This window comes from Arvicola amphibius, chromosome 12 (assembly GCF_903992535.2).
Source record: "Arvicola amphibius chromosome 12, mArvAmp1.2, whole genome shotgun sequence".
Taxonomy (NCBI): Eukaryota; Metazoa; Chordata; class Mammalia; order Rodentia; family Cricetidae; genus Arvicola; species Arvicola amphibius.
The window spans coordinates 63,966,414-64,543,129 of record NC_052058.2 but is presented as its reverse complement, the minus strand read 5'-3'; the positions used below and the strand labels follow the sequence as shown (position 1 = coordinate 64,543,129).

Below are 576,716 nucleotides of genomic sequence, written 5' to 3'. Positions count from 1 at the left end.
CAACCCTGTAAGGGAAGTGCCACTGTCCTCACGGGAGTAATGACACTGAAGTTTGTGGTGTGCCAGGTGTTAGGAGGCTGATTAGCGCATGTTTGGACGTAATGGATTCCAGGTGATGGGACTGGTGAAAGGGGCTCTCCGAGCATATATTGGAGTCAGGAACAGTGGTTGGTGTCTGTAGTCTTAGCTCCTAGAGCCTGGGATGGCAGGAAGGTGACTTGGGCCTAGAAGTTCAAGGCCAGCCTGGACAACTTATTGAGGCTTAATTTAAAGTCAATCATCAATCAATTAGACATTGAAGCTGGAGGACTGGGGGTAGGGACAGGGAGAGGGACAGGGTGTATAGATTTTTTTCACTACTGATATCTTCATGTGTACCAAGCTATTTCTTTTACACCACCAACCAGCCCCATGGCACGGAGACTTGAGTTTTGAATGCTCAGCCTAGCGTAGGCTAGCTCTTTTAACTGAAATTAACCTCTTTCTTTTTATCTACTTTTCGTCTCATGCCTTTTACCTTCTTTCTGTATATCTTACTTTTACCACCTCTCTATATCTGACTGCCTGGCAACGGCTGCCTGGCTTCTGGCCCTGGTCATGTTCCTTGTTCTCTCCTTCTTCTCTCGTTCTTGCTTCTCTCACAAGCCAAGATTTCTCCTCCTATTCAATCTGCCTGGCAGTCCCACTCATCCCTTTCCTGCCTAGTTATTGGCTGTTCAACTCTTTTAGACCAATCAGGTGCCTTAGGCAGGTGAGGTAAAGCAGATACAACACATCTTTACTTAATTAAACAAATGCAGCACAAATAAATGTGACACATGTTAAACAAATGTACCATAACCAAATGTAACACACCTGTACACAGTTAAGTATTATGCAACATAAGCAAATGTAAAACATCTTTACATAGCTAAAGTGATTTCTACAACATTCATGTCATCTGAATTATGACCACATAGATATATAATATTTAAATAAAATGTAAAATTAAAAAGATTAGAAGGTGAAGTAAAGACAATATGAGACTAAAAAGAAGTAATCTGGGGAGTCAGGTTGGTCTGAAGACAAGGGTATAAATATGAGTGTGAAATCAGCAAGCGTAGGATCTAAAATGGAAAAGTATTTGTTTATATTTAGCTTTTTATTAGCCAATCAGATGCAAGCTTCAAGTCTCTTATAGGACACAGCTTAGCCTCTGCACTTGTAAAACATCTTTAGAAGGCACTAGGAAAGATTCGCACCACCCAAGGAATACAGGAAACACTTGCCCCATGGAGAGGACTGAGCGACCACTTCAATAGAAATGTACAGGAACGATTCCCCGCCCCTTCTTCCGGGAACCCCTGGCTCAGGCATTTTAGTAAGTGCCCGGAGCAGATAAAGCCACTGCATGGAACTTAATTATGCATCACTTGGTTCTTTTATGGTTCCCAAGCCAAGTGAGGTTATTAAATGTTTTACGTTTAATATGTATCTACGACAAGCAGAGACGGAGTCTGACTACCTGGAAGAGAAACATGTTTCTGCAGCTCCAGCTTTCCCAGGTCCCTGGCCAGCCCTTCGTTGGCACCAAATAAATGGTGGAGATTTATTTGGAAATAAATTGAAAGAAAATAATTGGGAGAATGGGTACTTTTTGAACCACAGAATGTTAAGGCTGAAGAGATCTTAAAGTCGGGGCTCGAAAGATGACTCAGCAGTTAAGAACACTGGCTGCTCTTCCGGAGGACCTGGTTTCAATTCCTAGCACCCACGTGGCAGCTCACAACTGCTTTTAACTACAGTTCCAAGGAATCTGGTAACCTCACACTCACTGACATACATATAGGCAAAACATCAATGCACATAAAAATAAATAAAATACCTGGGTGGTGATGGCACACGCCTTTAATCCCAGCACTCGGGTGTTGAGGACTATGGACCTCCAGACCCTGAATTTCCTGTAAACAACTTGTTTTCCTATGCTTGCAGATGTTCTGAGCACGAGGCAGGGGAGTGGTTTCTGGTGGGCTTGCAGCTGAGAGTTAGGGCGTGGCCATTAGTCAAGGAAACCCAATATAAGCTGCCCTGGAACACAATAAAGTTGGCATTCTTGTTTCAAGGATGACGTGTGTGTGTGTGTGTGTGTGTGTGTGTGTGTGTGTGTGTCTGTCTGTCTGTCTGTCTGTCTGTCTGTCTGTCTGTGTTTCAATCTCCAGCCCGTTGCCCGGCTCACGAACCGTACCATAGTGCATGGCGCATAGAGCAGGCATTGTGTTAAACTCGGGAAGCAGAGGCAGGCAGATCTATGTGAGTTCAAGGCCTGGTCTACAGAATGAGTTCTAGGACAGGCTCCAAAGCTACACGGAGAAACCCTGCCTTGAAAAAAAACCAATAAACAAACAAACAAATAAATAAACTATTTAAAGAGAAAGAGAGCGAACTAAGGTCAATGAAGATGGCAGTATTGAGTCCTGAGCACGCATCAAGGACTTCAATATTCCTGGATTTCTGGTCTGGGGTGGAGCCTAAGAATTTACATTTCTTACCACCTCTCAGTTAGCGCTGTTTTAGGACAACAACCTGAAAACCACTAATTTAGCACAACTTCCTCATCTCTGGAAAGAAGAAACAAGCCCTGCATTTAAATGAATATCTTGTCCTAGATCCTTTGTTCATTAAAGTCGAGACAAGAATCTCATTCTCTCCCTGTGCTCTAAATACTTCACTAACCATTTCCTAAAAGCAAGAGCATCCTCTCTCATACTGACAGTAAAATTACACTATGAAGAAACTCACATTAAACAATATGGACTTGGCTCAAATTTTATCAGCTCTCCCATCAACATGATCTATATCCAGACATATTTAGTTGTATCTTAGTCGTTTCCTTCAAAATGGGATAGCCCTGACTCCATCTTTCAGGAGCGAGGAGTATGGGTCAGCTGTCCTAAGGAACCGCCTTCAGTTTAGGTTTATCTGACATTTCCTGTGATAAAATTCAAGTTCTGAGTTTGGTGCACACACAAATATCACAACAGGGGTATAACATCATTTTAAGGGCATGCTCTCAAGAGGCACCTGAAGTCACTCTGTCCCATTTCCAGCGATGTGAATAATGACCTCATGGTGACGATGGTGTCTGCTGGGGTTTTCCACAATAAAGTTTTTACCTTTGCAATTAATGTCATGCAAAGAGAGAGCTTGAGACTGTGTAATTCTAGTCTCCCACACGGTCCTGCTCTAATTTCATTAGCCACTGGTGCTTTTTGTCTGAATGTGGGGATTACCTGGAGGTGACTTTAATTCTGTGCTTTCTTCTCCTCTGTTCCCTAGAATTCTACATTAAAAAGCTTTCTCTTCTCATTTTTTCATATCAGTGAAAATCATAGATTCTTTCATTCTAGAATTCACGCCTCTTGGTTTCAAAGTTAAATCTCCTTCTGCTCCATGAAACGACCACTTACAACACTATTGATCCCGAATGTTTATTATCTTATCACATTCTTTCAAAAGCAAAGCTAACATGTAGTCACATCCAGTGTAACAGCAGAGACACATTGTAAAAAATGTGCTGTTAGTTTCACAGTTGTGTGGACAGCACAGAGCATACTTACACAAACGTGGAAAGTCGAGGCCACTCACCCGCCATTATCTCGCGATGCAATCAAGAAGTTCTGTCATCAGAGTTGTGTGGGGCTGCTGTTGGCACAGCTTTGTGCTCCACCTCAACTGTTTTCTCCACAATAAACAGTATACTCTAAAATAATGATTAAAAGCATAGGGTCTGGGGAAATGATTTAGTTGTTAATCATTCTTGCTGAGCAATCATGATGACCAGAGTTCAGATCCCAGCAACCACATAAGAAGCCCAGCATTCTGAACAGTCTAGTAACTCCAGCCTGAGAGATCTGATACCCTCTTCTGGCCTACACATGTGCAGAGAAGCATGCACACCCCACACCCATGGTTGCATTCTCTCTCTCTCTCTCCTTCTCTCTCTCTCTCTCTCTCGCTCTCTCTCTCTCTCTCTCTCTCTCTCTCTCTCTGTCACACACATACACACAAACACACCCACACACATATCCATGCAGACACATGTAAATAAATAGGGGCTGGACAAATGGCTCAGCAGTAAAGAGCACTTGCTGCTCTGCTTTTATAGACGATTCAAATTGTGTTACAAGCATCCATGTTGGGAGACTCACAACCGCCTGTAACTTCAGCTCCAGGGGATCCAACCCCCTCTTCTGGATTCCACAGACACCTGCATTCACATGAATGGACCCACCCACTCACATACATATAATTAAAAATTAATAAAAATAAATATTTTTAAAAGTATAGTATAGTCACTACACAAACCAGTAAGACATTTGCTGATTATCATTATCAAGTATCATGTCTCATACATAATTGTATGTACTATACTTTTATATGACTGATGGGCAACACAAGTAGGTTTGTTTACATCAATACCAACATAAAACATGCAAGCAGGAATTCTGCTGCAACATGAGTGGGACTGCAATGCTACTTGATATTAGAAATTTTTAGTCTCACGATAATCTTATGAGACCATCATCCTACGTCAACATTGATCAAAAACATTGTTATGCAGTCCCATGGCTATGTTTCCAAACATCACATTTAATACAGAAAGTGTAAGCTTTAATTATTTAACTAAAAATTAATTTTATGAAGGTGAACATACTGCAGCCAAGTCTATGTAACAGAAATATTGTAGAAATTGTAAAGGAGACGCACACGTGGACTTTGCATTTTTGGATAGTAATGTTAGAAAAGAGAGCGTAAATACTCCCAAACCAAATTCAAATATTTTAAAAGCCAGCCCATAAACTTAACAGTTATCATCTTTCTTAGCCAGTGCAGGGTCCAAGCTAGAGACAAAGTACACCAGCAGTATTGACAGGAGCTGGGGTTACAGGGCTGAATATTTCCACAGTAGCAGTTTAAAAAGTTCTTCTTAAGTACATGGTGACTCATATCTATAATCCCAGCACCAGGAGACTGAGATAGGAGGATTTTCATGAGTTTGAGGCCACTCTTAGGGTATAAGACTATCTAAAAATCAACTATTTTTTTGCATTAAAATCAACACATTCACCCTCTCTGACTTCTTTAAGTGCCTTCAGCACTCACGTGTGAGAACCTAACCGCATTTCTCCTAGTCCCCTTGAGGTAGGGGAACCCCAACTCAAGCCCACAGGAGGAAAAGGAGCAGGCAGAGTTTGGCAGAGATGAACCAGATTGTTATGAAAGGAAAAGCTGCCTTGGTTAGTCGGTAGGCTCTCTCTCTGCTCAGCCCGCCACAGTCTGTTTTGGGGGTGCCCGAGAGAGGGACATTTGGGCTGCATGGGTGTTTGGATGTTTGAGTCCAAAAGAGAATGACAGTTCAGGAGTAAATATTTGCCGTGTTGACTACTAATTATGTTATCTGATTGAAATGAAGTAAACATTTCCCACATCCTCGATTTCATCACAATGCCATTGTGTAAGCAGAACAAGGCAGCTGCGTGACAGAAGCAAGATGCGGCTCAGACTCTAAACACTGTTTACTTTTAAGGAACAAACATAGGTAATGCTGAATCAAAGAAATGGAAAATATTTTCCAAGGTTCCGCACACCCCTGCCTGGGTTTGGGACTTTGCTGGGAATCAGAAACGACATGAAACAAGCCGAGATGGACCATTTGGCAGAGACTGAAGATAATTTTGGAGCTGTCACAAGCAGTTGGGCAGAGGGCAAACTGGCAGTTAGTGGACAGTGTGTTAAATGTTCTGCCTTGCATGAGTTGATCTCTTGTGGGATATTGGATGGCACTGTGAGAAAGGCGCTTTCTGATTGGTTTAATAAAGAGCTGAGTGGCCAATAGCTAGGCAGGAGAGGTTAGATAGGACTTCCTGGCAGAGAGAGGAACTTGGGATGAATCTAAGCACATGGCATTAACCAGCGAGACATGGAGGGAGTTGTAGATACAGAATGGAGGCAAAGTAAAGAGCCACATGGCAGAACATAGATAAATAAAAGTGAGCTAGTGGGATAAGCCGAAGCTAAGGCCAAGCTTTCCTAACTAACAAGTCTCTGTGTCATTATTTGAGGGCTGGCAGCTCAAAAAGAAAGCTCAAGTACATTGATCCATGTAGCATGACCTGCCCTGTCCAGAAAGCCATGGACATCCAGTGGAGAATCAGGAAGCCTCTCTTGAAGTTGAGTACTGGATTGATTCTTAGAATATGCCCCTTGGCCGGGCGGTGGTGGCGCATGCCTTTAATCCCAACACTCGGGAGGCAGAGGCAGGCGGATCTCTGTGAGTTCGAGACCAGCCTGGTCTACAGGAGCTAGTTCCAGGACAGGCTCCAAAGCCACAGAGAAACCCTGTCTCGAAAAACCAAAAAAAAGAATATGCCCCTTGGAGTGAAGAAGTATACGGATGGGAAACATGGCCTGTGGTCATTCTTGGGTTTGGGGACAAGAGAGAGCTCATCTGCAGTAGCTGCGAAAAAGAAACAGAACAGCAAAAGAACAAGACTCTGCCATACTCTCGGCCAGGCTTTCCAGCCCTACTGAACCCAAGGCCCATCTACAATACTGCTGTTGGTTTCTGGATACCCTGTTGCTTATTAAAAAAAAAAAAAGTCCTAATTTGAAGAGAGAAATTTCTGTACTGCCATCTTCTCCAAACATGCTGAGTGTCAGAGAGCACCCATGGGAGAAGAGAAGGGGCGGAAATACCAGTCCCAAACTACAAAGATTCCCGTGAGCTTTGGGTAGAGGTTGATGCATCCTTTGCAAGGGAAAGACTGATATTAGCTTACAGGCCTATTGCCCAGATTCCTCACTGAAGTCGGGGGCACAGCTGATGTCATGAGCGCCATTGCTCAGGGTACAACTATGAATCAAAAATTGTGAAGGAAATACAATTGCCACCTGAAAAAAAAAAAAAACGTCGCTTTCCTAAAAAGAAAACAAAAACTAAACCCAACTATCCTCACACTCAAAGGAAAATGTCCCTTGAAACGGTAGCTTGCTCTTATTTTGAGCTCTTGGTCTGCTTGAGTAGGGTGCAGAGGTTTTCGTAGAAGGTATGGCTTCTCCACAGTAGTGAGCTTAATTCCTGCCTCTCTTGGGATCTAATGCACAGTGGGAAGCAGTGGGTTGGTGGTATGTGCCTTCCTCTGGGCTGCTGTTTAATTGTATGGCTCTAGCTTCTTTACCTGAACAGGGAGATTAAGGACTCTGGTTTTCAAGTCAGCAGATCACCTGATAGGAGAGAGGAATGATAGCTAGGATGACTAGTCTGTATTCCTACCTGTGTGAGGAGCAGCATCTGGACAGGGGAAGACGGCGTGAAGGGTGTTTGGGGCAGCTATGAGGGTCCTGGCATGGAGGGCCGGGCAGCTATTTCCTGCCTGGCACAACTTCCATCCAAGTCTTGCTTTTGTTGGATTTCAGAGAGAATTCTGGGCCTCCTGGTATTGTTGCTATCACCTTTAAGCAGCAACACAGCCCTCGGCACGTCTACCCCTATAATTCCCTTGAATCTTCCTATCTCTGCAGCGTTTACTTGAGTCCTCCCATTCCGACACCTCTGCAGAGAGAACTGGCTTCCGCATGAACTGGTTTTGTTTGTTGCTTTGGGCAAGGTCTCCTATAGCACACTGGCTTTGAACTTTCAGCGTAGCTGAGTCTGGCCTTGAACTCCTGCTCCTTCAGCTCTTCCAGGCAGCTCTTGTTTCCGGCCAGATGTCTCAGCCACAGCATCTTATCTGTCCAGTCGTTCTGGGTTTTGACTCTTATGATGCCTAAATGGCTCTGGAGCAACAGGGAGATAGAAGAATCTGACACATGCAGCCACCAGCAAACACCGGTTTAGTTTGAATTTGCACTAAGCTGGGTTCTAACCTGTGCCTTAACTCCCAGGGCCTCTGGGTCTTCTTTATTCCTTCTGATGCAGGAAGCTAAAGGCCTTTCTTATCTCCCGGTCTCTTGCAACCCTAAAATCCTTGAGGTCCTAAATGTCCTGTAGTGTCCCTAAGTGCTGGTTCAGAGCCACATCTCAAGATTTATATCTAGCCCTTCAGAAATAAGTGCATATGTGACCCCTCTGCAGACCACTGCTTTGCCCCTTCCATGCTGCATCCTCCCCCTCCCTGATCTCTGAGATGTCACACTGGATGTTCCTGTCACTGGGATACCCTCCTCCCACACTTGAAAACGTGGCTACCTCTCATCTCCGGGTCCTCAGCTGAATGCTATTCTCTATAAGTTGTCCTTGACTTCTTATCTAGACTACATACCCTCACCCTGAGCCAGGTATTTTCTATGACATCATTTTTTAACTTACATACCAATCCCAATTTCCCCTCCCTCCTCTCCTGTCACTCCTCCCCTTCTCCCCCACTCCATACCCCATTTGCTCCTCAGAGAGGTTAAGACCTCCCTGGGAAGTCAACTAAGTCTGTCCCTTCACATCACTGAGGCAGAACCAACCCCTCCCCCCATGCCTACGTTGAGCAAGGGATCTCTCCATAGAGAATGGGCTCCACAAAGTCAGTTCATGCATTAGGGTTAGACCCTGGTCCCACTGCCAGTGGCTCCACACACTGCCCAAGCCACACCATTGTCACCTGCATTCAGGGGGCCTAGTTCAGTCCTAGGCAGGTTACCTGTTGTCAGTCTGGAGTCAGTGATCTTCCACTAGTTTGGGTCAGCTGAATCTGTGGGTTTCCCCATCATGATCTTGACCCCTTTGTTCATATAATCCGTTGTCCCTCTTTTTGCCTGGAGCTCGGCCCAGTTAGTTGTGGATCTCTACATCTGCTTCCATCTATTTCTGGAAGAGGGTTCTAGCTTCTCTGTGGGTGTGGACTGTAGGCTGGTTATCCTTTGCTTTGTGTTTGGTATCCACTTATGAGTGAGTGCATACTGTATTTGTCTTTCTGGGTCTGGGTTACCTCACTCAGGATGTTTTTTTCTGGTTCTGTTCATTTGTCTGCAAATTTAAAGATGTCATTGCTTTTTTTTTTTAAACCATTGAGTAGTATTCCATTGTGTAAATGTACCACACTTTCTTTATCCATTCTTCGGTTGAGGGGCATCTAGGTTGTTTCCAGGTTCTGGCTATTATGAATAATGCTGCTTTGAACATAGTTGATCAAATTTCTTGTGGTGTGATTATACCTCTTTTGGGTATATGCCAAAAGTGGTATTTCTGGATCTTGAGGTAAATTGTTTCCTATTTTTCTGAGAAATCACCATACTAATTTCCACAGCAGCTGGACAAATTTGTACTCCCACCAGCAATGGAGGTTCCCTTTACTCCACATCATCTCTAGCATAAGCTGTCATCAGTGCTTTTGATCATAGGCATTCTGATTGGTGTAAAATGGTATCTCAGAGTTCTTTCAATTTGCATTTCCCTGATGATAAAGGATGTTAAGCATTTCCTTAACTGTCTGTTGGCCATTTGAGAATTCTCTGTTTAGATATGTACCTCATTTTTAATTGGATTATTTGGTAGTTTGATGTCTAGTTTCTTGAATCCTTTGTATATTTTGGAGATCGGCTAGTTAGTTCCCAGCCACTTAGCCCTGAATTAAATCACACAAAAACTGTATTAAATCACTGCTTGGCCTATTAGCTCTAGCTTCTTATTGGCTAATTCTTACATATTAATTTAACCCATTTCTATTAATCTGTGTATCACCACATGGTTGTGGCTTACCAGCTAAAGGTCAGGCATCTGTCTCTGGGGGAGCTACATGGCTTCCCTCTGTCTCTGCCTCCTTTCTCTCAGCATTCAGTTTAATTTTCCCTACCTACTTCTATTCCCTGCGCAGGCCCAAGACAGTTTCTTTATTAACCAATGGTATTCACAGTATACAGAGGGGAATCCCACATCACCTCCCATTTTCTGTTTAAATAAAAGGAAGGTTTTAACTTTACATAGTAAAATTACATTTAACAAAACAGGTATCAAGAAATAATTATAGTTACAATATTTATATCTACTTTATTTTTTATCATAACTAAAGAAAACTATAACTATCTTATTCTTCAACTCCATCAAAGACTCTTGGAGAATATAATATTACCTAAGTAAACAGTAAGTTCATTGTAAGCAACTTCCAAAACTCTAGAATTGACAGAGATATCTTGCTGCCTGGATAGTCACCCAAAGTTTTTCTGTACTATTGGGGCATCCAATCTTCAGCCCACAGACCCATAGTATCCAGCAGACTTTCCTACGAAGTGGGAAATTTCATAGACAGTACCACCTATATTGACAGTTTTCCAGTCACTTTTTTCTGTGTCCTGCAGAAAGTCTGGCAGACTCTTTTATGAAACAGTTACCATGAAAGATTGTTTTACCTTTAGGCAAGTTCAGCAGTCATTTCTCTGTGGATACTGTATGTTCAGTTTATCAAGCAATCCAGGCAAGAGCAGTTTCTTGCCCAAATGGCTAAGAAGCCTCTTTGATGCTCATCATCCTCTTGAAGTAATTGGTGCTGCCAGGAGCAGGTGTGTCTCATTGTCATGAGTCTTAAGCTATTAAAATAGTTTAAATGCCATATTCTAAAGGTCTCCGAAAGATTTGAAGAATATCTATTTAACTGAACTACATCTCTAAATATATCTAGAAAACCTAACATGACTACAACTTGACTATTATAGTTGATTATCTATTAACATATATTTCTTAATTATACATTACATTTTTAAATGAGCTACATAATCACAATACTTTAATCAAGAGCAGAAATGTACATATAACAAAACTGACCTTAAATTTGTATCAATAAACAAGACCCATACCAATGCAAATCTTTATAGCATATCTCCCTTTAAATGTAAACAAACATTTATAGACAATATTTGGGAATATGTGCATAGTTCTGTCCAAACTTCTTCCTGCTGCTTATTGGGCAAAGTAATTTTTTGAGAGGTATTCAAGACAACTTTTCAGGGAGTCTTGGTCCATCAAATCACATTAGTCTGGAAGGACTCCACACATTCTCATCCTCTGTAGAAACAAAAGAAGAACCTCTTTTCCAAAGCAACATATTTTTAGACTCAAATTCTGAAGTCAAGATACCTTTATCTTGTCCTTTTTATAACCAAGTTATACCTTGGTTTAACTTAGCAGTACAAAAAAATGAAATATCTCTCTGTACTTAGCTCCTTCACAGTCAAAAAATTCTAAGAAAACACAATAACATACATAATCTAGACTCTCTTTGTATACTCCATCTTTATGTGGCTTTTCTTACTCTATTACTTTTTAGTATTTATTTTATTATCTTACTCCTTTAATCTATGACTGTCTGTACTCTGTCTCTTTAAAGACTTTGTTTCGTTTTTTATAAACCATTCACTTCTTTTTATAACTCTCTATACTCTTTTTCTTCTCTCTCCCATACCTACATATATTTATCCAACACTGTGACTCATTTAGAGGTCTTTTATGTCTGAATCTGTCCTATTGTGTATCTGTAATTTTGTACTGTCCAGGAATGCTTCTTAAAAACTTAAGCGGCAACATTACTAGAGTATATACAGCCCTGCTTGCTTGCTCCTCACAGTCCAGCATGGTGGAAGTTCATTCACTGCCTCTGCAAGCCGTGCACATTGCCCCAGTTCCAAGTTTGCAGCAGGTCTATGTTGAGCCAACAAGCAGTTGTAGCGTTCTGCTCACACAACCTGTTTAAATGCTCAGCCTCCTGAAATAGCCAGAGGTTAGACTGGCAGCCCAGCCCAGTGGTGTTGTCCTGCTACCACTGAATCAGTAAGACCTCTCTTAAAGGAGCAATGCTGCTGTTTGCTTCTAGCAAACAGAGCCCACCCAAGAAAATGCTGCTACCAAACCATGCTTAACTCTGTTCTTTTGTGTCTAGGATTCCTTTTTACGCTCTCTCAGGTTTTAAGTGGATTTTAGTCAACCACATTGGCGCCAATTTGTTGCAGAAGGCCACTAGTTAGTTCCTGGCTGATTAGCCCTAAAATAATCACACAGAAACTGTATTAATTAAATCACTGCTTGAACTATTAGTTCTAGCTTCTTATTGGCTAGCTTTTTATGTATATATTTTATTGAATACAAATGAAAGCCATTTTGATTCTACAGTGATTTATAAAACTGTAAAGAGATCCCAAGATGGAAAGTTTTGAGAAATACTGAGATAGAAATGTGGGGGTTGTGATGCTGGACAGATTATTGGCTTCACTTTCCAAAATGTGTGTCTGAGAGGATTCAGGATCATAATGAAGCACTGTGTCTTTCCAGGATGCCTTGTTAGTGACTGGCAGCTATTCTCTTCACAGCAATGCCTTTAGTTCTCATTGCTGGAATAGTTCTCTCAGCTCCATAGCTCTTCCCATGACTGTCATTGCTTTGAGGAATCTGCTTTTCTTTGTAACTTTCTCAAATTCCTTCATCTTTTGTTTGAAACATATGCCAGATGATCCAGAATGTAACCCATTGGCTCTACCTCTTTTCCTCCTATTTATTAATTGTTGCTCTCAGTGTCTGTGCTACTGGTCTATTTAGGAAGTGGTCTCCTGTGCCAATGCATTTAAGGCTACTTCCTACTTTCTCTTCTATGAGGTTTAGTGTGAATGGGTTTATGTGAGGTCTTTGATCCATTGGAACTTGAGTATTGTGCATGGCAATAGATATGGATCCATTTACATTCTTCTACATCTCAACATCAAGTTATACCAGCATCATTTGTTGAAGATGCTTTATTTTTTCATTGTATAATTTTAGCCTCTTTGTCAAAAATCAGGTGTTCATAAGTGTGTGGGTTAATATCAGGATGCTCAATTCAATTTCATTTGTCTACCTCTCTGTTTTTATGCCAATACCAAGCTGTTTTTATTATTGCAATAAATAATATATATATTTAATATATTAGACCTTGAAGTCAGGGGTGGTAATGCCTCCAGATGTTCTTTTATTGTGCAAGGTTGTTTTGGCTATTTTGGTTTTTTTTTTCTCCATATGAAATTTAGTATTGTTCTTTTGAGGTCTGTGAAGAATTGTGCTGGGATTTTGATGGGTATTGCATTGATTCTGTAGATTACTTTTGGTAAGCTTGCCATTTTTACTATGTTAATCCTATCTATCCATGAGCATGGGAGATCTTTCCATTTTCTGATGTCTTCTTCAATTTTATTCTTCAAAAACTTCAAATTCTTGTTCTACTGGTCTTTCATTTGTTTAGCTAGTGCTGCCCCAAGATATTTTGTGTTGTTTGTGGCTATTGTGAAGGGTGATGATTCTCTGATTTCTTTCTCATCCTGTTTATCATCTGTATAAAGGAGGGCTACTGAGTTTTTTATTTAATCTTGTATCCCACCACATTACTGAAGGTGTTTAAGAGCTGTAGGAGGTCCAGGTAGGATTTTTGGAGACACTTATGTATACTATCATGAGGAAGGAGCTGTGAGCAGGCCAGCTTTTCGTCCCGCTCGGCTCCTGCACAGCTAGCTAGCCCCAGAATAATTACATGGAAACAGTATTCCTTTTAAACACTGCTTGGCCCATTAGTTTCAGCCTCTTATTGGCTAACTCTTACATCTTGCTTTTAACCCATATTAGTAATCTGTGTAGCACCAACGAGGTGGTGGCTTACCGGGAAAGATCTTAACCTGCGTCCATCTCGGAGAGGAGAGCTATGGGCGACGCCTCATTGCCTTCCTCCCAGAATTCTGTTCTGTTTACTCCACCCTACCTAATTTCTGTCCTATCAAAGGGCCAAGGCAGTTTCTTTATTAACCAATGAAAGTAACACATAGACAGATGACCCTCCTCCATCATTATCATATCATCAGCAAATAGTGAAAGTTTGACTTTTTCCTTTCCAATTCATATCCCTTCGATCTTCTTTTCTTGGGTGATACAAGAAAGGTTGAATAAACAATGAGGAGCAAGTCAGTAAACAGTAATCTCCTGTCTCTAAGTTCCTGCCTGGTCCCTAGCCTGACTTCCTTTGATGATGGACTAAGATTTGAAAGCATAAGATGAAATAAACCCTTTCTCATCCAGGTTGCTTTGGTCATAGTATTTTATCATATCAATGGAAACCTAACTAAGATAGTGCAACTTCAGTAATTGGACTTGTAGGATCTGGCTGGGGGTGCCAAGACTAAGAGAGAGTTGAATTTGTTCATCCTACAGGAAGAAATAAGTCACTTCCCCACAGCAGACAGAACTTTCTGGTCCAAGATCCAAGGTTCCTTTCATGGATGCTGTCAGACAGAAGGTTCTAGAAGACGACCAGAGAGTTATCCTCTGAGAGTTTCATACATATGTATCAGGAACACTAATGTTGAGCAAACTTTTAGCTGAGCAACTTTCCATAAGCATCCCAGGAGCAAACATTAATATATCTATTTTCCCTAATAGAACATCTCAACTGGACCTTGCAGAGACACAGGGAGGAAAAACGGTTCATTAGGCTTATTTCTTTGGTGCGGGTCTGAACTCTCAAACTAGATGGCTGCAGGCAGAAGCATTAGCTTTGAAACCCAGGTGAGCATGTGGGAGGTGAAATGTTCAGTTATGAAACTTAAAAGGGCCTCGAGGAGGATCCCTGTTTAGATCAAAGGCCTCCCCACCCAGCCTGGAGTGGGCCTGCTGGTGTGGGGGAGGAAGCTGAGGAAAAGCCAGGATTTCCCCCGCTTTGGAACTACTGTTGGAGCTGGGCCAGCCCAAGCTGGGACTTCATCGACACATGAGATTTCTACAGAGTGGGGACATTAGCACTTTTAATATGAGAAGTATTGCGGGCGAATGTTGACAGATTCCCCGCAAATCTGTAGAAACATTTTGGTAAAGTCCTTGGAAGACTGAGTTCTGAGCCACACCACCCTTAGCTTCAGAACACAATTCCTCTTTCCCTGAATCCTGAATCAACTGAGAAATAAGACGAAGGACTGAAGCAGAAGGGAGTAAAAATACATCTGAGCTTGTGACTGTAGGCAAATGAGTTTCCTGGGCTTTAGCCCCAGAGTGAGATAGTCTTTTCCTGTACCATCAAGGATAACATCGGGGCAGCACAGGCTTCTGCTTCCAAAGGAGGAGGGGGCAGAACAGGGCGCTCCTGCTCAGCTTCACCCTCCAAATTTACCAGTCAAGGCAGGTACTCAGCTGCCCTGAACTATCAGAATCTAGCCTCTGTGGACTGCTGGAATAAATTAGCCACAGAGGTACCTACCACTCAAGCAATCGAAAGCATGTTGTTAAATATCTGCTATCGATCATTTAAATATTGGTGACTGAGCTTAACACTTGTTTGGAAAGTGACTTAATACATATCCCCTGTTCCTTGCCTCCTTTTTCCTTGTTTTAGGAGATAAAACCTGAGGCTTGTTTGCAAAACAAGATCTCACCAAGTTACCCAGTTTGGCCTTGCACTTATGATCATCATCCCTCAGCCTCTGAAGTAGCTGGGGTTATAAGCCCATACACACCACCAGACCTGACACAAACACTCTATTTTTTCTTCTCTATTTTTTAAATTTAATTAATTAATTAATTTGTTTTGTTTGTTTGTTGAGAAAGGGTTTCTCTGTTTAACAGCTCTGGCTGTCCCAGAAACTTGCTCTGTGACCAGGCTAACAAGGGATCTGCCTGCTTCTGCCTCCCTAGTGCTGGATTAAAGACATGTGGCACCACTGCCTGGTCCCTCTCCTCAGTTTTTTAATAAGAGGGCCTAGAGAGAGGGCACAGCAGTTTAAGAGCATTTGTTCCTCTTCTAGAGGACTCTGGCTGGGTTCCCAGCACCCACACAGTGGCTTACAATCATCTCTAGCTCTAGTTTCCAGGGGAATCCAATGCCCTCTTCTAGCTTTTGTGGGCACTAGGCATGCCACATAGTGTATAAACATACATGAAGGCAAAATACCGATACACATAAAATAATTTTAAAAATAAAGTAGTAAGATAACACCTATTAATGACTACTAATGCCATAATGCTATTGTGGCAGAAGTTTTTGTCTACATTGTTTAAGTGTTACCAACCAGTAAGTTCATCACAGTGAAATAGTTAAGACAGTTCAAATGAGCAAAGATTTATTTTGGCTCATGGTTTTAGAGGTATTCATCCATGGTTGGCTGGATCCATTGCTTGGGCCCAAGGTGAGGCTGCATACCATGGTGGCAAGACTGTCTTGGAAGGGCTGCTTTTGCCTTATGACAACCCAAAGTGGAAAGAAGCAACAGGAAGGAACCAGGGCAGGATATGCCCTTCCAAGCATTCCTGCCCTGAGGTGATGTAATTATTCCAAGCTTCTACAGTTCAACCACCTCCCTATAGTCTATTCAGATTTTAATTCATCAACATATTAAACCATTCATTAGGCCAAGGACTTTTGATCTAGTCTTGTCTGAAAATGCTTCCCAGGTTCATCCAGGGAAATGCCATTCTTCCAGGTGGTTTTCAGTCCAATCAATCCAGTCAAGATTAACCATCATGGGCCCAAGGAAGATGGCTTGGTCAGTAAAGTACTTGCCACTAAGCATGAAGACTTGGGTTTGGATTCCTAGCATCCACACAAAAAGCCGGATACAGTAGCATCTATCTGTGATCCCAGCAATGGGGAGGCCAAGATAGGAGGATCCCTGGAGCTTGCTGGCCAGAGAGCCCCAGGTTCAATGAGGGATCTTGTCTAAAAATTAGGTGAAAGAGATTGAGGACGATGTCCCTTAACCTCTACATGCATGCATACACACACACACTTGACTCCCCATACACATGTAATGTAGATAGGAACATAGGAATCATGAATACAGCATATACATACAAATAAATAAAACAGCTGGAGTTGCCACCAGCCAGATGGCATCTGTTACTATCTTGTAGCTGCTACCAGCATTTACTATCATTCATGTGGAATATGGAGTGAGCATGTTCGCTAGGGCATTTTTCAACTTATTGCTATCATATTTGTGCTATGCCCATGCCAGTCCAGAACCTTGATCTAATTATATAGAAAAGAGGGAGCTGTTGGGGGCTGTGGACCCCCAGACCCTGAATTTCCTGTAAGCAATTTGTTATGCTTGCAGTTGCTCTGAGCATGAGACCCTCAGGAGTTCCTGATGGCAGGTGGGTGGTTTCTGGTAAATTTGGCTGAGGCGTGGCTATCAGTTGAGGATCTCTATATAAGCTGCCCTGGAACACAATAAAGGGGGCATTCTTGGCATTCTTGGTTCAAGGATGACGACACCCCCCCCCCGTGTCTCTGTCTCTCTGTCTGTGTGTGTATGTGTTTAAAACTCCAGCCCCTTTTTCTGCTTGCAAACTGCAAACCTTCCTGTAGTACCATAGTACATGTAGTAGAAACACTATAGGACCGTAGTACACGTAGTAGCATGGATGGTACAGATTTTTGCCTGTCGTGTGTCTGTGTGGGGTTGAGAATGGAGTTAACACTCCTCTGAGCTCTTTGCCACCTTGAACAAAAGTCTCTTCACCTCTCCCAGTTGCTTTCATCCTTTGGATGTAAGATCTGTCCTGTCAGAGTGAGTATCAAGAGAAATATCATACAGGAAGCCAGTCACAAATTCAAATATTACACTAACGGATCTCCTTATTATTTTACCTTTCCTTTTCCCCAAAGAGTGTATTGGGCTATGGAACCAGAGACTTGCCTTGCAGTTACTACTCTGGTGGCCTTCCTTATGACCTGTCAGCTCTCTGAGAGTTAGCTTCCTCAGCTGCAAACCAGAAAGCTGGACCAGTTGGCCCTCATTCGTATTCCGACATCTCTCCACCACTATCTCACCCTTTCGCCTACAGGTTTTCTTAAAAATGTTCTCGCTGCCCTGGGCTGAGAGCTGAGTGGCTTCCCTGCCTCTGCGATCTCTCCTTTCTTATTGGAGAGTATCTTCACGGAGGGACTTCCCATCTGTCTTCACACCTTGACAGGTGCAGGACGGAAGAAGGAGATGGTTCTATTTTCAGTTCTGTTTTCTCCCTAAGGCTTCTGAGCCCAAACCCATGAAAACAAGCAAACGAAAAGAGATGAGCGACCATAAGGTTTTCGTGGGATTATACGGTAAAGACCTTGAAAAGCGGCCTAGCGTTCTTTGTCATTTGGTCAGTTTTCTGAATTCAAGGTCGGTGAGTCCAGCAGAACACTGTGCTGTAGTTTTAGCCTTTGGACAGCAAAAGAATTTCAGAGGCCTTTTCTAGTTTGGTTTTATCACTCCAGGACTCCAGGGTAAAGTCAACACATATACATTCTGATTCATTCACATTCCACTTACTAAACAATAATTTGGGATCTTAGAAGGCTTCAGAGTTTTAATGAAAAAAATCTCTCCAAAGTTTTCATTGCTTTGAGCACAGCAGTTACATAAACGACTGCAGACTTTGCTGCATTTCAGACATTTGCCAAAAATCTCTTTCATCACTTTAGGGGTTATGTCAATATGTCTACTGTAGTTGTACCTTAAAATTGCTGCAACTTGAAAAAAACCACTTATGTGTGATGTGTATACGTGTGTGTGTGTGTGTGTGTGTGTGTGTGTGTGTGTGTGTGACTGTAGGGTAAGTTCTAGAGTCACCTAGGCACTTTGTGCCACCACGGACATTTACACTGTTTAGATGTGGCTGCTGTTCTGTCACTTCTCTAGGGAGGCTGGGGTTCGGGTTTATCAAGCCCAAGACCAGAACTGAAAAGCCACAAAGCTGAACTGTAGATGGAGCGGCCGGGGCTGCGTCCCACCACCGGGCTAGCTTTACACCCAAAATAATTACATGGAAACTGTATTCTTTTAAACACTGCCTGGCCCATTTGTTTTAGCCTCTTATTATCTAATTCTCACATCTTGCTTTAACCCATATTTAGTAATCTGTGTAGCACCACAAGGTGGTGGCTTACCAGGAGAAATCTTAACCTGCGTCCATCTCAGAGGAGAAGCATGGCGACTGCCTAACTTCCCTTCTTCCCAGCATTCTGTTCTGTCTACTCCACCTATCTAAATACTGCCCTATCAAAAAGCCAAGGCAGTTTCTTTATTAACCAATGAGAGTCCTCCAACACTGAACTGTGATTCAACTTCCTCCACCTGAATCCTCCATTCAGCCAATGTTTATCAAGCAACTCCAGGTGCCAGGCACTGCCGCAAGCCTGGGGAGAAATACAGGGGGAGACCTTGAGATGCTGGCCATGAAGGGCCTCTTCTTTCTTTTCACCCTTCAGCTGGTGACTAGAGATGGCAGGTAGGTGAGTGTGTGGGTTGCATCAATTAGGATGCGTTTGATGCAAAGAACAAGAAAACCCACATCCAAATGCCTTGAGCAACAGGAAGGAAATGGCATGGCCCTGACCTAGTTTCTTCACCTCAGTCCATTCCCCTCTTCTCCCAGCTGCAGAATCCCCTTGTCTAGCCAGGCCTGTGGCCTTCCAGGAAAGACATATTTCTCAGTCAGAATTAGGGCAGCTGTGCATAGGTTCTTGTATATAAGGAGAAGAGCTGCCCATCTTCTAGGCTATGACATTGCCCGTCTCCTTTTAGTTGACTCGATTCAGGTGGGAATACGGGAGCTGGAGAAGACATTCTATCTAGAGGAACAAAAGTGAAGGTAGCAGAGTTGCCAGGAAGAAGAGCTAGCCCTGGAATGAAGTCAGGGTCCCATGTAGTCCAGGCTGACCTGGGATTCCATGAGTTGCTGAGAAAGACCTTGAACTCTGATCCTCCAGCCTCTACCTCCAACTTCCCCAATGCTGATCCACAGGTATGTACCAACATGCCTAGATTTAAAGGGTATTGGGAATTGAAGATAGGGACTCCTGCATGCTGGCAAGTCCTCTACCACCTAAACTGCATCTTCAGCCTTACCTCTGCTTCCTACCAAAAAAAAAATTAACCCAGAAAAGAAATCAACTTGGTAAAGTCAGTCTTATGTGCTTTGGTTACATGTAGTTGAATCCAACCCTATGCATGTCCTTACACTCTCTAGAGCTAAAGTTTTCAACCTGTGAATGGTGACCCCTAATAAATCATCTGAGCACATGGATACTTTCATTACAATTCATAACAGTAAAAAAATCTAGTTATGAAATAGCAATGAAAATAATTTTATGGTCGAGGTCACCACAACATGAAGAACTGTATTAAAGGGTCACAGCATGAGGAAGGTTGAGAACCACAGCTCTAGAGGTTGGCTGGGCTTCAGTGATAGTATGAGTCTTCAGCTACTCATGGAATCAATTTCGTTCTAGAGCCTTGTTCTGCCTTTGGTGTTGGTTTTGTCTTAAGACTGACTCATTTCGTGGGGTAAGAAGGCCACCAACAAAACAAAAGATGGGTACATTAATGGGACGAGTGATGTCTAGAGGACCTCTGATAAGACAGTGCGGCACCTTTCCCAGGGCCTTCTGACATCACCTTGCTTTTCAGCCCTTGCTGAAAACCAAGCGCAGCGAGGAAATGGCAGATGCACTGGTTTAGTCCTGACAGAAGCAGACGCTCGGCACACAGGGCTCATCCTGAAGAATCTGGGCTAAGCAGGATTTACACAAACATGGAAGCTGGGTGGACAGTCTCTAGCGTGGGTGAATTTAGGCTTGTGCTGCTCTTGACAAAGCTCCAGGGGTCCTCATTGTGTAAGGGGCAGCATAACTTCCATGTGTGCTAGCTAAGAAGAGTGGGTGAAATAAGCGGCCCCCACTTCCAGGAACCAGAAAGAAGCTGGTGGCCTTTTTAAAAAAGAAAAGTCATTTTGCTGGTAGCTCCAAACACTGGTTCCATGGAGTCCCCAACAAACCTTGCGAAATGAGCAGATTCCCACCTCCACTCCCCAGTTCCCATAGGTGCTTCAGGGAGAGCTGCTGAGGAATGTCTCCTTTAGCCCAGTCTTATCTCTATCTCCGCCAAGGCTGTACTACCTTGGAATTGAATTGTTTCAGGTAAAACAACCTTCTAGGGATTCCCCAGTAACTTTAGAGGAGTCGTTCATTAAACCCAGTACTTATCTCTTTCTTTCTCCTTTCTCTCGTTCTCTCTTTCTTCTTTCTCTCTTTCTCTCTTCTTCTCTCTCTCTTTCTTTCTTACTCTGTAGACCAGGCTGGCCTTGAACGCATATAAATCTGGGATTTAAGGCATGTATCACCACTACCCAGCCGTATCTGTTTTCTTATGGTGCTGGGAATCAAACCTAGGACATTATACATATTAGGCAAATTTCTTGCCCCAAGCTATGTCCCCAGCCATAATTGTTGATTAGATTAATAGGAAGCACCCCTAACTCTCAGTCTCCTTTACAATGGGAAATAATAGGCCAGTAGACAGGCATCATTGTGAAAAATAAAACTGCAGGGTTGACTATCACAGTGGAAATGTTCTGAGTTCCTGTCACGGTAAGAGGTGATGAGGAAGTGGAGGTAGTGGGAACATTAAAGTCAGTGGATTTCAATGACCTTAGCTCAGGGCTAGTCCTGAGCAATCTGTCCTGAGAGACAAAAGTGCTCTCACTGGGTCCTTTGGCTGTTGATGGACATCATCCATACTACTTCCCATCTCGAATGCACCAACGCTTGCCAGCATCTTCTAAGCTTTATTTTTTGCTCACCCATCTGTCCTGTGACATGCCCACATGGCTCAGTACACAACCTTGTTTAAACAACAGGGTTCCATTAGTCTCCCCAAAATGTAAAGAAACAACCAGAAGGGGACTCATCATGTCAGAGACAGGATGAAGGCAGAGACTGCTCAAAATAGGATCAGAGGAGCTAGAGTGTGGAAGGCAAAAGGCCTTCTGCATTTCCAGCCATCTCTAAAAGCATCTTCTTCAGTTTGGGTCCCACCTTCTAAGGGGCCATCCATTCATTAAGCAGCAACACATGCTTGAATATGCAACTCAAAATGAGCAAGACCTAGTTTATTCTTTGACAGGACCATTCATTCCCAGAGCTGTCAAGTAGTTTATCTTCGCACCAGTGATTATCCAGTGCTCCTCCTAAGACTATTTATACCAGGATCACACCACAGGCGAGAAGGTGGTGATGGGAGAGGGGAGAGAGCACCAGTGCAGATACGTGGGTTCCTTCTGCGGGCGTAGAGCCCACTAATGAGTGTTTAAACCAGCAAGTCAGCCGGGTGTGATGGATCCCACTGCAGCTCAGCACCCAGGAGGCTAAGGCAGGAGGACTGATGCAGTGGGAGGTCAGTTTGGATGGCACAGAGAGTTTCGGGCCCCCAGGGACATAATGTAAGTCCCTATCTGGAAATAAATAAACAAATAAAACAAAAGCGAACAACCCTGACAGTTCAAGCAGTTTTAGTGCACAACAGGGTTTAAATGTAGTGAATCATAGTGAATCTTAGTGAGTGCCAATAATACCTTAGGGATTACAGCTCTGTGCCAATAAAGACAGTTGTGGCATATCTCCCCTGAGACTCACATTAGCCCCAGGAAGAAGGTCAGCCTAAGCTTTAGCATCCAATCCATCCCGTTTGGGGGACCACAGTGCTCTGCGGTCAGGCAACTTTATGGGGTCACACACTGCCACTTGGCTGCAGCTCAGGCCTTGCCACAAGGAGCTTGGCCTTCCCGGCGTTTTCCTGAAGAGTCATGACATTCCAAATTACTAAATAAAGAATCCAAATTTGGGCTACCGCCTAAAGAAAGAAAACAGCCGCAGCAAGAGAAGTCTCGGGAAGGAGCAGCCTTTGTGGAAAGAGAAAACAAAACAATGAAAGCCTGAGAGAAGCCTGGCCAGGTGACTCATTGAGTAAAATGCCCACCGTGCATGTGAGGACCTGAGTTCTCCACAAAGCTGGACATGGTGGCAAGTGTCTGTGCTTCTCTGGGGAGATGGGAGGCAGAGAAACAGAATCCCTGAAAGTTCAAAGGCCAGATAGCCTGGTGTATGTACACAGCAGTGACGTACAACCCTGTCTCACACAAGGGGGAGACGAGGATGACACCTGAGGTTGTCCTCTTACTTCTACATGTATTCTATATGCACACATCACACACACACACACACACACACACACACACACGATTGATAGAAGTAAAATCTTGAAAACTATCAACTGTCATCAGTGGTCTAACAGTAGTGTTGACCCTGTCCGTACTACAGTAAAGGCTCTTATGTTACACATTTAGGCTTAAATCTGTTGCCTCAGTCCCTTGGCCTGAGCAGAGATGTTAAGTTCTCTTAGTAGTAAATCATGTTACAAGCTCAACTAAGTTAATGCCACATTCATTTACCTTTGTATGGTTGATTTCGAACAAGGTTACTGTGTAGCCCAGGCTGACCTTAAACTCACGATCCTCCTACCCTGTCTTCAGAGTCCTGGGATCACCAGCATGAGTGAGTCATGGCATCTGGCTCATTACTTTCCGTTATAATGATGCTGAATGCAAATCTATGTGACAAAAATCCGGGTTAAGGACACACAAGGAAGCAATGCCTGCATTCCTTCGGCCAGTCATTCATCATGTCTCAGTTGTATTCTGAATTTTAGAATCTGAAGGAACTGAAAATTATTACACGAAACACATGTCACTCTTTTCTAGACAAACATGAAATCGCCCTCAAGGTTTATCTACACTTTATTTGAATAGTCACTTTCTGTTATACTGGACTGATATGTTCCGACCCTTGCTTCTCAGAATGTTTCCACAAAAGCAGCTGACTGTTTCTGGAATTATCCACTTTATTCAGCTGGTGATGTTTTTTCTCTCCCTGTGTATCTGTCAGGAACACACACTTCAAAGACTTATTTGTTGCATGTTCAAAATCTAAAGGGTTCATGGGGCTGGAGAGATGGCTCAGAGGTTAAGAGCATTGCCTACTCTTCCAAAGGTCCTGAGTTCAATTCCCAGTAACCACATGGTGGCTCACAACCATCTGTAACGGGGTCTGGTGCCCTCTTCTGGCCTGCAGGCATACACACAGACAGAATATTATATACACAATAAATAAATAAATATTAAAAAAAATCTAAAGGGTTCGACAAGGAAAATTTTAAGAGATTTTATTCCTGGCTGTTCTTTGTTTTGGATAAATAGTTTCACATTATTAACCATCTTAGGGGATCTTTGCATAAAATTCACATACCAATTCAATAGATTATCTTGACTGTATGTTTTTCTTTACTAGGAACCCAGTGTTGCCATTTTTTATGTGTACGCTTTTTTATTGTTTTTTTAATTGAGCTATATATTTTTCTCCACTCCCCTCCCTTCTTCCCTCTCCCTTTCTACCTTCCCCCATGATCCCCATGCTCCCAATTTACTCAGGAGATCTTGTCTTTTTCTACTTCCCATGTAGATTAGATCCATGTATGTCTCTCTTAGGGTCCTCATTGTTGTCTAGGTTCTCTGAGATTGTGAACTGTAGGCTGATTTTTCTTTGCTTTATGTCTAAAAGCCACTTATGAGTGAGTACATATCATATTTATCTTTCTGGGTCTGGGTTACCTCACAAAATTTGCCTGCAAATTTCAAGATGTCATTATTTTTTCTCACTGCGTAGTACTCCATTGTGTAAATGTACCACACCTTCTGCATTGTGCTGTTTTAGAGTCACTAGTTTTTGTTGGTGTCATGTTGCTCTTTGTGGTGTTGAGTGCGTTCTTACCTTGCCTACCCATCTTTTCCTCTGATTGGTGTAGTTGGGGCTGTGTCTCTGGTGATCACTCTTCTAGGTGCTAGTGAACCCAAGGCTCAGATGGTTGCTCCTGGTAGTAGAGTCAGGGCCACATTTCCAGTCACCCCAGAGGTCAATCAGTGTTCCCAGAGGTCCTTTGAGCCCGCTCCCATGGAGGATACTTGCTTGGGCCTGCTCCTGGAGGGGTGAAGGTTGGTGGCTCAGGCCTGGTCCCACAGAGGTGGTTGGCTTGGGCCTGCTCGGGAGGAGGTCGCTGGCTTGATCCTGCTCCTGAGGAGGTCACTGACTTAGGCCTGCTCTGGCAGAGATCAAGATCGCTGGCTTGGGCCTGCTCTGGCTGGTGGTCCTGCAGAGGGCGCTTGCTGGGACCTGGTCCCGTGGATGTGGCTCGCTCAGGCCTCCAGTGTTGCCATTTTTAATGTCTTTATTATTTCTATTGTGGCGTCTTATATTTCTTTGAATAAGAAAATATATTTTTTATTCCAAGTTCAGTCAACTCTCAAGAATGTATGTGTTTTATTTCTTCTTTAAAATGGAATCTCTTTTCTGCAGGCTACCATGTTTTGTGGGTTTGCCCTGTGCTCCACAATGCCTAATGAGAACACCATCTCCCTAAGATGTTATTGCTCTCCTGTGTGAATGCTATCTTGTCAGGCTCCAGTGGTATTAATAGTCAGCTCTTGCAGACCAGCTACTGCCTGTCAAGATAGCAGGGCAGCCAACTTACACAGAGACCTCCTGAACGTCCACTTAGAGGGCCAGGCAAGTTTCTCTCTGAATTCAATTGCATTGTCTTCATCAGTTTCCAGGATGAAATAAAAGGCAGTCCTGTCTACATGGTGCATTACTGTCCAATGCTTTCTCAGTTGTAAGGAGGGGAGCCTGTCCAGTCTACTTCAGACCGTCACCGCCTCCCCTGGTCTGCTGCCTCCACCTTCTGCCCAGGGACTGACTTCCTCCAAGTGTGCGATGTTACTTTGTAAAATAAATCACTTACTGAGAGTAGCTCTCCGAAAGTCACCTGTGTAAGGTGTTGCTGATGACCTGGTAGCCAGGGATAGCTCCTGTAGTTGAGCTAGCTCCCGAATCCTTAAACGGGACCCTAAAAACTCAACATTTTACCCAGACATAATGGCACACACCTGTAAGTCTAACACTATGGGGATGTGGAGATAGGACCATCAGGATTTTAAAACCAGCCTCAGCTACATAGCAAGAGACCAGCCAAGGCAAACTGAGACCCTGTCCAAAAATAAATGAATGAATAAATAAATAAATTTCAAAACAGACAAAAAAGGAATTTTTAAAAATCCAATATTTACATAGACAAAAAGTGACATATTAGTGGCTAACGAGATGGCTGAGTGAGCCCAAGGCTTATTGTGCCACAGGAGGACCTGAATTTGGAGCCTGGGCAAACATCAAAACCCCCGTGCGATGGCGTAAGCTCGTAACCCCAGCACACCTGACAGGCTGAAGCAGCAGACCCCTGGGGCTTGCTAGCCAGCTAGTCTAGCTGAAAAGGTGAGCTCCAGGCAGGTGAAAAAACCCGTCTCAAAACTAAAGTGGAAAGTATTAGAAGAGAAAAATACACCCAACACCGACCTCTGGCCTCCGCACAGACATGTGTGAGTGAGCACACACATGCCCAGTCAAGCATACCCACACCCCCTCACATGCAAATAAAATAACAAAATAAAAGTTATATTTAATCTTTTTAACCTAGAACAACCACTGAAGCAGTTAAGAAGCTGGAGATGGCAATGGGGGAAAGGACAATAAACAAAATTCTTTGTCATGATTCTCTTACACCAGAGTTGTCTTTGCACTTTCATTTATGGGCTATTATATATACAAAGGAACAAAGACAGAAACCTCTTTAATAGCAAGGCAGAAGACTCACCAGGTATGTGAGAAGTCAATCCTGGCAGCTGTAGATCATAAATCTAGGAACATTCATTTCTAGCACTTATGAGGGTGAGTGCCACCACCATGCCAGACAATCCCAGAAGAAATTCACTAGCAAGATTACAAGTTAATTTTGTTTTTTGTTTTTTTTTGTTTTTTTTTTTTTTTGGTTTTTCGAGACAGGGTTTCCCTGTAGTTTCTAGAGCCTGTCCTGGAGCTAGCTCTTGTAGACCAGGCTGGCCTCGAACTCAGAGATCCGCCTGCCTCTGCCTCCCGAGTGCTGGGATTAAAGGCGTGGGCCACCACCGCCCGGCCACAAGTTAATTTTGATGTGGCCTTTGGAAGATGTCTTTCTTTTGAATAAGGAACGCCATGCTCTCTGTAGAGGCTCTTGCAACTGGCTTCATCACCACGGGTTGAAAGAGAGGCTGTGTGGGATGGCAGTGGCAGAGAGGGGAAAGCAATCAGCTTTGGTCCAGGGCTCTTAGGAACTGAACTATTTCCCTGGGTCTCCTGGATTAGGGCTGAAAAATACAAGCAGAGTTGGGTCCTACGGTAAGATCTTGGGAAGGAAAAATCTAAAGGCCGGAGGGATTGGCAATGATATCCAACCCTAACTTTCCAAACAGAACACTCTGTCCAGCTAGAAAAGACCTCTGTAACCATCTAGTGGCCAAGAGGCAGCTTGACTCCATCCGCCGCTGTGTTATCTGTCCACATCTGGCCGCTGGAACCAGAACCGCTGCTGCTCTTCAGTGTGGCTGTGGACCGTCTCTGTCTCTTTGCTTTTCTCCTCCTGCCAGACTGTGCTGCAGGGTCACTTGTGCTTCAGATTGCTCCTAGACAGCCTGAGCCTCTCGTGGGCCACTCACAGGAGCAGAAGAGGGCATTCTTTATGCACACGTACCTGAGAATTACCTACGGGGACCAGAAACCTCCTCAACAGTCCTTGGGCTTGCTTTTCGTCCATGTGGTTGCAAAGGTGAGAACACATAATCCAGTAATAGCGTGCATTTAGGAAGGGCCGAGCACTGTTCCCACAGGCATTGCCCACAGTGCCCCACTTGAGGCCACAGAAGGGGAATCTGCTCACCTCTGAGGGCACAGAGTAGCAGTCTCCGGTGTGTCCTTCAGGCTCAGGGCACAAAGCGGCCTGAAGTGAGGAGCCCAGATGTTTGGATAGTAAAGTTGCTAAATGAATGAAGAGGCCACAGTGAGAGTCGACGGTCGAGACTCAAAGATTCCGTTTCCTCTTTTCAGTTGAACATTTGGAGGCCCTTGGGACCTTTCTTTGCTTCTGCATAAGATTTAAAGAAAACCAACGCTTTAGAGTAATTCCTTGCACCCTGATGAATGTACTTGTTGAGATATGTGCCCAGAACTGAACCAGGGAAATCATTCTGTGAACAAGGTGTGTTTGACCTGTTTCACAGGTGAAGAGTCTGTTACTAGAGTCTCCGGGAGGTTAAGTAATATAGTGAAAGTCTGCATGCTGAGTGCTAATAAGCTATGGACCTGGGACTTCAATCTAGACTGCTGATAGAAAGTCCACTGGACTTCTTTATGGAAAAGAACATTCTCTCTCTCTTTCTCTCCCATACCCTTGTGTGTGTGTGTGTGTGTGTGTGTGTGTGTCATCCTGAAGATGACCCAGGGCCTCATGCAAGCAAAACATGTTCTACCATTCAACTGCAACTTTTAACCTTGAGGAAGAACCAAATGGCATTTTTAAAATTAAGGTTTGAGATAAAGAATGAAAAAAAAAGCTTTGATTGTTTTAAGTCACAGTATCTGTAAGCCTTAGATTCCTACATGTGATAAAAAGAAAACTGAAAGACATCAGTTGAAAAAAAATCACAAATGCATAGTGTATCGCTCAGGCACTCACAAAATGAGAAAGAAGTGGAAATATGGTGCCAGCCGTCATCTGTGTGTAAGCGGCGGGGGCTGCTCAGTTGGAGGGATGCCCAGGAGAGTTTGTGTGTGTGTGTGTGTGTGTGTGTGTGTGTGTGTGTGTGTGTGCATGCATGCGTGCATGCATTAGTAAGCTGGCTTTCCAAGATGGAAGTTCTTGGAGACATGAAGATGTAAAGGACTTATGGCCGAACTAAAGAGGGCTATTCGTGAAGGAAATATAAATTTCCAATGGACTAAAACAGACTTTCCAAAAAGGACCCCGGCTGCTCTCAAGATTCTTTTGTGGTACACAAATGTAGGAAAATTACTTCCCATTTTCTGGAAGAAAGAAGGCAAGAAGGAAGGAAGGAAGACAGGAAGGAAAGAAGGAAGGAAGGAAGGAAGGAAGGAAGGAAGGAAGGAAAGAAGGGTCTCATTTAACTCCAGTTAATGCCAGATTTAAGAGGGGTTAAGGCATAGCATAATTATGTTTTAGAAGTCTCAAGAAAGTCCCAGCATGCCAGAGAAACTGGTTCTCTCGACAAGACTGTAACCACCAACCTCAATTATTGTGCAGTGAGAACTCAGGAGGCTGCTTTGAATCGAGATATCTCTCTCGACATTGCTGGAACTGCTTGGTTTGATCAAGACAGTCATGGTTTCTAAGGCTATTCTGGAAAGACACTTATCCTACCAGTGAGGTCACCTGGAGAACAGGTGCTCCAGGAAAGAGAAGACTCATGGTCTTCCTCGCAGCACCTCTGATTTTCCTAGTTGCTTTTCAACAGGGGGCTCTCAGGTGCTTGAGATGTCAGAGCCGTGGATGTGTTTGGGTGAGAATCTTGGAGACTGCAGTGAAAAACAGAACGGGGTTGCCTCTTCCGGCAGAGAAGCGTTTGTGTTCTTAGACTCTGTATGCCAGGGGACCTCAGAGACATTCTATACTCGGCAGCTTCTGCAGTAGCCTCCAAGAACTCACCCTGGATATTCTTGCCAGTGCTCGCCTCTCCCTGGTGTGTGGGCTAAAGTCACCTTGGAGACTAGTGAAAGTTCCAGCCTCCCTCTCTCCTGCTTACTCTCTTTTGTTCCGATTTGGTTTTGAATGTGCTGTACATGGGTGCAGTGAATTTATGCTTGGTGTTTTCTGACTCCCTGAACCTGTGGTGTGGTGTAACCCACTAATTCATGAGTGGCTATTCCCGTTTCTTCTTATTTTGGTACCTTCCATTATGCACGTGATGTGCCTGTTATGGTCGTCCACGTATCTTGGATGTTTTCTTCTTTCGCCTTGCCTTCTATTTGGTTCTCCGAGGGATTGTTCTGTTTGTTTTCAAACATTTTTTTATATGCCTTGTGATTTTCTCTTGATAGCGGGGCATAATGTACAGAGCAAGGAAATACCGTCAACAGGCCTTTAGTCGCACGGAGGTAGGCAGAGGGCAGGAGGAGCATTCTGTAGTGCTAGGGTTGAGTCTTTCAGTTCTGGTGTCTCTGCTCTGTGAACCTCACAAGCCCCTCAGTGCTGCCCTCCCACTGAGTTCTGAAGGCAAGTTGGAATTGTCTGTATCTGCCTGTTCATCTCTTCAACTCTAGGGACAGTGGTTTCTCTGATGCCCAGAGTTGCTGGAGCATCTCCTGTAAGATCAGTTAAACACTGATAATATTCTAGCAGCTTAGCTCTGTTAAACAGTTTCTCCTGAGGGAAGGCTCTTATAAACAGAATAATCTGGCCTATTTCAAGATGGTTTCTCTCTCCTCCTCTGGAAGCCTGAAGGGTTTTCCTGTGACGTGTAACGTGGGAATCCATTGAGATCCTTTCTAGAGGATAATCTTGCACAACAAGGACCTCTGATGTCTGTGTCCCCCTTGAGGTTTTGACTCTCAGTTTTTTTTTGTTCACAGGAGCCGCCTACACTCATCAGACACAGTTCAGATCTGCGCATTGGCACTGTGCGTCCTAAAGACCGCTCTGCTGATGAGTCTCAGCATGGTGGAGGTGTTGAGCGTCTCTGTCACTACCTGCCATTCTCCAATTTCAGGGACAGTAATTTTCCCAGTGACCTCAAATCTTTTACAATATTAAGAGCTGCATTTTCAATTTATTAAGGGTTGAATATCAACTTATATGCAAGACCACCCTGATAAGCAAGCCTAAAGTCTCCTTTGCTACTTCTATTGAAGTCACATTATAAGTTGCCTCCTATAAAAACCCATATAGCAAGAAACTGAGAGAGGCCTTCAACCAATGACTTCTGGAAATCAGGCTCTTATTCCACCTGACGACCTTACTGTAAAATTTGGAGAGGGAGTGTCTTACTTAGGGTTTCTATTGCTACGATGAAATACCATGACCAAAAAGCAAGCTATGGAGAAAAGGGCTTATTTGGCTCACACTTTCACAGCACTGTTCATCATCAAAGCAAAGTCAGGACAGGAACCCAAACAGGGCAGGAACCTGGAGGCAGGAGCTGATGCAGAAGCCATGGAGGGGTGCTGCTTACTGACTTGCTCCTCACAGCTTGCTCAGCCTGCTTTCTTATAGAATCCAGGACCACCAGTCCAGGGAAGGAACCATCCACAACAGGCTGGGCCCTCTCCCATCAGTCACTAATTAAGAAAATCCCCCAAATCCTCCATAAAGCAACATAGCCAGGTCTGTCACAGCAGTACCTCAGTATCCTGGTACCAGCTTGACTTAGAGTTTCTGTTGCTTGGACAAAACACCAAGACCAAAGAGCAAGTTGGGGAGGAAAGGGTTTATTTGGCTTACACTTAAGCACGTTGTAGTCCATCACTGAAGGAAGTCAGGACAGGAGCCAAACAGGGCAGGAACCTGGAGGCAGGAGCTGATGCAGAGGCCGCGGAGGAGTGCTGCTTACTGGCTTGCTCCCCATGGCTTGCTCAGCATGCATTCTTATAGAACCCAGAACCACCAGCCCAAGGATGGCACCACCTACAATGGGCTGGGCCTTTCCACAACAATCACAGCTTAAGACAATGTGAGACAACACTGTACGGCCTTGCCTACAGCCTGATCATATGGAGGCATTTTCTCAACTGAGGTTCCCTCCTCTCTGTGTCAAGTTGACATAAAACTAGTCAGGGCAGAGAGCCAGGTATGAAAACTTGGGTACTGGTTGGTGGGAAGTACAAATCCCAACTCGGGACTTGAGAATGGCAACTGAAGAGGTAACAGTGGCTGGGGACTAAGCCTCAGTCTAAGGAGTCTGGGGCTACCTTCAGGCAGTGCCAGAATGACATCCGACATCCGCTGGAGACTTGCTTGATTCCAGGAACTTCTCCCTGCTTCCATCTAGCGTCAAGAGGATTATGTTGCGTGGTGAATGGATCAGGGAACACACACCAAAGTGTTTTAGGAGCTCTTAAGGGAACGTTATTTGACCCAGTTTAGTGCTTTATAAATAAAAAACTAAAGCCACTTAGAAACCTAGCCCAGATTTCTGTCTTGTTTGGCCACATTGTGGTTATTGCCTTATGACATCAAGTGACTGGTACAGAGGCAGAGTGGCTCCTCCAGAGGAGCAAGACCTCGGTTTGACCTAGGTCTCCAGTCTTCACTCCCATGACTGCATGGGAGCCCCATCTGTTTTACTGACATATCCTCCTGGCCGTGGTAGTCATCTGAGATTTTACCCCCAGGGAACTGAAGAACTACCCTGACCAGATGAAAGCATATCATAGTACTAAGACCCAAATTCTCGAACTTAGAATGCGCTTTCTTAATACCTGGAAGAGGATGCTTCTAATCTCCCTGATTACCTGCCTGTTCTGTTTGGTTCTCTCTCTCATTGCATTTTCAAGAGTTCTTATAATCAAAATTGCCTTAAAGAGCAACTGCACTTACATAATTAGCATAATAATATTGGCCAGGATAAATTAGCATCCGACAAACAGAGAAAGAACAGAGGGGACCGGTTCTCATTAATGGACCGGGGTCAGGTGATGTAGATTACATCCAGAAATGCTAGTTTGGTCGAAAGTAATCTGCTCTGATTAAAATAGAAATGAAGTCACTGAATTGTAACAGCTGCTGAGCTGGCTGCTGCTCTAGGAGGAGACAGGGGAGTGGGGGCAGCTGGCGATGGTGCCTGGGAGCCACATCCAAGAAGATGCTCAGTGTTCTCTTGCCCCTCCTTCTCCGGTCAAGCTACTCACCAGTCAAACGAATATTCCTAGTTTGGCTCAGCTGATGTCCTGGAGTTCTGCATCTCCCATGCATGCCTTTTTTAATGTGTCCCTACACAAATGAGCACATGACACAGACCCATCCTGTGTACAGCTGTTCTGTATAGTCTGATGGAACACGCACTTCCTCAAAAGATCACTGAAGCCAGTAAACACTAATTTCTAGTTTGGCTTAATTGCTGTTTTCCTCTACCAGGCGAGCAGGTGATTTCTACTCTCATGCTCCAAGTCTCCCACTCTGTGGGGATGGTGGGAATGAGAGCGCGAGCTGAGAGTCTTTGTAGAGGACCTTTTATCAAGCTGGAGGCAGATGGGAGAGAGGTTCTGAGAGTAAGAGGCTTGGAAGCCATCTGCCTTCCGGGTATTCTTCTGAATGTCACAAGGGACCATGGGTTAGAGTCATATGAAAGGGTTGACTCTTAAAAACCACGGCGAGAGGCAAGAAGAAAGAGCACAGGTCCATAGAGAGCTGCTAATTAGACAGAGGCTCGGCTTTCGAAGGCTGTAAGGCTCCAACTCACTGTGCAGACAGACTGCGGTCTCTGCAGGCTGGCAATTGTTTATATGGTGAGATTAAGGCAAAATGTTGATCCTTAGGAAAGGGACCGATTCACTTGCTATGTTAGTGCCCTGCACTGATTTAATCAATAGATACGCACGTCTCCTGCCCTCAGGGACCTTGTCTGGTAAACACACATTACTAAGCAATGTCCCACTCTCAGCTGGGGTTATTTGTTTTCATTTTTGTTTGCTTCTTTCTGGGACAGGGTTTAGCTATGTAACCCCGGGCTGGCCTCAAACTCACGATTCCCTCTGCTAAGGGTAGGGATTTCAGGACTAAACTGCACACCCGTCTCTTGCTCTCAGTGTGAAGTTTTGATGATCTCTCTCCTCCCCTGCTTTCTTTCCACTTGGACTGAAGTCTTCCAAGCTGCATCTCAAGCTGCATCTCAAGCTGCATCTGGGTCTGAGAGGGACAGAGTGAAGCATGCGAAGGCCCCAGGCCCCAGGACAGTGGTCCAGCTTGCAGGTGCTTGCTTGCGCCCACGCCACACTCTGGTTTTGCTGGCTTGCAACAATTTCTCTTCCGCCCTTACCTCAAACACCTGCTTTTTAATTTTGTTTCTAATGTGACCTAAAGTGTGTCTCCCACTTCCCTGCGCAGTCTCTTTCAGATATTAAGAGGAGACAGATGCATCATGGAATGTGAGACACTATCAAAACCCTACTGTTTATCTCACAATTCCTCTTCCTTTCTCTCATCCGAAACACGGACATTTACCTCCATTGAGCCCAAGTTTGGATGCTCAGTTCCTGATGGTTTTCTTTTAAATAATTCATCCTTGGTGAGATGTGCAGTTTGGGGAGAAAAACAAGGAAGGAAAGGACATAGGGGAGACATAGGTTTTCTAGTGTGGGACAATTGTGCTGATGAGGGCAGGATAGAGCTGCCCAGACAAGATTGACAAAAGGGGGCGGGAGGTGCCTGGACACAACCCAGCGGCCCTGGGGAGGGAAGATGGTCCATGAGCTTGCATTGTCCTGGGAGATGAATGCAGAAGCCAGTGTCAGCCAGCAAAGGTACCCTTTCTTTTCCTTCTGCAAACAGCGGTTTCCTGACCAAGAACTCAGAGGGTGGAACATGTTTTCTCTTTGGTTAAAAAAACAAACAAACACAAACTTCCCCTCCATGGGGCATCATAGACTCTTTTATCTACCTCACTCCAGGGAGCCGTAAACTGCCAACTCACAGGCATCCTTGGCCGTCTGTCGCACATCCCTTCCTGGCTCAGTCTCTAGGATACCAGCTGCCACCCCCTGGCCTTGGCAGAGATCCCACCCCATCCTCTCTTACACAGTATGGAATTTTAAATGTATCTGAGCCCCTAGGATTTACTAATCTCTATCACTCTGGGGGAATTTGCTTTGAATGCAATCCAGTCTCTCACATTCCCACATCCCAAGAAGCTGCTCTTTGCCTGACAGACCGTCAGCCTTATTTGTTCTTTTCTTCAGAGAAGGTTGTCATCAAGCCTAGGAGTGGAGAGGGCTCCGTGCTCAGAAAGAAGGAGTTTCTCCCCCTCCTCTCATGGCCTCTGCCAGGAGTTCTATGTGCCTTAGGCAGGACATAATGGGGAGAGGTACTGAGAGCTGTGGACAGGGATGGAATATTGGGCTTTGAAGGAACTACCAGCCGGGCTGCCTGGATATCTGAAAATGTTACCTCTACATTTTGAAAATTTGAATGAACCTAGCTTGTTTAGTTAATGCTAGGAAAAGAGAGCATGATCTCAAGGGAGAGAGCGTAGGGGAGACACAGGCAATAGACAGCAGACAGTGGACCAGGCTCTTGGTCACGGAGAACTAAGCCCACTGTTACGGGATCCAGAGACACACAGCCAGCTGACATTCCCTGGGTGGCCAAAGCCCGCGAGCACAGAGGTGGTTCTGGGTTCTGTTCACACAGATTCCTAGGAGAAGTAGAGGAGAGTCACTTCGTCTGTTACTAATTACGTATCAGGCATTCGGTGTGTGCTTTTAGGTCACTTGCCTTAATCCTTGAAGCAGTTTAGAGAGCTTAGTGCTCTGACCACAGTGTGCATACGGATTTGTTTCTGTTTCTGTCACAGCACTGACTTGGTCAGGTTACTGCTCGTGTGTCTCCTTTGACCAGCGTCTCTAGAGCCACCCTCCCTACCCCTCACCCCGTCCATAACCAAAGACTTGCCCTTCTCTGTTTTTATAGCTTCTTTACCATTGTTACAGTCCAGAGGAATTCCTTACTCCAATTTAACCATGTCTTCAACTGTGGTTCGTTTAGAATCTACCAAATTCAGAGGATGTATTTCCTTTCCTATGATTTCCAACTTTATGTTCACCCGTGCTTACGTTACACCACTAAGCGGCATCATATATTAATGGCACACATTCATTTCCTTTCTCACGTGCACCTAAACACACATTTACTAATCAAAACCCTTAGAAACAGCAGTTTAAAACTACACAGGCAACTGATGACTGCTGAGAGGAGAATTAAGCTCTCCACAGGATGGTCCCCGCATTGGTCATCCAACGCAAGGTGCTCAACCCTGAAGCCATAGACACACAGACGACAAACATGGACTCAGAGGGTTATGTTTATATATACGTGTGTGTGCATGTGTGTGTAACAACAGTAACTGGGGAAGAAGAGGCTAACATTCTGAGAGTGAGGACTTGGGGAAGGCTGGTGGGAGGAAAGGGAAAGGGGAAAGTGATATAATTATACCTTAATTAAAAATTACCCAAAATAGGCCGGGCGATGGTGGAGCATGCCTTTAATCCCAGCACTCAGGAGGCAGAGGCAGGCGGATCTCTGTGAGTTCGAGACCAGCCTGGTCTACAAGAGCTAGTTCCAGGACAGGCTCCAAAGACACAGAGAAACCCTGTCTCGAAAAACAAAAAAAAAAAAATTACCCAAAATAAACAGCAGTTTACAATTACAATCTCTTATGAGAAGATTTTTCCAGCCTTTATTTTTATTTATTTTACCGACATTAAGCTTTAGTATGTGTATGTATTGTGTACGGAACACATTCCCCCTTGTGCCCCCTGCCCTCCCCTTCCCATCCCACCCCCTTCTTGTTAGTTCTCTTTCAGTCCCTTTGTGCCTCTGAACAATGTTACTTCTACTTTCGTATAAGATTTGATGTGTCTATATAAAACCTAGGGACCACAAATGAGAAGACGCATGACACTTGTCTTCTGAGACTGGTTTTCCGTGCTGCCCCACTGATACCCGTGTCTGTTTTTGTGCCCGTGCCATGCTGTTTTTGTCACCATGGCTCTGTGATATACTCTGAAATTCAGCATTGTGATACTTAGTCTTTTGCTATGATTATTTGGGCTATTCAGGGTCCTTTGTTTTTTATATGCATTTTAGGATTTCCATCCTATTAATATGAAGAATGGCACTGGAATTTAATTGGTATCCTAGTTTTTCAATCTGTAGGTTCCTTTTGGTAGGATAGCCATTTTTGCCATATTATTTCTATCAATCCATGAGTACTGGGACATCTTTTCATTGTTAGTGTCTTCCTCAGTTTCCCCACTGCGAGGTCTTTCACTTCCTTGGTTATATTTCTTCCAGGGCAGCACACATCTTTGTAAAGACTGTCGTTTCTTCGTTTATCTCTCTGAGGTTCTAAACATCAGCTTTTCCAAGTTTTTGAGTACTACCTTTTATTTTGTTCCTTTCTTGAAAAACTCATACTCAGTCACTGGCAGGGTCTCACTATGCACTGGCCCTCAACAGCACAAGTGCTCCAGTCTCCCAGGGGCTGGGATTTCAGGCTTGTGCCACATCCAGCTTACCCCTGGGTGTCTTTATTGCTATGCCATCTCTTCACGCCTTTCAGTCTTGGCTTGCAAGGTCATTGTACACAGATGCTGTTTTCCCTACCTTTTTTTCTCCTTGAGTGTTCATCTCCCTTTGGGGCTTACAGCTGAACACCTCTTTAGGCAACAGTTCCTCTGTAGACAGGGGTTGGTCACAGACTCTGCAGCCTCTTTCCATTAGCTCAGGATGCCCTGCCCTGGCCTCTTTTCTCTAGATGCAGCCTCTGAGCTGGACTCTGGATCCCCTGCCTTACATGCAACACTTTTTTCTTAAAGAGTTTAATTTTACTTAATTTGTAAGCATGTGAATATGTGTGTCTGTGTATGAGTTTGCAGAGGTCAGAGAGGAAATCCTATCCCCTGTGCTGTGAGCTGCCTGATAGAGGTGCTGGGAGAACTGAACTCAGTCCTCTGCAGGAGCAGGAATCGCTCTTAACTGCTGAGCCGTCTCTCCAGCTCCTGTGTAGGGCTCCTTTTACTCTAGTTCACATTTACCTGTAGAAACCAAACCCCCTAGAGCCAGAAGCCCAGGTCAATCACCACTCACTGTTTCCTGTTGTGATTCTGTTCCTGGAAATCAAAAGAGGAGCAACTGTGGATAGGCTTAAGGAGAATTAACCAGGAGAAGGGGCAAGTTCAGACGCCATTGGTGGTTTCTGGAAAGGAACTCCAGTTCCTAAAACACAAGGAAAAGCCTTCTATGAGAATCAGTCTGAAAGCCCATGACATCCTAGGTCTTTTCTTTCTCCTCCTTTCCCAAGCCCCCTCTCCGAGACCCCATTCCCTGTAGGTGATTGTTGTTAGGGACCCACCATTCTGGCCTACCGCTTCCCGGCAGTCTTCCCCAAAGCAAGGCAGACTTGTAACACTACCTTCTTATCCTCACTTTCAAGGCCATGTGGGTTCATAGACATGGAAATGGTCAGCTATTTCTCAATCCATCCACCCAGCCTTTACTACATGACCCTGCCTCTTGGGCCACAGTGACAAACATAAAAGTGTGTCTGGCCACCAGCTGGGCCACTGTAGATCACAGTTGTCTCTAGCAGAAATTAAAGGAGGAGCCTGCCATCCCTCCTTGGAATCTATGACCTAGGGACACAGGACACAGTGCCCAGAAGACTAGCAGCTTGGAGACATCATGAGAGCGTGTTTCCGGTAGTGTTGAGGCACCGGGCCTGTAGGAGAAGGTCTGGGTCAGGCCCCTCAACACAGAGCTGTGCAGAGGAGAGCTGCAGGGGCATTTCCAGTTCCTACAGCCAGCTTACCTCCGCCCTGCTGCAGTCCTAGGAACCTTCAGATGCATTCTTCTCTGAGTCTAAAAGAATTTAAAGTTAGCACTGACATTTACAAGCAAAATCTGTAAGGAAGAATCAATGTTATACCTCTGTTGTGTTTTCGTTTTCTGAAAGAAAGTTCTTTTCTCCTAATTTTAAGAATGCTGTTCAGGTGGGCAGCGGTGGCGCACGCCTTTAATGCCTGCACTTGGGAGGCAGAGGCAGGCGGATCTCTGTGAGTTTGAGGCCAGCCTGGTCTACAAGAGCTAGGTTCAGGACAGGCTTGATAGCTACAGCAAAATCCTGTCTCAAAAAATCAAAATAAAGGAAGGAAGGAAGGAAAGAAGGAAAGAAGGAAGGAAGGAAGAAAAAAACAATGTATAAAGCAAGAATAATTGTCATCGCATCAGCCAGATAGAGCCACTATCAGCTAAGATTTTTCCAGGTTTCTTGTTTTGTTTCGGCAGGGTCTAACTCTAGCACAGCCATCCTGGAAGTCACTCAGTACACGGTCCTGGCTGGCCCTGAACTCCATTCTATGTTAGCCTGAGTGAACCAACGCACCCAGCCCAGGCGTTTCTTTTGAAAAGAAAAGGGGAGGGGATAATTTTATAACAGAGAAATACGTGGAATTCTATAACATGTCATTCTTTCTAAAATTTGTTTGGGGTGTCTTTACAGATATTTCCAAATCTACACTCTAAGAAAGGGAGTCTTTGTGGTATGAAGGCATTTTCATTTTTCCAGCTCTCCTTCTTGGGCATTTAGATTGTTCCAGATTTTGTTATTACAAAGATGTTATTATTACATCTGTGCATTTGTTATTTTCTAAAGTATATTTCTCATTTTCTTGTCTCTAAATGTCCTCTTCCTCCCTATGTTCCTCCCTCCCTTCCTTCTTTCTTTTCCTCCTCTCCTCCCTTCCTCCCTCCCTTCCTCAATCCCTTCCTTCCTTCCTTTCTTTCCTTCCTTCCTTCCTTCCTTCCTTCCTTCCTTTTTTTTCTGTTTTCACTGGATCTAGTATTTCCACAAAGCTACAACCCCAGCCCGAATCCTCAAATTCTAACACTATCATTTGATCATTTGAGTTATGGGATTCAACCAGCTTTAGTGACTCTTTCTGGAACCAGTCTTGGAAATAAGTTTTTTATGTTCTTTGGATTTGGTGCCTCATCATAAGTAAGAGCCAATGTGTTGAATTTGGAGACCCAGCTGTGGACAGGGTTTGGGGTGTATCCTTTTGGTTGGGGGAGCTTGCATCTGCTGAACTCTGACTTTGAAGGCACCAAACAGGATTCTGGTGGTGGTGGGGTTTATGCCATGGTGTGTGTGGAGATCAGAGGACCACCTTGTGAAGCCGCTTCTTTCCTTCCACCTTTATGCGTGATCCAGGGATCAAACTCAGGTCACCAGGCTTGCATAGAAAGCGCCTTTACCCGTTGAGCCCTCTTGTTGGTCCTGAACAAGACTCTTGTTTATTCTTCATTTAACAACAGCAGCCCTGTTTAATGCTTTATACTGTGTCGTCGGGGAAAATGAGGAAAAGGAAGGCCAGAAAGATGAGTATCCAGTACAATTAATGCAAACAAGAACAGAAACCTACCCTGTCCGATGTCTGTGCCATACATAGCTTAAGGAGTGAGCCACAAAGGTGAACAATGAGACCAAGTCAGAACCACTTCAGCAAATCAGAACAAAGGGGCCTGTCTAGGCCTCTGGGATGCCAGGTGGGGACAGTCAGACAAGCTGTACTCTGCAGAAGGCAGCTGCTCAACTGTCTAAGTTAAGAGGGTAAAACCAACCGTAAACGATTTCCCTGCGTCCTAACTACAGAAGATCCTTGGGAAACCTGAATATTTGCCAGCCGGGGGTTAAGATCGGGAGGCTATTCCTAAAGAGCTACCAGGAAGCTAAAACTAGCAGGTGAACACAGGTTCAGGAAGCTAAAGCCAGCAGGTGAACACAGGTTTCTGGATTGAAATAGCAGCTGGAGTGGAGTTGGAGACTTGTAAAAGCAGCTAGAAGGGGACGAAGGGCATGCAGCTGTCTTAGCTCGTCAGTGCCGAAACACCTAAATCTGGCTCCTGCAGAAAGGAGGTCCAAATTAGCACCATTTCGGAGGCTGAAATCCAAGATCTGGCTGCCAGTTCTGTTTGGCCTCTGGTAAGGGCTTCTTTGGTTACATCACACCATGGTGGATGTGGCAGTGTACCTAAAAATGAGAGACTGCAGAGCCAAAGAGGAAGCCAGAAACTATAGAGATGGCCAGTTTTGCTCAAAATACCAAGCTACTCCCACGAGAACCCACTCTGTGAGATATGTGTTAATTCCTTCTGAATGCAGCACCTCCGATAACCCAAATATTCTCCGTCAGACCTCACCTCTTAATGGTTCCAGGTCTCTCAGCATTGTCACAGCTCGGAGACCAAGTTTCTAACACATGGACCCAGCGTAGGGAACCTTCAAATCACAACCGCAGCAGATACTTTAAGGCTTATGGCGTCTGTGATGACAACCTGCACATCCTTGCCCCGGGGAAAAGTGAAGTGTCAGAGTAAGCAAATTGTTAGAATAAACGGGAATCTCACCAAAGCCAGGCTTAAGGACCTGGGAAGCCCTGTTGCCAGGCTTGTGGGCTGCAGAAGCTGGGAAGTTTGTGGACAAAGCTTTAGCTGTATCTGAGAAAGATGTACAGAGTTGGCCGGACAACACCCTACACTGTCAATCTGTGAATCCTTCATTCAAACAGGCACGTCAGTGTTTTTCTTCCCACCAGTATGAGTCCATTTGTGTTGCTTTAATGAGATGCCTGGGGCTGATGAACTTAAGAGGAGGCTTACTGGGTTCATGATTCTGGTGACTGGAAGAGCCAACAGCAGAGTGTGGTGTCCTGGCAAAGGCTGCTGGCTGCCCGCAATGACACAGGGAAAAGGACAGGCAATCCACGGTGTGCAAATGGTGTTAACGACATGGCAGAACCTCAGTGATCAAGACCCTGCTGTCATGAGAACTGACCCACACTTCGAGACGGGTGAATCCTGCCCTGGGAGGTCGCTCCATGACCTAGCTACCTTCCACCAAGCTTGCCTCTCAAAGGCTTCAGGACCTCTGTGATGGAACTCCCTTCCCTGTCAGCTCAGCAGGCCTTGGAAACACCAGCTGGAATCAACGGAGAGATTCTCCAGAGATGGTTAACTGAGGAGAGAAGCTGCCCTGAAGGCAGGGAACAGGCCTTAGCTTGGCTTGTTTCTAGTGAGTTTTTCTTAAATTATCCCATCTACCTTTTGCCTCTGGGCTTTTATCTTTATTTCTGTATACCTTTCTTTACTTCTTACTTCTTACTTGGGCTGGATCCCATAAAGGAGGAAGCTAGCTGAAGGTTGTATTCCTCTCTCTGCTTTCTGACTGCAGACACAACGTGACTCCCTGGCCACCATGCCTTTCTTGCCAGGATGTTTTTGTACCCTTGAGCCACGAGCCAGAGTAAACCTTTCCTTCCTTCAGCTGCCTTTGAAACGGGTTTTGTCACAGCAATAAAACAAAGAAAAAATAAAGTTAAACAGCCTCTAAATACTGCTCCGTGGTGGGGCAAGCTTCCCAGCACAAACCTTTGCAGGACATGCAAGCAGTTCTAGAACACACTGGAACATGCTGGGAGCTCTCTCTGTGGGGGCTGGGGTCTCTAGCCATCTGTGCCTGTGCTCAGCTCAGAGCTCCTTGTGTGGTGGCCGAAGGCTAGAGAGAGCACAGCAAAGAACAGTGGGTTCTCATTCATTTTAAACTCTCCCTAATGTTTAAACAAAATCATACATTTCAAAGCTTCTTGTACATAAAACAGGTGACATTGTAGCTTCTCTGATTCCAGTTGGGGTCGGAGAGGATGGCCTCCCCTTTTCTGCTGAGTTAAGTACATAGAAATCCCTGGCATAGGTGGAAGATATATTATCTAAGCCAGAGCATCAAGGCCTTAACTCCAGCTCTGCCCCCCCTTGGAAAGAGAGAGGCTTTTGAGAAGTGGCTTAGCGTCTCATCTGCTGCTTTTTCATCTGTGATATGAAGACCATAATTCTTGTCAAGGAAACAGATTATTGTGAGCCTGAGGGGCAGCCATGGGACATAAGGTAGCACTACAATGCCTTATAAGAGGGGAAGTGTTCTATTGTTCTTTTTTTTTTTTCTCTTAGTTCTTTGGAGGCCTGCCACCCAGCTCTCAAATAACTCACACAGAGAAGACTTATTCTTTCTTACAAATGCATGGCCTTAGCTTGGCTTGTTTCTAGTGAGTTTTTCTTAAATTATCCCATCTACCTTTTGCCTCTGGGCTTTTATCTTTATTTCTGTATACCTTTCTTTACTTCTTACTCTGGGGCTTGCTGTATAGCTGGGTGGCTGGCCCCTGGAGTCCTCTTCCCCTTCTTTTCTTGCCCTTTCTCCTCCTTTGTAATGGTCTTCTCCTTCTATTTATTCTCTCTGCATGACAGCCCCTCCTATTTCTCTCTCCTGCCTCGCTATTGGCTATTCAGTTCTTTACTAGACCAGTCAGGTGTTTTAGACAGGCAAAGCAACCCAGCTTCACAGAGCTGAACAAATGCAACATAAAAGAATGCAACACATCTTTGCATCATTAAACTAGTGTTCCAAACTCACTCTGCAGGCAAAAATCACCCTTGAATTTCTAATCCTCTTGCTTCTACCTCCCTAGGGCAAGGATTAAAGGCATACACCACTATTTTCAACTTTAAGCAGTGCTGGACTTGGAACCACCGCTCTCTGCAAGCTAAGCAAGCACTCTACCACCTTGGCTACACCCCCAGCCTGGAAAAGTCCTCTCCATGGTTTATTTGCTTTCCCCTTTCAAGAGGGAAGAACAAGCGCTTCCTCCACTTCTCCAAACATACTCTACACAGTGGAAATGCCACTCTCGTCTGTAGGTGGTGTTTGGGGAACTCACTTCCTGTAGTTGTTCGGCCGGTTTACTCTTGGCGCTGTGTTTTACATGTACAGACAACAGCCTGGAATTGGGGCAGCACATTTGTTCTGGTCCGTTCCTCTAGAGGCCCCATCAGCAATGTCAGAAACCTTCCTAGCGCAGGCCATCAGTGTGGGAAGGGCCTCATGGACAGGGTTTGACATGGAGCTCCATGTCCATCTCTCAGGGCCATGACCGCTGAAGTCGTGCTGCTGATCTGGTGGGTGGCTTGTCAAGATCTTGTGCTCTCTGATCTAAATCCAGGCTTGGTTATGGAACTGTCAAAAATGGGCTTGAGTAGTATCTCTGTGTTCCCAGATGGGGACCTGCTGTATGCAAAAGATACAGAAACGTGTGGTATTAAAACCATGGAAGCATGGTTTTCTAGGTATGAACTCAACTGTGTTCTCTGATTTTTATCAGAGGATGGATTCCAGGCAAGAGAACTCAGCAGCTCTTCCTTAGGAGCAAATTGGCCTTTCCAGGGCCAAGGACTTGATTCCTGCAGATAGGGCAGGGGAACTGGGCTTTGAGTGGGGTAATAATTCTGTACAGCTCACAGGCTAATAGAACTTAGCTCAGGCCTCCTTGACTCCTCCACCCATTGGGGCATTCCCTTGCTCTCAGTTCACTTTTCGTGGGCCACTGAGACTCTGGAGCTATGCAAGCTCATCCCGATGGCCAGCGTCAGCATCTGATTCTGACTGGCAGTGAGCGAGCAGAAAGAACAGGAGAGGTAGAAAGGAGAGAGCAAAGACTCCGGACCTGGTGTTCCTGGCAGCGAGGCTCACTTTTGTTGCCAGAGGGGCACTTGGGGCTTTACCGTTTGGCCTCTTCCCACGGCTCAGATCTGTTCCTTGATGTTCCTCTAAAGCTCAGTAATTCCTCTGGCTCAGACATCAAGACTCTGGCCATCTTCCAGCGAGTGATGTGGGAGATGCTTCTTTCCTCTCCTGTGGTCTCCATGCCTGCAGCCCAACCCTTTCTATCTTCATGGTGCCAGAAAGATCCACACGCAGCCCAGAGCTCCCAGTCACACCCATGGCAGGTCTTGCTCTCCTCCAGCTAACAAGTCCCAGTGCAGCATCCTGACCCCAGATTCACACACTTTCAAATGGAAGACCAATAACTCTGTAACAGGCATAAGATGTGTTTCACGTCTCCATGCGGCTTTACTTCTGGTCCCTGGCTATGCACCAGCAAGAGATCCGTGGGTGGGATAATTGAAATCTCATGATGATTGGTTTTTCACTTCACCGGATCTTCTACTGGAGGAAGTCGCTTCCCCTTTTCTCTCCTTTCATTTTCCTGTTCATCCTCTGTTGAGAGAACTAACGGACCACAACAAGAACAAAAGGCCAGCAGTCGTGAGGGTGGGGAATAAGGGCAAACAACAGCTCCAGTTCCATCCCACAGGGTCACGGAAAGCCTCCCAAACCTCTACCCTGCCCCAAACTCTAACCCTTGTGAGGTCCCTCCAGCAACTGGGGCCCACCCACAGGGACACAATGAAGAAAAGCCTTGCCTGTGGGGTGGGAGGAAATGAGGGAGCTGGTTGCCAAGGGAACAGAGAGTAAGAGCCTGAAAGGTTTTCAGCCCCAGAAGTGGCCAGCTGGCCAGCGAGCAGTACAGGCGCTCAAACGCGCACAGGTGTAAGATGGAAGGAGGCAGCCATCGTGGATTTGCATATGCTCCTGGGAAGCTAAAGTCAGGTTCTGGCTGGACTGCAAGTGTAGAGAAGTTTAGTTGTTTCCTCTGTACAGGCAGGCAGGAACTTGCCTTGCGCTGGGGGGTGGGGTTTGGCTTGCCTCTTGCTTGGGTCATCAATTGAGCTCCAGAGCAAGACTGTTCGGTAAGTTTGGAGAACAGCCACCGCTGTTGATTCGCACCTTCCAATCCAGTCTGAACATTGTGGATTTTAAGCCTAAAGTGGATCTGAGGGATTGACGAGCTCACCCACCCACTCTTCCTTTCCCCGGCCAGGTCTCACTATGTAACCCAGGCTGGCCTTAAACTCATGGCAATTCTCCCGCAGGGATTACATGCACAAACCACCACACTTGGCTTGGTTCACCCAATTATCTTACTGTTAGGAAGTGATTACCTTCATTGCTCTATTCTAGGCCTAAAACATCCCCAGGTCCTTATCAATGCCAACCTGGTACTCTCATTAGGAAGTATTAGGCTTAGCAGACCCTTAGGAGCCTGGCCTCCATACCACCTTCCGGTGGCTCCATCCTACCTCCTCTCTTCCTCAGCCTCACTTTGAGCTCTTATTCCAGGGAGCTGCTGTAAGCCATACACTTGCTCCTAGGATGTCGGCCTTCACTGTTCGAGACCCCAGAACCTGGAGGAGGAAGGTACCTCACCGACTGTGGATGTGGGGTGGGTGTTAGCAGCCAGAAGTCTGAAGGGAGAAGAGGCTGCTCTGTGTGTGCTTAGTATTGTCTGGAACTCTCAGGACTTTCTGCTCCAGCATGCATATGGACTCTCAGGAACCCCTAAAGTCCAGGCTAATGAAAAGGGTCCCTACCTGCCACCCCCTGTGATAACTGTGTAGCTTTAAAGGCATAGGATGCTCTCTCTCTCTCTCTCTCTCTCTCTCTCTCTCTCTCTCTCACACACACACACACACACACACAATCTCTCTCTGTTTCTGTCTGTCCGTCTCTCTCTCTCTCTCTCTCTCTCTCTCTCTCTCTCTCTCTCACACACACACACACACACACACACACACACACAGCTGCTGACCTGTTATCAGTGACTGTCAGGGTGAGTGAAGTCTCATCCAGAGCAATCTCCAGGACTCTTCTGGGGTGATGAGAGATAGGGGGAGATGCCCAGATCTCTGCCTCTAGGGATCTTCACCCCAGGCAGCCCTCCCTGACCCACTGAGTGAGAGTAAACTCTTTTTGTTTGTTTTCAGTTTAGGAGATGGAAGGCAGATCTGCTGTTGGAAGAAGCCATGTATTTTAAAGCTTCAAAGACAGAGGGAAGCTGCTGGTGACTGGATTCTGGTGATCGAGAAGAGCTAGAGAACAGAGTATGTCTAGGAAGTCACTGTCCACAATGCTACCTGAGTCCTTTTCACCATGTTAGGTTGTGACACTCATCAACAGTGTAGGCATTCTACCTGAAGAACAAACTGCTGTACTGCGCGGGCCGTCAGGCCCACCCGTGACAAGATGAGCACCAAGGCTGTTTCTCAAGGATTTGCATGTCTGATGGAGATGTAGTTAGACCCAAGGGAAGACCTTACGGTCCTGAGGAACAAATGTAGAAAGGCAGAGTAACCTACTGCATGGAAACTACAGATAAAGGTTGCAAAGGGACAACCAGAAGCCCCCAGCAGCTTCATCTCTTTGGTCTTCTTGTTAATACTTCTGTTTAAATGGTTTTTATGGTTTATTTTGCTGCCATGGACCTCATCCATTGAAGGGAGCAGCTACAAACATCAGGTGCGCACTTATAAGCTAGCAAAATCATTCTGTATGCATAGAAAACCCAGAAAGAGCCTCACTCACTTCAAAAGATAAAACACTAAGCTGGGAGGGGGTGCAGCTCAACCGGTACTATTTGCCCAGCATGCATGAAGCTCTGGATCCAATTGGATCATGGAATAAACCAGGTGGGTGGCACATGCCCATAATCCCAAAACCCAGGAAGTGACAATAAGATCAAAGTTCAAAATCATCCGTAAGTACTTAGAGAGCTCAAAGCCAGCCTTGGATACAGGAGACCCTGCCTCAAGAAGAAAAAGACTGATTTGATCTCAGCCCTAATGCCAACCTGGGTGAGGGTGTGGGGGACATGTTTGATCTCATCTGTTGAGCTGAAGTAAAGAGGTGCTAAGAAGAGCAAGCTATAGAAGAAAAATCTGTCTCCATTGATTAACTGGGAGCTGATGTAGATTCTTTCGTGGAGGTTGGAGCACAGAATCAGGGGTTCTCAGCCTGGGTACATGGGCTAGATACTTTTCTGCTGGGGAGGATGCCCTTAGCACTCTGGCCTATCTAGCAGTATGCCCATTCTCTGCTGACTGGCCAGCCGCTTGTTCCGCTGGTATCAATTGAAAGGCTCTGCCAGAAAAGAGTCCCTGATTCCAATGAAGGGTGTTGGAGTCCTGCAGCCCAGCAATGCCTCTGCCACTGGCTTTGGAGAGGATTCAACTTCCAAAATGGAAATATAATTACAGCAGGGTCAGCAGGGGTCTTGGAATTCAGTGTGGCTCAGATTTGAATGACATGTGGCATCTTTCCAAGTATTTTAAGGATTCCCAGTGCTGATGTGATTATTTTCCTAAGATCTTCATTTAAATATGACACTCATAAAACTGGCAAACTTCCCATAGGCTTGCGACTTTTCTATAGCTATGAACTCAAACTAAACCCAACCACGGCAAACCAAATATAATAGCAATCCAACTCACGTAACAATGCAGCGAGGTTTTGTGATGTTGCCCTTTACTCTGTGTTTGGGTATCAACCTGAATATTTGGACTGGGCTTGCCCCTGTCTGTATTGTCCCAGGACTCAAATATCATGTGATACTACTTCTCCAAAGTCCTGTGGAGACTCTGCTTGTGAGGTCTCCTTGAAGTCATTTGGCCAATGCATGTTCTGCTTACTAAGGTCACCTGTGTTTTCTTACTGGCTTGAGGCAGCTGAAATAGCACATCCAGTTCCCAAGTGGGTCATAAATATTAAGTGCTTCGCTCTGGGGTGAACCTATGACCCCAGGATCGGCTCAGAAGAATCTAGATTCTTGACAAAATGAAAATAACCTTTTGTTTTTGTGACAGGGTCTCGTGTATCCCAGGCTAGCTTTGAGCTCACCATATGTCTGAGAATAGCACTGAACTTCGGATCCTCCTGCCTGTACCCCTCGAAGTTCTGGGATTACAGGCGTGTGTACCATGTTGATGCTGGAGATGGAACTCAGGATTTTTTGCATGCTAGGAAAACATCCTATCCCCTGAGCCACATCCCCACCTCTGGAAACAGTTTGTATTTTCTTTCTAAAGTTAAAATTGTTACAAAGGTTTCCTAGGAATGTTTTAGCAGGTTCTTGACAGAGCACACATGGGCCTGGGCTCTTCATGGGAGAAAGCTGAGACCCAGAGAGAGAATGTGTGTTTGGGGGGCACATGCTGTGGTAGGAGCGTAGAGGTGTGTGGGGTAGGGGGCATGGGGTTTTGGGGGTGGGAGCCTAGCCTTTAGGGTGAGAGCAGGCATGCAGTCTGGAGCCAGCGCTCTCTCTGCCCTTCCTCTCTCCCCTCAGCGTGCCTGGATCCTGAGGTGCACTGGGATTTGCTGCACTGCCTTAAACGTTCACTAAGCTGTACCGCACCCCTCAAGTGTGTCTATGAAAGGCTCTAAAATTGAAGTAAAGAACTTCTTTTTCAGAACCTTTAGTGTTGGTAGTATGAGATGGCAGGGTCTGTGTAATGAAATGCAGACAAGGGCTCAGCATGAGCACCCAGTTTAGTGAAGAACTGTAAAGATTCGCAAGGCCACAGCCAGGCCAAGAAACAAAACAGTCCCAGTGTGCAGAAGTCCCCTTGTATATTCTTCTCAGCCACTCCCTCTTTTAAAAATTGTTTTTATTGAGCTATATATTTTTCTCCACTCCCCTCCCTTCCTCTCCCCTCCTCTTCTACCCTCTCCCATGATCACAATGCTCCCAATTTACTCAGGAGATCTTGTCCTTTTCTACTTCCCATGTAGATTAGATCCATGTAAGTCTCTCTTAGGATCCTCATTGTTGTCTATGTTTTCTGGGACTGTGTATTATAAGCTGTTTTTTCTTTGCTTTTTGCCTAAAAGCCACTTATGAGTGAGTACATATTGCATACAGTTACCTCACTCAATATGATGTTTTCTAGCTCCATCCATTTGCCTGCAAAATTCAAGATGTCATTATTTTTTTCTGCTGTGTAGTACTCCATTGTGTAAATGTACCACATTTTCCTCATCCATTCTTCAGTTGAGGGGCATTTAGGTTGTTTCCAGGTTCTGGCTATGACAAACAAAGCTGCTATGAACATAGTTGAGCACATGTCCTTTTGGTACAATTAAGTATCCTTTGAATATATACCCAAAAGTAGTATTACTGGGTCTTGAGGAAGATTGTTTCCTAATCTTCTGAGAAATTGCCATATTGATATTCAAAGCGACTATACCAGCTTGCACTCCCACCAGCAATGCAGAAGTGTTCCCTTCACTCTACATCCTCTCCAGCATAAGCTGTCATCAGTGTTTTTGATCTTGGCAATTCTTACAGGTATAAGATGGAATCTCAGAGTTGTTTTGATTTACATTTTTCTGATGGCTAAGGATGTTGATCATTTCCTTAAGTATCTCTCAGCCATTTTAGATTCATCTGTTGAGAGTTCTGTTTAGGTCTGTACCCCATTTTTTTATTGGATTATGTGTTCTTTTGGTGACCAATTTCTTGAGGTTTTTTTTGTTTTTTTGTTTTTTTTTTTTTTTGTATATTTTGGAGATCAACCCTCTGTTCAATGTGGGGTTGGTGAAGATCGCTTCCCATTCTGTAGGCTGTCATTTTGTCTTGTTGACCGTGTCCTTTGCTTTACAGAAGCTTCTCAGTTTCAAGAGGTCCCACTTATTGTTTCTCTCAGTGTCTGTACTACTGGGGTTATATTTAGGAAGTGGTCTCCTGTGCCAATGCATTCAAGTGTACTTCCCATTTTCTCTTCTATGAGGTTTATTGTGGTTGGTTTTATTTTGAGGTCTTTGATCCATTTGGAGTTGAGTTTTGTGCATGGTGATAGATATGGGTCTATTTTCATTCTCCTACATGTTGATATACAGTTAGGCCAGTACCATTTGTTGAATATACTTTATTTTTTCCATTTTATATTTTTTTGCTTCTTTGTCAAAAGTCAGGTGTTCGTAGGTGTGTGAATTGATGTCCGGGTCTATGATTTGGTTCCATTGGTTGTCTTGTCTGTTCTTATGCCAATACCAGGCTGTTTTCAGCACTGTAGCTCTGTAGTAGAGTTTGAAGTCAGGAATTGTGATGCCTCCAGAAGTCTCTTTATTATTCAGGATTGTTTTGGTTATCCTGAGTTTTTTGCTTTTCCATATGAAGTTGAGTATTGTTCTTTTGAGTGAGATCTGTGAAGAATTATGCTGAGATTTTGATGGGCATTGCATTGAATCTGTAGATTGCTTTTGGTAAGACTGCCATTTTTACTATGTTAATTCTACCTACCCTAGAGCATGGGAGATCTTTTCATTTTCTGGCGTCTTCTTTAATTTTTTTCTTCAAAGATTTAAAGTTCTTGTCATACAGGTCTTCTACTTGTTTGGTTAGAGTTACTCCAAGATATTTTGTTTTATTTGTGTAAGTCATTCCCTCTTAAAGTAACCAGCATCCTAGTTTTTAGTGTAATTACCTCCTCGCTTTCTTTCCTTCCCAGCTCTGTGCGCATGTCCAAACAGAAGAGTTTGACTCTACTTATGGGCTTGCTGTATTTGAGTCTTTCAGTTTTGTTCACACTGTGAGTGGTTCCCATTCTGACCCTTTTCTGAGTTGGTGGGCACGTGACTGTCTCCAGCTTTTGGTGTTGAAGGATTGCTCCTGTGAGCATTCCTCTGCTCGTCTTCCCCAGGACATGCACAGTCTCCTGCCTCTAGGGACATTTCCCTACAGCCCACACAGGAGTCAAACCTCGGACAGCGGTTCCCAACCTTCCCAAAGCTGCAACCCTTTAATACAATTCTCATGGTGTGGTGACCCCAAACATAACATTATTTTCAATGCTACTTTGTAACTGTAATTTTGCTACCATTATGAATTGTAATGTAAGCATCTGTATTTCCCAATGGTTTTAAAGTGACCCCAAAAGGGTTATGGCCCCCAGGTTGAGAACTACTGCTTTAGGAGCTATATGTGAAAGTGTTTCCCAAATTCTTGCTTCCACTTAAACCCCCACCCACAGCAGTCCCCATCATCCGCTCTACACCTCATCATCCGCTCCCCATTTCCCTCCATCATCTGCTCCACACCCCCCCCAACTCTTCTCGTTGCCAAACTTGAACGTTTCCAGGGCTCAGGTGCCGTCCGTCTCATGGTGGCTATAATTTGCGTTCCTCTGCTTCCTGAGTAAAATCAGGCAGCTCCTGCAGTAATTGGCCCCCTGAAATTGCTCTCGGGTTATGGGTCTGTTGAGTCTTCTCGATTGCTTTCCTGTTGCAAAATTAAAACTTTTTCTTTTGGTGAAATTTCATCTTCCTTAAAAATTACATTGGACAAGGAAGTGCGCCCGACTTTCAAGTGGCACCTGCTTACCTGATTTCTGTGCGCGGCTGAAGGCAACCCTGCAAAGCACAAAATGGATTGTTTTTATACTTCACGTCTCTGAAAAGGTAACAACAGAAGCTCTCAGGAACTTACCCTCCCGGGTCACTTTCTTTCTTATCTCCATTTTCCAACTCCCTTATTTCCCTATATTTTCTTAGAGAACAAACATACGCCTACACCCCCGCAGTCTTTTGTTAAAATCACCAAGCGTAGAGAAGGTGATTTATTATTCTACTGGGTGTTTTTCATGCTGTGTTTTATGCATTGTTATGAGCTGGTTCAACGTGACTAAGGTACCGCCTGCCGTGCATATGAATGCTATAACATTAAATAAAGGATATACATATGGCTTCAGTGGGGACCTGCCCCGAACAAAAATAAATTGACAGCTTCCAGAACCCCAGGCTGTAGCTTTTGCTCCCCTTATCTGCTTTAGACATTTGGGAATGAGCTCACTGGCAGGGAGTGAAGCCCATACAATCTACCATTACATAAATTATTCAGTCATCTCTGATGTCCTTGTAACATGAGACCCCCTCTGAAAAAACTAAATAGCTGCCCTGCTTACAGAGGCTCATGCCTGCTATTTATAGTCTTCATGGAAGCTGCTTTGAATAAACCCGACTAGAACTCCCCGGTAACCTGGGAGGATGGATGCAGGGTTTCACACGAAGGTGTTCATTGTGTGCATGCGTGCGTGCGTGCAGACGGGCATGGATACCACCCAGAGGACCAGCAGAGAAAGCCCAAGCAGGTGGAGCTTGTCTGTCAGCTCTTTCTCCCTTTCCTCTTACATTTTGGAAACCGAAACAAGGACAGACAGATTACAGGTCCCAGCAGGTCCTGTGGTACGTGTTCCTGACTGTATCCAGGCAACAGGGCCCCTGCTTTTTCAAAAGATGTCTTCATTTCTGGTTAAAAATGTCAGATGTCTGTGGCAGACAAATGGGAGCCTGGGACCCTGAGCCTCCTAATTATCTTTCCTCAACACATGGGTCCCAGGTTACCCAGAGTCAGGGCTTCCTGTAGATCAGAGCTGGGCAGATGCTGGCTTTCACGATTTCCCACTCTGCTAAAGCCGGAAAATAAATACCCACATGTATTTTTTTATTGCTTAATTGATTTAGATGTCTTTATTATGGTGCTGGGGACCGAATACTGGGCCTTATACATGTTGGGCAAGTAAGAACCTGGTCCACTAAAGTATGCTACTAGTCTGCTTATAGCTTAACTTTTTAAAAAGTTTCTTTTATTTTTAATTCTGTGTCTGTGTGTGGCTATGTCCATGTGAGTAAAGATGACCCTGAAGGCCAGAAGCCATCTCCTAGAGCAGTGCTTCTCAACCTCCCTAACGCTGCAACCCTTCAGTATGGTTCCTCATGTTGGGGTGACTCACAACCATAGAGTTATTGCCATTGCTACTTTATAACTGTAATTTTGCTACTGTTATGAATCATAATGCAAATATCTATGTTTTCTGATGGTCTTAGATGACCCATGTGCCACAAAGGCTGAGAACCATGGCCCTGGAGATAGGGCTCCAGGCAGCTGTGGGCCACCTGATATGGGTGCTGGGCTGAACTCTGGGCCCTTTGCTAGAACAGTACATGCTCTTAAATGTTAAACCATCCCTATAGCCTCATAACTTAATTTTTAGATTAAAAATATCTTATAGAATGAGCCTAGAGATGACTCAGTGGTTAAACTGCTTGTCATATAAGAATGAGGACCAGAGTTGAGTTCCCCAGAAGCCATGTAAATACCAGGTGGGTGTGGTGGCCCACCTGTAAGGCAGAACAAGGCATCCTCAGAGCTACTTAGCTGGAATAACCAGCCAATATCAGTGGGCTCTGGGTTTGATTAAGAGACCCTGCCTCAGTGAATAAGATGGAAGAGCAATGGAGGATGACTATCAGTTTCAGGCCTCTATGTGGACATGCACACGTGTGGTACATGCATACCACACAGCTGCATCACCACACATACAACATGCATACACACATGCACCATACACACACACACACACACACACACACACACACACAGGAAAAGGGAAAAGGAAAAAAATCTTCTGCCTCTTCAAAATTCCAATGACATTCTTCACAGTAGGAGAAAAAAAATCCTAAAATTTGTCCAGAAAAACAAAAGACACAAACAGCCAAAGCAGTCCTGAGCAGAATACTAGAGGTGTCACATTACCTGACTTCAAACAAAACTACAGTCATAGAAACAAAAACAGAGTGACCGTGGCAAAAAGCAGACTCATAGACAAATGGAACACACAATCTAGAAATAAGGCCTGAGAAGGTACAGCCTTGGAATGCTGCTCAGCAGTAAAGGGGGAACTCTGAAAATTGCAAGAAATTGGGTGGACTTCAGTGAAGACCAAATGACAACATATAGTGCCAAAATGTTACATATTTTACTTTCAGTCATGTGTATGAATGCATTGTTAGTGTTTGAGATAGGGTTTCACAGTGTTGCTCAGGCTAGCCTCCAACTTTTGGGCTTAAGTCTTCCAAAAAGCTGAGGTTCTACACCTGTGCCACCATGGCTAGTTTATGTGACATCCCTGAAATGATAAACCAAAGCAAGGACAGATTAGTGATTGGTGGGAGTTGGGGGACAAAGGCATCAAGAAGAAAGTCAGTGGGGAAATAACAAAAAATTTTGGTACGCAAAATCTGATGTGGATAAAATAGTTAGGACTAAGTACAGGCACATGTGAGCACTATGACACCTGACTGAGAGCTATGTATTGTGTCAGGGTCTTGACTTGTGACATATGCTCTGTATGTTTTCAAGATGTCATCATTGGGAAGAAACTGGGTGAAGAACAATGGCATCTTCTCTATTACCTTTTACAGCTGAGTTTACCGCTATTTTAAAATACAACATCTGGGCTGGGCGGTGGTGGTGCACGCCTTTAATCCCAGCACTCGGGAGGCCGAGGCAGGAGGATCTCTGTGAATTTGAGATAAGCCTGGCCTACAAAGTTCCAGGATGGCCAAGGCTGTTGTTACACAGAGAAGCCCTCTCTGCAGGGGATGGGGGAGACAGTCGGGTACCTGCCACAGATGGGGCTGCATCAGGAGAGCCCCTTTTGGCCTTTGTAATTTATGAGATTAAAATTACCACAGTTCTTGGTGGCTCTGAATAAGCACGGCCCTTATCCAGGTGTCATTTTGAAGACAAGCAACGTAGTTTTATCTCTGAGGATGAAGAGACCCTTCGTGAATGCCACGATGGAGCAAAGGCCGGCACGATTTAGATGCTGGTGGAAAGATTCACATAGTCATTTGAAGAGTCAAGAGGACCCTTCCACTGAGAAATCAGAATGGCAGCTCACCATGGGGAGCTGAGGAGAACGGATTAATAGAGGGTGCTGTGACAAACACAACCATCAAAAGGTTCTTCAATACAAATCCCTCAAAATGAGAGATTCCTGCCCAGCACAAGCAGACAGCAGCTTTGACTCTCAAGACTTGTATCATGTACATGTTTACAACTGGAGAAAAAAGGCTTCACATTAAATGACTGTTTGTGTTCCTGGAATTTCTTGCAATTTGATGTGAATCATCTTACAGAATATTAGTATCAATAAAATCTTAAAATATCATTTTTAAAAAAAAATGAGCCTGATTATTCTCAAAGATCTGTTAATTTTACCAGGCAGAAAAAATTCCAAATATAATGTTAAAGAAAGACCTACGGGGAAGCTGGGAAAAGTTTCAAGGTAAGGGCAGAGGCATCTGGGCTCTCTCCCTCTCTGTGTATGTACACGAGTTCACACATGTGCATGAGCATGCTAGTATATGGGTATGGGGCATCAGAAGTCGTGTAGGGTGCCAGAGATGAAGAGTGTGCTCTAACCACTGCACTGAGAGGCCTCCTGAAGTAAGGAGCAGATGGCGTGACCCTATGGGAGCCCTGAGATCCAACCATGAGTTTGCTGCCTTACACATCTACCATTAGATAGAGCTAAATTACCCCAGCTGCTGACACCAAGTCTTGTTTTTTTTCTAATGAACTCAAACTGTACACTGAACAGTGGGTTCTCTCTGGGTGGCTGTGGGCTGCTCCCAGTCTTGGCTGGCCTGGGACTCACTCTGTAGACCAGGCTGGCCTTCAGCTCACAGGGATCCACCTGCCTCTGCCTCCGGAGTGCTGGGAATAAAGGCGTGCACCACCATGCCCAGCAGGAATGCAACTTTTAATGTTATTTTTGTAATAGCAGTATACAGCGTGTGCCTAACAGGATCCCAAGCCTGCTCCAAACACAGGCAAGCCCCTGTATCTCTCTGAATCTCTATCATTTTGCTCATTTGGTGACCTTCAGACAACCTCTCCAGAAGCTTTAATTGGTCAGTGGACCTTCTGCAGGCATTTTCAACCTGACCCTTGCTGTCCACCCTTGGTCCTCCTTCCTGGTGGCTCATCAGTGGCTTGGGCAAACAGTGGAGTACTGGACGTGTTTGGGGTCCAGGCAGATCTGCCCCTGCCAGCTGAGTGACCTCCAGCCTTTTAACCTTTCTAAACCTATTTCCTCAACAACAAGGCAAAGCGTTTCACTGTGCGGTCTTTGGGATCAGACTACCTGGTTTGCACCCTGGGGTCACTGTATGCTATCTGGGTGCCCTTGGGTCAGTTATTAATCTTTTATAGATTTCAGTTTCTACACCTGTAAAATGAATGTGATGTGCAATAAAGCTTTGTTTGTTTTTTGTTTGTTTGTTTGTTTAGATTGCCTCAGGGCTTCTTAAACAAAGACTGCAATTTTGTACAGATTCCCTAAAGGGAGGAAGTAAAAGCTAAGGCGGAGCCGCCAGTGCCCAGCTACTGCCAATGGCATGCCCCAATGCTTATACAACGCCAACAGCCAAGACCAGGTGACCTATGGGTTCCAGTCATCAGCATGCCACCAAGCTGGCTAGCTGTGCAGAGACGGCAATGGATGTGCAAGACAAAGAAATTGGGTATAGGGGCTGGGGATATGGAGCATTTGTCTGGCACGTTTGAGGTTCTGGGCTCTCAGGGGTCTCAGAAAGGGACAGAGGCAGAGAAAGAGAAAAAGACAGTGAGAGAGAATTTCCTGGCTCAGAATCGTGACGAAATAATAGCAAACATCAAAGCAAACCCAAGGTGGGTGGAGAATTAGATTACAGGACTTTCAGAATTGTCACATTCTATAAAATGTCTACTTTCAACCAAAGATGACCAGGCAAGCAAATAAAGAAAATATGTGCTATTTCTCACCATTATCAGTTTCCCCTGTACAGTTGATTCTTGTTATTTATGGACTCTGCATTTGTGGACTTATATCCTTGTAAAAATTAATGTGTAATCTCAAAATCAATACCTAGGGCTCATGTTGCTTTTGCAATCGTTTGGGCCGATGCAGAGTGGTAAACAGTTTGAGCCTCAGGCACACAGCTGTGCGTACAGCAGAGCGATATTTTGCCAATCTTGTCTCGGCTCTTACACTGTTAACAAGTGTAGTGCATGCAGTTAGCGACATAACGCTTATTGTTGGTGCTCCTCGTCTCATAAATGCTCCTTTTGAGGAAACGCATGTGGGTAAGCTCTGACAGGTGAGACTTCAGTGGGCTGAATGGCCGTGGGCTGAGTTGGCTGTGAGTTCGATATTTACAAAATCAGTGATATGTATTAGATAAGATAGCTTTAAACAGAAGTAACGCCAGGTTGGAGAGCTGATTAGTTACGGTGGTTTTATGCCAGAGGCTTGTAGGAACACACTCCGTTTCTCCAGAAGCAATGACTTGGTATTCTTAACTCAGAGTTCATGAACACAAAAAGCAGGAATTCGTTGTGTACATGTCTGATATAATAGGCGAAAACATGGCTATGATATAACTACACTAGGAAATAATTTCTCCAAACCTTGAACTTGGGCTGGATTTGCTACTAGACTTTGCCAATAAAACATGGCAGTGTTGTATAAATTCTGGATCCTGGGCGTAAGACATTCTACAGCTTTGTCCTTTCAGAACAACTGTCCTGGGACCTTTGCGTACAGAGGTGAACTGAGCCTGCTAGAGGAGGAAAAGTGACCAAGGTACCCAGGCAGTGGCTACACATGTGAACAAGGGCTTCATGGCTTCTCCAGGCCAACCCCAATTGCCCAGCCAAATACAGCTGTCAAAATAAGCCCAAGAAAAACCAGCAAAAGAGCTGTCCAGCTGACCCGCAGAATTATGTAAAGTCAGAAACCGTTGTCAAAAGTGTAAGTTCGGTGGTAGTTTATTTTAGAGGAACCAATACCTAGCGTACCTGCTGACTTAGAGTTCAGTGTGGTCAGGAGACTTACTGTGGCAAATTAAACATGTCACATGTCACTTTAGAGGGAAGAACTTGCTCTTCGTCTGCTGTGACACTCATGGAGGTGTGTCCTGATAGGGAGTTATGAATGGTTATGATTCTGAATCAATAACAAGGAAAGTTGCCCTGAAGAGCTGTCTGAACCCACAGAAGATCTGCTGTGAACTAAACTGAATTAAACATGTTCTATCCAGCCTAGGAGTGGGGGATGCTTGTTCTTGTAGCATACCTCACTCACTCTAATTGACACAAGACTGGAGATCTTAACATTTTCTCTACAAAACCTTCCAGCCACACAGAAAAAAAAAATTCTAGGCCCATCTAAGAAGAGATAAAAGCACTGAATTTAGGCTAATGGTTCAGTGTGAAGTTGCCTGGGGCTCATCACAAATATCAGCTTGCCTCTTCAAATCCATTTATCTCATATGCATTTGTTGGGTTCCTTGTTGATGAACTGCCAGAAAGCATGGGCTTGGTCCCTGTGACAGTCTGATGGTCCTTGGGAAAACGAGGAGTTGATCCTGAGCCAGCCTGGTGGATACAGTGTTTAGAACAGGGAGCACCACGCAGCTGACCTTGCTGTCTTTGCTAAGCTGTGCCCCATTATCACAGGCAAGTTCACCTTACAGCTCAGCTGGCATGCCACCGCCTTCTCAGATGTCAAGTGAAATGAGATGTAAAATGCACTCTGAAATCTAAAGGGCAGCTGATAAAAGTGAAAGTTTCTCCCTGGTGTTTATGGGTAATGCTGGTGTTTCTAGCTGAGCCCTGAGGTGTGAGTAGTGTAAATAAAAAGACCTTCTCTGAGAAGACAGGCTGGCCCCCGTCACAGGTGGGAGCGTCCCTGGCATGGAGACAGGAGATGGGTTTCCGTGAGCTCGGAGGGGCTGAGGATATGGAATTGTGTTCGACAACTCTGGACCACCTGATGGCGAACACCACTACCGTTGTGTTGCTCAGGGTTGGTGGCTTCAGATCGGGGCTGTCAGCATCAACACTCGCGGCGCCGGGGAGGCTGGGTATTTCTGACTTTGCCGAGGGGAATCGTTCATTGCCTCTTCTGTAGAGCAATAGCTCCTTCCTCTGGCTGCAGTCCCAGCATCTGCAACCATGTAATTTATCTCCCCAGACTGCTTGGTCCACAGTTTCCCAGGACTCTGGTCATGTTCTTCTTTTTCACCCCTGGTGGCTTGTTTTCTGGAGTTCTAGATTTTCTAAGTTAAATTTCTGATGTTGACAAATGTACCCAACTGAACAGTAGTGGAGGAAACAGACGTGATTTTGACTGAAAAGGAGAATGGACACCAAGCAAGGCGTGCTGGCTAGTTTTATGTCAACTAGACACAAGCTAAAGTCACCTGAGAGGAGGGAACCTCAATTGAGAAAATGCCTCCATGAGATATGGCTGTAGGCAGGCCTGTAAGCCATTTTCTTAATTAGTGGTTGATGGGGGAGAGCCCCTTGTGGGTCCTGGGTTCTATAAGAAAGCAGGCTGAACAAGTGGGAACAGGCCAGTGAGCAGCTCTCCTCCATGGCCTCTGCATCAGCTCCTGTCTCCAGGTTCCTGCCCGGCTTGAGTCCCTGTCCTGACTCCTCCAGTGATGCACAGTGCTGTGGGAGCACAAGCCACATAAGCCCTGTCCTCCTTCAACTGGCTTTGGCCATGGTTGTTCCATCCCAGCAATAAGAACCCCAACTAGACACAGGGCCTCTTGACAGATATGTCTCACTGCTCAAGAGAGCCATGTCTTGCTGACGTAGACCCCCATCAGTCCCTTGTCTAGTGTGAACTGCACAGAGCAACCTCTATGTGGAATGTCCCTGCCCTGTCTTAGTCATTGAGTCATATATGACTGCTCCCTCTCCACTAACTCCAGATCCACCAGCAAGTAGCAAATGCATTGGGGACAGGAACCAGAGGGTTGAGATCATGTGACACAGTTATGTTCTCTCTCTGTTTGTCTCTGATTCTCTGCTGGAATTCTGCTCAGCGGTCCCTTTGTTGCCTCTCTGGCCTCTGCTTGCTCCATTCCCATCCCCTCGTTCAAAACTGGTCATACAACATCCTCCAGGGAACAACCTATAGTCACTAAGGCCATTGCGCCTCCGGGAATGGAGGTGTCCCTACTACAAAGAGAGCTGGCGACGTGAGGTCAGTTGAAGGAAAACTGTGTACCTCCCTGGGGCAGGTCGTGGCTCACAAAGGCCCTCTGGCCAGCGAGGAAGGTCAGTTTGGGTTCCACTTCCCTCAGTGTAGGAAGTAGCTGCATGGACTTGATGGGTTCCTCAAGGCCTCAGGAGTATGTTGTTTCCTTGGTGAGGTAAGTAAACATGCCAAGAGCACAGGCATAGCATGTAAATGCCTGTGAAGGGCAAGAACAAAGGGAATGGGAACACATCAAAACAAAGGGCAGGAGAATGACAGAAAATAACTTGGAACAAGAAGACACAGTTCCCAGTTTTGGCAGGCCTCACGCTGGCCATAAAATTAGCCTGGAACGACTTGCTGGGCTTTGAGAATCTCTGCTTGTAAAAACGGGAGATGCCCTTGCTCCCTCGCTGTGAGGTGAAAGCGAGCCCGTGTGGAACTGGGCGTCACAGAAACCATGGAAAAGTCCACTTGTTTTCACTTCATGTCAGCGTAGCAGAATCTCCGAGACAGCTGAACCAGCTCTTCCCAGGCAAGCCCTTCTTCTCCTACTAGGCACGTTGGTACTTGTGGAGACATTGCTCAGCGTGGCAAGGGAAAGCTCCTATTGTTGTGGAATCACTGTCCTGGAGAGCCATTGTAGTTAAGATTGTTCCCTCTAATACGGTGCCAAGAGCAGACAGCTCTGGGTGATTCCAAGGAACAGAGGGTAGAATTAGGCTTGAATTCAGGGGCAAGACCTGGTGGGAGAGCTACTAGGAACAGAGCTGGAGCCAAGCTTAAAGGGTCAAAGAAAGGAGGCAGAACCACTAGAGAGGACCAGCAAAAAGGGGTGCGGCGACAGGCACGGAGAGGAGGCAGGACAGCCCCTACCCTGTTCAGTACGCTGGAGTGCAAAAGTGCTGTTGCCATGGTGATTTCACTGACTCCTATGTTATATATAATACCCTGGGTCTCATGAAATTTCCACAATTGCTCAGAGGGGTTAAGTGACTTCCACAGAATCACAAAATAAGTATTTAAACATCGTAGAGAAATGGAGTTAGGATCTTTTGCTAAGTGAGACATTTAAGCCCCTCTCCCCTTCAATTTCCCTGGGAAATTTATAGTTACAGGCTGCCAAAAGTAATGTCAATGTAGAGAAATGGGTGTGTTTAAATGGAGGTCTGGTGGGGTTGTGGCTGTGATGGAAGAGCAAGGAACTCTTAGTTTATCGTGGGACTAAGTCTCCAGCACGGGCCACCGCATCATCAGCTCTGCAGGAGCACTGTTCCTATGGCTTGAGTGTGTCCCCGGAGCTCAGGTGTGGACAGTTCTGGCTGCAGTCCAATGGCATGGAGAACTGACTAGCAAATGGTGATTAAGTCGCAAGGCCTCTGCCTTCCTTCAAGACAGCTGGGACCTGTGTCTTTTCATACGCCCCCCCAGGTAAAGCTGAATGAATGAAATGTAGGCCTGGGTCTTACCGCACTATCGACTGTAGCACAAATAATAAAAACCCAGAGACAGATATTGGGGATCATAGAAGATCAGAAAAGCAAATCAGCCAGCTACTGGCTCTTACCTCTACCTCAGACTGAAATGGCGATCCTGCCCCCACGAACCCTCAGAATGAGACTGAGCTGAGAGCTGTCTCCTCCTGTTTTAAATTCCTCTCTAGTGCCGGGATTAAAGGTGTGTGCCACCACCTCCTGGCCTCTATGGCTAACTAGTATGGCTACTGAGATTAAAGGTGTGTGCCACCATTGCCTGGTCTGCATGGCAATGGATGCCCCGCAGAGAGAGCTAAGGCCAGGAAGGGCTAGCAGGTAAATTCCATTGCCTTCTTCCCCTACTCTGAGATGTGCCTGAGCCCTACGCTGTCTCCCTGTGCAGTGAGGGCTGGCTTCCTTTCCATTCTTCCATTTTTCTCTCTTCCCTGCACTGTGCTGTGACCACCCCAAGCCTGGGCCACCAACTACTCAGATACCTCCTCTTCAAGACAATTATTGGGACCACATCCCCATCTCTTGCTCCTTCTATGCAAAGATCCATTATCTCTGTGAGGTCTTTGGACTGGAATCCCAAGTCTCCTCCCTTGGTGAAGTTAATCTAGTGTTCGATGCAAGCCAGTAACACTTACCAGGTCACCATTCAAACTGGGGCTCGGGACTAGGTACTCTAGCTGAACACGGCACAAAACACATAGACAGGTGAAGTTCTCGAAGTTAAATGGTTTTCTAAGGCTCACGATGACATGGATTTCTTAATATGAAAGGACAACAAAAGAAAATTAATGTTCTTCATCCTTTTTTAAACAAAAAGGTGATGAGTCAGGCAGAGTGGCACACACCTATAATCTCAGGGTTTGGGGAATTGAGGTAAAAATAAATCTCAGGTTTAAGACCTGCCTCTGCCTGATCTATGAGGAAGCAAGGTTTTCACAAAACAAAAGCCAAAGGGATGAAAAAGTGAGCAGTTTTATGCAGTAGCTTCATCTGCTTTGCAAATTGCCACAGACAGTAACAAAGTCTCCAGCCAGTGGAGAAGCCCTGTGGAGTCAAGGTGCCTTCCCATTGCTCAGCAGCAGAGCTGTTACCAGAAAGGAGGTCGGTCCCATCCTCAGGATCAGTATTTCCGCTCTCCTCCAGGAATCTGCCCTTGTTCACGTTTGGTAACCATGGAGAAGCTACCTCTGAGGTCAGGGTAAAACTGAGACCTGAGCATTCCTAGGGCATAGCCCTGGCTTGTCCCACAATGGAGAGCTGTTGTGGCCAGCTAGAGCCAGCAGGAGAGGGGAAAATGAGACCTGTCCCTTGCATGTTGGAGGAGCTGCAAATCCCAAGGCATCCGTATCCTTCTTTCTTCAGCCAGAGCGGCCTCGGGATCTCTGCTGCCTTCCGTCCGTAGCCTACTCCTCCTCTCCGTGTGTGCTTGGTTCAATCTGTCCTGTGTCTCTCCATAGCTCTTTTGATCATTGACCCTGTAATCATGGGGGAACCATGATTCCTGGTGAAGGTCACCCACAGTGGTGTCTGCCCAGTCCCCTTTTCCTAGTTGCTGTCCTTCCAGCTTGTATCTGCCTCCCTTCTCGGTTTCCTGCTTCCTTTGTTTTTAGGAGGCTTTTGCACAGATTAGAAGGTGAGAATGCTTTACTTGTGGCTTAAAAAGCTGTTGGGTCCTGGGGGCTGGAGAGCCTGCCCAGCAGTTAAGGGTTCTACTGTTCTTGTGGAGAATCCGGTTTGGTTCCTAGAACCTTACATATCATGGCTCATGACCATCTGTAATTCCAGATCCAGGGGATCTGATACCAAACACAGACACACAGACACATAACTGAAAATAATGGTTGAAAAAAAAAACTTTTAAAAGCTGCTAGATCCTGACTTGCCTTCTCACACGTGAGCCGGGTCTCCTTAGTTAGGTCATTAGCTGGGGGCTGAGGATTCAGCTCATGGGGGCAGCATAAGCTCTGTAAGAGCAAGGCCCTGTGTTTTAGCCTTGACGTTGAAAAAAAGAAAAAGAAAAAACCGGAAGTACTTTTCTTTTCAGCTGCTTCTGGACCTTATTATAGTTACTAGGTAGGGCAAGTTACCATTTTAAAAATCTTGTAAAAGGGACACAACATATTTACATAAGCCCTTGAACACTGTACCAATGGTTATTCAAGAGGTAAACTTGCTGGCATTTAGACGCTTAACCAATGTTCTTTGGCTGGCCTTTGCCTGTCTGTAATATTGTAAATGTCGTGGATTTGCCCTCCCGTAGCATCACATCCATAATTGAGCACCTCCCCTACAACCTTCTGATAAATGAAAGCAGCCTTTCCACATGAATTAGGAAGGCCAGCTTGTTAATGGCCTCCCTAGAGTTTAACAAACCCGCCACTGGCTTTGTCATTGTTCAGGCATAACGAGCACCATATTACAATCTGGAAATAAGCGCTCTCCGGACAATTGGTTCCCAAGGGTAGACTGAGTATTCTTTTTTCTCCTCAATTCCTTATATAATGTAGGGCAATAGTTGGATAGAAAACTGTTTTAGTTTTATTTAACAGCAATTCTCTAAATCCAAGATCATCTATAAAAGGAAGCAGATTTGAGTTTGTTAAAGTTAGAGAATCTAACACATGTGCGCGCACACACACACATACATGCACACACACATACATGCGCACACACACACACACACATGGTAGGACTGGGGAGGTTGCTCAGTGGGTAGAGCACTTGCTCTACAGACATGAGAACTAAGTTCATATGTCCTGTCTCATGTAAATAGCATTTACCTGCAATCCCAGGGCTCTTAGGGGGAAACAGTAGGCAGAGACAGGAAGCTTTCATAAAGCTCACGGAACAGCCAGCCTGATCTACACAAACAGCAAACAACAAAGTCCCTGCCCTAAACAGAGTGAAAGGTAAAGACTGGCACCCAGGTTGTCCTCTGACTCACACACACACAGCATGGCACGGGCACTCCTCCATTCACACGCACACACACATACAGACACATGAAGGTTGATTTTCAAACATACACTCTGTTGACCTGGCTTCCAGCTGGGTGATGAGCAAAATGCCTGGGGCCTCACTTTGCTCAGCTGGAAAAAGCCGTCATGCTTGTACCTCATGCTTCACCCGCCGTTGGAATAAGGGGTGCACGGAGCAGATACCTGAGGAACACTGTTTCAGAGGACCAGCAATCACGGCTCGGTTGTGACGGAGTGTGAGCTGCTACCCACAGAATTCCAGGAAGACATTCTGCTCAGCCTCCTTCAAAGAACCTGTGAGTCACGTATGATTCGATGTAGTATTTACATCCCAGCAATTATTCTCGTAGGGTCCTTTAAAGACCAGTTCCTCCTTTCCCAGCTTCATTCTCTGTGCTTTCTTGGTAAATCTTCTCTTTGGCAGCATAGAACACTTCTGTTCAGACTAATCAGGCATGTTTACCCACATCTTAAAGGCTGGGGTCTCAGAGGATGAAGATAGAGCACCTTAAAAACAAGAGAACAATAAACATCAAGACTACCATGCAGAATGCGTGTGAGCGGTGGTTCACCCAGCTCAGTGCTAGGTGTTTCTCCCACCACCCCCTTTGCTTTACATCCTCTTGTTCAATTTAATCTTGGAGCCGGGTCTGAATTCATTGCCAGGACCCCCAATCTCCACTCTTTTCCATTCCTTATTTATGGTGTCTCCCTGGTTCTGTGTTTTCATTATTTGGATTTCTTGGCTCCAGATAAGTGACAGCAATAGCAAGATCAAAATTAAACAGAGTTTTGATAGATGATGAGCTGGCCAAGACATAACCAGGCTGCCTCAAACATTCCTGGGGCCTGCAACCAGAAAGCCAAGGGAAGGCCACATTCCTTGCTCATTTGGGAGGTCTCTCTTGACCTCTCCCGCTCCTAGCCAGCAAGCTCAAACTATGAGGTGTTCTGTGCACCTTCGTTCTCTGCTGGCATGGCCTTTTCAGAGTTACAGAGGAACAAGAGCCTGGAGACTCCAGTTCCAACAGTGTGTCCACGGCTTCTGGAGGACACCATACTAGAACGCGACGGCATAGGACAACCGTCCTTGGTCCTCAGCCTGCACACATCTCTGCACAGTGGTTGTAGGAGGTTGGGCTGTAAGTGCCCCTCCCCTCACAAACAGGATGAGAGACCTTATAAGGGATGAAGGGAGTGAGGGAAGACTTTTTTCTGTTCCATCCTCTCTGCTTTGTGAGGGCACATTTGCCCCCTCTAGAGAACACAACAACAAGCCACCATCTTGGAAATGGACAGCCTCACCCGATACCAACCTGCTCATCCCTCAAATCTGGATTTTCAGGTTCCGGAAATTTAAGGATAATTTCTGATGTTTAAAGAGTACCTGCCTTTGGTATTCTGTTACAGCAGCTCACACCCACTCAAACCATTGATCCGGAGAGCTATGGATGAGCACACTGGCAATGCAGTCCACCCAGGGAGAACAGACCACAGCAGGAGCCTATGAAGAACAAACTCCTATAGAACTGTCTCCAAGGGAAGACCGTGTCCCCCAAGATGAGGATTCCGCCTGCTGAAGTCTGAGCAGGTATTGCCGGGTCTCTTTATTCTTCTTGAGGAAGATGCAGGCCCTGACTCCAAACTGTGCACTGGAGAGATGTGCTAAGTTGACCAGCGGAAAGTGAACGGATCTAGACTTCGGCATCTTCTTACATTATGATGATTTTAGAGGAGCCAGAAGCAGGTTATCAGATGCTGGCACTGCCATAAAAGCCTTCCTGGAGAAGGTGGGACCTGACTCTTCGTCTTCGTGGACCAGGACCCACCCAGCGGTTACGTTTTAACCTCCCAGCTCTGTCAGTCATGTTGTGCATTTCCTTGGTTATTTCTTTGAGTTTTCACATGGAAAAACCACTCTAGGCAAATCTAAGTTCTCTCTGCATTTCATTTTTGTGACCTTCAAACCGAAGACTAGCTCCTAGAGACAGCCACTCCTGCCCTTACTTCCATCCCATGTTGTGGGAGAAACTTTCCCAGATGAGACACTGAAACACAACTCGCTCACTTCTGCTCCCCCAGCCAGGGTGCTTGCACCAAAGTCCAGCTTAGCGATCCAGTGAGGTTTGGCTCACTTACAGGAAGGGGCAGGGTGTCTGCAAAATTCTCAGGCTTTCCCTGGGCTTTTGAGATAGGTTCTCGTGTATCCAAGGCTAGTCCCAAACTCACTGTGAAGTCTAGGATCTCATGTAGCCTACACTGTGAAGTCCAGGATGACCCTGAACTTCTCCTCCTCCTCTTATCTCCTGAGTCCTGAGATTACAACCACTATGTCTAGCCATACAGCCCTGGGGAATAAACTCAGTGTTTCCTTCATGCTAGGCAGGCACCCTACCAACTCATCTATATCCCCAGTTTCTCAAGTTTATTTTTAATGGCTTCTAAAATTTTCTTTTTTCAAAAAGGTAAATGTTTAGTTTTTATTTCATGTATATGAGTGTTTCCATGCATGTCAGTGCACACATAAATGCTGGTGCCTGTGGAGGCCAAAAGAAGGAGTCAGCTCCCCTGGGACCGGAACTGCAGTTTCAAATCACCATGTGGGTGCTAGGGACCAAATCCAGATCTGCAAGAGCAGCAAGTGCCCTTAACCACTGCACTATCCCATCAGCCCCGGTTTACAAGTGTGTTTAGAGACGCTGTACCACAGCCAAGGACCATGAATGCTTCAGAGTTTCCAAAGTTGCCCAGGAAACAGGTTGCTTTGGATTTTTCTACACGATACAAGCTCTCATTCTCCACTTCCTCTTCCAGACTTGGCCCGGAACTGTCCCCTTGCTCATTTGCTGCTGCATGACAAGCCAGGGTGGGCATGTTTGAGTTTTCTGTCTCTGTCTCTAAATACCAACCTGAGGCTAGCAGTAACTTAGGAAATAATTCCCCAGGTCCCATATAGCTGTCTCCAGCTGCTTCTCTGTCCGGCATGCTGGGCCACAGACAGTCCTGCACTGTTTACACTCACACCTGCGGGGTTTATACTTTGGTGAGAGGTATGAACGATAAGCAGCTTACACAGCTTCAGAATGGAAACAGGGGCGGTGGAGACAGAAGTTCTTGGGTGTCCTGGCCTTTTCTTTTCCCTCTGTGCTGGGATTAAACCAAGGGCTTGGCGCATGTCAAACATACACTCTGTCACTGACCTACACCCCAGCCCTGCCCTGGCTTTTCAGCTTTGAAGGCTGTGACGGACGGGGAGGGCGTGGACCGTGAGTCACCGCAGTTCAACAGGCTCCTTTGGCCTCCTCTTCCAGTGTTTACACACATGTACCCACCGTCATGTTTGCTGTTCCAGAGATCCAGGACACCCAGGTGAATGACACCCCAGTCAGCAGGAAACTGTGACTTGGAGCCGGTGTGCTAGCTTTGGGCTTAGTTTGGCTCTCTGTTGCTATGACAGAACACTGACCTAAACTAACTGTGGAGCAGAGTGTTTACTTGGCTCACGTGTCCCTTTCACAGACTGTCAGGGCAGACCCTGGAGGCAGCAGCTGAAGCAAAAGTCATGGAAGAATGCTGTCCTCCCCATGGCTTCCTCAGCCTACCTTATTCTATAGCCCGGGACCACCTTCTCAGGTGTAGCACCGCCATTAATGGGCCTGGGCTACCTCATATCAATCGATAATCAAAAACATGTCCCCACAGGCTTGCCTCTAGACCAGTCTGAGGGAGTCACGTTCTCAACTGCGCCTCCCTTTCCCCATATGACTCCATCTTGTGTGGAAGTGACAGATAAAAGCCCCCTTTGGCCTGGCCTTCACCTGCAAGCAGGGATTCTGGGGGCAGTAGGAGCCACTGAGTACATGGCTGGCACTTGGCAGTACAGAAAGTCTGTGAAGGGAGGTATGGTTCTGTGGTGGGGTCTGAGGAGCTCAGAGCGGGAAGGAGTCAGAGCACACAGCCATTGCAGCTTAGCAGAGACAATCGGAGCAAGCACAGCACCCTTAAACCATAGGCAGCCATGCTTTACCTGAAACCCCACTAAAAACTGGAGAAACGATACCAAATTTAATTTCCAAACACTACTTTGGAGCACGGTTGAATTGCTCCCCACCAGACGGCTCTAGATGCCGCTAAAGCTCTGTCAGGACCCTGCCATGAACACCTCGACGATCGCCAGTTCTCATGGAGCTGCATGGATATTCATTCGCCTCTTGGGCGCTATGAATAAGAGTTTTTGTTTGGATTTGACTCTGAGCAACTGAGCCTGTGTCCAGGGAGGTGAAATCAGAGGAGATTTAGGGCAAGGCCCGGTGTTTGCCGGGAAGGTAAAGAGACAGCTTGTATTTCTCACTTTGCTCTCAAAGCGTGAAGACAGGCCTGCTGGCCTGTCTCTGAAGTGTTTGCCCTCCACATTGTTAGTGCCTTGCAATGATTCCCTCCCATACTGTGCAGTCCCCAGGGTGTGGAAGGACAGTCATCAGCAGGGGAGGTACTGGTGACTCATTTCCCCAAAGATCACTCCTTGTGCTCTTGGGGCCACGGTACAACATAGCTTTCAACACCCAAAAGAAAATGCCTGAGACCAGCAGTCTAATTCATCAGCCAAACTTTCCGTAAGGTTGAGCTGCAAGGGAAAGGGAGCTCCAGACAAGTGCACGTTAACTTTTGCCAGTAGATAAAGATATTCAGGCATTTTGTAATAAAAAAGAAAAAATTAAGGCCTGGGGCTGTAGCTTAGTGTAGCTTTCCTAGCACGGAGAAGGCCCTAGCTTCCATCACCGTAGCACCCAGGGGGGTTGGGGTAATCCATTTTCCTAATTCCACACAGGGTTTGAGGATTAAAGAAATAGTGATTGACAGCCCTGAGATCTAGGATTTCTGAGGCTCAGAGAACTGGGGAGACTCAGGCTCAGAACAAAACTGCATTTAAGGAAAGGAATTAAAGTCCGGGAGTGCAGGTTCTCTGAGAATGGCTAAGAACGGGGAAATTCCTCACAGCAGGATTTATTCAGTGTGCAGCTGTTGGAGCTTTCAGTGCTAATCAAGACACTGCTTCTGACAGGATCTCTCCCAGCTCTCCGAGAGGCCAAGGGGAGGGCAATAAGGGGCTTGGAGAAACTGCCAGGACTCAGACTGGAGACAGAAATGCTGTAAGCGGATCCTGAAGTCTCGGAGCCCAGACTGAGAGTAAGCCGTGTAAGATTCTGTGCTCCAAGACACGCTCCTAAGGCAGGCAGCCGCAGGCCATGGAGTATTATCTTCCCATGTCTAGGTCCTGTCTCCTCTACAGGCCCCCTCAACTGTCCCTCTTCTCACAAGCACAGACAAACAAACAAACAAGCCAGAAAATGGCTCCTTATAGGGTGGGAAAGGTTAAGCCATGACTACCAGAAAGTGCTAGAAAATTTGACCCCCAGGGAGTGGGAAGACACCCGTCTTCTCCAGTAGGCCTGCTCGGAGAGCCTCCTGCCTCCATGCTTCCCCACCCCAGATTTGCAAGATGGTCAGTGATCAGTGAGTGCTTCAGGTATCAGAGCAAAGGCTGGACTGAGGTCTGGCTCTGACGCAGATCCACTGTGGCATCTCACCCCCCACCCTCCTGAGACCACTTCTACCACTTCTGCTCCATCTGTGCCTGTTCTGTGAGACTCGAATCCAAGGAGAAACATTGCTCCAAAGAAAAGCCAGGGGTCTTTGCCTGCGTGATTCCAAACGCCCACCCTAGTGCTCAACTCCCTTGGCCCAGCTAAGTCTGCGCTGCCATCCCGGGACAGAGTGTGGGGCCTGCACCACCCAGTGGGAGAAACCGGAACTGCATGCGTACCGTGATCCCAGTACCCTCCCAATGCATACTGCCCAACACAACATCTTGAGGAACAGTGGACTAGAACCCAGACATTGCCCCTGTAGGGTTGCTATCATTCCTCTGGTTCTTATGCCAGGAATAAACCAATTTTCTCCCTAAGAAACCTTCCCCTTCCCTCCAGGGAAAATAGACGGCAGTGGTGGTAATGTCAACAGTGCTGATTAGATAGCAACACCTACCATGCCAATTGAGTGCAATTTCCCCCTACTTCCCATGTCCTGGGCCAATGCATGGGCAGCCCAGGGCAGAGCTGGACGTCTCCATGACTGTTACTACATGGAGCTTGCAGCCCTGGGTTAAACATTACACAGAGGCAGCGGTTATAGTCACCAAGCAGCCATTGCCCTTTATTCTAGTCCTGGATGCCCATCGAGCGGAAGTGACCCACCTACAGCTGCCCGTTGACAGGGTAGCCACGCCAGAGCTCCTGGCCTTTCTTTTTCCGACTTCAAGAAAAGAAGAGGTATTCTACTTTGCTAACTTTGCCTGCTTCTGGGAGCAGAGAAAGGAAGGGAATCCTGGCCCCAGGGCACCTGCAGCTACTTGTGCATCCCTGCAACACCCCCCCCCCAAAGTGCTGCAGCGCCACCTGGCTGCCAGAGTGGTACATAGCTCCGCCCCACCTGAGACTGTCCAGGCTGTGAGTGGGTAGGAGCCTGGGCTGGGGTAGGGGGTGGAGGTGGAGAATGGGAAGTTAGTCACCTTTCCACTACCGGAGCACCTAAACTTCTGAGACAGTCGGTGTTCACACAGGAAAAACTCGTCTGCTAACTGATTGAGAGGTCTGACTCCTCAGGGGTGGTCTGGCATCATGATGTCTCATGGCAAAAAACTTCCTTTCATGACACCGTAAGGCAAAGAGAGAAAGAGGAGGTAGGCTGTGGCCCTCGGGTCTCCTCAAGGGCACATCCCCAGTGACCCAAGTTCCTCCTCTGAGCTCCACATGTTCATGTACACGTGCAAATGAACACACTCGCCCCGCTCCCCCCCCCACCCCACACGCACGCACGTGCGCCACAGTTCTGAAAGCTGCTGAGAGAGCCAGGTGGGGTGAGCATCTGAAGAATGGAGATCGCTGACGGGTTTGGGTGCAGCGTATGAGGAAAGGAAGACTGACTCGTCGATAAACTGTCCTGAGTACTTGAGTACGAGACACAAATCTGACACCCATGGTCAGTCAGATAAAATTTTAAGTCCCCTGCATATTTTAAAGTCATTAAATTTCACAGCATTACTATGAGCTGAGTATTATTGGCCCCTTCTACAGGTGAGGAAGTTGAGGCCTGGAGGTTTTGCATGAAGTCACACAGCAAACGGAAAGAGCAGGACCGGAGATAAGCTGCTACATGGGGCTACATCGGGCTCTCTCTCTCTCTCTCTCTCTCTCTCAAAAAAAAAAAAACTACAATTATTTGTTTTCTTTGTTTATTTCTGTGTGAGGGCATTTGTGCCATGATATGGATGTGTATGTTAGAGGACAAGTTTTCAGAGTTGATGCTCTCCTTCCTCCATGTGGGTCTTGGCATTCAAACCCAAGTTTTTAGCTTCGGCAGCAAGCGCTTTTACCCACAGACCTCTCTCACCGACCCCATTCTCCCCACTCTCCGTCTTGATAAAAGAGAAAAGTTTTTACCTGCGGCAGAGCTGGCGGAGAGGATGGGAATGAGTGGGTTTCACTGCCAGGGGAGAGGAATGAGGACTTCCAGTTAGAGCATGTTCCGAGAAGCCTTTTAAACACCTCGGATGTCCCTTCAGTGGTGACGTGTGACTGGAGGTGAGGACTGAGGGCTGCAGGGTGGGATACCAGGCCTAGAGCGAATGATGGCGCAGGCGCAGATAGAGCATCAGGCATGCTATCAGATCTATGGGAACTGGAATGGGAACGCTCAGGAAACGTTTTCCTCGGAGGACCCCAGGAAGGCGCTGCCCTTGTCCAGGAACGTCCCATGGGTCCTTGTGACACTTTACGTACAACTTCAGAGTATTCACACCCCCAACCCCCACCCGGATCCGGAGACTGCGCGGGTCACCAATGTTGCCGGGAAGCCTCCTTCACCTGCCCCTCTGGAGGGCTAAGAATAGAGACTTTTGCCACATGTCGACGGAGCACAGACTCTCAGCCACCCACCCCCGAGTGTCACCTTTGTAGCTTTGTGGTTGGTTTTGCCCCAGGAGGAAGAGGAAGATGAACTCAGAGCCTGGCGCCTGCTTTCTCACCTGTGAGACGATGCTGTCAGTGAATAGTCTCCAGGTGTGAAGACGAGACAAGCACATCCCTGTGTTCATCAACCACACTGGGTCTCTAGCACATTGGGGCACTTTTCGCTGTGGCTGTGTGGCTTCCAGGCGCCTTTCTGCTCTGGAGATCTGGGAACTGAACTTGGATCCTCTGTAACAGCCGTGTTCACGCTTAACGGCTGAACCATCTCTCCAGGCCTCTGTGGGGAGAAACATCGCAAGGGGTTCCTGAAGGTGCGCCTACCCGCTGTCCCCTTCCTCGCAAAGCTGCGGACTCCCTATACTGTAGAAACCAGGAGGGGGGGGAACGTGACCACGAAGGTATGGGGACAAGGCCTTGTTTCCAGGTTGTAGCACAGCCCCTGGCAACACTGTGCAGCCCATCTTAATTTTTGCATCTCCGTGGATTCACCTTGCCTGGCTCTCCGGTTGCTAGCCTGTCCCAGGGCCTGTATGATCCCTGCAAAGGTCCCCAGCCTCCCCCGATGATGTTCTGGGTGAAGTCTCTGCATTCGAAGGTACCTTCCCTGCTAAGTCAGTCCGCTAACCTCGGATCTCACTGCGGCAGCCGAACTGGGCTCTCTGCACCGCCTAACTCATTCTACTATGTTAGAACAGCGTGTGGGGTTCTCTGCTCCTGCAGGAAGGACTCCTGGCCTGTCAGAGAGGCTCCCCATGAATCACGGTGCCCTCTGCTTGCTTCTCTCACAAAGCCTGGAGCCTCTTGGCAAAAGACAAGTCTAATTACAAAGGTCAGGGCACCCTGTCCCAGAGACAACCCTGTGATTCCTCTGGCTCGAAATGTGGCCTTGCAAGTCTAGATTCATCATCTAGTCATCCCTGGAATTCCTTCCAACTTCACAAGACCTGCAGAGACAGATTCACAAAGGAGACAGTCTCAGACCCAGAGGCCACTGTGGAGGCTCTGGGCTGCTCCTGAGTGGAGCCTGGAACGCTGGTGGAGGGGACTGGCTGGGTCAAAACAGAGACATCCCAGCATTTCTTAAGCTGGGACTCCAGGGGTCTCTGTACTGCCCCGGGACACACCCCTTTCCGGCGGGAGACAAACAGCGGCTCACAAGCATGCTGCAGACAAGGGTGCAGCTTGTTCCTGCGATTGCAGTGCTCACATGTCAAGGCTGGGATGTGAGCCTGGGTCAGTGCCAAGTTCAGACATCCATCCCACCAGTGAACACTGCATACCATCCTACTGTTAAGCAGTAACCACGGTCATACTGCTTGATAAATGGCCGCTGCCCTGAGCCCCAGCCCCCAATCAATTATGTCTGTCCTTTCCCAGAACCTCCACGTTTCCACAATCCAGCCATTAATGATCACACTTGCCACAGCCAAGTTCTGGTGTGGCAGGGTTTACGGTTAAGCATTTAGGGCATCCCTACCTTCAGAGTTCTCAGCAACCCTTCTCTAAAGAGCTGGCTGGCCAAAGCCTTACTCCGTGTCTGCCTCACCGGTCCCGCCTCCTCCAGGAAACAGCCCCAGTTTTGAGCTCACAGATCTCAGCTTCATTACTCTGCCTTTTCCATTATAACACGACGTTGTCATCTACCAAGACAATGCTCAAGAATTGGGCCGAAAAGTTATTTTTAAAAATCACCAAAAATAACCTCAAGGTTGTAAATAAATTTACAATTTTGGGTTGGGCCTTCTCCACACCCATTCTTGGCTGAGGGAGGCTGGAGGTCCAGCGTGCTGCAGCCTTTAATTGATTAGTGGTTGCTTGGTTCTAGAGCCCTACCTTGAAATTATCCCACAGCAATGACATCAGGACCCCTAAGGGCTAGAGCTAGCCAGAGGAAAGACTCGACCACACCCCTAAGGGAGGTTCTTAAAAAAGACAAACCCAGGGCTGGAGAGATGGCTCAGCGGTTAAGAGCATTGCCTGCTCTTCCAAAGGTCCTGAGTTCAATTCCCAGCAACCACATGGTGGCTTACAACCATCTGTAATGGGATCTGGTGCCCTCTTCTGGCCTGCAGGCATACACACAGATAGAATACTGTATACATAATAAATAAAAAAATATTAAAAAAAAAAGACAAACCCAGCAGGGCGGTGGTGGCCCCACACCTTTAATCCCAGCACTCAGGAGCCAAAGACAGGCAGATCTCGGTGAGTTCAAGGCCAGCCTGGTCTACAAGAGCTTGGACAATTAAGCCAGAGAAATCCTGTCTCGAAAAAAGACAGACACAAGGGGACCTCAGTGTAAGGGAGTCATCTGCGTTACTGAATAGGGGGGCAGCAGGTAACCTACTCCGGGGTTGAGGCGTCACACCGAAGCAGGAGGGCACGGTGCTTAGGCACAAAGGCCACGTGTCGGGTGGGTACCTGACAGGCTTCTGCTGGCCAGGGAGAGATCCTTGCAGGGGAGACCTTGCCCAGTAACAGGGCAAACAACCGAGTGAACCAATTTCCCATAACACACCACCGCTGATACACCTCCGCCTTCGCTCCCGACAGTCAGACTGTGGCACCTCTGGAAGTCACCCTTTGGTGCCAAACACTCATCCTACAGAGGGAATTTGTTGCCTGGGACTGGAATCTGGGCTTGGCGCTGCATGGTGAATGCCGGCTGTCACTTGGGATTGACTCACAGCCCAGCACACAGCAGGAGGTCAATCCTCACAGTCCACAGCCTTCTCTCCCCTAGCTTGATTCACAGCAGCTGTTTGCCCCACAATTGATCTGTACTCGCTAAAACCTGAACCAAAGGAGCCCACAGCTCAGCCATAAAGAAGCCAAAGTTTGGAGCTGCTGGGTGGGATCTAAGTCACGCCCGAGAGAGAAATGACTCAGACTGGACACAGGTGTCTCCAAATACCCTCAAGTGACTCACAGCAAACAGAAAAAAGGCGGCGCTCGGTGTCTCACTGGCAGCTCCATTTTCTCCACTTATTCAGGAGAGATTACAGCAGAACCGGCCACCACAGTTTCCCGCTCCTTTACGGCGCTGTATTTAAACCCCTCCTCCCTGTACACCAGGAGTCTTCACTCTGGCCGAGCACTTGAGTCAGCTGGAGAGTAATGAGAACCACTGGTGCCTCGGGCCTCCAGCAGAGAGCTTGTTTAATTGCTGTAGCACGGTCCTTCATGTTCACAGCTTCCAGAATGCTCCCGGAGGATTCCAGTGTGCAGCCAAGGCAGTTGACCACAGTCTCTGACCCCTGAGTGTTGGGGTGGGGGCAGGGACGGGGGCGGGGACGTTAAACAGGCAGTTGGCTCCACATTGACATCCGACCCAGTTCCCAATGCACCTGCAGCTGGCTCATGCCTTCCATTTGCGACCTCAGCTAGGCTCGGTTTAGATTTGCAACCCTCCACAGTTTTCTCTCTAACTCTTCTTAGATTTTAGTAGCTTTTAAGCTTTAATTCAGGGGACCTGTTGAGAGTTTGTCTGTGGAGCACCTATGAAAGCAAATTATTACATTTTAAAACCATGCATGTGAAAAAGTAGATTGACAGCAAAGAAAAATTTTGATTGTTCTTTTAAAAGATTAGTTTTTCTTTAATTGTGTATATGTGTGTGAGCGGTGTGTGTGTGTGTGTGTGTGTGTGTGTGTGTGTGTGTGTGTGTGTGACATACATGTGAATGCAGTGCCCTCAGAGGCCAGAAGAGGGTGTCAGATCCCCCCTGGACTTGGAGTTACAGCGGTTATAAACCACTTGATGTGGATGCTGGGAATTGAACTCAGATCCTCTGTAAGAGCAATACAAATTCTTAACCCTGAGTCGTACCTCCAAGCTCCGTTCTGTCACAATTGTGGGATCCTTAAATTCTTTTTCGTTTTGAGTTTGTTTCTCTTAAGCCCATAGCTGACTATGTATCATATATTCTCACCTGTTTTGTACACATGACCTATGTTTGAGCTTCATTTGCTTTGGACTTGAGCATGTACAAAGGTGAACAGAGCAAATCCTAAGGTGGTGCACACTTACCTACCCCCCCCCCAGCCCCATGGCCACACCAGCCCCATCAGTTTAACCTGGCTTCTGTTGTTTGGAAGCACACCTTAGGTCTCATCTTATCCTGTCTGTAATTGTGTTAGTAAATCATTCAAAGAACGTGCTTTGTATTGTCGTCACAATTCCCCACGCATCAAAACAAATGAATAATTCCTAGTGTTCACGAAATTCCCCCAATTGCTTCAAAATTATCATACATGAATATTTTTAGAATTTGAGTCCGAGAGTCTGAGTGCAGTTTAGATGCTGACACCGGTAGTATACGTTTTCTTTCCAATCTATTTGTAGAAGCACTCGGTTGTGTCCCCTGCACGTTTTGCTGACGACCTCCCCGTAGTGTAGTTTGCATGGCCGCTGTCCCCACTTTTCTGTAAACTGGCACTTGGTCTGAGAGTCCTCAGAAGTGATACTCGTGGGATATTTGCCAAGCAGGAGGTCATGGTGGCTGTCTCTTTCTGCGAAGTTAGTGGCAGTCTGAATACCTAGTCCGTTAAGTGTTTCAAGATGGTCTCTGTATTGGGGTTTCTACGGCTGCGTGAAAACCGCGACTGAAAAGCGAGTTGGGGACGAAAGGGTTTATTCAGTGTATGCCTCTGTGTCACAGTTCGTCCCACGGTGCCCTCCTCTGTAGAACACTGAGAAAACGTCCCCACAGCCAGATCTTACGGAGGATTTCTCAACTGGAGTTCTCTCCCTTCAGGGAACGCTAGCTTCTGTGAAGCTGACCTAACACTACGCAGCAAACTGAGCACAGGAACTATCTTCTGGTGCACTGTTGCATTTGGCATCATCCTCCATCTATGAAAGATTAGAGTTTTTTCTTGTTTTTTTTTTCCTCTCTCTCTCTTTTTTTTTTTAAGATTGTTAGGAATGAATGGATTTTTTAAAAAAGCACGCACTTGGTAGTTGTTTTTTTATTTTTTTAAGCTAAATAGGACTTTATTAAGAGAAGGGTTGGAGAGATGGCTCAGCTGTTAAAATCTTGTGTTGCTCTTCCCAAGGAACCAAGCTTGATTCCCAGTATCCATGTCAGGCAGCTCACAACTGCCTGTAGCTCCAGCTCCAAGGGATCTGATGCCCTCTGTCCTTTGCAGACACTGCACACACACACACACACACACACACACACACACACACACACACTTTAAAACTGATAGTAAGATAAATACTGTTAAAATAAAAGGTCTACTATAGATTTAAGCATGAAGGAGAGGAGGGAGAGACAAAGGGGAAAAGATTAAGATTTCTTTTTGGGAAAAGGAAAGTCGTACAGGATTAGAAGGGAGGAGGTGGGTTTCTCAAGAGAGACAGGGCCCCAGAGGAGTTTCAGTTCATAGCTGTACTGATGCTCTGTTGACCCCATTTTGACTAGGGGGAATCTCTTGGAAATTAGATATGAAAAAAATCAAACATTTTAGCTGAATGTAGTCTTATTACCCTGGTACTCAGGAGTCTGAGGCATGAGAATGGAGAATCTGAGGCCAGCCTGGTTTACCTAGAGAGACTCTGTCTCAAAGGAAACAAAACTAATCGTATACTTTGTACAAGCTTCATCTTGTACATTTCCCACACGGCTCAAGATTTGTCTGTGGAGACATTGCTAGGCTGTTGGGAATTCCCTTAATCTTTAATGTGACCAAAATGTCCTCCGACTTTATTCTCTTTCCTGGTGTTAAAGTCAGAGTAGGTGATAGTTTTAGTTCTGAGACCACCAAGTGTTCCCTCAGCCCTAGCACATGTGAACAAGGAATCAGCAAAGATTTAAACACATACTATTTAGACACAGACAGTCCTGTGTGGAGGCCCAAAAATGTGAGCCTATTTCCATCTTGTCTGAAGGTCAGAGAGTTTGAGGTTTCTCAAACTAGGGCTACACACCCTGACCTAGGATGTGGTTACTTGGCTCTTTTAACATTAAGATGGCCCACAGAGGTAGATCCACTCCATCCTGACAGATGGTCAGGATATGAAGCATACTTCTGCTCCTTCTTTTGTATTAGGAGGTTTAACCTGGGGAATGGCTGCCTTCAGGATACTTGGTCTAGGGTGGCTTCACTGTCTAAACAGCAGAATTCTAATGACTTGATTGTTAGATTTATTTCTTATGACAAGCCTCTCCGCCGATGCAAGTAGTTCCAAGCAGACCAAATCAGACCGAATAAGAGATGCCCATGTTTAATGCAATGCTCCCAAATGGTACCAGGAAAGCACAGATAGGGGAAGAGAGAGGGGGGGAGATCACGCCGAAACCCGGAGACCACGTGTACATTCTCTGGGGGGGCAGTTTAAGAAGCCTGTGGGAGTGGTCTTGACCTTCCCTGGGGAGGGGTTACCATTTGGTGGGCCTTCTTGACCCTCCCTGGGATGGGGTCACCATTTGGCGGGCTTTCTCGGAGGTAGAGTTTGGACTAAAGAAACTCCCAGGGGAGAGGGCTTAAAATGGAGCTCCTGCCCAGTCTTCCAAAGATGGGTGCCAGGGGGGCTGGGATGAGGCCCTCAACGATAATATTCCAGATTCTTTGTATAAAGGGGTGTTAGGGAGCTGGGTGACACTTTCAACCAAACATTGATGTCTCAAAGTATCGAAGCAATTAACTGTTCGAGTTGTCCTTTGTATCATGTTAAAGAAGTCTTTTGTTGCCTTCACCCTTTTATATTGGGGTATAAAGGAGTATGGAAATTAAACATGGACTAGAAAATGAAATGCGGGCAATTTCAGTGTTCATTGGAACTCCCTCCTGGTACTGTTCTGTTTCTGTTTTATTATTATTTTACTCATGTCTTCGTACTCTTTACTAATTTTTCTGATTTCCATGCCCCTACCCTGGTAAGTGGTATTTTTGTTGAAGCTGGTCTCCAATAGTCCTGGTAGCTTCCAGTGTGTTCTACAGCAGCAGCGAGGCTCAAGGTGTATCTGGGTGACCTAGAGATCTCTTAGGACCCGTGTCCTAAGGCTGGGGCTGAGATACCGCAGCACAGGCTCCAGGGAATGCTGCAGCTAGGCTTCTCCTGCAGTGGTCAGACTGCAACAGGATGGATTTCCTGTTGACATCAGCTTGCTCAAATTCAGCATGGCAGTGATGGAGGCTTTGTGGAGGAGGTGGTGCTTGTTGGAACATACGCTTTTTGTTGTTTTGTTTCTCTGTGGCTTTGGAGTCTGTCCTGGAACTAGCTCTTGTAGTCCAGGTTGACCTCGAACTCACAGAGATCCGCCTGCCTCTGCCTCCTGAGTGCTGGGATTAAAGGCGTGTGCCATTACTGCCCAGCTGCTTTTGTTTTTTGATGTTGTTATTTTGTAAAAAGAATTTATAGCCACAGAGCTGTGAGGCTTCACTTAAAACAATTAAGAGTTAGAGTTAATACACGGAACAAAGCACAAAGTGTTAGGATACTATTTGCTGAATGTTTTGAAACATAATCCACACACTAAATTATATGATACAATATGGTATTCAGCATATTCACAATTAGGGGACCATCATCACCAGCAAATTCCAGTTATCCCAGCATTCTTCTCCCAGCCTTCAGTGGCCACTCCCCCCACCCCGTGTGTATGTCTCTCCTCTCTCTCTCTCTCTCTCTCTCTCTCTCTCTCTCTCTCTCACACACACACACACACACACACACAGACATTCCAATTGTTTCCACTTTTGATGAGAGGCCCCTTGGTTCTGTTGTCATAATAAGACGAGGTGAGGGGATGGGTTTCCTACTCCCTGTGTGGCCAGCAGAGCTTTGTGAAGAAGTGGCAGGCAGGTGGGCTCTGCTGGGAGGTGGAGGTCAGGGAGGGATAGGCTGGCAGCAAGCTCGTTCTAATAAGAGCTCAGCACAAAGCATCACAGCGAGCCCTGCTGTGGGCAGACTGTGACAGAAAGGAAGGATCCTGGTTTTGTTGTGGTCTTGTCTAAACTGTCTCCCAGGCTTGGGAGTCTCCATGCACCTTGCATTAGCAGACTTTCTAGGAAGTCCCAGTCCCCACCTCCGTCCACCCTTCAGCACTGAGGCATGACATTCCAAGCTGGCCTCCTGACACCCGAGAGTGCTGTGGGAGGTCAGATGACATGTCTGTTTGCAGCTGAGATTGCTGGGCTGGGGTCGGGTGTGGAGGATGCTCTCGGGTTCCCAGAGAGCCAGGGCTTCAGCTGTCACAGCAAGGCCAATCCTTGCAGCTCAGCGGTTCTCCTGCAGCGGCAGGCCTGATGACTCATCCTTTTCCTTGCGATGACCTCTTTCTGAGCTCATGCAAGTACACACACAGAGTTACACAGAGCCGGCCGTCACACCCTTCCAAACCTGCTTACAGAGTTAACCCTGACCCACAAGCGCTGGGCTGAAAGTGATTTGCGCTGCAAGGCCTTTGTATCTGAGAGAACGAGAGCCCACTGGCAGGTGTTCTTGTCTTGCCCCACACTGCCCCAACTCATCCTCGACATAAAATGGTGTTATTTCTCTTCAGCCCACTGTCTGGGATTTATCAGCTTGAGGTTTACTGGGCTTTTAAAATTGCACACGTTCCTAGGAGGGCTGGCGTGTGCTGCTTTAGAATGACATAGTGACTGGGCTTGCCTCCTGCAAATCAGGAACTGAGAGGAGCCCCTGAGTGTGCAGGGGTGCAATCAGAGATGCCGGAAGGAAAATTGAGAGTGTGACTTCTATGCCTAGCAGGCAGGCTACACAAGCTGAGTTTTGGGGTAGCTCAGCAGAGCTGAGTCCCAAATTAGGGTCTATAGGGGAAATGGGAGTTTGCCAAAGCCAGAATTTCTGTGGTCCATATATATATATGGACCACAGAATATATCTATGTTATTACACACACACACACACACACACACACACACACACACGGAATTAATTGAAATGCAACATCTCTTTCTGTTTCCAACTCCTGTGTATCCCCTGTCTTCCTTTTCTCTCCACACTTCCTCTTCTCCATGTTTTCCTACAACTTTTATGATTCTAGAACTAAAAAATAAGTTTTCTTTTCTCCCCATTAAGTATTTAAAAGACTCTGAGAGGCCAGCCATAGCCCCTAACCGCTGTAGTGCCATTTCTGAGGACGTGCTGCTTAGTCCTGTGCCTGACCCATGCAGGCACTCAGCAGCACTGGTTAAATATACAAAAGGTTGGGTGAAATCACTTTATAGTTAGTTCTACGTACTGGGTTTGTGTGGGATTAATCTCTCTGTGAGTGGACACTAGTTTCCTGTAGGCATGAGTCTGTGTCATAAGGCGTCCTGAGACCCACAAAATTCTAAAGGTGAGGCCAAGATGGAACCCAGGCCTAAACTCTGGATTTGTTCAGTCCCTCTTTCATCCTGGCGTCTTAGGCTTCTGGAGAGGTCAGTGGGTAGAGACTGATGGGGCCCTGGCGCCCTCTGCTGGTGGGTTTTCATGGTTTATTTTTTTTTTTTCCCCCTTTCCCTCCTGCCTGGGAATATATACCTGTAGGGTAAAGGGGCCAGCCAAAGAAACCCACCCTGGCCCCAAAACCACAACCAGTGAAAGAAATATTCTCCGGCACTGAAATTAGAAGCAAAAGGCTAAAAAAGGGCCAGTGGAAAAAACACACTTTGGCCCTGAAACCAGAACCAAATCTGCCCCACCAACTAAACAGAAAACCAACCAATCCCTAAACACGCAGTCTAGCCAATCTGAACTCAAGGAACTGCAATCTGACCAATGCCCATTGTGAAAATATTCTCAGTAGAAAAACTCCGCCCCTAAGAAGCCCCTTATAAGCCCTGTGCCTGTTCTGTTTGCTGTTGCCTTCTCCACCCCGGCAGAAGCAGCCACCCTCCTGGATTTTTCCCTCTGAATAAATCTCTTGAATGAGGTTTGGGTGAGACCTTCTTTCATCCGGATGGAGCAGAACAGAGAAATAACTTTTCCTCCGAGTGAGAGCAGGGCAGAGCAGAGCAGGGCTGTAATGCTTTCACTGGGGAAACCAACCCTTAACGGAGTGGAGTTCTTACACTCTGGGGCAGGGTTCTTTATACTCTGGGGACCTGAGCAGAACTGTAACAACTTCACTCGGGAAACCTTCCCCTGCTAAAGCAGAGCTGTTACACTGGGGAGAAACCTTTCCCTGGAGCAGGGCTGTAAGCTGCAAAGCTTACTGTGACCTGTGGTAATATTCCCTGGCTCCCGACCGCCAGGATCCCTTTCCATCTGAGCTGCGATGCTTACCCATATGCCTGTTTGTATTGTCTTAGCAAAGTTAGGACTCGGGATTTCTGGTCTCACTCTAAACCCTTTTCTTTGGGAATGTCAAGTCTGAAAGTGATCTGTTTCTTCTAAGAAAACTGAGCGTCAGAGGGAGCTTCTAGGAACCAATAACCCGGAAAAAAAAAAAAAAGTAGAAACGTCTTCTTTGCCTGGCTCAGAGCTGTTTTTGTTTTTGGTTTTTGGTTTTTTTTTTTTTTTTTTTTTTTTTTTTTTTTTTTTTTTTTTTTTTTTTTTTTTTTTGCTTTCATCTGGTCTTCCAAAAAGCTTTTGAGAGGCCAGCTCTGCTGTCCTCTAAGGGAACCAAAGGATTTTTCCCCCAAAAGAAACAACCCCACGCAGATAGAGACAGCTCCTGCCCTGAGGCAGGGATGACCTTTGGTGACTAACAATGCTCTGGTTCTTCCCAGAGGCCCATGGACGAGCTGGACAAAAAGCCAAAGGACTCTTGTCTGTGTTAGACCCTCGCCAGCAGCGGGTATCAGATTGCTCCTGGTTGGGGGTTACCAAGCAGTTGCTAGGCAGGCACTTGTTCAGCCCGAAGTCCCACCCACACAGCAGACATGCGCTTTGGAACCACATACAGGACTTGTGCAGGCGACCACTCAGGGACTGTGACAGAGCCAGCGACGTGCCGCCTTCTGACACATGACATCAACAGACAGCGCTGTTGCCGTCAGCCCTGGTCTTCGCCATCAGAAGCAAGTGTGAAGAGAAGAAATCGGAGATCAGAGTGTGCAGGGTTCGAATCCCAACTGCCACCTGAAGCATGACGTGAGAAGGGATTTCTTTCACCTCCCTCTTGGTTTGTTTAGTTCTGTGTAAAATGATACAACAGTCTGAATGATTCACACAATGACAGCGATTCCATAGGGATTTTTAAAATAATAAAATGAAGTAATGCCAGGTGCACCTAGTTGTTGCAGGTGCACCCAGCCTGACTGTTTGCCACACTGTTGATGCATTGTCTTTACTCCCCAACTCCCGAACCTGTCACTGTCACCCAAGTATAGTGGTGACAGGAGCAAATTTGCTGCTAAGGAGTGTGCCCTCTAGAGAAGACAGACACACACACAGAGGCTATGCTGTCTGTATGGCTGGTATGCTGGGCGAGGGGATGAGGGAAGGCAAGGAAGGCAAGGAATTCTGGGAGTGAGAACTACTATTTACCCACAAGAGCAAGGCAGTTTCCCAGGAGGGAGCTCTGTGGACGGTGGAGGAGAGGGAAGGGCCCTGAAGCAAGGGTGAACACGGTACAGATGAAGACGTACTTGTGTGGCTAGAACCGGAAAGGGAAGAACATGGGCTGGGCGTGGTGACGGTGGACGCAGGTGATGGAGGCTTCAGGCTTTGCTCTAAGAGAAGCAAGCATGGGGAAGTTCTAAGCTTCCCGGTGGCCCGATTTAACAAGATGGGAAAGGACAGCTCCGGCTGGTTGGGATTAGACGTTGGATGTCCCTCTAACTCCAGGGAGAAAGGAAGGTGGCTGAGCCCTGGGAAGACGCCACCATGAACAGCATCATACAAACATAGGGTTTAACCCCATAAGGCCATCTTTTTAAGAAGACTTTTTATTTTATGTATATGAGTGTTTTGCCTCTATGTATGTATGTGCACCGCATGTGTGCCTGGTGCCTGAGGTCGCCAGAAGAGGCATCAGATCCCCTACAACTGGAGTTTCAGTTGAATGCCATGTGGGCGCTGGGAACTGAACCTGGGTCCTCTACAAGAACAAGTGCTCTTAACTGCTGAACTGTCTCTCCAGCTCCGGGGCCATATGCTAATAGTGATACTATTACACTAATACCTCTTGATGTCATTAAGCATTCATATATATATATATATATATATATATATATATATATATGTACACACTATGTGTATATGTATACGTATCCGTATATGTAATGTATACGTATATGTAATGTATATGTATATGTATATGGTAGTCCTGGCTGATTAGAATTTGCTGTGTATATCAGGTTGGCCCTAAAGTCACACAACACAAACATCTGTCTGCTTCTCCCTCCCACCTCCTGCTTCATTAAACATGTTTTAACAATATGTAATTTTTTGTTTGTTTTTTCAAGGCAGGGTTTCTCTGTGAAACCCTAGCTGTCCTGGAGTTAACTCTGTAGACCAGACTAACCTTGAACTCAGAGATCTGCCTGCCTCTGCCTCTGCCTCTGCCTCTGCCTCTGGAGTGCTGGGATTAAAGATATGCACCACCACTCCTGGCTAACAATATATAATTTTTAATATCAGTGGAGCATTCCAGTCAATGAATATGCCACAGTTTAACAAACTGGTGTCCACTTACATTGTTTTTGACTTTTAAATATATATTTAAATAACTCTGACAAACCTTCTAGTAAAATCTTGACACATTTTTATGTATTTTATTGTATGTGATATTCTAAAATTGCCCCCAGAAAAACGGTATTAGAAACTCTCCCAGAGTTGCTCATCTCTATCCAGCTGCCACCCATAATGAGCAACACTTGGTGCTCAGCATGTCTAAAAGCTGACAACAGAGGCAATTCTCTATGTGGATATTTCCCCCCCGCTGCTTTGTCTGAATCCTCTGACACTATGGTGAAGAGAAGTATCCTTGCTTTGCTCCTCCTCCCTCCTCTCAAGGGAGAAACGTTAACATTTCCACATTGGTATGACATTGGCTGTGTCTGTGAAATTAAACATTACCTAATTGTTACATTGAGTTATATTGCTCAGGGCTTTTTCATTTATATAAATGATGTTGAATTTTGCCAACTGCTTTTTCTTCTACTACATCGATTCAGACGACCATCTAAGTTTTGTCTTGCATTATTTGTGGTTAAACAACATTTATTGGCGTAAGTGTATTAAATTATCTTTGCATACCATACATCACAACTGATTATGGTGATTACTTTATTGAACTTGCTGTGCTAGCATTTGGTGAGAATTTGCGCCTCTATGCCATTAGGAATAGCAGTCTGTGATTTCTTTTTCTCGTAATGTCTTTTTCTGACTTCACTGGCTCGCCTTGTGAAATGAGTTTGGAATTGCTCTCCAGTATTGTTGGAAGAGTTTGAGAAGTGTTAGTAAAAGGTCTTAGGTTGGGCAGTGGTGGTGCACGCCTTTAATCCCAGCACTCAGGAGGCAGAGGCAGGCGGATCTCTGCGAGTTCGAGGCCAGCCTGGTCTACAGAGTGAGTTCCAGGACAGCCAGAGCTGTTACACAGAGAAACCCTGTCTCAAAAAACAAACCAAACCAACCAACCAAACAAACAACAAAAAAGTTCTTTCAATATTTGATAGAACTCTGTTGTAAGGCTACCAATACTATCAATAGAACTCTGTTGTAAGGCTACCAATACTATCAATAGAACTCTGCTGTAGGCTATCAATGCCGAGTGGGCTGGGTGTAGTACTGCATGCTTTTAATCCCAGTACCAGGCAGGCAGCATCAGGTAGACCAAGGCTACCCTGGTCTACATAGTGAGTTCCAGGACAGCCAGAGCTACAACATAGTGAGACTGCCTCAAAGCAAACAAGCAAACAAACAAACAAAATAAAATGTCAGATGGGCAAACCTCCCTCCGTTGAAAACTACTCCATCTTCCTGAGGCATACTGCACCCTCTGGTTCCTCGACAGGTGAGGAGGCAGGTTCTTACACATTTTGGTTATGTTGTATTTTATTTTAACACAGAAAGAAACATCCCAAAGTTACCCTGATCACAGATATAAAAAGGCATATGGTCTTTGAAATATCAGGGTGAGCTGCTGGAGGCTCCAGGGAAGGAATCCCTGAGGCCAGCTTGGGAAATGACTCTTAGATGGACAGTTGGGGTCCCCGTCTTCATAGCCACGGAGTGCAGACAGATGTTGGGACCTAGAGGGGTCGGTCTGGCTGAGAATGTGGTGCTGAGAGCCTGAGCCCATCCTTCTCCACCTTGGGATGGAAGAGGGGCTACGTATCACTGTGCCAGCTCTGTAGCAGTGATGGGGGATGGGTGACACATTCGGCCTCTCCCCCTTGAGTGCCCAGCCCTCCTCTCCCTAGCTGCTTCCAAATGACTCATCCTTAAGCGTTACCTGAGTCAGAGCCTCCGGCCCCGCAGCACCTGTTGCCTGTGTGTGTGCTGGGTGAGCCAGTTGCTCCTTACTCTATTATCACTGTCAGTGATGCAGTTACCAGGGACCCTTCCCTGTCTTCCCCATAGCCAGGGACCCTTCCCTGTCTTCCCCATAGCCAGGGACCCTTCCCTGTCTCCCCCATAGCCAGAGGCCGTTCCCCCATAGCATGCTGTGTTTTCAAGGTGACACACACAGCTTTCCTGTTTCCCCCAAACAGCCATAGATCATCTGTTTGTTCTTCTAAATGAAAGGAGATGGAGTTCATTCCGTTGCAGCCCTAACGTAGCTGTGGCTAGCCGAGGTGTTTGGAGGGTGAGACTGTGAACTGAAGGCCTCTGAGTCAAGGAAAGGAGGTGCTGGCCCTACTCTCATTGCCACCACAGCAGCTTTCGATGGTTTTGTTTTGTTTTAATTGAGTTCCCAGTTCTCATTTCTATAGGCTGGCTGAGTCAACTGGGTCCTACTCCAAATTCCGAGGGAAAAAAAACCCAACTGGGCAATCAGCTTCACTATCCACCTGTCCATCATTCTGGGTCCCAGACGTGTCCAGAAGAGCAAGGGTTTAGAGCCCAAAGAAGCAGGAAGTGGGTTGGAGAGGTGTCCCCCCAAGACCCTGGCTGCTCTGAACACTAGCAGTATTAGAGAAGAGAGAAGTTAAATGTCTCTTCATTCCACATCAGGTGACAGCGAGACCTGCAGAATAGCACATACGCATCAGCAAAGACAACCCAGGCACAATGTCACCAGGAATAGCCACTGTGGCCCTGCAGGTCTGTCGCTGTGGCCCTCCTCTAATTCTCCAAGCTGGCATCTGGTGGACGTCATGCTCTCACTGGCTAATCTCAGCACAGCACACGGTAGAATGTGCTGGAATGGAAGCCTGGGTAGCTGAGAGTTTCGGGGGGGCTGTCCCAAGCCTGTCAAGGGCCCCTACAGGGGTCTCTGTGGTGGGAAGCCCCTGCTGCCATACTGACCTCCTTTGGGGACGCCCATGGCGTGCAGGTCCCAGACTCCAGGTGCAGGGGGTAGAGAGTTGACCCGTGAACTTCCCAGGCTAGGCAGCAAAGTTCAGACAACCTTCCCTCAGCACCACGTGTGACCTCCACGCTGAGGACAGTGGATGACAACATGAGCCCTTCAAGACATGACCACCGACTGCAGGGAGAAAAGGGACGCACGGGAGCTGGCAGGGTCAGAAGGTGCAAACGCCTCTGGCCGAGTGACCGGCTTAGTTGTGTGGAGGCAGACGGCAGCCAAGAAGGATTTCACAGGGCTGAGGGGATGATGAGCAAAGCAAGAATGTGGGGAGGACCCAGCGAGGACCCTAGAGCACCGGGTTTACAGATAGCAATGTCGTGAGAGAGTGCAGAAACGGAAGGTATTGACGGGGAGGTGATGAGGAATGCCACTGTCCTGTCTGCGGTGGGTGCTGGTGGTGTTTGAGCAAGGACTGACTTGAAGGAACACAGCAGTTAGGGATGGTATATTGGGGGTGTATGCTACACACAGAGATTGCAGGCTTTGGGGTAAAATCTACTGAGTTGAGAGGAATGGACCAGAAACTGTTGTAATTCAGAATCTAGATGCCTAGACCTTGGACTAAGGTATACATGGGGATATGGGAAGGGAGTTTTGGCAATAGATATATGAAATATTAAAAGATTCCATGGAGTTGGGTATGGTGGTACATGCTTGTAATCCCAACATCCAGGAAGTGGATGAGGGGGGTCAGGGGTTCAAAGCCAGCCTCAGTTGCATAGCAACCTTCTGGCTAGCTTGGGCTACATGAGGCCCTATCTCAAAACCAAAACAGGGGGAGAGGGAGTCCTGTGGAACTTGGTTGCTTGTTTGCTATGAGAGAGAAATTGCCAAGCCTAAACGACAAAGTGGTACCAATATGCTTTGTAGATGAGTACATTCATCCACAATGACCATCAAGCAGGAGAAGTGGAGGGAAATCACTGGATTCTGTGTAGCTCCTGTCTTCTCTCACTTTCGGCTCTTCTAGGAAAGGGTTTCAGAGCGCCAGAGAGAGAGCATGGGGCTTGGAGTGTAGCTCGGCGGAAGAACGCTTTCTACCGTTTGGGAAAGCAAGGGTGTGTGCGCAGGAATCAGCTATGGAGGCGGCAAACAGACAGACGGAATGATACACAGCAAAGACCACTCCCTTACTAGCTTGCTTTGGGCTTTGTTCTTTATTCACCTTCTCAGGAATTCTCAAACTAGCCCAAGGAGCTCTGACAAGCGTGCCAGGCCTAGAGGTTCAGGGGGACTTGGCTCTCTCTAACACTCCAGGGCTTCTGGATGGCTCATCCAGGGCACCAAGTAGACAGAGAGATGGGCCGAAGGAAATCCTGCTGGGGACCAAGGTCTAGGGTTGGGCTAGGGATTCCCCGTGCTCTGTCTGTCAGAAAACCGAGCGAGAACAAGGACCTCTGTTGTGACTTTGGGCCAAGAAGAGATTTGGGGGCACAGGTGGGGGAACTTATTGCTGACTTTGCAGAGTGTGACAGGACTGGGAGGCCCCAGAGACGGGTGGATAGAGCCGTGGGACAGGTCAGGGCTTGAATCCTGAAGCTTCGAGTCACCTGCCAGGGACAGTGATTTGAGATCATGGTTCAAGTATATTCTTCTTTCTAGTAAAGTTAACATTGGTTCCTCTCAAACAAATTTATATTCTCATCTCAGCCACGCTGGGAATAATGAGCTAGCAGATGAATGTAGAGGGCTGGGGGCAACATTTTCTAATTAATCAAATTATGGCTATAGACATTTGATTCAGAAGGGGAAATGTTTTATTTTATTTTCTTTAAAGAACAACAGAACTGGGGATTATATTTTTGGGTCACAAGGGCTTTCTTTCTCTGTGTTCCAGGCCAGTTTTTTTTTCTGTCATTAATTAATAACTAATTAATTATTAATTACTTTAGACCAGAACAATTCTGATTTCTTTCAGTGTTAATCTGAATTTTATCTTCTGAGCCTTGAAGGCTGAGTGCTGATCAAGTATATTCATTCACAGGGCAGTGTGATAATTCTGGAACTGTGGGGCTGAGAGAAACACTTCAGCCCTCAATATCCCAAGGAGGAAGAGAAGTAGGTCCCCAGAAAATGGTAAAGAGCCATGGGGGGAGAGCCTGGAGGTTGTCCCCAGTGTAGAATAAGGGAGACAGGATAGTTCAGATGGTCATCTGCCTCTAAAACGTGGAGATGATGCCTTCAGAGGAGGTTAGCTCTCCAATAACCATCTAATAAGCAATAACAATCTGTCTAAAAGTCAAAGCCCTTGTGAATGGAGTTAGCGCCCTTCTAAAAGAGATTGGAGAGATTCTCAAGTGGTGGATGGTGCCTGTTTTACACAGTACTGAGGATCTGTGCCCTTTCTGAATGTCATGTAACCCCCTCAATCATCTGAGCTACATTCCCAGGCTGAGACCTACTTCTTATATTTTGATGGTGAGCCTAGCCTTTAACGACTGAGCCACCCTCCAGGCTGAGACTGACTTCTCATACGGTTAGGTGGCTCTTGGCAGGAAACTTCAGTCCCTTGATGTAGGACAGCTGCAGTGGCTCCAGGGGCAGCAAGGTGGAAGGAAGGTACTGTATCTCTGAGGTATCCTGCCATATTTTAACTTTTCCTATTCATTGGTTGCTGCATCTACCCCACAAGGGGAGGACAATTAGACTCCTACAGTGAAAGACCAGTGGTGGAGTTTGTGGGCCCCTTTGAATGCCAGCACCCCAAAGAATAGAGCATCATTCCAAAGCATTTGTGGGTTAGGGTCTGAGATGTCACAATGGGAGGTAGAGCATGACCTTCCAAAGACACCCAAGTTCTAGGCCTCTGTTACATTTTGTGGCTAATCACTGGCTACAGTGAGAATGTTCTGGGTTATCTAGATGGGCTCGATGTAATCATGAAAGTCTTTAAGAGAAAGTCGAAGGAAGGGAGGTGAGGTACGTCAGCGCGATACAGCTTAAGGCCCTACTGGCTGTAGCTGGCTTTGAGGAAGGGAGGCAGGCGCCATTGAGGCTGGGAAGGCAAGGACAGATACTCTCCCAAAGCCCCCAGGAGTAATGTAAGTCCTCTGACACCTTGTCATTAGCAAGAGCCGTTTCTTGTTGCTCCAAGTCGTCCTGTTAACCGTGGAGACAGAAACAAGGGCAGGGCTAGCCCATCCGTCTCCTGTTTGCGTCCACACACTGTGTTTGGCTATTGTTTTAAAATGTGTATCTGAAACACCCAATGCATTTGTAGTGTTACCATTACGGACTTGACTGATTATACTGTCTAAAAGTAGAGGCAGCCAACAAAAAGATATGGAAGAATTGGCGTGCAACGAATACAGAGCCCTGTCAAACCAAAGCCGAAGAGTCATATCCGTGGTGGGAGAGTCTCTAAAACACTGTTTTCTCTACATTTCTTCCCTCTCATTTCAAGCTAGCAGCCAGTTTTATCGTCCCGCACTTAGGGAACTGAGGTAGGCACGGGAGAGGCTGGTGGTTACTGACTCATCTCTAATTTTTCTTGTTATTTGTGGGTTTTTTTATTTGTTTATTTTAGACAGTGTCTCACTGCATCCCTCTGGCTAGCCTAGATCTCGCTTTGTAGACCAGACTGGCCTTGAACTCATAGAGATCTGCCTCGCCTGCCTCTGCCTCACAGTGCTAGAATTAAAGACAAGCACCATGCACAGCTCATCTCCAACTTGTGAAAAGTCTTTTGAAGGGACAAGTGACAGTGCTCCCTCTGCAAAGGCAGAAAGGAGGTGAACCTCACCAGAGTCCAAAAAAGGTTGTGGTAACAGATGAAGCTTGCCTGAAGATCAGAGGCCAGAGCTAGCCACTAGTTAACCATAGAGATCAGGCAGTGGTGGCCCACACCTCTAATTCCAGCACTTGGGAGGAGGAAGCAGGAAGATCAAATGTTCGAGGCCACACTGGGCTACAGGAGATTTAACCAGTCAAAAAGAGAAACAAAGCTCACACCTTTGATCCCAGCACTGGGAGGTTCAGGCCTTTGATTCCAGCACTGGGAGGTGGAGACAGGAAGCAATATGGCTGGGTAGAAAGAGGAGTATAAGGTGGGAGAAGACAGGAGCTCACCCCTTCTGTTTGAGGATTTCATAGAGGTAAAAACTCTTAGTGGCTGGCTGATCTGCTTCTCTGATCTTTCAGTTTTCACCCCCTAATATCTGACTCCAGTTTTTATTATTAAGACCAATTAGAATTCACGACAAGGGCTATCACAGTCTACTTGGCCATAAGACCTTAGAGGGGAACAGTGCAGTCCTGTCAGACTTAAGGCTTGGAGGTTTCCAGAGTTACCCCTGACATCCAGGTCATACTGCAGGGGTGCAGAATGTGGACATCCAGGTCATATTGCAGGGGTGCAGACTGTGGAGGATAGGTGGGCAGGGCAGTGGGCATGTGTCTTGAGTCTACACAAACTGGGGCTTGATACTTTCCAGCCATCTTGGAGCTCTGACCTGAGACTTTTAGGGCCCAATGGAGTGGAGAGAGACAAGACTGAGATCACTCAGATAGAATGTCCCACTGACCAACAGGGAAAGGAAGAGGAACTGGGGTCCAAAATATGTTGAACCAAAAAGTGATGCTCTGGGCACCCAAATGTTGGGCTAGTACTCAAAAGGGTAACAACCTCTGGACTTTAAGTGAAAGTCTTTAATCTCCAGGTGGAAGCCTGGGTGGGGTGAGGATGGGGTGTTTGAGAGGGCAGAAAACCCTGCCTTGCGGCGCAAAGAGGATGAGCCGGAGCTGCTGGCGGGCTCCACGGCTGGACTAGGTTGGAAGCACATACTCCATCTCATCGGGGCTGAAGTACAGATAAATCAGAAAGCAGCTCCAGATGACAAAGGTGAAAAGGGCGCCCAGGCATGGTGTGAAGGTCTCCTGCTAGGTGGGAGAAAGGTGGGGGACCTGGGGCCAGGCTGAGGCTGCCGTGGAAGAGGTACCCTCCCCACCAAGGGAGCCTGTGGACACCTTAGGGTCGGCCACCCAAATCCTCTCTCCTGGTGCCACATCCTCTATGTCTGGGTGATTATGCTGGGTGGCGGAACCCCGCTCGCAGTCCCTAGTCCCTGGACACCCACAGGTAGGGCTGCCTCAAAAGGAAGCTGAAGCTCACTCCTTTGGGATAACCAGAGTCCAATCGAGAAGGCCCTTCTCGCATGGCTCTACCTACCCCCGATGGCAGTTGTTCTTTAGGGCACACAACAAACATTTCTCCTGTAGAGGGGACAGAAACGGCACAAGAAAGATCATTTTTTTCCCTGGCCAGCCTGCTGGGCACCTCACCAGGCTTCGCTATAGAGAAGGATGGAGTTGACTGAGCAGAACTCGGGAGCAGGCACATCTAGGGGCTGGCTGCACAGCAGTGGCTTGAGTCTCACCGCAGCCTCGAAGGCAGGTAGCTAAGGAAGGTTTCCAGACTAGGGGATTCATTCAAGGACTGGGAGTAGGGTGAGGCAAGAGCTCTGGGGTTGCGGGAGGAGAGGGGAGAGGGTCAGGGCAGGAGCAGCCCGGGGCTGTAGACTGTGCTGAGGGTGCACAGGAATTCACTTACGCAGCAACTCTGACAGGAATGAAGGGGACCCGGTGGATTAGTCTTTGTTTTTTGTGACATCATCGTCTTATTGCTAGCCGATGATGCTCCATCAGGTTCTTCCATTTTCTTGGGTCTGAGCTGGGGATCTTTGTCCGTCTTTCCTATCTGCCCGAGTTCCTGCTGCTCCTTTGGTTGTTTTTGAGGGGGACTGGTGGGTCAGGAGGGGGCAGAGATTTGGGGAGACTGTTTCTACCCGCACACGGGTGCATGGAAGGCCTTGACTTCCAGCCATCATAAAGGTGGGGCCAGCCAAGGCAGTTCCTTGAGGAGTGCATTCTTTGAGCCCCCAGGGTGCTGAGCAAAGTGGAGGGAGGAGGTGACACTTACAGCTTGCTGTTCTTCTGTATAGTCATTAAAACATCCATCTTTTCATCCATTTCCTTCTGCATTTCCTTCGAGAGAGAACCCAAGACTAGAATTCTCCTTCTGAAGAGCTTGGAGCTCCCCTCCTCCCTCTCTCTCCGCTAACTCCTCCTATCTTTTACTCCAAGAATCCTCACCAGCCTTGGCTAAGGGGAATGGGGCATGTCCCTGACAGTCACCTTCCACCCCAGCTCCACAGTGACACTAGAGCACAGGCAGAGGCAGAAGACTTACCATGGCCACTAGGTGAGCTAGAGGCTAGGAGCTCTTCTGCCTGACCTTAGGGATGAGGCTTTGAGTTGATGCCCGTGAAATGGCACAGCTAAGAAAACATGCTCTAACCTCAGAGATTCTGACTCCAGTGTTTGAACCCTTGTCTCTCTGTGTGTGTGTGTGTGCATGAGGAAGTAAGGTGAGGGCCAGATACACGGCTCAGTGGTTCAGAGGACACACTGCTCCTGCAGGGGACATGAGTGTTTGGCTCCCAGCACCCACATCAGGCAGCTTGCACCCGGCTTTTAACTCCAGCTCCAGAGGATCCAATACATCTGGTCACCTCGTGCATCCACCCCCACACCCCACAAACACACACATGGATTCACACGCATGCACGTGCACACAAACACACACACACACACACACACACACTAATTTAAAATAATGAAAAAAATCCTAAAAACGAAATAGAAGACAGTAGCTAAAACAACACGGCTCATTTATTATTCACTGAGAACTAAAGGAGAAAAATATCTATAGAATTTGGCCAGGGAAAAGCTGGAAAGAAATGGTGGGCAAGAAGAATCCCTAAGGGTGCAGAAGCTGTAATTGACAGTATTCATTGTGAGCGACAGTGAGTGTGGTGGTCATAAAAACAATTTTCTTCAGTGAAAGTGTTTCTAATACAGAAAGATTCTGAGCCAGCTTAATCGATGCAAAAAGCTGACAAAGCAGTCACACCAGTGGTGGGGAGGGGATGGTTTCTGAAGACAGCTGTGTCGATGGTTGTAAATGTCAGAATACACGGGAACAGTATTAAAATCTCCTTAGGGCCAAACACGCCCCTTGGGCTGAGCACTCCGTGCCAGTGTCCTTTACTCTTTCAAGTCTAGCCCAGCCTCTCCTTCCCGGTCTAAGTCAGCTCCACTCGCCCACTATGCTTGACAACTTCTCCACTGCCTTGTCCATCCAGATAGACACTCTGGGGTCACTATGGACACTCACTTAAAGACTCCATTATCCCGAATCTGTCACCAAGAACCACCAAGTCACCTTCCTCTCTCCCCTCTTCCCTGCCCCCTCCTCTAGTCCTCTCTCTCTCTCTCTCTCTCTGTCTCTGTCTCTCTCTGTCTCTGTCTCTCTCTGTCTCTGTCTCTCTCTGTCTCTCTCTGTCTCTCTGTCTCTCTGTCTCTTTCTGTCTCTCTCTCTCTCTCTCTCTCTCTCTCTCTATCACAGCGGGAGGCAATTGCAGATCTTCCCCACCTGCTCTGCGCCTCCCAGGCCACCTTGCCAGCAGCTGCTCCTTGTGTGTTCTTTAAGAAGCTCCAGAGACTGCTTGCTGCTTAGAGAGGCAAGTCCCAACTTGTCAGCTGTTTCTAAAATCCCATCAGTATCCACCGTGTGCCCATGCAGTTTCCCCCAGATGACCTCACTCCATGGCTTGTCTCCCCTATGACTGGGAAACACAGCCATCCTCCTGCTGTGCCCAAGCTGTTCCCTGCCTGAAATAGCTTTCTTTGTGCCTCCCCATACCCAGAGTGGCCACCAATAAAATGCTTATGGTGTTTGCATGTTAATATAGAAATAGTACATGCCCTTTGCAAAGAAGCTGGATAAAGCAGGAGAGTACTTAAAAACTGAATCACAGGACTGCTATCTGCCTTTTTGGTGCATCTATTTTCCAATCCTTTTCCTATATATTTACATTAAGCATTTTTTATAAGCCCTAATATTAATATATGGAAAACCATACTTTAGTTACTTCTCTATTGTTGGAAATTTGTGGCTCTTCCCAAATGTTTGCTGTTATAAATAATCCTGAAATGAAAATAGTTTATACTCAGTCATGTTGACAGTTTTTAATATTCTCATGGGATAAACCTTGAGAATGCCTATTTTCTAATATTCCGATTTTGTATGAATTAGTACTCTGATCAGTAGCTCATTGTCATAAACCCAAAATTTGGGTGTGATAGTTACATTACTTAAAGATAGATGCTGTGGTGTGTGTGTGTGTGTGTGTGTGTGTGTGTGTGGTGTGTGTGCCTGGGTGTGTGCACTTGAGTCCAGCTGCCTTCCAGGGACAGAGGCTTCAGATCCCCTGGAGCTGGAATTATGGGAAGTTGTGACCCCCACCCCCCCAGTGTGGGTCCACGGCAGGAGCAGCACACACTCTGAGCTGCTCAGTTGTCTCTCGGGCCCCAACTTCGTGTTACTTAACTGCACAGTCACACTGTTGTAAAGCCGTGTGCTCTCTGTCTTCGTCTGTTCTCTCTGGCTTGTCCGTCATGTCCTTGCCCATTTTCTCATTTATTTCCGATTGTTTTGTGTGAGATCTATATTTTATGGATTATAAACCCTTTGTCCCTTATCACAGTTATGGAAAACTATTTCCTCAAATTGCTTTTAAATTCTGCAATGGCATTTTTCCATCTTAATTCTTTTTTAAAACATTCATATAGGCAAATACATCAATACTTTGAAATTTGGCCATTATATTCATATTTATAACTTTTCCTTACTGGTTTTTATTTCTCAAGTTCATGTTATAGAGCACTTCAGCTTACAGAGCTAGTGAAAAGGTTTTTCCTCACAGAGTCGAGCAATGGTCTTCTATAATTACAGAACCCTTTGCTTCTGACATTTAAAACCACCTTTTACCACAGGGCTGGATCCAGTTCAGTGGTTGAGAGGCTGCCTAGCAATGTGAGACCCGGGGATCCAATCCCTAGTACCCCCCAAAATCACCCATATCAAATTTAAAACTTGATGGGCATATGGTTCTCAGCCTTAAGTGACTACTAGAACCCCATGGCGAAATTTAGAAGTCCCTGGGGCTGGGTACTCACTCGCAAAGATTCTGACTTAGTTTCTCTGAGGGAAGCCTAGGTTTAAGGGGCCAGTGTGACAGACCTCTCTGATCTCATCCATCTGAGGCTGATGAATGTTGTTCAAGTGTTTAAGACCCAATTTGCATCTAAAGGCACATGTCCAGATGCCTTGGGAAGAAGCCAAGCGTGGGAGGTGGCCTACAATTCTAGCACTAGGGGAGAGGCAGGAACAATCGAAAGCCAGAGGCCAATGTGTGTCACAGAAACTGTCTCAGTACATACATAACGTATATAAATACATACATACATTTTAAAATCATTTGCAGCACTTAAGCAACTCCAGTTTGAAATAGTTATTATTCAGTCTTTGGTCTGTATGGAGTCTGGGTGTTTGGATGTTTAATAGGCTCCCAGGGGATTCTCAGGACATCCATCCCTGGCAAAGGACCCCTTACATTCCTTCATTTCCCTGCTTATTATTAACTACCCCAGTTTGATAACTGTGGGTTTATCATGCATTTAACCCAGCAATCCTAGTGACCCTCAGAACTCTTGGAAATACTCTAGGCATTGCCTTTTGCCTGCTTATGCATCTGCATCAGTGATTCCTCAGGCTTCTAGTCAGCCAGGCCCAGGCCCTATCTGAGTATGAACCTGGGGTCTTGTCCCAAGTCGTTCTGAAACAGACGAATGTTTGCACACCGCTGCTCTGTGGTCCCAGTTATCGGTCTTGTTTTCTGAGCCAAAAGGGAACCATGCTGGGCCTTCAGTTACCTTCACATCAAGCTTGCGACATAATTTTATCAAGTCTAAGGCCCAGATTCTCTCAAAGGATTTAGCTCCTAATTCGCTCTCCCTACCTCTAAACCTCTAATTAACAGCCTGCAAGTCTGTCTAGTGGGTGATAGGGACCTCAAGAGCAGGGGCCTGCCATCTCTTCCGTCACTTCCCTTGTGACCCATGAAAGGCAAACAGTGAAAGCTTACCTTCATAATTTCCACAAACTCATGAAGCTTATCAAAATCTTTGTCCATTATATCCTTTATCTAGTGAGAAAGAAACATGCGATTTAACAAGGCCTGAAGTGTAATCCTGAAGCCAGTCACGGGGCCTTCTGGGCATTTTGAGTAAAGTGGTAGCTGGAAGGTGGGAATGGATGGCTAATAGTTATTCTGCATAAGCCCCTTTCTTCCTGAGAAGTCTACAAAGGGTCTAGTGTGCGTTTACCACTACCAGGTCATCTCTAGCAACAGCTTTGACATGTGGGGCTCAGAGCATGCTTGAATTACTCCTCCTTGCTTAGTCCCCCCATTCCCTAAGTGAGCTATTAGTGATTATATCCTAGAAACAAGAGCTGTGTCTGTGCAGCCTTCTTCGGGAAGATGCATGACAGTCACAGTTGATCTGTGACTGTCGTCAAATTCCTAGACAGCTCCTCTTCACATCACCCCCAACTTTAATACATTAGGGAATTCTTAATCGCTTGAAAAATGGGCTTAGAGGCATGGAATAAGTAAGAAATTAATGTTCTATGGTGCCCAGGGTTGGAACGCTGTAGGAGACCAGGTGTGGGCCAGTCTGCTGCTTCGCCCATGTGATTCCTGATTCCTTGACTCCTCAGGGTTTCCCTCAAAGTTCCACTTTTCCTCTCTTGCTGAAACCTTATCATGTTACCTGCTTTATCTCTTCCATCTTTTCCTTGAGTTCTTCTCTCACCTCCCTGAGTTCATTCTGAGGAAATAAATGTGAGAGAAACACATTGGAGACATCTCTCAACAGTCAACAAGGGCACATCCACAGGGCTCTACCAAACAGAGGAAAGGAAAGGGTGGTATTGGGACAGTGGGGCCGGGAGACCTGCAGGGGACACATTGAAAAGAGCACAGCTTCGGAAGGTTTGCCCCCAAACCCCAGCCTAACTCTGCAAAAGGCGGATGAGTAGAGAGTTGGGATCCGTCAGTAAAATAAATCCTTAAAACTGTCAGGATCCGGTAAGATAAACGTTGAAAAAGTAATCCACACTAAGGAGACATGATGGGCTGGAGATGTTCTAACTGTTGGGAAGGCTTGCTGCTCTTCCAGACGACTGGAACCCAATTCCCAACATCCACAGCTGGAAGTTAATAACTGCTTCTGACTCCAACCACACGGGGGTCTGATGCCCTCTCCTGCCTCTGCAGGCACACACAAAGAGACAGAGACAGACAGACAGACACATACACACACACAGAGACACACAGGCAGACACACACACACACACACACACACACACACACACACACAAACACACAGAACAGCCAGGGGTTGCTGGGGAGAGGGGTGCTAGAGGAAACACATGTCAGGGATCAGATCCCCAGGCCAAATGATTTTGCTGTTAGTAATGAGACAACTGGCGACATCAAAATAAGGATTTTATTAATAACTTGATTTTGATAATTACACACACACACACACACACACACAAGCAAACAAACAAAAATAAAAACCATAAGAGAACATGGTCCTTTTTAGGAAGTACATATTAAAGATCTGGGTAAGCTTAACTCTCAAATGATTCAGAGAGTGTCCATGGTCAGTCATTCTGGGTATCCATGGAGAACTGGTACAGGACCCTGTGATGAAGGTCAAGGGAAGAACCCAGGAAAGGGAGATACAACCAAGATGCCCACCCATTATCCAGGAAAGGGGGGACCAGGAAGTACCCACAACAGTTCCTCAGTGAGAGAAATTACAGGAACCCTGCAGATATCCAAATTTGCTAATGCTGACATCCCCTACATCCTGTGGACACCCTCCCATAGACTTTGAGCCGTTCCTGGCTCCCCTTCAATACACATGCAGTGTAAACGCTATGCAAATGATTACTACCGTCTTGTTTTAGAAACAATGGAAAAATATCTGTAGTGCTTTATCAAATCTTTTAAATCCCAGATTGGCTGAATCAAAGGCATGGAGCCTATAGATATGAAGGGTGTTGTGTGTGTGTGGCGTGTGTGTACACTGATGTGTACATGTGTGTAGAAAAGAAGACAGACAGAATCAGAGACTAAAGCAACAGCGGTAAGTCGGCAGCATTTAGGGAATCTGGGTGAAATATGTGCTAGAATTCACTATGCCATTCTTTGTAACACTTAGGTAAGTCAAATTGTTTTAGAGTAACAGATTAAAAATAAAAAACCAGGGCTTAGTTAAGCTTCCCGGCTGCAGGTACCCCTAGGTACCAACACACTCAGAAGTTAGCTGCTTGGCCACCCCTTTCACAAGTGATCTGTACCCTGGCCACGTAGGCCCAGACACTGACCTTCAGCTCCTGAGTCATCCCTTTTTTGATGAATAGCCCTTCTTGTTTATGTTCTTTGTGATCATATATCTGTGGAACGAAACAGAAAATTAGAGGCACTGGAAATAATAGGTGTGGGCAGGGCTAGAGAGTCCACCCTGAGTTCTGTCCCTCCCTGGAGACAGGGCACAAAGGGAAGCTGGTGGTCCTGCCTATGCAGAAATCCCTTTTGCACTTTTCTTTCTCTAGGTTCAGTGTGTTCACACCTCTCCTGGCTCAGAGAGCCTCAATTCTTCTTGTTCCCTGACCCTTGCACAGCCAGGCTTATTCCCACCTCAGGATGCTTCTTCCCTCCAGCTAGAAGGTTCTTTCTCAGACTCTGCTCTGCCAGCATCTAGTCCTTGTGTTCTTGCTCCAGGGGAGACCTTTCCCAACCGTAAAACAGTCGCCCCTTCCTGTCTCCTAATCTTCATTCTCCATGTAACAGGCGGCACAGTCAACTTTCTCTGTTGTTTATGTCTGATTGGTCACTTGTGAAGGCCTATGAAAACAAGGACCTTATCTTTCTTGTGTCCCCCAGCACCTAGGATAGGTTCTTGGCACCAAGAATAAGAAATGGCCCTTGTCTCCAATGACCTCCCCATGGATCTCAGGCCTGGCTCCAGGCATAGCTTCAAAACAGCTTACTTGTGTCAGCTCCAAGCAAACTTCCTTGTAGTTCTTTTTCTGCAGAGAGGGAAGGTCACAGTTAGCCACTTGTCAGGATTGGGGGAAGATACCAGTCAATCCTCACAAGAGACCCCAGCAACCACACGTTAGCTGCCGTTGAGTGTAGGCTCGTGTGGTCCCAGCACGATGTCTGCTTCTGGCCACAGCGCCTGGTCATGCTATCTGTTTCCAATGAGTGTATGCGTGTCACATACACATACACATACACTCCGTGGACAGAGAAAGCCCTTTTGAATAACTTTTAGGAAGCCCCCAAAGGTTCTGTCAAAGAATGGCTCAGGCTCTAACCTGCCCTCTCTTTTAGCCATACCAACGAGGGCATGTTACTCAGTGCCAGGGCCTCCATTTCCTCATCTATAAAGTGGGCTTAATCATTTATCAAGGTTATTTTGAGCCTTAGATGGGTCAGTTGGATTCAGGCCTTGGCTGGGTCCTGGACTGGGAAGGGTCTTGAAGACCTTATGTGGAGACATCACAGACCCCGTTCCTTCCCACCCCACGGCCAGGCACCAATTTACACCCACACCAGGCTGAGGCTGCTTTGAGCTCTGAACAAAGAAAGAAAATTGGAAGGTTCAAGGGTCATTTCCATTATCTTCTCTGTCCTGCCTCCATCTGGCAGGAGCTCACAGAGGCCTCGCAGTGTCTGGTGATATTCTTCCTTTACCGGGTTGGCTTTCTTCAGTTCTTCCCTCTTGGCCGACATGATGGAAGAGCCAGGGTGTTCTTCAACTTCCCAACCTCCCCACAACAGCCCCCTGGGATCGAGCCACCGTCCTATGCAACTTACAGGCTTAGGCAATGATAGGGAGACCACCTCTTTGTGTGCGGAACAGCTGAGGTCACAATGCCAGGACTCATATGCTGGCCTGGAGTGTCACCAGCTTCGGATCTGCCTACTGTTGCTCCTGAGACCAAAGGTTCTTACCAGGTTCCAAAGCCATAAGGCCTTAAGCCTGGGGCTGCTGAGGACCTCAGCCAGTTATTTGAAAGCACAGACACCTTGGGAGAAGCCAAGCCTTCGCTCCTGATGTAGAAGGCCTCACCCACTGACCAGGAGAGTCTGTCCCAGATGGCTGGCTTCTTGCTGGCACTTATTTCTTCACTAATATAACCCCCACATTCACCTCCACACCATCTCTTTTCTTGGCTCTTTTATCTCACCAGAGGAGGGTTGGGGCAAGAAGGAATATTGAATAGTTCTTAAGAAGATTCATCTGTGTGTGTGTGTGTGTGTGTGTGTGTGTGTGTGTGTGTGTAATGCAAGAGGTAATTCTGAGGTTAGCTGTTGTTTGTGTTTGTTTAACATGGCGAACTGGAGGCACATGGCATCTCCTGGGGCCTAACGTGACTCAGAATCTGAGTTGGGGAGCCTCATTTCTCTCCTCCTCCGTGGGGATTCCATGTCCTCCTCTCGTCTCAAGGGCTACTAGCTGGCACAGAAAAGGCCAGCTTGAGCATTCTGAGGACAGGTAGCCCAGTAGTACGGGAAGTAACCAGGATATGTGTGGATTATGCCCACACCAGGTACCTCCCACACACCCACCTGTTTTTCTTTGTGCAGCTGCTGGGTCCTTCCGGGGTCAGCTTCCTCAAGAGCCACCTGCAGCCACTGTAGCTATGCCTCCTAGGTGGCTATTTCCAATCATGCCCCTTCCCCAGAGAAAGCCTTGGATCTCGCTCCCCTCTACCAAAGAAGAACATTATGCTTCACACTGGTCCAGGCAAGGGGAGGATCCAGACCTCATTTCTCCACATGTAAATGAGAGAACCCTGGCTCCAGCTGACCAGTTTCAAAGTCTGTAACAGTGGACACATCTTCTCTTCCAGGCTTGAGAGCCTCAGAACGCTGCAAGTAATGATCCCTTTGCTCAGCAGAGCAGACATTACATGGCTACCTCCTAGCCAAGCCCACATGTGGGCATACTGAACTATATGTCAAACATATAGATAGGAAATAATCACCCTCAGTGAGAACGGGATTTATAGTGAAAAACAAGCTCCCCCCGTCACAAACAATGCTGTGCATTTTACTTTCTCATGGTGCACCCAAACACATCATTGTTACTAGTATATCCTCGAAGAGCTGGGAACCAGTTTATGAGCCTAAATAAATTAGTTTCCTCTTCCTTCTCCACTTTCTCCTCTTCTTCCTCCTCATTATTTTTATTATTTATTTATTTGGCAGAGTCTCATTTTGTAGCCCAAACTGACCTGGACTTCGCTATTTTGCCTTTCTGTTGCTGTGATGAGAAACTACTACCAAGAGCAACTTCTGGAAGAGCTTATTTGGGCTCAGAGCTCCAGAGCAAGTCCGCCACAGTGGGAAGGCATGGCAGCTAGAGCAGAAAGCCGAGAGCTCACATCTTCAAATGCAAACATAAGGAAGAGAAGCAGGTGAAACGGTGGAGGCTTTTAATCTCAAAGCCCGCCTACTTCCTCCAGCAAGGCTGCACACCCACATCTCCCCAAACAGCACCAACAACTAGGGACCAAGTACTCAAATTCCCAAGACTAGTGGAGCCATTTCTCATTCAAACCTTCACAGCTATGTAGACCAGCTCGGCCTTGAACTCATTCATGGCAGCTCTCAAGTCTCAGCCTCTCAGACTCTGGGATTGCAGCCAAGAGTCACCACACCTGGACATATTATTATTTTGTAGCAAAAGAATATTTTGTAGCTACGAGAGATGAAGGTGAGGCAGGGTTTCACTGCTGGACGTCACTGCTGTCACTTGGCCTCCTATAGGCTGTCCTGACCCGAGGGATACCAGGTCTTTCCCAGAACCCCTTCAGAACAAGGCCCCCTGCGCCAGGTCAGGATCATAAGCCCCACCCCCCACCCATGCTTCCCCAGGACTGGGGGACAGCAGAGTGTTCAGAACAGCGAGGAAAACACACCAGAGCATCTTTTCTCCAAGTCGGTGTAATTTTGATGCTCTTTACAAAGGTCCCAGGCTGCTTTTGTTTCATGGAGATAATGTTGTGGGCAGAGGCTCAATGGAGACACTTAAAATGGCTGTAAGACTCTGAATTTGGTCTCTTATGACTCCAGGACTGTATATGCTAGTATCTGGCCCACAATGAAGCTCAGTCTTCAGCCATTATCTACACAGAGCCTAGAGAATGGGAGAGAATGTCCTGTGTGCCCAGGGGGTCTGTTTGATTACAGATATTCTAAAGCCTGTCAAAGAGGATGGAGCATTTCATAAACATTCTCAGAATTCTGGCTATAGTCTCCATTCAGCCCCGAAGTGACCCAGTTCAGCATCCACATCTTGATGCCCTGCTGTACTTGGTGGCTCCGCTGGGCCAGAGAGACTTCAGTTCCCATCTTAGGGACCTCCCGATGCACGTTTGTTAGAGATTACATGGGGGTGATTCCTGTGTTGTCCTACTTTGACTTATAGACACCCTCAAGAGCTCTACCCTGTGCAGCGTGAAGTCGTCTTTCATCTCTGACCCTTGGATTACTATGCAACTTTTGATCTTTCCTTTAAATAGTATACCAGAGAAGCTATAGCTATAGTCTGCTCACATTGTTTCTGTGGGAAAAAATTGCTAAGTCTGTCGATGTTATCTGAAGGGGTTCCTCTGTTTTGGGAATAAGCGTGGTGTGCCCAGATCGTTGTGAAGCCCCAGTCATTTCCGTACAGCTGAGGAGGAGTGGAAAATCCCTGCGAAGGTGTCCTCGAGGATTGTTGCCTTTTCTCATTTGTGCATCCACCAGGCCAAGGATGTTTGCCAGGTCTACCAGACCCCAAGGGAACCAACACTCCTGCACAACCAACCACAACAGAAGATGAAGGACAACCAAGGAGTCACCAGCCACCGGAGCGCTCCCTGTCAGTGTGACTCCGGGGACCTCCTGACTTAATGTTCTGTCTTGGGATAGGACCCAAGTAGAATGTGACATGCATTTCTGTCCTTCCAATTCCAGCCCCTTCCTGGAAGGCTCACAGTTGCTGTCCCTGTCACTACTTCCTCTCAATCCGTGACACTTTCAAATTCCCATTTGTCACTGAAATAACAGAAGTGAGTGGAACCACAGAATCTTTGGACTGGGCTTTAAGGGACTGTGTCTCATGTGGTAGCTCATTGAAGATCCTAGGTGGGAGGGTTCCAGGGTTTGTCCTGGTAGCAACCCTTGATACCCCTGCTCACAGATCCTAGGTGTGAGGGTTCCAGGTTTTGTTCTGGTAGCAGCCCTTGATAGCCCTGCTCACAGATCCTAGGTGGGAGGGTTCCAGCCCTCGTTACCCCTGCTCACACTGACATGTCTCATTAAGGTCCTTAGCACCTCAAGGCTGAGTGGGTTTGAAGAATAGTCTAGAAGACTGAGTCTTATTCCCTTAGTGGGGGTTCTGGGACCTGGGCTGGGATGGAGAACATCTTTCTTAAAGCCCGGGGCGGTGATGAAGGGTAAGGAGGTTACAGAGACCAGGTCACGAGAGCTGAGTTAACGTTTGCATGTGACTCCAGACAGAGGACCTAATGGCAAATTCTAAGTGCCACTGTAGAGAGGGCCAAGGGAAGAGAGAGAAGAGGGAGAGAGATCAGGTGCCAGTACGAATACTGTCAGCCAGGAGGCTCTCCGGGTCACCAAGCTGTGAATGGGAGACTCTGAGTGAAATAATTAGGTGTTTCCCACCAAGCTTGCTCCCTGTTATACGGCTGAGCTCTGTGCTGGCAGTGAGGTTTTTCTTTTGGCAGGGAGCGTGGGCTCACAAAGAGGCTGTCTGGTTTTCTGGAGCTTGACTTCAATAGATTCCAAATCTCATTTGTACTTAATGCCAAAATATGTTGCCGCTCTGATGTAGATCAGACTTAATGGAGCCAAAAAAATCATACATCCCAATCCACTTTGATGAGCTGGAAATGAATCTGGCATCTGCTAGGCCCCCAGTCCCACCAGGAATGGACTTTCCTGACGCTGGAGCACACGGAGAGCAGGTGCCGCTCTCAGCCTCAGCGGCAGCCGAGTCAGCAGCTCTCCCCAGTAGCTCTGACCATCGCTGGAACTCCAGCCTCTGCTGCTGCCCTCCCAAAAGTCAAACCAGCCAAGGGTGTGCGCTTGCACGCACCTGCCAACTGTAGGGCTTTGGTAAGTCCTGCAAGTGCAGGACCCACAAGGGCACTTCCTATGGAAGCTGCCGACTTCTGTCCAGTGACTGTTTTAGTTTCATTTCGGTTTCTGTGATAAAAAAATATACTCCAACCTAAAGTGTGGTGGTTTGAATGAGAATGGCCCCCATAGGCTCCTGTGCTTGAACGTTTGGTCTCTAATTGGTGGAACTGTTTGGGAAAGATTAGAAGGCATGGCCTTGTTGGAGGAGTGTATCACTGGGGATGGGCTTGATGGTGCCAAAAGTCTACACCAGGTCCAGTTAGTGTGCTCTCTCTCTCTCTCTCTCTCTCCTAAGCTTTCAACCACTGCTCTAGTGCTATGCTGTCCTGTCTGCTGCCATGCTCCCTGCCATGAACGTCAGGAGCTCTAACCCTCCGGAGCCATGAGCCTCCAAATTAAATGCTTTTTATAAGTTTCCTTGGCTATGGTGCTTTATCATAGCAATAGAATAGTAATCAAGACACAAAAAGCAACATGGGGAGGAGGAAAAGGTTTGTTTGGCTTATAGTTCCAGGTCACAGGTCGTCATCAAGGGAACTCAAGGCAGAAACCCATAAGTAGCCCTGATTGTGATCCCACACAACATTACCTCCACCAGGAAACTCACTTCACAGCCAAAAACGCCAGGCAGGAACTGTGGAAGATGCTCTTTGCTGCCAGGCAGGTTTATGTTAGCTTTCTTACCACAGCGCAGGACCACCTGCCTAAGTATACTACCTACAGTGGGTTGTACTTTCGGTATCAATTAGCGATCAAGACAAGCCCCTATGCTGGGGGCAGATTTTTGGTGATGCAGTCGCCTTTGAGTCACCAAGGATGAAGTAAGTAGCCCCAATAGACTCACTGTTTCCCAAGCCAGGCTTGGGTGGGATAATTCCTTAGTCTGTTGTCGGTGTCCCATCTGCTGGAAAGAGTTATTTGTTCACGCCTCTCTAGGAAAAGTCATGCGACATTTATCCTCTAAGAGGACAATTCTGTTTTCCAGATTCCCTTAGCGAGGCCTCAGGCACAGTCGGGTCCTCTCACCTTTCTCCTCCTGAGCTCTTCCTCATACATCCTCTCGAGTGTGAACCCCGGGCACTGAGCCTCAGCCCCCTCCAGCTGTGGCCCTAGGCCTGTCTCCTCGTGTCTGTTCCTCAACCTGATCGCACAGCTTGGCTGCTGCAGATTCGGCTAGGCCAGGCAGGGGCATGGCTTACTTTTGGAAGAGAGGGGTGACTCAGAGAGAGATAGACACACTGGGCTGTAGCTGTTAAGGAGTGACTTTCACCGACCCCCATGGAGGGAGTGACAGCCTGGATTCTTGGTGCCCAGTGCCTTCCTGGTTGGCCTTGCAAGTCTTTGCAGATGGAGTCTCAAATCCAGGGCTGAGCAGTAGGGTGAGTGTTCTGTAAACTGTGCTCAGTCCCTGTTCTCAAGGAGCGAGGGGCTAAAGGAAAAAGAAGACATGCTAAATTGTCACCTGAAGTGCCACTTGCTGTCCCTGGAACATGCTGTGGCGGTCCTTACACCCTCACTTCACTTCTTTCTGGGCATGAGCAACCTGTCTCCATTGAAGACAGGTAGACCAGAAGCCTTTGCGAATGGCACAATTAAAAGGTGAGCGGTAAGGCAAGTGTTTTCCAGTCCATGATGGTTAAGGTGTCCTCTCATTAGAGAGTGGTCCAAAGATTCCCTGACACTAGCTGGGATGCAGTCACCGGAGGCCGTCACCGAGGAAGCACCCTGAGGCAGCCACCATTGCGGAAGCTTTGGCCATCTGCATGCACGTTTGTCCACTCAGCCCATCTGCTTATGCTTTTTTTATAAAAGAGGGGGCAGAAGCCGGGTGGTGGTGGCGCATGCCTTTAATCCCAGCACTCGGGAGGCAGAGGCAGGCGGATCTCTGTGAGTTCGAGGCCAGCTTGGTCTACAAGAGCTAGTTCCAGGACAGGCACCAAAGCCACAGAGAAACCCTGTCTCGAAAAACCAAAAAAAAAAAAAAAAAAAAAAAAAAAAAAAAAAAAAAAAGGGGGCAGAAAGGGGTCTCTTCCAGGCTTTATTTTTTTTTAAAAAAACAAACCTGGTCTTTGGTGGGACAGAGAAATCTGGGGATAATGGGGGTGGTATGGGGCAGACAGAACACAAGCCAAGTGGCTGTGATTCTCCAGAGCAAGTGCCTCTCTCTCCAGGCTGTGCTGGACTGAGATGCAGATCCTAGACTTGGGTGGGGTGGGACTTGTGGGCACCATCATGGCATTTCACACTTTTCTGTGATCTAAGCTTGAATCACTGTCCTGTTACTCCCTATAATCTTGATCTGATCAAGCTGTTCAGGCACAACAGTCTTTCTTATACGAAGGAGACAAGGAGAAGGTGACAGAATCTCTGGTGGGTGCTGTGAGGTGGGTGGTGTGATGGGGAGTCTAGCTCTTCTCTCTTCGGTCCCCTTTCCCTCCTCCACTATGTCACTAGCTCCCTTGGATCCCAGGGCCCTAAGAGCCCACTAACCTGGCTCTGCATTGTTCTACTACGTCCGTCTCCTGGCAGCTAGCCCCCAGGATGGGTCCCCTCTTGCCGCTCTGCTTATTAGTTGCAGGCTCCATGGTGCTTTTGCCTGAGTTTAGGACAAGGATGTTTCCATCTTTATTCAGGCCATATCCTGGCAAACAGCAGGCACTCAGTATTTGCTTAGGAAAATCTGTCAGTTTGGTAGGAAAGAGAAGAGAGCCAGAAAAAAGTGAGCAAACGAGGCTCAGCTGTCCAGGAGGCCATCAGCTCCAGGGGCTTTTGCCAGGCCACCATCATGCTGCCTGCATGGCTGCTGCTCTCCTTCTGCATGACAGGTAAGACCCCACATGGGCCCGGAAGAGGGTGCACTGCTCCCCATGCACCCCCAGAGGTCCTAGATGTCTAGGTTGGTTGGGAGACAAAGTGGGGAGATATAAATGTTTTTTTTTAGCCATCATTTTAAGGTTGGGGAGGGAGATGCCTTTCCCCACCTCCACAAGCTTCCATTGCAGAGAACTATAGCCAGGGCATCATATCTAGAGGGCAGCTCCTGGGGAAAGACACCCCGAGGGCTTTTGGGTGGCGGTGGGGTGGCTCTGAGGAGGGGAGGCGTGGATTGAGTGGGAAGCTGACCAGGTCCCTGGCAGCCAGATCAGCTCTAGGCCAGCTGCTGGTGTGTTACGCAGGCAGGGTTTGCTTCTTGGGCTGAGGCCAGGGTCAAGCACGGGATGGTACATGACCCTTTTAGAAGGTCCCCTCAATGAGCATGGGACTGAAACCATGAGAGTGTCATAGTGGCCCCCATGTAAAGCCCACATCACTGAGCACAAAATGTGGAGCACCCCAGCCGGAAGCAGAGGGTGACGATCTAGGCCCAAGTGGCAGAGGGCACAGAGGGCACAGTTACAGGTGGAGAGTTCCAGAAGGCTTGCTGTAGTTGACAAGATTTGCTGTGAGATTGAATTCCAGGGACTAGAATGGGATGGCCCAATTGTGAGTCCAGGGTCTGGGCTCAAGGATGGAGTACCGCAGATTCCTGAGTCCTGGGCTTGTGGGTTCCACAGGGCTGACAGATTTTCCCCCAAAACTGTTGGGTGTGATCCATTAGCTCCTGAAACCAACCTAGTGGGCCACAAGAGAGCTTCAAAAATTACATAAGGTAGCATCTAAAAGAATCAAAATAAATCATATATTCTGTCAAAGTGAATAGGAAAAAAAGTGTTTTCCTCTGTTCTTTCTTGGGCACAGGAATTCTCCAGCTGTTCTCAGCGACAGACAGCTTCATCAGCTCTGGTGGGTGCAACGACATCATTCTTTCTGGCAAGTGCCTGTCCTCCCTCAGTATCCAGGATTGAGGATGGTTTTCTATGGACCCCCAAAACCTCAACAGCAAGCCTTTCCCTCCCCACTGCTCTGCCCCGGCACCACGGTGGAGAGTCTCCTCCTTTGCTAGATCCTGGAAAGTGGTTGGAACGGGGAGGAAAAGAAGGGGTAAACACTGAGAGATTAGAGTTTGGGTGGGTTCCTGCCTCTCACCCGGCTCTGTCTCCTCGCTTTCCTTCAACACACGGAGCGCTTTGGGTACACCGAGGTGAGGGCTGAGGATACAACGGCGAATAAAACAAGCCCTGCCTCCCAAGTTGCCTAGACCTGGTGGAGACACAAGCAGAGCAAACTCTTTCCCTAGATGCATCTGGAGAATTCTGATGTTGGTCCCAGCAAGCATGTCCCTGCTCTGTGTTGGAGCACACCTGAACTGCTCTCTGGGTGATCCTAATGTTTAATCCCAGTTAGACTTCCTTTTATAGACACAGTGCTATGCTGTGATTAAAGGCTTGGGCCTGGGAACCACACACCATGTTCTGGAGTCTTGTTTCTCTCTATTTCCCGCTTAGTGGCCTTAGTCATCTATTCTACTCCCAGTGACTTGGAGTCCTTATCTGTAAAACAGATATGATGAAATCTAAAGTAGTCCTCAGAAAAATTCAATGAGCTAAATGGCATATCACACATGCGCAGTAAAGACTGACGGTTACTGTGAACCACCAGGCAAAGGTTAGAAGGTAAAAGGATGAAAGAATAGGGAGCCAGCATGGCCAGTCCTTCTGAACCAAGGTGGGTGGGAAGGTCCAGAGTCAGCGCTGGGTGTGAGTAGAGGTCAGAGGTGAGAGGTATGCCGGAAAAGAAGTGGTCTACCATGGTATGGCTGAAATCTCTTGGGGACAAGGGTGAAGTGGGGGTAGTCATGTAGTGATAGCTTCTCCTGCCCCAGCCTTCCAGCTGGTGGGCAACAGCAAGACCTTCTATTGGGTGGAGGAGCCGCGGACCTGGAAAGAGGCCATGTGGTACTGCCAGGAGCATTACACAGACCTCGCTGACCTGCAGAGCGTGAACAGCCCAGTGAACATCATGGTGGTCTACTCCTACACAAGCAGTACCCAGGCATGGATCGGCCTCTTCTACGATGTGCGCATCTCTGGCCTGAGCTGGTCCAGTGGTTCCGTCTTTACCACCCCAAAGTGGAGTGAGCTGCCTGTCTTCCAGGATGGCCTCTGTGCTACTCTGTATTCATGGGCCATGGTCCCTGCCCTGGGGGCTGCCTCCTGCACAACTCAGAAGCCCTTCATTTGCTATTATGGTGTGTTCAGATTAATATTCTGGGCCTGTTCTTTTCCAAGACTGTTTTGGGGATGTGGAAAGGAAGAGAGGAGAGTGTGTGTCGAGGGGGGCATCCATGAGAGTAACCGGATGCTCCCTCACCCTCTTCGGAGCATTATTGCCTCTCTGTGACCTTAGCTTGTGGTCTTTCTGTACTCTATTCCCCAGACCACACCAAGAAACTGTGTGTTAACAGAGGAAATAACATCGGGAATGTTCCATGACATCTCTCCTATCTTCAGTTAAAGCTTTGAGGAAGGAAGGAAATGGGAGACAGGTTGAAGGGCTCATCACCTATGCAGAAATGGGAGTAGAATTCAAGGTTTTGCCCCATGAAGCACAGGGTACAGTCTGTTGTCTTACTGGGGTTGGGCAGAGGGCAGAACATTCACCCCCATGAGAACTTTTGCTCAAAGTGGTGAATAGGACCAACTCCAGACATTGTTGCTGGGGACATGGCGCTGGCTGCTGGGGAACACCCAAACTATGTGTTCCCCCTGTGCCGTCTGACCCCCTGGAGGCCACACCACTACTTCCATTGTCCTCATCTTTGTCTTGTTAGTGCTAAGAGGTCACATGGAAGTGTGGTTGTGGATAGGACTGTGATTTCCTGGTAAAAAGTGTCATCTTCTGCCTTTCTTGGCCAGTCAAGGCTCAGCACAATTCTATGCCATCCCGACTGCCCAGATACTGGCATGGAGGTCATTCTGTCATTTCTCTAAGTCATAGACACACCATGCTCCCGTGAACCCAGAAACAGAAGCCCACAATGGCCTTGGTTTTAACTCTAGGTTCCAAGGGGATAAAAAAGATGTCCAGGGATGGCCAGTGGGTTTAGTAGGAACGCCTGCAAACATCAGAGCTGTGTATATGATGGATTTCTTCCTGCTTCCTTTAGTCTTAGAACTCAACTACAGCCTTCCCTGATACTCAGTTCTCTCCAGTTCTGCCGGTTCATTGGGAGTGCATGGGCCAAATTACCACTCAGTTCCATGGGTCTACCCTGTGGTCACTACCATCTGTTGTCCGAACAGTGAGTTTTAGCAGACATCGGATAACTTCCTTACAGCATACTCAGCAGACCTTCAAAGCCCTTGGAATACCATCCTTTTCACAGACAATCATGCCCTGTCGGTTCTTTTTGGCCTCAGTGCTCAGCCCTCTCTCTGGCTGTGCTGTACTGACTTATTTCTGTTCCCCAGTCCGCACAACTCTTTTCTTCACTGGGTTAGTGACCATTGTCCTCACACTGTTGGGACTAGGTGGTTCCTTCTCATTCTCCCCTAAAAAGCAAAGACTCTGCTTGTGTTGTTTCTAGTACTTTCCTAGGGAACAGCACCAGCCATACAATAGGTGCTTTATCTATATGCACTAAATAAGTATGGAATGGGCCAACTCACCTTAGAACTCGGCTTCTTTTGGCTCTAACCTGGTGGTTCCTGGACAGTTCTCACTCTCTAACCCATAATTTGAAATTTGCTTCTGTTTTACAGACCCTGCTATAGGACACCGCATGTCCTTAGTGCCCCCTCCTCTTGAAGCACTGACCACTCTTCCAACAGAAGGTAACATACGTGGCTTTGTCTGCCCTTTTCTGGGGCCTTGATTTATTTTGCCTTGGAGTCACCTCCCTGGACCAGCGCACAGGATGCAGATCACTATGGTTCCCTCTGTTCCCCCATCTCCTGCCTGACCTAATGTCTGGCTTTGGGGTACCCAGATTGAACCCTGGGGACTGATGGGTGCAATGTCTGAAGGGCACACAGGGGAAGGGGACTAGCTCCAGGACTCACAGTAGTGTAACCAGTTGCATCCGTGCCACCTGAGTCTTCCTCAGGGAGTCGGGTTGGGGGTGAGTGGGGAGGACCTCTTCACAACTCAGGTCCCTGCTCTCCGACTAGAGAGGGGCATTTCTCTCAAGATTCCTGCCCCTTGGACAACACTGCGCTGGTGTTTAAAAGGAAAGTTTCTTCTTATCTGATATAGAAAAGTTCTATGGGAAAAGGAACAGTCCATCTATGTTTAGGGTTCGTTCTCTGGGTGTTATAGGATGTAGTGTGAAATGGCAAAGGCTTCCAAGGCAAGCAGACCTGTGCTTTAGTCTGACACTGAGTTTGGGCTGGACTAGCAAACTCTTTTCCCAAACTAAGAAATAAGATTAATAATAGTTTTTTCAGGATACAAAGTGATGTAGGCCAAAGGTACATGTCAAAGCTGGCATGCATTAGGGGCATAATATAGAATAATTTTAAAAGATTAGTTTGGGGGCTGGTAAGACGACACAGTCCGTGCGTAAAGGTGCTTGCTGCCAAGCCCGATGACCTGAGCTCAAGCCCTGGGACACACACAATGAAGAGAGGACTGATTTCTGCAAGCTATATTCTTATCTTCACATGTGCGTTGTGTCATATACAAGTGCACACGTGTGCATATACACAATAATTAAATATGCAAAAATCCATTTAGCTAGGGAAAAGACACATCTTAATGGACTGAAGTGAGCAGGTGCAGGCCAGAGAGTAGGGAGGGGCTCTGGTTTGAATGGGAGGATATGACTCCAGACTCTGCAAACAGTCTTTTCTTTATCCAAACCTCCAGGACCAATGCAGGTGAGCTGCAGTGCCTCACATCCTTTCCAAAACGTCATTGTTAGGAATCAGAGAGGCATGGCCTTGAAGGGGCCTCTGGTGTGTGTGTTGGGGGGGGGGGGGCCTCTGAGAGCTCAAGCAGCCCAGTCTGAAGAAGGTAGATATCTGAGTGCATGAGGAGCAATCTGCTGGGCACTGCCTGCTCTGCTTCCTGCCCACCAGATAGATCTGAGCTGATGTGGTTGGCTCCTAGATATCCCCCCTCTTTCTCTCGTGTGTGTGTTGGATCACAAACGAATAAATGAGGCTAACTCTAAACCAAGACTGTCTTACTTCCATAATTGGAATATCTACTACTATTTCCCAAATAGTGCCTACCATTGATTAAGTGCTAATAAGTGGTTTGTGTAATTCTGACCTTAGTATAATTATTCCTAATGGACAGATGAAGCAATTGAAACTTAAACTTACCTTGTAAGATTATACATCTGTAAGAAGAGCCCTTTCCTTAATTAACCCTCCACACCAGCTGTTGCCACTATGATATCTCACTCATTCTCCAACTTGGTAGTTTCTCTATAAAACGGTGTTTTTGACCAAATCTAAAACCTAAGGACCCAGGTCAAACCAGTTCTTTCCTTAGGCAACAAAAGCTGGGATGTCAGACACCCTGGATCTCAGGCCTGTGGTCTCTATATTCTTTGCTTCCAGCTGAGGTCGAGATTGGTGGATGGACCTTCATTCGGATTAAACAAGCCATGTCGTGGCCCTCAGCTCTGACCTACTGTCGCAACCACTACACAGACCTGGCCGATCTGCAGAGAGTGACTGACGAGAAGGACAAAGAAATCCTCCACTCCATCACAAGCAATGTCGATGCCTGGATTGGCCTCTACTTCAGTGCAAAGATCAACAGTCTCACCTGGTCCAGCGACTTGGGTTCTAGCATTCCCGAGTGGCTTCAGAAAATACCTTTGTTTGGTCAAGGACTGTGTGCAGGACTCCGTATCTTTTCGAATGGCCCACCTGAGATTTATGCACTACTTTGCCATGAGCAGAAACCTTTTATCTGTTTCAGTGGTATGTCAGAGCCCACTTGGCTCATTAAGGTTAAAATGTGTTCATTAAACAGTGGGGAATACTCAGGAAAGTCCTATGCAAGCACCTGGAGGCTTTGAGGGTAACAGAATTCTACAACAGGCTTTGATTTGATTTAAAACAAAAAAACCAACAACAACAACAACAAAGAAACAAAAACAAAACAAAACAAAAAAAAACACCTTATAAAGGAGTTGTAGTATTTAAATCCTGGGGATCTTCAGAGGATGGAATGAATGAACCCCATCCAGCCTTATTACATTAGCAATGAACAACAACAATTAATCATCAGGACAAATAACCATGAGCCCATGATTTAGCATCAGATAGACTTCACTGCTTCCTAGAAGATGGGCAGAATCTAGTCCCCTTTTCTTATCTGGAAAACATACTTTACAAATCAGGATTGGGGAAATCACCCCATAGCTGAAGGCTGAATGACAGTGAAGATCTTGACGTAGAGCAAGTGCCTGCTAATAGCAGCTCTGGTCACTATGAATTTGAGGGCAGCAGGGGCATTCTGGATCTTGTATATAACGTGTCTCCTACCTTATTCTTTGCTTTCAGTCTCCCTCCTTCTGCTGTATTTCTATTGCTGAGAACCCACATATCTTAACCTTTGAAGTATACAATTCAGTGGTTTTTGACATTTGCATGCATGTTCAGCCATTGCCACTGGCCAATTTAATGACACTGTCATTACCGTCCAGAGCCCGTACTTACAGTCACGCCCAACTTTCCCCTTGGCAACCCAAATAGACTTTATGTCTCTGTGGATTTGCCTATTTGTGGCTATCTCTTTTGTTTTGGATTTGAAGACAATCTAGGCCCCTATCTGTGAAATAGGTATTCCCTGATGAGCTGCTGTGAAGATTAAGGGTGAGAGGACCTATCCCAGTGATTTGTACACAGTGTGCAGTAGGAACTGGACCACCACATTTGTTTGCTGGGATGAGGCTGACTGGCAGGATCTCTTGTGACTTCTCACAGGGTTGGTGTGACAGAGATTGCCCTTACACTCATTGTTCTCCCACAGACCCCTCCATTGGTCATCGGAAGTTGGCAGAGATGCCTCTACTCACTGCTACGTCCTCCCCCAAAGTGACTCACCCCTCAAAAGTGACTGCAAGGACAACCCCTAGGCTAAACACAGGTACTCCGCATCTGTTCTTGGCTGTATATGAGCTCTTCTGGGCCTAGGAAACTAGAGAAAATGGTTGGTTTAAACAGCAACCCAGGGTGGAGCCCATGTGAGTGGCCTTCCCTGAGGTGCTAGTGAGCAAACAGAGAAGAGGTATGCCAATGGTGTGGCACTCAGTCATTTATTATACCAATGAGGATCTCTGCTCCTTCTCCTCATACTGCTTGGCTAACAGTGTGAGAGTAGGAAAATGAAGAATTGGTTTCCCACAAACATCCTTCTTTGTTGGCTTCTGAGTTTGAAGTTCTAGAGGCCAGGAGGGCCAGGAGAGGCTGAAATAAAGGCCTGGGACACAAAGGGACAGATGGCTGAGTGGTACTCCTTGGGAAGTCACCAGAGAGGCCTAAGATCTTAGAGGTTCAGCACCCAGAGAAAGGAAACAAAACAAAGGAGACCCACCAGTCCCTTCTGAGCATGCTCCTCTGCTGGGAGAGTCATGAGCTGTTAGGGTTTTGTGATGTGGTTTTAAGTTATGGCAGTTGACCAGGACCTAACAATGGGGACAGATACAATCAAGAAAATCTCAGAGCTCATTCTGATGGCGCTCACAGCCAGCCAGGTAAAGCTTGATGTTTAGTATAGTCTGAAGCATGACGGGGACAGAGCAGGAGCTATCCAGTCACTGTAACTGCAGAAGAACTTTTGGTGGAATGACTTCAGAAGGACGAGGTTGACAGGTGGCTGGGTAGGGGATGGTAGGAAAGAGGAATGGCAGGGTGTTTGTGTGGAGGTGTCATCACTGGGGAGCTGGGGATGGCGTGGATTCTTTCAGCTAAGAATCTGGGCTGAGAAACTGCCTTGTTTCCCTGTTAAGGCATCCACTTAGCTGTTTCAGCCCACTGCTTACTTGGGTTGGTCCAAATAGGTTCAGAAGGCCCTTTCTGACCAACTCTGTCTTCAGTGGATGAATACCACTATGTGTGGCAGAAAACTGGGGCCTGAAGCTGTAATATTCTCTCTGATCTGCTCCACTGAAATTACTAGGAGTTTCTGACCTTTGGCTACGGCCTTGAAAAAGGTTCTGTGCCCAGTGCACCTCACATAAGTCTTGTCTCTTGCCATAGGGACCAGCACTGGCCCCACAGGTGCCTCCCAAGAGATGGTTCCAGCAACCTGGATCCCTCGGCAAGTGAGTCATCAACCAACTGACATCAGCTCTGGCACCTGTGATACGATCACTCCTGCCCCCACCACCATGGGCCTCACAGCTTTCCATTCTCAAGGGACGGTCTCAATAAGTCCTCTGGCAACCCTGACACCTTCAGGAGGTACCTTGGTTTGAGACGGGCTCACAGCCCACTGGTTACTGTTCAGAGCTTGTCTTTGGATCCTGAGCACCCAGGAAGCAGCTTGGATCTAGGAGAAGGGCCCAGCATACCACTGCTAACTTCTCAGGGCTTATTCTTGGACCTTGGGAAGTAACTTATTTCTGGAAGAAAAGTCCACGACATCACTGGTCACTGTTAGAACCACATCCTTGGATCTCATATCCCCAGAAAGTATTTCAGTTCTTGGGGAAGGGCCCAGGGCTGTTGCTCAATGTTTATCTTTGGATTTTGCACCCTGACACTAGCCCATACAGGGAGTGAATCAGTTCAACAGGAAGTGGCCTAGGCCCCCCAGTGGCACTGCAGAATCTTGGCACCAGGGGTCCCTAGAACCAGAGTAGGCTCATGACTACAGGTGAGGTAACCACAAGGCCTTGGCTATTCCCACATTGGCAATATTCTCTGACTCCTCCTCATTCAGTTAGCCCTGCAGTTCAGGGGCTCTGTGGAACTTTGCAGAGATTAAAGAAAGAGCTATGGAGGCATCTGTCTCAGGGAGCTCAGTAGAGATTCAAAGAGACGTGCCCCTTGCATCTGCAGCCTGAGCCAGTTTGCCAGCACTTGAGACAGCTGGGTGTCTGTCAGGAACTACAGCAGGTGCTTGTGTGCCTCACTGAGGCCAGACAACCCTGCCTACAAGTTCCTCTGGGGCATCAGCAGTTAGACACCAAGCTGCAGAGTCTACACTGAGAGCTGGGTGCAAGAGTCACATGGCTAGGTAGGGAAGCACTGCAAGCCTCTCCACAGGAAATTGTCTGACCAGCACCAGCTCATAAAACCATCCTCCCTTAGCCAGGTAGAACAGAGTCGGGGTAAGGGAGGAAGATTTAGGAGAATCCACCTTTAAGAACTGAAGTCTGTCAGTCAAGATTGGAATATTGGCTCTGTAATTTACTGTGCACAGCCTTAGACAACTTTTTTCTGCCATCCCTCCCTCTTGGCTCCCCTTCTCTTTTGAAAACAAGTCTCACTCTGTAGTTCAGGCTGCCCTCCAATACACTGCAATCCTTCTGTCTCAACCTCTAAACTACTGGAATTGCAGAAATGAATTACCACATCTGTCTCCCTAACTTTAACCTCAATGAATCTAATTTTTCTTATGTCTAAAATCAAACCAAGAATACAGTGTGATTTCCTAACTCTCAGTTCCTGATTCTGGCAGCGATGATGCAGTTATTACCATCTTAATCTCAGCTCACTAGTGACATTGAGTGTCTTTACCTTGGCAGATAGCAAGGCTCATGCTCATGTAACACATAACAGATGATAAACAATCAATTGTGAATATTGCAGACTCTTCCAGATAGAGGTTGTTGTATTTCCTTTTCTCCTTGCTTTGAGTCCTGTCTTTCGAGTACCAGATGTGAACTCTGGATACTGTGTGGCTAAAGCAGGTGAGCAGAACTTGCTTTTAGACAAAGGCAATCCTATAGGAACAGAACTAGACAACTGGGATGGCTTGTGAGTATGTGAAGGGTGAAGCAAGAGCAGAAAGTGGCTCATTCTTTGGACAAAGGTGTAATGAGAATCATGGCGGTGGTATCTGGAAGTTCTTCCTTGATGAAAGACAAGGGCTAAGACAGACATGTCAAAGTGTTAAGTTTGTCTGGGATTGCCAAGAGATCTGATGTGGTTAGTGTACAGGTTACATTTTGGAGGAAGGAGTAACAGGGACGAGGAAAAAGAGGGGCGGCCGCCAAATTCTGAAGGACTCGAACCCGCAGTCAACAGGACCACCAGAAGGTTTGAGAAAATGAGCAAATGCTCGGGTCTGTAGTTACTACAGGTGGCCACAGTGACATGGGGCCATTGCATTCGAATGCTAAAAGAAAAGAGCAGAATTCAGTATATGTGTAACAAGTCTCAACAGCGAGAGAAGCAGTGAGGGTTAAAAATAATCAGGATGAAATTTACAAAGCTGCTTACCCCCGCTTCTCTGTTTCTGAGTTTTACCAATTTCTTCACTTACTAAAGAAAGGCATGAGCTTTTGGATGAAGAAAAGTGGGCTGGTGGAGAAGAAGGCGCACCAGGAGAGAACAGGCTGGGTGAGTAGCTGAGGCAGGGTGAAGTGAGGAGGAACATGAAGACGACAGTCGTCATAAATGACGCTAGTCAAGAAACACCAACACATTTAAACAACTTTCGGCTTTGTTCATGAAATCACAGAAATAAATCCAGCTTTAAAAACTAACAAGTTTTATTTTAAAATTTATTTCTTTACCTCACAACAGTTTGGCAAAGATTTAAAGGCAGTAATAAAGAGAATGCAGACGAACAGACATGACCATAGACATTACTATAGGCTGTAAACTGGTACAGGCAAGGTGCGTCTGTTTCAAAATGGGCATGTCCTTTCCTACTGATGTTCTACACTTAGAAACTGCTAAAGCTTACAAGGCAAACACGCACGCATGGACCCCCCCAACACGGTTTACTGTCCTGAAAATGAGAAGAGATCTAATGTCTACCAACAGACTGCTTAAGTCAGTCATGTCACATTTGATGAAATACTACACATTCTTTTTAAGAATAAGGTAGATTTTTGCATTTAAAATAAAAAAATTCAATCTGTGAAATATATTCTCTAGCAAACTGTTAATGTTGGCTTTCCCTAGGGCTGGGGCATTTTTCTTAAATTATACTAGTAGACCTCTAAATAATATGATTATATCCATATTTGGAGGTGGGCAATTGTGAGAAAAGGAGAAACACATTTGGGGACTGAAGGTGACAGCAACTGAAGACTTCTGGTCTTTGGCTGGGATGCCTAGTGTATGCCCAGAAGTTAAGCTTGGTTTGGGGGCACTGCCTTGGTGGGGATGTCAAAGCTGCTCTGGGCACCGTGGGGAGGGGTTAGCAACTCCAGACATGGGGTAAGAGCCTGGGAGGCAAGTAAAGGACTGGCAGGAGCAAGCAACTGTGCACAGCAGGGCTGCCTTTCCTGTCTTCTGGCTCACAGCCAGGCACCAGAAGCCAGGCATCCTTGATTTCCGACTACATTTGCAGTGATTCCTTTATTCTTCCTTTCCTGTAGCTGTGACCAGCACAGAGCATCATGCACATATAGGAGACACACCTACTACCACCCAGGCCCAACATGTAAGCTCACCTGAGCACCCAGAGCCTCAGGAAGCAGCAGCAGAAGGCTCAGGTAACGGCTTCTGTTTGCTAACTTCACTATCCAACAGCCTAGAGCTCTGAGCCCAGGAGACCTGGGGGCCTTCTTAGGAACAGTAACATGAAATGCTGGCACTGGGGAAGGGAAGGAAGCTGTGGGTTGCAGTGTAAGCTGTGTAACTACTGTGAGTGCAGTGAGGGAAGCAAGTGTCCACGGTTCTGTAGTTCTCATCTTCAAAAGGGGCGCAGAAAAGATGACCATATCTCATTGGGTTGCTGTGAGTGTGTGTACAAAGTACTTAGGCAAAGGAGCACTGTAAGCAGTCAAAAGCTCTGCCAATGCATGTCCTACCACGAGGCTGTAGTTTTCGTGATCATTATGGTTGACATGTAGAAAGACTGAACTTATCTATTAGTTCAGAGAACTTCTTTGGGGTTTTCTGGGTTGGGAGTTCAAGGGATGATGAAATTCCAGCATGGCCAAAAGCATCTAGTAGATTTATGAAAAGGGAACAAAAGATCACAGGAGAGATGGTGTCCAGGCTGTGGGGAGAGAGCGGATACTGACCTACAATACAGGGGTTTCTTTTGGGGTACTGGTTGGTGGTGTTAACTGTGCTCAGCTATTCCCCTCTTTTTCTCTTTGAAATCCTCTGTCACTATGTAGGACCTATGGTATCCAAAGGGTACCTCTATCTTCCAAGGACTGGAAAGTCTAAGTAGCAAGGAGTGACATTCTTCTAAGCCAGGAAACCTTTTCTTTCCCAGAGCACTCCTTTGGAATCTTGAAAGCCGATTTTACCATCTCAACACTGAAGGATCCAGAAGAAATGAAAGATCAACTTTTGAGTGAGGTTAGATGTCTAACTTTTTGAATTTTGAAGATTTAGGTGACAATAATGCAAAGCAGTATTGTCAAAACCAATATATTAAAGCTGGGGCTGAGGAGATATCTCAGTTGGTGAAGTGCTTGCATGTTCTGTATGAAATTTTAGCAGACTGGCTCTCAGTTGGTACTGGATGTTAGCTACTATTATCACTACAATAATTAAACTGATTACTGAACATAGTCCGATAAAACATTTCTCAAGGGATAAAACCATCCCTAGATAGGTATCTATCAGAAATCATAACTTTACAGGTAAGAAGACACACTGGCATTTATTTAGCAGCTCTTGGCCACTTATTCAAAGGCCCAAAGGTAATCCATTTTAGAATTTCACAAAATCAAGTTTCTAGAAAGACCACTTGCATTGTGTGGCCCTGCAAAGGACATGGGAAGAAAATAATTTTGAGTTTTCTATTTTTTGTTTACTGCTTAAGGTTAGAGGTATTTTCTTTGGTCCAGGCCTGGGCCTTTATGTGCTTTCTGGAGGTGTAGTAATAGAAACTTTTCATACTAAACTAGAAGCATCTATCTTATGCATTAAACTGGAGCCAGTGAGAAAATCGGGCTTATACTGGTAAGTCCCACCTCTTAGCTTTGTCAGAATGTATCTGTTCCATTAAGTCAGATGGACCTGAGGCCTTGGGTTTGGTCTCTCACGCCATGAAAAAGAAAACCAAAACAAAACGAAGGTAAAGGAACTTTAAAGAATGAGCATGCCACAGTTTCTATCTCACTAATAGAAAAGGAATGCAGTTGATAATGACAAGGTATGTGTGGGGTTTATTTAAAATTATAAGTATAAAGGAAGAAAATACCTGCAGCTAACTCATCCAAACCCCAGGACCACTGATAAAAGACAGTGTTATAGATACCACATACACTGTTCAGAGGGCAATATGGAGTAATGGAACTCACGAGGCAGCCATCCATCTCTGTGTGTGTGTGTATGTGTGCAAATGAATGCATGCATGTATGTATGTGTATGTATGTATATATGTATGTACATACATATATACATACACACACATATATATACACATACATGTTTATGTGTGTATTTAAATTTACCCAATGAGCCTGATGCGCAGTAAAGACTGGGCGCACTTAGTAATCTGGTGTTATTGATAAGATGCACACGGTGAAGGCAGGCTAAGAAAGAAACAGGATGGATGCACAAAACATGCACGTTAGTTATCTAGAGCTAAGAGAGTCATAGGGCCATAAGGTAGCATCAGTCATTCCTCGTTTTCTTTTCAAGGTGCTAGTCAGGAACTGATCCCACTGAACGATATCTCTAGCCCTACTTCTCTCTTTTTAATATTTCAGATCCAAGAAGCCTTAAAGCTTGTATTAGGTCACGAGGAATTCACACTGAAATGGGTCGGCTTCGAAGTAAACAAAAATTAGCAAATATCCACTAATTTTCACTTTCCTTTTAAAGTAGTAGTTTAGGTTGTCTTTAGTTTTGTTTTGTTTTGAATTCCTAGAAGCACAGGATTAGAAATAACCTGAAGGACGCACAGAAGAAATGACATGTGAAACCTGCATTCTTGGGTTCTGCAGACTGAGATAGATAAACTGAAGATAGCACACCTTGAGAATGATAAACAAAGGCAGCTCCTTAACCCCAACAAGAAAAACCCTAAGAACAAGCTGTGTAGGGAATGAGAGGACCACGGAGGTGCAGGACAGCTGGAGGAAGCTTTCTTTCCAAGGGCATTAACATAACACAACCGACACCAGTGCCGGTTGTCCATCCTACTCATAAGCATTTTACCTGAAACTTGTAAAAGTTTAAGGCATGCTATTCCTAATGCTAAAATGTATCTTCAGAATAATATCCCAGTGTTCCAAATGTCTTAAAGGCCCAGCAGATAAGTTAGAAGGTAGCACACAACAGAGATGCATGTATGATAGAAGCAGTAGCAATTTTAGTCTGAAATGTTTAAAGTTAAAGTTTATTTGTATTTTTTGTAGGAATATCAATAAAAGACCTCAAACGTATCTATATCTGTACATGTACAAGAACCGTCAAAAATTATTCACAGAACAAAAATAAATCTTTTTTAGAACCCAGGTAATGAAATGCAGATATGGATCACATATGGAACAATCTAAGTGCTACAAAGCACAAAAATATGGCTTTAAAAATAAAATAAAATCTTGGGTTTTGTTTTTCTAAGGTGAATTCCTTTCTTGAAATAAAAAATAAATTATTTTGAACTATCTTTGTAAAATAGTCATGTGTATTAACACACTCTTATTAAGGCCCTGGAGATGAAAAACAAAATCAAATTTGGAAGATAAATTCCTCACAGGTATGACCCAGGTAATTATGCTGCTGTTTGCTTGAGTTGATCCTAATATAGCTAGAAATATCTAAGCACCAGTCAAAATCCAACCTTTACTACTTATTTTAGCATTTTTGCAGGATAGTGGTCATAGAGTTAATTAGCATTTAACCTTTTAGTGAACTGGAAGTTGAAATTTCCTTGAGGGTTTGAAAATGACATATCCATGCTATTTATATTCAAATACTTAATCACACACAGAGGATGGGGACCCCTAAAACACAGCTGTGGAAATGCCACCACACCAACAGTTCAGTCCGGTTTTCAGTTCTAAGACTTCCTAGGGAACAATGAAGGCATTTGATAAAAAAACAGAGTAGGAAATTAAAATGTGTGTTGAAACACGGGGTCAAAGCACTCCTGACCTCTCTGTGGGTTGCTTGCTGCATTGACCAAAGCTAGCTGGGCTGCTGCTCAAACACCTGAGCATGAACTGGTGAAAAACCAAAGCTACTTTCTGTATTCTGCTCTGGGATGGTGACAGTCATCTGCCGCTCCACATTCTCTATGCTACCAATAATGATACCTTGCTCAAGTCACTTTAACTTATATATACATATAACACATATAGTACATTTTAAAGAGAATATAATTTTATAAAATCTAAAAAACAACAAAACAACATCAAAACAACAACAAAACAAAAACAAAACTTGAAGAAAGTTTGGATGAACATTTTTTAAGGGCTGCCTTAGAGCTGTGTGCTCCTGTAGGCACGCACAGGCTGTCTCAGGAGCTGCCTTTCCAAATACACGTCTTAGGAGGAGCCAGGGGATACAACTCTACTTGCTTCTTTGAATTTCTGAGGAACCAAGTTCCTCATGTGTCTGGATCATGTGTCTTCCTCGGGATTTTTCTGAAAGAAATTCTCTCTCTCTCTCTCTCTCTCTCTCTCTCTCTCTCTCTCTCTCTCTCTCTCTCTTTCTCTCTCTCATGCAAATTCCATCACCCTCATCCTTTCAACGCTCCAGAGCTTTCCTAGATGGGTTGGTGACAAGAGGGTGCTCTATAAGAATTGATAACAATTTTTCAAACATAAAAAACCGTGTACTTAAAAAATTTGAAACTTCAACATTACCTGCTTTTAAGAAACAAGTGTAAGTTCTTTAAGTTAATAATTTAAAAAGGTATCCTAGGTATGGGGTGGGAAGGTGACTTTTTACTGCTAAGGCAAGTAGGAGAGTTCACTTGAAAAAGCCAAGGGGTATAGAGCAGAATGTCCCCTGAAGTTGTTTAATCTGTAGCAGAAGGTGACTCCCTGCCCCCAAGTGGCTGAAAATGAAGAAAACTGTGGCATGACTCTAGAGCTGCTGCGTTTGCCAGTGACATGGCTAGTCTATGGTCCAGCCTGGGGACCAGTCAGTCTTGTGACTGAGGATCCTGAGAAGACTGCTTCTCCTCGGCTCAGTTTCTTAACAGTTCTCAGGAACTGTATCTGGGAGGAACCAGACCTAATGTGGATGGAAGCAGAACAAACACTAATGCAAACCCCATTTGATGGTAAGTGTCCTCTGGAACTTCAAACAAAACCCCTACTCCTAAACTGCTGTATCTGAGGACACAGAGGAAGCCAGGGCTCTGGTGAGCTGACGTTCCATACAAGAGCTATGGGTACAGTAAGAACAGGGAAACTACTTCTGAGATCGCGCTCGACCCCAGTGCATACACTTGATGCTTACAACTGTCTTAGAAACCCTCACGGTTTCTTCACTCTGCAACCCCATAACAGAGGGCAGGAGCAGACCAATTCTGACCAACTTGATGGTAAGTGAAAAGGCAAAAACAGCCATGGTAGCATAATCACCTCAGTTTCCACATCAAGTAAAAGACTACCCCAGACCCAAGCAGCAACAGGGATGGACACTGACGTAACGCTAGTCTTATGGAAATAGAACTTTTTGCAATTCTGGAAAAATTTGGAAATCTTATTGCTCTAGTGATTTAGGAGGGAAACAGGAAGCCCCTTTCCTGATCCTACTAAGGCTGCTCTTGTTAATGGTAAAGTCTTGTTCTCTCCTGAATAAAAGCTACATAAGCACTTAGCCCGAATACCAAACCCTATCCAACCCTGGACTATTCTCACGATGTATGTGCTGACGTGTTGACAAAAACAGGGATCACAAGATGCAGCTACTTAACCCATCAGCTTTTTAAAAATCTCACATTTCCTCCCAGTAAAACAAAATGATATACCTATTTAATTAAAGAAACACCATGTAAATTAGCACCTGTTGTTGTCTTCTAGTCTCAAAAAATTCAAAATAAACTTGATAAGATTGTAACATTCTCTAAAGAAATATTAAATATATATAAATTAGCGTTTTGAGACAGGGTCTGAAGTAACTCAGGTTGGCCAGGAAACTTCTGCTCCTCCTGCTCCCACTCCTGGAGTGCTCGGATTGCAGGCCTGTGTGCCACCATCCTAGTTCATGTGGTGCTGGAGTTTGAACACAGGGCCTCTGGCATGCTAGGCTGGCACTCTGCCAATGGAGCTATGCTCCAGCTCAGACTAATATTTCTGATAGGTTAAAAAGATGAGTAGGCTCAAAGGATAATCTGAGATTTAATATCTGGCAACAGTGCTGCACTTCCAACCTCTAATCCTCTTACTATTGCTGTTATCTTCCTTCTTTCTCTTCAGTGATGATAACACGGTGGCTGGAGGGCCTCATCATATGTCTAACGGTCTGTGATTCAGTCTCACAATGCATTCAGACCCACAGAGCTAACAGTTAGTGTTTCCATCACTACACTTATCTGAGCAGCTCTGTAACCCATAGCCAGCACCTGAGACCTTCTCAGCCTCAAACGAGACGCTACCACATCGTATACTTCAGGCCAATGAGTCTAAGAATTGACTAGGTTCTCTGTGGTACTTGTGAAGGGTTTTGAAGAATAAAGAAAACATTGTTAAGCTACAAACAAGAAAAGATCTATGCTTACATTCCTAGTTCGCTCAATACAGGTCATTACTGCAAAATCAAAACCCTTTTCTCTTATGAAGTAATTTTTAACACACTGTGCCTCAGCTTAGGGAGGAGATAAGACATCATAAAATAGCTGGTAAGGGTCAAGAAAACACTCAAGTGGACATGGAGGCCTGCAGTGAGATGCTCCTGTTTAGACATCTGTCTGACAAAACAGGTTATTAGGAAGAAGCCCTTTTCAACTGTAGTCCGGTGAGGGCTCTGGTGAAGGTGCTGAAATGCAAGGTCAGACATAAAGGCCAACCTAAGGGTCAAGTGAGACTTGGAATGCATGCCTGGGACTTGGCGGAATCTATGCCTGGGCTTTGAACAGAGAGAACATGTTCTCTTGCTTTCTTATAAATATTCTACTATGGAGAAACACATACTCCATGCATATGGCTCTGTTATGTCTCCCTCTGCATCCTTTACTTAAAAAAAATTCTTAAAGTTTATAACTTAAAAAAAACAAAACAAAACATTAACTTATTTGAGAAATGCTGTTTTTTCAATGTAAAACAGTGTAGAACTTGTTTAAAGAGATTCAAGACCCTTTTTAAACATTATCTCTGTATATCTGACAGCATAAAAGGTATGAACATTTTTGATGTGCACATTATATGTACATATGTGTGAATACATGTATATATATATATACTTATATATAATATTTGTTTAACCTGCAGCTAACTTTCTCTACCTCTGGTAATTAAGCCTGCATTCCAGATGACGTGTCACACTCTGGAGAGAAACATGGATTTTCTGTCCTGTATTAAAGCCATTAAAGATAAGCTGGGTCATTCTTGCTGAGTCTTCCACGAGTGTGGAATAACAACTGGAATGTGCCATCCTCACATTCTGTTTTTTTGTAGCAAGATTAATTATCATTTTGAAAAGAAAGACAAGTTTCAGTTTTAGATTTCCTTCCCAAATTTTATGGAAGGGATAAATAGAAAGAAGCAGCAATTTAAAGGTGGTGATAAAATCCCACAGAACTATTAGTATGGTGGATACAACCTTTATCCTAAGCAAAAATACGACAAATAGGAAGAAAAATTGTAGTGGGAAATATTCAGAGATTCCTACTCTGCTGTATTAGCCCTTTTCTGTGTGAAAGAAAGGGTATTTATTCAGATGGCTTACGAATGCATACTTGAATAACCTCTCCAGTGGAGAGTAAACCCTGTCGGTGCTGGCTGCTCCCGGCATGGGGAGGCAAGGGCAGCGCACATGTGAAGATGAAGATGTAGAGAGACACAAATATTTATAGTTCTGTCAACTCTAAAGAGAAGTAAAAACAAAATGTAGGAGTAAAAAAATCAAAAAGTCCCATATCTAAAACAGAAAATTCCCATCTGTTATAGATGGAGGAGACAAACATACTGACAGGATCAACAGAAATCATTTCTAATTCAGTTCTGGTACAATCAACCACTTCTATCCATGTCCTCTGAAACGGCGACTCTATAAATCTGATTACTGTCTGATCAGAACCATCTTGGTTGATCAGTAGCATAAATTACTGTTTTGTATGGATCTTGGTATTTGCATGTCTTCCTAATGGCAAGGGACTAGGGTGGGGCTTTTAAACTGGCAGATGAATCCCTGAAAAAAATCATTTTGACAAGGTCCTATTGCACTCCATGTACCCCTAATCCAATACACAGAGCCTCTACCTACTAAACCGACAGGCTCATTTCTCACTCACACTTGGTTCCTACTTTTCCTCCACTAAAAACTGCAGTGCTTTCAAGAGAAAAACAATAATAAAATAGTAATAATTAAAAAGGTAATCTACATTATTAACTTCCTTTTGGTATATTACAGTGGTATTTCTGTACATGGCCCAGAACTAAGTTCCCTATGTACATAGAGACACTGGGAAAGCATTGACATTGGGAGTCTTTGCTTTATGCCCTGAAAGACAAGGTTTCTTTCTTCATTTGAGAGTTTCTCACCACACTGCTATTTGAAGCAACATTCTGTAAACCTGGAGGGTTAAAGAGCTGGGGACAGGAGAGCTGGGCAACTTCCTTCTGTCTCCTCCCACAGTTTGTATTCACAAAGGCCATCAGCAGCTGCTGTTTTTGAATTCACCATTCTCCGTGATGGAAAGCTTGGTGGGGTTGGTGGGAGAGATGCCATTGCGGACCTGCATGCTGTACCTCTCCTTCACTTGAGTCAGTGCACTCATCAGTCTTGTGTTGGCGGAGTCCAGGGACACGATCCGCTTTTCCTACAACACACCAATCATGGCTTTATTCAGGCTGCATGGAGAAAGGCACTTTCTTTACTGAATCATCAGTTCAATACTTTAACTCACAGCACGGTACACATGTGCTCCCCAAACAAATGGAACGTCTCTGCCTCTTTCTGCACATTGGTTAGGTTCAGCTCCCCCGCCCCTTAATCTCTCTTTTTTAAATTTCTGCACAACAGGGCTTATTACCAACAATATATTGAGGTATCACTAGGCTGTCTTATGAAAACGACACCATGAATCAAGCTGCCTTTATGTAGTAAGTGTTTTTGTAAAAACTGAAACATGGATATTAGGTGGCAAAGAAAGAAGCACCAGAGGTTTCATTTCACAGAAGAGAAGTGCACGTGATCCATGGGCTCACCTCCCAAAGAAGGCATAACAGTCCCACCTGGGAAGAATTCACACTGCTCAAATTAAAGCAATATGTGGTGGCAGTTTAGAGTCTCCAACAAGGTGAGGATGCAAGAGCAAGAGGAGATAAGAGCAGCCAGAAGCTCAGACCAAGGAGTTGTTTGAATATGGGGAGGGAGATGTGGCTGAAAGGGATGCTATAAACATAACACATGGAACAGACAGAGAACACAGGCTCCTAGACCCATTCCAGCTCAGTTACTCCGGGAAAGCTACCCAGTAAAGGGAATGCTTTCATTTTCTCTTGAGTTTTAAAACAAACAAACAAACAAAAAATCAATGCTTTAGAGACAATATTTTGGAGCTATGGGTTGTTGAATATCTACACATCCACCAGAGAGAGGTGACAGAGGACAAAAAGGTACAACAGAATAAAACATTATCAGTCTCACAAAAGTTAGTTGAGACTTTCATCTTTAAATCATCCCAGGACTTTCCGCAACAAACACGAAATATGTATTTTTCAGAAATAATGGCAGAGAAGGACAATCCTTATCCATACTCATAAATTGAAAAGAAAATAGCCCATGAGGATTGACCCTAACACCAAACAAAGCTCTCTTATATGGGAGTCTCAGAGTTTACTCAGAAAGACGGACAAGTTTAAGGCACTGTGTGGTTTAAAGGGCAGCACGAGGGCTAAAGCTGCTGCTGCTCCTGCCCTGAAAGCAGAAGCTACACAGGGTGCCAAACTAGCGCTGCTCGGCTGGAGCCACACTGTAGGAGCTGCCTAGTCACTGCCCTGGGGGAAGTCTGGGTAGAGCCACAGCTGACTACAGCATCAACAATGCTCGCCTTTATCTATCTCTCACTTCTCTGGGAATAGGAAGGTGTTGCTACTGCAGTAAAGGTGGTGGCTACAGTTTCAAATGTATAAAAAAAAAACAAAAGCAACTCAACTCACTTTACTATTCATTAAAATAATTCTCATTTTTTTTTGCTGTAAAACTCAGGTGGTTTTTACATACAGAATCAGTATTATTAATGATCCACTTACTGTATAAGACTTTTTTTTTAAAAGAAAGGTGACTTGTTTTATGAACAGGAGAAACTCAAAGATTTGCAAAGCTTTTAAAAACAGTAATTACTTAAAAATTATAGCTAGTGGAATTTAGTGGGAAAACAAATACAACTTTTTTTTTTCAAAGACAATAAGTAAGGACAGGCCAATAAAACTATAGGTAGATTCCAAATATAATGCCCTTCCTCACAGTGAGGAATGACCCCTAAACAGAATAAATGTTATTTAAATTTTTAATACATATTTGTTTCACTTTGATAAATTTCTTGTGTATTGTATAAGTGAAAATTTGTGCCATAACTTGTAATTTCTTAAAATAGATAAGGAAAGGTATTTCAGCATTGGGACAAGTGACAAGGCCCCAATACTAAGGAAAACAGAATTCTTGGGGTTCATAAAAAATTAAGCATTCACAAAAACAAAGCAAGACAATCCTCCACTCCCTCAAAAAATCAAATTGAGTATTAAAGAGTCAAAAGAGTCTGAAAAGGACTATAATTACATATTGCTTGTAAATAATAACTGATATCAAACAACCTCTCCTTCCAGACACCTGCAAGTTTCTAAGCAGCGAAACTCCCTTTGCAGTTCTTCCACTGCCCACTTCTCAAATAAACAGAAATTAAAGGAAAAACAAACAACCCCCTCCAAAATAAAAACAACCTCAAACAGGAAACTGGATCTTCTGAAAGTTAAGTTCAGTTGGCAAAAGTTGCTATGACATTTGATTCTGCCTGGCTTAGAACACAAAGCAATCTAACATGCCTAAAAGGAAGGACTCAACACGGGAGTGCCAGGAGCTGGAATGTATAGGAGGCCAGTGCACTGGCCAGGGCTGGGAACTGCTCAGCTAGAGAACGCACAGGGATTACTTGCCTGTTTGAATTATCTCATTTCCATTTATGACCTGTAATTTAACACAGTGGAGATATCACTTGCAATAGTAACTAGGCAGCTGCTTTGTTTTTCATAGGAAGTGGCCCCTCTCTGTTCTCCATCTATTCACATGGAGAGATCAGGAGTTGTAAGACCTCATGCCTGGGGTGAAAGGTACATATATATATGTTTGAGATATATATTTATAAATAAAGATTCCTTGGTGTCATCATTGTGACCCCGGGTCTGATTTTGGTAGTTGGGACTGGTGATTTTGCCCTTCATCCTTCTGCAGTTCTGTGAGCCTGTGCTTTGTAGCACGAACTGATTCAAGGAAGGGAAGAAGCTGAATTCCCCAACAAGAGGGGCTGCTGAGAGAGAAGAATACCATTCGTGGGGTACCTGAGAGCTAGTGTTCTGATAATTAATCCTATCACAAAGAAGTAATTGTTTCCATTTTAGAAATATTTCTTCTATTATTGGCACTAAGTCATATGCTGCAGATATAAAATTATGGGTTACCTCCTAGGGAGACTATTATTTCCAAACATGTCTTCATTTAAGAAATAAAGCCAAGAGGGCTACTTTGTTCCAACAATCACCTAAGAGGTAAGACTCACAGAAAAGAACCTGATAAAAAGTCATTTGTTACAAAGAATACGTTCATATGTACATCTTTTGCTTTTATGATTCTATGCACCAGTAAGCCAACAGCTTGGATTGAGAAAGCTCCCTTTTAAGATACTATTATATTTTTAACTGTCTTTGGTATTTATGATTTGTGCTGTGCCTAGTGCAGTGGTTTTCAAATGTGGTCCAGTGGATTGTCTGAGTATTCTTTAGGGATCTATATTAGATTTTGCAGAGGAATGTATGGCATAATAAAGCTCATGCTTTAGTGGGAAACATCACATTTAACAGACCCCAGTAAGTTCTGACCCATTAGTTGAGAGGGGTGTTCACGGTTGAGTGGTTAGCGGGAGCACTGGTTTATGGAAGGTGCCCTATACGATTGGTGTATAACTGGTTCCATTAAAATAGTCCAGAGAACCAAGCCTTTTGAAAACCAAACTGCCACTGGTCAGACTGTACATTTGACTGACTGAGAGCCAAGGATACCATTTCCTCCTCCTCTATTCAGTGAGACAATCTGGAGGATTAACTGAGAGCTTCTGACCCCTGGTCAATCAAACTCCCTTCCTGGACTTCACCTTAGTAGCCATGACTTTCGCTTTATACTCAGATCAAAACTGGGGACAAGTAGAGTAGAAACTTCCTAGAAGTTACTGACAGGGTTGTCCTGTCAGCCAGCACACACAGAGCCATACTGTGTTGCTGGCAAGTTCCATTTGCTTAAGACTGACTGCATTATATTGGCTGAAATCTGTTCTATTTCAGCACTAAGATCTCTCTATGATTACTTACAAGGCTTACCACTCTGCTTTATACTTATATTGAGATGAGACTCCAAAGGGAACTTTTCAGCATCAGTTTTTGTGATGAATTGCCTTCTCTATCTACACTATTTCTTTTAAGTTTATGGAGTGATTTTTTTTTAATAGGATAATATATCAAGAAGGTCTTGCCTTCGTTATTACTATTCTTCCCTCACTTACCTTGGGCATACCTAGAAAGAATTAAAAAATTAAAAGAGCAAGTAAAGTAATTATAACATTTCTCTGGCTCAAAAGAGGCCAAAATAGCCAGACTTTGAGTCTAAAACATTTTGGGAGCTACACAGGTGAGAAAGCATCACAACTCATAACTAGATTCTAAGTCTAGTGAATTCCAAGGATGAAGCCCGTGAAACATTCTTCTCATGGCTATATTCCCAGTCTGGAAAACAAACCTCATCTTACACTGATCTCATAAGGAAACTCAAATGTTGAAGTACACGTTTAAGAATACTGGAGGCTCAGAGGCTGGAGAGATGGCTCAGAGGTTAAGAGCATTGCCTGCTCTTCCAAAGGTCCTGAGTTCAATTCCCAGCAACCACATGGTGGCTCACAACCATCTGTAATGGGGTCTGGTGCCCTCTTCTGGCCTGCAGGCATATACACAGACAGAATATTGTATACATAATAAATAAATAAATAAATAAATAAATAAATAAATAAAATGCTCTGTGTGTACAGAACTTTAAAAAAGAAAAAAAAAAGAATACTGGAGGCTCTAGTATATATTGACTAGAGGCTGCTACATGGAGAATGAAGTTGAATGCTCTCATTATTATTTCATAGCTTAAAGATGAGGAATACAAACTTGGCTAGTTGTCCCTAGAAAGGTGATACACTCAGTGTGGTTAGATGGACCACTATCAAAACTATAATCGCCTTTTGCAATTTATTTCCATTTAGGAAATAAATCATTCTACAGTGATAAAGCAACAAGGAATTGGAAACATTCCCTACATCCTGGATTTCGCTCTGATCACTGGTGTCCTTGTGAAGGGTTTATAGAGGCTACCATCCCATGAGGTGTGAGCTATCATAAGTTCTAATTTTATCAAGCTTTTTTTTAATATCTAAAGAGGTTATCTAAGCATAGCATCAACAAAGAAGAGCAGCCAAGCACATTCCAAGCAGCAATGCCAAACTCTGAACCAAAAGAATAACAAGGAAAACTATCTTCTACAACCTTATCTTTCCCTACAATTTCTTTCCTAGGACTAGGTGTTGATGGCAGTGGATGCGACTGATAAGACCGTGAAGAACACAGCCAAGCAATGGTCAGTGGAGGTCACAAGCCAGATACATGCAGTGCTCTTTTTACAGTTACCCTCTTAGAGATGTCCTCTTTTCTACAAGGAAGGAAGCCAACTTCATCACATACTAGGCTAAGATTTGTCAAACAACTACACTAAATACATAATATTTTGCATGCTAATATTAATGATATGTCATTAAAAATTATTAAGGTCACATGAAAACTCATATAATATTCAACGGATAATGTCAAGAAACTTTCAGTGTCTCATTTTCTACTGCTTTACTATTTGCAGTAATAAAAACAAGTGCTTTCTAAGTCCAGGGCCTGCTTACCTGTGCATCAATTATTTTCTGCTTTGCATCAATAACTGCTTGCATCTCAGCATGATCCTTTTTTAATTCCTCTTCCACAGCCATTAGCCTAGAATGTGGTAGGAAGCAAGGATCAATGTTTTCAAAGGCAGAGCTAGGTAATACAGAAATTGAAAACCTTAAAACTGGTGGTTTCCAACAGAAGACCTATTTTATTGCACTAACCTTATTTTTTTTCTTCTTCTCCTCTCTCATCTTCCCTGAAAGAAGACATCCTAAATTGATTCTCTGACCTGTGGCTGGGCTCCCTAACATTACATTTCTTGAGAATAGTATTCTCATAATCATCTTCCTACTAAATCACCCTGTTGTCAAACATCTTAAAATAGCAAATGAACAATAACAAAACAAAAAGGCTATCTACTTTCTAAAAGTATCTCATGTAGCTCAGGCTAGCCTTAAACTTGCTGTGTAGTTGATGCTGGCCTTGAACTCTTGGTACTCCTACTTCTACCTCCTGAATGTTGGGATTATTATGGGCAAGCACCACCATGCCTGGCTGCAAACCATCTCCTCTTATTCTCAAGTTACCCTGTAGCTACCGTCCTATCCTCTTCCCTTGCATAGCTATGTTTTCTACAGAATGTTCTAGTAGATTGTGTTTCTCATTTACTCCTCACATCTCAACCCACTTATGTATAACTCCTCAGTTCTACTCCTGTGGCTCTCAATATGAGGTCAGTTATTTTCAGGCCACTCTAACAGCGACCCTTTTCCTGTTCTCCCTCTCTTTCTAAAATATTATTTATTTACTTTTAATTTAATTTACATTCCAAATACAGTTCTTCTCACCTCTCCTCCTGCCCCCAGCTGTTCTCTTATTTTATCTACAGCATGTACTGAAGCTAGTGGTTATGAGTCTGAAGTCTAAGGTTTGATACCTGACTCAGATCCTAGGTCTCCACTATGTTACTTTGGACAAGCAACTGTTGCCTGTTTCTCTATCAATCAATAAGCAATAATAGTATCTGTTTCAGAGGCCAAGATGGAAATAAAACAAAGTATTATTTATAAAGTGCTTGGCCCACAGTGAGTGCTCTGCAAACCCAGCCAAATGGATCTCCTCTCACTCTCCTTTGTTGGCATCCACAGCACTTTTTTGGTCCTCTGACCCTAAAGACATTCAGTGAGACTTTGATTTTAGACTTGTCTGGGAAAACTGAGTTAAATTTTAAAGATTTAAAAAACCCAATTTTCATCTAAAATTTCATAATAAATTATCTCCTTTTACCCCTAATATTGTTATGGCTAAAGAAAAAGCCTACCTTATCTTCATGGTAAGTACACTAGGTCTCATTTGGTTTATTATCTGAGACTCAGAGTCATTACATTTATATCAAGTACCACAGAAGAGATACACATGGATGAAAATGGCTTTGGGAGCTGGGGTATTCTTTTGAAAGTATTTGGACATTTCTCCCCACCTTGCTGTACTTAACTAGAGCCAATCAGCTACCAAGTGGTCTTCTAACCTGCTGATGATGCTCTTCATCTGGCTGTCCTTCTCCTCCTGCTGTCTGCGCAGCCGCTCCTCGCTGTCCTCCAGCCGGGCCTTGTACTCCAGCAGCAGCTTCTGCATCTGCTGCTCTTGCACCAGCAGCCGACGCTCATACTCCTCCAGCCGCCGGCTGGACACTCGCAGGCGCTCCTTCAATTTGCTAATTTCTTGTTCATACTGGCAAAGGGGAAGAGGCATGGATGACAGGAATAATATTGGCTTTGATGTTACTGCTGCACTTTCTATCCAGAGAACCCCAGGTGACATGGCAGATGCTGTCTGATCTGCATGTCCTTGCTGCTGCCCAGGTTATTTAAAAGTATTGGCTGGTATAAATGTTACAGAAGTACTGCTGTGGGTCTAAAACCACATTATGAATCTTAACTTGACATTACGAATTGTACAGATTTATGCACTTTTCTTCACATTAAACTATCAACTGTGGCAAGCCAAATCCAATCTGTAACGCTACTGGAAAGAAAATGATTAAATAATTAAATAGTTAAATAAACAATTAAATAGAAGCCTGACAAACGACTTAAGGCAAAAGCTAGCTGTCTACAAGACTTCCATGTTGTCACCTGCACTGCAGGATTCCTGACACTGGGCTCATCAGACCACCTTTACTCCCCAGGACTCACCCTTTATCCTGACACTGGGCTCATCAGACCACCTTTACTCCACTAGGACTCACCCTTTAGACAATTCAGAGTACAGGCAACATTTCTGTTAAGCAACTAAGTCAGTTAATACAATTTAATAACAGAACAGGCTATTACCGCTTTCCCTTAATTTTAAAAGTGTCAAGTATTCAGGTCATAAGCAATGACAAGCGCCTTCATCCTCTAGAGGACTATTTTCATGATGTGGCTTTCTATGTCTGACCTGGGAGCATCTGCTGGAATCTATCTAGTGCTCACTAGCCTTCTATAAATTCTGTAATTCAGCTGGCTACTTGGCCCTTTAATGTACTCAAGTTCCTGTGGACAGGGTTGCCATTGCAATAGAGTGAAACTGTTCCAGGCAAGGTGAGAAACACGACCTGTTCTCATTAGTAATAATATATGTGTGCAGTGTTTGGTAAAATACAACTTACATAATAACATCTCATTTAACTGGCTTATCCACGTCAGTGCTCTAAATTATGTTGGTTAATCTAGAAGGCTGAAGCAGAAAGCCTTAGGACAGCTCTGAAAGCTTAGGTTGCATCATTGGGAATAGCTTTATGTTTTTCTAACCCCCCAAAATAACCCCTTGTCTAACTGTCAAGTTAGTGTGACATTAAGATTATTGCTTCATTTTTTACAGGTCTGTTTTTCTTAAAACAAGTAAATAAACAAATGTATAACTAAGCAAGCAAACAAACATCCTTAACTTGAGAGTTGGAGACCAGAAGACTGAATTTTAAGCCAGTATAGGGGTGTGTGTGAGATCTTGTCTCAGAAAACAAACCCATATGCCTCAAAAGTATTATATAAAACTCCTCAAATAACATATATATCTTAAATAATTATCTGTATAGCTAGGTAATCTTTGAAAAAAAAAACCCAAAAAACAAACGAACAACTAAAATATAAATTTACTGTTCCCAAGATTTAGATCGTCTGGTGCTAAAGTAAACTGTGAACTTGAAGATGAAAGTTTATAGAAATAATAAACATTCAAATAAAATGGTTAGAAACATGTATCAGAGTTCTTTCTAAATTAAAGCAGCCTATATTAAAAATTATGTTACTCCTCCTTGGCATCACAGACACTACTGACAGATGTGACGGTTAATACAAGAAATAGAGACAAAGGCCTGGGTTATATAGTGAGCTCCAGGCCAAGTTTTGTTTTCTCATTTTCGTTTTTAATCATCTATCAGTTGTGGGGCCATTAAGCCAACAAAGACAAGTTAGGTTCTACCTTCTCAGCATGCTTGGCTTCATCTTGATTTTGTTCCGTTTCTTCCACATCTTCTTCATACTGTCCATTGTTCAGAACCCAGGCTGCTGTCCTTTCTACTGGAGACATTGTGGCAGAATCCACAGGTGATTGAACCTATATCAGAGATTTTTTTATTATCATTTCCAAACACTCATTATGCTTCAGAAAGACAATTTAAGTGTTGTCAGTTCTAGGTAAGGGTCTATTAATGCTAGGGCCAGGGAGTAGGGAAAGAGAATTTGCATCTGTATTAGGACAAGCCATTCTGAATTCATACACATAACTTCCAACAACCATTCTTTCTTTTCTTATAAAGAAAGCCTAAACATTGCTAATTTTCTCAGCAAAACAAATGCTGTCAGCTATTAAGTTAACCCATTGAAGCTAAGACGACAGAACAAAAGAAAGGACAAGCTGAACGCTCAGATGATGGGATGTCTGTTGAACCAGGGAAAACCATGGGCTGAAGAACTGGCTGTCGCTAAGCAAGCTCACAGATGTACATATCAGGATGCCAATACTGGGCTTTTATAGTCAGCATTTAGAAAAAGGGAAGTGATGATATTTATTACTTTTCTAGAAACTGACTTCCTGGTGTGTTAGGACCATTTAAGAGTCTGTAGGCAAGAAACTTCCTGGGTCTTTTCTGTTTGTTTGTTTACTTAGCTGTGTTAGATATGGAACTCAGGCTTTGTATGTGCTCTAGGCAAGTGCTCTACACTAAACTATGTCTTCAGCACTACAAAGTTTGTTAAGAACATAAGATCAAACTATGAATTCCAGATGGTCTAAGCCTCTAATGCATGTTTCTATCTAGACAGGATAGCAACATAAATGGCCTTTCTTATCTTTCTCAATATAAATGTGCAGAGTGTTAAAATCAAGTCTTGAGCAGCAACTCTGCCACTTAGTAATTAAAACATTTAATCTTTTAAATTTTATTTTCCTCATCTATTGAATGAAGATGCCATCATCGTCACCATTCCAATTACCGATTGGTAAAATTGCATGTGAAAGTTCTTTGGTAATTTGAGTGTTAGTTTTCTAGGCTGCCAGAGACAGGAAGAAGATGTATATATGCTATATGTGTGTGTATAAGAGTGAAGGAAGATGAAGAGGAAGGGGGTGAGTGTATGTGCAATAGTAAGAAAAATCTGTGTGTTTATGCTAGCTTTTCACAATTAAAATGGTTTTTTTTGAGGAACAACTCTAATTTTCATAATTGAAGAGAACTTTCTCTCCCATGCCAAGCTATACATTTTATTTTATTTTTGTTTTTCAAGACAGGGTTTCTCTGTGTAGCTTTGGAGTCTGTTCTGGAACTCGCTCTGTAGACCAGGCTGGCCTCAAACTCACAAAGATCCGCTTGCCTCTGCCTCCTGAGTGCTGGATTAAAGGTGTGCGCCACCACTGCCCAGCAGCCAAGCTATACTTTAAGAAACTTTACTACATTCTAGACTAGAACTCAGTTAAACTCTAAATAAAAGGGGATTTTGATACCTGTGAAGGTTAGAAGGAAAGATGAAAAGCCTGTCTTCAGACACTATAAAAACACAAGGGCTAATATAGGCTGTTTTAAAGGTTTGAAGGAGAACTCTGCTCAGTAAGAATGGCTTTACGCTTGAGGAAGTCTACATAAGTAGACACACACACACACACACACACACACACACACAATTGCGATGACTGTGTAGAAATTCCCTCTCTAAAGTCATTTAGTATTTGTACATGTTAGTCTTAAATTTCAGTAACTTTGTACTTAAAATTCTACTTCAACTTCTACTACAGTTATAGAAATGCTTATTATACTTCATTTATTTATGAGCCACTTTTTGCTATATCTAACTTATTATGAACATTTATCGCTTTTAAAAATAACCTTTTATAGTTACCTAAGCTGCTATGTTAGGCAATATCAGTAGAGCCATGAGTTTGATACTATATCAGTATGCACTTATATATTCAAATATTAAAGGTTATATTGTTCAAACATGTATCATTTACAAAACTAAGTAAATACCTATTTATACTTAAATCATTTTTGAACATAATACTTTGGGAACTCTGGCCTATTGGATGCAGTGTCATCTACAAAAGGAAAGAACTATTCATATCAAAAGTTACAATATTTGAGCATGGTGGCACATGCCTCTAATTCCAGCACTGGAGAAGAATAGGAAGGTGTCTCTGTGTATTCGAGGTCTGCGTGGTCTACATAGCGAGTTCCAGGACAGCCAAGACTACATAGAGAAAGGCCCTGACTCAACAAACTGTAAGTTGTAAGAAAAACAAGACAGAGAGTGAAAACATTTGGTAAACTGCAAATACGTTATACACAAATACATGTGTAGTTCTCCGCATGCTGAATGGGAAGAGAACAGGGCAATGAACTGTTTCTGTACTGATTAAGAGAAATGGAAACACTGGGTTTAATTTTCTGATACAAAACAAAAAGGGTAGCACTGAATCATAAAGAACTGATAGATATCAATGTTTAAAGGAGACAAACAGCTTTTTAGTTTTACAGTTGTATTACGTTAGCACAGATTTTCTATTTCACAGCAGTTTGAGATAAAGTAGCTACATTGCAAGCTACTAATAACTTTATTATTAAGAATTTATTAATTAAGGCAGTTATCCAATAGCTTCCTGCTTTCAATGGTTAATAAGATACTGAATAAACTTTCTTTTCCTGTCCTTTATTATGTGAAACTTTATTATCTATAACTCTCCTTAGTTCTAAATGAATAGTGTGCCTAAGAACATACAGATCTCACCTTGAAAAGCATATTAAAAACAAGACCAAAAAACTTGGTATAGATTTTGCTTTATTGATAGAAATTTAAGGTCAATCTTGTTATATGTATATGTATTTCTGCTTTTGATTAAGGTATTGTGATTGTGTAGTTCATTTAAAAAATGTAATGTATAATTAGGAAATATAGGTTGTTAATAGATAATCATCTATAATAGTTAAGTTTGTAGTCATGTTAGATTTTCTAGATGTGCATAGATATATTTCAGATAGGCATTCTTCATATCTTTCAAAGACTACAGAATATGGCATTTAAGGTTTTAATAACTTAGGGCTTTTCATGACAATGAGACACGTTTGCTCCTGGCAGAACCAATCTACTTCAAGAGGAAGATGGGCATCAAAGAGGCTCCTTATGGAGTTGGAGTTTGGGCAAGAAACTGCTCTTGCCTGGACTGATACATAAACTGGACACAAAAAACCCACAAAGAGAAGACTGCTGAACTTGCCTAAAGGTGAGATGATCCTTTAGGGTTCCTGATTCATAAGAGTCTGCGAGACATTCTGCAAGACACAGCAGATACTGACTGAACTGTCTTTAAAATTTCCTGCTTCATGAAAGTCTGCTGGATACTATGGGCCTGAAGGCCAAAGATAGATGCCCCAACGGTACAGAGGAACTTTGGGTGATTATCCAGGCAGCGAGATGTCTCTGTCATTTCTAGAGTTTTGGAAGTTGCTTATTTCTTGTTTACTTAGGTAGTTATTATATCCTTCTGGAGTCTTTGATGGAGTTAAAGAATAAATAGATAGTTATAGTTTTCCTTAGTTATTATAAAAGATAAAATAGATATAAATATTATAACTGTAATTCTTGCTTGATAACTGTTTTGTTATATGTAATTTTACTATGTTAAAGTTAAAGCCTTTCTTTTTTGTTTAAACAGAAAAAGGGGAAATGATGGAGGAGGGTCATCTGTCTATGTGTTACTTTCATTGGTTAATAAAGAAACTGCCTTGGCTCTTTGATAGGACAGAAAATTAGGTAGGCAGAGTAAACAGAACAGAATGCTGGGAAGAAGGCAGTGAGGCAGACGCCTCAGGCAGTTGCCATGACTCTCCTCTCCGAGACAGACGCAGGCTAGAATCTTTCCCAGTAAGCCACCACCTCATGGTGCTACACAGATTATTAAAAATGGGTTAATCAAGATGTGAGAATTAGCCAATAAGAGGCTAAAACTAATGGGCCAAGCAGTGTTTAAAAGAATACAATTTGTTTGTTGTTATTTCGGGGCATAAGCTAGCCAGGCAGCCAGGAGTCGGGCAGTGATGGAGGAGTGTCTATGTGTTACTTTCATTATTAATAAAGAAACTGCCTTGGCCCTTTAAGAGACAGAAAATTAGGTAGGCAGAGTAAACAGAACAGAATGCTGGGTAGAAGGCAGGAGGCAGACGCTTCAGGCAGTCACCATAAGCAGTCGCCATGCCTCTCCTCTCTGAGATGGACGCAGGTTAAGATCTCTCCTGGTAAGCGATCCACCTCGTGGTGCTACACGGATTACTAAATATGGGTTAATCAAGATGTGAGTAAGAGGCTGAAATTAATGGGCCAGGCAGTATTTAAAAGAATACAGTTTCCGTGTTTGATAACTGTTTTGTTACATGTAATTTTACTATGTTAAAGTTAAAGCCTTTCTTTTTTGTTTAAACAGAAAAAGGGGAAATGATGGAGGAGTGTCTATTTGTTACTTTCATTATTAATAAAGAAACTGCCTTGGCCCTTTAAGAGACAGAAAATTAGGTAGGTGGAGTAAACAGAACAGAATGCTGGGTAGAAGGCAGGGGGCAGATGCTTCAGGCAGTCGCCATAAGCAGTTGCCATGCCTCTCCTCTCTGAGATGGACGCAGGTTAAGATCTCTCCTGGTAAGCCACCCCTCATGGTGCTATATAAATTACTAAATATGGGTTAAAGCAAGATATGAGAATCAACCAATAAGAAGCTACAGATAACGGGCCAGGGGCCAGGCAGTATTTAAATGAATACAGTTTCTGTGTAATTATTTCAGGTGAAAAGCTAGCCGGGTGGCAGGACGCAGCCCCACTGCTCCATCTACAGGGCAGGACGAAAAGCAGGCCTGCCCGGAGCTCCTTCTACAGAAAAACGTAGGTGGTCTAGGCTTGAAATGCTCTGTGAGATTTTAAAGCAAGGGTTGGTTCACACCATTAACGATGGTGGTAGCTATTGTATTTTTAGGAGAACTAGCACAGTACCCAGTGAATTGTGAGAGATTAGGGAATGGGAACTGGACATCTCAACTCTCTTCCTATTTTATTGGTTGAATTTTACTCTGGGTAAAGCATCAAAATAGTAAGATAAGTAAAATTGACAAGATGGGTCAGATCAGCTTTCTTTCTGTTTACATCACATCCTTTAGAAAATCATGAGTAGAAAATAATATGGAAGTGAAAAGTAGCTGCTGTACTAGAGTGGAAGAAAAGACAGGTAATTTGGTTCAAAAGTATTAGAACATGTGCACTGCAGAAAATCTATAAACTGTCTTTTATAGTTTTTCTTTAAAAAAATACTAATTAGAGCTGGAGTAACAGGCTTGTGAGCTGCCACACAGGTGCTGGGAACTCAACCCAGGTCCTCTCCAAGAGCAGTAAGTGCTCTTAACAACTGAGTTATTTTTCCAGTCTTGTTATTTTTTTCTTTTGGTCTCACATGTGCTGATATCCCCAATTACATCGCCACCAAACAAACAGCACTACATCATACAATTCTTTTGAATTACAGTGACTAATTCAATGTAAAATTTTATATATTAACACTGAGTTTTCTTCAGAATCCACTGCATTGTTAAAAGAAGGACACTGTTCTTCCTATATACCTTTGAAAGGACATCAAAAGTTTTTTCATTAACAATCATCCCATCTCCTTTTTATAAGTTGGGTATATAACAAAGTTTATTATCTCATAGTCCAAGGAATGGAAGAGAATGGCTGGTAAGTGGTTCAGTTTCATCTTGCTTGGCTGTAGCCTTAGGAAGAACATTTATAGTTGTTTGACTTTCAAGGTCATGAATAAAAACGAAGGGTGGAAAAGACAGAAAAAGGAGGATATTCTATAATCTCCTTTGAGTTGATGCTATGTAGGCTTCCCCTGGGACAACAGTGCTTGAGGACAGAGAGGCCCTGATACAATAGTTTTGCTGATAGTACAGTTCGTCACAGCTGGCTCTGCTGGGACAGCTGGCAACAGGCCAGTTCCTCTGCTCCTTGTGGGTCTTTACTAGATATAAACAACACTTGGTTTCAGTTTCTTCATAGTCTGAAATAAGATCTCCTAAATGAAAAACCAGTTTGGTATCAACACCAAAGTAACTGAACTCTCATGGTTATTAAAGAGTTTGGTTAGAAGAGATTTCAGCAAATCCAAATGTGAAAACTGCAGCATGACACTGAAGGGTGTGTTACATGCCTATTTAAAAGGGCTTTCAAATTCAAATTTCTGACACACTAAGTCTGAACAACTCAAATATTTAAAATTAATAAAGTCTAATATTTCTATGAGATACATGATATGTAAAAAATAAATAAGAGAAGAAATGAGAGGGAAAAAAAGAAATCTAGAAAGAGGTTCTATGGGTCAAAATATTCCAAATTTCTTAAGAAAGAATTATTTCTTAGTAAAGTGTTTTGTTAGGATTTTCTTTCCTTCCTACTCACTATTTGAGAAGATTGAAGCCAGCCACACTGCTGACAAAGGCTCTCTTTTGTGCTAAGATACAAATGGAATTTGCATGGGACACAGCCACTGATAATTATACAGAATAATCCCCACAAAGAAATTCTCTAAGTTGGGAGAAAGAAAAAAAATTCTCAACACAATTTGCAATTAAAATATGTACAGGAATTTGCCTTAAAAATGTGCTGATTACAGAGAGGACTTGTGAGATGAAAATCACAAGAAATGGAATGATAATAAAAAGAGTCACAACACATTCCAAAGAATAAACTGTTTACTTACTGGACAGAAAAGTCACTGCAGAAAATTCACAAACTTGGACAATCAAAACACTAGGTTTCGACTTCTGTGAAAGTGGCTGCTATCAGCAGGGTCTAAATGAAGATGAGTATTTTAAATCTGTGCCAAGACCTCTCCCTGTTGCTGTGCCCCAGTTCATGGTAGTATAGCTATTCCCTAATTCATCACTGGTTGTAACAGAAAATTTTAAATTAAATTTGGTTTTGGAGATGATACACATCTACTGCCTCCTACTTATCTAGACAGTCTTCTATTCACTTGTGGAAGCATGTTTTGTGCTTGCATAATAGGTGTATTTTCTATAGAAAAAATACTGTCAGTAGTAATTGGTCTTAGGCAAATGCATAAAAATTATAAGCACAAGTACTTTGTGACAGGACTACATGATGGAGGAAAGCAAAATGGGAAGGCAGAAGTAACAGGAGGAAAATTAAAGCATGTTTTTGAAGGAAAAGTTTATTTAGTACAATGTGTGGAGAAGTTGGGTAGGTAACAGCAAGAGTACTGCCTGCCCAAAGAAGAGAATTTTGATTTTCCTTTCCTTTTCAGGACAAAACTGAATCAATGTCCTTATCAATGAGAACTTTTCTACTTCTATCTCATCCTCACTGCCCTCTAGCTGCCCTAAGCTAGAGGAAATGTTGCATTTCATCTCTAAAATTACTAGCTTTTCATTCTTCTTCCAAAAAATACTTTAATTCTCTGAAAATAGTTACCATCAACCGGAATGTAGCACAGAAACGTGATGAAAGTAAATCACAAGAAGGCTTATACAAATGAAGGTCTTTCAGCAAGAATCATGTATATTTCTGTATAAATATATGTGTGTATATAAAAGACATGCAGGCCAGCTGTGGTGGTACTAGCCTGGGGAACCTTAGGAATAAGTAGGATGACTATAGCTTCTGGCCAGCTTGAGCTATATATACATGGAGTATACATGATTTGTCCTTAGATGATCCTATTAGATCAAATGGATCAGTACAACCTTGTAAAACATAATACACTAAAAGGAAGAACTCAACCTTGAGGAGCTTTGTTCCTCCAGAAAGAATAATCACCTGAGACACTCTTCCTTGAAAGTTGGCTTTCAGAATAAGCTTAAGCTCATTCTCAACTTCTGTATCTAAGGATTCTGCAAATGTCCAACTTTTAAAATAAATATCAATGCAATGGCAGGGGGAAAACATTCTGCTGTAGTAGTAACAGGGCAGAACTAAATCAGAAAGTACCTCTCTGTAAAAATGTAGCTATATTACACAGATGAACTGGCATTTTATTATAGTCTCCCTGAGCAGTTGTTTATTCCCTAAAAGTATGTCATAGAATTCTCTTAATCATGAACTCTTTAGAATTTATACAGATAAATATGTTAAAAAAATCACGAGAGAGGACAGGGGCTCATCAGTCCTCACCTAAAGCTGGAGAGCTACTAACAGTTGATAGCTTCTGGAAAGAAGGTTAAAGGTTTTTCCTTGGTCTGCACCCTTGTAGGCATGCTCCACTCTAGAGGATGCCACACCCATGAGTATATAGGTAATGTTGGAAGGGGATGGAAGGTAGAGGGTGAGGAGATGGGAGTGGAGAAGAATTAATCAAAATATATACACAGTATACACAGAAGTTCCAAAACTAGTTAAGGGGCCATGTGGGGGAATTTCAAGTGAAAGGGACAGACTTTAGGTTGTATGATGAAGGAAAGGGAAATAATGGGACAGGAAAGGTTAAATGGTGGTTGGGGGTGGGAAGGGAGCATAGACGAAGTGGTATGGATAACTAACACTAAAGACCTCTGAAAATGCCACATGGAAACCTACTACTGAAGATGCTCACACACACACACACATTCTTTTATATAAGGAATTTAAATGGAATTACTCAATAAGGGCAGTACACGGGGAGAGAAGGGTATGCCTCACTCAGGCACCAGGCACCATAAGCAATCAAATAAAAGGGTAAGTGCTAAGTCAGGTTACCTTGTTTTGAAATGTTGGTCAGCAGGACCCCATAGACTCCAGGCAAACATTAGAGACTATAGCCATTGCTCTTGGTTTCCCTTGAGACCTTGAAAGATGACCTTATTGCTGAAGGCAGTTGAGTCTTGGGACAGTCAAGCTGCTACTGACCTGGAAGCTTCATCCCCACTGACTAGTTCTCATAGTGCTGGAAGGCTCTATGCATGCTACTGGGGGTGGGGGAAGTAATCAACAGTCTTCCCAGCTGTGAACTCTATGATCTACAATAACAAATGGTTTGGTAAGACATGCCTAAAAAGCAGGGCTAGAGAGATGGCTCAGTGGTTAAGAGCAATGACTATTCTTCTAGAGGACCCTGGTTCAATTCCCAGCACTCACACCACAACTCACAACTGTCTGTAGCTCCAGTTCTAAGGGACCTGACACCGTCACACTGGTATATATGCAGGCAGAACACTAATGAACATTATAAAACACCAATGAACATTATTAAAGAAAAGGTGTGTCTAAAGAGCAACTAAAGTCTTAGGATTTAAAGCCTGTTACACAGACAGAACTCATGCCTGGTAGTATTAACTGAGCCCAGATCCCATCACTGGTTAGCAATCGGTCTTAGGGGACAACTTAATATTATCCTGCAAAATAAACACAATATGAAACTGACACCCTTAATTTCTTATATATAAGACATTAGTGCATCTCTCAACCCTAACGGGAGAAGCTTCTTTCTGTAGTAGATGGTGATTAATACAGAACCACAACTGGCCAGTGTGTAGAGAATAAAGACTCTGAAGTCTTTATTTCAGCTCTTAATGGGACATCAATACACACATCTCCCTGCTTCAAGGCTCAGGGATCATCAGTGAAGAGGGGGCAGAAAGAATATAACAAAAAGATGTAGCTGATTTTGTGAAATATTATTTGCTGGACATGACATAACCACCACATACATTAACTCATAGCAGTTGTCACTACATGCACACGATTAAGCCAGCCCAAATCCCAGCATAGCCGGGGAAGGGATTATTAAGTTCTACAACTAGCTGAGATGCCACTGGCACCTGATTGCTTCTGGGGAAGGGAAAGTAAGTTGTCTTTAGGGATGGGATTCTTGAAAAACTATCCACGCTCCAATATGTAGTCCTATACCTAAGAGGACTCAAGTGTTTTGTTTTGTTTTTGAGAGAGTGAATACATGGAACTGGGATAGAAAAGTGGTGTTGGAGGGTAGGGAATAGCTGGAGGGGAAGGAATGGGGATGGATTTGATCAAAATACATTATATCCAAGTTCTCAAAGAATAAAAATATTCAAGCCAGGTATAGTGGTGCAAAGCTATAATCTCAGTGCTCAGGAGGCAAAGGTAGGCTGATTTCTGTGAGTTCAAGGTTATTCAGAGTTACTTAGTGAGACCTGTCTCCAAAACTAAGTAAATAAATAATAAAATAAATATATATTAAAAAATTCCACAAATACAAATTACAAATTTTTTAGAAAATAAACTCTTTTAGATGAAACAAACATGGGGGGGCAGTGGAAGAGAGACCTCTAAAGTTATTAGCTTATATCTAAGGGCAAAATATGATGATTCAAAATGTCATGCATAATTCAAAATATCATACATCTGCACTCTGGGCAAATAAAGTTTCAAAATGTATCAGGACTGGTGTGATATCAGCTGGACTTGCCCATGTATATAGTAATATATGTGGAAATATTTCAAGTACTTATCAACCATCTGTATTTCTGTATTTTTTCCTCTTTCCCATGTCTCTCTAGGTGTTCAGTTGTTTATTTTTTGAGCTAATTCCAGGAAAAGGCACACGGGACTTGGCATTTCCACAGGGAGATGGGGGATGAAGTGAAGTGCATTTATATTGTAAGCTCAGAATGCAAACCTTTATTCTGGAAGTTTAAGGAAAAATTAAGAAGGTTCAATTTCCATATTCTCTAAATACAGTTGATTTGACTGGAGATCTCCTATATAACTGTGTAATTATTTGCCCAATGCCACAGTACTGCTCTAAACATACCCAGAAGAAGCAGCTCTCTGTTCCTAATGGAAAAGAACTGTCTCTTGGGTGTTTGTTAGTCTCCTAAGGGAAACAAGTCAAGCCCTGTTCTGCTCTTACCTAGTCAGAACCTTCCAAATCTTTCCATTTCTTTCTTCTGTTTAAAAGTTACAGAAACATTCTTAAGTGGAAACCTTGTTTTCAATTTGATTTCTGGACACTTTATATATAAAGAAACAACCCAGCTGTCCATCCAGGCAGAAGCCAAAGCCATGTAGCATACTCTACCTGCTGTGTCTGTTGTCTCTGGATTGCTCTCACTTTGGGAACAGGGCTCTCTCTGGAGGAAGAGGACTGCTGCCTGGATCGGCTTCCATTCTGCACAGGTTCAGCCACTAGGGCTGCAGATGCCACTGACATGCTCCCTGTGCTACGTAAGGAAGCACTGTGTGGAAGGGATGGAGGAGCTTTGGCTCGGGCACCTAACCCAGCCTGGTCCATTTTTCGGATTTGGGACTGCCCAGTACTATTTTGTCGAGGCAGAGCAAGAGGTATGTGTCTGTCTGGTACAGTGTGCCGCCTGGAGAAGTCTTCACTGTGCGAGCTTCTTTTGGTGAAATCTTCCATGCTGCTATTGCTGGGTCCACTGAGTTTGAAGTCTTCACTATTGCTTTGGCTTCTAGAACTGGCAGTGCTTAGGTTCTCCAAACTAGAATCTACAGAGGCCTTTGGCATTGCTGGAACTGGGTTGTTGAGGTGATAGACAGGGTTCTGGAATGACAAGGGCTGGAGACTTCCTGGCTGGTTCAAGGCTGGGTGCAGGGGTCTTCTCACTTGAGGTGCACTCTGGGGAGTGCTCTGGGCTTCCCGAAGTTGTTTGATGCTGGCTACCTGGGTTATCGAAAGCTGGCTTCCTGCGAGGCGCATAGGCACATCAAGCATGACAGATGCATGCTCCACCTGAGCAGCGTGAGTGTCCTGGAGGTCCATGAGGGAGATGCTCCGGCCATTAGGAAGGCTGTTTTCCTTTTCATCCTTTTCAGAGTAAGTCATGCTCTGGGAGGAGGCTTGCTGAACCAACAATAATGTTTTCCCTCTGAAATAGCTGTCTGTATTCTCCTGGCTTGGAGATTTTAGTTTATGCAAATCACTGTGGAAAAGGAATGGCCCCTTAATTACTCTTGAGGCAAATTCAACATAATTAATAGTTCTTCAGTTTGGGCATAAGACTCTTCTGAAGTTTCACAGGCCCAATAGGGAAGTTACATTTCTTTAGAAACTCAGATTTCATCATTCATCACTAGAATCCTTAGAATAAAATCTAGCATTACTAGTTTTCTCCCAAAGATTGAAATAATATTCCTCTCACCACTGTCTTCAGTTTTTAATGAGTTAGACCACTCTCTCAAATATCTTAATTCATACTTAGTTCTGTCTTAACCTTCAGAGAATATCTGTTCATTGCTAAAGGCATAAATCATTCCAATTCAGAGCACAAAGTTGAGGGCTCAACATTTTATCTACCTATTCAGCAGGCATAGACAACTCTAAAGTGGTTTTAACTGAGGGTCTAGGGCAGTGGTTCTTAACTTGTAGGTCTTAAACACGTTGGAGGTTGCTTATCAGATATCCTGCATATCAGGTAATTACATTCCAATTCTAACAGTATTAAATTACAGTTATAAAGTAGCAAGAAAATTATTTTACAATTGGGGGGGTCACCACAACATGAGGAACTGAATTAAAGGGTTGCAACATTAGGAAAGTTGAGAACCACTGGTCTAGGGAATAGTAGATTACAGGAAAACATCAATTTTATAATAGCCCTTCACCTTCCATGGAACATGACAGACAGATCTTTGTATATATTTATACTATAAAATGTTACAGTATCATCCCAGAAATTAAGTAATACTGGCTGTTGTGAATTGTGACAAACAACTGGATTTATCTCAGATGATTTTTTTTTTTAGTTGCTCATAGCTTATAAGTTACAAACTTAAAAAAACAAGGTAAGTAGGTTGCTGTCAAATTTAAACATTATCTGTTTGAGGAGCAGCATTCAAATCCTCTTTCATACCTGTCAGTGGGGTCTTCAAATATTTTCTGCAACCCAGAGGAGAGGCTTCCACTGACATTTGGACTGGAGCTATGCTCAGCAAAGCGTCTCAGCTGCTGTTGTATTGGTGTAGGATTAGTCAGAGACTTGGTAATATCAGCAAGAACACGTGGGAGCGGCCCCAGTTTTGCCACAGTTGCCTGTAGGAAGGAATTTTCACCCTAATTGGACAATAAGCATTGTGACATCCAAAACATATTGTTTTGGGGACAATGATGCCCATTGATGGAAGGATGTAGGTTGGAGGGAGGGTAGGTATTGTACATGGGAGTGGCAAGTTCATAATGCATTGTTATGGAGCAGCAGAACCATGGCGTCGAGATGAATGGAGGAGGCGGAACAAGGTGCAGTAGACATTGAGGAAAGAAAGGAAATAGAAATTAGGATTATGCAAATAAAAATTAAAAGTCATGCTCAAAACAAACAAACAAACAAACAAACTATTGCCATTCCGACTAAAATATGCATGCAAAGCACACTAAGTCTTTGAGTGACTACCAGACCAAGACGGAGAGGAAAAGGGAAGAACCAAACACCTTTTAACCAAAGGAACTTCGGGATCAGATGACTGCCAGCGTGATGAAACTTCCGAAGGAAAAGGATTATGTGAGGAAAGCAATGCATGCCAACATAGAGGAAGGTGCTGTACTCAGGACCAGAGAACTGCAGCATGTGCAGTTACAGGACAATCCGCTATCCCAGTCAGTCTTGGGAACCTTGACTCACTGTCAACTGAGTCTTTTGTTAAAAACCAAACCAAACCAAAATATTTGTAAAATCAGGGGGTTTTCTCTTCTCTCAGATGTGTCTAGATATATTCCTGGTTCCCATGACTAAAAACTAAAATCAAGTGTGTTCACATAGAAAAACCTGTTAAAAAAGACTTTGATCATGAATAAACTAGACATATTTCATGAAATACTTGTATGTGTATCTTACTGATGTAGCTATCTAAAAAAACACCTTTTAAAATAATTGTTTTATCTTATCTTAATCATCTTTGCCCCTAATGGCATTCTCATCCTCATGGGTTCTCATGGAATCCCTCAATCACTATGCAGTTTAGGATAAGCAGCCATGGATACCTTTAGATCGTTATCTTCTCAATGATCAGTGTGTCTGGCAATCAAACCCAGGTCCTTGTTCATGCCAGGCAGGTACTCTATCATTGTATTATACTGTGTGTTTTCCTTGCTGACATTCAAACCTAAGGTCTTCTCATGCCAGGTAGGTGCTCTAACACTTAGCTCCATGTTCCAGCTAACTGGCACTCTTCCACTCTGCTAGGGTAGGTATGAATGTCATCTGAAGAATGCCTTTACTCGCTCAACAATGCTAAGCTAAGAGTCACATAATGTCAACTGAGTATCCACATAGCATTTCTTAAAGTAAAGAAGTAGTTCTTGAGGATAAAGAATGGTTTATGGTTTTATAAACATTTTAAGTACCAGTGGGCATACTGACAACTATATTTTTTCTAGAAAGTAAAATTTACTAAGAAGTTTATTCCTATACATTATTAGATAATAACATTTTACAGATAAGAAAATTTAAGAAAAATAAATCCTTATAGAAAAATAACATTGACTACTGAACTATTTTATACTATAGAATCTATTCCTCTTTGTAAAATCCAGAATGTAGAAAATGATTGGTATGCTTTACACTTAGTTGCTAAAATGAAATTAAGTTCATTTGCCATAAGAAAATGATTATTTTTGTGTTCTTAATTCACATTGGTAGATAAAGAAAACATCTGTATTTTCAGATCCTATGTGATTCTTACTGCTGAAAATTATATCCAACCCTGACTTACACAATGGGAAGAACAATTTCCCCATGGTGAAATTAACTTGAATATGATGAACAATATTTTTTAAACTTGTACTTTAAAAAAGATCTTGTCTTTAGAAATTACCAGAAGTTTCTTTTGCATAGATAAGATGCATATATTAATATCTGATAATAGTTTCTAGGCAAGTTGTCATATATATAAATCTACATAAATATTGTTTTTAGAAATTACCAGATGAAGTTTCTTATACATGGATGCATACACTAATATCTGAAAATAGTTTCTAAGCAAGTTGTCATATATATAAATTTATAGACTATTTGATTAGTTCAGGTAATTGTTTAAACATATATTAATGATTCCGTAGCTCTCCAAGAATTTTGGTGTACATCACCTACTTAATGATGGTGTCTAGAACAAAAGGCTGCTGTCACCAGCAGAAAGGCTGTTTGTTGTCATCATGATGATCTCTAGAATCTGGACACTAAGGTTCTGTATCTCCCATTTCCCACCACTCCCCCACTTTACCTTATCAAGCTGGGAAACCACTTCCCACAGTAAGGAATGCAAAACTGACAGCTCTCTGCCCAGATCAATGTAACCATCAAAGCCTGGGGTGTTTGAGATGGTGTCTGGATTAGAGATCTCCAAAAGGAACCGCTTCATTCCACCCCATTCATGTTCTAAAAAATCATTCATGAATGCCATGTATTCCTCTTTGTTACCAAACCTGAGTTAGGTGAGAAAATAAGAAAGAACATAAGTCAAGAAAAGATATGTTAACATTTGAGTTGACTTACAAAGAGGTATCATGTCTTTTTATTTTGTGACGATAAGGATTTTGTTTAAGTTGTAACTGCTAAAATATTCTTTCTTAATATTTCTTTAACTAATGTTAAAAAACTCAAAAGTAAAGACAAAAATTCCTGTTTTGGTCTTCAAAATTTTCACATAATATAATCCTTAGTTATCTACCAAATGCCCATCTTCAATTTTGCTATTTTTTTATTTCTAGTTTCCAAATATATTTCATAGTAGTCTCTTTCTTACCCATGGTTCATATTGAAAGACTTCTAATGGATGCCTGAAACTGCAGGTATCATTGAACTCCCTATATTTTGCCCTATAATGCACTCTTAAAACAAAACCAAAAAAAAAAAAAAATTTTTAAAGGACTTTATAGTTTCTCTTCAGCACATCCAAACTGCCAGCATAACAATTTCTACTTGGGTGGGGACTATTAATGAGTAATATAAGGTTATTTGAATACAAGCATTATGATATGTTATTAGTTAATCTGAAAACCAAGAGCCTATTAACATAGGTGGCATACACTGCATGGATACAGAGAACAAATGGATGACTGATATCCTGGGTAGGACTGAGCTAGTTAGACATCAGGAGATATCTCCTACCCACAATGGTTTGAATGCTGCATTTAGTATTTTTGGACCACAGTTGATCATGGGTAATTAAACCATGAACTGCAGTCCTTACACAAGAGGAGACTGTATAGGAGGGGACTTTTTCTAAGTCTCTGTTCATGTTCTTTATTTCATCAAAGAAGAAATTTCTGCCCATCTATTTTCCTACTTTAAGTCTATAAAACCTGCCCCAACATAACCTACAAATAATTTTATTAGAAGTAACTCAAATATGGACAATTTTTTCTGTGTTAGCTATAAGGTCCGCATCAAAAAAATTCTATTAGAGGGCTGGAGAGGTGGTTCAACAATTAAGAGCACTAGTTGCTCTTCCAGAGGACCTGGGTTCTATTCCCAGCAGCTACATGGTGGCTTGCAACTGTCTCTAACTCCAGTCCTAGAGAATCCAATACCCTTTTCTGGCCTCTATAGGCACCACACATGCATGTGGTACATAGGCTTACACATAAGCAAAACACCCATACACATAAAATTAAATTTAAAAAAATTACAAAATAATGAGAAGACAGTCTGCTTCAATGGCAGTTTTTCTTCCATACATTGTTGGTAGAAGCTTGTCTGTCTCAATATTAACTATACCTGTGATCACTTTAGCAGTCTGAGTTCTTTCCTGGTCCTTCCTTCTTTCCCCCTCTTTTTTGGAGAAGTCTCACTGGCTGGCTGGCCTAAACTTGCTATGTAGACTAGATTGGCCTTGGACTTAAAAAGATCCACCTGCTTCTACCTCCTGAGTGTAGGGATTGAAGGTGTGAGCCACTGTTCTTGGCTTCCTAACTTCCTTTGGAAAATAAATTTAAGCCTACAGAAAGTTAAAAGAATATATAACAAACATCCATATGCTTTTCATCTGTATCAACCAACTGTTCACCTTTTATTTGTTTGCCAGGTTTGCTTTCATTCTCTACAGATATATATCCTTTTGTTAAAATCCAGAAAAACTAAATTACAGATACTGCCTCTATATACTTTAGAGTCCATTGTTTCCAGAATAAGGAGTATCTTATATAAATCAATGCCATTTTCACATTAAAGATTTTAAAACATTATTCATGATTCATCTCATATAATTAGATTCTACTGTTTTTTGCCAAATAATAAAAATTATTTCGATAATTATATGTGTATGTATGTGATTGTGAGTGTGGGTGTCCCTTGACGGCAGAGGTGATGGATTCCCTGGGAACTAGATTTGCAGGCAGCTGTGGGCTACCTGATGTGGGTGGTCTGCTGAAGTAGTTATGTGATCGTAACCGCTGAGCTGTCTTTCCAGTACCCAAATAGCTAAAACAACCTTTACATTAGTTTATTTTGTGTGTGTGGGGTGGTGGTGTTTGCACATCATGGTGCACATGTGGAGGTCAGAGGTCAACATATTGGTACTGTTTTTTTCTGTCTACCATGTGGATTTGGGGTATTAAACTCAAGTTGTCAGGTTTGACAGACGGTGTCTTTACCTGATGAATCATCTTGATGGACCCCCCAAATAATTTTTACAGATTGTTTTTCTAACTTATAATACCAATAAATTTCAAGTATTGCATTTGGTTTCTTTTGATTGTCTACAATACCCTTCCATCTTCTGCATTTTTCTTAATACCACCTGTTAGAAGTGGCCAGCTTATTTGCAACAAATGATGTAACTGCAGTATTTGCCTGTTTTCACGACACTTCTTTTGATGGATGCTTGGGACTGAACCTGGACCTAGTGCATGTGATGTAAGAATACCATAGCCCTTCCCCAGCACTCTCATTCCCATCCTGGTGTCACAGTGCTCAAAGAGTGCATATGTTATCATTTGTCATTCTATCTTTAATTAGTACTTTAATTTAGTTATCACCACTTACATATTATTAAATATACTTTATAAACATTTTCAGTTGTTATAAATATTTCACTAAATGTTTGTACCAGTGTTATTTAATATTTGTTTCCATTTTAAAATTTTTTATTGACAATGCAATAAAAATCTAGTAGGAGTGGGAATGCGGCTCTCAGCCTCATCCCCAAACTCATGTGTTTCTTTAAAGCCAGGTGTTTTTTTAAAAGGTTAGAGTAGTTTCACCTACTTGGCAAAATTGGCCAGGTTCTGAATGACCTTGGCAATAAGAGTTAGAGTCCGAGATGTGCGGTCATCAGGATACTCCTGCATCAGGCTGAAAAGACTGGGAGACATAATGGCTGGGCAGAGGAAACGGAGAAATAGTGAGGCGCTAATGAGCCGCTCACTGATGTCTTGCTTGCCTCGGTTCAGGCACTGCTGCTTCCATGATGCAAACACTTCTTTCAACTCACGAGGGAAGACACTACAGAAGGGGGAAAATATACACAAAAAAACCCCAAAACCTCTAAATATAAAGTGTCATAACCTATGAAAGTGACCCCTCTGACCCAGGATGCCTCTGTTCTACAACTGAGCTAGGAGGAGGACCTACTAGACACCCAGAGATGGGAGTCAGTCTGATTCATAGCTGAGAGGAGGTGGAATAGTCAAAGAAGGCCAGGTGGAGATTAGAAACTGAAAGTAACAAGTTTTGGATTAGTACAAATTTAGTTTAGCTGAGTGGAAAAACAGCTTGAGGCTCCTTACTAAACTACCTGGTTAGCTTACCATAATATCCCTAAAGGCTGTTCATGAAAAATCTTCCCAAACTCCCACGTGTTTGTGGCAGAGCAAAAGATCAAAATTTATGAACACATCTGCTCCATACTTGCAAATATTAAAAAAATAATAAAAAATAAAACAAAATAACCCCACTGCTACCTCCAGCCTCTACTTGTAGGTATTAGAAAGTACAGCTCTAACAGTGGGGAAGGGTTATTTAGAGAGAAGTTCAGAAGTCCTGCTCATAACGAAGAGTTAGAGTTTAGACAGGCCTAAGGGAGGGAAATCTTGCAATTTCCTTCAAGTCTTTTCTTTGTGGTGACGATCATATGGAAAAGGTGGCAAGGACACAAGCTCACCAGTATGAATTGATGATCTTGCAGAAAGCCAACTCACAGCACATCTTCAGGTTGCTCTGATGGTCTACCAGCTCACTAGATGAACACTTGCTGGGGTCCACTTCACAGTTCTCATCTGATTCATACAAGGCTTTGATGAACTCCCCTAACCAGAGAGGAAAGGTGACAATTACTATAACTAAACTATGCTTTCCTAAATAGAACAAGAAACTCTGAGCAAGGAGGAACCATGAAGTGTACTGCTTTAGAACCCAATAGCTACCTCCTCCTATGCATTACATTTATTCTCTTTATCCTGGAAGCAGAACAGAACCAATCACCAGCATCATCATTTATTTTTTTTAAAAAAAGCAATGATTTGATTTAGAAATATAGTATCTTTTACTGGAAACCCAAAATATATTTAATTATCAAGAACTTGTACAGAGTTCCCCCAACTAGTGTAAGTAATCTCATTATTCCAGAGGGGGAAAATAATAACTCCCAAGTTTAACTGAACAGGTAACCAATTAAAGTTTTAGGAGTAATGTTGGTGTCAAACACAGGCACAAACAAAGGCTCTTCAGCGCTACCGCTAGCACTGGGGACAGTAATTTAACCTTCCACACAAAACTGCAGCATTTCTCTTTATATATACTTTATATGCTTCCCCAAAGACACTGGCTTATAATCACTGGCCAGATAGCATATTCTTAGGAATCTTTGGATATCTACAAAGATATGCTTACTATTCTTTGGAATCACTTATCGGTTAATCTCTGTAAGGTATACCACTTCAATGTCTTCTGACAGTCCATGTTTATACTTTTGTGCATATTTGTTCACATATAAATCTCAATTACGTTCAAATTCATTACCCCCCTCCCTTGAATAACTCTCAATAAAGCAGGATAGGAGCTTACTAAGGTTTTATAGGAGATGGAAGCATAGTTTGCTTACAGGTCCCTCTTCATTAAAGAGTGGGCCTTTTAAAGATGCTTCTCAATCTGTGGGTGTGACTTGAGGTTCAAGTTAGTCATAAGAGGGTTTTGAAGAACAGTAATTTCTAAAAAAAAAAAAAAAAAGATACCAGGGACAAAATGAAACACTTTTTGTCAAAATAATTATAACTGAGGTAAAGGAAAGCTTTTAAAAATAGCTATTACAGGGGATGGGAAACCTGTTTAGAAGAAACATTCTTGGGGAACAGGAAGCAAAGTGGTACATACACATGCACCACATACACATACACACACACAGATTATGAACATGTTCCATTATATTTAAAAAGTGCTATGGTAACATCCTGGATTCCTCACTTAACTAAGGGGCCTTGAAACATTACTTAATTAGACTGAGCTTTGTCTGTTTTGTTTAGGTATCGGACCCGTCTTTTAGAGTTGTAGTAAGGAGAGAGAGAGAGAGAGAGAGAGAGAGAGAGAGAGAGAGAGAGAGAGAGAGAGAGAGAGAGATCCTTTAGAATGCATTATTATGTACAAAACATGCTACTTTAAAATAGTTTTTAATTAAGTAAAATCATCAAACTGGTAACAATTGCCACAAGATAATGTTCATTCCATGTTTCCATTCAATCTGTTTCATTTGAAAGATACATAGCTGTAAAACTTAAAACTATCAGCATTGAATAATTCAGTAATAACTGGCTACAATGTAAATCTGTAACATTCTGCTATGAGTGTTCACTTAGATCATACCTATTCTAAGGAAATACTAATAATATAAGCATTAACTATTTTTCTTTCATCCTTTAAGTAAACAACCCAATAAATTAGTCAGGGTCCAGACAAAAATTGTATCAGCACTATAGGACCTAAAGATTTTCCTGATATGATATCATAAAAAAATCTATTAAAAACCAAAAATTTGGGCTAGGCGGTGGTGGTGAATGCCTTTAATCCCAGCACTTGGGAGGGAGAGGCAGAGGATCTCTGTGAGTTCAAGGCCAGCCTGGTCTACAAGAGCTAGTTCCAGGACGGCTCCAAAGCCACAGAGAAACCCTGTCTCAAAAACAAAAAACCAAACCAAACCAAACAACAACAACAAAAAACCCCAAAAAACCCCAAAATTGTTTTCATTTTTGGAATTATAACGCATGTCTGAAAATATGTAGTATGCTAAAATTAAGATGAATCTTTTATAGGTTTGTATCTAAAAAGGTACTTACTTGAAAATTATTTGTGTTTGCTCCTTTACCTTTGGGGGGTGGGGAAAAGAGCTAAAAGGAGCAATCACTGAGTTTAAATATTTAGTGTGTATTTGAAGTGCTCTATCATGTTTTCTTTGAATTGTAAAAAAGAATTGCACTTGTCTGTGTCTGCATGAATATAAGCACAGGTGAACAGATGATCACGACTTTACACATGGAGGCTAGGAGTGTGAGATCCTGGGAGCTGGAGGCACAGCTGTTTGCAGATACCCAGTTTGTTATGTGGGTACTGTTATCCAAATGCTGGACTTCATGATTATGCAGCAAACAAGCTCTCTTAACTGCTTAGCCATATTTCCACTCCCTTCTTTGAAAACATTTTTTAATTAAAAAAATTTAGATTTATTTTATGTGTATGTGTCTGTATGTGTACCACCCAAGTGTCTGGTGTCAGCAGAGATCAGAAGGTGGCATCAAATTCACTGCAACTGGATTTATGAATGGTTGTCAGTCACTATGTGGGTGCTGGGAACTCAACCAGGGTTCTCTGCAAGAGCAGTTAAGTGCTCTTAACCACCTAGCCATCTCTCCAACGCCCTACCTCCCATCTTTTTAGTAAAGGTCTCACGAACACCAGACTAACTGCAAACTCATTAAGTAGTCCTGCCTTTACCTTGGGACTGATGAAAATGCAAGCATGTGCCACCATGCTCAGTTCTATTAGATGTTTTCTATGTTAATTGCTAAATGGTTATTATCATCAACATTTCATGTGAGGTTTGTTTAACAGGTGTTGACATATTACTGCTGACAGGCATTTGCCTCTAACACCAGCCTGGAAATTATGTCTTCTAAGAGACTTATGTTTCACAGATGGTATTTCTTCTTTGTCACAAGATAGCAACAAGAAACCGACTTTAATCAGACAGGTAAAGGGAGCAAACAGATGGAAGACTTAGGTCTAAATACAACAGAGTTCCCCCCCCCCCCGAGTAGAGAGTAATGCTTTTATTAAGATCAAGACAGGCTAAGAACCTGGCTGATACTGTACATTATGATTGGCAACTTTCTTTGAGGATGGGTGGGCATTACACTCATGGCCTTATGTGTGTCAGGAAAGTGCTCTACCAATGAACAACATAAACAGCACTTCTTTTTTTCTTTTTGCTTAAAGTGTATTAATACAACAAAACTTCAATAGGAAGAAGAGAGTCTAGTCTCAGTACAGAGAATCTTATGAGTTAAATGTTTTCATGTTCTGGGAAGCTGCAGCCATTTTCTTTATCCTAACCCATGTTCTTAGGTAACAGAAATGTTAACAAGAGATCTTTGTGATGTCTTACTGAGCTAATCAGATATTTAATTATTCACTATTTTACCAAAGGACTTGGTATTCATTCGTCATTTTGGAACTTTAATTCAGAAATCCATTTAAACAAACAGATCTTTAGAATATGAATATTCTCACCTTCATGTTCACAGAATGGAGAACACTGTCAGAGATGCTTCATTGTTGCCTTTTATAAGACAACACAGATCACTAAAGCAAATACTAACACAAAATTTATAACTATAGTTAAGTGCCTATGTAAATGAGATTAACAGCATCTTTCCTAGTGTCAATGAAAATCAACTGTTTTCTCATAATCCTTTTAGATCTTACATTAAAGCAATTGAGTAGATTTAAAGATAAACAGAAGTGAAAAAAAAAAAACAACTCTTGTTCAGAGTAGAAATTGTCACTACAGCAGGTCTGCTTCCTGTAAACAAAGCCTTATTTCTCAACCAGTTACTACTTTTTACCCCTTATAATTCCTTTCCTCTTTTTTCCCCTCCTTAATTTTTTTTAAGACAGGGTTTCTTTGTGTAGCCCTAGCTATCCTGAAACTCACTTTGTAGACCAGAATGTCATCAAGCTCAAAGATCTGCCTGTCCTCTGCCTCATGAGTGCTGGGATTGAAGGCGTGTGCCACCATTGCCCAGCTCCTTTTCTCTTGATACAACAATTTGAAGGATCACAAGTAATATTTAAGCTGTGAAATAATTTGACAACTATTTTTCTTACTCTCTCTCTCTCTCTCTCTCTCTCTCTATATATATATATATATAGTAATAAAAATAGTTGTCAAATATATATATTTTGTTAAAGGCAGTATTGGACTAGCAAGATGGGTCAGTGAGCAAAGATGCTTTCTACAATGCCTGATGACTTAACTTGGATCCCTGACACCCACGTGGTGGAAGGAGATAACCAACTACAAGTTGTGTTTGTTCTTTGTGTGTGTGTGTGTGTGTGTGTGTGTGTGTGTGTCTGTCTGTCTCTCTCACACACCCATACACATAAATAAATAAAACATGTAAGAATAAAAACAGTAGTCTTGGGTATTGAATCTAGGGTATCACAAATGCTTAAAAATGTGTGCTACCACTAAGCTGCATCTTCAGCTTCTGACCCTCCTTGTCCTCAACATCTAACCAGTTTGTTACTTTTAAAGATTCTTTATTTCTGACTGGACTTAGAAGTGGACACTCTCAGCAAAGACAGCCTACATCTCTTGGCAATCTGTTTCTGCAGCTTTTTTCTTTGGCTTCTTTCATTATCTGGGCCAGAAGTTTAGCATATTTGAAGCCTCCTCCTTTTTCTTAGTGTGTTGTTTCTTTAGAGCACTTGCAGGACTTGTGACGTTACAAGATGCTGAATCTTGGGAGCTTCTCACCTTCCTTGCTTAAGAGCTTTCTTGACAACATATTGGTGGCCATCATCTTTAGAGAGTTGAAAAGTTTGCAGATTGTGCTAGTTGTTTTGGGCTCTAAACAGTAACAAAGTTGAGAACACTCAGCTTGGCATCCACAATGCATCCAAATCCAGACTTGCTCTTCCTCTCTCCAGTTATCCTTGGTTTATCACAAGAAAGCCCCTACTCACCAGATGTGGGTCAAAATACTCTACTTCAAGGGAAAACCTTGTTCATTGTTTTTACAACTGATTCAGACCACATAACCCTTCCACTCTTCACCCAGAGCATCAGTAAAAACGCCTGTGTTCATGAGCTTCTCATCCACCCAATCAGTTTTAGACATATTCAACTTCATCTTGATGGAGCTGACCACCTAGGGGGTACTATGAAAAACAGTGCTTCTCTGACTCCTTTACACTCTTTTTTATTGGTATTTGAGGCTGCATTTCCATGGTTTTCTTTTTTGCATTTTTTCCCTCTGATTATTTTTCTTTTTCTTTTTTATCTCCCCTTTTCATGAGATGTGTTTTTGGCTCTATCCTTTTTGTTTTGATAATTTCTTAGCTTTATTTAACTCCTCTACATAAGTCAGTCCCTGAGTCCTCACATCTGTCTAGACATATGCTCTGATTTGCTTTTTCACCCAAACTCTCCCCAAATTTCTATCAGAAATTCAAGTGAACACATATAAGGTAACATAAAATTTCCACCTTTAAGGCCTACTACTTCCATGATTTCTGTTATGTTTCTTCTAAGAATGTTATCAAGGGACTGGAGAGATGACTCTACATTTAAGAGCCAGTACTGCTCTTGTAGAGGACCTGAGTTTGATTCCCACATTCACATCTGGCAAGCAATAACTGTTAACTCAAGCTCCTGAGTACCTGCACTCATGTGCACACACCCATGAAAAGACATACAGGATTAAAAATAAATGGCCGGGCGGTGGTGGCGCATGCCTTTAACCCCAGCACTCAGGAGGCAGAGGCACGCGGATCTCTGAGTTTGAGGCCAGCCTGGTCTACAAGAGCTAGTTCCAGGACAGGCTCTAGAAACTACAGGGAAACCCTGTCTCGAAAAACAAAACAAAACAAAAAAACAAAAAAAAAAAAACAAAAACAAAACAAAAAAAACCCAAAAAACCCAAAGAAACTCACTATCCTTAGTCACTTAGAAAGTCTACAAATTCTCTATAATATTTAATCAATCTTTCCTACAAACTGAACAAATTGCCAAGTCAGTTCAACTTCTAACTAGTAACTAATTTTTAACCAATCAGTGAGTGGCTTAGTAATCAACAACTAGTGATTGGGGAAAAATTAGTTACTAGTTAGAGACCTTAAAACAGAAGTGTAGAACTGTAGGAACTATCAAACATTTCTTTATTTATGATGAGAATTTTGAGAGCATAATAAATGGCAGGTTAGTCCTTTTAAGACTGAAGTAATGCAGCCATATCACAGTATTAACACTCAGTACTTTTGGAAAAATAGGACACCTATGCTCTAGTAGTGAAATCCATCAGTACTATTATATATCCCGGAGTCAGAAATGCAGAGGTTTGGGGTGGCTATATACGCTGAAGGGTTTTCTATTTTCATATATGTTATAATGAACATGTGTGGTTACTCTACTGGTAAGTACTGCAGAGACAGTTTATGGTTGAAGTTTAAATCACTCAAGTCAGATGAATATACACAGTTTGAGATTAACTTCTTTGACCTAGGAGGTCGAAGAAGTTAAAACTGAAAGGGAAAGAGGATAAATATCTTCCTCTTCCATACCCAGTGCATCATGAAGGTACTGTTGTCCCACCAACTTGAGGTATTCTTCAATGGATTTAGTGGCAATGGTGTTTTCTCTGAAGATCAAGACATCATGTTCTCCACAACGATCCACCTCAGACATCACCAAGTCAGTCAGAAAATCCTGGCAGAATAATGTTCAGTCAGAAAGAAAGCAACTGAATAAGAACCATACATTAAAAGAGACTACTGAAATAGCAGATATGCTGGGAACTCTGCTATAAACGAAGCCAACAAATTCCTTGGAAAGGGAAAGGCAGTCAGGATAAAAATCTTATGTATCGTCAGCTCTAAATTTGGTTTCTGAATTCCTTCAGAGATTTTCTAATGCACTTTTGAAAAAGACCATAATTCTAAATGCACCTCCAAGTCATTCTGTGTGCTCCAGTTTCTTTTTTATGTCCATTAGTCCACACAGCCCATCTACATACAAGGTTCTCTACTCACCACAATAATCTTTCAAATGCTGCTCTCAGTTCTGCCCTCAACGCCACTCCCATTGTTATATAAGTAATTTCTGGAAACTGTTAGATCTCAGCTCCCATACTGCTTCCTCCATGAAGCCCTCCTGGATCAGTATTACCCTAGAGCCTGCTTCTCAGTTCCCCTTGCTCCACACCTCCACAATATTATTTCTTTTTACCCTCTGCACTTCTTATTATAATCAAAGATCCACTTTTGTATTACTTAATACATTTTCTCCAGAAAACTGAAAGACGAAAGATAGTGTTTATTTTTATCCAACACATCCAGTGAAGACACACTTTCATCACCTAACAGTTACTGGCACATGTTAGATGTTATTTTATCCTCCCAGTTTTCATTTCCATGTAGATGAAAGATTGTGACGAAACAGCTGCCAACTAACTGTATAGGATCCCTGTCTTTCCATTTCAGATACAGATGTTAACTCCATGAAGACTTATACTCAGCACATTTTTTTTTTTTTATCTCCTTTGGTACCACTGAGATACAGTTAGCAGTTAATCTTAAAATACAACATTTAGTACTTCAGAAAAACTTCAGCTAGGCATGATGTTGCACACTTGTAACACATCTTTAATTCTGGGATTTGGGAGGCTGAGGCAGGAGGATATCAAGTTTGAAGCTAATATGGGCAATATGGTGAGACCATGTTTCAAAAAAGAAAACAACAACAACAAAAACAGAATTCATGTCATGGGGTACAAGAGCAACTGTGGCTTTGGTATCTACCCTCATAAAAATAAACTAGAAATAAATATTTGCTAGCCCTCCCTTTTACTTTAGTTTACAAATCTCCGTATCTTACAGAACTGCTAATAGACTTCCTTCACTCAACCTTAATTTCCTTTTTCTTTTCTGAAAACATTCTAAGCTGGATTTTCACAATATCTCCCAGTATCCACAGCTTCATTTCCTTGTACATGGTAAGGAAGGACTTTCAGGTAATACACCCATTTCAGCTTACCTTGGCTCTGCCAGTACTCTGAAGAATGTGTACTAAGGCACAAGCCAGCTCCTCTTTATTCCTCACACTAATTACTGGCTCAAGAACAGAACACAGCATGGTGTAGTTGCTGGTGATGAATTCTGCAAATTCTTTGTATTGCTCCATAGGCAGAATGGTGATAGTTTGGAAACGTGACTTAATCCGAATGGAAGGTCCTCCTGTCTTTCCTTTGTTGGGTGTGGGTGTACTTACTGGGTACCACTTTTCTACAAACTGGCGACCAGTCACACTGGCAGTGGGGATGTTGACAAGCCCTACATAATTATTCTTGTCCTTTTTTTTCTTTTTTTCCATATCCTTATAAATGTGAACTGTGATGCTATGAAGAGGTGGAAGGCTATAGAATTCAAAATGTTCACCCCAGAAAATATTGTCTGCTTTGGTCTTGCTGGTTGTACGAGCAAATAGGGTATCATCAAGGCACAGTTCGCAGAAATATTTTTTTTTAGGGGCAAGGTCCTTGGCTTCAATGATCCATAAACGGAGAACATTTTCAGCTCGTCGACAATTGTCCTATAAAGAGACAGCAAATTTGAGATCTGACAAACCAGAAAGAGAATGTTTTCTTCCTAAAGTAATGCTGTTTATTAATGTTCCTCTACTAAGAGCAGTCAACATAGTAAAAAGAATTGCTATCTCATTGTTTTGAACCAAAGAACTCTAAAGAAGAATCCTGTGCAAGTTCAGTGGGAAGATGCACCAGCTGCTAAGCTCAGTGACCTGAATTTGATCCCAGGACACACACTGTTGAAGGAAAAGAATCAACCCTGCAAATTGTCCTCTGACTTCCACACATGTTGACACACACACATATAAATAAATGTAATTAAAAAATAATATTTTTAAAAAAAAAAATCTTACAAAGCCAGGCAGTGGTGATGCAAGCCACTCAGGAGGCAGAAGGATGCAAATCTCTGAGTTTGAGGTCAGCCTGGTCTACAGAGTGAGTTCCAGGACAACCAGGGCTACACTAGAAACTGTCTTGAAAACAAACAAATCTTATGGAACCACATATTCTGTTTTACTTGGATTAAAAAGTATGATCATGTAACAGCAATTTAGACTAATTCCTAAAAATAAAACGGTAAGTTGCTAATACAACTTTTATTATGTATTAACTTCTGGCTGGCTAGGCATGTTACTTAGCTTTTAGAGCCTCTATTCCCACTAGTAAAATGACAACAATATTGTCTTCAGTAACATAATTTTCAGTGTAAAACGTCCTAACATGTATACAGGTTTTTCAAACTGTCAAACTCTAAGCCAGATGTGGTAGCAATTGCCTATAATTCCAGCCTCCCAAGGGCTGGGGCAAAGGGGTTGCAAGTTTAAGGCCAGCCTTGGTTACATAGTGAGATATGTCTCAACAACAACATTTTATTAAGATATATAAAATTAAGATATTACATTTGTCTTCTATCAACTTGATGCTTACAAAATGGTACATTTAAAAAAAAACTTTAATGAATTTGTTCTCACAATTCCATAACCCCACCTTCTTTAATCTCCTTCCCACCCTCATGACTCCCGTTCCTACAAATTCCTTTCTTACACATCATAGCTCCTTCCCACCTTTCTGAGACTCACTGAGTTTAATCAAGAACATCTGTGTGACAATGGGTTCAAAACCATCCAAAACTGTAACTGCTGCTCCCCTGAAATCGGCAAGTACCTAATAGTTCAGCAGGGAGGGTAGGGCCCCTGACCCTCCCAGTCCACGATTGACCCAGTGTGGTGTGGTCTGCCGCCACAGCAGCCGTGAGATGAGGAGTATGTTTGCAGTGTACTTCTCAGCCCTTCTCCTTATCTTCCTATATTTACATTCTTTCTGCTCCCTCTTCTCAGATGATCTATGAGTCTTAGAGGGGGTGGTATACATATCCTATTTGTGACACATTTTGACACTGAGAGCCACCATTACCTTATTTGGCTGAACTGTCCTTCGAAGGTTTTCCATCCACTTATCTCTCTCTGAGGCAGAGTTACAGCTAAAGCATTTACTTCCACTTAAGTAGGTGACCTTCAACACAAAGATTAGAGATGTGGATGTGAGACTATGTGTGTTGTGGGAGATCCATCTTCTAATGTCTGAAGTTTAGGAATTAGGACATGTTATGAAACCCAACTCCTATCATGTGGAGTTGAAACAATTATTTTCATTTTGTCGCATCTTTACTTCAATTCTCTAAGTCACATCGATACTTATTTCCGGCTATGAGAAAAAGGGCTCGTTTACAATTTGGCCTATGGTGCAGAGAAAACAAATTAAAAAAGCTTAAGACCATATCTAAAATAACCTATAAATGAATATGCTCATTTGAGCTAATAAAAATAACTAAAAAGGGAATGTTTGTAAGATCATTTAATTTCATAAGACGGCTTCATTACAATGCTACTGAGGGCTACTAAATGAAGTTGAAAAGCATCAGTACAGAGGAATCACTCTTTGGAATCCATTTCTCCTCCAGGAAGTAATTAACCCATTGATTTCCAGTAATTTATAACATCTGACATAATGTACTATGTCCATAGTAGAAGCTACTGAACTGAGCTTTGCAAATAAGGAAAAGCTCAAGGGATTTTAAACAAATAATAATAATAATAATAATAATAATAATAATAATAATAATAATAAATAATAAGCACGTATAAACGACCTACTCCAAGCTACAGTCTGCTCACTTACACTCTCGGGTCATAATACAGTGAACCAGATCAGGTGGAGTGTTAAGACAGTTCCTAGCTCCAGAAGGTTAGTGAGGCCCTGACATGTTGCTGAGAAGGGCAGTTACTGGTCTCGAAATATGCAGGAGATTACAAAAACAAACAAGGTATGGTCCTAGGTCAAGAACTGATCATGTTATAGCTATAAAACTGTAATTTTGGTGGATTTTCTCCAAATTCTTCTAAAATTGGGATTAAATAACAATATATAACATCAATATTAAAAAATAACACATTAGTTTGAGAAACTATTGTAATCTTGTAACCTACTCTGAGAATGTACTAAGTGCTTAGGCTTTTAAAGCAGACAAAGGCAAAGGTATGAGATAATTCATAACTTCAATTACAAATATAATTCTATTAACAGATTCTCAACATTTCTCTTATAAGTAGGAAAATTTCAGGAACTGAAAACTAGTTAAGACAATTAAATCAGAAACACGACAGTGAAACAGTCAAATTATTGTCAACTATTTTCCCTTCTTTCTGAAATTCTTTTTCCTTTTTACCTCAAAGCAGAAGTCTTGTCCAAGGATGCTACTATGGAGTGGTTTCACTGACACTGGCTCCCCTCTACCAAGATCCAGACATTCCACTGCACTGCATGGGCTCAGCAGGGACTCATGGGAACGAGACTCTTTCAATTTAGGCAGACCACGAGCCCTAAAAGTAGAGAATACTTGAGGCAGTGTTACATTAAAGAAAAGAGACCAAAAAAAAAAAATGTACAGAAGTGTAATGGGAAAAATAAAAGTAGGAACAAATAGTTATCGTACAATAACAACAGTATTAACAGCCACATTCATGGGTAAACATAACTATGCATATATAAACATACTCATGAACATGCTTTTCAAAAACAGAATAATATTACAAGTCTCAAAGGACCTCTAAGTTCCTGTACAGATGTTATTTTCAGTCTCATTTCTGCATTGGAAATGGAGAAATACACACTCTTCAAATTCTTTATTACTTTTTATGCAAAATTACTGTCAAAAGACATTCTTTCCTATTTTATTTGACGATACACATCATTTATCTTCTTGTATCACTGACAATGGCTGAAGCCTCATTTGTTTCTTTGTGCTCTGGGAGATCTACTCCCAGCCCCAGCACACAGTGAGAAAGAGGAAGCAAGCAAGGGGAGTGAGAGGGACAGCAGGAAAGACAAACTTTCAGCGTAGGAACGTCTTTCAAACAACCTCATTTCCATTTCAATATGGAGTTCTCTTCTGGCAAACTTTGACTTCGGTACAGGCTTTACAGAATAAGAATAGAATGCCTTGAGGAAACTTCCCACCACACTTTAAAAAAAAAAGGAGGGAAAAAAAAGCCAGATGCCCCAGAGAACAGTTGACACTGTTAAGCAGGTGTCTTGGCTGATTCTATTTTCCTGGGTGTTTAAAAAAGAAGGGTGGGTATCCTAGATCTTGTTACTACAGGAGCTAATACTTCATTGCCTTCCTATCATAAAAATTAATGAAGTCAAACATGATGGAAAACAATTTTCCTAAATTCAAAAATGCACGGTCACACAGTTGTAGTCAATAATTATCACACTTATTGATTGAGACACCCCTATGGTTCAAGTAGGACTTAATAATAAGTCTATAAAGAAATGTCTGTGTAAAGACATTTGTTTTGGTAAAATATTAAATAAGCAGCTTTATTCATTTGCTAGGAACAAGGATAACACTGAAATGAGCTGTAGCACTTACTGCCAGAAAAGCAGTTAGCTAAATTATTAAGAAATAGGAAACTGAAAACTAGCACTAAATTCACTATCTTCTGTCTCCACTCCACTTGGTCACACCCCATAAATAAGAAACATCTTAAACAATAAGAATAATTAGTCTGTTGTTTTAACAAAAAGAAAACAATAATGACTAAAGTTTAGGCTGGAAAAAAAACCCTGTCTTCTGATAGCATTTTTTTTTTTTTTTAAGTAAAAAGGGCAACATAGTAGTTCCCACTAATAATACAAAGTGTACTAAAGGGACAAAAGCCACCAAATATAGTGTCATAAAAACACAACAAAGCAGCACTTGTATTAATTTCCCTTTGTTCTGGATAAGGAAACATTTTTGAAGTTATATGGTACAAATACAGCACAATTATAAGTAACTAAATGCTATCTTCTAAAACCTTATGACAATTTATCATAACAGCCTTTCTGAATATGCTGAATCAGAAACCAGATGGATAAACAGGATACCATCATCTTTGCCAAACAAATAGAAAGTAATGATTTTACTCTCTTTTCCAGGAGGAACTGTGGGAGGAAAAAGCCTCTTTGGCTCTAGGACGATCAAGAGATATGTAAAACAGGTGCTATGACAAAGTGTCTTTTGTTTTTTATAATCTCCAAAAAATTAAAATAAGCTAATTTTATTTAAAACAAAATAAATGTCTACCTACATGAAGCAATTGTACAGCCCCCTGGCAGTGCAACCCCAAACCATAGTGGTGCCAACATGTCCCGGTTGCAGCAAGTCACTTCCTGGGACTACACCTCAGAAAACAACTCTGTGTAGAAGAACAGGAGCCAGCTGAGGATGATGTCCCTTCTGCCTTCAGTTACTGATGCCACTGATGCCATCTGTGCACAAATGCCTCTCAGGTGTTATTCAAGTCTTCAACAGAAGCCGGACAGAAACAAAAACAAACAAGTCCTCACTATCCAAAGCCCTGCAGTGCGGGTGACATCGGGCTACTTCTCTAGGCTGCTTCTAGCCCCTCAGGTAATACAAACAAGGTTCCAGGGCTCAAGGCTGGGCCTGTTGCCATGGAGCTACACCTTTAAGGAGATTAGAGCTGGAAGGCAGCAGAGAGAAACTGCAGCTGGCAAGGCTCAGGGAGCACGCTCTGCAAACAAGGCAAAGGTGACTCTTTTCAAACAGAAGGGAGGGGGCCGTGAGGGCTCATTCCCATCAGTAAGTTCTCTGTCAAAAGCTGGTAATAAAGGCAGCTCTGGGGGTGGGGAATGATTGCTTACTAAAAACTACTCAGGAACAGATATAGGAAGCTTTGGCTTGTTACATGTGATTGCCAGCTACCCTCTCACTAGATGGTGGTAGTCCCTCTATCGCTTTTTGCAAGTACAATCCCTCACTTGTTTCCTTTGCAGTGCCCGCCCTAGTTAAAAGTTTCTTTTTGCACGATTTATCTGGTTTAACTTTAGAGAAAGTTAAATGAAATAATTTTTTCCAATATTCTGCAGTGTAGTCCACTGCTATAAAAGCTGCTATAAAAGCTCATTCTAATAATCTAATCATTTGGATAACTTAAAATGCTTACTGAAATTTCAATAATTAATACCTAGTTCAGAATCTCCTATAGTTCAAAATGAGGATACAACACCATGAATCGATAGCCAAAGTCTACCATATCCAACATTACTACTGATAAATAAGCAGGTTCTTCCTGTATCAAGAACAGTGTCTCTGAGAAGTCACACCCACAGAAGCATGACTACAGTAAACAGAAGATCAAACAGCCTGGAGATGGCTAGGGCAAGAGTGGGGGAAGGAGGCATTATCTGTCCAAACATTTCAATATGACATCAGAAACCTTAGGTCACCTCTGATCATGTTACCTCCTCCTGTACCTTCACACGAACTATTTTCACAGATCTTCTAACTAGAGTTTTAGAGTATGGTGCCATCAGTTTACTCCTCTAATGGAACAGAATGGGTATTTATTGGTAGCATTATGAGTTTAAAGCTTTTCCAAGGGGAGCCTGACAAGGGTTTTCATCAAGATAATGTGTATTCCTTGACTCCTGGCCTGGCTCTTCTGACTACCACTACTGCAAACACCACACAGGAATAATGCCGGCTTCCAATGCGACTGTTCCTTAATTTAACTGGGAAATGGCTTCTTAGAGGTCGATTTTACATTAATTAAGGAACACCATACTCTACATTTCTATTTTAAGGTTAGCAGAGTCTTTATTTCTTTGTCAACTTATGGACTGTGAAGGAAAGGGTTAGCATGTGTTAAAAATCTAATTGCCAATGAAGATGATTTGCTGCTTCTGACTGATTTAGGACATAAACTACAGGAGAGACTTTCTGTTACCACAGTAAATGTCTGTTTATTGCTTCAACTTTCATCACTACTTAAAGTCAGTCTTAAAAGAGAAAAGTGAACGGCTGGGGATGGGGAGCATCACACACAAACCAGTGGATGCACTGATGCAAAAGGAAAAGAGTAAATGAACTCTGATTAGTGCAATTTGAAATAAACACAGCTGGATTTTCTCATCCTACCCATGTGATTTTTTTAAAGTCACATTTCCCCTACAGCTCCAATAATGCTTGGGTTTGCTAGCTCAATCTGCCACATGTTTACAGATTCTGTTCCAAATTTAGGAACTGGGAAACTTTTAATTAAAAATGCTTATTGCCACACAAAATCCTGGACTCAGTGCAGGTGAGTTTCTGCTTGGTTGGCAGTTATGAGTCTGAACTGCGTCACTGAGTTCTTGAAGAGTTCTGTGCCAGTAGCTGAGCACTGCAGGACACTCGTGTTTAACCAGCATGCATTTAAAGATATTTATTCTGAAATGTGCCAAGTGGTAATCAATAACTTGGGTGTCTCAATACTCTCATCACATTTTAAACTGAGATCTCACAACAAGAAAAGAATCCCCCCATGCTCTGGATTTTACTGTTTATATAAGATCTTTTATGAACATTTCCAAGTGATTCTATCTACTGAAACCATGCATGTAATTTAACTGTCCCTCATCAGGCTGTGTGGTGTGTGTTGTGTGTGTGTGTGTGGTGTGTATGTACGTAAGTAATTCACTCACTAGTGTTCTATTGTGTACTCAAAGCCCACTTTCTGAGATCTTGATAGCTAGCTACACTGGCCTACTTGCTGTAGGTGAAACCACGTTCTACTTGCTTATACTACTGATTTTTATGTTAGCCCACGCAGATGTGGCTTAATAGAAGCAAAATACATAATGCAGATTTTCCTTCTCCCTGCTTAGTCTCCGACCGGATAGTCTAATGAGTCCAGATGATACAGATAAGGAGGGTATCTGAAGCATGAATCATCACTTAAAATAAAAACCTCATGTCTCACTATCCCCCACAAAAAGTCAAACATATAGCTACTTTAACATGTATATATGTATACATTCAAGGAAGGGGGGCATAGAAAGAGACTATAAAAAAACCAAAGTGTAATCTGAGAAGTAAAAAATTCCACTGTCTCTAATACATATAGAGATGTTTTATAATACAATTTTTCTTATTCCTTACAATTGCAAATGAATTAAAACCTACTAGTACCAATAAAACAACAGAACACAGGTATATTGAATTTAGCAAAAATATCAAAATGAACCAAATTATACCCAGAACCCAACTCAACTAGTAGACCAGTTGGAAGGGTAGAAATACTAAAATTCCTTTAAAAATATTTTTAGGGGTTCATAACATCTCCAGCTCAAGCCCAAGCAGGGCGGCTGGGGGACTGCTTAGGGAGTGCAACTGGCAGGCAGGAGCTTTCGTTTGTTTCATTAGCCTGCCTGCGGAACGGTAGGCCCTCTCCGGAACTCCTGGCCAGCAAAGACACTGGATATTAGGACCAGAAACACATTTGGGAGGCCCCTCTCCCAGAACTCCCTGGCCAGCAAAGACACTGGACATTAAGACCAGAAGACACATCTGGGAGGACCAGAAGACACATCTAGGAGGACCAGAAGACACATCTGGGAGCAAAGACACCAGATTTTAAAACCGGAAGACACATCTGGGAGGCATCCCTCAGCTACAAGGAATCCCTGATTCAGTGCTGTGGAGTCCCATCTAGACGGCCTTTCCCTAGTGTATTCAACTGTCCTGACCCTGTCCCAAGGCCACCTAACCAGAGGGGGGAGAGGCTGCCTTCCAGGCAGGTTGGAGGAGCCCTGCAAGGGAGTGCAGGCTCCTTCAGATTGTGCTGCAAGGAATAGCTCCTGCCCTGGCACTGAGGAGATCCACCCACATCCAGTCAGAGCAAGGATTGGAACAAGTCACCAAGTCTCTCCTAGCTCCATTTGAAGGAAGAGATGGGCAGGCGCCAATGCAAGAACTCCTCCAACAACCCGAAAGGCAACATGTCATCACCAGAATCCAGTCATCCCAAAACAAAAAAGAATTGAACACCCTACTCCAGAAGAAATAGACCTTAAACAGTACTTCATGAAAATAATCAGAGGACCTTAAACGGAGGTAAAAAACTGCCATAAAAGAAATGGAGATGAGCCGGGCGGTGGTGGCGCACGCCTTTAATCCCAGCACTCGGGTGGCAGAGGAAGGTGGATCTCTGTGAGTTCGAGGCCAGCCTGGTCTACAAGAGCTAGTTCCAGGACAGGCTCTAAAAAGCTGCAGAGGAAACCCTGTCTCTGAAAACCCAAAAAAGAAAAAAAGAAAGAAGAAATGGAGATGACAAACAAAAAAGTATATGAAATAAATAAATCTCTCAAAGATACCCAAGAAAACAAGAAAAGCAATCAACAGGTAAGGGAAACAGTACAAAGACTGAAAATTCGAAATGGAGGTAATGAGGAAAACACAATTCCAAGGGAAGACTGGAAATGGAAATTCTGAGTAAACGAACAGAAACTTCAGAGACAAGTATTTCCAACCGAATACAAGAGATGGAAGAAAGAATCTTGGACTCTGAAGATACTATAGAGGAAATAAAATCACAGATTAAAGAACAAAACAAATCCAACAAATTCTTAACACAAAACACCCAACACAATAAAAAGACCAAACTTAAGAATAATTGGCATAGAAGAAGGAGAACTACAACTCAAAGGCCCAGAAAATATATTAAACAAAATTATAGAAGAAAATTTCCCTAACCTAAAGAAGGATATTCCTATGAAGCTACAAGAAGCCTACAGAACACCAAACAGACTGGATTAAAAGAAAGCATCCCCACGCCATATAATAATCAAAACACAAAACATACAGAATAAAGAACAGATATTAAGAGCTGCAAAGGAAAAAGGTCAAGTAACATACAAAGGGAAACCTAATCAGAATTACACCTGACTTCTCACTGGAAAACCATGAAAGCCAGAAGGTCTTGGATAGATGTGCTACAGACATTAAGGGAACATGGATTGCAAGCCCAAGACTTTAATATACCGGCAAAAGCTAGCATTCACCATCAATGGAGAAACAAGATATTCCAGGACAAAACAGATTTAAACAATACGTAGGCCACAAATTCCAGCCTTGCAAAAAGTAATAGAAGGAAAATCACAAACCAAGGAGTCCACATAATGCCCACAATAACTCAGGCATCTAGCGACCCTTCACCAGCACAACTAAAGAAGGGAAAACACACAAACTCTACTACAAAAAAACGACTGGAGTTAACAACCACTGGTCATTAATATCACTTTAATATCAATGGACTCAATTCACCTATAAAAAGGCACAGGCTAAGAGATTGGATACGAAAACAGGATCCAACATTCTGCTGTTTACAAGAAACACACCTCAACCACAAAGACAGACACCTACTCAGAGTAAAGGGTTGGGAAAAGGTTTATCAAGCAAATGGACCTAAGAAACAAGCCGGTGCGGCCATACTAATTTCTAACAAAGTTGACTTCAAACTAAAATCAATCAGAAGAGATGGAAAAGGACACTTTATACTCAAACTAGGAAAAATCCTTCAGAATGAAGTCTCAATCCTGAATATCTATGCCCCTAATATAAAAGCTCCCACTTATGTAAAAGAAACACTTCTAGAACTCAAGGCAGCCATCAAACCACACACACTAATAGTAGGAGACTTCAACACTCCTCTCTCACCAATGGACAGGTCAATCAGACAGAAAACCTAACAGAAAATTGAAAGACTTAATGGAGGTAATGAACCAAATGGACTTACAGAACATCTATAGAAACATTCCACCCAAATAGGAAAGAATATACCTTCTTCTCTGCGGCTCATGGAACCTTTTCGAAAAATTGACCATATATACTTGGTAAACAAAGCAAACTTCCACAGTTACAAAAAAAATATTAGTAACCACCTGTGTCTTATTGGATCACCATGATTAAAATTAGAATTCAACAAACAATGCTGATACCATAAAATCCAGAAAGCCCACAAAACTCATGGAAACTGAACAGTCAACTACTGAACCACACCTGGGTCAAGGAAGAAGAATAGAAAGAAATTAAAGAGTCTTTCTTGAATTTATGAAACAAAGACACAACACATACTCCAAACCTATGGGACACAATGAAAGCAGTGCTAAGAGGAAAGTGCATAGCATTAAGTGCCCACTTAAAGAAAACGAGAAAGCACTCATTGGTGACTTAACAGCACACCTGAAAGCTCTGGAAAAAAAAAAGAAGCAGACTCACCTAGGAGAAGTAGAAGACTGGAAATAATCAAACTGAGGGCAGAAATCAAACAAACAGAAACACAGAAAACAATCCAAAGAATCAATGAAACAAGAAGCTGGTTCTTGGAGAAAAATCAACAAGATTGACAAACCTTAGCCAAACTAATCAAACGGCAGAGAGAGAACACGCAAATTAATAAGATCAGAAATGAAAAGGCGGACATAACCACAGACACAGAGGAAATTCAGAGAATCATTAGATCTTACTACAAAAGCCTGTATGCCACAAAATTGGAAAATGTAAAAGAAATGGACAGTTTTTTTAGATAAATAACCATATACCAAAAGTTAAACCAGGACCAGGTAAATGCTCTAAATCGTCCTGTTAGTCGCAAGAATTAGAAACTGTTATCAAAAACCTCCCTACCACAAAGAGCCCAGGACCGATGGTTTCAATGCGAATTCTACCAGAATTCCAAGAGACCTAATACCTATTACTCCTTAAGGTATTTCATATATAGAAACACAAGAGTCACATGGACAAATTCCTTTTATGAAGCTACAGTTACCCTGATACCTAAACCACACAAAGACTCAACCAAGAAAGAGAATTACAGGCCAATCTCACTCATGAACACTGACGCAAAAATTCTCAATAAAGTACTGGCAAACCGAATCTAAGAACACATTAGAAAAATTATCCACTACGATCAAGTAGGCTTCATCCCAGAGATGCAGGGCTGGTTCAACATATGAAAAATCTATCAATGTAATCCATCACATAAATAAACTGAAGGAAAAAAAACATATGATCATCTCATTAGATGCTAAAAAAGCATTTGACAAAATTCAGCACCCCTTTATGATAAAGGTCTTGGAGAGATTAGGGATACAAGGGTCATTCCTAAATATAATAAAGGCTATTTACAGCAAGCCGACAGCTAACATCAAATTAAACGGAGAGAAACTCAAGACCATCCCACTAAATTCAGGAACACGACAAGGCTGTCCACTCTCTCCTTATCTCTTCAATATAGTGCTTGAAGTTCTAGCAATAGCAATAAGACAACATAAGGGAATCAAGGGGATTCGATTTGGAAAGGAAGAAGTTAAACTTTCGTTATTTGCAGATGATATGATAGTGTACATAAGCGACCCCAAAAACTCCACCAAAGAACTCCTACAGCTGATAAATTCCTTCAGTAATGTGGCATGATACAAGATCAACTTCAAAAAATCAGTTGCCCTACCCGATACACAAAGGATAAGGAAACAGAGAGGGGAAATCAGAGAAGTATCACCCTTTCCAATAGCCACAAATAGCATAAGATATCTGGGAGTAACTCTAACCAAGGACAGTGAAGGATTTATTTACAAGAACTTTAACGTCTTTGAAGAAAGAAATTGAGAGGATACCAGAAAATGGAAGGATCTCCCTTGCTTGTGGATTGTGAGGATCAACATTAGTAAAATGGCAATTCTAATCAAAAGCAATCTATAATTCAATGCAATCCCCATCAAGGTCCCAACAAAATTCTTCACAGATATTGGAGAGGAACAATAATCAACTTTATAATGGAAAACAAGAAACCCAGGATAGCCAAAACAATCTTATACAATAAAGGTACTTCTGGAGGCATTACCATCCCTGACTTCAAACTCTATTACAGAGCTACAGTATTGAAAACAGCTTGGTACTGGCATAAAAACAGAGAAGTCGACCAATGGAATCGTATAGAAGACCCGGATTTTAAACCACAAACCTATGAACACCTGATTTTTGATAAAGGAGCCAAAAGTACACAATGGAAGAAAGAGGGCATCTTCAACAAATGGTGCTAGCATAACTGGATGTCAACCTGTAGAAGAATGAAAGTAGATCCATACCTATCACCATGTACAAAACTTAGGTCCAAATGGATCAAAGACCTCAATATTAATCTGAACACATTGAGCTTGATAGAGGAGAAAGTGGGAAGTACTCTACAACAAATGGGCACAGGAGACCGTTTCCTACGTAACACAGACATTAAGGGCAACATTGAATAAATGGGACCTCCTGAAGTTGAGCAGCTTCTGTAAAGCAAAGGACACTGTCACGAAGACACAAAGGCAGCCTACTGACTGGGAAAAGATCTTCATCAACCCTGCAACTGACAAAAGTCTGATCTCTAAAATATATAAGGAACTCAAGAGACTAGACTTTAAAATGCTAATTAACCCAATTAAAAAATGGGGCGCTGAACTGAACAGAGAATTCTCAACAGAAGAAGTTCAAATGGCCAAAAGACACTTAAGGTCATGCTCAACCTCCTTAGCTATCAGGGAAATGCAAATCAAAACAACTTTGAGATACCATCTTACACCTGTCAGATTGGCTAAAATCCAAAACACCAATGATAACCTTTGCTGGAGAGGTTGTGGGGTCAGGGGTACACTCATCCATTGCTGGTGGGAATGCACACTTGTGCAACCACTTTGGAAAGCAGTGTGGCGGTTTCTCAGGAAATTCGGGATCAACCTACCCCAGGACTCAGTAATTCCACTCTTGGGAATTTACCCAAGAGATGCCCAATCATACTACAAAAGCATTTGCTCAACTATGTTCATAGCAGCATTATTTGTAATAGCCAGATCCTGGAAACAACCTAGATGCCCTTCAGTGGAAGAATGGATGAAGAAAGTGTGGAATATATACATATTAGAGTACTACTCGGCGGTAAAAAACAATGACATCTTGAATTTTGCATGCAAATGGATGGAAATAGAAAACACTATTCTGAGTGAGGTAACCCAGACCCAAAAAGATGAATATTGAACCTTCATCTGGCACTGGATGGAGATAGAGACAGAGACCCACATTGGAGCACTGGACTGAGTTCCCAAGGTCCAAATGAGGAGCAGAAGGAGGGAGGTAACCCAGACCCAAAAAGATGAATATGGGATGTACTCACTCATAATCAGTTTCTAGCCATAACTAAAGGACATCGAGCCTATAATTCGGGATTCTTGAGAAGATAATAAGAAGGTGAACCCAAAGAAAAACATATAGTAATCCTCCTGGATATTGGAAGTAGACACGATCGCTGGGCAAAAATTGGGAACTTGAGGGTGGGGCGAGACGGGGCCAAGGGAAGATGGGGAGAGAAAAGCGTGAAGGGGAGAATGGGGGAAGCTCGGAGGAATGGGATGCTTGGGATACAGGAAGGGAGGATATGGGAGCAGGGAAGCATATATCTTAAGGGAGCCATCTGAGGGTTGTCAAGAGACTTGACTCTAGAGGGGTTCCTGGGTTTCCAGGGAGATGCCCCCAGCTAGTTCCTTGGGCAGATGAGGAGAGGCGCCCGAAAAAGGCCAGTTCCTATAGCCATATCGGGTGATGAATTTCTTGCATGATCACCATAGAACCATCCACCTGTGCATAGATAAAGAAAATGGACCTGAGCACCACACATTTGGAGCACCGGACTGAGCTCCCAAGGTCCTGATGAGGAGCAAGCAGAAGGAGGGAGAGTCATGAAGAAAGAAAGGTCAGGACCGTGGAGGGGTGCGGTTCACCCCACTGGAAGACGGTTGGAGGACAGAACTATAATTGGAGATCACACCAACGCCAGTGGAAATGGACTGATGGATCATGGCGACCAAAACCGGACTCTCTGAATGTGGCCGACAGTGGGGGCTGACTGAGAAGCCAAGGACATGGCGTGGGCCTTTGATTATTCTGCATTGGACGGGCTCTGTGGGAGCCTTCTCAGCTTGGTCGATCACCTTCCTGGACCTGGGGGGAGTTGGGAGGACCTTGGTCTTAACATAGAGTAGGGAACCCTGATGGCTCCTTGGCCTGGAGAGGGAGGGAGGGGGGTATGGGTGGAGTGGAGGGGAGGGAAGGAGATGGAAATTTTTAAATATAAAAAAATAAACCATAGCCGGGCGGTGGTGGCGCATGCCTTTAATCCCAGCACTCGGGAGGCAGAGGCAGGCGGATCTCTGTGAGTTTGAGACCAGCCCGGTCTACAAGAGCTAGTTCCAGGACAGGCTCCAAAGCCACAGAGAAACCCTGTCTCGAAAAACCAAAAAAAAAAAAAAAAAACCAAACAAACAAACAAAAAAAACCACCCCATGAAAGAAAAAAAGAAAAAAATATTTTTAATTGAAATAGAAATACATCACTCCTCCCCTTTCCTCCCCTCAGCCCCTCCCACACTCTCCCACTCTCAAGCTGATATCCTCTTTTTCTTTGATTATATATATATATATATATATGTGTGTGTGTGTGTGTTTGTGTGTATGTGTGTGTGTGTGTGTATCCCACTGAGCCTGTTGTTTATGTGTATATGGCTTCAGGGCTGACCACTCTGCACTGGACAACCAATAAGGGAATTTTGTCCTTGAGGGACACAAATTCTTTCAGCAGTGAGTAGTTCCTGTCATCTAGGGGAGGGACTCCCCCTTGCACATTAACAGGTCAACTGACATTGCTGTCATTTCTTCCCAGGATTCTGGCCTTCTCTTCTACTATGTTCCTTGAGCCACAGAGGCAGGAGCTATGATACACATCTTTTTTGACTGGTCTCCCCACAACACACTGAGCTCTGCAGTGTGTCCTGTTGTGGTTTTCTATGATGTTGCCTTTCAGGGGTTGAGGGTGGGCCTCTAATGCTGAAGATACAACACACTTAGGATACATGACTTAGATGACTCAAGCTAGGTCTGCACTAAGGCCTCTTTCCTATGGTCTAGCTTTCATGGTTCCAGAAAACACTATGCAAGCTGCCAAGGGAATAAAGCAATTACAATCCTAGCCAGTTGTCACAACTATCAACCACAATTATCAGCATGCAAAAAGTACAGCAAGCAGAAATATGAGTATATCTATTATAGTGCAGTTCATTCTATAAGTCATTTACAGTTAGCTATGGGTGGTCAGGTAGAGTCTAGGAGATGTGGAAAGAATACAAAAGTCAGGGTGCATATTATTTCTGACTTGAGTATTGTTATATGAGCATGTACTAAAATTAAACCAGCCTCAGGACAGAGTATCATTTGGGAAGAGAATAAAATCAAAAGCAGAACAATAATACAAAACACTATGGGAAATACTATAAATGAAAGACTTCATGGAGTTCATAAGAGATAATGCTGGGAGTTAGGGAAGGAATGGGCCATGTTATTGTATTTTGCATATTATGCAAATGATTACAATAAATTATTATACACACAGTAAGATATTACAATTGAAATTTCATTTGTGATACTGAGATAAAGAGAGGTGATAAGCCAAAGTGAAGTCCATGACAGGGTGTAATGTTTATAAAGGAGATGTTTTGGGACTAGTTCCACTACCTTGAACCCCCTCAGTTAGATCAAGACTATAGAAGGGTGGCCAGAGACTGAAAAAGTCAAAAGACTTGTTAGAGTAAATTTTGAGAAAATGATAAGGTGCATTCTTGTTCTCTACAATGGATATAAGTAGGGGAAACGGGATGAGGTTTGATTCTTTCTGGGTAGCTAGATGACGAGAAATGATTAAGTATTGGTAGTGGAACAGGAATGTTAAAGCTTTCAGAATGGTCTGTGTTCCTAATTTCTAGTGGCTGTCAGTGCAAAGAAAGTATGAATGTGCTTTGTAGTAGTTTGGAGACCAGAACAACAAACACTCCTCCTTACAATGGGCTGGTGAGGTGGTCAATGTGTAAGCTGCTTGCGATGTAAGTTTGGACAACTACATTCTGCAACCCAGCACCCACATCAATGAAATGGGCAGTGGTGCGTAGCTATAGTCTCAGGGACAGGAGATGGAGACAGGATAAGTTGCGGTTGTCCAATTGCTGAGCTCCAGGCTCAGCAGGAGACCCTGTCTCAAAAAATATGGTGGACGTGATAGAAGAAGACCCCTGATATTAACCGTTGGCTTCTGTGCCCTTGCATGAGTATATACCCCTTTCCATAAGAACTCCTGGAATGAAATTATAGGTGAGAGTCTCCTTAGAGATGAAAAATCCCTGAAGGATTCCTTGAAAATTCTCCTTTGAGATGAAAAATCCTTGAAGGAAGAAGCAAGATACAAACATCTGCCATGTTCACACCATAAAGGAAAACTAAGATGGTGCTTAGACTGTGTTACCTCCTTTCTACTCCTGTGTCCATTCACCCAAAACCCAAAATGTAGGGTTGGTAACAAATATTTGAAAATCTGGCAATGTAATAGGTCCAGTTTTTTTATCATCCCCTAGTTTTAAGTGCCTCTGAACAAAAGGTAAAAGAATCAGTCTTTTCATGATCCCATGCCCTCTTACATGGCACACTTTCAAAGTCAAAATGCAACCCATATGGATTCTAGAAAATGATACTCCTGGGTTTTAACTCATCAGATGACTTTGAAACAATGACTTTGACATTCTATTTTTTTCTCTAAAGTATCCTTTCCCTGTCTTTTTCTGCTGCCAATCCCCTCCTTAGAGCCTTCACTGTATCTTACAGTAGCTTTATAATAACTGGCACCCCAAGCCTGGTATCTACAGAGCAGGTAATCTGAAATTCCATACTCCACAGTGCTGGATTTCTCCATCCACAGGACTGTTTTATGCTACTTTTAGGGAACAGTGTGCAGGTTCTCTGCTGCTTGTAAGACTAGAGTCTAAACTTCTTAGCTTGACATTTAAGAACTTTAGAGAACTGAGCTGAAAAACATTTCTTTCCATAATTTTAATGACATGTCCCCTCAAATTTCTGGTTCAGTAATTTTACCAAAAATTCCAACGTCATCCCATTTTACTACCGTGTTCCCCATCCCCATTTCTTTTGCATGCAACCTACTGTTTTCTTTATAGAAGTTTTTTAAGGGTAGAAAACAAAGAAGCAAAAACAAAACAAAATCTTAGTGATCTGATATCTTGTGATGTTATAGACAGATAGGGTTCTCTTCAGGGTTCTTTACCATTTACTGTACTGGAAACTGGTGCGCGTTGGGGGGGGGGGTGTCTCCAGTCTGCACATTTGTTTTCTTGTCTTGGGACATTTTCTTCCCTAAAGTCTTTGTTCCTTTTTCTAATCTTGTACACGGATTCTTTCATTCTTTATACTATTTATTTATTTGTGTGTAGGGGGTGTGAAAGTCAGAAGACAACTTGGAGTGTGTTCTGTCCTCCCACCATGGATGTTCCAGGGATGGAATCCAGGTCATCAGGTTTGGTGGTAAGTGCCCTCACTGGCTTCTGCTATCTTGCCCGTCTGACTCTTTTATCTTCTGCTATACTTCCTGTGACAATGATTTGATTTTCATGTTAACTTTCAAGATCTTTCTTCCTGTTTTTCCCCTTTGCTACTTTGTTATTATTTTATAGATATATAGTCTTATCTTTTAAAAATAATTCATTTTACTTGTAAAGTTGTTTTTGCTATGAACATAGGTCTCTTCGGTTGTTTATTTTGGTTTCTGTCTCTCATTTGGTGTATTTCTTTGGTAGTTACAAGGCACTTGGTTGTATGTGTAAGAGTAAAGCACTGAAGAGCTAAGCAGAAACTCTGTTGCTATAATGAGCTCACAGACTCATGAGTTCCACTGCAGTCTTCCTGGCCAGCTCATTTTCTTTAAACATCTTTTTTTTTAAATATTTATTTATTTATTTATTATGTATACAATATTCTGTCAGTGTGTACAGCTGCAGGCCAGAAGAGGGCACCAGACCCCATTACAGATGGTTGTGAGCCACCATGTGGTTGCTGGGAATTGAACTCAGGAACTTTGGAAGAGCAGGCAATGCTCTTAACCTCTGAGCCATCTCTCCAGCCCCCTACACATCTTTATTGAGAAAGAATTCATACACAATAGAATCCAACCATTTAAAGTATATAGAATTTTCAATATATTTAGAATTGTGCAATCATCACCAAAATCTAAGCTTAAATTATTTTTACCACTCAAAACAGAAGCTTAATGCCCCTCAAGTTACTCCTCTTTCACTGGCTTTTTCTATATATCACATCTTCAGTCTTTGGCAACTACTAATATTTATGAATTTTCCTATTCTTGCCACTTCCATATTCTATAAAAGGAAACACAATATTTAGAAGGCTAGTATCCAAGATAACAGCTTCACACAGATTGGAGAAACTAAAGTTGTGATTAGTTTTTCTCTCTGCAGTGGTGGGGATGAAATGTATGCTAGGCAGTATTATACTCCAGTCCATAACAAACTTTCTTCAGTTGTGATGCTTTCAAGGTTAAACACAGTCATACATGCTGCAGCATGTTTCAGTATTCCATTCCTTTTTTGTGGATGACTAATATGGGGATGTTTGTGTACCCATCTGTTGATAGTCATGTGGGTCATGTTCACTTTAGTAATCATGATTACTATGAATAATGCTGCTGTGAACACTTATGTACATATATTTATATGGATACGTTTTTGTCTGGCATGTACTTACCACTTGGGATTTTAACAGAGAAACACAAACATCACTACTATAAATCCATTGTGGGTGTATAGTTTCTCCAATCTATATGATAAGATTATCTTGAATGTTAATATTCTAAAGGAAGGCAGGATCTGAATTATTCCAGAATTATGGAAGTATGTATGCTAAATCTACCCTCAAAATGGCAAATGCTAGCTAGAATTTAAGAACAGACTCTTGCATTATTGGGGGCCATAGTGTATCCAAATATAAACATTTCCAGTTTCCCTTGCAAAAAGAAAAGTTAGGAATAAACAAACAGGAGTCATTGGACCAGTTCATGGAAATTCCTTTAAAAAGAGATAATTCAGCTGGTAGTAACCAACACCCTTATAAGGATCCCTCATTTTAGATGTTTGAAACCTAGATGTCATAACACAGTTACAGAAATCACCTGCGTTCATGAGGAGCTTTTTGAAGTTCCTAAGGATGATGACTTTTATGTGAGGGGAAAATATGCTGTGTTCAGTTAGTAGTTCGTTAGGTGGTAAGACTTCAGAAATTCCTTCTGTACAGCAATTATAAATGATCATTTAATCTTAAATAGTCCATGATTCAGATTTTTCTAGTTTTACTAGAATTCATATTTCTGCTTTGAGTGTTAATTTTAAAGACAAAAAGCAGACTTTTATGTATAACCTTAAAAATTGAATGTTTATGTCCTTCCTCGGCCTTGGGAAGTATACGAAAGCAGATTGAGCAAGCAACAGAAAGCAAGCTAGAAAGCAGCATTTCTCCATGGCTTCTGTTTCAGTCCTTACTTCCAAGCTTCTGCCTTGAGTTCTTGCCCTGGAACTATAAAGTAAAAGCGGAAATAAACCCTTTCTTTCCTCCCGCCAGCTGGTTTTGGTCAGTGTTTTTTTCCCCCACAGCAAAGAGGGCCAAACTAGACAATGCACCAAGCATGGGTCCACACAATTTCATAAAACAACTACTAGATATAAATCCACACATCAACTGTAACATAATAATAGTAGGTGACTTTAATATCCCACTCTCACCAATTGACAGGACATTCTGACAAAAAATAAACAGAAACATCTGGTCTAAATAATAGCATAAGTCAGATGGGACTAACAGACATCTGTAGAATTCCATCCCAACACTAAAGAATCGATATTCTTCTCAGAAACCTTTTCCAAAATGGATGATAGAATAAGCCAGATCGAATAGCATCAAATACAGAAGTAATAAAATAACTTTTTATTCTATGTCATCATAATGGAATTAAAACTAGGACACAATGAGAACTCCTGAACATATACAAATTTATGGGCATTAAATAATAAACTTTTGAATTATTAATAGATTATTGAAGAAATAAAGAAAGAAAAATATTCCTAGAATTGAAGAAAAATTAAAGCACAACATACCAGAACCTATGAGATTCAATGAAAGCAAGTACCTACATCATAAAAAAAAAAAATCAGAGAGCCGGGCGGTGGTGGCGCACGCCTTTAATCCCAGCACTCGGGAGGCAGAGGCAGGCGGATCTCTGTGAGTTCGAGACCAGCCTGGTCTACAAGAGCTAGTTCCAGGACAGGCTCCAAAGCCACAGAGAAACCCTGTCTCGAAAAACCAAAAAAAAAAAAAAAAAAAAAATCAGAGAGTTCTCAAATAAATAACTAAACAGTGCACCTTAGGGCCTTGGAAAAGCAAGATCAAGCTGAGACTCATTTCTTTAAGTAGACAGAAAGAAGTACGATCTGTGTAGAAAGTACTGAGATAGAAAGAGACAGACAGAGAAGATCAATGGAAGGAAGAGTTGGCACTTTGAAAAGATATAAAAGATCAACAAATTCTTAGTAATAAAAGAACAACAAATTCTTAGTTAAACTCACCAAAAGAGAGAGAAGACCCTATTTAATAAAGTTAATGGGGATAGAGAGCTGGCTCAGCAGTCAAGAGCAACGATTGCTCTTGCAGAGAACCTGGGTTTGATTTCCAGTACCGCATGTGGTTAAAAACTATCTGTAACTCCAGTTCCAAGGGGAGCAAGAGCACCAAGAAGGCACTCCTCTGGCCTCTGGAAGTTTTGCACAAGTGTGATACACAAACACACATCTTTGCAAAACATTCATAAACACAAAAATAAATATATCTAAACAATAAAAAGGAAACCCAAGGGAGTGCATTACAACAAATACAGAAGAACTTCTAAAAAATCATAAGGACATATCTTAAAAACTTTCAGTCAACTAAACTGGAAAATGTGAAATGCACAGACAAATTTTTAGATGCATATGACATACCCAAATTAAACCAAGACAAGAAAACAACAAACACATTTCTAGCAAGCAATTGGATTAAAGCAGTAATAAAAATCTCCCAGCTAAAAGGAGTCCAGACCCAGATGGATGCAAATTTTAGCAGACCTTTACAGAGGAACTAATACAGATGATTCTCAAACTACTCCATAAAACAGAAAGCACAGAAGAATATGTGCTGAACTCTTTGTACAAACCAAGTATTACCTAGTACCAAAACCAAATAAAGATGTTAACAACAAAAAAATATAATTTCCCTGATAAATAGAGCTGCAAATATTATAAACTGTGTTTTCTACAAGTGACTATGAACCACCAAGACTGATTTTATATGCTACACATATGCTACACAAACAGAACAGTATAGTAGAAAAGAGCATGAATGCTGGAAAAATCGCCACAGGCAGTATCATTTCTGTTATATAAACTGTATGATCTTGGATAACATTAGCTAGTATCTCTGCACATCACATTCTTTATCTATAGCATAAGATCACACTTATCATAAAAGGTTATCACAGAGATATCCAGTATTGCACAACATTTTTCTTTTTCTTTCTTTTTTTTTGGTTTTTTGAGACAGGGTTTCTCTGTAGCTTTGGAGCCTGTCCTGGAGCTAGTTCTTGTAGACCAGGCTGGTCTCGGACTCACAGAGATCCGCCTGCCTCTGCTCCTGAGTGCTGGGATTAAAGGTGTGTGCTACCGCCCAGCAGCACTAAACATTTTTTTTTTTTTGGTTATTATCTCTGTTATCACTTAGAGATGATCAAAGAAAAAGAATTTACCTATAACCAGTAGAACTTGACTTTACAGAAACAGTATATCTTATTATTAAAAACTTATATAGCTCCAAACTCTAATATTTATATGAATTTTATACTGGTTGACTGCTGAGTCAACATTTTGTACCTTGTCTCAATGTGAGCAAGACAATAAAAATAAATTTTGTACTGGATTTTTCTGTCACTGATATAAAGGTAAAAGGTTCAAGAGTCTTATCAAAATCTACTATGTGCTACACATGGTGTACACATCCTTAGTCCTAGCACTTAGGAAGCCAAGGCAGCTGGGCTTCTGTAATTGAAGGCCAACTTGATGTATATAATGAACTCCAGGCCAATTAGAGCTACATACTGAGACACTATCTCAAAGTAAGTAAATAATCCGCGCCAACATCTGAAGTCTTTTTTAAAACAAGTCACATCCTACCTGTCATCTGCATTGCGAAGGGATGGAAGTCGAAAACTTGTGTTTCTGTCAAGCTTTGACTGGCTTTTGGTCCTCTTGATGGAACCTTTCAGGCGCTTGCTGAAGAATCCCTAGAATGAAAAGGCAGAGAGGTGGGCGAGGGAACTACTCGGGAACCTTGCCTTCCACAAGAAACCTGCAAAAGGGGTTTAGAGTGAAAAGGAAGGACTGGGACAGAATACAGCTTTCAGTCTTTAATCAAATAAAATTAAGTAAATAATAAATAAATAAAATAAAATTACTTCTTGGTAATGTGATAAAGGACTTTTTTTTTTTTTACTGTGAAAAACTGAGGTAGTTAAACTTGTTGATGACACCAATCCTAGTTTTTATACTATCTGTGGCAGAAAAAAACCTCTAAGTTTACAAATAGACTTAAAACAGCAATAAACCACACAAATAGTTTTCTATGAAAATATTATCAGCAATCTCAATAGAAATGACACCTAATGATTTCCTAAACTAAAGGAAAATAGGTAAATATAACGTCATGTGCAAAGTCCCTGAAGGGGGAAGGTGTTTAGTCTTACTGGGGAAACTGAAGATACTGCTAGAGGAGGATGGGAAAGAGTTAACTAAGTAGTACAAAGACTATATTGTTAATCTTCAAAGTGTTATTAAAATTTGGTCACATCACTTTGGATATTGTTATTTATAAAATCAAAGGCAGATAAACTATTTTACATGAAATATAGACCATCTATTAAATCACTAAAATACTGAAAAGTTAACTCACAGGTTCTGTGACCTCAAGCACTAGATCAAGCCAGTCCAATTCCAGCACAGAAGGGGAGGGACCACATGAGGTACCAACCCTAGCCAGTCAAGAAGACACAGGCAACTGTGGGCTGCTGAAGCAGTGTCAGTTTTCTTCAAGGATAGGATGCCCATGCTCTAGGGGACTGCCATATACAGTGCACAAGATGGCAGTACTATGTGGGAAGAAGAGTAGATCAAATCAAGAGGGAAATGTGGTGATGGAGTTTTGGGAGAAGTTGGAAGGAAGGAAGTGGGAGTGGATTTGATTGATGAAAGTACATTATGTATAAGCTATTCAGAGAACACATTAAAAAAATGAACAAAATACTCGACATTCTTTGGTGATCTCCTGCTACTTCCACCAAAGTACAGAAAGCTTGTCATGACCTCAAAACTAATGAACATACAGCAAAAAAATTGTTGCATAAATCCCAGAATAAATGAAGACAGTCACTATTGATAAGACATACAAAATAATGAGCTTCATTTTGGCACTGTTATACGTATTTGTTATTTTACCTTATTCTCAATCATTCCCTTCTTTATTGTCCTCTCCTCTACTCTTTGCCCAACACTGGCTGGCTCATCCCGCTCCCCACCCTTGCTTTCCTTTCAGTTTAGTCCCTTACCCCCTTCTTCATTTCTTCTAATTTTGTCTTGAAGTCTATTTTATCAGGAATCAGAATAGCTGTACCAACTTGTTTCTGTCTAATGTTGACTTGGTGGATTGCTTCCTATCCTCTGGCTTTCAATCTTTACCAGTAAACATGTTTCTTGGAGACAAAAATAGTTGAGTCTAGTTTTTTAACCCAGCCTGTGTCTCTTTTTTGGTGATTGAGGTTATTTAAATCCTTTAAGGTTATTACTGAGAGATGTTCACTAATCCTGTAGCTTTGTTTGTTGATTTCTGGTTGGTGAGTTAATGTTTGCTCTTTATTTCTGCCATTAGTCTTTATGGTTTGCTCTTTTTTGATTACCCCTTTAATGAAATTATTTCCATGCTCTAAAGGCTTCATCCTACCTCTTGCGTGTATAACATTCCTTTTTCTCTGCAGTGCTGGTTTGGTGATCATGAACTAACTTAGCTTCTGCTGTACTTAAAATATTTATTTCTTCTTTAATTAAAAATAGCTTTTCTGGTCATAGCAATCTTGGTCAGCAGATACTACTTTCAGGGCCTGAAACATATCCCTCCATACTCCTTGGAGTCTGGTTGCTGAAGACAAACCTGTTCTTACTTTGGTGTGTCTGCCTTTGTAGGTGAATTGGTGTTTTCCTCTTACATAAGTTGAATATGTTTATAATATTAAAACTTGATCCACTCAAGAGAAAAAGGTGAAGCTGGGTGGTGGTGGTGCAAGCCTTTAATCCCAGCACTCAGGAGGCAGAGACAGACGGACCTCTGTGAGTTCAAGACCAGCCTGGTCTACAAGAGCTAGTTCCAGGACAGGCTCCAAAGCCACAGAGAAACCCTGTCTCGAAAAATCAACAAAACAAAAAACAACAACAAAAAACAGAGAGAAAAAGATGAAAAAGTTACTTAATGACTAAAGAAAAATGTATATGATCTATTCAATTATTTTTGCTAGCCAGAAGGGGATCTGTGGGTAAGATTCAGAGTGTAGCTCAGCAGTTAATAGGTATGAGGTCCTGGGTTCACTCTCAAGTGCCAGAAACAACTAACTATACAAAATTTAAAAATAAAATGAAAGAATGAGTAAAACCCCCAAAATGCCAAAGATGCAATCATTTAAATTTAAATTCCAGCTTATTATAAGTACTTATATTTGAAGAAAAAGAAAAAAGTATCTTTAAAAATTCTTTATTGATTTAAACAGTCATTTGCCTGCAGTACTGGTGTTGTGGTGGAGAATTGCCATTAGTTCTCATGATAAATTCTATACTCCTATGTCTCATCAGAATAGTCCCCCTCATCAGAGGTTCCTAATGCTGTGACCCTTAAATACAGTTCTTCGTGGTGTGGTGACCCCCCCAACCATAAAACTATTTTGTTGATACTTCATAACTGTAATTTTGCCTCTGTTATGAACTGTAAATACCTGATATGCAGTATGTTTGATATTGTTGTCAGGGTTTTCTGTCCTGTCTTGTTCCTGCAATCATTAAGTCCCAAAGAAAGCATACAGAAGTCTACATTAACTATAAACTTATTGGCCCATTAGCTCAGGCTTCTTATTAACTCTTATAACTTATATTAACCCATTATTCTTATCTGTGTTAGCCACGGACTGCAGAGGAATGAGCTTCTTTCTTCCCAGAATTCTCCTGTTCTCTTTGACCCACCTCTACTTCCTGTCTGGTTGCCCCACCTCTACTTTCTGCCTGGCTAGTGGCCAATCAGCATTTATTTAAAATATAATTAACAGAATACAGACCCACACCATGATATGTTACCCCCAAAGGAATTGAAAAACACAGACTGGGAACTGCTGCCTCGTGTGCTCAGAAATGTAGTCAGCAAGCAAGACTTAATGACAGGCTTCTAGTTAGACTGTTAGAGCTGGATGAGATTCTGGTCAACGACCTGACCAAATATTAATATACTTCTAATAAAAATACAGTTATGCAGTTGACTGTAAAATGTCCTAATTTAGCACTTGAATTTTACCTTTTATTGGCATTTATTTCATCATACTCCACATTGTAATATTTATTTCATAAAATTTACTTTATGTTTATTGCTTATATAGAATTTTATTAGGTGCTAAAATAAAAAGTTAAAACAAATGTAAATTCTGTCTTAAAGAAGCCTGTAATTTAATACAGGATTTAGACACTATATATAAATATACACATAGCCTTATTAGAAGACTTGAAATGTCTAGGGAAAGAATCTCTGAGCACAGATATCTATCATCAGAAACCTCTAAAACAGAACAAGATAGAATATCCAAGAACTGTAAAACAAGTACATAAGAAGTAACATGTGTAATGGGACTACTAACGGGGGAAAGATCAAAAAACAAAACCCATAGAAATCTATGAAATAATAATGACTGAAATTTTCTCAAATTAATCAGACACCAAAACAAGATCTTCAGAGAACTTCAGGCAGCAGAATGCCCCAAACAAACTAAAAACATCAAAATTACACTTTGGCACAGATGTTTATCTTTTTGTTTTTGTTTTGTCTTTGCTTGTTTTTGGAGACAGGGTTTCTCTGTAGATCAGCCTGTCCTGGAACTTTCTCTGTAGACCAGGACTGCCTCAGACTCACAGAGATCCGCCTGCCTCTGTCTCCCAAGTGTTGGGATTAAAGGTGTGAACCACCACTGTTCAGAGTGTAGGCATATTTCTAAAAGATTTATTTTATTTGTGTTAGTGTTTCATCTGCATGTATGTATATACCACATACATGCCATAGTAGTTCAGAAAAGGGTACTGGATCCCCTGGAACTGGAGTCACAGACAGTTGTGAGCCACAGCCATGGGTGCTAAGAGTACCCTTCTGTAGTGACAATGAGTGCTCCTAAACCCTGAGCCATCTCCCCAGTCCAAAGTTAGGTATATTTAAACCAAAGAAACTCAAAGTTAATGACTAAATGCTGAAAGAATCCAGAGGATGGCAGAAGGAAATTCCCTGAGTGCAGGGGAATGATGATAAAAATGGCTTCATGCTCAAAATATATTACAAGCTTTCTGTAAAACGGTCTTACGCAGCCCAGCATAGCAAGAAACTATAAAAATCTTAAAAAAGAAAAAAAATTACATGTTTTCAGAAAGCACGGAAACACGACACATGGCATAAATTATTTAAATAGGTGAGAGAAAAAAATGCCACTATCTTAGAATTCTGTAACCTGAAAAAATTATTCTTCCAAAGTGAAGAAAGTAGCCGCAATTTTCTGAGACAATACTGTATTTGTTGCTAACAGGCCTGCTGAACAAGATACTAAAAAGAAGTTTAGTATTCCCATTGTACCAAAGTAAAGCAAGTCTAACTGTCACTCTATGGAAGGAGAAAAAAGAAGGAATCTAATTAAATGCCTACTTAAAACTATGAAAGGCAGGAAAAGAGACAAAAATAAGAACACAGAACAAGGACAATAAACAGAAAATGGTAACATAAATTGGTAATCCATCTTAATAATCACTTTAATATTAATAGTATAAATGTATCAGTTACAAAGTAATACGACTAAACCACATGCTGTTTAAGAGACATTCATATAAAACACATATACAAACAGATGAAAGGTAACTGGGCTGTAAAGACATAACTCACCAACACCGGAGAAATAGGCACAGCTATGCTCACCTCAGACAGAAGAAAGAAGGTATTGAGATCAGCAAGGTAACTAAATGATAAAAAGGTAAATTTCCCCTGAAGACTATAAATTCATTGTGTGTTTACCTAACTAAGGTATCAAAGAACACAAGGCAAAGACAATAAAACTGCTAGGAGATGACTGTACCATATGTACTGTTATTATTGTCACCGTTTGTTATCAGAAACAGACTGATCTTAGAAGATGGAAGTCAGAGATCATAGTTAAACTCAACACCACAATCAACCAATTGAATATAACTCACACTACGGAGTATTTCATTCTATACTAGCAGAATAAGTTCTTCTGAAGGTCTTACAGAACATTCATTCATGAATAGAAACATGAAGCCTACCTTAGCAAATTTAAGATAATAGAAATCATGCAATGAATGTTTTCAGACCACTGTGGAATTAAACTAGAAATAAGTCAAAAACAAACAAACAAACAAAAACCCAAAACCAAACAAACAAAAAGACTGAAAAAATATGTTTGGGGGAGGGGGCTCAGCAGTTAAAATCACTGGCTGTTCTTACAGAGGTCCTGAGTTTAGTCCCTAGCAACCACATGGGGCTCACAACCATCAGTAATGAGATCTGGCATCCTCTTCCTGGTCTGCAGGCATACACGCAGGCAGAACATCATATACATAACAAATAAATAAGTCTTTAAAAATGTTTGTTACATAATATACCTCTTTCTTACTAAAAAAAAAGTGAGTTTACTTATTTGCGTGTTCCATGGTTTAAGTTTATAGGTAAGAGAACAACTTGGGGGAATCAGTCCTCTTCTTCTACCACGTGGGTTGTGGGGTTTTGAACTTGGATCCTCATTTTTGGCACCAAGCATCTTTACCTGCTGAGCCATTCTGACAGGTCAATAATATTCTTCTAATAATATATGAGTTATAGAGGAATTAAGTAATTAAAATAATCTCTAACTACATGAAAATGAAAATAGCACATCTAAATTGGTGAGATGTAGTAAAAATAGTAGTTAGAGGGGAAATTATAGCATTAAATAAATAATATATTATTAAGAAAGATCTAAAATCAGTAACATAAGTTTTCACTTTAAGAAACTAGAAAAATAGTAGCAATTAAACCAAATAAGCACAAGACTAAAAACATGGGATTAAGTCAATAAAATTGAAATCATATACTCAAGAGAAAAATTATTAATATCTGTCTCCTCGAAATCATCAATAAAATTTATAGAAATTTTAAGAAAAAAACAGCATATAAATTACTAGCATCAGAAATGAAAGAGTGTGTATTGCTATAGATGATAATAAAATGCAACTGTGTACAAAATTCTGGTAGTTCTCAAAGAACAAATAGCCAATGAGCCTATTTTTGTTTAAGAAGCTGGCCTCCTAGTATATGCCTGTAGTCCTAGCTACTTGGAGCACTGATGGAGGAAAAAGATTGCTTGATCTTGGAAAGAAAAAGAAGTAATTATCTCAATAATTAGTCCTTGAACATAAATTACCAGGCAAACATGGTAGTGAGTTCTACCAAATATTTAAGGAAAAAAAAACCAACTGTTTATCACCTCTCTTAGAAGATATAAGTAGAGAGAATACTTTCTGTTTTAGATTTAAAAAATCTGAGTGGTTAGTAGATTCTCCATCTAATCACTCCCCCATAAATACATAGCCATTCTCATTATAATTACCTCATGCTCAAGGGGCCATCTGTTAAGACTGATGAATCTACTTTGACATCATACCTGCCCAAATGCCATAGTTTTCATTAGAGTCCATTACCAAAGTGATGTTTTACAGTTCTGAGAAATGGAGAGTGACATGTATGCACATTATAGTACCATTCAGAATATTTTCACTGCCCTAAAAATCTCCTGTGCCCCACCTACTCACCCCACCACCATCTGCAGTTTTTGGCTATCACTGACTTTGTTTTTGTTTTTTTAGAGATTGGGTTTCTCTGTGTAACACTCCTGGCTATCCTGGAACTCTGTTTGTAGACCAGGCTGGTCTCAAACTCACAAAGCCTCTCTCTGCCTCCCAGGTACTGGGATTAAAGGTGTATGTCACCACCACCACCTGGTATAATTTCTTTTCTTGATAGCTGGATAAATGTAACAGGTAAAAGAACTGTGGTCAAATAATCCCTCGGAAGTGTGGTAGTGGGAGAGGTAGTACTACAATCTTGTGACTAGGTCTTGGGCTTTTTGTGAGTTCATGTTCAGGACTGAAAACTTCCTACATGTATTTCAGTACCCACTCAGTCCAACTGCCTGGCTTTAGGTGAAACAGGTTAGCAAAGGAGAGCCAAAGTCAGGCATCCCCACCCCCAGTCCCCAGGCCTGTTAGGTAGTGCTTGAATAGCTTCTTCTGAGGAGGACCTTGTTAAGGACAGAATACTTTGTCTTTTTTCAAAATGCAGAGCCCCCTTCTCTGCCAGAGAAAAAAAAAGGGGGTGTCTTTGCTTCTTAACAGTGAGTGTCTAAAAAGAGGCTCCAACATCACTGTATTACTACGTTCTGGGAGTTTTGGATGGCTCAGGCTCCGCATGGAGTCTTCAATTAACAGTTTGTTTTCCTTATCTGGAAACAAGAAGACCCACCTCTAAGCTTCAGAGGTGCAGTGTACTATTAGCTCTCTCTTACTACTGACTAAGTGGCTAAACTGTAGTAGGTGCTCAACATATCTTACAACCACATTCTAGTTGTTTTGGGGATACATGTTTATGGTAGCAGTGTCTTCTGTTCATGGATGTAGCAGAATAAACTGTACGATTCTATTTTCATCTTTTTCATAGTGATAGTTTCCTGTTAAAAGACTACACTTCCCAGCTTCCAGGGAAGTCATTTCTGCCTGTCTCCACCCCTGTAAGAGACCTCCCCTCACCTTCCCTTGTAGGCATTTTGGCATGTGCACACATGGGTGACAAAGATGTCCTCTTGCTGTGAATAAACATGGTCCCACCTAGGGTAAGACCAAGCTCCTTTCCTTCCCCGACCCCACTGGCCTTTTAAAATAATGTAACATATGGTACTCAAGACAAAGGGTGAGAAATTTGAGACTACTGGTGGCTCAGGCACAGCCATATGGACAAACTTCCCTAGCTCTCACATGCTCCCCTCCCTGGCCTGAGAGGACCAGGCAGGGCCATCAGTTTCCTCTCAGGCAGCCTTTTTTTCCCCATTCTGTCTCCACCTGTTCTCTCTTATCTTACTCTCTACAATGCCCCGATACAGTCTGGCCTAGGTTGGGACCATGCTGCATTTGGCCAGAACATGAACACAACATAGCAAAATACTGGACAAAGTAGTCTGTTGGACCTAACTCAGAGGCCCTAGTTAGGTTTTGGGGCTCACTAGGGTTTTCTTAAGACCTGCTTAGTCAAAGGCACAGGAGATTTTTCCATTGGTAGAAAAACCATTTGTTCAGTCAAAAGTTCTGACAACCTTACACTGGCCCTATTCTTTAACCCTGGAACTGTACAGACTGGGAACGACCCTTTACACTCCTGGCACATTTGGTCATTTCTAGATATAGAGGACGTTCAATGCAACTGGACATTGATCTCTGTCTGTACCTTGATCCTGGGCCTAACCATGGGCTCCAAATTTTTTTTGTACCAAAAGAAACTCCTTGGCCTGTTTAAAGGCTAACTTCAAGGAGGCCTCTAAACTTGCATATCCACAGAACTCATAGACCCAGAAACCTTTCCAAACCAAGAAAATCCTGCTTGTATCTTTTTAATATGTTAAAATGTTTAAAAAATGTTTTAATTATGCAAATACTTATTATGCATACTAATGTCATAAGGATACCGTCATATAAATACATTTTTACATTGAGCAAGTCCCCTCCCAGATATTCTATTCCCATTAGTCACTTCGAACACCATTAGCACTTAACTCCCTATATATTTCATGCTATTTATACCAATATAAATTTTTGTATTTCTATAAATTGCGTGTATTTTTAGCATCTAAGAGGTAAAAGCATTCTGGTTGTCTGTTCCCAGTGAGACACACACACACACACACACACACACACACACACACACACACACACACTGGTTATGGATATGTACGGGTTTGATTTTTTTTTAATATTTATTTATTATGTATATAATATCCTGTCTGTGTGTATGTCCACATGCCAGAAGAGGGCACCAGATCTCATTATAGATGGTTGTGAGTCACCATGTGGTTACTGGGAATTGAACTCAGGACCTTTGGAAGAGCAGGCAATGCTCTTAACTACTGAGCCATCTCTCCAGCCCCACTGGGTTTGATCTTACAGAAATTCGATGTCTTTGGTTATGGATAATATTGAAATACTGTTTCATGCAGTTGTACTCTATTGAGAAAGTTGGTTCTGGAGTTAGATTTTTAGCCCATCTGCCCCAAGCACATTTGTTTAAAGTTTCTTCCAGTTTGATCACATGCTCCATCAGACCCAGTCCAGTTGGCCTTGGTGAGCTTCCATTAGATCAATCCCATTGTCTCGGTGAATGGGTGCACCCCTCACGGTCCTGACTTTCTTGCTCATGTTCTCCCTCCTTCTGCTCCTCATTTGGACCTTGGGAACTCAGTCCAGTGCTCCAATGTGGGTCTCTGTCTCTATCTCCATCCAGCGCCAGATGAAGGTTCAATATTCATCTTTTTGGGTCTGGGTTACCTCACTCAGAATAGTGTTTTCTATTTCCATCCATTTGCATGCAAAATTCAAGATGTCATTGTTTTTTACTGCTGAATAGTACTCTAATGCATATATATTCCACATTTTCTTTATCCATTCTTCCATTGAGGGGCATCTAGGTTGTTTCCAGGATCTGGCTATTACAAATAATGCTGCTATGAACACAGTTGAACAAATGCTTTTGTAGTATGATTGGGCATCTCTTGGGTATATTCCCAGGAGTAATATTACTGGATCCTGGGGTAGGTTGATCCCAAATTTCCTGAGAAACCGCCACACTGATTTCCAAAGTGGTTGCACAAGTTTGCATTCCCACCAGCAATGGATGAGTGTTCCCCTTACTCCACATCCTCTCCAGCAAAGGCTATCATTGGTGTTTTTTATTTTAGCCATTCTGACAGGTGTTCTACTGTATGTACTGGCTTTGTGGGAACCTAGTCTGTTTGTATCCTCACCTTCCTAGACCTGGATGGATGGGGGAGGAACTTAGACTTCCCACAGGGCAGGGAACCCTGACTGCTCTTTGGACTGGAGAGAAAGGGGGAGGGGGTATAGGGAGAGGGGAGGAGAAATGGGAGGATGTGAAAATTTGTAAAATTATAAAATTTAATTAAAAAAATGGAAGGAAGGAAGGAAAGAAAGAAAGAAAGAAAGAAAAGAAAGAAAGAAAGAAAGAAAGAAAGAAAGAAAGAAAGAAAGAAAGTTTCTTTCAAAGTCTCTGTCCTAAGTTAGGCTGGTCACCTCACTCTGTGACAGGGAAAAGGAGAGCAAAACAGAATAGCCTAGAAGATACTATGTGCTTAGAAATAGCACATAATGGTAAACTAATCCCAGTAGGGATTATTGTTGCTTATCTCTTATTCCTTTCCTTGGTTTTATTTAATGCTCTAAATACTCTACCTCTTATATTTCTAAAACTTTTACTAAAGTATAAACTTTATCTCAAAATCTCTAAGTGATAAAATTCCAAGCAGAAAAAGTTTACTGAAAATCTGTAACAAAGGGTTAATAGTTAAAAAGTCTCTATATAGATAATCTTAATTTGTTCTAGCATACCATGTATGTAACTTGTACCCGACCCTTGTTTAGGAAAAGAGTATGTGCCTGTGGGCTCACCTTAAGACTATCTTGCCACCATTTTGGTTGATCACCTGGAGTAAACAAGAGCCACGCAGCGCCTTGCTGCCATCTTGGCAGTCAGTGATTCAGACATCATCTTTACTAAAGCTAAAGAAAGGGCATGCCATGTGGCTTCACAAATGTCTTGGTTAAGGTGATTACATGGTGTAAATATCAACTAAGGTAGTACCCATAGAACAATTAGACCAGTAGTTCTCAACCTGTGGGTTGTGAGCCCTTTGGGGTCAAATGGCCCATTCACAGGGGTCATCTAACACTATCAAAATACACAGATATTTACAATTCACAATAGTTGAAAAATTACAATTATGAAATAGCAACAAAAATAATTTATGATGGGGGGGTCATCATATATGTTGTTTGAGAACCACTGGCCTAGACCCACTGAGCCCTCTGCTTATTATTTTATCGCCCTTTTATTAGACTAAGGAGGCAACACCAGGTTTCCAAAATGGTTTGTTTTGAAACTGAGTCATATAAAAATCCTTACATTTTGTAAAAGTACATTATAAAAGAATAAGGAAAATGAGGTTCCTAGTTGCTTAGAGAAAAATCAATTTATATCCATTCTTTAAAATATACCTAATTTTGAATATTATTAGATATAAAACAAACTTTAAGTTTATTTTAAATTTGTTTTGACTTACTTGTTTCAAGCTTAAGTTTGACAATACACACAGCTCGTTTAATTTGGTTATTCTGCTTTAGAAATTATTCCTCTAAAAAAACCAATCTATTTTTAAATAGTATGATGATAAGAATAGGCCTTACTACTGTCAGTATGTGGTGGCCTAGAAATTGTCCATATACAAAAGGAGTAAAGAGTTGGCTTTTGCCTTCTTTGTAATTCAGTTTATGTTACATATAAATTGTCATATTTGACATGACTGACTGCTTCCATCTTTTGTCTGTTGCCTGAGTATATTGAATACAAATGTAGAGAGCTTTTTTTCTAATTTAACATTTTATTGACTCTATGGGGATTTCACATCTTGATCCCAATCATCTCCCCATCCCTTCATATCTGTTCCCTTGCATCCCCCCAATATAAAACAAAATTAAATTAAAAAAAGAGAAAAATATCTTCATAGAAGCCGTTGTGTGACACACAGTATACCCGTTAGTCCATACATCTTTACTTGCACGTGCTCATTGCAATGAGTCACTGGTAGAGTTGGAAGACTCTGCTTTCTGTTACCTATCAATACTGGGCCCTCACTGGGACTCCTTTTAGATATCCTGTTGTTATCCTGTGTCATGGAGATCTTGAAACTTTGGGTTTGCAGGACTGGCTCCTTCACATGTTCCAGCAGATCACAGATGGGGTGGATGTTTGGATGGGCCAATTAATAGCCCTGGTTCTGGGCCTGAGTGGTTGCTCTCTCTCATCTTCAACCAGGGTGAGCTCTCCAGCATAGCCCAGGGCTAGCTCACCAATGCACCAAGGAGCAAGAGGCAGGGCTGATTCTCCTGCTCTCTTGTCCTAGGGACGGGCTTCCTTATCCCTACCTATACCACCACAGCCAGCTCTACACTGTATTTCCCAGGTGAGGTGCAGGGGCCATTCTGCCAAGTGCTGTGGGCAGTGAGAGGCAGTGCTAGTTCTCCTACCTGCGACAGGCAGCAAAGGGTGAGGGGCTTTTTTTCCTTTGCCCACTCTACCTACGGCAGATGAGGTGCGGGGCCTCCCAAGGCTGGCTCACCCATGCAGTGTAAATGGAGTCAGTATTACTGTACTGCCCAGGTGAGATTCGAGGCCCACTCTCCCAGGTGCTGCAGCTGGTGAAGGGCAGGGTCAGTTCTCTTGCCTGCCGTTGGTGTCCAGGGGTGGGGGAAGGACACCTTTCCCTCTCCCTCACCACCACATGGCAGATGAGGGGGGCATGGCCAGTTCTCCCACTCTCAGGACCTCAGGGCAGGTTCACCTGCGCTCCTGCAGCAGGGCCAGCACTACTACACTGCCCATGTGAGGGGCAGGGTCTGCTTTCCAGAGTGCTGCAGGGTCTGCTTTCCAGAGTGCTGCAGCTGCTGAGGGGCACTCTCAGGACAGAGGGGCCCACTCTCTCACCTGCCATAGGTGGCCTGTGCCCCTGCCTGCAAAAAGTGTAGAGATTCTTAAAAGGTTCTGTTAACAAGGCTTATTTTTAGAAAACTTTGTAAATCTGAATCAGTTACCCTTACAAAGCAGACGCTGTCTCTGGGTATATACTTTTAAAATTGGAAATTAAAATAATTTCTTTTGGGGAACTGCAACTTAGAATTAAACTGTCTCTTGGAATATGTGTATAACAATTTAATGTTAACAAAATATGTATTAAGTCATGTTTTCAAATACTAAATATGGTTATTTAAGGAAACATTCTTACCTTATCAAATTTTTCTAAACAAAATTTTTGTTTTACTTAAGATATTCTGTTTTTGTTCACTAAATAATAGCTGGTATTGTTAATATTTAAAACAAATATACAAAGTTCATCATATGTGAAAGAAGGAATACCACTTATAGACACCTTCTGTTCAGCTTCATTCCTTGGATGCTGACTTTAGCTGACTTCTTTTACAAAGCTTCCAGGTGCTTGTTCTGTATACAGGAGGCTGATGTAATAGACAGCAGATTACAGTTACCTTATCCTTCTATAGAGCTCTGGTACATGGTCCAGTTGTAAAGCTGCATTTAACTCATGTTAATGTTGATATAAAAATTGCCTCATGTGACTTTGTCTCTTACTGTTCCCAATAAAGTTAGACAGTTATTACCTCCTGAATTATGTTTTGCATCTTTGCTAAATGTAAAGTTTTATCATGACACTTTGGATGGGCCTCTTCTGGGGCACTCTTTTTTTTTTTTTTTTTTTTTTTTTTTTTTTTTTGGTTTTTTCGAGACAGGGTTTCCCTGTAGTTACTAGAGCCTGTCCTGGAACTAGCTCTTGTAGACCAGGCTGGCCTCGAACTCAGAGATCCGCCTGCCTCTGCCTCCCGAGTGCTGGGATTAAAGGCGTGCGCCACCACCGCCCGGCTTTTCTGGGGCACTCTTAACTGCTGCTTCCCTCCAACCTTTCTGTCAACCAAAAGGCAGTTACTGGAGAGACCTGCACCTGAAACTCCTAAAGCAGTTTGGGTGACCTCTGAAAGGGGAGTAATGTGCTATAGACCATCCAATGCACCACTCTTTTTGCTACTCTGAACATTGTTTGGGGGACTCAGAACTAAAACAGGTGGACTGCAGCTTTCTTTGCATCAATTAACCTCTCTGTCTCAGTAAGGACAACATCCTTCAGAACCAGCTCCACTCCTTGACTGCTGCAGTACTTGAAAAGTAAAGACTAGATCTTACTACAGGTAAGGATGAGATTTTTTTGTCCTCCTCTGCCAACATGCTGCTTCCAGGCCAACAAATCCTAACTGGTTTGAAATGGGGCCTGCAGAGACTAGAAAAAATTTTAACCACAAGCCTCCTCCTATGTATGGGCCCTCTGGTTCCCTCCCACTCTGGCTCCTCCCCTGGATCATTCTTTTCCTCCTTATTATCCTCATACTTACGTTTTTACCCTGTCTTTTAAATGTGTTACTTACTGAACTTCACCCTCTATCCAAAACAAATGTTCTATGCAAGCTCTCCCAATAGTTTTCACCCTACAACATCCACTTGTTCCTGATAAATCTGCCAAAAAGAACTGTGAAATGCTTTGGAGAAAATGGCTTACAGGGACTTCATCCCTTTCACCTAAGACCAGACACAATTTTTTACTTCAGTTCTCTACTTTTTCCTGTTCCCTTCCTTTGATGGTCTGTAGCTACTTCTGCTAGTTCATTTTGGCGCAATATTCCAGCAATGGGACCAATCATTCACTCTAATAAACTCTATGCTCACTCTCCCTCGCCAGCCTGCTATGTCTGTGCTGCCTCCTCCAACCTTCTCCAGAAAATCTCTCAGTTCTACTCTATAACAAAATCATCTGCTTATGGCCCTCTGACAATTATTTTCTAAGTTTCCAGAAACAGAAGATGGCAACTGCTTGATTCATTTCAGCCAGTCAAGTTAGAACTCTCGCCCTGCTACTGAAGACTCCCTCTTCAATGGGCTCAAAACTACCTCTTCTGACAAAGGCCCTCCTCACCCTAAAACAGCTACGATCCCCTGCCTTGCATTTTTATATATTCTTAGAGTTAGGAATGATAGTACCTGATGAAAGACAGCACTTCCCAGATTCGCATGCAGACTATGTAAGTCAGTTCCACCCAGAGGAGATCACATTCCACCTTCCTTGTAGGCATGTTGGCCAGCTACACATGTGGATGACAAATATGCCTCCTTACTGTGAATAAACATGGTCCTTCCTAGGGGCAGACCAAGCCTCTCTTTTTACCTTCTCTCTTTCTACAGCTGCTTTTTAAAAAAGGTTTGAATCTAAGAATGGAATAGATGTTTTCTTTTCCTCTAACTGATATTCAGTGGTACACAGAAATTAAAAAGATGGAGCCTTTCCTCTTCTTGACATAACTGTCTCACATTATTTCATAAAATTATGACTTGGAGTAAAAGTATGTCTGAGGTTTATATCATCTTGATTTAGCATCCTTTATCTCTCTTTGTTGCCCCCAATACATATACTACTACTAAGCCTTTTAAATATGTTAAAAGTCCTGGAAAACAGGTTGCTGTAATTTAGAAAAAGTGGCACACACAAGAAAGACGCCATGTAACAGAGTTCATGTGGGGGGTTTTTATTAAGGGAAAGAGAAGGGAAAAAGAGGGAAGGGACAGGGGAGACTGGTCTCTGGGGACAGGAGCAGCAGAAGAAAGAAAGAGTCATGGGGAGGGGGAGATATAGAGACAGAGAGAGGTGGGGGGGTAGATGTGGGAGGTGGAGGTGGGAATGGCCCTTTTAAAAGGGAACATAGTGAGTGTGCAACAGGAGGTGCTCTTAGTGGCTACAGTTGAGGAAGTAGCCCATCAGAACCCCAAGGGCCGGGCAGAACAATGTCTGAATACTAACACAGGTGCCTATAAATACTAGCTGAACGTGAATTTAGGATGAAATCCTGTTGAACAGGAACACAGAACCAAGCTTTCCTCCTGGAAGCCATCAAACCAGAGGAAAGAAAGAAGCCTAGAAACAGGTTTTGGAATCACAGAGATTTGTGACGGTTTTGTCTGGGGATGTGTCCTTTGGTGTTAAGTGATACTTGGTATGTTATAAGTGCTTGCTAAATATTTGTCAACTTGATGCATTTACTGAAAGCTTTGTGCATACCATACCAGGGATGAGCAGGTGCTTTCCAATATGAAATACCATTTAATCTGTGCTGCAATTCCATGAAGTAAATATTCAATAATTTGTTTCAGTTTAAATAGCTTGCAAATGCTGAGTTACGACTGAAACATAGCATATGACAAATAGTTTTAAATGGGTCATTTATTGGTGGCTTTTCCTGATCATCTATTATTTGTCATATTCTTGAGTCATTTGACACACCAGTGAACAAAATTAAAAACACAATCTTGTCTTCTTTAAACTTACATACCAGAAGAAACAGATAAAGAATAGTAAGAACACAATGAATAAAAGGCAAGTGCTATAGTAAATTGGAGCCATGCATAGAGGCTTGGTGATATTAAGTGGTCAGAGTAGATCCTATAGGAAAGACCACATCTGAGTAAAACTTAAGGGAAGATTGCCTGAGTCTGAGGGAAAGGCACTTCTGGCAGCAGAGGTAAGCTAGGTAAAGGCTTCAAGGTAGAAATCTGTCCATATATTCAAGGAAGAGCCAGGAAGTCACAGTGGTGGAGTGGAGGAAGCGGGAGACAGAGCCACAGAGAAGTAACATGTTGCTGCCTCCTGAAAGGGGAGGAGAGGAAATAGTGTGCACACCTTGCAGGCCCCTGTAAAACCTCATCTTTGACTCTAAGAAAGGAAGCCATACCCAGTCAACAATGGATGAATTTTTCTGACAAAAATATCCTTCCTCATGAAAAACAGATAGGTTACTTAATATGTCTGGAACAAATATGTACAATTGATGGTATTTTTCTTAGTAACAGTGGACTATCTCATATAGAGAAGATATGTCATTCTCTAAGGCCACACAGCTGCTAAATGGCAGATGTTGAGATCAAGTAGCCTCACTTTTGAACTCTTGCTGTTAAATTGCTACATGCTGCTAATTCTCCACATTCTAAATTCCCCTTCAGTGTTCTAAGCACTGTAGCTTACTTTCCCCATATGCACTGGACTATCATATATGTTAAAGGATTATATATGACAAAGAATGTATTATCTGAGAAAACAAGCAGCAAAAACTCAGTGTAAATTTGACTAGGAAAATTTGTCAATGCAGTTCCTATCTATAAAATCAATATGAAAAGAAGTGCTAAAATTACTTTTATATGTACCTAATCCTGGGGTTACTGAGTATTATAAAAAGCAACTTTTATATATAACATGTAAAAACAGATGGATACCAACATGAAAATGCTTTCCTTTCACATTATAGCATCTGTGTCCTGGTGATATAAAGAATATAAAAGATGCTTCTGAAAGTTTACAAGAAAAACCCACCAGTGTAAATGGAAACAAAGAAAAACTGTATAGATCATGTCTCCCAACACCAACTTTAAATGAAAATATTCTCATTAAACAGTCAAAGATGAACAAACAAAACAACAACAAAAAATTCCTACCATACTCAATTCAGGCAGAATTGTAGTAAGGTTTTGCTTTAAGAATTATAGTACATTATTTTAAAATATAATACAAAAACTCATTATTTGAGTAAGCCCATCATCACAGTATTGATATCACTAAAATAACTTACTTTAATTGATTGGTGTTCACTATTTTCCTTCAAGTAAAAGCAAAAAATCAGCAACTGCTGGCAGAACAAAAAGCCAAATGCTGCCTTTCTCTGGAGCTTGGTAGGTAACAGAAAGACTGTAACAAAAGTTGACTACCAACTGTAAATGAGAGTAACCCCGGAAGACTGAACTGGGTTACCTGGCCATGATTGGTGGTGGAAATAAAACGGCTGCTATGCAACGGCTCTCTGAAGCCTCAGTGGAGGGAACAGGAGACGCTGATGTGTGGGTGTCCTGGCCCTGCCACTGCTCCCTTAAGACAGGGAGAAGAGGAGACAGGAAAACACAGGGATGTGCAAGGAACCTCTGCTTGAAACCTTCTCACATAGAGACCACACAGCACTCTAAGTGATTAGGGAATTTTAATAGCACTTCTATAAAATACTACATGACTCACTAAGAAAATGCCACCCTGTCTACTAGGAAAGATTCAAGTGAAAACTGTTTTCATCCTTGCTTTTTAAGTTATAGCTGAATTAGTATGTTAATCTATATATTTTGTATGTTTTATCACCGACTGAAATTTATCTAATTAGAAAGACTAAATTATATCTAAGTATTCCTTTACATTCTCTCTTAGTTATTTTAGGAACCTGTTAGATATTGAATGAATATTGACTAAACTAACGATAAACTTAGGAAGGAAAGAGGAAAGGAGAACTGAAAATACTAAACTCTGCCTACCACAGCCATCACATTTAATCCTCACATCTGGAGTCCAGACCAGATGGAAAACAAAATACTAGTAATAACAACAAAAACTGGCAAAGTATTTTATAGTTAACCAATAATTTCAATATTGGTGTTGCCCTTCCCCAATTTAGACATCAAGGAGAAAAAAAGTCTATCAAATATCAAATTAAAATTGTTTTTCTAAGCCTAATGCCAACTGATCAGAATCTTGGGGCCTAGGATAGGATGATCTATATTTTTTTTATTTGTTTCATTTGGTGTTTGTTGTGCTTGGGATCAAACCCATTGTGCATTTTACTACCACTGAGCTGTACACTCAGCCAAGTGATCTACATTTTTTACAAGATTTACTGTATTCTTTTATAAACACACTTAATAATAAAAATTACTGTTAAAAATTTAAAAATAAAGTCCACAAATTAATAAACATATATCTACTAATCAGATTGAACCAATAGTAATATGCTGATATTGTTCATATATTGAAATATAAAATAGGTGTTGAGATGCCTCAGTGTTACCAAGTCTGAGACCTGAGTTAGATCTATGAGACCCACACAGTGGAGGGGGAGAATAGACTTCTGCAGGTTGTTTTCTGAACACATACACAAATTAAATAATTTTTTAACTTAAAATATTTTTAAATTAAAACTATGTGATGCTATAACTGGTATATGTTACATACTGATGTGTTACAATCTTACAGAGACACAAATGGGAAGATATGTAGCATACTTTTATCACTAATAATATTCTCTAGTTTAGAGAGTTTAGAGATTCACTTTCTTTTTTTTTCTTTTTATTCCCCCCTGAAACAAGGTCTTTCTATGTAGCCCTGGCTGTCCTGAGTTTTCACTATAGACAAGGTTGGTCTTGAACTCATAGAGATCCTCTTGCCTCTGCCTCCAGAGTGCTGGGATTAAAGGTGTGCACCACCACCACCTAGCTGAGATTCATTTTTATTTGATAGAACTCATTGTTATTAGATCTTTTTGTGATTATTTTCTTATCAAATTACCTCAAGCCTTATGTACTCCATTTTAAAATATAGCCATAATGCATCCTATGTTAAAATATCTTTTCTTAGGTAGGTGGTGGTGGTGTACACCTTAAACGCAGCACTCAGGAGGCAGAGGCAGGTGGATCTCTGTGAGTTTGAGATCAGCTTGGTCTACAAATTGAGTACCAGGACAGCCAGGACTATTGCACAAAGAAGCCCTGTCTTGAAAAACCAAAACCAAACCAAACAAAAAAAAACACAAAAAATCTTTCCTTTCAAAATAAGTTTCTGAAAGCATAATGTAAAAAAAAAATGGCATTCAGTTTTAACGAGGTTAGCTTGAGCACTGACCAATGTACATCTACCTGAGACAAAGACCATTTCCAAGAGCAACATTCCTTTCACGCTCCTCTACATCAGAGCTCTTCCTCTCCCCCTCTGCTCCTAGGAATCACCAATCTGATTGGTGATGACAGTCTTTTCTTTTTTCTACAATGTCATGTAAATAGTATCATGCAGTAAGAAGTCCTTCACTTAGCATAACATTTCTGAGATCTACCCATATTATTACATATATCATGCAGTAAGAAGTCCTTCACTTAGCATGACATTTCTGAGATCTACCCATATTGTTACATATATCAGTTTTTTTGCCTTTTTATTTCACTGCATTATAGTGCCAAAATCTACTTACTCATTTGCCAGCTGACTGGTGTGCTAATGCTGTCTCCATTTGGGGCTATTAAGAATGAAACTCTCATGAACACTTGCTAAGGAGTCTTCATGTACCAGATTGAGTTCTGTTTAAATAATGGAGTGTTTTCTCCTCCCTCAGATATATTAGATATCTAGATTTTCAGAAAAATTGGAAAAAATAGTACAGAGAAATTTCCTTTAGCCAGTTTCCCTCTTAGATAAGCATAATTATGAAAAATAAGAAACTAATATAGGTATCATATGAACCTAGCTATGATCAAAATTTCACTAGTTTCCCTACTGTATTAGTTTTCTGTAACATACTGCCACAAATGTATAATTTTGAAAACTAGTAAATTTTAACATTTAAGATATATTAACCTAAATTAGACACTAGAATTTTTACCAGTGTTTCAACTGTATTAATTGTTCTCATTAAACATATTGCCACAAAGATGGTAGCTTTAACAGTACAAACTCATTCTATAGTTCTGTAGGCCAGAAGTGTAAAGCAGAGCTCTCTTGACTGAAACCGAGGTGTCTGAAAGCTTTAAGAGAGAGAATCACGTTTTTGCCTTTTCCACCTTGTAAAGGACACCCATATTTTTTTACTTTATAGTCCTCTATTTTCCTGAAACAGTAATGTTAATAACCCTGTGATTCTGCTGTTTTATTCATTCTCTCTCTCTCTCTCTCTCTCTCTCTCTCTCTCTCTCTCTCTCTCTCTCTCTCTCTCTCTGTGTGTGTGTGTGTGTGTGTGTGTGTGTGTGTGTGTGTGTGTGGTGGGGGTGCATATGCCTTTCCCTGTGCAGCAGTCAGGGAAGTGTTCTCCCCTCTGTCATCCCTCACCTTAGTTCTTTGAAGGTGGGCTCTTCTTTCACCTGGAGCTTACAGTTTTTTGACTAGACTGATAACCTGCTCCCTTCTCCTCCCTCTCAAGCTCTGGATCATTTCCAGTTTTTATGTGGGTGCTGGGATTCAAACAGGTTCTCATGCTTGGACAGCAACCACTGAGCCAGCTCTTCAACCCCAATATTTTCAGCTTTTAAGACTTCAAGTAATTAGATTGGACACCAATAATCTAAAGATTCCCAATTTAAGGTTCTTAATCTTAACTATATAAAAGTCCCCTCTATCCTGTAAAACTAGATATTTATCTCTTGTAGTATGTACTACTGAAATGAAATGACCCAAACTCCCTGAGTGTTTCTGGGTAAGAGTAAAGCACTCGTAAATACTGGCAGGATAGTTCTTTATGGTAAGCATTCTTTCACAACTAGTGTTTTTTGTGAATAAGCAAAGCTGCTCATAAATAGCAGCTAATAGACTCTTCCCTTTTACCCAATTGCCTTGACCAGGGAGGGAGATGTCTGTGTAGCAGCCCCTTTCTGGCAGCTAGCTGTATTGTCATAATGCAACCCAGCTGCTTTGACCATTTGATCAAGTGTGGCTATAAAGGGAACTGAACTCTCAGCTGTTGTTGGCTGAGGCCACAACTTCTGCTTCAGGGTTCTTGCTCTAATCGTAATGGTTCCAGCCTACAGCAGAGCTAGAAAATGTCACTTCATATGTGACAAACGTTTGCAACCCTCCAGATAACCTACAATAGGGAGTCATGCCCCTAGCTGCTCTGGACCTTGTAATAGTAGTCCTTAAGACAGGAGGGACCTCCCTTAGTGATTCAGTAAAAAGATCGTACCTCCCAGAAATAAGGCTGTATTTATGTGAGCTTGTAAGTAGGCACTTATATGAAACTTACTTCTGATTGGTGGAGCTGCAAGACAAAGCATGATTAGTGGAATTAAAATCTAAGCATAGGCATTCCTATTCCCCTTTTTAGCTATGTAACTAGGGTACGTTTCAGGGTGTGTGTGTGTGTGTGTGTGTGTGTGTGTGTGTGTGTGTGTGTGTGTGTGTGTGTGTGTGGTGTGAGTCTGGAAGGTTTTACTCCTACCAACAAATAACTCTTCCTCATGTTGCAATATTAGACCACAATAAAGCTTTCTTTTAAACTGTCTTTTACCTACTTGTTGTCTTTATAACCAGTAAAGCAGGTTCAGCTGGTTGCACAAAAAGCAAGAACCCAGGGTTTCTAGCCCAAGCAGTGATAGTGAGGAAGCTGAGAGTTCCAGAGTTACTGAGAGGTAAGGGTCCAGTTCAGTAAAAGGCAGTACTTTACCACCTACAGAAGCCTGGAACTGAAGGAGGGGGCTGACTAGTTCTCTGAGTACCAGAGGGTAGGCTGTGCAAGAAGCTAAGATGGCTGGTGGAAGGATTAAGACAAAAGGTGGCAGAGACACTGAGACTACAGAGTTGGGAAGAGCAGAAGGTGGAAAGTAAAGGTGAATGCAAGCCCAGTTGTTAGAGAGCTCCTGAGCTATCAATGCTTAAGGAACCAGGATTCCTCGGACTAACTGCTAAGGAGCTATAATGTTAGCTGCTCTGTATTGGGACCCTAAGGTTAGGGCAATAAACTCTGAGCACGCACAGCAATTAAGTCTGCAGCTTCAAAATCTTGGAGTCATATGACTGTTTTTCTTTAGAGGAAGCTGATCTTATGAGCTGGGAATCTGCATCATCAATTCTAAGGGAGCTGTTGCTTGTCTAAATAAGTAAATGAACACTTAGTCAACTTTGAGACAATGTATTTTGAGGGTAGCATATAGTAGTTTATTCTTTTGTAAGTATTTATGCTATTTCCAGTGTTCTAAAATTATAAACATTGCTGTAATAAATAATTTTGTATATATTTATTTTCATGTTGGTGTCTTATCTTCAAGGGTGGATTGGCAGACTGGATCAAAAAGTATTTAGAGAATATGCTATTTGTCATTTTCAAAAAGGGCTGTTCCAACTTTGTTTTCCACATCTACTGATGAAGCTGTTGACTTAATTGTTTCTGTCAATCAGCAAGGAGGTTAGTATTTCCAGGTTTAAATTTCTCTGAATGTGAATCTGAACAGTGTTTCAGATATTCAGAATAATTTTCAGAATTTTCTTCCTCCCTCCTTTTTTCCTTCCTTACTCCCTTCTTTTCTTTTGTTTTTTCATTGATTTTTTTTTTATTGAGCTCTACATTTTTCTCTGCTCCCCTCCCTGCCTCTCCTTCTCTTCAAGAGAGACAGCTCAGCAGTTAAGAGTGTGAACTGTTCTTGCAGACAACTTGGGTTCGGGTCTCAGCACCTATGCCTAGCAATTCCCAACTGCCTCTAACTCCAGCTCCAAGCAGATCCAATGCCCTTTTCTGGCCTCCATATGCAACTTCACTCATAACCACAGACTCTGTCAAACACACACATACATACACACACGTACGTGCACGCGCACACCTTTTTTTCAGAAATGACTTGTTCTTATCTTCTCTCAAATCCTCCAATTTTTAAATTTCTGGTGCTCTGATCATTTGTTTTCTGACTTTCAATAGTTTTAAAATATGTAACTATTTCTCATTTTATTAGCTGTTTTTGTCTCCGTTTATTAGTTTTCTTTATTGTAGTGTTTTATGCTATGTGAATAAAGATATTTTATAAAAATATGTGTTTTCGCCGGGCGGTGGTGGCGCACGCCTTTAATCCCAGCACTCGGGAGGCAGAGGCAGGCAGATCTCTGAGTTCGAGGCCAGCCTGGTCTACAAGAGCTAGTTCCAGGACAGGCTCTAGAAACTACAGGGAAACCCTGTCTCGAAAAAAAAAAAGTGTTTTCATCATTTTTGCTTTGGAGGTGTATGTGCCCCATGGTATGCATGTGGGAGTCAAGGAACAACTTTGTGAAACTGGTTCTCTCTCTCTATCTTTGCATGACTTCTGGGGATGAAATTCGGGTCACCGAACTTGTCAGCTTCTAACATTTTGTGTGTGTGTGTGGTTATATTCACTGATTCTTTTTAACTGCCTCTGGCTTTTCAGTATCCATCATGCAAAACTTGCCCTGTGCTAAAGTTAAAGAATGCCCATCAAGTTTTCTTTTAGTAACTACAAAGCCTGTTTCTATTATCTTCCTATATATAGATTTCTAGTCTACTTGGAGGCATTGTCAGATGGTATATACATATTTAAATGTTTTCCCAATAGTCCCATAGTTGTCCTGACTGATAAATACCAACCACTTTTTTCTTTGACAAAATCATTCTTGATTTGTATAATAGAACCAGATCTCTCTCTGATTATTCAAGACCTTTGTTTACATTGTTATTTCCTTTGTTTTGAGCTATAATTAATTCTGCTGCTGTGTTAATTTATATCCTCTACTGAATTGCAATACTGGAAGGCAAATAAGATCAAGCAAATTAAAGTCATCTTTATATTTATGCAATTTTTAAGAAACAGTGAAATATTTCATAGCTGTAGAGTAGAATGCTAATAATAATTAAAATGAATTAAGAGAAATTCAATTCATTAAAACAATGCAAAACCTGCTGTTTAAGAGGAGAGAGAGGTTCAGTATTTGGACTATTCTTTTAGTAGATTACCTCGGTTCCTCATGAATGAACAGTGACTAAGCTGACCTCAAGTTCTGAAAATGAATATTAAGCGAAATAGCTTTAAGGTCTATCATAGTGAGAAATGGTGTATCAAACTAAGAGAGAACACTGTCCTAAAGTGAGGTCTATTAGCCTATTAGTCCACTGGACAGTCTCCCAGACTGTTATCATGGAAGTCCCAAAAAGCATTAGATAATACAATATGAAAGGCATTTTTCATTGTCAAGGGAGAGGGACTAGATGAATTTAACTGAAAGTTTCTGCCTCTTATTTCTAGGGCTCTGAGAATAACAGTATCACAGATGGAGAGAGTCTGGAGACTATTAGTTATTAAAAAAACAAAATTCTTAGTGCCTCGAGTGAAATGCAATGTTTCTAAAAATCACGACTCTGGGTAATGGGAGCCATACGGATGACACCGGCAATACAATTAGTCCTCACTAATGTCATCGGGCTATCTTCTCTCTTCTTTGGTTTATTTTTTGTACAGAATAATGAAGGACAGAAAAGAGAAGTGGAAAAACATAATGTAGAAAAGATTTTATTAGGCATATTACTTTTAGAAGGTATTTATTAATTGTATTGTTTCTAATGTTATAACCATCATTCTATTATGAGTTAAAGTACTAAAATATTAACAGCCTCCACATATCTTAAAATGATATACTTTATTATTATATAAGACAGAAATAAATCATCGTGTCTGTTTCCCACAGCTTCACCTATGAACTCTTGCCTTCTTTAAACTTTTGTGGCAAGCACTTTTACCCAGGAGGCATCTTGTTAGCTCCTAGTAACATTTTTTGTAAAGCCAGATATACTGGTTCTTTTAACAAGTTTTGGTACTGGCTAAAACTTTGCAACTTTTTTTTTTAAAGCAGTTAGATGGCCTCTTTCTATTGTCTTCCTATATTTAGGTCTCTCATCCACTTGAAGATTACTGTTTTGTGTTGTGTGAAATTGGCTGTTTTATCAGTACTAAGTTGGATAGTGTTTCCAGATTTACATTTCTCTGAATATGATTGTGTTTGAAAGATATTTCATACATTCATTCAGGATATATACATTACACACACACACACACACAGAGAGAGAGAGAGAGAGAGAGAGAGAGAGAGAGAGAGAGAGAGAGAGAGAGAGAGAGAGAGAGAGAGAGAGAGAGAGAGAGAGAGAGAGAACAGCTTGTTTTTAGGAATGGGAAGATGGCTGATGCAGGGTAACTGCCACAAGTTGAGGGTTGCTGGGGCTACACACAGAGTTATAGGCCACTCTGAATTACAGTGTGAGACCCTGTCTCAAAAAACAAATCAACCAAAACACAAAAACAATAAAAGATGTAAGATGAGGTCAATCAATTTGTTCTTTGTCAAAGACATTAAGATAATACAGTATAACATACAGTTTTTTCTCCCTGCCCCTCCCCCCTTAGACAGTCTCTCTACATAGCCCTGTAGTTGTCCTAGAGCTCACTATGTAGAACAGGCTGTCCTAGAACTCACTGAGATCTACTTGCCTCTGTTTCTGGAGTGCTGGAATTAAAGGTATATGCTTTTATTAAAAGTTCTTTATTAAAGCTTTGTTTTTAAAAAAAAGATTTATTTATTATGTATACAACATTCTGCCTCCATGCATGCCCACATGCCAGAAGAGGGCACCAGATCTCATTACAGATGGTTGTGAGTCACTATGTGGTTGCTGGGACTTGAACTCAGGACCTCTGGAAGAGCAGCCAGTGCTCTTAACCTCTGAGCCATCTCTCTAGCCCTTTATTAAAACTTTTTACATTCATTTATTTGTGTAAATGTGTGTGTTGGTATGTACATCACAGTACATATGTGGAGATCAGAGGATAACTTATGGGAGTTGGTTATCTCCTTTTACCATGTGGGTTCCAAGAATCAAACTGAGGTCTCTAGGCTTGGTGGCAAGTGCCTCTACCAACTAAGCCATCTTGCAGGATCAAAATACAGTTATCATTCTTTTGTCTAATCTATAAACAAAACCTTGAATGCCAACAATGTTTAATTCTTGCATTGGTAACCTATCAGAATCAAGCAGAATGACCCTAGCCTCTTAGATCATATGTTAAGAAGAGTTCTGAGTTTTTTTTTTTTTTTAACTGCAACCACCTAACTTTATTGGAAAAGTGCTTCTGAGTAAGAATGATCCCACGGACTGCATAAAATGTAGGTAAACAGGACAGATCATCAGGGTTTGATCTGTTGTTACTATTGTCTTTTCCTTGTCTGATTTTTAAAGAGCTGAACAAGCACTACATTCCCACATAGCCAACTATACTGTGAATGAGGGGCAAACTGATAGGAAAAATAATCCCTATGAGTCATTCCTTCTGCCATTATGTCCAGAGGACTTGCACAGAAAGAACTTTTTTCCTATTTAATATATTTCACCCTTGTAAATTGTTTCATTTATCAGATCAACTGAAGAATCTTGAAAAACCAAGGGTACACAATGCTGATTAATTCAGAACTACCAGATGATGGTAGCTACTACAGCATAAAAAAGTAACAATACCCTTGTAATTTGCATAGCTTGGACAATAATGCATAGCATCCATTTAAGTGAGCTTTTGGAAACATAGTGGGAAAAAGAACAGTCTGGAGTGGGTTGAACATAGTTTAGTGGAGTGCTTACCTAGCATTTGTGAGAACTTGGGTTCAATCCTCAGTAGTACAAAACAAATTTAAAAATCCCTTTTTCTAAAAAAAGCAGTCTGATGTTGAAATTATAAGGTGAATAAGAAGGACTTTAGAAAGGCTAGTAGAAAAAGAGGCTCCTAAATTGTGTTGACTATAAAAATGAATATAGTTGAGTGTGTACTTTAATGTTTACGTAATAAAATTTAATACTCATAAGTATATCTGAGGAACATTTGATAGCAAAAGAGTAAGATGAAGACTCAAAACATTCATCATTTTATTTCTGCACTGTGTAAGCCAACTAAAATGCAAACAATTTGGTCATTTGGTCACGACTTGAGCTGCTTGAAGGTCTTCAAAAGTGAGTCAAGTAATAATCAAAAATTTCAAGATTATAGGGTTGGGGAGATGGCTCAATTGGCAAAGTGCTTTTCATGAGCTTGATTCCTAGTAACTATATAAAAAGCCTGGTTTGTCCACAAATGTCCATAATCTCAACACTATAAAGGTATGGAAAGGAGGATCACTGGGTGTTCATGGCTAGCAACCCTGTCTGAATCAGCAAGCTTCAGGCCAATGAGAGACCATATCTCAAAAGATAAGGTGTGGGCTGGTGAGATGGCTCAGTGGGTAAAGGTGCTTGCTGCCACATCTGATGACACGAGAAGTAACAATCAGGTTTAAATTAAGCAAGCAACCTGTATAGACGGTGCTCTGGCAGCAGTGGGAAGGCTAAAGTGATGAGAAGGACCTGGAGGCTAGAGGGGTGAGCTAACAATCTACTGCACTACACAGGATGGACTGTACAATTAGTGAATCTCAGTATAAAAGCGGGGGCAACAGTTCAAAGTTCAGGAAAAGAATGACACTGCATAAAACATGAATTTGATCCTGGGTTGAGGAGAAGACCGATTCCCAAAAGTTATTTTCTGACCTCCACACGAGTGCCATAGCAATGTAAGCAAATGTATATAAACAAACACACACACACACACACTTTAAAAATGTAACAAAAAGGGGCTGGAGAGATGGCTCAGAGGTTAAGAGCATTGCCTGCTCTTCCAAAGGTCCTGAGTTCGATTCCCAGCAACCACACGGTGGCTCACAACCATCTGTAATGGGGTCTGGTGCCCTCTTCTGGCCTGCAGGCATACAGACAGACAAAATATTGTATACATAATAAATAAATAAATAAGTATTTTTTAAAAATGTAATAAAAAATAAAGATTAGGTGGTGGTGTGGAGATGGCTCAATGGTTAAAACATCTGCCATTCAAACAAGATGACAGGAAGGAGATCGGATCCCCAAAATCACATAAATGCCAGGTGGACATGATACCCCTTCCATAATTTCAGTCAAAGAAGATGGTTTCTCTGGATCTAGCTGTCTAACAGGAACTAGCTCTATCAGCCAGCTCTGGGTTTCACTAAGAGACCCTACTTAAAAGAATAAAATGGAGTGATAAGAAGATTTGCAATATTAATCTTGGGCCTCTACATGCATGATCACAAAATATGTACACCGCACAGGCGCTTGTCTACATACATGTCACACACCACATAAACACATGTGAAAATGACAGAAAAAATAGGCTAAGATGGAGAACCACTGAGAAAGATACCTTGTGTCCTCTGGCCTTTGCATGAAAATGCACATATGTGCACATGCATCACCCCCACGTTCATATACAAGAACACAGTACACACATACAAAAAAGGGGATAGAGGGTTTCAATGCTGCAATCACAAAGCATTCGACTCTAGGCATGGGCTTTCTGAGTGCAGCACTTAGGTACTGCACTGTTTTCCTCTTCGTGAAGCTGACTGTAACACCAGTTCAAGGAAGGAATAAGAAACAATGATAACTGACGGCAGTTAATGGCAGTCAGGCTGAAAAGAGATGAATGGATGTGAAAGGATGCAGAGAAGACCTGATGACTTACTCTGTAAGATATAAATAATTCTTAAGACAAAGATATGCTGAGGATAGGTAAAACTTTAAAAAATAATCTACATATAAAATATTGCCACAATCTACTATTTATTTATTCTGTGAGGCCAGAAGATAGCACTGGCTACTGCAGAACTGTATCTAAAGCCACCATGTCAGTGCTAAGAACTGAACTTGGATCCTCTATAAGAGCACTAAGAGCTCTTAATTGCTAAGCCATCTCTACAGTCCCTACTTTAGTTTTAATATAATGTTATGGTTCCTACTCCCACATCCAAAAAAATAATATGGTACTATTTTCTCTACAGAAGGAAAAATTATCATAGTTTGCATAAAATGTATTATTTAAAGAATCAATAGCAACTATTAAAGAATTTGTAGACAATAAACAACTAATATATAACAATGTACTTCAATATATTTTCTTTGCCTTTTAAGTATATAAATAAATATATACTTTATTTAAATAAATATACTTTATTAAATCTATTATATTAAAAATATTATTGTTTCACTTTATAACCACATTACAAATATTAATAAGACTTTATATCTTTACTGTCTCATAGGACTATATTTAATTTTACAACTCCTTTATTATTATAATTCATATGCAATAAAATTACTTTTTAAAGTATATAAGTCAAGTTTTTTTTGTATGTATTCAAAAAGGTCAAGCGAGTGTAGTAGTAGCTCATGCCTGTAATCCTAAAACTTGAGAGGTCTCAAAAACTAAAAAGAGAGCAAGCTTTATACAACCATCACTACAGCCTAGTTCTAGAACTCCTTCACTTCTATGATTCTTTTCATACACACAGTAATAAAACATAAAACATATGGATTTCTGTTTTGGCTTCTGTAGCCTTTTGGGGGGGATTCACCAATGTGGTAGCATGTATCATTATTGATTTCTTCTTATGAGTAATAATGTGTTATTATATGGATTGACCATAGTTTTTATATCTGTTCTTCAGAGGATAGTTAGGCTGTGGCTACTTTGTAGCTATTATAAATAATGATGTTATAAACATTTTTATGCATTTTGTAAAGGCATGTTTTCCACTGGTTATATCCACAGAAGTAGAATTGTAGACCAAATGGAAACCCAGAATTTACCTTTGTAAGAACTATCAAGCTATTTTTTAATGGCTGCATCACTTACATTCCCATAAGCAATACATGAGAGTTTCAGCTTCTTCACATCTTCAATAATAATTACTACTGTCTCCCTGTTTTAATTATACCTATCCTACAAGCAGTAATGCATCATTTTGATGTGAGCCTCCCTAAGAGCTGATACTGAGCATCTTTCTTTTCAGGTACCAAAGCACCACTGCTTACCTTCTCTAGAAAACCCTCATTAAGGAGTTTTGTTTGATTGATTTTTAACTAGCTATCCAATAGTCTAATGGAAACTACTATGATATTTTAGATCTTAGAATGAAATTCCTTTAAAATTAGTAGATGCTTAATACAAAATATACAAAACATTAAACAATTCAGAAGAATGGAAGTAGCACTGGTTGTAGAATTAAAGAGTTCTATGCTAGCAGATATCTCAGGATATTCTCTAGCAGCAGTGCTTGCAAAGTTTAGGAAAAGGGACAAAAACACTCTTTGCACAATTAGCAAAACACCTAGGAAAATCATAACATTGAAACATTTTCTTTCCACATCACTAGCTTCTGAACTCCTATATTGGAGGGAAATATTTGATGTCCGTTGTACATATTTAATATGCTTGGTGGCAAATGCCATCCTTAAATGGGCGTGAATTTGAAACATTTATCTTTAATTATAAAGCGAAAGTTGTACCTCTCTCCCCCACTGAAGGCAAGGAGAAATATCTTTTCTTGGAACAAGGGGGATATTATCTAAAGAATGTGCTATATATGGGTGACTGCATTATCCTCTTGAACAAGCCTTTTCTCCTGGGTGGGATAAACTGGACTCTTTAGTACTTAGTTCTGCTACAAGTCTATTTGATTCTTTCAAGTTAGACTCTTGATAACAATTCCTGCCAAGTCTGTTCCCTTCTCCAGGTATCTACCAATCTCTATTCTTAAATACTATTCTTCAAAGGATTACATCTAACTTTATTCTTTTGTCCTGCACACCAAGATGCTAAATTTCAGATTTTCTAGGCTATGTACCATTGAATTATATCTACTCTGACCCCAAACTGACTTAAAGGAGTAGTTGGTACTTGTGATGTTTTACCACAAAATTATTTTCTGATATCTGTTTAGCATGTTATAATTACTTCCGGCAATAATGTATTTATATATGCTTATATTTATTCATATACATAGGAACACAAATATACTCTTTATTAAAAGATGTATTATTGTAGGGTGATTCTATTACAGATTTAACTCTGTATGTATGGCCAGTGAAAAGAAAGAGAAAAGATGGATATGAGTCTGTAAGCACCAGGAGAAATGGCTATAATTGTCTTCCTGGAATATAAGAGCAAAGTGGGTATAAAATTTGAAATTTTTCAGTTTTGAAGTTTTTCAGCTTATATGCAATAAAATCAATGCCATTATTTTACTCCTAAGGGAGACTCTTATGCTGGCCAGTATGTCACTGTAAATAGTTTGTCAGACTGGTAGTCTAAAATGACCATGACAAACACATTATATAAGTAATTAATGCACTGTCAAGCAATTTTCACATGAGTAACAGCAGGCCACAGAGGAAGTGCTGCTGATTAGTTTTGTATGTCAGACCTGAAGATACAAAAGAAAGCACCGATGTTTGTGGGTAAGATTGGCATAAATGTGTTCCTCATATTTTACCAATCATGAAGGCAAACAATCCTCAATTCCAGGTGCACTGTAGAAGCATTTGGGAATCTTTTAAAAAGCAAAAATATTTTCTCTCCCCAACTCCCCTTGCCCCCATCCCACCCCACCCCCAAGTTTCCAATTTTTGCCCGGCAATCTTGTCTACTTCCAATATCCAGGAGGATAACTATATGTTTTTCCTTGGGTTCACCTTCTTATTATCTTCTCAAGGATCACGAATTATAGGCTCGATGTCCTTTAATTATGGCTAGAAACCGATTAGAGTGAGTACATCCCATGTTCATCTTTTTGGGTCTGGGTTACCTCACTTAGAATAGTGTTTTCTATTTCCATCCATTTGCATGCAAAATTCAAGATGTCACTGTTTTTTATCGCTGAGTAGTATTCTAATATGTATATATTCCAGTGTCTTCAAAAAAGCATAAATAAATAAACAAATAAATAAATAAATTAAAAAAACAACAAACAAACCTACCACCACCAACAACAACAACAAGAACCCCACTGACTTATTCTATAAGTGTCGGTCTTTTTTTATGAAAGGTAAATTTTATGGTTAGTTAGAATTGAAAACCACTGGTTTGAACAATGAACATTTCCCAGTCTTTCTTAAGTGTGCAAGAAAGTGTTTAATTTGGAAAAGTACTTATACAGACCATATAGAAGACATCAGGTACAACAGAAACCAATACTAGCTGATCCTGACAGCATGATACTTAAGAAAGGGGTTACCATCTATCTGGTGTTTAAAAAGCTTTAAGGTTTATTTATTTTATGTGTATGAGTGTTTTGTCTGCATATATGTTTGTGGAACACATATATGCACAGGCCAGTAGACAGCATCAAATCCCCTGGAACCAGACTTACAGAGGTTGGCTATGAGCCCCAGTGTGGGTGCTGGGAACTGAGCCTGGGTTCTCTGAAAGAGCTCAACTGCTGGCCATCTCTCCAGCCCCAATATCTTTTTATACAGGATTTAACATAGTCTTCACTTTATTTTCCAGAGGATTTATTTAACCATACAAGGTATGATCATTTGATTAAATATCTCTTATATTAACATATTTACTTGACTAGAAGTGGTCAAGTGTCACAGTAACAAGAGGATAAGGAAGGTTATACAGAAATATCTGGCGACTGCCTTAATTCAACTATGCTTTCTGGGTGTCTTGGCATAATTTTTAGTGTCTGGATTTTTTCAGAGCTAAACTCAAAGCTAATACAAATGGTGCAGCTGCGATTGCATTGTGTTATAGACAAGGCCAACTCAGATCATTGTGCTATGGAAATGAGAACACTAAGCTGAACGAACGCATGGCCCAGAAAACAAGCAGCTCTCTCTAGTCAAAGCCAAGTGGATGGTATCATCTAAGCAGAAGTCATACACAAATCCTAACTATCATTAGTTACTTTATGAATAGGATATAAAGAAGCCTGTTCTAAAAACATAATTTCTACTATATATGAAACAACTATTTACAGCTCTAAGACATGTTTGTTTTCCTTTTTGAATTAAATTTAAGATAACTTATTTTAGTCAGTTGTTCCTCATTTCTGCGATAAAATCACTTAAATATCATTTGAGGAATATAAAACATACAAAGGATGTTTTATATAGAGAAAAGCACAAATATGCTTTTTTAAAAATATTATGCCACGACATAAATATATCCTAGAAAAAATGATCTTTTTCAAGATACAAAATCTATTCAAATGATTATAATTGTTTGAAGAATCGGACAAAACTCACAACTACCAAAAACATTGTGAGCTTATACACACGCCTATTTAAAGGACTCAAAAGAAATATTTCAAGAAACAAATTACTAAATAAAAATTCTAACTAGTTTCAATTTTTAATATAAATATATACAGAATGTACTTTAGACATATATCCCAACTGTTAATTAAAAATTCTCTTAATTAAGAAAAAACCCTATTTTGCACAGGCACACTAATTTCAAATAATCTTATAGCAAAAGTTTATTACTTTAATTTACTAGAGACATCAGTCTTACCAAGAGATTACATGTGAGAAAAACTCATTTTATTTGGACCCTTGTATAATTGATATGTATCTTATCCACTAAAGAAGTATTGATCAGATGTTTGCTATGTATAAGGTACTGTATGGAGCAACTGGGGTAGTTACAAAGATAATCAGAATAGGAATTTACTGTTAAATGAGAAACAGAGATGACAAACTAAAAGAGGAAAATGAGGAGTGAATATGATCAAAATACATTATATACATGATAATTTTGTCAAACAATAAATAAAAATGTGTTATTTATGTAGCATGAAACAGACCTTTCTAGACAATAAGTTTTATAAAGATCACCTATTTTGAAGATGTAAATTATTCTCTAATGATATATAATATACCCAGTTATACTTCAAAAAAATAAGAAAACAAATATAATTTCATATTTTTAATGGTCTGCGATTATCAGAATATCAGTGTCAACTTCTATATACTACATTACTCTGAAATATGATGGGTCCAAGGCTACTAGAACATATTAGCTATTTGTCTTTTTCTTTTAGGGGAGCTGATAAAAAAAAAACTGAGTTCTGTTCTGATGGTTAATTTTAGAAAAATATATATGTGAGGGCTTTGAGTGGTTAATTCTCCTAGAAATAAGTGGCTTTGTGACTGTAATTTTAAAATTAAGAAGTCTTCTTTCCCTCATTATTTCTATGTTTATAAAACGAATACATGGTTTCTACGTAGTGCTTGGTCTTAAGCACTTCTCTTCCATAGTTTTGAAACTTCTATTTACAAATGGTTAGTTTTATTAAGATAACACAAATCAGTTGTGATTTATTATTCAAATAAGCAAAAATTACTGTTCTTAATTAATTAAACTTTAAAAAGTATGAACACAAGTTTCACACATAATTTAAAGATATTTCTCATTGTTACCATAATGTAGAGAGCTATTCTCATTTGGGGACTTTAAGAAAAGGAAATTCATTCCAGATAGACAATGTAAAAATCTTAGATTGGAACTCAGTACAGTCATCTGTATCAATGAATTCTCTGTACATGGGTAGTTTTAAGTATAATTAATTGATATATAATATAGTCATCTACACCTTGAAAAAATAGCAAAACGAAAGAATATCTCATTTTTTTCTTAATAATTCAGGATCACTGTTATCACAGTGAACTGCTGTGTAATACACCTTGAAGTATGATGATGTCCTTCAGAAGTACTGTGTTAGGGTGTCTATTGCTGTGATAAAACACGATAACCAAAAGAAACTTGGATAGTAAAGGGTTTATTAAATCATAGTCATCACAGAGGGAAATAAAAACAGGAGCCTGAAGGCAGGAGCTGATGCAGAGTTCATGGAGGGGTGCTGTGTACTGGCTATCTCAATTTGTTTTCTTATACACCCTAGGACCACCAGCCCAGGCATGACACCACCCATAATGGGCTGGGCTCTCAACATCAATCAATAATCAAGACGATACTCCACCAACTTGCCTAAAAGTCAATCTTATGGAGGCATTTTCTAAATTAAGATTTCCTCTTCCCAGATATGTTAAGTTGAAAAACAAAACAAACAACCCAGCACAACTACTAATGCAAGTTAAGCTATATTGGTTTCTGCTTTGTTAAAAAAAAAAAAAGAAGAGTGAAAGAAACATGCTTTTATTTCATTCATAAAAAGTAAAGCATATGTACCTGTCTCTATAGAATTGAGAAATTTACAAAGACTTTACATCCGATGCTATTAAAGAGTTGCCACATCATGATTACAAGATTAATGAAGCACTTACTTGCAGCCTATAGAAGCCTGTAAAGCTCTGAAAGGTTCTTACAGAAACAGTTACCCACAAACTCTACCCACCCTTAATGTAAAAGACGTCAAGTATATTGTTCTTCAGAGTTAACAGAAATAAAATGTCTACTTGTGTTGACTAACACATCAATCATACATCTAAAAAAGGTTCTACTTAAAAGCATCTCAACCTGACAGTATTGAAATAAGAACCTATTAGTTTGGCTACAGTAAGAGGGAAAAGTTTTTTGCCCCAAATAGAAAAGTTTATTTCTATCTTATACTCATCATTGTACTTAGAATAATGACCAATCTGTTGAAGCAATTCTCTTTAAATATGCCTTTTACGACACTGCAGGCCTTCATATGTTTACAAAACAGGTCCATTTCTTACCCAGTACTCAAAGAGAAGAGATGACTCAATAACTGAGTAGGTTATGGCCATGCAAGTCCAATGACCTGAGTTCAATTCCTAGAATCCATATAGAAGTAGAAGAGAACAGACTCCACAAAGCTGTCCTCTGACCTCCACATGTGCATTATAGTGAATGCATGCACACACACACGCATGCACGCACACAGATAATAAATTTTAAAATAATAAAGTAAAAAAATGAGTTTTGCAATGAGACCAAAACGCTGCACCTAGTAGCCAGCTATATGCTCCACTATAATCTTCCCATGTCAATATGCTTTTGGCAAACGTTTATATTTGTTATAATATTAATATATTTTAGCTAATAACTAGATTAAAGGACACCTGTAAAGATTTGCACTCTATAATTCAGAAAAATTCAGATTTAAAGTACTTAGGTTTTTTTAAAAAATAGTCCACAAGCAAAAGTAATATTCCTTGAAATCTAATAGACCTCATACTGGACATGATTCACAGTTAATAGAAATATATACTTTTATCTTCAGTATTGTAATGTAATTCTTAAGGAACAAAATGTTTGGCTTTAACTCTAAGACAAAAGCTATATATAGTGGAAAGCAACACTTACTGGTACTTTGAAAGGGGAGGTATTTGCAGTGTCCATGGAGCTGGGTTTCTCTGATGTGCTGGTCCCTGAGATGCTCCTTCTGCGGGGGGACCTTTCTGCTGGCACCTCTGGAAAAGTGGAGGAAAGAGAAACATCATGAAGTATCCAAAATTTCAGACTTTCCCTAAACTATAAAATTGGTTTGTTTTTTTTTCACACAAAAGAGCTGTTTTTTGTTAAAGGTCTATTACATTTTAATCTCAATATGCTTTAGGTATCTTTGTGATGTTTAACCTATGGAGACAAAGAAACTTGGTCAGGGTTAAACTATTCTAAGAAACAACTTGTGTTTTCATCTGTGCATGTATAAGAAGTAATTTTTCCAAGCTATAATATGTTTAAGGTTTTCAGGTTCACGTAATAATTATATCTTGTACCATATGGCTCTACTTCTCTATCAGTCATTTAGAAGTTAAGTGAGTCAGAAATTTCTCATATTTTTGTGAACCAGAAATACTAGTGTTGTGCATAATTTGACATGCTTACAAAAAGGTCAAAGTTCGTTCTGTACAGATGATTCACCAGACTGTAGCAAAAGCTATGAGAAGACTGAAAGGTGCTGCAGGATAAAAGAATATACATGCCTATGCAGATATAAAAATAGAGCCGCTTCTCCTTGTTCTGGCTATATGACCTTACTCACATCTTCCTCTGAAATCACAGATCTGTTCAAATGACCTAACAAGATTAGGATTCTGCAAATGATGTGATCTCTAATTAAATAGCTATAAACCACATGAATATTAACATTTTAAAGGTTTCTTTTCATACATATAAATTATAGATACATACACACATGCATACGCAGATATTTATATATATTATACCTTTATCACAACTGCTTCCCATCTCCACTTCAACTGACAGACAGATAAGAATCCAGCTTCTCAGATAACATTAGATAATCTCAACATGGACAAGAAAAAAAAAACACAATCTAAAAAAAGTATTCTGTGCTTTCTTCCAGATCTTAAAAAATAAAGAGTAACCCGTGACTCCGGAGACTGACATTTTGATTCCTGCTGTTCTGCCTTTAAAAGATAGATGCAGTTTAAACTTCCATTTCTGGCCTCCTGGCCCCTGGGATCCGTGCTACTTCCACTTAAGAGAAAGCATTTTTTTTTTCTCGTGCTCCCTCCCTGCTTTGCTCTTCCCCCTCCCTCTCCACAGCTTGCAGAGAGCGAGCGAGAAAGAAACACAGGACTGCAGCTATTCATTCAATCAATCGTCTGACTGCACATCCTCATTAGTTACTTTTAGGCTATTAGCAGGCGTCCATTGCCTCCCCTTACTTACAGAAAATTTCTCTGTATTACACTAATCTGCAGCAGAAAAAAATTACTGACTTTTAAATTCGGCTAGTGTTAAAAGGACACCATCTTACACAGACCCAGTAATGCACAGAAATCAATGCTGCCTAAGAAAAGCCAACTGGAAGTGCTTACCCTATCACATGTTTGCATGCAGGTTTTCTTTCATCTTCTTGTGACATCTTGACCATTAAGATATTAGCCAAATTATAATATTCCTAACGACTGAGAAGTTGATACCGCAGCTTATATGCCTGCAGTAGAAGACAGTTCCATGATATTGCCGTATTTTTGAATTATGACCAATAACTGTGTCTCAGTTTCTCTCTAACCATCAGTGAATAAATGAGTCTTAATGTACGAAGTCATTTTCAGAATTAGGTGCACGTGACTTCTAACATACATCTCTGAGAGACGGCAGTATAATTAGCTCAGATTCATGGGAATGGCACAAAGGAATTTAAGCAAATCAGCTTAGAGTACACCACACAGCAAGACCTTCAAACTTGAAGACATGACTTTTAGGGTGATGTATCCAAGTCAGGTGATTCTAAAGTTGGGGGACAAGAGAGAGGAGCTGGTGAGACAGAACATCTCCTATTTTCTCTGGTAATTATCTATAAAGGTTCTGTAACTTGAAATTAAGGTGCAGATATTTTAATCTCTGGATAAATGACAGAGAGACTAAACTGGGAGAAAAATAAGTTTAATTAGCTAGGATAAGATGATAGAATAAAATGTTTCCTCGATACGCAATGTTCAGGTTAATGGAAAAACTGAAACTCATTTCTTCACTGTCTTCCAAACATCTAATTTTAGTTTCAGGCTTATGAACTCGTTAAGCAAATATATTTCAATGCTTTAACTATTTGAAATTGTACTGGCTAAACTGAGTAACTACATTTCAAAATCCAATAACTATGGTTACTTACTATGCTTTTTTATCTCCATATGATAAAAACAAATCACTCTTAGTTAAAAGTTGTTAGCTCCAGAGAGAATAAATTACTCTTGAAGAGGTAAAGGAACTCAACCAGTGAAAGGAATGAGTACTTTATATTGCTTATTTTCTCAGCCCTCTACAATGTAATTTATCTCTTGTTATAGAACAGACCTTTGAATGACCACGTGTTTATTTCTCTCAAGGATTGCTCCCCTAAAGACCAAAGAAAATAGTACTCTCAACAGGAGACTGATTCACAGCTTGCTGGATTAGTAAATTACAGGAAGGCCCAAGTGGTTCTTGCTCTGAACCACTAAAGTGAAACCTTTGCTTTACTAGGACAACTGATGCTAGTTAGCTGGGGCTGAAAAACACTGGGATGCAATCTTCTAAAAATTATTTTTTCAGGGTCAGCACACAGAGCTGTGGTTCAGAGGGAGCCAAGGCTGAACTTGACAACGTGTAAGAGTCTTCCACAGGTTTTGGTGGCATGACAGCAGCAGGATGGAAAGCACCATGGGGAGCATCTGTGGGCTGGCATTGTAAGAGGTGCAGCCAGTTGCAGTTGAGACCAGAATATACTGTAGATGGATGGCAGGACTGTGGGATGACCTTAAGGACAGCAGCAGGTGTGGAGTGGATTTGTCTGCACCTACAAGAAAAGCTATGTGTGATGTGGATGGTAATGCTGGAGAAGATGAGCTACCCAAGCCCTTGGGAGCCCAGAAGATCTTGTGTGTGTTTCAGATGTTAGACAATGAACTATTTACACTGCTGGATGGATTTTGCCTTGATCTGATTTTAACTGTGATCTGGCTTTTCCCTCTTGGAATAAGAAGTATATAACTTTTTATTGTATAGGAGCTTGGATTTTTAAAGAGCCTGAACTTTTATCTTAAATTTCCAATGCAAAATGTATCTCTCAATTAGTGATAACAACCAGACATTTTGATAATGACAAAAAATGATATTGCAATACCAAGTCATCATTTATTATGCTTTATTTCAGAGAAATGTTTTTAATGAATTATATCTTCAATCTAGACAATAATCCTTTGGAACTGAAATTATTCTCCCAATTTTACAGACATGGAAACAAGATGTTCTAGTACTCTGCCCATGTCTGCAAAGCAGGCAAGAGGCAAAATGAGGATTAGAACCCACGCAGTCTGCATTTAGAGCCTATGCTTTTAACCATCAGGCATGCTATCTTGTTCTGTGTGTTTTACATAATAGGCTATAATGGAGGGGGAAAACTATAACTACAGAGACTCTAGTTTTCTTATTTGTTTCTAAAAGTAACTCAAATTTCTTTTAGCTGTATGTTCACAGTTCTTGGTATTTTAAAGAAAACTAAGGCATACATACTAAGAGTTTACTCCAAACATGACCTATCAAGAAGACTCAATTCTGGAACACGGATGCTGATAAGAATCTCCATCCAAGACACACAGAGCTGAGATACTAAGACAAAGGGAGAGACATAAAACTTAATAACAAAATCCAACAAACAGATGCCAAGCACTAGAGACTACATAAAGGTGAAGGTGATTTCTTACACACACACACACACACACACACACACACAGAGAGAGAGAGAGAGAGAGAGAGAGAGAGAGAGAGAGAGAGAGAGAGAGAGAGAGAGAAGCCTTCCAACACCCTTTGAAACAGGGTTTCTCTGTGTAACAGCTCTGGCCTTCCTGGAATTTGCTTTGTACACCAGGCTGGCCTTGAACTCACTGAGATCTGTCTGTCTCTGCCTTCAAAGTGCTGGGATGAAAGGTGTCCACCACCAATGTCCTGCCGCCCCTTAACTCTCTTAAAGTAATCTTTGATATATAAAATAATTATTTCCACAAATTCTAGGAGACAAATTAAACTAATTAAGGTCTTAGGATTTGCAACGAATAAGCTCTAAATAACTAAAAGTGTTATTCTGCCCAAAACGACAATTGTGAACATTTCAATCTCATTATAAGATTTTTCTAATCTCACGGTTTTAGTGAGCTATAGTTGCTGTCAACTCTAGATGTTATCTTTTCAGATTTCTATAGACAGGCCTTAAGACCTTTTCTGTCCTACCCCCTCTTTTCTGTTACTGTTTTTTTCACTTTTTTTTCTTACAGAGGCAAGATGTTGTTATATACCATAAGCTCATCTCAAACTCTCAGAATTCTGTGTCACCCTCTGAGTGCTGCGATTACAGGTGTGTGACATTGCACCTGTCCTGTCTTAGGTTTTCCTGACACTGATTAAATAATATGTTTTCTTACTAATAAGCTTCAGAGTAATGTGCATTACCTTATTTAAGTATATGTTCTAAGGTATATACGCTATGCCGATAACTGACTCAGTAATATAATTGGAGGTATATGCTTAGATTTACTGAAACAATAATTTCAGTATTCAGTAATAATTTTAAAAATGATTTAGACTTTGATTATGCCAAGGCATTTTAAGAACAGCTTAGTTTCCCCTTCACACATAACTGATTAATAGAATATGTGTACTGAAAAGAGAAAACCCCAGCTATTAAGGAAGATCATTTCAGCCTAGTTTGAGGCCAGTCTAGGCTATATAGAGAGATCATCCTCTCATAAAAAAAAAAGAGAAAGGGGAACAGGGAAGAGAAGTGGTGGTGAAGGGAAGAAAGGAGAGAGAATATGAATACAAATGTATAGACCTTTCAATGTAAATATGCCTCTGAGAATAAAATGTACACACAACATGGTGTAACACCAAAGCTATGATGCCAAGCAACAGTAATTAGTGAAGGTAACAGAAATGGAAAAACCATGATGTTGGTTTATTCCTCTTTTGTATTCAGTCAATATCAAATCTATCTCTGCAATGGCTATCAGCTTCATTTTAGCCAATCATTAACATCCTATTCTAGGGCCTTTTATTCTATGTAAATTTTGACAGGGATTTCCTAGTGAATTTTACCCACTCAGTTTCTGACTACGTAATGTTATCCTGTGCACAATTATAAGATTAATCTCCCCCCAAACACTGCTTTATTTGATGAAATTACTTTTCTACTGATCTTTACACAATCAGGCATTTAAGGGGTGGGGTGTGTGTGTGAAATCAAGCTGGCCTCCTTTACACGGTCCTTCTCTTTATCAACGATTTGTACGAGTCTGACAATCTGTGGAGACTGGCCATACTCCTTCTTTGGTAACTGTCCTTAGAAGTGTTTCCCCCATCCTTTGTGTATAGAAGGGCGACTGATTTTTTGGAGTTGATCTTGTAACCTGCCACGTTACTGAAGGAGTTTATCAGCTGTAGGAGTTCTTTGGTGGAGTTTTTGGGGTCGCTTATGTATACTATCTATCATCTGCAAATAATGAAAGTTTAACTTCTTCCTTTCCAAATTGAATCCCCTTGATTCCCTTATGTTGTCTTATTGCTATTGCTAGAACTTCAAGCACTATATTGAAGAGATAAGGAGAGAGTGGACAGCCTTGTCGTGTTCCTGAATTTAGTGGGATAGCCTTGAGTTTCTCTCCATTTAATTTGATGTTAGCTGTCGGCTTGCTGTAAATAGCTTTTATTATATTTAGGAATGACCCTTGTATCCCTAATCTCTCCAAAACCTTTATCATAAAAGGGTGCTGAATTTTGTCAAATGCTTTTTCAGCATCTAATGAGATGACCATATGGTTTTTTTTCCTTCAGTTTATTTATATGATGGATTACATTGATAGATTTTCGTATGTTGAACCAGCCCTGCATCTCTGGGATGAAGCCTACTTGATCGTAATGGATAATTTTTCTAATGTGTTCTTGGATTCGGTTTGCCAGTATTTTATTGAGAATTTTTGCGTCAATGTTCATGAGTGAGATTGGCCTGTAATTCTCTTTCTTGGTTGAGTCTTTGTGTGGTTTAGGTATCAGGGTAACTGTAGCTTCATAGAAGGAATTTGGCAGTGACTCTTGTGTTTCTATATTATGAAATACCTTGAGGAGTATAGGTATTAGGTCTTCTTGGAAGTTCTGGTAGAATTCCGCATTGAAACCATCTGGTCCTGGGCTCTTTTTGGTAGGGAGGTTTTTGATAACAGTTTCTAATTCTTCGCGACTAACAGGACGATTTAGAGCATTTACCTGGTCCTGGTTTAACTTTGGTATATGGTATTTATCTAAAAAACTGTCCATTTCTTTTACATTTTCCAATTTTGTGGCATACAGGCTTTTGTAGTAAGATCTAATGATTCTCTGAATTTCCTCTGTGTCTGTGGTTATGTCCCCCTTTTCATTTCTGATCTTATTAATTTGCGTGTTCTCCCTCTGCCGTTTGATTAGTTTGGCTAAGGGTTTGTCAATCTTGTTGATTTTCTCCAAGAACCAGCTTCTTGTTTCATTGATTCTTTGGATTGTTTTCTGTTTCTATTTTGTTGATTTCTGCCCTCAGTTTGATTATTTCCAGTCTTCTACTTCTCCTAGGTGAGTCTGCTTCTTTTTTTTCCAGAGCTTTCAGGTGTGCTGTTAAGTCACCAATGAGTGCTTTCTCCGTTTTCTTTAAGTGGGCACTTAGTGCTATGAACTTTCCTCTTAGCACTGCTTTCATTGTGTCCCATAGGTTTGAGTATGTTGTGTCTTTGTTTTCATTAAATTCAAGAAAGACTTTAATTTCTTTCTTTATTTCTTCCTTGACCCAGGTGTGGGTCAGTAGTTGACTGTTCAGTTTCCATGAGTTTGTGGGCTTTCTGGGGGTAGCATTGTTGTTGAATTCTAATTTTAATCCATGGTGATCTGATAAGACACAGGTGGTTACTAATATTTTTTTGTAACTGTGGAAGTTTGCTTTGTTACCAAGTATATGGTCAATTTTCGAAAAAACACTATTCTGAGTGAGGTAACCCAGACCCAAAAAGATAAACATGGGATGTACTCACTCATAATCGGTTTCTAGCCATAATTAAAGGACATCGAGCCTATAAATTTGGGATCCTTGAGAAGATAATAAGAAGGTGAACTCCCAAAAAAAGATATAGTAATCCTCCTGGATATTGGAAGTAGACACGATCGCCAGGCAAAATTGGGAACTTGAGGGTTGGGCAAGACTGTGCCAAGGGAAGATGGGGATAGAAAAGTGTGAAGGGGAGAATGGGGGGAGCTCGGAGGAATGGGATGCTTGGGATATACGAAGGGTGGATATAGGAGCAGGGAAGCATATATCCTAATTTAAGGAGCTACCTGAGGGTTGTCAAGAGACTTGACCCTAGAGGGGTTCCAAGGTTTCCAGGGAGACGTCCCCAGTTAGTTCCTTGGGCAGCTGAGGAGAGGGAGCCTGAAAAGGCCAGTTCCTATAGCCATACTGATGAATTTCTTGCATATCACCATAGAACCTCCACCTGACGATAGATGAAGAAAATGACAGAGCCCCACATTGGAGCACCGGACTGAGCTCCCAAGGTCCTGATGAGGAGCAGAAGGAGAGAGAACATGAGAAAGAAAGTCAGGACCGTGAGGGAACCTCCAGCTGGCGACAGATGGGGAAGGTGACTGAGCCCCACATTGGAGCACTGGACTGAGCTCCCAAGGTCCTGATGAGGAGCAGAAGGAGCGAGAACATGAGGGAGAAAGTCAGGAACGTGAGGGGTGCGTTCACTCGTGGAGACGGTGGGACAGAACTAAAGGGAGATCACCAACTCCAGTTGGAATGGGACTGATGGATCCTGAGACCAAACCCGTCTCTCTGAATGTGGCCAACAGCGGGGGCTGACTGAGAAGCAAAGGACAATGGCGCTGGGCTCTGATTCTTCTGCATGGACGGGCTCTGTGGGAGCCTTCTCAGCTTGGTCGATCACCTTCCTGGACCTGGGGGGAGTTGGGAGGACCTTGGACTTAGCATAGAGTGGGGAACCCTGATGGCTCCTTGGCCTTGAGAGGGAGGGAGGGGAGGTATGGGTGGAGGGAAGGGGAGGGAATGGGGAGAAGGAGGGGAGGGAAGGAGGAGGAGGAGCGGAGGGAGGGGGGAGGAGGAGGGAAGGAGATGGAAATTTTTAAATATAAAAAAAAAATAAACCATGAGAAAAAAAAAAAGAAGTGTTTCCCCCACTTAACAAATTGTGGATGACCACCAGCTACTTCTATAAAGCTAGACCTACATACTTCACATGCCTCTCTGTGAATTCATACTGCATGAGTGTATGTTCTCGAGTTTACCCCACCAAACTAAATCTTATTACTGACTACACCAGTGTTCTGCAGCCACGGTCTTACACCAGCAGAGTTAACTAATGGTCTGCTCTACACTTCAAACAAAATAAGTGGTCATCTCAGTTTTAAGTATTTCTTACAACTGTTTTTTATAAACCTTTTCCACCTACAATTTCTTCTATTAAATAGGAGATGATAAGTAACTTTTAAATAAACAACTAAAAATAGTTAAGTATACTGAGTCTGGACACCCTCAAAGCTCTTTAAAAAACATGTACTTATAATTAAGATTTTAGTCAGCTTAATCATAAAGGATGCCATCTTACTATAAGGATAAATGGTAAATATTCAGCATTCCTTATGGAATTAACTTTATATTTAACACATTTTAGTTTCCTTATTTTGAAAAGAAGTTGATTCTTCCATCTTGACAAGTTTAATAGTCAGCCTTAATGTTCATTAGCTTGAATGATCAGTTATAATTGAGTCTTTGATGAATAAGCTTCATAAAGGTTAGGTATAAAAGGTTAGGTATATTTGAAGGCTTTGCTGTCTATACATCATGCATTTAAAAATTCATAAAATCCAGGATTTTATTAAGTAGACTAAATATAAATTAGTCATGTTTAATTTTTGGTATTTTATTATTTTAGTTTCATTTTCTTTAAATATCTACCCAATTTTTCAAATTTTAGTTTTATAATTGCTCATTCCATTAGGAACTTGGTTGAAAGAACACCTTCTGTCCCCACTCCTCCCTTCCTCAATAAATTCCCTAAACAAAAGTAATATTCAAAAGGAAATCCACAGGAACCAACAACCTATGAGATGCCATATTATTCAGCTGCTATGTTTAGGTTTTAGCAAAGTTCATGGGGATTGTGGGCTGTTTATATTTTGTTTACATTTTCAAATATATTCTTGTAAAGACTTTAATGATAGTCTCCAGTTTAAAAAAATACTTTGCTTCTTCCAGGTAGTGGTGGTACACTCCTTTCATCCCAGCAGTTGGGAGGCAGAGCTAAACAGATCTCTGTGAGTCCTAGGCCAGCCTGGTCTACACAGCAAATTAGAGGACAGCCAGGGCTGTCACACAAAGATAAACTGTCTTGATAAATCAAAATAAAGCCGGGAGATGGTGGTGCATGCCTTTAATTCTAGCACTCAGGAGGAAGAGGCAGGCAGATCTCTGTGAGTTCGAGGCCAGCCTGGTCTACAAGAGCTGATTACCAGGACAGGCTCCAAAGCTACAGAGAAACCTGTCTTTCATTCTGTGTGTGTCTGTGTGTGAGTACACAGTACCTGAGTGTGGAGCTCACCGAGGACAGGGATGTCACATTCTCTGGAGCTGAAATTATAGATGACTGTGAGCTACTAGGTACAGATGCTGTAACTTGGACTCGGTACTCTGCAAGAGCTAAATATAACTCAGAAAACAATAGCACACAACTCTTTTTGTTCTTTACCACAGAGCATCTTTCTCGCCCAGAGTATCCAGCTTTTAAGTCTTTAATTTTCTGTAATTATTTCCTTCTACAGTATTAACTGTTTGTGTTTTCTATTTTGATCAAATCTTCTCATTTGATGCTACTTTCTGTAGATTTTTAAGGCAACAATTCTTGGCTTTATTAATTCTATCTTATTTATTTATATTTTCTAGTTCTTTACTATCTGTCTCATCTTCATTATATATATATTTAAACTATCTTTGATGTTATTTATCCTTTTTATAAATCAGTGAATTAAATACTTAGCTCACTAATTTTTAAACTTATTTTTTTTCAGTATAATAGACTATGTTACAACTGGCTATAACAATAGGCTGAATATACAACTTCAGCAAAATCCCACTGGTTTTGTTTTGTTTGGTTGTTTGCATTATCATCATCATTATTGTTATTATTGTTGTTATTTTGAAACAGTTTCAATATGTAACCCAGTCTGGCTTCAAATTTGTCATCTTCTTGCCTCAGACTACAGAATGCTGAGATTATAGGGAAAAAATGAGAAGGGAAAATAGAGTATCCTATCTGAAAAGAGCAATTTCAACAATTTTAGGAAAACATTTGCTTATATCTTCAATGATATTCTGAGACAGTGCTGTACTTCAGTATGGTACTAACAACCCCATCTTATTGGAATTAGAGAGTATTAAATATTACATAAATATACACAGGCACACAACTAACTGTAAAAACGACTGGGTGTGATGAATGCCCCAAACTTAGAACAAGAATTGTCATCTCAGGCCAGGCGGTGGTGGTGCATGCCTTAATCCCAGTACTCGAGAGGCAGAAGCAGTCGGATCTCTGTGTCTCAGAGAGTTCGAGACCAGCCTTGTCTGTCAGAGCTAGTTCCAGGACAGGCACCAAGCACCAAAGCTACACAGAGAAACCCTGTCTTTTAAAACCAAAAAAAAAAAAAAAAAAGACAACAAAGAATTGTCATCTCCTCATTTCTCTCATTTTCTGTTGTTGAATCTCTGAATGCATTATTCATTTCTGGTTTTTCCCACTACAAGATTAACCCCTTGCTTTAATTACACCCTTGTTCATAAGCCCACAAAAGACATTATTCTCTCAGCTACTCTTCTCTATTGGAAAGGCAATGACTTGCTCTCCCTTCTACCAAAAACTCTACAAGCTCCCATTTAAAAAGGGGTGAGTTTCCTTTTTTAATTAAAAATATTTAGTGTGTGTGGCTGTTTTGCCTCCATGTATGTATGTGCACTGCATGCACGCAGTACCTGCAGAGGCCAGAAGGGTACATCAGAACCCTTTGAACTAGCTACAGATGACTGTGAGCTGCCACGTGGGTGCTGGGAACCAAACCTGAGTCGTCTAAAAGAACAGCAGATGCTCTTAGCCACTGAGTCATCTTTCCAGCTTTGTGTGCTTCCTTTCTATCACAGATATCTTCAGGAAAGAAGTTGGGTGGTGGTGGCACACACCTTTATTTCCAATACCTGGGAGGCAGAGGCAGGTAGATCTCTGTGAGTTTGAGGACAGCCTGGTCTACAGAGTGAGTTCCAGGACAGGTTCTAAAGCTACACAGAAAAACCGTGTCTCAAAAAACAAACAAACAAACAAACTGACAAAACGAAATGAAACAGTAATGGAAAGAAGCTTAACTTAGAGCTTTCACAGTATTACTACCAATTACCTATAGCAATATTAGAAGATACGATTTGTCTTAACTTGAAGTTGTCAAATCCAGTAGTCTTCCCTGGTGTTTCTTTGGCATTTACAATCACTGTCACTCCTGGCCACACTGCTGGCCTTTCCTCCCTTTGCTCAGTAGTACCACACCATCCTGACTCCCTCCTACGTTTATGGTCATCTACTCTGTATCTTCTCTTCTTCTCCATCTATCACAATGCCAGTGTTCTTCAAAGTTACTACCATCCCTCTATGTTTCCTATTTGTTTGTCTCTTCTTGTCAGTCTGTCAACAGTAGGTATCACTGTAGATGTTTTTGAATGCCCATCATCTTCCTTCTGTAGACAAATAGCTTCCAAATCTTGATTTTACCTGCTAGACAATTTTCAATAATCAGATATATGTTTGCTCAGATGTGTACTTATCATGATATATTATTTGTGTTTTAATGAATAAACTTTGCCTGAAGATCAGAGGGCAAAGCAGCCATGTTAGTCAGCCATACAGACCAGGAAATAGTGGCACACACCTTTAATCCCAGGACTTGGGAGACAGAGGCAGACTAATCTCTGTGAGTTAAAGGCCACCCTGGGCTACACAAAATTGAATCTGTCTAAAAAAGAAATAGAGCTCACAAAAGGTGATCCCAGCACTTAGGATCCCACACCTTTAATCCCAGCACTAGGGAGGTGGAGACAGGAGTGATATGGCTGGGCTGAGAGAGGAATATAAATGGGAAAAGACAGGAACTCAGTGGAGTGAGAAGTGTGGAGTCTTCAGGATTCCTGGACACAGGATCTTGCCCATTTTCAGTAGAGGCAAGACCCAGTTGTTGGCTTCTTTGTTTTCTTGACCTTCAGGTTGAACCCCAATATCTGTCTCTTGAGATTTTATTATTTGTGCTACATGTACCTACCACATATCTGAAACTCAACACAAAACTCATCATCTTCTCTTACACACTGGCTCCTTTTTCAATTGATCTGTTAACAGTACCATTATCCTTCCAAATTCAAAACCTGACTCATTTTATTCTCCTAATTTTCCATCAACTGTGCCAACATAATCTTTTAATATCTCTCCACCTTTTAATTCTCCGTTTTTAACTCAAGATATGCAAAAATTCACTTGCTTTTAAGAGTTTTCAAGTTGATGGGAAAATAGGTGATTCAGTCTACTTTCTACAGTCATTTACCGGCAGGTAAGATAGTTTAGCAGGTAAAGGCACTCACTGTGTAAGCTTGAGTTTGAATACTAGAGCCATCTTTAAAACAAAAAAAAGCCAAGTCAGATGCAGTAGTACAAGGGTGTAACCCCAGCACTCCAAAGAATGAATTCCTGAATGTACTCTGCCTCTAGAATGTAGGTATTTGTGACCATATGCACATGCATCATACACTAATAACATATTTTAAAAGTCCTACGAGGCACTTTTGTAATTTACTTTTTAAAAAAGTTGATTACAAACATATTAGATTTATTAGACTTACTCATTTTATGTATGTTTGCATGCATGTACCATGTGTGTACCTAGAGAGGTCAGAAAAGGACATCAGATCCCCTAGGACTGAAGTTATATACAGATGGTTGTGAACCACCATATGAGCACTGGAAACTGAACCCAGGTTCTTTGCAAGAACAAGTGCTTTTAATTGCTGAGTCATCTTGTCGGTCCCTTATAACCTATTTTTAATGATAAAAAATCAAAACAATAATATAATAAAGAGGGCTGAGAACAGGAACCCTTATTTTACACCTGACTTACTGTAAAAGTATTCAAACTGGCCTAACTGCTTTTGGTCTTTTCCTTCCTAGTACTAGTTTTAGACTTATATCTTCTTAAAAGTTTCATGGTAGTACACACATCCAATTCCATCATTTGGGAAAGAAGGGCAGGAAGATCAAGAATTTAAAGCCAGCATAGGGTACTTGAGATCCTATTTGAAAAACATATTTTGAATGTACATTTTCTTGGTCATATATTTTTAATTCTTTCCATCAGCTTTCATGATAAAACTCTCATTCAGTCATTAATTATCCTGTCATGTAAAGTTTTACAGTAAGCACTAAATACTCTTCATTATCTTTCATTACTTCTCTACACAAACCCCATTCCTTTTAAGTCAGTTTATTCACTGGACTTGAAAACAATTTAATATTCTGTATGACAGTTTTCATACAAGAAAACCTACTGTTTTAATAAATATCCATTTGATCCTTTTGAGATTCATATTAAATGTTCTCGGTTCAGCATTCATAATAAAAAATGAGTTCTCCTCTCTTCAAATGCCCAAAGCAATTTCCACCTTAATAAATAATTCCACAATTAGGTACTGTTTTTTTGTTTTTTGTTTTGGCTGTAATTGTCTTGATTTATCATTGAATTGTTCTCATTTAACTTGTTCACGGTTTATATTTTTTCCCTAGCCAGAATCTATGCTTTTCCAGCACTTCTATCTTGTACTTCTTTGTGTCTAAAGGCAGCACCTAACAGTGTCTTAAGCACTGTTTCTTTAAGTTCTGCTCCAGGAGAAGCAGAGCATATACAGTGGCAAGAAAGGAAAGCGCCTGCCTGAAATAGGGAAAGTCAATGGGTTTAGTAGGCAGAGAGATTTGAAGGTCCCACTGAAATGAACAGTGGAATGTCAGGGGAAATGCCAAAGTTTCACAGTAGGGATCTCTGTCTGATAGGAGATATGAAAATCATGGACGTTTTGAGTAAAAATAATGAACGGGTATAGTTATGAAGTTTCATCAATGCAGTAGCTTGTGAAATTAAGAAACACACCTGAACATTACTGCCTAGAAATGATACACTAGAGTCTAATCAGCACAAAGAACTTCTCTTGAATCTTTTCTAGACAGAAATTTGATTTAAAATCCCCAGGGAAGAAATCATAGTTTGAAAGGCTTTCTGAAAGAAAATCTTGATTTCTTTCATACTATATTAACATAAAGCTGACTGAATTATTTATTTTTTCCTTTGGCATCCTCCTTGGGCATAGTATGTTTTCGTGAGTGGCGACTATGTTAGCAAATGACAAAGGTTTTGTTTAAACCATAATTCAGTACAATCTAAGCCTGAGAATTTTTCTGGTTCTTCTGAAGAGTTCAGTAAATTCTTTATTACTCACAGATGGAGATGCTTATAATTTACAGTCAGGAGAGAGCTGCAATCCTGATGATAAGATTTATTAACTGTATGTGGTGCCTCACACCTATAATCTTGCCTTTGGGAAATTGAAGGAGGATTCTGTTAGAGGCCAACCTGAGCTACACAGTAAGTTCCAAGCCAGCCTACTACAGAATAAGTCCCTATCTCAAAATACCAAACCAACTCTCACCCCAAGATTTCCTTACATCCAGGGCTTAGCGCTGCAGAGCAAAGCATGGAACTCACGGTAGTCTACTCGCTCAGCAATTAAACTTTTTTACAGCATTCAAGCCAAATGTACATGCTAAACATTCCTTTCATAAGCAGAGGTGGAGAACTGAAAATTGATGTACAAAGATTTGCAGTTACCTAAGTAAGTTGTATTATCCTTATCTTTATCACCTTTACTTGTGGGTGAACATGAATTACAGAAAAACAACTCCCCTAAGCAAAGGACAGAAGCTAAGGTGGGCAAGGATACTACTGTAGTTTTAAATTTTTTTTGTTTACACATTGTATTTAACCGAATTCTTTTTAGGTATAGTAAGATAAAGACAAAGAAAAGTGAGAGAGGAAGGAAGTGGAAGGGAGAAAGTGGTAGGGAGTGAAGAAAGAGAGAGTGACCAATTGAGACCCCAGGTTTGATAATTAGAATTTATAAATGTATTCAACAGCAAGGAAACAATGTTTAAAACTGTCTGTGCTTTCTTTTCCTGTGATGCAGTAGGCTACACTGTTGGTTTTACTGAAGGATATCCGTATTTGCTTCTGTGAACTTATGTTTCCGTACAGGTAGGTATGTGTATTTATTGGAGCAGGAGAGCAGGAATCAAGTAGAAACAGACTCCAAAGACACCAAAACTTAGGAGGTCTACGGTTTTTATGGTTATCAATTACCCAACATAACAAGGCCATGATAAACAGAGTAGGACTGACAGAAATATATCTACCTGATAGAATGGGGAAAAATTGGATTAGGACCCCTTTATATCTCAACCGCAGGAAAAAAGCTATAGAAGGCTAAGGTTGGAAACCAAACTGAATTTAATAAAACAAAGGAAACTCATGCTAACTATGACAGATGTTTAAGCAGTGGCAGAGGTATCTTTGACACCAGCAGAAGACTCCTTATAAGTCTTAAGATTAATAGTCTTAAGGAATTAATTAGAAGACTGCAAGGATTTCATTCACTTAAAATAAAGGTATGCCAATATGTACACAAATATATGATGAATAAAATTAATAAAAACAATACATTTGAAGACAATAATTAATAAACAGAAGTACATAGGAACATAAAGCTGTTCTATCAAAGTAAGATTATGATTGTATTTATAACCTAACTTTCCTAGTTATATCTACAACTCTAAGGTCCATAATTGGCACTTAGAAATTTATTAAAAAGCATCTGTAAATATGGAGTTAAAGTAATTTCTGGTCCATATGCCCAATTTTAAATGCTCAGAAGAAATCCTTTATGATCATTACAGATACACTTCGCACAAAAGCTACTTTTTTGTTTTCCACGAACACAAAGCATCTCCCTCACTCTCACTCGGCAAGTCTCACTGTTACTGTAATGAGAGTAGTGTAAATTAATAGTATATTTTGGTTATCAGAAGTTATCTACATGCCATGAACAATTGGCCAGACGACATGGTAAGCTCTATATGGCGCTAGCACTCTTTGTTAAAGCAAAGCAAATTGCCCCTTATTTCTAACCCAGTGTGGGCATTGTGTCTACAGACAGCAAAAATAAAAAAAAAAAACTTTGAAATACACACAACTTAAACACATTTTTCTAGCTCATCTTCTTTTTAAAAAACAAAGTCAGATTTGCAAAATTTTGAGTGTTATTCCCCAAACTGCAAAAAGTTTGGACAACAAAGGGTTACAAGAACAAGAAAGCCCTACCTTACCCAGAAATGACAGAAGGCTCTTCTCCTCTTCGGTGCTACTATCCAACCACTCGGCCACATCACCAGGGGAAAGGAGACTCATCCTCCAGCCAGAAAACTTTTCCATACAGAGTACAATTACTGAATGAGGAAACAGCAAAAGAGGGATACAGAAACTAAATTCTCGGGGGGAGGGTCCCAATACTGAAATTGCAAGCTAAGCTATAACGATGAAGAAAATGTGATCCTCCTTCCACTCTGAATTCTGTCTCTGTGACATCAATCTAACACAACACTGGGGTGGGGAGGATGAGGGGAAGAGAGAGGGTTAAAAGAGGGTGGTAGAGAAAGGAAAGAGAGATTTGTTCTCTGACTCTTTTTGTTAAGCTTTAGCCTGAAAGAGAATGCCAGAATAAAATTGAATAATGATGTGTGTTTAATGACAGGAGAAGCATGAGGAAATAAAGAAGAGACACTCAAACAAAACAAAACAAAAAAGGGGGAGGGGCTCCTACACTGGAAGCAGCTTCGATAACCAGACAGCACAATAGCTAAGTAGCTAGGTAAAGCACACATCAACAAAAACAAGATGCAAGAATAAACTCAGTATTTTGTTTTGTTCTGAGGAGAAAGGTTTTCAAATTTCCTTTCAGTCAGAACTGCAGCTCCCTAGCCTTTCCTGCCTTAGCTGTTTCAGCAGCATCCCAGCCCCCTTCAGGAGGATTTCCTGTGAGCAAAGGCAGGTTGATAAATCTGTGAATAGGAAGCTCTCATCTCTCCTTTTCTTCTCCTCCTGCATTCCTCCCCCCACCTCGCATGGCGATTGCATTGATCGACAATAATGGAATCTGCAACAGACTGCCAACAGCAACATTAAGGATATTACAAGTCCACTCCATGAGAATTCGAGCTGGTGGTCGGAACTTGGGGGCAATTCTGGGATTCTAGTCAATAGCTCTTTCTTTGGAAGAAAGAAAGGGTGCGTGCATGTCTGCATGCGTGCGTGCGTGTGTGTGTGTGTGTGTGTGTGTGTGTGTGTGTGTGTGTGTGTGTGTGTAAAAATCAAACTAACCCGCTGAGAGTCAGCTGAAATCAACTCCTAGATTATGCATCTACATTTTCATTTTAAGTCTCCCATTATTGCATACTATTTGTTTACATAATGGTTTTCCCCATTAAACCTCATGCCTTTAGAAAGCAAAACCTATTCTAATTAAAAAATTATCTAGCACATGGATGTCATATCTACTAAAAGATATATTACTGAAAATGAGATTATAATTTCTGTGTAAAAGATAATATTAAATAATCTAACATATTCCTAATTGAAAGTTCCCTGGCAGTTAAAATAAAACTTAAGTTATATATTATTTATTTGTAAGAAAAGTGTAGAGTTATAGTATCAGCAAAACAATCCAGCTCTTTCAACCTTTTCTGCAAACTGAGTGAATAAGAGACTATGTCAATACGTAAAGCATTACACTGGTTTCCCCTGAGAATAGTCATAACTTAGCATTAATTCGTCCTTGTTATATACACCCTTCTTAAATATAAGGCAATAAAATTTACCCCTCAGATAATGTTCCCTCAGTTACTCACAATTTTTTCCTCAGTTGCCCAGATTTACATATTTAGATTCATTTTATACTAGTGATAATACATAGCAAGCAATATCTTAAGTCCTGACATAGAGATGGCTGCAAACAAGAAAGTCAAAATCTCTAGCCTTGCTGGGCTTAGGGTATATAGGAAAGTAGTAAATAATGGGCAAGATTAAAGGGTAAAGTCCATTCTATTTTTGATAGTAAATAGCACAAAGAAGAAAACAAAGAAGGCAAGATGTGTAAGTTTAAAGCAGGTAATTAGTCAGCCACACCAAGAACTGACTATAAGGTGAAAGTGGTGGGGCTCAGGAAGAAGGAAGGACCCATCAAAGCTCAGAATCAGGAAGAGCCAGAGGGAAAGAGGAAAAGCTAAAAGGTGACTGGGTCCACAAAGTAACCTTCACCAGGTAAAATTGCAAGGTCTTTGACACTTTGCCTTAAAGTGAGAACTGGGGGAGTGAGGGATGCACAGGGCTAGTTTTGTTTTGTTGTGAGAGCTATCATGAAATACAATTCACACACCGTCATAATTGTTCCTTTCAAGTTAATTTGGTTTTGTTTTTGGGAGTGGGTAGGTTTTGTTTATGTGCAACACATTGAGCCCAATGCCTTAGGCTAAACACTAATTTAGCACTAACTCCCTCAGTCTTAAAGTATTTTTAGAACAATCAGTAAGTTGTGCAGCCCTCACTACTACTTAATTCCAGAATGTCTTTACTGCCTCTCAAGAACCTCTATAACCCCCTGTCAGTCACTCTCTATTCTTCCCTCGACTCCTAAGCTCCTAGCATTACTAGGTTTTGTCTCTCTGAATTGGCCTCCTCTGGACTTCATCCAGTATGTCTCGGTGCCTGTTTTCTCACACTGGGGTTCATCCATACTTTTGCTAGTACAGACCTGTATTACTTCCTACTCTGCATATTTGGGCTGTTTACACTTACCACATTACAATGATGACATTAAAACCTGTACATATGTTTTTATGTGGAGATCTGTATTTTAATAGAATATCAAAATAAGTTGTCATATAATCTTCATTTTTATTGAAGAATTTTAAAGTGCTATAAGAGAGTTATCTGGCAATTTAACAATCATTTTATTTTCTTTCTAAATATCATGGGATACATTCTTCTTGATGAAACAAACTTCTGACTCAGTTCCTTTTCTCCTTCTGCATTATCCTTGTACATAGGCAAAGATTATCACTAAATAATAATGAATGGTGGCAGGTAAAATGTGGCAGATGATCTTTTCTAAAGTAATGTCTAAGTTGGCAAAAGTGGTGGAAATATTTTCCTTGTTTTTTTATGGAGTTTCAAGTTCAACAGTAAGATACAAAAATAATACAAGGTATTTCTAAAATCCCTTTCCTAGACTCACCAACCAGATGTCTATATGCTCCCAACTTTGCTTCATCATTCTCTCTGTATATTTATCATATATGTGCATTTTCTGAATCACTTGTGAAAGTTGGACAGTTTGTCTTTTGCCATAGACTATTTTCAGTTAAGTTTCTTAAACAAAGGAAAATCTTTCTCATGAACAATAATAATTAAAATTATGAAATTTAACATTGGCATTGGTTGGTATTTTAAGAATAAAATTAGAGATGCCACTAAGTATACTATCCACTATCTGAATTCTTCATTTGTATTATAGACTTTTGTTTGAAAAAACAATAATCTGGAAATGGGGAGATGCTCAAGCATTAAGAGCATGGGCTGCTCTTTCAGAGGACCCAGGTTCAATTGACTATCACATGGAGGTTCACAGCTGCCTTTAACTCCAACTCCAGGTAATATCACACCCTCTTCTGGCTTCTGCAGGCACCAGCCAGGCATTGCATCGTGAGTAGACATACATGCAGGCAACACACCCACACACATAAAATAAAACCCAATTATCCTATAAAAATCTGAATCCAAGTATAAGTTAAAGTAATCATTACATTAAAAGTCAAACTAATGTCGTTCAAAATTGGAGGGATTTCTGAGTATGCCGCCATTCAGTGCACTGCTGTGATAGAGAGCTACAAGAGTACTGATCCAAGACAATGGAGTGAGAGGCAGTAGTGCGCCTGTGCCGCGCTGCTGCTTTGGCTAGCTATAAAACTCTTTCTCTGAAAAGCTTAAACTGAATACCAAACTATACCCTTTTAAACATTGTGAAGAGATTTTTAAAGTTTTTATTTGTTTATTTATTGTGTACACATACATGCATATGAGTGTGGAGGTCAGAGAACAAATTGTGGGAGTCAGTTCCCTCTACCAACCCACCTCCAGCTTTCAAGCAGTTGTACATAAATCATGCATTAGCAATGGTCTCTCACTCTGTTCAACTTGTTACCTCCATGTTTTTAGATCTGATAAAATTAATGAAGCTAAGCTGAACTTTCACTTATTTGGATTTAGAAAGCAAAGCCATGGAGAAACAAAGATATTAGCACTAAGAGATGTAGCCCAATTGGAAGTGTACTTAATAGCATAGAGGATGCTTTGGTATCTATCCTTCATGGTACAACTTAAAATATAAGGCAACAAAGGAGGTAAAAAAAAAATCTGTTCAAATGCTACTGGTTGATTTTATTTAAGAAAATTGAAAACCATGTAGGACTAAAGATAATTATAATAATAACATTAAAGCTATACTTCTAAGAAGAAAAGTTAAATGACAAAAGACCTAAAAAGTATCTAATAATTTTCCCTTAAATAAAATTTGACATTATAATTAATTATTCAAACAGTATACAATTATTGAAATTTAAGATTAAGCACCCAATTATCAAATATTTTTTGAGTGTGTAAATATATAAACAGAAGCATCTACAATTATTATGACTATTAAAAAGTTGAAATTAGGATAGTATCTCCTCTATCTCTAGGCGCAAAGATATTTTGAACAATTGTGTTACTAAAAGTAAATACGTCAGATGTGCATTTACACATTTAACTTCATTACCCCTTATGATAATACATAATTTGATGAACATCTCTTCATTTACAAAAACGAAAGCTAAGATTTAGAGATATGACTGCCTGGGAAGTAGAAGTGCAGGTGTTCCTATTCCAGAGGTGACAATTCAAACACTTTCTATAGCAGCGTTTTTTTTTTTTTTATGGCATTTTTAGCTATTTGAGGTGAAGTAGAAATCGTAAAGGTAAATAGTCATTATTTGTGAACTTAAAATATTTTAGTTCCTCAATAATTTGAGAGACTAAAACAAAGCTGAGGTTAGTTGCTTTAAAGAAAAAAAGGCAGCCAGAATACCTAGTTTCTAATGTAAAATGATAAAAGTCAAAGTGAATGTAAAGTTTCATTGTTTTAACATGCTTCTTAATCATACAATTTCACTGATCATTAGCACTACATATAGTCACATATATAGTTATGTTTCATGAATAAATGTTTTTTTCCATGTCTAATAAGAATGTTTGAAAGCCGGGCGGTGGTGGCGCACGCCTTTAATCCCAGCACTCAGGAGGCAGAGGCAGGCGGATCTCTGAGTTTGAGGCCAGCCTGGTCTACAAGAGCTAGTTCCAGGACAGGCTCTAGAAACTACAGGGAAACCCTGTCTCAAACCACCCCCCCCCAAAAAAAAAAAGAAAAGAAAAAACAATGTTTGACCCTACAAGCATTTAAGAAGGCTGTTGCTGTGTTTGGTAAATTTTCCATCACTAGTCTCAAAATGGAACCTATGTTTACATTTATCATTGTTTTAAATGGCATCTTTAACATAAAAAAACAAAAAGAGAAACAAAAAACAAAGACACAAAACTATTTTTAGAGAAGAAAATCTGGCACGTGGTTTTAGGAAGAAATCCAATTTGGGCATGTGGTGTCTGGTTAAAGTTCATGGGTACACTCAAAGGAACACTTGAAAATGAAAAAGCAGTCTATAGACTGTGAGAAAATATTTGCAAGCTAAATATCTGAAAAGAAGTTAGTATCTAAAGACCAATCACAAAACTCAACAGCAAAAACTGGAATAAACTGATTTAAAAACTGGCAAAGGGCCTGAATAAATATTTCTCAGAAAATATAAAAATGGCTGATAGCAGGGACGGGGAAACGGCTTAACTGGTAAAGCGACTGCTGTGCAGGCATGAGGACTGGAGTTCAGATCCCCAGCACCCATGTAAAAAGCTGGCCTACCTTGTAATCTCAGTGCTATGAAGAGACAAGCAGGTCCTCAGGACTTGTTCATCAGCTAGTTCTAGCTGAAGATCCCTGGTACTAACAAGGTGGTGAAGAGCAGAGAAAAATACCTGGTGCTAATCTCTGACCTCCACACACCCATGCACACCAGGAGACATATGCAAAACCCACACAGAAATTGAAGGTAACATAGAGTGATACAGGAAAATACCCAATATAGATTCTGGTTTCTACACATACACTCAGGGGTACGTGCATCTCTGCATATAAGGGGGTACACATGGTCTAATACACAAAGAGGAGGAAAAGACCAATGGGTATTCAAAACAATGTCCAACAGCATTACTATCAGGAAAATGCAAATCAAAAACACAGTGACATCTTAAATCAGATTACAGATGCTAGGTACTCTAGTCCATTAATGGCTCAATATAGTAAGATTTTCTTGATGGCTTTAAAGAACAAGTTGCGAGGCTGTGAGGCAGATTTGAGAGCAGAACCCAAAGGTGGTCTTCAGGAGCTAATAATAACCCTTTCTTAATGGCCAGCAAAAATGACCAAGGATCTCAGTTCTATCTATTCAACAGGTTACAGGAAAGGCCTGAGCATGTAGCTGAGATGAAAACAACCTGGACTACTTGATTTGATCTTGTAATCTCAGCAGAGAATAAACTAGACTCTACTTGGTCTTCTGGTCAGGGAAATAATAAATAGGTATTGTAATATGCTAAACTCTTAGTATATGATTATATAGCAGTATACAATTAATTTAGGAGACAGGGAAATGGCTCAGCAGGTAAAAGTGATAGCTGCAGGTCTGAGTACCCAAATTCAAATTCCCTGAAAGTCATATAAAAAGTAGCATGTGGCAGGACACATACATAATCCCAATACCCTACAGTGAGTTGACAGGCAGAGACAAGAGAATCACCTGGAAGTTTGGACGCCAACTAGCCTGACATGCATCACACTGGAAAAAGAAGACAGATTCTGCCCAACAAAGTGATAGGCAAGAATTAAGTCTCAAAGGTTGTCCTCTGAGCCTTTAAACAGCCCTCTCCTCATTTGTTATATTGTACAAAGTAGAGATTGTTCATTTTCATTGTTGTGTAGAATTCTACTATGTAAGCAAATCAGAATTTATCCATTCTGCTACTGAAGGAAATTAGGGTAGTTTCTGACTTTTAGCTATCAAAAGCAATAAAGTAATACACATTTTTGTACAGGTCTCTCCATGACTATTTCTGCACAACACTTCTGTTCACAATTGTTGGGTCACAGAGCATTGATCAACTCCAAACCTGCCAAACATTCTCCAAAGTAAAAGCTCCTGTTTGTACTCAGTAGTTATGTGTATGGTTTCTTTATTTCTTTGGTCTAGATTTTTTTGTCTAGATTCTTTAACTGCACATGTTATTTTCTGCTTTTGCTATTTTCATTATTTTGATGGGTGGGGCATGATCCTATTTTGGGAGCTTCTCTCTTTAGACTATATGGCTTCCTGTGAAATGTGCATTCTAATCTTGCCTTTTTCTTACAGATGTTTTCTTACACACCAAGAATGAGTGTCAGAATGTTCAACAGTCTTTTTTTTTTAGCTAGTTGAGAAAATGTAATATAAACATCAGTAATACCAAGGCTAAACCCACAGAACCTCAAACCCTTCCCATTCTTTTACACAGCTTTTACATGGATGAAGAAAAACAGTCTACATTTAAATATTAAAATACTACACTTTCTGGAAAATTTGTGAGGAAGCTGTCCTAAGTTACAGCACTTTAGAGCAACAAGAGAGACAGACATTTCAGGCCCACTTAATGAAAATTTCACTGTCAAATAAAATTTGCAAGCTATTCACTAGAAGATGTGCTTCTGGGAGGAAAAAGCTAGTAATATGATTGGTTGGACTTTTCTCCTAAGGAGCACTGTACAGAAACCTGGCTTCTGCTTTCAAATGCTCTAGCATTTGACAAACAAAGCAGTGTCATCAAGGCCTGCCCCAAGCAGTTACGCTGAAGCATGGAAGATTTGCATGGTCTTACAAATACTATTGCAAGGAGCATTAGTTTTATTTCCTTTAATAATGGGAGCAACTCCTGGAATTTATTATGGAGATAGCTATGAGAATGACATGGACTCAAATTTGGGGGGAAAGGTGTCCTTTTGTGCAAACTTACCTTCAAAAGTCGATCATCAATCATTTACTCAGTGCTGTTTTTATAAAGTAAGAGAAGAAATAAAACTAGAAGACCAAAAACATATTTCAAAAATGTTAGCAGTTATAAAGCCAGACAAATAGTTACAAGTAAACAATTTGGTGCTTACCACTTCAGGGAAGTACAGTAACAGTTCATTGAACTTCGAGTTGTGGTAAAAAGGCTCCCAAAGAAACTACAGGGTATTTGTGTACACACACACACACACAGAGAGAGAGAGAGAGGTACACATATATATATATATATATATATGAAAAATTTTAATTCTAATTAAATTTTAAAATTTTAAAATTATAATTAAAATTTCATTTTAATTTGCTAAGAATCTCAAATTTCAGTACTGGCAGAGCTTACAACAACAACAACAAAAAAAACCACTCCAAATATCATGTGATACAATCCCTGTTGCACTGGTTTTCCACACTCTGAGGCAACACTGATGAGAACTTGCTAGAACTCTTAGGAAGTCAGTCCTGTGCAGGTGACAGGCTATGACTGCCTCCCTGCTAAAAAGGCAATACACTTTTTTTTTTCTGTCCTGCAATAAATACGTTAACTCACACCTGTTTTCACACAGGTGGGGTTCTTGTGGCTTTTCCCATGCTTACTGTAGCACACTACTCCTCTTTTAAAATTCCATTCCCTTTATTTACTTGACATTTAATATTCTAAGTGTTCTTGAAAAAGGGAACTATTTAATCAGGGATCCAGACATCTTAGCTTTCCTATTTGACTCAGGACTAAAAGTCAAATTAGTTACACAAAATCATTTGAAGTATTTTAGAAAAAAAAAAAAGTAACATTTCTCCAAATCTTCATATAGCTAAAGCAATAAGCAGGAACAATGGACTGCACAGCAATCTATACAGGTACTCCATAGCCTTTGAAAATGGACTCAAGATGTCACAGCCATCTGTCCAAAAGGTTGCATGCTCCCCTACACAGACAGAAACACACACACAGAGACACACAAACAGACACACGCAGACACACACACAAAACCACTAAACTGAACGACAACTGTATGCTCCTGACAGCTCAAATTGCTTACCTTCTAAGATCAGACATGAGAAAAAGCAAGCAGCAGTTTTTCTTCTTCAAAAAATAAGGTTGCACTGGTCAGTGGTGGTGTCTGCCTTTAATCCCAGCACTCAGGAGGCAAAGGCAGGCAGATCTCTGTGAGTTCAAAGCCAGCCTGGTCTACATGAGCTAGGACAGGCTCTAAAGCTACAGAGAAACCCTGTCTCAAAAAACAAACACAAACAGGCTGCAAAATCTCATTTCTCAAGGCAGGCTACAGGAACTCACTGCTTGTAAAACACTATGAACCTGGGGATGAAACAAACAAGCAAACAAACCAAACAAAAAAACGTGCTATTCCAGAATCAAGACAATGGCAGATCTCCCCTTCATCCTTAAGTTCACAGTGCTTCTGATTAATGCCAGGGTCTGGGTTAGGAAAAGAAACTACCACAGTAGACAAAAACCTTCATGTTAATCTTTGATTCAGTTAAGTTTCTCTTATCGAGTATGTACTGACTTCATTTATGTGGCATTGCTTAAGGTTTCTGAACACAAGCTGATCACAGTCAAAGACAAATTGGAACCTTAGTACACTTGAAAATCTCAAGGAGCAGGAGAATTCATACTGCATGCAGAGCCATGACCAGGAACAACTGGGCAAAGAGACACAATTCTCCCTATACTCTTCAGAGTATAAAATGAGGTAAGCATTAATTCACAGGAGTTACTTACTTTTCACTAAAACTGAAACCCAGAGAAATGTAAACAAGAATAATCACGAATAACCACCAGAAAGTGGCAAAGAACAGACCAGAAACAAAACAAGGCTATAACAAGCATCATCTACTGAAGGAGATGGGTAACAGTCATGCAGTTTCTGAGAAGGGATTCCTGGAGCTGTACGTGGATAACATCACACCTCTCACGAGTAAATAAATTAACTTCATAATTCAAAGTGTTGCATATGCTCAGCTTCATGTCTGCACCCTTGGTTTTTTGCCTTCATTTTATTTGAAAAGACAATCCTTTGAGATTTTATCAGAATATAAAAGAAAATTATATTCAAGAGGTAGAAAGAAACCAGTAAAAAGAAATCCTTTGAGTGATTCAAAGTTTTGATTAAATAAAATAAAAGCTGACTGTAGAATGGCTTGCCTTCTTTGGGAACTTAATACATAATCTGTATTTCTATGGAGACATATGTAGTTAAAGATATGTATAAAACTAATAATACTGGTGGCACGAGATTCTTGAGTAGTGGAAATGGTTCTTCTAGGAACTACTGATCCAACTGCCTCCAGCACACAGGAGACATTCTTCTGCTTGTTCCTCAGTGCCCTGCCTCATTCCATTCCCATTTAAAACAGATACCTAGCTGGTTTCTTCTATCCTAAAAAGCATAAGCCCTTATTGTCTGAATTAACATACAGAAGAGAAAAGGACACTTGCTTCCTTTTCTGGCACAGCAGTGTAGTTCATAATGACCAGGTTGATTAGTTTTGTGGTGAGGTTGGTTAGTAATGATTTATTTCAACTCAAGTCAGTAAAATATTACCAATGAAATAGGTTTCTGATTGTTCCTGGCATAAGCAAACAACACCCAGGCCAAAGGTCCACCTTAATCTCCCCTACACTTTCTATCCTGTTGTGTACACATGAACCATGGTATTCATATGTATACCACAGCAGTTCTTTCTACATATTTTCAGTAGGATGAAATTGAAGACAAAAACCCAAGCCTTATACAGGTAACCCTAAATACTATCAAGGTGGACTCGGCCATTATTTTCACAGCCTTCAGTCTGCTTATAAACAGTGTACTTCAGTCATGGGTTCTTCAGTAAGACAGTGAACAGTCTCTTCTTTCCTACTGGGTGGGGAATTCACTTTGCAATGGTTTCTGAGACAGCCCACAGCAATAATGAAACTTTTCCTTACAACCTACTGCTAATCTCCCACATACTTGTAAATCAGCACTCAATTTACACATCCAGCCCCATACTGGAACTGAGCAGGTTAGGAATAACACAAAAGAATAATGTGTCTTCACTGTGCTTATAGCTGAATCAGACTAACTTGTTCCCAGGGGTTTTAAAGAACCATGACAGATTCTTTTGGCAGTGACTATCGTTACTATTTAGCTCACCAGAATAGTGTGGCTTTCATCACAAGAGTCTCCAGAAAAATGGAAAAGGACTACTTGATAATGTATGAAGACAGATGTTCACTGTCCTGATTTTCAAGATCCTCTACTTAAGTTATCCTCTAACATGTAATTCATGAGGTAAAGTAACAGAACACTCAAATGAATAAAGAGAAACAGAGCTGGACCCTGGAAAACAACTAATCCAAATGATTGAATACTTTAAAAACTCTATCTTATCCTTCTTTAAATTAATATGAGAAAGAAGTGAATATAGGAAAATTTTATTTTTGCTTGTAATAAAAGATAAAAGTACATAAAATGGATATTTCTATATAACATACAGAAAATTTCCAAGACTTCAAGCCTTTAAAAGAAATTATAATCAATATTAAAAGTTTTATCTTCATACACATACAAAATGCTACTATGTAATATGTAACTTAATAAGATTAGCATATAAACTAGGCATTTTCCTTAACTACAAGCATTTTACTTTCTAATAAGTAATTAATAATTGGTTTTATTCAAGAATATGTATTAGTACTAATTTTATAATACTCAACCCTCAATATTTATCCCTATAAGATTTTAATATGGGTTCACAATGCATCTGCACTATTAAGGTAATAACTCATTATTTATGACACTAGCAACTACAGTATACATAAAATGTAAGGTCTACATATAAATGGTATCATACAAACAGACAAACAAACCCCAAAATCCCAAATCAAAAGACATTAAACTAAGAGTTAAGAAATCTAGGTTTTCACTTGAGTAAGTACCAAAGTCCTTAGGTCTTAGTGGTCTCACTAAAAATGAAGAAAATGGGCTATAGATAGGCAGTCTTTAAAGTCCCAGATTTAACTTTCATGAGTCAACCAGTTAAAATCTCTACATTGTCATCTGCTGGTAGAGAATATTAAAAGGCAACCTTTTGTAATCAGAAGAAGCACTTTCCATATGAATACTCTTACTGTTGTCTATGAATCTAACCTGTTGAACTTTCTGAATGACAATTACATTCTATAGAGATTCAAGCAGTGCCCTTAATATCCTGCTGAATGTTAAATATATTCTGTCTCTTTCAGAAACGAGTTCTATCAGTTTCCAAGTATCTTTATATTTCGTGAAGAATTTCGAGGCAGATCCAAAATAAGTATCGATTTCATGTTTTATTTTAAAAGAATAAGTAAATGTTGTTGTGTTAATATCTGCTACTCTCACTATTCTTCTAATTCCAAATGGATGCTTTAGTGTTGGATTTTGTGCTACAACACCGATAGTCTCTACAGATATTTCTGTAAACATACAGAAAGGAAAAATAGCTCACTTTTAAAAATCGATACCCATGACCGCAAATACATTTGCATAATAAAACACATTATCTTAACTACATACAAACATTAATTCTTGGCAGTTCTTACCTGGGGTCTGCATTCTTTGAAGTTTCTGGGTGTTGCTAACATGATCTTTTCCGCATGCCAGTCAGAAACTGCGAACACTCTGTGTACAGAACTCGCCTGTGCTTGCTCTCCGGTTCTTTCTCCCCTTTTGCTCTCACTCCGTGCCTCAGACAGTTTGGAATGTAGAAAAGCCAGAGCCAATGCCAGTCAAACTCAACCCACCCCCTCCTTTCTTTTGCTAGAGAGCACTAAACAATAGCCACTCTTCCTTGCTCACTCACCACTGTGTCTCTTTCATTAGCATTGAGTACAGAAAAAATAATGTCCGGAGGAGGAATGTGATTTGCCCAGCTAGGTAATTCATTTTTTTCTATTCCAAGAGTGGGAGGTCAGATTGTACCTCTTCTTGTATATTCTGAGAAGTAATTTTCAAAAATCTACTTCAAAAATCTGTCCCATTTTAAGGCTAAAAAAATAAAGCTAACTTCAGATCTTATTTTAAAATGTTGCTGTGTTAAATCAACACAAACTTTGTAAAGTACAAAAAGTGGTATAACTCTCTCACAAACACATCAGTATCTCTTAAATTAATTTATTAATCAAACCAATTTAACTTATCATGATGGAAATATATTCAGAAAGTTTTTATTTCTGTAAGGTCCTTTAAGTCTCAAACTGGAATTTCATTTTAAAACAAAGACTAGTAACTGAAGAACAATTTTATAAACTGAGAGACTCCACTAAACTACTTTTTTACTAGGCCTGATGAAATTATAAATATTATTGTACTCAGTCATTTGAGTCTGTTCCAAAATAAGACACTTACGAGGTATTTTTCTACACTCCGAAAAATGGAAAGCAGGTTAACAGCATGATCTTCCTTACTGGTATGAAGACCTACTATGTTATACTGCTGCTCATTGCTGAAGTTAGCTGTCAAGTAATCACAGTAGAATCCGGGAGCCACTTCAGGGATTGGGGAGAAATGAAAGGAAGGCAGGATCAACCTGGGAGCTGGTGCTTAGCAGTGATGGATTCATACTGCCCTGTCTCCTATCTAGATGTATGTGTTAAATGTAATATGTAAGCTTCACATTAGATATTCAAATATACACAGACAGTATCTATATACATACATGTGTTGGGGAATATATACCTATCTTTTGGCACTTCTTTAACTTTCTCCCTAAGTCTTAGTGACTTAAATTACATTTATTTAGAAAAAAAAATTTAAAGTGGATGAACATTCAATTTCTTTATGATATTTAAATATATATCACATTGTCTACTGTACAAAGTACACTACACTTTACACATATGTACAGCTCCATTACCCTCCTTTGATAAAGTTTCTTTTTAATTCCATAATTTAGTTTCATTTTTCTAGCTTTATACTACATTTTGTCTCCCTATATTTTCAGCTTCCTGTTTCCACTCCGTATAAACTACCTATTCCTTCAATCCCACGCTATTCAGATATAAAAGGGGAAAAAAAGCATAACCAAGTATTATGCAGGAATATTCAAACTGAGTGTCTGTACATGAAGACTTAACACTCCAAAGATTTATACCTTGCTCTCTACAAGATAAAAAGAAATACTGACCCTTGTACAATACAAAGTTACATCATTATAAATTTCTGTTTATAGTTGATCTTAGAGCACACAAAGCACAATGAAATTAATTATTCATAGCAATGTTTCAAATAAAGATAGTGATTTCCACAAGTCCATTTAAGAGAATTAACAGTGAGTGTAAGCCACTGGAAGAGATTTCAGTTCAAAATAACAAACAAAACGGAAGTCGGAGTTCGTGTGTGACAGAAGTGACTTTCTGAAAGTCCTGCCTGTTGTGGGAATGAGCATCAAACTCTTCCCAAGCAGGCTGGCTGTCCACTGATCAAAATGCTGCAACCAGTTTTCAAATTTTGTTACTAATATTAAACAACAGTAGTGTTATTTATAACAGAGTACAATAACCTGTTCCCAAATGTCAAAAAAAGTTCATGCACATAATCTCAACTGTGAGGGTTTTCTTCTGAAATATGTTTTTAAAACATTAGACTCTGCAATTATTTATTAACCTTACAAAAGTTTTGAATGGTAGTGAGTTCAGGTCAATAATGGCACTGTTAGATATCATAAGGAGAAATTATAAGACTACTTTATTGTGCTATGAAAAAAAGAAACATTTACTTTCTACAGTTCTAATACTTGACAAGATCTTGAATCTGAGATCCCCTGTTGAGGAAAAATTTTTTCTTAAATATAAATATGCTATTCCAGTAGTCAATACTCTTTCAAGGAGATGGCACCTCATGCTCCAAGAACTGCCACAGCATAGCACTGTCTTTAATACCATGCTATGTGCCCAGCCTTGGAGCTCTTGTCGCTCTGCCAGGCATGTCTGCTTTCTTAATTACTATTCAAAATCCAGATTCACAATTATTTCTTAGTATGGCATATCTTAAGTTCCACAGTAGGAGCAGCCATCCTCTTGTATGGTGTCTCTTTTCCTGACCTGACTCTATTTCTCACCACAATCCACAATATGTATTTTATCTATACGACACAAGTTCTGATGTCTAAGGTCTCTTTTCCCCACCACAATGTGAGGTACATTCTGGGAATGGAAAAATGGAAGGAACTTTCATCTTGCTTTCCACCTGGCTCCAGACTTTATGAAAATATGCATGACATCAGTAGGAGCTTAATAATTGATAGAGGGACAGGCAGAAGGATGAGTATGTTTCATTTATCATAACCTTATAAATATCTAGACATAGTACACTTTAGAATAACTTTAAAACAGGGAGACAGTACATCCATTTCATATGTCATAGTTTAATTGAAGTAGCCAATTGAAGGCAGCAGAATTAGATATCAAGGAAAGATAGTTACTCAGCTAGAACCTACTCATAATGAGCAAAATCCTGGCCAGCAGAAGTTGTTTCCAGTGTTTCCATCTTATTTCACTGGTGAGAAGCCGATAGTCAGCTGCTATGCTCATTGCTTTGGTTAGGGAAACAGCTTCTGAAATGGAGTTCAACTAATGTTTAATCCTCTGTTACAGCACTAGGAAGTTCTCAAAACTGCTGGGAAGCACGAGGAAATGCTTCAGTATGTAGACATTAATATGCTACAAAGTGGTTAACATCCATGGTCATGCAGAAAATCCCTCTCTTGCTAGCAACAGCCTCAGAGAGTTAGGTGGAGTTTTGATCAAAATTCAGAGGATATCAGGTGTATTCAGGGTAATATGGCTGTAAACCTTATCACAATTCAGAACAGTCCATTAGGTGTTAACCATGCTCACTTCAGATAGGAGAGACCACTTAAGCTGTTTTATTTACGTTATGATTGTTAGGTCTCACATGTTACCCAAATAGGTAACTGGGTAAGGTATTCTTGACTAATCCATTTACACAGTTCAGCCCCAGCATGACACTTAGTAAACGCTTGTATTACACTGCATGAAAATCTAAGTGAAAAATGTCAAATGATGGCTGCCACTGTAGCCAAGTGATTGAGTATGTCTTAGCATATGCTAGGCATGGGTCCCCAAACAGCCAAAACAAGCAAAACCAAAACAATAAAAATATTATTAATGAATAACACTAAAAAATTAAGCACTAAATGAATGGCTGAACTAAATAACAATAGGTATTTTCCAGTTCTAGATTCTATAACTCTGTAATTCAAACAAAAGAAACATCATAAATAAATGTTCTCTTAATTATGGACTAGCATTCAACCCTCTTATAAACACTTTAAAACTTAATACAATTATAATTTATTCACACTGGATCTCAAATGTTACTCACTATAATGCCCATAAGCTCCATGAGGGCAAGAAGCACACCTGTGTGTTCATTGCTGTAACCACAGTCAGATATACATAGTAAACCAATGGTTTGGCACAGGCAAAAGTTGACTCGTAGGGGCTCTATCTATGCAGGATTCCAAGTTAGTACCAATAAGCTTTGTCTTCATTAATAAAAAGCTAAGAGAATTTTTCTAGTTATGAATCAATGAAATAATCCATTCTTGTGAATTTTGAAGACTGTGGATAATACATTTCCCTTTATGATTAACAAAAGTACAGTCAAAGAACTCTTTGTTCCAGGTATAGAATTCAATGTGCTAGTCACTAAAACTCTGAACCACAAATGTATTGTTCTTGAAAAAAAAAAAAAACACAACTTAGCTATCTGCACATAATTAAAAACTTATACATCAGATTTATTCATTTTCAAACAAATCAACAAGCAAGCAATTCTTTAACACTTATCCTCTACTCTTCCAAGCAGAAACACATCTCAGTAGCAGCCAGGCTGAGATGTACACCAAACTGTGTAGACACTGGCTCTTGTACTTATGCATGTTCCCTTTTTTGAAGAGCAGATGGGTCATAAACAAAGCTTCTTCTAACCACAAACACAGCTTCTTTTAATGTTGGCCTACAGGGAAAGGCATTTTGATAATGTGTTCTTCCTACTGAATTCTTCAAGAGTTCACATTAGAAAAAGAAACCATTGTTTATAATTCTTATGACAAACACCAAAGTCACCCACTTATTCAGAAATGCCACTAAATTTTAAAACTAATTCCAACACACACACACACACACACACACACACACACACACACACACACACCCTCATTCTACTCTGATGAAAAGGCCTTAGAAGACCAGAATTTCCATTAAATCATATGGATAGCAGTATAGTCGCATGTTTTAGGAAGAGCACTTGACAAACAAGTGATAATAGTCAGAGGTTTCTTGTAAACTTGCGCTAACGAATTTGAAGCCAGGCAGTAGTGGCACACACCTTTACCCCAATACTAGGGAGGCAGAGAGAAACAGGTGGATCTCTGAGTTTAAGGCCATTCTGTTCTATAAAGTGAGTTCCATGACAGCCAGGGCCCTTATGCAGAGAAAACCGGTCTCAAAAAGAAAAAGAGGAAGAAAAAAAACCTTTGAGAATTACCTTGCTCTTGCAGCTAAGATGACTGCATCAAATACACTTCCTTACCTTGACTGGAATTGGCTGAAGAAAGTAGCAAAGTGAAAGGCCCTATCTGTCTGCTCTTTAACTCTGGCTTTTATGTGAACAAAACAGTATTGCAAAGAAAATTAGGAAAAACATTAAGTGGGATAGATACAAGGAAATCATATTGTTTTATATCAATACAGCAAGAATATTCTGTAAGAATACGGTTCATGGAAGAATTAAGTAATAAACAACAAAAAGTATTTTGGAGATAACGATAGATAATAAATATTTCTGAATATACTCATACTCACACAGTCAAGACCATGTTTACATCTCTCTTCATTTATTGTAAAAAGGGATTTGGGAACTGGAGAGATGACTCAGTTAGTTAGTACCTGCCTTGCAAGCATGAGTTTGATCTGCAGAACCCAGTAGGAGACAGATCCCAGATTATTGGGGGTAATTGGCATGTTTCAAGTCCATGAGAGACTCTGTCTACAAAAACAGTATGGATAGATCCTAAGAAACGACGTTTGAGGTTGTCTTTAGACTCTGTATACATGTGCACAAATATGCACTTGTGTATATGCAAACATGCACATGTACAGAATAAAAAACCAAAATACATGAAATAGGATCTTATGTCTTTAAAATATGACCTTAGAAAACTCAATTTCCTCAATGGCTTTAAAAACAAATACAAAATTGCCTGCTAGGTTTGTTGACCTTCTATTGAGTTAATCTGCTCAAACATTATTCTAGACATCTCATAAAAACACAAATTGCAGGTTACTTTCAATACAAATGATGGCCATAGGTATGTGGTCTCTATTTCTACAAAATCTTTTATTTAGATAAAAGATGAACTCTTTTGCTACATTAAGACTTTGGCATTTGAATACATAACATGTAAAACATATTCATACATGATATAGTTCTAAATAATTTATCAGGTAGTTCATTCAATTTCTATTATTACCTAATATGCAACTGAAGCAAACTAAACTGCACTAGATATAAAAGATAAGTCATAAAACATTTTAGTTGTGAGCCTAACCTTTAAAGGCTGAGCAATCTCTCTAGTCCCATAAAACATTTTTTAAAAAGGCAAACTACCTAAAAGAAAATTCTAATGCTAATTTTCTATGGGGCTGAATTCTAAAATAAACAACCTAAGGGACAAATCATCTACCCATTTTACAAATGAAATGGAAACACACTCATGTTCCATGAGTGATATGTCCAATCTCAATGTGGTAGCACTAGAATGTACTTCTGTTGGCTAAGTACTATTCCCAAGTCACTGTGGTACACTACCAAACTACTCCACATTTCTCTAATTGACTGGCATCTGGGGTTTGTTTGCCTCTTTATAGCTTCCTGTGCTTTCCAAATTTTCTATATCGGTTTCATATAAGAGTTTCCATATTATACTAAACTTCATTTGTCAGCAGAAATTCTTTTCTTTAGTATGTGCAATTATAGTATGTAATATATATTAAACCATTTACTGAGGTTTTTTTAGAAGGCAGTCTACATACATGCTTTTTTATATATTCCAGTAATTAAAGAGATCAACATTAACCAGAATCTGAAAGATTGTTTTAAATAGGTGAGCAGATTCACGACATTGGTATTAGTGGAGCCTGGAAGAGGAACTGCTTTCGATTTTATTTTATTATTTTTTTATAGTTCAGTATTTCCTTTTTATTTTTTATTATTAAAAATTTCCCGCCTCCTCCCCACCTCCCATTTCTCTCCCCCTCCTCCCACTCCCCTTTCCCTCCCTCTCCAGTCCAAAGAGCAGTCAGGGTTCCCTGCCCTGTGGGAAGTCTAAGGTCCTCCCCACTCCATCCAGGTCCAGGAAGGTGCGCATCTAAACAGACTACGCTCCCTCAAAGCCAGTACATGCAGTAGGACCGATTTTATTTTTGTTTTAAATGCAGAATGCAATGTAATGAGTAAGCAAAGCTTTGGTCTCAAACTGTTCTTTTTCCCTCCCTCCCTCCCTCCCTCCCTCCCTCCCTCCCTCCCTCCCTCCCTCTCTCTCTCTCTCTCTCTCTCTCTCTCTCTCTCTCTCTCTCTCTCAAAAAAAGAAGAGAAAAAGAAACAGGCTTCTTTGTGTTACATCTCTGGCTGTCTGGGAACTCATTCTGTAGACAAGGCTGGCCTTGAACTCAAGAGATCTGCCTGCCTCTGCTTCCTAAGTGATGGGATGAAAGGCGTGACCACTACCAGCTGCTCTACCTGTTCTTTATTTTAAAACATACTTATATTGAGCAATATAGTAGATTTAACCAGACCACATCTTTAAGAAAAAGTGGTTCTCAACCTGTGGGTAATGACCCATTTGGAGTTACATATCAGATATCCTGAATATCAGATATTTACATTATGATTCATTATAGTAGCAAAATTACAGACATGAAGTAACAATGAAATAATTTTATGGTTTGGGGGGATCACAATACATGAGGAACTGTATTAAATGGCTGCAGCATTATGAAAATTGAGATACTCTGTTTTATAAGAAACACACACATTATATTGATTACATAATTTTTGCTTTGTAGATTTTTACTATTTTTTCTGTTAAAAAAAAAAAAACACCATCCTTTAGTGAAAGATCTTTTAAAATATGGCCCTGGAATTTTCCCCGTTTTAATTGAAAAAAATTTTTTTCATCTACTATATTCTCCCCCAATTCCCTCCCAGATCCTTCCCACTTTCCTACCTACCCAAATCTACATCCTTTTTTTCTTTTTCCTTTTAAAATACAGGCATCTAAAATTAACAACAATAATAAATAAAATAAAATAAACCAGAATAGGACAAAATAAACCAAAATAGGACAAAATAAACCAACAGAAAAAAAAATCCGTGAAAGAAAAAAAATCACAATAAACAGATGACAATGCGAAAAAACTCTAATACACACACACACACACACACACACACACACACACACACACACTCCAGATACAAAGCACTGTGAAATAAACAAAAAACCTCCAAAAATACCACCAAGTTTGTTTTGTGTTGGCCATTTACTTCTGGACATGGGGCCTTAAGTTTTGTTTATATATTGGTACAGTGACACTCTTGTTGGAGAAAACTATTTTTTTCCTTTAAGCGTGGTTACCAACCTGAGATGGCTCTAGGTTAGAGATGGGAGCTTGTATCTATTTTCCCTCTCACAATGGAACCCCATCTGGCTTAGACCTGTGCAGCCCTACGCTTGTTGCCATAGCTTCTATGAGTTGATATATGCATCAGTCCTGCTAGGTCTTGTTTCTTTGATGTTTTCCATCCCCCACTGGCTCTTATAATCTTTCTGCAGAATTCCATGAGCCTTGAGGAAAGGGATTTGATGGAGAAATCCCATTTAGGGCTGAATATTCTACGGTCCCTTACTCTCTAAATATTGTCTAGTTGTGGGTCTCCGTATTTGTTCCCATCTATCGCAGGAGGAAGCATCTTTCAGGATGGTTGAGGAAAGCACTGACTTATGAATATAGCAGAATGTTGTTAGAAATCATTTTATTGCTATGTTCCTTTAGCACAACACTATTACATGATTTTCCCCGAAGTCTATGACCTACCTAATCTCAGGTTCCTGGCCTCCCAGGCGGGATCAAAAATGGGTTCCATCTTGTGAACCAATCAGATAGTGTGTAGTTACCCCCACAACTGTTGTGCCACTGCTGCACTGGCATATCTTGCAGGCAGGTCACCATTGTAGATCATAGGGTTTGTAGCTGGGTTGGTGTTTGCCCTTCTCCTCTGGCAGCATACAAAATACCTTCCCTTCCTGGTTATCTTTTGGTAGAAAATCCAACACCATTCCTGTGAGTTGCAGTTTACTGAGGAAGCAGGTAGTTTTGCTCAACTTATCCAAATGATGTAGTTTCCTTTTCCTTTTAGAAAACATCCTGAGTCCCCATAAATTTAGGTCAGGTCTCTACAATAAACCTCAAACTACATTATAAACAACCCCAAACCCCATCTCTACCTTCATCACACAACAGACTGTGAAGCTATTACTGTACTTTACAGGAAAAGAATGTGTCTAACTATGTAAATAAAAAATGGAAAGGACAATCTCATGAGATACAGAAATAGAATGCTTTCTGAGAGGTCAAAAAAGGGTTTAGTGCATTTCTTTCATGTAACAGTCACCCACTTAACCCCTCAGAACAACCTGATGGCTCTTTTTTGTTTGTTTGTTTGTTTGTTTGTTTGTTTGTTTGTTTGTTTGAGACAGGGTTGCTCTGTAGTTTTGTAGCTTATTTTGGGACTAGCTCTTGTAGACCAGGCTGGCCTTGAACTCACAGAGATCCACCTGCCTCTGTCCCCAGAATGCTGGGATTAAAGGTGTGTTCCACCACCACCACCTGGCTAACCTGATGACTCTTGTGTTGATACCTGAGTGCATAAATCACAGGCCTGCCATCTACGAGGTTCCCATCTAGTAACTAAGATACACAACAAAAACTTACTGAAAACATAAGGGCATACATCCAAAATATTCGTACAGGTTAGCACAGATAAATCCTCATTCTGGAGAAGGCTGATTGGAAGAATGAAAAAACTGGCAAGAGATTTCAGCTAATTCAGGCCTTTAGATAAAGCACATTTCCATAAAAAAAGGTAAAGGTAAGGCGGAGGAGCAGAGCAAGATAGTGCAAGTTGATGACCAATGTGAGCACACACCACAGTGTCTGAGACTGCCTGGGAATCCTGAAGCAATCCTATCAGGCCAGAGCCTGAGGAAGCTGTGTGATGAAGGAAAGATGACGTTACAAAGCTAGTTCTAGGCTCAAAGGCCTTCAGTACCAAAGAAATCTTAACCTTATAGTACAGAAAATGGAGACATAATAAAGGTGTTTGAACAAAGAAAGTAATATGATTCAAATAGTCCTCTAAGGGAATGCCAAATGAGCTGCACAGAAGTTTTAAAGCTGGAAGAAATCAGGGTAGAAACAGATACAATGGTCGTATTAACAGAAATAGTTATCACACGAGAACTGGTTATAGGGATAGGAAGGAATGAAGAGGGAAGATACACAGAGATAATGGTTTTGGTTTTGACCATGCTGCTACAGATGTTCACATGACCAACTGGGATCCCAAGTCTAAATTAAGAGGAAAGCCAGAAGCTAGAAACAGAGATTTTGAAGCTATTCATACAGAGATGATTGTTTGGAAATACGAAAATAGGTAAAATGAACTAGATAGAAAAGACAAAGCAAGTGAAGTAGACCAAGAATACAATTTTGTTGTTTGGTTTTTGTTTTGTTTTTCTACAAGACCGGGTCTCACTCTGTAGTTCTGGCTGTACTGGAACTCACAATAAAGATCAGGCTGGCCTTGAACTCACATGGATTTCCACATTTCTGCTTCTAAAGTGCTAAGATTAAAGGGCACACCTGGCTACTACTACACCTAGTTCTTATGCTGTGTGTTTAAAAGAAGAAAACAGGGGAGCTAATGTCCTAGGGAATTATCTTGATAACAGTCAATGGGATTCACGCTCTTAAAAAAACAGTTTTAAAAACTGTTTTGCAGTGTTGTGGAGGCCCATGCCTTTAATTCCAGCAGAGGCAAAGATTTCTGTAAATTCAAGGCCAGCCTGATCAACAGAATAAGTTCTAGGACAACCAGGGTTACACAGAAAAACCCTGTCTTGAAAAGACCAAAAAAGAACAAACAAAAACCCCAAAACCCAAACCTAGCTGTTTCTTTCTCTAGTCATTCTTTTACACAGTTTTGTTTTGTTTATCTACAGTAAGGAAAGAAACTAGATTTTCCTGAATAAGGCTAAAGACCTCTTGACATCTTTAGATTAATTACTACAATCTAATAGTTTAGAAAAATATCCTCTGCTCATGCACCATGCAGAGCAAAATCTTTACTTTTTTATATGCATTTTTTATTTAATTTTTTTTTTCATTTTACATACCAACCCCGGTCCCCTTCTTTCTTTTACCCTCTTCACCTTCCCACTCCTCTGAGGGGTATGGCCTCCCTTAGGGGGTTTGCATTTTTTTTTAAAGAAATAATGTCAAGTAGTCAAGACTGAACTGGAACTACTTATTCTCCTTCTTCTACCTCCTGAGTGCTGGGATGACAGGCATATGTTCCATACCCGGTTTTATGTGATCTGGGGACTGAACTCTGAGCTTTGTACATGCTTGGCAAGCAATCTATCAACTGGGCTACAAACCCTAGTTTAAATGTTTTACTTTTGGTTGACACATTTTTATGTGCTTATGAGGTACACAATTAGGTTTAGTTCACATATACACCAACTAATTATCACCTCAGGATACTCAGAATACCCATCACCCTAATGTTTACTATTTCTGGTGAAATATATTCAGAATTCTCTTTAGACTATTTAGAGATAAATAATGTGTTCTATGTAACCTTGTTTTACCCTGCTGTGTTTGTTACAAAACCTAGTAACACTTCTCTAACCAACTGTCCTCACATCCCTTCCAACCTTCAATCACACCCCCACTTGAAAGTAACCATTATTCTACTCATAATTTTTATGAAATCAGCTTTTTAAGATTCTAATTATAAGTGAGATGTATACGGGGTGTTTATCCGTTTGTATCTGATGTATTGACCTAATGCCATATAGGTACATCCACGTTGATTCAATTGTCAGGGTTTTATGGCTGAACACTGTTCAGGCTTTATTTCTGTTTAATTTTCTAATACACATAATCTCACATGTAAAACCTAAAAGAGCTGATCTCAGTGAAGCTGAGAGGAGACTGGTGTTTACGTGGGGTAGAGATGAGGTGGGTTAGTTAAAAGAATAGATGGCCAATGGTTACTGAGTCACAGTTGGAGATGAGCAAGATATTTAGGTGTGCTCTACACAGTAGTGACTACAGAAAATAACAATAGTTCACTCAAGTTTTCAGAAAGCTAGAAAGGATTTTAAAAGTTTTCATCATTAAAAAAGATAGATGTTTGAAGAAACAACTATGTTTAGTCTGCTCGAAATATTATGCAATGGACACATGTATTAAAATCCAATCCCCAAAGGGTGGTGGTGGTGCAGCCTTTAATCCACTGTCTTGGCAAGCAGATCTCAGTGAGTTAGAGGCCAGGCTGGTCTACAAAGTGAGTTCTAGGACAGCCAGGAATGTGACACAGAGAAACCCCGTCTCAAAGAAACAAAACAAAACAAAACCACAACAACAAATCCAAGCTATCCCCATTTATATGCTCTATGTTTACATTTTATGCATCAATTAAAAATACGAGAACTCAGGGTTTTATGTAGCATCTAGTACCTGCTACACACACACACACACACACACACACACACACACACACACATATGGTTATCTTTCTGAGAACAGAGAAAAATTACTTTAAATTTCCAGTTGACTTTCTAGTCACCATGCCTACATTTTTGTTGTATTTCTGTTTTTCTGTTTGTCTGCTAGTTTTAGTATCTGTCTTTCACTTTACGTGTGCTAGTCTTAGGGAAAGCTTGTATCATGTTTCTCCTCTTATGATAGTAAAATACCACAATAGTGTTCTTCTAAATATTTGCTTGAGGGGTAATAACGGCAAGGAAAGTAGGAGAAAGAAGTCTCATTCTGCAGTGTGCAAACATTTGTTTATTTACCCTGTATTTGGTAAAATACCTTGCTTTTAATTTCTCCTGCTATCTCAAATCTGGATACGTGGGTTACTTCTGGATTTGTTTATCCTCCCTGAAAATATAACTAGAGGTATAAGTAGGGAACACAGTAAAATGGGGGGGGGGGGGAACCATGACCAAGGAGTTAATGGCTCTTTCCAAGTGCCTTTTACCATAACCTAACTGTTATTAGTTTTGAGTGTCAGTGAGCAAGCATACATATGCACACACATGTGCGTGTGTGTGTACTTTTGCCTTTCTTGTTTTCCATATGCTTGAAAGACTGAGACTTCAGAGTAAAATAAATCCTTTACTACAGCTTTACTAGGGCTTGAATGGAGTACAGTTAGAAGCTTAAGCTTCATGTGTTATTTCTATCCCTAGGTATCCAGGTTGAATCTAAAAGTTACTCCTAAGTGTTTATCCACTCATTCTCCCTTCCTATCTGCCCTACCAATCACAACAGTGTTTTATTAATATTAACATGTGTTAATATGTACTAATACTATCAATTAGCATACATAAAGTTAGAATACATTATCAATGCTTTGGGGCTGATTAAGAGAATCCTGAGCCTGGGTCACATTATAAAGGACTCTACTATCTTGTTTTTAGGCACCAATCCCTGTATTTTGAATGTGCTGAGAACGACCCTCCCTGTTGGTTAGTTTGTATATACAAAGGACTTGAATAACTGTACTTTGTTTGAGGCATTTTACTGCCATCTGCTGGAAAAACTGTGAAATAACCGCAAACTGCAACTAGTCCCCTTCACAAAAATGAATAACATACTATAGCAGGATGAAGATGATAAGAGAACAGCTTAGAAAGGCCTCTTCTTGTCAACTGGCACACCTGATAGGACAGTTGGTAAAAGCAGCAGAAAAATGGAAAGAAAAGGAGAAAGGAAAGGGAAGGAAATGGAAGGGAAAAAGGAAAACTACAAATCAAAATCCCTGGTGAACACAGGATTTTAAAAAATTTAAGTCAGGCAGTGGTGCCACACACCTTTAATCCCAGCACTCGGGAGGCAGAGGCAGGTGAATCGCTCTCTGTGAGTTCGAGTCCAGCCTGGTCTACAAGAACTAGTTCCAGGACAGGCTCCAAAGCTACAGAGAAACCCTGTCTCAGAAAACAAAAACAAACAAACAAACAAAAAAACAGAAAAAAGAAAAAAAGAAAGAGAGAATGGCATAGTAATCATTAATATCACTACACTAATACTGTCACCATGACTGATTCACTGGCATCCCCTGTCCTTTATCTTTCCTCATCTTTATTCTTCATTAGTTTTCCTTACGCATTCAGTCATTACGTACCGAGTATCTATCAACCTGCCATCCCTCTGACAGGTAATAAAGTGAGTTGTCCCCACTTGCTATTCAATTTCCTCTCTGAATATACTATCTTTCAAACCATTTCAGTATGGCTTCTGCTATTATCATACCACCGAAACTGCTATTTTACACTAAATTCACTAAGAAACTTAATGTCACTAAATACTAAGACTGTTTGATTTTTTTTGTCCTTATCTTAATGCTTCCCTTCAGCAGCATATAACAAAGTTGATAGTAGTTCTTAACCATCCTCTCTGATCAATTATTTTGTCCATTTATTTGACAACATGATCTTTGCACATTCCTCCCTCTTGCCCCCAGATTTGGTAAGTGTAACACTCATATAGAAAAGTGATCAAAATTCATGAATTATCCCAAAGTGGACACGAGTGGAGCAAGCACTGCCTGAGTCAACAAAAGGACATTGAAAGTATTCCAGACGCTTATCATATCCTTCCATCTTGCTAATTCCTGCCTCTTACCTGAAACTAACCACTCCCCCGACTTCTAACACCACAGATTAGTTTTGCTACTTGGAGCTTCATCTAAACGAATGAGCCAGCAGGCACCACTGGGTGTACTGCTCAGTGAATTCTTCAGTAAAATACTGCGCCAAGTCTCTCACTCATTTTCCACTAGGAAACCAGTGCATATACCAAGTCAACCATGTCCCATCATAGATCTTACAAGCACACTGTCTTGCTCCATCATTTGCCTTTTAACTTTCTTACTAGTATTTTGACAGTTTCTAATCTTTATCAATTAAATCAGTTATTTTCCTAATGATTAATGCTATTTGTATTCTGTTAAAGACACCCTGCAAGTCTGCTGTGTGACTCCTGTTTTAAACCTACAACACGTCTGAACTGGTTCTATGCATGATTTAGGAAAGAAGTGAAGCCCTAGACCCTTGTTCTTCATTAGGATTATCTGATTGACCTGACACCAATGGCTGAAAAGACTGCCCACCTTACTGCTCTTTCAGGCCCTCTTTGTAACAATGTATGTCCTACATAAAAGTATAACCATTTCAGAATTTCGAATTCTGTTCAATTAGATCTGTTTAAACAAATGTGGACATCAAGAGGGTAGGTATTCTTGTTTTGTTTTCTTCTACTCTGTCCTATTTTTGTTTTTGTTTTGTTTGTTTTAACATATTGATTTTTATAAGACTGTGGCTGGCCTGAAACTTACTATACAGACCAGCCTGGCCTTGAATTCACAGAGATGCATGTGCTTCTGCTTCCAGAGTGCTGGTATTAAAGGTATACACCACCACTCCCAAATATCCTGGCTATTCTTGGTCTATGCATTTCTAAGTGAAATTAAGACTATATGATAACTTAGAAAAGTAATCTCATTCTGTAATTTCAATCCTAAAAACTGACAAAATATCACCTCAGAATACTATTTTCTATACAAAAATGCTACACACACACACACACACACACACTTTTCTCCCACCGCTAAGGACTGAATCCAGTCTTTCATGTATGCTAGGCAAGCTCTCAAACACTCAGTACAAATCTCCTCACAGACTTTCACTTATTTAAAACCTTTTATAATTTTCTATCTCGAAGTTCTGCACACCACATTAGATTTCATTTCCTAGATAGTTATTGTTGTGTGATGATGTACTAAGCATATTTTTTTTAATTTCTACTTTCAGGCATACAGAGATACCAGTACAAATAATTAATTAGTCTTTAAATACTTATTTTTGTTTCAATATGTATTTTTTATCTTGTTAAGTAAAACAAAACCAACACACATGCGTGCACATGCATACACACACACGTGCACACACACGAACACTAAAAACCTACTATACTCTTTTTTTATTCTTGAGACTGGCACCAAATGTGACAAACACAAATGTTCAATGGAACATTCAACAAAAGGTAATCCTGCCTAAAGAATATTCACCAGGAAATAAAAATTAAACAAGATAACTAATACAAGATTCAATTGGCATGAAAAAGATTATCTCCAGAGATAAGTTTTGCCCTTTCATATTAATGAGGGTAAATTTCAGAGCTAATTTTAGGAAACAACTCTCAAAATGGTCACTAAGTCTCATTAGTAAGGACACTCTCCAGACCTGTTTAGAAAGCCAGAAAACGACTTGAGACCAGACAGCTTTGCTACTCACCATTTTATTTTGTCTTTAAGAACAGTATCTGGAACACAACAGATATTTAACTAACTACTTATTATATAGTCATTAATTGTCTCTTCTAGAACTCTATAGTAACTCTTCAGACTATGATTGTACTTCCTTAAAACCTAAACACGTTAATATAGCAGAAACAATGAAAACAAGAAATGAAAGCCGGTGGCTCTTAGCCAGTCTATATATATGCAATATCAGTGCATGTGAAATAAAACAAGCTATAAAACATTTACACTCTGGTAAGTTTTTAATATATGTGGACCAACATTGACTTCAACACATGCTAAAGTGGTTGAAAGGAAACCAGATGACCAGAATATGGTTTCTCCAAAGAATAAACTTGGAGAGAATATTTGCTAGCCTAATTTTTTAAAAGGCAGAAAGTTTTACAAGACATAAGAGAAATGAAGGGTTTAAATTATGACCCACATTTAGACAACAAAAACCTTAGAAAAACAACCCAAGTCAAAGAATTATAGACATTGACCGCCACCACAGAAACAATAAATAATTTTATTTTATTTACTGACCATGTATCCATGAGTAAAATGTTTAAGGTTCATCAATACATAATAGTACAATGTAAAAGTCCCAAAGCAGGTACTAGGTTTTCAAGTTTCTTCATTAAATTGTGTATTCCTTTAAATTATTGTGCTAGTTTAATTATTTAAATATTGCAAAACAATAACACCTAATAATATATAGGATATAAAATGGTGGAAAGGCTAGCTGCTTTGATATTGAACAATTATTTTAGAATATAACAACTGAAATGTGTTTAGTGTGTTTCTGATTTGGGGAACAGTGAGATCATCACTAAGCTATCCCTGATCAGAAATGGACGGGGTTAACATTTCTCCATCATCTACTTGAAACACTGTTCTAAATATAATTTATGTAGAACATCCAAAGTTAAATTATCGGGGCTGGAGAGATGGCTCAGCAGTTAAGAACATTGCCTGCTCTTCCAAAGGTCCTGAGTTCAACTCCCAGCAACCACATCGTGGTTCACAACCTTCTGTAATGAAGTCTGGTGCCCTCTTCTGGCCTGCAGGCATACACACAGACAGAATACTGTATACATAATAAATAAATATTAAAAAAAAAAAGTTAAATAAAATCGCCAGCAGCTATGAAGAGGGTGTGTCTCAATACCAAGTTCCTTCACACAGTGACGGAAACAATACTGCCAATGCTCTGAAAACCCAGAGGTCAGCAATAGTGCAGACATATGCCATCCAACTTGCCTAAACCAAATATCAACTCTACTGAGTAGCGCACAGATAAATTTATTAGCATACAAGAACTGCAGCTGCTTGGTTATACTCGATGAACTTCAGATCTGAATTAACAAGCTACTGACTTGAACACACAGGTTTAACAAGAAACATGTTTCACTGTGGCAGAGACAAATCCACCAATCGTCCAATAAAACGCAGTGATTCTTTTGTTTAGCTTACCTAGTTTAGCGGTGCCCTCTGGTGGGTACTCAGGAAACTGACCCTCTGACGGGACACTGACAGTTCTCCTCAGGCATCGCCCTTTGGTGGAATCTGTCTGCTGCTCCTGTCCTTCCACAGGTATCTATTTAGCCAAGAAAGAGAGAAAATAAAATAATGAACTTGTCTAAGTACTTTCTGACTAAATAATGTTCTAATTAATGAAGATAGTAGTGTGGAATGAGATTGGAAAGTAGGAGGAATGTAGAAATGAAGTGTAGGAGATGTTAAGATTACCAAGGCTCTTACAGGAAGCTGCTCTTTAGAAAGAAAACTGAAGGATCTGGAAAGGCGAGTATGTAAATTAGCTTCCCTGGATACAGTACAAATCCTCTCTAGGTGTGAACCTGCTCTGGAAGCTCAGAGAACAAAATACAACACCCACACAAAAGCCTCCTCATATCAGAAACTGGTTTACAAACTTTAATTTTATCCAATATTCAAAGACAAATGTTGAAACAAAAGCTGACCATAAAAATTAAGTTTCAATATTCTCTGAAAAGAGCATTGGTTTTGTTAAAGATTTTTAAATAAACTCACATAACTTTTATTCAGTAGTAGAATCAAATAATTAAATTTAGTTATTTAATAAAGTGTATTTTCAATGCAAACATAGACAGTTGCACAGGTACAAAGATAAAACAGCATATTCTGTCTCAAAGGGGTGACTGTTTCTATAATAGTAAAAAATTATTAGTTTCAAAACCATACTGAATAGTTATTTGTATAAATGAATCAGAACAATGAATGTTTTTAAAAGTCAATTCAGCAAGTTATTATTGCAGAATAATGGATGGCATCTTCAGGGGGTGGGGCATAGCTGTTTCTTCACATCTCTGGAAGATGCAGTCCAAGGACGCAATGAACCAACTGATGCCTGAAAATACAGCTATTATAAAACCCTGTGTATATTTTCCCTACACAATCTATGACAGATTTTATGTTGTAAGTTACATGCAATAGGAAATTAATAATAACTAATAAAACAGAACATAAAGTTACTGAAATGTCATTTTTTTCTCCATTACTACCCCATGTTTCAATAAATTTATCTTATTTTTATCTTTTCATTAAATGAATGGAAGCACTTCACAGTTTCTCTTTGGCATCAGAAGACTACTACCATCTACTCTTATGTTTAAGTTATTCTAAAGTAAAACAAAGAATACTTAAAGACAAGCACCATCAGAATAACACTATTTAAAGATACTGTACAGAACACAACGCTTTAAGAATTAAAATTGTTCATCTCTGGTATTTTTATAAAGTATTTCTGAATTATGTTTGGTCATGAAAGTAAAACTGTAGAAAATAAATCCATTGACTATTCTAATGCTTAAGTAATGGGCAAAGATTTTTTTAAATAATAATTTGTAACTTTCATCACAAACTGCATTAGTTTGTTAAAGTATGTCAGTAACTATTCAGTTATAAATTTTCTTATGCTTCTTGAATTGTTTTTAAGAAATCTCAGTTAACAAGGATTAACATTTAATGCTAAGGAAATATATGGGACCTATATTGTAACAAAGGGAGCCCAGTAGAACAGTAGGGAGTCTTTTCAGTCACTGGTACAAAGTCAATCAGGTAATCTTTATGACGATTAAGGGTATGGGACTTGATTTATTCCTTATACCACATACAAAACTAGTTGCAGAGCATGTTGGAGACCTAAAAGAGAAAAGTAACACAATAAGGCTTGCAGAATGCTACTATGGTGATCTTGGATATGGGAAAAATGTCTTTAACAGTAGACAACACTAATTAAGAGGAAAACGGATAATCCTGCATTGTGAAGAGGCATTGTAGTTATCTACTGACACCTGAGGAATAATTTATATTCCAAGGACTACAATCAACATGCATCACATCAAATGATCCAGCAAAGCAGAAGCAGGTAGACTTATTTGCATATGACTTCTGCAATGATCTATAATCCAATCCCTGGTAACTGGGGTCAAGAACATGATAGCTTTCTGTTATGAAGCACTCAAAGAATACACATCCAAGCACTTCCTTAATACTGAAAGTTTACACACTCTTTACAAGACTAAATATTATTCTCCCTTCATTAGATGAACTATACTAACTCTTCATATAGCAAGAAATCAAAGGGTAGAATTAAGAAAGATAAAATTACTAAAACAGAGGTCACATCATCAATAAAGGTATTCCTTTAAGTATTCCTAAAATACTAAGTAATAAAAACACCATGAACAGTAACCTAAATCATCCATCCCTTTTCTAAATAAACTACATCTTCTCTAGTTAAATAATTAAAGAGTAGCACTAGAAGGCTAAGTGACTTTTACTTTAAAAGGCAAAAGTAACTTTTACTTGCTCCAAAAGTAGAAACAAAGAAAAGAAAAGAAAAGAAAAGAAAAAATTGGAATCATTGAGCAAATAAACATAACTAGTTGTAATGGTTTTCAACTATCTGTTACCTGAATAAACATTTAAGCTTTACAGAAACATCAATTGCTTATAATGTTTCAGGGGAAGATAGTTTTCTCCCTGTGGAAATTTATAAAGATCATATCCATGAAAAGGGATACAAACTCTCTATATACTATATGCTTGGTTTCCACTATATTGATAATTAATAATAAAAATTATGATGATGATAACTAATAATAATAATAATAATAAATCAGCCTTACTATTTGGGCCTAAAATTTATAGTCAATTATTTTCTCCAAGTCTTAACAGAGATGCTTCATTTCTAATGTTTAAAGTTAAACTATTATCACACATTTTATTCAAAATATTTATTTTTTTAGGTTGTTTTACTCTAGATTCAAAGAAAAGAAAACATCATGAGATTTAAATTTCTTTCTAAAATTTATTATTTATGTATTTACATAGTGTGTGTATGTGTGTGAGAGAGATGTATTCGTGTGTTATTTGCATGCCCACACAAGCCAAGAGAAGGCACTGACATACCCTTCAAGCTGGAGATAAGATCAGCTAGCTATAAACTACCTCATCTGAGTACTGGCAACTGAACTCTGTAAAAGCAGCAAGTGTTCTTAACCACCGAGCCAACACTCCAGTATCCCTAAGATGAAATTTCTCAAGAATATTTTATTGTCTTAAAGTCTAGACTGCTCCTTAGATACAATATTTTAAAGATACCTATTTATTGGTAATCTCATTCCTTTCAAATGAATCAAATCAGAGTTGACAAATCTTAGGATTCTGTTACAGAGACAGTTTCAGATAGCAAGTTTCTCTTTTGACTATTCTAAATTTATTTGACCATGTCATAACATTTTTTTCAAGAATTGTTCTTATTAACTTATACATCTCCCAGTTTCTATGACTTGAGAATAGTTTTTACATTTCTTTGGCCTTGGACTGGGCTTCTGGAGTGTCAGTCTGGAGTCAAAAAAAAAAAGGGGGGGGGGGGGGGAGGAAAGAAGAGATAAGGGGGGGGAGAGAGAAGAATTAAGTACTTTAACTCCTCTCTTCAATAAAAGAAGAAAGCAGAAAGGAATAAGAATAATAGTTTCTAAGGTGTGTTTACAACAAAATAAAATGTAAGTTTTAGTTTCTTTGTCCTCTTGGCAAACTGTCCATGACACCCGCAGTGCAAGGTGGTTCATGTAGTGTTTATATTCACACACGCACATATATGCTTTCTATAAATTATGTTTCACCTTACTTATAATCACATGGAAATTAATTTCAATTTATTCTGTAATTAACAGAGTCTTATAATTCACATTCCCAGGCTCCACCCACACTCCCTAAATCAGAAATGTGGCAGAGTTCAATGCTCTGTTTCAACAGGATTCAGATGCTTACTCCAAGTTGACAGCCACTGCCATAAGGTATAGTTTTCTGTCCTTCCTACCGTAGATAAGCATCTCAATATAAGACTCTCAACATTCCTCAAATTGTAATCATCCAATAGGGCTTTGAAACCTTACCAGTGTTAAGACATTCAAGGCAGGTAAAGCTGAGGACTGCTCATCTATTTTCGATGTCGCTAACTATTCTACTCTTAAATCTTGGCCATAGGCTCTTAGTAAACCAAGATACATAAACTACTTAGCTTTACTAAACTTCAATTTCTGTGCTTTTGAGGTATGGTCTCCCATAGATTCTAGGAGTAGTGAAGTTAGTTTAAAAGAATCTCTCCCTGGCAAGTTCAGGCCTCTCTGATCAGCATAACAGTGACTAGCTCTCAATCTGTTCTCAGTCTTTAGTTGTCCTCTGGAAAAACCTCTTCCCTGCAAAAACATAGTAGAACTCTTGGCCAGGATCTCTAGATAGGCTGCTGTTCAGTAGAGCTGCACTTCTCCGGAGGTTCTCTGCCTTCTCAGCTTGAAGTGTGGATTGCTGGGCCACAATTGGGAAATTGTACATGGCAGGCAGCTGCAGTAAAATGACCAATGCAGTGTTAGGCTGCACACTATCACCATGAATAATAAATAAATATGTGTATTGGGGAAGGGGCTGGTTTTATTGTTTACAGAATAAGATTTAGTCACTTTATCATATCAGTTACTTTATCATACCTGGTGATAAATACTTATTTTCTTTTACTAAAATTCTTGCAACAAATTCTTTACTGGTATCTGCCCCTTAAATCTGCATTTTAATACATGCTAGTTCACAACGCAAATATGATCATGTCATTCCGAGGCTTACTGCCCTTCAGTGGTTCTCCTTTGCTCCAGCAGTGATTTTCAAAGGAGAGGTGTTATGTTTGCAGGGGAAGAAGATCATTTCTACTTCAACTAGAACATAAGTCTCTTCAGCCTTTTAGGAACTGTATGTAAGTGTTTCTACTATGATAGGGCTCAAAAGAACTACCCCATGAAGTGCAAGCTCCTCAACAGAGTACACAGGTTTCCCACAACCTGTGTCCAATTTCAGACTTTATAGCTCAAAAACACTGATTGCTTGCCCAAATATAGCCCCTACTTTACAGTTCAGTGCCCGTTTCATTTATTCTCTCAACTTTAAACACCATAACTCATTTTTTTTTTCTATTCTGTACCTGTCAGAAAAATTCCTATGCATCCTAAGGTTCAGGATAGATACTGGCACTTCCAGGACTCTGCCCTCTGTACTAATGCCCTAATTGGTCATTAAAATACAATTGTCTTAGCTTCCTCCCATAACACTCTTTCATCACCCTAGTTATTATACTGATTTATAACTTTCAACTAATTTCATGTAGATTAACAGTTTGTACCTTACAATACCCAAATCTTAAAATAACCACAAAACCACAAATGAATGAATAAATCTTTTATGGCAGGATGGGGACCATTTTAGGCAAAGAAAAAAAATAATATCAGGAAAGAGATTAGTTAACATGCATTTTTAAAATGTGTTTTGGAAGATTAATAGGCCAAATGACTAGAGTTTCTTAAGAGAGAGAAGCAGGAGAATACCAAAATATATCATGACACACTTAACACCACAGGCCATGTCTAATTCAAAGAACATTAGATATGAGAAATGATAGTCTCCTGACTAGCCTTTCTTTTTCTTACCACTTCTTCTTTCAATATATACTACATTTAGAGCCCTCATTTTTAAAATCAAATTTCCTTTTTATTAAGCTTTCTTTGATAATCACCCACTACCAGTAAACTCTAAATGATATATGTAGTTAAATCAAGGTTCTTTAGTAAATGAATTACTTCTATTATCCAGTTTAACTGTATGATTCATCAAATATCACTTTTAAAAATACTTTTTATTTATGTGTATTTGTGCAAACCCTAACACATATATGTGTACCACATGTATACACATGTCCATGGAGGGCAGAAGAAGACACGAGATTCCCTGAAACTGGAGTTATTGATGGTTATGAGCCATCCAATATAGTGCTGGGAACTAAACTTGGATCTTTTGCAGCAAGTACTCATATGCAGATTTTCTGTCCTGTGAGACAACTCCCAAATAACCACAAAGAGACGTAATATTAATTATAAATGTTTGGTCGATAGCTTAGACTTGTTACTAACTAGCTATTACAATTTAAATTAACCCATATTTCTTATTTATGTTCTACCATGTGGCTTGGTCCCTTTCTTCAGCATGGCAGGATCATCTTGCTTCTCCCTGCATTTCCAAGTGACTTCACTCTCCTTCAACTCAAGAGAGCTCTCTTCCTGTCCACAAGTACTGCCTAACCTCTTTCTGCCTAACAATTGGCCATTTAGTTCCTTACTAAACCCATGAGACAACACATCTTCACACTGTACAAAACAATTATTTCACGACAAGTACTTTAGCAGTTCATCTCTTCAACTTCACTTTTTGTCTTATTTCTATTACCAAGTTTGTTAGAGAAAAGGAGACCTGGGTTTTTATCTTTGCAATTTCTAACACAGAAATGCACAAACTGTGAACATTACATTTGTTAAATAATTAGAAAATTATTCTGAATGAAATATGTCATGGATACCTAGTCCCAGGGTTTACCAGTTAATTTTTAGATGTCTGCAAAGTCCAACTGCTATTTTCATCAATATATCTAAGGATAAATATATCTTCGAGCAAATTATATTTTAAAATGACATTATGACTGCCTTGCTGCCTACACAACTAGCATCCTGCTTTAAAATCCCAAACAATGGGAACTTGAGAGATGGCTCAGTGTTTAAGACCCCTTGCACTCCTCCAGAGGGCCCAGGTTCAATTCCCAGCTCCACACAGCAGTTCACAACCATAAATAATGTAGTCCCGTGGAATCTGATACCATCTTCTGTGTGCAGTTTTACATGCAGACAAAACACGCATATACAAATGTAAATAGATGGGTAGATAGATTAGATAGATAGATAGATAGATAGATAGATAGATAGATAGATAGATAGATAGATAGATAAATCTTTAGAAAGATCAGAAACACAGAAAGCATATTTAAGAAAAAATGGAGCTCGGTTTACCTTGATAGGTTAACACTGCTAAAAGAAACTCATAAATTCAGGTTTCTTCTGTATTTTGATGTTGGCTACACCTGAGAGAGCATGATTGTTTTCTCTATCATTTTCTCTCCACTCCTTAATCTGTAGTTTACTTGATCTTATCTCTTGAAAGGAAAATGGAACTCAAAGGCCTCAGATGCCCACTTTAAACAGGCTTTGGATCAAGACTTATGGGTTTCTCCTTGGACACATGCAATTAAATAAATTTCATAACACATAAGCAATATACATACAAAAAATTCACTGAACCAAGGAGTTTTTTTTTTTTCCAAGGTGACATTTTTGGCAAACTTCTTTTAAGATTTTGCCAAGATCCACCCTTCTGCTATATTCCCAAACTGCTAATTTGGTATATTTATTATATTCCATGTGTACCCCTCAAACAGATTTTATCCAATCTGACAAGAAACACACAGAGATAAAAGAAGGCATTAAAACAAAACAAAACAGAAAACCGCACATTCACTTCTGAGTGATAGCTAGACTATGATAGTCTTTGCAGACGGCAACAGTACCTGGCTAAGCATTCTGTTTAAATCCATAGCGGGTCTCTTGATTAATCTTTAAACAAAGAAACACTTCCAAGATAAGCTGATTAGAGTTTAAAACAACCTTTTAAGATATTTTTAGCAGGGCAATCATTAAACTCTTCAAAAAACTGTCAACTATTCAATAGAAGTTCCAAGTTTTCCTTCTGTGTGCATAAAAGGTAGGAAGTTATTATATCACAATCCTTCCCAAAAAAATGAATTTCCAATTATTTTCTCTAATTAACAATATATAAAACGTTTTTTTGAATAACAGATACAACAATTGTTTCATATTTTCCTTTTTTAAAAGACTTAATAAGCATTTCTGACTTGATAATGGTAGAACAAATTGCCTGTCTCAAGGCGATAAATACTACTTTACACAAAAGCATCTTTTCATCGTTCCTTACTTAGCTCAATGAAATATTCTTCTTTCTAGCTCAACTATTTGTTTCCATTTTCTTTTACTCATTGCTCCTTATGACCGACAGAATTCTTTGTTTAGGAGGCAAATCTGACAATATCATTAACCTAATAAACAGATTCCATGATGTTCAGGATCATTTAAGAAAGTAAAGTCTGAATACTCTACCTTGGTCTCCTGCTGTAGGAATTTCTACAGACAGTAGCCTTTAAGTTACCCACCAACTTGTGTGTGGCCTCTTATACTATATATGCTAATATACTGCACACATTAGGTCTCTCTCTCTTCCTCTCCCTCTCCCTCTCCCAGCGGCGTGATTCAGTTCCTGTTACCCGTTCATGCAGAGGATGTTGATCTGTGAATCTACCCTTAAATAAACAACCTTTTATTATACTCAATTCTGAGCTAGTGTGGGATTTCTTTTTAGTGTCCTTCTTCACACATACCGGGTAAACTGTCTTAAAGGCCTAACCTGTCGACAGCCCAGAAAGTCTCCCAACCCTGCCCGCATTGCTTGCTTTTACCTAATCAGTTTTTTCTAAAGCCTCACCACAGCAGGGCTAACTGCTTGCAGCAACCTGGAAATTTCCCAAGCTTGCAGATATCCCCTGGCCCAATACCATGTTCCTTGCAGTGTGGCAGCTTGTGTAACTTCTGGTTTATGCTCCCTGCCCATGAGTTCTGGGCTTATTGTTCTGTGTATAAAATTGATTTAACTGCTTTTAATTTGTCAAGCAAACCATATTTCTCAGCATTTAACCAGTACCAAGGCGGGAAACTAAAGCGGTCAGGACCATTTGTTGTGTCATGACTGTTGCATTGCTGCTAGACGTGACTCTGCAACCCTGATACCTGCTGGACAATAAAGATTATAACATCTAAAACAATTTACCGGGCCTCATAACAGCTAATTAATAAATCAATGGGCTTGAAATTTATATAATGGCAGACAAAATTACCACTGAAACTTTTAGTAACTTTTTTGCTAATACTATAGATTGTATTTTGCAAGGCTTATACGGTTATCATAATACATCCATTTATTGAATATTGGGACTCAGTTTTTTTCTTCATATTATATCCTTAAGAAAATAGTTTGATAACAGAGTCAAGAATGAGGAACTTTTAGGAATGATACGGTCTTTACAGACTAATAATGAACAGCTAGATGACAGGATTATTATCATCAAAAATCAAGTGTTTTCTGAAAAAAAAAATAGTATTGAAAAGGGTAACATTAATTTGACAGACAAAACTGAATCCATGTCTAAGGGTACTGAAAAGTTATCTGAAAGAATTCATACTGTTGAATTTGACAATCAAAATTTGTTAAAAAGTTATGATAGGTTAGCAGACAGAGTATCTTTCCAGGAAGGCAACCTGCACGCTACCCAAATAATGTCCAATGATGAGATGTTATCTTTAAAGAAAAACTTCAGACCTTGGAATCACAAGGGCAGAATGAGGACCAAAGGCTAGGTGCCTCAATGAAATCACTAGAAATATATGCAGGCCAGGGAATTCAGGGTTTAAAAAAGACAATAGTAAAAAGATTTGAAACGATTGAGGAAATTATTAGAGCTGATGAGCAGGGAAAGAAGGTACAAAGACAGGATTTAATATCGCCAGTAGCTGTCAGAGATGACTTACCCAGGGTTTTAGCTTCCTACCCTGTAATCTGACAAAACATCAAGTTCTAAAGGTGGAAAAGAATCCAAAGAAAGTAAATGGATACCTATAGGAATGAATGATCTAAAAAAAATTAAGCAGGCTGCCACTTATGGCTTGCACTCTGCATTTGTTAGGAATATGGTAAAGATATGGGCTTCTAGCATTAAATCCACACTACATGACTGGCTGGATGATGGACCTCAACTGATATTTAAATGCTATTTCAGAGAAGAGGTTAAAATGTTAGAAAAACAGTAAAAATCTAAAGGACTTGAGACTTCCCAAGACCAAATTCTTGGTGAGGGCAATTATGCGGACCCACAAGCTCAAGCTCTTTACAAGGAACAAATTTTGTCCCTATGCCACAAAGCCGCCTTAAATGCTTGGGACAGGATTCAAGAACCAAGAAAACTAGTTGAATCACATACCAGGGTTAAACAGGGCCAGAGAGAACCCTTTACTGACTTTTTACAAAGACTAACTAAGGCTATACAAATAGGAGTAACAGGACCCAGATGCTATACGAGTACTTATTGAATCTCTGGCTTTTGAAAATGCCAACTTAGAAGGCAAAAAGATAGATAGTTGGGCCTTTAAAGGTTAGATCAGTCCCAATGGATGAGTGGATCCTGCATATAATGAACATTGAGATGTTTGACTATAATACTCAATCTTGGGTAGGAGAAGCAATTTCCAAAGGTATGAGGAGACATCAAAATGCAAAATGTTTTAATTGTGGTAGAATAGGACATCTGAGAAGGGATTGTAGACAAGGAATTCCTAGGAATAATGTCTCCTTTAAGAATGGCAAGAATAGGAGGACTCAGCCTTCAGGTATATCTAGAAGGTGTGGTAAAGGTCGACATTAGACCAATGAATGCAGATTAACAAATGACAGATAAGACAACCTGATACCATCAGGAAACTCCTTAGAAGGGCCTTCGAGAAAAGTGGTCCAGTCATTCCCAGTCACTGTGGAGGACATGTCTCACCAGGAAAATTTAAAAATATAGAGCCATCTCTAAAAAAAAACTATAATGTTGTGTATGGTGAAATAAACATGGAGGATAAATCAAAAAATTTCAATAGGAATTAGGAAACATATACTCTGGCAGACTTCTATAAATGATCTAAGACCAAAGCTAAGAGTGTATATAAATGGCATTGTAATTGTGGGTTTGATAGACATGGGTGCAATGTGAGTATCATTACTCCAGAATCTTGGCATCCACATTGGCCTCTTCAAGAGACAGGTGTTTAATTACTAGAAATTGGAACCCTATGTCAGTGAAACAAAACACGAGATGGGTTGAATGCACAGGGACAGAAGTACAGAGACAAAGGCTGAGGCTGTATGTGGCTATATTGCAGTGAATTTATGAGGTCGTAACCTGCTCCAGCAATGAAACATCCAAATTAACATTGCTGCAGTACCAGAAACTCATAATTCTGGGAAGAATATTATAAGGTACTATACACAAAGGTCACCAGCCAGTCAGGCTGTACAAGAACACAAAGCAACTCTCAACAGCCCTACCCTTAAAATGCTTAACTGAAAAACCAATATGGGTTAAACAGTGACCATTACCAGAAGATAAACTGCAAGCTTTACAACAGCTGGATGCTCACTATATTGAAGAATCAACCAGCCCTTGGAATCTTCCTGTATTTGTTGTTAAAAAGAAATCTGGTGAATGAAGAATGGTGACAGATCTAAGAGCTGTCAACAAAGTAATTCAAACTATGGGCCCTCTATAATCTGGAATTCCTCTGCCTTCTCTATGACCATAAGGATGGTCTCTTATAGTTAATGATTTAAAAGACTGTTTCTTCACTATACCTTTACAAGAAAAGGACAGAGAAAAATTTGCATTCACAGTGCCTACTTATAATAATTGTCAACTTACTAGGAGATACCAATAATCCGTACTTCCACAAGGAATATTCAATAGCCCCACCCTATCCCAATAAATTGTAAGTCAGCCATTGGAAATACGTAAAAAAAATTTCATAAATCTGTAATTTACCGTTACATGGATGACATTTTGCTATCTGATTCAAACATAGATACTTTAGAAAGAATGTCTGAAGAAGTAAACAAATTTTTGCCTAAATGAAGATTACAATTTGCTCCTGAAAAAATACAGAGAGGAGATTCTATCAATTAAATAGGTTATAAAATAGGTTTACAGAAAATTAGAACACAAAAGGCACAAATTAGGAGAGATCAATTACATACTCTTAATGACTTTCAAAGATCATTAGGAGACATTTCCAGTCTACGACCAGCTGTTGGGATAACACCTGATCTAAACAAAACTTTAGATGGTAATAAAGACTTAAACAGTCCCAGAGAATTATCAGCTAAAGCGGGAGAGGAATTGATTACTGTTGAAGAGAAATTACAGGAGGCACATGAGGATAGGGTGAATCCAAATCTAAATTGCATTTGTCATATTGCCTTCCAGAATTTCTTCTACAGAAATTTTAATGCAGAGGGAAGATACTATCTTAGAATGGATATTTTTACCACATAAACAAATTAAAAGTAAAAAATTAAAAACTTAAGGCTGGAGAGATGGCTCAGAGGTTAAGAGCACAGGCTGTTCTGCCAGAGGTCCTGAGTTCAATTCCCAGCAACCATATGGTAGCTCACAACCATCTGTAATGAGATCTGGTGACCTCTTCTGGCCTACAGGTATACATGCAGGCAGAACACTGTGTACTTAACAAATAAAAAAAATTAAAAACTTATGTGGAAGAAGACTTGGAAATAATTATAAATGGAAAACAGACTTTGTCAACTAGCAAGTATAAACCCAGCAGAGATTATATTGTCTTTTACTACTGATGAAATTAAAAAATTATAGGAAGATAATGAACCTTGGCAAAGAGCTTGTGCTAATTTTTAAAGAGAGATTAATAGCAATTATTCCAAAAGTAATAGAATTAACCTTATAAAGAGAATAATTGGATCCTTCCCCACATTGTATGGGTCACACCAATAACTGGAGCCCGTACATTCTAACTGAGGCAAATAAATAGGGAAAGGCAGGTTACAAAATAGAAGATTTAAGTAAAGTGGAACAAAGCCCTTATAATACTGTCCAAAAGGCAGAATTATAGGCTATTCTCATGGTACTAAGAGAATTTAAAGAACCTCTCAATATAGTTACTGATTCACAACATGCAGAAAGAGTTGTCTTGCACATTAAAATAGCTGAATTTACACCAGATGATACAGAATTGACTTCATTACTCATACAGATTCAAGACATAATCAGGAATAGGCTTGTTCCATATACATAACACACATCCAATACATACGAGTCTGCAAGGTCCTCGAACACAAAGTAATGTAGAAATTGATCGATTATTGATTGGAAATGTGTTGAAGGCCTCAGAATTTCTTTAAAAAAATCATGTCAACAGCAAAGGTTTAAAGAAAAAGTTTTTTATTACATGCTAAGGAGATTATAAAGAGATGGACTGCTTGCTCTTTCTATAACCAACACCACTACCTGCAGGGAGTAACCCAAAGGATACTCAAAAAAATGAAATCTGGCAGATGGATGTGTTCCACTTTGCAGAATTTGTAAAACTAAAATATGTACACCATACCAGTGACACATATTCAGGTTTTCAATGAGCAACAGCTTTGAGCTCAGAAAAATCTGATTCAGTAATCAAACATTTATTAGAAGTTATGACCATCATTGGTATACCTGCACAAATAAAGACAAATAATGGTTCAGCATGTCTCTAATAAAAAGAAACAGTTTTTTGTTTATTATAATATAAAACAGGTATACCACACAATCCTACAGGTCAGGCAGTTATAGAAAGATCAAATTGAACTATAAAGAATATGTCAAACAGAAAGGGATGGAAAATACCCCTGTAAATAGATTACATAATGCTTTATAGACCTTGAATTTTCTTAACAGTAGTGAGAAAGGGATAACAGCAGCAAAGAGACATTGTATAATAAAAAAGTCTTCTGAATTAAATCAGCTGGTGTATTTCAAGGTTGTGTTGACCTTACAATGTAAGCCAGGAGATCTGCTATGTTAGGGAAGGGGTTTTGCTCTTGTTTCCACAGGAGAAAAAAAGCTGTGGATACCATCAAAATAAAGATTCAGCATGAAAAAGAGAAACCTCTTGAAAAAGAGAAATGACAGCTCATCTACAGACGTGACAGTCATACAGGTGGTAAGAAAACCTCATAAGGGTTGGTGCACGGTTCTGTTTTTGTCTTTGCAGGAAAATATTAATCTTCAAAAAGTGGAGAAACCTTGGACACCTGGATGCCTAAAGATGAAAAGAAAGCTATCCAGAAAGAATCAACAAGCAAAGAGAAATCTGTATTATCTGCATGGCAAAATTTGATTATCTGGACATATATACATTTCTACTTAAAAATAAGAGCTGGCTTTGAAGTTGGACAATGGTTCTGTCCTCTAAATCCAAGCATGTTGTTAAAAGGAAAATTCAGAATGTCTGTCTCATGTCAGGAGCCATCTGGTATGGGACAGAAAGAAGATAGGTTATAAGGAAATATTTTACTTTTCTCCATGCTCATTTTGTCTATATTGTATCTTTCGTTGAATATATGTCTATATGAATAATGTTTAAGTTTTCTACAATGAACAGTAAATTTTTCTGCAGTAATCTTTGAAGCTTCCAGGAAGAAGATGGGGTCCCACTACAATGACTTCACCTGGTTGATATGATGTCATGATGCTACTATGAGACAGGTTTTTGGGTACCAGCTGTGGAAATGGTGCACCTTCTTACAACGTTCTGGCCAGAACTCCAAATAAGAACTTAAAAAAATAAAACAAAACAAACAAAACCCTATCGGCTACTCAGAATCTATTTGCAATTATACAAAACAGCAATCTTGAAACTTAACCATCATTTTACCTTTACAGGATCCCATATATAAAATATTGCTTCCATGACAGCTGGTAGTAATTCTAGAAGACGACGTCCCCTCTCCCAAAAAAGTTTGTTCTCAGGATTAGGGACACCATTTTAGGGTTGATTATTACTCGTATGGGGTTGGGGGTTGGGGCAGAAATTAAGTGGGCTCAGAAAAAAAAAGGAGGAAAACTGAATGGGATAAGTAGATTAGTGTGAACTTATAACAACAACAACAACAATAATAATAATAGAAAGTAATGGAGTGAATACTTGTGGGCCATTATTTATGAACAATTTATACTGATATAGTTTCTTTATATTGATACAAGTTCAAATTATATTTGTTATATTGAATATGCTCCTATTTCTGTTTACAATATTTGTACACCGATGCAATGTTATTTTGTCATATTGTATGCATGCATGTTTCCATCTCTGTTTAAGACATTTTGTATATTGATACAATTTTAGGATATCATATTATTTATCATATTGGATTATGTATTTCTACCTCTGATCAGGATATTTATACACTGTTTATACTTTGAGGTCATGTCCTCCTTTATTGCATAGTTTTTTAATATTCTTATATAAAGTATTAATCTTTAAGTTATATAGGTATTAAGTATTATAAGTCAATAGTCGTGTTTGTTATACTTTTAGTCAGACTAATTAAGTCCTTTAGATATATGGAGATTGTATTCTGCATAGACAGGTAACTTTCAACCACTTCAAAGAGCTGTAGATAGCATTTAAATAACTTATGATTCTGTTGACGTGAGACATGATTGCTCTTGGCAGCACCAATCTATTTCCGAGAGAGTGTTGAGCAAAGATACTCCACTTGGAGTTTGTTTGGGTACAACTGGCCTTGGGCAAGGAACTGCCCGTGCCTCGACCACTGACAAAGTGCACAATGTCTGGACTGGACAAGCAGAATACACGTAAAAAAGACTGTCAAGTCTTGCCAAGACAGGATAAGACAGTTTTGAAAATTTGCCTGCCTCTGAAAATGGTCTGTCAGTTACTCTAGGCCTTAGTCAAAGTTGGTTGCTTCAATATTGCAAATGAGACTTTGGGTGATTGCACAGGCAGCCAGTTATCTCTATCATCTTGACTGCACTTGCTGTCTACTCAAGTAATATTATCTCCCTTTTCGGGCCTTTGATAAGGTCGAAGATTAGATAGTTGTAGTTACCGTCATCTTAGAATCTAGCCAAGCCATCTCCAATACAAGACTTTGACTCCTTAGGATAGAATGTTGTTAAAACATTAAGATAGGTTCCTTGCTTAATATTGTTTATGCTGGTTGTAATTCTAACTTTATATTTGATATCTGTTCCCAGTATACATAGTTTTCTATTGGGTTTGGAACTCTCTTATTTAAAGAAAGAGGAGGAGGTGCTGCAGGAGCTCCTTTGGCCAATAGCCTTTAAGATACCAGCCCATTTGGGCGTGGTCTCTTATACTATAAATGCAACTGTAAGGCATACACTCACTCTCTTGCTTCTGGCTACTAGACTCTGTTCCTGTTCCCTGTTCGAGAAGAAGACTATGATCTAGGACAGCGATGGGTAAGTCTCCCCTAAATAAATTACTCTTTATTATAAGTAATTCTGAACTAGTGTGGGATTATTTTGTATATTCTATCATCAGACTTGTAGGAGAAAAAGTGAGCAATGATACCTGAGGAAAGAATGCTTGAACAACAACGATAATGAAAAAAAAGTCTAAGGTCTTGGGACAAGAACATGCCTGAAGTGCTTTAAAATAGTGATGAAATCAGTGTGTTTGGAATTGTAGCGAGTTGAGGAAGTTTGGGTTTTAATACTTGAAAGGACTGAATCACTTTCAATTGAGAATGAAACGACCTCTCCAAGATTTAGAAGTGAAAATCAGGCCTCAGCATGAGTCATGATGGAGAAGGGAAGCAAACAGATATATGAGTCTAGAGAAGAGAGATGTGTCTTTAATACATAAAACTGGGAATCATAAGCATTAGAGGGACATATTAAGTCATAAGATTGAATGAAATCCCATAGGAAAGGGTGAGGTGCAAGACTGAACTGTGTGTGTGGTGTTCTCACAAAGAGAGAATAAATTTATAAAGAAGATTTACAAGCTGGAAGGTAGTGGTTCACGCCTTTAATCCCACCACTCAGGAGGCAGAGACAGGCAAATCTCTGTGAGTTCAAGGCCAGCCTGTTCTACAACAGCTAGTTGCTGAACAGGCTCCAGAGCTACAAAGAAACCCTGTCTCAAAAAAGCAAAAACAAAACCAAGAACAAGAAGATGTAGAAGAAACTACAAGCGGCAAGAAGAAAGAAAAATAAAAGTGCAACCAATAGAAGAAAATTACTTTTAGAGAAGCAATGTGATTAACAGAGCAAATAAGGTAAGAACTCAGCTCTGATGGTGACAGCGTGGAGATGACAAGTGAGCTCGCAAGAACAACTTTAGATCTGCATGAGTAAGAAGAGTCTACCTGGAACACATGTAAGAGGGGAAAGACCTAGGAGTGACATCTTGAGCTATGGCAAGCTCAGTCAATCTAGATTACAAGGCAAAGCACTGTAAATAAAAAATAAAAAAAATAGGAAAAATAGGAAAAAAATTAAAAAAGAAAAAGGAGAGAAATTGGAAAAGGTGTGAAGAATGGAGGAAAATGAAGACAAAAAAGAAATAGAAAATGAACTTAGAAATTCTAATATTTCTAATATTTTCTGCTAAAAGAAAATAAAAGAAATGAGGTACAAATGAAAGCCTATATAATACAATTTAAGTTGTTTTAATTGTTCTGTTTTAAATACAAGAAAATACTAGTATAGTGATGAAAAAGATAAGGTAAGGAAGAAAATATCTGAAGTTACATTCCATGTTTCTGTGACCAAACACCTGACGAGAAGGAACTTAAATGAGAAGAGTTTGGCTAGTTTTGTAGATTAAAGGAACACTGTCCATATGACAGAGAGGGCATGGTGGTAGAAGCATAAGGTGGCTGGCAAGTTGATGCCCACGGTCAGAAATAGAGATGAATTCTGATTCCCTGCTGACTTTCTTCAGGAACTCAGTCAATAAGAATGCAGCCTGCATTCAGGGTGGATCCATGTCCTCCTAATCTTCCAACTGCGCTTCATCCCTGTATTAAAGGGTTATATACAGATTCAGGAAAGTTGAGAATCACTACTGCTCTAGAGGAATAGAAAGTGTCCCTAGAACATAATGTTCATGTGAATTACAACCCATGTGCCTTAGATCTATACACTCTGGTATCTCTCCCTTATGGGTTTCAAGAAGCTCAATGATAAAGAACACATCAAAACAATCTTCTCTGTCTTCAAGTAAGATTTGGCCAGGAGGGACACTGATCTCAAAAAAAGAAGAGTCGGGTGTTTATTCTCTCTTCTTTCTGGATTCCCATTAGTATCTGGGACAGGCTGTGCTCTTTTTCTTCATGCAATTATGGTTCACTGATCTATAAAAATTGGGCTTTCATCCACTGTCCTGAGAACTATAGTTATAGCTGCTTTCTGCTACTGCTAGCTCATGTGTACTTCTATATCATTTGCTAAGATCCTTATTCTTCCCACACTTCTTTAAATTATCCATTTATCAAAATCTTTCCATTAATCTGCTGAGTGTGCAGTCTGCTTTCATTGGATTTTGTCTTACTTAGGGTTTCTACTACTATGATAAAACACAGCTACCAAAAGTGATGGGAAGGAAACGATCTATTTCAGCTTAGTTTCAAATCACAGTTCATCACTGAGGGAATTCAAAATAGGAACTCAAACACAGCAGGAACCTGGAGGCTGATGCAGAGACCAGAAAGGACTGACATATTCAGCTTGCTTTCTTATACCGTTCAGGACCACCCATCTAGGGGTGGCATCACCCACAGTGAGCTAAGCCCTCCCACATCAATCAAGAAAATATACCACAGACTTGCCCACAAGCCAATCTAGTAAGGACATTTTCCCAACTGAGGATCCTTCTTTCTAAATAACTCTACCTTGTGTCAAGATGACATACAACTAGTCAGCACAGGAGTAAGCTGATACAATTTAGTCCCACTAGATCATTTGTAGGACCAGGTTTCCACAACTTAATACCTTCCCATTCCAAATTTATCAACTCAATATGAATTTTAGTGTTTTCTTATTCAAAATCCAGCCCTCTCTTGCAGAACTTGCTATTTCATTGCAGCAACATAATCATTATGACAATGGCCCCCATTTAGACTGTACTTTATGGTTGATAGAGCCTATATTTGTACAATGCAACTTTATCAAAAAACAAAGAAAAAGCACGTAACTTCAGAAATGTGCTTAAAAATGAATAGTAGCTTTGCATCTTACCTCTTTCTCCTTGTTGAGCAACACCAGCTGGCTGTCTGTGAGAATGCAGTACTTCCTCTCCCATGATGTTGTGTCAGTGTAGGGTGACTGACCACAAGATAGACGATGGGTGGGTGGTCCTTTTACATCTGTATAGCAAAAGAGAAAAACAAATTATCATTCTCATACCTGGTATACCAGTATTTGAAATAAAAGATTCTCTAAAGGTAACTTAACAGACATGATTCTAAACATGAATCCCAAACTATTATAATGAAGAAAAACATGTTTCTACAATCTGCAGAGAAGCTCAAACACACAATAAGAAAACAGCACAAACTTGACACTGTAAACAACACATGGTATTTAGACTTAAACAATAGGAAGTTGCTTCAGAGCTAAACCAATACTATTCAAAATAAAAAAAGAAGAAAGGAAAAAGATTTCTAGCCTTTGGACAAAGAGGATGTTAATGTACATTTTGAATATACAATGAATCAAGAACTGAATGAGTAGCCAGGCAGTGGTGGTGCATGCCTTTAATCCCAGTATTTGGGAAGTAGAGGCAGGTAAATATCTGTGAGTTTGAGGCTAACCTGGTCTATAGAAAGAGTTTCAGGATAGACAGAGCTACACAGATAAACCCTGTCTAGAGAAGAGAAGGGGGGGGTAGGAAAGGGAAGGGAAGGGAAGGGAAGGGAAGGGAAGGGAAGGGAAGGGAAGGGAAGGGAAGGGAAGGGAAGGGAAGGGAAGGGAAGGGACGGGAAGGGAAGGGAAGGGAAGGGAAGGGAAGGGAAGGGAAGGGAAGGGAAGGGAAAAGGAAAAAATGGAGTGAGCAAAGTTAAGAGTGGACTGCTACTTCTACAAACTGGACTTACAAGAACTGGAGCTACTTAAACTATAGCATCACATTACCACTAGAGGCCAGTAAGATCTTAAAACACACAAAATGATTTCTTTAAAGGAAGATTTAAAGATGCATTACTACCGTGCCATTTTAAAAGGTGAGGGTGCCTAACATTAAAACAAACTGTGTTAACAATCACCGAGTCCCAATTGATCACTATTATCTTTGCTCCTTTAAAGTGCTTTAATATGAACTGTTGACTCGTTTGTATTATGAAGTGTGGAATATACCTTAATAATAATTACATATTAGATAATTAAATAAAGATTTTATGATAGTTCCTTACATGTACTAAAAGCTGTTTGGCCACAAAGGACTAATTCCTTTTATGAATATACAAAAAACAATCGCTTCAAATGCCTTATTTATCACTATTAAGGTATGCTACAGAAGCAATCTAAACTGAAGACATTAGAAAACAAATACCTACATGGGCAAGGCTGTTGTAAATCCTAAGTAGCATGTATGAATGGCACTGAGTTCAATAAATGCAAATGATTTCTAGCTATCTCAAGTTGTAATCACCCAAATAGCAAAATTAAGGAAGATATGTGTAGAAAGATACAACTCAAAGCTCTTAAGTACGTATCTCTCCTTTCAAATTCTGTATGTGTTAAATAATACCTTCCAATTTTTTCTGACTTAAATTCCTAGCCTCTATGGGTCTATTTAACTATGTCTTATTTTAGGGAGCTCACCAATGCCTCCAAAAATAACTCAAGATCTATGAACCAATAATACCAAGAATTTGGCTAAACATAGTACTGATTCATAGGAAAGTATTGCCTCAGCATCCTGTTTCTATCTGTGCTGTAAAATACATAGTAGTTACATATGGCATTCACAGAATCTCCATTCCATACCTATAGCTTTTTCTTTGTTAGTCTAATTGTCTTTATTTAATGTTAAAACTGCATCCTAATTTATCCTAAGGATTTGAAAAATTTAAATACACTCTTAATCCTTTGGACATGTACATAATATTCTTATCTATAGTTAAAAGTTATATCAAAACTGATCAGAATCATATGCTTTAGATAAATGAGTTATATTTTATCTCAACAGAGGCTTGATTCCAGAGTCAAATATAAAGACAACTTAAACAGAGAGAAACAGGTCTATGTTAAATAGAAACACAGTGACTTACACAAGTTTTATTCAAGTGACTAACTTTATTACACAAATTAGTCACGTATAACCCAAACTGTCCACTGTATGACACTAAAGCACGATGGCACCAATAAGCCCTATCCTTTAAAAATCAGAATCTTAGCTATCATATTGATGACATAATTCATAAATCTACATTAGCACTAAACTTAAGAAATAAATTACTTGTGTGATCCTGAATAATTTCTGTAAGCCTCCCAACATTTTCCCTTTGTGTAAGCTGAACTTTATTCTAGTTTTTTCATGGTATGTGAAATAAGGAACAATAAAGGATATTGACACCAAGAGTCATTTTAAGTTCACTGATAAATGTAGGATGAACTAAAAAATTTAGACAAATTTTTAAAAATCTGTCTAAAATGAGAGATTGATTAGCCATTACAGAGGTCAGTATTGTTAATTTTTTAACTATTTCCAGCAGGGTTTTTTTCCCCATGATCTCACACATGGGACACAGATGGCCCACGACGCTCTGTGACAGAATCGAACAACGGGACCAGACAAGGGATTTGAACCCAGGCCCTCGGACTCGCAAGCGCCACACTTAACAGGCTGAGCTACTGCTCAGCTCCGGCAGGGTTTTGGTGGTGGCACACGCCTTTAATCCCAGCACTCGGGAGGCAGAGGCAGGCGGATCTCTGTGAGTTCGAGACCAGCCTGGTCTACAAGAGCTAGTTTCAGGACAGGCTCCAAAGCTACAGAGAAACCCTGTATCGAAAAACCAAAAAAAAAAAAAAATAGTTTTATGAACTCTATGGAAGAAGACACAAAGATAAGTGATTGTTTTTGTTCTGCTTAACATTTCTGGATTAAGATTTAAGAAACACTTTTAACAAAAACAAACAACCATCAGCAACAATAACAAATCCCCAACCTTCTTTTAAAGTCAATAAATTTATTTTAGTCATTCTATCCCATCCTCATTCCCTTGGTTACTTGAAAGAGCAATAGCAAGGCTGCAGGCTGAGGATTAAAAGAACAGAACATGTTCAGGGTTTGCCCTATTTCACCTTAACAGTTCTGCCAATCTTCACTTTTGACTCTAGTGACTTACTTCTAATTCTGACTTCCAATTATTTTTAGTACTTAAAATTCACTAGGGAAAAGCACAACAGACTTACAAAGAAGACTTTTAATAGCAAAATTAGAAACAATTTTAGATTTGCTATATCCCATTCCTTTGAGAATACTAAGGACATTACATGCTGGCCTCATTACAAAAATTAAATAATTTTAGAAACATTAGAAAGAATCCAAAGTAAACTTCCAGCAGAAATCACTTTGAGACTAGATATTACCTTGTAGCCTTAAAATTATCAATTTTTTTTATCAAGATTCGATGAGACTGAATAACTACTGGGAATATATTCACATGGGTTATGTTAACATGCATTATATTAGAAACTAAAATCTATCACATATTGTTATTAAAATATATTTTAATGAAACATAATTATTTTTAATAAAAATCTAAAAGATTGATACTGTCTTTGCATTTTTTCAAATGTCCCCAAAAACTGGGTGAATACAAGAGCCAGTTCTTTTATGTTTCTATACCCAATTGATTTCTGTAGTTATTTTGGCTGATATTTAAGAGAAAATCAGGACTTAAATATGAAGGTTGAAACAGCAGTAGTATTTTAATTGTATTTTCAAATAATTATGGGCATTCTTCTTCAACATAATACCAAACCATGATAAGAAGTTTTGCAAAAATAAATAAAAGGAGTCAGTACAATGTGGAATCTGCAACCATAATAATAAATTTTTCATATAAACATACTAAAAAAATCACAGGTCTATATTTCCTTATGAGTAGCTCTTTTTACCCCATATATATGAGTTTATAAACATTAGGTGCTGATCATTTAGAAAACACTGCTTGGCTGTGATTTCTCATCTTCGAAATGATAACATTTATAATCTACATTCATCAATCTTCGCAATTGTTTTGCTCTGATCAGAAGTTCTTCGGATTTAGAGAAACTGTCAAGCTCAAGGTAGCAGATAGAAATTATCCAAAACTGTAATTTTTGTTTTGGTCATGAATTTTTCTCTAGCAGTAAATACACTTGCTTGTTTGCCCTCAAATAACAGCATTGTGTCTTTCCTTTTCTGGAAAATGTCTGCCATATAGCATACATGGAATGACCAAGAACTATTATAGAATGCTATCCTCTGAGCTTAACAGCCCCTCCTTTTAGTCAAAACAGTTGTGACCATTTTCAAGAGCTCCCTGAGATAGGGCTTGTTGACTACTGATGTTCAAAAGGAGGAGCTGGGAAAGGTCACTGAAACCACACCTGAAATTCTGGCAACTCCCCTAAGTGTCTCCTGGCTACCTTATGCAAGTCTGTACTAATTGCATGTAGCCTTCTGGTCTTGGGAAGTGCTAGAGAAAAGTGCTAGAGAAAAGAAAGCATTAACAAAAAGGGAAACTCCATTTATGCAGCTGATGGAGGAGTGTCTATGTGTTACTTTCATTATTAATAAAGAAAACTGCCTTGGCCCTTTAAGAGAACAGAAAATTAGGTAGGCGGAGTAGACAGAACAGAATGCTGGGTAGCAGGAGTGGGGAGACGCTTCAGTCGCCATAGTGAGTCTCCATGCTTCTCCTCTCCGAGATGGATGCAGGTTAAGATCTCTCCTGGTAAGCCACACCTCGTGGTGCTACACGGATTACTAAATATGGGTTAAAGGAAGATGTGAGAATTAACCAATAAGAGGCTGAAACTATGGGCCAGGCAGTGTTTTAAAAGAATACAGTTTCCGTGTAATTATTTCGGGTGTAAAGCTAGCCGGCGGCCGGGAGGCGGGACGCAGCCCCGCCGCTTCATTCTACAATGCAGCTATGGGAGAAGTCATGATCCATGCTGGTTAAGACTTTTGAGTGTAGCTGCTTTGGGGTTCTATATGCTCCTGCAAGCAATCCCTCATACATGCTCTATCAGCAGTCCCGAAAACTCATTATGAAATATATTTTGGTTTGTTGTTCCATCTTGATCAAGATGTGGTAGGTGTTACTGGCATTTTCCCAGGGAAGGAATTTTTACAACTACCTTTCAGTCTTATGAAAACAACATTAACTTAGAAATGGGTCCAGTATCTCCAGGATTCCACAGATCATAAGCTAGATATAAGCGTGAATATGTCAACAAAAGGCAATGGGGTATTCTAAGAAAACAAGCCTTATGTTATAAAAGTAAAAAAGTAAATGACCAGAGGTTTTGGCAAATCGAAGATTAATATAATGGGTTGGACTAGAGTGGATTATAATCTACACTAGATCGTTCAAGATAGTAAAACAGAGCTTATGTGACCCATATTTTGAAACAGGAATTAGGACTGGTAATTCTCTAGCAGTCTGTGGTGAAAGAACAGCAAAACTGAGATGAGAAAATAGGACAACGAATAGAAATACAAACTGATAAATGCTCATAAAGTAAATTATACAATTATGATTCTGCTTTATTTTAAAAGGAAGTCCAATACAATTTTCAAAAAAGGAATAAAACCTAAAACTGAAACTCATTTAAAAAAAATTCAGTGCAATCCATTTTCTCCCAAATTATTTCAAAAAAGCATTTACAATACTTGGTTATTTGGTCTAACAGTAAATCTAACCCCCAAACTCTGATCTTCTTCAAATGCTTAACTACCTGACAAGAAATCAGTCCTATCTTGTGTTAGCTCTTCCTTGTAATGAGACAAAAGGATTACCATGCATCTTACACGATGAAGATGAAGCTGCAAGTTTCATTAGGCCTAACGAAATGACATTTCCTCCCTCACCATGTAAAGAATAAAAACCACAAAAAGCTAGTAAAATGGTGTTACTGGAAACAGAAGGGGAGTGGGAAGAGAAAAGGACAAGTCTAAGACCCATGTAGTAATGTCAAAAGAAAACGCTGTGGAAAATATTTTTGTATATAGTAATTGCTTAAAACTCACAAAAGTTGCTTTTAAATTAAATTAAAATTTACATGTAGTATTTTCTTATTTCAAAATTTTAATTAGGATATAACTGACAAGATCCATTGTAAGTTACTGCCTTTCAGAGTAAGCATTACAGGAATTTTACAAAGAATCTTCCAGGCGATAAAAACCCTAAAGTTTCAATTAATCTCAATACTTTTTCACATGCTCTTAGTGCACATAAAAAGAAAAAAAAAAGGAAAAAAACAGTTTGGGGGAAATTTATCTATTTGAGACTTTTAATATGTTAGTGAAGAAATACAATCCAAATAAATAATTATCATAAACTGTAGAGGAAGTGTAGGTCTATATTTTAATTTGTGTGTTTTTATTTTCACACCAAAGCTCATCTGGCTTAGAAAATGGCATATTTTTATAAACTCTGAAATTCAATGACCATGCTTTAGGTTCAAATCTCAGAGAAAAAAAATACTTTATGAAGCTCAGATTACGGTGATGACTTATTACAGAAGTAAGCATAAAGGAATAGCTTTAAAGCCGAACAATGTTCTTTAAATTACCTTAAAACATTCATTGCTTTAAATATACAAAGAACTATAGTTCTTTTGACCCAAATTTTCAAAAAGTTTTAATTTATATTACATTTAGTAGGCCAATTTATAAGATGCATTTTTAGAAGCAATTTTCCCCAATAGATATTAAAATCCTTGTCACATAGCTTTAAAAATATGTCCTAAAAATAAGGACTGAACATAGAGCTTTGCACATGTTAAGCAAGTGCTTTATCACTAAACTACATTCTTGGTCTCCAGAGATGACTCTTAGTAACAGCAATAATTACAGCATGCTGTTCAGGAACAGTCTACAAGATACTGAAGATAATGATGTCTGCTTACAACCTACCATAGGTGCCATCAATCCAGTCTCTTTTATTAGACTTCTGTTAATGTATGCAAGTACTCATGTATGTACACACAGATGCAGGTGCACCTGTGTGCATGTGTGCAAAGGTCAGAGGTTATCTACCTTTATCATTTTCCACTTTATTATTTAGATTACATGCATCTCTCTGTGCTCATGTACACATATGTGTATGCATGCCACAATGAACATGTGGAGGACAGAGGACAACTTATGGCAATCAGTCCTCTCTCTTACCACACAGATCATGTCAAGGACTGAACTCAGGTTGTCACGGTGCACCTTTATCCACTAAGCCATCTTACTGGCATGTCACCTTACTTTTTGAGACAAGGTGTATTACTAAACTTAGAACTCATTGATTCATTGTGTTAGGTGGCCAGAAAGCTTCAGGGATCTGCTTGTGTCCCGTGTCCCCAAGTACTGGAATTACACATACATGCAGCCATGCATGACTTTTACACTGGTGCTTGGAACTCAAACTCAGATCTGTGTGCTTGTACTTTACTGACTGAACTATCTTCCTCCCCAACACCCCCTGCCACCAGCCTTCACTATGTTTTTTTAAGGATATTTATTTCCTTTTATAAATAAATTACATGTATAAGGGGAGGAGAAGGGGGCATGGGGTGTGCACCTCAGTGCAGTACCCTTTTAGGCCAAAAGAGTCTTTCAGATTCCCTGGAGCTGAAGTCACAGGCAATTGTGAGCCAACTGACCTGGGTGTTAGGAACTGAGCTCTGAGCAGTATGTGCTCTTAACTGCTGAATCATCTCTGCAGCCCCTCTCCTTTGTTCTTGGAGCACAAAAAGAAAAGTCAAATCCATTCAGGTCATTAATTGAATTTTTTTCTTCATTACTGTCTACTTTTATTCTACTGAAATGTCAAAAACATAGAAATGTTCCAGAATGCCCAAATTTTATCAGAATGATACACATGTTGCCTGTGAACTTTGCTTTGTCCTGACAAACAATGGAACTTTGAGGTAGCATATTACATGCTAATTCATACATAACAATGGATCTAGTGCATTTAAACAAAGCTCCATGCAATTGAAAGATTAATAAAGACATTAATGATAAGCCAATATGCTTAAGATATAAATTCACTAAGTCAAAAGCATTTGTTTCTTCATTACTCACTATGAGATCATACTATTTGTTAAAACAAGTTTATATTGTATCTTTGAAGCTTACAAACCCTATGTTAATTTACTTCTTAAACATACAGACTTAAATTTCCATATCACCTCAAATACTGGGACCTAGTCAGTAAGCTCCTATGCTCACATTACCCTTCCTGAGAGAAGAAGAGCGGGTGATAAGACAAGGGGATGAAAGGGCCAGAGTGCGTAGTCTGCCTTCTTTCTGGCAATACTCTCTAGTCTAACATTTGAGAGTCTCAGCAGCTGACTCTCAGTCTCAGCGGCAGGGGAATTCAAGCACAGAAGTTCTAACTCTGCTGTACCACAAAGACAAATGAGTTCTCTAGGAAGTATTAAGTTCTGAGAAAAGAGAACTTGTTTTTGGTATTAAAAAAAAAAATGTATGTAAAGAAGAAAACATTGCCCTGAACAGCAGAGCTCACTGGAATTTCCTATAATCTATATATTTTAAGATAGCTGGTATATGAAATAATTCCTATGATGTTCCTACCTTGCTTCATCTTCATCTTCACTTTAGCTGTACCCTGCCTCTGATCACACATGCTGTCAACAGCAGGCAGAGAAAATCGCACGCTTGTCTTTCACGTCTCAGATTAAGTCCCATAACTTCCACATTTAGTCAAGCTCTGCTTAAGCACACTAACCTTATGAATGATGTCAATGTCAAGATGATAAATGGGAGTCTGCTGCAGTTTGTATTTTAATTGCAATAGACCAAATAATTGTTATTAAGTCTCTTAAACAGAAAAATGCACAAAGCAACCTATTTATATTTTAACTATATTTTTATATTTATATATATAGTTTAATATATATTTATTAGGTATATTTATATTAAACTATATATTTAAAGGAAAAACAGTTCATATGTATTTTTTCTTAACATATTACATTGTGTTAGCTGAAGTATAAGAAAATACTAGTCTGGCTGTTTAAAGTATGACCATGGTGTTCTATTAATATTAAATAACCAAAACTGTAGGTTCTTTTTGAGCAACACATTTGTTACAGGAATAAAATGAACTATACTAAGAATCTCAAAAACATGTCACATGCATTCATTTTATTATATTTAGTATCTCTTCCTATATTAATATATCCCACACTGTCTCTACTGGAATTGAATCTCATCATTTTTCTATAGGGGCAGATGCTGTGGGAGAAGATTAGAGCTTGCAAAGGAATGTGATTTTTAGTAAGGAGGTGGGGAAAGACAAAGTAATTTATCACTATCTAGCTATCAATGTCTGGGGCTTTTAAAAACTGACTACATGGCCTGCATTGTGACACTATCTCTATGTAAGAAAGCAGACAAGCTGTTAATGTCTGGCAACATTAAAAATCTTTTAATGGCTCTATCTGTCTCTAAAGCAAAGTGCCAACTGAAACAAAATTTGTATGCATCTTTCCTAAATTGTAACCTGCTTGAATTCACTGCATGCACAATGAAAACGTTAAGTCTTTTAAAAATGAATCCAGTCACTCACTGTTAAAGGAACAACCCAAATCAATGAGCTTTACTCTGATACAACATGCTAATCTGGAGCCTGGCGGGGTGGCCGCACCGCCTTTAATCCAGCACTCGGGAGGCAGAGGCAGGTGGATCTCTGAGTTTCGAGGCCAGCCTGGTTACAAGAGCTAGTTCCAGGACAGGCTCTAGAAAACTACAGGGAAACCCTGTCTCGAAAAAACAAAAAAAAAAAAAAAAAAAATAAGCTAATCTGAATTAGAAGTGAAAAATCATTCTTTTTTACAAAACAACACAACAACAACAAAAAGAAAAAGTTCAGGTAGGAGAAAGGGAAGAAACACCTACAGTAGAAAGCCACAAAGCAGTTAAAAGCAACATTCAGCATTTTTCTTTGTGATATATCAACATAAGTATATAAAATAGACATTTTTAAACCTAATCCATTTCTGAAAATGTACCAGATGGCAAATATTTTTTTTGTTTGTTTTGTTTTGTTTTGTTTTTCAAGACAGGTTTTCCCCTGTAGTTTCTAGAGCCTGTCCTGGAACTAGCTCTTGTAGACCAGGCTGGTCTCGAACTCACAGAGATCCGCCTGCCTCTGCCTCCCAAGTGCTGGGATTAAAGGCGTGCACCACCACCGCCCGGCCAGATGGCAAATCTTAATACAACAGGAGGAAGTAGCCTATGATTTTAAATGAGAAAATAAAATATAACAAGCTCATATAAAACTCTTAATTTCCCCAAACTACTGAGTATCACTAATGTTCTATGTAACTCATAAACGTTTCATATTAACATGCCATAAATTCTTTGATGTTTAATGAATGTGTTGGTAAGTATAATTATAGTATCAGATACATGCCCCCATTCTATACTGCAAAAATACTATAAGATTAGTAAATAACTTATTAAAGATAGATGATGAATGATAACAAATATTAAAAATTAACTAAAGACTTTCTATAAAACTAGCACCGTGACTGGAGTTGTCTTTACTTTTTCTCACAAATAAAATTGCATCTGCATGGTACATAGGAATCCTGCGTGGCCACGGTTATATCATTTGTCTCTCTGCCTTTGCTACCACATTGGTCTTAACATTTCTTCTCAGGAAGACATTTCTTACTCCTTCTAGTTTTGAAGTCAGGTATGGTGGCTCACTCTGTTTCATTAAGATTGATTGAATGATAGATTATGTATATAGTGTTCTGTCTGCATGTATGCCTGCATGCCAGAAGAGAGCACCAGATCTCATTATAGATGGTTGTGAGACACCATGGTTGCTGGGAACTGAACTCAGTACCTCTGGAAGAGCAGCCAGGGCTCTTAACCTCTGAGTTATCTCTCCAGCTCTGGTGGCTTACTCTTACAATCACGCCACTTAGGAGGAGTCTGAAGTCACCTGAGCTACACAGTAAGTTCATGACTAATCTGGAACTACAAAGAGAAACCCTATCTTGGATGGATGGATGGATGGATGGATGGATGGATGGATGGATGGATGGATGGATGGATGGGCTTAAACATATTGCACAATATTTAAAAAACAAAATCATAAAAAAAACTTTAGTGAAAAGAGATACAGCTAATGCATCTACTACATATACCCTCACACAGATTTGTAAACAATTTGTGGTTTGGGGCCCTAATACACATGTGGATTCCTTTTAGTAATACTTGATAATTACTAGTTAATTTAAGATAAGAAAAATATCTCAGTCAGCATAGTGAGTATTTACATAATGAAGTTAAAGTACGAGGCACACATTCACACTACAGAGAATAAGAAAACAGTGAATATAAGAAATGATAGGTGAAGGTTACAAAAAAAATAAATAAAGTGTTGTAGTTTGAATAACAAAGGCTTCCAAAGGCTAATATATTTAAATACCTAGTGCCCACTTGGTGAAATTGTTTGAGAACCTTTTAGACCTTACATACCTCTAGAGCTTGCTGTTCATTTATATCTTGTTTTGTTTTGTTTCTTTTTTGCTTTTGTTTTTTCAAGACAGGGTCATTCCGTGTAGCCTTGGCCATTCTGAAACTCGCTCTGTAGACCAGGCTGGTCTTGAACTCACAGATATCTGCCTGTTGGGAGCAGTGAGACCCCAGATCCTGAATTTCTTGTAATCCCCTGATCTGAGTGCCTACAGCTGTTCTGAGCATGAGACCTTCAGGAGTTCCTGATGGCAGGAGAGTGGTTTCTGGTGGATTTGGCTGGGGCGTGGTCTATCTCTATATAATCTGCCCCTGAAACAATAAAGGGGGCATTCTTGGGGAATTCAAGGATGACCCGTGTCGCTGTCTCTCTGTCTTAGGTCATCTCAGAAGAGTAAACCCTTACCCGTCTTTGGGAGGCCCCTTCCCTGTCTTATGCGGGCCCTCTTCTGTAGAAGTTGCCCGTCTACGGAGGAATCTTCATTGTTGGTGCAGTGTTTGCAACCAAACCTTACTGGCCAACAGGGTCAGAAAAACCGTTGAAATGTTACAATTAGCACACCAGGTTGTACTGTTTAGCCAAAGGGATGATTGAATACCATAGCTCAAATGGGAGGTTGGGTCCAGTGGTGACTGGGGAACCTACTGCTAGCAATCTTAACACCTGTTGCCATGGGCATTCATCTTTAAATCCTGTGTAAGATCAGACAACCCGTGAGAATGCAGCATATGGTCACTTAGCAGAAGCAGGATCAGCTGGGCTGCTAGGGAAGCCAAAGAGGTGCACGAGCAAGGTGTCTTCCATGCCCTCAGCTGACAAGAATGAATGTGCCACGGGGGTATGACAGCTGGGGTGTGTTATTTAAGGGACTGCTGAAGGAACAGTGGTTTCTGACTGCTCCTGGGGTCATGGCAAAGCCACTCCTAAAAGTCCCGAGTTTGATATGGTCACACATCTCTGTTCACTTGAGGGGAAGAGGGTGTGTGGGAAATAGTATGAAGAATCAACAGTCTCTGGGACACTTGAATCTACCTTACAGGCTTAAGTTGCTCTCTTGTGTTCCTTAAAAGCCAGTATTCTCCTGAGGAGACGCTGTCACTCTCTCCTGAGTACAGGTTCAATCCAAGTGACCAAAAGGCACTGTGGTCAGGAGGGTCTTCTGTTTTATAAAAAATTTAGGGGGGGAGATGTTGGGAGCAGTGAGACCCCAGATCCTGAATTTCTTGTAATCCCCTGATCTGAGTGCCTACAGCTGTTCTGAGCATGAGACCTTCAGGAGTTCCTGATGGCAGGAGAGTGGTTTCTGGTGGGTTTGGCTGGGGCGTGGCTATCTCTATATAATCTGCCCCTGAACACAATAAAGGGGGCATTCTTGGGGAATTCAAGGATGACCCGTGTCGCTGTCTCTCTGTCCGTGTGTGTCTGTGTATTTTAACCTCCAGCCTCTTGCCTAAAGCTCGGTAAATGGGTAATAGCGCACAGAGCGCAGACACGGGGACGCAGTGCGTGGCATCTGCCTACTTCTCTCACCCAAGTACTGAGATTAAATGAGTGCACCACCACTGCCCGGCCTCACTTATATCTTTTATAATATCCTACTAGCACTGCTCTCTTGACTTCAAACCACTGTAACAAATTAGTAAATCTAAAAAAGAGTATATGAGAGAGCCTCTAATCTCTGTACTCAAACTGGTCTTAAGTACCAGAGACCCAGGAATTACAAATGGCATAAGAAGTAGAGGAAGTATTATAGAACTGAACTCTTAATCTGTGGAATCCATGATAACAATAGATGGGTGGTATCAAAATTAAATAGAATGTAGAGCATCTAGTAGTGTCCAAAGACTGGGAAAGCTGGTTGCTGGTAGACTCTATATCTATCTACCTATCTATCTATCCATCCATCCATCCATCCATCCATCCACCCACCCACTCACCCACCTATTTCTATCTCTGGTATTAAAAGTATGACAAACTATTTAGCAAGTAATGTTACCCTTCTGAGACTATTTTCTCAATTTCCTTCTTTTATAAGGGAATAACATCATGGCTGTAGATCTAAACTGAGAATTTTAAAACCTGATTCAAAGCAAAGGAATATTTTACTGAAGAGTTTTTATATGTAGGCTGGGTGTGTATGGTGGCCTATAGGTAAGCCTATTGTTTTATGTGTAAATATGAGTTACTTAGAAATACAAAGGCAAGTAGAAAATAGAACTTCTGAAAAAGTAGAAAATTGCTGTCTTTTTGAGCATAGATTAGATGAAGGTGGGGTGTGCGTGAGAGTAGGAAAGCTAAATGTTCTTTATGTTCATTCATGTAGCCTGGACCAGTACATCAACTAATTATACTAAAAAATAAAATTAAACCAAACACTATCTACCTTAATAGCTCTGTCCTGCCAAATTACAAAATGGTTAAAGGAAATTCCAAAATTATGATGCTTAATGTCAACCTCATGAATAAAAAAGAAAACAATTATTAAAGCCCTTAATACCTCTATAATTTCATCTTTCTACTATGGTGTAGACTATACATGATATACATGATGATAACTCTAAGTGAGGTTTCAGAAGTGTAACCTCAGGCTGGAGAAATGGCTTAGCCGTTAAAGGCTAGGCTCACAACCAAAAATAATAGAAGTGCAACCTCATCTACTATTATTTGTAACAAAAAGACAAGGACACTGCCTATTTCGGAGTAGTTTAAGTCTATTTAAAGAACACAGAGATCAGTAAAGAAAATGAACTACACTTAAAAATCCAGCACTTGGTACGGGGAGGCAGGAGGATCATGACTTTGAGGTCTTCCTTATATGTTGCAAAGTAAAATTTCTCAGAAAGTGGGTATCTTAATCACTGTTCTAATGCTTTGAAGAGACACCATAACAAAGGCAACTCTTATAAAAGAAGGCATTTAGTTGGGGGCTTGCTTACAGTTTCAAAGGTTTAGCCTATTATCATGATGGCAGGAATCAATAGCTGAGAGCTAGCTACATCCTGATTCACATGCCAAGAGACAATGGGCTTAGCTTTTAAAACCCCCCAATTGACATACTTCCTTCAACAAAGTCATACCTCCTAATCCTTCTAAACCACTACCCCATGACTAAGTGTTCTAATGTATGAGCCAATGGGGATCATTCTTATTCAAACCACCATAGAGGGAGAAGCTGATTATAAATAGCAAAGTAGCATTTGATACATCAGGTGGAAATCTGAATGTGATCCTTCTGTAAGATAAATAAAGTGCTTTACTATGGCCACAAAGTAAGACTATTGAAATGAAATGGCATGTGCTTGGATTCTGACGAGCTGCGTAGCACCACTCAGTACACCCTAATGTTCAGCATACAGGAATGCTATGCAGAGATGTTAGATGAATCTGCCAAAAGCCCAGAATTTTGGCAGAATGAGGGCTCAGGGTTAAATTGGAGCACTGGCAAGACCTATATCCCCACTTGGATTAGTTCATGAAGGAACTTGACACATTAGAAGAGGTTTAGAATAATTTCTAGAACATAGAGAAGTGGTCAATAAAATGCTAGCAACACATGTTATTTTTGGTTGTAAACAACAGATAAAGAGCTTTAAGAAAAATTTTGTAGAAAGCTGACTACATGAAAAAGAATTTCTATGTCATTTTCAACCATACTCCTAGTTAAGAGCCTTTGTCAAACTGAACTCTGCGATCTATGTATTTTTACCAAGCCTAAATTTATTTGAAAATATATTTCCATATTCCACAGACCACAGCCTGTTAAACTGTCAGCTGCTACTCCACATAGGAATCTAGCAACAATAAAAGGTTTCTGAATGTGCAATGATCAAAAACTAATTCAAAAATCAAATGTGTAATGAACACATTCTGACACCATTCACAAATGTTTCAACCATAACTTTACCACACCCTTGGTTCTGAACACACAGTATGCATACTTTACACTGAGCATGTAGTCCATGTCATAAGATGCCAACAAACACTGCTGGAACACGTCATATCATATATAAACAAAATACATTTATCTTATTAATACACAAATTTGCTTTCATCTTTAACAAATGGTAAGATTATACATATAGCAAAGAATTGTTTTTAAATAAATTTATGATTTATTATTAAATGTTCTATTTGTACATCTACTTTTATAAGTCTACACACTCAGGCTGCATAAATTTTCTCGGATAAAAGCAGATTACAAGTGGAAAAGTTTAAGAACACTATATGAGTTATGCTTAAAGACACTTTATGTTAAATGCACATTTAATTCATCAATGTCTGCCCTGGGTAAAAGTAATTCAAAGGAAGTACATTAACTTTTGAAAAGTGTTATTGTCTCATAAATTTCCAAACTAGTTTCAGTTTTATTACTATGCTGCTTTCAAAAGTTACATCTGAAGCAGCAAATAAGCTCCTCACCAGCACCATGATGTCACTTTCTGCTCTATCTGAGGGAACAAAGGAAGATGGGTAAAAACATTTACAAGCTTCATTAGGAGAGCAAATGACAAAAGCACTCTCTCCTGAAGAGCAGGTTGAAAAGAAAAAGAAATGATTGGATGAAAGGTCTGGAGGATAAAAATATTCTTTACTGCTGAAGTTCTACAGGAGATCCTGGAGAGATACTTTCTCTCTCTCGGTGAAACAACTTATTTGTGAGACCTTTGAGTTCAACCTCCAATACGACCTATTCGCGCACGCTTGCGCTTGCTTTCTCTCTCTCTCTCTCTCTCTCTCTCTCTAACACACACACACACACACTACACCACACATCACACAGCACACCAGGCTCACACATCATCTACAAAGCAGATACAGTCATTGGCCTATGGGCACCATATAATGTAGAAATATGCTAGCATATTTCAGGGTAAACCAGCCATATACATAACAGCAATTCAAACGAACACTAAAAGTAAAAATATTTTGATTTGTTGCGGCTTGTAGAAATTTCCAAGACAGCACTATGAGGCCAAGTTTATATATGTAGAGTCATATAATATATATTCACCAAATATTCTCCCAGAAAAGTAAATAGTCAATCCTAAATTCCCTGGTGCAAAGGATAAGGCTGCCCCAATTGCTGAACACTGTAAAGCACAAATGAATTTTATTTAACTGTGTAGATAGGAAAGACTATTTTAAGTGCTCCACTAAAAATATTCTGAGTGCTACTGCAAGTGGACTTTGTGCTAGACACTAGAGACAAGACTCCACTGTGAGTGATATGTAACCAAGTAATATTAATAGAATACGATAGTCATCAGAAAAGAACAAGGGTAAAGAAGAGAAAAGAATAAAGAATTTTAACAGCCACAGGTGTAGAGAGGTGGGAAAAGGGCAGTGTGCATTACTGGTGAGAAGGGACAAGACAGGCACAGGACTACAAATTCCTTTCTAGTGACACACTAGGAAACTAGAGCCAAATTATAGCAGATGCCTTTTCATAAGATGGCTGGTGGGACACCTGCAAGTCATACTAAAGTTAAACTTTCACACCTTAAACAGCAAATTTTATGGCAATCTTACCAAAAGCAATCTATAGATTCAATGCAATCTCCATTAAAATTCCAACATAATTCTTCACAAACCTCCAAAGACCAATACTCATCTTCATATGGAAAAACAAAAAACCTAGAATAGCCAAAACAATCCTATATAATCAAGGAACATCGAGAAGTATCTCATCCCTGATTTCAAACTCTACTATAGAGCTATAGTAATAAAAACAGTATGGGCCTGGCATAAAAGCAGAGAGATGAATCAATGAAATTTAATTGAAGACCCTGACGTAAATCCACACACCTATGAACACTTGATTTTTGACAAACAAGCCAAAATTACACAATAGGAAAAAGAAAGCATCTTCAACAAATGGTGATGGCATAAATGGATTCTGGCATGTAGAAGAAAGTAAATAGATCCATATCTATAATCCTTTACAAAACTAGAGTCCAAAAGAATAGTGAATCAAAGACCTCAAAATAAATCCAGTTACGCTGAACCTGATAGAAAAGAAAGTGGCCTTGAGCACATCAGCACAGGAGAAAACTTCTTGAATATTAATTCCAGTAGCACAGACACTGAGATCAACAATTAATCAATGGAACCTACTGAAACTGAAATGCTTTTATAAAGTAAAGGTCACTGCCAATGAGCCAAAATAACAACCTAAAGAATGGGAAAACAGCTTCACCAACCCCACACCTGACAGAGAGCTGATCTCCAAAATATATAAAGAACTCAAGAAACTAGACATCAAATTACCAAATAATCTGGTTTAAAAATGGGGTACAGATTTAAAATGAAAATTCTCAACAGAAGATGCTCAAAAGGCCAAGATACACTTAAAGAATTGTTCAACATCCTTAGCCATCAGGAAAATGCAAATCAAACGACTCTGAAATACCATTTCACACCTGTCAGATGGCTAAGATCAAAAACAATAATGACAGCTTATGTTTCAGAGGATGTAGAGTAAAGGGGAACTCTCCTCCATTGTTGGTAAGAGTGCAAACTTGTCTAGCTACTTTGGAAATCAGTGGTTTCTCAGAAAATTGGGAATCAATCTACCTCAAGACCTGGCAATAACACTCTTGGGTTTAATCATACCACAAGGACACTTGCCAACTATGTTCATAGCAGCATTATTCATAAGTTGGAACCTGGAAATGCCCTTCAACAGAAAAATGGATAAAGAAAATGTGGTACATTTACACAATGGAATATTACTCAGCAGTAAAAAACAATGACAACATGAAGCAAGCGAATGGATGGAACTAGAAAAAAAAAACACTCTGAGTGAGGTAACCCAAACCCAGAAAGACCAACATGATATGTGTTTGGAATATTATTTTTAAGGTGCGTGACTTTTGTTTATGCTGCATTTGTTTAACTCTGTGAAGCTGTGATTTAGATCTTCAGGTCTAAAACACCTGAAGGTCTAATAAAGAGATGAATGGCCAATAGTGAGGCAGGAGCAAGGATAGGCAAACCTGGTAGGCAGAGAGAATAAATAGAAGGAGAACTGAGGAAAATGGAGAGCAAGATAGATCAAGGAGAAGAGGACATCGGAGGCCAGCCACCTAACCAAACACCTAGCCATGGAGTAAGAAGGAAAGTAAGATACACAGAAGTAAAAAAGACAAGAGCACAAAGGGAAAAGATAGATGGGTTAATTTAAGTTAAGAAAAGATGGCAAGAAGGAAGTCAAGCTAAGGCCAAGCAATTGTAAGAAAGAATAAGTCTCTGTGTGTGATTTATTTGGAAGCTGGGTGATAGGCCCCCAAAATAAGTCAAAAAAAAGTCTAAAGAGTAAAATGTCATTCCTACAGGTATATACTCACTCATGGGTAGATAGTAGCTGTAAAGTAAAAAATAACCAGGCTACAATCCACAGCCCAGAGAAGCTAGATAACAAGGAGGACCCAAAGAGGGACGCATGGATTTCCCTAGAAAGGAGAAATAGATCTTCTGGGTAAACTGGGGAAGGAAGTGAGAGGTTGGGAACATGAGGGAATTGGGTTGGTCAGTTTGGGGTCAGGTTGGGGACAGAATGAAGGGGGAGAATAATGAAACAGGTATTTTGATGGGAGGGGCATTTGGGGGCTAGGGAGAAACCTGATGCCAGGGAAACTCCTAGGAATCTCCAAGGATGACCCCAGCTAAGAAACTTAGTAATAGTGTAGTTGGTAATAGGTGTAATAGTAATAGGTGCTTGAACTGACCTTCTCCTATAATCAGATTGTAACTACCCTAATTGTTGTCATAGAATATTCACCCGCTAACTGGTGGAAGCAGATGCAGAGATCCAGGGCCAAGCACTGTATGGAGCTCTGGGAATCCTATTGAAGAGAGGGAGGAGGAGTCAGAGTAGGCGAGCTCATGATGTGGGAACCCAGAGACAGTTGACCTGAGCTAGTGAAAGATCAGGGACTCTGGACCCATAGCTAGGTCCCTGCATGGGACCGGCCTAGGCCCTCTGCATATGGGTGTCAGTTGTGTAGCTTGCTGTTTGTGAGGTTCCTAGCAGCGGGATCAGAATCTGTCTCTGGCACTTGATCTGCTTTTAAAAACCTATTCTTCATGCTGGGATGCCACACCCCCATCTTGAAGCAGGGGGAGGAGTTTGGTTCTGCTTCAACTTGATATGCCATGCATTGTGTTGACTGCCATGGGAGGCTTGCCCCTTTCAGAATTGGAGAGTGGATGGGGGTACATGGGAAGTGGGGGAAGGAAATGGAAAGAGAGGAAGGAGGAGAAACAGTGGTTGGTGTGCAAAATAAATGAAAAACTTTAATTGAAAAGAGTAAATTTTAATATTATAAGCTCATTTACCAATATTACTAGAAAGCTGTCTGATTTTAAAATATGATTCTGCAAAGTCAGAGTTCGATACAGAATCTTTATATAAAACATGAATACTCCTTGTCCACTCAATTTTATCTAAGATTATCCAATTAAATAGTTTTTTATATTTATTTATTTATTATATATACAATATTCTGTCTGTGTGTATGCCTGCAGGCCAGAAGAGGACACCAGACCTCATTACAGATGGTTGTGAGCCACCATGTGGTTGCTGGGAATTGAACTCAGGACCTATGGAAGAGCAGGCAATGCTCTTAACCTCTGAGCCATCTCTTCAGCCCCCCAATTAAATAGTTTAAGTACAGAGTCATTCTAGATATCTGCCCCATCTAGCTTGAGTCATACTCCCTAACCTTTTCTGTCTTTTATAATAGTTTTGCCAATCATAACAATTATCTTCCTTGATTTCAAAATTTAGCTAAATGTAAACAAGGTTTTGTACTCTAATATCAACAATTTACAGGACATTACAAATCAAGGTAATTACAACAAGAAGAACAAAATGCCAGGTTTGGGAATTAGCATCACTGATTTTTGGTGGTCTTACAACACTGATATATAATCAGTGCACACAAACACCAGTTAGAAGGACTCACAAGAAGACGAGAAAAATCTGGGCAATCAAGCAAGCACTTCTGTAAACCCATAAAGCATTTTTTGCTTTCTGTATAATGTATGTGTATAATGATAAAAGATAGTTTGTTTTCTTTTTTAAAAAAAAGAAAATGTATGAATGTATGAATCTCTCATCTAATTTTAAATGCTTATAGCAAAATTCGTATTGACTAGCCTAATCAATATAATAAGATATTGTTCTAATCACCTTAATCACAGGAAGTTGATGGAAAAGGTCCTAAAATCATTAAAGCTAGCACTATGCTGTTTCTTCAATGAAATTTAAGTTAACTTTCCTAATAAGTCCATTTTATAAAGAATAATATAAATCTTTGCCTATTATAAAATTTCATTTTTCACTATCATTATTAAATTTCTAATTGGTGAGTAATATTATTTTTGTTAGTTTGACACAAATTAATTTATACTGAGCAAGACTAATAACTGGATCTTTTCAATTATTAACCCAAGTCAAGACTAAAGAAAAAAATAAAACTAAAATTTATACACAAGATAAAATATACTAGATATTCTTGAACTTCCTAAAATGCTAAAGCTATATTCATATGTGTGTATGCGTGTAAATGCGCGCACACGCACGCAGGCAGGCAGAAAATATGTGCATGTGTGCAACTGTAGCTTCCTCTACAGCTCCCCACTTTAGTTTTGAGACAGGATCTCACTAAACCTGTAGCTTGTCATTTTGGCTATATGGTTGGCCACTGAGCCCAGTACAGTTACAGGTACCTACTGCTATGTTCAGCTTTTATGTTGATGTTGGGCATCAGAACGTAGGTAAGTTTTAATGCTTGTACATGAAGCATTTTTACCCACTAAGTCAACTAATTTCAAAAGAACAATATTTATAGCTATAGTGAAGACATGACAAATTTTACACTTCAAGTCCGAAACAGAAAACGTCCGCAATTCTACCTGCTAAGCTGTATCTGTATTCTAAAGCCTAACTAGAGTACTAACTCAAGAACACCTTATCTATTACATCAAAACATGAACATTTCTCTTAATCTTCATGTTCACTGTAAAATAACTTTAATAAACACCAATGTTTCTTTAAAAAAAACCAATACAGTCCATGTCTACCTCTTGTCCATGTTCTTCCTCTCTGCAGTTTTAATTATTCATAGTCAACCATTGTCCAAAAATATTAGATAGAAAACTTAACTGTGCATAGTTCTGAGCAGAATGATAAAATATCACTCCTGTAGGGATGTCAGGGAGTCTCCCTTTGTCAATGAATTGATGCAATATGCTACTCATGCATTTTACTTAGTAGCCACAGTGATGTCAGACCGTCACAGTATCACAGTGGTGTTCAAACAACTTTATTTTATTTAATAATGGCTCTAAACTGTCAAAGCAGTAATGCTGACATTTTAGACATATCAAAGACAAGTTAGTAAAAACGTAAAAGTTTTGACTCAACAAAAAAGAAGAATATCATATACTAAGGCTGGTAAACCCTTTGATGAGAACAAATCTTGCATTCAAAAAATTTATGCCCAAACTGAAGCATTCCAACCACAGTATATGGTGCGATGATAAATTAGAAAAGGGGTTAATTTAATGTATGTATGTATTTGTTTTCATACAGCAAAGGAACCATTAACTGAGTAAAGAAGCAGCTTTCAGAATGGGAGAAAAATCCTTGTCAGGTATGCATCTGCTAGTTGTTTTTATATCTGGAATATGTAACTTCAAAAAAACTAAGGAAAATAAACCAACTCAACCAAGAAATGGGCTGAGGAGCTAGACAAAACTCTCAAGAGGAAATACAAACATCCAACCAATAGTTTGTAAAGTGGGGAAATTAATACTACTCTGAGATTCCATTTCACCCTTGTCAGTACAGCTATCGTCAAGAAAACAAAAAGTGTTGGAGAGGGTGTGGGAGAAAAGGTACATGTACTCTCTCTTGGTGGTAGTATAAACTGGTGTGGTCATGGTGGATGCCATGTCAGTGTAGAGGCCTCCCAGAAAGCTAAATATAGAACTTCCCTATGACCAAGCTATACCACTCATGGGCATCTACCCAAGGGACTCTATATTCTTCTACAAAGGCATTTGCTCATTCAAGTACTGCTGTTCTATTTACAACATATCTCAAGGCATCTTCCAAAATTTTCTTTACCATCTTTCATAAAGTAACCAAATGGCAAAATTCTCCTATTATTAGATGGGAATACTTAGAAACATAACAGAAAAGTAATGAGTCAGGAACAACAGAAACAGACCCCAGAGTCCTGATTTGTAGTCTTACACAAACCTACCAGATCTCATTTAATCTTTGCCTTTCTGGACTATGATTTTATAAAATAATAGCAATAGCAGTAATAGAAGCAGTAAAAATGGCACCTTTAATGGTAATCACTAACAGTTTTACATGTGCCCCAGGGAAGTCTCACACTCAAGTTAGTACCATTATCACTCTCCTGCTGCACAAATGGAAATGGAGCCAAAGGGAATCTGAGTCATATTGTGTGGAAGTAATAAAAGCACTGGAATCCAAGTAGTCACAATCATAGTTACCATGCTCTCTGCATGCTGGCTGGTGACAGGACTTAGGAGATTTAAGACATATTGTACTAGTGTGGTACTTACCAGCAATAAGGACCTTCTGGTCTCAGCTGGTATTAGTTGTTCCAAAGCCTTCCTTTTCTGATACTTCTTCATTTATTTATTATTTAGGGTTAAATATATATATATATATATATATATATATATATATATATATATATATGCGCCTGTGTGGATTTATGAGTACCATTAATGTTGTTCAGAAGCCCTCAAAGGCCAAAACAGAGCATGAGATCCCATGTAACTAAGAGTTAAAGGCGGTTGTGACCCTCTATATGGGTGCTGGGGACCAAACTCAAGTCCTCTACAAGTACAATAAATCCATTTAACCATTGGACAACCTCTCCAGTTCCAGTGTCCACCTTACAGCCTTCAAAAGTATCTCAGTTAATTTATAGATAAATTGCTGAGTCGTTTTAATACATATTTTCTAAGAACTATGTATTGTCTTTGATTTTTTCCCCTTATTTATAAAGTAAGAACACATGGTTGGGGGACTTTAAGGCTTGTTCTGGCTAGTTTTCTTGACAACTGTACACAAGCTAAATTCATCTGGGGTGAAGGAATCTTAACTGAGAAAATACCTCTACAGGATTGGCCTGTTGGCAAGTCTACAAGGCATTTTCTTGATTGATGAGTTTATACAAATAGTACCACCCCTAAACAGATATATGGTCCTTTATGGTATAATAAAGCAGGCTGAGCAAATCCCATGTAAGCAAAAAAAACAGCACTCCTCCATGGCCTCTGGATAAGTTCCTGCCTCCAGATTCCTGCCCTACTTGAGTACCTGCCCTGACTTCCCACAGTGATGGATTGTTGACCAGAAGTGTAAGACAAAATAAACTCTTGCCTCCTCAAATTGCTTTTGATCATGGTGCTTTCTCACAATAATAGAAACCCTAACTAGGACAAGATCTTTAACAATTCTAAACAATGTAACCATGCCAATTCAGTACAAGGACACCTATGCAGAAGTATCTTTATTTATATATAAAAATTCATTGAACTTTCTTCCTCAAGTTGCTTTTGTCATGATGTTTCATCAGAGTAATAGAAACTCTAAGAAACAATCTTTTACAATGTATCTATGCCAATTCAATACAAAGACAAGTAAAGTCTTTGTATATAAAAATCCATCATATTCTCCAAAATTGTATATTTTTATAGAAAAAAAAAAAGGTTTAGCATTTGGGTATATGTTGCATGTCTGTAATCTCAACACTTAAGAGGCAGAGGCAGGAGGAACACTTACATTCTAGGCCAGCATGATCTACCCAGTGAGTTCCAGGCTTACATAGGCTACTAAGCAAAATTCTGCCTCCAAAAACAAATAAAAAAAAGAAAAAAGAAACAAATGTTATCAAAGTTATAACTGTATAGCCTCCAGAAAGAAGCACGATTACCACAATCTGAATAGTCAGGTATTTTTAAATTTTATCCTATTATTTCATTTTATTTATTTCATTTACTTATAAATTCCCCACAAATTCTACTTCATGTCTTGGTGTTCTCTGAACTGACTTAATTTTAAGACATACAGCAAAAAGAACCCACTTCAAAAGAGCTCATTTCTCTAATAGGAAAGTACTGAATAAACTATAGAGATATAAACAAGCATAGGCAAAAAAAATCTAAAAGAAACTTTAGAAATGAACAAAATTTTCTAATGGTATCGTCAAAAGGGAAAAAAACTTTCATTTCTCTTTAATGCCTACTATAACTGTAGTGATACTTAATTAAGTCTTGTAAAAAATTATGATTTATTTTCATAACATCATCACATGGAACACATGATTAATACTATACTCTGAAATTCTGATACTTAAATTATTTTATTATATAGATTTTTTTCAGTACCATTTTCCATTAAATTAAAGTTCCCTTTAATAGCCTAACATTTGAAATAAAATCCAATGATGAAAAAAGAAAATAAGCTAAAACTAAGAAAAATAGACTTATTAAAGTATTTAAATGAACATTTTTGACAAATACCATGGTCATTAAAACAGAAAGTGAGGTTTACATGAAAAAATTATTAAGTTCTGTTAGACAAATAAAATGTATATACAATTCTATAAAGAGAACAAAAAAGCGTTTTTAAAGGATATAGTCTTGATCTAGGAACTAATAGAAACACCCAATGAATATTTATTAGGCAAATAAATTGGAACAGGCAAAAGGAGACTAATAAAACAACTGCATCGTAATTTCCACTATCAAGTGAATCCTGTTCACAGTGAACAATAAATGTTCATAAAATAATATGTTCAGAAAGAAATGTCCTAAAGTAAACTACAACTACAAAAGGCTGACCGTAAATAGAAATTGTATCAAAGTCAGCCAGGTGATAAGACACTTGCAATCTCAGCACTCAGGAAGTAGAGGGAGACAAGAGTTGAAGATCATCTATGACTAGGGATTACATTAGGGCCAGTCTGGGCGCTCTCTCTCTCTCTCTCTCTCTCTCTCTCTCTCTCTCCCTCCCTCCCTCCCTCCCTCCCTCCCTCCCTCCCTCCCTCCCTCCCACACACACACACACACACACTATTTGGCTTAAGAAAAGTATTTCAGTATTAGACTAAGGGATACCAAAGCATCAAATATTAAGAAATCTTTATAAAAATACTGAATTGAAAAGCATGTCATTTTCTAAGAAAAAAATTACTGAAGATATAAAACACAATTCCTATAAGATTGACTTTTCCATAAAACTGTAGCTACATGATGAACTGTGTCAATCGTGTTGAATCATGCATTACACACAAATACAGAAACTATGTAAAGGCTGCTCTTCAACAACTCAGCAAATTAAAATGCCTAAGGAACAACATAGATGATTTACAAAGGATGGGTTCCTTAAACACCATGGGGGAAAAGACTACAGATGGATGGGTGGTCAGCTATATATATACCCTGAAGTGAACCTTGGCTCTAGGCATCAGAACATTTTTGCCATAGAGCATTAACATTATAAAAGTGGGTAGTGTCAAAAAAACTGAACGACCAGCATTCAAAAACAGCTTTGTCAACTCCACAGTAAAACATTACAGCATTTCTCTCTGCCATCCACCACTGAATACACTGGTAGAAACTTAGAAATGAGAACAGAAATTTAAAAAGGAGGAGTGATTCCTTTTATTTTCTATTTAATATCAGAAAGAAGACAAACACCAATTCTGTCATATACTAATGGTCTTCAAAGCACATCATACTTTGTACAAGGGAACTCAGAACCAAACTTTGTTTACAGAGATTCCAACGAGTGCGAGAGAGCACACCTCTCACCCAGCTCTCTGGTGGTACTCAGGAGTCGCTTCCTAATCACTGGCACTGAACAAAGTTATGGAACTTTTTGTCAGGTAGTTGAGGAATTCATGAGTATAGGTCAGTAATAAAACAAGACTCTCCTCATCTAGAGGTGTATAAACCATCACTGTTCCAATTCACATAATCTCAGTAAAGCATGCTTTTTATTATCTATGTCTCCTCAAGATTTCTTAAAACACGCATAACCTCCAAAATGGAATCCACATTCTTCTTGGAAGGAAGATAAAGTAGTTGCCTGTTGTCTGGTGATCAAGTCCCAGTCATCCACAAGCCACAGTGTCAGCTCTTCGGAAATTTTTAACTTCAATTCTTCATTCTCAACTGTAGAATCTAACCATACTCTTTTCTTCCTAAAAGGCTGAGGTGTCTCATGGGTACACCATCTCCATTCCATATTGGTTTCAGCTTGTTCTTTGGTTTCACTTCAACATTTTTCTGTTGCAGACCAGATGTCTTCTTTCCTGAAGCATCCCCTCTCATCTTGCCTACTGAATAATGTTCCTGGCTGGCCTCCTGAAGTTCTCACTTTCTACAAATTGCTGTCCACATATTTGAGTACTCTGCTTTCCAGAACCCGGAATTTTTATTCCAACCACAGCAATGATAAAGGGTTTCACTTGTTTGTCTTCTTTGGCAGTCTTTACACACTCTGCTTCGTAGAAAAGATGCACAGAGAAACACAGCAGTCTCTCACCTCCTGGAATATAGGCTTCAAGTCCTATTTGAGTGCCATTTTTAAGGCTACCTCTTTCTTCTCCTACCGCCCCTACTCTCTATCCCACCCCAGAAAGTCACTGCCTTGCTTTTAATAAGCTAGGAAAATTTTGTTAGATTAATAGTAACATCTTTTTAAAAAAACAACCTTGGAGACTAGAATCACTACCACTGACAGGTATAGTTTTATGTATTTTGAGTGATTTGTTATGTATTATTCTGTCAGTAGTACAAAGTCTTCACAAACATTTAGTGTATCATACCATTTAAAGTATTGCACTAAACATGGAGTGGGTATAGACTATGCCTTTCTTCTTTAAAAAGCCTGGATCTGGGAATAAAACCCACAAATGCTGACAGCAACTCATATGTTCTAACCACCAGAAACCACTTTTCTCCAAAACAACAAACCACATCCATGGCATGCAAAACACCCTTTATTTTTACCAGCATTATGATTATATTTCATGCTGTTATAACTGAATTGATGTCCTTTAAGTTTCAAATTATTTCGATACTCTGGTGATAATATCTAAAAACATAAATAGAACATAGGATTTCTACTTTGTAAAAACAGATTTTTAGGATAACTGAATGTGAGTTTCACATGAGAATGATAGGGAAATGCCTGTGGTTAACTGACTAAAGCTCACTCACTAAGAACCTGTGTGCTTGTATGGATATGGTTTTGTAGTCACACATTTAAAACCTTTCTTCACTTCTTCACACGTGCAGCATGTGCACACGCACGTACAAAAACACACTGGTGTAAGCACGAGAAACTGACTAAAACTTGCCTCAGGAAAATAAAAATATAACTATCATCCTAGAAATGTAGCCAAATCTCCTTATTCTTTGTAACCAAACTATCAGAAGATCATGTTGAATAAACAAGGTATCTTTATTTATATTTAAGCACAGGTGTAGGAAATTGCTAATTACTAAAAGAATTTAATAAAGACTAAATAGATTCTTTATAAGAAGGTGAATTGCGGGGATAGGGAAATGGCTCTGTCAAGAGCACTTGTTCCTCTTCCTGAGGACCTAGGTTCAATTCTCAACACCCATATGGTGGCTTACAACTGTCCATAACTCCAGTTCCAGGGAATCCAATACCCTCTTCTGGCCAACATAAGTACCAGGCACATACATACATGCAGGCAAAGCATAAAATTAAAAATTGTGCAGAATGTGAATTATGCCGCAATAAGATTATTTAGATAAAATAAGATACACGCATGCACAAATACTTTTGGAATGTGTGGGCATAAAACAGGAATAAAAAATACAAAGACTGTTATATGCTTAGATAGTAACTAGAAAAATCAGAGGTACTGTGTGTAAAATATAAGGATAAAACCTCAAGAGAAAAGAAAATCTATGTACAGATAAAAATTAGTTTGTGAAGGTTTGTAGCCAGAGTAACTCCTAACAGTAACAAAGTAGATAGAAACAATTCACCTGCCTATCAAATGCCGATTGTTACTGTAAAACACACTATAAATCCAGAATAGGATATTGTTTGATCATAAAGATATGAAAAACTGGCAGGTTCTACAACCTGACTAAACATGAAAGCATCATGCTATGTTAACTCCAACTATATAAAATCTATAGTCAAGTCTACATATAGGGCCTACAGAGTGAAATAATTAATGTCTATATTTGGCAGATGGGAGATTTATGAGAAAAATGGGGAGTAACTACTAATAAATGCAATTTCACAATGGCTTTTAAGGCCCTGGCAGACATGTTTTTTGGAAACAAGATTGGATTTAAAAAAGAAAGAAAGAAAACAATCACTGCTAAGACGCAATACACCTTATTATTATTATTATTGTTTTTTGTTCTTTTTTTTGGTCCTCCAAACTTCAGGAAAAGGGGTAATTCACTAGAACATTTTCTTACCACCCAAATGCCTCAACCTACACATTTTAAACTTTTTAAAAACATCGGTTATATTGCCCAACTTCATTATTGAAAGAATATTAACAAGACATTATTTTGGCAAATTAAATCTTAAACACGGCTTTTCAACAGGATTTAAAAGGTGACTATCCCTAAAGGTCCATGTTAAAATGTAGTTTTCAAAATCTTACAAGAGTAATGCTTAAAATATTGTACAGTTAACCTAATTAAAATAATTAGCTTCAAAATGACAAATTGATAAGCTAAGTAAATAAAGTATAACATATGCAAACATAACAAAATCACTTCCACAGTGACGATACTCCAACCATATGGATATTAGTCATAGAAACTAGAAGCTTTATGATATTTTTTTAATTTTTTTGTCTAGATAGTCTGCACTTAAATATCAACCATTTTCCTTTTTTGCTTCTTTCCTTAAAATTTATATGTATCCAATACATTTAATTGAGAAATGTATGTTTTTATTATGCTTATTTTCTTTTATTTTTTAATTATTGTTTTATATTTTCAATTAAAAATGTACAAAATAAAATTACATTGCTGGTCTTGTAAGAGCGCTACAATTTTCCTAAATGTACCTATAGCTGCAGCAGTTCACCTATTTCAAGAAGTTGGATTCTGTTCATTTGTTATCTTAAGACCACCTCAGACATGAAAGGCTACCTTATTGTACGTTTAAAGTGTATTATAACAGTGTGGTTGTTAATAAAACACTATTTTTTTTCTTTTGAAAAAAAAATGCAATTTCAGTTTATGTAATGAAAATATTCTAAAATTATGGTGCAATTACACAAATTTGTGAACTAATGCGTGCAAAATGACAAATATTATTTTATACAATTCCACTTATATGAAATACACCTCAAATTAATGGAGACAGTAAGAAGGTTGACAGTTACTAAGGCTAAGAAAGGAGAGACTGGGGAAGTAGTGTTTAACAGATAAAGTTTTAGTTTAGGACAGTGATAATAGTGTAAATGTCATTGAACTATATGCTTAAAATGGTTAAAAAGAACCTCATTTTTGTATGTATAATTGCTACAATTTTAAAACTCCCCTATTCTTTAAGAAGGTGTGATGTGGGATTCCCCTGTGTATGCTGTGAATATCATTGGTTAATAAAGGAACTGCTTTGGGCCTATAGCAGAGCTATAGGGGAACAGAGCTAGGTGGGGAAAACTAAGCTGAATCATGGGAGAAGGGAGGTAGAGTCAGGGGAAGCCATGGAACTGCCACTGGAAACACACGTGCTGAAACTTTGCTGATAGGCCACGACCTCATAGTGATGCACAGATTAATGGAGATGGGTTAAATTAGTATGTAAGAGTTGACCAGTAAGAAGCTAGAGCTAATGGGCCAAGCAGAGATTTAAATAATACAGTTTCTGTGTGATTATTTTGGTTTTGGGCAGCTGGGACAAACAAGCAGCAACAAAGGTGAGCTGTGCAATATGAGGGGGCTCCCACACACACACTTTAGCCACTTTCTCTCCATTTGTGCTTTTGGATTGAGTGGAAGGAAGATGTCAGTACTAACAAAACTTAGTACTTACACTGCTGCTGCTTAATGTCTAGGTCCCAGCTTTTACTGCCTATTAAAACCTATTAACTTAGTCTGCGTCACAGCGACACTGACCTAGATGCCACCATCCCCATTCTAACCACTGCAGACAACATTAAGGTTCAGGGATGGTAAGTAGCTGTCCCAGGCACCACAACCAGAAGAGCAGAGAAAGGGCTCCTGCACTTTAACAGTTGTGTCATCTCCCTGACCCAAGCCCAGAATGTAGAGCAGTTTTAGATTTACAGCAAAACTGAGGGGAAGACAAGGAGATTCCCAATATGCCCTTATATCAACGTGGCTATTTAATAAAAATAGTAATGTATTAGTAGACATGTTCATAAAAGTACAACTAGTAAAGGTGTAACCTCAATGGGTAGATTCCAAGTCTATAATGATAAAGGCTCTGTGAATCCGCTATAGACCCTGGTTAATATGGAATGAGTCACCAGATGTGCCAGGCCAGGATACTTGTCTTGACATGTTCACTGCCCTTGTACTACATTCCCAGCCTGAGGTATCTCATCTTTTCCTGTGACTTCCATGTCCATAAGCTGATGACTCCAAATGTGTATCCTCACATGGAAAGCAACATGTCTTGAAATCTAATACCTTTATTTATGAATACCCGTTTAGACATATGCTCCAAGGTAATAAGGCTCTCAACATATGTGCCATAAGCTAAAGTCAGTGAGACCTGAGAGTACCACTTGCTGATAGTCTAGTTATCAAGAGAGTGAATGAAACTTTCTGGTGATTTCCTAGTGTTTAAAATGACAATAACACTGATTACCAAACAGTACTCAAAGGATTAAGCCAGGTAAGCATCTATAGGGTATCCATGCAAACATTTTTAAACCATGTTCACTTCCTTCTGCAGTGAACTTCCCCTGTACCTTGATCTTAAAGGGCATCCATATTTTCCTACTCTATAAACTTATTGTTTTTCATTTTGCTTCCTATATTACTACTCAATTCTGGCAAGCTACCTCAGAAATACCTTCTTACTTGTGTCTCTGACCTCATTTATCACAGATGCTCCTTTAAATTTATTTTTATCAGATTTTGCTTAAACCTCAGTACAATTTAATTTTCTCTATTTAATATCAGTCCACTATTTATACCAACATATAATTATGTCCAAAAACAAAACAAAACAGGAGGCATCTTATCCTTTATATTCTTGTTATTGCCAAATCAAAAAAAGCTTTGGTGGGTATCATAGGGACCCTTTAAACACTAAGTCTCCACTTCCTTTCCAGCTACATATAACCAACCCACCTTTTACTTTTTACTTTATGAACTAACTTCCCCAGATGGGCTTCAATCTCTCACATTGTTCTCTCTGATAGAATATGTCTACTCCTTTTACAAGCCTCTTATTATTTCAAATCTACTTAAATTCAGATCTTATTGAAGACTCTTACTTGCTTAGTAGTTCTTTCTACTTCTTTACTATGTTGTAAACTCTTAAGAGCAGTGGTTTTTTAATTCAGTTCTTCATGTTGTGGTGACCCCAACCATAAATTATTTTCATTGCTACTTCATAACTGTAATTTTTTACCGCTATGGATTGTAATACAAATATCTAGGTTTTTCTATGGTCTTAGGTGACCTGTGAAAGGTCATACAATCCCTAAAGGAGTAGCGACCACACAGGTTGAGAACTACTGTCCTAGACTATATGTAATGGGTTATATAAATTTCTGTCATCCTCATTTTTCAGTGTGAAAGAAAAAAGGAAGTATACAATAAGGGTGAAGGGTACCAGCTAAAAATCATGACTATCCTAAAATTCTACTAGTCAAGGTATAGTGTTTCCTGTAAGACACATCTCAAATTTAACCAGTGAAATTATACTACCAATCAAAGCATTTAAAATAAAATTCTTTCTATTACTGTTTTAATTTTTAAAAATCACTAAAATGTTATAAGCTATGAAAACAAAGAAATTACAATTACTCATGTTTTAAATGACTGAGAAGCAAAGGAATGATTTAAGTTCCAATTTTTATTGAATAAGCCACTTCACAGCTAGAGGGTAGCTCAGTGGTATGCTTCCTGCCAAGTATGTGTGAAAATAGAATTTGATACCTAATATCTCATAAAAATAATTAGGGAAGGATAGAATTTGTTTGTCAAGTAATTTGGCAGGGGGAGTATCTGGAAATTCCACTGGTTTTCAGTGGACAGCCTAGAACTAAAAGAAAATAGAATCTCTGATTTTTGGCAACTGAGTACAAGAAAATTCTAAAGTTGAGAGGCAGATATAAATTTCTGTTATCATACCTTGAATAACAACTAGGAGGAAACATTCTGTCCAAATTAGAGGGTAAGATTAACAGGCAATATATTACACAGACTAGAAAACCTTCGGTGTTTAATCGGTGGCCTTAGGGTAGGGACAGCTAAGAATGTAACCCAAGACAAAAAACATAGATTTATTTCTCAGATTTTCTGTGATTTTTTACTGAAACTGAGTAGTTTTAGAATATAAAATTTAGGATGATATGTCACAATGTCAAAAAGTTGGACATGCCTGGTAGAATAACTTCTGCTTACCTGAGGGTTTGACAATCGCTCAAATTTCCAGAAAATAAGCATGAGAAAAGTATTGTGTGTTTGGAAGGGTAGATAAAAACCAACTAATTCTTACAGAAATGCACTAGATATTTTAAGTAAAAGAATAACTTTACTAGGACATTGTATTTATATGAGGGTGAGGTAGGGAAGTTATGCCACTTGGGATAGATGACAATGTTCCCCACAAGAACCACAGACTAACAAAACCCCTAGTACCAGGCATGAGAATCCTGAAGTGGTTGGTCAGAGTAGTCTAAATGACTCCTAAAACCATATAGGCTATTGCTGTTGTCCTTGATTGCCTCTCAGAGGTCAAAGACAAGATACTGCATGCACAGGAGACAGGACTCAGATATTCAAGACAGAACCAACCTGAAAGCCTTCTTCCTGCAATCTAGCTAACACTGTACCAGTATGTATGTACTATGTGAGCTGCCAAGGGAGGAAGTGATTAATAATCCTCACTAGCTGTGTGTGATACCTATGAACTACAACAATGGCCACCACGGTAAGCTCTCAGTAAAATGCCAATAGCAACCCTCACATGTTGGTGGTAACCAAGGCGGTCTAAAGCCCACTCATGCTTAGTACTAGAAACCTAGCCACTACCTCCACTTTGCTAGACCGCCACAATTCCTTACCTGGGTTTTAAATTTTATCCTTTACCCAAAAATAAGTGTAGCTGTCACCCCCACATCAAAGAAGTTTCTCTTCACAGCAAACTGTAACTGCAGATAAAAAGATCAACAGATTGTAGGGGTACCTAGCCCCAATGGATACAACTGCAGCATAGGTCCACCATGTATGACTTAGGGAAGATTTTGGAAGAGGGAGCAGAGGAGTCGAAATACTAGAGAGTCTGTCAGTGTGACAGCCGCTCTCAGGAAGAACACTAAACAAGGCCTGAATGATGTCATTATCACTAAAACATGTTAACAAGAAAGTGGACAAAGCACCACAAGCAACTACTGGCTATAAGAGGGAGAACAGCCTCTCCCAGGGCCAAGCCCTGACTTATAGATCAATACAAAGGTGTCAAGTTTCATATACCCAAAGCAACAAAATGGACTCCATTGGTTGTATTTCTATATTTTTCTATACATATAGATATAGATATGTAATAAGAATAATAAAATAAAAAGAGGTTATCAATTGGGTGGAACATTAGATGGGACAACAAGGGGCTAGAGAGAAGAAAGGAAACCGGGGAAATATTTATATTTTAATTAAAAATGTAAAATAAATGAATAAAATACATTAAAATTTTCTTTAGAGCATTTGACCATAATTCAATTAAAAAAATAAAACAAAATATTCAAGTAATTTATCTAATATATTTAATAATTAGGAACTGTTTTCTACTTTATACTTAAATCTAAAAAATTATTTTAATTTATTTTTATAAACTCTATATTAAGAATAAAAATCTAGGTTAAAATTTTATTAACAAGCAAAATACAGCATCAAAATGAAATAAGAAACAGAAGAGATAAATACTATAGGTCAGGTTTTTACATCTCTAAAATAAAAAAAAATCACTGTAACAAAAGTAACCTGGTCCACCTTTAGTTAAAAACAAGAATATCTGAGATAAAGACAAAAAGATTTAAGCAGTCAAGTAATATCAGTGAAAAACATTTCTAAATTAATCAAATTCTATGTGAAAATCTTTAAGGGCTCTACTTAAAAGTAGTACAAGGGCTAGATGTAGTTAGTAGTATATGCCTTTTAATCACAGCACTCAGAAGCTGAGGCAGATGGATCTCTGTGAATTCAAGGCAAGCTTGATTTACATGGTGAGACCCTTTCTCGAAAGAATGAATGAATGAATGAATGAATGAGTAAATAAATAAGTAAAGAAAGAAATGAGTAGCCGGGCAGTGGTGGCGTACGCCTTTAATCCCAGCACTCGGGAGGCAGAGGCAGGTGGATCTCTGTGAGTTCGAGACCAGCCTGGTCTACAAGAGCTAGTTCCAGGATAGGCTCCAAAGCCACAGAGAAACCCTGTCTCGAAAAACAAAAAACAAAAAACCAAAAAAAAAAAGAAATGAGTAAATAAAGAAAACAATAAAACTAAGTCTTTTAATGTAAACTGGTCTATTTTACAAATAAAATATAAATGTAATATTCTAGAAAAATAGTAACAATTTTATTCATATTCATATTTTATACTAACATTCTATATCTAGTTAAGCAATAATAAGAGCTTTCATTAATTAAAAAATTAATGTAAGTTGAGCAACTCATTTCATTTACTATTAACAATAATCCTAGAAGACAGTATTAGAGCTGGGGATATGTCTCAACAGGTAAAACCCTTGGCACAGGTAAGGACATGTTAAATTCTGAGAACACACAAAACATAGAACACAGTACTAAAACATCTTTAATCCAAAGGGCACCTACAAGGACACAAAAGTAAAAAACAAAAACAAGAAAATCCTAGGTGCTCACAAAACCAGCCAGCAGCATACATGGGAGTGGTGGAGACAAAGGAAGAATGACAAAAAGAGATATACATCAAACGGGTAGAAAGTAAAGACTCACACCAAAGGTTGCCTCTGACCTTCACATACCACACATGAATGTATGCATGCATATACAAAGAGATGAAAATAAACGTGTTTTATAATTGTCGCATATTTTACTTAAGAAACAAAAGCTCAGAAACGTTCTAAGAAATTTTGTCATATCACTAGACAATAGTATGGGTAAATCTAAAATTTGTATAATTCCAAAGTATATTTCCTTTTCTTCATACTATATTAAAAACAAAACAATTTTAAAAATGGTGAAATCCAAATTTGATAAAATCATCAGGGATAGCTTTACTATGAGCAGCACAACATAAAACATTTCTTTAAAGAGCAACTACATCATGAGATAAAAGATTAGTTATATCCAATGAAATAATCTGTAATATACCTGAAATAAATAATTCAACAATAAACAAAATCCATTAGTGTAATTTTAATAGTAGAAAAATGTAAAGAATTTTAGAATAGAGCATTTTACATCTCAACATAATTAAGTGCCAAAGCATAAAAAAGGAAGATAAAACTGTATACTAAGCAATAAAAAAAAAATCCAGCAAAGAAAGTGAGCAGCACATAACCTATGTTCATTACAACTATAAGTATACACATCAAGAAAAATAATATAAATTTAAAGAAATATATTTTATCTTATTGCTTAATTTTATAGCATATGTTTCAAATATTTGAACAGTGATGTGACGATAACATAACATTTGTTATTAAGCAAGTATTCTTCTTCAATTTATTAGTATAGTTTATAAACTGACATTGGAATTTTTGAAACACTAATTCCCCCAAAATATGGGCTGACTTGTACTCTTACATTACAAAACTGTTACCAAAATCAGAGACAAAGCATTTAAGAATCTCATTATGGTCTGGTTTTGTTTTTAAAAAACCATAAAAGGAGCCGGGCGGTGGTGGCGCACGCCTTTAATCCCAGCACTCGGGAGGCAGAGGCAGGCGGATCTCTGTGAGTTCGAGGCCAGCCTGGTCTACAAGAGCTAGTTCCCAGGACAGGCTCTAAAAAAGCTGCAGAGAAACCCTGTCCTCGGGAAAAAAAAAAAAAAAAAAAAAAAAAAAAAAACCATAAAAGGGTGGCCTCTGATCTGCCAGAACCACTACCACTGCCTATACAACGGACAAGAGGAGGTACAGACACATGAAAAGAAAAGGACAAAAAGTTAGAAGCGTCAAGAAAATTCACCTCAAAAACACCAGACTTCAATCGATTCTTCAATCGCCAGAAGTGTAAAAACACAAATTCTAGTTTAGACCAGGTATCTTTGATAGTTGTGGCAGCACCCCTAACAATGAATTCACCCAAAATGCACTTATTGAAAAATGCCAATAAATACATAAATATGGTAATAACACTGAAGAATCAAAAGCACATAACAAAGTATTTAAGCTCATTGCCCTACCTCAATTTAAACATTTTATTGATTTCAGTGTTGTTTAAGTTGGTAACGCAACTACTGTAAGTCATAAAGTATTTGATCAATTGCAAGACTGTTTAGATATTAAATAATCAATAAACTTTGGCAAAAGAGATGTAATGCCTGCAGAAATGAAGCAATTCTTGGAAGAAATGCCAATAAAGAAACATATTTCTCAGTATGCTCTAGAGGTCACCATTTAAAATTACTACATAAAACAAAGAGAAGACTACAGAGAAGACCTGAAGCACTATGTACGTTATTATCACTAGACTTTACTACTCTGTATTACATATATAGCACCTTATGAACTTATATTGTTTAACTTACATTCTTCTTGATTTAGTGTTTGATTCCCTACGATAAGTGAAGATGCACTAGTTACCAAATAAAAAAGAACACTATATTTCCAACACCTAGCACAATGTCTCAAAAACTTAATAATTATTTGGCAATTATGAAATCTTCCTTCCAAAGAGATTTATATTATTAAAAAGTTGTTAAATTTTATTATGATGGACTGAAGAGACAGTTCAGTGGCTACTGCACTTGCTCTTACAGAAGACCTGCATTTGATTCCAAACACCCACATGACAGCTTAACACCGTCGATAATTCCAGTTCCAGAGGAACCATCACCCTCTTCTGGTCTCCACTGGCACAGACATATAAATAAGCAAAACACCCAGACAGATGAAATAAATACTTCCTTTTTTAAAAAACACAATAGCATTATTAAAACTACCTAGAAAGAAAACTTACATCTTCTAAGATTCAACTTAGAGAGTTTTTAAAAACAAAACCAGGGACACAGGTTTTACTTATTATTATGACATTATAAACAAAAATTACAAGTCACAACTAGGAATTAGAATTACACAGGCCATATTCACTTTCCTTTCATGCATATGCAAATATATTAATCATATATTCATATACAACATACAGGTACATTTTAAATCCGTATTTTACCTAATGACAGAGGGAGGAGAAATAATTGACAAATGAAATAACTCCAAACACTACTTTTCAAAATGTGCAGTAGATACACAGGATTAATGCATTTCTTTCTTATTCACACAGCTACCAAGAGACAATTCTGTAGACTCTATAGACTATGTTCATATATATCTGTTTATATTTCTTGTGTGATTCAGTCATGCTCCACTGGTACAAAGGCATTTACTACATGCTCAGACACAGATCAAGCATCTGGATTATTTTAACTATAGAAGTATTATTATTTAATGCACATCGCTGACCCATTTCTTGTGCATCTGAAAAAACGCTCAATGTGAAAAATACTGAGCTTCTTTTATTTACAGGCTTTGATTTCATGGCTATAGTCATAAGAAGTACATTCAGCAATAACAAGAAATTAGTACTTATTCATGTCAGAATAGACATGTCAAAAACAAATACAAATCAATATAATTCAAAGAATATTACAATTTACTTTTAGAAACACACAAAAAAAATTCAACAATAGCTATCCTTTCTTAAAAACAAAAACTTTATCTCTGTAATTTTGTTACTACAATATCATCTGTATATTTACTTTTCTATGGCTTTGATAAAACACCATGACCAAGGCAACTTATAAAAGGAATCATTTAATTGGGGCACAGTTTCAGAACCAGAGCCAATGATGGCAGAGCAAAGGTGACAGGATAGAAGAGAGCTCTTATATGAAATCCCAAGCCTGCCTCTAGTGACACAACCTTCCCAAATAGTTCCACCAACTAGGGAACCAATTTGTTCAAACACATGAACCTATGGAGATATGCTCATTCAATTTTCTACATTATCTTTTTAAAAAAAAAATATGTATGCTGAAAGACTGCTCTGAGCCAGGCAGTATTTTTAATATTTTTATGATATTATTAGGTTATTTAATACTGCTTATATCTTACATTTCATATAATAAAGAAAAAATACTAGTGGGTTTTCAGGTGTCAGAAATAACTAAGTTTTTTAATGAATTTTTAAAGGTATCTGTACTAATAATAATAAACTGACAAAATACTGTAAAAGCAATTCTTTTAGACTATATTTAATTGTTAGAATTAAAACTGTTTTAAATTGCACCTTAAATTTGAACAATTTATGTTCTCATACGCACTGCTATTCTAAGAATAGGTAAGAGAAGAAAGTAGTGAGACGGTACATTATGTTTCCATTTGATCATTAATATATACAAAGTAGGGGCAGAGTACTGCCACAACTGTAAATAATTTAAAACAGCTTATAGTATTTGGTAAAATCTTTAAAGTAACTGAAAGAGCCACCAAATGTGTGTATGTGTTCATGTGTTGTGTGCATATATATCTTAATTATAGCTCTTTCACCAATATACACATTAGCTGTTATGAAGTATCACTTCTCTGAATTATTTTAAATTACTTACCTATGACCATTCCAGTATTTAGTTCATCTATGGTCACCCTCACAACTATATAGACATACTACGACTTAAGGAATGAAACAAACTACTCCTTCAAATTGTAATGGAATGTTTACAAAAGTATTAAGAGAGAGTTCCCTCTTGGTATTATCTATTTGTCAAGGGTAAGAAGAATATATATATATATATATATATATATATACCACACACACCACACACACACAACACACACACACACACACACATATATATGATATCTCAACAAAACTTGCTAAGCAAGGGAATATTTATGAAAGACAAGATTCTGAATATTAAATTTTGAGTACTCAGGTACTTAAGATTACATTTCACAGATAAAAACCTCTTTTAATTTTCTTTTAAAATAAAACTGAAAAATATAATCAAGTTTGAAAAACAAAATTCTTCAACAATCCTCACAATTTTTAGAGTTTAAATCTTGGTTTGAATTATCAATCTACTAATGAATAATTAACTAAAATTGTCTTACTGACAAGGGTTTTATCAGAAAAGTAATTTCTGCTGAATGAAAATATAATCAAGATTCTAAGACTAGGTTCTTAAGGTGGATGTGCAAAGCTACAACTTACTTAATACAGTCAACCAGTCCCAAGACAATCAGATAATATAAAGAGATGTGATTTTTGAGTCTAACAATACTATAATAATACTAAAAAAAAACAATATAAGGTATTGGTATTAATTTAGAAAATTCCTAAATGAGATTTTCTTTAATCTGGTGACATGGTAACTAAAAAAGATTCACTGGATCCTAATAATCAAACATATTTGTATTTTGTCATTTGAACAAAAAATATTAAAATTTGCACCTCTAGCTTCCAGATTCAAATTAAAATTTTATGATACAGGTAAATAAAAATTTCAATGGACTAAGAGCTATCAGGGTAAAACTATCCATGTAGATCTCTTTAAAAATATATATTAACTAAAAATTTAGGAAAAGATAATAGAAATATGTTTTTAATTCCCAACTGTTTCAGAGAAAATTATTTGATTCTAAACTTGCATTTTACCTGAATGAGTGGTCAGTGAAATCACGATTAGAAATTTTTCTTCTATAGATTCCAAGAGTTCAAAAATTGCCATCATAAAACATTTCCTAACCAAATGTATTTATTTCTGCTTCATTTATTATCACTCACTGAAAAGTAGTTTTGGAAGCTGTTATTATTTCTTATTAAATGTGTTATTTAAACAAATTTCTCTTATAATATAAATTATTTAGCAATCTTCTGAAAATCAAATTTCAATAATAATTATGTGCCATTCTTCCACTACCCTTAGTCCACCATAATATACCTGTTCCTACTGGCTCATTGGTTGATTCTCCTTTTAGACTCAGCATCCTGGAGAAGCCACTGGAAAGAGTAGAGAAAATCCCACGGATGAAATATCCCTGCTGTTCAGACTCCACTGACCCCACTGAATTCGGCCATGGTCTCATAAACCTGAAACTACTAGGGGATTCTGGCTCTGAAACAGACCTTGTGAATGGAGCCCGAAGTGACTGGGTATTACCCAGGTTCAGTTTCTCTGTTGATGTCCCAAGGATCTCGTTAGTAGAAGAGGAAGCATTATTACCAACTGTCTCTGGCAGGACCTTCTGCTGGGGTTTATCCAGGTCTCCATTATTATCTTGCAGTCTCTCCATTTTGCTCCCTTTCTTCCTAAAGCCAGGCTGCTTCTGCCACCTATAAGCTTCCAGTGGCTTTTCCAGATTGGAAACAGCACATTCATTTTTCTTCCTCTGGCTTTTGACTGAACCACACCACGGGTACATCTTTAAACGTGTTCCTGTCTCTGAATTTGCATAAGCAGGTTCTGACAGAGATCTTCGATAGCTCGGAGGACAAGGTGAGGTTTGTTTCTTAAAGATGTTTATCCTCCAAGATTCCATTTTTCAACCTTTCTACAGTTTCTTCTACTCTGTCGTCTTTACCATTGAACCGCACTTGTCCATGCAGTCCAGAACATTTCACTGCTTAAGCAGCTTTTGTGTGGCTTTGAACCACAGCAGATGGTGCTGCTTAAGGAACTGGTGTCATGTTATTACCCCATTTTCCCAGATCTCAAAACTTCAGCAGCACCTAAAAAACTTCTTGCCTGAAGCAAATTTTCTTCAGAATAAAAAGACCCAAAGAATCTTTGTTCTTTTTACAGTAGGTTAAATGTCTGTCCTATTTCAGAAAAGGATTTTTTAAAGTAGATGTGGGAAGGAAGGAAGGAAGGAGAGGAAGGATAGGAAGGCAGGAAGGAAGGAAGGAGAGGAAGGAAGGACGGAATGAAGGAAGGGAATGAAGGGGGGGAAAGAAACCTGCTACAAGTTCATGTTTGAGGTGGCAGCTCCTTAGAATGTTCAAATCTGTATTTCAGAATTTAACATGAAGCAAACATACTATTTACTATTATACTACAATCTCTTGCAATGATAATACAATACTGTCTCTACATAGCAGTCAACCAACTGTTTACTTTAATCTGGCACTGCAAAAGGTTGTGTGTGTGTGTGTGTGTGAGAGAGAGAGAGAGAGAGAGAGAGAGAGAGAGAGAGAGAGAGAGAGAGAGAGAAACTTCAGGCAATTTTAAATGTAAATATATTACATAAGATTTAAAAGGCACAAATGGGAGGAAAGGGCAGAAACAGACAACTGCTATAAAACACTGTAAGGAAAACTGAACCCGTTGCTGTACAGATGATAACTAAGAACCCTAACATTGATACAGTCCTAGTCCCTTAAAAAGAAAACTCTTGAGGCAAATTCTGTGGCAGCTGGAAACCACAAAACAGACATACTTAATAATTTGTAGAAGGGAAAAGTTTGCTATGGCAAATCTAATTGGAATACTTAGCTGGAAAATACTATCATTCACCAAAGGTTATTCCTTTCGTCCTCTTCCTGCTTCTTACAACTTTGTCTAAAGAGCTGACTGTTCAACATTTTGTTAAAGCAATACTAATACTGAACCAAGATCGTGACTGCCAAAAGTTTGTATTTTTTTTCAACAGTCTTCCCATAAACCCCTGAAAATAAGGGTTTAAAATGGAAAGCCTGACAGACTTCCAGACCACCAATAAAAGCGGATATAGCAGAGCAATCAAAAACATTGTATAAATTTGTAAAAAAATAATTTCATCTGGCAAACTTAAAAAACTATCCATTTATTTATAAGATATATACATGAAAAAACAGTTCTCATACTAAGTACTTCTATTATGGTGAGGAGTAGTAAGAAATTTTATGTATTTCTTCATTTCAGCATATCAAATGTTCTATTACTTCCATTATCTGAAAGACAAACTGATGTGGGATTTCCCTCTGTATGCTGTAGATTACACTGATAAGAAGTGCTTTTAGGGGAACAGAGCTGGGAGGGATGGTAGAGACTAGCTGAATGCTGGAAGAGAAAAGGCAGAGTCAGAGAGAAACCATGTAGCTTCATTGAAGCCAGACGGAACTTTATCTGGTGAGCCACAGCCACATGGTGTTACACAGATTACTAGAAATGGGTTAAATTAAAATGTAAGAGCTAGCCGATAAGAATCAGATCTATGGGGCCAAGCAGTGATTTTAATTAGTAGTTTCTGTGTGATTATTTCGGTTCTGGGAAGCCAGGACGAACAAGCAGAGAGCAGCAAGAAACCAACAAACAGCCTCTCTCCAACAACACTCATTTTTCTTTGTTTACAAAGTCTCAAAATTTATTAATTTGTATAATAAAGATGTTGATATGCCTGGGTTTCTTAAATACACAATATACCAAGTTAGAGAAGTCTCCAATATGTAAATTTACCTGCATTTAAAAAATTCAGAGCTGGAAAGCTGTGAAAGTATGAGAAGGTATTTACATGACCTGCAAGAAGGCAAAGAGCTTTTAGGATGCATCAAGCAAGAGCAAGTACAGGAAATCCTTAATAATTGTGAGTTCACACATTTAAAAACTCCTGGTCAATTGAATAATAATAAAATTGATAAGCAAGACCAAAATTGCCGAAAACATTAACAATATAAACATCTCAAAACATTTTATTCTTCCACAAACTTAGTAAAAAGAAAAACAACTTTTTAAAGTAAATAAAAACCCTTCACAAGAAAATTAGGTAGTAGGTTGGCACATTCCTGAAATTCCAGCACTTGGGAAACAAAAAGAGGAAGATGTGAGTTTGAGAATATCTTGAGCGAAACAGTGAGCTTATATCTCATTTTAATTAAATTATGAATAATAAACATATGAAAAATTATTTGATCTCATTAGTACTGAAGGAAATGCAAATCAGAACCATAATAAGACATTACCCACTCTAGATAGCAGCAAGAAGGTTCAGCAAATAGAACTGTCAAAATTAGTATCAGAAGCAAAGGCAATACAATTATTTCAGAAGTCTTATTAAGTTCAACACATACTTATAATATGATTAAGGAATTCTGCTATAGGTATTTTTTTTACCAGAACTTTTAAAATACATTTGCTTAAACCTGAATGCTCATAATCATAGCAGCTTTATTTCTAATAACTATACAATGAAAGAATACAAAATTGCACAGCTGTAAAATGGATAAATTGTGGTATCTTCATACAATGGAATACTGCTCTGCCTGAAAAAAAAAATTGGCAACTAATTCCTAAAACATTAATAAATCTTACAAATACTTTTCCCACAGAAGAAAAACAGCACAAAAAGTGCGTACTATAAAAATTTCATTTAGATGCAATTATAAGCCTGATTTAAAAAGGGGGGGAGGAATAAAACAGAAAGGAAAGCAAGGAGGGAAGGAAGGAGGTGACGCAGTTCCAGAAAGGGGAACAAAGGAGCTCTAGAGCAATGAAAACTTTCTACACAAGTCAAGAAACAGATGAAATTATGTTAATGTCTGTATTCATCAATACTCATCTAATTATTCCCTTAAGATTTAAATATTATATTAAAAAATCAAAAAACAAAACAAACAAACAAGTAAAATGCCAGGTGGTTCTGGTGAAAACCTTTAATTCCAGCAGTTAGGAGGGAACGACAGGAGTATCTCTGGGAGTTTAGGGCTAGCCTGATCTACAAAGCAGGTTCTAGGAGAGCCAAGGCAACACAGAAAAACCCTGTCACTGAACTTTAAAAAAAAAAAAAAAGCAATACTGAACTTTAGTCAGTGAGTTTGCTTTTTCTGCATCAGAATTAGCAATTCCAAAGCCCCTTTCTGTGTATCCAGGATTACAAAAGTTGAAATGACATAGAAGAAAATAATGAACAAGCAGCCTAGTTAAAGAATGAACAAATGAATCTCACTAGTATAGCAAACTGACACTGCGTGCCTCCTGAGATAATTAACTGTGAAGCATATAATATGACCTTATGTCAATTATATAAAATATAAAGTAAAACACACTGACAACCCCAAATTGAAAAACATTCTAAGAGTAGACTAGGAGTGTAGCTCTGTAAGAGACTACTTGTCTAGTGTGTACAAGGCCCTGGGTTTTATTCCTTACAACCTTCTTAAAAATGAAAAAAGAAGAAGTAAAAGTAATAAATGCATCTTACAAAACAACTCCTTGCTTCAAAAAATTCAAAATAAGGAAACACAAAAACTATGAAGCTGGTTTCTCACTAAAGCAGATTGAAGATAAATGATTAAGAGCAATGCATGATCTGTATTTCATCCTGGATGTAGAAAAATAGCTATGATAAATATTATTGGGAAAACAGACAAAATTTAATACATATTATATGTCAATTAATAAAGTTATTAACAATGTTTTAAGAAAACTTTTCATTTTATGACTAGAGAGAAGCCTCAATGGCTAAGTGTACTGGCTGCTCTTCCAAAAGACCTGGGTTCAATTCCCAGCACCCACATCCTTGCTCACAACTGTTCATTCCAGGAGACCCAGCTGTTCTCTGGGGGAACTAGTCACTCACTTAGTGCACTGATATACACACAGGCAGGCAAAACATCCACACACATGGAAAAAAGTAAATAGAGCAAGATCCTCTTTTACTAAAAATAGTTAACAGTATGCCAACGTGCTGGAATAATATGCATCAAAAGAAAACCTGCAAGTTAGGATAAAATTTCAATTTTAATTTCTGTATGAAATTTCATTATTAAAAAACGTGTATTTTTGTTTTTGAAAGCAAAAAAACCTTAGTAAAGACATACTTAAAACCTATTCACAGAAAAAGTAACAACTTTAACACTAAACTACAGAATCAAAATCAGAGGATAGAGATGTAAACTGCTATCTATAGTTAATTAACAGCAAAAAGACAGAGCATGCCCAATTTCCACTTAAGGATTCTAGAACACGCAAATTAGCTTTTCTTCAACTGCTCTACAGGTACAGTTGAGAATTCTGACTTAAACAACATAGCTATAAAGTTTAAATTTTAGTTATTCTGGCATTATTTAGTTTAAGTTCTACAAATTTTTTAGTTTAAAATAGAATATGAGCACGCCCGATATCTTTATAGATTTATTTCAACTAAGGGAAACAATTAGAGATGAAAAGGCAGAATGCAAGCTGCTTTGTTTACAAACAGTCTGTCACTACTTCCTATCTGATAATATACTTTCTTACTTATCCCATAGTTCTGTGGTATTAAGAATACATGAACTACCCTAAATTAACAATATAATTGTTGCTAGAACATAAGAAATTATACTGCTTATATCAATTCACGAAAAATTTTAAAAATAGGATTTAATTTCTACTAACTGAAAGATAGCTTTCAAAAATACAAAGCCCTTGGTTATAGGAAGCTAATTAATAACAAAACATTCCCTTCCCATCTCCTATCACTGGGCCACATCTGCTTCCCGATAGAAAACTTCCTGTGGGCAAAAAAAAACCCAACTATCTCCTTTCTAAGAATCAGAACTAAGAACATCTGCCTCTTGCTTCAGAGACAAAAATATCTAGATGGACCAAACACTGATTTTTAAACAGACAAGAATTGGAATTCACTTATTTTAAAAATACAAAAGAATACATTTTAATTAAAAAAAAAATACTGGGCAACTCCTAATCCCCAAACTATCTTCTTTCATTAAACACCCTCCCAAAGACTTCTGCTGTTCCCTCAGTCTCCAGTCTCATCTCTTTTTTCCAGTTTTTAGATGATGAGATTGTCAAAGCTAAGTCTTTGACAATATCTGTCTATATTCATGTATTGAACAGTGTCATTCACCATTACCATATGTACTCATACTGCCAGTTTAAACCTTGTAAAAAAAATTCATTCGAATTAATATTTTCTAACATCTGATTCAAATGCATAAAATCTAACCCATTTCTTTTAAAATCTAGTTTAATTCTCATACCACATTCAGCCAAGTATACACCCACAACTGTTAGTGACTTTCTTCTTTCACCATTCAGTATCTAATACATGAGTCTTACTGACTTCCCCTGGTAGGTTTTTACTTAATCTATCTCACCATTTCCCCAAAATCAATGCAAAATAATCTCACACTTAGATTACAGTACATGTCTAAATTAGCCACATGTAAAGCACTTTCTTGTTTTAGTGAAAGTATCTCCCAGTGATGGTGGTGGGTATATACATGTGTGCAAGCATACCTATAATTTCCCCTTCTTAGCAAGCTGATGAGAGAGGGCTTGAGCTCATGAGTTTGAGGCCAACCTAGGCGATAGATAGATGATAGATAGATAGATAGATAGATAGATAGATAGATAGATAGATAGATAGATAGATAGAGTTACAGATGGAATGATTGGTAGATGGATGGATAGACTGATAAAAAATACATTTTTAAAAATATTTAAAAATCAGTTTACTGTACCTTGTTTAAAACCTGTCAGTGGCCTCCCACTATCCTTCTGATGAGGTAAAATTCTCTAATAACGTGAGCTCTACTTATTCCAGAGCTTCAAGTTTCTTCTTAAAGGCACACCAGTCTGTCAGTCCTTCCTACTTAGCACTCTCCTAAGAACAGGGATCATACTGTACACTTTGCACCAGGATGGCATAAGATTCTCACTTCCTTATAATCTTGCTTCTAATTGCAGCTGAAGCATTACTTTCTGCAGCAAGTCTTTCCTAACCAGGTCAGAATCAACTGTAAGTGCTTTCTGCTGTAATCATTCCATGCTGCTCACAGGCCAGGCTAGAATTGAGCAGGATTTCTACAAGCAGCAAGTCAATATGGCTTTATTCCTCTGTAGACTCCTATGGCAATGCTGATACCAACTGCTCTGCCACAAATCCAGGTCCCTAAAACAATCTATAATATCTGCTTGGGGACAGAAAAAGCCCAAAGGGTAGCTTTTCTACAGCTGTTCAGCTTCTATTCTCTAGAAAAGTCAATGTTCATTGGTTTTCTCTAATTGCAAGTGAGGAATGTTCTACCAGACACAGTCTTAATGAACAAACTAGCAATTACTCATGCTGGTAATTATCGAAGTAAGCTGAACATTTCTGTCCACACAAAAATCTCAACATCAATATTTAAAGCCTCTTTAACCATAACTGCTAAAACTTGGAAGTAACCACAATGTCCTTATTTAGTTGAATATATAACTTAACTGGAATACATTTGTATAATGGGGTATTATTTGGTTCTAAAAAGAAATTAACTATCTACCCATGTTAAAACTTAAAATGCATATTACTAAGCATTTGAAAAAGCTCCATGCTTTATAATTTCAAAATATAACATTCTAGAAAAGGCAATCACTGGAGACATTAAAAAAAAGAAAAAACCAGTGTTTGCCAGGATCTATGAGGGGTGGTATGGAATAAATAAATAGAGCACAGGTGATTTTTAAGGCAGTGAAAATACTCTGCACTGACATTGTAAGCATGGATGCAATTTAGTGTATATTTGTATAAGACCACAGAACACAACATGTGAAGAGTATATGTACATTTGAGTATGGAATTTGAGTGATATCAATGTATCGGTGATGTTGGTTCATCCATTATAAGATGTACAATTGTTATAAAACATGCTGGTATTGTGGCAAACTGTGGTGAAGAGATGAACATAAGAATCCCTTGTTTTCTCTATCCAAGTTATCTTTTAATATATTAATGTCCTAAACACTAAAATAAGCCTCTTTAATATTACTGGAGATTGAACCAGGACATCATACATGCAAGGCAAGCACTGTAAAATTGAGACACAGTCCAGTCTTTAACACATACTTTTTTAAATTAAGGACAGCATTTCTTACTTGCTCCTTTATAGTTTCCATAGAATAGTTCAATATTTACTACAACCTTAATATTTGTTTTACTGTTTGAATAGTATTTCTCTTGAACTCTGATTTTAAAAGAACGGTTTAAAACCAAACATCAAAATTGTATCAATTGTCATGATCAGACATTCTGAATTTGGCAACCAAGAAAATATTAGATATGAATTACTGAAGGGTTGTGAAAATAAGCTACATTATTTTCACAGTAACTGTTTGAACTAAATAAAATATTTTAAACCAAAAATCATATTCTTATTTAATTTTAGAATATTACTTTTACAGTTTCAGTAATCTATATATTTACAAATGCCTCTTCAATCAGGAATTTAGGGCTTAGAAAATAAACACAGGCCATCAGGAATAGAATATAAACAGCAAAAATTTCTTTTCTGGTCTATGATATCAGTATCACTATTAACATATTCCACATCAATGACTATTTTAGCCTTTTTTAAAGCATGAAAACATAAATACTAGATTTCCATATCTGATTTCTAGACACAATTAGAAAAAGATAGGTTAAGAGACAACATTAAGACTAAGGAAATCTGTAATTAAAATAAGACCTTTATCTTTCTTAAGGATTTCTTTTTTAAAAAAAAATATTTATTTATTTTTTATGTATACAATATTCTGTCTACATGCATGCCTGAAGAGGGTACCAGGCCTCATTACAGATGGTTGTGAGCCACCATGTGGTTGCTGGGAATTGAACTCAGGACCTTTGGAAGAGCAGGCAATGCTCTTAACCGCTGAGCCATCTCTCCAGCCCCATTTCAAAATTAAGCCAACCTTCTCCTGTAATTGTCAGTTTCATAAATGATTACGGCAAAAAGATCTAAAAGCATATCAAATTCAAAGCAAGCATTCATTGTACTTTCTTTTTTCAAAAGCAAGCATTCATTGTACGTTCTTATTTCTTATTCAGGGATCTGGGAAGAGGACCATGTTTTTATTACCTACTAAGACTTTCTACTCTTCTTATACAGTAGAAAAGTTCCTGCATCCAGGGACACTGATACAAGTTTCATAGTCAGAGAGGCCTTACATATTAACAAGGTAAGTAATACCACCTGTTACAAGAGCCAAACAGTGACAGCACAATGCAGAAGCATATTTACATTACAGTCTCATAATGTAATATCTGATGGAGTATTGAGCCTCCTGCTTCTTCCATTCTCTAGGATTCCTACTCCTTCACTGCGTCTTCACAATCAAACACACAGAGAAAAGAAAGAATCACCTATGGAGCTTTGTAGTGGCAGCTTAGCGGGGGCATACATCAATTCCAACTATGCTCACTTAAGTAGAACTCAAGAGACATGGCTACAGCTTTCAACCAAAAAGGCTAAGTAATGTGAAACAGTCATACACCAGAGTAAACAGACAGACAAAACGGCTTGATGAGTAGCAACTTTGACAGTGTTTAAATACAACGGTGATCCTAAAATAATTTAAATAAAGTTACTTATTATTTGAATATAAGGTCAAAAGTTCTAAGTAGAGACAATAATACCAAATAAAAAAGCATAAGCAATAAATCAGAAATTTTCATTTATTTATTTACACGTTTATTTATTTACGATGTTGGCTTTGAAACCAGGGCCTTGCATATGCCAACTAAGAGCTCTACCATGAACTACAGCCCCATGCTGAAGTTTTACATTTAATTATTACATACCAAGCTTACACATTTGAAGTTCCACTGCTAAAATAAGTTTGAAAATATCTGGACTAGAAATACAGCAAAGATATTGATGAAGGAGAGTTATCTATGTTTCTTTCATTGGTTAATTAATAAAGAAAACTGCCTTGGCCCTTTAAGAGACAGAAAATTAGGTAGGTGGAGTAGACAGAACAGAATTGTGGGAACAAGGAAGTAGAGTGGGGGAGATGCTTCAGGCAGTCGCGATAGTGAGTCTCCATGCTGCTCCTCTCCGAGATGGACGCAGGTTAAGATCTCTCCTGGTAAGCCACACCTCGTGGTGCTACCCAGATTACTAAATATGGGTTAAAGGAAGATGTGAGAATTAACCAATAAGAGGCTGAAACTATGGGCCAGGCAGTGTTTAAAAGAATACAGTTTCCGTGTAATTATTTTGGGCAAAGCTAGCCGGGTGGTGGTACACAGCCCCGCCGCTTCACACTACAAGATATCATTACAGAAAATGTTAGACACCTATAACTTTAAAACCCAGGCGGATAGTATATCCCAGTTAACATACTATACAGTTCTAAGAGAAATAACCTTACCAAGTTTATAAGACTAGGTAGTTTATGCCAAGTAGAAAACAAAGGCATCTCTTCTATGCAATAGTATTTGTTCAAAGGGTGTTTGATGTTGGTCTTTGGCTTAGTTTTCAAGAGTTTTCTATGACCTACCTAACTGATGTTTCCAACTGGAAATTCTAAATAAATCAAGCAGCAGGTAGAGACTCCACAAATTGTACTGTCTAAAAGGGGATGGAAAATCTTCTGAAATAGTGAATTCCTGAACATGCAAGAGTACCTGATTCTACTTCTTTATAGTGCTGAAATGCCTAAGTATGAAAGAGCTTTTACGAAGCAGGGCTGACTTTCAACAACTCAAAATAAAGGGCTCCACTTACATTTTTATAGCTGTGTCTGAAAAATACAATTGATCTTTAAATAATATAGGATTAGGGATACTAATATGAGTAAATAGTCAAAATTTTACATGTATCTTTTGACTCCTCAAAACTTAACTACTGCTGGTCTGCTACTGACTAGAAACCTAATTAATAACACAGCTTATAAACAGAATTTTTTTATGCTATGGATTAATTTCTTGGACTACTAACAACCACTGCTAATATGCATCTCTTCATCTCACCACTTTGGAATACTTGCGTATTGTTGTTTCTTAACCATTCCTTAGTACCAGTTCCTATGGATGTTAGCTGTCATGAACAATATAGAGGGCATAAAGCTTACTAATGTAAGGCCTATATTAACTTCTTGTTATGACAAAATACCTGAGCAAATCAACACAAGAAAAGAACGCTGTGTTCATGATTCAAGCCATGGTCATCTGGCCCTGCTGCTTTGGGCCTGACTTGAGGCAAAGCCATCTGGTAATGGAAAAAGAACAACGGAGTAGAGCTATAGCAACCTATAGCAGCCGGAAGCAGTGGGTTAGGTATTCTGGGAACAACATACATCTTTTAGAGTAACCTTTGACCAAATGGGGCCCCACCTCGTAATAGTCTATTACCAAAGATTCACTAAAGGATTAATCCACTGATGAAATTAGAATACTCATGGCTCCATTTTCTTTTTTAAACTATTTCTTTTACTTTTTAAGATTATAATATAACTACATCATTTTCCCCTTCCCTCCAATCCTTTCTCTTTGTATGCTCTCAAATTCAAGGCCTTCTTCATTGCTGTTATATACTATGTTTACATGTATATACAAATATATTCCTGAATACATAAATACAACCTATCGGTCTGTACAATGGTACTTTATGTATGCTTTCAGGGCTGACCATTTGGTATTAGATAACCAATTGGTGTGCTCTTCCCAAGGGTAGATTACATTTAAAAATGAGAAAGAGCACAAATTAGTGAGTTAATGATACAACTCAAACACTCAGAAAAACATATCTGATTTGATTTAAGACCCACTCTAAGAAATGTAACCCATATTTGATGCTGTTTGGGTGACCAAGAACCTAAGACTAGGTAGACCTAAGGTAAAACCAAATACTACTGTTCTACAAAAGGAACAAAGCAATAAAAATGACTCCTAATGACATTCTGCTACACTCATAACTCAGTGTCTTGCTCAGCCATTATACCAGAGAAGTTTCCTCCCAAAGCAGATGGGAACAAATATAGAGATCCACAGCTAGACTAAAATAAAATAGGAAATACAAGCAGAAATGTGATCGTGCTTGCATTCATTTATTTATTTATTTTCATTTTATTTATTGATTGGTTGGTTGGTTTTTCAAGGCTCATGTTTGCATTTTTAAAGAAAGCTCTTTCTGACAATAGTTAGGGAATTAGGTTGGCAAGAAACAAGAATCAATGGAGGGAATAGAGGTAGGACGTTATCAAAAGTGAAATGCTGAGAACCTGCAAAGACAATAATGCCAGTGACTCCACTGCTAGCTCCAAGACATGGAAAAGATTGAGCATGTCAAACAACTAACCAGAAGATGAACTATGTTGTTGAGACAACCATTTAGACAACTGAACCTGGCAATGGAGGCCTATTTTTGCTGGGACATTTTAATACCCAGAAGAGGTGCCCAGAAAGTGAACCATGCCTTTTGATAGGCACAAAAAGCTAAAGTGATAAAAGTCAGAAACTATAACCTGGGAAGTTTATCCCTTTCCCTTTAGCCCATCTTTAACTGGGACTCCACTGTGCTCCACCCTGAGTACACAACAAGTAAATGAGAGGCAAGAAGTCTAACTCACATCTTCTAGGTAATTTGTCAAGTACCTCAAACCTTAAAAATGGATTATGGTTATTTGATATTACTAGATTCCCTGTCATTTGGCTGAAGAAAACAAAATTTTATTAAGAGAAGTGTATTATCCCAAAGCAATATATATATATATATATATATATATATATATATATATATATATTTCTAGAAAAAAAGGATGAAATTAAACTTTTAATATTTTTAATTAATTCTGCGCACAAATATATGTATGTGCTTTCCAAGTGTCAAAGTGTGATTATGGGGGTCAGAGACCAGTTTGTATTAGCTGGTCATCAGGCTTATTAGCAAGAGGCTTTCCTCACTGAGTCATCTTACTGGCCCTTTCCAGTGGTCCTTATCCAAAGCAGATGAGGCCAACCTGCAGTACACTAGTTGCATATACACATCTCAGGACATCTATAAATGCTGCCCAATACATTTGATAATGACAATACTGTTAAAGGAGGCTGCTTGCTGGTTTCCAGCTACTCTGTCCTGAAATAATCACACAGAAACTGTACTAATTAAATCATTGCTTGGCCCATTAGCTATAGCTTCTTATTGGCAAAGTCTTACATCTTAATTTAACCAATTTCCATTAATCTGTGTATCACCAAGTGGCAGTGGCTTACCAGATAAGGTTCCGGCATCTGTCTGGGCAGGGCTACATGGCTTCTCTCTGACTCCGCCTCCTTTCTACCAGCATTCAGTCTAGCCGCCCCCCCCCCCAACAAAGTTCTGCCCTGCTATAGGTGCAAAGCAGTCCATTATTAACCAATGGTATTCACAGCATACAGAGGGGAATCCCACATCACAATATCAAACTGCAATGACAAATGGTTGGACTATCAGGCCAAATGTTTCAGAATTCACAAGATTTCAGAACAAGAATCTGATGCATATACTATATTTTACAACATTACAATAACATGATAGGGCAACACCTATTATCAATCTAAGCAAAGTGTAAGAATATTAGTACTAAGTAAAACAGGACTATATTGATTTTGGTCCAACAAATATTGGTCCAACAAATGAATCATGAAAATAACTTTGTTGTCTGAACTTGCTCAATTTTGAAACTATAAAGGACTATAATTCTGTATAATGTTCAGCACACAAAGATAATTAAATGCATGAGAAAACAAGAAATCATGAGCACTACAAGTAAAATCAACAGACTATAAAAACATAAAATATTGGCAAAGACACCATATAGTTGAATCATAAAGTTAAGTTTATATAATTATTTAATTATAACATATGGGACAATAAAACTCAAACAAAAATTTATCAGAAAACTGAAAATGACTAAGTACATTGATATTCTGTAGTTTATTTTATGTAAGTATAATACTAAACTTATATATAGAAACCTAAAAGACATAGTATGTTTTGTGATAAAATACAAGCCTAAGGTGATCTACAGGTAAAAAGATAGCAATGATGTTTTATTATATATAACAAAATAATGTTATATTTGTATATAACAAAATAAATATAGCCTGAATCATGACTATTTCTGATCTTTAAATAAAACACTCAGGAGAGGAAGCAGTTTTTAAAAATTCTCTAAGATCTGGTATGGTCAGCTTACTCACTACTTTTTTATAAGCATAGACTAATTTTTCATTAGTGTATTAAGGACAGAAAGATTCTATCTATAACTGGCCTTTGATTAATTGTTTAACTATGTCAGACAGTATTTTCAAATGACAATCTCAGTATTTTCCTTTTTTATGATGGATATATGACAGTTCTAAGTTATATGTAGGGAATTCATGTTACTTTGAGTATGAGACATCATTATATTTCTTTTTTCAAGAAAGTACATGCTAAATTATAGCTAAAATTAAAATGGCAAATCCTTATTCATAACTTTATAAACACTTTATAGATTTGTTGAAATGCTCATGAAATATTTTTTTCCTCATTTTTTTATTAAAAATTTCCATCTCCTCCCCTCCTCCTCCTCCCCCTTCCTTCCCCTCCCTTCCACCCATACCCCCACTCCGCCCCTCTCCAAGCCAAAGAGCCATCAGGGTTCCCTTCACTATGTTAAGTCCAAGGTCCTCCCAGCTCCCCCTAAGTCCAGGAAGGTGAGCAACCAAACTGACAAGGCTCACAGTGAGCCCTTCCATGCTGTAGATTTCATGCTCATCACCGTTGTCCTAGGTTTCTCAGTCCTCCTCCACCGTCAGCCACATTCAGAGAGTCCGGTTTGATCCCCTGTTCCATCAGACCCATTCCAACTGGACTTGGTGTCTCCTGTTAGATCTGTCCCACCGTCTCAATGGGTACACGCACTCCTCACGGTCCTGACTTCCTTGCTCATGATCTCCCTCCTTTTGCTCCTCATCAGGACCTTGGGAGCTCAATCCGGGTTTCTATCATGAAATAATTTTATGAACTGATTTTGTTCTTTCTGTATAAACCATAGGGTCGTTTTATTCAAGTCTAAAAACAAGATACTTAAAATTCAAGATTCAGCTCTTTAATTCATGCAAATTTTTAAGTAATTGGCTTACAGACTGTCTCTTAAATTGAATCCTTTAATTCTATCATCAGCATAAGCAAATCATTTTTTTAGGAAATATTAAATCCTCCAGTTTAAAATCCTACATATTGTAGCACCACCTATGGAGTGTATGGTCTATTGTTCATCGTAATGAACAAAGTCAAAGCATTCAAGAAACATAGAGGGGCAACATTAGAAGTCTCTGCTTTTTGATTGCTCTCTCCTGGCTCCCTTTCCTGAGGCTCCTCCTGATGGTTTGGGCTAAAGTTTTGCCTCCAAACAATTACAATGGACTATTTACTACAGAACATGTTTGCTCACCACTTTGCAGTTTGGTTTTCAATTTCTTTATGCTACAGTTACTTTTTAACATGATTTTAATGAGTCTGAATACCTCCAAATAGCTCGTGCAGACTTTTAGACATTTTTTTAATAAATGAAAAGTACCATAAAGAAAACAAGATTAATCCCTTATTTCTTAAATTAAATGCCTATAATATTCTGCATAATCTTTATTCATTTATTTGTATTTAATTTGGCTATGCAGATCTCAAATATTTACAAAATTAAAATTTTCTTGCCTTTGGGTTGGGTCAATGGATTTCTATCTTTATATGATATGGAATAGTACATATATATATATATATATACACACACACACACACACTTTATAGACAAACAGCATGAATAAAGGAAAAACTGTCAATATCATTTGTATTTTTATGATCTGCAACAACCTTGTGATAATGGGTCACTCTATTTAATTCAGAGACTATCATAAATATCTCCCCTTCCTACACCATCCCCAAACAAACAAATGTTATGTTCATCTTGAGTACAATGGATGGTTTGGTGGATAATTTTGTTAGTTCTGATATTGCAAATTGTTCATCTTTCGATATCAGTATATTTGAAGATACCTATCTTGTTAAAAGAAAACAAAATTTATCTTTAGATACTAACTCCAAGTGAATGTCTTACATATATTACCTCTTTATATTCTGAGAGCACCCTATGAGGTATGTCTTATTAATACAGAAATAGAATTTATTCTAAAAGCGATCTAAGTACCAAAGCAACAAGTCTTGTAGTAGAACTAAAGGTAAATCAACAATTTAAACACAGCTTACTAACTCTTGACCCTTGTACTACTCATACACATAATTTGATCATTCAAAAGATCAAATTAGTTGTTCAAATACAGTTTATGAAACACAAATATTTAATGACCTTCTACAACGGGGAAATCACTATGTTGACTATTGATAAGTGTAAAACAATCAGAATTATAGGACAGAACTTAAGCTTTAAAGTAAAAAATAATATAAAATCTAGTTGATCCCAGACTGCCCTATCACAAGTCACTCAGTATTTATTGGCCTTACTTTATACTCAAATAAAAATCGATCTATAGGAGAAATGCATTGTGTATGGATATTTGTGCTGAGAACAATGGAAGTAAAAACTGAGTTATGTTTTAAAGTAAATGAGGAAAGCAAAAGCTGGATATAGGCTTGGTCCTTCAAATCTATGAGCTCTGCATCTGCAGGTTCAACCAGTTATCCATAGGAAATGCAGTTGAAACTTCAATGGCTGCCAAGTAGGTACAGTATACAGAAAGACATGCATTGGTTACAAGAAAAGCACACCACTTTCTACAAATGACTTAAGCATTCAAAGGTTTTAGTAACCTCAGAGACTCTGGCAACCAACTTGTCCTAAATAATGAAGTACAATTAACTTTAATTCTTATATCACCAAAATATTCAAAGGTACTATCTTTTATTTTTTTTTAAATATTTATTTATTATGTATACAATATTCTGTCTGTGTGTGTGCCTGCAGGCCAGAAGAGGGCACCAGACCCCATTACAGATGGTTGTGAGCCACCATGTGGTTGCTGGGAATTGAACTCAGGACCTTTGGAAGAGCAGGCAATGCTCTTAACCTCTGAGCCATCTCTCCAGCCCCCCTATCTTTTATTTTTAATGCACTTTTCCTTTATATTATTTACTTTTAGTGTATGAATGTTTTGTCTTGCATGTATGTTTGGTTGCCACATGTGTACCTGGTCCCTGTGGAGATCAGAAGAGGGTATCAGATCCCCTAGAACAGGAGTTTGCAGGTAGCTTTGAGCCACTGTGTGGGTTCCTGGGAATTGAACCTGGGTCTTCTGCAAGAGCAGCCAGTGCTCTTATCCACTGAGCTATCTATCTAGCCCCACTCTCACCCCTGCCTCCGTGCTGCCCAAACTACCATCTTTTAAAAGAATCCAATATACAACTGTGGTTTTTTTCTTTCACTTTTCATCCATTAAAGAAGACAGGTTAGGCCGTAACAGAAGTTGTCTAAACAAGCTCAACTTAAAGTTTCTACATTTAATACTTAAAATTATTATTTGTGTCACACAATTATAGTAAATTAGTTTTAAGTCTTATGCATGTACAAGGGGAAAAACTTAAATTCCACTTAAGTACTGCAAGACAGGATGCTATGAGAGACTGGTGTCTGACTTATTTATACCTCTGGTACAAGTATGGTAGCTTTAGAAAAAAAAAACAAGCAAGCTGTGGATCTGGTTTTAAAAAAAAGTCATTTGTTATATGCAGTCAGAGAGGAAGTTCTAAAAGAGAAAATCAAAGAAACCCCCCCAAAAAAAATTTTTTTCAGCTGAAACAGAAAAACAATCTACTATAAACAAGGTCAGTTCCAAGCAGCTTACAGTCTCAGGCCCATTTGCAAGATGACTCTTTAGTGTCGACAAAGCAACTAAGCACTGTGCAGGATTCAGGATCTCACTGGCGCTTCTTCTCCGTTAGCCTAGTTGCTGTTGTCTAACAAACTGATAAGATATACCAGAGAAAAACCACCTGTACCGTCGCCATTCCCTGCTTGCTGCAAAAGAGACATGAAACTAACACCTAACACATGACATTCTATTTTTTGCTCCAGTATCAAATACTAATGCTGAGGGGCAGCTTCCAAGACTTCCAGACTGCTGGCTTACATGGGACTATGAAGTGGTAGGACTCTTCATGAACTTTGTGCTCTACTGAAGAACTTGATGATGAGGATGGAAACAAGACTGAAATGAGGGGCCATTGACAATATACAAACTGAAAGTTTTCCTCAGAATTCAGAAAATAAATTTCTGAAACAATAACTGACCAATAAACTATTAGCAACAAAATGCTGAGAGGTAAATGGGACCTAGGCTGTCTTACTATGAAGGTTGCTTACTGTATATTTGTATATACAGTGTAATGATTTTGTATAGGAGAGGACCTTCACTACTGTTAGGGTAGAAAAGACTGAATTTAGAGTCTGAAGAGTGTTTGAAGATGTGTTGTTTTATATAGATCAGTGTTTCTCAACATCCCTAATACTGTGACCATTTAAAACAATTCTTCATGTTGCTGTGACCCTTAACCATAAAATTATTTATTGCTACTTCATAACTGTAATTTTGCTGTTGCTATATATTATAATGTCAATATCTGATATGCAGGTTGAGAACTACAGATATAGAAAGATATGTACAAACTAAGGCATGACAAAAACCATACCTGAAGAAATTTTAAGAATTTGCCACAGTCACTTTGTGTAATCTGAAATCTAGCTACTGAATCTTCTGAAGTAAATTGCTGTTCTAGAAAGTCTTTCAATTGATCTGGCTGCATATTATGAAAAATGGTCAGTTCTACCAAGGAAATAAATTTCTCAGGAGTCCCTGTATAATCCATGTATAGAAGCTTTATCAATATACAATATGTGTGTTCCCTATACATTTTTGTCACTATTTTTAACTGTGTGATTGCCTGCTTTCAATAGAGCATACAAAATGTTAAGAAAAGTACCTATCAACAAAGACATTTAAACTTGTGGGGAAGTAACATATCCCACTATTTGTAATAGCACAATTAAAAATGGAATGAGAAGGAAGAAATAAATTTAACAAAAAAAAACTTAGGAAAAAAATTAAAGATTGAAGAATTTTAAAATAAAATTGTTTCTTGCCCTCAGACTTCCCAAAGTACTGATTAATTTCTATTTATGTTAATATGAAATTATTTTAATTATAAACAAATTATTTATTGAGTCTTTTCCATCAAACTTCAAATCAGGAGAAGAAAAGATAGTATTATTGAGACATTTATTGTAGAGTGTCTGTGTGAGGGAGAGACAGAGAGCATATGAGAGAGCTAAATATGCACCTGTGTGTTTGTGCACCTGTATGTGTAGATACCACAGGTCAATGTCAGGTGTCTTTCTCTATCACCTCCATTTTGGTTTTTGAGACAAGATTTCTCAGTGAACCTTATAGAGCTTACCACTGGCTAGACTGGCAGGTCAGCCAGTTCTAGAGATCCTCTATCCTGCCATGCACCTTCAGCACTAGGCTTACAGACACAAGCTGCGAATCTGAACTCAGATCTTCATGCCTACACTTACTGACCAGTTCCTACTGCAGGGTTTATCCGATATCCATATTCACAAAGAATTACACTATTGGCAGATGGGGTTAAATAAATCAGACCAGAGGATTATCATTCTATGTTTGTGAAGGAAAAATCAATACATGCAGTGGCAAATAAACGCAAACTGATTTCTCAGAGCAGAATATAACCTGAAACTAATGGGATGTATTCCCTCATTTGTAATCCTGACTTAAATATAGCTTTTCATTGTTTCTCATAAGCTTACAAAAGTTTGAGCTTACTAAGGTCCTTCCTTCCTATAAAAATAATTTTCATGATTCTCTGGTTCTGACTCAGTCTGTCGGCAACTATCAGCTTTCTGCCAGGGATCAGCTTCTCTGTGGGAACTCAAGTTAAGCACATACCTAAGAAGTGATGCAAGACCTTCCCAGAAGAAGTACCAACCACTGTTAAGAGGCCTCCAGACTGCTGTATTTTTTTTCCTCTCCTAAACCCATCACTAGGAGATGGAATGCAAAGGAAATAGCTGCACAACCTCAAGGGGAAAGCACATCAGATTATACATGAATTTCTTGATCAAATACACACAAAAGCAGAAGACTAGGAGTCTCACAATGCCTTGTTCATTTCTTTCCAGTTTGGGGAACTAATATTGGTAGACTAAATACACCACTAGCTTTACTATTTAAAGAATAATAGTAAGGGCCAGACGGTGGTGGCGCACACCTTTAATCCCAGCACTCTGGAGGCAGAGGCAAGTGGATCTCTGTGAGTTCAGGGCCAGCCTGGTCTACAAGAGCTAGTTGCAAGACAGGCTCCAAAAGCTACAGAGAAATCCTGTCTAAAAAACAAAAACAAAACAAAACAAAAAACCCAAAAAGAATAATAGTAAGACTACTTTATATTGATAAAGATATATGGAACAGTTATTGTATGAATATAAAAAAGAAACAAAAAATCAAAAGCAATAAACAGGTTGGTTTAAAATAATCTATATACTTCTATATTTTGTCATTATTCATAGTTCTACACTCTCTCACTAACGAGTTTTACTTTGTACTTTAAGATAAAATATTTCTAACTTATAAGACCATAATCTCTTGATCAAGGAGTTTGGTATTCTTCAAAGTCCTAACAGAGTGCACAGGTCAGTCACCAATTATGCACCAAAATAAACTTGAGTTGTAGGATAAGATAGCAAATCTTTACAGTTGAAATTTCAGAAAAAGAAAATATTGGCAGAATATCTTAGAACCCATAGAACAATTGTTTTAAACCTCCTTCTATACCCCACTCCTTAACTTCTCATTGGTAAAACTTATTTAAGCTAGTGATGCTAGCAAACAAATCTGCCTTGTGTCCAATCAGCGATATACAAAATTATGAAATATGTGTGTCTATTTAATTTTCCAACTGGTGTTATTTTTACATAAACGGATTCATGTAGTAAGGAGCAGCAGGCTGGGTTCCTGCCTCCCAGTTCCCAGCCGCCTGGCTAGCTTATGCCCTGAAATAACAACACACAAATTGTATTCATTTAAACACTGCCTGGCCCATTAATTTCAGCCTCTTATTTGCTAATTCTCACATCTTGCTTTAACCCATATTTAGTAATGTGTATAGCACCACAAGGTGGTGGCTTACCGGGAAAGATTCAGCATGTATGACCTGGTGGCTGGCTCCATGGCGTCTGTCTCACTGAGGAGAGGCATGGCGATCTGACTAACTTCCCTTCTTCCCAGCATTCTGTTCTGTCTACTCCACCTATCTAAATCCTGCCCTATCTAAAAGCCAAGGCAGTTTCTTTATTAACCAATGAGAGTCCTCCATCAGATTCACATCTAACTTTTGAGACTGAAAAATGTTTATTAAAATAAAGTTTTTCTTTATTCAGTGTGATATTAAAACCTCAATATTTTTCTGTAATTTATACACTCATTTCTTTTTTTTTTTTCTGGTTTTTCGAAACAGGGTTTCTCTGTAGCTTTGGAGCCTGTCCTAGAACTAGCTCTTGTAGACCAGGCAGGCCTCGAACTCACAAAGATCTACCTGCCTCTGCCTCCCAAGTGCTGGGATTAAAGGCATGTACCACCACCACCACCACCCAGCTACACTCATGTCTTAGGTCATTCAAATAAATACATTTTACTTGCTATCTACTATGCATCATATACCTTTCTAGGTTCTCAACTTGGAAAGACTAATCTATTCTTTAAATGAAATAAACTGATATAATGACTAATCTATTCTTTAAATGAAATAAGCTGATATAATAAATAATAATATACTGGCTATAATATGCTGATACTAGAGACTCCTTTGAAATGCAGCAAGAATATAGGGAATGGATTATCTAAGCCATCACGAAGAAAAAGCAATATTTCAACTAAGGACAAATAAAAAAGAATTTTTACTTAGCAAAGACTATCATGTAAATGATAGAAATGTAAGATTTCGGGTAATTTCTTTTGAAATCAGTACTACTCAAAATTTAGTTCATATCTATGGGTGGGCCACATATTGTTTTTTATCAAGCATATAAAGATGAGTGTAAGAAACTTTAATAACAATGTGAAAGGATAATATTAAGCCTTGTTAAGGCTAAAAAGATGATTATAGCTTACTTATTATTTCATTTATCTAGTTATTCATTTTTGTTGAATTTTACAAAAGTACCAGATCATAACACATCAAAAAATTTAAAAAACCAGTTTGAAAAGGGCTATTATTGAGTGAATTGAACTCAATTTTTACATAGGTTATTCCAGCTTTTAAATTGGTTTTGAGATCTAAAGTATACTCTAACAGGTTTCCCATGACTCAGAAAGACCTTAAATCATTTATGTGATGAGCCATTTTAATTAAGTATTATTTTACTATGCTGGTCAAAGGCCGTGACCATGTTAGTGTAGCAGCAAACCTCGTCCACAGTGTTTGGCACACATTACTAAAAGATGATTGCAGAATAGCATTGTAGTTAATTTTTCTAATACTTGAAGGCAATATTACAATTTATGTGATAGAGTTCTTGTATTTCTTTAGAATCATCTTTATTTTATTTTATGGTACTGTTCCCTAAACTATTTCTGTTAACAAAAAGACAAAAAAAAATTCAGATAAAGAAAATCTTGGAGCCAGAGGATCCATCATTCTTTGGGACACTGCAGTCCTGATGACGACTTCTGGAGATGCACTTTCATACCTCGCTGACCTCTCAACACAGTAGCACCAGTGATATTTTCTTAGTTGTTCTCAGGTGTCCTGCTCTAGTTCTAAGGCCATCCACCCAAAGGGTCAGACTCTGGCCTCCAGGCAGGTCTGAGGATTCCTGTGGAGGGGTGCGGGCTCCTTCAGATTGTGCTGCCAGGTTCGCTGTGTGGTATTCCATCCCGCCCTGCCCCCACCTTGGCCCTTTTTTCTGGGCTGCGACCCTGGGCTGCCTGGAATCCCTGATCCTGTGCACTGACATTCCATCTGAACTGGTGAGTGAATGCGGACCCTGGGGCAACCTGCCCTGGAAGAGAGCACAGACCCCCTACCCCCACTTCCCTCTGCAGGCTTGTGTCTGTTTCTCCCGTCCCTGTGTCTCCCAAGCTTTCCCTAGTGTTCTCAGGTGTCCTGCTCCTGTTCTAAGGCCATCCACCCAAAGGGGTCAGACTCTGGCCTTCAGGCAGGTCTGAGGATTCCTGTGGAGGGGTGCGGACTCCTTCAGATTGTGCTGCCAGGTTCGCTGTGTGGTATTCCATCCCGCCCTGCCCCCACCTTGGCCCGTTTGTCTGGGCTGCGACCCTGGGCTGCCTGGAATCCCTGATCCTGTGCACTGACATTCCATCTGAACTGGTGAGTGAATGCGGACCCTGGGGCAACCTGCCCTGGAAGAGAGCACAGACCCCCTACCCCCACTTCCCTCTGCAGGCTTGTGTCTGTTTCTCCCATCCCTGTGTCTCCCAAGCTTTCCCTAGTGTTCTCAGGTGTCCTGCTCCAGTTCTAAGGCCATCCACCCAAAGGGGTCAGACTCTGGCCTCCAGGCAGGTCTGAGGATTCCTGCGGAGGGGTGCGGGCTCCTTCAGATTGTGCTGCCAGGTTCGCTGTGTGGTATTCCACCAGTTCAGTTCCACCTGAACTGGTGTCCTGCTCCTGTTCTAAGGCCATCCACCCAGAGGAATCAGACTCTGGCCTCCAGACAGGTCTGGGGATTCCTGCAAGGGAGTGCGGGCTTCTTCAGATTGTGACGCAAGGAATAGGTCCTCCTCTGACACAGGGGAGATCCAACCAGTTTCAGTCACAGCAAAGATTGGTCTAGGACACCAAACGCCTCCGGGCTCCTTTTGAAGGAAGAGATGGGCAGGCTGCCAAGGCAGGAGCTCCTCCAACAACATGAAAGGCAACATGGACATCACCACCAAGCCAGACATATCTCCGAAAAACAAGAATTGAACACCCTACCCCAGAAGATATAGAGAATCCGACCTTAAACAGTACTTTATGAAAATAATGAGGACCCTTAAACAGGAGGTAAAAACTGCATAAAGAAATGGAGTGACAACAAAAAGGTAGACGAAATAAATAATCTCTCAAAGATACCCAAGAAAAAAACAAGAAAAAGCAATCAAACAGGTAAGGGAAACAGTACAAGACCTGAAAAATGAAATGAGGTATTGAAGAAAACACAATCTGAGGGACGACTGGAAATGGAACTCTGAGTAAACGAACAGAAACTTCAGAGACAAGTATTTCACCGGGAATATACAAGAGATGGAAGAAGAATCTCGGACTCTGAAGATACTATAGAGAAATAAACTCACAGATTAAAGAACTAAACAAATCTAACAAATTCTTAACACAAAACATTCAGGAAATCTGGGACACCATGAAAAGACCAAACCTAAGAAGATATTGGGGTAGAAGAAGGAGAAGAAATTACACTCAAAGGCCCAGAAAACATATTCAACAAAATTATAGAAGAAAACTTCCCCAACCTAAAGAAGGATGTTCCTATGAAGGTACAAGAAGCCTACAGAACACCAAATAGACTGGATCAAAAGAAAGCATCCCCACGCCATATAATAATCAAAACACAAAACATACAGAATAAAGAACAGATATTAAGAGCTGCAAAGGAAAAAGGTCAAATAACATATAAAGGGAAACCTATCAGAATTACACCTGATTTCTCAATGGAAACCATGAAAGCCAGAAGAGCTTGGATAGATGTGCTACAGACACTAAGGGAACATGGATGCAAGCCTAGACTACTATACCCAGCAAAGCTTGCATTCACCATTGATGGAGAAAACAAGATATTCCAGGACAAAAACAGATTTAAACAATACGCAGCCACAAATCCAGCCTTGCAGAAAGTAATAGAAGGAAAATCACAAACCAAGGAGTCCAACAACGCCCATAATAACTCAGGCATCTAGCGACCCTTCACCAGCACAACTAGAAGAAGGGAAACACACAAACTCTACTACTAAAAATGACCGAAGTAAGCCGGGCGGTGGTGGCGCACGCCTTTAATCCCAGCACTCGGGAGGCAGAGGCAGGCGGATCTCTGAGTTCGAGGCCAGCCTGGTCTACAAGAGCTAGTTCCAGGACAGGCTCTAGAAACTACAGGGAAACCCTGTCTCGAAAAACCAAAAAAAAAAAAAAAAAAAAAAAAAAAATGACCGAAGTTAACAACCACTGGTCATTAATATCACTTAATATCAATGGACTCAATTCACCTATAAAAAGGCACAGGCTAAGAGACTGGATACGAAAACAGAATCCAACATTTTGCTGTTTACAAGAAACACACCTCAACCACAAAGACAGGCACCTACTCAGAGTAAAGGGTTGGGAAAAGGTTTATCAAGCAAATGGCCCTAAGAAACAAGCGGGTGTGGCCATACTAATTTCCAACAAAGTTGACTTCAACTAAAATCAATCAGAAGAGATGGAAAGGGACACTTTATACTCATACAGGAAAAATCCATCAGAATGAAGTCTCAATCCTGAATATCTATGCCCCTAATATAAAAGCTCCCACTTATGTAAAAGAAACACTTCTAGAACTCAAGGCAGCCATCAACACACACACATAATAGTTGGAGACTTCAACACTCTCTCTCACCAATGGACAGGTCAATCAGACAGAAACCTAACAGAGAATTGAAAGACTTAATGGAGGTAATGAACCAAATGGACTTAACAGACATCTATAGAACATTCCACCCAAATAGGAAAGAATATACCTTCTTCTCTGCGGCTCATGGAACCTTTTCGAAAATTGACCATATACTTGGTAACAAAGCAACTTTCACAGTTACAAAAAAATATTAGTAACCACCTGTGTCTTATCAGATCACCATGGATTAAAATGTAGAATTCAACAACAATGCTACCCCCAGAAAGCCACCAACTCATGGAAACTGAACAGTCAACTACTGACCCACACCTGGTCAAGGAAGAAATAAGAAGAAATTAAAGTCTTTCTTGAATTTAATGAAAACAAAGACACAACAGTACTCAAACCTATGGGACACAATGAAAGGAGTGTTAAGAGGAAAGTTCATAGCACTAAGTGCCCACTTAAAGAAAATGGAGAAAGCACTCATTGGTGACTTAACAGCACACCTGAAGCTCTGGAAAAAAAAGAAGCAGACTCACCTAGGAGAAGTAGAAGACTGGAAATAATCAAACTGAGGGCAGAAATCAACAAAATAGAAACACAGAAAACAATCCAAAGAATCAATGAAACAAGAAGCTGGTTCTTGGAGAAAATCAACAAGATTGACAAACCCTTAGCCAAACTAATCAAACGGCAGAGGAGAGCACGCAAATTATTAGATCAGAAATGAAAAGGGGGACATAAACCACAGACACAGAGGAAATTCAGAGAATCATTAGATCTTACTTACAAAAGCCTGTATGCCACAAATTGGAAAATGTAAAAAGAAATGGACAGTTTTTTAGATAAACACCATATGCCACAAGTTAAGCCAGTACTAGGTAAATGCTCTAAATCGTCTGTCAGTCGCGAAGAATTAGAAACTATTATCAGAAACCTCCCTACCAAAAAGAGCCCAGGACCAGATGGTTTCAGTGCGGAATTCTACCAGAACTTCCAAGAAGACCTAATACCTATACTCCTTAAGGTATTTCATAATATAGAAACACAAGAGTCACTGCCAAATTCCTTCTATGAAGCTACAGTTCCCTTGATACCTACCACCACACAAAGACTAACCAGAAAGAGAATTACAGGCCAATCTCACTCATGAACATTGACGCAAAAATTCTCAATAAAATACTGGCAAACCGAATCCAAGAACACATTAGAAAAATTATCCATTACGATCAAGTAGGCTTCATCCCAGAGATGCAGGGCTGGTTCAACATACGAACAATCTATCAATTGTAATCCATCATATAATAAACTGAAGGAAAAAAACCATATGGTCATCTTCATTAGATGCTGAAAAAAGCATTTGACAAAATTCAGCACCCTTTTATGATAAAGGTCTTGGAGAGATTAGGGATACAAGGGTCATTCCTAAATATAATAAAAGCTATTTACAGCAAGCCGACAGCTAACATCAAATTAAACGGAGAGAAACTCAAGGCTATCCACTAAATTCAGGAACACGACAAGGCTGTCCACTCTCTCCTTATCTCTTCAATATAGTGCTTGAAGTTCTAGCATAGCAATAAGACAACATAAGGGAATCAAGGGGATTCAATTTGGAAAGGAAGAAGTTAAATTTCATTATTTGCAGATGATATGATAGTATACATAAGCGACCCCAAAAACTCCACCAAAGAACTCCTACAGCTGATAAACTCCTTCAGTAACGTGGCAGGTTACAAGAATCAACTCCAAAAAATCAGTCGCCATCCTATACACAAAGGATAAGGAAGCAGAGAGGGAAATCAGAGAAGTATCACCTTTCACAATAGCCACAAATAGCATAGATATCTGGGAGTATCTCTAACCAAGGAAGTGAAGGATTTATTTGACAAGAACTTTAAGTCTTTGAAGAAAGAAAATTGAAGAGGATACCAGAAAATGGAAGGATCTCCCCTGCTCGTGGATTGGGAGGATCAACATAGTAAAAATGGCAATTCTACCAAAAGCAATCTATAGATTCAATGCAATCCCAATCAAGGTCCCCATTAAAATTCTTCACAGATATTGAGAGGACAATAATCAACTTTATATGGAAAACAAGAAACCCAGGATAGCCAAAAAAATCTTATACAATAAAGGTACTTCTGGAGGCATTCCCATCCCTGACTTCAAAACTCTATTACAAGCTACAGTATTGAAACAGCTTGGTATTGGCATAAAAACAGAGAAGTTGACCAATGGAATTCGTATAGAAGACCCGATCTTAACCACAAACCTACGAACACCTGATTTTTGATAAAGGAGCTAAAAGCACACAATGGAAGAAGAAGGCATCTTCAACAAATGGTGCTGGCATAACTGGTGTCAACCTGTAAAGAAGAATGAAAGTAGATCCGTGTCTATCACCATGCACAAAACTCAAGTCAAATGGATTAAAGACCTCAATATTAATCTGAACACATTGAGCTTGATAGAGGAGAAAGTGGGAAGTACTCTACAACCAAATGGGCACAGGGAACCGTTTCCTCTGCGCATAACCCCCAGCTGCACAGACATTTAAGGGCAACATTGAATAAATGGGACCTCCTGAAGTTGAGCGCTTCTGTAAAGCAAAGGGACATTGTCACAAGACACAAAGGCAGCCTACTGACTGGGAAAAGATCTTCCCCAACCCTGCAACTGACAAAGGTCTGATCTCTAAAATATATAAGGAACCAAGAGACTAGACGGTAAAAATGCCAATTAACCCAATTAAAAATTGGGGCGCTGACTGAACAGAGAATTCCTCAACAGAAGAAGTTCAATGGCCAAAAGACACTTAAGGTCATGCTCAACCTCCCTAGCTATCAGGGAAATGCAAATCAAAACAACTTTGAGATATCATCTTACACCTGTCAAGATTGGCTAAAATCCAAAACACCAATAATAACCTTTGCTGGAGAGGTTGTGGGGTTCAGGGGTACACTCATCCATTGCTGGTGGGAATGCACACTTGTGCAACCACTTTGGAAAGCAGTGTGGCGGTTTCTCAGGAAATTCGGGATCAACCTACCCCAGGACCCAGCAATTCCCCTATTGGGAATCTACCAAGAGATGCCCAATCATACAACAAAAGCATATGCTCATCTAGTTCATAGCAGCCTTATTTGTAATAGCCAGATCCTGGAGGACAACCTAGATGCCCTTCAGTGGAAGAATGGATGAAGAAACTGTGGAATATATACATGCTAGAATACTACTCAGCGGTAAAAACAATGACATCTTGAATTTTGCAGGCAAATGGATGGAAATAGAAAACACTATTCTGAGTGAGGTAACCCAGACCCAAAAAGATGAACATGGATGTACTCACTCATAATCGGTTTCTAGCCATAATTAAAGGACATCGAGCCTATAAATTTGGGATCCTTGAGAAGATAATAAGAAGGTGAACTGCATAAAACGATATAGTAATCCTCCTGGATATTGGAAGTAGACACGATCGCCAGGCAAAATTGGGAACTTGAGGGTTGGGCGAGACTGGGCCAAGGGGAGATGGGGAGAGAAAAGGTGAAGGGGAGAATGGGGGGGAGCTCGGAGGAATGGGATGCTCGGATATAGGAAGGGGTGGATATGGAGCAGTGAAGCATATATCTTAATTTAAGGAGCTACCTGAGGGTTGTCAAGAGACTTGACCCTAGAGGGGTCCCAGGTTTCCAGGGAGACGCCCCCAGTTAGTTCCTTGGGCAGCTGAGGAGAGGGAGCCTGAAAAGGCCAGTTCCTATAACCATACTGATGAATTTCTTGCATATCACCATAGAACCTCCACCTGACGATAGATGAAGAAAATGACAGAGCCCCACATTGGAGCACCGGACTGAGCTCCCAAGGTCCTGATGAGGAGCAGAAGGAGCGAGAACATGAGGGAGAAAGTCAGGAACGTGAGGGGTGCTTTCACTCATGGAGACGGCGGGACAGAACTAAAGGGAGATCACCAACTCCAGTTGGAATGGGACTGATGGATCATGCGACCAAACCCGTCTCTCTGAATGTGGCCAACAGCGGGGGCTGACTGAGAAGCAAAGGACATTGGCGCTGGGCTCTGATTCTTCTGCATGGACGGGCTCTGTGGGAGCCTTCTCAGCTTGGTCGATCACCTTCCTGGACCTGGGGGGAGTTGGGAGGACCTTGGACTTAGCATAGAGTGGGGAACCCTGATGGCTCCTTGGCCTTGAGAGGGAGGGAGGGGAGGTATGGGTGGAGGGAAGGAGAGGGAAGGGGGAGAAGGAGGGGCGGGAAGGGGGAGGAGGAGCGGAGGGAGGGGGAGGAGGAGGGAAGGAGATGGAAATTTTTAAATATAAAAAAAATAAACCATGAGAAAGAAAAAAAAATAAAAAAAAAAAAGAAAATCTTGGAAACTAAACTTAGAGCCATGTCCTATATTAGGGACTATACTAGTAGAATATCCCTAACAACCTGAAATACAGCTTATTGTCATATGTTACTAATTCTTGTGGGATGGCAATATTAAAAAACATCCTGAGGCTGAATATAACCTCCATAAAAGAGCACAACAGAAGAATTTATCAATGAAATTTTAGTCATGCATGCAGAGCTCAAAAAATTGTGGCACACTTATAACATTTTTCATTCTAATTAAATGGAATGGATTTAGTTTATTTATGATACAATTTAAATTGTTATTTTATGAACCACACTGCAATTTGTTCATCTTAGTTTACAAGTAGAATGTCAAGAGATAAAAGGAGCATTAGGTAAAAGCATACCATACTGAGATACAAAATAACAGTATATTGAGAAGCAAAAGGACATTAAAATGAAATGCTGTAGTAAAGAAATTGTAAAAACCCAGGAGTTCAGACTGTTTGTTGGACTTGGGACATATTTTAAGCACTAAATGCTTTTTACCCTGAAAATAATTACTTTATTTTCATACAGATTCTAAAAATTTTGATGTTTTTCAAGCATGTGAAACTAATGTAACAAAATATAAGCCACCATCACTATTGTTAGTTTTTGACAGTGAACAAAATTATAAATGATACCAATATACATTCTTATCATATTTAAAGAGTCATAACTGAACATAAGCTACTCTCTAATAAAGACAGAGTATAATAATGATTAACATGGTCAATTCCATTAAGCATTTAAAAACTTCCTGATGATCAAATTGCAATCTAATTCATAAGATAATTTAATTGTACCATAAATTTCAATAATTACATTTTTCACTTGTATGAAACATATTTCAAAAGAGTGACAATGTTTAAAATAAATGTTTAGTGAAATTGCATAACTATTATACATATGTAAACTTACATATAAATAGAACATACACAGATAGCTACCGTCCCACCAAAAGCCTAACTAATGGAAAGGAAGAGTGCAAAGTAGGTTTTCCTTTCATTATACACCTTTTCAGGCATTACAATATCTTCCATCCTATATATGACTCTTCATAAAAAAATGCTATTAAAATTTTTCAAAGTTAAATTACTAGGATTTATCATCCCCTTAACTCAACTAAAAGGGGGGAAATTGCATGTTTGTGGAAGTAAAACAGACTTAAGGTAATTCGTTCTGGTATTATTAATGAGAAAACTAAAAAAATAACTGTACGATAAAAGATCCGAGCCCACTTCCATGTGAAAATAACTTACCAAAACTCACCAATCTCTGCTAATGAACTCCCACCAATCCCTGGGTTTGCTCCAAACTCAGGACTTGAAAACTCACCAATTCCCACCATGGAAAACTCTTCCCCACAGGAAAAAAAAGTTCTTTATAAGCCTTTCTCCTGCGTAGTTCCTTGCTGCTTCTAACTCAAGCAGAGGCAGCCACCCTCTTATACCTTTTCCAGTAAATCTTGTGAGAGGTTTGTTGTGTGGTGTGTTTGTGGCATTACTTGGCTCCCGACTGCCAGGAATCCTTTCCTTTCCAAGCTGAATCACCTGCACTGGGGAAACCTTCCCCTCAGAGCAGAGCTATATCACTTGTGTTGCAGAAACCTCCCCCTCAGAGCTGTAACCCTTACAATAAGTATGAGAATTCTGTCAGTGAAATTAACTCTAGAATCTAGGAATTCTTGACTCCCATAATGTATCAGACACTATGATCACTGTTTCTTCTTTAGTACAGAATTATAAAATTTATCTGAAATCTTGTGACTATAGACAATCAAAATTTAGCAAATATAATTTGATAATTTCTACTGATTTGAAAACAAAATAAGAAGAAACCTGAAAAAACTGGCAAAAACTATTATTAGAACAAACTCAAGAAGAGTCTGACTTTAGCTAATAAACTGGTTATTGCCTACAAATGCCCGAAAAAAATAAGCTTCAAAGTCAATAGGTTTCATGAATAAACTAATCCAAAACCAATGGCAGAAAATTGATTAGCCTATGAATTGTATTTCTTATCCTTCTAGACTGAAATTGTAACACATCCATAGCATAACACTTAGTAACTTCAGTTACTACCTCCATAACTCATTTTATCTCAGAAGCCATTCTGGTAAGTCAAGTCCCCGTTAAATCTTCTTCGTCTACAATATGTTTGCCTGGAAGTACATTTTATACTTCCAAACTTATCATATATCATTCAGATTATGTGTTAGAAAAACATATCTTTTGTTACAGAAAAACTTGATGAAATTTCAGAATTCCCTAACAATATAGTAGAAATTTTACTGCCAGACAAATATTAATCTTACATGGCAATTTTTGCAGAATGAAAAATACTAGAAGAGCTCAGAACCAAGTGCCAAGTAGAATATAAAAGGCCATAGTCATAAATATTCTAAAGAAGATAAATGGAAGATACTACAAGTCCTAATTTAAGTATTTAGAGAGAGATAAAGAATGTTGGTAAGATTTTGGAAGAAGAAAAAGAATTGTATACTCTACTAGTCAGGGTTCTCTAGAATAACAGAACTTATATGTATAGAAAGGGGATTAGATGATTTACAGGCTGTGATCCAGCCCATCCAACAATGGTTGTGTATGAACAGAAGGTTCAAGAATCTAGTAGTTGTTCAGCTCATGAGGCTGATGTCTCAGGTGGTTTTCAGTATATGCCAGAATCCTGAAGAAGTAGGCTCTAATGCCAATGAAGGAATAGACTTGCTAACAAGGGCAAGAAAAAACGAGGAAAGAGATAGACTTCCTTTTTCTGGGGCCTTTGTATAGGTTTCCAGAAAAAGTCATGGCCCATATTAGAGGTGGGGCTTCCCACCTCAAAAGATCTGGATGAAAGATATGTCTTCCCATCTCAAAGACCCAGATTAAAAATGGATCTTCCCACTTCAAATGATTTAAGCAAGAATTCCTCACAGTTGTGCTCAGCTATTTTGGCGTTTTAGCTAATTCCACATACAGTCAAGTTGACAACCAAAATAGTCATCACAGATCCACCCCTTGTCAACCTGACACACAATCACGTCTCTTTATGTCATATGTAATTTCCAAATGAAATAATAACTAGATCATAATTAATGCCTAACATGATATAACTATCCCATATACAAACACAAATGCCCCTCTAGAACCAAAACTTCTAGGCCAACAGAACTTAAGGATCAGGAAGCAAAAATTTTCATACTAGGTCACTAGGAATGAATAGTGGAACACCCCTTGAACCTGAACCTGGTTTGGGAGAAACCATACCATACATTGGACTCTGACTCAAAAGTGTATACCACCTTCTAGAGAACACTGCCCCAGTCCTCCAGGTTGCCACCACTTGATTGCTGTAACTGTGTCTTCAAAAAGTCATCTCATCATTCTATTAGGCCAGTTGCTTCAGGGTGGTGTGGAACATGATAAGAACAGTGGATTCTATGATCATGGCCCACTGACCCACCTTTCTTGCTATGAAATGAGTTCCTTGGTCAGAAGCAATATAGTGTGGAATACCATGACAGTGGGTAAGGCATACCAGGGTTCAATGTTGGTCTCTGTTGTCAGATCTGGCACTCAGCAGCAACTATAACCAAGTCAACTTTGGTGAGTAGAAGCCCACGTGTAACCCCCATCTCCATCACCATGGCCAGTTTGTTCATGGGCCCACTGGGCCATAACAGGAATGACTAGATGATCAGGGACATGGAAAGAGCATGACTGGAAAATTGGTAAGAAAGACATCTGGGGAAGATGGATAGATCTCTTCAAATGGGCAATGGATGTGAAAGATACTTTGTACCATGTAAATGTTCATTAAAATGTGCCTTCAGCTAGCAAGTTCAATAATCAACTAGATAGAATGGCCGTTTTGTGGACAGTCGGCCTCTTTCCCTAGTGATTTTTGAGTTTTTAGTTAATTCCAATTGTAGGCAAGTTGACAACTAAAATAGCCATTAGATGTGCTAATATTTTCTCATTGTATCCTAAATTATTGGGGCACAAAGATCCTTGGGGTTTTTGCTTTGTTTTGTTTTGAGATATTGTCTCACTATATAGCTCTGGCTGTTCTGGAGCTCACTATATAGACCAGGCTAGTCTTGAACTCACAGATAGAGTAAGCTCGGCTCAAACACACATAGATCCGTTTGTTTGAGCCTCTGCTGGGATTAAAAGCATACACTATCATGCCCAACCCCAAAGAATTTTCTTCAGAACATCATAGAAAGAGGGTGAGTTAACTAAGTTCAACATGTCCTAATATCACTGCATATCAAAAAAATTCCTACAGACTATGAACAACTCCCTTATAACAACAGGAGAAGGAAGTTGGGAAAAAAATTCACCATTCTCATTTTCTTTTTCTTTCTTTCTTTTTTTATGATACACTTGATTAAAACAGAAAGCTCTTTTTTAACAAAAAAAAAAAAAGCATATTCTTTGGAGCTGGGGAGACAGAATATGCTGTGTAAGCAAGAGGATCGGAGTTCAGATCCCTAATACCCACATACAAACCCTGTCATGCTAGAAGTAGAAATGATGTAATGAGAAACAGGAGAAACTGCTGGGAAATGGAAGGGAAGGAAGTTGATTCCCCCCACTCCTGCCCAGACCCACCGAAGCAGCAGGATGTGATCTGCAACCACTGAAAAGGGTACTGAGCCAATGGCTAACATAGATCAGAAAAATGGGTTAATCAAGATGTGAGAGTTAGCCAGTGAGAGACTAGAGCTAATGAGCCAATCAGCTTTATAACTTTAAGAGACCTATGTGTGATTTTCTTTGGGGCTATAAACAGTTGTGGGGGTACCAGGCGGGACAGAAACCCAAACAAGCAGGCCTGGCCTCGTTCATTGTACACTAGTATGGCGCAGCAGACACAAGCAGATTCCTAAACATCACTGGGCAGACAATTTAATAGAACCAGTTTAAGTTCCAGATTCACGGAGAGACCTTTATTAAAAAAGAGGCAGAGCATGATAAGAGAAAGACACCCAAAGTCAGCCTTGGTCTCCACACAAAGCACCTGCACACAAATGCATCAGTAAGGTGGGCAGGTGATTAAGGAAGACAGCTAATGTAAACCGTCAGGCCTCGACATACAGCACATATACAGCCAGGTAGAAATACGTACACCTGGTCCAAATGAGGAGCAAAAGGAGGGAGATCATGAGCCAGGAAGTCAGGACCCATGAGGGGTGCCCCACCCACCCAAGATGATGGGGCTGATCTAATCGGAGCTCACCAAGGCCAGCTGGACTGGGACTGAAAAAGCACGGGTTAAAACCGGACTCCCTGAACATGGCAGACATTGAGGGCAGCTGAGAGGCCAAGGACAAAGGCACTGAATTTTGATCCTACTACATATACTGGCTTTGGGGAGGCCTAGCCTGTTTGGATGCTCACCTTCCTAGACCTGGATGGAGGGGGGAGGACCTTGGACTTCCCACAGGGCAAGGAACCCTTACTACTCTTCGGACAGGAGAGGGAGGGGGAATAGAGGTGGGGAGGGGGAGATAAATGGGAGGCGGGGAGGAGGCAGAAATTTAAAAAAAAAAGATAAAAAGAAAAAAAGAAATATGTGCACCTACATGACTCTCTATACACATACACACACACACACACACACACACACACACACACCAGAGAGCACTCACACTAACTTTTCATAACCAGTACCACAGAAAATTTTTCCTAAGTTGATTTCCTATTATGTAAAAAGATAAAGAAAGATTCAAGTACATATTAGTTCTAATGCCAGCATTTTAAAAAAAATCATATTCAAAAATTCTCAATTTTAGGGTTTTTTATTTTGGGGGTTCTTGGGGGGGGTTGTTTGTTTGTTTGTTTGTTTGGTTGGTTGGTTGGTTTTGAGACAGAGTTTCTCTCAGTAGGTTTGAAGCCTGTCCTGGAACTAGCTCTTGTAGAGCAGGCTGGCCTTGAAATCACAAAGATCCATCTTGCCTCTCTCGGGTGCTCGGTTAAAGGCCTGAGCCACACTGCCTGGTTTGCACCACTACTGCATGGCTCAGGCTTTTAATCTCTATATGTTATATGCAAAAAAGAAAAAAGTAAATAGCATGAGTAAACTCACTGGTGATCCTAGTCTAAGCTCCAAAATTCACAGACTATTAGACTATTAATATTATTTGTTATTATTACTATTATTATTATTATTATTATTATTATTAACTATTCTACCTGTTAGAAAGTCTCATCATGACCTCAGAGATTCCTTGAACACTGTATTGAAAACATTCGTTTAAACACACTTACAGAATTATGTATAATTGTACTAATTTCCAAGAGTACCATCTACTGCATTAGGACTTTGTCTAAGAAAGAATGAGAAGTTTACATAGTTTCATCCAAACAAAAGCACTATGTAGATGCAGGCTACAATTGATGAGAGCTTTTATGATTCATTTATCCTGTGCCTCCCACAACAAAGACTATGAACCTTCTCCATCAAACATGAAAAGCAGAATGATCACACTACACATGGAGACATGCTGGGCAGTCAGGAGTACCTTCTCACTGGTCTTTCATCCGTGGCAAAAATTCAATCAGGAGCCAGAAACACTCTAGTACAGTGGTTCTCAACCTTCCAAATGATATAACCCTTAATACAGGTCTTCAGTTGTGGTGAACCTCAACTATAAAATTATTTTTTTTGCTCTACTTCATAACTATGATTTTGCTACTCTTATGAAATTGTAATAAAAATTTCTGTGTTTTCCTGGTGGTCTTAGGTGACCCCCATAAAAGCGGGCATTCAGCTCCCATGTTGAGAACCACTGATTTAGGGCTTAGAAGAATGAAAAAGGGCTAAAGATAAATCAGTCTGCACATATAAAATATATAAATTTAACATGAGAAAGGAATGGACAGAATGACCTTCAGAGAAAAAAGGAAAACACAAATGAAATAAAGACTAATAAAAAATACCAAAGAGAACTTTGAAAATTATGAAGTAAATATAAGAAAAACGCTGTAACAGTTATGTATGTGAACATTAAAAATAATTTATCCAGGGTTGGAGAGGTGGCTTAGCAATTAACAACACTGCCTAATCTTTAGTGGATCAGGGTTTCAATTCCTGTAACTCTAGTTCCAGGGAACACAATGCCCTCCTCTGACCTCTGTAGGCCACTAAGCACACACATGAGTGCACATATATACATATATGCAGAAAAAACAACTCACACATAAAATTAAATGAAAAATTATAACTATTTGTTTTTAAATTAATCATATTTTGTTCTAATTAGATGTTCCATTTAATGATTCTATATGTTGATACAATAAAATAAATTAACTATGACTTAGCTCTTTCCATATACCAGTTTCCTCTTTTATGTTCCTAACAAAACATGTATGTACAGTATCTTTACTTATTTTTTCCTAGGGAAAGACCACAAAATTTCTTCATTTTAATTTAGCAAGTTCCAAGGATGATTTTTTTTTGTCGTTGCTGTTTTGTTTTGTTTTCTGAGAAACGGTTTCTCTATGTAACAGTCCTAGCAGTCCTGAAACTAGCTCTTGTAGACCAGGCTGGTCTCGAACTCAGAGAAATGCCTGCCTCTGCCTCCTGAGTGCTGGGATTAAAAGCATGTGCCACCACCTACCGGCTCAAGGATGATTTTTTTTTTTTAATAAATGTTACAATACAGAAAGGAAACTCTTTAATCTACCTCATAATGTTTAATTCTCTATTCAACAATTTATTTTCTAGAAATCAAATATCTGCTTCTGAATATCGTAAGTCTTCCTTTAAAACTAAGTAACACTGGGTTTTACCTATTAATAATTTATGCTATTTAGAAATGAAAGATAATTTTAAAAGAAATAAGAAAATACCAACCTAGAATAAATGAAATGAAAACATGGAGAAGGATATAGTCATCTTTTTTTGTGTGAAAAAACTATCACTAAAGATTCCTTAGTTATTTTCTCAATTATAGAAGATAATTAGTCAGTCATAAAGGTATAAAAGACTAACCATTATAATAAAATAGTTAGAAATATTTTTAATATAGTCTGGGATTTAAAATGAAAAGTTAGAAATATTTATATATATCCTGAGATTTTTTTAATATTTATTTATTTATTATGTATACAATATTCTGTCTGTGTGTATGCCTGAAGGCCAGAAGAGGGCACCAGGTCTCATTACAGATGGTTGTGAGCTACCATGTGGTTGCTGGGAATTGAACTCAGGACCTTTGGAAGAGCAATCAATGCTCTTAACCGCTGAGCCATCTCTCCCCTAGTCTGAGATTTTTAAAAATACACACTGGCTAAACAGATAATAACAAAAATTTCAGAAAACTGGTGTACTGTTGAATGACAGGCAGGCAACTAAGTGTATCATTGCAAAAAATAATTTTATAAAGGTGATACCATTACACACACAAGCAAACATGCACCCATACACGCACATGCATACACACACGTGTGCACACACTCCACACACCACACAAGCAAAATGAAGTAAAGACTAGGTCTTCTGATGCTCTCACATCTCGTTATTACTCTTGATAAGAGAAACTAAACATAGTTTCACTGCTCTTTCTCTGTTGTCTTAATATTAAATGAAAAAAAGAATTTAAAAAAAACTTGAAGGTATTTATGTTTTCAAAAAATAGAATTTGGGGTTTATTTATTTTTGAGGCATATCTCATCATATATCTCTGAATGGACTTAAACTCACTATGTAGAACAAGCTGACATCAAACTGCCTCTGCTAGGACTAAAGGCATGCACTACCACACCCAGCCAAGTAACAAATCTAAAATAACACACAGAAAAAAAAAAAACTGGCTACGAAGAGTTATCTCTGTGTTGATTTATTAGCCACATCTAATAAGATGGTTGATGCTAAGATCAAACATAAGCTTACAGGCAAGGTCTCACAAATGCAGAGGCTAACTGTGCATCTCTGCTATCCTTCAAAGCTACTAGTGTTTCAGGCTGTTTTGATGATGGAACATACCACATTTTCAAATTTTAAGACATGTAACAGTAGAGAAAATCCTGTGTAAAACAGAAGTGTCTTCTCAGAGCACCAATGTTGTATTGTCTACAAACTTTAGACCTTTATAAAGTATTATCCAAAATTAAATCTCTAAAAATTGAGTTGAAAGTGTGAAACTATAAAAAGGGTTTATGTCTTATAGCAATGATCCTTTCAGATATGTTTACATTTGTGATTATATTTTTATATTTAGGTCTATATCGATATATATAGTTATATTTATAGATCTAAACCTATATATCATGCATATGCAGTATGGAGTCAGACATAAAACACCATGGCCAGTTTTCTTTTGGGACTTGGCACAAGATCAAAAATAAGGCTAAATAGTAACTATTTGCATGTTGACTCTAACTTCAACTGTATTTGTTAAATCTAGGAGCTGTTTAAGTTTAAAAGTACACAGCACAGAATTTTAGAAAGACATATGCAGGTGGGTGCTTGAGGAATTTTCTTCCCCTTTTGTCAGCAGTAGGATGCCATCTGCTTGTGCCATGAATCAAACGAACCCTGGCAGTTTCCAACACTGACAGGAAAATCTGGCTGTGTAGTTAACAGTGAAAATATACTCTAAGTCCACGATGAACTCATACCTTCAACACGCTCTCACATATTCTTAAAAGCAGTAGCCTGTTTGTCTACTTTTCCTCAGATCACTTTTTTAAAAAAAAAAAAATCAATGCAAATCTCCAATCTAAATAGTTTCTATTAAATAACTGATAATCTAATATTTTGATTTTCTATTTGAAAAATAGGTATCATTTACACTTTAAGTCATTACTATCTTACACAACTCTTAACATATAAGAAATTATAGCTAAAACAAAACTACTCATTTCATTGTCTCTCTAATTTAAATTTCCAAGTTTCCTGGGCAAAAACAAGACCCATTATCATGTGCAATGTTAAATACAATAAAAGGCAGCTATCTCAGTCACTGTCTTGTTGATATGAAGAGACACCATGACCATGACCATGCAGAGGCAGGCAGACATGGTGATGAGAAGTAGCTGAGAGTTATATCCTGATCCACAAGAGTAGAGCAAGAGAAAGCCCGGGCCTGACATGGGGTTTTGAAGCCTCAAAGTCCACCCTAGTGACACACTTCCTCCAACAAGGCCACACCTACTCCAACAAGGCCATACTATACTAGTCTTTCTAATCCTTTCAAATAGTGTCAATCCCTGGTGATGAAGCATTTCAAACCTATGAGCCTGTGAGGCCATTCTTATTCAAATCACAACAATCTATACACATCCTACTGAATGGGCACATTACTTAAGCCTAAACAAAACTCTACAAATGAAAACTATATTGCCAGGCCATGCTGTGGGAAACGTTTCATTGCATCTACCAGCTAGAAATTTTACATTTGTTTAAGCACTTGGAGTAAATCAAAATACCTTCCTCATAACAGATTCTAGAAAGAATTGTAATGAAAAGCTATGAAAGTACTTGTGCCTAAGATTTTAAACTTAAAAATGACTCAGTAAATGCTTTTTAAAAACTGATTCTGAAGTTCTCTTTTGAATAAACACAGCAATAAAAGATAACTAGACTTATATCTAAAATCTTCACCGAATTTTTAATTTCTTACATATACATGATTCTGTGTGTGTTTCTGTCTGTCTGTCTGTCTGTCTGTCTGTCTCTCTCTCTCTCTCTCTCTCTCTCTCTCTCTCTCTCTCTCTCTCTCTCGTGTGTGTGTGTGTGTGTGTGTGTGTATAAAAGTATGTTCAGGTGGCATGTCCTACATGTGGACAGGACATCAGAGGACAAGTAGCAGGCATCAATTGTCTCCATTCTTAATGTGAGTTCTGCAGATCAAACTGTGAGCATCTTTAGATACTATGAAACTCCCAAATCTGCACAGAATTTTAACCATATCTTGGGAATATTAGGCACTTACTGTATATAAGTCTCATAACAATTCAAATAAGGTTTTCACATGAAAATTGTTACCACATGGATAGCATTACTTGACATTTTTGAAGCATATTTACTTAAAAATACATTAGGTAATCACATTAACATTGTGTCACACCATTATTATTTATACTTTGTGATACTAAGATTGATTGCTAGTATGCAACATATTAAAACTTAGTACAGGGACTTGGGAGGCTGCTTGGTTAGAAGAATGCTTGCTATGAGTTTAAATCCCCAGGATCCACACATAAAAACCAGGCCAGTCTGGGAGGTGGTGGTACACGCCTTTAGTCCTGGTACACACCAGGCAGAGTCAGGCAGATGTCTGTTAGTTCAAGGCCAGTCTGGTCTCCAGAGTGAGTTCCAGGACAGCCAGGGCTATACAGAAAAACCCCGTCTTTAAAAAACAACTACAAAAGCAAAAACATGAAAGGCTGTGCAAGCCTGTTACACCAACATTAATAATTAGAAAGGTAGATCCCAAAAGTTCTCTGGGTAAGCAATGCTAACTAACCAAAGCACAGCACATCAGATTCAGTGAGACCCTGTCTCAAAAAAGATGGAAAGAGCTGGAGACATGGCTCAGTGGTTAAGAGCATTGGTTGCTCTTCCAAAGGTCTTGAGTTCAATTCCCGGCAACCACATGGTGGCTCACAACTATCTGTAATGAGGTCTGGTGCCCTCTTCTGGCCTGCAGGCATACGTGCAGAAAGAATATTGTGTACATAATAAGTAAAATAAATATTTTTTTAAAAAGATGGAAAGAGGCAAACGATGTCCAACATGCCATTTCTGACCTTCACTTGCATGAGCACATACACACACACACACACACACACACACACGGGCACGCACACACACACACACACACGCACACACACACGGGCACGCACATGCACACATGCACCCCACTTATACACACACAATAGAAATCAAAATTCAAAAATACATATAAGGAAAGGGGTGTTGTTTTATTTTTAAGAAACTGAAAACACAGGCCAGGTGGTGGTGGCGCAGACCTTTAATCCCAGCACTCAGGAGGCAGAGACAGGCAGATCTCTGTGAGTTCGAGGCCAACCTGGTCTACAAGAGCTAGTTCCAGGACAGGCTCCAAAGTTACAGAGAAACCCTGTCTTGGGGGAGGGGGAGTGAGGGAACAAAACAAAACAAAAACTGAAAACACAACAGTTTTGGCTTTGATAAGGTCAGTGACACTTCAGAGAAAACTGATTTTTGCAAATGCTATAAACTCAGGTAAAGAAAATGCATTTGGGTGATGTGTACCTTTACATCAAGATGGAGAAAAGATAAAGAATACAAAGGTATTTACCTACTTTTCTACAATTAAAGCCTTCAAAGGACATTATGTCACCAACTATAAGGGTGATCTTTTTCATGATTATAAGATTAGTAAGAAAGGCAACCTAAAACATACTTTATCATGTTTCCTATTTATAACTTCCTCTGTAACTCACATTCACCTTCAAATTTAGTAGAGATGCCCCCATCTCACCATTTAGGGGCATAATATCAATAACATATACTTTGGCTTGATTTCCATGTTCACTGGTACTAAATAACACATATATGGATATGAGTGTTTATGTATGTGCTTTTATACACGTGTCAAGAATAAAGAATATGTTCTAGAAAACTTAACACTTTAATCTCACCAAATAAAAAATTTAAGTGAAAACTAGCATATTTCTCCATCATAGTAAGAAATCTAGGCTGGAGAGATGGATCAGATGTTAAAAGATTACAAATAAAGCATCAAGATCTCTAACAACCGCACCACAATTCACAAACAAGCTTTACTACTAGGTATCAGGCAATACATATTGCTTCACTCTTTTTTAAATAAGCAGGGAGATGATGGTTCAGTGATTTAGAACACTTGATTCTCTTGCAGGTTTGCTTCCCATAACTCCTACCTGACAGTTCATAATCATCTCCAACTCCAGTTTCAGAGGATACAATACCCTCTTCTGGCCTCTGTAGACACCTGCATATACATACATACATACATACACACACAAACATATATTTGGACCTGTTTTTACTTATATTTTAATTTTTTTGTTGTTTTGTTTCTGGGTTTTTTGTTTTTGTTTTGGTTTTGTTTTGTTTTGAGACCAGGCTTCTCTGTGTAACACTCCTAACAGTCCTGAAACTCTTCTTTAGGCTGGCCTCAAACTCAGAGATCCACAGGCTTCTGCCCAAGTGCTGGAATTAAAAGCTTGCACCGCCACCTCCCGGCTGGGACTTATTTTTAAAAATTAAAAAATAAAATGTGAAAATCATATGCTCAAAGGAAAATGGGATTAACAAAATTACTACTGATGACTGTTTATTTGCAACAACTATTTAAATGAAGGGAAAATGCGGTTTAAATACAAACATTACTTATCATTGTCAGTCTTACTTAAATGCTCAAAATAAAGGCATTTCTCTGAATGTTGGTACTACTATATAGAATGAACGAATAGTTCAATAATTCAAATTTTAAAAAGAGCCAGGAAGTAGTAATGCACACCTTTAATCCCAGCACTCAGGAGGCAGAGGCATGCAGATCCCTGTGAGTTCGAGGCCAGCCTGGTCTACAAGAGCTAGTTCCAGGACAGGCACCAAAGCTACAGAGAAACCCTGTCTCAAAAAACAAACAAAAAGATTAATCTGTTTGGTTGTTGGCACAGTGGAATTATAACTGGAATCCTGAACTCAAATGTCACATTCTTGTTCACACCCACTAGAAATAAGATGGGATAGCTAGTAATTAAGGTAAGGAATCTTATCTTAGAGCTGATTTCTGGTTTTGAGTAGTTATTTTTAATATTCCATTCTGAAGTAGCTTTTACTTATTCAAAAGCTGATAAAGTTTTCTATGATGAATTTATAGTTGAGCATGGTAACTCACACTCCTATAACTCTATAGTTCCATGACAGAGAGGCAGAAGCTTAAAGTTATTCTCAGGAGAGAACATGTTGTCCTCAGATTCCCTATGTCTGAAATGACATGAGCATGCGCACACACAGGCAGTTCACAAATACTGAAACAACTAAAGGAACAAACTTAAGTTTGCTTCTTTATTTGTATACTGTAAGAATTAAAAAGAATGCTTTTTTAATTTGTCAATAACTTTAGTAAGTGAGAGAATTGGGGAAAGAGGAGGTGAATATGTACGTCTGTTCTGAAGTACTCTCCTACATCACTTTCTCAGTCCATTTTCCAGGGACAACTGAAACTGTTCGGGGTGTAAGAGGACATAGGGACCGTCTGGCCACCTGAGACAAAGTCCTGGCACTAATGTGAAACAAGATAGGCCAAAGCCACCCTTCTGTATTGTGTGACTGGGCCCAGTTAGAGGACATATCCATGACAGTCCAAGACAGGTATCACCAGTGTGGATGGCATGGAGTATGGGGCAGGGTTTTTCATATCAAATATGACTTAGACTAAAATAAGAAGCACAGATTCAAATCAAAAATTTAAAAATACTTGGGTAAACATCAATTTTCACAATTTATTTTGAAACAAAGAATATAACTGAGATAGTCATTCTTCTAAATTATTTTCAAAAACAATTTCTAAATTACTTCTTGCTATTTATATTTTAAATTTCAAGATATATTTTACGTCATTGGTTCCAATATAATTATGACATTTCTATGACTGTATTTTGGCAACATTATACAGTATTATACTGAATTCAAAGCTTAGAATTTAGATGCCACCAACAAGCAATTCTAAAACTCTCTATAATCTACATGTTGCCTCATAACCTATGACTTTAGAAAAACCAGAATGGGGACTGGAAAGATAGTTCAGAGATTAAGAGCACTGGCTGTTCTTCCAGACATCCTGAGAAAAATTCCCAGCAACCACATGGTACCTCACAACCATTTGTAATGAGATCTGGTGCCCTCTTCTGGCCTGCAGGCACGTGCAGACAGAACACTGTCACATAATAAATTCTTAAAAAAAAAAAAAAAAAACACGAAAAATGGAAAACCAGAATGAGATGGATACCTATTACAAGGGAGATAACAATGCAATTGCTTTTTCCATGAGAATGAGAAGCAGGGAATAATACTGGGGAGGCAGCAACCCAAAGCACCAGGAACTGGATCAGGCTCAGAAGTGGGTGTCAGACCAGATCCAAACCTGCAATTGCCACAACTACAGAAGAGGCAAAAAAAAAAAAAAAAAAAACCTAAGCTAGTGGCAATGGTTCAGAGCTACTCAGACCAAAGAGAGAATTTCTGCTGTTTGCTGTTCCTGGGACTGAGAACACTTCTAGAAGATGCAAACCTGATTGATGTTTAAGTGCTAGTCTTGAGAAAGAATTGTCTAATGGAAGAGATACACTAGAAGGTGCTAGAGACACTTTAGAAATGAATACTCAGATGAATAAATACTCCAAAGACCAAAGGCAATAGCCAACAATTGGGAAAGGCAGAATTACAATGTGGGATATGACACCTTTGACATAGATACCACATCATGTCTATCATGTCTATTTTTCTTGATCAGCTATACTCCAATTTCCAATACAACATGTATCATTATAGTGGGAATACATATTTCCCCTAGAAGAAAAACAGAAATGTGCTTCAGTGCTTTGGGCAACCTAATATGGAAGTATAAAACACCAGGTGAATACCAATCAAACCATGCTGTTCAAAAATAAGGATATCATATCATTTATCATTAAATATTGGGAATGTATGAGGACCAGACAGAGATCTGGGAAATTACTTGGCCAAATAACATTGTCAAAATAATCTGAAATAAAAGAGATACAATGTTAGTAAAGGAATACCCTGGTCCCAGGAGTAAAGAGATTACTCCAAATTGGGGGGGACTTTTGAATCAAGATCTTGTAGTACTGGTCCTGCTCATTATGAGAACCAAAATCAAAGTAGAGCTAACTATAGGTCACAGAAGAGGGCAGAGGAAAGGGAAGAGGAGCTAAATTCAAACAGCAAGATAGATGAAAAGGACCCAAACAGTTTCCAGAGTGACACTGTTTTCTTCTTTGCATCTTCCCTTCGATAACGACCCCTTGGCATGCCCATGAGTTTAATAAGATGATTATTAATGTACCCTAGCTGAGTCTGCCTGCCTGCCCTGAGCCTTGAACTTCACTGATTATTATTAGAATGTGTCTAATAATGCTTTATGCCTTTAGTTATTTTCTCTCCTCTGCCTACTCAATAAGACATGTCCTATGGCCAAACATCCCAAAAATCCATCTTGTTTATGTGTAATAGCCAGTGAATGGTTCTAAAGTAACACCTGTCACTCTCACACATACACTTTATATGTATTTCTATCATATAAAAATATATATTTGAGCCCAGTTGACATTCTGACAATGAAAAATACATACTCCCCTAATCTTATCCACAATATATTACTATTGCAACCAATATGCCACATTAGCACACACATCATAGCCTATGTTTACTGTGTACAGGGAACCTAACCAAAACATTATGCACTAGTATTCGGAATGACCTGGTTTAACAAGAAAGAAGCATAGTAGAAATACAGTTATTACTTACTTAGAGTTGGTTTTTAAAATGTACAAATAAAAATTAAATTCAAGAAAATGAAAGAAAATTGAAAACAGCAGCATATCACTATTGTTCCTTAATCAAAGGTTGTTGGGAGCAGTGAGACCCCAGATCCTGAATTTGTTGTAATCCCCTGATCTGAGTGCCTACAGCTGCTCTGAGCACAAGACCTTCAGGAGTTCCTGATGACAGGAGAGTGGTTTCTGGTGGGTTTGGCTGGGGCATGGCTATCTCTATATAATCTGCCCCTGAACACAATAAAGGGGACATTCTTGGGGAATTCAAGGATGACCCGTGTTGCTGTCTCTCTGTCTGTGTGTGTCTGTGTATTTTAACCTTCAGCCCCCTTGCCCGAAGCTCGCGAACTGGGTGTTTATTTATATGCAAGCAAAAGTAATTTGGTAGTTAAAAACTCCTTTAAATTGCCTTAAATGAGATCATTAATTCCTAATTAGATAGTCTTTGGTGTGGGACAACTGTATTCTGTTATATATATAGGTGGGACAACCAGACAGGAAGGAGAGACACGTCAATGAGAACAGGAGAATTCTGGGAAGGAGGAAGCCCATTCCTCTGCAGTTGTGAGCCCGCGACATTAGTAGCAAGATGTGACTGCCTCACTGAAGAAAGTACCGAGCTGTGTGACTAGCACAGACAAGAATAATGGGCTAATAAAGTTATAAGAGTTAATAAGAAGCTGAGCTAATGGACCAATCAGTTATAACTGATGTGGACCTCTGTGTGATTTCTTTGGGACTTAATGACTGCGGGAACGGGGCAGGACAGAAACCCCAACAACAATTCTTGAGTTTCAATATATATATTCTCGATAGATAGATAGAGAGAGAGAGAGAGAGAGAGAGAGAGAGAGAGAGAGAGAGAGAGACAGATAGATATTTCAAGCTATAACTTCCCAGTTATGTAATAATTGAACAGAATTTTTTAAAATACTCTTAAAATTAAATGCTTAGTCATTATTAAACAAGATAAGGTATACAAGGTTTATTGAAGGGGAAAATGATTTAAATTACAAAAGGTTTCTAGAAATTATGAAAGCAATTGGGAGAGTACTAATTATCGGAAAGAAGGGATCTTTGATCTAAGAATTTCTGTGACAAACTAGTTATCAATGTTACAGAGCCTATGTCAGTTGTTTCTTACTTAGAACCAAGTTGTGTGTTCTAAACCTACAAAGTACAACCACAGTCAACTGAAGAGTCATAAATGGTAAAGTCCATTCATAAGGGCACTAAACAGAACCAAGAGAGAAAGTCCTAACATGTCCAGCAATTGTCTAAAGAGAAAGGGGAAAAATCAAATAGGCAAGATGTCTCACAAAGCACAGATGACATAGGAGAAGGCTTTTAGAACTAAAACTGCAGCCTGGAGATGGTGGTGCGCACCTTTAATCCCAGCACTCGGAGGGAGAGAGGCAGGTGGATCTTCAGGACATCCAAGGTTACAGAGAGAAGCCCTGTCGTGAAAAGGAGGAAAGAAGATAGAAGGGAAGGAAGGAGGAAAATTGGGAGGACGGATGCTCCCTAGAAGACAGCAAGGTTTTCTTTTAAGATAACATGTAAATTATAATAGTAGAATCCCAAAAAGTTTCTAATATTATAAATATTTATTAAATACTGTGAGGCACATACACACTTGGTAATAATCAGGGTTTATTTGCTGTTGACTAGTGAATTAAAAAAGACTGGGGATCTGATTCACTGGGTAAAAGCACTTGTTGTACAAGTCTCAAACACTGAGTTCAATCCCTAGAACTCATGATGAAACATATTTGTAATCCCCCTAGTATGAGAGGTAGAGATGGGAGAATCATCCAGAAGCTCACAGGCCAGCTGGCCTGGAGTATATAGCACAGCAGAAATCACAAGAGAGATCACTGGTAGAAAGCAAAAACCACTCCCAAAAGCTGTCATCTGACTTCTAAGACTTAACACATGTTCATACCCTCCTACACACACATACACACACGTATGCATGGATGCACATACTAATAAAATAAAATTTAAATAACTGAGACAAAGAACAATGGAGAAAAGTATCATAGATGCTTATGATACACTAACAACTCAAACCACTGTTACAGAAAAAAAAATTAGAAATGTAAACTACTCAATGAGGGAAATTTTCTCTCCATTTTATTTATATGTACAACCCAGTTTCATTATTACAAGTATCTTAGCATCTTTCCTATATAACTCTGTTTGCCTGAGGGAGTCTGTGTATTCTTATATATTTTAATGGTTTGTCACGCTCACCCGTTTACCTGCTCACTAAACGACTTTAAGAATAGAATGAAAGCTAAAAAAAAAAAAAAAACAAATATTCACTACCCCTAATGTGTTGTTTAACTTCAGCATCTAATTTTGAAAAAATAAAGAAATAAAGTACTACAGTAGTCATTCACAACATTATAAATAACCCAAGTTATAAGAAATAAATGAATCAATGTAAAATAGTTGAAAGCTACTTTAAAGGAGGTGTTTCTTGATATGAAAAACTTTGGCATTCATAACCAAACCTTTATATAGACATCCCCACCTGCAGTTTAGCTGACATGCACCATGCTGAGAGTAGGGACTGTGTGGGAAAGGTTACTGCCATCCATCACTGTGAAAATTAATAACTTTATAACAGTGGAGAAATAAGGTATGGCACAGTAATTCAATTTGCTACCAAAAAGAAAAAAGGGGCAGGCAAAGTCCATTCATAACATTCTCTTCCCATGGCCACCTACATGTTAATCCATTATTCAAATGCCAAAGACAACAGCAGGCAGACATCCTCTTGCCAATAAGTCACCATTATAAGGGCTGCATAAAACACATCCAGCTCAGTCATCTAAGCATAAAAGAATGAGACAGAAAGGTGTTTTCCAAGTTTCTCAGAAATAAAACTTGTAAACACTTTGAAAACAACAGGATTACAGACACAACGACCATACCTAATATTTTTAGTGTCTTATGGAGTAATTTATGTATCTCAAGTTTCCTCTAGGTTTTTTCAACATTAGGAAGCAAAAAATGTAATAAGCCTAGAACTGGTAAGCGTTAAAATGACTAAGTAAAGCTTACAACATACACCTGCATGAAACTTACAAGCAGTATTATCAGAATCCCCCTTAAGTTTCTAGATGCTGAGTATCAGAAGTAAATAAAAACATTTTTTCCTCTCAATAGTGAAAAAATACAAGTTGCTTTTATTTCCCAGTTTTAAAACTCACCAGGCACAAGTATATGGCAATTAAGTTAATAAGCAATATATAAAGGGGCACTTATTAAATTGGAAAACAATATTTACTGAAAATATGCATAATTTTCAGGAATTATCTATTGTATCTTCATAGAAAGAAACTTCCTTCATTAAGGTACAGGATGCTATATCCTATCCAATATGCACTTGTCTTCTTTAGCAACCCATGATTCTCTCTAGAGTAGCAATCTACCTGTTTTAGATTCCTGTTCCTTACAGATAAGTATGGCCATGCATCTAAGTTCTGCCTGAAGACAGAAACGTTCTGGTAAAGTTGCTTACAAAGTAGAATTAAAAAGGTAGCCTCTTTAGGCTCTTCCTTTTCTCTGAATACAGTGGATGGGTAGCTGACCAATCCCTTGTTTGAGGGGCGTGACCCCTCCAGGGCACAAAATACCTTTAAAAGATCCGTGTTTTGGTGATTTGCTCTCTTGGTTCCCTGCTCTTCGCTGGAACTCTGGCTCTGTAAGTTTCTCCCATTATTAAAGCTGAGTATTTCATATAAGGCTGGTTTGGTTATTTCCCATTGCAGGCCGACCATGCTCGCTACAATACAGTCACAATGTCTGAAGTTTCCTGTAGACACAGTTGCTGGCAAGATCTCCTGGAGTACTGAAATCTTAAGGCAGCACAAAGGCAAAGACTAGTCTCTGACATATGAGACCCCTCTACCTGCAAATTTTAATGAAACTTCTATTTTCAAGCCACTTTTAATTTTTCAGTTTTATTATTTCAGATTTCAAATTGTTATTCATTTCTTTTTGTCAAAATCATAATTTAGGCTCAAAATAATAAGGACGTTCAGAGATAGAAATGTATAAACAGAGTTTTAAAGTTATCAGTTAAAGAAAGGAAAACATTGGAAATTTAACTCTCTACCAATCAGCTATTGGGGCAATAAGGAAAAATCAAGAGAAAGATCACCTAAATCAGTGGTTCTAAACCTTGCTAATGCTGTAACCCTATAATACAGGGTATTCATGCTGTGGTAACTCCAAACCATTAAATTATTTTGTTGCTACTTCATAACTGTAACGTTGTACTGTTATGATCTTAATGTAAATATCTGATATGCAACCCCTGTGAAAACGTTGTTCACCCCCGAAGGGTTCATGAAACCACAGGTTGAGAACTCTTGACCGAGATGGAACACAATAAAAAGCTAAGAAAAAAATTACCTTCCATGATAGAGATTACTCACTTTTTGAAACTTTTTACCGCTTCTTTGTGAATTTCATATCATGAACCCCGATTCACTCATCTCCCCATCCCTCCATATCCACCTTTCACCCTTGCAACTTCCCTCCCAAAAGAAAACAAAAAAATAAAATGATAAAATTTTAAAAATATAAAAAAAAATCTTGTCTTGGAAGCTACAATGTGTCATGGTGTGTCACCCAGTCTGCCCTTTTGCCTAAACAGCATACTTGCAAATGTTCATTACCATGAGTCACTGAGTCTGGTTTGAGGCCACTGGCTTCTGCTACACTATCAATACTGGACCCTCAATAGGACTCTTCTTGTGCAACCTGTTGTTGCCTTGTTGTCAAGGAGATCCTGCAGCTTTGGTTCTGCAAGAATGGCCCTTCGATAAGCTCCAGCAAGTTCTTAGATGGGGTAGATGTTGGGGTGGGCCAACTCAGAGCCTGGATCTGGGCCTAGGTAGCAAGCTGTGTTGGTCAGCCCACCTGCATCTACACTACCAAGGACAGCTCTCTCACTTTGCCCAAGTGAGAAGCAGGGCCAGCTATCATGCCCGTGGTAGCTGGTAAAGGACAGAATCGTCCACCCTCATGCTACCTGGGCCAGCTTTTCTGCACCCACACCTCCAGAGCTGGCTCTCTAACACTGCCCAGGTGAGGTGCAAGGCCCACTCTCACTAGTGCTGTAGCCCAGCTCATGGAAGGAGGAGTGATGGACACAGGACAGAACCAGCTTTTCAGCATCCACACCTCCAGGGCCTGCTCTCCCATGCTGCCCAAGTGGGGGGTGGGACTGCTCTACAGGCCACGCCACAAGGCTGGCAAGGGAGGTGGCCAGCATGCCCTTAGGAAGAGTGAGATTACACACTTTTAATAATATTGAAAAATAAGTTTCTATGGCAAAGAATTTTAAAAATTATAAGCATACTGTTTACTCAACATTGCTTTTTAAAAAAACTTTGATGCATTCTTTAATTTTCTAACATAATTGTTTAAGGTTTTACCCATTAACATGAGTCAAATATCTGTTTCTTAAATAACTTTTCATGTTTCTAAAGCCAAGAATTAAAAGGTTACTATCCATAGTAGAAAACAAATTTTGGGGGGCTGGAGAGATGGCTCAGTGGTTAAGAGCACTGTCTGCTCTTCCGGAGGTCCTGAGTTCAATTCCCGGCAACCACATGGTGGCTCACAACCATCTGTAATGGGGTCTGGTGCCCTCTTCTGGCCTGCAGACATATACACAGACAGAAAATAAATAAATAAATATTTAAAAAAAAAAAAAAAAAGAAAACAAATTTTGGAAAATATAGTTTTCTCTTATATTTGCTACAAAATAACCTCTTCTGAGACTTTTTAGTAATTATCATATGAATAATGAAAAGGGATATTTTTCTTCTACATAAAAAAAATTAATGGTCTAAAACTTAGAGCATAGTCCTAATAATTCTACTGACCTATATAGATAACAAGTTTTTTTTAAAAGCTAGTTAATGTATAGTTAATATCGAACCCTTACCTAGCACATGCCAAGCCCTGTCCATCCCCCAACATCACAAAGATAAGAAGACCACACACACAGTAGGGAGCAGAAAGGGACACAGGGGACACAGACAGCCTAGATATATAAAGACAGTTCTAACTCAACTCATATAAATACACAACTGGTCTCAAGGTGACAGCTCTAAAGATCACTGAATTTTTCCAGTCATCTAAAATATATGTCGGTGGATACTATACATAAACGCATGAACAAGTATCCCAGAGTGATTCTATTTTAAGAAAAGTTTAACATACATTCCTTTGTTAACGCTCAATAATGATTACCTTTTTCCTTAAACTGGTAAGCATTAGCTGTCCATTATTACAAAGCCATATATATATATATATATATATATATATTACATGTATATGCATATATATATACATAATAACAATGATTTACTCACTGATCATTTACTATTTTGGTCTGTCCCTGCTACCAAAAATAAATGGTAAAATTTGTTTTTAAAAAAATTCTAAAACTGACATATGAGTTCTAAATACTTCATTTCATCTCAAACATTTAGAAATCACCTGCTACATATCAAGCACAGTGGTTACTTGTAAGTAATGAGCAATAATCAAGAATTCTCAATGCATAAAGCTTTCAATTCAGAGAGAATTGCAAACCAGTAGCACTGCTGATATATGATTAAACTCAACCCACAGATAAACGTGTAGGTTCCCAAATTATTTTAAAAACCAAAGGGCCAAGAGAACTAACAACTGGAGTTAGAGAAGCCAAGAAAGGAGCAGTAGTGGGAAAAAAAATCTGTTTCTGCTGAACAGGTTAGATGGGGGATGTCCTATTATACTTAGCAATACTTAATTTGTAGAAACTTGTTAAGGGGCATTTTAAAGCATTAGACTGGAATTTTTAAAAAATGTATAACAGAAAAATAAACCTGGGGCTGGAGAGATAACTAAGTGGTTAAAAGCATTGTTGATCTACCAGAACACCCAGGTTCAATCTCAGCACCCACATGGCAGCTCACAACCATCTATAACTCCTGTTCCAAGGATCCGACCACCTCAGACAAGACATACGTGCAGGCAAACACCAATATACATAAATAAAAATAAGTAAATTATTTAAAAATAGACCTTTAACTTTTTGCATATTGAAAAGGTAGGCAAGACTAATATTACACAGAGTACTGTTTTTAAAAGTTACAGAGTGGCCAGGCATTGGTGGTGCATGCCCTTAGTTCCAGCAATAGGGAGGCAGGAGGATCTCTGAGTTTGAGGCCACCTGGTCTACACAGCAAGTTCTAAGACAGCCAGGGCTACACAGAGAAACCCTATCTCAAAAAACCAAATAAAAAGTTACAGAGAACAAGAGGGGCATATGAAGTATGCTCATTTGGGCACAGAGTTTCATGAGGTAGCTGGACTTCTGTTTTATCATAAAGTAGCAAACTCCAAGTGTATTTCATTTACCATATAAGATAACAGGCATTTATACTACTTTATCACAACATTTACCACAAAAACCCTCAATATGAAACAACCTAAATTTTAAAATATATGCCTGCCACTGAAAAGTTTTTATGGAAGTTGAATACTATATACAATTTATTTGGTATAATACCTATCAAGTAACTTCCCTATGGCTTATTTCCCTTTTATAGGTAAATCTCTTATTTAGTAAAAACTGAGGAATGTGTTGTCTATAACTTTATTATATTGGATATCAGAATAAAAAATAAAACATAAAAACTTACTTTAAAAAATCAAAGCATTATTATCACTCTAGAAGTTTCTACTAATCAAAAGCAGCAAGTGTGTACATGGATATGCACATGCACATATACATATATCAGGAAGAAACAATTAAAAAGCCTACAGCAGGTCAGCAAGATGGCTCAGTAAGGTAAAGAGACTTGCAACCAAAGATGACAACCTGATTCCAATCCCTGGAAGCCATATGATAAAAAACAAGAAGGAACTTCCAAAAGTGGTCCTCTGACTTCATGCATTATTGCACATGGACATGCATTTATTAAGTAAATAAATGTAAAAAACTAAACGTATTTTTTGCAAATATGACCCCTTATTCTGACCAGAAAGAGAAAGAAATCTAAACAAGAAGTATAGATGACCAGAGAATAAAAAATATTTCCAAAAGCCAGGATCCACCAAACATTTGTTTAAAGTCTATTTGCTAATATTAGCACCAGAAACACAGGAGAAAATTCCATTTTGTGTATTAAATATGTCATCTATCTTCTGTTTATTAGTTTTTCTTCACTTACCTATTCCACCCATCAATCTTGGGGAGGAATTACATAAAACACTTATAGTAAGGAGAAATAAAGAAGTAGAAAGGAAGGAGGGTTCAGAGCAGAAAAGAGGAAGGCTCCAGACTCAGACTATAACTACATTCAAATCTTGACTAGACATATTAAAAAACATGTAATCTTGGGAAGGTCCTTAATCCCTTTAAACTCACAGTTCTAGAGAACACACCTGCATTATAGATGTGTAAGGATTAAATGAAATAATTAGGAAAGGACTAGACTATTCACCATACAAAACCATTATTAAACTTTCTTCTTGTCTTTCTCCTTCTCCGTAGCTAATAGAAGGGAGGAAAATATGCCTGGAGCCTTTCCAAACACTTCTAGAAACACTAGAAACAATGAGTAGAAAAGAAGTAAGGATATCAGTTTCCATAACAAATTCTGACAATTTGCAAGGCCTTCCATCTGATTACCCAACAATGGTTTATGGGCAATCTTTATCAATTATGGAGCCGAAATAGTGAATTTAAAAACTCTCTCTCTCTCTCTCTCTCTCTCTCTCTCTCTCTCACACACACACACACACACACACACACACATAAGCGCAAGCACACAAACACACACAGTTAAAATAAAAATACTGGTATAGAGATGGAGTTAGCCAAATCACCTAATTACATCATGATGAGTATTGACTACAAAAAAAAAATCATTCACAAAATTCCTTTATTTTTGGATTACTATTTGAAAGCATTAACCAGCATCTAGGATGACTCTACTCTTCCTAAAAGCAACATGTTTCTCACTCTGAAAATTCAATCTCTAACCAGGTGGTGGCGCATGCCTTTAATCCCACCACTCTGGGAGACAGAGGCAGGTAGATCTCTGAGAGTTCAAGGTCAGCCTGTTCTATAGAGTGAGTTCCAGGACAGCCAGAGACACACTCTCGAAAAACAAACACACAACAAAGATTGATTCAATGTCTAAACTTCAAAAAGTTAGACAAACTGGCTGAGCGGAAGTGGTGCACATTTTTAATCCCGTCACTTGGTGGGCAGAGGTAATGAGTTCAAGGCCAGTCTGGTCTATAAGAGCTAGTTCCAGGACAGCTAGGGCTGTTACACAGAGAAACCCTATCACGAAAAAAAAAAATTAAATTAATGGAGATTAATTAATTATCACCTAATATTGTGTCCTGCATACCCCAAAAGCTAGAGACATAGAGAACAGAATCCTGTTAGCAAACCCAGAGAAATGGGGGGTGGGAAGATCTGTGTTTTGGAAACTGTGCATGGCAAACAGTAAAGACTGTGTGCAATGCTCCGCTGAAAAACAACAAAGGGAGATGGCAGAACACACTTCATCCACTCAAGCCCTAACTTCCTTAAAACCACAGCAACTGGAAGAAGAGACAGAGAAAAAAATAGCTTCTTTTCTAGGAGTAGAAGAAAACACAAACGATTCTACTTTAAGTTCTTTTTTTTTTTTTTTTTTTTTTTTTTTGGTTTTTCGAGACAAGGTTTCTCTGTGGCTTTGGAGCCTGTCCTGGAACTAGCTCTTGTAGACCAGGCTGGTCTCGAACTCACAGAGATCCGCCTGCCTCTGCCTCCCGAGTGCTGGGATTAAAGGCGTGCGCCACCACCGCCCGGCTTTCTACTTTAAGTTCTTATGGGTGAATTTGTAAATTCTCAGTGTGATAAGTACAAATCTCTTCAAAACAATTCATTCCTCGGCTTTAAGGTGGGGACAAGCAACCTTAAATAAAGTATAAATGTTAAATTCTTAGATTCTGACAAAAAGAAAAAAAAAAGACCCTTTGTAAGTAGTCAAAAACTTCTTATAAAATTGGGCAATCAATTTCACACTCGTAGATTTAAACTAACTGATTTTACCAAATTCGGGATTAAATACAAACAAATGCTTACAATAACTCCAATCTTATCCTCCCACTCCCAATCCCCAAGACTGGGCTTTAGGAAGACTTTTGATTAATTAGTCTTTAAAATGCCAAGCATGTCTTTACCTAGAGCTTCGCCACCTGTTGCCTGGTCAGGCCAGAGCCTTAGGTCTCAGTGCAAACGCATCGCACATGAAAACATCCATAGCGACTGTTTTGTCTTTTCACTCTTTAAGAGAAAGGAATAAACGGAAGTCAAAATTTATACGGGGCTAGCAACAAGGCTCAGAAGGTAATGATGATTACACCAAGACCCACATAGTAGACAGAGTATGCTGGCACATATAAATGAATAAATGTATTTTCAAAAGATTTAGTAAGTTTCAAGCAATGAGCAAACTGCATCATTTCATTTAATCTTCATCATAAACCTCATAGATTAAAAAGAAAAAAGAAAAACAATTATTCTTATAGATGAAGAGATAAAGTCCAAGATCACACAGTCAAAAAATGCATGGTGGCCCACGCCTTCAATCCCAACACTCAGGAAGCAGAGGTAGGCAGATTTTAATTAAATACATAGCCACAAAAAGATTATGATTTATATGAAAATTTGTAAACTAGCGAACTTGATATTAACTCCATATTTAAAACTCTCATTTGCTAATATATTATTTCTTTTATGTTAGTAATTTGCTCTTTTAAAGGAAAATTGGCTCTCTCTGAACCAAGGAGTGAGAAGATATCCTGAAAATGCTGTTTCTCTCCTAAACATGGTGGGTGTGTGTGTGTGCAGGTGATCATGTGTGTATGCATGTGGAAAGTTTCTTCCCACTTTATGTTTTGAAACATGATCTCTCATTAAACTTGGAACTTACCTATTTGGCTAGCAGACTGGCCAGGAAGCTCCAGGAAGCTGTCTCTACCTTCCCAGGGTTGGGATTTCAAATGTGCACACCATCACACCCTGATTTGTATATACATACTGGGAATCCAAATGCAGGGTCTCAGGCAAGTACTATACCAGATGAGCTCTCCCCGAGCATCTCTTCTATATTTTATATATTTGGTCTAAGTAATTATGTTACAAAATTTCTGAGTTTATCCTAAAGAATTCAATTAATATATACTCAGAAATGGCTAGTTTAGGATTTTTCTTTGTTTGTAATTAAAAGAAAAAATTTTGCAACATTTCCATTTAATAAATGAAGTTAATTTAAAAATGGAATTCATAAGTACTCTGGAAATAAATTTTATATTTTTATTTACATACATCTCTAAGTTTTTTCAGCTATTCTAAACAGCAGTCTTTAACCTCAATATATCTATAATAATTTGCATACAGAAGACACTCCAATATACTTTTAAACACCAATCATTAAAAAAGGAAATCACGCACTGGACTGAGCTCTGGGAGTCCAGAGGGTGGAGGGAATATATGAGCAAGAGGGTGGGGTTGGGATCATGACAGGAAAACCCACAGAAACAGCTGACCTGAGCTTGTGGGAACTCACGGACTCTGGACAGACAGCTATGGAGTCAGCATGGGACTGACCTATCCTTCTGCATCTAGGCGACAGTTGTGTAGTTTGGTCTTTTGTGGACCCCTAGCTGTGGGATCAGAACCTGTCTGATACATGAACTGGCTCACTGGAATCTATTCCCTATGGTGGGGTGACTTGTTCAGCCTTGTTGCAGAGGTAGGAGTTTGGTCCTGCCTCAACCTGATATGCCATGCTTTGTTGATTCCCAAGGGAGACCTAATGCCATATGAATGGAGACTGAGGACTGGATTAAGGGGTGAGGGGAAGGAGGAGGGAGGTAGGGAGAGAGAACAGGAGGAGAGGAGGAAGGGGAAACTGTGCTTGCTATCTAAAATAAAGAGGGAAAAAAGGAAATCACTATTTTTATATGCCTCATATTAGTTTTAAAATGTCTATAAATTCTTTAGTATTCTCCCCATTAAAATATAAACTGGCTGGGTATGATGGCACATGCCTTTAATCCCTGCATTCAAGAAACAGACAGGTGAATCTCTGTGAGTTCAAGACCAGTCTGGTCTACAAAGCAAGTTTCAAGACAGCAAGGACTGTTACAGAGAGAAACCCTGTCTCTCAAAAAAAAAAAAAATGAACCTGGAAGCCAGGAGCAGGAGTAAAAAACTCAGTGGTAGTAACTTAGTGTGTGCAAGGCTCTGGGTTCAATATTCAGATCTTCAACAAAACTAAAGTATGAAGCTCAATTCCCTTTACCTTGAGGATAAGTTGGCTTAGTGACTCCTAAGGAAAAGAACAATGGAGAAGTGACAGCATGTGAGTTCTAAGACTAGATCATGAGAAGAATCACAGCTTCCCTTGTTCCATTTTTTTTTACTGTTGCCACTGCTAGATCAATCACCCAAGGAAACACTAGCAGTCAGCTCCTACAATGACTCAAATAGCTCTAGGAAGACAATCATGTGACTAGAATTTGAATCCTCCTGGCAACAGCCAGTGAGAAGGTGATCTGCCAACACTGGCCAGGTGAGTGAGCGCCCTCTCGCCTAAAAAAGCCTTCAAGATGATCATATCTGGCCACATCTGAACTTTAATGTTTTAAGGGTCATTGAGTCACAACAACCATGTTAACAAACTCTGAATTTTTGGCTATTGTATAAAAGTATGTGAACTAGTAAATATCCACTGACTTTGTAAGTGGTTATGTTCTGGGGTAGTACGTTAAACAGCAACAAAGAAGGGATTAATGAATCACTAACATATCAAATATACCATATTATTTTCATTTCATTTTCCTTTCATCAGAATCCCAGGAATCAAGACAGCAATTTATTTAGAATAGGTCCCCCTATATTACCCTGTTCTATCCCTCCCAGATTTGACAGTCACCAATAAAGAACATAATTTGCTGAAAAGTAATGAAGTGCCCTTGAGACACTGAGTATAATGAAGGAGATGAGATGCTTTGACAGAATTAGATAGCACCCAGGCTTGTCTAAAATTTACTAACTTAAGTAGGCTGACTTATTTAAACTTAAACCTCAGAGAATCCCCTACTCTGTTTTACATGTGTCCTCTAAAACAGCTCTCATCAGAAACACAGTAAGACCCATACCCAGAAATTGTTATGGAAAATCTAGTAATTTCAAATGCCTATAAAATCTTACTAGGAGACTGGACAGATGCCTCAGAGGTTAATAGCACTGGCTACTCTTCCAGAGGACCCACTTCAATTACCAGCATCCATATGGCAGCTCAAGACTGTTGGTAACTGCAGTGGGGTTCTGAAACCTTCACACAAACACACATGCAGGCAAAGCACCAATGCACATAAAATAAAAATAATTAAATCACTGCCAAGTGTAGTGGTACACTCTAATCCCAGCACTCAGGGGGCAGAGGCAGATGGATCTCTGTGAGTTTAAGGCCAGCCTGGCCTATATAGTGAGTTCCCAGACAGCTAAACCTACATAAGACCCTGCCTTAAAAACTAAATAAATAAAAATAAAATTCTAGGTATCTTGTATAGAATGAATTTTCAAAATTGTGTTACATAGTAAATTTAAAAGCAATTTATATCACTATTTCTCCCACCAAATAACCTCCTCACCCCCAACCCAAAAAAATTTAAAAATCAGAGAACTACATTTTCTGGGAGCATTTTAGATTAAGAAAAATCCATCACACTCTGCTCTGTCCTGCTATTCATAAAACTGTCAAGCTTAATTATAGTTGATACAATGTCAGTCAAGTGATCAGGGAAGGTGATGTGGGATTCCCCTCTGTATGCTGATTACCATTAATGAATAAAGAAACTGCCTTGGCCTGTTGATAGTGCAAAACTTAGGTAGGCAGGGAAAACTAAACTGAATGCTGGGAGAAAGGAGGCATAGTCAGGGAGAAGCCATGTAGCCCCAATGGAGATAGACACAGGAACTTTAGCTGGTATGCCACAGCCACGTGGCAATACAAAGATTAATAGAAAAGGGTTAAATTAAGGTGTAATAGTTAGCCAATAAGAAGCTACAGCTAATGGGCCAAGCAGTGATTTAATTATTTAATACAGTTTCTGTGTGATTATTTCAGGGCTGAGCAGGTGGGAACCAGCAAGTGGCCTCCTTCAACAGGAATGCAGGTGCAGACTTGTCATCTCATCCAATGGTAAATGGAACACACACAGAGCTAATTCTCTGAGCAAGTTTATAAAGGGGCTGGGAAGTGGTGAGGAAGAGAAGGGACACAAGAAGTAGAAAGATAAAACAAAGAAATGACCTTGAGCAGATACCAAACTGTCCTAAAAATGACCAAATTATACAATTATAAAGAGCAAATCGTATGGTAAGTAAATTACACTTCAATAAAGTTATTTGCCAAAAAAGAAAAAGATGTATGCAGTAGTATTTTCCAAATGTTTAAAAGAAACATAATTGGTTCTCTCTGCTGTAATTTACCAATCTGAAACAATCAGTAACTTATTTAAACTTCACAAGATAACAAATACTTAAATTATCTCCAGGTCACACACAGAAAACTGACACATGGTAAGGCTCAGTAGTTCATTAGTCAGCTACCAATCCCAGAACCAAGACTGGAACTCCAGCTTGTTTAACAACTATTTAACAACAAAACTAACAGGAACTTTCAATTTTTTTACAAAAAGCAATAAGCATTTCACACATGGACTGATATTTTTGGATTATGAAATTTTCAAAGGCAAAGAAATTGTTTACATATTGAGGAGATCAAGTCTGAAGAAAAAATACTTTCTTGAGGTATTGGGTTGGTAAATCTCATGTGAAAATGAAGGTACTTAACTAGGGGATCTCTAAAATGCCCTTTCAATTTTTTCTATAAAATGATCTTCCACAAGGAGGGAGGCATATTTTCACAGTTAATTTCCTGTAGCTTCAGCAATTTAGCCAACATAAAAATTACTTGCTTCCTCGTAATTTTTTTTCTATTAATAGATAAGATAAAGGTAATGTTCTCTATCTTACCCTTTCCCCCACTATTCTTAAAAACAGTAACAGTGGCAAAATTTAACTAATTTTATCTTTATATAAGTCTCCTGATCAAAGACTGAGGAGTATATTCATGAGATATGAGAGTATATACAGATAGAAAGTTTAAATTGTAGAAGTATAAAGAAAACTAAAGCAAATATACCAAAGGTCCTTTAAAGACTGTTACTATAAGACATGTCACAACACTGAAAATAACAAAACTACAAAAGTAAAATTCATTGTTTCCTTTTTAAAAGTTGAACTAAATTTATCAGGCAATACTTTTAACTATAGTTCCAAGAAACACATATTTAATAATCTCTTCTGAATTTCTAAGTCATAGAAAGCATTACCAATGACAGGAATGTTGCTGTTCTGACTTCCTTCTATTGTAGCACGAAGTGATACTGTTTTTGTTATTCTCACAGGCAACACTTTACCACTCCCTTGTGCCTTTAAATGCTTTCTTTTCAGAACAGAGAACAGTTTCCTACCGCATCACTTTAAGAAGTTACATGTGACTAAAATTCCAGAGAAATCCCAAAACAAGAGATAGAACTTAAACACATTTAACTACACTATCATTAATTGATAGACAATAAAAAATACTAGCGGGGAAACTGCTTTAAAGACTTGTGATAACTCTGTCTTCAAACCACTATCCAATGGCACAATTTATAAAACTGCACATATTAAAATTGATCATTATAGGTTGAGTTTAACTCAGCCAGCAACTTGTAGGTCACATCTGACTGAGCCAGAAAAAGCTGTAAAAAGAAGAACGAAGAATTGGGCTGTGGTCTGCCTTGAGTATCTCAGAAAGGGAGATCTATTGTATGGTTGATATATAGATGTTTTCCTCTCTTGTGTTGAAATTTAGACTTCACAACTCTGAGTCATTTTGACTCAGGGAAGTCATGAGGCCCCAGACTGGACATGACAGTATGCTGTGTAATGAATGACACACACTGTTTCTGAGCAGAAACTTGAGGCATTAAGAGTGTTAATAAAGTTCAGGAACAGTGGTGCATGCCTTTAGTCCTAGTACTTGATGGGAAGAGGCAAGAGGATCTCTGTGAGCTTAAGTAAAAAAAGCTGCTTATGGCAACCGAATGTTAACTGTCCCTTTCTCTTTCCTCTCGCCACCATGTCCTATAATTTTTGAAGCATTTTCAAAAGGTAAGAAATTTCTTACTAAAGCAAGAAAGTTGTAAAACTGTATTTATTCCTAAAACTTTTGACATTTTTAATACAATTTTTTTTTTTTGGTTTTTCGAGACAGGGTAAATAAATGTTAATAAATATTCAGTATACCTACAGGTTCAGGGCTAAGTTGTGTGAATGTACTAGAAGAATTATATGCCTATGTCTCTTACCCATTAAGAAATGGATGATGCACAGAACATGATCCATACCCCCTTCTCAAGGACCAAACCACAGTACAGGTGGAGTTCAGAATCCTGACTGTGTCTTACTATGACAAGTCAGAAACCTGGACTAGCTTCCTTCTTAGAGAATTTTATTTCTCCCTATGCCTGTAAATACCTGTGCTTTATATCTAGAGGCTGAGGTCATGGCTTAGTTGGTAAAGTTCCTACATCTAAGCATGAAAACCTTACTTCTATCACTGACGCCCACATAAAAAAACAGGGTACAGAAGTATGTACTGCATCAGAGCACTGGGGAGGCAGGCCTGCTGGCCAGTCAGTCCAGTCAGATCAGTTACTTTCAGCGCAGCAGCAATTCCTGTCAGGAAAGAGTAAAGTGGAGGTGCTGAGGAGACGGTTCAGGAGGAAAAGTGATGGCTGCACAGCAGAAAGCCTGGTTTCAGACCCGCAGCACGCATGCACAGGCCAGGCTTAGCTGAGCTCAGCCATAAACTCAGTCCAGAGTCAATAGTGGTGAGGAGGGGCATGAAGACAGCAGGACTACAGGGACCTACTGGACAGAGGAGTTCCGAGTTCAGTGAGAAATCCTGTCTCAAGCGGATGATGCGCAGTATGAAGCAAAACACTGGCCATCTTATTCTGGCCTCCACATGTCACATGCACACACGGTTGAACACACACCACACACAAAACAAACAAACAAACAAATAAATAAGGCAAAGAGTGATTAGACAAGACACCCAAAGTCTACTTCTAGTCTCCTCAGAAGAACACATATGCATGTGTTCCTGTATGCCTGTGCACACCCACGTGTGCGCACACATACACACATGGAATATTAGTTTAAGGTATGTTAAATTCATTTATGCTTTGGAATATTTATTTAATGATGCAAAGATGTATTGCATTCTTTTATGCTGCATTAACTCTATAAAGCTATATTTCTTTGTCTAAAACACCTGATTGGTCTAATAAAGAACTGAAAGATCAATAGCTTGGCAGAAGAGAGGGATAGGTGGGGTTTCCAGGCAGAGAGAATAAATAGGAAAAATCTTCGAAAAAGGGGAGAAGATGTGAAAAAAAAGAGAGGACATCAGAGGCCAGCCACCCAGCCACACAACCAGCCGCCAAGTAAGAAGAAAAGAAAGGTATATTAAAAAGTTCAGAGGCAAAATGTAGAAAAACAGAAATTGGGTAACTTAAGTTAAAAAAGCTGGCTAGAAACAAGCCAAGCAAAGGCCAGGTGGTCATATGTAAGAATAAGTCTCCATGTAATTATTTGGGCGTCAGGTGGTAGACGCCCAAAGATTAAAAACAAACTAACTACACACACACACACAAAATTTGAGAACCACCATTTCAAATAGACAACTATTGGAGAGCATGAACCACATCTTCTACTTCCAAATACAGAAAATGGGAAACAAGAATAAACAAGGCTTTGGAGTCATACCAGAAGTTTCAAATTCAAGTACCACTGTCATAATGCCCTTGGCCAAGATACTCATCCTCTATATATCTGTGTTCTCATATGTAAAACAGAAATAACAGCCTATGATATTGTAAAAACTAAGAACAATAAACTATGAACAATAAAACATAGTAGGCATAAACTATTAGTCATACTTACCCACATCTCTGTAACACCTAGCAAAAAGTTTTGTTATGAGCTCAAGAATCAGCCTATTGGTTAGAAGAGCAAGCATACTGGCAATGGAATCTCTCTCCACCATCATATAATTTGTGAACAATGTTCTAGTTCTCTACTGTTCGAGAATGCCTTTTTAATTTTAGGTAATGCTAATTACCCTAAAATATAACTTCATATAATACTAATTTTCAGCATATCTTTAAAGGAATTGAAAAATAGTTAAGTAAAATCAAAAGCTTCACTTTTACTCCTATTTCAGTTTAACAATCCTAGTTGTTAAGGCTGAAAAAAACAATTCTGACAATGCAATTTTAGACTTGTCCATGCAGATTATCAAAATGAAGAGAAGAAAATGACAGTCTTTTTAAAAGTTAACTAAATTCTTAATTTTTTATTGATTTTATTGAGCTATAAATTTTTCTCTGCTCCCCTCCCTTCCTCTCTCCTCTTCAACCCTCTCCCCCATGGTCCCCATGCTCCCAATGTACTCAGGAGATCTTGTCAAATCCCATCTCCATTTGCTCTCCATTTTTTTAAAAGCAGCACAGTAAAAGCAAAGAGCATGGATTTCTTTCTGACTTAATGTACCTCCCCAAATACTCCATTTTGTCAGCTCTGGTGCTGACTTTGAAAGATGCATGAACGCACTTGTATTTGCCTTACTTTTCCCTCAAATCAGACGAAGTCAGATTGCTGACAAAGCACATTGGTATTTCCATATTTGCCTAACATTTCAAATTAGTTCTGTTGAACATTTTATGAATTAAGCTGTTGGAACATTCAGCTTTTATCACTACAGTAACAACAGGAGTCAGCTCCATGGACTCCATGCTCCTTTGAGAAGACTCAGGGTGTCCTTTGTCTTCCAGGTATAGAGGACCATAAATAAAAAAGAGGCAGTCTAATAGTGACTTAGTCCTATAAAAAGGCTTGGCCCTTAGACATGTCTCCAAAAGCTGCCACAGAAACCCAAAAACAAAACCAGCCTCAGCAAGGGTAAAACCAAAAATGAAGTAAATGTGAATGAAAATTATAAATAAAGGGGATGGTAGGGCCAAATTTGTTTGGTTTGTTGTGGTTGGTTTTTATTTTTCAAATACTTGTTCTTATTTTGTTTTCAGTTATACACAAAGAATATGAACCAGGTAGAGAGAAGTTTGGGATCTGGGGAGAAAGATTATAACAGTGTGAGAGACAACGAAAGCAGAGCTATGTGCTTTGTGGTGTGAGAATAGACTAGAAAATGGAGTTAAGTCATACCTGTTTGAGCCTCAATTTAATAACCAATAATTGTACCTATTTCACAAAATTGCTATAAATAAAAATGTCTACCATGATTTCATGCACTGTATAAGCCTAAGCTCCTAATCCACTGGTAAACATAATATAATGTTTTAATTAAAAAGGAAAACAGAACAGAAAATTGGAGCAGGCAGTAAGAATTTATTCACAAAACCTCTGAAGGTGAGCTTAGTTGTAAACATATTAAATGAACCAAATTCCCCTTCAATAAGCAATATCCAATACAGCAAAGGAAAGAAAGCACATGTGCAAAAAGTAGAAGGCAAGAGGTCACATTATGGAAAGTTATGTAACCGAAATCTAAGTAAACTTAATAGGAGCTCAGAGAACAGAACATTTCTTTCAGCCATGGGGGAAATAGGCAAAGACTTTGAGGGGCTGGAGGTGCATCTCTAAAGCACAGCATGAGGCTATCCGCTGTTCCCTCCATTCAGTACATAGCACCAAAAGGGAAAAGGACTTCAAGGAAAAGGTCTGATTTGGGCAGGGTTATAATGAATTAAATTCACAAGTCTGAAAGAAAAATGTTTCCAGTGCACCAGTGCAAAACTCCGTATCTGTAAACAAGATTGTTATCCTCTCTGAGTTTTACTCACTATTAGGCAACAAGTTATACTTGACAAGGCTCCCTACACTTGTCATCCCAGCCCATCCATTTCTTTACCAAGTGTTCCTAATTTTAATCTTCTAAATATCTTAAAAATCTGTTTATTTCTCTCTTCATCCTTTCCTTGACCCAAACTACCATTATCTCTTACCTGAATAGCCTTCTGAATGGTCTCCCAGCACACAGATCTACCACCTATACTGCATCCTGAGAGACCTTTTCAATGACAAAGACATCACTATCACCTTCCAGATCCAAATCTTTGACACAGGCCTTGCCTTACCCATTTGCCCTGTCAACACTATGTTCCAGCCACTGTAGCCTTTATGACCATCATTGAAGTTGCCATCCTTACTAAACCAGGACTGCTACACAGGCTATCCTTGCAACTCAGAAAGAACACTCACCTGCTAATATCCTTTACCTAATTAACCACTATTCACCCTTTAGGATTTGGTGCTGGTGTATCTTCCTCAAGAAGGCCTTTCTTACTGTCTTACACTAAATTTGATCATTTTAGCTATGCATTCTGAACCATGTGCTTCCTTTTAAAATGCTTATTAAAGTTACAATTCTATGTTCATGATCGGCTTATCTAACTGTGATTACCTAAAACACTTTTATCAAGACCAGACCCATAATGTTGCCTTAGATCAGACCTACCAACATACCTATTTTTGCTTAATTAAAGACTTGCTCTTCTGTAAAAATATCTATAAGAAGCCAACAAATACAAGTATTAATCAATGTCCTAACTGTGGTACAACATATGTCTTGTAGACTCAATGCAGTTCCTGCACCAGGTCCCTCTTACCTCCTATTTTCTGTTTAGAAAATCGCTCCTTTTGTAGGCTAACAATATTATTCAAAAGATACTAGTAAGGAGCCTGAGAAGTTTAACTTAAGTCCAAAAGAACTGACTTGGTTTTCTGGAAGACAGCAATGTTTAAGATGGGAGAAAGCATTTCAGTGATGTATTCAAGTCAAGTACAAACTCCCAGTTTTAATTACACATTTACAAGAAGAGATGGGAGTACAGTAGACTATAATGGTTAGCAGGCAAGCACCTGGCATTCTCTGTTTCTGTACCCCCAGATGTAGTACAGCTGTGTATTATCACTCATGACATGTTTAATCAATCTCATGTCCTAATGCTTGCAATACAAGTTCTTTTCCAATTGAGTGCTCTCTGCCCTCTCCAACCCTCGGAAGATACCTCAAAAAAAAAAAAAAAAAAAAAAGACATAGAAGGGGAAATTAATTATAGATCACACATCTAGTAAACTATGTCCAGGGTATATGAAGAAGCCACACAACTCATGTATTCAGATTTATTTAATGTCACTAAAGAAGATATATGAAAGCCTGATAAAGCAAATGAAAAGATGTTCAATTAGTCTTTAGGGAAATGTAAATTAAAACCACAATGGATATTACTACACACGTCTTGAAATGCTAAAATGAACAACATTGGCCATGCCAAATGTTGAAGATGATGCAGATTTGGAACTGAGCACTGCTAGTAGGAAAATGGTACAATCCCTTAAGAAAATAATTTGGTAGTTTCTTATAATGTTAAATATATATCATCATATAACTCGCCAGTCCATAAAAATAAAAGTGCATGTCAATAGAAAGATCTAAAAATAAATATTCACATTACCATTACCTATCATAGTTACAAACAGTGAAGAGCAAAAAGTTCATCAAAAAGAATATCCATTGTTATATTATTCATAACAAAACAAACAAATTAACTATTGTTGCATGTAATAACATATTCAAAATATCTAAAAGAAGCTAGACCAGGAATGAGCATCCTCCTCTATATCATATGATTTCACCTGTATGAAATTTTATAGGGAGGGGACAATCATTCAATGGATGAAGGAAGGCACTTGCCATAAGCCTAACAACCGTATTCAACCTCACAGACCCACACAATAGGAGGAGAAAACTTCCAAAGGTTGTCTTCTGGCCTACACACACGCACGCACGCATGCACGCACGCGCGCGCGCGCGTGCACGCGCGAGCACACACAAAATATAATTTAAATTTTTTAAGGAAATATGAACATCTAAACTATCTACAAAGAAAACTGATCAATGGTTAATAGTAGGGCCAAGACTGGGGTTGAGACAGACAGGAATAATTAACAAGGGTCACACACAAAAAGAGATTAGAAAAAAAAATAGATGTTCGTTCAATAATTTTTACTGAAAATACTTTTCATACAATATATTATGATTATGATTCCTCTCCCATAACTAACTCCTCCCAGGTCCTCCCCCAATTCCTCACCGACCCAAATCCACATTCTTTCTTTCTCTCATTAGAATACAAACACATATCTAAAAAATAAGAAGAAGATAAAATAATAACAACCCAGGTGGTGGTGGCACACGCCTTTAATCCGAGTACTTGAAAGGCAGAGAAAGGCAGACCTGAGTTCCGAGTTTGAGGCTAGCCTGGTCTACAGACTTAGTTCCAGGACAGCCTGGACTACAGAGAGAAACCCTGTTTGGAAAAACAAAAACAAAACAAAAAAAAAACAATAATAATAACTGGAATAGGACAAAAACAAACTGATAGAAAGAGTGAAAGAAAAAGTACAAGAAACACATCGCAGACACAGACATACATGTTCACACACAGAGAAATCCTATAAAAACAACACTAGAAACCATAATAATATACACAAAAGGCTATAAAGAAATTAATTAAATAAATAAAATAAAAATTATGCCAGGCAAAGCATTACAAGACAACAAACCTCCAAAACTGCCAATGAGTTCATTTTGTGTTGGCCGCCTTCTGCTGGACAAAGGGTCAGCCCTTAAGAGTAGTTTGTATACCCAGTCATCACCACTGGAGTGAGCAGTGATCAACTGGAAATAGCTTCTGGGTGAGGAATGGAGCCTTGTGTCCATTTCCCCTCTCAGTGCTGAGACCCCATCAGGCTCAGACCCAGTCCAGTGCAGGCTCTGTGTGCACACTGCCATAGTCTCTGTGACTGCCTATGTGCATCAGTCCTGCTGTGTTTAGGTCTTGTTTTCTTAGTGCCTTCCTTCTCCACTGGCTCTTACAATCATTGTTTCCTCTTCCACAGGACTCCCTGAGCTCTGAGGGAAAGATGTGATGGAGATATCCCATTTAGGATGGAGTGTTCTGAGGTTTCTCACTCTCTACTTACTGTCTCATTTTGAATCTCTCTTTTTGTTCCCATCTGCTGCACGAGGAAGCAGATCTTCCTCTGATGACTGATGACATTGATCTATAGATCTATAAATATAGTAAAATGTCAGTAGGAGTCACCATAAGCCATCATTTGTTTTACTGATCTTGGTCATTCTGATTGGTGTAATATGAAATCTCACAGCCGTTTTGATTTGTATTTCCGTTAAGGATGTTGAACACTTCTTTAAGTGTTTAACCTGTGTGAAGGACAATATGTGATTTAAGCTGTACTACTATTACTTTTATGAACTTGGGTGTCTTTGTGTTTGATGCAAAATTACAACTGCAAAACAAAACTAAGCAGGAGAGCTAACACTACATACTCATAGTATCCTTTCCCTATCTCTTCCTTTTAGTTTTGGCTTGAAGTCTATTTTCCTGATATTAAAATAGCTCAACTGGCTTGTTTTTTAGGTCCATTTGCTTGGAATATCTTATTCTATCCTTTTCTGTGAGGTAGTTTCTATCCTTCTGTTAAGGTATGTTTCTTAGATACAAGAGAAAGATCCTGTTTTTAAATTTAATCTATTAGTCTATGTCTTTTTTTTTTCTTTTACTTTTTGAGACCGGGTTTCTCTGTGTAGCTTTAGACCCTAAAACTCGCTCTGTAGCCCAGGCTGGCCTCAAACTCACAGAGATCCACCTGCCTCTGCCTCTGCCTCCTGAGTGCTGGGATTAAAGTCGGACGCCGCAACCACTCAGCTAGTCTATGTCTTTTTATTGGGGATAATGATTTTGAGAGTTATCAATGAACAGTGTCTATTGATTCCTGTAATTTTACTGTTATGATTTGGTTCCCGTACCACCACCTTTTGATTTGCTGGTCTGAGATTATTTATTCCTTATTTTTCCATGGGTGTGGTTTACCTGTTCAGGTTGAAGCACCTTCTGTAGAGCTGGATTTGTAGACAGCACCTGCTTAAATTTGGTTTTAGCACAGAATGTTGTTTTGTTCCATTTTGTTTTTCTCCACCTATTGTGACTGAAAATTTTGCTGGGTATAGAAGTCTAGGCTGGCATCTGTGGTCTCTTAGACTTTGTAGAACATCCTTCTGGGCACTTCTAGCTTTTAGAGTCTCCAATGAAGTCAGGTCTGTCTTTATGTTACTTAGTCTTTTTCCCTTGAGCTTTAAATATTTTTTGTTGTTGTTGAATCATATGTTTAGTATTTTGATTATTATGTGCTATAGAGAATTTTTTTTCTGTTCCAATCTATGGTGTTCTGTATATTTCTTGTACCTAGACAGGCACTTCTTTCTTTAGGTTAGGAAATTTTACTTCAATGGTTTTGCTGAAAGTCTATTTTCTGTACCTTTGACCTGGGCTTCTCCTTCTTCTATTCCTAAAATTCATATATTTGGTCTTTTCATATTGTTCCATTATTTTCTGAATGTTTTGTACCTGAATTTATTTTTAGATTTAACATTTGCATTTAACATTTATCTATTTCTTCTATCTTGACCTCAATGTCTGAGATTCTTTCTGCCTCTTGTATTCTGTTGGTGAGGTTTACCTCTGAGGTTTTTGTTTAAATTACTAAATTTTTCATTTCCAGTTTTCCTCAGCAAGTCTATTTCTACTTTCATGTTTTGAACTGTTTTCTTTGCTTTGTTCCACTGTTTGTGTTTTCATAGATTTCACTAATGGATATGTTCATTTCCTCTTTAAAGAGGATGCCCTTAAGCATCTTTATAATAACTATTTTGAAATCCCTGTCCTATGTTTCAGCTATGTTGTATTACTCAGGGCCTACTATAGTAAGGTTGCTGGGTTCTGGTGGAAGCATACTGGTTAATATTCATTGTGCTTCTGTGCTGGTGTCTAGGCGTTTGGGTTTAGGATGATTGTGATACTAGGTATTGATATCTGGTCTTATCTTTGTTGGACGGGTTTTTTTGCTCCTTGGTTTCTGTTGCCCTCTGTGGATCTCAGGAGAGTGTGGTGGCTGTGGGTTGCTTCATACAGAGTGCTTCTGAATCCCTTCCAGATGTAGCTACTGGGGTCCCAGGTAAAACATATTTCTAGGGCTTGCAGGCTGATACAAAGAAAAGGGAATGAGAGGGGGTGGGGAGAGGAGAAAGGGTCCACAGGATGGAGAAAAGCTGGATCTGCCACAAAGTTTGGCAAAGTACCCAGGGAGTGGGATCAGAGGAGGACAGGCCCCTGCAAGAAGTCTGCTATGGGGCTGAGGATGTGGCTGGGGAAGTGGAACTGGAAGACCGTAAGAAGTGTCAGATATGTCCTTCTTGATTTTATTGATGGCTCCATGGTCATTTACGTATTTCAAAAAAGATTGCTATATTTTAAATATGTGTGGTTCACTGAATCAATTTCATCTTATTACGTGCTTTTTAAAATTAATAAATTGATCAGAATGTAAGATTCTTAACTCATTTTCAACTACTGAACTGGCCACAGTTATTACTAAGACAAACACAACTCAGGAACTTTAAGATTTCATGCCTTCTACACTATCAAGAGTCTCACTGACTTGACTAAACATAGAGGCCTAGAAAGATATTCTTTTATATAAAAGAAACATTTAATATACTAATAAAATACATGAATTTTTGAGAACTTTTACTAAATAAATACCTATACCAATCACCCACACATGCTTTTTCATATTGTCTACATAATAAAACTTCCACAAGTCCACGAAGGTGTTCTAGAAAGTCATACAATCGGCATGATAAAACTTCCACACGTTCACAAAGATTCCCTAGAAAGTCATGGCTTTGAAAACACATCCAGCATAACCAATGCCTTTACTGTGAAGTTATGGTGCTGTATAAAACTCACAAGTGAATTACAGAAGCACGTTCTAAATTAACATACACTATTTTCCTTGTTGCAATTTACAACTTTTTAAACTTATTTGCAAGAAGCCAAACTGTAGTGTTTATGAACATAAATACAAGAAGAAATTGCCTGTGTTTTACATCACTCATTTACCTGCTGAATGTATAACTGTGGGCAAGCTGATTCTTCTCTTTATGCCTCTGACTTTTCATCTATGGATAGGGCGATAACACTGTTTCTGACGACTGACTTACAAAGACTCATTAAACTGGGGCAGTGAGATGGCTCAACTTGATAAAGGCACTTGCCTAACAATCTGAGTTCAATCCCCAGGACTCATATAGGAGAAATCAATTCTTGATAAATTATTCCCTGACTTTCATGCCCGAGCTTGTGTCATAAACGCATACATACATAAATATTTTTATGTTTTTAAGAAATAATTCACTAAGATAGGCATAAGGCACTGAGCACTGTTTTCGGTTCATAATGAACAGTTCACAAGCTTTACTTATCTTCATTATAATCATGCCCGTGATTGTGACTGGGATCAGAGAACAGATCAATATATAAATCAATGCTATAACTGACAATCTGAAAAACACCAAAGTGTCTACTAAGAATTCATGCAAGTCAGGCACTGGTGGCACACAGTGGCCTTTATTCCCAGCACTTGAGGCAGAGGCAAGAGGATCTCTGAGTTCAAGGCCAACCTGATCTACAAAGCAAGTTCCAGGACAGCAAGGGCTGTCACACAGAGAAACCATCTCAAAAAGCCCCAAAGCTCACGAGAAATGGAAATATAAATCAAAACTGCTTCAGGATGGTTGTTATCAAAAGGAAAAGGAGAAGATAAGTGGACACTGAGGGAGAAATTGGAAGCCTTGAACACTGCTGACAAGACTTTTAAATATCGCAGCTACAGTAAACAGTTGGCAGTTTCATAAAAGTCAAATAGAGAACTACCATAACCTGAGTTAGTATATTGCAATCCACTTCAGACGTAAATATCTACAAGAATGGACAGGTGAGAACCAATACTTGTATACCAAAGCTCCTAATAGTATTATTCAAAGGAACCAAAAAGTGAACACATCTCAAGTGTCCATCAGCAAACAGGAAAGCAAAATGAAGCATACATAATGGAATATTATTCAATCATAATAAAGAATAAAATTTTGACAAAATAATGAATGAGACTTAATGACATATTTGGCAAACAACACAAAACAAACTATAATTTTACATAGATGAGGTATAATTTTAAAATAGATAAATTCACAGACACAAAAACTAAAACAAAGGTTATCAGCAGCTGGGTGGAGGTGTAAAAGGCAGAGTCATTATTTAATGGTACAGAATTTTTATTGCAGATCATGAAAAGGTTTTAAATATTTACTGATGGTATGATAATTATACAGTTTGAGTATGTTTAGTGTTACTAAATTGTACAATTACTAAAAACAAGTTTTGCAATGTCTATTTCACAGTAAAAATGAAGTAATGCAGCGGGATTTGTTATTCTAGTATTTTCATTTTAATTCCTGCAGTTTACCAATAAGGACCTCATTGGTTCAGGCCCACATGGTTCTGAAAAAGGCAGAGAAGCTATGACAAATCAGACTGCTGAACTTTAAAACTATTTAGAAAACAAAAAGATGAACCTTTAAATACTGAGTGATATGTTGTAACAAACATAACCACAAACTGTGAACTAGATATTAGAAACAGGATTTTTTTTTTCCTTTTTTAGGTTTATCGAAACAGGGTTTCTCTGTAGAGCCCTGGCTATCCTGGAACTTGCTTTGTGTACCAGACTAGCCTCGAATTCACAGATATCTGCTTCCCAAAAGCTGGAATTAAAGGCATCCCACAACCACCGCTGGCTTGAAACAGGGCATTCTTTGCCATAAGAAAAAACTACTTCAGAGCTCAAATACTGACCACCTCACTTCACTAAAATATCCTTAGGAATCACTTTTGCATGATTAATTACATCTCCATCAAAGTGAAGATTTATCATGTTCCCTAAATCTTTTGAAAGAAAAATTATTCTAAGTATATTGAAATTATAGGGGAAAGGAGACGTATTAAAAAAAAACTAACTTATAAATATACTCTAGGTAAATGGGAAGGTATTAGTCCTAAGAGGGTACGTTATTATTGTTAGTTAAGTTTAGGTAGGATTACTGCACAATAGACGCTACAAACACCCTCTTACAATGACACTCTGAACATTTCAAATGGTTCACCAAAAAAATTGTCTGCAATCTAAATGTTTAAAAACATCTTCTCAAACTGTTTTTAAGTTGAACTTTCCAAAATAAAAATTAAAGTCTTCTGACATGCACAAAACAGCAAAGAAAAATCTATCCAAATCAAATCCTTTAGCTTAGAAAAATCTTTCTAGTTCAACAGTGATCACTACATACAACCTAACTAACTCCTCTTAGCCATTTTAGCAAGCTGGGTTTAAAAACTAGGACATAAGTTCCAATTTTACAGAACTAATGAGAAGTTGTGACAAAACCAGAAAATACTGAGAGTACAGTCATTTTGCTTTTGTTTTTTATCTGTTTATATGTTTGGGGGTTGGGGCAAAAGAGGGGGGCCTGTTTTGTTTGGGGGTTTTGTTTTTGTTTTTTTTTTCTGAGACCAGGTCTCACTATGTAGCCTTGGCTGGCCTGGAACTGGCTACATAGACTAAGCTGCCTCAAATTCAGTGAAAGTTTTGATATGTAACACCATGCTCAGCGTAAGGTCATTTTTTAGAATATGGAACATATATTTTGTTAGTAAGTAATTCCTTTTTCAAGGTCTATCAATTGATACAAACTAATCAATCATGAAATCACTTGTACAAAACTGAGCCACTTCTAACTAAAGCCAGCTCGCTTTCTGGTCCCCTCTGGCCCCCCAGACATGTATATGGAGAACAGACATACATGAAAGCAAAATTAAGTAAAAATAAATTAAAATAAGCCAATAATCAAAATAAGTAGTACCACTGGAAAAATAACTCCAGTTTTGAAGACCAATCTTAAAGCATTAAGACCCTGAGTCTATTTAATAAGTGCTAAGTAATATTCAAGGAACTCCCTGAAGCTATGTTATAAGTAACAATACGGCATCAAGTCTTAGAATTATGAACCACATTTTCTATGCCACTAGCATAATTTCTTTTCAGGAAGGTTGCACCAATCTGACACTAAGCCCCAGGTCTTTGGAGACATTTTAGCCTAAGGAAACAGAAGCACTGTTGAAATACTTGGACATAAAGACATTTGCTACTCCAGCATCTTCATAAATGCCTGAAATAGGACTAAGTTGCCTAACCAAACACCACCAAAAAAATACTGAAATGCATTAATGTCTAAAAGAGATAATTATTAAAATTCAACAAGCCAGGCGGTGGTGGTGCACGCCTTTAATCCCAAGAGGCAGAGGTAGGCGGATCTCTGTGAGTTCGAGGCCAGCTTGGTCTACAAGAGCTAGTTCCAGGACAGGTTCCAAAGCTAGAGCAAAACGCTGTCTCAAAAAATAAGTCAAATAATTATTAATAATTATAACTTAATCACTAGCAAATTATATTTGCAAACTGTAAAACTTCAGTAATGAAGCAATATAATACTGGCTCATGAATATAAAGAGACCAAGAGACTAGAAGAGAAAATCTTGAAGCCTTGATCCATAAAAGTTCTGGATAAATATTTCTTTTTTTTTTTTTTTTTTTAAGTCTTTCACACAGTCAGAATCAAAAATTTTAACTCCTTAGCCGGGCGGTGGTGGCGCACGCCTTTAATCCCAGCACTCGGGAGGCAGTGGCAGGCGGATCTCTGAGTTCGAGGCCAGCCTGGTCTACAAGAGCTAGTTCCAGGACAGGCTCTAGAAACTACAGGGAAACCCTGTCTCGAAAAACCAAAAAAAAAAAAAAAAATTTTAACTCCTTGTATTTGGAGAGACAGGAATGCTTCATGTACTCCTGATGAAATATAAACAGATAAACTTTGAAGAAAGGCAATGTGGCAATGTCTTTCAAAATTATATGCTTACCCAGAAATTCTATGGATTTTTCTTATAGATATAATTGCACATAAGCAAAATGGCTTACATTCCAGATTGTTCACCAAAACATCACTTGTAACTACAAAACCTGAGGACTAATTGAGCAAAGTATGATTCATTTATGCATTATAAATCATTAAAAAATAAGGCATCTCAGGCCTGGCTTGGTGGCTTACACATCTCATTCCAGCACACAGGAGGCAGAGAAAGGCAGATCTCTGAGTTCAAGATCAGCCTGATCTACAGAGTGAATTCCAGGACAGCCAGGGCTACTCAGAGAAACCCTATCTCGAAAAGTCAAAAACAAAAAACAAAAATACAACCAAAAAAGAGGAATCTCTTTAAAAAATAATAGAAAATATATGCCAAACATATTAATAATAGGGGAAAGAGGAGTAAGTTAAAATATAGATCAAATCAATGCTTGTAATTGAATTGTCACAAATAAAACAAAGAAAATAAATATAAACAGTAAAAACCTATGATACTATCAATCCAAATATAAAACAATGAAAAACTCACTCCAGACCCCTCCTAGCAAATTGGCTCACAATCTCATTAATACCATGAAACAAATATCAAAAAAAAAAGTCTCATATTGCAACCCAAGCTGGTCTGGAACTCACTATGTAGTCCAGGTTGGCCTCAAACATGTAGCAATTCTCCTGCCTCAGTCTCTTGAGTACAGGAATTACAGATATGTAACCACCATTCCTGTTCAGGTTTTTTGTTGTTGTGTTTTTTGATTTGTTTATTTTAATTAAATGTCTTGGTTTCTTCTTAAGGCAGAATTTTTTTAACTTTTCCCTCTGTACACTTTAACTAGGAACAGGAAGATAAATAAAGTTTTCAATGATTTATTGATTAGATAGGAAAGTAGAGGGACTAGAAAGGAGGGGTGGGTGACAACTCAAGAAAGAATCATTTATACTTTTTAAGTTTTAAAACAAAGAAATATATTGCATATTTTCTAAAATGTCCTTAAAATATCAATTCAGATCAGTATAAAGGATTTCTACCTAAAGAACTAAGACAAAAGAAACGAAAATCATTGAATTTGTCTTCTGGTCTACTGCAAAGGGATTGCTGACATTATTCTCATCCTCCTGCTTTGTAGATGTTTTGTTCGTTTTTGTTTTTTGTTACCTAGGTAATGGTACTTCCAGCATTTCCCTTAAAGACTGTGAAACTAACAATCTGGCATTTCTCACTGTAGAGTTTTTGTAACCTTCTGTTTTGAAAGGTCATCTCCCTAAGGGAAGCCGTAAGATCTAGAGGCTAAATCAGGAGGCTAAGGAATCTGAGGTTAAGAGTTCCAATCCTGACAAATTGTGGAATTTGTCTCCAATTTTGGAAATAAGCTAAAATTCCTGAGCCAGTTTCTCTCTGCTGATGACATCTTTTAAAGAACTGTTTTGACAAAGACTCAGAACTATTAACTTTAAATTTTCTTTTTAACTTTTCACACTACTCTGAATTTTGTTTTCTTGTTTTGTTAAGATCTATTCTTCTCTAAATTGTCAAAAATCCCACTCTATATCCATAGTATTACCAACCCCTTAGACTCAGAAATGCGGAAGCCTAATGCAAGTAACATAATAAGGCTAGAAGTTGAGCAATATTGAAGATAACTATTGATAAATAAAAGCCCAATCAGGATCTAAACTAGAGCCAAAGCAGAAAAGCAAATGAAAAACTAATTAGCACAATTTTGTAAGAAAATGTAGAAAACTTAACTTCCTAATATCTAATTGTGCGGCAGAAATAAGAAAGATCATAACTTCAATATAATAATCTAGCAAATGGGGACTGGAAAACTGGCTCAGCAGTTAAGAGCACTTGTTGCTCTTGCAGTGAATCTGCGTTTGCTTCCTAGCACCCACATGTGAATGATAACCATCCGTAACTCCAGTTCCAGGGAACCCAAAGCCCTTTTCTGACTTACACAGTACCTACCAGGCACACATGTGGTGCACACACATACGTATTTGTACAAATAAAATAACAAAGTTCAGCTACATCTTCAAGGGTTTAGGTTTTGTCTTCTTACAGTATACTTATTATAAACATTTGCTGTTTCCTTTCTAATTCCTTTCAAGCACTTCTTCAAGATCACCTTTTCACTAGAAAATATTAAATCTGTAGAGTTCTCTACCAACTGCTCTTCAGCAATACTTGGTAACCTTTGGGAAGAAAGGTGGTTTTTTTACAAATAGCAGAGAGCAATTATCCCTCTGCCAAACCAGTGAAGCAATTTCAGTAGTGCCTTCAGCACACTGCAAACACCTTTTCCCAGTTAGCAAAGACCAAACACCTCTAGTTACTTGAAAGTTTTTTTGTAGAATAAGGGAGCAAATGGCTAAATTTTTTCTGAATTAACTCAGACATTAGTTGATGCTTTTTTTGTGGTTAACCTACTTAAAAGGTGATCACATCACTCTGTGCTACCGAAGAGAGCAACTGTAAAGAACAATTACATAAAACCCTATGCTCCAACTTACCTCATCCTTCTTTCTAATGAAAACAAAGAATCAGAAACCACTGCCTTGCCACTTTAGTAATCTCAGGAAAGCCTACTGTCTTAATCATGTGAGTTCCTTTTCCTCAGTAATGACAGAAATTTATTTCCACCAACATAAACAGAACGCAATTTTATGAGTACTCAAAAAACTGGGTATGGTGGCTTGTGTTTATAATACCAAAATTTGGAAGGCTACAGCAGGAGAATCATCACAAATTTTATGGCAGCCCGTGCTACATAGTTCCAGGTCAACCTAAAATACAGGGTAGGACCCTGTCTCAACAACAACACACAGGACCACTCAATTTTAAGATGTGAAAAAGATCAAGGCAGTTCTTCCATGTGTTTATATAGCTTATGTTAGGAAAACTGTATAAGTCCTTCTTTCTAAATCTGTGATCTTAATCCACAAAACTCTGAAAACCTAGCTTTGTTGGTATCTTTTCTCACGGTAGTCTCTAACCTACATTAATGCAGTTATTTAAAGTCCTTAGAGAACTTAGTTTGATTGCAGAAATATTAACATGACTGATTCCTGACAATTTCTCTAAATGTCAGTAGAGATTTTATGTTATTGTGCATATGCTATATATTTTTTTCTAAAATCACTTTTTAATTCTAAAATGTCCAATAACTGAGGAAGAGATTACAGATATACAATGAGTCAATGAAAGACACAATTCTATGAAAATAAGGTAATGATGAATCAATGACAGAAATCAGAACTATACTGAGATAATAAAAAAACAAATTGTTCACTATTGTCTATGAACTGAACATCAATAGAACATACAATATGAGAAATTTTCTCTCAAGAAAAGGGAACTATTTGAATATAAAAGTACATAACATTTTCTTGGAAAGTCTCTAGAATGTGAAAAAAAGAACTCATTCTCTTTTTCTTACTATGTAGCCTGGACTGGCCTTCAACTCAAGATCGTCCTCCTCCTTTCCCAGTTCTGGGATTACAGATGTGTGCCACCATACACAGTTGGTAAAGAACTCTTAATACATATAAAATGAATTTGGAAGGGCTGAGAAGATGGTTCCGTGGGTTAAAACGGTTTTTCTACAGGCGTAAGGAACTGATTTCAAGGCCCCACCATTCATATAAAAGGCAGGCATGGCTATGCATGCCTGTGACGTCAGCACTGTAGGCAGAGACAGGTAGGTTTCTGAGTAATCACTGGCCAGCAGGTCTGTCAGCCTAGCAAAAACAGCTACATTTTGGCTCAGTGAGAGACACTGTCTCACAGTAACAAAGTTAGAAGCCCACATCCAGCTCTGGCCCCCATATGTTCACACATATACACATAAATAATTCAGATATCAACATTCAGAACCTAAGCCAGATTATAAATACTGGACTCAAGATTCTAAGAATTTCTAAAATATTATTACTCATTTCTACTAGTTCAAAAACAACATTAAGAAAATTAAAACACGTAAGTAATGTGAACATGTTTGGGGATGCAAATGATGCATATTCCCTTATCTTTCTTCTACCAGTCAATAATATAGCATGCCAAAAACTTTCGAACTTGATTAAACTTCACTCTGGTATACATTATTCCAAAACAGTTATACTGAAGTATATAAGAATGAGTGACTGAGGGCAGGGGAAGCAAAAAATAAGAGGGGGGATATAAAAAGAATTATTCACTAGTAATATCCAAAGTTAACTAAAAACATCCTATAAAAAGCTAGTGGGTGAACCACATATAATTCATAGTGAGCCAAAATGAAGCCAGGTGTTCTTTGAAAGCCTTAAATTCCAGCAGTCAGAAAACAAAGACAGGTAGATTTCTAAGGTTCTAGCCAGCCCGGTCTACAGAAAAAGTTCTAGGACATTAGAACTACAAAGAGAAAACCGATTTAAGGAAAGAAAGACAAATATAACATACTGGGCCACAGTGAAACAGCTTCCCAACTTGCTGCTCGTTATAACATCTTAAATAAATACCAAGTCTCTAGAAGTGCAAAAACTAGGCTTCATCTTTGACTCAATTCCTGAAACATATTAAATGTCATATACTACAACTATATAAGGCTTTCATCCCATCAGCTCGCAGGAGAAATGCTTACCAACTCCCACTGTCTATAGTTCCAGAAGTCCATGGTACTTAACGCAGTATAATTAATTTCCTTTTTCCTGTGTTTGCTGAACTAGTATCTACCAACTTTTAGAAACTTTCCAGCAGGTTCCTTTCACAATTAATAAAAAGAGAGATCTACACTAACTTAATGATAATGTTATTAATCATTTTATTAACTAAATATTTTAGATAAACCCTTATGGTAACATTAAATTTTAAAGTACAAGATTTCTTGTTCACTCTTGAATGTACTTGGTCTCTAACCCTCCGAGAATGATCAGTGCACAACTTGCAAAACGTGTTACACTGATGAGTGCACAGCACTACCACAGACAATTCTAGAGTAGCTTAAATCGTTCCCAGGGTATCTACTCTTGCTATCCATCCACTCACAGTAAAGTAGTTCGTTTTAATGTTCTCATTGTTTACCAGAAAGCATAGACAGTACGGCTGACTTTGCCGCTCCCGTTTCCTTTTGCTGGCCTGCTGAGCTTTTGCAGCCAATTGACTTTGCTTTGACGCTATAAATATCTGGGAAATGTTCTGCATTTGATGCTCTTGGATTCTGCATCCATATTTAGCTGTTTGTGGCATGTCTTTGTTTAAGCTACTCTACCACTCATAAACTCAATCAGGTTGAGCTCTAACATGGCAAAGTGAAGATGGACTGATACTCAACACCTCTTTACTATGAGGCAAAGCACCAATCTGCTAGACCTGATGACAATAAAGGAGGTGGCAAAGGAAGGATACAGACAAGACAGATTTCCCAGTGTCAAAATTTTATTGTCTTGACAGGACATGGGCACAATTATTGTAATACTGGAATGAAACATTTTACTCAAAGGACAGCATAAAGGTTTTCTCTTAGCTGTGTCTTAACAACTTGCATTTGTTTGTGCTTTAAATATAGATCCACCTACTACAAAGCTCTGAACATATTCCAAAGTAGTTTTCCAAATCATGGCAATACACAAAGCTCTGGATCAATCAAAGAGCCAAACCTGTTACCCACAAAGTAAAAACAGTGCCAGCCTTCAGATCTGTTAAATAAAATATTGCTCCTAAAAGTTTTGTGTAATATTCTTAGGAAGGGAGAAATATTTTTGTTTGTTTTTTTCAAAGAAAAGTCTTGAAGAGGGCGTGAGCTGCAGGCAGCAGCCAGCATCACTCAGTAATTCTCAGCAGTCTACCTTTAAAACTGTGTAGATCCCCACACTGTGTAAGCCAGACCTGAGCAGTACCCTACATCTACCTTCCTAACGTGTGACAACATCCTAAGCAGATACACATCTCGCTCTGACTTTCCTTCTTTCAATTCAGTTCACTTACCTTTTGATGAAAGGGCTCCCCAAGAGTCCTCCTGACAATGATGACTTTTAAAGCACTGAATTAAGAGCTTGCTCAGTGACTGGCTTCTGAAGTCAGGATGGAATTTGTAAGCCAAACAGTAGTTAAATAATGGGACCAACTAAACCAGATTCCACATTTGATGTACAAACTTAGAGCTAGGAGTTAAAACTATTTATCCAAAATTCGAGAACCAATCTGTGACAAAGCCAGAACTGCAAGCCAGGTTCTTAACCTCCAGTCATGGACTCTACATAAGGTTCCCAGTTCCTGGGGTTCTTTCAAATAGGTGGACCACAACGAAAAAAAATCTCAAATTATGTAGATCAAATACGACCCAAGAGAATCCGTTTTGAATACACAAAGCAGACAAGAAACATGAAAACAAACTAATATTTCTTAAATTTTTACTTTCCAGCTGGGCGTGGTGGCTCATGCCTTTAATTCAAGCTCTGGAAGTAGAGACAGGCGGATCTCAGTGAGTGTGAGACCAGCCTGGTCTATATGTCAAGTTCCAGGTCAACCAGGGATACACAGTGAGACCCTGTCTAAACAATAAATACGATTTTAAAAACTGTTATTCTGACTTCAGAGAATCATACAATAGACAATTTTAAAACAGTCAAACGTTGTTTAGTTTGGAATGTTTGTAGCCAACTACGAACAGCCAAAGCAGTGTCCAGGGTGAACTTCCTTAGAAGAAAAGCAGTGGTATTAAACAGTAAATAAATACAATTTTTAATTGACTGACAGAAATCATACATTTAAAAAGAGATGATGCAGTGGAAATTCTGCCACTTGACAAATGCTCCCTCTGAATGCCTTCTTGTGTATGAATGTGTGCACATGTAAGCCAACTACTCCAGATTTCACACTGCAGGCAGAAACCTGGAACCAGGGGTTAAAGCCCGATGTGTACAAAGTTAAGTGACAACCAAGCTGTAGCAAAATCAAAGAGAAAACCATCAGGTTCTCAGCCCTAGTTGTATGTTTCTAGGTGTAGATATGTATGGCGGGTGTGTTTATGTGTGTGCAAAAACATGCATGCAAGTCAAGTTCTAGAAAAGATTATCAAAACAACAGTATAAATCTATATGGGTTCCATGTGAAGGATGATATTTAAAATAATAGCTAGAATACCCAACTTTCTGAACACTCATTTTCATGTTCCTAAGAGTAACATGGTCCTATCTCTAACATCATAAATTAGCAAAATGTAACCACAATGAATCCTAATTTATATTCACTTTTAGACTCTCATCAACCTGTTATAAGTGATCAGCTAAACTGAACTTGCAGACAGGTGGACTATCAGGCACCAAAGCTTTTAATCTAATCTGAGAAGCATAAAGTGAGTAACTCTGCATCAGTTCCCACTCCTTTGCTTTAATTCTTACACACACACTCTCTCTCTCTTTCTCTCTCTCTCTCTCTCTCTCTCTCTCTTAGAAACATCAGCAAAAATACAAAGCAAAATACAGAAATTTCTAAGAACTAATCATAAGTTGCTGATTTTTTTTATTGTAAGGACCTTTCCAGAATATTTAATCCAATCCACTCACTTTCTAGATAAGGAATCTGAGGGGGAAAAAATGACCTAATCTGCTCTAAATTATTTAATAAGTTTAGTGACAGAACTGAGGCAAGAATTCAAATGTCTGAGAACTTTCTCACAGAGATAGACACAAAGTCTTGAAGTCAACCGAACCGTTCAAAGACAACTTGAAAACCATGCAAACGTTGGTCTTGAATTGTAAAGTGTAGAACCTATTTGGAAGTATGAAAGCAAAAAATAAATATAATATGCTGATCACTAACAGGCATAGATGCACATGTCTGCAGAATAGCATCTCAACACTGTACTTGATCCCAGATGCTCCATACTGGTCATCTTATATTCAGCCACATGAGCTAAGTGATAAACATCTTGCTATTTCAATATTTTGAAAAGCCGCAGCTACACTGTGAATGCAGATTACAAATCCTTGGGCTGTGAGTTTTCAAAACCAGCATGTTTAATGTTGCCACGGCCTTACCTTACAAGAAAACCATCATTCAGTTTTAATTTAAAAGGTGGTTACTAGGAATGCAGAAAGTTAAAGTTTTTAGTGTGTTCATCACTTTAAACCTGCTGAGTGGCAACCCGGTCGCTTTGCAATGAAAACCAGAAACAACAGTGCAATCTGAAACAATCTATGCACTCAGGATGAGCGGAGAGTAAGGTTCCAAGGAAAGCTGTAGATAAATCTACTGCTACCAAACCCTTGAATTTGTACCGGGGCCTGCTCTCTCGCGCTGTTTTGTTGTTTGTTTTCGTCCATTAGCTCATCTTCTACTAAGATTTTTCATATCTTCGTTCCCAGACTTGCTTCATTCAACAGGAAGGAAATGAAATCCCATTCACTTGGTGTGTGTCTTATTTCATCATACCTTCCTAAAGACTCAGAAGCAAGTGTCCTTAATTAATCACCGAAGAATAACGTCTAGACAGCTCAACTCCATAAACTTACTGTGGATATCTAAAGAGGTCCAAAGATCCTACTAAGTCACATACCCAGGCGCTATTTTGGATAAACTTGTCAAAAAAAAAAAACGCATTTCCTGAAACAAAAAGGGATGTGGGCAGCTGACCTAGGATAGATGGGGTCTAGGAATGTAATGGAGCCCAAGGCAAAAGAAACGCCGGGCTTTTAAGTCAGACGGCCTGTGATGCTTACCGTACACTCGGACCCAGCTCTGCTGCTGACACACCGACTCCAGAAGGATCCGATCCAGCATGCCACCGGCTACTGCCCCGCTGACTGGGACGACCGCGTCCAGATCCTCCGGGGGCAGCGGCGAGTCGGACTCCAGCCCCGAGAACATCTCCGGCCACGACAGCGCCTCCGCGGCTCCTCCGGACGACGGGGAGAGCTCCATGGTGTCCCGGGCGGGGGGGAGAGCAGGCGGCGGCGGGGCGGGCTCCCTGGCTGCGGTAAAGGGACGACGGCGCGGTCACCAGCACCGGAGCGGCGGCGGCGGGCGCGGACACCGCTCACCTCCTTCCCCGCCGCCCACCGCCCGAGGGCCGGGCGCCGCAGCCCACCTGCAAGCGGAGGGTGGGACCCGGGCCGGGAGGCGGGTCCCCAGCGTGGCCCCGAACGGAGGCGGGACCCGGCCTCAGGTGCGGGTCCGGGGCGGACGCGGTGCACCGGGGAGCGCGGGCTCGCCTCCCGCCCCCGCGTAGCCTTCCTCAGCGCGTCCGAGAACGGCCCGGGCTCGGACTGAGGATGGAGCGCGGCCAGGCAGGGCTGGGCTCGGGGGCGTCGCCGCCAGGGGGCCGACCCCTCTGACCGGCTCCCGCCGCCGCCGACAGCCTCGGTGGCAACAGAGCGCCGGCTCCCTCAGCCTGAGGGGCGCGCCCGGCCCGGCTTCTGTCCGCCTAGACTCGGCTCGCTTCTGCGGAACGCGCAGGCCGGCCCGCTAACTCTCAGGCCGCCACTCCGGCCGCTGCTCGGGCTCCGGCTCGCGCTCCTCTGTGAAACCACACAAGCCCGGCAGCCGCGGAGCTGGCGGCGGCGGCAGGCGGCATCCAGGGTGGATAGGCCGGAGCAATCGAGAGCCGAGCGCAGGGCCGCGTGTGCAACCCAGTAACCGAGCGGAGGAGGAACTGTCGCCGAAGACAGCAAAAATCGGGCACCGAGATACTCGTCGGGCCAGGCCCGCCTACTTTTCAAAGTGTGTCCCGCCCGCCCGCCTCTCGGTGCGGGATCCTCGAGTTGCTGCTGGAAGCAGAGACCGTGTGGGGAGGCGGAGAGAAAGTGGGGTGCGGGAAATTTAAAAAGATGGGAAAGGCGCTCCCCTTTTTTCTTAGCCCCTTTCCTGTTGATTTCTGGACCAACGCTCCTTTCTTCTTGGACGAAGAAATTGAAGACCCTGCTTTATTTAACAGTCGCCGTAGGGGAAACGCCATCGTTCTTCCTGAAGGAAGATCTGGCCCCGGATCTTGGATTCTGAGATCAGTGCGAGGTCCCCGCTTTGCGCCCTGTCCGCCCTGGAGCTGGATTTATCATCAGTTTAGAACAGCTTGGCTACGATGTGTGGTGTGGATGGATGGACGGGCCTCGCAAGTAATGAAATGCCCCCAAAGCCTCTCTTTTTTTGCCTTTGATCTTTTGCAATCTGTTGGCTTCTCTTTTCCTCTAACAGTATCACTTGTGTTTTTATTTTTGGCTTATTTGTAAACTATCTCCCTCTTTAATGTTGGCTTCATTTTTGTGCCCACCCAAGGCGGGATTCACCAGCCCAGGTTTCAGAGACTGTAGGCAAAATAATAGTAATAATTTTGAATAGAACATTAGCAACTTAAATTGTATTGGCACATCATAAATATTCAACAATTCATAAACGTGGCTACTTCGAACCGAGCAGACGTTTTCCATAATTAGTTGCTGCTTTTTAAAATAAATCTTTTCGGGGGAGGATTTTTGCTTTGTGTTTCACCAACCCCAGCCCTCATTTCTCTCTACTTTGAACAATAAGACCTCTAGAAGAGGTCAATCTAGTTTGGGCAGCCGGGTGTGTTGTTTTGGCTTTGTGGGAGTTAGAAGGTGCATTTTGTAATTTTCTCCTAATTCTTACATAGAGTAATAACATTTCGAAGCAAATGACCTTAGAGATCCTTTCATCCTGCCTCTTGTTTAACAGGTGCAAACAGGAGAGTCCAGGTTACCTGGCAAAGCGACCAACCCTGCAACAGGTACTTCTACAAACGCTCTATGATACTGATTTCTTCAACTTTGATCTCTGTGATTGGATTTGTTAATCTGTTGTTTGGCGATGTGGTGGAGTGATCCCTCCCAGTATGTAGAAACCCGCGTGCTTTTATCTGACTGTATAGCCAGATAAAATTCCAGACATATATTACTGAATTAGATGATGACCTGAAGTTAGACTGAGCTCAAGATGCCAAAGTGAAGTTTGTCCAGTTCCAAACTATTATACATTCTTTAGTAAATGAGTGGTGTTGAAGTGAAGAATTACAGGACCCAACACTAAACAAAGCTAGTGGGGTTGTTGTTGTTCTTGCTTGGGGGGTTTTGTTTGTTTGTTTTTGTTGTTGTTGTTGTTGGAGGGTTGTTTTTGTTTTCTTTTTCGAGACAGGGTTTTTCTTTGTAACAGCCCTGGCTGCCCTGGAGCTTGCTTTGTAGCCCATGCTGGCCTTGAACTCACAGGGATCTTCCTGCCACTGCCTTGTGAGTACTAGGATTAATGGTGTGCTCCACCATGCCCAGCTCATCGCCAGTGTGTAAAGGTCTTTGAGGGGACATTGCTCCTCTGCAGGAGAGGGAGGGAAGGCAGGCAAGGAAAGAGAGAAACCCCTCAGCATAGTGTTTTCATTTGTGTTAAATTATTGTTGATGTCTCAAAGAATAAGTGAATATGGGCATCAGACATACTAATTCGAGTATCTACTATATATATAGTATATATATATGTGGAATGTATTTACCCAAGCAATTATCCCTAAAGCAGCATTAGGAGTGGTACATAAAATTCAGAATTTTTTTTCAAAATGTGTTTTTGGTGTCATCAACCATGTTAAGAAAAAGGCTCTACCAAGCTCCCACTAATCCTGCTGTCTTCACACAGACCGGTAAGGGCCTGGTCCCTACTTCACTTTGGCATCTTGAGCTCAGTCTAACTTCAGGTCATCATCTAATTCAGTAATATATGTCTGGAATTTATCTGACGTCTCTAGCTTTAAAAGAAAATACTTTCAAAACATGAACAGTAAATAATTCTGTGACAGAAGCAGAATTTTAAAAATCATCATTAGCAAATGAGAAACAAATTGAAGTATGGAGTGATATTAAACAGTCTATCTGAAGATAACTAGATTAAATGCTAGCCTTCTGCAGGACAGGATGACATATGCTTATAATCCCTACTGGGAGGTAACGGCAGGAGGATCAGGAGTCAAGGTCACCCTTAGGAACAAATAGAAGTGGGGACCAGCCTGTCTACTTGAGACTCTGAACAAAATACAAATAAGAAACTTTTAGTAACCTAGTTTTTAAAATCTCATAATAAATCTGCATTCCTAAGGATTCTTGTTTTGCAGCAAGTGGAGTTGTTCTGACATTTCTAGAAAAGGTGTATTTTTGCAAGTGATTGTCATTTTAAAAAAATATAGAGAAACAAAAACAAGGAGTGATAAACCAGTTTGCATTGCTGCTTGAATTTGTGCCTGTGGCATCTCTGTGATATAATCCCAGGTTTTCAGAGGAAGACAGTTTCGGATGATAAAAATCTTAGTTTGCAGACAGACCTTTGTGAGATTCATTTCCTTACCGTGGCCTCCCATCCACCTGCTCTCTGTTGTAGACCTTTAGGGAGGGCCAGCAGCATGTGCATAGTCATTGGAACTCTTAGCCCCCAAATCAAATATGACAAGTAGGACAAGTAAGAACTGAAATTGAGAACCTGTGGACAGATGAGGGTTAAGGGGAGGACTGACCTAGTTGATGTTCTAAAAGTCAAAATCGAGGAACAGTTTGAGGTTTCTAAAGCACGAAGAGGTCAATGGTTGGAAGTACGTATGACTAATCTTAAGGCGAGATGAGGATTTGAACCTTGGCTGTCTCAGCTTCAAGGCTATGTTGTGCTTGTGTGTCTTCTCCATCCATTTGTTGGAAAATGGACATACCTCAGGAGGTCCCTCATTTTTTGTATACAATGTAAGTGCCCTCCCCCTTTCTCTCAACAAATAATCCCATTAAGCAGGAAGCCAACTTTCCAGCTGTGTCATGTCTGCACTGCCTTCCAGTATTCCCTTTCTTCTTGAGCATAGAGACCTCGCACCTTTCTGATTGCATTCTAGATGTCAGTCATAGGGAGAGTTTTCAGCCTTCCCCTCTGTCTCCGATTCCCTGATAATCCAAGCACTTGTCTAAGTGTAAGATGAATAATGTTGAGTTCGGGGTACCCATCACTACTCCGTCTGTAGTGCTTAGGTCCAGTCAGGACTTTAGAAGTGTTGAATACATCCACCAAGATGGCATTTCCTGAATGCTTCACAAATAATCTCTTCCTGTTCCCCCTTTCCTCACCCAAACAGCCTTCCCATCTCTTAATTCATTAAAAAGGAACTAGTACATTCTACTTCAGACTTACAAAACTAGTCATCTGACACCCTCGAAACCTCAGACCTGATTTAGCTATCCTCTTTCCCTGGGGACTCTCCACTTACAGTTTTATCTTACCTTCCTTGGAGGTGAATTATCATAAAGCATAGCTCAGATCAGATCACAGAAAGCTAACTTTTAAAGTCCCTTGTTGCCTACAGAAAAGAAAAACGCAGAACCATCCTGAGCTTAAAAGGACTGCTCAAATGTGGTCCCAAAACTATCAATGGGACCTTCCTCCCTCTTTGCATCCAACCAGCATGGCTCACTCCCCAAAACACCAAGCTCTTTTCTTACTCTTACCTTCAGGAACACAACCCCATCAAATACTACTGGTTTCTATCAAGTCCTTCTTTATTCTTCAAGCTGGCGATGACCTCAGCTTCCCCTGAGTTTCCCATACCATTTGTTCCTGTTTCACTTCTGGGATCAATCACAATAAATAAGATGGTATAGTCCGTGTCTGTATCCACATAAGAGGTTATAAATATCATGAAGGCAGAGACTGAGTTATACATGTTTATTCTCCCACAATGTCTTTCTCCTATCAAACTTCCATTAACACCAGAAACCAGAAAACAAGGAACCTAGATTAAGAGACAATGAAAACTTTGTTTTGTTTCTTAGACATGTGGGACTGCAAAAGACATTAAAAACCAGGTTGATGAGTGCCAGTCATTCCATTCGTTTTCCTGTCCCTGCCCCTCCTCAGTTGAAAAATAAGCATACCTGGCTAAGTATGGTGGTGAATGCTACTGAGAGACAGCCTGAGCAGTACAGTGAGGTCCCCTCTCGAAAGGAATTAGAATAAACACATCTGGACCCTGCAAAATGACTAGACTCACCCAAGGTCATATAGCTAGAGACACAGGAAGAAGTCAAGTTTGCATGTTCCGAACCTTCAACCCATCCAGTCCAAAAGCTTAATTGCTTCTTACCCTCTTCTTCCCCCTCTAAATGGTTACTTTTCTTATTAAAGGTTTCTTGGTAAAGCAACTTTATTTCTCTACATATTATTGGAAACTTTAAGCATTTGTGCCACATTCCTGAACCCCACATATAATTTTAGGCAAAATTATGCTTTTTTTTTTTTTTAACCAAAGGACCAAACAAGACATCAGAGAAACATCTGGTCTGATTCATCAGGGCAACAGCAACAGTTCCTATTTATACATGAGCACAGCCCTATCTTTGTAGCTCTCAGCTGTTTGCTCATTGCCTCAGTATGTTCCCCTTTTCAACCTTGTCTGTCCCTCATCAAGAATAGCATCCTGCATCCTGGGTTATAAGCAGAACCTAACATAATTAAAAGAAAAATATTCCTAAAAATAATTCCTTAAAGGGGTCTGAGTTTTAAAAAGAAAACTTTGTCTACTTTCTCAATCCCTTTGTCCTAGAGTGTGGGATGGCAAGTCTCAAGTGTCACGTAGCTACCACTCATCCCTCTGCATTCTTGGTAGGAAAGAATGTATGAAAACCAAAGCTGAGCTGGAAGTTATGTTTGGAAGCGGATTGGGGTAAAGAGAGCAATGTTAAGTAGGGGAAGCTAGGGCCTCACAGCAACATTTGATGATGATGATTAGAAAAAATAGAAGCTACGTGATCTTAGTAGGAATGACGTGCGAAAGGGGTTGGAAGGAAGAAAGCCAGGATACCCTTTGTACATAAACCCATGTGCCCTAAGAGAAAGCCACTACTTGTAGCAACTACTGACAGTGCTATTTGGAAAAACCATGGAACTTGCCAGAGACAAACAGCTCTCCACCCAGCTACTTCTTTCTTGGCAGAAACTCCTTTCAGAATTATGACTCACCTCAGCATTCCACACTAGGAATTCAAAAAGATAAAAACAGAGAGAAACCAACAAATGGCCTCTGACATCAGGGTCTAATTAAAATCTCTTAAGATCTTAGGCACTGAAAATAATAAGGTGCCCAATTCCACCCTGTATAATTTAAAAATACATTGCAAAAGTGTTGGAAAGCAACGAAGTTATGATTCTCCCACCCCAGAGACTACAACGCAGATCTGCTCCAGAAACAGCAATACAAAAATCTTACATTTTTGTGGGTTTGTTTGTTGGTGGGGTGTTTTGGATTGATTGTTGTTGTTGTTGTTGTTTTGTATACTTTTATACAACTCTGCTGACTGGTACAACTCTGCTTGGAATACAGAGTGACAACATCTATTAAGCTACACAATGTAAAATTGGGCTCATATTTAGTAACTTAGTTTCTATGTTATTATAGTAACTACAGATACCAAGTTATTTCACCCTAACCGAACAAAATGATTTCTTCTGTAGCCTTATAGTTCTAATGGGGAAAAAAAATGAAGTTAAAAAGTCAAAACCCAGCGACCCTAAATGAGAGATTTTTAAAAATACAATTCCATTGTCCTATTGGTACCCTGAGAACAATATCATAAAAACTGGCCAATATGTGTAGTTTATATTGATCCTACCTTCCTTTTGTCTCTTTTAGAATGGTATCAAGATATCAGTTATAAGCCTAGAAAGTTTTTGGTCTTTGGTCTCAGAAAGACATCCTCAGTAGCACAAGACTGAAGTCTAGGCGCAAGTGGTCAGAATTGGAAATTGAGGCTACTAAGATGTTATGGCAAGATAGACGGTGTAGACTAGGAAACAGCAAGGAACTGAAGCAAATTGGAGTAGTCCACAAGGGTAAAGGAGGGTCCACAGATTTTAGTAAGGAAATGCATTGACACCAACTTCCTAGGATGGTGCTGCTATAGATTCAAGCTCAATCAAACATTTAGAAGCCCCACCAATCCTTTAGCTCTCATTGATGATTCCTGTCCCATTTTCCCCAGGGAAATATACCTCATTTATACCTCTGTCTTTCTAGACCTAATCAAATCTCATCTTTAACAAATGTTTTCTGCCCCCTACTTCTAGAAGAAAAACTGAAGTTACCAAACAAGAACTCCTTTGGTATCCCCCATACCACTCCCATCTTTTGCACCTTTTTTTCAAAGGCTAGGTCTTCCTACTTCTTTCGAGTTTTAAAAAATTATTTTCTCTTACTTGTGCTTTCAATAATGGCTCCTTTGAATTCATGTGTCCATGTCTTCCATCTTATCAAAAAACTTTGGGACCAATGCAGTCTACAGATGCTCAAAAGTGTTCTTGAAATGAACCCAGAACACTAGCTAGCTGGCTGGCTGACTGGAATGGATGGATGGGTGGATGGATGGATGGATGGATTGGGTGGTGGGTGGGTGGGTGGGTGGGTAGATATGGGTAAATAAGTATACTTAACAAACCAATTAAAACCAAATGCTATTTGGAGAATAAGTTGTAGGTACATAGGTATTCACAATATAATCCTTTTATCTTTTCTTTCTGTTTAAATTATTGTAATAGCTCTTCAGGATCAAGCCTAGGTTCTCTCACCAACATGGATAAAAGCACCAAGAGCGTCTGGATCATTGTAGAGCCTCTCTCCAGAAGAAGCTGACAAAATTGAAACCAACCAGCACACCAGGATCCTCGTTTCTTCTGTGGCAAGACCAAGATAATGATGTGGGCCACAGTCATCTGGCACTTGCGGTTCCTTCAAGAAAACAGTGACTGGCGGGTCCTAGACCTTCACCACCACCTCGGCCTCTCACAGTCAAATCAGCCATCAGAATACTGAAGGAACTGAGGAGACCAGTAGAAGGTGCCACCATTTGAGCAGCCATGGCCTACAATAAATGAGTTAACTCATAACAAAAGCAAAATAAAGAGTGTTAAGTAATCTTCTGGCCCAGTATCTTCCTGAAGACACCATCAATCTCTCTTTTCTTTTTTCTGTCTGAACTTTTAGTAGACAAAGAAAACGCTTTGTCTCCACTACCTTCTGGAACTCTTTTCCTTCAGATATGTAAAAAAAGAAATTAGGCATTTAAAAATAAAATTGAAATACCCTTAATACTCCAACCAATCCCTTTCTCTTCTAGCTTCCAAGATGTTGTTGCTTTTCTAATGTTAGGATATGTTTCTTCCACACATGTGTGCATGCAAATCCTTTGATGATTTTTTTTTCCTATTGAATTTTTTACTTGTGTCTTTTCTAAAATTTACCCGCATGCATATAAAACATGTCCTGGAACTTGTACCTTTGTGTGCGGTGCTGTCAAGGTCTGTCAGTGTTGTTACTTGGGGACCTAGTCCACTGATTTAAACTGCCATGGAGGGCTGGAGAGATAGCTCAGAGGTTAAGAGCACTGGCTGTTCTTCTGGAGGTCCTGAGTTCAATTCCCAGCAACCACATGGTGGCTCACAACCATCTGTACTGAGATCTGGCGCCCTCCTCTGGTGTGCGGGGCATACATCGAGGCAGAATGTTGTATACATAATAAATAAATCTTTAAAAAAAATAAAAAAATAAATAAACTGCCATGGAGTTGTTCTATCGTAGGAGAATCCACAAGTCACTTGCACAGTCTACTACTGAGTTCCCACTTTGTGTCACAACAATAAAGAAGCATAGTTAAGGCATTTCTCATTGTTTATAGATTTACATTTTTAAACATATGTCTCAATACTGAATTGGCATATTGTACAGTTTACATATAGTCAATGCCACAAAATGCCGGGGAGTTTCTTTCCAGCGTGGCAGTCTCAACTTAACAGGTGCTGAGTTTCTTCACATCCTGCCGGAGTTTAGCATTGTCAGGTTTTTTCAATTATTTGGAATTTTCAAGAATACACATAAAAAGCAATCAAACTTAAAGATTTACATTTTTTTTCCTTTTGATGTGCTATCATCAATTCAGTATTTACCTGTTTCAATCGTTCATGTTCTTTGCTGGTTTTTTTTTTTTCCAACTGCAATTTTGTTTTTGTCTGTGATCTGTAAGTTTCCCCTGCATACTGACTGTGGCCTAATCTGATGTTTCTCAGTCTGTTGTTTTATTAGCAGTAGTAATTGTACAAACTAATACATTTTATTATATTTTTATGAATGTATGTAATATATTTTTATTACGGTCACTCTCCTCTTTTTTATTGTTGTTCATTTCTTCTGTCTCCTTTTATATCTCTTAAAAATATATATATTATATATAATATATAGATATATAATATATACATATATTCTGCATATAATAGTCTCCAGTTCTATCAGTTTTCTTTCAAACCAATTCTGTTCTATTTTGCTAAAATACTGTGTGTCTGTGTGTGTGCCTGTGTGTTTTATACACCCTTCTATTGATGACCATCTAGGCCAGTTCTATATCTACTAATCAACATGGTGTGCCAAGTATCTCTGGTGCGCTAGCTTAGATTCCACCATAGTGTATAACATCCCACACACACGCATGCCACACCCTCAGCACTTACTGTTTTTCTTTTGGAAATTTGTAAAATTTACGCTTATTTTTGTGAGGTAAAGGTATGTGCATGCTGTGGTTTCCAGAAGTACCATGGTGCAAGTATGGAGGTCAGAGGACAACTTGTAGCAATTCTTCATTTGCTAGGGGCCAGTGCCTTTACCTGCTGAGACGTCTCACAGGCTCTATTGTTTTTCTTTTTTGTTTTTTATTCTGTTTTGTTTGGGGAATATTGTTATTTGTTTGTTTTGCTTTGTTAGTTTTGTTTTGTTTGTTGTTTTTTTTGAGACAGGGTTTCTCTGTAGTTTTGGTACCTGTCCTGGAACTAGCTTAGGTAGACCAGCTGGCCTCCAGCTCACAGAGATCAGCCTGCCTCTGCTTCCCGAGTGCTGGGATTAAAGGCCTGTGCCACCACTGCCCGGCTTTGTTTATTTATTTTTTGAGACGGGGTTTGCTCTGTGTAGTCCTGACTATCTTGGAACTCGATCTCTAGTCGGAGGCTTGACCTTGAACTCAGAGATCTGCCTGTCTCTGTTTCCTAGGTGCTGGGATTAAAAACGTGTCACCACTGCCCAGTGAGTTCATTTTTTATTATATTTTTAATTAAAAATTTCTACCTCCTCTCATCCTCCCACTACTCTCCCCCTCCCCCCAGTGAGTTCATTTCTTAGTGGAGATTTTCTTATATTTCTTTCAGCTTATTGAATGCAAATATTTTTCCTTGGTCTTTTAACATTATGGTAATTTAAACAGAAACTTACAACTTTGTTTTTTTTTTATGTTTAAGTTCCTATACATTAAAAAAATGGTTTCCTCTTCCAAAGTCATATACAAACAGATGTATTCTCCCCGTTATCTTCTAAAAGCTTTATTCTAATTTTCACTTTAATTCAAACTTGTTCTGGGCATGTGCGTGAGGGGTGTTTTCAGTGAGGTTAAAACTGAGGTGCCTACACCAAATATGGGTGGCATCATTCTATGGCATGAGAACACAGACTGAAGGCAAAAGGAGCAAGCCAACAGAACACCAGCATACCTCTCTCTCTCTCTCTCTCTCTCTCTCTCTCTCTCTCTCTCTCTCTCTCTCTCTCTGCAATATCACCAGCCGCCAACACAGCTCCTATTGTAGCCATGCCCTCCCTGCCATGACAGACTGTACCTTCCCACTGTGAGCCGAAACAAACTTGCCTTCCCTTTCATTGCTTTTGTTAGGTATTTGTCAGAGCAAAGAGGAAAGTAGCCAAATCTATTTATAGCAGGAGAATCTTGTCTTCTCAACAAACAGCTAACTAAACTACTGAACTACAACCATTTGTAGCAAATCCCACCTCCCCTCCACTACTTTACAAACCAATTGTCTGCACCAAGATTGTTCACGTTCATCTAGACCACTTATCCATATCAAATCGCTTCAATTCCTCCTTACTCCTTTTCAAAGCACTTTAAAAGTCAACTGATCCAACTTTTTACAAATAAATTCACAGCAAGGTGGTGTGCAAAGTTCAATTTATATTTTAATTAGGGAAGATTACCTCCTCTTTAATATTCTCTTTATTCATGAATGTGGTATATATCTTTGTTAAATTCATAAATCATGTCTTATTGTATATATACTACATGTTGTGGAGATGTTTCACTCTTTTGGCTTTTTTGGGGGGACCCCACCACCCCAGTTCCCAAAATAAATCATCCACAGAGGCTCATTCTTGGTTCTGAATTGCCTGGCCTTAGCATGGCTTCTTTATTGTCATCTTTACTTTACGTTATCCCACCTCCCCTTTTCTCTCTGGGCTTTTATCTTTTCTTACTTCTGTATATCTTATTTTCATTCCTACTCCATGGCTGACTGTGTGGCTGGGTGGTCGGTCCCTGACGTCCTTCTCTTCTTGTTCTCTTCCCTCATCCTCCTTTCTCCTTCTATTTATTCTCTGCCTGGCAAGCCCACCTATTCTTGCTCCTGCCTCATTCAGCTCTTCTTAGACAGGTGTTTTAGACAGGCAAAGTATCACAGCTTCACAGGGTTAAACAAATGCAGCATAAACAAAAGTAACACACCTTAAAATGATATTCCCAACATTTATGTGTATGTGTGTTCATTTTTTTTACTACATTTATTTCTTGGTACATTATTGCTTTTGTTATAAGTAGATGGTGTTAATATATTTCAAATTGGTCACTGCAGGTTGTGCTGAAATTATTAATTTTTGAATATTTTTGGGTCCATCGACTTTGAAAAACTCTTATATAAGTATTGATATATCTCAAAGAATTGTCTCAAATATATAGAGAAATTTATATTGTTTGCATAGAATTTTTTTTTTCTGTTCCTTAGTTTCAATGCCTGTACATTTTGTTTATTGTCTTACTGCACTGGTCAGGAATTCTAGAGCTATATTGAAGATCTGTATCTCATTCCTCGCTCTGAACAGAAAGTGTTTCTTATTTTGCAAGATTTGCTTCTGGCTTTTAAATATATTCAGAATGATCTGCTATATTTCTAATTTTCTAAGAAACATACTCTAAAATCAAAAGATGAGCATTAAATATTACTGGGTTTTTCCCCTATAGTTGCTGAGATAATCACTTAATTTCTCTTTTAATTTGATGTCAGTGAATGACATTAATAGACTTCAAATATAAAATAGCATTCACTTCTTGTGATGGCGCCCAACATGGGGCTCGAACCCACGACCCTGAGATTAGAGTCTCATGCTCTACCAACTGAAATAGGGTTGGTACCGGGTGGGATAGAAACCCCAACAAGCCGGCTCCTCGTGTTACAAAATGGCACCCACATGGATAACTGCATCCACAGAAAGCCTGAGAAAGCTTGGGGGAGAATAGAGTAAAGCATGTTTTCTTGGTAGTAGCAATTTCTCACGTCTTCTCTGCTTGCTAAAGGCAAGCAAGCACTCTCATCTAAGAGAGGCTTCCTGACTCAGCTTTAGCTGCAAAACCCTGCAGCTCTTTTAAGGAGTCCTGCCACAAAACACTTAAACAGTGTTGATGAAAAGCTGAATGCATGCTTTTCGGTTTTCAGCCATAGCAGGAAAAAAGCTGCACCGTTTTAAAATGCCGGTTTTCTGGATAGTCCTGCCAGGGCAAACTCTGACTCTTTCAGGCAGGCAGTCCGAATGAGTGTGGTCTGTGAGCAGAATGCTGCAGCTTGCTTGCTGGCAGGGACCTTGAAACACTGTAGAGTTGTGGCAATGAACACAGCTCTGGCTGGTACCTCAGCACAAGGCTGGAAATCGCAGAAAGCTAAGGAATGGGCTGGATCTAGCTGTCAAAGCCATGGCTTTAATTCTACCCATAATGCTCAGTAATTTAAAGGCTCATGTGGTCAGAAAAAGAGAGATATATAGTAAAGAGAGATTCAAAGATGAAAACCTAAATGTTTTACAGTGTGTTAAAATATATGTGGGCTAAAGGTTAAAGTTTTTAAAGTAAAGAGAGAGAGAGAGAGAGAGAGCGTAGTTGGGTGTGGTGGTACATACCTTTAATTCCAACACTTGGAAGGCAGAGGTAGATTGACCTCTGTGACTTCAAGGTGTGGTAGAACACACCTTTAATCTGAATGCCTGGGAGGCAGAGGCAGATAGACCTCTGTGACTTCAAGGTGTGGTAGCACACACCTTTAATCCCAGCACTTGGGAGGCAGAGACTGGAGGATCTCTATGAGTTCAAGGACAGCCTGGTCTACAGAATTATTCCAGGACAAAGATATACAGAGAACCTGTCTCAAAAAGTAAAAATAAAAATAAAAGAAATAGAGGTTAAAATAAAGCCACGTAAAGATGAAAAATCCACAGAGAATCTTGATACTCTATGTAATTATGCTCTCTTTGAATTGTTTGAATGCTGAGGAAGGAGCAACAGCTGCTAAAAGATATTTGCTTAAAAGTGTGGTGGAATTAATCCAAGATAGGTATTTTATTTTTTATTTTTTTTGTTTGTTTTTCGAGACAGGGTTTCTCTGCAGCTTTAGAGCCTGTCCTGGAGCTAGCTCTTGTAGACCAGGCTGGTCTCGAACTCACAGAGATCCGCCTGCCTCTACCTCCCGAGTGCTGGGATTAAAGGCTTGCGCCACCACCGCCCGGCCCCAAGATAGGTATTTTAAAAATACCTTGACTTCACAGTTGAAGTCAAAAGGTATGTTACTTTGGAGAAAAGATTTTGCTTTTGTTTCCACAGAAATGGGAGGCTGTGGATTCATTCTGAGTTAAGAAAAATCCAGTTTGATCCAGGAAGACCACCTGAGAAATCTCTGGTAGGAACAGATGGCTCGGATGTCTGAGTTCTACATCCAGAACATATAAGACTGCCTGAGATGATCAAAACTCATAGGATACTCCAGTCAGGACTTGATTATAACTCTAAGTTTTCTTTAGGTTCCCATAAGATTATCAGTGCCCCCAACCAGCACGAAGTAGCCTAGAATACTACACCCACATTCCCAAAAAATGGACTATGGGTATTTTTGTTTGTTTGTTTAAAAAAAAAAAAGAGGGAAGTGGTGCCGGAGAATTGTCTGTATTCTGTCAATCATGTATTTTAATAAAACACTGATTGACCAGGCAGGAAGTATAGGTGGGTCAACCAGACAGGAAGTAGAGGCAGGGCAATGAGAACAGGAGAATGCTGGAAAGGAGGAAGCCCATATCCCCATTCCTGCTCAGATCACTGAGAAGCAAGATGTAATCTGCCCTGCTGTGAAAGGTTCTGAGCTAAATGGCTAACATAGATAAGAATAATGGGTTAATATAAGCTACAAGAGCTAATAAGAAGACTGAGCTAATGGGCCAATCAGTTTTATAACTTATGGAGAACTCTGGGTGATTTTCTCTGGGGCTTGCCAGCTGTGGGGTATCGGGCGGGACAGAAACCCCACCAAGCAAGCCCCTTCATGTTACAACTTCTGGCACTAAACCTTCCTTAATTATATTGTATTTCCAGGGAGCACTTTCTTTAGCTTTCATTCATATGTTTGTATGTGAAAGTTGTCAATGATTTCTCTTCAGGCACTGCCCTTACCTTGTTTGAATATTCTTCCAGCTGTCAAAACGATATTTAAGTAGATACATTTAAAGCTTCAGCTCTATATTACTACACCCTACATTACATTTAGCATAATTGATCACTTCCTTAAAATTTCTTTTTGAAGCTAGGTATAGTAGTGCTACCTGTAGCCACCGGTAGAGGAAGTTGATGCAAGAAGATTGCTTGAGGTCAGGAATTGAAGGACAGTCTTTGTTGTCTTACCTTCACCCTGGCATCTTCCTTGAACACCGCTCTTCTCGCCTTATGGATGCTCCCCCAGTGTGTTGAAGTGTTCTGGGTATTTCAAGTATTACCTGTAATGAAGACGAATTTCAGTGCTATGCCTTCAGTCTGCGTCTCTCCTCTCAGCTCTTGATTTTTCCTGGCTCATTCTGGCTTATCTAAAGGCAGTTGGGACTTAACAACTTTAGAATGTAATTTGTCATTTTCTCCAATGGACACATCTTCCTTGCGTTAACACAATTTTAACTCATGATCCCACTAACCACACTTGTCATCCAGGCAAGAACTCTTTGATTGTCTCCTCCATCCCTTCCTGTTGCCAGGGCAGTTGTTCCTGCCTCCTGGTCTTCACGACTCATGCCTCTGATGGATTCTCTTCAGCTTTCACCCAGACAATGAATAATGAATAGAATAATAAATAACAAATTCCCTCTGTTTTTCTACCCGGAATGTGGATGTGACTATACCTTGCTAATAACTGTTCTTCTCTAGACACTGAAGTAACTTATTTAAAACTCTGATCTTGCTATGCTCCTTTATGGCCGAAAGCCCCTTTAACATCTCCATATGCAGACAAAATGCTAAATGCCTTTATTATTAGAAGAGTTCACCATCATCTAGCCTGGACATTTTTTCTCTATCCTTGTTTATATAATCTGTTCTTTTTCTTTTCATACCTTGCATAGACATCTGTCCTTCTAGGTATGTCTCCATTTCATTTCTTCCTCCTGCTCTGACCACGTCGTACTTTACCTCCCTCTCTCTACTTAACTCTTCACACCCTTAAGACTCTGACACACCTGTTCAGCTCATCAAAACACTGATCCACTTCTGAGGATTTAACCTAAGTGCTCCTTTTATGATCTCATAAAAGCCATGATTATTTTATAGATTGCATTTACTGTATTGCACTGTAATTGTCTGTTTATGTATCCCCGCTGAACTGTAACTCAGCAAAAGAAGAAATTGAGTTTTATTCATGCTTGAACTTCTAGAACCTAGGTCCTGAAGAGATGACTCAGCTGGTAAAGGAGTTTGCTACCTAAGCCTTGATGTTGCGAGGTCCCTTCCCGGAACTTACCTGGTGGGAAAAGAGACTCTTGCAAGTTGTCCTCTGACCACCACACATGTGCAATAGTATGCACATATAGCTACACACACAAACACAAATTAAAATGTAATTTTAAAAATGACAGAATAGGGCGCACGCCTTTAATCCCAGCACTCGGGAGGCAGAGGCAGGCGGATCTCTGTGAGTTCGAGGCCAGCCTGGTCTACAAGAGCTAGTTCCAGGACAGGCTCTAAAAAAAAAAAAAAAAGCTGCAGAGAAACCCTGTCTCGAAAAACCAAAAAAAAAAAAGAAAAAAAATGGCAGAATAGTGACCTATTAGTATGAATAGTATATTAGTAAGTATATTTATGACTAAGGCATATATTAGTAAGTATATTTAGACTAAGAGAGGTTTATTTGGTTTATATTTCCAGAGTGATAAGAGTCCATTAAAAGCAGAAAATCATGGCATCAAGTAGCAGGTATAGTAGCTGGAGCAACAAGCTGAGAAAGTCACATCTTGATCCTCAAGCATGGAGCAAAGGGAAAAACCTAAGAATAGCATGTGGCTTTGAAACATCAAAGCTCATCCCAAATGCGGTGGTTTGAAAGAAAATGGACCCTATAGGGAGTGGCACTATTAGGAGGTGTGACTTTGTTAGAGTAGATATGAGCTTGTTGGAGGTTGGGGGCTGTGGATCCCCAGACCCTGAATTTCTTGTAAACAACTTGTTATGTTTTCAGCTGCTCTGAGCAAAACATCTTGTTTTCTTGTGCTTGCAGCTGCTCTGAGCACGAGACCCTCAGGAGTTCCAGATGTTTTTTGGTGGGTTTGGCTGAAGCATAGCTATCAGTTAAGGATCCCTATATAAGCTGCCCTGGAACACAATAAAGGGGGCATTCTTGGGGGATTCACGGATGACCTATGTCTCTGTCTGTCTGTATCTAAGTGTGTGTCAATCTCCACGCCCTTGCCCAGCTTGAGCGAACCTTCTGTAGTGTAGGCAGTATGCTACAGGCATAGTGCCATAGTACACGTAGTACAGGCACTACAGGGCCATAGTACATGTAGTAGAGTAGACTTTACAGTATGCCACTGTGGGAGTGGACTTTGAGGTCTCCTATGCTCAAGCTACACCCAGTGACACAGTTCACTTCCTGTTGCCTTCAGATCAAGATGTAGAACTCTCAGCTCCTTCTCAAGCACCAGTTCTGCTTCATGTCACCATATCCTGCCATGATGATAATGAACTAAACCTCTGAAACTGTAAGCCACCCCAATTAAATGTTTTATAAGAGTTGCCTTGGTCATGGTGTCTTTTTATAGCAATAGAAACCCTAAACAAGACACCCAATAACATCTTCCTTCAGCAAAGTCATACCTCCTAAGCCTACTCAAATAGTTCCACTAACTAGGGTCAAATAATCAAACATCTGAGCTTATGGGGGCCATGCTCATTCAAACCATAGGTAGCAAAGTCTAGGGTGAGCATACAGAATCATAAGGGAAAATAGAAAGCAAGGTGCAGTGAGGCTAGGATAGAGTCAAAACTGGAACACATATTAGCTATTATCATAGTCAATTCAAATTGCTAAAATAGTACTGTGGACTAGATGACTCATAAACAACACAAATGTTTTTTCACACATCTGGAGGCAGGAAGTCCTAAAGGAGGATGTTAGCATGTTCAAAGTTCTGGTCAGGCTGGGACTCTGTTCCTGGTTACTGACTGATGTCTATTACTATATCCACACACAGCAGAAGGGCCTCATAAATCCTTTTTACAGGACCATAAATGTCATTCATGGTGGCTTCACTCTACTGACCTGATTCCCTCCCCACACTGACTCCTAATGCCCATTAGGGGATTAGATTTCAATATAGAGAGAATACATATAGTCTATTGCACATGCCATTCTTATCTAGAGTTTTCATTGGGACTTTGTAAAGAGTGTCTGAGAACATCAGCAGAGTCAAACTGTCAGAGGGTTATTTGTAAAGTTAGCAGGAGCTCATCCAGCAAAACATTGCAGATCTTAGAGGAAAGCCAAATGCTCTCCCTAAACTCCAGGCAATGCTTCTAGGCTGCCCACTCTTGTGGCAGCCTCAGGATCCGAGTTCTGCCTCTGCGAGTTCCCATTCCTCACTCTGTGTCTTGCAGCTGTTCCTTTATCTTCTTTTGGCTCTGACCCAAGGTTGGGTTACAGCCCCTCCTTGATTTCCCATCCCAAATGCAAGAGAGGCAGCTGTGTGTGGTAGGCACTTCCTGGAAATTCAAAGATAGCCCTACCATTCAGGGGAGGTGGGGGCTCTATGGCAAATATGCAGGGCTCTTCAGCAGCCAATCTAAAACTGAAAACACGGTTTCCTTTTTCTGCATCCACCAAGCTAAGTGTAAGTCGCCTGGCATTTTGCTCAGCCTTCTCTCCCACTTCTCCTCACCTGTCTTCTTCCTAGATTCTCCAATTATGTCTTAAGTAGAATGATTTTGTGATCTTTTCATTGTTTTTTTTAATGCTGATCATTTCAATTTATGTGATTATTTCTTCTCAACTAAATCATTTGTTTTATGGGTAAAGTCATATAAAAAGAATACCTTTAGCTCTGATGACCAATCTCTGAACTGGATGGACAGTTGTTACAGTGTTCAGGTTGAAAAATCTAAGTAGTAAATTGGATACTATTATGTCCAAATGAAGTCCCAAAATAGTCCCAAGTTATTGCCTTTACATAGCATTCCTTTTAGTTTATATACATATGTGTGGTCATTATGAATGGAATATTTCTAAACAGCAGAATATTCTAATGGTTTGGAAACTTCTAGACTCCTTAATAGAGTTTTTTTCAAAAGCTTGACTTCATTCGAGGCCAACCTGGTCTACAAAGTGAGTCCCAGGACAGGCTCCAAAGCTGAGTGAATTCTGGTGGGTTTTACAGCCGGAAATCCCAAGAGCTAGAGCATGGCTATCAGTTAAGGATCCCTATATAAGCTTCCCTAGAGCACAATAAAGTTGGCATTCTTGTTTCAAGGATGACCCATGTCCCCGTGTCTCTGTCTCTGTGTCTGTGTATGTTTTCAAATCTCCAGCCTAGTTCCCAGCTCGCGTATCATCCTGTAGTGCAGGCACGACACTCCAGCAAATAATTGTCAGGAGCTGACTTTGAGCCAGGTGCCATGATAATCCCTGGAGACTAGCTGGAAAAGAAAAGACTTGCTCTGTGGAGGGTATATTCTAGCACAGAACGCAGCTAATAATAACAAAATAGATGGTTGCCCACTATAGAGAAGTCTACGAGGGAAACAACATAATGAGATGATCGAGAACAAGGTGGGATAGAGGCTGTGCTCTCCAGGCTTCTCAGGCGAGCTTCTCTGAACCCTGAGCTGTTATATAAAGTTATGCTTAAAGAAGAGGCCCCAGGTCTGAGAAACAAGATACTCCAACATTTAAAGGTCAGACAGAGAAATGCAAGACATAAAAAATACTGAGATGGAACAGCCAGCAAGGCAGGATAAAGTCAAAAAATAGTCATACCTCAAAAGTCAAAAAAGTTTCACTCAACAATTAAGTTAGAGGCAGAAATTCATGTCCACTGTATGTCACATAATCAGCTCAAGATTGCCGCTGATCTCCAAGCTTATTAAGCTGGAGAAACAGAGATAGGATGGTTCTCCACACCAAAAAGTTTCAGGGGAGATTTTGCAAGCTACCCGGGTATCTGATAAAATATCAGATCATGCATGTACTATGGTTCTTCAGGCTTGGGACTGAACACGAAGCTGGAGGCAGTGAAAGATCGACTCTGGGCTGCCTCAGCGTTGGCATAAATTTTGTTGGCTGATTCTTAGTAGACAATTCCAAAAGATCTTTGTGATGAGAACAAAGTGTAAAAGCATGATTATAAAATTAGGATGGGAGTTTCACAATTCCTATGCTAAATTCAGGATTAGCCCTGTAAATTTGTACCTAGGTTTTAAACTTTTATGTATTGTTTGTGTGGTGTGTGTGCATGCCTCATGGGGGTCTACCATGGTGCCTGTGGAGGGGTCAGAGGATAGTTTTGTGGAGTTTGTTCTGACTTTCCACCTTTATGAAGCTTCTGGGGATAGAACTCAGGCCACCAAACTTATACAGCAAATGTCTTTATCCTCTGATCAATCTTGCTGCCCTCCTTTTTTATGGGAGGCGTTAGTCATTAGAAATACGGAATGATGCCTTTGTCACACAGCGCCTGGTTGCGAAGTCTAGTTCCCAGCTGAAAGCATAAGTACTCATGAGAAGAAATTCAGCCTTTCATTTTTATCGTCCCACAGACAGTGTGATATTCTAGAGCACATTCCCTTGGTGGCAAAGGCTGTACCAATGGCTGCTACGGTCGTTTTGATGCACGCTGTGTTGTTGTCGGTTCGCTGACATGCAGCTTTGATATAGTCATTTTGATGCTAGGAACATCTTGATGTAGCTGCCTTGATGTGGCTGTTTTGATATGGGAACATTTTGACTCTGCCTAAAAACAAACCAATAAACTCTTCACTTACAAAAAATATGTAACAAGTAGCATACATGACAGGTCTTTCCACCCACTTCCTGAGCCCCCATCTCATCCTGGTAGATAAGTCTAGTAGATAATTCTATAATTACCTTCTCCCTATAATAGAAGCCAGTCTGCCGAAGTAGATAGACACTGTCATCACAGAAAATATCCCCATCAAGGAAAGAAGATATTGGAAGGGTGGATCCAACTTATTAACACAGCTTGAAAGGAGAAATATGATTCTAGAAACACTGACTATGCTTGAATCGTTCAGAAGCAGCCTCTTGAAGAATTGATGCTATCCTTATATCAGGAGCCCTAATGTGGGTCACAACCTGTCTATCTGCCTCTCAAGATCTTGAAACAGCTGTGTGTGGTGAGGCATTTCTGTGACAGCCTGTGGTGATTTGAATGAGAATGTCCCCCTCATGGGCTCAGATATTTGAATTCTTAGTCCCTAGTTGGTGGTTCTGTTTGGGTAGACTTAGGAGATGTGGTCTTCCTGGAGAAATTATGTCTCTGGGGACAACTTTTGAGGTTCAAAGTTGTTGGGGAATATTGTTTTAAGGTGCATTGCTTTCGTTTATGCTGTGAAACATTTGTTTAATGATGGAAAAATGTGTTGCTTTTGTTTATGCTGCATTTGTTTAAGCCTGTGAAACTGTGATTCCTTGCCTGTCTAACACACCCGATGGTCCAATAAACAGTTGAATGGCCAACAGCAAGGGAGGAGCAAGGATAGGCAGGACTGGCAGGCAGAGAGAATAAAGAGAAGGAGAACTGAGGAAGAGGAGAACCAACAAGAGACCAAGGGGAGGAGGACATCAGGGGCCCAACCAGCCGCGGAGTAAGAGTGAAAGTAGGACATACAGAACTAAGAAAAGGAAAAAGCCCAGAGGCAAAAGGTAGCTGGAATAATTTAAGAAAAGCTGGCAAGAAACCAACCAAACTAAGACTGGACATCCATAACCAAGAACAAGCCTCTGTATATGATTTATTTGGGAGCTGGGTGGTGGGCCTCCCAAGAAGGCAGAAGAGTAAACCATTGCACAACACAAAGCCATGTGCCATTCCCAGTATGCTCTCTCTGCTTCCTCTTTGTGGCTTAAGAAGTAAGTTCTCACCTTGCTGCTCTAGTCACCAAGCCTGCCAGTTACCCACTGTGATGGACTCTGGAACTGTAAGCCCAAATAAACCCTTCCTCCTAACGTTGCCGTGGACATGCTGTGTTATTACAGCATCATAACGAATACATAGGCCGTGGGCCTTTGAGTGGAGAACAGTGCCAGGGAGCACAAATGTGAAAAAAGAGTCACAGCATTGTTCACTCAAACAAGAAGTAGCCGCCCCAGGCTGCCCAATAACAGTGGTAGACATGGAGAAACTGGCTGACCAAGTTTTGAATTGATCCAGGGTTGATATTTTGTCATTCAGATGTGACGGGAGCAAAGATATGAAATTGTTTGGTCTTTTGCCCCACTGATATTATCATGGATCTAAATGTTTTACCTTGTTGATCCCATGGATAAACAGAGAATATAAACTCACTTCCTTCTCTTCTTTAATAATTCTCTAAGCAAAATGAGTTAAACACCCTGGGAAGCCAGATGAATAAATCATTCATATAATTAATGCTTTAATTCCTTTACAACTACATCTTTATATTATTTCTTCCCATGAAATAAAATATTAAACATTTTACAAATATATCTGTCTATTTATGTCACTATTATCTTTTTTTTTTTTTTTTTTTTTTTTTTTTTCGAGACAGGGTTTCCCTGTAGTTTCTAGAGCCTGTCCTGGAACTAGCTCTTGTAGACCAGGCTGGCCTCGAACTCAGAGATCCGCCTGCCTCTGCCTCCCGAGTGCTGGGATTAAAGGCGTGCGCCACCACCGCCCGGCTGTCACTATTATCTTGTTAAAGATTTGAAATATTGCTTACTTTTAATATGTCCTTACAGAGTATTGTATAACATGTTATAAAAATCTATACAATTCACATGGTTTGTCTCCTAGAAATACCAATCTTTCCTTTCCCCAAACTAATTTATTCCATTTTCCACTGAAAAGGCTTCCTTCTCAGTGTTTTGTTTTAATCTCAATCCCTTCTGAATACTCTGATATTAATTTTGGTCAGCAAACAAAGGTAAAGTGCAAATCCCTGTGCATCATCACTATTCTAGGCACTAAAGCAGCGGTTCTCAGCCTTCCTAGTGCTGCGATCCTTTAATACAGCTCCTCATGCTGTGGTGACTCCCATCATAAAATCATCTTATTGCTACTTTGTGACTATAATTTTTCTACTGCTATGAATCATATGTATCTGATATGCAGGATACCTGATATAGAACCCAAAGGGGTCACCATCCACAGGTTGAGAACCACTGTATTACAGGGAACAAAAATATAAATAAGAAATGATTCTTGCCCTTAAGAAATATATCCAGGGAGATCAACTTGGCTACTGAGAAAATGCAAAACATAATAAACAATAGGGATATTACTGTGTACCTTCACTCACTGTTTCAACAGTTCTGATGGGGCCATGGGCACATCATAGTGGTATATCATGTGCTCAGCATGCACAAGATCCTGGGTTCAGCCCAACCACCACATGAAGAAAAAAGCAAAACTGGCCCAGAGAGAAGGTTCATCGGGTAAAGGCACTTGCTATCAAGTCGAAGGATCTGAGTTTTAGCTCTAGGAGCCACATGGTGGAAGAACTGACTTCTGCAAGTTGTCCATAGACCATCACACACACACACACACACACACACACACACACACACAACCTCATTAAAGGAATACTTAACCCAAACCAGCACAGTAAATTTAAAAATTACTATATAAAACCCAGACTATAGAACATGCTGGTCTTGATAGCATGTGTCTCTAATCCCAGTATCCAGGATGCTGAGGCAGGAGGATTATGCATATCTAGGCCAATCTGGGCTATACAAGGAGGCTCTAAAACAAATAAACAGGTCAGCCTGGACTACAGAAAGAGACTCTATCTCAAACAACACCAAAAAAAAAAAAAAAAAAAAAAAAGCAAAGCAAAACAGAATGGATTTACTTGGATGGAGCCAGGGAGAGAGCATTTGTTCCAACATGAGCCAAGCCCTCATTCAATCCTCAACAGCTCACAGAGAAGAAAGTTACCATGTGGTGGATAGCAGGTGCCATAAGCCTACATTTTTGGTGGTTATTTAACCAGAGAGTGACTGAGGTATTATACCCTACCAGAAAAAGGAAAGGGAAAATGACATTTAAACATGGGAAACCCTCTTGGGATAAGCACTGTCCTGCATGTTTCACTGTGTCTTATCTCATTTAGCCCTCCCAACAGACCCACTGATAAAGGAAGACAGCCTCTCAGGACACGGGACTCTTCTCCAAGGTCATTCAGCTCAGATTTGGCACGAAGTCTGGATTCAATTCTAGCAGAAGCCAGTCTGTTTAGGCCCCTCAAGGAAGGCAGCGGCATGGGCTACAGTTCAGGTACAAAGGTAACTCATGTTTGAAAGGATGACTTTAGGTTATTAGGACTTTACAAACAAATGGTCACAGCCAATCTAGATTCACCACTGAGTAACTCAGGGTGGGTCACAGTGCTTGTTAATAAATGTTACAAAGATGGACTAAACATGATCTTTAGCTCTCAAAATGACTGTATCTAATCCTTTAGGTCTTGAATCTAGAAAGGTCCTTTTTCCCTCAAAATAGAAAAACTAATAATCATAACATTTATTGCCCTTACTAGCCCTGGAATCTATACTAAATATATAGACTCTACATTCTTGTAAGATAGAGTGGGTCCTGCAGGTTAAACGCAGGTCATTAGGATTAATGTCAAGCAATAATAAATAATAATTTATTATTATTTATATTATATGGTGTTGAACCATCTCACTTGCTCAAAATCATGGATTTAGAACCAGGTTGGAAAGGTTCAATTATTTGTTTCTCCTTCTCCTCCCTTTCTGATTTTTTTTTTGTGTGTGTGTTGTTGTTGTTGTTTGTTTTTGCTTCTTGGGTTTTTTTTCCCCCTCAGATTATCCATGTGGGGGAAGCCAGCTACCATATTCTGTGCATTCCTACAGAGAGGTCCATGTGGAAAAAACTGAGGCCAGCTGCTAACGGCCATGTATGTCAGCTTCAAAGCAGAAGCTGCAGCTACAATGAAGCCCACAGATGTCTGGATTCAGCTTTTGGGTTGGTTGCCATTTACCAGAGACCTAGAGCTAAAACCATCCAGTTAAGTTGCTCTGAGACTCTGACCTCATAAATATGGAGACATGGTATTTGTGGGGTGAGTTATTACTCAGAAATAAGAGAGGAATAGGGAGCTGGAGAGATGGCTCGGCGGTTAAGAGCATTGCCTGCTCTTCCAAAGGTCCTGAGTTCAATTCCCAGCAACTACATGGTGGCTCACAACCATCTGTAATGGGGTCTGGTTCCATCTTCTGGCCTTCAGGCATACACACAGACAGAATATTGTATACATAATAAATAAATAAATATTTAAAAAAAATAAGAGAGGAATAGTTAACTCTGATGAACTGCTCCTCATCCTGAAGGCTGAATTCTGATGTGTCTGAATGTCTCTCCAGTGACCCCAAATGCACACAAACATGCATGCACGCACACCCTGAACTTCACCACCCAGGTTCTTTCTTTTCTCATTATTTACAAATAATCAATTGTCCCAAAGAAAATCCCTCTCTTGCCATTGGCTCCAGGTCTAGCCTCTGACTTAACCACCTAGTGGGGTGAGGGGCTTTGCTCACTGGGATGGCTCCTTAGACACACCTGTTTATCTCACATGCCTACTCAGCCCCTCATGAGCTCAATTTCTCACCTTTATCTCATTTCTCTTCCAGGAGAAGATGACACAGAATAGATTCAGGCAGTTAGTTAATAACTACTCACCTTTTCCCCAGGTACAAGGGAGGCTGAGGATGGATGGCTTGAACCCAGGAGCCCAAGGATAATCTGGGCAATATTGCAAGATTCAGTCCTCAGCCAAAAAAAAATTAATATTAAAAAGGTATTATTCTACCAAATATCCCTTCTCCAGGAAGCCAATATTTGTATTTCCATTCACAGGCATGAGGGTCTTTTGCCTTTGATCACATGGGGGTTAGATGGAACAACCAGGACTGAACCCCACATTTGACTAGCCCCAGATTCTGTTCTTTTTTAATTAATTAATTTTTTTTTTTTTTTTTTTTTTTGGTTTTTCGAGACAGGGTTTCTCTGCAGATTTTTTAGAGCCTGTCCTGGAACTAGCTCTTGTAGACCAGGCTGGCCTCGAACTCACAGAGATCCGCCTGCCTCTGCCTCCCAAGTGCTGGGATTAAAGGCGTGCGCCACCACCGCCCGGCTAATTTATTTTTTATTATTAAAAAATTTCCACCTCCTTCCTGCTTCCCATTTCCTTCCCCCTCCCCCCACTCACTTCCCCCTCCCTCTCCAGTCTGAAGAGCAGTCAGGTCAGTGTTCCCTGCCCTGTGGTAAGTACAAGGTCATCCCCCCTCCATCCAGGTCTAGGAAGGTGAGCATCCAAACAGACTAGGTTCCCACAAAGCCAGTACATGCAGTAGAATCAAAACCCAGTGCCATGGTCCTTGGCTTCTCAGCAGCCCTCATTGTCTGCCATGGTCAGAGAGTCCGGTTTTATCCCATGCTTTTTCAGTCCCAGTCCAGCTGGCCTTGGTGAGCTCCCATTAGATCAGCCCCACCGTCTCAGTTGGTGGGTGCACCCCTCGTGGTCCTGACTTCCTTGCTCATGTTCTCTCTCCTTCTGCTCCTCATTTGGACCTTGGGAGCTCAGTCCGGTGCTCCAATGTAGGTCTCTGTCTCTATCTCCATCCATCGCCAGATGAAGGTTCTGTGGTGATATGCAAGATATTCACCAGTATGGCTATAGGATCGGGCCATTTCAGGCTCCCTCTCATCAGCTGCCCAAGGAACTAGCTGGGGACATCTCCCTGGACACCTGGGAATCCCTCTAGAGTCAAGTCTTTTGCCAACCCTAAAATGGCTCCCTTAATTAAGATATATACTTCCCTGCTCCCATATCTACCCTTCCTCCATCCCAGCCATCCCATTCCCCCAAGCTCTCCCCATCACTCCTTCTCACTTTTTTCTCCCCATCTCCCCTTACCCCCATCCCACCCCACCCCCAAGTTCCCAATTTTTGCTCGGCAATCTTGTCTACTTCCAATATCCAGGAGGATAACTATATGTTTTTCTTTGGGTTCACCTTTTTATTTAGCGTCTCTAGGATTTTTTTTTTACGAATTATAGGCTCGATGTCCTTTATTAATGGCTAGAAACCAATTATGAGTGAGTACATCCGATGTTCATCTTTTTGTGTCTGGGTTACCTCACTCAGGATAGTGTTTTCTATTTCCATCCATTTGCATGCAAAATTCAAAATGTCATTGTTTTTTACCGCTGAATAGTACTCTAATATGTATATATTCCACACTTTCTTCATCCATTCTTCCACTGAAGGGCATCTAGGTTGTTTCCAGGTTCTGGCTATTACAAATAATGCTGCTATGAACATAGCTGAACAAATGCTTTTGTAACATGATAGGGCATCTCTTGGGTATATTCCCAAGAGTGCTATTGCTGGGTCCTGGGGTAGGTTGATCCCGAATTTCCTGAGAAACTGCCACACTGCTTTCCAAAGTGGTTGCACAAGTTTGCATTCCCACCAGCAAAGGATGAGGGTACCACTTAATCCGCAACCTCTCCAGCAAAGGCTATCATTGATGTTCTTGATTTTAGCCATTCTGACAGGTGTAAGATGGTATCTCAAAGTTGTTTTGATTTGCATTTCCCTGATCGCTAGGGAGGTTGAGCATGACCTTAAGTGTCTTTTGGCCATTTGAACTTCTTCTGTTGAGAATTCTCTGTTCAGCTCAGTGCCCCATTTTTTTAAATTGGGTTAATTAGCATTTTAAAATCTAGTTTCTTGAGTTCTTTATATATTTTGGAGATCAGACCTTTGTCTGTTGCAGGGTTGGTGAAGATCTTCTCCCAATCAGTAAGTTGCCTTTTTGTCTTAGTGACAGTGTCCTTTGCTTTACAGAAGCTTCTCAGTTTCAGGAGGTCCCATTTATTCAATGTTGCCCTTAATGTCTGTGCTGCTAGGGAGTCTGTTCTTTTTGACAGATTTACCTTTTCATGCTTTTTTCTTGTGATAGTAAACACATGGAAGGGTGGCGTAGATTGTGCCTGCTGTAAACATAGCACTTATAATGGATTGTAAGAAATATTTATTTTTGCTCTGTTCAGTCAAAGTAGCTGATATATGTTGTGTATATATCTCCTCCAACTCCTAATGTCTTTGTGGAACAGAATAAGGTACTTTGCTGGCGAGCTCCTGGTTTTCAGCAGGAGACTTGGCTGAACGTGTTCGCCACAGTGGGAGGCATTCTCTGACACTCCTCCAGCCCCTGCTGGAGCTCTGTAACATGTTTCCTTCCATTCTCCACAGCAGCCCTGCTGCCTTCTCCACTCTGCTAATCTTCAAACATCCACGTTTCCCACCCACACTGTCACTTCCTCTTCGCTCTCAGCAAATGACTCAACACCCACTGGCAGGGAAAGCACTAGCCACCCAATGGTAAGCACCTCAGTTTCCAGACTTCCCACTACCACAGCCCGGAGCCTAACTTCCCACTGTGCAAAGGGACTGTTCCTCTTTGCTACTGCTACAGCTGGGCCTTGGCATCCCCAACCCTGACCCCCACCCCCCAGTTAATCAGAGTTCTTACTCTTCATTTGTGATTCTCTCTTCCCTCCCTACTAAGTCCTTTTCATCAGTATTTTAAATATTCAGGTCTGCTATGGAAAGAAAGGTAAACAAACAAGTCAACAAATAAACCAAAGCTCTCAGGTCCTTGTCCTTTTTCACATCACATGTCAGCCACAGAATTGTCTAGACCTAGCATCAAGGCTTCCTCAACCTCCCGTCCCTCCCTGCCTCAAAACCTCTCTCAATCTTTTATCACCAAGGGCAGCAGTAGGCTCCTTAATAAGAAACCCTCGGGAGAGCTCCCACTCTCAAGGTTTGACATGACTTTTCACAGTCTCTTGAAATATTCCCTTTGTTTGGCTGAATTTTCTGTCTTTCCCTCTGTGTTTTCCCTTTCTTTGTTTTAAATAATGTCTCATCTATCCCAAACTGGTCTTGAACTCAATTCACAGCTAAAGATGACCTTAAATTCTGATCCTTTAGCCTGTGCCACCTTATGAGTGATGGCCTTTGTGACCACACCCAGTTGACGTGGTGCTGGGGATCAATCCCAGAGCTTTGGGCATGGTAAACAAGCACCCTACCAACTGGACTACTTCCCTAGCCCCCTGTCTTTTAATATCCCCATCAGCTAATTATCCCCATTTCATGAGGTCCTGTACCAGGCCCTGGCCTCCTCCTTTCTCAGTCTCCACACTTGCAGGTGGGCCCCTTATGTCCCCTCAGCTTTAGTTACCATCTCTCTCTGCCTATTGCTTCCAAACCTGTATTTCCCAACAGGATATACCAACCTGTCCCCTGACTATTTTGACTTAACTGAATCATTTCAAACTCTCCTGCGTTTCCCTCCCAAGCTGTTCTTCCTTCTACCATCTTTTCAGATCTCGTCTTAGGTTAAGATACAAGCGATGGGTTTCATCATGATGCCTTCAGGTATTTGTACCATATGCTTTATTCCCATCTGTTTCCCTCCCCCCACTGCCTTTCTCCATGCCTGCTGTTCCTCTCTTCCAGCTCATTCCCTTCCTTCTCCCAGTTAGTCCCAACCTTGGTTTTCATTTGTGTTTATCCGTGTGTTTGTATGTATGTGCACACCTGAGTATTTGTGGGTGTGGATATAGGCATGTGTCCAGCACACAGTGTGTATCTGGAGATCAGAAGACAACTTTGAGTTGTCTTCCACCTTGCCTTCCACCTTGTTTGGACAAGCTTGCTTATCTTGTTTTGTTTTTTTTTTTTTTTTTTTCCTGCTGCATATGCCAGACCAGCTAGCCCATGAGCTCCTGGGGACTCTCCTGACTCTGCCTGTCACCCACCAAGAGAAGCACTGTGATTATAGATGTGGGTTACTGCATCAGGCTTTCCTCAAGGCCTGGTTCCAGGGCTGCTTCTGGGTATTTGAATTTAGGTCCTGTGCTTACGAATCAAGTGCTTACACACTGAGTTGTCTTCCCAGCACTCCAACCTCGACTTTACTGCCACATGTATTCAATTATCTTATTTTCTACCTCCTTTAAGATCTTTCTCCCCAGCCGGGCGGTGGTGGCACATGCCTTTAATCCCAGCACTCGGGAGGCAGAGGCAGGCGGATCTCTGTGAGTTCGAGACCAGCCTGGTCTACAAGAACTAGTTCCAGGATAGGCTCCAAAACCACAGAGAAACCCTGTCTCGAAAAACAAAAACAAAACAAACAAACAAAAAAAAGATCTTTCTCCCCTTCAAGAGGTCATTTCTACATACAAACACATACATACACATATAATTTTAATCTAGGTTCTGATATGAAAGATGTAATATTTTTGAATCTATGTTATTTATTTCACTTAACGTGATTTTCATGGCATCTATTTTCTAACAAATGTCATGATTTCATTTTTCTTTATGGTTGCATAAAACTCCACTGTGCTACATTTTCTTCGTCTATTCATTTATTGATACTTAGGCCAGCTTTATTCTCTGGCTGTTTTGAATAGGGTAGTGATAAACACAGATGTGTAAGCATCTCTGTGGTGTGCTGACTTACACTCTCTCACATGTGTCCTGATGCCCATCAAACCTGACAGTCATCCCTCTTAAGCCCCGCTGGAATCTGTGCTTATTTCCTTTCCGTTTCTTCTATTATAGCATACGCCAAGAGTCCATCTTTTATATTCAGGATTATTCCAAGAGTCTCCTGGATGGTCTCACTTCTAATCTTATTCTCTAACCCATTCTTCATCCTGGAATCAGAGTGATCCTTTAAAAATACAACTCCTTTAGGATAAAGTCATAACTCCTTGGCATGGTGTGGGTGGCTTTTCATGGCCTAGCCATTTTTACCAGGCTTTCCTTTGCAATTCCAGTCCAAAATCTCACTGAGCTGATTCTGGATTCTTTGCTAAAAAGCTGTCCTTAGTCCCAATAAATAAAACCTAGCTAACAGCTCTGGGACATCCCCTTTTCTCCAACTATCCATATATAGGGTGAACATCCCTAATCTGAACATTGAAATTCCAAAGTATTCCAAAATCCAGAACTTTTTTGAGTAACAGCAGAATGTCACCATAAAAAATTCTATACCATAGAAACTTATTTCATTTGCACACGATTATTTTAAATGGCGGTACTAAATTACCTTCAGTCTATGAATATAAGGTATATATACATTGAAGGAATTTTGTATTTAGACCTATTCCCATCTCCTGCTTTTCTAATTTTATCTATGAAAATATCCCCAGGCTGTGTAGAAAAGTACAAACTACAAAATACTTTTGTTGCAAGAATTTTGGATCAAAATTGCTTAAGCTATGTCTGCAATATGTTTTTACCTGCGATGGAAATGAAAGTACTTTACTGATGAACACTTGAATCTCAAAGATGTATTATGCTACAGTGGTGGATAGTTTAGTTCAACAAGCATCTTGAATGTTCTCTAAAGCTTCCTGTACTCCCTCCAATTGCAACACTTCTATCTTTTTTCTTTAGAGCCCAAGACACCTGAGGCTACACAACTAACTGGTTGAGAATTCAGTCTCTAGCGTAAAATCACTTGGGTTAAAATCCCTGTTCTTTGTCCTTGGAAAACTTGCTGACTTGTACATCAGTTTTCTTCTGCAGAACAGAGACTGGAACAGATCTTTCTAGTAGGCACATTAAAGGCTCAAGCGAGAAAAGCTATATAAACAAAAACAAGAACATAACAAGTACTCTCCGGAGTCCAGGCTTTTACAACTTCCTTTCTTTTTGTTTGTTTGTTTGTTTGTTTTTGAGACAGGATTTCTCTGTTAACAGTCCTGACCAACCTGGAATTAACTCTTGAAGACCAGGTTGGCCTTGAACTCACAGAGATCTGCCAGCCTCTGTCTTCTGAGTGCTGGGATTAAAGATGTGCGGCACCACCACCACTACCACCACCACCCTGCAGGCTTTTACAACTTATAAAGGCAGCTGCCGTGTCATTTCTCGCCGTATACCTACACATTCAATAGTTATGAGATGAACTCACAAATGACTCTAAAGGCATCTAAAGGTAACAGTAAAATTTTAACATTAACCCAATATACAAGTATTAAATAAGTTACATTTAGCACCTTGAAGAATCATTATTCCAAGTTGGGGGTTAGTGTGGGGAGAGTCAGTGGTAGAGGTGAACTTAATGTGCACGAAGACCTGTTTCAACTCCTAGAACCACAAGGGGAAGAAAAGAAAAAGAAGAGAGGTAAAAAGAAAAAGCAAGGAAGGAAAGAAACAAGAAAGAGAGCAAGGGAGAGTAAAGGAGACAGGGAGAGAGGTTACAAAGTTAGTCACTGGTCACTTGGAGCTTTTGGAAATGAGGTCATTCTGTGTCTACCCAGGGACCCTGGGAATTATCCTCCCTCAGTGAAGGAGGTCTGAAGCAAACAGGACACCTCAAGGTTCCTAGAGGCATCATGACTGAGTCTGAGGTAATGTCTTCTTTACATAAAGATGACTATTAAAATCATGTAAACATTAAGGTAACTGTTTGAACTTGCTTTCTAGCTCTTTGAGACTTTGGGCCTCCTCCATCCCAGTGTTACAAACACCTGTCCTGTCCCTTTCCTTGCCTAGCCCGGGCAGGGTGCTGAAGTTGCTATTTCCAGAGTTGTGGAAACCAAACCTTAGTTTGAGCTTCGACAGATTGTGTAATTTAAAAGTTAAATTTTTCATAATGAAAACATGCCTCCAGATGCTCCCTAGGTTTGGGGGTGGGGGAGGGGGTAGAATAAAGTCGCTTAACAGCAGTGGATGTGTTTCCAAGGACACAGTCTAGGGGGAACTGGAATGACTTGAGACAAGTTTCAGAGCAGTTAGACAAGCTGGGCTCAATGTATTTATATCACCAACCTGGCAAATATATACATATAAATAAAAGGGCATCCCACTCCTGTTACTGCATATTCTCCTTTGGCTCCTGCCTATTGTAGGGCTAGACAGTCACAGATACAGTATTTCTGTCCTCATAAAGAAACGCTGGCATCCTGGGAAATCACCCAACAGACTGAACTATAAATACATTATTAATCAGAGCAATTTGTTCTTCATTGTTCCCCCTTTCCCAATATCCCAAAACAACCTCAGGAGAGAGGGAAAAAAAAAAAAATCGGCTCTAGCCATTTAATGAGTATGCAAGCAAAGACCGTGGATTTCAAAACAGCAATAATAAAAAAAATGACCTAAGTCCTGTGCCCTAAGTTGTTTCCTTAGGCCAGCTAAATCCAAGCAGATCCCATAGGCAGATGGTCTGTGTGGGGGTGACATTGAGCAAGGCTAAAGAAGATAAGGTCAGGGGCTTAATCCACAAATAACCAGACACCTTTGCTCTTTGTAATAACAACACGATGATGGGACAGCTGCCGTGCAAAGAGTTGTAGTCTAAAGAGTCTGGGGCGGGGAGAATCTGGGAGCTAAAACTGAGTACCAGCCTATCTATTGTCATTAATGAGAAAGCAAAGTACAGCCTCCTGGAGATGAGAAAGGGACACGGCTTCAATTGGTCCTCTCCTCTCGATGGGTGTGAATACTGTTGTTAGGTTAAACGGATGCTTGATTTCAAAAGGACAAGCACTCTAAATGCTTCCCTCAAATAAATGTCGTCCGATAGATGCTCCACCTGCTGAAGAGAATATTTGTAGCATAAAGGTTGGATGCAGAGAGGGGAGCGCCCTGTTCCTCTGCAGAAGCGCCTCTGTGGCCAATTTAGCTGCTGTTTTACAAGTCAAAAGCTGGCCTTTCAACTGCCAGCCTGGAGCTCCCACGTAAGACTGGAAAATTGAGCTGCTTTCTCTGCCTGCGGTGACCCACTGAGTAATAAAGGTTTGCCCAGTTGCTTTGTTTCTTTCTCTTTTCTTGTTTTTTTTTTTTTTTTTTTTAAACCAGAACTCAGCTGACAGTCTTCATGACGATGATGGGGAGGGCAAGGGCAAGTTAATACCCACCTCCGGCTCCCCGGGGAACCACGCCGCTGACAGGCTTGGTCCTGTCAGCAGGTGTGAGTCAGACGCACAGGCAACCGGGTACGAAGGTGCCATTTTGTCGTCAATGTTTCCACCACCGCACAGAAATAAATAGCTGGAGAAAATGATCCAGGATAAAAGAGCGATCCAATCGGGAGGCGCACTGAATAGCGAGTCCCTATTGAATATGGCTTCATTATGCAACCTCCCTTTTCACCAAAGGATTCCAACCCCTGGTGGAACCAATTGTGACAAGCAAGTGCTGACAGCCCTGGGAACCAGCTTTGCTGGCTGGCCATTGATCGGCAGCTCTGAAGCCTAGTCCCAACACTGACTTTCTAGTTGAGTAATCGGCTTCTCTGAGTCTCAGTTTTCAAATCTGGAAACTGGGATCAGGATGAGCCCCCAGACAGACCATTATGCCCTTTTTAAGTTTCATTAACAATGTCCTTGGAGATGATTATCTTTCTGTTATTGGTTTGTGTGTTTGTTTTTGAGATAGGGTCTCCCTGAATACTACTGACTAGCCTGGAACTTGCTTTGTAGACAAGGCTGGCTTCTGATGTGCAATGGTCCTCTTGTTTCTGCCTCCCAGCGTGCCAGTATTACAGGTGTGCACCCCCACACCCCACTCTCTGGAGACTCTCATCTTGTCTTGCCATTTATTTTACAATGAAAATTAGCCTTTGCCATTGCTTTCTGGTTGGAGGCATGGTGACTGGCTTCATGTTTAGATAGGTCAAACTACACGAGAGCAAAACAACCTTAATTTACTTGTCAAATTACTGTTCTGAAAGCAGTGTTATTAATTTCCCACTGGAGTAGATTGAAAGTTAACCTCACAGCTTCATTCTATGTGACTTAAAAAAAAACCTCTTTGGCCTCAATTGGTAATAAACTATACAATTCTTTCAGAATATATATTCAGAGAAGGACCCACAGTATATAGATCATCATAGAGTGGGAGAGTTGTCTATAAATTCTTTCATTTGTTTTATTATGGAGTCAAGAATTTTAAGCACACTGACTCTCATCAGTTTGGTTTTTTGGTTGTTTTTTTTTTATATAAAACAATTCAGTGGTTCAGTATTTAATGCGTACATTAAATGTCTGTTGTTGGACCTCAATTCAGACTTATTGTCTATTAAACAGAATCTCTGATGTAACTGGCAAGGATGCCCCTTATGACTGTCATGAGCACACTTGAATGAGAACCACAGATAAAGTTACTTGGATCAGATGGATTCATAGTGACCCGGTGTAGCCTTCCCTTTCTCAGCTGATGCTTTTTCCTTCCTCTCAATTGCAGGCCGAAAGTCTTGGAGTTAGCTTGAATTTGATTCTTATTCTCACATTCCACATCTAATCTTTCAGCAACCCGGTTGGCTCTACTTTCAAAATCTATCTGGAGGAAAATTTGTGTATACACACAGGACTTGTCTCTTTTGCTGATCTTTTTCACAGTGTATTTTCCTCCATAGCAGACAGGATGATTCTGTTAAAACTTGAATCTGATCATTTAGTTCCTTTGCTCCAAAACCTCTGATGGTTCCCTTTCCCATCAAAGACAAATCCTTAAAATGCCACCCAGGGCTCTGTTGGTCAAGAGTGTCACCCCTTTGCTCTCTCTTCCTGTCCTTTCCCACTGCAGTCACAAAGGCCTCCTTGTTCGAGGTTATTCTCATCTCAGGTGTTTTGCAATGCCCCCCCATCCCGCCCCCCCCCCCCCCCCCCCCCCCCCCCCCCGCCACCAAAGGTTTTCGTCATCAGTAACCTCAATCTAGCTGTCACTTCTACCATGTCCCTGTCCAGTTGCATCATAACTCTCCCCGGTGGCCTTATTTTAATCTGCTCCCTGACTCCAGGCACTTATCACCACTTAATACATTTTATAATCTAGGTATTGGACATGGTTTATTGTTCATTTTCCCTGACTACAGGCACCATATGATCTGTCTTTGTCTTGTTCACTTCTGCAGATGAGGCATCCAGAACACTGCCTGGCATAGAGAGTTCATGCTCAGTAAATTGTAGTTGTTTTGTTTTGTTTTTCTTTTGGCTCTTTGGGGGTCCACCACCCAGTTCCCAAATAAATACACGGAGACTTATTACTTATAAATGCCAGGCCTTAGCTTGGATTGCTTCTAGCCAGCTTTTTAAAATTTAAATTATCCGCCAGGCGGTGGTGGCGCAAAGAGCTAGCTCCAGGACAGGCTCTAAAGCTGCAGAGAAACCCTGTCTCGAAAAAAAAAAAATTATCCTGTCTACCTTATGCCTCTGGGCTTTTACCTTTTTCTATTTCTGTATATCTTTTCTTTCTTATTCTGTGTCTGGCTGTGTGGCTGACCCCTGGCATCCTCTTCTCCTTCCCTTCTCACTCTTCCCTCTTCTCTTTTTCTTCTATTTATTCTCTCTGCCTGCCAGCCCCATCTTTCCCTATCCTGCCTCGCTATTAGCTGTTTATTAGACCAAGCAGGTGTTTTAGGCAGGCAAAGTAACCAGCTTTACAGAATTAAACAAAAGCAACATAAAAGAATGCAACACATCTTTGCATTATTGAACAAATGTTCCACAGCATAAAAGAATGTAGCACATCTTTAACTAATATTCCACAATAGTAAATATCTGTAGCATTTGGTGAATGAATGATGCTTCTTGACTCTAGAGAGAGCAAACTAGAGAAGTGGTTTTTCTCAAATGAATACTGCTTCAGCAAAGTTTGGGGACAATCCTAGATTATAAGCTATTTTAAGACTTGTATGATCCCATATAATACCATACTCCTGTTTTATTTATTTTTATTTTAGTTTATGTGTATGAGTGTTTGTCTGCTTGTATGTCTGTATACCACATGCATTCTTGGTACCTTTGGAGGTCAGAAGTGGGTGTCTACCTCCCCTCTCCCAGCAACTGGAGTTACAGATGGTTGTTAGCCTGCCATGTGGGTGTAGGGAATTGAACCCAGGTCCTCTGGAAGAGCAGCCAGTGTTCCTAACTGCTGAGCCATCTCTATGGCCCCAGCCACTCATGTTTTCCAAATTAATAGCTAAGGGTTGTTTAACTACTTCTACACTGTCAACCAATAGCTAAATGTTGCTAGAAATTTTACTTCAGCAATATGCCTGCATGCAATTGGCCAGGAAACAGTGAAACAGAATAAGTAAGGTTCTTGTCCCATGACCTCCAAAATCTTTCAGGTCAGTTGGAATCGAAAGCCAAACTATTGGAGGGTCATTCTCTGAAATGGTTTGTAATTGAAACCCAGCTCATGGCAGAACGAACACACGCGAAGGGAAGAAAAGAAAAGCCGTTGCTTCGTGTGTCTATTTTTATTTTACTGGGCTTTATCAAAATCTCCCACTGAAGTGGCTAGCCCAGCAGGGCCAAGAGATCAAGAACATCTCAATAGCACGCAGCAGCTACTTTCCCCCGGTAAAAACATGGGTCCCTGGAAGCCCTCCACTTCCCGCCTCCCAGGACAATGCTTTTAATTAGCTGCGCCAGATTTCGCAGAGAACAAAAGCTCCCCACCCTCACAGGAAAAGCTTCTACAGGAGATATCTCACTGGGGAAGCGCCAGGCACACCACAGGGAGAGGAGAACATACAGGCTGTTCCGAGCTCTGCAAAGAGACACAAATTGGATTCTCTAGGGAGTCTCAGAGGTTAGACCAGCACATTTTCCCTCCATGTGACCACACCCCCACGCCCCCCAGATGGCCAACGTCGGAGGGCTTCACCTTCCTCTTCTCTCTCTCTGGCTCTGTTGGAGTAAGGAACCCGGGGGTGGCAAAATAAGCTTGAATAATCTTTAGAATCGAGCATCTGGGAAGCAGTGGGTAAGGAACTGGGAGTTTATTTCAGGTGACAGACATAGAGCAGGCCCCTATTTTTTCCCGAGACTAATAATATTTCTGGAATGGAGAGGCTTGAATCATATGTCTCTTCATATCGCTGTGTGGGAAGTTTCAGTTATGAGTCCAACAATCAGAGAGACGATGGTTCTTTTAGGACTCGGTGGGGCATGGAGCAAAGGAATCTGGAAGCTGTTGGGGTGGGCGGGGGTGGGTGTACACCAAAAGGGAGCTTTCGGGGTGGCGGTGGGGACGGCTTCGCCTGAGCCTGTTTTGGGGAATAAAGAGGATGGGGCTAAAAGCGCTTCTTTCCACCCTTTTGTTTTTCCATTGAATGCTTTTTTGAAGAAAAAAAAAAAAAAAAAAGAAAGAAAGAAACAAGGGGGAAAAAATCTCGTGTAAGTGCCTCTTCCTGAGTAAGCTCGTTGTCAGGAAAGGACAATCCACGCGCTCTCCAGTGGTCTATTTTTGTGACCAGAGGCTCCAGGCCCTCCATCCAGACTCTTCCTTGCTCTGAAGGAAAGGAAACTGGGCGTGAGCCTCCTGTCCCAGGGAACTGCGTGGTAGAACCTGTGTTACCCGAAGGCTTATTCTCCATTTTAGGAAATGAGAGTACAGTGCAGGCTGCGGTGGAGTAAGCCTGAGGGCGGAGTCCATTAAAAAAGGGGGCGGGGGGGCTCTTTTCTTATATCATTCTTTAGGCAAACAAGCATGGAATTAGACTTTAATTAAATAAGGCTTAAGCGGCTGGGCTGTACAGCGCTCCTGAGGGCCATTGAAGTTTACTGTCATCACCTGCGTCTTGGCAACCTGTAGATCGGGACAGCAGGCTCGATCAGGGGTTTTAAATTTTGCCGTGTGGGCCTAAAGGAAAGTCTTGAACATCAGCTACCCAGGACATAAGGCTTCTTTGTACATTTTGCATTTGTTCTGTGCAGGGACCCAAAGGATTCTTGTGTTTTCCCCTCCGTCTTGCCTTCATTCAATAAGCGTGAATCCAATCTAGGAAACAGGGTTGGGGTTTGGTGTCCCCCTGCCTCCCTCTGTACCTCCCTGGAGGTTACCTGCTGCAAGGAACACAGGGATTTGAGGACCGGCAGTCCAGCAAGTGTGACAATCACATTTGCTAGGTTCTTGCTTCCTTCCCAGTGAAGATGACCTTAAAATAGAACTCTGTTTTGAAAAGGTTTCAAGGGAAATTGGTGAATATGGATGGAGGAAGGAAACCGGAAAGGTCCAATTAAAGGGAACGGCAGAGTCCTACGGATTTGCTTGTTTGTTAATAATGTTCCAAAGCAGCACTGACCCTGGCAGGCCGTCCTAATATGGGGACCAGATTAACAACGCCGCTCTTAACCCTTTAGTGCCCTGAAAGTTATTACTGAACACCTCAGTTGGAACAGGCTCCTTATATTCTGGGCCTGTCCACCGTGTGTGCCTCCTCACCCACTTACCCAGACTCGCTGTTTTTTTCTCAGTTCCTCAAATATGTTGCTTCCTCTCTTCCCTGGCCTTCAAGCATGCCTTCCCTCCCTCTGCTCCCAACCCCTCTACTTGATGCTGTGGGAAGCCTCCTTTTTCCTCCTGCACTCCGGGTGACCACAGACCCGGCTTTACCTGTCAGTACTCTACTTGGTAACTGCCTATTCATTTCCTGTCGCCGCCCTGTAAACAGCTGAGGGCAGCACGAAGGTCTTTGTCTGGTCTGCCGTTGTATTCCCAGGGCTTGGTGCCCGATAGTGCAATGCAAGCTTGTATTGAATACATGGCCACTACGCCAATATGAAAATTGATAGCTGATGATATTTAGGTAAATACCTTCTGAAACCCAAAGAAAGGGCCCTTGAGTTAGCCATTGGGCTGCCCTCACCTCTCTTCTCAGTTTGTCCCAAGGTCCTTTCCATCCTAAACTCCCCACAATAATTTGCATGCATCTTGGTCTGCAATGATTGCAGTCAGCTGGGGCCTAGGGCTCCTTGATTAACAAAGACTGGAATCTATGTCTAATTTAGTAATTTAGCCTATTAATTTGAAAATTGCTTCTATAAAGATGTCTTTATAGTTTTGCCTTATCTTTAAATTTTTTGAGAGTAGGAAGAATGTCTTCATTCTTTTAATATTTAATGTTTCAGGGTATGCAATGTGTAAGTCTTTAAGGCCTCATTTTCCCTCGGAAATCAGATTTCTTCTAGGGCCACTGTGAGAATACATACAGGGTATATTCAGAGAGAGGGCAACTAGACATGCTTCTGAAAGGAGACTGGTTCCAGCATGGGCTGGCAAGCTGCTGCCCAACACAACAGGGGTGCCACAGTTTTGTTAGTTGGCCAGAGAGAATTGCTGGGAAAATACTGCTCCAGGCTGCCCTCTAGTGATCCACGGCACCACTAGGTCAGAAGCCCTTGAACTTCAGCAGGAAGTAAAATCACTGGGGAGAGGGAGGGTTGCTGAAACTATAAATGCCGTCCAATAGGATGCCACAGCAGCTTGGAAGACCAAGTGTTTTCTTCATCAGAATCTTCAGGACTCTGCTGCTTCTGTCCTTCCTTGATCCCTCTGCAAAGGACTGACATAGTTGATCTGAGAACATTCAAGCTCATTCTAATGTCCCTGGGCATATGAATCACTCACTCTTCTTCACTGGTGTGTGTGTGTGTGTGTGTGCGCGCGTGCGCGCGTGCGTGTGTGCGTGTGTGTGTGTGTGTGTGTGTGTGTCTGTGTGGGGAGAGAGAGAGAGAGAGAGAGAGAGAGAGAGAGAGAGAGAGAGAGAGAGGGCGCCAGCCCTTGGCATGGATACAAGACAATTCTTCACCAGACTTAGAGGGAACTGGACCATTCAGCAAACATTTTAGGGAGAATTGCATCAGCCTCTCTCAATGTTTATACCCAGTCCAATGAATCAGTAATGAGGGGCAGCCCCAGCCCCTCTCCTTGTTTTATGCTCCATCATACTTAACCCGATGGCCAACCAACATTGTCTCAGGGTTTACAAATATATCATACGAACGTCTCTAGAATCACTGGGAATAGGACATTCTTTGTACCATATAAACAGAAGCAGGGAGTACAGGACAATTGGCTCAAGCTAGGCAACAGCTAGGGTTCACTTTCATGCATCTGTGCTTGGATTCTGTTAAGTAAACTCACTGGCAAGGCAAACAAAGCAAAAGCCACATCTATCTCTCTGTTATGAAAAGGAGCCATTCATACACAGAAACCCAACAGACGATGCTAACTGCAGCAAGGCAATTGTCTCTCTGAATCTCAATACATTTCTTCCTCTGGACAGTTTTAAAGGAAGGCTATTGCTTTACTTTGGAGCTGTCAGTCCAGTGAAATGTTTTCGGAGTCCTGCAACCTGATAAAGTACTCTGACGTGCAGCTCAGTACTTGCCTAAATCTTTGATGGATTTTCCATGTGCCAGTTGCACCTCATTGAGTTAGTGTAATGGTTAAATCATATTTAGTAGACATAACACCAGATTTGCACACTGCACTGAGCCCTAGATATAAAAAGGAAGCCTCAGTAAGACTTGGTGCCAATCTTACTACAGGAGACAGAGTCCAGAGGGCACTTTGTCTTTGATGCAATGTAATGCATGCCCTACAGGAAATATGAGCTAAGGGGTAGAATAGCACAAGACAATTATCCTCTCTGTTCCCAGGAACAAGTTGAACAGAGCAAAGCTATCCCGGATGCCTCTGATATTCTAATAATTGATGAACATTAGTATTTTCATGGGGATTGGCTAAAATCACATCATTTGGTTTCAGATTTGCTAGGCCACCTCTTCTTCCATCATCTCCCTCCCTGACAGTATTCCAGAAACAAGCCACCACTGGGAAGGTGCCATCTGATTTCAGCTTGCTAATCGGCGTTTCCGGAAAACTTTAAGCATAGACCCACAGAGCCCTTAATGAGAAAGCTCATTAAAAAGCCGTCTAAAACAGTGAAACGAATTACACGCACACACAGCCCACTCTTTTCCTCTTGGTTTCCTCCTCTCCCTCCCAAACTGCGGTGCTAACATGACAAGGTGACGTGAGTCATCAGGTGGAACAGAGACCTTGCCACTTCACTCCAAACAAGCTGTCTCTGCCTCGCCGCCGCTCTGATTACATTTCTCTTGCTTCACTGCAGCAGGAAAATGTTGCCCGCAACAGCAGGAGGGCCGTGTACATGTAATGATGGCCTTGGTAAAGCCTTTGATTGTGTGTATTTGGGTGGAACTTGAGCTTGTAATTGGCAAATGCACACACTGTCTGCTGTAGTCTCTCTCTCTTTAGAAAGCTTGTTTATCCCAGGGCAAGCCAAGTTTCCTTTTTTTTGTGTGGGGGGTGCATTTCCTGGAATGTTACTTCAGGATGGTAGGAAGTATTCATGGCTAACCCCATGATAATGTCTTATTAGATCATTCCCTAGCACATTCTCCTGTGAGGAAACTTAATGCTAACTGGGAGTTTCATGAGGTAAGCTAGGCTTCCTGCCTCCTGGCTCAAAAGGAAGTGATGGTGGTGCCTGTCTAGTGGGAGGAAGAGATGGGAGGTGGTTATTATTTTTTCCCTTCTCTTGTCCTGGGAAGTGTGAAAGGAAGACTGCACAGACCAAACCTTCCACACCTGGTAAATGAGCAATGTCTGTGGGGAAGAGGAAATCCTCCCACCATCTTGCCCCTTGACTTACAAGGCTCACAGGTGTCTTTGGTATTGAGACTAAAATTCTTGTAACCTCGTTGGGTTCCATTGCGCAGGCAGAGAGTCACAAGACCAAAGGAGCGGCACCCTCCAATGGCTTGCGTCCGGGGAATTTGGCCAATACCTCGAAGCCTCAGTGGCTTCCGTGTCCCAGGCACAGAGCCAGGCACTTAGAAAGCAAAACCTGAGAAATCACCACCTCTCTTCTGAAGTTTTTCCTACTTTTCTTCAGAATAAAGAAATGTTGGCTTATCACAACCCCAGATGCTAACTGCTTTAGTGCTATGCAGCAGCCATGTGAAAGTGGCAGAGAGGGACTGAGTATGTCTTTGAGGTTGAGAGAGTGCTCAAACCAGAAGCTGGAATAGGATTTTGAGGAAAAAGAATTCACTTAAGGAAAGGGAGAGACAGACAGGTGTACAAACATGATTGAAGGCATTGAGGGTCTCAGAGGGGACTGGAAGCATGACAGAATGGAACAGGCTGAGGAGAACAAGCAGTGACTGGTTTCAGAAGCCACAAGAAGATAGAGACTGACAAGTATCTGTGAGACTAGACAAACAGGACATCATTGGGGACAGCAAGAACACTCTCGGTGGCACTTGGAATTGGTGCACATTGGGTTGAGTGAATGTAAGTGAAACCAACAAGTATATCTGAGAAGTTGAAGGACTTGGCTGTGAGGAGTTGTCTGTGAATGAGGTAAGAGGTTTTTGTTTTGTTTTGTTTTGTTTTGAATGTAGTCATGTGCTGTGTGGAAGGAGGCTGTGCAGAGAGAGGAGTCAATTTACAAGGGCAAGGTGGGATTAATAGGGTTAATTCCTAACTCATACAGTCTGAGGGGTTAAGTGAGATTCCTGTGGTGAAGGCTTTTCTTAAAGATAACCACACCTGTGAAGGATGATTATCCTGCTGTTGAAATAACAGCCCCTCAGCACCCTCACAAGGCATTTGAGCTTGCTTATCTTTTGGCGGCTGAGATAAGCGAATCTTACTCGGGACAGCCTTTGTGTGTGTGCACGCTCCTTTCCCGTTTCCTCCTGCCACCACTTCAGGCAGCAGAGCCCAAGAACTGCTTGAGCCCTCCTTGACATTTCTTCCTGCCAAACAACACAAGGCACTAGTTCCCCTGGGTCACAACAGGAAGCTGGGGCTTGATAAGCAAGACCCGATTAAGGAGAAGACAGGAGCCTCCCCGTTGTTATTAGGAAGTGGGATTAATATCTAGACCTCTTGGGAACTTTGCTTTCCTGGTTTATTAGCTTTTTATCAGTGAACTGGGGAGCCTGGGCTGGGGGGGGGGCACATAGACTGTTCCCCCACATCTCAATTTAGGAACTGAAAGTCCCACCAGGGCTGAGAGAATTGTCTGTTTTGTTCACTGTTGGATTCCCATTTGTCTGGCACATGGTGGTGTTTAACAAATACGAGTTAAATGAATCACTCCCTCCATTTATGCTTCCACCGATTTGAAAGGCAAGGTTTGTAGACTATAGGCCAACCATCAAGATTGGTGTAGATAAACAGATACAGAGCAATCAAAATAATTTTAAGAAGTAGATTCTGTGCCAGGCATTTTCCATATAAAAGATCTGTGATCAGAGTCATTTCATAAATGGGGAAGCTGAGATTCAGGAAGAGGTCACTCGGTTGAGATGTAGGGCTGGAAAGTGATGGAGCTCCCAACTGCCTGACTCTAGAATTTATACTCGTTCTCTCCCAGCTCCATTTCACTGTTCTTTGGCTCAAACCACCTTGGACCGCCTTGAACTTTCCATATTCTCCTGTATGCAATCCCTTACCCCGGACAGCCCTGGCTGTGTCTTCTTCCTGGCTAATCCTGTTAGAAACAGGGGAGGGTTAACCTTTCTCTCTGGTCCTACAGCCCCCACTACACCCACCTCTGCGCTTCACTCTGCTAGATGGTGAGACAATGTTTTTGGTCTTTGGAGACAGGGTTTCTCTGTGTAGCCCTGGCTGCTCTGGAACTCGCTCTGTAGACCAGGCTGATGTCATCACTGCCCCGCTACCTAGTGAGACTCTCAAGGGCAAAGAGTTGTGTCCTAGTAGGGAATCCAGCTGTGTACTTGCTTCTGTGTGGTAATCCTCACCACTTCTATCTGAGGCAGAGACAGCCGTTCTTAAGCCTGCTTTATGTATGAGGGAGTGGAAGTTTCGAGAAATTAAACTACATTCCCAAGATTACAACGAGGAAGTAGCTAAGCCAGGGACCAAATGCAGACGTGACAAATCCCACAACCTAAATTCCTTTTATTTCACTGAGCGATTCTTAGAATTATCTGTATTTCTCGCAGGTTGGCCGTGGCGATAGAGAGGAACACCGACCTGAACAGTGAGAATAGAAAGCTGGTGCAGCGTTGTATACATTTTCTCCGGGTGGGTGGGGGAGGGCACGTGCAATGGGAGAATTTCCCTCCCCTGGGGAACGCGGGAACTGAAGTTTTCATAAAGTTGCTAGGACGTTTGAGAATTTGTTCACTAGTTCCATAGTGATGGCTCCAGTTGGAAAACAGTTTTTTTCTGCAGATACTGGTGGTGAACTTTGGGGTGATGACCGTCCCCACATCCTGGGTCATCATTGCTTCTAAGTGCTTCCACCTACATGCCAAGAATTTAGCCCAAATGCTTGCTGGTACCCGCTTAAGTCACAGCTTGAAACCGGGCAACCAGTCGGAGCCTTGTTCTAGTAATCGCACTGTGCATCCCTGTGTGTGTGTGTGTGTGTGTGTGTGTGTGTGTACTCACACTTTTAAATCTTACACAATCTGCTCTGACATGAAACCAATGCACTTTCAAGCGTATGGCTTTATGGACCAGGGCAGTTGCTCCTAATTATATGCCAGCATTTCTTCCTGCTCTTGTCCTTCAACTGCAGGCATCCCCGGAGGGCCGCTTTCACTTTATTCTTTTCTTCGGGGAATTATTCTCTTTTCAGGGCCTGAGAGACTGTAAAATTCCTATAAAACTAAGCTGAAGACTCCAAGCAGAGCACGGCTTTACAATGCATTGTATAATACCTTCTTTGTCTACTCCAGAGGGCATTTGGGGGAAGCACAGTGGGTGGCTGGAGACTGTTGGAGGGGCTCTGGCAGGCAATTAGGACAAGGCTAACCTGCTCAGTTTCCTAGCTGTGTAGCCTTGGGCAAGCTACTTAACCGCCTTCAACCTATATTCTCTGACCCATAAACGAGTGGGGAAAAATAGTGTGCTAGTCTTTCCATATCTTGGACCATTGTGAAGGTTAATGAAATCATGTAAAAGCACTCGGTAACTGCTCTGCTATGAGAAACCAACAAGTGCTCCTTTTAACACTGATCGTCATGGCTCTCGATGTTAATGGTGACAGTGATTTGAAACCTATGAAGCACCGTGAAAAGGTGAAAGGCGGATGACGATGAAGAAGAAGATGTACATGTGGAGAGATGAGACCCAGGCTGAGTGGTAGCCAGGGCAGCTCACAGGAAAAAGCTGATCTTAATGCTGTCCCTGCCACCACCCAGCAATGAGACCTTGGGCCACATCCCACTTACTCTGTTTCTTACAAACGAGGCAGTTTGATGAGAATATCTTTTTGTTGTCATTATTTTTTGAGACAGGGTTTTGCTGTATTCCTGTGTGTCGAGGTTGGCCTTGAACTCACAGAGATCCACTTGCCTCTGTCTTCCAAGTGCTGGGACTATCCTGAACTCCATCTTAGGTTAGAAATCCCGATTCCATGGGTGGTGGAAAAATAACTTGCATAGCAAACCTTCAATTATTCCTGGGATGGAGAAGTAGTTCCTGGCCATTCCTCAGATCAATGTTAAAGCACATTCTCTGAAGCTGATAAACACTAGCTCCCTGGAGTGATCGGAATTCACGCCCTGGGGAAGAGTACTGAAAAGGCAAACTCTGCCTCCACATCTCAAGCATTTTGGAGGACATCACGAGATGATAACTCATAACTATGATAGCAATGCTGAACTAGAATAAATGAAGACTAAATTATGCCCAGTAGCCATAAACTCAGGTAAGGAATTATGTGCAAGAACCCTTAAAACTGGGGTCAGAATGATGGGGTCAGCAGTTAGGAGTATTTACTGCTCTTTGAGAATTCCATCCCCATCAACTACAGGGCTTACAAATGCTCTGACTCCCTCTTCTGGCCTCCATGGATTATTGCATGTGTTGCACAAATGCATGGAGGTATACACACACACACACACACACACACATACACAAATGGATAAATAAATAATACATAAAGCCTAACAAACACACACCATTGGGATTTGTGGCTTCAGTTATGTGGTGCCTGCAGCTTTCCTAGACAGCTTGTAGAGCTCCTTGTTTGCACCCTCTCGGCATTTACTATGTGCTAGACATGGAGGTAAACTTGGCGGCAGCAGAGACAGCCTCTGTTTTCGAGATGTGTTACTGGATAGTACATTTTTGCTGTGGAGGATCCCTGTACATTCGGAGCACTGTCCTGTACTGAGATTATATTGCTTGTCTACTATTCTGTGAAAACAGAGAGGTCTGTGTATCCAACTTTGGCTTGCTTCTTCATCCCCAGGCCTCCGGCAGCTCCTGGATGTTAAATATTATCTCTCCATGTGATTTGCAGCAGAAGGAAGAATCATCTGTTACTCTTTTACTTCCCTAATGAGCCCTCAAGCTGGTTTGCAGGGCAGCAACGGATCTCCTGCCTCCTTTGGATAAGACGAATGATGGTTTGGATTTAACTGCTTGATGTTAATCTCCTTCAGGATTCAACTTTTATTCTTCTTGTTTCTTCGTTCTGCCTCACTCCCAAATAAAACTAAATAACCAGGACAACCAGAAACAATAGCTGAAAGAAGACAGCAAGGTGTGGTGGCAACACCTTGATGGACAGGCTGGATGTTTCCTTTGCTACCATGGTAACTGCTACTAAACAGCCTGCCTTGCTGTTGACTGCTCTCTGTAAATGTGAAACTTTTTACATACAAGTGCTCAGACCAACTCAACTATCTTTCAAGACTCTTCTTAAGTAGACGCTTACTAATTTCTTCAGATTGTTTCATAAATGTTGATTGCAGTATTGAGAAGCTTCCTTATGCTCAATGATTTTCATATTCTCTGGGATTGGCAGAATATTGTGAAAACAATAGTAGAACATTTTTTTCTGGGGCTAGGACAATGTCTTGGTGAGTAAAAGCTCTTGCTGTACAAACATGAGGAACAGAGTTTAATCCCAACACCCTCCTAAAAAGCTAGGAGTGGTCCTGTGTGCCCCTCTCTAAGCTTAGTGCTGAGGGAGATGGAGACAGGAGGATCCCTGGGGCTTGCTTATCACCTCCTCCAGGGCCAGTAAGGGGCCCTGCCTTGAGTGAATAAAGCAGAAAGTGAAAAATCAGCACACCCACCATCCTCCTCTGATCTCTTTGTGAGTACAGGCATGTTCACCCTTGTACATACATGAACATACACCACACATGTGTTCCTCCTGTCATATATTTTTAATGAAAAAATTTCCATTAAAGCACTTAATTGAAAATAAGATACTTAATATTTAAAAGTTGTTTCTAATTATCTGGAGAATTCATACTAGATAACTGAGTTCTCATTCAACAATTCTTTAGGTACACATCTATTAAATACTTAAAAGTGTCAAGCATTATGCAAATACAGTAAATATAAATAAGATTAAGAACTGTTGCTAGGGCTGGGTGTGATGGTGTATACTTTGAATCCCAGCACTCTGGAGGTACTAGTTGGATCTCAAATTGTTTGTCTACAAAGCAATAGCAATTAATACTCAGAACAAACAATTCTGGTTACATCATAAATTTGAGATTTCTTGTTGTTAACTGTTTTTTGGCAACTATAACTTTTCCCCCTAAGTGCTAGTGACCAAGCTCAGGGCCTCACAGGCTAGGTTGGTGCTCTACTACAGAGTTACACTACCAACCTAAGAAGGCCATTTGGTGGTGACATTGCATTTCTCCACAATTCCTGGCTTCTTTCCATTTTTTTGCGTTGCTGAGGATCGAACCCAGGGCCTCCAGGATGCCAGGCAAGTGCTGGGCCACTGAGCTACATCTCCAGCCTCTGGTTTCATCTCATATGTTTGGTGATTAGCAGTTTACAAAGGGTTTTCATGTCTGTTTCGTTGGAAACACAAGTTTTGAGACATTTTATCATGTTCTGGACATTGTTTCCCTTCTGTTGTGTGTATGTGAAGCTAAAAGTTCCCAGTAAATGTTGTTGTAATGACAGTGTCCTCTACTACACACCTGAGATGGTTATTTGTCTTGGATTTCTCAATCATCAAAGCCTTTAGGCCATAGTCTTAGAAATGCATTCTTAGTTCAGTTTTGCTTTACGGTTTCCCTTCATTCAATTGCTGTTCATTCATGTTCAGTGCCTTCTTTTTATGGAAGAGTTAATTGAGGGCAAGAACCATTAAGGAAGGGGTCAAAGAAGTGGTAGTATTGGGTTTCAATCTGTGACCTATATACTCTTTGATCAGATGTCTTTAAAAGACACTATGGTGTCATTAAATTCTATTTATCCAATGGTACAGTCTCCCCAGTATATCACATATAAAAATATACCTCTCATATATTGTTGGTATATATTTGGTTGCTGTTGCAAGTATGTCTAACCAGTTTATTTTTAATATGTAATATATCTATTTAGTATATAATAAAATAAATTTATGTAATGTTTATAGAATTATTTAATAATAAATAACAAATATTATATATACATATTTATTGTGTGTGTACATATGTAATAAGGCTAGCATTTGGAGTTCAGAGGACAATTTTTGGGAGTAGTTCTCTCCTTCCACCATGTGGTTTCTGGAGATTGAATTCAGCTGTCAAGCTTGATAACAAGCACCTTTAACCATTCAGCCATCTTGCCAATTCCTAACCAGTTTTATATAATATTTCATATATATAATAATGTTGTTTTTAATTCTTTCAGGGTGTACCTATGCACCTAGGGATTATGTGGTCACTGAATCACATTTACTAAATGTTAAACCTAATATAAGCAGGCCTTTGGAACATGAAAACCATTGAGTTTTGATTTTAGTTTCCTCATTAATTTATATTTTGAGACATGGTTTAACTATGTAGCCCTGACTGGCCAGGAATTGGGTATGTAGGCCAGGCTGGCCTCAAATTTATGGAGAGTCATCTCTCTGCCTTCTTCTGAGTGATGAGATTAAAGGCGTTCGCCATCATGTTCATTTATTTTTATTTTTACTTGAGACAGGGTCTCACTCTGTAGCTCGGGCTGATTCGAATGTTAGATTTTTTTCTTACCTCTGTCTCCTGGGTCCTGGGATTACAGGCGTGTGCCCAGCCGGCTTCTGTCTAATTGGACGTTCTCTTTGGATTTGCTTAGGATCTGTTAACACCAGATCGTTAGCAACAGTTTAGTTTTATCATAATTAATCCTGTGTGAGAAAATTAGTGGCAGGGACCCTAGCAAGGCGTTTGAATGCAGACATCAGAGGATTTACCTCAGTACTTCTTTCTGATAGAGAACCCTGGAGCTACTAAAACAAAACAAACAAACAAACAAACAAAATAGTAGCTTCCAAATACGGATTTTGTTGCTGCTGTTGTTTAGTTTTTTAAGACAGGATTTCTCTGTGTAGCCCTGGCTGTCCTGGAACGCGCTCTGTAGACCAGGCTAGCCTACAACTCACAAAAATCCACCTGCTTCCGTGTCCCCCCTTCCAAGGGCTGGGACTAAAGGTTTGTACCACCACCGCTTGGCGCTGAATACAGATTTTACATAGTTCCAGCACCCAGGAAGCAGAGGCAGGAAGATCACATCTTTTTTTTTTTTTTTTGGTTTTTCGAGACAGGTTTTCCCTGTAGTTTCTAGAGCCCGTCCTGGAACTAGCTCTTGTAGACCAGGCTGGCCTCGAACTCAGAGATCTGCCTGCCTCTGCCTCCCGAGTGCTGGGATTAAAGGCGTGCACCACCACCGCCCGGCATTGCGCCACCACCGCCCGGCATAGATCACATCTTTTAGGCCAGCCTGCTCAACACAGCGAGTTCCAGGGCAGCGAGAGCTATATAGTGAGACTGTCTCAAAAAAAAAAAAAAAAAAAAAAGTTAATCTGAGGTAATCGAACCATTTTCCTCATGCTTCCTTTTTGCTTTTCTGCACCGAGGACGGACTCCAGGGATGTGCGCCCCGTGGTCTAGCCTTACAAGCAGGCTGCAGCTGCCGTCCCATGGGCGGACAGAGCGAGCCCCACCCGCTGGGTCGCAGGTCGCCCTGTCGTCGGGCGCGTCCTGGGACGCCTTTCCGCTCTCCCCCGGGCTCTTCCTGCCACGCGCTGGCCACGCCCCTCACGAGTTTCAGCTAGCCATGGCGGCGCGGCTGTGTGCACGGCCCCTCCTTTCGACGTGGTTCTACAGGTGCAAGCCCGACTCTTCCCTAGAGCCCCCCAAGTACCGGCCCCCGGGTACACCCGAGAAAACCAGCCCCTTTTTCTTCTTTGCAGGCGAGCCGCGCAGAGCCAAGGCCGGCACTACCGCGCCGCACTGTGCTCCGAGTTGAAGCGTCCCCTGGTCATTGAAGAGGTGGCTTCCCGCCCTGTCGGGCCACACGAGGTAGGGTGACAGACTTGACCCCTGGATGCCTCCATGTACGGTTCAAAATCTCCGTCTATCTCGGCCACACAGTAGATGGCTTCCTGCTGCAGTCAAGATCCTAGTTCCCAAGCATAGGGGGTGACCCGGAGGCTGGAGCGCATCCACTCTGGGCTGGAAGATCAAGCCCTTTCAAGGTTCACAGAAAGGCCAAAACTGTCAGGAAGCAGTCTCTCAAAACTCACGTATAGGCCCCTTTCCCAAACGCCAGAGCAGTTGCCTTAGAAACAGCATCTGATTTACACAAGGCTTTACATAACAATACAGATAAAAGGACCCTTATCCTTTGCTTAGCCCCTAGTCAGCATCAAATTATCTGCCTTTCCCACTCTCCCAAACCCCACTCTAGTGAATACATGCCTGGGCTCCTCTGAAGTCCTGCAGTAATTTGGTATTTTTTCCTGTGTGGTTTCACCAAATAGGTGAAAGCCACCTTGGCTTTGCCTAGGGACCACAATGGTGACAGTACGTGACAAATACATAGTGAAGGATGCAGAACTTGAAACAGGGTGGAGCCGGCAAGTGACTTCACGCTAGGGATCGCTGACGGGAGGCAGAAATGCAGCTGCAGCCCTAAAGGTCACCAGAATAGAGGCTGTGGTTAAAATGGATTGCTTGGAAGAGCATGTGATAGCAGTTTCTCCCGATTCACGTACCCAGAGCTCCTCTTGAATCATTCCTTTCTGGGGAAATTGGTGCTTTTTTGTTTTTAACACACTATATAATCCAGGCTGACCTTGATTTTAGGATCTTGCATCAGCTTCCAGAGCACAGAAATGCCTCACCACTCTTGGCTAGATTGTTCTTAAAACCAAAACGGAGTGCATTGAGGACCTGTGAGTCAGTAACTACTCCAAGGCTGGGGAGTTAGCTTGTGAGAGCCGTATTTACACTCTTGTTATTCCAGCATTAAATCCCCAGAGTTTGGAATGAACCCTGGCACGTAGCACCTGCCTAAAGAATGGAGAAATGTTGTGGGCAGTGGCGGTGCACGCCTTTAATCCCAGCACTCAGGAGGCAGAGGCAGGCGGATTTCTGTGAGTTCGAGGCCAGCCTAGTCTACAGAGCAAGTTTCAAGAAAGCTATTACACAGAGAAACCCTGTCTCGAAAACCAAAAGGAATCGAGAAATGAATGATTTTTGTGGATGAAAAATGGCTTCTATTCACCCTGCCACCTCTGTATTAAACTTAAACAAGTAAATATTATTGGTTTGGGATTCTGACTGGCATCTTCTGGGATTCCAAGGTCTGTTGGGATACGTTCTCTAGTGAGTACAGGAGTCATCTGGGCCTGTTCAGACAGATTGCTGAGCCTTGACTTCCCGCATATGATTCAGCATGGGGTGTGGCCTGAAAGTCTGAATTTTTTACTTTCTTTCTTTTTCATTAGACAGTCTCCCCGTGTATCCCTGGCTGACCTGGAATTTACTGTGGAGACCAGGCTGGTCTGGAACTCACAGAGATCTGCCTTGCTCTGTCTTCTCAGTGCTGTCATTAAAGGCACATGCCTCCACACCTGCTGAAGTGTGAGTTTCTAAGAAATCCCCAGGGGATGCTGAGGTTGGTCCAGGACCAACCACCTTTTGAGACTCACTGGTTCCCCAAAAAGCCTAGAGCAGTGGTTTTCAACCTGTGAGTTGTCACCCCTTTGGGGGCCAAACGACCCTTTCACAGGGGTCTCATATCAGACATCCTGCATAGCAGATATTTACATTACAGTTCATAACAGCAGCAAGACGACAGTTATGAAGTAGCAATGAAACATTTCTGTGATCGAGGGTCACCACATGGGGAACTGGATGAAAGGGTCACAGCATCGGGGGAGTTGGAGACTCACTGGTTTAGAGACCAGTCACGTGGCTGCTGGTCTGCTCCCTGACAACTTTGCGAAGAGCATAGAAGACAGGGCTCTAGGCTGGCCTCCAGGATTCCAGCTCCTCAAGTTCAGATGGACCTTAGTTATCTATGCTTAGACCCCCTCAGTGGCATCCTATGGCCAAGGTGCTAAGTTCACAGCTGCAAATCTCGGTGTAGTGGAGGGCGCTCACTCTCTCAGGGCCTTGTCTCTTTCTCTGGTGTTCTAGGCTCACTGTTTTTTCTTTTGTCTCTGATACAGGACGCTCACACATGCCACCACTTTTATTTGTGCCAAACTTTCACCTCCTAGTCTGAATCATTGTTTTTTTGCTTTTATTAGCTCGAGGGTTATGCTCCTAGTTTTTCTTGGCATTCCTCAAGGGGTCACATACCCTCATGTGTGCTTTCTCCTATCTTTAATATTTTATGTTGAGGTATGATTCAACACACATGAGCCAAGCATGATGGTGAATTTTATAATTCCGGGAAGATTTCAAGTTTGAGGCCAGCCTGGGCTACGTTTGAGACTCATTAGCTTCATTATTCTTTAGTTGGTGCCTATACTTTTAGGTCCACAGAAGCCTACGCTTTGTCCATTTTGCCTTATGATACTCTGGTTCCTTGTTCAGTACCTGGCATATGGCTGTTATTCATTCAGTAACCCTTCTTGAGTTAATTGTTACCAAATGAACTTTGTCTCTGTTTTGTTGTTCTGTGTTTCCTTTGCAGGTCAGAGTTGATGTTCATTTCTGTGGCATTAACTTTGCCGATATTCTGGTCTGTCGTGGCCAGTATCAGGAAAAACCCCCTCTTCCCTTTACACCCGGTGAGTATGGGGGACCAACAGACTATTTCTGGAAAAGGAGATTCTGAGGGTTTTCAGAGCCGCATGCATCTTCTCAGACACTACTCCCCACCCTCTGCCAGGCTTAACTAGTGAGGGAGGTTCTTGTTACATACACCATCATCACTGTTAGAGTCACTACCTCGTGACGCTACTCCTCCCCCTCCCCCAGGCCTCAGTACTCAGTATTGTATCCCCAGTTTAGCATTGCACTGGTTTGTTTATAGATGACACTCGGTGGTCTAGCTAGATTTTATGTTGCTGATAAAGCACTGACCGAAATCAACCTGGGGAGGAAAGGGTTATTTGGCTTACAGTCAGGTCAGGAACTGAAGCAGAAACTGTCAAGAACGATGCTGCTGGCTCTTAGGTGCATGTTCAGCTCTTCTTATATTACCCAGGCCCATCTACCCAGAGATGGTACCACTCACAGTGAGCTAGACCCTTCTGCATCAATTAGCAATCAGGAAAATGCCCCACAGACATGCCCACAGGCAATCTGACTGAGGCAAGCCCCTAATTGAGAATCCCTCAGATACTTCTGGGCTGTGTCAAGGTGACAGGAACAGTTAGCTAAGGACATTCTCTAACTATTTTCAAATGAATCAATGGGCAGCAGGTTAGATGTTGTGTTCACCAGAATTCTGTTGTTAACCCTAGTTATCCCTTTGCCTTCTTGGTGTTGCCTCAGTTTTTATTTTTTCACTGAAGGATCACAAACACGCTTGCAGCTAAGACCTGTATCCTCATCAGCCCAAGCCCAAAGGAGCTCAATGCCAAAGGTTCAAAAAGGAGAAGAGGAAGAAAAAGTCCAAGTGTATCCTAGCAGCCCACTGTCTGACTTCCATCACGCTCTCTCTCTCTCTGGTTACTTTTAGATCACTGACACATAGATAAATGACTGGTTTTTGATTTTGAAGTTATTTAATGAGATCTAAATAGAGCCTAGTGTGTTTGGAGCACATGCATATTTTATATAGATAAATATAAAGATTATAGTGATTAGATGATTGCAACACAGCTGTTATGTTTGGGGTTTTTGGTATTGTGTCTTAATACCAGAACCATTTCCTTCTCCTTGTATTTGCTGAAAGAACACATCAAGGAAGATGTCACAATTAAGTTATTCCCCAGGCAGAGCAAAGGAAATGCATAGCTATTAGGTTCAGAAATTTCAGAGGTGGCTGGGTGGTGGTGCATGCCTTTAATACCAGCACATGGACGTGGGAGATGGATCTCTGTGAGTTCGAGGCTAGCCTGGTCTACAGAGCGAGTCCCAGGACAGGCAGGGCTACACAGAAAAACTCTTGTCTCAAAAAAAAAAAATCAAAAACCAAACCAAACCAAAAACAACCCCCCCCAAACAAAACAAAAACTAACGAAAAAACAAACAAAACAAACAAACACATAACTAAAGGAAGAGAAATTTCAGAGGTGGCTGAAGAAAGGGCAGACGACACTAATTCATCCTGTTCTGAGCTAAGTACTGTCTGAATAAACATAGATCATGTCCCTGAGGCCCTCCTCAGAGCGCAGCAAAGGAGACATGACAGCAGATAAATATAACTTGGTGATTGTAGTTGGGGTTGTATAGGAGCCCGGTGGCCCCGTGATCAGGGTCAAAAGTACCTGGGTACTGCTTGCATATTCATGAATGATCTAGGTTGAGAGTGGGGCAGCTGTAGTTTGTGTGTTGAGACTATGAAACCTTATGCTCATTATCCTGTTTTGAGTACCACCTTTTGCCCTTGGGCATTCAAAACTTAATAGCTCCCAAGAGCAGATGAGGGCCCTTGTTGGTCAGAGTTTTCCTATCTCCAGGGTGCTGGGCTTCAAAGGTAACCCAGTCTTTAAATGTTCCAGGAATGGAGTTTTCTGGGACTGTCCTGGAGACAGGAAAAGATGTCAGCACTGTGAAAAAGGTAAACTGGTAAAAACCCCAGAGTGTGTGTGTAGCTGTGAGAATGTGCTAATTTCTTTTACACCCATCTTTCTTCTCCTGGCCTTGGCCATGTGACCAAAGGAACTCAAGACAGAAGGCAAAGAATGAATTCTGAATGAGGAGGTGGGGAGAGTGGGTGGAAGTTTCTGGCCTTATTAAACTATTACGAATATAAGACAACACTTGATCTTCAGCTACTGAAGGAATAAAGAACTTGCTTTTTTTTATTTTTTTGGATAAAGGATTTTTAAGTTTGAGTCTCAAGTGAAAGAAATAATCAGGGATTCTAATTCTTACCAATTTTCCTTCCCTGGCTCCCAGGTGTCTAAAATGTGCTCCTATTGGCTTGGTAGCTTGGTATTGAGAGAATTGCTGTGTTATTTTCAAACCAGAAATGAACTCTGAGTAGATATTAAGGCCAAGCCGTGTCTTCTGGCAGAGATGTGTGCCTTGGAACATGGGCCAAGTACACGTGTTCTTTCCCTCCAGGGAGATCGGGTTATTGGAGTTTGTACTAACCTGAACACTATGGCTGAAGAGTGTGTCATCGACCAGAAGGTATAGCTGTCTCTCAGCACTCATGGACGCATGATTTCCTCTTTGGTTTTCTGTTTCCATGTCTCTCTTCCTCACTTCGCCCTTCTTTTGTGTTTGTTTCATTATAGCTTGTTTCTAGCCAAGCATTTTTTTTCTTCCTTCAAATGCTAACTAAATTTCTGTATTGGTGTGACAGCCCAGGCACAGAGTTTTGCTTGTGTAGAATGTTTTTTTTTGGTTTGTTTGTTTATTTTTTTCAGTGCCTGAACAACTGGCTGGCCATTTATTTGGATCCTTTTTAGTGACAGGTGGTTGAAAAACTGGTTTAACGCATTGAGTTGTATATCATGGGTTTGTTTTCCTATAAGCATATGAAGTGGTCTGCCCTGGGAACAGTGTCGCTCCGAATGGGATGAGCAGGATGTGAATGGTGCCCCCTAGTGGGGCCGTGTTATAAGGATCCCATCCAGTTTTAGGGAGGTACGATTTACATAACACACAGTTCACCTGTGACCTCATAGTAACCCGGAGTCTGTTCTCCTTCAGTTGGCTCCTTTTTTGAGCAGATGCCAGCCTCAGGGGTTGGAAGTCTGTTACGCCCAACTCCTAAACTCACCCCGGCTTGCTTGGTCCTGATCTGTACTCCTTAATAGGTGATAATAAACATGTGTTTCCCATTGCAAATTACTCACCCAGTCACATCGTAATGTTTATTGAACAGCTTCGGTAACCACGCACACATTTCCACAAATGCTGTTATTTCTTTGTGTAGACCCTGTGGCAGATTCCAGAAAGCGTCTCTCTACAGGATGCTGCAGTCTTACCGGTATCTTATGGCACAGCTATTTTGGCTTTAGAGCATCGGGCCGGCACCCAGCCCGGGTAAGGAATATGTAGGAGGCAGAGGGTTAGGGGGTACCTTTTTTCTGATGTTAGAAATGCCTGACAGGACTTTGCCTGAAGCCCAGCCTGGTGGTGCACTTGGTGTTCCTAGCATTTGGTAAGAGGCAGAGGGATCAGGAACCCAAGGCCATTCTCAGCTGCAGAGTGAGTTAGGTGCCAGTCTGAGCTACATGAGACCCTGTTTAAGAGCCAAACCAAACCCCAACAAGACAGCGTTATCCTACCTCTCCATTCCTCACCTTTCCCCCTCATTCTTTTCCCTCACCTTTCCCCAGGCTTCTCTTCAGCTTAAGTTCCTTTAAGCTGAGGAAAGTCAAACAAGAGACAGTCTCTCGATACTGGGGACTGGTTGTGGGCCTTCTTTTTGCCTCAGAGTGGTAGAACTTAGAGTATGAATTTGGAAAAACAGATCTCTTGAACCTGACCACTCTGGGGATCACTTTATAGGAATACATCAAGTCTACAGAGTAGGTTTATTTTATTTTATTCTATTTTATTTTTGAGACAGGGTCTTGCTATATAGTTCAGGCTGGCTTGGGACAACTTATATAGCCCAGGTTAGCTTCAAATTTAAGAGCTTCATTCTCAGCCTTCTGAGTGCTAGGATCATGGGTCTGTACCATTATTCCTAGGTGGGACCCAGTTTATTTAAATTTACTTCCTGTGTGAGGCTTATGGTGTGTGTTTCCATGAGGCTTGGTTGGTTGTGCCAAGTAGGATAGGATATTTTATTTTACTATCTATCTATCTATCTATCTATCTATCTATCTATCTATCTATATTTGGTTTTCAAGACAGGGTTTTTCTGTGTTACCCTGGCTGTCCTGGAATTCACTCTGTAGACCAGGCCGACCTCAAACTTACAAAGATCCACCTGCCTTTGTCTCAAATGCTAGGATTAAAGGTCACACTGTCGACTCTGGATATTTTAAACTTAAAAGTTCTGCAGTCTTCCTTTTATATTTGGGAAACTGGCTCTCAATCAGTTCACAGAGCTGGCCTTCAGAGTTGCTCCAGCTGGTAGCTTCAGTTGAATAGTGTCTAGTCCATGACTACACTGAGGTGGGACAAGGGACCCTGTCACCTGTATTTTAAATAAATGCTGATTGGCCAGTAGCCAGGCAGGAAGTATAGGCAGGGTGACCAAGCAGGAAGTAGAGGCAGGGTAACAAGAATTCTGGGAAGAGGAAATATTCAGTCTGTGGTTATCTCCCAGACACAGAGGAAGTCAGACACAGAGCAAGCAAGAAGTGACTGCCTCACCAAAAAAAGGTAACAAGTCACATGGCTAACACAGACAAGAATTATGGGCTGGCGATGGCTGGGCGATGGTGGCGCACGCCTTTAATCCCAGCACTCGGGAGGCAGAGGCAGGCGGATCTTTGTGAGTTTGAGACCAGCCTGGTCTACAAAAGCTAGTTCCAGGACAGGCCCCAAAGCCACAGAAAAACCTTGTCTCGAAAAACCAAAAAAAAAAAAAAAAAAAAAAAAAAAAAAAAAAAAAAAGAATTATGGGCTGATGTAAGTTGTTAGAATTAGTTAATAAGGAACCTGAGCTAATGGGCCAATCAGTTTATAATTAATGTGGACCTCTGTGTGATTATTTGGGACTAAATGGCTGTGGGTGGTGTGGGACTGGGTAGGGCAGAAAACTCGGTCGACATACCCCCTTCTAACATCAGACCGTGTTTAGTTGAGAATAGTTACAGGAAGACATTTCTGAGGCCTGTATCAGTGTGGTTGCTCAGAGGAACAGTCGCTACTGCCGTGAGACAGAGGTATCCAGAGAGATTGAGAGACCTCTTTCTGGAAAAATCTTTAGAACTAGACAGAGTTAGCATTGATCCTGAAGTCATGTACATATCCCACCCCTACATGCTGGAGGATATATTAACATGACGGTTTGAATGAAAAGGTCTCTTTGAAAAGCTCTCATCAGTGTTTCTGGGATCTTACCGTGTGTGAGCTTTGAAGGTTCCTGCAGTAATATTCGTCTTCCCTCGGCGCAGAGAAACTGTTCTAGTAACGGCAGCCTCTGGAGCCACAGGCCTTGCGGTGATCGATGTGGCGACAAATGTTCTCCGGGCCAAGGTATGCATGTGTTAGAATACTCCTTAAAAATTAACTCCAGTGTTTAGGCATAAAAGACATTAATTCACATATGAAGTATCCTGGGAAGGGCACTGGGGACACACAGTACTTAGAGGATGGTCTTGCCGTCTGTGTGCTTTCCCACTAAGAGGAGACCTAGATTGTACCACTTGGCCCTTGAGGTACTGGAACCTGGCAAGGGCTGCCTCCCGCCGTGGCCTCTGCAGATGCACATCTCTCTCCCTGCAGTGCTCCCAACTGTCACCCATGTATTCAGGCTTAAACTCACGTCACCTTTCCAGGGAAGCATCTCTGTCCTCAGGCTAGGTCAGTCTCCCCTCCCTACTATTTATGTATGATCTCATACTACCCTATGCCTCTGTTTTTTAGTACATACCTTACTGTGTGATTACTCCATATGTGGCCTATTGTGGGTCAATGTCTTTCCTTCTTCTGGACTATAATCCCCATGAGGGCAAGGGAAATGTTTTCATGGTTCAGGACTCATCCCAGCAGCTATCATGGTACCTGGAACATAGTATATACTCAAGAGCTGTTTCCTAAATCAAGCAATGAATGAATGAATGAATGAATGAATGAATGAATGGAGTGGAAGATGGACTGGTTCTCTACAGGGGACATCTCTGGGGCTGCAGGGGCCAGAGAAAGACTTCTATGAGGAAATAGACATTTCAGATGATCTCTGAAGGACTGGTATCAGCTATAGCAGAAGGTGAAGGCAAGTCAAGGCTACTGTAGTGGTCGGACAATGTTGTAGAAGACCCAGAAAAAGAAAGAGGCACCGTGCAAGAAGAGAATTGCCTGCCAGTGCTATCTCTGGAACAAAGGACCTGCAGGGAATGGTGAAAGATGACGCTAGTCAGGCATGATAGAATCACAAGGGCCTTGTTTGTAGCTGAAGTATTTGAAAGTTTATTGGAGACTGTTGGGAGGAAAATGACATTATTATCTTTAGTTTTAGGTTTGTTTTGTTTGAGGCAAGATCTTGCTGAGTGGTCTAGACTGGCTTCCAACTGCGGATCCTCCAGCTTGACTGGAATTGCAGGCCCTCACTACCACTCCCTGCACCGTCTTTGCATTTAAAGTTCACTGTGGTGGCTCTTGGTATGAGGGATAAAGGTAAGGTCCGAGGTGATGGAGACAGAAGGGCAGGTGCGTTGCCTAGGCTAGAGGTTATGATACTTGGACCAAGGCAGTCCAGATCTCTGAAGTGGGGAAGAAACAGAGAATTCAAAGACCAGAGAGCATCCTACTAGTCAGAGGAGCACTTTAAAGATATAGGAGGAGGTTCGCATGCCAGCTCTGCTTCCAGCTGAAGAGCATCCATCGCCTCATTTGTGAGCAGCACTTCCCTAGAGCTGCTGGGAATACCGAGAGTCTATGTGCACACGCCTGTAAGAAGTGTGGTGTGTCAGCACGGCTCTAATGAGTCCTGTTATTGTTAGACATTGAGTGGGAAGAGAAAGACTTAGTTAACTTTTGTAATTGGCATTTATTGAGACGGAGCACGCAGGAGGAAATAGAGAGCGGTTTTGGATACACTGAGTGCAAGGCTCCTCAGGCCCATGTGGCTGGAATGGTGAGACCGCGCCTAGAAACAGAAGTTGATGGTATTTGGTGCCTCAGGTGGCATCTTTCCTTTCTCACCTCAGGAAACTTGCGGAAGGAGATATGAGAGCTGAGAACAGCCTTGGGAATTTGGAGGTTTCCTGCGGAATATTAGCACATTTCATGTTATCAGGAAGGGCTTTTATCTCTCTTACGGGGAGGGGGGCAGGGAAGGGATCATGGTTAGTCTCCATGTCTGTTTAGCATTTCTTAAGAAGACAAAATTATACTATTTATTTAGTTCTAAGAGGTTTGGTAGAAAACTTTGCTTCAATTCAGATATTAAAATTCATCTGAGCTATATCTTCTTTTGAAGCAGAAAGTTCTTTAAAATAGAAATAAAATGAAAGTAAAAGTTAAAACTGTTTCCATGCGCCCTACTTGGCACAGGCCACTTGATCACACTTTCTGCCCACAGTGTTGCATACTGTGTCCAGAGGGCCCCCAAAGCAATCATCTTAACCTTGATCCTCACACTACCCCTGGGAGATGAGTCCTCTACGTGTTTATTATCTCTGCTTCACAGATCAAGGAAGTGAAGCACCAAGAGAGAAAGTAATTCACTGTAGGTCTCACTGGGACCTCATGGCAGTCTGTAGATGGGATCAGGTACCTACCTGGTTCTGGTCTGGTGTCTGCTCGCCATAGCCCTCTGTGGAAATGGCCCTCAGTAAGCTGGGCTGTTTTAAGGGCTGTAGTAGGGAGCACTTAAAAGTAGCTTTCAGTTCCAAATAGTTATGGGTGAGTTTGGAATCCTTTATGGGCACTGATATTCTTCAGTATCTGGTACGATTTTGCTTTGTTTTGTTTTTGAGGCAGGGTTTCTTTGTGTAACCCTAGCTGTCCTGGAAGTCACTCTGTAGACCAGGCTGGCCTTGAGTGCTGGGATTAAAGGTGCGAGCCACCTCCGCCCGGTAACACATTCTTTTTTAACATACTAAAGATTTTATTTAGTAATCAATTAACAAAGAAGCTGCTATATCTAACTCAAAGAGATATCAACCATCACACATACATAATAATGCTGAAACGAGTTTACAAATGGTTAAAGTGGTCAGTAGAATGGGGCAGTAACAATGAGATTGCGTCTTTCTCCATCGCCTAGGCTGGCTTCAGCCTTCTAGACAGATGGGTTTATAGGCATGTACCACTGTGACGGACTCTGCACTGCATCCTTATGGGTAAGAAGCAGTGCGATAGCCCTTGCCCAAGCATCCACTCTTTGTAGTACTTAAGTCTGAAAGTCTTTTGAGTGCTGTCAAGATCTCACAAAGAGAGTTCCACACCTGTGCTTGTGAGACAGGCTGGAGTAAAAACACAGGCATGGCTAAGCAGGTAGAGCAAGTAATTGTCTGGCAAGTGTAAGGCTCCAGGCTCAATTCCCAGCACCATAAAAAAGGAAAGAAAATTAAGTTTCTTTATGTCCAGGAGTGGTGGTATACTCCCATTGTTCTCAGAACCAGAAGAGCGGGGGAGGAGAACGGAGAGCTAGAGTCCAGCCTGCAGTGCATAGCAATAGCCCGTCCCAAAGAAACCAGGCAAGCAACCCAAACCCCCAACTAACAGTCAAACCAATGCTTTCAAGCTACACAAGTGCAGATTCTGAGCACCGCCTTGGACCTCATGCCGGGAGTCCTCACTGAAAAGTCTCTTCTTGGCGATGCTTGGGTGTTTGTAGCTTTGGAGTTTCCCAGATCCTGGACTAGCTACAAACCTGTGGGCATGATTTTCCCTGAGGATGACAAAGCAGAAAAAGCATGCACTTTGGAAGAAGGCAGTACTATTGACTTTGCAGTATTCTTCTGCCATCTACTACTTGGGTGACCCTGGCTTGATTGCTTATTCTCTCTGAGCCTGTACCTCTGCAGTAATGGAGGGGCAGTAATTATCCCTTTCCCATAACGTTCCTCTGAAGTTTAAATAGAATAAGCTATTGCATATGGTTGACTTTGGCTGCAATTTTTCTACCTCCCCTGGGGCGTTTGTATTCAGGGTTCCATTTACCTTTAGAAATATGTTTTCTTTGACCAATTTGAGGTAGCTGAGCCCCAGAGAAGCTGTCAGGCAGTGAGGAGGTTAAGTGTTTAGAGCCCGGTTAAGTGTGTTCCCTGGATTGGGTCTTAGCTGTGTGGACTTCCTTGGATACTTAACTTCTCTTAACTTGCCTCAGTTTCTCCATCAATAGCATAGAGCTAATGGTGTGTGTTTCATTGAACTATCATGAATAAATGAATTACTGCTGTACATTTAGAATAGTGCCTGGGAAAATAGTAACAGAGTGTGTCATTGGTTCTTCCTAAGTAATTTGTCCAATGTGACACAGCTGGTGGTTAGAAGAGCCAGGATTTGAACCCTGGTCTATCTGACTTATGTTCACCTTCTGGGAAGCCTTTCCTGATCTTCAAGATCTAGACTGGATGGATGTCTCTGGTTTGTGCGTGTGGAGCCTCTCTCCTTCCCTGCCACACACTGCATTGTGCTTTCTTGACTCCAGCTGTGATGTCCAGCTTGTATTCTTACTGTGTAGCTCGTGGTGGGTGCTCATTAAATGGTGGTTTTCATTTGGAGTTGGAGAAAACTTTCATTGTGTTTTAAACCATCTAACTAGACATACGGGATTCCTCAAACTGTGGGCTTCAGAACTTATGGTCCCTGGAGGGGCCCGTGAGGTCTGTCATTGTTGGAATCAAGGCTGATGCTTGGGCAAGGGGAGTTTCTTGAGAAGCGCTTGAGGATAGATTGGTAGGCTGCACCCCTCCTATGATGTGATCTGGATCATTGGAAGTCCTGTGTTTTCCCTCAGGTCATAGCTGCCGCTGGAAGCGATGAGAAGTGCAAGCTGGCCATGGAGCGGGGTGCACAGTTCAGTGTGAACTACAGCCAGGGCAGCCTGAAGGAGGCAGTGAAGAAGCTGGCCAGCGGTGGGGTGAATGTGGCCATCGACATGGTGGGAGGAGACGTCTTCCTGGAGTCTCTCAGCAGGTCTGTGCCCTAGAGCTGGGGCTCCACAGAGCTTTCCTGCATCTCTGACTCCTGCCTTGGCTTCTCTCTCTCTGCTGCTCACGTCGCCTGTAGGCATCGGCGTCAACGAGAATAGCTGAGTGGGTGGGTGACAAGGAACAGAAGCAGAGAAAATCAGGAAATGCTTAAATATAGCAAAAACAAAATACCCAACTGGAAAATATTCAAAAAATGACTGCAGACTCTCCAGTTGGCAATGCCAAGGACTTTAGAAAGTATCCATGTGTTAAATCTAACTCCCTGGGCCCCCCACTAACTGCTTTAAATACATGGGGGTTCAGGGCTCTGGTGCGGGCATTGTTCAGATGCTAGGATTGCTGTGGCAGCAGTTCCCCAGTCCCCAGCTCTTTGGATGGTGCAGGCCCTGCAGTAGCATGCTGTGCGCTTCCTTGACTTTTCTGATAAACTGTGTCATGGGCCTTGGTGGAACTGCTCTATCTTCCCAGCTTCTTTTTGTTTTCACCAGGGCTTCTGGCGTTCTCTGAGAGTACTGCCTCCACCTACCCTCTCCATTTCCCTCTCCTCCTGGGTTTTTTAAGACAAGATATTTGGCTGGATGTTGGTGGCACACACCTTTAATCTCAGCACTTAGGAGGCAGAGGCAGGCAGATCTCTGTGAGTTCGAGGCCAGCCTGGTCTATAGAGCGAGTTCTAGGACAGGCTCCAAAGCTACACAGAGAAACCCTGTCTCAAAACCTAAATCATACAGGGTATTTGCTGTGTTGTCCTGAAAGGCACTCAGTAAGTAAGTAAGTAAGTAAGTAAGTCAAGGCTGCCCTTGGACTCCTGCTGCCCTGCCTCCTGAGTGCTGAGATTACAAGCCTGCAGGAGCCACCACTCCTGGCCTGGTTTCATGTTTTTCACATCCATGCTTTGTCATTTATCTCAGTTTGAAGTAGAAAAACAAGAGCAGAGAGAGCAGCTTGGCCACAGAAGAGATCCACTGGAAAGAATCCAGAAGGAATCCCCTGAGCTGGGAAGCCGGCATCTGGACGAGGGAGCATCACTCAGGGTGCTGGTCCTGTGCTTAGAGAAGCAGACGAGGGTGCAGAGACTAGTGCACTGCCTCCTCCTGCCTTCCGTCTTGATAACTGTGTTCAAGGATAGCGTACATTTCCTTTCTGAAGAAGAAAAGCAAAACAACAACCACTAAACAGACAAAACCCACACAACCACGCACATCTCTTCCATCAAAGACCCATGCAAAAGTTGTTATTGTTTTTATGATTCACGTATAGTATGCTCTATGGCACTTTTCACAATGGGCTAAAGAAAAGTTGGGAGTTTTTATAGATTATTCAGAATCCTCTAAAGAAGTACCATGCCTTAAGGAGTCCTAAAATATCTTTGTTTACACTGACTGCTTATGCCATCATCTGTCTTATTCAAGTCGAGTTGCCTTGAAATACAACCTTTGGAAAGACATTTGTTGATACCCAATATCCTTCCATAGTTGAAGAGACTGCAATTGGACTTTTTCTGTCCCTCCTGCCAGCTCCCAAATCATGACATGGAGATCTATATTAATTATGAAAGCTTGGCTGATAACTTAGGCTTATAGCTCTTATAACTTAAATTAGCCCTTTTTTGGTGAGGGTTTGAGACAGGGTTTCTCTGTGTAACAGTCCTACCTGTCCTGGAACTAGCTCTGTAGACCAGGCTGGCCTTGAACTCACAGAGATTCACCTGCCTCTGCCTTCTGCCTGATGCTGTGATTAAAGGCATGTGCTACTACTGCCCAGCCAAATTAACCTATTTTTATTCATCTATGTGTTGCCACATGACTCATGGCATTTACCTGTCCTCCTGCATGTCTTCTTCCTTCTTGTTCTTACTGGCAACTCCATCTTTCTTTTTTCCCAGCATTCTCTGCCCTCGAATCCTGCCTACCTATTGGCTGTTCAGCTTTTTATTAAATCAGTCAGAGTGACACATATTCACAGTGTTCAAAAGGACTATTCCACATGAGCCAGCCTCGATTCTAAAGCACACTGTCCCAGAGGACACCTGTGTGACAGCTTGTGACAGGATTTCCTTCCTGTGGAATACTATTTCATGCCACTCCTTATCCTTCCATCTGGGGAGGATGCTTGGCTTGTATAACAAAGTAGAGTTACTGAATGTATTTTTATCTTTTTTTTTTTTTTATTATTTTGAGACAGGGTTTCTTCTGTAGCTTTGGAGCCTGCCCTGGAACTTGCTCTGTAGACCAGGCTGGCCTACAGAGATCTACCTGCCTCTGCCTCCTGAATGCTGGGTTTAAAGGTGTGTGCTACCACTGCCCGGATCTCCACCTGATATTTTGAGACAGGGTCTCCCACTGAACCCAGTGGTTCCCATCTCAGTTGGTCTGGCTGCCCAGAGACCCCCAGTGCTGTTATTATGGGTGCACACCCCCATGCCTGGCTTCCTATGTGAATGCGGGGGATCAGAACTTAGGTTCTCATGCTTGCACTATAAACATTCCATTGACTGAGCCATCTTCCCAGCCCTGTCTGTCCATTGTGGCTCATAACCTTTCCCCCTCCCTCCTCTCCCTCAGCCTGGCGTGGGAAGGCAGGATTGTGGTGTTGGGATTCGCTGGAGGAAAAATCGCATCTCTGCCCACCAACTTGTTGCTCCTGAAGAATATCTCTGCCATTGGCCTGTTCTGGGGTCGCTACCAACAGCAGGACTTTGCATTGTTTTCCAAGAGCATGTCCTCAGCCCTGCAGTACTGTCAGCAAGGGCTCATCCACCCGCATGTCGGCGCTGTGTTCAAACTGGAGAAGGTGAGACAGCATGTAAGGAATGTGGGACAGATAAGGCTGGGAAATAATCTATGTCAAATCTGGCAGCCTTCTCTCTGAGTACCATAAACCCTCCTTTAAGGACTGAAAAGGTGAAAATGCTATCCTGAGTGCTGGGGTGTCCATATGAAGCGGTGGAGTGTCATAGGCTTCAGCGTGACCGGATTCCTGCCAGTCTCCTGGCTTTCGACATAGATGCAGGGTTATGCTGAACTTTGAGGGCTCGGTCTATCGCTGGTGACTCAAAGGGAGGAAAGTCATGGTACTTTAGAAAATAATTTACATGTGTTGATTTGAACCTTGATCTGTGCAACAGAGTCCCAAGGAGGAAGCACTTGGCCCGACCTTTGGTTTTCAAATATAGATGCCTCCAGGTCTAAGCAGATGATCTGAGCTGGGTACTGTGCTCAGAACATAAATCATGCTGGGCATCAGAAGACTCTAATTAATGCCTTAGTCACTGCAGTTAATTCTGATAGGATATTTTCCCTGTTTTCATTCCCCCACAGTCTCACTAATGCGGCTTAACCTTCCTCCCCAGCAGAACTGCATGCAGCCTGGGCTGTGAATGCGAGGCTGCTATGCATTTCCTGTGGTGCCTGCCTTTCTTTCAGGATGGTTTTTGTTGTTGTTGTTTGTTTTTGCCTTAATTTGTTTTAGTGTTTAAAAGAAAAAATCAACTACCTTGTTTGGTAGCTCTCGTCAGTGATGAAGGCCCTGTCCTGTTCAGGTGAGGATTAACAGGATTTAGGCTCTCGGTGCCCCACTTCATGGGTTACCAGCCTCCCATCTGGGCTCTTGAAGCAGTTTGTGTGTGGGTCAAGAAAGTGGCAAACTGTTGATAGAGGACCTGACTGGCCGTTAGGAAACTGGTTGTGTTCTGTTCTAGTTTAGCCCGCTTCCTCTGTAGACACGGGAGCCCCCTGCTTCCTGACCTTCTGTCTCTAAGGTAGAATTGAGGAGAAGGTCACTGTCTGTGGCTCTCTGATGATGCTTTAGGAGCTGTGGTGGGGATGTGGGTGGGAAGTGGAGACCACAGCTGCTGGCCTCAGGGACCACATTTTTTCAGAAGCCGAAGGAACTGCATGCTTTCTCTTTTTCATTCATATTTTCCTTTTAAGGAAAGGCTTTTATGGTTTAGAGACTCGAAAACCACCAGTTTCGGTTACTTCTGGGCCCCTTTCCGGCTGTGGCTTTCTATCACCCGGAGGCTGTACCTGTTGGATGCTGAAGTCACACTGCGGGAGGGCAAGCAAGTGGTGGGTGACATCTCCTCCCTCCGCTGACGTGTTTCAGTGTTGCTGAGGCATGGGGAAAAGCCGCTCTAATTGTCCACATTGCTGTTCTTTCCTCCCAAACATGAATTAGCTCTAATTACTGTCTGTCAGCTTCCATTTGCCTTTCTGCCTCCCAGGAAGGGCCCTTTACTGAGAGTGCCTGGATCTGCCTCCTCTGCTGATTTAGGTGCTCTCTAGTAGCCTTCTGATTCTGGCTCCCTAACATCAAGTCCACCCACACACCACACATTTGCTATTTCTTCTCTTTCTGTGTCCACAACCTGGCAGACAATTTAGAGAGATACTGGAGGCTGAGCACTTTGCATTCATTCATTCATTCATTCATTCATTTGTCATTCCTTCAGCCTTCAGAGAAACTCTTTGTGGTTTGCCCATCGTTTAATCACCTTTTACTGGTGAAGAACTTGGACTTAGAAGCCAAGAAAGCTGCCCAATAACGTGTTGTGTCAGAGTCGACATGCAGGCATAGCTGGTCAGACACCAAAATCTCTGTTCATGACCATGTCAGACTATCTCTAAATGAACCGAGAATTGACTTCTTAATACTGTATTCTTTTTTTTTTTTTTTTAAAGACAAGTTCTCATTGTGTAGCTCTGGCTGGCATGGAATGCACATGTATACCAGGCTGACTTCAAACTCAGAGAAATCTGCCTGATTCATCTTCCCAAGAGCTGGGATTAAAGTGCTGTGGTTCTGGCTACCACAGCCAGAAATGCTGTATTTCACAGTGTGAGGCTTATTCATCTCTCATGGAAATATCTACATGAAAGAACTTTCTTTTAATTAAAATGATCAGTACTCTGGTATTTACTTAAGCAACGACAATTTTTACATTTTGTTCTGAGGGTAGGTGAATATATAATTGATTTTATTGAACTTTATTTTTGATTTAAACATTATTTGTCAAAACCTGTTGGGATTAGGAACTAATCACTAGGGCTGGAGAGATAGCTCAGCAGTTAAGAGCACTGACTGCCCTTTCATTTGGTTCCCAGCAACCAAATGGTAGCACACAACCATCTGTAATGAGAACTGGTACCCTCTTCTGACCTGCAGGAATACATGTAGGCAGAGCCCTATATACATAATAAATAAAAATGTTTTTAAAAAAAGAAAATAATCACTGAACTCATAAAATGTATGCAGTGTCTGAATGATTGGTGCTTTTGCAGAGCTGACCAACATAGTTCATATTAGTATGACAATAAACTTGGCACTATTGTCCTTTTAGTGGACTGAAATCTGTACTGTAGTGGCTCTCTGTTCTTTCACTTACTTGTAATTACTTGTTCAATACCCATCTTTGCCACAGAGCACAGATTCCATCATGACAGGGGCTGTGTGCTATTTGAGCCTGTCTAGCTACAGAATCAAGCTATTGTAGGTCACGCATCTGTTGGGTGGCTTACTGAGGACAGGACCCTGGAGTTCAGATGCTGGCTATGAGTAAATCATACGTCTTTTTTCTCTGTCATCATTTACAATGGGGCAGTAATATATTCTATGTGCTACACTGGTTGTGAGAATTAATTCAGACAATACACACGAGAAAACACAATGAATTTAGTAACTTTTGAATGCCCATGATAGCATTCTTACAAAATACAGAGTTGAGCTTTCCTTGTCCCCATGAAGGATAACTGTTGCAGTGATATCTCAGAGGGCAGGATTAGAACCATAGTCTTCAGGCTTTGAATTTAAAGTGGAGCGTAACTGTTTACTGTGTGTTGATATTTGTGCTGTGAGGGATGGATTACATATCGGCCCATGGTCTGTAGTCTAGAGACTAGCACTGCGGAGGTATGTAGTCTGATGAAGCTGGCTGCAGATGCATCCTGACCTAACATAGCACTCAAACCTCACAGGTCTGAAATTGTTCCTTATCTAAAGGTCAGGTGAGGTCACCAAATAAATAGAATTTCAAGTTTCTTGTATCTGTGCTTGTAACTTGTTTTGTGACTGAGTATGTGGTCAGTTTTGGAGAAAGTTCCATGAGGTGCTGAGAAGAAGGTATGTTCTTTTGTGTTTGGGTGAAATGTTCTGTAGCTATCTGTTAGGTCCATTTGATTCATAGCGTCTGTTAGCTCCATTACTTCTCTGTTTAGTTTTGGTCTGGATGACCTGGCCATTGATGAGAGTGGGATTTGAAATCTCCCACAATTAATGTATGAGGTTTGATGTGTGACTTAAGCTTTAGTAATGTTTCTTTTACAAATATGGGTGCCCTTGCGTTTGGAGCATGGATATTAAGAATTGAATGTCATCTTGGAAGATTTTTTTCCTTTAATGAGTATGAAGTGTCCTTCTCTATCCCATTTGATTAATTTTGAAGTCTATTTTGTTAGATATTAAAATAGCTACACCATCTCGCTTCTTAGGTCCATTTGCTTGGAAAGTCTTTCCCCGATCTTTTACTCTAAGATAATGTCTGTTTTTGATATTGAGGTGTGTTTCTTGTATGCTGCAGAGGGATGGATCCCCCCCCCCTTTTTTTTTTAACTGTTCTGTTAGCTTGCGTCTTTTTAAAAATTATTCATTTACTTATTTTGGTTTTTCAAGACAGGGTTTCTCTGTAGCTTTGGAGCCGGTCCTGGAACTAGCTCTCGTAGACAAGGCTGTCCTCCAACTCACAAAGATCTGCCTGCCTCTGCCTCCTGAGTGCTGGGATTAAGAGTGTGTACCACCACTGCCAGGCTACCTTGTGTCTTTTTTTATATTCATATATTTTTTTATGTATACAATATTCTGTCTGCATGTATGCCTGCAGGCCAGAAGAGGGCACCAGACCTCATTACAGATGGTTGTGAGCCACCATTTGGTTGCTGGGAACTGAACTCAGCGCCTTTGGAAGAGCAGGCAATACTCTTAACTGCTGAGCTATCTCTTCAGCCCCTACCTTGTGTCTTTTTATTGGAGAATTGAGTCTATTGATATTGATAGCTATTAATGATCAATGATTGTTAATTCTTGTTATTTTGTTGTTATTTTTGGTAGTGTGTGTGTGTGTGTGTGTGTGTGTGTGGTGTGTATCTGTATGTATGTGTTTTTCTTCTTTGGGTTTTTTTTTTTGTTTTTGTTTTTCGAGACAGGGTTTCTCTGCAGCTTTAGAGCCTGTCCTGGAACTAGCTCTTGTAGACCAGGCTGGCCTCGAACTCACAGAGATCCGCCTGCCTCTGCCTCCGGAGTGCTGGGATTAAAGGCGTGCGCCACCACCGCCCGGCTCTTCTTTGGGTTTTGCTGGTGTGAGTTTACTTCCATGGGTTGGAGTTTTCCTCTAGTACCTTCTGAATATTTGTGGATAGATATTGTTTAAATTTGACTTTTTCATGAAATATCTTGTTTTGTCCATTTATGGTGATTGAAAGTTTCACCTGGTAAAGTAGTCTGGGCTGGCATTTGTGGTCTCTTATAGTCTGCAAGTCCAGCCCTTTCTGGCTTCTAGAGTGTCTATTGAGAAGTCAGGTGTAATTCCAATAGGTCAACCTTTGTATGTTACTTGGCCTTTTTCTCTTGCAGCTTTTAATATTCTTTCTTTGTTCTGCATGTTTAGTGTTTTGGTTATTATGTAGTATGGGGACTTTCTTTTCTAATTCAATCTATTTGCTGTTCTGTAAGCTTCTTGTACTTTTATAGGCATGTCCTCACACATGCAGAAATACACAGACACTCACACAACACTCACATACACACACTCACACTCACGTACAAAGTCACATACATTCACATACTCACACATACACATAGATACACACACACACACAATCAGATGCTACCTTCAACTTAGACACAAGCACAACCCTTACCCCCCAGCATGCCGTTTTTTATATGCAAATAGCCCACAGGATGCACATGATCACATACATCATCATCCTCTCACCTCCTACTCCTTCATAAAGAATAAAACGCTGAAAAGAATGAGCAAATAGATAAATCAATTTAAGAAACCACGGGTGAAGTTTTTAGCTATTTAGGGATGCAAGAATAGCCCAGCTATTAGCCTCTTGAACCATTGAAACCTGTTTCTTGTGTGGAAGGTGTGCTGCTGAGAATTTGATGCCAAACTCTTTACTGAGACTGTGAGTTCTGTGTCCACATGAACATTCGCATTTCCTCATCCTTTAAGAAAGAAGTGAGCTTACTTTGGAAAGTAATTGATATTCAGGAATCAACTGTTGTTGATTGTATTCCTCCTCTGGTGTTTAGGCATCGGGGTTCTGGCTGATTATAGGTCTAGGTGCTGAATTCTGAGTTTGTCTTTGTTGGATGGTGTTTTGTTCCTTGGATTCTTTGGTCTTTTGGTCTTTGTGGCCTAGATTTCTGGCTGTCATGACCTCTGATATACTAGGGAGTTTCTGTCCAAGTTAGGGGCTGACCCTCTGCCAGCTAGCTTGATCTTTGGTGCAGCAGGGCATTTCTGTTCTTCTGACTGGTGTGGTCTTCATCTGGGCAGCAGAAGGACGTCTACTGGGGTTGGAGATAAGGCCTGGCAGGGGGTAGGTGATGAGCTGGAAGGGCCTGGGCTGTGGAGCTGGTCTTTGGGAATAGAGTCCAGGGAATGGGAACACTTTAATTAATTAGAATTAATGTTTAGAAATTGTTTGCTTCAAGGTTCCTCTGAACAGATGGGATAGTCTTATAAACAAAACTTTAAACACTATAGTAATGATTCCATTGTTCCAGACCCAGTCTGTGGAGAATCTCATATCTGCTATTCCCACCTGTACCACCCTCCACCCCACCCAGACCCTGGCCACTTGCTTTTTTGTCACATTTCTCTGGGGATGCTCTTCTAGTCCTGCAGCCTAGATGGCTATCTTAGGATGCTTCTCCTTACTTCACTGACAATCTCTTGTTCCCCAGTATGAGGCAGGTCTTAGTGCCAATGCCTCCCTGGGCTCCTCAGGCTGGAGCTGCAGCCATGGAGCAGAGGCTTGAGCTAATGGACTCACAGGAGCCTCTCTGCCTAGGAACAGCATGAGGGCTGGGTGATGCAGTGAGAGAGTACTGTGTTGGGCAAGCTTTGATGAAGGGAGACAGGAGGTAAATTGCTTTGTTTTTGTCCCACTGACTGTTCTACACACGGCTTCTCCAGAGAGGTCCCATATGAGCAGGCGCTCTGTGTACCTTGCAAGCGACAACCAGTTGAGGATCTGTAACACACCACCATGCTGTTTCCATTCTCCTTTGACTCAGTATCCCTTACCCTCGGTGCCCTGGAATTGCAGCCCTCAATGAAAACATTAGTCTATGTGTGTGCTTCAAGGTTTGATCATTTGTTTGTTACCCTTAAAGACTTATTTTTGACTGGACTCAGACTTATAAGTAGAAGCTCTCAGCAAGGACAGCCTACGTCTCTTGGCAATCTGTTCCTGGAATTTTTCTTTGGCTTCTTTCATTCGCTTGGCTAAAAGTTTAGCACATTCTGTAGCCTCCTCCTCGTTTTTCTTAGCATGTTGTTTCTCTGAGCACTTGTGTTGCAGGATACGTGGAGTAACAGGATGCTGAATCTTCAGGGTTTTGGTTCCGGGCTTCTCACCTTTTTTGTTTCAGGGCTTTCTGACTAATATATTGGTAGACATCTTGTTTAAGAGACCGAAAAGCTTTTGCATTCTGCTAGATCTTTTTGGCCCCAACCCCCGAGGCACAGTGGTGTCTTCTGTTAGTCCAGGAATATCCTTCTCTCCCCTTTCTACAATAACCAAGTTGAGAACACCAGCTTGGCATCCACAGTGTGCCCCTAAACAGACTTGTGCTTCCTCTCTCCAGTTCTCTTTGGTCTGTCACAAGAATGCGCCTTGCTCATCACAGGCACAGTCTGATGCTTGTTACTCACCAGTCATGGGTCAAGGCACCTTGGCTTCCGGGAAAACCTTGTCTGCCGTTCCCATCATGGATCTGGACACACAACCTGTCTTCCACTCTTCACCTAGAGCACCAGCAGCTGCTTCTGTGGCCATGCTTCCCATAGAAAGTATGAAGTTTGCGTTCGTTGTCCATTTCAATGAGTTTCTGACAGCTGGTGCCTGGGAAAGAGATGTTCAGCTTCATCTTGACACAGTTAACTGCCTAGAAGGTGCCACAGAAAGGAACATTTTCTTTTTTCTAAATAATGTTCTTATTTATTCTTTGAGAATTTCATAGTTATACTTTGATTATATTCATCCCCCTTTCCAGCTCCTCCCAGATCTTCCCCCACCTTCTCACCCACCCAACATCGTATCATTCATATTCTCTACCCCCTGACCCTTTAAAGCCGATTAAGTCTAGTCTATCAGTAAGTCAGTTGGCTGACTTGTCTTGAAAGTGGGGCTTACCTTTTAGTGCAGACAGTATAGCCCGTGCCACTCCACTGAAGAAAATGACTTTCCTCTTCCAGCAGCAATAAAATGCCAGCAACTTCTCAGCCAGTGTAACGTTGAGCTCTTAAGTTGAAGAGACATTCCTGCCACAGTCTCCCTAGCAGCTGGGATTATAGGTGATGTCACTGTACCCAGACAGCTCTCTGAGTCTGATGAACAAATACAGTATATAATCAACCCACTAAAATCAAGATATAGCCGATTTCCATCATCTTAGAAGGTTTCCTTAAGACCCTTTGAATCCATCCTCCTTTTCTATCCCATAGCTCCTAGCAATCATTAATCTGTTTTTTCTCCCTATAATTTGGGCTTTTCCAGAATACCATATAAATGGATTTATATAGTTCATAGCCTTTTGATTTTGGCGCTTTTTTGTTGATTTATGTATTTACTTTTAAATTTATTTATGTTTTATGTGCATGGGTGTTTTAACTGCACGTGTGTCTATGTATCATCTGCATGCCTGGTGCCCACAGAGGCTAGAAGAAGGTGTCGGGTCCCCTGTGACTAGAGTTACAGATGGTTGTGGGGTGCCATGTGTGGGTGCTGGGCATTGAACCCACACCATCTGGAAGAGCAGCCAGTGCTCTTAACCGCTGAGCCATCTCTCCAGCCCCAGGAATTTGGATGCTTTAACTTTTCATATGTCTTCAGAAGTTAATACAGGCTGCTGAATGAATCAGTAGTTTATTCCCTTTTATTGTGAAGTGGTATTGTTTCCTCTTTTTAAATGGAAACTTTATTATAACGAGGCTCGGTGGTGTTTCGCTGGATGGATAATGGATCTAGCACAGCTTGTTTATCCAGTTGCCAATTAAAGACATGCTATTGTTTTCCGGTTTGACTAATATCCATGTGCTTTTTTTTTTGTAGAAATATGACTTTATTTTAGGATCAAGATTTCTAGGATATATGCTAAATGTACATTTAATGTTAAAAATTATAGAGATACTTAATTGGCTTTATTTCCCCTCATTTCCTATAGTACCCAAATAATGTTACTAAGAAGAATGAGGGAGGGCCAGAACTTGATTTCAGTTGCTTCTAAATGGTTTGTTTAAAGGAAACCTATGCAAAATTTTACAAGGAGAGGCTGTTGATGCCTGTAAGAAAAGGGCAGGCTTGGCAACTCCAGAAGCTCTTCACTTTGTCTCCACCACTCAGAAACAGTTCTGACTCAGTACCATCTTATGCCATTCCTATAACAGCCATGGCAAATAGGCATCCTATGAGCAGGGCATTCTGGACTAGAAACCCTGGTAGATATGTGGGTTGGAAGTTAAGCTGTCTGATTTAATATTTTGGGATTTTGCTTCTACGTAGTTTCTAAAACTGTATTTAACTTTTAAGCCAACTGTCAACTGTTTTTCAGAGTGGCCGAACCATTTTACATTCCTTACCATTAATGCCTGAGAGTTGGAGTGGTTTTATATCTGTTGGCACTTAATATTATCAGTTGTTTAATTTTAGCCACTTTAGTAGATGTATAAAGTTACCTTCTTATGAGTATAACTTATATTCCCCTAATGAGCAGAGATCTTGAGTCTCTTTTCATGAGTTTTTATGCTGTCTGCATCTCTGCGTCTCTTTTCTGAGGAAATGGAATGATTGACTTGTGTGTGTGTGATACTGTGGGACTTGAACCTGGAACTTCTCACATGCTAGGAAAAGCACCCTTCCACTGAGCTGTCCCTCCATCATTGACTGACTTTAAAAAGAGGGTTCAGAGCATTCTATATCAGAATAAGGACATGATGAATGTAATTCAGCAGTGCTATTAACCAAAGCCTTTCGCCTTTTAATAGAAAACCCCACTCAGTCTCAGGTACATTCACTCATTTATTCATGGACCTGTTTCATTCGTCATTCACTGAGAACATTCTGTATGACAGTTCATAAAAATGTAGGACTTAGTCCTGCCCTTGAGTTTATTTTTCAGCTGGAAAGCCTGGGGGGAGTGCTGATAGGGAAGAGCCAAGTTCTAATGGGAGGCATGAATCAGCATGATGTATTTGGGGACTGTAAGTACTCTGATTATTCCTACTTGATGAGCTAATTACAAATTCCAAAAGCAGAACCTTCACCTTAAAACAAAAGTATTATCTTTCCCTTCCTCAAATACCAGGTTGCGTGTCTCACCAGACGCATTTAATTACGGCTTCAGCCCCCTCAAGGCAGAAAACCAGTGTGCTGGGTACAGCTTGTGTCTTGGCTCCCTGTCTGTAACAGCGTGTAGGATGCAGGGCAGTGTCCTCAGACCCCTGTTAGCAGCTCTCAAAGGATGCATTGGAAGCTTTGCATTTTGCCTTGCAGGCTGTCACTCAGAACTTTATCGCCTTCACTTAACTTTGGGCCCCAGACTCTGTTTTTTCTCTATTTCCCAGTCCTGAATGGACACCACTGGGAACAAGCAGACAGGGTTGAGTTACTTTTAGAAGCAATTACAATAATAACAGAAGTGGCAGCCGGGCCTGGAAAGCTGATGGGCCATCTAAAATACAGTCAGATAAATGGGATTAAGCTTTCCACATAGTCTTATCTCTTTAGCAAGCCAGGTAAATATGGGATTCATTTTTATAAAAGGTTTATATGCAGAATGGTTAAGGTGAAAGTGGATAAAAACAAGACTGAGCACTGGAAGTCATAGCTTCCTTTTCACGTTAGCATTCGTTTGCAGAGGAGTCTTCATTCCCTAGGGGGCTGGGTGATGAACCACCACTCTCAAACTTATTTCTCAACGATTTCCTATTGTGAGGCTGGGACAAACCTTAGGGAATGAACAGCTCCTATCTGACAGGGAGAGTCGAGCAGCCGTGAGTCACCTGGAGATAGTGACGGGCATGAGTGTTCCTAACATCTGTCTTAGACATCAGCCACCTCCTCCCAGTGAGTCTGTTTGCACTGTGGAAAGGTCTCCTAAGGCGCAGAGCCCCGCAATGCAGATGTTTTTTGAAAATAGATTTCATGCTGCACAGAGAGTGTCATGATTGATTGATTTCTCTGCTTATTTCTAAGCTCTTTATTTTGTGTGTGCTTTCTTTGGGACAATCTCAAATGGAAAGGGTTGGTTAACCAGCAATCTCTTCTCAAACATGTGTTAACAAATACACGGGCTATGCAAGGCCAGCCTTTTGCTGTTGTGTTCGTATACTTGTGAATGTTTGCCTTTTCTTTTGCCACTGGCTGTCCCCCGCCACTGTCCGTCCTCACTCTTTTCTTCCTTCCAAGCACATCTCTGCAGCATGTTTGATGCATTTCTGTGGACTTGTATTTCCTTGTGAAGGGCACGGACATATTTGTGTGTTATTTTCTTAAATTAATTAAATGCATTTCTTTATTTGACATCCCAGATATTTTATGTTATCTTTAAGTTGCGTAACTGGTGGTGTGCTTCTGATCTGGGCCTGCTTCTCACCTTCAGGCATCGTGCTGTCTGAAGACTGGGTGCTGCTGTTTCTGTGCTTACTCCATTGCCTCCCAGAACCAGCCAGTGGTACATGGCATGCACCCACCATGGTTTGCAAATACGCTTATGATAAACCTCGAGGTTGATTTCATGACACTGAAATGTTACCATAATAAACAGTCTCATAGGTCTAAGCTATTATGTTTTGCTAGGAGCAGGACTGTTGGGTTGTGGTAGTACATATACTCATTCTGATTGCCAGTCACTCTGGAGAAGGGCCCAACCAGGTTTTTTTGGCTACCAGCAATGTGTGAGAGCTCTTGTTTACTTGTCGTTTTGTTGCTATGTGGCAGTGTCCATCTTTCTGGTATTTAACCAAATAATAAGGCAGAAAGAGGTATCTTATATTTTAATGGGAGTTTCCTGACTTTAATGAATTTAAGCATCTTTCTGTATATTTACCAGCTGGCTGGGCTAGGGATGTAGCTCAGTGGTGTATTTCATACAGCGAAGGTCACTCAGTCCTCAACTCTGTGCTCCCTTCCCCACCTCCGCAGAAGAAACACTTCACAAACACACGCAAAACCCCACTTTCTTTCTGTATTTAGGAGGTATTCTAGTTATTTGAATTGTTTTTGTCTCTTTTGAGTTTTCTATTTGCCCCTCCCTCACTGTGTACAGTTCTTTGTGTGATCTGTGATTCTCAACTTTGATGTGTTGTAAGTCATCTAGTGTATTAGTTCCCTTTATGTTGCTGGGCTAAAAACATCACGACCAAAAGGGACTTATGGCAGATAGAGTTTATTTTAGGTTCCTATGGGAGCATCCATGATGATGGGGAGGGGCATGGTAGCCGATGGCTGGAACAGGAAGCTGAGAGAACACATCTTTTTTTTTTTTTTTTTTTTTTTTTTTTTTTTTTTTTTTTTTGGTTTTTCGAGACAGGGTTTCTCTGTGGCTTTGGAGCCTGTCCTGGAACTAGCTCTTGTAGACCAGGCTGGTCTCGAACTCACCGAGATCCGCCTGCCTCTGCCTCCCAAGTGCTGGGATTAAAGGCGCGCGCCACCACCGCCCGGCGAGAACACATCTTTTAACAGCCAACAAAAACCAGAGAGTGAGCTGCAAGCAGGCCTAGCCCCCTCACTTTCTCCAGCAAGGCACCACCTCAAAAAGGTTCCATAACTTTCCCAAGCGTTGACACCAGCTGGGGACCAAGTATTCCAGTATTTGCCAATATTTCCCATGCAAACCACCACACTGGGGGGGATATTTTGCCATTAGGTTAGGCTTCTATAAACATGCAGGCGGGTTTCAAGACTGCAGACAGTTGTAGTCCTTGAACTAGTCTTTGAGCAGTTAGGTTGCAAAAGTCTCCCAGTCTGTCTACCGCTGTCTAACACCTAAGCTTCTCCAACATCAATATTTTGTTTTATGGTTGTGGTTATTTCAGAGTCCTTCATTATCCCAGGGTTAAAACGGTTTTCTTGTTTATTAATTTTATAGGTTTCAGTTGTTGAGATAGGGCAGCAATTCTCAATCTCTGGGTCGCCATCTCACAGGGGCCCCATATCAAATATCTTGCATGTCAGGGATTTGCATTACAATTCATAGCAGTAGCAAAATTACAGTTATGAAGTAGCAATGAAATAATTTTATGGTTGGGCATTATCACATTGAGGAACTGTATTAAAGGTCATAGCATTAGGAAGGTTGAGAACCACTGAGATAGAGGCTTGCAGTGTTGCCCAGGCTAGCCCTGAACAATTGTGCTCAAGCCATCTCCCTGCTGTAGCCTCCAGAATAGTTGGGACTGTAGACACAGTATTGATCTGTGAGTATGTGACTGTAGACACAGTATGTGAGTCTGCACATTTATGATGTTATACTACCTTAACGACTGACTATATTTGGTTACCTTTGCATTGTGTATATCTCAGCTAACTGTTAATTTTTATCTTCCTCTTTGTAGCAAGCAAGTTTTTTTTCAGCTTTTTCAGTCTTTTTCCATGATTCGGGATGCTACTTTCATCTTTCTTCAAGTTTCAGGATCCACAGATCTGCTCTCTGTTTTCTCCTTTCGTGGTTCAAATATTTGCTCATGTACTAGCATCGTACAGCTCTTGTGTGTGTAGCTTTGAAGTATGTTTTAATGTATAGAAGGTAACTTCACACCTTTGTTCTTCCTTTTCTTATTTGTTGTCTTATCTGTAAGTAGCCATTTGCTTAGATCTTTGTCTTTTAGTAGAGTTTAAAGTATTTTCCATAAGATCTTATGAGATATTCTTTCCGTTTTTCACAAATATTATTTTTGTTACTTTTGAGAACAATATTTTACTTCTGCTACATTTACTCATTGATATTTTCAATGTAGAGACAGTCAATAGGTTTGTTTTTGTTTTTGATTTCTTTGAGACAGGGTTTCTTTGTAGCCCTGGCTGTCCCGGAACTCGCTCTGTAGACCAGGCTGGCCTCAAACTCACAGAGATCACCTGCCTCTCTGCCTCCCGAGTGCTGGGATTAAAGGCGTGCGTCACCACTACCTGACCAGTCAGCAGTTTTTATAAGTTCTTTTTTATTTCCCTTCTTGGATGCCCTTGCTTATTTTTGTTGCTTTAGTTCATTTTATATACTGTCTGCAAATCGTGACTGTTTTGTTCATTCCACTCTTTGATTTTTAATTTCATTCTTTGTACTCATCATTTATTATAGACTATTGTTAAAGTAGGTTTACGTATACAGAAAAATTGGAGAGGAAGTTTAGAGTTCTCATGCTCCCTCTTCCACAGTCAGAAGTGCTTGCATTACTCAGCACCCTGCACTGGCGTGGCGTGTTTGTTACAACCGGCGAGCCAACACCTGCACATGAAGAGTGTTAATCACGGTGGGGAGTGTGCATCAAGTCTCCATCTGTGTGGTACAGCTCTGTGAGCTCTGCTGTTATGTAACCACCATTACATAGCCTACAGAATAGCTTCCCTAAACCATCCTCCAGGCTCCACATCTTCATATTCAGCCCCTTACATCATATCTTTGGCAGTCACTGCCCTTTCTGGTGTTTCTGTTGGCCTTTTCAGAATGCCATTTGGTTGGCATCATCTTCTGGTTGTTCTTCTTTCATTAGCAGTGTTCACTTGATGCTCTTCCATGACTTTCTATGGCTTGGTAGTTCATTTTCTTCTATTTTCTTTTCTTTCTTTTTTGAGACAGTTTTTCTTTTGTTGTTGTTATTGTTTTTGTTTTATCTCTCTATATAGCCCTGGTTGTTGGAACTTATTCCATAGATCAGGCTGGCCTTGAACTCGGAAATTCCCCTGCCTCTGTCTCCCAAGTGCTGAGATTAACATTGTGCACCACCACATCCAACTTAGTTAATTTTCTTTTCTTTTTGCCACTGAATGATACTTCATTGCATGAATGTACCAGTTTGCTTATCCAACTGCCTATTGAAGGGCACTTGCTCTTAGGTTTTCCCAGCTGTGGATGAGGTTGTTAAGAACTTTCATGTATGTGTTTTTATTTTGACATAGCTTCCGGTTTATGTGAGTGAAGACTCAGGAATGTAGTTGCTGGGTTGTAGAGCGAGTGCATGTTTAGACAGGTGGGGAACTGTCACACTGCCTTCCACTGTCTCTGTCACCTTGTGCCCTCACCAAGAGCAAGTGAGAGACCCCACTGCTCTGCTTTCTCACCACTGTTGGTACTAGTGCCACGGCTCTTAGCCATCCTCATAGGTGTCTAGTGGGTCTCCACTGTTTTACTCTGTCTACTGAGTGTCTTCTTATGTGCTTATTTGATACCTGGGTGCTTCTTTGGTAATATGTCTGTTCATTTTTTAGATGGGTGTTTCCTTATTACTGAGCACTCTAGCGTCTATCTATCTATCTATCTATCTATCTATCTATCTATCTATCTATCCCCTTCGTTAGGTATGTGCTTTGCAATGATTTTCTACAAGGCTATGTATGCCTTGTCTTTTCATGTGTTTAACAATGTCTTCTTTAGAGAAGACATTTTCAACTTTCTTTTTTTGTGTTTATGTGCATGTATATATGTAGGTGTATGCACATGTGTGTGCATGCATATGGAGATAAGAAGTGGATGCCAGGTGACTTCTTGTGTCACTCTCTACCTTGGCTTTTGAGACAGAGTCTCTCATCGAACATGGAGCTCACTGATGTGGCTAGACTGATTGCCAGTGAGTGTTGGGAATCTTCCTGTCTCTGCCTCCCTAGCTGGGGTCACAGGAACACATGAAACTCTTAATGTGGGTTCAGGGAGTCTAACTCAGGTTCACATGCTTTATTGACTGAACTCTCTCTGTGGTTCCACATACTTTAACTGAAAAGTTATTATTTTTAAGTGTGTGGGTGCCTGTATCACAGTGCACATGTGGAGGTCAGAGGACAACTTTGTGGAGTCAGTTCTCTCCTTCTACTTTTATGTGGGTTCTGGGGATCAAACCCAGGTCACCAGGCTTGCATAAGGACCCTTACCTGCGGGGTCATCTTGCCAGCCTCAGCATTCTTAATTTTAATGAACTTTATTTATTAATAATTCCCTCATGGATGGTGCTTTTGGTGCTGTATCCAAAAATCCACTGTGAAATCCAAAGTGAACTAGATTCTTTCCAGTGTTGTCTCCTGGACATTTTATAGTTTGCATTTTACATTTAAATTTATGAACTGGCATGAGGTAATTTTTGTGAATGCCTGTATCACTTTTGGTTTCTAAATATGGGTCTCCAGCTTTCCCAGGACTGTCTGTTGAAAGCATTGTTTGCTCCATTGAGCTGCTTTACTCCTGTTAAAGATCAGTTGACTGTGAGTGTGGTTCTGTTTTGGGGCCCCTTATTCCATTCTATCCATCTGTTTCCTGCCAGTATCGCATTGCTTTCATTACTATGACTGCTTATAATTAGCCTTACAACCTTGTATTTCTGAAAATAGGATTTGTGATATGTCATAATTTTAGTTGTAGAGGAACTGGTTAATTTTAATAAAATGGCAATATTTTTAGAAATTAAAGTATTGATTCTTCTTCCAGGGGTATCATTCTTTCAAAAGCTGGCACAAAATTCTTCCAGTAGAATAAGGACTTGCCAGAACTTTCTGCCTGCTGGCACTTATGTATCTGATAACACTGAAAATCATAAGCTTAGATGGGGAGGAGTTCTGTGGATCAGTTATTCTTAAATATTATTGTATTCCTTTGCATTTGTGGTGACTTAGTGTTACATAATTGAATAAAGTTCATAGAGATGCAGCTTAATACTCTGATATTATTTCAATAGTAATATTTTAATAATTGGCCGTCCGACAGATATTCGCTGAAATATGTGTAAGTCTGACCACATTGCGTTTTGGATTCCTTTCAGGTCAATGAGGCCTTCCTTCATGTGATACAACGCAGATCCACGGGCAAGGTGCTCCTCTCCCTGAAGTAAATCCTCACCCAGGCAGTAGACTTGGGATCTGATCTTCCTCCTGCATTGTAAAGGGCACTGTCTTCCTGACTGACCCAGGTGCCACATCTTGGTGACAGTTCCCTTTGTCTCTGCTTTCTTGTTGCTCATAATCAGTGTGATCACAGAGGTTCTTGCCCAAACTCTGCTCTTTCTGAGAGCAAAAGGTATGATTAGTAATTCTACAAGGAGAACATGTCTCAGGAAAGCTGGGCGGGATGTATGTTCACCTAAATCAGAGTGTTTCAGCCACCAGGTCTGTTGTCTCCCCCACCCCGTAGTTGTCCCTGTGCCTCCACACCTCCTTTTCTATTCTGATTATGTCTCATCTCTGACTGGCATTTCCTGTGGCTGAACTCTCCTATTCCCTTCACTGTGTTTCACATTATCATCTCCCTGAATCAGCTCTGACTGTGTCTCGACTCAGTGTCTCAGCATTTTCTATATTGTGGAGCTCAGACTCCTTGAGCAGACACTGCATTGTGACTGACTTGTCCCTTCCCACTCTTCCAGCATCATCTCCACATCCCCCAGTGCCCAAGTGTGCCTCTGCTGATCCCGCCCTGTCCTCCATTCCTGTGGTTTCCTCTCCTCCACCTCTGAGGCCTTTCTGATCTGCAGGCCTGGCCTTTTCCATTTGCCTGCATTCTCAAGAACGTTGCTCTCTGCTGCTGCTGCTGCTGCTGCTGCCTTCCTGACTCCTCCCCCAGGATTTGCCATTCCCCTTGAATCCGGGGGACACATGTGTAGTGGAAGGAACACAGCCTTCTGAATCTAAGATGTGGGTTTGAATCCCACCCTCCCTGCTGCAGGATGGTGACTCAAATGATTGGCATTTTGCTTTTCTTGCTGTAAATCAGTGGTTCTCAACCTGTGCGTTGTGACCCCCTGGGGGTTGACTGACCCTTTCATAGGGGTCACGTATCAGCTATCCTGCATGTCAGATATTTACATTATGATTCATAACAGCAGTAAATTTATAGTCATGAAGTAGGAAGGAAAATAATTTTCTAGTTGGAGGTCTCCACACCATAAGTAAGTGTATTAAAGTGTTGCAGCATTAGGAAGGCTGAGATCCACTGCTGCAAAGTGACTGTTACAATATCTGTCTTTCAGAGTTTCTGTGGCCAGCCAGTACATGAGGTAATTGGGTAAAGCACATAGCAATGGTAATCTGTTAGTGAATGCTGGTTCCTTCCACTTTCTCTTCTTTCCAGACAAGTTACAAGTTCTTGAGATACAAGTTCTTGAGAGTATCATGTCTGATCCCCTATTGACTTTCTATGCCTTCTACCATTTAACTTATCTAGAGTCTTAAATTGCAGGATTATATTAAGAATATGTTGCCCTGAAAACAACCCAAATACCTCTTAACAGGTGAATGTGTACATATGCATACTAGTATATTTATATATATATAACACACACACAAATATATATATATAATATATATTATATTGCATATGTATTGTATAACTGTGCATACATTGGAGCTGTCAAATTCAACAAGACATAAAGTAGGTGGTCGTCAGGAGCCCTCTTGAAATAGATCCTGGTAAACCTGACACCCCTTTCAGGGGGAATTAGGAAGTTACTTAAGGCATGTGGAGTTTCAGGTTGGGAAAATGAAACAAAATCCGTGGAAATGCATGATCGTAATGACCATCCTAATGAACTACCGAAGCGTACACTTTCAATTGTTTTAAAAATGGTTGAAATTGTAAATGTTAGGCATGTTTTGCCACAATAAATCAGTTTTTAAAAAAGATGTGTTACTCTTACTTCTAAGTAAACTGATAGATTCAGGGGGAGAGAGCAGTGTGTGTTGTGCTGCACTCAGTGGGTGGGAACTGCTGCCCTGTCTTCATCCTGCATATTGGGGAGACCTACACTGCCATTAGGTGCTGGACATTCTGCAGACAATTCTTGACTTACGATGGTTTGATTTGTGATTTCCCTACTATATACTTATATTCTTTTTCAAAATGCTTGTGAAGATAATGTTTTGCATGTATGTATGTATGTATGTATGTATGTATGTATGTGATGTATGCGTTTGTATTTACATGTGCATGGGCACACATTTGGGGTGCACATGGAGTGTACGTTGTGAGTATGGAAGATATTGAGATGGTCAGTGTCATAGTCTTCATCAGTCTCTCTCCATTTCCTACACTGAGGCAGGGTCTCTCACTCACTGAAACTGGAATGTTAGCTGTCAAAGCAATGGGCGTTCAGTAGGCTCCTCACTTTGAACTTTGACTTTTGGTCCTGTCGCACGCCAGCAGTGCACACTATGTTACAATACTCTTACCCTCATACTGGATAGGGGATGCTGAGGCGCCCAGGCAGTCCCTCTTGTCCTGATGCTTGACTCTGATCATGTGTAGGTCAGAGGTAGTTAATGCATTTCCAATGTGTGAGACTTCCAACTTGTAGAGAACTTATCAAGATATGACTTCCTTGTAGAAGGAGCAGTTATGCTTTGTCTCTTCTGATGCTTGAATGATAATTGTCAGAAAGGGGGGTCTGATGGGATATAAACCAGCACTTGACACACAGGGGTGCATGTGGGACCTTTTGTGTAGTAATTTGGTTCTGTGCCAAGAAGTGTGGCAAGAGGTTTTACTCTCTGGTAACTTCTTAGACCATTTCAAAACAGCCATCTTTGAGGCAAGAAGTATATGGCTCAATGGGCAAAGCCTTTACAGGGTTAGGATTCAGATCCCTAGAACCATAGCAACCAGGCATTTGTGGTGGCCCACCTGTCATCTTAGTGCCAGGGAGGCAGAGATCAGTGACAGCTAACGCTCCAGGTTCAGTGAGAGACTCTACCTCAATATATGAAGTAGAGACAGACTGAGGACACATGGTGTTGACCTGGGGCTTCCATACTCATGACATACACTGAATGTGTTCACGCACATGTGTGCTCACACCCATGTGAATACAGATACCACATACACATATACCACATATATATACATATGCAAAAATTGTCCTCAAACTAGTTTTTAAAAAAGAATATAAATATGAAATAAAATAAGGACAAACATTTAAAGAAACAATTAAAAATTTAGAAGGAGGTGCAGAGAAAGGATGCTGTGGGAATTGGTCACATGCCTGCTGTCGGTCTAGAATGTACTCTGCCATGTGCTGCTGTGTACAGCGTATTCTCACCTCCTTGGAGCATTATACACTTCTGCTCCTCTAAAGACACAACTTTTTTTTTAACCATTTCCCTAAACTTCATCTTCACAGTAGCTAATTTTATTCTTAAATGAAAGTTGAGTTTTCCCAAATCTCATGAAACTCAACTTTGAGGGTGTCTTAGAGTTTCTCTTCCTGTGAAGAGACACCATGACCGCAGCAACTCTTATAAAGGAAAACATTTAATTGGGGTGGCTTACAGTTCAGAGGTTCAGTCCATTATCGTCATGGTGGGGCATGGTGACATGCAGGCAGACATGGTACTGAAGAGGTAACCGAGAATCCTATATCTTGCACTGGCAACAGAAGGTGGTCTGTCTCACTGGGTACAGCTTGAGCATAGGAACCTTAAAACCCATCCCCACAGTGACACACTTCCTCCAACAAGGCCACACCCATTCCAGCAAAGCCAGATCTCCTAATATTTCCACTCCCTGGGTGGGGGAGGGGGGAATTTTTGTTAAACCACCACAGAGGGCAGTTTCAGCATTTCCCAAACCCTTTGGCATTACTGAAGGCGTGCTGGATGGTGCCTGGAAGGGAGAAGGAAGGTGACTCAGAACTGGGAAGGATATGTCATTCCAAGCAGGAGCTGCCTTTCCCGTGGAGCATGGATGGTCACTGGGTGTCACAAGCAGTGAAGATTGAATGTCCCCAGCTCACTAATGTCAAAATGACTTGGATGGGAAGAGGCAGTCATTAAGGAGAATGGATTTCAGATTTTGCAGGTATTGGTTAGAGCCTCTAATGACCTGCTCTCTGCTGCCTGTCTTCCTGCTTCAGTGAAATGATTTGATTTGAAAGCATCTGACTCATATTTTAGTCATTGTTTGGTGGTTCCACCATCTGAGCCATTAGTAGGAAAAAAGAATCAATATGTCTCCAAGTGACAGTGTTTATTCTGTATTCATAGACTTCCAAATTCTTCCTCAGAGGCTGGCTGCTGCAGAAATCACTCCCACTGCCCTGCCTCTCCCTTTTCAGTAATGGTGGACTGGTCTGCTTGCACGTGTCTCTCCTGACTAGTGTGAAAGACTGGGGAGGTAGCGCCACGGCAGAGCCATTTTAATTGCTTAGCGTTTATCAGGTCTTGGGTTCAGTCCCCAACACTGACCCACACAAAGGGTCAACAACCAAAGTGAGATCTTCTGCTCTGATCCGTGGAATGAAGCTATCTAGCTCTTATCAGTGTTTGGTGGTGTTCCTTCCTGTGTACATGTGTAAATCTAGAAAGTGATCTTTTCTATCTGTGTTATAGTAAAGATGATAAATGTGTTGGTATTTAACAGAGTGAAGGGATCAAGAGGTCCTCACCGACTCGCCTTGATTTAATAACAATAAGTTGGGGTGGGGGAGTAGGCTGTTCCTTCTTAAGTTTTCCTTCTAGGTCTTTATGGGAAAATCAAATAGAAGTGATTTTTCAAAGCTGTCTTTGTGCTGGACTCCACTCTTACAGTTCTTTTCATCATCAGAGCTTATTGCTACGCTCAGGGTCTGCATGGGGCATGCACTGGCTTCTGGAACTCTCTCCATGCTGGGGGATCATGGACAAAGTACTCAACACTACACAGGGGAGACTGGCGTGGGCAATGGCTACAATCTAGTGGAAGAGATAGTTAAGCCTCGCACAGAAAACAAAACCAAGCCTGGTGTGGTGGCACACACATACTTTTGGAAGGCAAAAACAGAATGATCACCCCAAGTTTGAAGCCAGCCTGGTCTACAGAATGAGACTCTGACTCAAGTCAAACAAAATAAAATGCAAAACCACAACAATGCTGAACCGAAGTCAGGTAAGGTATAATGGGGGCATGGCTTTGCCTCTGATGACAGCGTCTTAAGCATCTATCTGAAAGATGGAGGAGAAGGGACTATTCTAGGACCCTGTGGCTGATGAAAACGAACTGAAGGTAGGTGAGTGAATCTGGAGCTCCAGAAATGTCCATGAGCTTTGTGAGATGGTATTGCAAGTAAGGACCAGGGCACACATTGGCTTGATTATGAGAATTTTGACTTTACCGTAAAAGTAATGAGATGCCACTGAAGTGTTTTAGTGGGGATGGGGCAGGCAGATGTGATCAGAGTTATGTTTTTGATTTCTACCAGCTATAGAGGAGAGGGATTGAAAGGGAGCAGATCAGGGAGGAGTCCATTTTAAATAAGGGACCACTACAGCTTGCTGCTTTTTGGTTATGGTAGGGAAGGAGAGATGTGGCCATAACGTAGAACCATGCAGGAGATGAAAGTGGAGGGACTTGATATTGGCTTGGATATAGGCACAGAAGGGAAGGAAGAAGTGTCAAGGTGACACCAACTTTCTGGACATGTGTTTCATAGAAGGATCAACGAAAGAGTTGGGTTCTCGCAATGGAGAAGGGCACAATTAAGGAGATGAAGTTCTGTGCATATTGAGATAACCAAGAATGTTAAGTTTGCTTGGTGTGCTCTGAAGAGAGGAGTGCAGTCTAGATTTATGAATTCAGGAGTCTTTTGCCTATAGGTGGTCCGGACACACAGCGTGACTGAGATTACCCAGTGATGTGAGAAAGGAAGCCTGTTGTGTGGACCGTGAGGATCTTTCCTTTTAATAGGACTTTGCTGAAGATCACCACAAGAAACTTGAGAGGGGATCGCTTGGGATTTAAGGTGACAAGCAGTTACACAGGCGGTTGTTCTGTCTAGTGACCAAGGCATTGTTTCTTGCCTGGAGGGCCAGGGGTTGGCTCTCCAAGTCCAGCTTTGTTCTTGGGCCAGATTCATCTTCTTACTTTCTGTCTGTGAAACATAAGAATAATAGTATGTTTTCTTCTGCATCTTGTGGTTCAGGCGAGGGTCAGATGAGCTGGTGTAGGTGAGAGCTTTCAAGTTGCCATTTCCACAATGAATTACAAGGCTGCCTTGTACCTGTGTGTTTAACTTCCCTTCAGAGTCAAAGGAAGACATAAGCCTTTTCAGCGTTTGCTGGATTGGCACAGAGCAAAGGGACTGCTTGATTTTTTTTTAATGTCTCAAAAAGACTTTTACATCTTAACTGAAGCCATTGTGCTCTTTTATACAGAATGATAGGCAAAGTGATGGGGGCCTGGTGATTTGATGAACTTCAAAGATACCCAGAGCCAGTCAAGGTCTAGAGAAGGACATCTCATTTGATCAAGAGTGGAGAGAGCATATTTTTTTTTTTTTTAAAGTGAGGGGCGATAAAAGAATTAGGCTCTTCATTCTGGAAAGCCACAGGGTAAGAAAGAGCATGATTGAAATTTATGAAATAATGAAAATCATTGGATAACAATATGAACTTATTAAGTGCCAGAGGATAAAACTAGGAATGATTTTTTAAATCATTTTAAAGAAATAGTTTTAGGGCAAAGTAAAAATAGTACTTCTTTTTACACAGGCATAGTGAGCACAAAGATCTTATTACTCTCCAAGTTTGCTGGGACCCAAATCCAATCAAAGAGAGCTTTACAATATTAGAGGTCAGTGTCATGGGGGATTATAAAAGTAACCTAAAATAATGTGGCAAAATTGCCCATTGAAGGAAAGCATCATGGGGAGCTTATTAGGCTTCCTGTCTCTGTCTGACACTCTTGCTCAAACCAGGCTTCTAAGTGGGCCTGCTGAGAGTGGAACGTACAGGATTTGGGCTAAAAGAACCTACTTGCAGATATGACCTCTGTGACCTTAGGGAGTCACTTCGCAATTTAAATTATTATTTAGAATTTTCATGTGTGTGCAGACGCGTGTGTGCTGTGCAGGTGTGCATGCACAGATGTGCACATACTTTGAAGAGGTCGACTGTGGAGCTCCTTCTTCAAGAGCTGTCTGCACTGATTTTTGAGACAGGATCTGTCATTGGGATATGGGACTTTCTGACTAGGCTAAACTGGCTGGCCAGTTAGTCCATTGACCCACCTGTCTCTGCTTCCCCAGTGACCCTGTACGGTCCCAACCTGCAGCTCCCATGTCAGGGTGAAAAACCTGCCATTTCCTACTTCACGGCTTCCTTTTCAGACAATAGATTTCCTGACTTAATTTTTATCTTCTCCTTTAAAGATTCCTTTTTAAAAAGTTAAAAATAGCCACACAAGGAGACCCCGTGATCCTTCGTTCATTGACCCAGATAGTCTAAGAGCAGGTATTTCAAGAGACTGGAGTGGCGTCTCATCTGGGGACATAGGCTGGCTCTCAGGAGCCAATGAGCTCAATGTAGCAATAAAATATTAATCCTGTTTCCCATACTCGAAATGTTCTTCTTGTTTCTCCTTCCTTTCTAAACCCTCCTTATCCTTCAGTGTAGTGTAGAAAAAGCTCTGGATTTCAGGGCAAAAGTTCCCTGACTTAAGAGTTACCGGATCTTGGGTGAATCACTTCAAACTTGTGAATCCTGCTTCTCCATTTGTAAAACAGAGATGTTAGAATCTCATGGAGCGAGAGTTGAGGGAAAGAGTCCAGCCAGGCTGGTGGAATAGAGGCCAAAGAAGTACCAAACTTGGATAAACGTGGGATCAATAATTTCTAATTTTTGAACTTCTGTATTGGTCTGTCTATATAATGCAGATGGATTTTTTTTTTAGATGGGGCATCTCTGTATACCAGCCCTGGCTGTCATGGAACTCTCCTTGTAGATCAGGCTGGCCTTGAATTAATGAGGATCTGCCTCCCTATGTCTCCCGAGTGCTAGGACTAAAGGCGTGTGCCACTGTCCCTGGCTATAGAAGGATTTTTAGCTATGGTTAGTCTTTCATATTGGCTCTTAATTTTTTTTATTTTTTATTTTATTTTATTTATTTATTTATTTAAAATTTCCACCTCCTCCCGTCCTCCCATTTCCCTCCCATTCCCCCCACTTCCCCTCTCCCTTGCTCTCCAGTCCTAAGAGAAGTCAGGGTGCCCTACCCTGTGGGAAGTCCAAGGATCCCCCTCCATCTAGGTCTAGGAAGGTGAGCATCATTGGCTTCTCAGTCTGCCTTCATTGTCAGCCACATTCAGAGTCCGATTTGATCACATGTTCGTTCAGTCCCAGTCCAGCTGGCCTTGGTGAGCTCCCATTAGATCAGTCTCACAGTCTCCATGGGTGGACGCACCCCTCGCGGTCCTGACTTCCTTGCTCATGTTCTTCCGCCTTCTGCTCTCCATCTGGGCCTTGGGAGCTCAGTCCAGTGCTCCAAGGTGGGTCTCTGTCTCTATCTCCATCCATCGCCAGATGAATGTTCGGTCTGGATGGTTGTCCTCAGCACAGGGACAGGGACTTCTGGAGGTCCAAGGACCCGCAGACAAAAGGGCGAACTTGGCAGGAGGGGAGGGTTGTGTGGAACAAAGAAGCCCCTGCAGCAGGCCGGGCCCACACTCACCCCTCTCTGGCTCTTAATTTTTTCACATCCCCTCTGGTGCATAAATTCTTGCAGAATGAAGATGCACACTTTATTTTTTTCCATGTCAGTGTTACAGGAATGGGCACTTAGGGGCTGGAGAGATGGCTCAGAGGTTAAGAGCATTGCCTGCTCTTCCAAAGGTCCTGAGTTCAATTCCCAGCAACCACATGGTGGCTCACAACCATCTGTAAAGTGGTCTGGTGCCCTCTTCTGGCCTGCAGGCATACACACAGACAGAATATTGTGTACATAATAAATAAATAAATATTTTAAAAAAAGAAAGAAAGGAATGGGCACTTAATCCTTGATTGCTAGAGCGCATTGCCCATTCAACTAAATTTGGGATTTGCATACAACACAGGTCATTTTCGCTGCTTTCTCTCTCCAGGTGCACTATGTTCTGCTAATCGGGAGCTAGCAGGAAATCTTTCAGGCTTTCATTATCTTATCAGTTTGTAGCTTCTCATCAAAGAAGAGCTATTTGCGTATTTGAAGATGTCGCTGACATGCCCTGAAAGGAAAGCTTGAATTGTTTACGGACAGCGAGGGTGGGTTTTGCCTGAATCAGCACTGCTCCCCTTCCCACAGGTGTGTTTGAGGAAGGACACCTCCCAAACCCCTCAGAGCAGTCTTTTTGCCTTTCAGACTACTTTTTTCTCTGCTTGGACACTGAGGTCTATAAAGAAAGCCCACTGCTGTCTCTTTTAGCTGCGGTGGCAGGTAGATTTTACCGAGGCCCAAAGAGCCCATGTACTTTGTGTAAGAATGTCATTACTAACTGTCCCTACGTCACCATCCACAGAACCCTTGTTGGATTGTTCCACATAAAGAATATGTTGGGGCTGGAGAAATGGCTCAGTGGTTAAGAGTAATGACTGTTCTTCCAGAGGACTCGGGTTCAATTCTCAGCACCCACATGGCAGCTAACAGCTGTCTGTAACTCCAAGATCTGACACTCTTACACAGAGATACATGCAGGCAAAATACCAATGTATGTAAAATTAAAGAAATAAATTATTTAAAAAAGAATATGTTAACATGATAAGCCTTTATAACCTGTGAATATAACATTATTTGAATATATATACTTGTATGTATATATATATATATATATATATCCAGTTAATATTAGGTATTTTAGGGAAAGAGAGGTTTACACAGTTTTGGTTGGAATGAGAAATGGATTCTATAGTCTCATATGTTTTAGTGTGAAGGCCTCAGTTGGTGGTACTGTTTTGTGAGGGTTGTGGGGCCTAGCTGATGAAGATAGGGCCAAAGGGACAGAGTTGGATGGGTATGGCCAACCTTGCTTCCTGTCTTGCCTTCTCTGCTTCCTGGTTAGCCACCACTAGAGATATGAGGAGTTCCCACCACCATGAGCGCTGCTATCTGTGTGCCATGCTAGGTGTTTTGTTCAGTTGGTGAGAAAAGTAATCAACACACACACACACACACACACACACACACACACACACTCATACTCACAGTGGGGAGATGGCCACATAAAGACAAAGATGACAGCTGGAGTGATGCGACCACCAGGATGGTTGGGAGCCAGCAGACACGGAGGGTGGGCAAGGCTGACATTTGATTTTGAACTTCTGGCTCTGGAACAATGAGAAAACAATTCTTACAGTTTGAAGCCTCTGTGTGTATGCTACTTTGTTTATGGAAACCACAGGAAATTAACATGCTGCCTCAGAGTCTAAATAAAATATAGCCCTGCTTCACATAATGGTCTTCTAGCCAACGGGGAACCACAAATGTCTTAGTTTTCCTGTAACGTAATGGAGTCAAAAGCTCCTGTAGGGCCTTTGTGGACATGGAACCATCATTACAGTACAATGCGTCACTCACGTGTTTGTGGTGATGATGATTTAAACAAGCCCGTTGTGATGTCAGCTGAATAAAGTACAGCACATACAGTTACACAGGCAGGTAACAGATGCCTGTGCTTCTGGCTTACGTAGTCACTCTACCACACATTGTCCTTAGTGTTACTTTAGAGTGTGCTTCTTCCACTTAACAAAGGTTTTACTGTGAATGATAAGCAGCAGCTTCATACCACACATCTCAGGTTTACCATGTTGCCTGGTTGTGGCAGGAGGCTGCAGCGAGTGACTTCTACAATGTAGGTTTAACAACATCACCCAGAGAAGCACTTCTCAGGACATATCATTGCCATTAAGTGGCATATGATGCTACAAAAGGCAGGCTGTAAATACAACTGATTCTTCACTGTCCCATGAAGGGCTATGGTCACAGTCCTGCTGTGTTTTATTGGTGATTACCTAAGTATAAGACTCCCAGCCTCTGATCCCTATGCAATTCTCTGTGTGTTATTGTGTATGTATGATATATGTGTGTGTGCACTAGGGTGTATATACATGTATGTGGGAGCTTGTAGAGGCCAGTGGTCAACATCCTGTATCACTCTTCTATCTCCCCTCCTCTGTTTCCAGTGCCCAAATGGGCAGCAGGAGACATGAAGTTGGCTTGTTCCTTCCACCATGTGGGTTCAATAGGTTCTTAGGCCTGGCCACAATAGTCTTAACCTGTTAGGCCACCTTGCTTGCCCCAAGACACATATTTATTAAATTTAATTTTTTAAAAAAAATTATTTATGGGTATTTTGTCTGCATCTATGACTATGTACCACATCATGCCTGGTGCCATGGAGGCCAGCAGAGGGCTAAAGATCCCGCAAATTGGAATAGACCGTTGTAAACCACTATGTGGGTCCTGGGAATGGAACATGGATCCTCCCAGGAGCAGCCACTTCTAAGTAGTCAACCATTTTCCAGCCCCGGGGCATGGAGTTTTTAACTCTCAGATCAATGAATGCTGTGGCCAGATTTGGAAACCCTCTGCTACAGATAATTCAAGTCACATTTTGGCCTCTCAGTTCCCTAACCTCCTTAGTTCCCAATAACCCCTTCTCCCACTCAGTCACACAGTGTCACAGTCATATTCTAGAGACGGTGACTGCAGGCATTAGTCCTACTGGAAATGTTAGTTTCTGATACCCCAATTTGATTTACAACTCCTCACTTCTGTCCTGATCCCTTTAAAACCCCAACTTCAACCATTCTTTTCTTCAGCCTTACCAGTCCGCCATGCACTCAGAATCACCCTCGGATCTCAGCATCTACCCTTCCCAACATGAGTACAGGGTCCAGGCTCAACTCTCACGCCTTTACCTGGAAAACTCCCAGACGTGACAAATGTCTCTCACTTACTACAAAGACTGAACCCTCAGCTTTGCACACACCAGGCAAGGATGTGACCCCTAAGCTACATCCCCAACCCAACTTGCTCTGCAGCTTAGGTAGGTCTTGAACCCTCTGTCCTCCTACCTCAACCTCCCAGGCACCTGGGATAAGAGGCCCGGCCAGACTTGATAAATCTCTGTTATCACTTATCCCTGCATCTGAGCAGCCAATCCCAGAATGTGTCGCATAGATATACCCAGCAGGATTCTTGGGTAATTTAGAAACCCAGAGCTCCAGGGGATCCTCTGCCACCTCTTGACTCTTGGCTGTAGCTAAGTCACTTTTCTGTTCTCTGAGGGGCTGTTTCACAACCCATAGCTACAAAACAATTCCCATTAGCATCTCTGGACTTCTCACTCAGCCATAGCGGTGTCCCATCTCATTTCCAGACATGGGCACTCTCAGCCACTGTGTCTTGACACTTCTACCTGTGTCTTGCCATGGAAACCTCTCACATGATACATCTCTCCTTCTGGAAGAACCATTCCCTGAGGCTTCTGCTCGAGGGAATGTGGTGTCCCACCCTGACCCTTCATCTTCTACCTGCTTCCTTTAAAACCACATGAGTCGCATTCAAGAAGGTTCTACCTTCATGTCATGACCATCTTCCCAAAGCCCCAACTCCTCATATTATCACGTTGGATGTCAAGATTTTAACATATGAATTTGGGGGGTGATAAACATTCAGACCATTATCTCAAAGGTATTCCATTGTTCCAGATGGGAAGAACTGAAGGTCCGGAAAGACCAAAGAACTTGTCCAGGTCCACACAGTGAAACCCAGGGTCTCTAGACCTGAGACCAAGCCTCATTTGCCTTTATTATTAAGAACAAATGTTGCTGTGCAGGGGTGGCATTGCCACCGTGCCGGAGGGGTGGGCACTGTCACAGTGCCAGAGGGGTGGGCAGAGGGGTGGCACCGTCACAGTGCGGGGGGAGGCACTGCCACAGTGCTGGAGCCTTCTCACATCAATCATTAACCATGGAGATGCCTCTACAGACATGTTCTCAGGACAGTCTGATGGAGAGAATTACTAAATTAAGATTCCCTCTTTCAAGATATGTCTGGGTTTTAGATACATAGCCTTATGATGATTGAACATTTTGAATTTTCTAAACTTTCCACATTAGAATTTGCTATTCATCTAATTAAGATAATTTTACATATATCCATGTACTTCCCTTTATTTAGCTATTTAATTTTTTCCATACAGTATATTTTGATTATGTTTCTCTGCTCCCTCAATTCCTCCCTCCTTTGTTTGAATAAAAAGAAGTGCCCTCTCCTGTTCTAGTTGTGGAACATGTGTTGGTTATTTGGTCATTTATCAGTAGGAACTTGTATTATCCAATTTCTGGCTGTGCTATCGAAATAGAGGGGGAATTAGTTCACCACCTGCCAATCACTGTTCTGTAATAGGCATGTTCATAAATGATTTCTGAGTCATTCGTGGCAGCATTTTCTGAGGTAACACGGGCTGAACACCACTGTTAGCAGTATCTCTGTGTGCTGGGGTTCCTTCGTCACCTCCCAAAGGGGACATAACCAACTTCTGACAAAAATCTTCCTGGAGGGAAGGGCTATGGGAACTCTGGACTAGACCGGTGTTGCCCATTTTTTTCTGGTGTGAATTTTCCATTCCAGAAAAGTATATGAAATCTTTGGCATTTGTGAGTGTGTCTGGAACACAGAAAGAACATACAAACACTACCAGTACAATCCCCCCCCACCATCTATTTAAGATTCAGCAAAGGACTCAGAAGCATAAGGGTTCGGTCAAGCTACCACTTGTCAATGGCTCTCACATAAGAAAAACACCTTTGTATTTCCCCCCTAATTACCTAACTAGTTTTCCCTGAGGGGGCAAAACTGAAACACACTTTAAATTATACAGTAAAATAGAAGTCATTTGGCATCCCACTGCTTTCAGACATCGAGTTAGCACTTTGTAAACTTACAGAGACTTTCCTTTAAGCACGTATACTATTCAAGACTGTTTTGCATGAACAGGACATAAAAAATGCTGTTTCATCTGAGGCTTTGAAAAAAGCAACTTCTACTCTGCCAACGCTCTCTTTCATACTTTCTCAAAGAAAGGACGGGTTAGCCGCTGACACCTCATATCTCTTATGCCCTTTACCAATGTAGGTGCACACAACTAATATATAATTTCATATAATCACTCATAATGATGTATATGTATAAAGTGGAGAAAGGGATGATACAATTTTTCCACTTGTTAATGAGCCAAAAATGCTATACATCTAGGTGTTAGCTCTGAATTATCAGTTGTTATTAGTTTTGATTTACAACATAGTTGTAGTAATTTACTCTACCATGCTCCTATTTATAAGCAAAAACTTTTTCAACTTTTTCCCCGTCCTAACTCACAAATTTCTTAAAAAAAAAAAAAGAACTAACATTAATCCTGATACAGTTGTGAGAAGGGCACTTATTAAGTTACTGTCATGATTGCCAAAAAAATCAGTATAATGCTTAGTCTCTTCTGGAATTTTCATCAGACATACAGAAGGCTGTGTGGTTACTATCTATACTTTCAAGTAGTGCCCCTTTTAGTGGGACTTTCTCAATGGTGATCAGATCATGTTCCCAGCCTCAGGAGTTACTACTAAATCATTCCGTGGGGAAACTGTTGCTGAAGCAGAAAGGTTCTGGGTGGCTGACGTGGCAAGGCCGTTTGCAGTGTCTGCCAGCTGTGAGTCACAGCAGGCTGTCATGATGGGATGTAGCAGCAGCAGCAGCAGCAGCAGCTCCTGATTTAGGAGTAAAGATGTAAGTACTTATTCTCACCACTAAACCTCTCCCAAACCAAACCCACACTGGAGAAAACTAAGAGGGACTATAATTCCCACTCGAGACCCTTCTAACAGATTCATTTGAAAAGCATTTAGTCTTAACCAGAGAAGAAAGGCATTCTGGCCAGCACATGGTTTCAGCAAAATGAAGAACTGAACAGGATCCTGTTGGCAAAACCCCCTCAAGTTCAGTGGTGGCTAGTGCTGCTTTTGACCCTCACTCTGTACAGTGACCGCGTACCCTGGCAGGGGCCTTCGCTTGCTGGATGGAATGCATGGCTAACGTACATGTAATTTCAACTTTCCTAAAAATTTAGGCAAGTTTGATTATGGGAAGATGAAAGGAGGCTCAGCAATTACAGTGTTTGGGGAGAGGATAGAGCCTGTTAAATATTTTAAGGAGGATTCAAGCTGGCTACAGCTGACTTAGAGACAACGTGGAAACTTCTGTTCTCAAGCTATACAGATGACTAGGGGCGTGGTGCCTGCCAACACAGTGACAAACGAGGACTTGGCACAGATCTGTTGAGCAAAGCAGTGCCTGTGTGGCTGCCGTTCCCAAGGTTCACATCTGACGTCGTGCCCAGAGTTCCTGGTGTTTGCAGAGTTCATAAACCATGTGTTTACAGGTTGGTAATTTTTTTTTATTTCGTTTCTTTCTTTCTGTGGAGACTCTTTGCTCTGCTCATCAGCTTTGCGCGCAACCTCTCAAGGGAGCACCTGTCATCTAACTAGAGAGCTGTTAACTTATTGACCACCAGGTATTTTTAATTCTCACCTCTCTGCTGGGAATACCGAAGTAAACAAGGTGAAAGGAGTGATGGCCCCTGTGGAGTTTGCAGCTCGGTAGGAGAAACAGATGTTATGAGACGAGGGACAGACACTGGGCTGGGAAAAGAGAGATTGGATTTGGGTCCTGGCACAGGTCCCAATGAACCATATGGCACTCTGGGCTGCAGCTTATGTGCTGGAAAGTGAATGCATTGGGATGGATAACTTCCTCAGTAATTGATTCCTCACCTAGTGTGAGTTCCCACCTGCTGGACAGTTTCTCACACAGCTCTGGACTTGATCCACATTCAAGGGGATGGATATTTTCCTTATGAATGCATCTCACCTCTCACCAATTAGGCCTCATCACATTGTGATGTTCTGGAACAATCTGGAAAGATTCTCCTAGATGGGCCCACTTACAGGATGATATTGTTAGGAACAAAAGTTGCTTTCAAGAAAGATGCCCTAAAAGTAGCGATTCTATGCCACCTTATCATAGATGTCTTAGCATCGATTTTCGTGATTAGTGCTTGAAACAAGTACCTTCACTGCCAATGACTTTTGAGGGACAGAGAGACAAAATGAAAGTTCTTAAAATGACTCGAATGAAATTTAGCTGAGTCAAAAACTAAAGCAGGCTGTGGTTTTGACTAAACTAGGAATTACCTACTGTCAGTGATTGTGTGTTGTGTCTTAGCTTGAAACTCGTCACATAGATCAACCGATTGCCACTGGAAACAGTGGGAAGTTCATAAGATGTTTTAGTAGAAATGATGTATGAAATAGATTTAACATAATTATTGCACACACATTTCCTTATCAACCTTGCCTAGCCTAGCTCCCAAAATTATCTACATGGGTCTGCACACGTCCCCGCTGTCAGGCCTGTTGTATTTATTGCTGTTCTTCTTGGCTTTTGGTTGTTGTTGTTGAAACAAGGTCTTAGGTAGCCCAGGCTTGCCCGTGGCTTTCTACGCAGGCTGGCCTTGAACTTCTTCCTGCCGTAGTCGCTCCTGTGCTGGAACTACAGGAATTTGGCACCACACCCAGCTAAAGGTGTGCTTTTTGACCTGGAAAAAATCTTGGACCTCCTATCCCTGTCAGCCTCTGTAGGGACCTCCACATCCAATACCCAGTCCTTTATTTCTCTCCTTCTTCAGCCTCTCTTTTAAAATTGGTTTCCCATTTTTGAGTTAATAATTCACCTAAGTGTCTTCCATTTTATATCAACACACTAATCAACAAACCAGTCATCGAAAGCACACAGCTACATCACATGGTCTGCTGCTCTCTCCCTGACCTGATCCTTTCATTAAGCCCAGGGAACTGAGACACACAGTTTCAAATTTGTGCAGGACTTGATCTCTTATGCTGTTTTCTCTCCCTGTCTCTCCCTCTACAGGACCTCATGTAGCCCAGGTTGCCCTTGGGTTGCCATGTGGTAAGGCTCACTTACTGATCTTTCTGCTGTCATCTCCTTCCATGTTGTTCAGATTCTGTAAGTCTTCATGGCCTCATCCTTCTCCATTTCTCACCTAGGCTGTTATTTCGAAGTCTGTGTTCATCTTTGATGGGCTCATTCATAGCCATGATTTTAATTATGACTTGGGTGTTGGTACTGCCTAAATGAAGGCCCACAGAATCTCCAGCAAAGAAGCAACACATAAACAGATGAACATCACCCACCACAAATGCATGTCTCCTTCCCAAGACTTCTCTTGGGAGCTCCTGATTTGTAGTTACCGCCTCAGGCTCTTCCAGCAAGCTTTCCCAAAGACAGCCAAACCCACCATGGCCCAACAAACTTCTCCCAGTAAAATTCAAGATCAGGGACCTCAGCACCCACAGTCCCCGTTTCAGGACTGTGTAAGTCCAACTAACCCCCTGCTGATTTTACCTCTTCACTGTCTCTTGAATCGGACATGCACCCCTAGGTCAATCTTCCCTTCCACCAGTCCCTGAGTTTGACCTGTGCTGATTTAAGCCACACATTACTGATTGACTTAGAAGTCTCGCCTCACCTGCGGTCTGGAATTCTGGAACCGTTCTCTCCAGTGGGACCTGCAGGGTTTTTCTAAAATGCCAATATTCCTTTATTTGCCTTACTACCTGATGTTAAAAACCTATGGGGCAGAATTAGGTTTTATTGTGTGTTCCTGATGCTTATAGCAGTACAAGGCCCATCACAGTTACTGAGCATGACTGACCTAGTGGGTGGGGAAGCAAATGGCCACCCACACCGCCCATGTTATAGGCACTGCACTATCTAGTTAATCCAGTGGGAGGCATTCTTCCTTCTGCAGTGGCTTCAGGATGAGTCCTGCGTGGCAGCCATCACCAGCTCCAGGCTGCAGTTCAGAGATCCATGTCCCGGACTTAGTCCCTGTGGTGAGGGAGACATAAAACTCTTATATTTATGCCTGAAATTTGTGCCCATTCTTAGATCAAAAGATAGGGTATGTCTCATATGTGATACCTAACTTAAGAATGGACAGGGTAGATTTTGAAAGGAAACTGATGAATTATTGCCAGAAATGAGAGGATGTTGAGCAGGTGGAAATTACAGACCCTACACCCTCCAGACAGATTTTCTCTATAGCTTTGGAGCCTGTCCTGAAACTGTAGCGACCAGGCTGGCCTCGAACTCACAGAGATCCACCTGTCTCTGCCTCTAGAGCGCTGGGATTAAAGGCATGCGCTGCCACCACCACCTGACTCAGATATGTTTTTTTTTTTTAAGTAGTATAAAGAACCCAGGTCTTTCTCCTGGACTGAGTGAAGCAGCTCTGCAGTCTTAGCTGTCAACACTGCTCTTTGTGTCTTAGGCTCAAACCACCAAGCCTAAGACCCACAGCACTGCCCATGACTGCTGTGTGCCCTAGGTCTTCCTTTGCCATGAATCTTTCCCCACTGTGCAGCTTCCTGCCCAGAGCACGCCGCTCTCCTTCACCTCCTGCCAGGAGCATGCACTATTATCTTGCAGGTCTCAGCTGAGGCTGCTTTTCTTTTCTGGGGGAAACCTTCTCTGACTGGGTGTGATATCTTCGCAATGAACTTTCACTGTAATTAACTTGTCTGTGTCCCCATTAGGCAGTTGTCCTGGCTCATTTTATGTCAGTTAGAGTCATCTGAAAGCAAAGAATCTCAATTGAGAAAATGTCTCCATAAGATCCAGATGTAAGATATTTTTAAAATTAGGGATTGATGAAGGAGGGCCCAGCCCATTGTGAGTGATTTCATCTCTGGGCTGCTGGTCCTGGGTTCTATAAGAAAGCAGACTGAGCAAGTCAGGGGAAACAAGCCAGTAGGCAGAATTCCTCCATAGCCTCTGCATTAGTTCCTGCTTCTGGGTTCCTGCGTGTTTGAGTTCCTGTCCTGACTTCCTTCAGTGATGAACAGCAATGCTGAAGTGTAAGCCAAATAAACCCTTTCCTCCCCAACTTGTTTTTGGTCATGGTGTTTCATCACAGCAATAGAAACCCCAAGACAACAGTAAACTCCAAGAATACAAGGAGTAAGTTCACCTAGTTCACTTTTGTGGCTAACTTCTAAAGCATAGCTTGGAACATAATAGACACTTACTCCCTAGTTATTAAGTAAGAACATGAACTCTGTGTATTTTTTTCCATAGAGTTTTGGGACTTGCTTTCTTTACTATAAGAACTAAGGAAAATCAGCTTCTATGGTAGAAAGATCATTTTATTTCAGTTAACAAATGAATTAATATTTGTCTAAAATACTATTTGTTGAATGAAAGAACTTCTTTTTCATTCTCTATAGATGAGCCCATACCACAGTTGGGTTAATGACATCACTTACTTGATGAATGACATCTGGATCAGCATGAGGACATGATGTCATTAATGCCATGAGGAATATAAAGTGTATTCTTACTGTTAAAGAAAACAGTGGTAGCAACTTGTAGAGAAACTGCCTCACAGAAGCAATGTCAGAAAGGGCAGCGTTTGCGTGGCGCACAGAGACTCTGCAGTAGTCATTTATAGGCCGGCCCCAGAAAGCAGCAAACGTTGGCAGCTGTGCCACGGTAACTGCAGACATGCATGCTCAGAAAAGAAACTTCTCCATCATCCTGTCATGCCCTTCGATGTCCTCCAGAACTGGAGTTGGAACTTTGCTTCCTGGCATTATAAGTGGCTCCTAGAGAAATTGCCCTCATGTGCTAAATTCAGCACCAAAAGCAGCCCTCCTGGGGAGCTGCTCTATCTGCAGGCACTAATTCCAGACTGAGAGACCAAGGGCTGCAAGTGCCATTGAAACACGTGTATGGAGCCACACTGCACACACACCGGCTATTTCTGTACATGAGCAGTAGGCAGAGGAGAACACCAGAACGGGGGGGGGGGGCGCGAAAATTTGTTGGCTGACAAATTGGATGAGGAGAAAAACACAGAAATGAATCTCTGAGTTCTTATTTTTATCATTAAATAGCTGTCTACCTACCCACCAATCTATCATTAGGCTGAACAAGTCTATTTATACAGGCTGATGACTTTGAAGGTTGTAATCATTGTATTCACATGGAATGGATTTTTACATAATTGCATTTTGTGTCAAATATATTCCATGCCTATTGCTAAGCACTTTGCCTTTTTTTTTGGATAAAAGCATGGGCTAGAAATCCTTTGATTGATTTCCTGTAGAGCCCTTCATTTGGTGACTAATACAGAGGCACTGGGTGATCTTGGCACAATCTCTGACCCTTTCTGGTCTTCTTTATTGTTTCTAAAATGAATCCTACTAATTTCCCCAGGTATTGAAATAAGAAGGCAAGGACAAGCACATCTGGGGAAGATAAGATGGGCAGCAGTGGGTCGTTATGAAGAGAGAAAGGGCAGCACATTAGAAATAGTAACTCCAGATTAGATTATCAAGCAATATTAAAGAATAATGAAGTGAAAAGTTCATAATGAATGAAAGATAAAAGCTAATATATAACATACTCTGAACAGTTGAGAAAAATAGCTCTTTATTTATTTGTGTGTGTGTGTGTGTGTGTGTGTATTTGTGTAAAGTAATAGTAAAAATTTTGTATTCAGGAAAATCATAAAGATTGTTATTTATCCTAAGATGTTACTGAGTAAGACTTGAACTTTAAAAACGCACTCACTTTCTTTCTTTAAAATGAGACTTGAGTGCCAGCTCACAAGTCATTCCATTGGTGCTGAATGATAAACTAAAAAAATCTTTTATTAAATTTGCTCTTTGACAGTTTCATATATATGTGTACAACACACACACAATTCTAATTACCACCAGCCCCACTTTTTCTTCTGTCTCCCTCCTATCTCTAAATCTCTCCTCCCCTCTACAAGTTCCTTTCATACATTCATTTTGTTTTGTTTTGTTTTGTTATCCAGTGAATTTAGCCAGGACTATATGTATGACTACATGTTTGGAATTATTTACTGGAGTCTAAGGGGATCATTATTACTAGGTACACAACTAAAGACAATGACTGCCCTTCCTCCGGAATCCATCAGTGGGCAATTGTTTAGGAGGGAGGCATAGAGCCTTAAGGGCCCCTCCCAAATCCATGATTGACTGTTGACAGGTCCAGTCTTATGCAGGTCTTTTGCAGGTAGCTGTGGATACTGTGAGATCAATATTGTATTGGCTATGTTATGCCCAGAAGAAAATATTTCTCTGCTCTTCTCCCTATCTTTCGGTTCTTTAACTTTTTTATTTTCCCATCCCCTCTTCATTGTTTTCTGAGCCTTAGAGGAGATGCTGTAAATGTTCTCTTTAGGGCTGCGCACTCAACCATCACGTAGTCTCAGCACCGAGAGCGGCTCTTGTTTCTGTATTCACCACCATTCATTGCAAAGAGAAACTTCTCTGATTAAGGCTGAAAACAGCACTTGTCTATAAGCATAAGCATAAATATTTAGAAAGCAGTTAGGCACCATGCCAATTTAGCTAAACAGTACTGGCAAATTCCCTCTACCCAGTGTCCAAGATCCCAGTCAAGGATTTTTAAACCAGGTTCACAGTACTAGGCATGAGTTCCCTCTTCAGAGTGGGCCTCAAAAGCAAGTTAAGTGGATGGTCACCCCCATAACAGTTGGTCAGCACTGTGCCAGGAAACTCATCTTGCCCGGCCTATTGGTATTGCAATTCACAAAGTTCTCAGCTAGGTAAGGCCACTCTTTCCTTTTTCTTGCCTCACCCCTTGAAGCCTGCATAGTAACTTCTGTATGATGAAAACTAGCCAGCATGGAGGAAGCTTCTAGACTCATTCTAGCTCAAATCTTTATACATTGCACCCAAGATATATGATGTCTTCAGCAATAGGGTCTTCCAAATTAGTTCTGATGGGCAACCAAAAGGAATGGCAAGAACCTGTATTGTTTTGGGGAAACTCATAAGGAGGTACATCTGGCATGGGATTTTGTTGAATAACTGTAACTATTAAAGAAGCATGCTAACTTCTTTCTAACTATGTTTTAAAATATATATTAAAATCAGTTTACAAATAATAATTTCTATATGGCTCTTTTTTATACTCTTCAATTAGGTTAATTTTCCTCCCCTTTTTCCCCTTCCCTTCTTCCCCTCCTCCTCTATCTCTGCCTCAGCAACACCTCCCATTATCCCCTCCGTTCGTTTTCATATTACCTATATTCTGCTACTCACCATCGCTTTAGGCAACCCTTGACCCAATGACCCTTTTCTAGTTTCCTGGCCTCTTTAAGAACTCAGGTTAAACACACATCCTAAAGCTGGGATCCACTCACAAGGGAGAACATGTAGTCTGTTTCTCTGGGTCCTGGCTACCTCACTCAGTGTGATTATTTTCCAGTACCATTCATTTACTTGCAATTTCCTTTTTATTTATAGCCAATAAAATTCCACCGTGTAACTATCACACTCTCATTATGCATTCATCGGTTGACAGATCTCTAGGCTGATTCCATTTACCGACTCCTGTGAATAGATAAGCAGGAGCCATGTTTGAATGTTTCTTTAGTAGGATATAGAGCCCTTTGGGTCTATGCTTATAAGAGCTATAGCTGGGTCATGTTGTTCTGCTCTTTGAGGACCCTCCAGACTGATTTGCATAGTGGCTGTGCCAGTGTACACTCCCACCAACAGTGAGTGGGGGCTCCTGTTTCTCCACATTCTTTCTTGCATTCATTGTCATTTGATTTCAGGATGACGACCATTGTGACCGAGATGGGATGGAATCTCCTCAATCTTACTTGTTTTCCCCTCAGTAGCTAATGATGTCGAACACTTTTGAAAGCTTTCTTAGCCATCTGTAATTATTTGTTTGGTTGTTTATTTATTTATTTTAAATTCTCTGCTTACAACTATGGCACATTTTTCAATGACATTGTTTGTTTTCCTGTTCTTTAGTTTTTTTCAAAGTTTTTCTCTTACTCTGGTTATCTGTCCACCGTTGGATGCATAGCTGGCAAAGATGTTCTCCCACTTTGTGAGGCCGCCTCTTGATGTCCTTACAGTTGCTTTTGCTGTACAGAAAGAAGTTTTAAGTTTTTGAAAGTTACATTTCTTTAGTTTGTATATGTATATATACACCACAGTGGTTATGTGGAGGTCAGAGGTCAACTTGTGAGGGTCAGTTCTTTCCTGACATGTGGGTCTGGGGATCAGACTCAGATTATGCTTTATGATATGCACCTTAACCCGGTCAGCCATGTCTCCGGTTCTGTGCAGAAGCTTCGTTACTTCATGAGGTTTCATCTGTCAACTGTTGGCAGCCACGCTCTTTTAATAAGAACCTTTGTGGGGGCTTGAGATGGCTCAGTGGTTAAGAGCACTGAATGCTCTTCCAAAGGACCTGGGTTCAATTCCCAGCACCCACATGGCAGCTCACAACTGTCTGTAACTCTAACATCTGACACCCTCACACAGACATACATGTGATGGAGGAGAGTTATCTGTCTATGTTTCTTTCATTGGTTAATTAATAAAGAAAACTGCCTTGGCCCTTTAAGAGACAAAATTAGGTAGGTGGAGTAGACAGAACAGAATTGTGGGAACAAGGAAGTAGAGTTGGGGAGACGCTTCAGGCATTCGCCATAGTGAGTCTCCATGCTGCTCCTCTCCGAGATGGACGCAGGTTAAGATCTCTCCTGGTAAGCCACACCTCGTGGTGCTACCCAGATTACTAAATATGGGTTAAAGGAAGATGTGAGAATTAGCCAATAAGAGGCTGAAACTATGGGCCAGGCAGTATTTAAAAGAATACAGTTTTCCGTGTAATTATTTTGGGTAAAGCTAGCCGGGTGGCGGGACATGGCCCCGCCGCTTCACACTACATACATGCAGGCAAAACACCAAGGCACACAAAATAAATAAATTATTTAAAAAAGAACCTTTGTGAACATTTACAATATATAGATGCTTTTCTAAGTATGTCCAGCAAGGGATGTCTAACTTTTTAACTTTGCTACACAATACCATCTCCAAATGTCTTGGCCTACATTGACCACCACTCTTGGGCTTATGTGGCCCTGTGGCCAGCAGCTTAGGCACACCTGTTAGATAGACCATGTATTTGTTTATTCTTAAAATAATAATAACCAAACATGGAGTAAAAGCTGCAAACAGCACTCTATCTCACTTATTCTACCATTGTCTTACAAAGGTATCTATTATCACCCACTCCTTTAACCATGGAGGATACTTTGCCTGAGATGTTAAGTAATTTGTTTGTCTTGCAGCTAATCAGGAGAGGCATTGGAATGCAAAATTTCAAGTGCAAAGCGCTCTCCATTACTGCATCTGATCAACCATCACCTGCATGTGTAGCTTAGGCTGTCATGCAGAACGTGAGGAGCCTGGTTGAAAGGCAAACCCTCCCCCGTATTTAACAGGCACTTCTTTTGGTGCTTTTCCATGTGCTATTTTATTTCATCCACATCACAGCCCTTTAAAGAAGCACCTTTAAGATTTCATTTTAAAGATGAAGAATCTGGAACATTATGGCAATTGAGTGGTTTTTTTTTCAATGCATATGGCTGGGAAATAACTGAGTTAAAAATCAAAGCTTGGTTTCAATTCCCACCTTTAAAAAGATTTATTTTATGTGGATCCAAGCACATGTGTTTGTCTTTGTGTGTCCATGCATGCATGCACCCATGTGTGCATGTGCCCATAGTCTGGAAGAGCACGTGGAATGCCCTGGAGTTGGAGGTGATTGTGAGCTGCTCAGCATGGGTGCTGGCAACTAAATTCTAGTCCTCTGAAAGCAGCAAGTGGCCTGAGCCACTGGGCTATCTCTCTAGTCTCATCAGTTCCCAGTTCTTTGGAACTTTGGTACCCCCCAGAAAGCTTAAGATGGAGATTTGATGAATGAGGTTGGGGCTGTGTAATCTGGAGAGGAAAAGTCTGATGAGCTGCGTGGTGGGTATTCCCAGACAATTGAGATAGGATCCTGAGACACATCTGTGTGTCATCCATCCATCAAGAAGACCATCTGAGCTTTAAACTTGAGGATTCATTTCTATGAGGACCCCAAGGACCTACTTTCTTTAGAGAAGAAGCATCATGTGTCCTAGGAAAATCAAGACAGTGCTAGACTTTTAGGACTGTACGAGCGGTTAGAGAGTTGGTGTGGTGTAATGGTTGAGTACTCAAGGTCTTCTATAACACAGAATCTTATCTAACAGTAGAGAGCTCAGAGTGCTTTAGGTCTGTACATGAAAGAACTGCACATCAGTGGGGGCCTTGGCTTGAGTCTCGCTGGCATAGCCATGGCTTCACCTGCAGGGATGGACTTCTTCCAGAAGCTCTTTCCAGCTCATTGGCTCTGTGTGTCTGAAATGTCTGCTCTTGTTAAGAATATATCTCTCAAATTTCTCCACCAAGTGGCAAGAAATGACTTCTGGGGGTGCAGGGTATGTGTCAATGTATCTGACTCATAGTCAGAGTGGAATGTTTTTTGACATCTCATGCTTGTCTTAAAAATGAATGCAAATTTAAACTTCCCTCCAGAATGTTTGTATTGATGCTAAATTAAATTTCTATTTAAAGTAGCTTATAGAAGAAAGATCATGCTTTATCCTGTGGCATCCTGTGCTGTTCCTGTAGCAACCAACCTCCTGTGCAGGAAGCACTGGACCATACTTCCTTAAACCTGCTAATACTGACGTTCTCACCTTAATCCATTCACTTTCCCCCCTCTGTACAGTCAAGAGACACTGTTTGTCTATTTCCTCTAAATCCTGGATCAATGTAGGCACTGCATTAAGTGTCAAGGAGGATTTGTTGATTTCACAGTCATAATTGATATTCTGGTCTCTTACTGGTGATGTGTGCAGAATACTTTGTGGGCATATCTAGAGAAGTGGTAATTATTAGCACGTTTTGACTGTTTATTGTATATGTATCATTTGTCAGTTTTTATCATTGTTCTATAAAATAAGTTTCTGCAGATGAAGAAAAGGAGATGTAGATATAACTAACAGGTTATATAACTACATGACTGGCAGATGGTAGAACAGGGACTCACGTTCAGACATTCTGATTCCAGACTTGAGTTGTGTTCATCTTCTGAGGACTTCACAGCCATTGATCTGCGGCGGGAAGTACACTCTGCTATTAAAGACCTTTGTTTCTCTTAATTGCTCCGTGAATCTTCTCTGCTCCTTGACACTTGACACAGATCCTGAAGTCACAGTAACATCCATCTACCAGTGCACTCGTACTGACTCAGAAGATCCCAATAAAATGGGAGGGTGAATGGATGAGCAGTAAGGCCCTTCTGCCAGCCTGGGGCTGCCAAGGAAGCCTGGAGTCCTTTTTGGATGATGGGCTGTTTCTCTAGCTCTTGGATGCAGGAAGAACTGAATGCTGGGAGAAGGAAGGCAGAGTTAGGAGAGAAGCCATGTAGCCCCGCCAGAGACAGATGCTGGGAACTTTACCCGGTAAGCGACATCCATGTGGTGATACACAGATTACTAAAAATGGGTTAAATTAAAATATAAGTGTTAGCTAATAAGAAGCTAGAGCTAATGGGCCAAGAAGTGTTTTAAATAATATAGTTTCTGTGTGATTATTTTGGGTCTGAGCTGCTGGGTGGCTGGGAAATGAACAAGCAGCCACCCCCCCAACAAATTGGTACCCATTGTAGCCAACTAAAATCTACTTAAAACCTGAGAGACTGCCGGGCAGTGGTGGCGCACGCCTTTAATCCCAGCACTCGGGAGGCAGAGGCAGGTGGATCTCTGTGAGTTCGAGACCAGCCTGGTCTACAAGAGCTAGTTCCAGGACAGGCTCTAAAAGCTGCAGAGAAACCCTGTCTCGAAAAACCAAAAAAAAAAAAAAAACAAAAAAAACCAAAAAACAAAAAAACCAAAACCTGAGAGACTTTGGGAAGGAATCCTAGATACAAAAGAACAGAATTAAGTATGGTTTGGTAGTGGCATTTTATTGAGGGGGCTCTGTTTGCTAGAAGCAAGCAGAGGCATGGCTCCTTTAAGAAAGGTTTTTCTGATTCAGTGGTAGCAGAAAAAAATGCCATTTGAAATGCTGGCTTTCTGGGCCGTTGCTGTCAGCACAAACTCTGACTCTTTCTGGAGGTATGGCTGTGCAACACTTAAATGGGGCTTGTGAACAGAGTGCTACAACTTGCTTAATGGCAACATAGATTGTCCATATGCCTAAAAATGGCTCTCAGATGCAGCAAACAGCTCCACCATGCTGGACTGGATGGAACAAGGAAACCGTGCCATATTTCTCCTAGCAATGGTGCCACTTAAGTTCATAAGAAGGGTTTAGCATTTTTTTTTTCTTTTTTCTTTTTCTGGTTTTTCGAGACAGGGTTTCTCTGCAGCTTTTTTTTTTAGAGCCTGTCCTGGAACTAGCTCTTGTAGACCAGGCTGGCCTCGAACTCACAGAGATCCGCCTGCCTCTGCCTCCCGAGTGCTGGGATTAAAGGTGTGCGCCACCACCGCCCGGCTAAAGGGTTTAGCATTTTAAGAAGCACTTCAGGTCATAAAATAATTGTAAATATGCAATGAAGACAAATTCAGATGGAAAAGACCTCTAAATGAGTCACAGTGTTGGGTAAATGTAGGTAGGCTTGGAAAAGAGAAGAAAATGAATATAGAGAGTTATAAAAGAAGCAAATGGTTTAAAACAAAGTAAAGTCTTTAAAGAGACAGAGTACAGACAGTCATAGATTAAAGGAGTAAAGATAACAAAATAAATACTAAAAAGTAATAGAGTAAAAATAAATAAGCCATGTAAAGATGGACTATACACAAAAAGTATGGATTATGTATTGTGTTTTCTTTGAAATTTTTGACTGTAAAGCTAAGTAACCAACATATATACTTTAAAGGTATCTTGTTTTCAAAATTTGGGTCTAAGAATATATTGCTATGGAAAAGAGGTTCTTGTTTTGTTTCCACAGAGAATGAGAAGCTGTGAAATCATTCCAGAGTATTATGGTTTGATGGACCAAGACCTTCTGAAAGGTCAATGTGAACAACCCAAAAATTACTTTGCCCAACAAAAAGCAGGAAGCAGTTTGGAGAGAACTATACTCAAATTCCCAAATATTGTTTATATTTAAAGGGGGATATGATGTAGAGATGAATTATATTGGTATGGATCTTGGTCTATTGATATAAGTTTACATAGTTTTGTTCTATGTATATTTCTGCTCTTGATTAAGGTATTGTGTTTGTGCAGCTCATTTAAAAATGTAATGAATGTATAATTAAGAAATATAGGTCAATGGATAATCATCTATAATAGTCAAGCTTGTAGTCATGTTAGTTAGGTTTCATATATATATATATATATATATATATATTTCAGTTAGATAGGTATTCTTCAAATCTTTCAGAGACCTTCAGAATATGGCATTTAAAATATTTTAAGAATTTAGGACTTTCATGACAATGAGACATCTGCTTCTGGCAGCACCAATTACTTCAAGAGTAAGGATATCAAAGAGGCTTCTTATGGTGTTGGTTAGCCATTTGGGCAAGAAACTGCTCTTGCCTGGACTGCTTGATGGCATGTGAACTAGACATGCAGGACCCACAGAGAAATGACTGCTGAACTTTCCTAAAAGTGAGGTGATCCTTCAGGGTTCCTGATTCATGAAAGAGTCTGCTAGACATTCTGCAGGACACAGAAGAAAGTGACTGACAAACTGCCATTATAGGTGGAACTGTCTTTGAAATTTCCTGCTTCATAGAAGAGTCTCTGGATACTATGGGACTGTAGACTGAAGATGGATGCCCCAGTGATACAGAAGAACTTTGGGTGACTGTCCAGGCAGCGGATGTCTCTGTCAATTCTAGAGTTTTGGAAATTGTTTATAATATACTTCCTGTTTACTTAGGCAATATTATATCCTTCTGGAGTCTTTGATGGAGTTGAAGAATAGATAGTTATGGTTTTCCTTAGTTATGATAAAAGATAAAGTATATTTAAGTATTATAACTTTAATTCTTTCTTGATACCTGTTTTGTTATATGTAATTTTACTATGTTAAAGTAAAACCTTCCTTTTTTATTTATTTTATTTAAACAAAAAAGGGGAGGTAATGTGGGATTCCCCACTGTATGCTGTGAATACCATTGGTTAATAAAGAAATTGGCTTAGCCTGATAGGATAGAGCTAGGTGGGGAAAACTAAGCTGAATTCTGGGAGAAGGAAGGTGGAGTCAGGAAAGAAGCCATTTAACCCCACCAGAGACAGATGCTGTGAACTTTACCCAGCTGTGTGGTGATACACAGATTACTAGAAAAGAGTTAAATTAAGATATGTGTTAGCCAATAAGAATCTAGAGCTAATGGACCAAGCAGTATTTTAAATTATATAGTTTCTGTGTGATTATTTTGGGTCTGAGCTGCCGGATGGCTGGGAAACTAATCAGCAGCTCTCCACAACAAGTCCCCTTCTAAATGCTCACCCTAGAGGCAGCCAGTAGACCTGACCAATCTACTCCAGAGAGTTTTCCTTCTTGGGCCTTGTTTGTATAGACACATCTTCATCTGTACTGGTCTTTACCTGCTGTATCCTTTTCTCAGAGGTATGTGTCTCTCCTCTTAGCCAGGTCCAAATATGTGCTCCCCTATCCTGGGATCCACATGTCTTTTCTGAGATTCTCTCTCTCATTTCCTCTTCAGTGTCTACGTTCATCCATATGAACTAGCACATTCTTGTATGTTGCCTTGTCCACTCTAAACAGATTCCTCAAACCTCATTGCTGGCTGTAGCCTCAGCCTGGTTTGGCCCACCCAGCCTCAAGAAAGATCCCTCTGCTTGCTGTCTCCTTTTTCTTACTTTTCTTTTGCTATTACATCTGTCCTAAGTCTTATTCTGCACCACCTTGAGCATAGCTACACTGAAATAGTTCACATAAAGACCCTTAGGCCTCCTCACAGTCAAATACAGTAATCCAGAGAACATCCACTTTCATTTGTGGCCTTTCTCAATGGGCTTCCGTGTTTGGAATTGCTGATTGTCTTTCTGTTATTGAAGTTATCATCTCTTTGGGCATATGGGTCACTGTCTTCTCTCACTTCTTATAGTACCTGTCTGCCACTTCATTCTTATCTTGCACAGGCTCCATTGCTCGGTCTAGCTCTTACATGTTCTTGGTCATGCTAGTCATCACTCTTGTCATACCTCTTTCTTGGTCCATCACAGCTAATGCCCTATTGACTATACCTATCTGTGTCTCCGAGGTCCCTCACACCTAGCATGTCTCAAACTGACTCCATCATCTCTCCTAACTAATGGAATCCTCTCCCAAGATTACTGTATATTTAAAAAAATATAGCATGCTCTCAGTTCTGGAAAATGTCCTTGACTTCTCCCTCCATCCTTTCTAGTTAACAGAGTTCCAATTCATGTTGACTCTCTTCTCTAAAACATGTGGTACTTGCTTTCTATGCACATATGTTCTTTCTTCTTGTATAATCATGTATAGTTCTACCTGCTCCTTCTTTTCAAATAGCCTTGAGTAATATGCTCCTCCACCCCCATTTTGGCCCACACTTTCTTCCATGTATCCCCAGAAAAATCAGTGTTAGAATAATTCTTACATACACTATTTGGTACTTCACTGAATTCAAAGCATCTTTACAGTGAGGACCATATGCTGTTTTTCTATGTGCTTCAGATGTACATGATAGGTTTGGGTATACAGTAGTTCTTTCACACATACTTGCTTTATAAATGAGTGGTTTAAATTATCCCCACAATAGCAGACTTGCTGCAGTTAAACAGTCTTAGAAGCTTTGCAGGGTATGATTGTCCTACTTAGTAACTTAGGTACCTAATTAGTTACTACTGTGACAACACATTGGGATGTGATATTGATTAAAGGCAATGTTAATTATTTTATCATTTTAAATGATATCATTTATCATTTTAAATGGTATCATTATCATCACTATAAATTTCCCTCTCTTAGAAAAGTTAGATACTACGAACAAGCAAGAAGAGGAAAATAAAATCATATAAAAGTCTATTACCTGAAAGTAGATATGTACCGCTAATGTGTTGACACAGAACTTCTCAGTTTGCCCTCTAAATTTTTAATTTTGGTGATAAAAGAAGGCCAAGGCTGGGGAACAGTCTCTGCTGGACTGTTCTTTGTGACTCTAATCAGTCCTGAGGTCACAGGACTGGGGAGACTCATGGCAAACCTGACCTGGAGCTGGGTGTTCACCTCTGCCAACTCTATCTGATGGCCGGAGATTCAGTAGCACTGTTAACAGTGATGGTCTTTTTGTCAGACACGGTTTGTACCAGGATAGTTCTTAGCTCAAGCTGCTGCGACAGATTTCCCCAGACTTGATGGCTTAAATGACAGAGCTTTATCTCTCACACTTCTAGAGCCTAGGAAGTCAAGGTGGATTTGTGAGTGGAACTGCTATCTGATGAGGGCCTGATTTTGGGTTTGCCTATCCCTGTTTTCTGGTTGTGTCCTTCCATGACAGAGAGCAGAGAGAAGAAAGTGCCCTTGGGCCTTTCCATAAGGGCATTAACCCCATTCATAAGAGCTCCACTAACACAATTGTTTACCCTCCAAAGGCCTCACTCCTAACCCTATCAAACTAGGATTTAGGATTTCAACTTGCAAATATTTGAAGAAAATCACATTCAGCCTATATACTGGGTAGCTACTCTTTGAACCAAGACTGTAGACAGTAGTCTGGTATTTGGAAAGGGAGCCAGGAAGTCTGTGAAATTCACACAGAGTAGCAAGTTCCTAAGGCTCCTCTTGGTGAATAACTGAGATACAGAACAGAATCAGGTACAAGGGTAGGACACCAGGGCAAGGATAATGTAAAGACACTAGCTGTTTGGGCATGAGGGAATCTATGCAGGGGCATTGCAGCCAAAGTCAAGAGTGTCAGGGCTAATTCAAATCACCTCCTACTAGAGACTGAGCTCTTAAAGCATTGTCAAGCTGGATAAATTTTGTCTGGAAATCAGGAAGAATTTAGCTGCCAGGTAGACAGACTTGGTAACTGTAACTATTTGGGGCTGGAGAAATCAGGGACTGAGAAATCCCACATGCTTTGGAGTGGTGAGATCCCACCTCAATCTATTTCCTTCTGTGACCCATTTCACTGTTGTGTGCCATATGTCTATACAAAATAATTAAAGCTAATTAAAATTAATTTTGGTTGGTGAGTGTTTGAAGAGTTTCATAATAACTCTTGAGATAATTAGAGATGCTTTGGGATGCCACAAAAGGAGCATTTAGAGCAACTGGGCTAGATGTTTAAACTAGAAATGTGCAGCTAAGGCTCACAAGAGAATGACACCTCTATAACTGAAGGAACAGGGAGTTCAGAACTAAGAGTCCAGGCTTGAACTCAGTATGCTGGTACACGGGTTCACTGAAAAACAAACAAACCGTCTTTTCGAATAGTATTCACCAGTGTCTGTGGTGTAAATGGCCACTGCATAGTGAGTTTTGAATCACCTCTGTTTTAATGAGCAGGTCACATAACTCTTGAATATTTCATAACCAGCTCTGGGAAGCACTGTGTAAGGCAGCTACCTGCAGCATACCAACACACTTCTCACTGGTTGTTTAGCTTTGTAAAATCTTGGGTAAATCTTAAATTGAAGTTGCTTAAAAGATTTCTGAGATTCTTTTTACTGTCAGCACCGCAGGAATGTAGGTTTTGTTGTAGGGTGAGTCTAATGCCATCTCACAAGCTGAAAGAATTGTGTCAGAGTTTTATGACTGCTATTGCCATATATAAAAGCAGAATGTGATATAGAGCCTGTTTGATAATTAACAGTGTTCTGATTCCTGCTGTCACTGTGTGTGTGTGTGTGTGTGTGTCCTTTTCCAGTGTCTCTTCTGAGAGGGATCAAAAGCAACGATGCCGTCACTGGTGAGCCAGACCTCATGGCCTCGCATGGTAAGAAACCACTGTCTACACTCTGAGAGTTTTATGCTGTCTTGTTAGGAGTTAGGATTCAGGTTAATGGTGGAAAGAAAGTCTCATGGCTTAGATACACTACCTGTCTGACCACAAGACCGGATAATGGTGTTTTTCCCTGAAACAGGAGCTACATGAAAAGCTAATTTGTTCTAAGTGGCTTGAAAGCAAGGACAGTATCTTTTTATATTTATACAGACAAATGTTGGCAAATAAGAATCTTTTTGACTTGGTCTTGGTGGTGAAGGCCTCAAATTGTAGTTCCTCAGGAAGGTGAGTTGGGGAATAGCATCTTCGGGGTCTACCTTGTTTACAGAGTGAGTTCAAGGCTAGCCTGGGCAACTTAGTGATACTTCCTTCTCAAAAACAGGGCTGAGGATATAGCTTGTTGGTAGGGCTCTTAGCATATTGGTTTAATATGTAACATGATAAAACAAAAGTTTGTTGAAAGAATCCAAACCAGGCCTATCTAAAGCACGAATTAAAATTTAAAATGCACATTCCAAAGGAGATATGGCGTACTCTATGCTCACCTTAGCAGCGGGAAGAAATACATTTTTCAAATGTGAGAAATTTCTTTCTTGTGAGTGCAAACTTCTCAGTGCCTTCAGTTCAGCACCGGGACTTAAATCTGCCCTTCAGTTGGAACACAGAGTTGACCGCACACACTCGCTGGGGAAAGTGTAGGTGAGGGAAACCCAGACCAGGGCCTCCAGGTATTTGCTCCCTGCCTATCTCAGTGTGAGCACTCAGCTCCTATCCTCTGGAAAGGTTCGCTCTTAGTGTGGACTTGGTTGTAGCTCATGCACTTCCTTACACCTGCTCCTCTTGGTGAGCCTCATTAGCTAAGCATTAGAAAAAGAAACTGAGAGGCTGAGCCGACAGAGCCAGCTACTGGCAGAGCTACACATTCACACCCCAAAGGTGGTGCTCTGCCCCACAGACCAGGCTGCCTCAGGCCATTTTGGGCTTCCTTTCCCTAGTGTCCCTCTTCCCTATTTGTTGTGGGGAGTTGGATGTATTCTCACAGGAGTGCAGCTGGCTCAGTCCACGACCAGGCAAACAGAAGCACCAATCCCTACCAGGTTCTGAGCAAATATGCCAAGTCAGGACTGTCCCAGCCTGCGGTAGCGACACTGTACTTTGCCCTAATGAATCAGCTCCATGGAGGCCCGGCAGTTGCAGAGGTAACTAATCCGCTGTAGGTTTGAAGGCCAGGTGAGTCTTGGTAGATGTGGCATCTGGACTTTGTTAGTCTCTAAGAGGGGAGAAGGCACTCCCCGGCAGGTCCCTGGAGCCACGGGGAAGGAAGGTGGGAAGCCGGCAGAGCAGGTGCGTGGGGGCACTGACACCCTTCTTTCTCTGGAGTTTGCTTGCTGGGCTGTCAGAGTCAAAAAGGTGCAATTGTCTTTGTTGAGTCAAGGGGTCACTTCTGTGGGTACAAAGCTGTGATTGTTACTATAGGCAGAATTCCTTCATTTTAAGACTCGTAGAGGTTCGAAACTAACTACCACTAATTATAACCTGAGGTCTAAATGATTGGAGTTTGTGGCCCTTGGTGACAGAATGATGTGCTATCAAAGAAAAGATGGGGATTGTGCCTTTGTAGTTGGGGCCAGGATGCTTAGTGCAAAGTCCGGGGGCAAGTGAATCGATTACTTTTCAAGTTCTTCTTCCCTGTGTCCAAGTGCCATTGTGTTTTGTGGGTTTTGAGCAAAGGATCTTGTATAGTACTAGGGGTATTAGGCCCTTCCTGGAATTTGCTGGCAAAGTTTTTGTTATGACTGTGTTTTTCGAGGAAGCAAGAGAGGAAGGCCCGCGGTCCTGCGTTATGAGTGACCTGGAAGCAAAAGGCCCCTCTCTGGCCTCTTCTCACAGCTCCTGGCTCACTGCTCTAGACCCAGGTTCCACTGTGGTATTCAAACGGGGTCATCTTGATTTCACCACATGACCCTTTGACCTTTTTCTCTGATAAGAGTTTTCAGCTGAATGTGGAAGCTTCCAGACTAAGGGCAACTAACAGGTTCAATCAGAATCATGCTGCCGTCAACATTCCCAAGGGGAAGGGAATGGGGGCTGTCCTTGCCTGTGCATGCTGGTCGCCCAGCAGGCTCTCTGAACAGGAGTAGGGCCTGGCTTTCCCCGCCTTACACGTCCCTCTCCTATGCAAGCAGAGGGACTGGGAAAGGGCTCCTGTCCCTGAAGCTGGTTCTTAGCTGAGTAATGAGTGGGAAAGCTAGTCCGATGTGAGAGGAACGTCTAGGTCTAAATGCTTCAGTCAGAAAGAGCTGGGAGACCTGGCTCTCCATTTTCCAGTATCAGCAGCCCCAAACTTGTGTCTGTTGGCTTTCCCAGAGGAAGGGTAAGTCTTTCATGGGATCAGTTTAAGTAGGGGGGTGTGTGTGTGTGTGTATGTGTGTATGTGTGTGCACATGCGCGTAGGTTAGACAGAAGTCTATATTGTCTTCCTCTATTGCATTCCATATTATTTTTTGAAAGAGGGTCTTTCACTGAATCTGAAGCTTACTGTCTCACAGGAGCACCGAGTTTGGCTTTCCATGTGTGTGCAAGGGATCCAAATTCAGGTTCTTGTGTTTATGCAGCAAACAGCCCAGTGACATGTCTCCCTAGACCTACAAAGTCTTCAGTCACTCATACTACCCTAGCCTTGGTTTCTGAAGACACTGTGATAGAGTGAACCATTACCATGTGCTAGGTAGTTCTAGGCGCTTTCCATATGTTGTATTTAGCTTTGACACTAGCCCCACAGCACTGACCTGTAGTATCCAGCATCTCCATAGGTAAGGGAATTGAAGCTTAAAAAAATTATCCAACTGGTAAGAGCTATAGAAAGGATTTGAACTCCGACCAGCTCCTCACAAGGCTTACTCTATTTCGGATACCTCAGCAACCGTTTTAAGTGTTGTATAAATATTTTCTGGTGGGATAAATGAGGAAACATTAATTGGAATTCCTTGATAGCATTTGTAGCTGCATTAAGTGCCGTTATCTGCCTCCCATGCCACCCACTTCTGTTGTTCCATATGTACTTTCTGAATTTTTGAGTCAGCATCAAACTAATTGTCTAGCCTCTTATTTATTTAATGTATCTGTCTGAGATTTTTTTTTTCAAATTCCTCTATGGTGGTGCTCATATGGTTTGTTTTAGACAATTTTGAGAATCATAGTTGCTCTTTTCACTGAATCTAAAAAACTACCATGTTTGGATAAAGGCTTAAAATGCTCTCTCTCTCTCTCTCTCTCTCTCTCTCTCTCTCTCTCTCTCTCTCTCTCTCTCTCTCTCTCTCTGTGTGTGTGTGTGTGTAGGCCAGAGGTTCATCTGAAGTATTGTTCCTCAGGAGTCATATGCTTTGTTTTTCAAGACAAGGCCTTTTCCTTGGGACCTAGGGTTCATTGACTAGGCTCGGTTGACTGTCCAGTGAGCCCCAGGGATCTTGCTGTTTCTACCTGCCCAGTACAGGGATTACAAGTGTGCACTACCATGTCGGTCTGGCTTTTTATGTAACTTTTCAGAGTCAGCTTTACACATTGGTGATTGAAAGGCAGACATTTTACTGACCGAGCTGTGCATGTCCCCAGCTCTCCAGAATGATGATTTGTCTTCTTTTTGTGTGCAGGAAATTAAAATAGCTACGTAACATCCTCAAGACCTAAGAAAAAGATCAAAGGGTCAGAGATGGAGCCTTGGGTTCCCCAGAGGCCATCTCAGCCACAACGGAGGCCCATGGTACCATTGATGGACACAAACCATGGGCTTCAGAGTGGACATTATAGACACCGTCCTCATCCTCAGTACAGTGGAGATAAATACCACCAATGGCAAGAAGCCCACAGGAACTCAAAGCCACAGCAGGATCCCAGGACGCAGGACCCAAGGGCGCAGGACCTCAGGGCTGACCATCAGGAGGCCCACTATGTACCCAGGCCTGGGGAATGGTCTCAACCTGTGTCTGGAGTGGATTACTTGGGAGGACCTTATCCTACTCAGTTGTACTCAAGGTATGACTTCTAGGACTACAGTGGACCTATCTCTCCCACGTGCCTATGAATAGACTATTAATCATTCTTGTTTCCTGTTCACTTCCTTCTTCCTCCCTACCCTGTCCCCATTTCCTGGCATTTGTTACATAGAACTGGTTGTCCTCCAACTTAGGATCCTTCAAGCCTCCCAAGTGCACTCGCCGCCTGGCACTGCTCTCCCTAGCCTCTCATGCCTCTCCTCCTTTCTTTGTCCAACTCCTCTTCTTCTCCCCCTCCCTCCCCTCCCTCTTCCTTTCTCTCCCTCCTCCTCCTCTTTTCTATCTGCTTTAGTTAAGATTTCTATTGCTGTGGTAAAACACCATGACAAAAAGCCAGCTGGGGAAGGAAAGAGTTTATTTCATCTTTCTTTCACATCACAGTCCGCCACTGAAGGAAATCAGGAGCCTGCGGGCAGAAACTGAAGCAGAGACCATGGAGGAATGCTGCTTACTTGCTTGTTAACCCTGAAATGCTCATGCTCAGTTTTCTTTATTATACAACCCCGAACTACCTGTGTGTGTGTGTGTGTGTGTGTGTGTGTGTGTGTGTGTCTTACTGCCCCCAGTGGGTTGGGCCATCCCATATCTAACATTAGTCAAGAAAATGTACAAACTTGCCTACAGACCAATCTTTTGGAGGCATTTTCTGAATTAAGAGCCCCCCCTTCCAGATAGTTCTATATTTGTGTCAACTTTGACAAACACGAGGGCACCCACTCTTCTCTATTGTCTTAGCTAAAATCTGTCTTGTCCTACTTGGTATTTGGTGACTGGTGACAGGGTTTCTCTCTTCATTATCTCAAGAAGAACTATAAAAAGCTGCTGCTGCAGTGTGACTGGGGTTGAGGGAGGGATAGAAGGTCGAATAGAAGAGAGTAAATGGGACCTCCCTGTTTTGGGGCTGTCGAAGGCAGCAAGCATTTGTGGGCTGTGGAAAAGCTTTTCTTGGACACTATGAAAAGTTTCTCATTGTCTTTGATCTGAGCCCTATACCAACAGCCAAGAGCCCCAGGGTCACCCATGGAGGGCGACAAAAATGCAAAGATCCGTATTTAATGCTTGAGAACTTTAAGAAAAACTCACTTCACAGAAGGCAAAAGCAGATTTTTCAGGCTGTAAGTGAGGAGACAGTGACCACAGAAATAATTCTGTGTTAGAGAATGTGGAGTTTCTGCTCCCCCAAGCCCATTGCATTCCAAGAATATTGGAATCCACCATGCTTTCTTCTACCTTCTCTAGCTGGGATTATGTCTATGTGCCCTACAGTTGAAGTTTGAAGTTATAGAATTTATGGTAAAGAATTTTGCCCCTGTGGTTATTATTAATTGGCAGAAACACTAACAGTATAATGTTCCTTTCCCCAATCCCTCTGGGTTGTTGAGTTCTCAAGAGAAATTGAGTATGTCAAGGACAGAGACAATAAAAGCAATCATGCTGAGGATAGTCTTGTTTCTGTCTGTAATATGCATGGGAATTCCAGCGGCACATTGTGTTCTTATACAATCTCCTTAGGAAGATGCTTTTCTCAGTACCAGGGCTGGGGTTTCCAGGATTTTGAATGTGTATATCTGGCAAGTAAAAATATTACTATAAAATAAAAAAGAATTGTGAATAAACTCCTTTAACAAGAACATTTTAAAGCAAAAAGAGTTTTATTATAAAAATGCCACCTTCTTATGAAACAAAGGCTATCCCCTGTTCTGATTCTGGATTATATGACCTAATGTGAATCAGGCAGATTCTGGACTGGGCAGCCATTCTGTCTTCTGAAGTTGTCTGGTTCATCAGTTTTCTTTGGTGTCTCCCTTTACTGCCATTGGTGGATGACTGGCTGTCTTTGTGATATCTCAGGTCAGGCTATGAGGACCCCTATCAGAGGTACCACACTCCAACACCGAGGGAAGAGTATGTTTATGGAAATTATTACTACCATAGACATCCACAGCTACTGCAAGAAGAAAGAGGTATGAAGTAATCTCCAGTGCCTTTGGGGACTGAAGATGCACGGGTGGTCTATCGCCACAGCCAGGGACCACTGGTGCCGTGTTTGGAGACCCCGCCCTTTAATAATACCGAAACTACCCTTATGTTACTAGTTCTGTGGATAGTGTGTACTTCATCCACATTTTTCTCTAATTTTTTTCTTGTAGCAAAGGTTATGTTTACTGATTAAGTAACAGTAAAATTAGCTCTTAAGCCCATCTGGTATACTACTGCAATAATCACTTTATCCTGGGGACAGCAGATGCACACCAATGGGAGTTTCATACCCTATACCCCCACATAACAGGGTATTATGTTGTGTGTAAATACACGAAGCCATGCAAACTGGTTCAGAGCATCTTGGGGCTTTCATTATTAGCTCTCACTCGTCAGTTGACTCAGTTTGATAGATATGTTTTTTACTTACTGTAATGCAATACCTCACTTTCATGTATCTCTAGTATCTTTCTAAAAGGACTTTCAGAAGCAGCAGGTGACCTGTCTTTGCTTTGCTTTCTCTGAGGGTGCAGTGGCAAGGCAAGGGAGTCCTTACATCTGGAATGAAGATTCTGGCGATCAAAAGTATTTCAATGAGCATCATCGTGAAAAGCGCAACAGTCCCTTTGGAACAAATAGTGAGACTCAATTCCAGTAAGTGAAAGGACAAGCCATGCTGACAAGATTTAGTTAGATTCCGTTAGGACAACCTTAGGGCACCTGGTGGTAGTCCCTGATCTATGGAAGACAGTCTGCTTTTGTTCCAGCCACAGGGACATGAGGATAATAAACCAAAGTGGCCCAGGCCAACTATTGGCACTAATTCTGGGAAAGCAATTTTTTGCCTCTGAGAGCTGTTGCCCATTCAGCACTAGTCTACATCCTGTAAGATTACTTGTGGCCAAATCTAAAGGCCAAATCCTATATTAGCCTTAGAAACAATGTCGTCTTGCAAATAGTTGTTATGGCTGGGGCCTTTCTGAGGCTGTAGTGCTTCTCTGTTCCCTCTCTCTGCTCCTAAGCATGAAACATCCTCCTGGCATATGGCCCAGCAGGGAAGAGACTTTACTGAAGCATTTACCCTGGTACCCTTAGCCTTGGAATTTTCCAGGAGGGTAGGCTGTCGCGACTAGCCACTCAAAGTCTGGGTCACTTCTAATAACTGTGTGGAACCCAAGCATTCCATCTTTCTAAGTGAGGAAAGAAAGGAAATGCTTTTTGCAGTAGCACTGAAACTGGCCTGACACCCGTCCATACTGAGCACCAGGTCAGCCTCCAGCAGAGTGTATTCCAGCCTTGCTGGCTTGCCCAGGACCTGTCTCAACACCGCTGTCCTGTTGCTGCAGGCTTACCAGCAAGAATCCCTATGAAGACAGCCTCGCTTCTGTCTCTGGACAGCAACAGCCTGGGGAGTTCTTTCCAGAGAGGGAGGCCCAGAAACAAAAGGTAACCTAAAGTGACAGGGCCTGGAGGCCTGTGACCATGTATTAAGACTCCTTGTTGGTCTGCAGCCGCCAGCAGGGTCCCCACTCACCCCCACTTTACCGCGCTTTCCCATTTCCCTCTTACCAGTCCAAGGACCTGATCTGACCTAGTCCTGTTTTGTCAAGTGGGCAGGGCTTCATTCATCGTGACGTGCTTGGGAAGAGACGAAACCACCCCTGCGAGTTAAGTGTTTGGCACCCCAGGGTAACAGAGGTTTAGAAAGTGAAGGATTGTTAGGACCTTTTAATTTAAGATTGAAAAGCAACCTCGAAATCTTTCCTGACTCTTTAACATCTTTTCTCTAAGATCCTAATACATGCGCCATCTAGGTCACAAAATAGAGCTCTTAATAATATTGAGATAAATATTTTATTACAGTAATTCTAGATTTATAGACAAGTAGCAAAACTATTGTAGAGATGAGTTCTTAAATTTTTGACAGACTCTGGTTAGTTTGTTTCTCCCTAATTAGATCTGCATGATTTTTTTTGTGTGTGTGTACGTAGATAATTTTTCTGTACCTAGTTCTCACTAGGATGGGGATAGGTGACTGATGCTAAAACCACAATGTGTGAACAGCACTTTACAGTGTACAAGGAGCCTTTGAATACACCGTTTTATTCATCTCTCCTGGAACACAAATTTCTTGTACACTTGTCTGCAGGGAATGTACATTATCCAGACACAAATGGCTGGTGCATTAGTAAGTAACGTGTATAGGACAGCTATCCTAAATTTATATTGCAGATGAAAGTATTGAGCTGGGAAAGCCAAAGTCACCTGTTTAAGGTCATAGAAACATAGTGACAGAAACTAAATTTGAATTCTAAGTTACTTAACCCCACTAAGTCATACTCATTGGGATAATACTATCTTCTTCCAATGAATTCGTGTTCACTGTGTTTAGTGGAAAGTTTGAGTTTTGTTTCTTTGAAGGAAGAAATGTGAGAAGTGGAAGGGCAAGCTCTCTGGCACTCCTTCCTAGAGAATTTCATTGTTTTTCATTTTTCCCCCAGCCATCACTGACCGGCAGGTCCAACCTTCTCCAACATCAGGAGTCTGGCCTCAGCTCTAGCAGCTATGAGCTCAGTCAGTACATGGCAGATGTCCCTGAGTATGAACCCATGGGATCAGTGGCTTGGAGACCTATTCAGGCTGGTGGGTACCAAGTGGTCATGGAGCTGTTTGATTCCAGTAAGGATAAGGAAAGGTTGGGTCATGAGGAAAGTTACCCTTCTGTACTTCCAGTCACCTTATTGGCTTATGCAGGTCTCCTAAGCAGAGAAGCCGACTTTGGATCCCTTTCCAACATCTCTAGTGATGGAACTTGCTCACAGATGGCTCTTAGAAGGGAACACTGCTCCTAGTCATCATTACATTGGGCTAGGAGGCACTCTGGGGTTCTTTTAAGCAACAAGTAAGGAAAATGAAGACCAGAGAGGACTGAATGAAGTGAATTGAGTACACAAAGTGTAAATGCCAGTCTGGAGGCTTACCACATGTATAGAAACACTGCAGTAGAGGCTGCTTGTTCCCTGACCACTCTTGAGACTCTGAGATGAGTGCATTATCATTTGGACCAAATAATAATCTTTGCATTGCAATCTGACATATTCTTAGAAGTTTAAATCAGACTAGAGCCTTGCCTTTTCTAACCAGGTATTTCACACAGTGTCTCACCTTGGCCCAGGTGGAATTTGAACAGAAGTGTTTCCATGATGTCTTTCTTAACTAAAGAGCATTGACAGTAAACCTAACAAGTGTCCACATGTGTCTGTTGGCCAGATGATGCCTCAGCAGCTGTTCCCAAGGCACCCATGAAGTTTTATGTTCCCCACGTGTCCGTGAGTTTTGGGCCAGGAGGCCAGTTAGTTTGGGTATCCCCCAACTCTCCTGCTGATGGACAAACAGCCCTCGTTGAAGTACACAGCATGGAGGTAATAATGAGGGTGTTGGGCCTTGGGGGTGTAAGTACTCTGCTCAACCCAGTGGCTCTTCTCAGGCCTTGCCTCCACTTTCCTGGAGGCTGGTGTGGCAGGAATGGGTGGGCTTTTCTTAGAAAGAAGCGGTACTAGGTTTATATTTTTCCTGAGATGCTAGTGGCTCATCTTCAACAGGGTAACTGCCCCCACAAGTGTCTGAGCCACACCATCGGACCATAGCCTTGGATCTGATACTGGGTTTGACTGCTGGGTACAGGGTGGAAAGGTCTTGGGGACCTAATTTATTTTCTGGTCTAGGTTATCCTTAATGATTCTGAGGATCAAGAGGAGATGAGAGGTTTCCCAGGACCCCTCATTAGGTAAAGTACTGCAAGAGCTGTTAAGGGAGAGCATGGTGTGTGTGTGTGTGTGTGTGTGTGTGTGTGTGTGTGGTGTATGCACACCTGTATGAAGGTGCATGTATGCATGTATACACATGCAGACATCAGAGAAAGGCATTTATTTTTTTCCTCTTTTGCTCTTTCATCTTCTTCTTTCTCTTAGTTTTTGAGACAGGGCATCTCACCAAACCTGAAGCTTGCCATTTTGGCTAGGCTGTCTGGCCAGTGAGCTCCCAGGAAATACTTATCTCTGTTCCCCAAACTCTGGTGTTACAGGCACATGTATCCGTACCTGGCTTTTGTGTGGGCTCTCGGGATTTGAACTCATGCCCTCTTGCTTTCACAGTAACAGTTCTTACCCACTAAGCTATATTCCCCAACTCTTAAGTAAAGGCTTTGAAAGCTGGGACATCTTCCTGCTTGGGTCTTGGTTTCCACAGAAGAAACTATCTATCTTATTTGGAATAGATTTCTCTGTGACAGTAAAGAGAAAAGAGGTGGCTCAAGTAATTATGACAAGGCACTTCATATCTGAAGGGCAGAAAGAAAAGCTGGCTTAATAAGTTGGACATCTAAAAACATTTTGTAGAAGTTACTTAGCGGGAAGCTTTAGTGTCCTGTGTACTTCACAGGTGTTAGTGGGGAATCCTCATAGCCTGGGAAAACATTCTTGAAACTGCTTTTGTGAGCTGCAACTCTGCTTTCCAGTTCCCTGACATTGTGAACGTCTGCCCTCTGCAGGAATGAACTGGAACTGCTTCCTCATTTCCAGCCACTTTTCTGATAACTAATGACTGGCCTTTAGTTGTGAGTCGAGGGTGGGCGTCAGAGGGCCAGCATCCCAGGTATCCTGCTAACTGGCGGTTCACCAGTTCTAAGTTTTTTCCTTGAGAAAGTATATAGCACTTACCCTACCTACTCCAAAGGTGGTGGCTATGAGACTCTAGGCATATGGAAGCCCATTGAATGGCACCACTACTATATACACATAATCCTATCTAGAAGCTTGGTCCTAAGAAGGTCCCATATTACAACTGAAGGCTCCTTCAAGTCAAAATGAGTGTTATGGTGTGTGTGTGTGTGTGTGTGTGTGTGTATTTATGTGTGCACAAATGAGGCCAGAGGACAATCCCAAGGATCATTCTTGAGGTGGCAAACAACACCCTACCTTTTGTCTCCCCGTCTTACTTATAGGTATGGAGAGAACCGAGCTGTGTATTAAATAGTATGGCATTGGCCCCACTTGGCACTGGCTTGTTGAATGTTCTTGACCATGTCATAATGTCCACTTAATGGACATTTACGTGATGATGCCACACAGTTTGCTAATACTTTTTGTATGAAGGTGGTTTCTTTTATTAGCCCTGTCTTAAGGAGGGGAAGACACAGGTTCAGAGGGGGTGAGATGTTTGTATTAGTTGAGATGGGGTAGGGCAGACATGGACCCAGTCTTATATGACTTTAAACAGAGTCCTTATATGCCATTCTGAGAAGTCACTTAAGGTCTGGATTTCTTTGTCCTCATCTGAAAGACAGAAAGATTCACAAAATGAATCTCTGAAACTCCTTCCTGTTCTGTAGGGAAACAAAACAATGTTGTGGTCTCAGACTTCCAGTCCTGGGCTATCAGGCTTCTGCCACATAAACTAGCGCATTGTACAGTCAGACTGCTTAGGCCTTGCTTCCTGAATTGCCTCACAGGGAGGACATACACAAGGTGGATATCATGACGTTTTGCCAGAAGAAAGCAGCTCAGTGTCTCAAATCTGAGACACCAGGGAGCAGGGACTCAGCTCTACTTTGGCACCTGCTGGTTCTCCTTTGTCGACAGAATGGGGTGAGTCACTGCTTTGCTTGATATTGGGGGCAGAGGAAAACCAGGCTGAAGTTTCAGTCTTCATGAGAGTTGGTATATGTCACGATTATAAAAGGCAGTCTCTAAGCAGCACCGTTGCTCAGAGGGGATGCCCCTGCCAGTTTGCCAATGCTGACCTTTCCTGGAGAGCATCTTCCCACTGACTGGGGTTTGTTATACAGACCCTGGATTATTGCACTGACCAGATAATACACCTGTGAGTGGTTCCAGTGAGGTTTGTGGCTGCCTACAGGCAGAGAGTAACAGCCAGCAGTAGTGAAGCTGATGTCTGACATTCAGTTATTCTTGAAAGGTCTATGGTATATTTACCTGACTGTCTCAGGAAGAAGGCAGAGGCCCTGCTGCCTTCCTTCTTCAGCCCGGGGGAGGGGCAGCCTGGGGACCAATAGGATGGCTCCACAGGATGACTCTCTTTACCTTACAGTCCATGGTGGGCTCTGACATTGCTGAGCTGCTGATGCAGGACTGCAGGAAGCTGGAGAAGTACAAAAGGCAGCCCCCAGTGGCCAACCTCATCAACCTGACAGATGAGGACTGGCCGGTGCTGAGCTCTGGGACTCGCAACCTGCTCACCGGGGAGATTCCCCCCAGCGTGGAGATGCCAGCGCAGATCGTGGAGAAGTTCACCAGGCTGCTCTACTATGGAAGGAAGAAGGTGAGAACACCTTTCTCCCAGGCTTCCTTCGGACGAGCAACCACCACCCCTTGCCCCATCTCCCCTTCCTCCAATGATATGACTAGAACACACTTCTTTTAGAGCATGGGAGATGTTCAAAAAGTTATGGTGAGAAAAATAAAAATACATAGGTGTTTGCCATTCCCATCTTCAGAGCTCATGCCGTCCTACTGTTAGAAGGCAGCATCTGTTCACATTCCATTTATTTACTCCTAGCGTTTCCCCATTAAAAATCAGTTTAAGTCGCATAGATGAGCCAGGCATGGTGGTGCACTCATCCGGCTGAGGTAGGCAAGACTGTGAGTAGGAGACCAGCCTAAACTATAAAGGGAGACCCTGTCTCGAAACAGATAAACAACCCCAAAGGAGCATGTAATTATTTATTTCTTTTTACATGTAATGTTACATGGTAAAGTACCCTAACAACATTAAATATGTTTGAATAGTACAATTTTAGTATTTTTGTAGCATTAAGAATTCAGCTCAGTGCCTTGTATGTTCTTGACAAGTACTTAACAAACAAACAAACATTCTAGGGTTGGAGAGATGGCTCATGTTTACTGGTCTTCTAAAGGACCTGAATTCAGTTCCCAGTGCCCACGTTGAGCAGCTCACAACAATTTATAGTTCCAGTTCCATGGGAATCCAACACCTCTTTCCTACGTGGGCACCTGATCTCGTGTGAATGTCCCCCTCCCATACACATAATTTAAACATAGCAACTTAGTTTATGGGGAGATTACTTAGGAATGATATCCCTGCCACTGGATCTCAGGTATTCCTGTCAACTCTGAATGCTTTCATATAATGGGTGGAGAGGGTCGCTTATTTAATTTTGAAGTTGTGGTCATGTTTTATACAAGTCATGAAGTGAATCTGAAATTAGAGCGCTCATGATCCATTTGCCTCCCAATAACTGGAGACCAAGCCTTCAGCCCGTGGGCCTTTTGTGGGGTACACTTTATACCCAAGCTAGGACATCACTGTCATTTTTGTCCACTATGAGAGAACATATGTAAGATGAATTTCTAGCAGCAAAGGTGTTGGGTCAAAGGGTACGTGGTTTATAATTTTGATAGCTATTGAAAAATTGCGTCTTAGGATGCATCATTAGCTCCGTGACCGAAGGGCGAAACCATTGCTTTGTGTCCTCACCAAAGCCTGCACACTTGTGGTCTGTGCCTGTCCTAGGGGTGAACAAAATACAATTCAGTGTATATCTTTGCACTTCTGTTATTATGAATGAAATTAGCTTTTCCCCTGTGATGATTCTTGTCACAGGCTTCCCACGTTTTCCTGTAGAGCATCTTATCAGTGCATGCTGGATTGCCTGTGCTCTTCAGATCTTTAAGATGTTCCATTCTAAACTGCAAATCTTTCTTTTGGATGTGTGTCATATTTAGTTAGTTCCCCCCCCCATTTTCAAATTAATTTATAAAAACGAAGTTGAGTTAGTTTTTTGACTTTGGCATTTTAAAAGATTCATTTATTTTTACTGCATGTATGAGTGCCCGCCTGTACATCTGCGCACCATGGGCATGCCTGGTGCCTAGGAAGGCCAGAAGAGGGTGTCAGGTCCCTGGAACTGGAGTTACAGGTGACTGTGTGCCACTACCTGAGTGCTGGGATTTGAACTTGGGTCCTCTGCAAGAGCATCAAGTGCTCTTAACTGCTGTGCCATATCTCCAGCCCCTACTTTGAAATTTTAATATTTTATCTATTGAGTTTTTAAACATGATGTTTTCTTTTATGGGGGCACTTAACATAATAACTTATAAAAACAAGTAGTATCAAATTACAGCCATTTTCTATCCATCCCTTACCTAGCAGGGAATTGTGCTTTTCTCAGTGATCCATTTATTCTCTTAAAACAAAGCAAAACAGAAAACCCATCTGCAGCACTATTTCTTGCCCAGTGAGGCATACAGAGACAAATCAGTCCTGAACTTTCCCTTCAAGAAAGATGAACAATATCTATAATAACAACAATAACAAAGCAGAGGTTAAAAATTATTTTTTACCCATCAGGCACTAACTCAATATCTTTTTATGTGTGATCTGATTTATCTCCATAGAAACCTGTGTGGTAGGGTCTGGTTTTGTTTTGCTGATTTACAGGTTGGGCAGTTAGATTTAGATGTGGGACTTGGATCTGGGTAGCGTGAGCCTGAACATGGGCTTCTGGGTACCTCAGCACACTGAGTGATAGACGGAGCAGTGGGGGTATCTACAGGATGATGAATGAGGAGTGGGTATCAAGATACCTTCATTCATATTTGACTCAGGTATTATTTCTGGAATTTAATATTCTTGACAGCCTTGATATAAGTTCTCAAGTTCTTTACTTATAAATTTTATTTTTGGAGTGGGCAGAATTTTGAGTCAGCTAATAATTCTCAACCAACTCATTGGTCACTTTTTAAAAAACAAATTAAAAAAGAATTATGAAATAGTTAAAGTATGCTGGAAAAAAAAGGTTGTCCTAATGCAATTTTTTTCACTTGTTCTGGACCTGGGGCTGAATTCCTTAATTGTGATGATTAAATTTGCCCTCTCTATTCAATAAGATTACACAGAGATATGCTGGGATAATAAAGACACTTGTTACATGAAAGTAGTATTATCTCTTTAGTGACCTCCTGCCAGAAATCATGCATTTTTTCCTACCAAGGAAGTCATTAATACCAGTTCAAAACCTCAACTATAAACTGAATCAAAAAAGGCACATATGTATGTGTGTTTTAAAGTTTGCAGCTTTATCCCTCTTACTCGATGGCGCTACCAACGCATCATCAGACAGCATCTGAGAGTTAGCACTCTCTCTGCATTGGGCTTACGGGCTAGCTCCCATGAGCTTAGGCACAGTAGCCAGTCGGTTAACCCTCCTCCACAATGTCAGACTCAGGATGCGGCGGTCCTCACCATTGTCAGCTTAGAGTTCTCCAGGAGTCCTTTTCCTTGCAGCTACCTGATGGGGTGAGGCATACTAGAAATGAGTGTGGATGACTTTATGGGCCCAGCCTGGAAGTGGCACTGTTATTCTCACGCCATGGCTCATGCTCAGCCACACTCAGGAGGCAATGAGGTGGGGAATGTCCAGCTTTGTGCCTAGGAAGGAAGATGTCCCCTCTGCCATAGCGTTTAGAAAGGACACTGTTCTTTAATATGGCCATAGCAATACATTATTGTTACTCATATTTTGAGACTCAGTCTTTGGAGTCTTTTCCCTCGGTTTTGGCAGTTAGGGTTTTAGAAGTATTTTGCAGCTGATACTAAAGAGATGAGATGCCCAGGACCATGTTTGAAGAGGAGCTAATGCCATGTCCTAATGGATGATGGCTGGAGGAGAGAGTAGCACCATGCTGAGTGAAACACACACTCCCGTTCTTCCTTCTTCATTTTCTAAATTTCCCTGGGATTTTCTATTGCTTGGAGTACAGAACTGCCTATGCATGAAAATTTGCTGTTTTTATCGGATGGAGACGAGAAAGGTACTATTGTTTGCCATTCTTTGCTTTTCAGGAGGCCTTGGAATGGGCTATGAAGAACCACTTGTGGGGCCATGCTCTGTTCCTAGCCAGTAAGATGGACCCAAGGACCTACAACTGGGTCATGAGTGGGTGAGTCTCGCTTGCAAAGACCAGAAGAGCAGATCAGCCTCCTTTCCAAAGGTGGTGTGTGTGTGTGTGTGTGTGTGTGTGTGTGTGTGCGCGTGTGTGTAGGGGAGAAATAAAAAAATTTCATTGAGAAGTTCCATACACAGCTGCCAAGTTCTCTTTACTGAGATGGGCGTAGCATTTTTCATTTCCTGATTCTCCTCTCCTCTCCTCTCCTCTCCTCTCCTCTCCTCTCCTCTCCTCTCCTCTCCTCTCCTCTCCTCTCCTCTCCTCTCCTCTCCTCCCCTCCTCCCCCCTCCTCTCCTCTCTCCCCCCCTCCTCCCCTCCCCCCTCCCCCCCCCCCCCCCTCCCCCTCCTCCCTCCTCTCCTTTCTTCTTCTCTCCTCTCCTCCCCTCTCTTCCCCTCCCTTTCTGTTCCCTTCCTCCTCCCGTCCCCTCCCCTTTCCTCCTCTCCCTCCTCTCCTCTCCTCCTCCCCTCCCTGCTTTCCCCCCTCTCCTCCCGCTCTTCTCATCTTCTCTCCTTCCCCTCTACTCCCCTTCCCTCCTCTCTTCTCTCATCTCCTTTCCTCTCATCTTCTCTCCTCCCCCCTTCTCCTCTTTCCTTCCCCTCCCCTCCCCCTCTCCTTTCTTCCCACCTTCTCCCCTCCCTTCCTCTCCCCTCCCCTCTCTTCCTCTCCCTCTGCTCCCCTCTCTTCTTCCTGCTCATTCTCCTTGTCCCCAGCCTCCCAAGTACTGGGAATATAAGCATACTACCTTCATGCTCAGTTCTCAAGATTCTTCATTTTTAAACATTTATTCATTTATTATGCATGTCTCTCTGCATGTGTGTGTGTGTGTGTGTGTGCATGAGTGCATGTGCCACAGACTATGCGTGGAGGCCAGAGAATGATTTGTGGGAGTCAATTCTCTTTTTCCATCATTTAGATCCAGGGCATCCAAACTTAGGTCATCAAGCTTGGCAGAGAGTAGCTTTACCTACTAAGCAATTTCACTGGCCCTAGATTCTTATAACTTAGGCAAAGAAGCATTCTTAAAACCTATTTAAATGGAATGAAACATTTTTGGCAAAATTCCTAAGGGGCCAGAATTTCTGAGAATTCTGAATATTCTACACTGTAGTCTTTTGTGGGAGGGGCTGCTTAGACAGTTTCATTAGGAAAGGAAGGGTAGGGGATCACTTAAGTGTAGCCAATGGAGCCTGGAGGCAAAGGGATTATGATTTAAGAAAGAGTCCAGGGCTTGGTCTTGCACCGAGGCTGTGGGTTCTGAGGGGCTGGTAGGGTAGGGGCTGGTATGGCATGTATATGAGCCATGGTAGGATAGGCATTAATTGGGCAGGGAATATTGAGAGAAGAGGCGTACTTGGTAAGGAATCACGGCTGACAGTGACCCAGGTGCTATGATAGACCTGGGATAACGACCAAGCCAATGTGAGGTAGGGACAGGAGCCCAACACACAGCCTGTGGTAATTGGGGGGGGGCATGTAGCAGTGGGGAGTCTGTGTGGAGGAGGTGTTGGGTCTAGGTGGACATTGTAGGGGAGTTTCTATGTGAGTCTGCCACACTCCTGTGAGTATCATGGGTGTCAGGAGTGAGGGGGAGGCCTTCTAGGAACAGGTTTGGGTCAGAGTCTGATAAAGACGGCCTGTGTGCAGTTTACCTTCTAGGGCTGGCTGAGGCTGTTGAGACAACCCTTTGAACCTAGGCTGACTTGGCCATAAATGCTGTTGCGTAGAGAGTTGGCTGAGGGGGCATACCCTCTGCTGTAAGTTCTGTGCTCCTGTTGGCTGCCACACTGCCTGGTGGTTTGTTCTTCCTGATGGTCTCAGTGAGACTCTTTATTACCTTAACTCCATCTTCCCAGTCACAAGCAATGCCACCCTCTCTCAATTATGGCCCTAGGCTAGAGTGGTGGGCACACTGCTCTCTGGAATGCTGAGTGTGCTGGGCTCCCGTGGCAAGGGCACTATTAAGCAAAAGATGGTGATCTGAGGGACGATTTTCCCTTTGGGTTTTGGAAATGAGCATCCCACATCCCCGCGTCGAAGCATACATCTCTGCTACAGAGTTTTGCCTTGGGCCATTGATTTTTGATGGGGCCCAGTGAATTGTGAAAAATATCTCTTAGTGAGTGTGCTTAAATCTCAAATCAGCTGTAGAGCTTATTATATCCTTGTTAAGCACATCCCACAGTTTGTCATCAGCAGGATCATTTCTGTCCCTTGTCCACGCCTCTTTGGTTATTGAAAATGGCTATTTAGTGCTTGTGAGTCAAAGCTCTACAGACCCAGGCTTGAGATGAGCCGGAAAAATGATGCTTAGTGGGATGGGTTTGGTGAGGAAGAACTGAGGGTGGCTGGGAAGGAGGGGCCGATGGAGAAGAGCTTCCACGTTCACTGTGGAGGCTACCCAGACTACCTAGAGATGAGGGAGGTCAACTCACTGATAGAAAACATTTAGAAGTGCCTACTCAAGAATCAGGGCATTAAGGAAAAAAATCCAAAAAAGTAACCTGGAAAAATGAAGTCTATTTGGGGAAGTGTGATGTGGTGAAGATGTGGTTGATTGTCTGTAAAAGGCCACAAGGCACAGCAGGGCGGAGAGAAGCCTGCGTTCCAAAATGGAAGCGCCTGTCAAGTGGAATATTCAGGCCTGCATACTGGTGATGGGCTCCCTCTGGGCTTGACTCCCCACTGACTCTCCTCTCTTCTCACAGCTTCACCAGCACACTGGCCCTCAACGACCCCCTGCAGACCCTCTTCCAGCTCATGTCGGGAAGGATTCCACAAGCAGCCATGGTACGGTACTCTCTGTGACAGGCTTCTTTCTATGCCCCAGAGTCCTAAGGGTTGGGAATGGGCCGTTGGGGGACTACCTGGGAATGTAGCACTACCTTTCCAGATGAGGCACGGATGATAGTTTATTAATTATCTACAGTGTGCTTGACCCATAGACGATCTGATACATAGCAGCAGGTTTCATTCATGGAGATAGGAGTTATTATCCCTGCTTTTGCAGGCACAGAAACAGAGGTACCAAGGTGTAAAAATGGCTCAGTTATGGAGGTAGTGAGGAATGGGGTCATGACTGGCTCAGGTTTGCCACAGTGCCTGATTGTGCAGGAGCTGTTGTTGCGCACAGCGATCCTCCAGAACTGGACATGTTGCTCTCTGTGCTTTTGGAGTTGAATGTGCCGAGGAGAAGGTGGAGGTCTGCTTGAGACTGTCTCCACTCTAGCAGATTCGATCTTTTTGAGCCAGTGTGTTCTTTTCTGATCCAATAGCTTTACCTTGGCATTGTATCTCGGCATCGACTGTCTGGGTCTGTTTCCCCCTTCCTCCTCTCCCCCCTCCCCGGCAATACCACATACCTGTCGTTTAATGGAAACATTCATGCCTTAAAATTCAGGAACATCTTCTTGGGATTATATCTTTCAATATTTATTTTGGTTTCATTTCCAGGAATTCCATGTCTATTTCACATGTATAAACTGTATGTAAACATGTGAGTTATAGAGATATACTTATCTCCTTTCTGAGACCCATGCTGACTTTGAACTCAGTGTGTGACTTAGGATAATCTTGAACTCCTGATCTTCCTGTCACCGTCTCCCCAGTGCTAGGCTTCTAAACATGTGCCACCATACTCGACTTTTACTTTTTTCCTCAAATTAAGAACATTTTTTTCTTTCCCTCCTCCATCCTTCCTTTGCCTACCCTGTCTTTCCTTCTTCTCTTTTCTTGCCTCTGTCCTGTGTCCTTCACTGTTTCCCCAGTGTCTCTTGCTCTTTTGTTCTAACTTTTTGTCTTTGTTTCTTTAACATTTCCCCCGTTCCTTGCCTGAGCACTTCCTGTTAGGTACCATCTCTTTCCTGGGCTCCTTTATGGTTGCTTTATGTTCTCGCTGCTTAGAAGTATTAGTTCATCACCTCTGCTCCTGCCCAATGCTTTGCCATTCCATCTCCATCACTTTTGGCAGCCATATCTTATATTTGAAACTTGAGTTTTGGCTAGCAACGGGTTTTCATGAAAACGAATTTAACCTCCCCCCCCCCTTCTCTTTCTTTTTTGACATTCTTCTTGCTGTGGATAATCCTAAGAAAAGCAGAGCAAAGAGAAATGATGCCTTCTGTCCCCCACCATTAAACCAATGGGCTATTTTGGAATATAGGGTAAGCTTCACGATTCAGCTGAATGGAAGCTTCAGCACTGCAATGAAATTGCACCGTGTCAGGAAGCACCTAATGGAGAAAGTGATATAATTAGCCTGTGGTCTATTGGGCCTCAGTGATGAGGGAGAGTTAGCTAATTTTCCCTGCTCTTAGATAAGGGAGCTAAGGCTCCACAGTGATGTGCCATTGCAGTATTCGATCTTAGAGTGTGAGAACTTCCTAGCCCCTCACATCGAATACGGGGCTACTTTTCTGCTACATGGGTGGCATCATGGAAGAGGCATGTCTACTGGATGTACTGATGTGGGTCTCATCGCAGGTGTAAGCTTGACTTTGCTCATTACTGCTAGGCAAACTTGGTTGCTATTTAATATCACTGTTTTTCTCTTTGTGGAGATTTTGATGACCAAGCAATTATTGTGACTTTAAAGGAACAAGAATGTCTGAACTTGGCAGCCCCATGCTTGCATGTCTATCCCATTAAGGAAATTAGTTAATGAATTATCCCCCACCCCAATCAGCTTTATACTACTCCCTGCTCCTTGCTCCAAACCAGGGAGGAGGATGACTTCCAAGATTATTTTCTTTTTGTAGAAAGTTTTTCTTTCTTTCTTTTTCTGTTACATTCTTACAGATCCACCAAGAGGAGGCCTGGCTTATATGTTTAAGTGACAGTAGCAATGTCCCTTAGCTATGCAATTGTTGTGCCCAGTGTGTGGTTCACGGTTTAAGCTATTGTTGTAAATTAAAACTAATATTACTATGACTTCTCATGACCACCGTCATGATATACATGATATACATTTACGCTGTGCTGTTGAAATAGGTAGGGAACAAGTGTCACATGAAATAAACATCATTTATTCCCTCTTATGACTATAAGCACCAAATAACTACAAATAGTTCTGCACTCTAAGTGTTAGCAATTACTGTCAATTCTCTTCTCTGTCTATGTGACAGGATTGGTTTAGACTGGTTTGTACATTACCTCTTTCTTCTACTGCATTTGTGTGTGCGTATGTGTTTATAAGTGTACATATGCACCAAGTGTGAAACACTGTGTCATGAGCTTTATATAACTGTCTTATTTTATTGTCACCAAGAGTCCTGTTAGGTAGAAATGATGTTCTCCATTCTAGAGATGAGGAAGACAAAGGCTCAGTGAAATTAAAGACTTGCTCAAGCTCACACTGTATGAGTCAGGACTTGGGTTGCATCCAGGGACTGTGTGGAATTTATCACATTATATTGATTCTTCATTGATTCTTTCTCCCCTGAAGTTCTTCTCCGAGGAGGGTGGCCTAGGGTGAGGTTCAATGTTTGCAAGTCAATTAGTGTAATAAGCTGCACAAATGAACTTAAAGACAAAAATCTCAATAGATGCAGATAAAGCTTTTGGCAAACTCCATCATGCCTTCATGATAAAAGTTCCAGAGAGTAGGACTAGAGAGAACATTTTTCAGCACAATAAAAGATACATGCGGGAAACCCACAGCCAATGCCATTCTGTATGGAGAGCACCTATCCATATTTGCAGATGACATGATACTATACACAGGAGATCCCAACAATTCTAGCAGAAATCTTCTAGAAATTGCAAGGTCAGCATGTGGCAGGATATAGGATCAACTTGCAGGAATCAATAGCTTTTTTCTACACCACTAAGAAGCATACAGGGAAAGAGATCATTGACACATTTCCATTCATGACAGCCTCAAAGGAAATAAAATATCTAGGAATAAATCTGATAAAGGAGGTGAAGAAGCTCTATAACAAAAACTTTAAACCTCTGAAGAAAGAGATAAGGACATTAAAAATGAGAATACATTCCATGTTCATGGATTAATAGAACTAATATTGTGAACATAACTCATATATCAAAAGCTTTTACATATTCAATACCCATCAAAATCTCCACCTCATTCTTTGTAAAAACAGAAAGTAGATTCATATGGAACCATAAAAAACCCTGGATGGCCAAAACAATCTAAGCAAAAGGAACAGTGTTGGAGGGATTGCCACTCTAGATCTTAAGATGTATTACAGAGCCACAGCAATAAAAAGAAAATAACAGTGGCCCCCCAAGCAGACATGTAGATCAATGGAATGAAATCAAGGACCCAAACATGAGTACCTATAGCCGTAGTCAATATTTGTCACAAATGCCAAAACTATAAGCTGGAGGAAAGAAAACATCGCCAACAAATGCTTCTAGGAAAACTGGTTGTCCACATGCAGAAGAGCAAAGTTAGACCAGTGTCTATTACCTTATACACAAACTAACCCCAAATAGACCAAAGACATAGCAGTTCCACAGGTCTGCTGGCTTTCTCCTGCTCCCTGATGGAGTCTGTGGCTACCACACTGTCACCAGGGAATGGGTGGAGAGGAATTGAATGGATATTGAAAGCTTGCTTGAATTCCTCATTCCTTCAGCAGCAATAGGAAGTACATTTCACAACAACCCTGTGAAAGTTGCCGTGTGTGGAAGGGCCTTGTAAGACCAGGCAGTACCAGCCACTTGTAAGACAGTGAGCACCTCGGAGTCCAAGACTTCTGTGTCAGCTTAGCATGGCCTTCTCTACTCATGAGACATTTTTCCTTTACTCACTGAAACACTAGAATTTTTTTTGGGGGGGTGTAGGGAAGAATTTGTTTTTAGATATTTGAAGTGAAGACAGGGAAAAACTTGAAAATTAGTAAGTTAACATGTCATTCTATTTATTACCCAATAGCCTTATAACTGATATATATGTATATATATATATGTGTGTGTGTGTACATATACATCTATGTGTATGTGTGTTTTTCTGTGTCTATGTGTGTATGCAATATATGTGTCTGCATGTATAAGTGTGCATGCGTGTGTCTGTGGTTTTGTATATGTATCTCTGTGTGTATGGGTATGTATGTGTGAATGTGTATGAGTGTGTGTCTCTGTGTGAGTGCATGCCTGTGTGTGTCTGCATGTGTGTGTGCCTCTGTGTCTGTGAGTCTGTGTTTGTATGCTTATGTGTCTCTCTATGTGTATGTATCTGTGTGAGCGTATGTATATGTGATTTTCCATTTTTTAATTTTTATTTGAAGAAAGGTTTTCATACTGTGGCCCAGGCAGATCTCAAGATGGCCTCTCAGTCTCCTGAGTGCTGGGTTTGCCGATGTGTGCCACCAGTTTGCTCTGTGCCACGCACCAGCCACTTCATACAGAGTGAACCCTTATTTAATAGTAATAACATCACAGACAGTGTAACGTACGTTCTCTGAACTCCATACCAAGACATAGACAGCGGCCTTCTTTTCCTACATCCCTGGCTGTGCTAAGTGACTCTGCAAATCATTGTTTTTCAGTGCTGTGGAGACAAACAGTGGGGAGACTGGCGGCCCCACTTGGCTGTGATCCTGTCAAATCAGGCTGGGGACACCGAGTTGTACCAGCGAGCCATTGTCAGCATGGGGGATACCCTGGGTGAGCAGAAACCAGCATTTCCTCTTCCTAGGCATCTCCAGGCCAGCTTCCAGTGCCAGACATCAGAGTCTTAGACTCCAGAGAGCCGGAGTCTATGACTCAGGCCTTCTCAGGTTCTGGAGGCTCTGTCTTTCTGGTTGAGAAACTTCCAGGGAAGACAAAGCTATCATATAATTTTGTTTCCCAGAATTCCCTTTGCCAGTTTTGTTTGTTTTTCATGATCTGTTTCCCTGCACCCCCACTGCGAACTTTGTTTTGCCATTGCTTTATAGCTTTCTTGCCACAGGTGAGACTCCTTTACCTAAAGCCAACACAGGGGCAGCCTCTTCCTATTGTCTCATGACCTTTAGTGGCCCAAGGCCATCAGATGGGAAATGTCTAAACTACCTTGGTGGATTCTGCTTTTATTTCTGTTATCTGTCTGTGAACAAGACCTTACAAGTATGTGACGATTGTGGTGTATACCAGATCACTACTTTGAAAATTTGGTCTGGGCAGAACTCATGGTGTTAGGAATCATGGTGTTCTTAGTGGAACGTTGTGAACAATTGCCTGCTAAATTGGAAGCAGCCATATATAAGGTTGTGACAAGTGATGGCTGTCACCCAGCTGCCTGACCAAAAGGGCATCCATGTTTCTTGGGTATCAGACTCTGTGTTTGGTACTTTGCCCGCTGTATCAGTCACCTTCTCACTGCTATGGCAGAACAGCCGGAAGAACCGTAAGCAAAGAAGGATTACCTTGGCTCACAGTCTATCGCAGCCGGAGTGTGGGAGTGGGCGGTGACTAGAGGCCTGGTGTTCACTGTCAGGAAGGAGAGACAGTGATGGGGCTCAGCTTGCTCCTTCCCTCTCTCTGTATTCAGCCCTAGACCCTAGCCTAGGGGATGGCTCCTCCCACACTCCCAGAAGGCCTTCCCTATTCAGTTAAACGTCCCTGGAGACACGCTCAAGGGCACACCTAGGGGGTGGGTCTCCTAAGTTATTCCAATTCTACTCAAGGTGACCATGATGATTGAGTGTCACCATACACTTAATCCAATTTTAAGGCAGTGGAGAACATTAAAAAAAAGTCAGGAACAATTTGGTAATTGATGTGATTTTTACTAGTGCAGGAAAAGCCTTTAGCTGTCCGACTTTAGCAGAGGAAGGAGTCACACCCCATGAGGATGTTTTAAATCCATTTCTGAAGTTCCACTTCTCTTACATATAGGCATCTCCTTTCACTTCTCAGCCTCAGGAAGGACCATGACTCTTAGAAAATTCCCAAAGAAAAACCCGTCAGGGGAATGTGAGATGGCACTCAATGTGGCTGATGAGAACTGAAACGCAGTATCTTCAGTCAAAAAAGCTGCTGTGGGAGAGAGCGGGACGGAATGTCTGTGACTTATACCACGAGAACGCCCCTCGTTTATTCTCGCGAGGTTTCTGCACTCTGACCCCGGAGTTCACTCTTTATTTCTCTCTGTTCTACTCAGATGCTGGGCCCCACAGGGCGCGGTTTCTGACTGGGTTCTTGTTCTCGTCCTGCAGCTGGGAAAGGGCTTGTGGAGGCTGCTCACTTCTGCTATCTCACGGCTCACGTGCCCTTTGGCCACTACACGGTGAAGACAGACCATCTGGCCTTGCTGGGCAGTAGCCATAGGTATGTGACTTTTGCAGGGGAAGGGCATGGCAAAGATGTTTTTTCCTGGATTGTTTTAGCCCTTGCTGGCTTCCAGGGCTTCCCTATTCATTTTCTTGTGTAAATTTCAGCTTACTGCCAGCTTCTCCTCAGTATGTCCTGCACACTTCTAGGCAAGGTGACCAGAGGGTGCCACATCACACCACCAGAGGGCCTGAACCGGTGCCTTTGGTGTGTATTGCACCCTTATGGCCACTGGGTGGCAGCCTAGCTCCACAACCAGAGATAGTATAGACAGAAAAATGAAAAGGAAATTTACAAGTAGTCTCTTTTGGGCAGCCCCGGGCCTGTTCTGAGAGCCTACTCTTTGGGCATTCAATGCATTAGTGTGAGCACAAGCTCTTTGGAGCCTGTCCCATTGGTTACTTGTTGTATGGGAGCCATACATCAGGATTTTTATGCTGAGAGAACTGCAGAGCCACGGAGGAGTGAGCTGACATAGATAAGCTTGTCCTGGGTGGCCCTCACCATTCTGGATCTTTCTATCCACTTCTCTCGATAGTTAGGATTTCTGAGCAGTCATGGTATTATGCTCCTGGAATTCCAGTAGTCAAGAGGTATAGATAGGAGGATTATAGCAAGATTAGTACTAGCCTGGGCTACACGGTGAGTTCTAGGCTAGCCAGCCAGCCAGCCAGCCAGGGCTACCGACCTGTCTGAACAGAGAATAAGAAAACACTTCTGAGATGTGGCACTATCAGTTCCTTTGCACAGTTTCCTTTGTTACGGATTTACCTTATATTAAAAAAAAATAAGGTAAATAAAGGAGGGAAAGCAAGGAACAGAGAGACTGAAAACCTCATCTAAGGTGGCATCTGGGGCACTATGAGGTTCAGACAGGCTGCAGGAGACAAACTTGTAGCTGGTGTCCCCAGCCCTCTACCACTGTGGTGATGTGCTCACTTCATAGACCCTTCTCTCGAGAGCCTGGGCTCAGACAGCATAGTCAGTGTCTCATGTCGGGGCCAAATATGACTGTAAAGGTACCTGGGTTAATATGTCTCCTCTTCGTTGTCTGTGAATCCTGGGGAAGTTTCTGGAAATATGTTAGCTTCTGGAAATATTCCCAGTGGCAGCTGGCAAGCTGTGGCGGGAGTCTGAGGGGTATTTATATGTGAGACTCTTGTCACCCCTCAGTCACAGTCACCATTGTTTTCTCCCTCACTGGCCGAATCGCCTTCCTGTGCAAGACCTGCCATTTCCTTCTGGCTCAGATGTCCTGCCCAGTCTCTGTCAGACCATCTGTGGGGCTCCTAAACTCTGCGGCTTTCTCTTCTGCGCTGGTGCACTTGGGCTGATCTGCCTTTCCTGGGGTGTGCCAGGCCCTAGGGCTGACGGCTAGCTTTCAGGATGTCAAAGTGGGAGAATTGCAGTGTCCCACCTTCTACTAAGGAAGGCGCAGGACCTCCTTCCCATGGGCAGGTTCTTTTAGAACAGCTGGTACAGCGCTCATTTCATCTGTTTTCCCAACCCAAGAGGATGGAGGGCGAGGAGGAAGTGTATCCACCTTGGGTCCCCAGTGTCTTTCCTCTCTTGGAGCTGCTTGTGAGCAGCACCCCATCTTACCTCTGTTATTGTTATTCCCTGGTTCTAGTCAAGAGTTTTTGAAGTTTGCAACAACCGAGGCTATCCAGAGGACAGAAATCTTCGAGTACTGCCAGATGCTGGGCCGCCCCAAATCCTTCATCCCTTCTTTTCAGGTAACTGAACCCAGAGGGGACTGTCAGCTTAGTTGTGGGCAGCCAGGTTTTCAGCTTTGCTGTTTGGCATCTGGTACCTCCTGCCAAGTCATCTTTCCTCAGTGTGGAAAGATTTAGGATTTACCCACTATGTCCTTGGAAGGTTGAATTTTACAAAAAGAAAGCAAAACCCTTCCGTGGTCTCTGCCGGAGGTTCTTGCCTCACTCCTGACACGTGGATATCTTGCTGCAGTTCTGCCCCCGCCTTGCTTTGCTCCTGCTACCTTGGGTTATTCTTGTCCAGCAGGTCCTCTCCTCTCCTCTTCAACTGGCTACTCAGCTTCTCCCCTCCTTCTCACCCGGCCTTTTTCCTTGGGAGCCCCCCTCCTGCTCTGTCCTGGGTCAACTATCTCCTCCTTCTCAGGGCTTAATCTGAGCAAGTGGCAAGCACACTGCCAAGTTCTGTTCTCTCATCTCAGCCTGCATTTGACGTTTCGTTGCTTCCTTTTGTCTGCAGTGACTGATTCTGGCATTGCTTCTGCCCCCAGTCTGATCTCCCATGAGTGTGAGACCTGGCACCTAGTAGCCTTTTCTCATCTCTCTTCCTGGTGTGGAGTGTAAGCTATCCTCGAGCCTCTGCTGTAAACTGGCCCAAAACTGAGGTAGTTTGTTTCTGTGCTTGGGACAGGACTACTCCAGGCACAGCCCTGGCTCCAAGGCTCTCAGCTCACATTTACTTGACACTACTCTTCGTTTTCTTTCCTTTTTATGGGCAGATACCTTTCTTCTCTGTCTTGAGCATCCTCTTCAGGCCTGAGTGTAACTAGTCTTTCTCTGTCCCATCAGTCAGCTCCCAAATAAAGACATGGAAACTTCTTATTAATTATGAAAGCTTGGTCTATAACTTAGACTTGTTCCCAACTCTTATATCTTAAATTAACCCAAATTTTTAAATCTATGTTCTACTATGTGGCTTTTTACCTTTTATTTTGTACCTCTGATCTGTTCTGTGACTCCTGTTATCTTCCTCTGTGTGCCTATATTCATCCCTAGTTCCTCTCTTTGCCTGGAAGTCCCACCTACTCTCCCTGCTTAGCTATTGGCCATTTAGCTTTTTATTAAACCAATCACAGTGACACATCTTTATACAATATAATCAAATATCTTGCGACATTTCCCCTTTTTGTCTAAATAAAAAGAAATGTTTTAACTCTAACACAATAAAACTATATACAATAAGAACAATTATTAGGTAACAATTACATTTACAATGTCCAGTTCATTTGTATTTGGCAACTTTGGAGAAAATTCTCTATCATTTGTCCTATCTTTTGAGTCCAAAGTTTTATACTTTTTATCATTACTTGTATTAGCAACCCAAAACTATTGTTTTAGACCTAAAAACATTTTCTTAGATAAATAATTTAAACTTTTATATTTCCCCACCTTATAAACCTTACATCTTTTATGCAAGTTTTTTTCTGAATTTTGGTAACAGAGAAAATTATAACTATTATTATCTCATCTTCACTTCCATCAGAGACCCAGGAAAGAGATAATATTACCTAACTAAACAGGAAGTGCAGAGAAAGCAACTTCCAAAACTATAGAAATGACAGAAGCATCTGGCTGCCTTGACAATCATCTAAGGTTCCCCTGTACTGTTGGGGCATCCATGTTTGGTCTACAGGCCTGGAATAGCCTACATACTTTTCTATGAAGCAGCAATTTTGAAGAACTGTCCCGCTTTGTCTTGGCAAAGTTCAGCAGTCTTTTTCCTTTGTGTACTGCTTGTCCAATTTTTACAGTATACTGTCAGCAGTTGAGACAAGGGTAATTTCTTGACCAAATGACTAGTTTTGCCACATACACAATGAAAGAAAACTCCATATAGAGATTAGATGTGTCTCACTGTCATGAAAAGCCTTATTATCAAAACATTTTAAATGACATATTCTGTAGGTTTTTGAAGTATTTGAAGACCATTTATCTATTTAAAATATATCTCATTGACCCCGAAAACATGCATAACATAACTATAAGTTTGATTGTTAAAGAAGACTAACTACTAACCTGTTTTTCTCTATTATTCTAAATAGCTTTCAAGGACTAAAACTTTACATTATATTTTAAAATGAGCTGTATAGGTACAATGCCTTAAACAAGAGTAGAAACATATATACATATATATACAGTATATATATATATAAACATATATACAGTATAACAAAAATAGCCTTAAATTTGTATCAACATACAAAAATCCATACCAACATAAAATATTTGAGATGAGTAGTTGTTTAAAAGTAGACTCAACAATTCACTCTTTTAATCCCATCATTTTATACTCTATCTTCCCTTTTACTCTTCAGAGATTCCTGAATCTAATCTCCTTTGTTCAGCTTTTCTCCCAACCATGACCAATAGCAACTTGTAACCAATCCCCCTAACCAGTGACAAATATTCATATATTCATAACCCACAGTGACCCCAAACCACTTACTCCACTTCTTGGGAATGTGGACGTTGTGTCCTTGAGACTGTTTCCTATTTTCTGGGGCCAACAGCATCTCCAGGGGACCCTGAGAAAATGGTGATAATTGTAAAGTCCTAAGAAAACTAGCTATAACATTTGTTGTCTAGTCTCTATGTGATAGGAAAGTGGAAGGCTTATCTGAAGTCCTGGCTAGAATAGTCTATGAGGCTGGACCATCTCAGCTAGCAGCTTTGAAGTCATTTCTGACTGCAGAACTCTGAGGAAAATACAACAGAGGCTCTCTGAAAGGCTGGATCACCAGGGCCACCCATTTTCATTGGTGTCTGGTCCCCTATTTCTGAAAACTTTCAAAGGTAACATACATATTTGCATTAACATAAATATGGACTGTGTGTTATACACAAGCCAGCCAAAGATGATTTTTTGTTTTATGTTTGAGCAGATAAAAGATGTTTGTCAACTTATAACTTTGTTTGGGCTGTATAACCAATGAAAGGATGACATGTGGTAATAAGTTATGAGGACTCTGTAGCCATCAAGATTTATAATGTCTCATCCAGTCTCAGAGCTGTTCCCCTAGTAGAGGGACCAGCATATACATCACCTATCCTGTAATCTGTCTTTTTTATGTCTGTAGCCTAAATTTTTAGGAAGTCTCCCCCCAATCAAATCTTATCTTCATTAATTTTGAAGGGAACCATAACCTTTTGTTTCATGTAGAAACAAAAGCAAAACTTCTCCCCCCAGTGCAATATATTTTTTGACTTCTGTTTTGAAGTTAAGGCATTCTTAAAATATATTTATTGGATGGTTTAGTTTAGCAGTTTTCATAATCCAATTTCTCTCAGCAGCTATTATTTTTCTTTGTTCATTAACACTTAAAAAATTCAAAGTCAATAAAACAACATACAGGATCCAGACATGCTATGTATTTCCTATTTTAGGTGGCTTATTCTTTCTATATTACTTAATTTTTTTCTTTAAAGACTTTATTTTACTATTTTTAAACTGTTTATTTTTTTTAATGTCTATACACATTTTCATTTCTTTCTTTAGAATCTAAGCACATTTTAAAACATACTGTACCTTTTTAGAGGTTTTCTGTTTCTGGACTGGCTTTACTAAGTGCCAGCAGCATTTTCTGACATGTGAGACAAATCTTAAACTGCATGTCAGCCCCTGCATGGGTTCAGCTTAGTGCATAGTGCTGGTGTCTGGGTGCAGCCTGCAGGCAGCAGCTGGGAGCCACATCTGTTTGTGTGTTTAGAACTTTTCTTTTAAAGCTTTCTCAGGTCCTATTGGAAATATATGGCCCATGTTGGGTACTATATGTAATAAGTCTTTCTCTCTCCCACCAGCCAGCTCCCAAATAATAACATGTGGACATCTTATTAATTATGAAAACTCAGCCTATAGCTTAGGCTTATTTCCAACTAGCTCGTATATCTTAAATTAACCCATACTTTAACATCTACATTCTACCGTGTGACTTCTTACCTTCCTTTCATTCTGTACCTCTGACTTGTCTGCGACTCCTGGTGTCTTCCTCTGTGTGCCTAGATTCATCCCAGTTCCTCTCTTTGCTCGGAAGTCCCACCTAGTCTCTCTGTCTAGCTATTGGCCATTTAGCTTTTTATTAAACCAGTCATAGTGACACATCTTTACACAGTGTAATCAAATATCTTGCACCATCAGAAACCTTTTCTAATGATTGGATGTCCTTCAGTGCCTGCTGTTGACAATGAACACAGCTATAATAGCAATACACAACAATACAAAGCATCACATATGCAACCTTGGAATGAATCACTGTATTATAACCCATTTAATCTCTCTTCTTTGAGAGTTTTTACTTGCCTAACTGCTCTTCTATATGGCTGCTGCATAGGCACCTTGGTTTCCTTTTCTTTTTCTTTTTCATTTATCCTACCCACAAGCTATGTTGGCACTGTCCTGGACTGAGAGTCATAGCATAGCTATTTTTATTGACTGTTTCCCATACTCAGCATTGTGTACTATGCTTCTTGAATATTATTTCTAATCCTATGGGGTTTCCCCTTTTGCAAAAGAGGTAATTGAGGCTCAGAGGGTTTGGTATGTTACCAGTTCATTTGTGCACACCATCTGTTCTAAGTACTTTGTTTGAATCACCTCATTTTATCTTTATAGCTTTCAAAGAAATAGTTGGTATTGTCCGTGCTATAATGGGGGAACCAAGGCACAGAAAGGGAAAGGAACTAGCCCAAATGTCCCACACCTAGTATGAGCTTGGATTGGATTGGTTTTGTTTACACCAGAAGCATCATACTTGATCTCGTCCTATAGCTCCTTCTCTGAAAGCCCCTCCCCACTCCTGCATTTCCTCTGCACTTCCCTCTGGACTCAGTGCCCTTTGCAAAGGCACTCATTTTGTATCGTCATGTGGACCCTTGTGCCTGGGACTGTACTTCAAATGCTCAGGCTCCCCGTGATGTGGACTGTTGGATAAAAGGGCTGCCTGTCCAATGGAGCATGGGAAGATGCGTTGATGTGACCCCCACCCCCATCCTTTTCTTAATGCAGGAACTGTATGTAGGCTGGATTTGGAGTTGTGCCCATATACAGATAAATTGCCCCAAATGGCACCGGGCCCTTGCTATTTGGATGCCAGAGTGAGTGGAAGCTGGCAGTCAGCTGACTTCCAAGAAGTCTTATCTCCATTTCTCTCCCCCTCTCCTGCCTGGATGGACTCATCACTGGCCCCGTTTCTCTTTGCAGGTGTATAAGCTCCTTTATGCTTCTCGGCTGGCAGATTATGGCCTGGCATCCCAGGCCCTGCATTACTGTGAAGCCATTGGTGAGGCCGTCCTGAGCCAGGGAGGGAGCAGTCACCCTGTGCTATTAGCAGAGCTCATCAAGGTGAGCTTCTCAAAGGGGTCTCTGTAGGTGCTTTATCTTCAGTGTTCAGGGAGGCCATTGTAGAGAGGCTTAGACTCCACGTTTCATCTTCTTTGAACATGCTGCGAAATTGGAGACTGCAGCTGTCTTTGACCATGTATGCATGCCCCGATGTGATAAGCAGAAGCCTGCCTGCACAAAGAACAACGGGCTGGACAGGGGGCAGTGGGGCTGGGGAACTGGAAAGCGGGCGTTGTTTCTGTTTTCCTGGGACAGTTAAGCTGCTAGCTGCGGTGAGCTGGTCTAATTACCAAAGCAGGCCTTTGAAAATAGATTTTAGCGATTAAAACAGGAAATGATCCTTATTAAAATACTTTTAAATGCATAGAATATTTTATCACGTGTGGGACACATTAAAAAAAAAAGAAAACAAAAACATCCCAGCCCTTAGTTCCTTGGGAAGAAAACAACAATCAGGCAAATAGTTGTTCCAATTAGCTGAAGGAAAAACTCCATTAGCTGGAGAGTAGAAGGCGCTGTGCGCCTCAGTTTCCGTGTTGCTTCACACGAGGCCCAAGTTTTAGATTGTGTAACCAATAAAGCCTGTGCTTCAGAGGTCCCCCTCCCCCCATATGCTGACATTTCAGCTGGAGGATTGGTGGCCCAGATACAGAACTCGATGACGCCTCGAATCAGAAAGCAGCATCAGGTTGTTAGCGATGTAGATCTGAGCTCCTTCCTGCCCAGACTAGAACCAGAATTAGCATGAACAAGGTGCCCGTGTTCCCCGCATTCCTATTCTAGAAGTTTCTTGCGGAGAAGACAGCTTTGCAGAGCACAAAGCTGAGGAGCTATTTTTTAACTCTCATATTTTGGGGGAAATAATGCCAAAATGGGTTGCTTATTTATTGATGCTGCAATTTTGGGAGGAGATTGGCTGAATTTGTTATTTCTCAATTATTCTTTATAATGTGGTGTGCGAGTGAATTACGGCTCTGTCTCCCTCCTTCTTATTGCCTCTTTCCCCTGTTGCCTTCCCTTGTGCCCCATTTCTCTCTCTTCTTGTCCACTCTCACTTTCTACCCCCTGGCCCACCTGGAAACTCGGCTCAGCTTGCAGAGAAACTGAAGCTGTCAGACCCTCTGGTTCTAGAAAGACGCCCTGGGGACAGGGACCTGGAGCCAGATTGGCTAGTACAACTGCAGAGGCAGCACAAGGAACTGGAGGTGAGCAGGGTGAGACAGGATCACTGGGTACCCTGTGTTTCCCAGACACAGACACAGAAGGACCCAGTTCCCAGCCCTGGGCATCCTATCCTATCCTGAGGCAAGGTCAATGTCCCCAATGTTGGGATTCAGAGCTTTCTGTTCACTGCGTTTTTTACCACGTGCAAACATTTTCCTATGTTTGCCTAGTGCCACAGGGGGGCGCTCTTCCCAGCCACTCTGTCTCTGAGGTCCCAGAGAATGCTTCCCAGCCATCAAAGCTTCCCCATCTCTGTTAGGAACAATGGATCACAGTGGACCTGTGTCACTTTCATGTAATGTAGGGCAATTGCTTAAAAGACTTCCGGGCCTTTCCTTTTTGTTCTGACAATTGCAAAAGCTGCTGGCCATAATCAGAAAAGTAATTGGAGCAGGGCCTCCCCCATTTCCTTTCTTCCACTCTGCTCTGAAGACAGGACACAGTGGATTTTAAATGTACACTGCCCTTTCACCTTCCCTGGGTAGCGAATTCGGAGGCCCACAGTTTAGTTCCTTGCTTCAGCCCGTCACTCTGGGGAGGATGGTGACACTGGCTGTAGCTATCCTGGCCTGCTCTGAGCTGAGCAGGGAGACCTAAGAAACAGTGCCTCATCTGCATGACTCTGGGCCCTGGGCATTCCAGTGGCGTTTCCTTGTCTGGCCATGGTTTCGCCATTACCTTGTCTTCTGCCCTGACTTTCCTTTATATTGTTTAAAAGGATTTTTACTTTATTTCAAACAGCAAAGTAAAACAGGAGACCTTGGAGACCTCAGTTCTACTCATTCACATATTTATGGAGCCAGAGAAACAACAGGTACTGAGCGCAAAGCTCTGACTGCTATAATGTGACTAAAATACTTTCAGCCACAGCCCCGCGTCCCCTTCCTTGGTGTCTTCTTTGTCTGGGAATTAGGCCCGTTGATCCAGACTGCCTTTTCTGACTGGCCCTTGCTGGTCTTACACACCTGGACACATCTGAATTCCTGTAGCATGAAGATTTTTGTTTTACTTTTTAGGCTGGGTTTTCAAATACTTGACTATGTCATGTTTTTTATTGCTAGCTAATTGCTTCACCTGTGTGAATACCTTGCTCCCAGTTAGATATCTTTTTTTGAGTCCAGAGAGTATACATTATTAGTATTTTATATTAGTATTCTAGACATTGGAAGAGTGAAGATTTTGAGCTTTCAATCGGCCATATAAGTTTCAAAGTGTTTTCTCAACCTCCTTTTTCCCCCCCCCCCCCCCCCCGCATGCCTATAAGTGTCTGGTCAGTAGGAGTTAAATTCCAAATTAGCTCCATACATTTCCCTGAAATCATTCCCCTGATTCAGACAAGGGCCCCTGTCTCTTGCCTTCTTTTGCTTGCTGGATGGGCAGAGTGTAAGGGGAGGTTTTGGCTTCTGTTTTTTGTCTTTTTGAGAGCCTGTCTGGGTGTTTCTACATGATGACGTTCTTCCAGCCCTGGAACATAAAGGCTGGCCCACTACAGCATCCCTGTACCCTCAGGCCAAACATTTCTCCCATCCACACTTTAATTGATCATACCAGCAAGACCCCTTCCAGGGCAAATAAACCCCAAATTCTTTACAGCTAAAGCCATCATTTCTAGAATGTCATTCAATTTTCTTTCAACTGCAAGCTTCTAAAGTCTAATGAGGCCCGCTTAAAGTAGAGTGTGTAAACATGCAATATTAAAAAATGTAGAGTTCAATCGGATGCCATTTCTGGCCTCTCCACTCATAGGAGAAAGGCTCCGAGATCATCCCAGAGCAGAGGGCACCATTCTGAAGGCAGCAGGGAGGGGAGTTACTGTTTGCCAGCGCTTTGCTCGCTGTCATTCGGAAGCCACACGGAGCAGCCAGTCTGTGTGATTGCTTTCTGGAGAGGGCAAGAGCAGGAATGGCTAAGAATGATTTGTCTGTAACTGCCACATCTTCTTCCTTAGACACTTCCTACCAGGATCTTCCAGGATATCAAAGCTATGCGGGAGACCCTGGGTACAGCTCAGTTCCGTGGCCAACACCTGAGCAGACAGGCCTGACCCAGCCCATCCCACCACAGCCTTTGCCCCTGCAGCGAGATCCCTACTCAGAGAGAGAAGGTTTGGGGCACATGGGGACCCAGGTGCCTCTTTATTCGGTCCCTGCAACCCACTTGTCAGTGACCAGTGGCGACGGCAGCAACAGCAGCGTGGCAGTGAGAGGGGCTCCTGGAGCAAGGGCTGGGGAGGAAATGCCGCGAACACATCCTTCCCTTGGTAAGACCTGCCAGCCAGGGGGAGGGTGGAAGTCCTGGTGGTAAAGAGACAAGTGAGGGAGGCACAGGGACCGACTGGAGGAAGTGGGCTTGGAACTAACAAAGGCACATGGAGAATGCACTTTTGGTCTGCTCTTGCTAGCCTGAAGGAGTGTGTTCTCTTCTAGCCCATGCAGGGAAAAGCAGAGCAGGACAGACATCACTGTTCTGTCTTTTCCTTGGAATATGTAGTTTGACATGTTGTCAAGGTTACAAAGCAGTGACGAAAATGCCTTGTGTCTCATGGATAGTGGTCAAGGGGCTTCTTTCTGGTATCATCTTCAACCCAAAAGCTTATTGACAGGACCTGTGGCTGGGGCTGTATTCCTAGTCTGGTTCGGCATTTCTTCAGGCCTGAAGGCCTTGGGGAGAAGAAGGCTACACGTGGGGAAAGGCACTGAGTGATGCGAGGGGGTTTCTGGGTACCACAAAGGAAGATTAGACCACAGCCCTTTAACATGAAGCCTTAGCCAAGATAGACACCCGCATGGAAGGAGGGTAGGGAACAGCCCCTGAGATCTAGCTCTATGCTGCTGTGACTCCTTACATACTCATGGAACAACCTTGGTGTTTAGCAGGTAGAGTTGGGTTGGCCAGTGTGTCACGAGGTGGCATGAATTGAGTGGAGCCCAGCAAGTAGATTTTGCATTTGCGGTGACCTGCTTGTGGTATAAGCTCTTGCTACTTAAGCCACTGGGTCCCCATTTTTTTCCTTCAAGATGGGTAGGAAGAGCACAAATTGAAGCTTTTTGTTTTTCTTTGGTGCTTTAGGGGAGAACACAGCCCCTCAAGAACCCCTACAAGATCCCAATGGTCTAGAAGTCGTTTCCAGTCCTCGGGTGAGTAGGGGAACTACTGGTAACTACTTCAATGCATCTGCTGTTTACTATTGGCCCCTGGTTTCTCAGCCACACACAGGCGTCCCCTCGGGCACTGGGAATGCTTTCTACTGTGTGCAAGCCATTCCTTGTTTCTTTTCATCTGAAACCCTGAGAGTTGGAAAGGAGGCTGTGTTCTTGTGTATGCTTAGTTTCACCCATTCCCCAACCTGTGTCACTGGGGGACAGAGCAGTAGAGATGGCTGATAGGTGGCCCTCTGTTCTTCTGCACCCTCTTCTTCCATGTTGAGGGGCAGCACTGGTGTTTATTCTGACATTCCCCTTGGTTTATGTCAGATCACTATGGCAGGACTGAGAGCACCTGCTGTCTCTTCTGCCCAATCTTTCTTTCTACCTATTGCCGACAGACTGCACAGCACTCAACCCTGATGCCAAACAAGATGTTCTGCAGCTTTGCATTGGTTAAACGATTACATCACATAGTTTTTTAAAGTAGTAATGGGCTACAGATCTTTTGTTTTTTAAATTTAGATTTATTTATTTTTTTATGTGTATGTGTGTTTTGCCTGCATGTATGTCTGTGTACCATGTGTGTGTGTCTGGTACCCTCAGGGGCCAGAAGAAAGAACCAGATCTCCTGAAACTGGAATTATAGATGATTATGAGCCAGCATGTGGGCACTGGGAATTGAACCCAGGTCTTTGGAAGATCAGACGGTGCTCTTAACCACTGAGCAATCTCTCAGCCCCAGGGCTATGGCTCTTTTAAAAAATTATACTTTTCTTTTGTAGAAAAAGTAGTACACTATTGTTACAGAAAAATTAAAATGAAGAATCAAGTAAATGCTACTCAGAATTCCATAGTAAATGCTTTGGTTCTCCCATTAGTTTTCCTCCATGTATGTGTATATATGTACATATATGTATATGTAATAAACATCTATGTGCATGCTTTTCAATAGTTAAACAGGTGTATTTTTTCCTACTTGTTATTTAACACCGTTTAAGATTTTTCTATCATTCACAAGTATATTCTCAGAAATGGTTATGACAAGATCCATTGTGTGAAAGTATTCCATTCTTTTCAAGTGTCTGCCAGACTCTCAGCATGCCAGGCACTGTGGTGGGGCGGGGCGTGCATCCGTGGACAGATACAGCCAGCCTGATGCTCTGCCGTGGGATGGAGGGGACTAGAGACGAACAGTGAGTGACAAGGCGAGATCAGGGCCGTGTCTCTGAGGAAGTCTTTGAGCAGAGATCATAGGACAGCATGGAAACGAGTCAGGTGACTAGGGAGCAAGCATCCCTGCATGGAGACTCTTGGATTAGTGAAGGAAGATTCCTGTTAGACTGTGGAGTGCACAAGGGAGGGGACTTACAAACAGGCCTTTTCTTCTCCGCCATTTCCTTTTCCATCCCCACTCCCGTTTTCTGCTGTGCTTTTCCATCCCCTGCCTCCTTTCTTTTACACTTACACAGCACAGATTGTGGCCGCCCTAGAATATAGGCTCTTGCCTATGTCTTGACTTACCGAATTGGAAGAGATTCTTAGGAGGAAAGTCAGGTTAGAGTTCCCTCTCTGTATTTCACTAGCTGTGTGTCTTTGGGCATGGCTACGCGCTGGTTTTCTCATATTTGAAGCTAGATGATAATAGTGCACTTCTCACGGTGCTGTGGGAAGGATTCAGTGGATCATGATATGAAAAGCACTTAGAACAGCGTCTGGGACACTGAAGACATTATAACCGTACACATAAAAAATGTAGCCCTTCCTGTATTTTTGCTATGGTATTTTGCATAGTTTTTTTATTAATTATGCTCTTTTGAGAATATAAAATGAAAATACAATATAAAGAGCAATATGTTGCATTATTGCACTCATATGAGATACCTAGTGTAGGCAAACTCAGCGAGACTGGATAGAATGGGGCAGAGGTGACCGGGGTTTGCGGATGGGGCTAGGGAGGTAGTGTTTCTGATACGATGAGGAGAAATGCTGGGCATGGGTACTGCTGACTTCTGGACAACACTGTGCATAAACTTAATGCCACTGCGTTATACGTGGTTAAAGTGAGTTTTATTGGCTATGCATATTTTACCAGGCTAAGGGAAAGTTAGTAGGAAGTGGGGTGTGGGTGTTTTTGGCTCCCTCCTGGTGTATATGCTCAGTTATTTTTGGGAGAGCCTGTTAGGAAATAAGCTCTGAGGTTAGATGCACTGACTGCTAACTTTTCTGGCTTCGGAGTATGAGGGTTTCTCAGAGGCGCTCCCAGAACCTTTTTATCCTCAGCAGTAGCTTCCAGTTCTGGAGACTCTGACCTGGAGAGGTTATATGACAGACAAACCCGCAGTGTTAGGGAGGAAATGAAGACTGGGCGGGTCTGGGCTTGTTCACCTATGCTCAGGCATTTTCATGGGGAAGACTGCCTCCCTCCCCAGCAGGAAGGGGTCTCCCAAGGCTAGCCCTGGGTCCAGAGTGAGAGGTCATATGGACACACGCTCTGCCATCTGTTAAGCTCCTTGTGAATCTCTGTTGTTTTGTTTTATCTCAGGCACTACCAGCTCCCAGGGCTCAAAGGTTTTCTGAGGATTCCACAGTTTCAGCCAAGGAAGATGAGGGGGGCTCTTCGGATGGGGCAGACGAACCATCTCACCACGATACTTCACAGAGAGGAAAGCCAGGGGATGGGAAAGCGGCTACAAAGGTGGAGGACTTGTTCCTTTCTGTATTCCCCCGCTTCATCCCTGTTTCAAACAGTGGATCAGAGTCCAGAGCCCGGCCCCCCCCAACACTCATGCCTGGCTGGGCAGCTCTCACAGTTGGTGAGAGAAAAAAGTCCAGTGGCCTTAACAATTCCCCTTGCCCTTCAGAGCTCTGGATTTGGCTGGTTCAGTTGGTTTCGATCAAAGCCTGCCAACAGTGCGTCCCCCTCTGGAGATGAAGACTCCTCGGACAGCTCTGACTCAGAGGTAACCTCCACATATGGGCCGGCAGACCCTCCCTGTAGACCCAGAGGAAATCCAGACACATCATAGCCCTGGCATTACACTCTACCTTGGGCTGAAAGAAAGGAGACCACAGGAAATAAATCTGTTTTTAAAGGCAAAAGGCAGAATGAGACAGGCCTTGGAAGTCAGACATAGTGGCTCATGCCTGTAATCAAAACTTTTGGAATGCTGAAGCAGAAGGATTGCTATGAGTTCTAGGACAGCTTGGGCTACATAGTTTGACCTTATTTCACAAAAAGCAATTCACACACACACACACACACACACACACACACACACACACACACACACGAGAGTAAGATGGGGGAGAGAGGAAAAGGGTAGAAATATTAGAAAATTAAGATGGAGAATTTTTACTTCAGAGGCTCAGCAACAGGAAGCCAGCCTACATTCTTAGAAGCTTCACAGAAGGAAATGGTGGTGGGGAGTTGCCTACGTGGAGATCACCAGTGTGGATGCCAGAACACATGTAGGTTGGTATGGATTTGCTGAGCACTGATGTCATCCCGCCTCTTTCCCACCAAGCAGGAGTCTCCCAGCACATCACCTCCTCACCATACCGGCCTGGGTCTCTCACCAACACCTCCACTTGAGTCCCCATCTCTCTCAGATGCCAGCACCTCCTCTAGAGGCATAGGTACTGCCAGTTTCATCTTTTGGGCCATCTCTGGTGCTTTTGGTGCTCCTAGACTGGGCCTACTCTCTTGGGTGTGGGGACTCCTCAGTTCTGAGCACATGAGACAGCTCTGATTCCTTGCCTTCTAGGTGGGAGCAATCCACTTGGATCTTTGAACAGCAGTGGGATAGCTGAGGTCACTGGGATTGGAGGCTTCTCAGGGCCACAGGTGAGTAAGCTATGGACTGGGGCCTAGGAGCCCAGAAGACCCCTGTGTGTGTGAGGACTGAATGTCTTCAGCAGTCCGAGGAACATCCCTGTAAAGGATGACTTCTCAAGACATGGAGACAACTTCTGTCAGACTCTGCTCCAGCTGCCTACGAGGCCCTAGACAAAGGCGAGCAGCTTCTCACAAATCTAGGGTGCAGAAGTGCATGGCCAAGGCGCTGTTGGCTGATCTGGTTTCTTCTGAGGCTTTTTCTTTGTTTTGCAGCTGACTGCTCTCCCTGTGTCTTCACTGGATCTTTGCTCTGTATGTGTCTAATGTGTCTGTGTTAACTTTCCTCCTTTTGTAAGGACACCACACGTGTTGGGTGGGGCACCTGTGCAGCTTCTTTCAGGATTCTGTCTCATGCTGAGAAACTGGGGCTTTATCATCTGCAGTTTTGGAGGGTCACACTTCAAACTGTACAGCTCAAATGGAGTTCAGGGAATGGCTTCTTCTGTCTTAGTGGGAAGTGGAGTTCACTCATGTGCTCTTGGCCGGGGCTATCATAAATTCTTTACAAATTGTCTATATAGCTAGGGATTTCGTGACTATTCCTAGGAAAATGTTTCTATTTCTTGAAGCCTGGTTGGAGTACTCTTGTACTATCTGAGGCCTTTTGAAGAGTTTAATAGTGATTTTAATGTTCTGATATAATTTATTGTGACGTTTTCTTCCTACTTTCTTTGGGACTAAGGGCTCCCATTTCTGCATGGCCATCCCAGGTCCTGGCATTGGTTGTGGCCACTTGAGTTTTATAAGAAACCCTTCTGTTGTCCAACACTGATTTCTGTGGGAGGGTTTAATGTACCATTAAGCAGCCATGAATCAGATTCTCTGTTATTTGCAGCCACAGGGTGTTTCTTCTGAGTTCTACTCCCCGCCAGGTGCTCTGCCTCCTCCACCCACCTTGCAAGGTGCTGTTCCTCTCTACAATCCATCCCAGGTCCCTCAGGTAAGGACCATCCTTATGGGGAGGAGTTAAGAGGTCAGGTCATAGACCAAGGAGGGTAGCACACAATTCCACTTTTCCACACACTGAATGTGAGTTCCTGGGTAATTCATGAGCCTCTCCTAAGCCTCTGTTCCTACGCCCGTAAAATAGAACTAGTAGAAGTTATTGCAAACATAGTATGTATATAATATGGCACCTAGAATATGCTCAAGAAATGTCACAGCTCTGAACATCACTCTTAATCTGTAATTGATCTTGAGACGTGAGAGACACAGTGCTGATGTTTTGGTGTGGTCCTGTCTTGGGGTGAGGGGATCCCTGTAAACTTTGAGAGGAGCCATACTCTCTGCTCCTCAGTGCCCTAGGATGGCTCCGCAGATTTATTCTTTGGCCTTTGCTCTTTACAAAATCAAGCTTCCTTTCATTGTTCAGAGATGAAGGTTGTGTGTTAGAATGCACACAGTGTCGAGAAGCCCCCTACAGCTGCAGTGTGTACCCTTGCTCAACACGCTAGTCCCATAGTGGAGACATTCTCAGAGCTGCCCTCTAGTGTCCGTCTCGTCTTTTTCAGCTTTCTACAGCTACTAACCTGAACCGGCCAAATCGCCTAGCCCAGCGCCGCTACCCAACCCAACCATGCTGAGATGAGCATTTGTTCCAGGCTTGTGAGAATGACCACTCACCCATCCCGGCCTCATCTCCTGGAGCACCTTTGCTTCCATTGCTCTCCACCTCTTAGTGCCCTGCTCACCTCATGTTCAGGGACTCACTGTGAACCACAGAACAAGGGCTACCTGAAGTTAAAGGGCAGGATCTCCCTAGACACAACTTGGTCTAGTCTTCAGCTTAACTTTAGAGTGGTGGGAACTATCTCATCGGATGGAGGAGCAGGGGATAATGTTGATTGTCACGGCAGCTTGACAACCTGCCTGGGGTGGGAGCTTGAGAACCTCAGGAAAGTGAGGGTCCTGAGAATCCTATGACAAGAACCAAAATGACGCTACTGGGCTATGCAGCGGGGACTTGGAGCAACATCCCAGAATAGCTCGCACTCCTTCCTTCGACTTGCGTAAAGACCAGTTTATGGCTCTTGTTAGCAAAGTTTTTACATTGAATTTGATTATTGTTGCCCTTCAGTGATTCTTTTTTCAATGACATTTCAGCAATTTTCCTCCTGGTCCCAGTTTTGAGCACATTTTCTATGTGGTTCAGACTAATTATATTTCTCTCACTTTCTTAGCTGGTCCTATTTTTTTCACATTCTGACATCTGGCTATCAAGTTAGATTGCTGTAGGCATCATATTGTCATGGTAACTACTGAACCTAATGATGCAGATGGATGGAACATCAGTATAATAAATAATGGAAAACGTTTCCTAAAAACGTCATCCTCTCCAGAAGAGGGGAGGAATGGGTGTCTCATATTGTTAATACCTGCCTTCCTACCTCAGGCCTTTGCAAATGGATGTTCTGAGGGTCACTGGGGCCCGATGGAGGAGGGAGAGATCTTGGAAATTTCCATTTTTTTTCCTTTCAAACCTCAAATAGGAATGATTCTTGCTGTTTGTCAGATTTGCTTTAAATTGCTCCTCACAAAGAACATTTTTTGTACGTGTAATTGTACATAAAAGTTTTGTACTTTAATGTACTATGGTTCTGATGTTGATAGCGATTAAATCCAGATAATTTTATAGCAAATTCTTGTCTCTGGCTGGTTTCTGCAGAGGGAGAAAATACATTGATGGTCTCTTCCCTGAAGTCTTTCTAATAATGGTTCCATTGTGTGATCAGGTGTGAATAGCTAGAAAGAGCCCTTTGTTAATGGAGAATCAAAGACTGGTCCTCTTAACTTTCAGGCCTACTCTAATGCTATCATTTTTTTTTTCCAATTTAAGAAGCAGGAACAAAAGCTCCTCTAACCAACTAGTCACTTCGCCAGATGAATATGGCATATTCTGTTCCTTATTTTTCCATCTTAGATG

At 40.9% G+C, this 576,716-nt stretch overlaps 4 protein-coding genes and 1 pseudogene across 19 annotated transcripts; 2 read left to right on the top strand and 3 right to left on the bottom strand.

Moving 5' to 3' along the window:
- Window positions 1-92,782: 92,782 nt before the first annotated feature.
- Tex35 (testis expressed 35) lies at window positions 92,783-101,733 on the bottom strand. Of its 3 annotated transcripts, none has more exons than XM_038349999.1 (9): window positions 101,695-101,733; window positions 100,986-101,024; window positions 100,320-100,388; window positions 98,693-98,749; window positions 98,005-98,064; window positions 93,936-94,000; window positions 93,567-93,756; window positions 93,186-93,229; window positions 92,833-92,896 (listed from the first exon to the last, which is right to left on the bottom strand). In XM_038349999.1, exons 1-9 carry the CDS (start codon window positions 101,731-101,733, stop codon window positions 92,833-92,835), a joined length of 627 nt encoding a protein of 208 aa, XP_038205927.1. The 3 variants fall into 3 exon arrangements, with proteins under 3 accessions (XP_038205926.1, XP_038205927.1, XP_038205928.1); XM_038350000.1 differs by having other exon boundaries at window positions 92,833-92,893; XM_038349998.1 differs by lacking the exon at window positions 93,186-93,229 and having other exon boundaries at window positions 92,783-92,893.
- Window positions 101,734-123,462: 21,729 nt separating this feature from the next.
- Window positions 123,463-417,318, bottom strand: Rasal2 (RAS protein activator like 2). Of its 5 annotated transcripts, none has more exons than XM_038348684.2 (18): window positions 417,038-417,318; window positions 290,851-290,978; window positions 271,947-272,070; window positions 225,092-225,198; window positions 188,245-188,354; window positions 168,447-168,600; window positions 167,135-167,233; window positions 165,172-165,726; window positions 163,701-163,845; window positions 157,033-157,177; window positions 156,138-156,374; window positions 153,154-153,355; window positions 150,792-150,991; window positions 149,000-149,861; window positions 137,900-138,034; window positions 135,966-136,168; window positions 134,455-134,542; window positions 123,463-129,078 (listed from the first exon to the last, which is right to left on the bottom strand). In XM_038348684.2, exons 1-18 carry the CDS (start codon window positions 417,237-417,239, stop codon window positions 128,914-128,916), a joined length of 3,861 nt encoding a protein of 1,286 aa, XP_038204612.1. In that variant the 5' UTR covers window positions 417,240-417,318; the 3' UTR covers window positions 123,463-128,913. The 5 variants fall into 5 exon arrangements, with proteins under 5 accessions (XP_038204612.1, XP_038204613.1, XP_038204614.1 ...); XM_038348685.2 differs by having other exon boundaries at window positions 150,792-150,970; window positions 417,038-417,317; XM_038348686.2 differs by lacking the exons at window positions 271,947-272,070; window positions 290,851-290,978; window positions 417,038-417,318 and adding exons at window positions 241,783-241,902; window positions 254,333-254,594.
- On the bottom strand, window positions 317,204-317,982 carry LOC119827657 (annotated as a pseudogene).
- A 50,447-nt stretch (window positions 417,319-467,765) lies between the features above and the next one.
- LOC119827545 (quinone oxidoreductase-like protein 2) lies at window positions 467,766-502,041 on the top strand. The gene is made up of 10 exons (XM_038349310.1): window positions 467,766-467,900; window positions 467,987-468,095; window positions 470,722-470,818; window positions 472,700-472,758; window positions 473,268-473,336; window positions 474,088-474,197; window positions 476,228-476,309; window positions 480,742-480,920; window positions 483,502-483,730; window positions 500,187-502,041. Exons 1-10 carry the CDS (start codon window positions 467,851-467,853, stop codon window positions 500,253-500,255), a joined length of 1,053 nt encoding a protein of 350 aa, XP_038205238.1. The 5' UTR covers window positions 467,766-467,850; the 3' UTR covers window positions 500,256-502,041.
- Window positions 502,042-534,178: 32,137 nt separating this feature from the next.
- Window positions 534,179-576,432, top strand: Sec16b (SEC16 homolog B, endoplasmic reticulum export factor). Of its 10 annotated transcripts, none has more exons than XM_038350102.1 (26): window positions 534,179-534,325; window positions 536,777-537,158; window positions 539,030-539,142; window positions 539,683-539,812; window positions 540,505-540,604; window positions 541,660-541,801; window positions 542,429-542,580; window positions 542,884-542,945; window positions 544,668-544,803; window positions 545,267-545,497; window positions 549,041-549,138; window positions 551,851-551,932; window positions 556,654-556,771; window positions 558,304-558,415; window positions 560,049-560,154; window positions 565,388-565,528; window positions 566,620-566,733; window positions 567,494-567,566; window positions 568,701-569,012; window positions 569,822-569,889; window positions 572,441-572,593; window positions 572,760-572,858; window positions 573,423-573,534; window positions 573,663-573,742; window positions 574,629-574,733; window positions 575,305-576,432. In XM_038350102.1, the coding sequence occupies exons 2-26, from the start codon at window positions 536,836-536,838 to the stop codon at window positions 575,374-575,376; spliced, it is 3,234 nt and encodes a 1,077-aa protein (XP_038206030.1). In that variant the 5' UTR covers window positions 534,179-534,325; window positions 536,777-536,835; the 3' UTR covers window positions 575,377-576,432. The 10 variants fall into 10 exon arrangements, 9 of the variants coding, with proteins under 9 accessions (XP_038206030.1, XP_038206037.1, XP_038206028.1 ...); XM_038350100.2 differs by having other exon boundaries at window positions 534,184-534,356; XM_038350105.1 differs by having other exon boundaries at window positions 534,187-534,356; window positions 539,692-539,812.
- Window positions 576,433-576,716: the final 284 nt, after the last annotated feature.

Coding starts and splice junctions, on each gene's coding strand:
- Rasal2 (XM_038348684.2), bottom strand. CDS start 417,239: ATGGAGCTCTCCCCGTCGTCCGGAGGAGCCGCGGAGGCGCTGTCGTGG. Junction 156,375..157,032: donor AAGATCATCAATTCATACTG/GTGAGCTTGTGT, acceptor CCCCTTCTGTAG/TGTCTTCCCTCGTGAGTTGA. Junction 153,356..156,137: donor AACCTGGCCAATTTTGCCAA/GTAGGTGAAACT, acceptor CACCTAACTCAG/GTTTGGTAACAAAGAGGAAT.
- Tex35 (XM_038349998.1), bottom strand. CDS start 101,733: ATGTCGGCCAAGAGGGAAGAACTGAAGAAAGCCAACCCG. Junction 98,065..98,692: donor AGATGGAAGAGATAAAGCAG/GTAACATGATAA, acceptor CTTTCTCACTAG/ATAAAGGATATAATGGACAA. Junction 93,757..93,935: donor ATACAGAAGAACAGCAAGCT/GTAAGTGTCACC, acceptor CTGACCCACCAG/TCCCCCTCAAAAACAACCAA.
- LOC119827545 (XM_038349310.1), top strand. CDS start 467,851: ATGGCGGCGCGGCTGTGTGCACGGCCCCTCCTTTCGACGTGGTTCTAC. Junction 480,921..483,501: donor TTCCTGGAGTCTCTCAGCAG/GTCTGTGCCCTA, acceptor CCTCTCCCTCAG/CCTGGCGTGGGAAGGCAGGA. Junction 483,731..500,186: donor CTGTGTTCAAACTGGAGAAG/GTGAGACAGCAT, acceptor GATTCCTTTCAG/GTCAATGAGGCCTTCCTTCA.
- Sec16b (XM_038350102.1), top strand. CDS start 536,836: ATGGAGCCTTGGGTTCCCCAGAGGCCATCTCAGCCACAACGGAGGCCC. Junction 551,933..556,653: donor GGATTCCACAAGCAGCCATG/GTACGGTACTCT, acceptor ATTGTTTTTCAG/TGCTGTGGAGACAAACAGTG. Junction 556,772..558,303: donor CAGCATGGGGGATACCCTGG/GTGAGCAGAAAC, acceptor CTCGTCCTGCAG/CTGGGAAAGGGCTTGTGGAG.